The sequence below is a fragment of the Lissotriton helveticus genome, chromosome 9 (assembly GCF_964261635.1).
Source record: "Lissotriton helveticus chromosome 9, aLisHel1.1, whole genome shotgun sequence".
Taxonomy (NCBI): Eukaryota; Metazoa; Chordata; class Amphibia; order Caudata; family Salamandridae; genus Lissotriton; species Lissotriton helveticus.
Window position 1 is genome coordinate 338,879,211 of NC_136070.1, and position 576,716 is coordinate 339,455,926.

The window sequence follows — 576,716 nt, forward strand, 5'->3', positions numbered from 1 at the left end:
CATCGGGGCCTTCGCACCCCTCTACGGGATGCGGCGTGCTACGACTCGCGAATACGCAGGAGCACTTGAAGTGGACTATGTGTGGGGGTGTGTGTATATTACAAAAGTGTGAGTGAGGTGAGGTGAACAAAAAGTGAAAGGTTAAAAAATACCTGGCACGTGGGAGAAAAAAATACACTTTATTTAAATCCCCGGCTGGTATTATTAAAAAACAAGTGCAGGGCGTGGTTTGAATAGATACATATTAGGGTATCCAGACCACTGTATCAAGATGTCAACATGTTTCGGAGGTCACAGCCTCCTTCTTCAGGACAAGGGTTAATGCACTTACCCTCCCCTTACTCACATGTAAAATGTAAAAGTGTTTTAAAAATTAATTTTTACCACAATGTGTAATGTTCCTAACAATGTTTTTATGTTAGTGAATGTCGTTGCGCCCAATTGGCGTAAGAACCTGTGGAGACAAAATCATAGATAAACATACAAATCTATAATTCACAAGCAACTAAAGAAGAAACAGGTTCCTCTGAAAAATATCGGGGTGAACCAAAAATGATGGGACCCTGAAAAAGAAAAACACAAGGACACTACAAACAAACACACACAACACCAAAATTACTCTCTGCTCAGATGGAAGGAGAGCAAACATAAAAAAAGAAAAGTCTTACTTAGAGTTCCCGAGCCTTAGCGTATATTGGGGAATCCTTCCTTTTTAATCAGAAACAACCTATAAAACATTAATGTCAGGGGTTCAGTTGGGAGATGTGATATCAAATGCACCAAAAGTACAGAAACCGACTGCTTCTCTTTGTGGTCAATAACTCACGGTTACTGCAACAGCTAATCGCCTGCCTTCCCTCAACGCGGCTCCGATGAAGTGAGCTACGATACATTCAAGGCCCTTATATACTGTTTCAGTAGATAATTAGTGCTCGTAAATTGGTTAATGCAACCCGGGGGAATGCCCAAATACGGAGATAAAACTCTCCGAGCGTCCGGTGTTGCGCTCGCGCTTCCCACTATCTCGACGCGCATGCGCAAACCTGCTCTAGCGGCACGCATGCGCGGTCAAACGAGGTTACCGCGCATGCGTCGATGGAGACGCTATGTTGTTAAACCGGAGCAATCGGTTTACAGTCAAAGCCTATGATAGTTACTGAACAGCGCCTCGGTGATGAAAATGAGACCACGCATTCAACAACTAGCAGCCTATGATAGCTAAGAATAGGCGCCTGGGTGAAAAATAAACTTTATATTAGATAGTTTGAAGGACAACAGTCTTAGGTTTTTGAAAGAGCTCAAGGGATGGTAGTTGTCTAACAGGCACAGAAGGCTCTTCTATCAGGGGGAAATCAAGGGGTAAGGTCCTCCCTGATAGGTGACACATCCAACAGCTGAGCTAGAGAGCTATCTCCGTATTTGGGCATTCCCCCGGGTTGCATTAACCAATTTACGAGCACTAATTATCTACTGAAACAGTATATAAGGGCCTTGAATGTATCGTAGCTCACTTCATCGGAGCCGCGTTGAGGGAAGGCAGGCGATTAGCTGTTGCAGTAACCGTGAGTTATTGACCACAAAGAGAAGCAGTCGGTTTCTGTACTTTTGGTGCATTTGATATCACATCTCCCAACTGAACCCCTGACATTAATGTTTTATAGGTTGTTTCTGATTAAAAAGGAAGGATTCCCCAATATACGCTTAGGCTCGGGAACTCTAAGTAAGACTTTTCTTTTTTTATGTTTGCTCTCCTTCCATCTGAGCAGAGAGTAATTTTGGTGTTGTGTGTGTTTGTTTGTAGTGTCCTTGTGTTTTTCTTTTTCAGGGTCCCATCATTTTTGGTTCACCCCGATATTTTTCAGAGGAACCTGTTTCTTCTTTAGTTGCTTGTGAATTATAGATTTGTATGTTTATCTATGATTTTGTCTCCACAGGTTCTTACGCCAATTGGGCGCAACGACATTCACTAACATAAAAACATTGTTAGGAACATTACACATTGTGGTAAAAATTAATTTTTAAAACACTTTTACATTTTACATGTGAGTAAGGGGAGGGTAAGTGCATTAACCCTTGTCCTGAAGAAGGAGGCTGTGACCTCCGAAACATGTTGACATATTGATACAGTGGTCTGGATACCCTAATATGTATCTATTCAAACCACGCCCTGCACTTGTTTTTTAATAATACCAGCCGGGGATTTAAATAAAGTGTATTTTTTTCTCCCACGTGCCAGGTATTTTTTAACCTTTCACTTTTTGTTCACCTCACCTCACTCACACTTTTGTAATATACACACACCCCCACACATAGTCCACTTCAAGTGCTCCTGCGTATTCGCGAGTCGTAGCACGCCGCATCCCGTAGAGGGGTGCGAAGGCCCCGATGATGAAGCATGACACCAAGGGGCCTGTTGGTGTGTGAGGGGCATTTAAACAACACTGTGTGTTCCCCATCACTCTAGGGATCACTATCACTCTGAGTGGATTCCACTTTGTTTATTCACTTACTCACATCGCCATCCCCCCGCTTTCTTCTGAAGCCATGGTCTATTCATTTTCCTAATCAAAGAGATCTTCTGGATGTAGTGATGTGGAGTGCTGTGTATTGTATAAATAAACAAGCAAATGTGTGGTCTGTAATTTGTTGCAAAAGCATATGTAAAACACTTTAAGTTATTTTCAAGACATGGTAGAGGTAGGAAAAGGTGGAACATATTAAAAAAAAGATTGTTTTCTTTTAGTGAACTCCAGAAGGGCAACAAATACACAAGCTACCACAAATACCTCCTTGTCTGCTTATGAAAATGACTTTCCAGGGGAAAATGGTTCAGACAAAAGCCAAAAGCTGTTTTTCACTTTATAGAGGTAGTCCATAGTAGTGTTAATTTAGCCAGTGCCCTGCTTTTTATTTTTCTGGTCCCTCTGACTGGAGGTATTGTGGCATCACAACTCAACAACAGTAAGTTATTTCAGTAATGCACCAATGGCAGTACATGCGAGTAGTGATGTCACATGTAGGCTGTATGTTACAACTAAACCAGGCTTCTCCAAAGAGTGGCCCATAAGCTACTGGTTGCCCATTGGCTAACTGCAATTACCTCTCCTGTGTGCAGCTCTGCCTACTAAACTCGAAGCTTTTGCTTGGCTGAATTAATATATGTATATTAAAATTGAAAAGTGTGCAGCCGAGATAAATATATATGTATTTTCAGGTATCATAAGCTGATATTAGAGAAAAATAATTGGATTCCAAAAATATATTTAAAGCTTATATTGTTTAATTAACAAATTATGTGGTTTTGTGAGAGACGTATTAATAGTATGATACCTTTGCGCCAGAAGCATTGTAGCTATGGGTATTATGTATTACCCACGTAGAGGCATTCTATATTGATAAAGTATTTTTACATTGCTTTTAGCAACCCTGCCTTGTGCACTGAGGTGATCACTGCAGATAATCTTGCAGAATATAGTGACCACAAATATAGTCCTGTCTGACATTGCGACTAATACAAAACTAATAATATTAGTTGATCGGAATGATTTTCATTGAATATAAGTAGCTCTTATTACAGAAAAGGTTGGACACCTCCGCATAAGACCATAAAATAGAAATTAGAAACACGCCTTTTTGCAGTTTTTTCAGGTTAATATACATTATAGACTGAAATATATGTCCAGTCTAGGACTGTTAGATGCTTCTAAAAACATACCCATGCAGTAATAGAAAGAGAATTATATGTACTACATGTATGCCCTTGCCGTGACTGGCATGGCCATTATATAAAGTGTATATGCACTCTTAACGTGTGGGGCTGTGGTACCCGAAGAGTTATTGATATGGTCATTTATCTTTTATGTACATGTACAAGCAGTAAGTCCTTGCTACTGTGTATCACAATGTAGAAATAGTGATTTAGCTTCATATTTAGTGCAACCATTTATTAATATGTTTATTAGTTTGGAATTTGTGAAATCATATATACCTTGTTGTAACCTAGTTCTGTTCCCCCCCCTGCAACCTCTGGCAAGTGGTGCCTACCAGCTCTCCTGCGCGAGAGCATCCATTGTCCCCCGCCCTCCTGATTGGTTCCCCTCATCCCGCACTGTCCTGGTTCCGCCCCCCCTGCCCTCAACTGTCATAATGATTCTAACTAACTGACCGACGCACCGCCTTAAGGTGTGGGGCTGATTTAATAAACTTCTACTTCGTTACATTACCTTGACTCCGTCTTCAATTCAACAGTGGCGACGAGGACCTCAGCCCCTCACCGCGAACCCACTGCCGGCTTTTGAGTGAGTCGAGCATGACATGAGCCATCGACTTGTGAGTAAGTCGAATGTGAAATGGACCAAGGACGCTTAGCAGATTGATCCGACCATTTGAAACTCGAGCGTTCTTGTGAAACTGACGGAGTAAGTCTCGAGTTAAAGGATAATTGGACTCTGCGCAAGCAACCTCTTCTAAGGGCTCGGTGCTGCAGCTGGTTCAGGGAAGGACTGGCTTGATATTTACAAGTCGGGAGCAATTAATAGCTCCGTAATTCCGGCAAGTCGACTTTTGAGTGAGTCGAACGTGCAATTAGGCAGCGACTTTTGAGTGAGTCGAATGTGAATTGAACCATGGACTCATAGCAGAGTTATGCGACCAGTGAATACCTTTTGAAACCTGGGCTTCTTGTGGAACTGACGAAGAAAGACTAGAGATAAGGACGACTGGACTCTGCGCAAGTTCATGTGGTGAGCCGTGAAGTACAGTGAGGAAACTGAGCAGCCTCCATCAATCTCGGCAAGTTTAATTGAATAGTGACAGTGATAAATGAACCGTGGATTTTCTAAAAAGTAAATGTGACCTGGATTACTAATGAAACTCTGGGCGTTTTTGTGGAGCTAGCAAAGCAAAGAAAAAAACGCTAGACCCGATGCAGATGAACACCGGATCCTGAACAAGTCTTGGAGGTGAGCCTGGGCAGCCGGGTGGTGGTGAAGTGAGCGGAGCAGGGAACCATACTAAAATAATCTCTGCTACCGCGTTTATTGAGATTTAAGCTGCGCGTTAGCGTGTGAAGTGAGACCTTCTTCACATACAGCGCAAACCCAAGCCAAACGAGACAACGCTGTGTGAAAGACAAAGAATTACCAGTTGATAGTATATAATTGTTGAAAGGAGTTAGAGTGTCTCTACAAGACTGAAGATCAGTGCAGCGCATGTCAAATGAGCAGCGTCTTACGTTATTGTGAGGTGCATTTCAGTGAAAGTGAGGTGCGGCGTAAATCCTTAAGTTGTAACTGTTCGAATGAAAAAAGGGTGATACCTAGTGAAGCCTTCCCGCTTATGAATGAAAATGGACTTTCTGTTGTGAAATAATGATGAAGACATCACTCACTGAGGTCGGAGGGGTGTGCCGATCCTCTGCGGTGTAGGAGCCTGCTGGTGTCAACTTCTGGTGCCAAGATTGAGTGTCTCGAGTTGTGGATGCCTAAGTTGGATCGCAGCCATCGATGAAGTTTTTCTCTGTCGGCCGAACCTTCGTTGCATGCGCATGTTCTCTGAGGCAAATCCTGTCAGCTGTTTTCGCGCTTCTTCTTCAAGCCAATCTGCGCATGCTCAACTGCGTGTGACGTCACTGGAACGCAGCGCTGGAGGCCATTTTGAGTAATAAGTAAACAAAGGCGTCCCGCTCACGCCTCCCACGAGTCAGCATTCAAGCCTGCCAACGTTGTGATTGCGAACTGTGCACCAATTAAAAACAAAAAGCTACTAATACTATACACATAACGTGAAAGTACTAGATGGGTAACACCAACTGAAATAACATACGTTTCCGCTGCAATTACACAGATCGTGTTGCTCCCTTCCCTGGGCTTAAACCCTTCCCCAATGTGAATAGAGGGTAAACGCCAAAGGTAATCTACTCCACCTGGTGACATTTCATGAACTGCTGCAATTTCCTCCTCACACACTGCAAAATTCTATTTCATAATAATTACATAACTTCATGTACACAATAATTCCGAGCAATAACGACACCAAGTGGTACTGTGAATGAATAGTACCCCCTTGTGGAATTTACTAGCAACACTTCAAGAATTTTCTGTGAAGAGAAATCTGTATCCTTTAATAAGTTAATACCAAGATCTGCTTGTTGTGTGTGAATTCAAAGAGATAAGGGATAAGGGAAGCGACACTGTCTTTTAATAAGTTAGCGCCTAGATCTGCTTGTGTTGTGTATTCAAAATTTTGATAAGAGAAACTACATCATCTATGTCTTTGCGCATCCTAAAACAAACAGAGCAGTAAAATATACTTGCGTCCTAGTTTTATCCTGCACAGTATTACAGTTTCTCTGACCTCATTGGAAATCCTTGTTTAGGAATATTGGACGGAAGAAACGGAGATTCTGGGACACTAAAGGCGAAATTATTGGAATAAATATAAATGGATGTAAAAGATATGTACATCATAGTAGGAGGAATAAAAATTAAAATCATCGCAGATTCAGGGTCACACTACACAGTTATCAGCGCGAGCATGTGGAGTAAGAAATTTGCAAAAATACATGGGTTCGATTTGAAGGTGGCCAATGTATCCCTGAAATCGTTCACGGGAGAAGACATTATATTGATAGGGTACAAAGTGATGGATTTATGTTACAATGTATATAGCACTAGGAGTGTTATATACATTTCTGATAACCAACTCTCCATGCTCGGGTGGAATGATCAGAGGAAATTGAGAATATCTCTTGATCAAAATTGGAATGAACACCATGATGATCTGGCGCTTTGCAAAAGCATACAAGTGACAAAGTGCGAAATGGAGAATGAAAGAACGCCACCATCTATCAGCCTAGTTGACAAGGAGGAAACTGCTAGGAGGAAGAAAAATGAAGCAGCTGAGGACAAAGTCAATAAGAAGCAAGAAGCTTACTGTGTATTTAAGGATAAGTTGAGTTCAAGCGAGTGGTATGAAAGAATAGACAGTGAAGAGAATTTTGGGAGTAATGGTAATTGCGAGAAATTAGGAAAACAAAATGTTACACAATCCACAAATGGACGATCAGAAAGAAAACATAAGAGTAACCCTTTCAATTTCCAGGCTGTGCGGCAAAGTGCTGCATTCGCAGGATTCATGTCAAACACAGATGTGTATGGGGATTGTATGAGTTTCGAATACTTAAAGACTAGACACAAAGCAAATTATTCTGAATGGTTGAATTGTGGTATGCTGTCGGATAAGAGCAGGGAAGCTCAAGATCTCTTTCCATATCCTACAAATAAAGTTGCATCAGGGAGGATGGATGTGCTCGATGAGTACCTAAAGAAACATGAGTCATCCAGTCCAGTAGAGGCTAGTACCAATGTAGCAGAATGGCCTGAGGTGAAAAGTGATAGTGGCTTTGATAACGTCCAAAACCAAGGAAATGAAGCAAGAAGTTGGTCAAATACAAATACCGATGATGACATCGAAAAGGTGGCAGGTCGCAGTAAAGGACAGAGACGCAATGTAGTGGATACTGAAGTAGCCCACATTTCAATGCTATCCTTACCACGTGACGACCCCCAGGGAGCTCAAGGGGTGCTTGATGTCGTTACAGGAGAAGATGTGTTCTGGAAATCCAAGGTCTCAGCTACATCCACTAATGAGTGTCGTTCATCCAAGTGGGAGGTTGGACCGGTCACTGCTTTGACTCTTGCAGAACGTATGAACCTCTTATTCTACAATGTCACCGAGAGTCCTGTGCTGATGATAACTAGTTGTTATTTAGGCTCTCCTGAATCTGATACTCTCTTATATGTACATGGAATCCCATTCTGACACATTGAGTGTTCCTCATGCCCCTGCTGCCAAGAGAACATCAGGGAGAACCACCCACAATTCCAAATGTTATTAAGACTGGTTTGTGACTAATGTTAACTAGTTCACTCATCACCTAAGTTCCTTATGCCACACGTTGGGCCTACCTGTCAAAACCCTCAAGAGAGGAAGATGTGTTGTAACCTAGTTCTGTTCCCCCCCCTGCAACCTCTGGCAAGTGGTGCCTACCAGCTCTCCTGCGCGAGAGCATCCATTGTCCCCCGCCCTCCTGATTGGTTCCCCTCATCCCGCACTGTCCTGGTTCCGCCCCCCCTGCCCTCAACTGTCATAATGATTCTAACTAACTGACCTACGCACCGCCTTAAGGTGTGGGGCTGATTTAATAAACTTCTACTTCGTTACATTACCTTGACTCCGTCTTCAATTCAACATACCTCATTATTGCCATTTAACTGCATTCCACCGAAAGGGTTAGGTGTCCACAAGCAGCAGTAAGTTTGGTTTTGGATTTTCATATCTCACATCTGAAAAGCAAGATGTAATGCAGGCGTAATGCCATGCAGCACAATTATTCCATGTTTCACAATGTGAGGAATAAACAGAAAGAGCAATTATAGTGAGGTGTCCAGCACTGTTAGGGGCTGCACAATGTACCTTGGATGATGGATGGGAAGTAGGGATTATGGATGAGAAGTAGGGATGAGAAGTAGGGATGATGGATGAGAAGTAAGAATGATGGATGAGAAGTAGGGATGAGAAGCAGGAACGATGGATGAGAAGTAGGGGTGATAGAGAGAAGTAGGGATGAGGGATGAAGTAGGGACAAAAGAAGAGAAGCAGAGATGGTGAATCAGAAGTAGGGATGATAGATGAGAAGTGGAAATGAGAAGCAGGGATGTTGGATTAGAAGTGGGGATGATTAATGAGAAGTAGGGATGAGAAATGGGGATAATGGATAAGAAGCAGAGATGAGAAGTAGAGATGATAATTGAGAAATAGGGATTCAATGCTGGGATGACGAGTGAGGAATGAGGATGTCCTAAAATGGTGCTGTGAATGAGGACAATGTTCTGAACTTCGCCAAAGGTCATTCTAATTGATTCCTACATTTTCAGAAGTACCGACTATGTGCTATATGAGAATCTAAAGACTGATTGAGACACATTTGATAAGTTATACTGCTGCAGGTAATCTGAATGTTTGCTATTCATAAGCTTTTTGAGCATTTTTAGTGGTTCTGGGAGCAAGGAGAATGGTCAAACGTTTGACATAATCTGCCGGTTAAGAGAAGAATATTCAGGGGGCATAACCTTTACTTGTGGTACTATAACTTGGCCTATTGAGGTATTGATAAAAAATAGCTTTGAATAAATTAATGAATTATCTGGGTAACTTTTATTAACACACCTGGAGGACATAGGTCCCCTGGTAATCCTGATTGTGCTAAAGTACTATGGCTGAATTAAAGAAAAGCACTGTTAACTTTTGATAATGCTAATTTCGAAAAATTCCATTTCAAATCCTCTGAAAAAGTGGTATTGAATTCTGCCTGAATTTTCTTAATCTTCTCCTAACAAACGTATGCAAGCTTTCTGCAGACTTTTGAGAATGGTTTTACTTCTATTTGGCATGCCTTGGGATTGAGGAATGCTTTAATTATTCTGACAACTTTAAGTGGGGCATTCATAGCTAATTTGATTTTATTATTATAGTACTCAACTTGTGCAATTTTCACACTTAGGGGCAACTTTTAATTGCCTTTTCCCCTCAACGGTTTCAACATTTTGGATTGTTCTTGCCTAGGAAGGGATTAAACCATGGCGAAGTGGCAATTCCTCTTTAAGATCTCACTGTTTTAATGGAGTGTAATTGATTTATACCCCGATTAAGGCAAATATTGACCTGTTCTAAGTTTAATTCTAAGGTTCCTGTCTCAAGAAGTTATGATTAGCTAAGATAGTTGTAAAATCTGGTTATGTCCAGATGAAAGCCCATTGTAACTGTTGCTATGTTGTCATAACTATCACACCGAATATAAGAAAATCGAGAAGATTGTGATTTACCATTTCTACGATGATGACAAGTAAGTGGGTGCTACTGTTTGTACAGGATTTTCTGTCTATAGAAGTTAGTGACTAATGTGCATTTTATACTGTCTTTTCTGTGTTGTCTGTCTTTAGAAATCAGTGGTTCTATTTTGCTGACTAGTCAGACTAATGAAAATTGTGACATTTCATATAAGGTGAAGTTTACTATTTTGCTCACAACCTTTTCCACATGTTTCCACTTTTTTCAAATTTCTTAATGTTCAGAATTGTATTTTGTCAAAACAACTTAAGATGATGACCCATACCTTTTAACATTGGTCTACTAGAACCTTTGAGGCCTCACAGTACTGGTGTGAGGGTGGTAAAACATTATGTGGGTGGGGCACTGGGACTTCCATAGTTAGCACTGATGGAGAAGGGCTAAAGTAGATCTGAGTTCTCTGACTCAGGGTACTCAGTTGGTGGTATGTGCAGGGCCTAAGCCAACAAACATTGTATTATTGTCTAACTCACACAGAGGGCTACTGTGGAAGATATTCCTGAGGTCTCTACAACCTCAGTTGTGTTTGGTTGGTTGACAAAGGTGTTTGTAGGTAATATAACCTTATAGCCTGCCGTAGCAGGTCGGACCAGCTGTTAAAGGCCCACTCCAGAAAACCTTTATTTGCCGATATAGCCTGCAGTTAGAACATTCTGCCATATTAAGGCAGAATGTCTTAATTAAAAAAAAGGCTTTTCGGAGCCTTTGTTTCACAGTTGCTTTTCTGAATGTTCAACAGATACCTGCCTCGCTCAGGGCCCCAGCTGTTAGCTGTTGAACATTCACACCAATGGCTGTGAAAGGAGGCTGAAGTCAGCACTTGGTTCTCCCAGGGCTCGGCTAAACTGCCTTTCCTCACTCAGCCGTGAAAGGCAGGCTCAGGAGCTGAGCAGCATTCCCCTCTCCCTCCTTCTGAAGCTCTATTGGCACTCTGAGATGCACGCGGAGGAAGGGGGAAAGGCTAATTTGTGTCCTACTGCACAGGCTCTGCCTTTTGCTTTCCCTGCCCAAGCCATAGATCCCAGAGATTTCAGGGGAAGCGAAGAGCAGAGGCTGTGTATAAGGACACTGTAATGTTGAGAACAGTGGGCCTATACCAGTTTATGTAGGCCCCTGCTGCGCCACGGTCTTCGGTGGAGCTCTCAAAATGCCAATGTTTTCATTTGTTATATGTCCTGACCATTGAGGTAGCGAAACAAGTCCACCCGACATGCTTGCATTCTGAACAAGAATGACATCAGCTGCTGTGTTGTTCGTCTAAAGCTGTTATAGAGTGCATGAATCTAGATATAATGGCTACAGCAATTAAAATTACCCATTTTTCAGGCGGAAGTAGGGATTTCATGTTTAGGGTCTATAAGTGCTATATACTATGTGGTTTTGTGTAACTCACTGTTTGTTTAATTATATCCATAACTTTGATACAAGTAGCTATGAAAAAACAAGTTCTCCATTTTCAACTTTTTGTTAAAGCTGTCAATAAAAAGGAAAAGAACATGTTTAACTTTGAAACATGATTGCTTATTCTGCTTCTTAGAATGGGGCCTCAAACTTGCCTCGAATGTGCTATGCTATATGTGCTTCCACCGAGCCGCATCCTCAACATAACAAAGTGCAGAAAATGAACTGGACACATGGACTATATTTATTATCAAGATCTTTTAATGAATATAAAAATAGCATCAATATTTTCCCATTTTGTATGACTTACAAAGCACATTCCTGCAGGAAAATAAACTGGATTGTAACATCAGTAGACACGGTATTTGCCACTCTTTCCCATAACATTCAGTCGACGGACAAATATTTCAAACCACTAACACCCAAGCTTCTGTTAGGTGTGTTACGCCTTATTGCTTTTCAATGATCAGCGAAAACACATTGCCTTGTCTTGCAGATACCAATAGAGGTGGTCGGCTTATAACTGGAAAAAATGCAGGTTTACAGAAGGCTTAATAGAAAAAGCAAAACTTAATTTAGCAAACAAAGACAATTTCCTTCTATTTGACTAATTCTATTGGCCCTCATATGTATACTTTAAAGGCTTCCTCTTGTGATTTAGCTCAGCAACGGTTTTGATTGTGCTTGGATAAAAGCTCTGAGAAAGAGATAGACAAAGTTAGGAGGAGCGAAAGATTGCCACACCTGGAAGAGGTCATTTACAATCATAGCCTTCTTATCCAGAACTTCCCTCTCCCGCCTGAACCATCCACAAGCCTACAATGATTGATGATGTAATGCCATCTTTAGCCATGGCATTAAGTTTAAGAAGCCACATTGTTTACCCAATGTGGAACAACAAAGTTAAGCATAATGCATGGCTCTTGGCACTACAACAAAGTATTAGCCTTAATTTGGAGTAGAAAAGAGGTAGTATACTGAAAAGCCTTTTTCATTAAGCTTGTGGCCAAGAGTGTCGTGAGGCTCTTACATCAAAGTAAACCATTTGCTTTAATATAATTTCAAATAGCTCCTCTTAATACTGTTTTGTCAAACATCTTTCAGAAAATATACTCCACTCTCACTTCCTTTTACTGAAGGATATTAATGCGGGCCCTTTGTCTGGAGAATAACCTTCCTTGAACAGGATATAGTGGGAAAGATTTATAGACTGAAGATTATTGAATGCCTGTTCTGTCTCTTGTTAAATCTAACAGGGCATTTTTCCTATAGTAATCGTTTTGCTAATTTGTTCTATCATTCCATTCTTTTTCTTTTTACCAGTTCTGATACCCATCTGTTATAAGAGAAGTTTTTGAAGATACAAGATAAGAGGTGCAGTCTTAAAGAGTATGAAATTGAGAAACAATGGGGTTGTAATAGCTGGTGACTTTGAAGAAGGTAAGCACATGATAAGAAGGACCCTGGGTTGTGTTTGAAGAGGTATAAGCAGCAGTGATTTTAGTGCTAAACACAGTACAGGTGAAGAATCGACTCAAGTTCTGTATCTGGAGGGCAGGGGTGCATCTTTCCAAAGATTAAATCAGATTGAAAGCCTTTCAAGGTAGAACTACTAAATTATTTAAGTTTCATGTTCTTTTAGATGACAGTAGTAATTGAATATGTCGGGGTGCTCTTATAAGCAAGTGATGATGCTTAACTATGAATTACACTAAGTTAGCATGGGTTATATGCCAGGCATCGTTTAAAAAAATGATAGAGTTTTTCTCATGCAACGGGGTGGTGGGGATCAGACATGCATGGGCTTCTCTTACGTCGGAAATGTAAAATTTTGAACGCATCAAAAAGTCAGATTACAATTTTGTTTTGTTGCTCTCTGTTGTTGGCTGGGCATGCTCTGACATCAAGATTGCACTTGGTGCCTTTTGGTTTGACATACTCAAATATGCTATGGTTGCATTTATGAGCTGGGGTAGCTGTGTTCAAACATGACACTTGTGCTCTTATGTGCTAATGGCCAGGATGCTCAAATGTGCCCAGGTTATTCTAATGTGGTATTTTTGCTGAACATCCTGTACCTTCTTACATGTTCTAACCTAAGCACACGATGGACTTTCTGGCGGAAGAGTCAGAGAAAGAGAGAGAGAGAAAGAGATGCCAACTATTTCCCACAGACATAGCCCTACTGCAGTAGTGGTCTCTCTGCTGTTGGCTGACTGGGTGCACCACCTCCTCCACCGCCTTGAGACAGATGGCATGCACTGGCTGTCCCACTCCTAGCCCACCATTCCCTTAATATAACGCCACCTGTGTGTGTCGAGGGGTGATGGCAAGGGCAGCCATGCTTCACTGCCAACCGCAGACAAATGAAAGGCGGCTTTGGTGGAATGCATCTGATAAAGCCCCGACGTCCAGGAGCCATGAGTCACTCACAGTGCAGCTCATCAGCTTCCCACCTTCATTACCCCGAGGGCAATGTGGACCAGTGGAAAGTGACCAGGCCAACAGAAAGAGTTGCCAGTGGCCCAGAATGCTTCACGGACTGTAGGGAAAGCTCACAAATTTAATAAACAAATATAAATTTCAGGAAAGGAGTTGCAGCAGATTATGATTGAGAGAGTCACATTCTTGAAGGGAATGAAGACATAGTTATGTAGGTCTACAAAAAAAAAGGATGCAGCCAATGCCCAGGAGCCATGCTTAATTTGAGCCGGTGGTTTTTGGTGCTCCACACCAGCACCTAATTGTCAACACCAGCACTTATGGCAGTCTGCCACATGGTGGAGCTGCTTATCTAATTTATAGATGAGCACAAAAACAGTTGTTTATCAACTGAATGTACATTAAAAAAATGAAATACCTGCCATCCCAGCCATTTTTATAGCTTTGGGGGCCTGGAATAGTCCGAATTGTTACACTTGTAAATGTGTGATGGTTAGCAGTTCTGTTGGTACTTTCATTGGCCGTGCTGACAGGGGCAATGGGTGATGCACCTTGCAGAGGCCTCTTGAAAAAGGCCTTGGCACTTATTGTTTGACAAATTAAGCACTACCCAGGAGTAACATTAGAAAGTATTGCTTCAGAAAAGGGTATATATAAAACAACTTCTCTGCTGACATGGGTAAGATAGATACACTATATAAATTTTAAAGAAAACAAGGGGGTGTGGCTAGTCGAGGCTGCACACGTGCCTTTGCTTGAAGCTCCATGTAACACTGTCGCTATTCCCGTTGGCTCAGTGGACTTGGAGCATGATGAAAAGGCTGCAGAGGCTGCACTCTATTTGGAGGAAAGGGGATCCCTCTGTTACCTTGCACTGGAGTGAGAAACATTGCCTCTCATAATGGTCAGACTGGCCTACAGGGCAATCAGGCAGTGCCTGAAGAGCTGGTCTGACATGTCAACGGGTGGCTAGTTTTTTGCCTGTTTATGGGCCTGGTTTATGTTGATTTCCCTGATATTACCACAAACATTGGCTGCAGCAATCACAAAGCATGAAGTCTCCCATACCCTGCACAACACCTTGACAGCTTGTCTTTACAAGTTGAAAACTGCCCTGATTTGCAAATATGGGTCAGTTTTTAAGCTATCTGATTCGCTAATGGGTCAACTTTTATTTTGGTGCCCTGGACTATTTTCTGTTCCAGTCCAACATTTCTTCCCAATGTGAGCTGCAGGGGCCTGCACCATCCTTCAAATCCTTTGGCAACTCCAGCCCTGCCAAATTTCCAATTTAGACGCATGACTAGCTGCTCCAGTCCAGAATTTTTCTTTCAGTGCTGGGTCTTGTAGGCTTTTTCATTCCATTGTAAACCAGGAAATGCAAGTCCCAGAATACAAAAAAAAAAAAATCTGGACCAGAGCAGCTCCTCACGCATGGACTTGGGAAACTTTGCAGCTATGCAACACTCCTCAATCATTTCCACTAGTTGAGGGCTCCCCCAAACCCTGCCCGACTCTGGCCCCCCATGTGAGGTGGGATGGTTCTACTAATACATAAAGGCTAAAATGTTCTAATGTAATGAACTCCAATCAAACCATCCTCCCTGGGATGCTCATCAGAAAGGAGAACTAAACTATCCTCCTAGCAGCATTAAGAGCCATATCAACCTACTCATACCTGCGTCATATCTACAAGCCTTCCTATTGCAATGCGGCTATGTTTATCTGACGCTCCGTCACTTCCGCCTAGTGAGTCTTTAAGGTCCTACTCTTTGGAGGCTCGGAGAATTACACTCAAAGGTTGAAGAATCAGAAAAAATATCAGAGAGCGAGAATTAGAGCGAGTTAGAAAGCAGCACAGAGAGAAAAAGAGAACAAAAAGACGAGAGTGGGTAGAAAATATAACCTATATACTATGTTTGGGTGCTTTGATAAAACAATTCAATAGTGCAACATCGATTATTAGATTTTTGGAGATAGTACTGCAGTCTTGTTTCGATTTCATGTTTTGAAATATGATGTCAACGTTAGCCTAATAACAAAATAAAATCGGAAGCTTACTGCTTTATGAAATCATATGTTTGGAACGGAGCCTATCTCCCAAGAGTGTCTGTTCAAGTGGAAAGAAGGGAAGGGGGTGGAGGAAGTGGGATTGGATTCTGTATCAAAGTGCAAACAAATGCCACCACTTGAAAGGCCAACTAATGCTCAGAGAATTGCTGCAACCCGTGTCTGATCTCTTTCAAAGGCGCTCCGGTGACTTTACCCCACTCATGGGGCTTTCATTCACCTGTCTACACTGGTCTCTGCCAGCCGGTTGTTCATGATTGCCAGAGCCCCAACACCCCCAGAAAAGCCGTTGTGCCGGGAGGTCGTGCCGGATGGCCTGGGATAGCCATTGGCAGTCTCCGAGAGCTGCTTCTGCATGATGGCCAGTGACACCTTGTTGGCGGCCAGGAAGTCCTTCATAGAGATCATCTCACCGGACATCCGGCGCCCATCGACCTCGCTCTCATTCACCCCATCGGTCTCAATGGAAATGTTGCGTCGAGTCCGGATGTTGCCGGGCATCACAGCGTTCCTCCTAGCCCGGAAGAGTTTTCTTTGGCATCGTTGGCAGCACCCACAATCAAGTTTTTTTAATATCCAATTGATGCACTGCTTTATCACAATGGATATGACGTTGAACAAAGAGTATATGCAGCATACGCCCATGAGAATGAAGACAAAGTTGCCAAACCGGTAGAGTCCCTGACTCTTGTAATTGGCATTTTGGCTACTGACAAGATCCCCAAAACCAATAGTGCTGAAGGCCACAAAGCAGAAGTAGAGCGAATCAAAGTAGGTCCACTCTTCAATGGGCGAGTACATGGCCGAGGCACAGCAGGAGATGACAATGGAAGCCAGGCACAAGATCAGCATCACATAGTACACCGATGGCTTCCAGCCCGCCAAGCTGTCCACCTCCGAATGGCCAGATGCCCTCCGGGAGTCATGAGGCAGCACTCCTTTCCGGCGCAGTTGCCTCTCGTGGAAGGACTTCATGACAAAGGCAATGACTGTGATGAGGCGCTCCAGGAAGAGGTTGAAGAAGAGTATGGTGCCGGCGCAGCCAATCAGGCCATAGAAGATCAGGAAGATCTTGCCGCCTACCGTTGCTGGCGTGGTCATGCCGAAGCCTGCAGGAGAAGCAGAAGATTTGTGTCAGGTAATGTTTGGTATTGTTTTGCATTCATTTGCATTCATGGGTACAATGGATGCCAAAAAACAGATTTTTTTTTATTCGTAACCATTTTACATGATCCTCACTACAATTAAGCCATTCATCAGTTTCCCACCACCCATCCACGATAAAAGCAAAAGATGTGGGTTAGGGGAAAAGAACTATTCTGAGTGGGGCTTAGAGTTTCATTCAGATTAACAAATTTACATATCATACAGTTTTGCTAATTGTACAAATGATGATCAACAGGATACAATAAGGGCAGAGAGAACAGAGAGATGGATACTATGTTTTTATTTATAAAGCTTTTCTAGTTGTATTATTAAAAACATCATTTTAATCATAAAAACAATAAGATCTTAAAACAATTCATACAGAGAAAATTCGTAAAAGGAAAAAATATGTTGACGCGGCGTTTCGGTGAAAGAGATCGTCACCTTCTTCAGGACATTTTTTTCATTTAAAAACAGACTATATTGGTTACTTTGCTACCAGCTTTATTCAATTGGCTGTGTAGACAGATTTATACAGTTGGTTCAATCTGAATTTATTTGCTTATCTCCTCTCGTTTAGGAACTTTCTTATTTCTGTTATTCCGGGTGTTCCTCCTTACAGTTTTCCTTAACCATAATAACATGAAATTTATGAATCCGGCATATCCGGATTCACACTACGGGGCGCGACCACCAGATTATAGATACTGGGGACCCGATTCCCTAGACGGCTAAGGGCGATTCATCGATACAGTGGACACCACTGTAAGACTTGGAAACACGCCAGATTTCAAGAGTACGGTGTGTGAGAGTACGATTACAGAACTGTGAATTTAGTTTGTGATACTGTGGGTGAATCATTGATATAGTGAACGTGGTTCCTACCTTGGAAAGGACGCACCCCCATATATTATAGAAAATTGAATAGATTTTCAGACAATTTGAACTTTGGTAACCTCTTTTTGAAGATATTCGCTCTCTGGGTACAAGTAACCTATACCTATGCATATTGTGAGTTAGCCCTGATGAAGTTCCCATGGCACTAGGGGAACGAAACGCGTTGGCTGTGCCTTTTTTATGAAAAAACGAATATGAATAAAAGAAGAATTTTCTAATCAGCTATATCGACTCTACTTGGAGTGCACGTTCCCTTTTTTGTGGTCAATTCGTTCACTGCTCGTGGGACCAGCTTGCCATTAATACAAGGCCTTGCGGCTGAGTGCCCCTGAGTCCTGCTCCTGCCTGGCCGAGTGGAGACACTTTTTTCTCTCACTGAATTCTTACCATGGTCACCTGCATTACCCAACAGTCTTTCACAATCACCCTTTAAAAGAGATTATTACATAGTTTGGGGATAAAGTTGAATTTAATATGCTCAATCAGAACTGATTAAATAGCATACTGGGATCTTCTTGATACTAGTTCTGGTTGGCCCATTGTCAATATAGATGTAAACAGCCGCCATTTGTGGTGTTCTTAAGGCTAGCACCACACAATCACCAGAAAATCTCTTGAAAATGGACCAACCCAAGGCACACTGTGCCGCGTCCTAATATTGCACAATTTCACTACAGAATTTGATGTATGCTTCAGTAACTAATTGATACCCCTTAAGTTTAGAGACAATAGTTAATTTATCACATTAGGACTTGCTTGAGGCAGAAGGTTTTATTTTTTTTTTCTTTACCATTCACTGTATCCCATCCTGGTGGCGCAACCTTTCTCCCCATTGATGTCCAAGTCAGGTCCTGACCCTGTACCCACCTCAGTTTCACCTAGAGTGGAAAGTTTGTGGTTTGTAATTGAAGCTGTAGACCGTTTTGGATCCAAAGTAGATACTTGTAATTCATGTAAACCATGACACAATGGCCTAGGGTGTTGCAAAAACCTTAACATCATCACATGATGTTTATCAGAGTGTTGGAAGTAAGCCCTACCTACCAAAAAATATCTTATAAGCCGTTTCAACAGCAAGGCTTCAACAAACGCCATTATCATCAGTTCTCAAATGTTTGATTTTGCTATCGCAGGGAGCGAAAAGTTGGTGGAAGTAGAATTCCTGGTTAAAGGACTTGCCACCAATACAGACGGTATAGAAACCTCAACAATCACTATATTTTCAGTCAATACATCAAGTGCTTTAGTCAAATATACTTCACTATTGGGCTCTGAGTCCCGTAGGCTTTTTTATTAGATAGCGTTCCCAGATGAGGGTTCACTTGTCATTTAGCCATCTTGTTGTGATCCTTCTGACGGTACCCCAGTGAAAAACAAACACAGGTGTCCAAGGAACACCAAGTTCAATAAGGGACTAAATGCAGCCCTTCATAGAGTAGCCAGCCCAGCAACTGCCATGCATTCTGAACCTAACACCCAGCTGCAGGAAAGAATCTAACACTGAGAAATGCACCATTCTGAGGTGATGCAAGAAGAATATGTATCTTCCACTCTTAAGGAATATAAACATACTATGTATAAGGGTCGGGAATATGATGTGGAAACAATGAATTTGGGAGAACTTAAATATATAAAACATTATAACTGCAGTGACTACAGTGTGCTATCTACATATGCATAAATGAAACTGAAACACCTAATAGAGGCAGCATATATGTACATTGACAAGTGCTGTGGCAAAATGCAGTGGCAATTTGACACTGTATAACTGTACATTACATCATTCCATAGCAGATTGATAGCATAGACGGGCTTGAGGGAAGAGCCTGCATTACTCACAAATAAAATAGTTATATTTAGACTGCAATCTGATCTCTCTTCTACCCCTAAAACTTAAATGCCCTAAGAGCACCTCTCTTACCACATCGGAAGCTTCCCTTCCCTCACTGAACTTAACAAACCTACCTTTACTCCATGTGTTGCCATCCTCCAATTCCACATAATTTCTTCTTACTCTCTTCACAACCTTGGATTTGGACAGTGTAGATCAACCTTTACAAACACACCATGGCAACTTGATGTTGACTTTCGGCTCCACTGATACCAGAAAATTATTTAATCTGAACTGTTTATCATAATTTATTTATACAATTCCTGTTTAGCCACAACTCTTTTTTGTATAATTTGGCTTCATAAATGTCAATCTTCTCATCACACACATGCATGGAAACAGCCAGCTTGGGGTTGGTCATCTTCTATAATTTCAAAGGAGATTGCCCAGTTGTGAAATTCACAGTAGTCCTATACGACCACATCATTTGCCTCACATGGTCTACAGTATTCTTACCATTTGCCACATCCATATGAATGCTCTCCTTAATTAGCCTTTTTACCTTTGTGACAAGACCATTGGCCCTGGGATTGTGTACCGCAGTTTTATAATGAATTACATTCCTTTAGTTTTTTTTTGTATTCATATGTTTTATTGAGGTACAAACAAATGCTCATACAACACAAGGTAAACCAAATGGCGTTCTTCAAGATACATAACATAGCCAAATTGTGTCAACAAATTTTAGACCACCTGGGTCCTTTCTCCTTTCCCCAGAGATTTATATTCCCTTGTGACAAATACACACTTACTTCCACAGAGCAGAACTGTTGCCCATTGTCATTACAATTTCCGCCAGTTAACCCTCATTGAGATACACCTTTTCCATAAACGGTATAATAATTTGACTTGTCACCTCTCCTACAAACTCAAAGTCAAACCACTTGGAATATTAATCCACCATCACCAGAACAAATCTATTATGAGTACCCATGACATCAAAGGGGCCCATAATATCCATGTCTAACTTGACCCAGAGTCTATTGGGATAATTCATCCGCTGGTTGAAGTGGCTGAATACATGTTTTGTGTATTTTATCACTATTGGTAAATAATAAGCACTCCTTGAAATTTTCTACACATCTTTATCCATACCAGGCCACCAAAATGACTCCGTGATTCGGCTTTTGGCTTTACTTCTGCCTAAGTGACCATGATGACCAAAATCCACTACTCTACTCACTGAGTTCATTTTTAACATTCACGTAACCTTGCTAAGCAACAAATTGAGAAGGACAAACCTCTTTGTTTAATTTATACAAGGATTTTATCTCAGCATCATTGATAACAGCATCCTTCCATTATTTGGTAGATATGGTTTTCACATCTGTGCACTGCACAGTTGAAACCCATCCATATTCTTCCAAATCATGCCAAGAATTATTACATGAGTTAATTGATACCTGGATTCTCAACCAGGCATCAACAAATACATTCTAGTTCCCCGAAACATACTGCATAGTAAGTATATGTTCCTCAAGATTTGCTCACCACCTGGCTATTCTTGGTGAAACTACACCAGACCCTCTTGTAGATAGCAAATGGATTAATGGCTTATGATCAGTTCTTACAATGAATAGTATGCCCCATACGTATGATCTAAAATGTCTAGTGGCCCAGAAAAATGCCAAAGCTTCTCTTTCGAGGACAGAATAATTCTGTTCAATAACTAATAGAGTACATTTAGCATACTCAATTCCTATTTCATCACCATCTTGCACTTGTGAAAAAACAGAACACAAACCATAAACTCTTTTTATTGTCTTATATGACAATTTAAAACTGCCTAAATGGGATGCTTTAGACATTTTGTGTTGCATGTTTATTAATTCTAGTTGACAGGACTTAAGCCATTAAAATGTTTTGATTTTCTTCAACAGTTCTCTCATAGTTTTGGTTTTATCTGCAAAATGTTTGTCAAACTTAGAATAAAAGTCAACAACACCTAAAAATGATCCCCATTGTCCTTAGTACTGGGTGCCTTGGCACTGGCAATGCTATCGAGCAATTTTTCTTTAGGTGTTATATCATCATTATAAATTGTGGGACCTAAATATGTAACACTTTTCACTTTTAATTTACACTTTTCATGATTAACAGTCAACCCATTGTCATGCAAAATCTGTAATACCTCCTTTAACCTACCATCATGATCTTTTGGATGGAAGGTCATGATCATGATGATTTTTCATCATTGGCAAAAATGAAAATGTCAGCCTGAAAACCACAAACATCATTAACACCGTCAAACAATTTTTGCATAAGCCTTCGATATACTGATAACATAGACCCTAACCCAAATGGACTTATTTTGTATCAATATGCACAAAATGGTGTGATTAATTATTTCAGATGTTGAAATGCAGGGTACAGTTCAATCTGGTGAAATGCTAAAGACAAGCCTATTGTAGCGAATCAATTACTGTGCCCATTGGTGTCTAGCATTTTATTGATGTTTCATAAGGCATGTATGTCTACCTAAATGGCATTGTTCAAGTCAATTGGTAGGATTTATGTACCTTTACAGTGGGTGTCAACCACTCAGAAAATGTGATTCCTTCCATTATTTCTGAATCTTTTCTCTTTTTTTTTATTTCTGGCATTACCGCAATTTCAAAGCAAAAGGTAGATTAAACACCTTGTGAATCTTGTGTTAACAACCTCGCTGCAACGCAATCTTGTATTTAAAACCTCACAGTTTTCCCAATTTATTAGAAAAACACCTAGAAACATTTGCACGATATTCTCTAATTCAAAAGTTTCAATTCACTGGGGCAATTTGTTCTACAGTTCCAAGATAAAGCTGCATACCCATGGCAGCTTGGTAAATTAAACCTAACAGGCGTGCACCTTACTTAGCAGCTGTCACTATACCATTCATTTTCCTATACTTATAGACAATATTTGCAATAAAGAACCCCTAAGGATCAACCTATTCCCCACTATATTTTTTCAACTTTATGTCATAATCACATAATTGTTTGGATTTGGAACCCCAATCTCTTACAAAATGTTCCAAATATATTCTAGCATACCGAGCTCCATAATCCAGCAACCTTTGCAACCAATTGCCGTCAATTTCAATCTTGCACTTAGGATAGTTTATTTTCAAACATCTTTCTTGTCATAATCTAGTTTAGTTAACAAATGCTCACCATTAACATCATGTTGAATATCTTCATCAACAAGACTAAGAAGATGTGTATCATTGCCTTCTTCGCAGTTGTGCATTGTGACCCAGTGTCTTACACTTCATGCATGAAACATTTCTTTCCGGGCACAACTTATCATTGTCCCAGGGACTTGTGCTACCCATTGAATTTTTTTACGTAACTTTCGACTTTCCCTTGGCTTTGTCATTACCCTTACCTCTATTTCTATAAAAGTTTTCCCCCACATTAGACTTCCATTTGACAGCGTTAACCTGAACAGGTTTGACCACACCTTCTTTCAGGGCATCTGTATACTTATAATTGTTAAGTTTATTTTCAATCATTATCCTAACACACCTTGATGTTAATTCCTCTTCTCTAGCTATATTCAGATCCTCCATCAATGTTAGAATCTGGTCAATCCACAGTCTTTTTCCAATAGACTTTTTTGAAGTGTGCATCATCATCTCATCACAAATGTGTTAATCTTGGTTACCAGTAAATGCACAATTCACCAATAACACCCTTCAGCATCTGTCCTTAAGCATCATCCACTTGGACCCTTGAAAAGAACGCATAATACTCTAAAATAACAATCCAATTGCATTAACATCTTAGAATACAAGTACAGGTTATCACCTTCTTCCTGCATTAAAATATCAGGAAATGTGTGATAAATTCTTGGACCTTCCTTACCAAATGAATGTAACAATTTAGCTTGCTTTCTTTTACCGACCATTCTTTCCTTTCCTGCAGCGAGTCTATACATTTTAAACCCAGTCCTCCCACGCAGTTTCCGGTTCACTAGGACAAGGTTAAACACTAGGTGGCGACAAGTTTTGTGATATTTAGAAGACTTAAAACAAAGGTATAGTACACTAAGTAGATAGTAAAAACAAAAAAACAAAATAACGAATGTCGTCACTATTGTCGTCCCAGCAGGATAGATTCCTGATGGACGGTAGGTATCTTTTCTAGTTCTAATTAATTCATTCTTTGTTATGAGAAAAGGATTGATTCAAGGATAGCTAAAATAATGAACTCAAATAATAAAGGTAGTCACTGAGGTATTTTGCTTAAGAGAAAGCTTAAAAATAATTAAATGTAAACAACAAAAGTAGTCACCGTAGTCCACCATGCAGTGTAGTGCTTGTGATGCTGTATGGTTGTGTTTTGAATCAATGTTAACTAATCCACTCCATAATGAATTTTAGGTCTGCCTGATCATGTGACCCCAAGAAGAATTGTGGAAAATGCTCCTTTTGAAGGAAATCGCCATTCAAGAGCAGCTTAACTCGTAGATGTTCGCTCTAGAAGACTAATGACTGTAAGCACGGACGTGCACACATGGTGGACTTGTTGCAGAGTCACAGTTGATAACGCGTGCCATGATGCACAGGCAGAACAAGCAGGTTGCAGCGCACTCCATGTGACAGTATGAGCAAGTGGTGAGAACATACTCCTCACAGTCAGAGTGAAGGCCTGCAAATCCTTCCATTAGTTGATGTTTCCTCAGATGCGGAACACAGGATTTGAAGCGCCTTAGTATCTCTAAAGACGCCCATGGATGCAAGAACTGTATAAAAGATGCAGGAATTAAATGGAAATGAACTGATGGAGGACTGACTTGCAAATAAAAATGATAGCAGCAGCTTAGCCAGGTAACTCAGAAGTTCATCTCCCTCACTTCGGTCTGCCTCTACTAAATAGCTATGATCCATATCACGAAGAAAATTATTGTATGAGGTAATTCTTTTGCCACTTTACTGCTAAAGCATGGATAAACTACTGACTGCACTTTGAACCATTGCTTCACATACCATCTTCAGGATGCATCTGAAAACCTATCTTTTAACAATATAACTCATCCCAGTTCCCATTTTGTTTTACATAATCAAGCATTGATGAGTAAGCACACAGCCAATTTTTCAGTCCACTGTAGGTGAATAGGAAAGTTAAGACAGAAGTTGTGGCCAAAATCTAATCAATAAGACACCACTACAGTCGTGCTCTGCAAGAGAAAGGCATGAAGCCAAAGGTTGGCTGAGCTGTTTTAAATAGAGAAGCATGATGTTTTCACTAGCTCTTCAAGCTGAGGATCCTCATAATTTTTGATGGTGCAGGACGCGTGGACAGTTTCTGTGTTAGAGATGCTGGCACCAGTGGTGGTGTCAGTCCCTTGTGCTGCCTCCAAAAGTGGATTGCCAAAAGATAAAAATGTAATAGGCAGTTTTACTAGGAAGGATTGATCTTGGTGAATGTAGGAGCAGGGGAGTTTGGTCCATGCCAGATCCATAGGATAACCACCAACTATGCAAATTAGCTCCATTCAGCGAAATTGTATGGAAAGCGACATGGGGAGTCCCCCGCTTTAGTATTTTAAGTAGGTAGCAACTACATTCAATGGCACAGTAATCTGGGTTCTGGTGAAAGTTGATTAGTTTTATATTTGACCTATTCTGTCTGCAGGCCTGCAGACAAGCTCTCACATAATGTTCTAAGGTAAGGGCAGGAAAGGGCTAAGAGGTGGGGGTCAGGAGCTGTTAAGTGAGTCCAGTTCAGGGAAAGAAAGAGACAAAGAAACAATGAAAATATCTATAAAGAACAGACACCACAGCAAATAGAGTGAATGTGGGAAGAAGGACAATATGAGAAAACATACGAGCGAATTTTAAAATGATGGTAGATAGAGACTGCAGAAGAAAAGGAAGATAAAAAAGGTTGAAAACAATGAAGGAACATCTGAGGATGGAAGAATGAAAGGTTGTATGGAAGTGCAAATTAATCAATTAAAAGGGAAGGGTGGACTGAAGGTCGGATGAAAGGCTGTAAGGACAAGTGGAGGGAAGTGTGAAAGGATGGATAAATGGAGGGAAGGATCGATGTGTGAAGGAAATCATTATTGGATGGATGGTAAGATGAAAGGATAGATGAATAGACTGATGGAAACGTATAGGGGTGAGTGAAAGAACGGGTGAATTAATCTGTGTGCTATTGGATAGATTGAATGCCAATGGAGTATTGGAATAATGAACGGATACAGTGAAGGATGAAAGAGTGAATGAATGAAAGGGTGGGACAATGAATGGATAGATCGGAGAATGTACAAGTGAAGAGAACAAATCTTTGAAGTATCACGCTTACTTGCTTCACACACTCAGTGTCCGTAAAGGTTTGACTCAAAGTGAGTGGTATTTTAATTGTCTGGCTGCACTCTTGTTTTGAAATGCATCTTATATAGATGTCCTGAAAGCAGGCTTGGATCCAGCACTTATGAACCTATGCCGGGCACTCTTAACTGAAGAAAATCAGGGTTTCATTGCCATGGGTAAAAAAGACGACTGAATCAGAATGGCAAGAGGGAAAAGAGATATGTTAAAAAAGAGAGGTAAGCGGGGGAATTCTGTGGCACTCTACTGGTAAGGGAGTGAAGCAGGAACTAAAGTGGAGGTGGGTAAAGATCTTCACCAAGTATTGACAAACAAAAAATGGAATCCAGTCTTTGGCACTGCCTGATTGGTATAACAGTACACAAGTAGAGTTACTGTCACAAATCACAACCAATAGGAGCTCTCCTAAGAATATCAGTAGTTAAGATCTCATACTATGAAAACCCCTGCACACTGTCACTGTCACTCCAGCGACATAAGAAACACAGTTCAGACTAGAAATGTATTGGATCCGAATGTTAGAACGGGCATTTTCAAAAAGGAACAGCAACAACTGAAATGAAATGAAAAAAACATTTATATAGCGCAATAGCTACCCTGAGGCATCCCAGCGCTGTAGATGGACGCAGACAGAGGAAAGGACTCAGCGGTTTAGAGGTATTTGTTAAAAGTAAGGTTTTTGAAAGTTTGCGGAAGGGTAGGAGATTGGGCTCCGTCCGCATGTATAGGGGAAGAGCATTCCAAAGCTTGGTGGAGTTGTAGGAGAAAGAGCGTCCACCGCATCTAGCTCTCTTTATTCTGGGCAGTAGGGCGAGGGAGGAGAATGCTGAACGGAGGGGCCTGTTGGGCTGGTAGGGGGTTATCAACTAGAAACACAATCAAATAACAATAAATAGATAGATGCAAAAACCTGCAAAATAATAATTTGCAACAGAGAGAGAAGCTATTAGTAGGACATGGACCATCAGTAGTACATCTATTATTATCTTTGAGGGTTTCAATGTAGGTGTGTGCCAACAGAAGATACAAATCCATATGTGAGACATCTGGAACAAGTCCAGGCAAACAACTTGGGGAAAGCTAAACCTCACAGAAAATGTTTAACTTTGGGTGTATTCAATGTGCCCATGCAGAGAACAACTGGACTGACAATAGTTCAAAACACCTGCTCTGTGAGGTAAGTCTCTTCAATGTGTTTATTTTTGTAGTTTACAAAAAGCTTCTACACATTCATTCATCAGTGTGCATATTACCAGGAAATATGGTGGCCTACTAGGGACAGGAGTTCCTGATATATTTCCTGAAATCACGATGATAGATCATGATTCCACATGCTCACTGTGCCATATGACTCAAGCTATATCTCACTGTAGAGAACTAAGTAGGTCGAAACCAGTCTGGGGTTGCTTGTTTTCCCATCTGGAGGGGACTTGGCCTGCCAGTCCTGACTGAACTGTTCCTATAGGATCAGGACCAAGACTGATTTGCCTAAGGCAGGTCTCTGCCTAGAATGGCACAGTGGGGAAAAATGCTGTGGAATGCAGCCCAGAGCAAACACTTGTGGATGAGATTATTTCAAACATTCCTTCCATCACCTTGTTGCTTTTGCAGTTGACACTGAATTCAGCACTTTCACAGATCATCTGGTTCCAGAGACATCAATGCTGTAACTAAAATGTGGTCTGTGAAGGCTGCAACAAAGCTCCTTGAAGCCTAGTACAGTAGATGTTTCAGTCATTGGCCACAGACTGACATATCACCACATTTCCCCCAGATCTACCATCATCTTATATTCATGGGTGTGTAAAGGAAGGGCACTATAGGTCGGATTACATTTTACTGTCCTGCCTAGACCAAGACATTACAAACCCTGTACTTTCCTGTGTCCATTTCCAACCTGCACGTACACAGTGGTCAGTGTGTAAGAGATGCTGGATAAACGAGAAAGGGCTTGGATAGGACCTGGTGTTATGGCAATTCAGCAGAAGTCATCCATGCAAGTCTGTCCCAGATGGATTGCATGCCCTGGCTACTTCCTGGCATCAGATAAGTGAACTGGATGCTCGAGATGCACCACTGCCTAGCTCACCACCTCCTCAACCTCACCTCAGCATCACCCCGTTGCCACCTCAACCCCTCCTCACCTTATCTCTGACTCATTCCCACTAACTGAATGCCAACTTACCCTAAACCTCAGATCAACCTCACAGCACCTCTACCACACCTAAACTTCAATCTCATTGCTCTTGCCATCACCATCAACCTCACCTAATCCACAACCCAACCTTACCTAAATGTGCCACCAGATACAACCTGAACATCACCACCTCCATACTTTCTGGTCATTTCAATTTCACTTTAACCTCATCTCAAATTCAACCCCTCTTCAGATGGACTCAACCTGGCCCTGATCTCAACCTCAACTCAACCGCACCCTTCCTAATCTCACCCATTCCCCATCTCACTCCACCTGCACCTCTACCTCAACCCCTTCCTCAACCTCTCTTCCCCATTCATATCCATACTTGTTAATCTTTTAGGATCCGGGCAGCTTTGTCTCAAGGGGTTATATCCAAAATGGTTTTCCTGCTCCATGCTTCTATTTTAGAAAAATGCCATTGTGGATATGCCTCATTAGATGCCTTTAGCTGGTAAACTGGAGAAAGGTGTGCTACTGTGCAGATACTCTTGCAATCAATGCTACAAACTTGAGCTTTTAATGCGAGGCTGCATTCTATTTGGGGCACGCTCTTTTCAAAGGTTTTGAACCCTAGCCCCCTCTACCACACATCTTGTCCCCACACAGCAGTTTATCATGCATATTGGTGGTGCAGCCGGGGAACTGAACACAACACTTCAAATATGGACTCCAGTACTGGACCCAAATATACCAGAAGCGTCCTCGAGACCTTTACACAATGTGCCAGAGTTGACCTCCAGAACAGAACATCACCCCAGATGAGACCATAACTGAAAGCAAAGGATCATCTGGTAATTAGCAAAATCACATTTATTCAAGAGAATTCAAAAGAATGTTTTCATGAACAATGAGTCAGTCATGCGTCTATATTGGAGCACAATCAGTGTATAAATAGTTTACATAGAAAAATACTTTTGAAAAGAGACACACAGGCATGAGTTTAACAGATGTTGCATATATCATTTATAATTACAAATGAGACATATAAGAGTAAGAAATGAACCCAGCTCTGTGCTCAAAGTGCCAATTCAGAGAACACAGGTAAAGTCAATAATGCACTGTGATATGTAGACGTGGTAAGGGAATGATATACAGTGAAGAATACTAATGTACATATGCATATGTAAAGCATCGGTGGTTTAAAGACTCATTTTCCACGTGATCTGAGTCCATGTTTCTAGTGCAATAATACATAGGCTATAATCAGGGCTGGATATTCTGCTGCGAGCATCTGTAACAGATTGAGGAGATAAGATTGGGTCAGATCGTTACAAAAAGCAGGCTGGCAACTGAAAGCCGACATCCAAACTTACATGTGTTTTGGAAGAGCCATCTTGTTCCCCTTGGATATTACAGTACTTAATGTCAGAATTGGTGAAGGCAAAAACATACATTTTGCTAATTCGTAAAAATGGTTTACGATAAAGTCGAGAAACAGCTTTGTCTCAAGAATAAGGCCCAGAATAAATGTGTGCAAGCCTGCACTAGAGTTCTGTTACCAACAAAAAGTCCAAGAATTTGTTTTTAAAAAACGGTGGATTTTCTACTGCTTGGTCATTATGAATTCGATATGTGGCAGCGGTACCCTTTTACATAGCGTACATGCTGTAGACACTGGTGTGTGATGGGTGTACTGCTGCTGCACTGTAGTACCTGATGTGTTGGTGCCTGTGTAAATGAAGGTTGCACTGCTGCCTTTGCTTTTCCTGGTCTGTGCATTAGAAAAGCGAGCACTGCCCCAGGGGCCAAGCTGCGTCTTTTGTGCGTGTTTGTGTTGAGCTTCCACTTCTGCTGTACCTGTACTGCGTGTTAAGGAAACTTGCAGTGCTGTGCCCATGCTTTGTCTGTGTTTCTGAAGTTTAGTTAAAAAACTCCATTACACAAAAAAAGAGAGGATTTTCCAGTGCCTGCTCGTTTTGATTTCAACAGGTGCCAACGGTTCGCACATGCATAACGTACATGATGCTTTGCCCCTTTCTGCCTATGGTGCAATTAATAAATGCCTTTGGTCTTGGACCACATGTTATGCCATGGTATGCTTAATGTAATTCACAGGCTGGAGTCTTCTGTGAGCAACTTATTTTGACCTCTGCATCTCTGTCTCACCACCTACGACCTCCACATCTCTATCCCTCCACTTAGGGCCCCCACATCTCTATCCCTCCACTTAGGGCCCCCACATCTCCGTCCCTCCACTTAGGACCTCCACATCTCCATCCCTCCACTTATTGCCTTCACATCGCGGTCTCTCCTCCATATCACCGTCCCTCTACATTTCTGTCCCTCCACTTAGGACCTCCACATTTCGGTTCCTTTCACATCTCCATCCCTCTACTTATTGCCTCCACAGCGCGGTCTCTCCTCCACATCACCGTCCCTCTACATTTCTGTCCCTCCACTGAGGACCTCCATATTTCGGTTTCTCTCACAGCTCCATCCCTCCACCTATTGCCTCCACATCTCGATCTCTCCTCCACATCACCGTCCCTCTACATCGCTGTCCCTCCACTTAGTACCTCCATATCTCTAGCCCTCCTCTTAGGACCACCACATCTCAATCTCTCGTCTTAGGAGCTCAACATCTCCATACCTCCACTTAAGGCCTCAGCATCTTGGTCCCTCCTCCACATCGCCATCCCTCCATATCTTCAATCCTCCACCTAAAACCTCAACATCTCCGTCTCTCTGCTTATGACTTCCACATCTTCTTCCTCCATCTATCATTCCATGCATGTAGACCTTCATTCACTGCATGAACCACAAATTCATTTAGGAAGAATGATTGTGCGTTCAGTCGTGTAGCATCATGACACATCAAGGAGGTGAACTGCCTTCAGACCTATAATTGCAGCTCTTGTGAGATGATCCTTCTTTATGTCTTGACATTCTGGGCTTTGCTGCGCCCTGGTTCCTCTTTGGCTCCATGGGTCACCGAAACATCAATGTACATTTATTGAATGGTAAATCTGTTACTCACTCTAAGGAGCACAACAAATGTTTAAGTGCAGCAAGCTTTATAGAAAACCCAGTGCACAAGGGGCAAGCCTGTCAACAAGATGTCCTCCTCAACGGGGCAACCTGATCTAAGGCTGACGCTCTCTATGCAAGATCATGGCCTAATAATAAAGGAGGATGAGAATTAGACCTTGATGGTCCAGCCCCAGAAGGCATGAGGCAAGTGAACACCTCAATCAAAACATCTGTCCAAGACTCCACTACAGGGATGAAGCTACATATTGCCTGAGAGGCCTTCTGAGAATAACAGGAACAAAAGGAAAACAATAATCGTCAGATCAAAGAACTGTGGAAGGATAGTATGAGAGGTGAGTAAAAAACAGATAATGTCGAGGGCACGGTTCTTCAAGTGCAGGTAAAGGGGAGCACATATAACCAAGTCAAATAAAGTAAAATGAGCTATGTATTTAGTAACCTTCATAGTTGAAGAGTAATCAGAATGAAAGCTAGGATCGCTCAAAACAAGAGTTAAAGCAGAATCTTAATAAGCTTGTGAAAGTCATCTTTGGGATAAACATGCATCTGTCCTGAACCTCCTTGAGGGGGTCTGAAAACCAATGCAAAAGTCCACTGGGTGTCAGACTACTAGCCTGGCTGAGGAAGTTGGTAGAGCCAGAGGAACACAAATACGAATATAGTGCAGTAGAGTTCATTTCTTGTTAAAATGTCAAAGGCCCACCCCTCTTCATGGATCAGTATGCAATCAACAAATGTAATTGGGGAGTTAATATCCTTAATAACGTCTGATATGCAGTCATCAAATCAGTTCTCATCAGACAAACTATATCCACATTATGTTCAGAGACCAAAACATTAATGGCTGTCCAATGTTTTAACAGGTCTGCACATTCATTATAAAACCAGAAAAAGAACATCTGGGGTTCATGAACGGAAGGGTGAGTCTAGAAATAATGTTGTCGGATTTGAAATAAATCACAATGCATTACAGAATGTTCTATCTTAGAGTCTAGGACTTGAAAAAGAGAAAATAAACTAATGAGTAATTGATTACAATAACAGCAGGTCACTGACAGCTTGGCTGGGCACTGGAAGCTGCCTGATTGTGGAGATGCGTGGACACAGTTCAGGTTCATTTAAATACCACCCTCCTGCTTTGTACATCACGCCTGTCCCAATATCATGTGCATCAACCTAAATACCTGCAGCTGCCTGGAGGCTCCAAGCCAGGAACAAGCATTTGCAATGCAATCGATCTCACATTAGTGAAAGTTCGAGCTTTTGGCGTTGCAAATGATAGTTTTTGAATTGTGTTTTTTGTTTGCAGAGGATAAATAATTTGACCTATATATGCAATTACACCACTGCTCGAGACGATAGGAAAAGCACATATGGGTGAGCACTTACCTGAATATTGAATGCTTGCCAACATTGATAGCATTATGTTACAAGATTGTGTACTGACATCAATAACAAAGATCAGGCCAATACACTCCAGTTGAGGCATTGTCAGCATCCATGCATACGATAAATAATGGGTGAAAGCATGTCCTGACTAAGCATGGACAGCCATCCTAATAGACAAGCAATAGTTTGCCCCCAAATCTCCCTGGCCTTGTATAAACACATTAATGATGTATCCATAAAGTAGATTTTAGACGGCAAAGTTCCAAAGCTTTTACCCACACTAACTTCCAGCCAAAATTATCAAAGATACCGCTGCAATCCAGACCATACAGATTTTGTGAAGAAATAACTGTTTCTAGTTCTAAAAACTATTTTTTGTGCCAGGTCCTGTTCTTGGTCCTGGATGCCAGGGGTGGCTCCTCCACTAGGGCGGAGGAGCGTCGCCCCACTGCTTTCTCACAGTGCAAGAAGCAGAAACATACAATGGTAATAACTTCCTGTTATTAAATTTTATGTTTAGTTGCAGGGAGGCGGGTTCTGCTCTATGAGCAGGGGAGGAGTCGTGTGCCCACTCCTGAAGGAGCAAAAACTGTTTGGTCGGCCCTCTGGGCTGAGCAAACCAGGTAATGCACACTCTGCCCTTTCGAACATGGCCTCCCTGGCTGGGGGGTATCCCCACCAATCACAGCGGTGTCATTACAGCGTTCTGATTGGCATAGGGAAGGGGAGGGAGGCTGCCTGCTTCCTGTTCCTGGGAGGGTGGTCCTGCTTCAGAAAAATATAGCATACCCCAGAAAAAGACCCTTCTACCCCCAGCCCCACCCTCGGACCTGGTGACTAAGGAAGAGAAAAAGAGAAGCTAAAAACGTGCTGTGTCTATTACAGGGTGTATTGTTAGTGTTAATCAGTGTTGGGGGTCGTTGTGCAGCCTCCGGTAGGTAGATATTTTGGCAATGTGAGCTCCTAGAATTCTGATGTTAACAACAATAGGAATGGTGCCCATAGTGTGGAGAACGGCCAACCCTGATTAGCTAAGGACAAGCTGATGCATTCCATTCTAACTATATATCACAGCCGGTGTAATCAGCCCATCTGCGTCGGTATGAGTGCAGCACCCAAGTGTTAGAGGATGTTTTTCAGGGCTGAACATAGTGCCACACCACTTTGTTTACCTCGTCGAGACCTAAAAGGGAAAGTGAGGGGGTTCGGGAACCCCACGATCACGTAGACTGGGAATCTAGAGAGTTCTGTGTCTAGATTGCTGTCTATGTCCATGAGCACCTGTTTCCAGTAGGGCCTGATCTTCGGACAGTCCCATATTATATGTAGTAGTGTACCGGAGGAGTCACACTGTTGCCAGCAATCAGGAGATCTGGACTGATTGTATTTATGAATCCTGCAAGATGTGTAGTACCAATAAGTTGCGATCTTTGTGGCTTTCTCAATGCAGGCCATGTTGTGCGCAGTGATCCGTGCCCTGTAAAAAATGTATCCCCATTCTTTGGTCGTGAGTTCCCTGCCAATTTCTGCCTCCCAGCAGAGTTGGCTCTTGGGTTTCGGAATCTCTGTTGTGGAATTTATCAGACGGTATAGGTCTGAAACCAGTCGCTTATCAGAAGTTCTCAACCGGAGCCAGCGTTCGAAGGGGATGAGTTGTCTTTCTGCCCCAGGATGGATAGAGGGTTGCAGCACCCAATGCCGTACTTGGCTGTAGTGCCAACGCTCCATTTCAGGAAGTGCAAAGTCTGTACAGAGTGCTTCGAAGGGAAGTGGGCCTTCTAGATCAAATAAGTGGCCAACTGATCTGCAGCCCGCCTGCACCCAGACTTGAAATGAAGGATCCTGAGAGCCTGGCTGGAAATCTGGATTATTAGCTATGGGAGTAAGGGGTGAGGGAAAGGTGGTGAGGATCCTTTGTGGCACGTGGCTATCCCACACTGTCAATGATACCTTAGTGATGGGAGAAAGATATATCAATTTATGCTGTACGTATTTAGGGAGAAATGGGATGCCCCGTAATGCCTGGCCCGCCAAGGTCCGCTCCATAAATAGCCAATTAATTTCAGATTCAGCCCTCGACCATTCCACAAAGACCCTCAGTTGGGTTGCCTGGTCATAACAGAGGAGATCAGGAATCCCAAGGTCGCCCTCATAGTGAATTCAATAGCTAAGGTCTCTGCGAAGGCCCAGACGTTTGTCCGCCCATACAAATTTATTGATTTCTTGCCGTAGACAATTTAGCTACCTCGGCGGAGGGGAGGCCGGGAGCTCTTGAAAAAGAAACAAGATCTTAGGGAGGATTGCCATTTGATGGAAGAGATGCGTCCAAGTCAGGATAAGGGGTAGGATTGCCACTGGCGTAGGACAGTTTTGATTTGTTGAGTGAGGTTTTGGTAGTTTAGGGTAACCGTGTCTGTGATGGTAGGTGTTATCTGAAGTCCTAAATACGGAATAGATGCAGAAGCCCATTGTAGGGGCAAAGCACGTCGTAGAGTGTCTAGTGTCTGTGGCTTGAGAGTGAGATTGAGAGTTTGTGATTTTTGTATGTCTACTTTGAAACCTGATGCTGAGCCAAAAGCCTCTAACACAGCAAAGAAGGCTGGCAGTGAAGTGAAAGGTTCCTCTACAGAAGCTATGACATCATCCACATATAGCCCTATAGTATGCAGCTCTCCTCCACTTTGGACTCCTTTAATCTGCTGATTGATGCGCACCCTCTTGGCCATGGGTTCCATGTACAGGGCAAACAGCAGGGGCGACAATGGGCAACCCTTTCTAGTCCCCCTGTCGACAGGAAAAGGAGCGGAAGATTGACCATTGACTCAAATGGTAGCTGTTGGGTGGGGGCAGTTGCTACGGATCCAGTGGCGGCTCTTCTATAGGGGCGTTTGGGCACCGCCCCCCTGCTTTCTCGCAGTGCGAGAAAGCAGAAACATAAATGGTAAAACTACCATTTGTTTCTGCCTTCTCACACTGCGAGAAAGCAGAACTTCCTGGTTGGGGGTGGGCGGTGTTGCTCGAGGGCAGAGGGTAGTGGCTGCCCAAACAGTCAGTATTAACAACAGTGGGCAAGCCACTCCCCCCTGCCCTCGAGCAACACAGCCCACTCTCCCTGTTCTCTCTGTATGCTGCAGCATACAGAGAGAAAATGACGCAGGTGGGGCAGCAGCCTCACCAATCACAGCGCTGCGCTGTGGTGGAGGGAAGGGAGGCTGCCTGCCGTCTTCATGATGATGAGCACACTGTTTGAAGGAATTCAAAATGTAGGACGGCGGCAGTCGGGAGTCTTGGGACTTCACCGAAAGCGGGACGGTAAGTTTTACAATTACTTTTATTTTATTTATTTTTTCCTCTTAAACCCCTCCCGCCTCCCCCCCATCCCCTCCGCGGCGCGACAACCCCATCCCCCCCCACCCGCCCGTAATGCCGGCCGCGACTGTAAGGATCCATCTTTAAAAGTGGTCCCCTATGCCAAATTGGGTCAGGGTGGCCGCCAGAAAGGGCCAGTGAACCCTATTGAATGCTTTCTTTTGCATCTATTGCCAAGAGCATTCTTTCATCAGCGTGTCTCTGTGCCTTATCGATAATATATAAGATCCTCCTAGTATTGTCGCTGCACTGACCTTAGGGCACAAATACAGCTTGTTCAGGGTCTATGAGCCCAGGAAGGAGAGGGCCAACCCAACTGACAAGGATTCTGGTGAAAATGTTCAAAAGGGAGATGTGGCGATGGGGCGATAAGAAAGACAATGAGTCCTGTCCTTCCAGGGCTTGGGGATTACTACTATGTCTGAATAAAGCATCAACGGGGAGGTGATGTTGTGTTTCCTATCACATTAAAAAGCCTCTTGAGGATCGGGCCAAGGCTTTGACAAAAGGTTTTATAGAAAGAGGGCAGGAAACCGTCTGGGCCCGGGGATTTGGATAGTTTTAAACTGGAAATACTAGAGATTACCTCCTCTATCTTAATTGGATGGTCCAGATCTGTGGTCTGTGTGGGAGTCAAAGAAGTGGTATTGGCCCCTACGAGATAGGCCAAAATCGCATCCGGTGAGAGATCTTGTGCAGTGTAAAGGGTCTGGTAATATTCCAGGAAGGAATCTGCAATGTGTGTGTCCTTCGTCCGCCCATTTCCCCCCATATCCAGGACTTTGGAGATCTTCGACTCCTGCCGCTGGCCCCATAGCTACTCACCAAAAGGCGGTCAGAGCGATCACCACCCACGTAGAACCTATGCCGGAGTCTAAGTGCATTGCCTTCAGCCCTGTCAATATCCAGTCCCGCTAGTTGAGCCCGGGCCTCTTCGAGCTGTCTCCAGATCCTGGGGGCCCCTGTCCGCTTGTGGATATGCTCTAGTTCTTTGTTAACAACATGAGAGAGAGGGAAAATTAAGTAAGGAGCACTCTTGGTCCCCCAGTCAAAGTAATGAAAACAACTAAAGAGTGTGCCTTCTTACGAGAAGAGAAAGCATGAAGAATCTTACTAGATTATTTTGAAAGCCCTCACTCACCAACCTAGTTGGTGACATGCTTCATCATTGGGCCCCACCAGGAGAGGCCGAGTGACTCCCCGGTGTGCTTCAATGCCAGAATTACTGCGAAGCAGGATTGATTGATTGGGTGACAGTGAAAGTGTAAGTGTAGTGATTAAGATGTGGTGGTTAAAAATGTCTAGATTGTGTCCCAAAAAACCTTTTATTAGTTGGCCAATCAAACACGCTAAAAACAAAGTGTGGGGTTCAAAAACAGAATAGAATTTTCAGTTATGCCCCATTGTGTAAGGTCAACATGTTTCTGCATAAGTGGTGCTATTTACCAGGCATTCTTCAGGACCAAAGTCCTGTACCTCAGCGGTATGAGCGTGCTAAGGTCCACCCTAACCAGAGGATGTGAAAGTGAAAAATAAAGTGAAAAAAATTGACAAAATTGTAATCATAGAAAAGGTTGCTCTATTTAGAGAAACCAGATTGCACAACTGATGATCATGGGGGTCGGGTTCCAAAGGGCAGAAGCAGGTACCGAGCGGGTCCCAGGCAGTGAAGGCAGGGTGCCATTTCTGCCACCGCCCCCCTTCCGAGACCCATGGTGTGATGAAAGATGACACCGCATGTGCAATCTGGTTTCTCTAAATGGAGCAACCTTTTCCATGATTGCACTTTTTTTCAATTTTCTTCACTTTATGTTTTTACTTGAGTCCCACCGTCCCCGGGAAAGTCCTAGAAATCAAGATCGGAACACCAGCTGACTTAGATGGGAGAGATGAGAAAACTGATGTGGGAACGCTTAGGAGCGTTGCCTATGTTGCTCTTTAGAGAGTAGGTGTGTTTCTTGTAGAAAACAAATGTGTACCCTAGAGTTTTCTATATATGATAGGATAGAGGTTCACTTCAGTGCATGGTTAAGCCCTTTAACATTGAGTGTAAGTATCACTAAGTAATCAGACATTGGAGTTAGGTGTGAATGTTGGCTGCGTCAGTAGCCTAAAGTATAACCAATCAACAGCGGCCGTTCCTAAGGCAGTGGCCCTCAATGCGAAACGATGATGAGAAGGGGTGTGTATCGTGTGACCAGGTCCAGTAAATCCCAGTAACAAAAGGCCCTAGTGGCCAACAAAAACACAAACCAAATATTGTCAAGAAAATGAACATTGTACATGATGGATGTCGCCATGGAATATTGTACAAAGGGGGATTATTCATGGCCTACCCCTGCCCGGCCCAAACGGAGAGGGCGTAGAAGTTCCTATGGAACTGATAAGGGTGAAAAGCTTTAAGAAATCATCGGCCCGCCGTGTCTCCTGCAAGATTAACTAGAACAGTCTGTCTCTTCCTGGTGATGGTATCGGGGTCCGGTCAGGGCATGGTGCTCCCTCCTCTTGCGACCCTGTCCCCGCGGCCTGGAGAACTCCAAAGGAGAGTCCTTGATGCCAAGCAGTTTGTGCGCCTCCTCCACTGAGCAAAGCTGGTGGAGCTTCCCAGTTAGATGAAAAACAAGTCAAAAGGGGTGTTCCCAGGAGTAGGACACCCCGAGTTCACGCAAATGGGCAGTCACTGGTCAGAATGCCATGCGCTTCTGCAGGGTGGATCCCGCCAACTCCTGGTGAAGAAGAGGAGAATGGCCCTAGAACTTTATGGGATGTTTGTCTCTCGCCACCTTAAGAATTTGCTCTTTGATGGTGAAGTTGTGGACACAAGTGAGGATATCTGGGGGGACCGGCCATGGCCCTCCGAGGACCCACTTTGTGTGCGCTGTCTATCTTGATCTTCACCTCAGGGCCCACCCCCAGAATCCCTCGAAACAGTTCCAACACGAAGGGCACAATATCAAATCCCTCCGCCCCTGAAGCAATGCCTCTTATGCAAATGTTGTTATGTCTGGACCTGTTCTCAAGATCCTCTGAGTGTGCTTGGAGCTCCAGATGTTGATCCCGAAGACACAAGATCTTTTTCTGGAGCTGTTCAATAACTTCTTCCTGGCCTTGTTCATGATCTTCCAGACTGGAAACCCGGTTGCCTAGGCTTCCACATCTTAGCGGAGCTCCAGGAGCTCTCCACCCGTTATTTTTAAAAAGATTGGAGATCATCCCTAAGGGAAGCAAAAAGTGATTCTAAGTAAGAGCGAGTGACCAGTGCCTCTGCCTGAGCATAGCCAGTCAGATCCTCCTGGTTTGTAGGCAGGCTCAGATCTCTAGTGGCAGTGCCCGAGGGTCAGTGGAGCATATCTTTTAATGTCCCATCCCTTTCGGTCTTCCCTGGAGCCATTTTGTAAGATTCAGCTGCCCATACCGTGGGGTAGGAGTGCAAACAATGCTGATCCAGTGGCAAGGGTGGGTGGTGGTGCGGCCGTGACTGGACTCCAGGGCTCAGGAGAGGCAAGAGGCACCAGCCCCCTCTCCCTCACTGCACCAGGGGGTCACAGACAATGTTGGAGTTAGTAGGACCTCCCCACACACCACAGGGCAAGTGAGGAAACAAGCCTCCATTCAGGACGTGTCCAAGACCATTGCAGACTCTAGTAGGTGCGTTGGAGTCCCAGGGCCCTGTTGCAGATCTGGTCAAAGCCTGTCTCCCCAAGGTGCTAGCAAAGTTAATTGGGGGAGTCTCCACCGGTCCCCAACAAATGCGATAGTGTCAAAAGCAATACTCCCAAGTGAGGGGGGCGCCCGGATGTCGCTGTGTTCACCCCCAGTTCTCCTCACCTTTTGCAGCCCAATGTCAGGCCCCGAACCTCTGAATGCAGTCCCGGGCTCACAGGTGACCCGCGGCCAGGACCGTGGAGCCCATAGCTGCTCTCACAGGGGGGCTACCAGATGCAACAGTCTCGTAGGGGCCTCCCGCCACCCCTGCTATGCAATGTAAGCACTCTCTGTGGGGGACCACACCAACAAGGTGCTCGGCGGGGCTCCAACAAGCTGCTCAAGCCTGCCAACTCCCGCCCTCCATCTCTGAGTGCCTCAGTGGTCGAGTGCTGCTTGTCTGCCCGGAACAACCAGCAGGACGAAGGCCGGGCAGCCCAAACATTTTACGTCTAGGAGGTCGGCCCAGCCTCCATCGATGTGCTGCTCTTGCAGGCCTTCCCGCGATGTTACGCCAGGCAGGGCAGCCAGCCTCTCTCTGTCCCTGGGTTCTAGAAGCCTCTCTATCCTGGGTCTCAGGGTAAGGGCTCCATGACTCCAGAACCCGGGACCGAGTCCGCCACCAGTTCGGCACTCTTCGTTACCGGATCGCCTCTGCAGGTGCTTGTGATGTGCTGCGGCCCCACCGAGCTAGCGGGGCTGCAAGTGACGGTCGCAACACTCCCGGAAGGCCTCAGTCAGCCGGATCCATCTTGACCAAGGGAACGATGTGTGCCACAGCCTCTGAATGTTAGGCCTCGCTCGATCACGAGGCTTCCCGGAAGTCCCAGAAGAGCGAAGTGGCCCCCAGGACCAGCCACTCACGAGTAGCAGGTATCCCCGCTCGGCGGATGATATCAATATCACCTCTCAATGAGGTTTAATGGCAGGGCCTTCGTCGGGGAGCGATGAAAATGCGTCTCACCCATCCGCCATCTTGGCCACGCCTTCAAAAGAGTTGTTAGAAGAGCTAGCATCAAGAATTCCCTGTGCACCTAAACTACCACCAGAGGGATCAGATAGTAATCACTAAAGAATAGGGGAAGGATCACAATTTTAGTAAATGCAAGAGACGAGGAAAGCAGAGGACCAAATCAATGCAGAAATTAGCCTCCTCAATAGGCAAATGAAACAAAGGCAAATTCCTTCTCAAATGGGAAACTAATCTGCATGTCGGTGCTGGATGGTGTCCTTTAGCAATGCCAAGCCTGTAAAAAATCGCAGAAGAAAACGTGCTAAAAAATTGAAGCCAAATGACTGTAGAAGGAAAGAGTACCGGAAAATATGTAAAATAAGCGTTAGAGATTTAGGCCCAGATGCATCAAGCTAGATTCCGCTCGCAAAGGGGCAGATTCTCAGAATCTGCCCCTTTGCTACCGGTATTTTTGCATTTGGCATGCACCATCCCAAATGCAAAAATCGCAAATTAAAAAATCGCAAAATTGCGATCACTTGCATTTAAGGAATCTCAAATTGAGATTCCTTAAATGCAATGCATTAAAGTTTGAAAAATAGCGATTTCGCTAATAGGGCTCGCACATTACCATGAAGTTGAACTTCATGGTAATTTGCAAAAACTTTGAAAAAGACACTAAAGTGCATTTTTCAAAGTTTCATGTTGCGCACACACATGTCCTAGGGGCGTGTGTGTGCGCAACATATGTGCACAGATCAATTTCAGGGGTGCAACAGGGTGTCCTTTGGACACCCCTGCACCCTTGAAATCGCATTCTCAATTTGCGATTCGCTAATTGCGATTCGCAAATTGAGAATGTCTTCCCACTCATTCCTATGGGCCTCTAGGCCCATAGGAATGAATAGGGAGATATTCCTTAATTGCGACTCGCAATTTGCGAGTTGCAATTAAGGAATGTTAAGTAATCGCTATTTTTTTAGTGATTTCTTCATGCATTGCATTTTGCTATTCATTAATAGCGAATCGTTATTTTTCGCTATTAAGGAACAGCAAAATGGGTTCTTGATGCATCTGGGGGTTAGAACCTAAGGAAAAAACATTTGTAACATAAGGTAAGTCTGTGTGCAGACAGTTCATTGAAAACGAATAGATGTGATGAAGAAACCAATGCACATTCTACAGCCTTTTTACGCAAATTTACCCCATCCGCCATTTCACTTAACTGCAGCAAGAATTCTCAAAAAGTCAGTCTGCAACTGGATTAAAGAAAAATCGAATCGTACTGACAGCGTTTTGCATAAGAATGGCCCACTAACGCCACAGAATAATCTAGAGCCCATGACACAGACATAGCCCTAAAGACTCTCAGGTAATCACAGATGATTACTGATATCGATCCACCATCAATTTCATATTGTATATACGTGTACAATGGCTGGGATTTTACAGAAGTAAAATCCTGCAACATAAATAGGTCATCACAGCTTGACTGATAAACTCACCAGTGTCCGTTAACCGTGCAATTTCTGCTTCCTACGCATTTTGACTGTACCTCAGGTTCTCAGAAACAGACTCCGAGATCGAGTGCAGGAGAAAATTCCGCTCCATGTGCGGACGGCATTTTACACAGGTTTTGGAATTCCAAGTAGGGTGACCAACTGGCATTGGTGTAAATTCAGGACAGTGAGTGTAAAAATTCAGGACAAAGGGTCCAAATTCAGGACACAAATTCAGGACAGGAGGTCAAAATTCAGGACAAAACTTCAGGACAATAGGTAAGTTTTACAGACACGTCAGAGGTCGCGCAATAGTATATAATTAAGCCCAGCCATTTCCAAACATATTCAACTATTTGCAAACCTATCCATCATGTATCCTTCCATCTTTCATTTCACTCATCCATCCCTTTATCCATCCTTTCACTCATCCATCCATTATCCATCGATCCACCCTTTCACCCTATCCATCTGTACACTTATCCATCCACTCTTCATCCCATCCATCAATTCACTCATCCATCCAGCCATTTACCCTCTCACTAATCCAGCCATCCTTTCACTTACTAATCCTTCCACCCATCCACTCTTTTAGTCATCCATCCTCCCTTTCTCTCTCCATCGACCCTTTCACTTAGCCAACCTTCCTTCCTTCCATCCATCCATCCACCCACCCATCCATCCATCTACTCATCCACTCATGAATCCATCCATTGACCCTATCACTCATCCATCTATCATTTCACTCCTTCACACATCTATTCATTCTTTTGTCCATCTACCCTCCCTTTCACCCACTCATCCATCCTTACATCTACCCTTTCACTCATATGTACATTCATTCACCCTTGCACTTATCAATCCATCAATCCATCCATCATTTCACTCATCCACCCAATCACCCCTTATCCACCCAACCATCCACCCACCCACCCACCATCCACCCACCCACTCATCCATTTTTTCACCCACCCACCATCCAATCTACTCATCCATCCTTTCATCCACCCCCCATCCCCTCACCCACCCACCATCCACTCACCCACTCATCCATCCTTTCACCCACCCACCATCCAATCCACTCATCCATCCTTTCACCCACCCACCCACTCATCCATCCTTTCACCCACCCACTCATCATCCATCCATCCTTTCACACACCCACTCATCATCCATCCATCCTTTCACCCACCCACTCTCCATCCATCCATCCTTTCTCCCACCCACTCTCCATCCATCCATCCTTTCACCCACCCACTCATCATCCATCCATCCATCCTTCCCCTCATCATCCATCCTTCCCCTCATCATCCATCCATCCCCTCATCATCCATCCATCCATCCCCTCATCAGCCATCCATCCTTCCCCTCATCATCCATCCATCCATCCTTTCACCCACCCACTCATCATCCATCCATCCTTCCCCTCATCATCCATCCATCCTTTCACCCACCCCCTCGTCATCCATCCATCCATCCTTCCTTCCACTCATCCATCCTTCCTTCACCTCATCCATCCATCCTTCCCCTCACCCATCCATCCCCTCACCCATCCATCCCCTCATCCATCCTTTCCCTCATCCATCCTTCCCCTCATCAATCCATCCATCCTTCCTCTCACCCATCCATCCCCTCATCCATCCTTCCCCATATCCATTCTTCCCCTCATCAATCCATCCTTCCCTCCCCTCATCCATCCTTCCCCTCATCCATCCATCCTTACCCTCATCCATCCTTTCTTTCATCCATCATCCATCCTTCCCCTCCATCCCCTCATCCATCCATCATTCCACTCATCCATCCATCCTTCCCTTCATCCATCATCCAGTTACCCTTCCACCATACATCCAGCTATTTACATTTTCTCTCATCCCTCTTTCCCCTCACTCATCAATACATCCATCCTCTCTCATTATCCATTTATTCAATCTTTCATTCATCCATTCACCCTTTCACTAATTCATCCAGCCATCCACCCATCCCTTCACTTACTTACTCGCCCACCTTTCCATATTAATTTGAGCTGAGCCCTTTTGAGAAGAGGCCCATCAAGAACTTCACCCTTGCTGCAGGAGCCGTTCTAGGACTGGGACAGAAGCCACCCAGGGCGGAGACAGGATCCAACACAGGGGGGGGGGGGGGGGGGGGGGCAGAAGCCATCACAGGGGGGGGGGCACAGGAGCCATCACAGGAGGGGGAACAGGATCTTCCAGGGTGGGCACAGGGGTGGGCATGCAGTATTCTAGTATCATCTTGGGCTCCTCACCCCCTCCTGCACAAAACAACAAGAAGACAGGCTCTCTGTCCAAAATGCCCTCCCCCACTGTGATGTACAGTACTTATAGGAGATACTCTAAGAGAACTGGTTTAACTGATTGTCCTCCATACTCTGTTAATCAGTGTGGGTGCGATTGTGCCACACATTATATATTACATTATAGACTGCATGTTTGAAGAACCGAGGTCGGTGTAATCTGGCAGAGTCTAGGATGTTTGGGACCCTGGGTAGAAATGGAATGTGTAAGGCCCCCTCTAAATTGCAGAGACATGACGCATTCTAGCCTGTTTGCATCTGAACAGATGCCCCTGCTGAAGCAGCAGCCCCTCCCTCTCAGTCACCTTCGAGCACCTCTTAACAGCTCATCACGGGCTGAAGGTGTGAGGCGTTGCCATCCCGCTGTGCCTCTCCAATGCTGCGGGGTGTCTGAGCTTTGGAACAGCCTCGGAGTCAAAGAGGGAGATAGGTGGAAGCTGGGCCAGGTTAAAATTACGGACAAATGGCGTCCGTTAAAGAATCCTTCACGGACAACGGACAGACGGCCAAAATTACGGACTGTCCGTGAAATTTACGGACGGTTGGTCACCCTAATTCCAAGTCATTAGGTAAAATCTGCATCTCACAACAATTTTCCTCTGACAGGTTTCAGCATGTCAAACCAGCCAAAACTTCAAGGGGAAATGTGCAGTTAAAGGTCAGTGTGGAATTTGGGGTATTAAATATACATTCTGCGTACAATGCTGCATTTCCAAATACAAAACTCTGAAGGAAAGGTGTTTACCGCCCCTTCCTAATGATACACTCATGGGTCTCAGTTCTACTGCGTGTGGTAAGGACCACTTCCTGACCGCAGCACTCAGGGCACAAGTACTAAAAAAAGAAGTGGGGGACGCTGTCACCAGAAGTGACGTCACAACAGGAAGTGACGTCACGAAAAGTGGCTCTGATCTCGTCCCAGAGAAGCCAAAAAGGTGAAGTCCAGCTGTTTGGCAGGGGGGACGGCGTCCACCCTGTAAAATAAGTGGGGGGACGCCGTCCACCCGCGTGGTACCCCGACTCGAGCCCTGGCAGCACTCATGTCGAACTACATGCATTCGGTTGCTGACCATTACGGGAGCATTCTTTTTTTAAAAACATATTCATTCTCCCTGAAATGTCATTGCTTCCACCAATGAGGTCTGTTTGCATGGAAGTCTAGTCCTTTTATTGGGTTTACAATATTTTAAGTGTTTTTATAGGAAGAATGTCAGGATATGAAAATTGCTGCTGACGCTCTCTTCAACACAGGGCCAGTGTTCTTTACACCTTTTCTGAGCAGTGAAAAGAAGATCTGGGAAGGTGGTTCTGTTATCCTTCTGTTGATAGTTTCCAACACTCAAGTATTAGAGGGAATATCTTTCACAGCTTATGCTTGAATGGACACAAAGCCTTTGAAAGGTTACAGTCTGAACAAAATGCTGCAGGGAAGGCTAGCTGTACACTGAAACCAAGAGAGCACGTGTCCGACACTACCCCTCATCTTTACTAGTTGCCAATAAAAGCTAGTTTCATTTTAAAATATTAACAATAGGAAACAGTTAAATGTATAGTGAAGTGTTAGTGAAATAGACTAATAAGGAAGATAAATAGAGAGCGTACAGCTCCACGCACCCTTCATATAATGTTATGCATTATTTTCGCATTTCTGCAACTAAAATATAAAACCAATGTGTGAACCCGGCCTGTGCCCATTAAACTCTTTCAGATCTAAAATATTAAGTGAAGGAAAAATGCACTCCGAATTTCAGACAGCAGCATAGCAGTTATCAACACTGGTACATTGTAGCACAGATAAAAATAGTATTTAAACAATCAGTCAACAAGCTCTGAGACAGGAGGACGGGGCCATCACACGCTGTAATGGGGAGAGGGTGTAGCCTTACAGCAAGAGCGGTTGACCTTGAAGCTGGGGAACCGGGTTCGAGTCTTGGCAACGACGCTCAACATCCTGTGATTCTGGGCAAATCACTTAATCTCCCTGTGCCTAGTAAAAAAAAAATGATACGTCCATCTGTAACAAAACTGGTGCTCATGTAAAGCACTGATATCTTCGGGTCTAGTTTGCGCTATATAAAACTCTAAAAAAACAACAACAAAAAGAAGTGTGATAGCCAACAAAAAATGACAGCACCGCAGCTACACGCACCCTTGATATCATCTTATGCATTATTTTTACATTTCTGCAACTAAAATATGAAACAATGTGCAAACCCAAACTGCGCCTAATAAACCCTTTCAGCTATAAAATATAAAGTAAACTAAAAATGCACGCCATATTTCAGATACCAGCGAAGCAGTTTTCACCACAGGAACATTATAGCGCAGGTAAAACAATGAATTTAAACAGTTAGCCAACACGCTTCGAGACAGGAGGAAGGAGGAGGGGCCATCGCTCGCTATAACAGTGTGATGGCCAGCAAAAATGTTCTCTTGGTGAAATTGCCGGGGAGGGAACTAAGCACACGAAGAGGGACATTTACAAAAATGCACCAATAACAAGCCAGCATTTCTGAATGCCACAGATATAAACCAATGGCAATCGGTGGGTGTGCCAAAAGCCCACAGAAGAGATACAACAGGTCTTGCGGACAGCGCAAGCGCTGTTGAGGCTCGACCTAAAAATGAGGGTAACACTGTTCATGAAACCTCATCCCAGTCCACTTTTGGTCCAAAGAAGGTGCAAGTAAATTAACAAAGTAGCTGTAACCTAGGGAAACTTCAAAAACCACAATGGAGCTCAAGCATGGTCCCCTATTAACTCATTGAAATTGCACGTTTGGAAACACCCAAACTCATCCACTTCAAACTAATCAACAAATTAACAATAGGGACTACCAAAAATGAAGATCACATACTAAAAATAACAGGCTTGTGAGCATAAATTTGAGAAGACACTTGGTTTAAATATGCAGATGTGCTACAGATTTGTTTATAATCCTACCCCTGGCTTTGCATATCAAACATGTAACAGCATGTAGTGAGCCGCCTAAAATAGCTGCTCCAAGCAAGGAAAAATGGCGGTACCGCTGGCCCCGAAACTTCCTACCAGCCCACTTTTTTAATCCACAGAATCTGCAAGCAACATATAAAAGAAGTTGTCAAGTAAGTAAAATAACAAAACCACTCATGTTGTTCTCCAGTAAAACATTAAATCTCCGAAATTGATTGGCTTCTACCCACCAAGCAAATTAAAGATAATAATCAGCCAAATTAAAATGAAAGGCTAAAAGTAATGGAGTTGTGAACACAAATTTGAGAAGACATTACATTCATTGGTGCCAGAGCACTCCCAAATGCCCATAAAGCGTAACTTTAACACCAAATGCAAAAACTGTTTGAAGAAATTTTAGGATTACTATAAAATGTGATTTGGGGGAGGATGGTAGTGAGGAAACAAGGCTAGGGAGTCACTCAGCCTCTCCCTCCTCAACCTTCCACATATGGGGGCCTACATAGAGCATAAAGGTACCTCTCCACATAATAGACCATCTCTGAAAATGTATTTATTTTTATTAATTTATGCCTTCATATAGCCTGGTCCAGACCTCAGAACATTTACAACAGCAAATTAGTGAGAAAAACATAAAACATTAAAGAATAGTGCAACAGCAGAGTGTGAGAGAAGTCCAAACTGCAATAGAATATTAAAATATAATCATAAGTAACATGAATGAGTTTGATTGAGGGGTGCCCATCGTAGGTACTGTTCTCCTGTTGGGAAATGCTGTGGTTTTAAAGTGGGAGGTATCGATTGAATACTAGATTATGAGCAATAGCTTTAATAATTTGTAGGAGTTACCTGACAAGGACTATTTGATCATTTTTGATTTTTCAGTGTTGGAATTTTGAGAAGTGACTCTGTACTCCTCAGATGTTTCTCACCACCTGAGATATTAAGTTGTCTTACTAGCTATCTTGGTGTGCCCTTTGTTTACTGCTCTGTGTGTGAGCTTAAAGATGCATACAGCTTCAGTTGGGTACCAGTTCACATAAATCAAAGTGGGAGATATATGGTCAAATATTGGGGATTCCAGTAAAGATTGAGTTCCCATAGTCCAGTTTTGACATAACCAGTGTCTGAACTACCCGTATGGTCTTCTTCTAGGATGAACCGTTTAGGTCCTCTTAAAAATGTGAGTAGGAATTGACATCCTGGAGCAGTGTTAGTGAAGTAAACCTTTAGGTTCAGTTGTTTGTCCAGGATGAAGCGCATAGATTGTACTGGGTCAAAGTTGGGTTGTTGTACCGTTAAAGATATTGTTTCACTCATCAGGCTTGTTTTGGAATGGTGCCTTTGGTGCGTCTGAGAAGGAGCCACACCAGGTGGAAAGCATAGATTCAGGACTAGATCGCATCCATAACTTTGGAAATGGTCTCCACATCTTTGGGGAGAACACTTTCAGATAAAGCTGTGTGTCGGCGGCTTGGAAATAGCAGTTAATGTTAGTTTGACTAATGAAATGAACTAAGAGCGCCATATGGATATTGAACAGAACTGGTGATAGAATTGAGCCATGAAGGACTCCGAGGTAAAAGTTTAAAGAGTCAGAAAAAATGTTGTTGATCTTAATTTGCTGGCTTCAATATTCCGGAAATATGGTAAACCATTTGATGATCACCCTATTCATATCCATCCTTTCTTCTAGATTATTCAGAAGGGAGTTTTAATTGACCATGTCGAAGGCCAATGACATGTCTAGGAAAATGAGCTGAGAGGAATCGTCTTCATCAAGGATGAGAAGGATGGCATCAATCATTTTTAGGGTAGTCATTTGTGTGCTGTAACAAGACCTGAACCCAAACTGCAATCCATCCAGTTGCGAATTTCCTTCTATGAAGAGTGTGAGGTCTGCTTCAACACGGCTTCCCACTGTCTTTGCGAGGAACAGAAGATCAATTATAGTGTGGAAGTTGTTTGTGTCTTCAGGAGCAGCTCCCTGTTTCTTTAGTGGAGTGACTTGGCCAACTTTGAGGGGGACTGTGATGATTGGGCGACAGATATATTTAAGTCACTGAGCCAAATTGGAGCTAGAGAGCATTTCATTTCTTTTAAAGAGGCAGTGGTGGGTTCAAACTTTCATGGAAGAGCCAGTGATGTGTTCCCACATTTAGGGGCACATGCATCAACCTATTTAGGAAGTGCAAACGGTGCGAATCGGTAAATTCGGCCGTTTGCACTTCCTAAATACGTTTTTGGGATGCATCAAACTCTTTTTCAACATTCGCATTTTTTTGCATTTCTTAAAAATGCAAATGCATTTAAGGAATCGCATTTGTGCGATTCCTTAAATGCAATGCATCATTTAAAAAAAAAATGCGAATTTTGAAATTGGAAGTGCAAATTAACACGAGGTTGACCCTCGTGTTAATTTGCGAAAATCTTTCAAAATGCAAAAAAATGCATTTTTTACACTGTCATGTGTCACTGTCACTGTCATGTTTGAAACATGCACTTTCAAATACATTTCAGGGGTGCAGGGGGGGCTCCTTTGGACCCCCCCTGCACCCTTGGAATGCATCAACAAATTGCGAATTCGTAAGTGCCTTCCCATTGATTCCTATGGGCCTTTCGGCCCATAGGAATCAATGGGATTTGCGAAAAAGCAGTTAGGAATTCGGTATTTATTTGCAATTCGGTAAAAATTGCGATTTTTACCGAATCACAAATAAATACCGAAAAAATTGATGCATAGCATTTTGCAATTCTTAATTTGCGATTCGGTAATTTTCGCAAATTAAGAAATGCAAAATGTAAGAATGATGCATGTGCCCGTTAGTACATTATTTCCTACAGGAGAGGAAATGAGTTACAGTAGGAGTTAGCAAAGGTGCATAATGTAGACATTTAATGCTAAAGTGTTACATTTAATGTATTAAAAAACTGTTCTTTTTAATGTAAACTCCACAAGTTGTCGAAAAATTGAAAATATGTGTATCCTTTCCTCTAACAGAACTCAAATTATGTTTCTTGTTGTCAAGTCCAGTCACTTACACAACAATATTTTGATAGTACCCATGCTCTAAAATGATCCAGCACTATTTTCTTTTCTTAATTAAATGCGCCCTTTACATACATTTTTGATATTCTCTTTACCCACGCTGCTTAAATGTAGAAAACGATTCAAAGAATACTATGCCTGAGTTTCTGGTGACTTAAAACACCTTAAAACACCTTCCAAGTGCTACAATAGCCTATTAGACAGTCTTGCAAGCCTTTTAATAGATTGCGTGCTGTATGTAGATGTATCGGCAAGTTGGAGCAGCAGGAAGCAAACAAAATAGCATTAACGCTATGGCAACCACTTCAATCGAGATAAATCAATTGAAATTGCAGGTATAATGTATGCACAGGAGTATATAACAGAGTAGTCTTTTTCCTTTATAGCAGCCAATAAACCAGGCACACTAACAGCTATGATTGTTTAAGGTTGTAACAAATACAATCATATTTAATGGCACACAGCAACCTTATCCAGCTATCTCACTTGTAATGTATTCCCCAACTTGGCACTCAGGGTGCAAGGAAACTGAAACGCTCAGCTTTCCAGGAACAGCAACCAATTTTCAGAGGAGGAATGGTTTGCGTCAGGGTCAATGTTCCTATTGATAATAGCATGACAAAAACATCTCCAGACAGTTCTAATCTATGGACTTACATTATTTATGCAGTGGGTGGTACACACCACCGCAGGTAATTACGGGTAGAGGTGATTAAAGGGCCACATAAAATGCCCCATATTATCAAACCTTCACTGACAGTTTAGCTGAGATCACCTGTGCACTTCTCTAAAGCCAAACATGATCTTGAAATGTCCGCATTCCAGAGTCGATACATATACAAGGGGGTCCCAGTACATCGAATCTCAAAAAGAAACATATGAAAAAACAAATAACAAAATAAATAGATAACACAACTTGTCTGAAAAGTATCACTTCTGTTTTTACTCACAGTGCGAAAGGGAAACATAAATAGCACAAATGTTTGAAATACATAAGCATTTTAGGAGCATCATAGAAAAGTGTACCCCAAGGCGTGAAGGAAAGGAAAGTAGTGCCAGAAGAAGATGAACTATCTTATATACAGTATTCAGTGCGTGAAAAAACTTCACAGTTTGCAAAACAGTCCCTATTTTACACTGGCTTCAGCCAGTTTTAAAAGAGAACAAATCAATGAAAAAAATAATCTTATGTTACAACGTGCTTATAATGCTTCAGCATATATCAGATTCATTTTTGCATAAGCCGTTGTCATGGAGAAGAGAAAGTCGACGTTTCGACCCCAAAAAGTATTAGGCGACCGTTACAGCCTTATGGTGGGGTCTTTATCAGGACGTGAGGAGTGCGGTAGTGGTTGGGTGATGGGGCAAGGGAGTCATGGGATAAACATCAGAAACTTGGGCCGGGAGGCTCCAAATCCAGGGAAGCGCTGGAGATTATTTTATTTGCGATCACCAAGAACAAAAATTACTCGGGTGATGTCATCAAGACCAATCAAGGATTGAAGGTAGTGGATGCAATCTGGCAAAACGGTGAACATGGGCCGCTGTTGAGGTCGGCAACCACTTGTAGATCGGCCGCAGCGCGGCACGTCCGTGACCGTGTTCACCCTCCGAATGCGCATTCCAGAGTCAACATGATGCTGCTGTTTCATGGAGATCATAGAATCTGACCACCTGCAGCAGACTATTAGAGTGGACATTTCAAAGCTGATAATCTTGAACAAATGTGGATATGATGACATGAGGCATAAAGAACACTCAAGCCAAATCCACCATCTCCGGGCACCCGAAGAACATGCCCACATCTCACTTGCTCCAATGCGTTCAGCCAGCCCAGGCATTCCTGATTATCTGGCCTCCCCACAACAGTTGCAAGTTCTGATTGTCTCTATTCTATCAATGTTCTCTTCTTTCCAACCACTGGACTTTTGATTTTAGTTACCCTAACGTTTGCTCATCTACTCTTGCTCTGCTATCTCAAAATCTCCTTCTTCTGGGCCTCCGGTGCTGGAAATGTCACTTCCCTCATGTTGGCCAAGGCAGGGTCAATCCTGAATCTGTGGCAGTAACCTTTCATTGCAAGCTATTTGACGTCTATCCTAATCGGTGGACTTCTCTATGGTCTGCAAGGTCTCAATTTTAAGTACTGTGGGGGAGGCTCACTGGTCTTTATATAAAGAACAACCTCTATAAAAGAGAAAGGAGAGTCCTTATAGGGACAGTAAAATATCTCAGGCAAACTTTTTTTTTTTTTAATTTTCAAAACCTTTATTTACTACTTCAACACGGTCACAGTACACTGTTGCATCAAATCAGAGCATCTTACACATCAGGCGATCTTCAAAATACCAATCCGACAATAACATTATCCTGTACAGCACGGCAGAGATAATGTAAATAACAAAAAACCACAGGAGATCGTGAAAACCCTGCGAGGAAAAAGACAGGCCCGGCCAGGGGAGGAAAATGGTCCAGGAGGGAGGCAATTACTGTCCAACACCGGCGGCCGCCGTGGGCGGAGTGCCAGCGGGGAGCACGGGAGAGGCAGTTCTGCTCGAATGTGGCCGTGAATGGAGGTATGTTACTAGGGGGCCTCATATGTCAGGTGGGCGTGACCGCGCAGGCATCAGGTCCCAGAACTCCGATAGTAGGGTCTGGCATCTCGAGGCGTCTTCAAGCCAATGGGCGAACCTGGGCACCGGTCTGCGACCCCAACACATGGCCACCCTACGCCTCGCGAGGACTAGCAACATTGCAGTCAATCAGCGAGAGGAGTCCGGACAAAACTTGACAAAGCCCAACAGGCACAGCGGTGGGTCGGGGAGAACCCGGGTGGAGGTAATCTCACAGATGGCGGCACAGACCTCCAGCCAGAAGTCTGACACCCTGGGGCTCAACCAAGCGAGATGCGTGAAGTACGCAGCAGGGGCAGAACAGCGCATACAATTATCGTTAGGTATGAGTCCCAATTTGTGTAGCTGAACAGGGGTGCGATATAGCCTGTGCAAATATTTAAAATGTATAAGACGAAGACGATAGTTGGGAGACAGTTTCTTAGTCTTGTTACAGCAATAAAGCCAATCAGCTTGGGAAATGTCCACACCTAATTCTGCGCCCCATGCCACACTTGCACGCTAAGTAGAGATGGAGGTGGTCGACAGTGTAAGGACATATAATTTTGTTACCAGCTTGCGGGGAGTGGGGAATGTATGTATAAAGTCAAGGGCAAGCATTGAGGCCGGAGGTTGGGTGAAGCTCCCTACAAATAGCCCGGAGCTGATGAAATAGCAAAGTATCCATCAGGCCAGAGGAAGGAGGAAGAGAATAAAACATATCCCCGGGGTAAAGATCCGCCAATGTCGTCAATCCCAGGTGGGTGGCATGTTTAGACATGCCAGTTGATTGCAGAGGAGGAAAGGCAGGATGACGTACAATCGGCATGTTATTAGCCAAAAGCGTAGGACCGTTGGAGAAATGGCACAGTCCCAACCAAGCCCAGTGCAGGGTCTCGACCGTGTCCACTTCCCCCGTGGGTGGCTAGCCGGCGCAAACAAGGCAGTAATCAGTGGCCAAGGGGTCGCAAGGTCGGCTTCAACAGCGACGTGCGGCTGAAAAGGAGAAGGGTGAACCCAGAAGTGTAAAAAACTAGCATGAGCGCTTAGGGCATATAGTTTAAATTTTCAGAGCGCCCATACTGCCAACTGACATGGGGAGGGTGAGGATATCATATGCAATCCTGGGCTGCTTGCCAGACCAAACGAGTGAAAGGATCAAAGAGCGAATCTTAAGGAAGAAGTGGGCAGTTAGAGCAATGGGGATATTCGTGAAAAGGTAAAGGAATTTCGGGAGCACCACCATCTTAGCAATGGCTATGCGACCCGCCAGGGACAGGGGAAGCTGATTCCAGTGGTGAATTTTGGATTCGAGCCAGTCCACCGCTCGCCTGAAATTGGCCCTCCAAAGGTCATCTAAGTTCCTGCTCAGCCATATTCCCAGGTAGCAGGCGGGGCCGGAAGCCCATACAAAGGGGAAATCAGGTGTAAATGGCTTAGTGGCAACTGTGATAGGGAAGAATATCGACTTGCTCCAGTTCACCTGTATCTCAGGCAAACTTTAGTACAAGAGAGGCAACCATTGTTCAACACCAACCACATCTCCAACAATTATTTAAAGGGACAGTCTACCTAAAATAATAGCTGTCCAGAGAAAACTTCTTCCCTAATAAGAGGTTTTCAGGACATCATTTTGTTGTGTGATTATCAAAGACAATACACTTGGGGGAAAAGTCCAGGACTGTCCACAGGCACTTCCCTCTAATACTTTACAATAGGAAATAGAAGGTTCAGCTGATTTGATGTCCTTTGGCTACCCTCCTCTATGGTTAAGTGGGCACCATTTATGGATACAGTAATTGCAAACTTTTTCTTTATCTTCATTATAGAAGATCTAAAATATATCCTATTAAGAGAGACTAGTCAAAAACATTCTATTGGCTATTTGGTGGATTTCTCGCCATTCAGAAAGCGCTTCCATTAGAATGCAAGAATGACTATTGTAGACCTGAAAAGTTCATTCAATTATCAAGCAGTGTGTCTCATGCATTCAATTCTTTATCTTCAATATGCATTCAATATAGAAAACAATCCCTTTCTACTATTTTCTTACCAGCATTGTCAAAGCTAGTAGGGTAGCTTTTTATGTGATAAACAGTAGTTGTGCATGCAAAGCATATAAACAGCATATGTAAACGACTGTGCTTATATGTGTTGGCAAAATCAGAGCTTTGGGACGAATTACTTCACTTAATAAAAACCCACCATTTGATATGGCAACCTCAAGTAGATAAATACATGCCATTGGTGCTTCATTGCAGTCTCTTAACAAAATTCACAGCAGCATCATATTCCGTTCTGCTTTGCAGTCTGTAATTACTGTTCTCAAAAGAGAAAACTTCCTGAAAAGGGTTCTACATGAAATCTGCAAGTGAAAATTTTAAAAACAGGTAACCACGATCTATCATAGAGTTCCTTTTTCCTTTCCTCCTTTATTTGTTTCCTTGATTTAGAGCAGGGGAGATTGTATCCATCAAGTTCCTGCTCCCCCTCTTTTTGGTGTGGTAGGTGATAGAACCAGGAAGCCTGCTGGAGGAGGGTGCCTCATGGCATCCAGGTTGCTATGACACTTGTTAATGTAAGGATGAACTGGTGTTTAGCACAGAGAATCTTAGAGTTGGGAGGAGACAGTACTTCTCTGGAGGATATCAGGAAACTGCTGACTCATATCAGCACAGCAACCAATGTGTGATTACGCCAAGAGAAGACATTCTCTCCTGTGACACAGAGAAAAATATCAGAAATTAGATATGCTCCAAAGGAGGCTAAGTTTTGAAGGCTATGAGCATTGTATTGGCCTCAATGTGGTTCCCAGAGTTGGAGCAGGCCCCCTCCTGTGATGCAGAAAGCTGGAGAAAGTGGAGGAGAAGCAGTAGGGTTAGGGTGGGAGCGCTAAAGACAATGTCAAGCATGAAAAAGAGGGACAGATGGATGAAGACACTGCTTTTTTTAAGTTCAAAAAGAATTTTATTAGGTTAAAGCAAGGTGTCAATACAAAGTTTAAAAACTATTCAAAAAAGAAATATTAACAAGCAAGTGAAGCGTTATGCCAAAAGTAAAAAGAAATAACTGAAACTAAAAACGGGCTGTAAAGGAAAACAGAGAAGTTACAATAGTTGTGGATTTAAAGCAAAACAATATTGGGTATGCATAATAGGATAGCGAAGAAATAAGGAACGCCAAGGGAAATTAAGGAGGCTTGGAGACTTCTTGTTGAGCAGGCTGTAAATTAAATGAACGTTTAACACATACATCAAGATATAGCGTAATTGGAAGCCACAAGTCCTTACGTTGCGCCGCCATATGAATGGGAAAGACAAATGCAGTATCCAATCTATGATTATGACATACATTGTACCACCATGCTTTAAGGAAATATGCGAAACGTTTTTCCAATTGGCTGTAATCTGCTGAAATGCAACAGCCAACAACAAATCAATAATTTGAACATTAAGTGAAACATCCTCCCAACAAGAGAAAAGACTCCCCAGAAAAATGTGAGTAAAGGAGAAAGGAATGTGAGTGTGAAAAATTTCGTTAATTTGGGACCAGACTTGTATCCAGAAGTCATGGACATCTTTACAGGAAAATAACATATAAAATAAATTAGCGTGAAGGGAGGAACAAGACCAGCAAAGGTCCGGGGTGGAGGAAAACCTCTTGCTGAGGTAATACGGTGTGAAAAGAAGTCTATTATAAATGAAACACAGGGATTGTGTCAAGGTTGCTGCTCTAGATGATTTGCGAATTTTAGTCCAAACCTTGTTCCATAAAGACGTTGACCAAGATGTGGCAAAATCATATTCCCATTGTTCTTCTACTTTAGTTTTAGGCCTATTAGATGCTATGGTATGGAGGTACTTGTAAATACCAGAGGCTTTAGACGTGGTTCGCAGAAAAGAATGGAGGTGTGAGACGGAAGTGGGAGGTGCAGAAGAGATACAGGATTGCGAGAGTCGGGTATGAGTCAATATGACTGCTTCCTTGAGTAAGAGATATTTGCGAGCAAAGGAGGTAGGTAAGTCAAAAGATTGACTAAGTGTAGGGAAAGGTATAAATGTAGAGTTAGAGAACAATTGAGATACCCAGATTAAACCTTTTTGCCTCCAGGACTTCCAGTAAAAGGGCTTATTGTTAATTAATAGGTGAATATTGTGCCAAATGGTGGAACTAAGGAGGTCAGCAATTGTAGTGAGAGGGGGAGGTGTGAAGGATAGTAGCAACTTGGTGGTGAATTTATGTAAGGGAGTGGAAAGTGAGGGCGGTTTGCGAGAGAAAGATAAATATTCAGCAAACGAGAAAGGAGAGAGTGTAAGACGCTCAACCGTGAACCATAAAGGGCAAGGATCAGCAGGATCCTGTAGCCAAAAAGAAGCTTGTCTCAAAAGAAATGCTTTCTGGTAGGCTGGAAAATCCGGAAAATTAACTCCACCCTCCGATTTTGGTCGTATTAGTCTGGTAAGAGACATCCAAGATTTCTTACCATTCCAAAAAAAGGAAGATAAAATTGAGTTAATTTTCTTTAAAACTTTGAGGGGATGGCCACTGGAATGTTGGAGATCGTGTAAAGAATTATGGGAGACAACATCATCTTAATGGTATTGAGGCGACCCCACCACGATAAATAAAGAGGGTGCCACCTGGACGATAAATCTGATATTTTCTGAATGCACTTGTTCAGGCAGAGGGAGACTGTGTCCGAGATTGAGGAAGTACCATGTAGTCCTAAATATTTAATGTGAGAAGAACTCCAAGTAAAGTTAGAGGTACTAAAATCGGGTTTGAAGGTAAACTTTGTTAAAGATAAAATCTCACATTAATCGTTATTAAGTTTAGAGCCAGAAATGAGAGTTTATTCACGTACCACCTCAAGAAAGGCGGGTATGGATTCAGTGGGATTAGATATAAAAAGCAAAATGTCGTCAGCATATGCAGCCAGTTTAATATTAGAATGCGAGGTTTGAAAACCATGAATGTTAGGGTGTTGGCGAGATGAAGACACTGCTACCGGGGAAATTATTGCAAAGATCAATAGGAGTGCTGAAGGGCTTCATTAGACACAAGGGCAGATGATGAAAGCTGGCAGCCAAACACCAGGGTATTCGTTGGAATACGGACCGATAGTACCACTACACTAGGATTTTTCAATTAATGAGGCTTGATGAAGACCCAGCAAGACTTAATTGTTAGTCAAAACAATTGTCAGCAATTGTTTCGGATAAGATGCCCAGTACCCAGATCAAGTTCAATGCCTGCATGATGGGAATGTCCCCCTGGATGAAGACCATTAGTCTAAAGCTGAACACCAACAAGACTGAAATCATGATGTTCGGGAAGACTCCACCTGGTGGCCAACAGAGCTAGGCGCGACACCCGCTCCCACCACCCAAGTCAAGAACCTTGGGATCATCATCAACAGCAAACTGAAATGACCGCCCAAGTCAATACTGTCATCGCCTCATGCTACCACACCCTGAAGATACTGAGGAAGATTTTCAAATGGCTCCCAATCAGAACCCGAAAAAACATCACAAAGGCTCTGGTCACAAGCAAGCTGTACTATGGGAAAAACTACTCTAAGCCAGGATCAACAAAAAACCCACCAGAAGACTTCAGACTATTCAGACCTCAGCAACCAGAATCATTCTTGACCTCCGACGCCGCACTCATATTACCCCGCACCACACTAGAAGGATCTTCACTGGGTCCACATTGACAAATGAGCACAATTCAAACTCTTCATCCACACTTTCAAGGGACTACATAATACTGGCTTATCATACCTCAACAATCACATCTGATTTCAGAAACCTTCCAGACACCTCCCCTCATCCAGACTCCTAGTTGCACAAATCCCACATATACGTAAAACCAGATCTAGTGTTCGAGCCTTCTCCTTCATCGCTCCTGAAGCATTGGATAACCTGCAGCTCAACATAAGAGTCTCTCCCTCCCGTCTTGAATTCCACAAGAGGATGAAGACATGACTTCTCGAGTAGTGGAACTAGGCCCAAGGTTTGCCGAGACTCACACCTGCTCAGCATTAGAGTACCCTCTCGGGTGGGTGAAAGTGAGTTCCACTAATCTTCATAACAATTTCAGCTTTATTCCAATATGTGCTTGAATCCCAGATATCATAGCACTATACACCCAATGGCAATAGAGTATGAGGATTGTGAACTCTCCAAATAGAAAACATATAAATTTATGCTGAATCAAGACTTGTTTGCGAACAACAGATGAACAACATGGATTGGTTGCTTCGCACTTTATCACCAAATAAAAATTACATGACTACTTCTTGGGTATTCTTGAGATCTTCTTTTGAAGTATACATTCCTCTCTATCATAGCTAACTTACTGTTCTTGAGTATTTCATGGTGTGAGCGATAACATTAAAATTAGCAATCATTGGTAAAGTCCTAACGACTGGCTTTCTGAGTCCTGACTAAAGCATTTAAAAAAAAAGCTTGCCACAGTTAAATTTAAAGCCATATCAAAAGACCCAGGCAAGCGGAGCCAATGCGACTGCCACTGCATGGAAGGTAAAGAAGATTTGCAGTGCAAAGCCAAGTTTTAGGAGCCCTCTATGCAAAGTCTTTATTTTTTCAAGAATGAAAAGTGGGAGTTTATTCTTATAAAAACAAAAAATCAATGATTGTGACATGCCTCGCATGGCATTTCCGGGCGGGGATATCTAATGATGGCAACCTTATCCTAAATTGGGTGGGGAGATGGTCACTATGACCAGATGACGTTATGGCATATGGGCAGTCATGTCAGAGGCTTCTGAGAGTGGAGCCACCTAAGGCTCGGCTATCAGAATAAGAGCACTTACCCCGACTCTAATCCGAGTAGCCTCACTGTAAGTTTGGTGAGGAGGTGTGGATGCACTGCTGAGTTAAGTGGGGCTCCTATTCCAACACATTCTACAGGGGTTCCTGAATCTCTTGTATTGAAACTCAAGGGCCAAATCATGGGTGTGAGAGAAATTGGGGAGATGGTTCTGTGGCCATTCTGTTGTTAAGCAGTGCAGGGGTGCATACCAGAACCAATAAATATGGAAGGGAGCTGGGAGTCTCCTATGAAGACATGGAAAAGAATTATTCAGGACAGAGCCCATTGTCCAGGACATTAGAATAAGGTGATCCATCCAGGCGAGAATGATTTAGTGGAAGTGAAGATGTTGGATTTCAAAAAGCAAATAACAAAGGACTTCTTACTGGAGGTCTGCAGGATGTGGCAGAAGACCAATATTATATGAACATAAATTCTGCCCCATAGGGAATAAAGGGAGCACAGAAGTCTGCAACCACCAAAAAGGTAGGTAAGAAAGTCAGGAGGGAGGTGACTGTTTTTTTCACAATGAATGATTACATGAGCATTCTTCATAAAACACACATCATTGTTCAGACCAGATGCCACACACCTGTCATTTCTTTGCATATAGACAGAACTAATGGAATGAGAGGATGTGGCCTAACGGCTGGGGCGGTCGATCTCAAAACTGGCGAACCTGGTTTGAGTCTCGGCAATGACGCTCAACATCCTGTGATTCTGGGCAAATCACGTAATCTCCCCGTGCCTAACATAAATTAATGTATGCTTTTGTAAACGCAACTGGTGCTCATGTAAAGCGCTCTGATACCCGATGCCTTTGGGTCAAGTTTGTGCTATATAAAACTCTGAGAGAAAAAAATGAAGGTAATTGTGTCAGAGAAAGCATGGGTCAAGAAGGGGGGGTGACACCCCTCCTTTTCCCATCTGGGAAGAAGTTTTCTGGTAGTTGTAAAATCAAAAGTGGAGAAAAAATTGATTTTAATTTGAATACTGGTTAAGTGGATTAAGGAGTCGGGTTGATTTTTGCATAGCATAGGGCAGTGGTTCTTAACCTGTGGTCCAGGCACCCCTGAGGGAATGCGAATCCTATTCAGGGAGTCTGCACCTGCTTGGAAAATAAAATTATATTAACTGATTAATAATGGTTACCTAAATAAAGAAACAAAAATGAAGGCTGAACATTCAATGACGAGTGGCCTAAATTGAATTTAGAAAAACTCAAACCTTCCATTGAAATTAACATTTTGATTTCTTTTATATTTATATGTGAAGTAAATCAAATAGTTAATCATTTAGGTATCTGTTTGATGAATGCTTGTTTCTGTATTTTTTGCGTATTATTTTGCTGTTAAAATCAGGGTCTCCAGCTTCCAGTAATGAGCCAGTGGGGGACTTCAGATTTCAATAATGATTCAGTGGGGGTCCCTAGGTCCCTAGGTTCAAGTAATGATTTATTGGAGGCCACAGAAGTGAAAAGTTTAAGAACCGCTGGCTCAGGAGACACAACAGCCTTGGTCCAAGTGTGGCTACCTAGGCCAGGAAAAGGACCTCATGACTCAGAAACTGAGAAAGGGATTGAACACAATATACATTGGGAAAAGGGGGAGTTAAGGAACATTAAAGTAAAACATGGGAAGAGCTGATTTGAAATAAGTTATGCTTTCCCATGTGAAGAACATACCGCCTTGACAGTGAGGTGAAAGTACTATGTAAAATGTTTTGATATGCCCGCCTCAATAATAAAGCAATAATAATATTCGAACCTTTTATGGCGCTTTGATTATTGTTTTATCCAAAAACAGTGAATGTGTGTTATCGGTATCTAATTTGCATGTAACTATTTCAGAATATTGTTGAGATAAAATATTTCTGTGGATATATTTTACTTTTCTTTAACTCTGCAAGTGTATTTTTCCATTTTCTTCTCTCTTTGCCTCCAACCTCCTGCCTTGTCAGTGGCATAGCCAGTGTGTCATGGGCCCTGGTGCAAGGATGAAAATCCACCCCCAGCCTCAGTTTGAACTACGCAATACAGCAATAATTAGGGTTCAGTGGGCCCCTCAAGCCCCTAGGTCCCGGCGCCACTGCACCTGCTACACTAATGGAACCTACGACCCTGTCCCTTGTACATTACATTTTCTCAAATGAGCCTAAAACATTGAACACATTTGGAAAACATTGCAAATTGCACTAGACACCTTAACTGTTGATAGTTGTCTTCAGATTAACTAGCCTGAGACTGGCATACAATTGCCTGGGCAGCAAGCCCAGTGCTTTGCATTCATTGTAAAACTATCGACAGGGTGACAGGATAAGGCAGTAGAGATCAAAGGCAATCTCAAGTGGCTGGAGATCTTTTACATCTTCTTGAGATCCACTGATAAGAACTAGACACTATCACACTTACACCAGAAGGTTAAGGAAAAGCACATGATTTTAGACACTATCACACTACACCAGAAGGTTGAGGAAGTGCTCAGGATTCTATCAAAACATACAACATTTTGCTGCATCAGAAAATAAATGTAAAGGGAAACAGTACATATACTGGGTCAAAATGAATTTCAAATACATTTGAAGACTAATATTGTATTAATGGTTACACGTTAATTATATGACACACACAATATCCAGAGCAAACACACCCCCAGTCACAGATCTGGGTTGAATTCATCATCATTCTTTAGCTCACTTCGCCACCTCAGTTCAGACCCAGCTATATCAGCTATATGCAAATCAGTCTTGACCCTGTGCCTCGTGGGAACAGTCCAGGCCAAATTGCCAAGCCAGGTCTTCCCTGAACCGGAAACAAGGATCCTGGGACCGGTTTCTAGCTAACACCCTTCATCAGCCAGGCAAGCTTGAATCCAGTAGCAAATGAGCAAGGGACCCACGTCAGGGCATACCCTGCCAACTTAGGGCGAACAAACGCAAGGAAAAAATGGACGGAGAGCTGAAACTTTTCAGACACTCACCCCCAGTCACATATCTGGGTTGAATCCATCATCATTCTTTAGCTCACTTCATCACCTCAGTGCTTTTTGCATTTGTCACCCAGAGTAGGACGGGTATGCCCAGACATGGGTCCGTGCTCTCCATGCCACTGGAGTCAAGCTATCCTGGCTGATGGGGGCTGAAAGCCCGAAACCGGTCCTAGGATGCTTGTTTCCAGGCCAGGGAAGACCTGGCCTGGTAGTTCAGGCTGGACTGTTCCCATTGGGCACAGGGTCAAGACTAATTTGCATATGGCTGGGTCCAAACTGGAAAGGCATGGTGAGCAAAAAAAAGACGGATTTAGGCCCAGATCTCTGTACTGGGGTGAATGTATTACATTGTTCTGCTTCATGTCCATCAATTGTTCTTTTATCACACATAATATGCATTCACCCAATTAACCTATGTCACACTTAATTCATTATGATGGGAACAATGTGGAAGAAAGTGGTTAGTTTAGGGTTTTCTTCATGCTACCATATGTTTTTGTTAAGTAAGGCTCTCTGGGAGCACTAGTATGGTGAATTCTAAATTCAATGACACAGTAACAATGGGAAATGACAGTTGTTTCTTACTGTTGCTACATCATAAAGAAATTCCAGGCTGCTTTGACGGGGATCTGTGAGAGCCTGTCATTGCAGCACTGGCTATTTGCTACAATAGAGAGCAAAGAACATAACTTAGGGAGGGGAGGGATCTAGAAGGCACAGAAGATTGTGGAGCTTGGTGGCATCTGGCTAAGTATTTTTTTACATTTGGGATAGGGAGGTGAGACAATGGTATGGTGGCTATGCCCTTACTCATCTGCACTTGAAAGTCATACATAACATAAAATTAGAGATCAGTAAAAAGTGCATAACAGAGATATTTTTCACCTTAGCATTCTGACTGGCATCAGAATACTCGAGATTTACTCTTGTTTCTATTTGATGCCTTTTGGAACCTCTCCATTAAAAACACTCTGCTTATTTACTGTTACCCACCTTTGATTCTATATGTTATATTTGGCTCTCATTGACAACCACTAGTGTGAATACCAAATTTTAAATGTATTCACTGCTATGATGCAACAACAGTGGCAAAAAACTTGGGAAAACATTCCCATTATTCACTGTTACCTATATATAATGCTATATAATAATGTTGTGATTTTAGGGGATCACACTACTATTCCTGTACCTATTTTAATTGATGTTGATAAAATTACTACCACAAAGAGATATCCTACCACAAAATACATTCTCGAGATGATACAAAACAACGTTGGTTGAACGTAGGGCCATATTCCTCTTTACCGATTTATCGCCCAACATACATTTTTAGTTTGTACCTGAAACACACTTATTAAGGGGATACCTGGGTGTTTTGAGGTATTTTTTTTATCCTAGACCACAGTATACAGCGATGTCCAAGGTGTTCTCTGGAACATAGTTGAGTCCATCTGGGATTGTAGGAACCAGGATACGACCCAATGGTAAAGCATGCCACTATTAGAGTGGGTGAGGGTCACTCTAAGAAACTGGGTTACTTGTTGAGGGAAGGGGGTAAAACTCTGCTCGAGCAACAACCACAATCCTTGTGTGGGGGAGGCACAAGCAAACCCCAAATTAACCTGTGTTTAATGCTCTGATAACTTGACACAGAGCAGTCAGGATTAACTTAGAGGCAATGTGTAAAGTATTTATGAAGCACTTCAAATACTAATAAAGTAAAAGCACAACACTAAAAGAATTCTACGCCAATTTAGAAACACAGAGTACATTGTATACATAAAACAAGACAAAAATGAAAACAATTTAATCATTAGAACCAGAGATATGCAGGCTTAAAGATGTCACTGAAATTAGAGACAAAAAGGACAGAGCGCCAACTGTGGATATCTAGTCTTGCCGGACCGGGACAAAGTCACAAGTTCAGGCCAACTATGATGAAGTGCGGCCTGGCTACAGGGACCCAGTTAGGCTCGCTGAACAAGAGTACCTTAAAACCTGGCTTGGGAGCGCTTCGAGGTCCTGCCCCGAGGACATGTCGCGCAGCCAAGGCGATACATCAGTTCGGAGGAGCAGTGAAGCTATGATGCGAGATCCTAAGTTATTATTGATTATCCTGTTGACAAGGCCTTGCGATGTGAAGTCTGGTGTCGAGGATGCGTTGCGCAGTCGAGGCAATGCTTCGCTTCCAAAGAGCTGCGAGGCTACGAAGCAAGAACCTTTGTTGTCATCGAGACTTCCGTCGACAAGGGATTTGCAATGTGAGGGCTTGGGTCAGGAAAGGTTCACAAAGCCGGTAAATTCAATGCAGTCTGCGAGGTCGATGCAGAGTGCTTTCATCAGGAAAACCCTTGCAGCAGAGTCGATGTGCTGGTTCTGCTTGGGATAGCCCCGCTCTGCAGAGGAATTGCATCTGTTCTGCTGGGTACATAGATGGGCTGGCAGAGCAACTTCAGATCCAATTCCAAGGGTCCAGGGCTGGGGTGGCACCACTTGCCATGGTAAGACCATCAGATGGCTGAGTCCAGGTGCTGGATTCAAGGTTGTTGGAGCCTTCTGTCCCTGAGGCTCCAGTCAAGAGGCCAGCCAATTAGCCCTTGGAAAGAGTCATTCTGGGGTCCTGAGTTCAACAAATTCAGGTCCAGTCCTTCTCAACCAGGCAAAAGGGCAGCAGACAGCAGGTCAGTACAGAAGGGCAGTAGTTCTTTCGGAGCAGCAGCCCAGCAGAGTGGCAGTCCTTACAGCATCACAGGAGCCCTTCTTCCTTGAAGGTTATCCACAGGTCCAGATGTGTAATGAAAAGTTGGTGTCTGGGGTCCAATCTTTATACATGGGCTTTCCCTTGAAGTGGGGGAAGCTTCTAAAGGTTTCCTTTTGATGTCCCTAGGGGTCCTGCCTTCCCTATCCTGGCTCCAGAATAACTACAGGGGGTATGCAGTCCTTTGTGGAGATGTGGGTCTTTGCGCCAGGTCCAGTCCACCCAGGAGCAGGGATGTGTCAGTTCTGCTCAGGATGCTTCGCATGGCAGAGGAGATGCGTAGGTACTGCTGGATCAACAGAGGCTGGCAGAGCACCTTAAGCTTACTTTCAAGGGTCCAGGCTTGGGGTGGTACCAGTTGGCAAGGTAGACCAATAGATGGCAGAGTCCAGGTGCAGGGTTTGTTGGAAGCCTGTTATATCCCTGAGGCTTCAGATCAGAAGGCCAGCCACCTAGCCCTTGGAGTCACTGTGGGTTCTAGGTTCAAGAGATACATGTCCAGTCCTTCTCCCCAGACAAGAAGGCAGCAGGTCAGCAGGGCAGCAGTTTCTTCAGAGCAGCAGTCCAGCAGAATGGCAGTCCTTTCAGCAGCACAACAGTCTTTCTCCCTGACAGAGTATCCACAGGTCCAGAAGTGTACGGAAGAGTTGGTGTCTGAGGTCTAGTATTTATACCCAGTTGTGCCTCTGAGGTGATGATAAGTTTCCAGAGGCATGTCTTTGAAGTGCACAGGTGCCCTGCCTTCCTGGTGTTGGCTCCAGACTACCCGCAGGTTGTATGCAGCCCTTTGAGTGGAGACAAGACACAGCCTATTTGAGTGTAAGTGGGGCTGGGCCCAATTCCTCCCTCGCACCCTGCCAGTGATGACCCATCCAGTCACACCTAAGCTTCCGACTGTGTGTGTGGCTGTCTAGAAGAAATACACCAAGCCTAGCTGTCAATGACACCTAGTAATGTGACTCAGACAGGATGCATGCATTAAATGGCAAAGGCAGGAAAATGCCAATGTTTTAAAAGTCAAATTTTCAAAATTGTCATTTAAAATCAGATTTCACCATGAGAGAAGATTTATCATTACAATTCCAAGCACACCAAACATGAACTGGCTACCTGCTCCCATGTGGAAAATATCACTTTTTTAGATGTAATAAGGTAACTTTAACATTAGACTCTGGAAGAGGTAGGCCTTGCAATAGTGAACAATGAGTTTAAGAGTGTTTCACTGCCAGGACATGTAAAACTAACAAGTACATCTCCCATTGCACCCTGCCCTCTGTGCTGTTCAGGGCCTACCCTAAGGGTGACTTACATGTATAAAAAAGGAAGAAAAACGTAGGCTTGGACCTGGCAAAAGGTTTAATTTGCCAGGTCAACATGGCAGTTTAAAACTGCAATAAACTTACTAATGATCCATCCGGCACTCTTCTTTCTTAGTATTTACTCGAGTATTTATCTTACTTTGTTTGTGTGCTCATCCCACCTAGTGTGTTGTCTGAAAACACTGTTCTGAATACTTTGGATTAGAGGAAAGCGGTGCTGCCGCTTTCAGAGGTGGTGTGCACTATAATACACAGACGGGGGGGGTCTTACTCCTTTGTATTCTTTTTCAAAAAAAATTGCAGATTCAAAATAGTTTCAAACCATACTGTTTGTTTATTGATTTTTTCTTTGTTTCTTTTCTTTTGTTTTATCTTCAAAACTCTGTTAGTGATTTTCACATCATCACAAATCACAATTTATATCTTCCCAATGCATTTCGGGTCATGTGCGACCCTTCCTTAGGCGTCTCTATTGAAACAAACAAGGAAAATATTATGAGCCGTCCGGCCTAATCATCTGACACACGATACAATACATTTTGAATACTCAACATACTCAATCATTTTCTGCTGATGGTACACTGCAAATATAACAGTAGACGTCATCTCATACATTCGTGATTAACTGAGAACTCTATACTAAAACCATGAATTACACATGACCAATCAAACTCATAGTTTAAACAAAGTTATAAGGGAAAACTTAAATTAAAGCAGTTCGGTTGTTTTTCATGACATTCGGTTAAACTGTTACGGTGACACAATTCAGTATGAACCATTTTCCATTTGTAAATGCCTGAACTCGAGTCTAGACTTAATCGCTTCAAACAAAATGCGCTAACATATTTCTAAGGTTCAGAGGCAACGCGCTGGGTTTCTAAACATTAGCTATCCGGTTACAGCGGGGATATTCTACTTACGCGAATGTGATCTTTCAGCATATCCTGTTCCTTAGCCAATAGGAACTCGACTGCCTGGCCCTCGAGCCCTGAAACTTAAATACGCGCTCTAATTGGCTTGAATTGCGATCACGTAATCGCGGTGCTCTTTACTCAGAATATATTAAAATAAACGATAAAATGCACATATTCTATTCGAAAATCGTAAAAGGTCAACTCGGCATCGGCTAAACCCGACTTACGATGTAATATTGGCCAAATTAGATTGTGAAAAAATGTTTTCGAGTTGGCATAAATCAACTGGCTGCTGAAGCTATGTAATTAAGTGATTCAATATTCAGTGTCTATAAGAACTAATTAAGTTGAAAAATAATTCAATGATTAAATAAACGATACTTCTGGTCACATGTAAATATTGTGAAATTGTTTTAGGTCGGCCATCTTGGAGTGGGTTGTAGAGGCCACAGTTGAACGGCTCATAATATTTTCCTTGTTTGTTTCAATAGAGACCCCTGAGGAAGGGTCGCACATGACCCAAAATGCATTGGGAAGATATAAATTGTGATTTGTGATGATGTGAAAATCACTAACAGAGTTTCGAAGATAAAACAAAAGAAAAGAAACAAAGAAAAAATCAATAAACAAACAGTATGGTTTGAAACTATTTTGAATCTGGAAACATTTTTTGAAAAAGAATACAAAGGAGTAAGACCCCCCCCGGTCTGTGTATTATAGTGCACACCACCTCTGAAAGCGGCAGCACCGCTTTCCTCTAATAAAAGTTTAAAACTGCACACACATGCTGCAATGGCATACCTGAGACACGTTTAGAGAGCTACTTAAGTGGGTGGCACAATCAGGCCAACTATTAGCATTTAATTTACAGGTCCTTGGCAAAGGTAGTGACATTTTACCATGGACTTACAAGTAAATTGAATATTCCAATTGGTTATAAGGCGATTCTACCATGTTGTAAGAGAGCAAATGCACTTTAGCACTGGTTAGCAGGGCTAAACTGTGCAAAGTCCCAAAGCCAGCAAAAACGAAGTCAGCAAACAGGAGGGTTGAAGACAAAAAGTTAGGGGGGGAAACCACCCCAAGGATGCCAGGTCTAACAGTCGCCAATGAAAACAACTAAGATTTTGTGTTTTATCTCACGGTGAGGACATACCAAGAACATTCCCAAACCCTACTGTTGAGGCCAGGGAATGTAAACGTGGTAGGATACCTGTTTGTGATACATAGTTAGCTTAGTGAGGTTGCATCCTATAGCTCACTACATTATTTTGTCTCTCTCCTTCCCGAGTATGAAGCACTGCGTTTCTCTCGGGTTTTTATAAGAATATGTAATGTATAAATGTATTAGTACCATCAGATTAGATTGATGCACTACGGTACTTTGTTTCCATGTTGCTACTGCACCAATATATATGCTCATGTACTAACTTCATTTCTCATATCCCACAACACAACTGTTCCTTTCTATCTGTACTGTGTCTATAATTCTTGTTTTATATAACATTTCAAGAAAAATGATTTTGAAATACAAATTACTACATGATAGGTTAGGTTCGGTTATTTTTCTAATTGTGCACCCCACATCTCGCTGGTGTAAAATAACCTTCTCACTGGAGCAATTATAGAGAAGACATTATTAGCAGATGTCTTCGAACCATATATATTTTTTTTAATTTGCCTTGGCATATGGAGCATGCCATGTGACTGACTTGTACCAGCCCTTCCAGACTTTCAGGGATATGGGAATTTCACCGATGATGGATCCCAGTTTTCGATTTCCCACTGCCTCAGAACTACAGCTGTCTTGTACTTTCTAAATGGAAGACATGGAGACAAATTACAGCTTGCGCGGAAATCCCGCCACGTGCCCGCTGGTTAGAGAGGTGGCAGCCGGCACCTGTCCTACCGATGACATGTCATTTCCTGAACCGACCCAGTGCACAGGAAGGCGGCTGGGGCCGCTCGTGTTTTTCACGCAAACCGCGCTATTTCGCGATTCTCTCTACTCTAGCATTTTCTTCCAGCTGATTGGAGAGGCGATTCTGTCATGGTAGGGTGGTTCTGCACGGCAGGCTCGAAGTACAGATGCTATCACTGACATCAAATGAATCACTTCTGCATCGGCAAAAAAATTTAATGTCACGCAAGCAAGGGACGTGTGGCATCTTACATTCCTGATTTTCCTTCTAAATCAGCATGGGCATGGTTTCATTAATGTAGTGTATTTATATATTTATTTTTTATATTTCACAACAAGTACTAGAACCAGATAAAAGCTTCAAATGTGCCTATAAACAAAAATAATGGATGAATAAGGTGAAAATGTGGGTAAAGTAACAATTGAACAATATTTGTTTGCTTCAATCATTAATCTAACATCTGACAAAAAGGTAAACATTTGTTGGACTACAGACTTCACTTTCAGTTTAGAACTAATAATATAAGACCAAAAAAAAAACATAAGGAATCGCGTGACAAATACAGCTACTGTAACACTGCTGATAATCACCCTCCAAAATAATCTATTGCAAGTGCAGGCAGTAGTATGGCAGCTTTGCCTAAAGAAGAACCTCTAAATTTAGAAATTATCCCCCCCAGAGAGTCAACATGCTTCCATTCCCTGTTACGTCCTCCCCACCCTACACAGGGCTCCTGCAGACATTTACTATCAACTCAGAGCAGGTGGTAAATATATGTGTTGAACCCCCTGAATGGGGAATACCGTGCAAAAGTCTACCTGGTAAACCTGGGTCTGCAGAGTTATTGCACTTTCCGAGAAGCTTTAAACTGTAACTGCGAATTTCTATGCAGAGATTCTAGCTAGTAATTGTAATTCTGGTCATGGGGGATTTCTGCATGGAATTCCAAGATAGTGACAACTGGGGCCTAAACAATCTCTGCACAACAGCATTCCAAGAGTTCAATGGGGTTAGGCAAAGTCAGTGTGTAGCCGCTCCATCTCCGTTTGGCTCCATCGTTTAGGAAGCAGTGCTTCATTTGAGTTGGTAGTTTCCAGTGCTCAGCAGCAGCACTTTATTATCAACACCAGTGTTTTTCATGAGCACCAGCTAAGGAAACATTAATTTATGGTAGGCATAGAGAGATTAAGTGTTTTCCCAGATTCAGAGACATTGAGCCTACACCGAGACTTGAACCTGGTTCCCCAGCCTTGAAGTCAGCAGCTTTAGCCAATATGCCACATCCTCTTTCCACTTTCATGGCTGGTTCTGTTTTAGGTGGCGCTACCAGGAGAAATGGGCAGGTGCAAGCTGCCCTCTGACGAGAGCCCTGACACTTTTTTATTTTTTTTACAAATTAACCACTGTATAAGAAGTCTCTGCAGTTCAATCAGCAGTATCCTCAATGTACTTCTGGTGGGAGTTCAAGACTTCATTCCTGGATAGCTACACTAGTCTAATCCAGACAGAACTTCCACGATCTATCAAACCCACCTTATCTTTCTCAAACTGCAGATCCGGCCCTAGCGGTTGGAGAAACAGTAGGCTCTTCACTCAGAGTCCTCGCGAATGATAAAAGCCAATATGGAGCAATCCACAGGTTTTCTATTTTCTTCACTCCATTCCCCCAGGACGTCCTTGACAACTACAAAGACAATTTTAGCTCGTCTGGGGGTCCCTCAGCAAGTGTCAGCTGAGAGGTAGTACAGCCTTAGAGGTTAAGGGGATCACGACTTGTTCACATTCACTTTTCTCAGATCCAATACAGTTGAGCCATTTCGGCACCCTCCAAGTTCTTGATCTAAAAGCCTCTTGAATACATAAAACTGACTCTAGACTAGGGGGTAAGCAAGGTGAGAAAAGCTACTAAGCTCTCTCCCATAGCAGCAATCATACACAGATTAGGACACTTATGTAGATCAAAGACCGGCAAGGGTCTGTATTTAATAAATATAAACCTACAGGAATTAAACCAAATCTAACATTAGATTGGCATCAATTTTCAGGCCAAACTCTGCCATCTCCACTTTAGCTGCCAATAAAACTATGATAGTCAATAAGACTGAGGGCCTGATATAGAGTATGGTGGATGGGTTCTCCTCACAAATGTGATAAATATCCGGTCTGCCTTATTACTTGTAATAGGCTGGCGGTATATTCCTTGTTACACAAATTAAGGAGGCTGTGATGAAGGTCCGATGCTTTTGGTTTATATTTGCAACAGTCATCTTTTCTCAAGAAATTGCACATTTCAATTTACGTTTGTATCACAGGGCGCTGTGTCCTTCCTTTGTTTTAGGTGTGAAAAACTTATTGTAGGATTACCAAACTCATAAAGGTGCTTGGAAAACTCATATTTGGTTAGCTTTCCTCTCCTTCTCATTTGCATGATTCCTATTCATTTGCCAGCTTCTCAGTCTTGTGTTTGCCCCTCCCATGGAGCATAGCCTCTGTTAGGAATGGGATTTCTGGTTGGCTAGGGTATGCACCTAAGCCAGGCAGATCCCACCACTCTAGTCGGGGTAAGGGAGTTACACACCCAAGATACCCCCGCTTCACCCCCTTGGTAGCTTGGCAGAGCAATCAGGCTTATCCCAGAAGCAATGTGTAAAGTGTTTGTGCAGCACACATACAGACACCAGTGACCCGCTAGGCACACCAGAAAGGGAATCCACACAAGGTTATCTAAAAATATCCTTTGTATTAAAAACACATAGACCACAGTTACATGAACCACTTTGCCAATCAGGCCTTTGCGATAACATCACCAGTAGTGCACTAAGTAAACACTTATAAGTTGCACAGGCTATTCCAACATTATAAAAACAACCATTACTGGGAATTATTATGGAGCTCCTGCACATAACAGTTAGGGCACAACATGCAGTAGGTTAGGCAAAATAAGTATGACTCATCACATTAGTGCCTAAACAAACACTTATAGGTTGCACGTGTCATGAACCATCATGAAAACAACATTACTGTGTATGTATTATATAGTTTCTAAACTACTATAGGGCAAGACCACCTATGCGCTAGCACCAGGCATAAACATACAGCCTTAGGGTGTACAACAGTTAGGGAACGCATGAATAACAAGATCTCACTGTGTTGCCAACATAACATAGAGCCCCGGGAGCTTCTGCGCCCATTCCAGTGGTACTTCTGAATTTCTGCAAATTTTCCAGGTGGGGCCTTCATCGAGGCTCCACCCTGCAATGTCTCCACATGGAATTAGTAGAGGACCTCCCTGTGTGTAGAACAGGAGTGTAGCAGCCCATGATCACACATGGCTTCTGCTGCAGGCAGAACCCCCACCGCTAGTGAGGAGACCTCGCTGGGTTCCCCCCAGCTGCCCATGATATGGGGACTCACCTTACCTCGGGCGAGCCAGAAATCCTTCTGGCTACCTTGGACCCCCGCAGGATCAAACAGCACGGCCCTGGCAACTACCGTCGCAGCTCCTCCTGGCTGCGCCACTTGAGCTCCTCTGCTTTCCTGGAGCGGAGCCCAGATCGGGCCTGGGAAATAAGGGCACTTCTCTGGACCTCCAGTGCATGGCTACCGCCCTTCCGGTGGCCACGTCAGTGATGCTGGGTGTCCTCCTCCACTTGGGGCAGGCAGGGAGGAGCTGGGCTTCCTCTTCCACTCTGGGCGGCGGTTGTCCTGGATGAAAAAGCGAGTACAACCTGGACCATGCGGCCCCACCTCTTTGGAGACTCAACAACGGCCATGACTCCCAGGCCGGTACTCTTGGGATTCAGGAAGTCAGGTGAGGCCGCACTCAGCTTTGGTAGGTTGCCTGACAACCTCCATGCTGACCTCACAGCAGTCACAAGCAGGGAGAGGGAGAGCACTTCTTCCCCCTCAGCTCTCACCTCCAGTACTTCCACAACCACTCGGACATGGCAGCACTGCACGCACTACCAGGATACAAAAGCGCTCCTCACATGATTTCCCCCAAAAAGAAGGGAAAAACACAACGCTCACTCTGCACTCTACAAGAGCTTCCTGCAGGTCAACAAATTGCTCAACTCATGGCTCTGGTTGCAGGAGTCAGAAGTAGCAATCAGCACTCACCACGTGCTGGGCCCCCTGGGAGAACTCTGGCAGCACCAACAACAGGGTGCAAGCAGGTCACCGCAAGGGTTTCTGTAGCAAGAGTACCAGTCCTTCTCTCACCCCAGCAGGCAGTAGCACAGTACCCCAAGCAATCACGTTCAATATCAGTTCCTCCTGGCAGTCCTTTGGAAAGGTGCAGTCTGTAGAGCCAGCAGCATCTGGTTACAAGTCCACACAGTGTCTACAAATATGGGGTGACAGCCCCTGTACTTATACTCCAAAAATCTTTGTCCTGGGGGGACCACAAACACATTTTAGAAGTGCACAACACCCTCATTCAATCCCAAGCCCTGGGCTCCAGTCACACTACAGGGGGGCGGAGACAGCATTGTGAAAGGCCGGCACAGCTCTATTCAGGCGCAGAGGGCAACTCCTCCCACCACTCAAAATGCAGACCAGGCTCATTTAGCCAAATTATGAGTCACCCAGGAAAGGCAGGACAAACCTCAACCCCCTTTGTGACTGTCTAAAGTGAATGCACATCCCCTACTCCTGTCAGTTAAAACCAGACAGTGAATACACAACCAGGCAGGGCACAAAGAGTCAGAAGCACAGAGAAATGCCCACTTCTAGAAGTGGCCTTTCTAAAGTAGTAATAACAAATCCACTTTCACCAATAAGCAGGATTTATCACTACTATTCCAATCATACCAAACAAGGCCACGCTACCCCTTTTACATGAGAAATTACCACTGAAATACATATCAGGTAACTTCCAATGCAAACCTATTGTAGGGCAGCCTCACAGCAGTGAAAAACCAAACAGGCTGTTTGTCACTACCAGGACATGCCACACAACAAAGGCACATTTCTTACCTTTTACAGCACCCTACCCATAGTGCTACCTAGGGCCTACCTTAGGGGTGAACTATATGTAGTAATAGGGGAGTTTCGGAAATGGCAAACACTTTATGCCACATCACTGCAGCATTAAAATTCATGCAGAGGCCCTGCAGTCGCAAAGGCCTGAGACAGGTTTGAAAGGCTACTTAGGTGGGTGGCGCAAGCAGCGCTGCAGTCCCTCTAGTACCATTTAATTTACAGGCTCTGGGTATATGAGATACCACTGTACAAGGACTTATAGGTAAATTAAATATACCAAGCAGGTGTAGATCAATCTTACCAAGTTCATAAGAGAAAGCACATCCACTTTAGCACTGGTCAGCAGTGGTAAAGTGCCCAGAGTCATAAAACCAACAAAAACAGGTCAGGAAAATACAGAAGGAAGGCAAAACGATCTGGGATAACCTGCAAAAAGGGCCAGGTCTAACAGCCTCCTTACCATCTCTTTGATTGAGTGGCTTCTATGCTTCCACTGCTTGCTTTTCAAGAACTATGTTTTTCTTTTGAGTTAAGAAAAACCAAAGGTGATGATGGACGAAGCGTTGACAATACAAACACTCACCCCCAGTCAACTGATCTGGGTTTAATCCATCACCGTTCTTTAGCTCACTCCGCCACCCCAGTTCAGACATGGCCATATGCAAATAAGTCTGACCCTGTGCCTCATGGGAACAGTCCAGCCCGAACTGCCAAGCCATGTCTTCCCTGGACCGGAATCAAGCTTCCCAGGACCGGTTTCTGGCATTACAGCCATCTTCAGCCGGGCTTGCTTGACTCCAGTGGCAAAGTGAGCAAGGGACTCACGTCTGAGCATACCCTGTCAACTTAGGGCGAACAAAGAAAAACCAAAGGTGATGATGGACGAAGCGTTGACAATACAAACACTCACCCCCAGTCAACTGATCAGGGTTTAATCCATCACCGTTCTTTAGCTCACTCCGCCACCCCAGTTCAGACATGGCTATATGCAAATCAGTCTGACCCTGTGCCTCATGGGAACAGTCCAGCCCGAACTGCCAAGCCATGTCTTCCCTGGACCGGAATCAAGCTTCCCAGGACCGGTTTCTGGCATTGCAGCCGTCTTCAGCCGGGCTTGCTTGACTCCAGTGGCAAAGTGAGCAAGGGACTCACGTCTGAGCATACCCTGCCAATTTAGGGCGAACAAAGAAAAACCAAAGGTGATGATGGACAAAGCGTTGACAATACAAATACTCACCCCCAGTCAACTGATCTGGGTTTAATCCATCACCGTTCTTTAGCTCACTCCGCCACCCCAGTTCAGACATGGCCATATGCAAATCAGTCTGACCCTGTGCCTCATGGGAACAGTCCAGCCCGAACTGCCAAGCCATGTCTTCCCTGGACCGGAATCAAGCTTCCCAGGACCGGTTTCTGGCATTACAGCCGTCTTCAGCCGGGCTTGCTTGACTCCTGTGGCAAAGTGAGCAAGGGACTCACGTCTGAGCATACCCTGCCAACTTAGGGTGAACAAAGAAAAACCAAAGGTGATGATGGACGAAGCATTGACAAAACAAATACTCACCCCCAGTCAACTGATCTGGGTTTAATCCATCACCGTTCTTTAGCTCACTCCGCCACTCCAGTTCATGCAAATCAGTCTGACCCTGTGCCTCATGGGAACAGTCCAGCCCGAACTGCCAAGCCATGTCTTCCCTGGACTGGAATCAAGCTTTCCAGGACCGGAGTTAAGCACTCCATGAGAGTTCATGCTTTTCTAGCTGTCTCAATCATGTACTTCTCTCCCCCTGCACTCCATGTTGCTCTCAGTCGCCTTTGTGCTTCTTCCTGCCCCAGATGTTGTATTCGCCCCTGTGTACTCTCCCTGTCATTCATTTACCCATCCACCTCAGTGAATAAAAAAAAATGCATGCATCATTTTGTAGATGCATGAAGGTGTGGTACCTGTGCCTTCAAAATGACGTGACAGGCTGCATTTCAACAGACACGGTCTTGGAGAGCAAGGAGCTAAATTTGCTACACTCCCCAACAGATAAGAGCTTACTGTATGTTAGGGTAGGTTGACAATACTTTGCAGGGGCCTATGCTTCAGACCTTTACTTCCCGAATACATACAAGGCACAGTTACCCCTGTTCTGCATACCTAAAATATGGCTGACCGAATTGACTAACGGAGGAAGATATATATAGGCTGACGGAGGGTGGACCTCGGCATCTGTCATCCCCTATATAATTATATATTCAATACAATTATGGATCTTAAAGGGCCCAAGCTATTTGGTTATATTGAATAGCATATTTCAGTACTCAACTAAATCTTGGATATGTTTTCAAGCATTCAACTGAAACCATATTAATTTTTGGAAGTCTAATCAATAGTCTTTAGACAAGAAATGAAAAAACACATTCTAAATGTGTGTTCTCGGTTTTCTTGCATTCCTCTATTTTTCATTTGCATAGGGAACCCAAATAAAAGGTAATAGCATAAACCAATAAATTATCAACAGGCTTGATTTGAATTTAAAAAATGGCAACTTGGCAAGAGTTTTATGTGGAAAGGGGTGATGCAGCATAACCAATAGGTTAGCCCTTGAGGAGTCTCGTAAGGACAATTGAGATAAGCAGCAGCTCCTGCTTGAAAAATGGGAATAGAAGTAATAGGTGACCAAATACAGCTATATGGACTTCCCCTGGAACTGGGCTTAATTAGTTGCCAAAGCCAATTGTCTTTACACCCTTTCTTCGTTCTTCATACCTCTCCAATTTGATAAAAATTGGGCAAGGATCACAGAAATACCATTGTTAACAACTACAGAGTACCATCCTGAATTTATGATAGTGTCCAGTGACAAAAGAGGACAGTATCACTTAGGTGTACGACATCTAGTTATTTCCATCTTACCATATTTTTTAGGTAAACTGCAACGATACAAATGTAAGAATGCAAGAGTCAACCACTACGCAGGTCATTTTTTCATTTCTTCAAATTTTTTATCTCAATCCAAAAGTAGCCAAAGCGTATTTAGCTACTACTACATATTAGGTAAATTATTAAACAAACCAAGGGGAAATTAAGGACAGTAGACAGCACATCCAGGAAAAAAGGATGAACTGTAGTTAAGAAGCAAATTACTATAATGAAGATAAACGAAGCATTTAACTACATTTCCCCGTATTAATCAAAGAACTCCAGAAGCACTTCTCAGGTCCCAAGAAGATGTTTTAAAAATCCCTGAGACAGTGCATTATCAGCTTTAGATTTTCAAGAGTAGACATTTCATTTAAACTACTCTATTCTTAGTTTCAAAACTAAATAGACATTCTCTGAATAATGTCTTTTGCCACCATATAGCCTTTGACCAACCACATCTTCTGGAAACTGTATTTGAAGAGCCAGCACTGAAAATGTCTACAAGTGGTTGTAGTCGGTCTTTTCTTTTACATTTGACAGAAATATATACTGTGTAGTAACTTGACTCATGCTATTCTATAATACTCAAGAGTTCCCTCAACCTAGTAACATGATCCTGGCTCTGAATCTTCAGCACTCACTACTTTGGACAACATTTTGCTTAACATTTCTTATACTTCCAGTTTGTGCACACTATCATTTGTGTACACATATGGCCTGATTCACAAAAGCAAACATACACTTTTGGGTAAGTTTATGTTATTTTTTGTATTCACAAACTATGAGTTAATAGTAAGTTTATAACTGCGGAGAACTCAGCACATAAAAAAATTGCCCTGTCCTACCATTTTATGTTTGAAGTTCTCTGCCCTGATTGCGGAGTCTCAACAGTCGTAAACATACTATTAACTCCCAGTTTGTGAATACCAATAATAAGCATAAAGTTATGCAAAAGTGTAAGTTTACCTTTGTACATGAGGCCCCCTTTATGCAAACTTCAGCATATTTGGATGCTTCTCTATGGGATTTAGTGCCATCGGAGATCTCTTGGCTGAATTCCCCATCTCAGTCAGGCAGTCTATTATTAAATCTCTACAATATGTTGTCAATTACGTTTATGTTGGGTTTTTATGCTGTTGTCACTCCGCCATTTTGTTTAAGAGTATCTGGAATGCAGCAGAGGTAACTTTGAAAGTGTTCTTCTATGAGTTTGCCCTCCCCTGTTAAGGGCGTGAGATTAAGGTCCATAAGAGTTATTTGTCTGCTGGGAAATACAAGAGTCGAAATTATGACACATTTTAAGTTTGGCACAGCCAAAGACCTGATATCAAGAACAATTAACACAGAGGGACATGGGTCAGCGCACTTCAGCCATTGGTTTCTTGAGTTGTCTATGACATTTGGATAAATACAGTATTGCACATGTTTACTTTTGCATTGGTGACTGGTAAAAAAGTAGTCCACCTTCAGGATCGCACTATCAACACTGCCGCTCAGTTCCCCACCCTACCAAATGAGCCAACCACGTCCAATAGGCAAACCCATCCCCCTGATCCTCTCTGAATGCCACCAGCAAAATGTGTAGCTCCACTTTGCCATGCACTGTTTTCCTGCAGCTGGCAAACCCCAATAGGACTGTGAGTGGCATCTGCTCAATTAAAATTGCCACTGCATCACACACTTTGACGCACTGACTCAGGCCAACAGCATTCTGCAGCACACATAGAAAGAGGAAAAAGACTCTTGTGATGGTTTTTGTGCAGTAAGATTTCCCTTCCTGCACAAAAAACAATCATCCCTGCAATGCAGGCACCCTTACACCATGGACAATCAATGAACACTGTCCTTTGGGCGCAAAGAATGTGTCAGTATATTTTGTAACAGGCCTGTCACATATTCATGATCTCTGTTACACTCCCCTATCCACTATCTTCTCTACGGGGGTATTTACTGCAATACGTCCGATCTCTTTATAATAAAGTAAAAAACGGGAACCATATTGGCCAAAGACTCCTGACAATCACATAGAACAAAACTGTCTGAAACCTTAATCAATACAGTGAATCCACCAAATAGGATTGACAGCAGACAGTTTTCTGCAGAAAAAGTGTAATGAACCGAATGACACCTCACGGGAACACCACCCTCGGGGCAACTGGTATATATAATCACCAGATTGAGCCCCCTTTCTCATCACTGGTCGTCATTCAGTTCAAAAGAAAATAGAAAAAGTGTGTCCAAACAAACCAAATAGTGAAAAAGAAAGTGGAAGCAGATGCTTGTGACAAATAAATGTGCTTAAAATCAACAGGCACACCTCTCCGCACTTTTTTATTCCTAGATACTAGGTGTGAACTATTGAATTAAAAAGGCTGGTAGATACCATCGCATACCATTACCTATCGCCAACATGTTTCTCTGCCTCAATGTCTTTGGCAGATTCATCAGGGCCGCACACCTTGTTGCCACACCACTGTTGGACACCATGTTCTATGTCAACCTCAGGCAAACCACTGCAATCATACCGGCCGCCGAGGCACCAGAGCACTAAATATTACTCCAGAGAGGGATTTCTCTCACTGTGGTCACTGCGATTGTGATCATCAATCGTGTATTGATACGGTCCTGGTACGAAGTCCTGGTCCTGGTACAGTCCTGGTACGAAGTGCTTTAACCGCTAGGAAGTGTATCGAGTTAAACAGTGCTGTGAACGGGGAGGGTGGAGGGGGCACGGCATGCAGACAATGTTAAGTTCCGCTTTGTTTGTTTTTGTGATCCGCTGAAATCCTAAACTGTAGTGGGACCAGAGAGCAATGCCAGGCTGGCAAAATTAAAATGCCAGCCTGAGCCGTGTTTGCAATCCGGGAATAGATCTCATTCAGCCCATCCGCGCGGGGTGTCCCCTGGGACTACAGAGGAAGTGAAACCAAGCCTCCGTGTATCCGCTGTATGTGTGTGTGTGTGTGTGGTGGGGCATCAGGGCACTGTGCAGAGTCCTAGATACCAAGAGGTTACTCACCCCCACACAGTCCGCTGTGTCTAGGCCACTCCCATACAGTCCATTGCATATGTGGGGCACTTTGGCACTGTGCGGTGTCCAGGAACGACAACCACTCAGTCCACTGTACCTATGCGGGGTATCAGGGCACTGTGACATGTTCAGGATACCAGGAGGTCACTTCATACAGTCTGCTGTGTATGAGGGGCACTTGGGCACTGTGTTGTGTTCAGGATACCAGAAGGGCACCACCATACAGTCCAGTGTATGTGGGGCACTTGGGCACTGTGCTTTGTCTAGGATTCAAGGAGGCCCCCCCTTACCGTTCGCTGAGTCTATGTGGGGCTTTAGGGCACTGTGCCGTGTGTCCTGGATACCAGGAGACCACCCCCACACAGTCCGCTGTATATGTGGGGCATTTGGACAGTGTGCAGGATACCAGGAGGCCACCCCTTACAGTCCGCTGTGTCTATGTGGGGCATCAGGGCACTGTGCAGTGTCCAGGATACCGAGGCCATCCCCATAGAGACTGCTGTGTCTATGTGGGGCACTTGGGCACTGTGCAGTGTCCAGGATACCGAGGCCACCCCCATACAGACTGCTGTGTCTATGTGGGGCACTTGGGCACTGTGCAGTGTCCAGGATACCGAGGCCACCCCCATACAGACTGCTGTGTCTATGTGGGGCACTTGGGCACTGTGCAGTGTCCAGGATACCGAGGCCACCCCCATACAGACTGCTGTGTCTATGTGGGGCACTTGGGCACTGTGCAGTGTCCAGGATACCGAGGCCACCCCCATACATACTGCTGTGTCTATGTGGGGCACTTGGGCACTGTGCAGTGTCCAGGATACCGAGGCCACCCCCATACAGACTGCTGTGTCTATTTGGGGCATCAGTGTGCAAGTGATTACTGCCAGCTGAAACCCCATGCATTCAATGTCTACTGCTTGTTTAATAAGACATTGTAGACATTGTAGCATCTAGTTGATTTTGTGAATGGGGCTCAAAAATTGACAGGTAGCCCTAAAGCCGGCTTTAGCAGTGGGGGTGGCTAGTTCAACAATCTTTGTTGTATCTACCACCCTTGTACTGACCACCTTCTTCACCAATTTCTTCACTACCACCCGCCAATGGTGCTCCTTATCTCTCCTTAGCCCCTGTCCCACATCTCATCACAATGTAGAGCGTCGGAAACAGATTATACAGAGAAAATGAGTCATACAAGTGCATAAATCAGTGTACAGGAAATGTTACTTAAGACAATGAGGATTATAAGGTGTTGAAGTCGCATGTCAACCATACTGGCAGGCATTATATGTTAAGAGTGCATGGTCTGGAGAAATGAAATGGTAGATTTACAACTTTTTCATGCAGAGCAGTAACCAAAGATGGTGAGCTGCATAGTGTGAAACAGAGAGAGCACAGCAGCACCTTATCTAATAAAATATGGTGCTGTTGCTCTCTCCCCTATGTGCTAGTGTACCTAGGCTGCATCAAGCCAATGCACACACCCTTGCACCAGAGAACAGGGGCGACAGGTTTAGGTCAAGCATAGATTTGAGACAGGAAGGGCACCCTTATGGCCCAAACTGCTATAATTTGACAAAGTGTAACACTTTACCATGTTGTATGTGTGATGTATTATTCTGTTAAACAAGGGAACCCATTGGGTAAACTAGGACCATGGGTGAACAACTACTATGAAAAACAAAGGTCCTAGTAGTAAGGCATATTTTTATAGACTGTAGTCAGTACTGACTACAGTCTATAAAAATATGCCTTACTACTAGGACCTTTGTTTTTCATAGTAGTATGTGTGATGTATGGCGCAGCACAGCGTAATGTTGGAAAGTTGTGGAGAAAATAAATATTTTCCCCAACTTTACGCCTAACTTGAGGAGGTGTCATTTTTTATGTAAATCCCTTTCTACCAACAATTGGTATATCAGTGTCAAAATGCATGGGCGGGTGCTTATAAACTTCCTTTACGACCGATGGTATGCCTCCTAGATGTAAAGTAGTGCACTGTGCTACTTTGAGTTACTTTATGGCTACTTTCCAATGCAAAGTTGGATTTGTGCTGGAAAGTAAACTTCAAAACAAATGGAGCAAACCAGCCACAAAATTCACCCCTCCCATAAACTGAGGATTTGAAATGTAACACAATGATTGAGATTCTCATACTAATTAAATGGCATTGCTAACTAAAGGAACGCTTTTTTAGCAATCTTAGAAATATTGAGGAAAAAACAATGACGTTATAAACCTACGCACGCATTTGCTTGAAGTGCTTTAATGCCAGTTCATAGCTCAATCTGCTATATTAAAAGGATTTTAACTCAAGAACTCCAAGTAACGAAAGGATCTCTGTGACAAAAACAGTAATCTACTAATCTATTTTCATAAAATACAAATCTGTGTGATCTGAATGTTACACATTGTGCTTTGCAGCTGCAGCACTGAAATATTAACCCTCAATACTACTTTATGAAGAGCCACATCTGTGACTGAGCAAATCACAGCTCTTTCCATCAAGTGAATTAACTACCAGAGATATCATGCTGTCCTTAATATCCCTCAAAAGGTCAGGCACACAAACATCTCTGCAGGCTGCTATTATCTCGCCTCATCTGTCAATCAAATGCCCCCCCCTGGACCTTGTTGCCTGGTGAAGCGGCACCAGTCACGGCCGCCCAAAGTTGGCACTGTATATTGCAATAAGTAGAAACATTTTGACATCAGCAAACAAGTCTATGTGGCAGGCACCACATCTGAGAAGCAATATTTTATACGAAATGCACAGCATCGCTGAGCAGGAGCACATTCCAACCTTTCACCTATTGATTGCTGGGTTCAGCCACAGAAGGGGGGAGAATGTCTCTTCACACAGAGGCCTTCATTGCGGGTGGCCCGGTATTTTGAAACAATAATTACTGAATGGATGAAATCTTGACACAAAAGTGTTTGGAGTTTATTGGATACAATAATTATTGCATGTTTGCATGTTTCGAGCTTTTGAGGCATAACGTGCATTTTGGTGCTTAACGCACCAAAACCTGCATGTAGAGTGAAAGCCTGGCCTTTCCCCCTTGTTAAATTCCAGGAGGTTTGACCTGCTGCAATTGAATAAGTCGAACGATCTTCTTCACACGTGGTCATTACCGGGTGCAATAAACATCCCACCACAGAAGATGTGCAAACAAGTGTTGCTGAATCGATCCTAAATTTATCAGGCCATTTGAATGAGTGCAATAATGTTTCATATTCTTAATATGGAATGTGTCAAGAAAAAGTTTTTCCAAATGGATGAATATTATAGAAGGTCAGTTCACTTCAAAGTTTCTCACCATTTTAGCTCTGGGCACACATTTTCATTGCATAGATAGATATAAATGTGGCGATTTAAGTGGAGCAGCGATACAGTCATTGTACAATTGCCCAATGAAATCAGTGTGTACGCTTATAGCAAATAACTGTGGTAATGTCCAACTGGGGAGCCAAGATGCCTCAGAAGGTGGCGGTAAATTAGAGCAGGTAAATAGTGTTGTGGGTCACCACATACTATGCTTTACAACTTTGTGCTGCACGCAAAGCATTTGTTAAAGCCTCTTTATATTTTTTGATGTAACACCCTAAATGTCCAAGGGTTGGCCCAGATGTGGGTCCCTTGCTCACTGTGCCACTGAAACCAAGCTACATCTGTCTGAAGAACTCCAATCAGGGTGAAACCAGTCTTGGGTTGTTTGTGTTCCAGCTTGGAAAGGATCTGGCTTGGCAGTTTGGTCTGAACGGTTCCTATTGGAGTTGGATCAAAGCTGATTTGCATATGTCTGGGTCTAATCTGAGGTGGAATGGTGGGCAAAGGAACAATGGGTTGGAATACTACCTGGAGCACTTGTCAGAGGTTAGACTTGTTGCAAGCATTCCTCCCATCTCCTTCCGTGTGTTAGATATAGCCTCTTTATTTTTCAGTGACAGTTCTCCTTCAACCACTTCAACGATGATCAAGATACCAACTTCCTACTTTGCTACTCATAAGTATATAAAAGCTACAACTTCACCAAATCTATAGACACAGAACATTCCGTTTAGCTTGAAAAGGAACATATTTAAATACACATTGGAAAGGTCTGAATAGGTCGAACACAGTTCAGTAGTTTATGCTTGCAAGATCATCAGTGAGCTAAACTATACCTGCAGAGCCTCGACTGTAGGTCGCTGCTATGAAAATCAAAAAGGCTGTCTTGGCCCTTTATCCTTCCGAGGTTAGTAAATGCAACTCCATTCACTTGGTCTATAGTAAAACTCACTATTTAGAGTAATATAAAATGACAAAATGTGTGGTAGGAAGTAATATATTTTAAAAAGCTACTATAATCAGATAGGGTGGGACTTGTCTTTCCAAATGGAATTGCAAATAAAAAATACACAGTATTTAACTAGTGGGGGATGGAAAGCTATTAAAAGCATCCAATATATCATACCAGGTCCAATGCCCAAATGTAAAACTGAAAAATACTGCAAACTTGATCTGGCAGTGGCAAGTAGTTTTATGATCAAAGTAACATAGATAGAGTCACAATCACAAATAAATATACCATAGAAGATCCCTAGAATACACTCTAGGATCATAGTAAAGGATATGGAATCAGGATTATCATTTTTTTCTGGACTCCATCATAATCTTTTCTTAAAGGTACTGAATATAGATTGATAACCCGTGATAATCGAATCTGTCAGACACTTCTCTGATATGGCAGGTGGCAGACAGCGGTCTGAATACATGTTACTCTATTTGCTCCTCAAAAGTGTATTTAATATGAGGCTAATATGTGTGTGTAACATCAAAGGTTACCACAGTCATGACTAAACAAACAATTACAAATAATCCAATGTTTATTGTTCTAAAGGGACTAGTTTCCTATGCACAACTGTGTGAACTGGAGAGAGGTTGTCACTTTTTCATGAACAACATAAAGACTAAAAACTGTAAACTTTTTTTTACTCAAATTTGGAATAGTATCTTCTACCCTTTCAGAAGACACCATGCAAGTAACATGTTTTCCTCCATCAGAAGGAACTAATGAATTTCCACTGAACAGTCCTGAAAAGGTTACATTGAGGAACCCAACATTCTACAACAATAGTGCACTTCTCTGAAGCTTGCGCATCCAATTATGTGATCCTAACAAGTGTCCATACTGGATTTTAGCTGGCTTATAGCCCGATGTGTGCTCTCTCAAAGCTGCTCTTCGACTCATAAAAGAAACATGATTTCATCTCTGTCTTTCTGGATTTACCACAGTTAAAAATGTATTCCGCATGATGTGTGAATCACGAATCGAGCTTCTGAGTTTTGCATTGACCACCACACAGCCATAATTTGCCATGGTCACATTTCATCTGTGAAAACCTGGTGAAATGTGGCTGAGCAAAATGACTGAAAGAGTCAAAACATGCGGTAATCAGTGCACATACTCCAACGCCATGTTATGCCTTATTCCAACATGCGTAACTCAGAATAGATGGATAATACCGCAGTAAGTTAATATTGCACACTATGGTATGGCTGTTTACCAGGTGCAGTATTACCACCCCAAATACCAGGCCACTCATAATTAAGTTATTTCCTCTGAACACCCAATGAAGATAAACTTGTCAAATTAATATATATTTCTGTTAAATTTCTATTATATTTCATTTATATCTTATCCCCCTTCTCTATATGTTGCCTTGCTCTTCAAGTTATAGGCCAACCAATATAAAAAAATATCTTCAAACTTAACTAAAAAAGAGATATCAACTCGTCAGTCCGACAATTGTCAACATTATTGCACCACGGATAATTAAATCGCCGTGTCACGCAAAAAAATCATATCAGAAACATAAAAGCTCCTTTGTAGGCTGAAGCCTTTGGGCTCGGAAAAGGGTGGTGAGAAAATAGTAAAATACATTTCATTAATGCAATTCTGAGATGAGTCTACCCCACGTAGACCAAATCAAACCCACAAGCCAACAAATAGACCTAGAACCTTGTTTCAAACATTGGAGGAGAAGGACACAAATCAAGTTCCTAAATGGTGCCTACAGGCTTCCAGATAAAACATTTCAGAATTCAAACAATGACTGGGAGATTAAATTAATCTGAACAGATTTACCATTAACACCATCCCCTCAAGGGGGGCAACTCAAAAAGCTGACTTGGAGAAACACTGGAGCAGGGTACAAGCCAGATACTTCATGGATGATCTGAAATCAGGTGTTGTAAAGGGAAAACATCCGGAACTATGCGGGCAGAGCCACGAGTAGTTGTAAAATCACCTTTCAAGCTCCTATGTCCCACGTGGTTACACACATTCATCTGATCCTTGGCCTTCCACAGAAAATTTCGAGTCAGCAAACTGATATTTGTTTTCAAGATTCTGGACAAGGAATACCCACCCAGCTCTTTAGCCATGTTTTCAATAATAACTCACTGGTATCCTGTACACAGGGTTCAACCTCGGCGCAAGCACTAAAACATCCTCTATGTTAAAGCGTCGATATGTTCTCTCTAAAGTGGGTAAAGTGACTGCCTGTTTGCTCATTCTGATTGATCTCTCAGTAGTTCGACAGATGTTTGAAAATGGGATTCTTAGTGACATCCTAAAAACAAGCACCGGCGAATCAAGTATGTCTCACCTTTGGGACCTTTTGATTTTTCCACAGCTGCTCAAGTCATTTTTGTAGGTGTGTGACTCACGCATGTGTGCCTACAAAATGACTCAGGTGCTATATTAATGTTTACTTACTGATCTGAGTTGGATCCATAACTAAAGATAAAAAAAAGTATTTCTAAAAAAAAAGTAGGGTGGGGAGAGCAATGGGGGGCAGAAGTAACATAGGCGGCGGAAGCAACAGGGAGAAGGAACAGGGAATGGGGAAAGCAATACAGGAAGGTTAGTTGGGTGGGCTGAAGAAAAACAGAGGGTGTGGATAGAGGAGAAAAAACAAACAGGCAACACAATACCACGGAGCATACACAGGAGAAGCACACAAGTAAGCAGGAAATTGGGAAGTACAGGGTGGGGAGAAGAAGCAACAGATGAGAGAGGAGGGTGCAGTGGGGGAAGCACCATATAGGGCAGAGATGTAGAGTTTAAGCAACAGGCCTGAAAGCCATGCAGGAGCGTGCAGAAGAGAAGCACATGGATGAGTTAGAGCAACATGGAGGGCAGGGGGAGAGAAGTACACAAGAGAGACAGTTGGAACAAGAATGCACTCTCAAAGAGAGCTTAACCAAAACAATGAATGAAGTTCTGAAAAAAAAGCAAACAGTGGAAGAATAGAAATCAGTCAATCCAATGTGATGGTAAAAAGTACATGCTCCTTGGAAGGTACATCCCAAGATTGGCCAGCTGGGACATAAATTAGAAGTGGACAAACGAGAGTGGCAGCAAATCCAACTAATGGAAAGCAATGGGTGGGCAACAAGACCCCTGTATGTTCTTGGCAAGTCCACAATATGTCTTGCAAAAGACAGTGCATGTTATGTCTAGTAGGCAACACGTAAAAATGCATAGGTTTCATACAGATTGCTTTAGTGGTGCCTCCTCATTTTTACACAGTCAGCAGCAGAGGGTCTGCACCACTCACCAGCGTGAACCTCAGTCACCAGTTCAATCATTTTAGGGTTCCTCACTTACGTGGAGTTTCTTGGAAGTATAAAGAAGAGCAAATATAACTCAGTGCACTGGCATGCAGATGCCATCCAACTCTATTTGAGTGTAGCCTATCTCCAGTCAGTGACCTCCAAAGCCTCGAGCTCTATCAGGGTGATAATGGTGCATGGATGGCCAGATTCCTTTAAAAATACAATTTTCTGAAAAAGGATTATCTCCTTATCTTACGTGTCACCCACCAATGCACTCATGAATGGCAGTTCGGAGTGTGTCTGTGTCAAGATCATCATATTAAGTTGAATTTTTAGGCACTCTTCTAGAATTCTCTCTCCCTTCCTAAAAAGGCCTTGGACCATCTCAACTGACAAACTACACTCTTTCCACCCATGTCAACTTCAGATCACTGCTTTGGGTGATGGTGATTTCAGGTATTGACTCAATAAATTAGGATTGTGTCAATTTAACAGAGTTCCTCCATTTCTCTCAAAGCCCTTTGTCATGGCGCTACCACTTTATACTCTTCGGGTTTGCCCATACCCAATGCCCGGTGGATCCGATCCTTGGTGAACATTTAGTTCACCGTACACTGACCAAATTTGATATTTCCACAGTGGGCGATCTATACCCCGGAAGTCATTGCTTTTCCCTTTCGGTAGACGCCCGCTTCCAGGACAGTAGTGTAATGGATGGATTTGTCCTGGGCCATATTAGATCTGCGCTCCACCCTACCAGACTTCCCGGTCGAACCTGAATCCTCCCGCCCTCACACTGATAATCGAAAACACAAGTAGCGCACATTTAATCTCTAAACTACATAAGGCTTGTGCTAACATAAGGCCCGTAAATGACGATAAGATTCACTGCGACTGGGAGGCCAATTTGGGGCGTCTGATAACAGATGAGCAGTGGGCCAAATGATGCGCTGTCACGCAAGAGGTATCACTTAACAGCAAACGCAACCTCCTTCACTTTAAGTTTTTGCGTCATATTTATTTCACCCCTGCTAAAGCGCATAAAATCGACCCATCCAAACCGCACAACTGTTGCAAATGCGCAGCACCATGCGCTGACTTTGCTCATCTCACTTGGACATGCCCTAAACTACTGACATACTGGGAATACGTCCATGACATTCTTGGGAAAATGATAAGCCTACCCCTGATCCCTACAACAGAAGTTGCTTTGCTGGGATACACAGTCAACTTCCCTAAGAAGGTTAGGCGGTTCGCATCGCTGGGGCTTCCACTAGCAAAACGGGAGATAGCGATACATTGGGGCTGTAAATCAACACCCACTGCCCAGGGCTGGCTTCGCAGCTTAGCGTATTGTAATGTTCATAGCAAAAATTATGTAATGTAATGTAATGTAAAGTCCATTTATAACACGCTAGCAATCGCTCCAAGGAGCATCTCGGCGCCAATAGAGAGACAACCAGATGTAAAGGTTGCCTTACTGCTTAAGGAGACCAGAAACCGGGATCACACTAGCGCTCTGGCCATTGAGTCTGGAAGATTGTAAATCCAGGTTTTCAATTGCTTGCGAAAAACAGATTCCTTGTCCAGTGCTCTTAATGGAAGGGGTAGAGCATTCCATGCTTTAGCACCCAGTACCGCTAGGGATTTGCCCCCGCGGGTTTTGAGTCTGAAACTAGGAATGGTCAAAAGGTTGGCATCTGAGGACCTTAGTGCGCGTTTTCGACAGTATTTTACAAATTTTTTCCTTAGGTAAATGGGGCCTGAATTATGCACAGCGCGAAAGGTGATTGTCAATACTTTGTGGAGGACCCTTTTAGTTATAGGCAGCCAGTGTAATGCATTGAGGGCTTTGGTTGCTGAGGATTTTCTTGGCCATTTCAGAACCAGCCTTGCAGCCGCGTGCTGGACCATCTGGAGTTTATGGGTAACCATCTTATTGGTACCAGCATGCAGGCTATTGCAATAGTCAATGCGAGAAGTAACTAATGCAATCGTAACAGTTTTCCTTGCTTCGAGGGGCGGCAAGTCGAACAACTTTCTGAGCATTTTTATTACCCCGAAGCCAGTGCCTGCCACTTTTGACGCCTGATGTTTAAAGGATAGATCGGCGTCAAACTGTACCCCAAGGTTACGAGCCGAGGAGGTAGTGTGGGGTGGTATTTCCGCCTTCTCGGGCCACCACAGTCTGGGGATGAAATCATTATTTGGGCCTATGGGCATGATCTCGGTCTTGCCTGTGTTACATTTTAAGTGGTTTTTCCGCATCCACTCAAAAGTGGCCGTTAAGCAGCACTTTAGTTTTTCCTCCCAGGCCTGATTGTCTTTGTCCATGACCAGTATCAGTTGAGTATCGTCGGCATATGCTATTACCTCTATGCCGTAGGACGATATCAGCTGTATCAAGGGTGCAGTGTAAACATTAAACAATGTCGGACTCAGACTGGAGCCCTGAGGTACTCCCGTAGACAGTGGCTTCTCACTGGAACGGAATTCCCCCAAGGTCACCACTTGTCTCCTGTCACTAAGAAAGTTTTTTATCCACTCTAAGGCAATGCCTTTAATGCCAGATGTTATTAGCCGGTCTATTAAGATGGCATGTGAGACCGTGTCGAAGGCCGCCGACAGGTCTAATAGTATCAGGACGGCCTTCTTGCCTTGGTCTAGAGCTGAGCGGATGGTTTCAGTAGTGAACAGGAGAGCCGATTCGGTGGAATGCTGAGTCCTAAAACCAGCTTGATTAGGGTGCCATACCTCATTCTCTTCCAGGAAAAGTGTCAGCTGTTTATTCACTGTGGACTCAGTGATTTTACACAACGATGGAAGTAATGAAATCGGACGTAGATTGGAGAGTGTGGAGGGGTCGGGGAGTTGTTTTTTTTTTGGTTTTTTTTTTGCAAGCATAATGCCCAGCACAGCCCGTCCCAAGGATATATGGGGTCCATATCGTTTCTATGTGGAAAACATGTCTTGTACAACCAACTCTACCATAGAGCATGGCATTGTTCGGACGGGAGTGGGGTAATTCTACGGACCCGATCTTCTCTGGCACTCAGTCACCATCCAGCTGTTGTGATGACCCCTGGTATAGGACAGGCAAGCCTGCACGATTGACTAACAAAATTTAATTAGAGGTTATGTCAGGGGCGTATAGGGCATATAGGGCAGGGATGTAGAGTTTAATCAAAAGGCCTGAACGCAATGCAGGAGTGGGCAGGAGAGAAGCACATGGATGACATAGAGCAACATGGAGGGCAGGGTTAGAGAAGTACACAAGAGAGATGGTTGGAACAAGCATGCACTCTCAAAGAGAGCTTAACCAAAACAATGAATGAAGTTCTGAAAAAAGCAAACAGTAGAAGCATAGAAGTCAGTCAATCCAAAGTGATGGTAAAAAGTAAATGCTTCTTGGAAGGTACATCCCAAGATTGGCCAGCTGGGACATAAATTAGAAGCAGACAAACGAGAGTGACAGCAAAGCCAACCAATGGAAATCAATGGATGGGCAACAAGACCCCTGTATGTTCTTGGCAAGTCCACAATATGTCTTGCGACAGACAGTGCATGTTATGTCTAGTAGGCAACACGTACAAATGCATAGTTTTATTACAGATTGCTGTAGTGGTGCCTCCTCATTTTTACCCAGTCAGCAGCAGAGGGTCTGCACCACTCACCAGTGTGAACCTCAGTCACCAGTTCAATCATTATATGGTTCCTCACTTACACGGAGTTTCTTGGAAACATAAAGAAGGGAAAATGTAACTCAGTGCACTGACATGCAGATGCCATCCAACTCTATTTGAGTGTAGCCTATCTCCAGTCAGTGACCTCCAAAGCCTCGATCTCTGTCAGGGTGATAATGGTGCACGGATGGCTAGATTCCTTTAAAATAATATTTTCTGAAAGAGGATTATCTCCTTATTTTACGTGCCACCCACCAATGCACTCATGAATGGCATTTCGGAGTGTGCCTGTGTGTCAAGATCATCATATTAAGTTGAATTTTTAGGCACTCTTCTAGAATTCTCTCTCCCTTCCTAAAAAGGCCTTGGACCATCTCAACTGACAAGTTATACTCTTTCCACCCATGTCAACTTTAGATCACTGCTTTGGGTGATGGTGATTTCAGGTATTGACTCAATAACTTAGGATTGTGCCAATTTAACAGAGTTCCTCTGTTTCTCTCAAAGCCCTTTGTCATGGCACTACCACTTTATACTCCTCTGCATTGCCCATACCCAACGCCCGGTGGATCTCGATCCTTGGCGAACGTTTAGCTCAGCCCACCCTGACCAAATTTGATATTTCCACAGTGGGAGATCTAAACCCCGGAAGTCATTGCTTTTCCCTTTCGGTAGACGCCCGCTTGCAGGACAGTAGTGTAAGGATAGATTTGTCCTGGGCCGTATTAGATCTGCGCGCCACCCTACCAGACTTCTCTGTCGAACCTGAATCCTTCCCCCCCTCACACTGATAACTGAAAACACAAGTAGCGCGCATTTAATCTCCAAACAATTAAGGCTTGTGCTAACATAGGGCCCATAAATGACGATAAGATTTGCTGTGACTGGGAGGCCGATTAGGGGCGTCCGATAACGGATGAGCAATGGGCCAAATGCTGCGCAGTCACGCAAGAGGTTTCATTTAACAGCAAACACAAACTCCTTCACTTTAAGTTTTTGCGCGTATTTATTTCATCCCCACTAAAGCGCATAAAATCGACCCATCCAAACTGCACAACTGTCGCAAATGCGAGGCACCATGCGCTGACTTTGCTCATCTCACTTGGACATGCCCTAAACTACTGACATACTGGAACACGTCCATGACATTCTTGGGAAAATGATAAACCTACCCCTGATCCCTACACCAGAAGTTGCTTTGCTGGGATACACAGTCAATTTCCCTAAGAAGGTTAGGTGGTTCGCATAGCTGGGGCTTCTACTAGCAAAATGGGAAATAGCGATACATTGGGGCCGTAAATCAACACCCACTGCCCAGGGCTGGCTTCACAGCTTAGCGTATTGCAATGTTCATAGCGAAACAACCAACTCTCCCCAAGAGCAGGGCATTGTTCCGACGGGAGTGGGGTAATTCTCCGGACCAGGTCTTCTCTTGCACTCAGTCACCATCCAGCTGTTGTGATGACCCCTGGTATAGGACAGACAAGATTGCATGATTGACTAACAAAATGTAATTAGAGGTTAGTCTGGGGCGGTCGATTACACTCGTTGTAAATGGCAAATGTTCCTTGATGTACAACTTCTTTTATTCAGCCTGGACGGTCATATCATCGGCATCATTCTTTCTTTTTTGGTAACGTTGGACAGCGACAATGTATAGCAATTAATGAGTGAACGGATTTGCACATGTGTATCCTTTACATGTATGTAAAAGGGAAAATAAAGTTGAAAAAACTTTGTCACTGTGATGGAAGAACTCCAATGGCTTAAGGTGGGTGCCAGGAAAATATAACAAACAATCGCAAAGCTACTAGACCTGGTATAATGTACCAATGTACAAGTGTATGTGAGCACAGGCATTTACAGATGCTGTTTACAAGAGCTGCATGCCCAAATACTGTGTACCTCATTAAAGTATACCCTAATGGCTTTGCCAGTGCTGGGAAAAATAGCACAAACTATAGAATGCATTTAGGAGACAAAGAAGTGAATGCATCATTCAGCACGATGGCGGAACAGCATGAGGACAGGATATAAAATAGTTCTTCATGCATTCCAAAAGAAGCACTTCCTAAAAGGAGAATAGATACCGAAAATCAAAAATGCATGAGGAGCGAGCATAATAATCCCCCAGGCAGAACCGAAGTGCACTCTCGTATACTTAAAGAACTGGTAACAATGCGCCTTCAGACACCTGCGCTGCGAAGCCAGAGCTAAACACTGGCTGCTGACTAAAGGTGAAATCTCTGGAGGTACCAAAGTCTTATGCCGCCATGCCCCAATCCCTACCCAGTTTTTTCGAGATCTGTCAACTAACTTTAGGGATGCAAATTAGAGATGCGTTCTTTCAAGAAGTGTATTTTTCCCTATTCCGCACTTATTTAAGAAAAGAAAAAGACGACATGTTTCTCTTTGTGTGTTGTATATCATAGACAGGGATATTTAAAATAATATTATTTTGTTTAGCGCTTTAACTGTTTACTGCCCTTCCAAGTTCTATTAAAGAGCAAATCAAATACTAGGTTTTGGGGCGCCATCTTTAATCTCTCTGAGCACCTCAGATCGGTGAGCTGTGGAGGCTTAAATCATTGTGTCCCCTGTAGAGCTCTATGTTACTGTCAATGCTGAGGTTTTGAAGTGTTTTCAACGAGTGCTTTCACCCTAACTTCTAAGCACATGCAGGGGACACGACCACAGTGGGCTTTTAAACCTGTGTTTTATCTGCCTAGCTTCTAAGCACTTGCCACAGACATACCAATGGAACGCAATGATTGAATTAAGTGCATTCGTATAGCTGGACTGTGTGCAAACCATGTGGATGAATTACTAATTAAACAACATCATCTTGTACATTCGTTCTAAAATGACCCGGGATTTAATTTCTCAGAAGTAAGTTTTGTCCTAGAGAATTCAGAGCAATCCCCACCTTGATCACATTAGAAAATATCAAGGTTTGGTGGCTAAATATAACACCCACAGCCATGAAAAGGCTATGCTGTAAAAATTATCTCTTCATTTACAAATATAAAAAATAATTCTGAGTACTAGTTATCGGAGGCACAGAAATTGTGAGAAGGAAAAAAGGCATAGGTTTGACATCAAGTAGCAGTCTTTAAAGAAAGCGAGAAGGGTTCTCTAGATGTTTACTCCTCATTGATCTTCAAAACGAGTACTGGTAATAACACTCTCAGGTGCTGCTAAATAACAATACCATGGGGTACATTCTTTATCGGGTGCCTTGCATGCCACTTACTCGGAGGAATTCCCTTAAATTAGGGTATTGCATGTTGATTTTGGTGCTGTTTGCACCAAAATCCACATATCTCTGTTTTCCTGTCCCTTTTCACCCTTTACTATTTGGTAGCTTTGAGCTGCAGAAATTTAACAAGGACTTCCAACTATGAGGCTGATTACGATGCAGTCAGGAAAGGCTCCAAACGGGATTCAGATTCTGCGAATCCGATTCAGGATCTATGTTCCCGACCAAATCAGTCACCTTTCCAGACAACCGAGTATGATGGAAGGAAGCCATCTGGGCTGTGTGAATCAGTTTCGAACAGGATTCAGGCAACCTGAGTAGTTCGGAGGCGAATCGTACAGCCGAATGGAAACGGTTTCCGAACGAGCGAGTACGATGACCGATTCGGACAGCCGTACCGAATCGGTTTGGCCGAGACGAAACTGCTGTGTGAAGCGGACTTTGGGGGCCCTTAGCAGGCCCCTGTCACCCGTAGGCCTCCGGATGGGGCCCATGGGGGTACCCAAGGGTCTCCCCTTCTCAACCATGCAAAGTGTGGCAGGCACCATGGGGTGCCCGCCACAGGGTGCAAGGTTTTCCCCACCCACCCATTTTTTCAGTGGGAGCCTGTTTTCTCGTTCGGAACAGACTTCCATTGAAGTCAATGGCAGTCCGACCGAACCGAGTCCGTAAGAATATTACAATTGGGGTGGGGTCGCACACTGCACACGCCTAATCCATGCTGACGAGCGGTAATGACCGCGAAACACATGTCCAGGGATGGCAAGCACATCAGTGAACACCCTCAAGACTCAAGACTCGGGTAGAAGCGCACCCGCTGATACCTACTACCTCGACCATCATGCTCCGGGGTCACACGCTGATGGGACGAGCAGTGTGCGACCTCATTTGGAAATACTATTTATACAGGCTCCCTTGAGCCGGTGGAGGTGACGACCTCGAGATAACACACCTGCGCGCCATAAGAGGTATCTGGACCTACGAATATTTTCGGCAGCCCACGCAGCAACCCCGTGCGCACGCCTAATCCCTGCTGACGAGCGGTAATGACCGCGAAACACGTGTACAGGGATGACAAGCACATCAGTGAACACCCTCAAGACTCAAGACTCGGGTAGAAGCGCACCCGCTGATACCTACTACATCGACCATCATGCTCCGGGGTCACAAGCTGATGGGACGAGCAGTGTGCGACCTCATTCGGAAATACGAGTCCGTAAGAATCCGGACACATCGTAATCGGTCGGTAGGACTGCCCGAATACGAATCAGTCAGAAAGCATTCCTAACCCGATTCAGTGGGAATGCTTTCCTGACGACATCGTAATCGGGACCCTTATTAGAACAGTGTTAAAAAGGAGAAGGAAGTGCAAACAAAATATTTCAACTATTGCCACATCCACTTAAATCTGTATTTCTCATGCCTTGTGAAAAGACTTCTTTCCCAAGCATACACAAAGAGATAGCATGGCATACACAGACTTGGTCCTGGGAGAATCATTTTGCATATAACTAAAGACAATTTGAAGTTTTGTGAAACATTTGCAAATGTGAAAATCGCTTCCTATACATTTACGAATTCAAGTACAATGTAAAACCAGCATTGGCAAAGCCACTAGGTTTTGCCTATGTAATATCTATTGGCTTTGTCAACGGTTTGTTTTTTGAGACATGTTGCACAGAAGCACAGCGGCTGTACAACATGGCTTAAAGTAACAAACAAGTGTTGACCGGGTCAATGCACTTTTTTTTTTTTAAGCATGTTGCTCAGCAGCCTGCACAATGGACAGAGGGAGGAGGGTATGGGGTGTTAAATAAGCAACGGACAGCAGGAGCAGGGCAGGGGGTAAAGCAACATGGGTGGGGAGCAGCAATAGCGGAAGCAAAGGCAGGGTTGAAGGAGAGGAACTGCATAGACATGCACTCTATATGAGTGCATTTAAAAAGTAAGAAAGGGTACCCGTAGGAGCCTGCTGCCAGTGGAAGGACACTTTCCACAGACAATAAACCGTACTCAGTCACTGATCCATGGCGGAAACCGACCACAGCACAAGCTCCCATTGAGAAATATGAGTTCGGTTAAAATCCCTGCACCGTGTGGCAGGTACCTGATGGTGCCTGCCACACAGTGCAGGGATTTTCCCCAGGCCCCTAAGCGGAGGGCCAGGGAGGAAGGGGGCCATGTCGGAAAGGCTGACCTGGAAAGGCTGTCGGAAACCTACATCATAATCTCCACTGCGGAAACACCATCCTTTAGGGGTTATGAGGAGCTTCTGACCGACCAACGGGATGCATGAGCATAGCAGAAGGTGTAGGTCAGTCCCTCCGACAGTGGCCTCCGACCACACACATCCTAATGCATTGGTAGGACTGCAGTAGTAGATGCAGTTCGGACCACTACCGACAAGCTGTCGGTTGTGGTCCAAACCGCATCGTAATGGGGTCCTAAATGTAGTAGATGTAGTAGACGCTCATAAATATATTCACCTGCTATCCACCTGTCAGCCTCAGCCACTCGCTGGCTCTCTTAAGGGTTCTTTTACCATTGAGATGCATATATCATCAAAATAATGAAAGTGTCAGCATTAAAAAATAATTCAGGATTGTCCCCATGGGACGATATTAACAATTATTCGCTGTGTTGTGAATAACAGTTTCTCTCGTTCAATTCACCAAAGTGCATTTATTTGGCATTTAAAAATGTAACTTGGGAGAATAGAAATGGAGCCCCATCATTGAGCTATGGAGGATGCTAAATAACTTACAAATAGGCAATTTATATTTACGTGAAATAGGCTGTGCCTAGAAAGTGACTCTGTAATATGCTTTGAACCCTCCTACTGTTTCGGCGCCTCTTCCCCGAGTTTGCCATATCCCAGAGGTAAAGGGGAAACAATACGTCATAACATATTTTTATTTTCAATACAATCGCTATTTTGAAAAGCATTTTGTTTTATTGATATTAACAGTAAGATCTCCAACAGTGTTCAACCAGTGATCAGCTTTCGTTAACTCAGGGTAATTTAGGGGAGCACCAATATTAGTTGTTAACACGTATTATTTTTTCGGTGGGGGGGGGGTTGTTGGACTGCTGCTGCTTTACATTTTTTTATCAGTGCTTGGAGATATTGAAGTGGCCTTGAGAAGGTGTTAACTGTGTGCATTTTGAATTTCATTGGTCGTGCAATGTATTGTCATTTGAATTTAGTGCTGTTGACTATAGATAATTTATCCATTAAAATTCAGAAAATAGCAATCAGCAGTAGGATATGTCTCCACAATAAGGCAAGTTTTAATGGAAATATGTTATTCAATGTAGATTTGTTGAGCACACTTGTTACCCTTGAGGGTATCCAGGGACATGAGCAGGTGTGCAGGTCGAGTGCGAGTAGGAATGGGTATTCTGAAGGAGATTCGCTGGGTTATTTGAAGAGCCAGGTCTCAAGTTTCTTGTGGAAGATGAGTAGTGAAGAAGAGGTCCTGATGTAATGTTGGAGATCGTTCCAGGTCTTGGTGGTTATGTTGGAAAAAGTGCAACCTCCAGCTCTGCTTCTGTGGATGCTTGGGATATCCAGATTGATATGTGCAAGAGAGAGAAAGACGTAGATCACAGTTGTGTGGAGGGTTGGTAGAAGTGTAGGCAGTGGTTGAGGTAGGCAGGTCCAGTATTGTGGAGGGACTTGAATGCATGGATGAGCAGCTTGAATTGGCAGCATTTCTGGATGTGGAGCCATTGTAGCTCTCTGCGGTGAGGTGAGATGTGGGTGCAGCAAGGGAGGTTGCAAATGAGTCTGATGGTGGTGTTCTGAATAGTCTGGAGTTTCTATGGGAGGTGGGTTGGGATTCTGTCATAGAGTGCTTGTGATGTGGGCTTGAGTGATGGCATGTCTGGTGGTTTGGGGTAGCCACTTGAAGATCTTACATAGCATTCGTAGGATGAGGAAGCAAGAGGTGGTGACAGCATTTACCTGAGAAGTCACAGTGAGTTTATAGTCCAGGATGAGTCCTTGGTTTCTGTCTTGTTCCAATGGGATTGGCATGGTTTCTAGTTCCGCTGGCCACCAGGAGGAGTCCCAGTGGGAGCTGCTGTTTCTGAAGATTGGTACTTCCATTTTGTCAGTGTTTAGCGTCCGGCAGTTCTGTTCTTCCTGTCTGTCACGCTAGTCATGCAATTTAGGAAGTTGTTTCTGGTGGTGTTGGCGTTGTCTGTCAGGTAGAGGATGATATGCGTGTAATCGGCATATGATATGGTGTCGAATCCGTGGGCTATGATGATGCCTGCGAGGGGTGCCATGTCGATACTGAAGAGTGTTGGGCTGAGAGATTATCTTTGTGGGACTCCACAGATGAGTTTCTTATATTCTGAGTTGTCTGGAGGGAGCGTGACTCTCTGTGTTCTACCAGTAAGGAAGGAGGCTTTTCAATTTAAAGATGGTCCTTGTATTCTAGTGTGGTGTAGCCCTGAGGTGAGGATGTAGTGAGAGACGGCGTTGAAAGCTGAAGAGAGATCAAGCAGGATGAGAGCTGCGGTGTCCAGATGATGGTCCAGATGTCATCAGTTGCTGCAATAAGGGAACTGTCTGTGCTGTGGCTTCTGCAGAAACCTGACTGTGTGCTGTCCAGTAGTTGGTGATGTTTTAGGTGTCTGGAAAGTTGTTTGTTGATTGCCTTCTCCATGAATTTGGCGGGGAAAGGTAGTAGCGAGATGGGTTGGTTGTTGCTTAATTCACTTGGGTCCACCGATGGATTCTTCAGGACGGGATTGACTTCTGTGTGCTTCTGGTTGACCAGGAAGGTTGCGCATTTGATGGATTTGTTAATGATGGATGTGAATTCGGAGCTGATCGTGGATCCTTAAAAATTGTATATGTGGTGGGTGCATGGATCTGTGGAGGCTCCTGAGTGGATGGATTTCATGATTATGGTAGTGCAAGAAGGTGAATGGTCCTACCGTTGTGTGAGGTGTGGCTTGGATGCAGCGGTAGTGGAAGCTAGGGTTGAGCACTCGGAAGTCATTGGCACAGTATCACACAAAGAGGTGCTCATGGTGACCACACTGTGCTAGAAGGAGGTGCAAAGTAGTGTACACACACACAAACTGTAGCACAGGAGGTCAATTCGATGTAATAAATTGGGACCAAGTTATAGTCATATTCCCAGAATTTCTGGGTATAACACAAACTACCCTTACAAAGCTAAAATGCCAACACTGTTTCGGCCTGTAAAAAATGAAAGACCATCATCAGGACTAGTAATAGAAGAGCACTCAAAGGAACTGATAAAAACTGTAGGACAGAGAATTTCTTCATGAATTATTAGTATGAAATATTTGAGTTGAGGCTTCGTGTTAGGGCACCGAAGTGCCTGCTTTCCAATACACTACTGATACGTGTACCAATACATGGTACCAATACATGACTTGTCATTGGTTTCTAAAACTAACCAAAAATGAGAGCCCTCTACTTTGTTATGCAGCGGTGGGGTTGGTTTTGGTACTGAGGGCCAGTTTGGCTGCAGTATCGGATAACACTAACAAAAGCAGCAGGCAAGCATTTTCAGCCTCCCATGGCCAGGCAGTGCTTCCCCAGGGGCTGGTCCAAGAAAATTGCCTGGGCTGCTTTGGATCCCCAGTCCTGCCAGGAAGCCTGAGCTTGTGTAATATTAATATAATTGTGGAAAATCGCCTGTGTCTTTACCTGCATAAATGTTGCTTGGGTTTATGTTGAGGCCTGTCACTGTGAAAGTTGTATAGTAACCCTGACAGACGTTCTCTTCGACTCGCTGATCTGCGTTTCTTCGGGCCATCGGGTGTTAATCAAATCACCAAAGAGCCGGAGCCTCATTTATTATGTGCATATGGAAAACATACATTAAGAAAACACACAACCAGGCATTTCCGTTTATGTACACTCAAGTAAGCGTTCAGCTCCATCTTCATTTGTGCCAAACATAAGAATGGTATAAAAATCTCACACAGTTTCCAACCTTAACCAGCTGCCACTTTGAGGTAGGTCCTGGAGTTGAGGGCTCGTAGGTTAACCCTGACTGTACGACAGCACACACCCTCAAACTTGGGCTAAAACGACATTTTGGTTTCCGCCATCAGTCTCAGAAGGCATAATAAAAGGCTTTGTATGTGTGGCTGGAGGTCTGTTGTCTTGTTTTTATAGTTTTTGGTACTTTTTCATTCATCTCCAGCCTGACAGTGTCCTAGTAGCGGGTGTGCAGCAGCCACATGGGATGTATGTTAGCCAAATAGGTGGTGGTGTCAGTCGTGATGGCTTTGTAGAAGATGAAGTTCCTTCTGATGATAGTGAGGGCTGGCAATGGGAGCCAGTTGGTTACCTATCGGGTGGAGATCATGTGCTTAGTTCTCTTCTTTCCTTATAAGCTTTTACAAGACATAAATAACAGTTTTCGTATTTGTGGAACACCAACATGTTCATTTCATGGAGTACCCTCAAATTGAAAAGGTGACAATCAGGAACACCTCTACGAGAGAAGTCACAAATAGTTCAGAATTTATACATCAAACAAGAACTGCAGGGACACAAACTTTTTCTCACAAGCCTAGCGGAATTATGAGCTGCAGTAATTTTATTGCACATGGAAAGTACTGGGTGTGATAACATCCACATCCCCTGGATACATTTCGGCAGGCCAAACCTACCAAAATTTATCAGGAGAAATATGCCCAGAAAATACCGGTACATATGGATTTTGATGAGGTAAGTATAAAACTCTGCAGGATATGCCCCATTTTGCCCTCAAAATTTGTAGTAGCAATAATTATTGTGCACGGTAAAATCCCAAAACCTTGGTGTTGGATTTTATTTTTTGTAATAATTATCATACAAACCACTGTGAGTTCAACAAGGTAAACAAACACTTTTCTCAAATATTGAACAGTTACAATAGTAAATTATCCTCTTATAAATAGGTGTTTTTCTATGCCTCTAATGTAAGCTTTAGAGGAACCATATAAGTACAGGTAATTCTTGGAAGCACAGCCAGACTGAGACGCTGGATGGTTACACCATCTGCACTATCAAATGCATTGTAGGGAAATACCAAGACGGTCTAGTCTTTACACCACTTCATCACTCTTACATCCACTATACTACACTTCTTGTACTTTTATCTCACTCTTGCAGGTTCTATTCATCCCTGCTTCCTTCCTTTGTCACTGTTTTTCTATTTCTCTATTACTACTACTTTCTGTTCTGCTTTTTTCGCTCTTGCCCCGGGTGAAGTCTGATGATGAAAATGATCCTGGCCCCTAAAATGAGTGTAAGGATCTGCACAAGATAAGCATTTGGTGCTAAAGCTTTTAGGGCAAGAGGCAACAAGGCTTAGCTAGCTAAAACCTCACTCAAAGGGCTACCTACTTGAGGGGGTGCATGGCTAGAATTTTAGGGGCCATTAATAAGAAGCCTGCGTAACATGACTAGCAGAATGAGAATCAGTTTCGAACACATACAACAGGTAGGCGGCCCGGCCTTTAATCTGACAATCGTCTGTTGCCACTGTGCATGTAGCTCAGCACGCTCAGTGGACAGGGCCAGACTGGCAGTACCGGGCATCAGCGTTTTAGCGGGAGGAGAGTGGGGCATTTTGAGATTGTAGGGGCTTTTTTGAAAAATTTTACCGGGGTGCCAGTTTTGCTACTGTGCTGCAATATCGACCACCAGGGGCAAAAGTGGCAGTTCTTCACACTTGCAGCCTTCCTGTCACCCCAGGGGGCTTGTCTGACAAATTTGCCAGGGCTACTTAGTGGTCCCAGTCTGGTCCTGTCAGTGGACATAGATTACGGGGAGAGGGGGAAACAACCCAATGGAAGGAGCTTAAAGAAAGGGCTATGATATTAGTGGTTATGCCCAACTGCAGCCTTTGGCCACCGCTTTGCTGCGGTATACTGTGGAGCAGAGTCACCACAGTTTCTATGCACAGTCACACCTCTTTACCTGGACGCAGGGGAAGATTGTGTAACACAGTATACTGATTTAGTTCTCGAAACACAGCTATGCACCAAACAGGCAGAAGAAGGTAACCCCTGTGTCTGAATTGCATACTGCATGACCTAGAAACCCATGCTGAAATCACAAGTCCCCCTCTTAACCAAATTGTGTGATACTGAGCAAAAACATAACGCCCATGAATGTCTTTGATTGTGCTGACAAGACAATGGTCTCAGAGATATTTTATGTTACTTGATATATAATTGTATTGAACAGTAATAAAGTTCACTTCAAAACTGTAACAGTGTTTTGGCTCATGAACAGTAAAGTCCAACAGGCTTCCCTCTTGAAATATTCATAAATGTATGAAAATACATAATTTCATAACTGTCACTCAATTCAGTAATCTTGTGTGATGTATTACACTTAAAAATGTAGATTTTTTTACTGTCTTGTCATATTTGTACTGGGCACCTGTTACGTGATTTAGGATATGTAATTTTAAAGATTTTAATGAAAATAGCTCCAGAAAAGCACAAAGTGCCAACTGTGGATATCTGGTCACGCTGGACTCGGACAGAGTCCAGGACTAGGGTGACACCACTTGGCAGGGTAGACTCACAGATGGAAGAGTCCAGGTGCAGGTGCCAGTTTGTTGGAAGCCTGTTTTGTCCCTGAGATTTAAAATCAGGTAGACAGTCAACTAGCCGTTGGATTCACTGTGGGGTTCTGGGTTCAATAGATACAAGTTCAGTCCTTGTCACCCAGGCCAGAGGGAAGCAGGTTAGCAAAAAAGAGCAGCAGTCCTTCAGAGCAGCAGTACAGATGAGTGACAGCCCTTTCAGCAGCACAGCTGTATTTCTTACTGGGAGAGCATCCACAGGTCCAGAAAAGTACTGAAGAGTTGGTGTCTGAGGTCCAGTATTCACCCAGTTGTGCCTCTAAAGTGAAGAGAACCTTCCAGAGTAGGGGTGGGTGTAACTCGCAAAGTTTTACACCCAAAAAGTCTGTGAGATTCAAGTGAGTTCTGCTAGTGGCAGAATTGTGGCACATCGAGCAGTTTGCGATGATTATTAGTGTTGGAGCTTATCCCACGCTGTAAAATCAGCATGAACAGCACCAGGGTGCGTGCCAGAAAGTGCGGCTTAAATCTGCCGCCCAAGTAGATTTTCTACTCGAGTGGCAGCTTTCTCACTGCGAGCGGCAGCTTTCTCAAAGCGAGCAGTAGCGATCTGCCACTACTGTCCGCATTAAGAAATCTCAATGGGAGACAGTGTTGCACTTGATTTTCTCGCTCACCCTTGCCAACTTACCGTTGGTGAGGCACACACAGGGAAAAGCTCTGGCATGCGGTGGTTGGCGGAGTTATTACGAAACTTCGTGCTCCAAGCAGAGGGGCTAAACTCTGCGAACTCTGCCGGAAGAGCAGAGTTTACCGCAGACCCCTTTTCTAGAGGCAGGTCTTTGATTAGCACATGCCCTGCCTTCCTGGCCCTGGGTCTAGACTAACTACAGAGGGTATGCAGCCCTTGTATGGAGGCAGGACACATCTCATTCAAGTGTAAGTGGGGTTGGGTTCACCTTCTCCCTACCATCCTGACAGTGATGGCCCATCCAGGCACACCTAAGCTCCCTATTGTGTGTGGCTGTCTAGGAGGAATACACAAAGTTCAGCTGTCAGCTGTCAACTAAACCCAGTCATGTGACCCAGAGACGACAGGCTGCAGGCACCAAATGGCCATTGCTGGGAAATGACAATTTACTAAAAGTGGCATTTTCATAATTGTAATTTAAAATACAACATCACCATAATTTAGGATTGTCATTACATTTCCAAAGACACCAAACATGAACTGATTACCTGTTCCCATTTGAAAATTATACTCATTAAATTTAATAAGGTAACTCCAATGGGAGAGGTAGCCCTTGCAGCAGTGAAAAACATATTTAAGAGTTTTTCGCTACCAAGACATATACAACTTAAAATTACATGTCCAATTATTTTACCATATTGCACCCTGCTCTCTGAGATGTCCAGGGCCTACCATAAGGGTGACTTATATGTATTAAAAAAGAAGGTTTGGGCCTGGAAAAAGGTTTATTTTGCCATGTTGACACAGCTATTTAAAACTACACATACAGGCTCCAATGGCAGGCCTTAGACATTTTGAAAGTGCTGCATAAGTGGGTGGCACAATCAGTGCTGCAGGCCCACTAGAGGCATTTAACTAACAGGCCCTGGCCACAGTTAGTGCCATTTTACTAAGGACTTACACGCAAATTAAATATGCCAATTGGGCATAAGCCAATCTTATCCTTTTTTAAGCAGAGCACAAGCACTTTAGCACTGGTAAGCAGTGCTTAGGTACGCAGAGTCCTAAGGTCAGCCAAAACAAAGTCAGCAAAACAGGAGGTCTGAAGACAAAAATTTAGGGGGGAACCACACGAAGGATGCCAGGTTTAACAAAATCAAATACTTTATAGTGAGCCACTGCACTTCTATATTTCCATTTCAATCACTGGTCTAGCATTCTGCGACTTACAAATCTTTTCTTCCACATTATTAATGGATCGTTGACACGCAGAAACGTAAGGGTTACCAGCCCCAGTCTGCTCTTGTTGGTATAGCCCTTCTTGTTACCTGTCGCTCACCCCACGCACTTGTCTATGAAAATGGTCATTGCTCCAACATTCAAGGCAATATCACATGAAATGAGCACTGCAGCTGCTAATTTAAGACAGTCTCTACCACAATTTGGATTGGATGGGGTGTTAAATAGTGAGAGTGCAGGAGCAGCGCTACTTTCCACTTTACATTGTAGTAAATGGTTGGTTGTTATGGTAACTTTAAAAATACGTGCTGCTTTTGGTTGGAAATGTGCAGCATTTGCTGGCAGAGTAGAACATAATACCTTATACAATGTAACATAACACAATTAAAATGTAACAAAGCATAACCCCACAAAACAGTTGAAACTGAAAGCAACACGACAGCCACAGTATAAGGCAACTTCACATTGCAATAATGCAACACAAACATGCAACGGCACAAAAAAACAACAAAACACAACGCCAGACAACAAAATGCTACAAACATTCACAAACTTTCTTGTCACACATTACTACCTATAAAAACCTGCTTTTAAATATGGGTTGTTAAAAGATTTTTCCACCAAGCGCTGCCTTGACATACTGCCAAGGACATGAAATAGCGCAGAAAAGTTGATGGTCAGGAGTTTTCGCATCCGACGTTGGCTCGAACACTCTAGGTACTTCACCTCATGTCGCTGTACTGGAGCACCTGGCCGCAGTCTACAGCGTTGTGCGGTTGCCATGGCTAATCCCTGTCTTTCATCGCAAAGTGGCTCCAGATTGTTCAGCATCCTCAGAGACCTCTGCTGCTGAGACTCTAATTGTTCTGTAAAATGCCAGAGAGCATGTGGAGGCAGCGTTCAGAGTGTACCCCATCATGCATAAATAGGCTCGCGACTCTGAGATTTCGTCATTGCAGGATATCGCATGCCAAAGTAGGCAGTTCTACCAACCCATAAGACTGAAATTGTTATAAAGTGTATTATTATGTAACATTGTTACCAGAGCAAAGCAATGCTCCTTGTGAACAAGACTCCAGTTGTATTATCTGACTGCCTGCTCCAACTGGTTTCAGCAGTAAGCTAGATCAGAGGGTTGAATGCCTGCTGAGGGTGATGAGCCAACAGCGCTAGCCCATAACAATATCAACGCAGTTACCTCTTTGGAGCTTCTCAGGTCCTAAACTTCAAGCAAAAAACAAGGATAACAATTCCTTAATCTATGGCTAATGCTTGTGTCAGTGACAGGGTACAATTCCAGAAATAGGGAAACAACCTGAACAGGTTTGATGACAAAATATGTTAAGTTCATCATCCCCAGGACGATGACAGTTGTGGGCAAAGCTACAGGTGGATCAAAGCCTGCCTTTTTCCTTGCCACTTGCCAGAGCCTTTCAATTTTCTTTTCTTTACCGAGTTATTGTGGATCCTTATGTAGTTGTCAGTACATGGTGAGGTGACTTGTGGCCAAAGAAAAAAGTGATTTTCGCTGAAGGCACAGCACAGACACCACTCTAGATGAGATGACACTCTTGATCTGAGCCTCCAGGCTGGCTTGGTGCTCCTAGACCTGTCCACTGCTTTTGACTCGGTAGACCATACCATAATATAAGACCGATTAGCAGAGGCAGACATTTCAAGAGTGGATCTAGACTGTTGATGTTTCGTCTTTATTACCTGGTGGATCACCAAGGCTTTCTCTAGCTCCTTTCAGATCATCAAAACAGCCAGTCTCCTAGAGGTGCACCCCAGGAATCAGCACTCTATCCTGCACTCTTCAATATATATGTAATAACCCCTTGTAAACAGAACTGGAGCTCTGGGTGCCAAGGCTTTAGCTGACAACAATATCAAGAAGTGTTGGGACAAACTCAAGTGGGAAGTGCAGGAGATGAATCTTGGGCCATGGTAGGAGGATATCTTGGGCATCCGAATACAACACAAAACTAGCTGCAACAGAGCCCTGAACAGAATTATTATTATTATTATGCGTTCTTATATAGCGCTCGATTACCCGTAGGCATCTCGGCGCTTGCCTTGGGAACCCGTCCTGGCTTCCCCAAGGTGAAAGCCAGGCATCCCGCCGCGGGGGGGCCGTAGTGGAGATTAAGCAGACTAATGCCCAGAGCTGCAGAGTGTGAACCCATGGATCGAGTAGGCACCGAAACGAGAATTATCGAGTCCGTGGATATTTGGGCTCAAGACCCTGCCGCGTCAGGAATTGAACCCTGGTCCCGGGTCTGACCTCTGCTTCAGGGTCTGCCACCTCTAACCAGTGAGCCACACTTCTCCTGACAAACATGTAATAAAGGCAGGTGAGAAACAATGTGCCGCATAGGTACTGGCTGCTCCCTAGAGGGGTTTATGTAAATAGATGGGAAAGCTGGAACTGCACAAATAGGGCAGGGATGAGAGAGGAGGGCTGAGGGGCAATGCTGTTCCTCAGAGAGTACAATAATCAGAACAATAACAAATCAGGCATGAGATTTAAGGCTGAGTGGTCATTCTCGTGTAAAATGGAGCGCTTCAAGAATTTTCAAACACACAGTCCTGCAAAATAGCACTTTACCCAGGGTTGCACGACAAACATATATGTCTCTTTTAAGGTTGAACTGCTCACAAAACTCAGAATGCGCACAGAACTATCTACAACCAGAAAGACAAAGTGGAAGTGCAGTCCTTTGCAGTACAGTATCCAGAGTTCACAAATTTATTGTTTCCTATCACTATAGGTATGATAGTGTTGGCCAAAATAGATGATTGAAAACACCATCCTTCTAAAATATAGTACTTAATATATCTTAGGTTACTGTAAGGTGTGCACAATTTAAAGCTAGAAACAGAAAGTGCAGCAGCAGCAAGGTTACACGCACCTGGTATGGAAGGGGACAGTGTCTGTGAGTTCATACATGTAGTTTGCTTTGGAGGCATGCCAACCTCTGAGGTGGCAACAGTCGCACATTGCCAATCGCCCTGTATCTGGTTTTCTGTATATGGTTGGTTGCTTAGCCGTGCAGATGCTGGTCAGGTGGAAAGTCCTGGAGCTCACTGGGCCTAGAGTGGCAGCAAAGTTCCCTGAATCTGGTCAGCTGGCTAGCCATGCGGGTGCTGGAGAGATGTAAAGGATGGCTAGAACATGGGGCAACGGGGATCAGAATAAGACAACTTGATGTAAAGTGGGGAATACAACACAGGCTGTGTTACCACTGTCTCAAGTACACGTGCAAGGTTGATCTGTCAGTCTGCCTAACTCTGTTGCGGGTGTGGGGCAAGTGGGTTCAGCTGATGTTCTGAAACATCTGATGTAGTCGAGGGTAAATGAATGGTAACATCTTGTGGTGAGGACACCAGTGGCCTTAGGTCTCCTTCCAGCTCTCACTAGGTGCAGGTCTCCTTGGCGCTTCAATGGGGCTTCCGGGATGGGCAATTGCAACAGAAGGGCGGGAAGTGAGAGCTTCAGCAGTGTCTTGTCTAAGTCCTTGCTAGGAGTAAGTGAACATCACTTAAGTGCCTTACTCTTGAGTCAGTTCAGCAACAAGAGTTTCCAAAAAACCAAGTTTGTTAGCAGTTCACTAAGCTACTGGGAAAATCCAGTTTAAAAAAATCAAGAAGAGAAGTTGATGGCAGATTATTGTCCAATCTGAATAAATGCATCTTTGCAATTCAAATGTGGAAGACAATCAGGCTCGGGTCAGTTTTCATTCCTCAGAGAGGGGTTTAGGATACTAGGAGCCTCTGCCCACACAAGAGGCTCAGAATGAGACCTCCAGGATCTTCTCAGGAGGACTGTGTGTAAACCACACCAAAATGGTTTATTCTGCAGCTGAATTGCGGCAGTCACCTCATTAAATTGGAAGCTATAAATGACAGAAAAGGCTTACATTGGGAATTCAGTATGCATTGGAAGTGTGATCTAGATGAAAGGTGGCATTGGGAGGTAGCTTGGCGTGAGAGCTGTTGGACCACAGGTTTACGTCACTGGCCAAAGTGCATGAAATATGCAGAACGTAAGATGACGTAACACTATGATTTGGTAATGCCTCTGTGATTAATTGCGCTGGGGCGGGCAGTTGCGCTACTAGCAACTAGCACCCAGATGCTGTTTCAGGTCGTGCTGTGGCTGTAGAACCAGTGCAGCACTGGAGGAGGAAAGGGTCTTCCTAGTAGACAGGAAAAAAATCATTAGCTCGTCAGGTCCTACTTCTAAACACACATAATCATTTAGAGTACAAGGAAAGATTGAGTTACAAAAAAAGCAAGTCAGCAAACATAAGAGCAGCCCTGTGGGGAAAGATTACTAGATGTGTCCATCTTGATTCCCAGGTGTGTGATAAGCTATTTAGAAGAAAGAGTTCAGTTATAGCCTCTAATTCAGGGAAGAATAACAAGTTATTTACTCATCAACTGAGCACCTCACACTCAATTGAGCTATTTGTTTAAGCCTATCACATTATCCAGTGATACATTTTGCTATTACAGATACCTGAGAAATCTGTTAATAGCATTACACAGAGGAAGGTCAAGAACAAAATCCAGATTTTTAGCTGAATTACCCTGGAAATGGGACCACCTTAGGGTTGGCGGAGTAGGACTACCTATGTCTCACTGAGAATATTAGGTTCCTGGACAGTAGAAGCTGATTCCAAAGGACTGGGCCGAGGAACTCAGCCTAAATCGCACACTTTACCATCTACTGAAATGAAAAATGGTAGGGTGCAAAAGAATCCGCAGGAAAGGATAAAGTAGGAACGTGTACTTGTGAGAGAAACAGAAACTATGCAGTCAATTCCATTTTTAGTTCAGTCTAGGGTTAAACAGACTTCTGTTGGCATAACAAATTATTCTACGTAGGACAACCAAAAGATGATTCGTTGTCGAATGAGGCTTTGAGGGAGGGCTTACTTTGCATAGATTATGAAAGAATTAAGTTGCATTCAGAGTACCATGGATAAAGTATAAAGGAAGCTAGATGCTGCCCAACAGTCAACACATGCCCAATATGGGTAGATGGGTGACAGGTTTCAACAGCAACAATTGGGGATTGTTGTTATAAAATATATATATATATGGAGTAAATTGCCACATAAGTAAAGAACTGCAAACCACTATGTGAGCTCATGTTTCAGACATTTATATAATACCAAGGAAGGATGAAGTTCTGAAGTTTAATATTGAGTGGCTAGTGAATCTCTCTAGATGAAATAATATTAAAGTTATCAAAGTCCCTGAGGATCCTCTGATTAGTTCTGTTTTGAAGACATATGCCATATGGTTGTTAAAGGAAAATATGCAAGACCTGGACCTAGCATTTGATCTGGTAAAAGAAATTCAGTGTATACACAAAGAGCCGACTCATGAATCTTGGAAATATCCAACTAAACCCAATAAGTTCTTAGTAAATATTCAAACATATGTAATAGTTGGAATATGTAGCAGGATCGGAAAATCAATCAAATTTCGGAACAGCACTATTTTTATCCATCCTGATATTTCTAACAGAACTGATCGAAGGTGTTTGATGCTACAACAATGTTTAACCAACTTTAAAAGCTTTGGATATTATTACTTATCTGCAACACCTTTCAGAATCTAAGATAATGATGACAGAAAGTTCAAGGTATGAAGCTCAAATATTACTGGCAACACTTGTTAAAAAGAAACAAAAACTTCTATTAGAGGTAAAACACATGCTAGAAATACCATGTCACAGGACTGGTCCACAATTCTAAATTCAACTTGCCCCTTGTAAATCAATTCCAGTTAGGTTCCATTTCTTAGTGGTACTAATTGAACCAAAGTTTCACAGAACACACATGGGTTCTCCGTGGAAGTACCAACGGTAGAGTTAGGGTTGACATACATTGGGTTTGGATTTAAATTCACCTGAATGTACAGAGGGGAGAAAAGGGCAAACTGTAAAAGAAATCCTCATACAGAGTTGATAGCAAGTGTAGGCAGCTCCTTCTTGAATTGAATTTCAAGAATTAAGTTACATTGAATTGAACATGAATTATGCTTTTCAAAGTTAAAAATAGATAAGACATTGACAAGCTGATGCAGGCCTCAAGTGCAGAGATACTTCTTCAAGAAACACACAAGTGAGCCAAGTTAGATTGCTTCCATTATACTTGGCAGAAGTGGTGGTAACATCTAGTGATGATGACATAAGGGGCGCTTCTATTATAATTTGAAGAGCATCTAATTTGGAGACCATGGAGATCACAGCAGCATAAGAAAGGTCGATAGGTGCTGTGACATTGCAAGCTGATAATCAACTTACTACAATAGCCAATTTACATGGGGCTAGTTTCGAAGATGTCATTGCACAATTTGAAACCGAAATAGCTGTGATAATTTAACCTGACATAATTGGGTTGATTTGAACTCAACCTTTGGGTATTTTAATAGAGCCGCGAAGAAAAGAACAGCCCCATTGAATAATCTGCTCCTATTATGCATATACAAATGACCTTTCGTAGAAACGAAAGATATCTGGAGAGTTTAAGAATTATTTCCTGGTACAAGGTCAATCTCAATGAAGCTGGGCTACTGATATGGAACTGCCTTGCTCTGTGACAAAGTCTGATAATGAAAAATGTGTACTGGTCCCCAAAAGTCAATGCTAGTACCCAGCACCTTCACAAATTAAGCACTGCCTATTGGTATAACACTGATTTTTATTTTGCATGATAATAGAAAATGAGTTGGGAAATGGGGGATACCTCCACAAACAACTTAGCTCATCAAACAAACAAATGAATCACAGTAATAAAGAAAACCAGACAGTGTATCATGGTACACTGTTCCAGTTTCATCACAGACTCAATTTTTGCCCTATCATGTGCAGAGCTCAGATCCTCGCTGGGATGTGGTGTGAATGATGAGTGAGTCTATCTTACAGATGGTAGGAAAGGTGAACATCCAACTAGTAATATTTTTTGCATCCTACCCTAAGACTTAACAACTTATGATATTCTGTAAAAAAGGGGCAAAAGATATAGCAAATAATAATATCATTATAACACTTTCAGATGTAGCTACAAATATTGAAAAATCTGTGCATGTTCTGGAAATGTAGGTCATATTCACGATTTCCAAGGTAATGTGAACAGCTAGGACCACAAAAAGAGCCCACATTTAAAAACTGATTAAGAGACAGACATACGTATCACAGTGAGACACTCTGTCAAGGTCTTTGAAAAGACTAAGGGGCACATTAGGATGGCGGACAGACTTTGTCCGCCCGCCACCCTAACGAAGAACAGGACCGCCCGCCATAAGGGCGGGGGTCCTATAGGGGAATTAGGATGTGCCCGCCACAGTGGCGGGCACATCCTCCATGTTTTGCATTGTGGCGGGCGGTGCACTCAGCACCGCCCGCCACAATGCAAAACATTAGTGAACGCATTTGCATATGCAAAGCGGCAGGCACCGCACGGTGCCTGCCGCTTTGCATATGCAAATGAGGGGAGTACCATAGGTACCCCCCCTGTCGTCCCCCTGAGCTGGCCTCACCTGGGGACCCCGCAGCAAACACCGCCTGCCTTTCCGTGGCGGCATTGCCGCCGCGGAAAGGCCCGTATACGTGGACATTGTAATATTGCTGGCTGTGTCCATTGGACAACGCAACCATATTATTCTATTACCGCCTTGCGACCGCGGTGGTAAAGCGGCGGACGGTCTTTCCGTCTGCCGCTGTCCCTCCCGCCATCCTAATCTGGTGGGGGGGAATCCATGCATCGATGTCGGGCGGATTGCCTCCGCCAGGCCGGCGGTGGCCAACGCCAGCCTGGCGGAGGCAATCCGCCCGACATCATAATGGGCCCCTAAATATTTCAAACAATCCATTAACAAAATGTGCTTCGACCAACAACAAGAAGCACCGAAAATTGCTGAGTAATATGGTGCCTCCTTCCTGAACGTGATTCAAGGAGAAAACTATGCCCTCATTATGAGTGACCCTCCTGGTAAGGCGATTATTATCTCACCTTTTAAAATCCGATACCACTGGGATCACAAATTAAAAAAGTGCAATCATTATCGCCTATTATAAGTTGCGTCCTGAAAAATGGGTCTTGACATACAGATTTTGGTGTTTTTTGCAACAAAATCTGCATGAACTGGTACTTACCGGGTATTTTTTCACAGCTAAATTAGATCTGTTCCACCTGCCTAAATTTGCCCCGTGAATATTTGTGAGGAGTGCTTAATTTGTGCTGGTGGATTCCTGTGCTGGGCACCGGCACTTAATTGTCTGCCGTGGCTCTAGTGACAGCCCACCACATGGTGGCGCTATCATTTTTAAATTTTTCCATGAGCACAGCAACCGTGTTTATTCAGTCAATATACATTGACAATGAATAATACCAGCCTCTCATGTCATTATTATAGCTTTGCGTGTCGTGAAATAGTCTAAATTGTGACACTTGTAGGAGTGCCAAAGTTAGGTGTTATGTTGGTACTGTCCTTGGCATCGCATGCAGGGTATGGGGGGTGCAAGCTGCAGTGACCTTCCAAGAAGGGACCTGTCATCGAATTTGTTTACAAATTTAGCACTGGCGAGGCATGTGATCCCCATAAACCGCATAATTCCGATTCCTGTGCAAACAATAGCTTACACAGTGATCTGAAAAGAACAGACCAGTCTTAAAGAGGGCTTATGCCTCAGGAATGCAAATTGTGTACCTGATTATGAGTCGTAAAGAAATCGGATGCAGTAAATCCGGGCTCAGCACATGGAATTTCAAATCTTTACTAGGTATTATGGTATTGAATATAATGCACCTGGTGTTTCTGGGTCCGGATTTAGTGGCTGGTAATACAGGGTGATGCTAAACATGCATGGAAAACCCAGGAAAACAGAAAATGTGAAAATGAGACAGGAAATGAGTCCTTTTGGGTGACTTCTACAGTTGTTACAAAACAGTCTGCAGAGATCATTTGGATTGACTGTCTTCCCCAACTTGCTTTCCTCACACTTGTGTGGTTTCTTCTCCCAAAGTATGGCTGTCAATAGAGGCAGCTTGGGAAATGTCACTCTATTGATATCCTCACCACTTGACAACCATCTGGAGGAGGAAATAAAGTTGTGGGATATGATGGCACAGTTCAAATGAGGGAAGTTAAGTGAACATGAGCTGTAAGTTCTCGCAGGGAATCATCAAAGAGAACCTTAGGCCCATGGTCCATCTGCTCCACAAAACTAGCACCAAGGCCAGATGGGAGATCTAGCAGGCAATAACACAAACAGTCGATGTTACCTCCTCTCACTCTAAAGGACAGCAAGAAGAGGTTCCAGAACCTCACGCGCCATGTTAGAGACTTCCTTTCACACCACCAGTGTGAAAGTCTTGCAGTTGGGGGAGGACCCAGAAACTGATTTGGGCCTGACTAATGGGAGGAACTGATGCACAGAATAATCAGCCTGATAGGTATTGAGGTGATAAAAGGCGGAGCAGATGCAGGAAGCGAGGGGATTCAGGTGACGGCTTGAAATATCTGAACTATAAATGTACGCCCAACAAAGGAACACACTGCAGGGAAATATCACCTGCTTAATCATGGTAGATAATGCCACTTCTATAGATAAATATTGTGGGATTTGCCAATGCTCTGTACGCAATTGCATATAGCAGCCACATCATAAATAGTAAAATCTTGTGAGAGACATATGTAAATCCTCAATTTAAAGCTTGCAATGCCTCATACACAATATGCACTCGAGGCAGGAGAGATGGTAAGGTATGACTGTAATGCACTGCATGGATGAATATCACTCATTGCAAACAGGGCAGGCAAGTCCAATAGATGGCAGTCCATTCCAAGCGCTGCACACTGCATGCAAGGTGATAGTAGCACACATATAGCTCGATGAAGATCTACAGTCAGACATCTCTCATTCCATCATGCCACAGTTGTTGCATGTTCTGAGCTGCTCGGGCCATGCCACTGATCAACTTAAGCCCTACTGACCTTGCAGGTGACGCTTTTCAGAAGGACTGCAAAGTGCATTCTACAAACAATGTACGACCCTCTGAAAGACCCAGGAGCAGGACGTACCTCATTTCACAACCACCAACCTCAATTTAGCCACCCCAGTTTCCAGTGCAGGTCCCATTGCCGCTATCATGGCTCTATTCACCACACCACCTGCTGCCCATGTGACAACCTCCCAGATACCTCTCAGCCATCATATCACTGGTCCTGTGACCAAAGCACCATGGGGCTTATTTACAAGCCCCTTGCGCCGCTGGTATGCCACTTTTCCCATATTAAAGGTGACGCACCGGCGGCGCAAGGGGCTTGTAAATAAGTCCCCATGAATCACCAGGTTCACAGCATTACGGGTAGCCAGTGCCCTGGAACCAACCACCTGTTCTTTGACCCTACGAGAATTAGCTCCTGCTGCAGACCCAACTGCAGTCACTATAAGTGTTATCACACCTGTTGTGGCTGCTCCCACCTTACAACTTGCAGTAGATGCCATCATGCAGGACAAGAAGGAGCCCGAATGGTATGTTCCCATACCATAATCTGGTATTAACATTGCGGTCAATGGCAAAGATCACAAGTACCAGACGCAACCAGGTGAAGATTGCCTGGTGCATCTCGATAGGGTCAACAGTGTGGAGCGTCCTTGCAACAGATGGTCCAAAGGATTTCTGCCATGGAGGCAGGTCACAAACCATCCTGACTAAGCAAACTGTCGCCAATCCAAAGGAACTATTGTGGATCATCCGGAGACAATATGTGAAAACCCTGCTCAGCTGGTCAGGACCACCCCAAAAGAAGTCATTGTTTGCCATCGACATAGGATAGCGGTTCGCTGTGATTGGCAATCCACCCAACGGCAACATGCAGTGGACTTAGCGGAGGGCAGAGCAAACAGAAGGACATTCATTACAGTTGTCAACACTGGAGGCACAAACCCATGCCCTACAACAAGGGAACTTGGCACGATTGCCCACTGCATGTTTGCCTGGACAGGGCAGCAGTAAGACTAGCCCTTCACCCTTCCACCTCCTCACCACATTACACAACCCAGAAGATCTCTCCCAATAGGCGCTGCATTAAGACTGCCAGTTGTGTACAACTCATAGAAGAAGTTTTCGGATCATATAAAAAAATTGACCGGCATTTGTTTTGGTACCCTGCGATCCTTGAGAAGATTTTTTCCTCTTCTGCCCAGGGCAGCCAAGGAGACTGTTCTTCGAGCCCTGATTTTATCTCGGCTCGATTACGCCAATGCTTTATTTAGTGGCCTACCTGCGTACATGGTTCATCGCCTGCAGGTGTTACAAAACGCTGCTGTGCGTCTGCTTTTCTCTCTCCCTAGGAGGTCGAGCGTGCGGAGCCACTTACGAAGTTTGCATTGGCTTCCTGTACAACACCGAATCCTATTTAAAATTCTTGTGCTGGCATTCAGAGCAGCTCATGGCCTGGGACCGACGTAATTACAGAAACGGTTTTCATTCTATACTCCAAACCGTGCTCTACGATCGGCCAATCAATGCCTATTGGCCACTCCCAAATATAAATACGCACGTATGGGCGGCCAATCAATCTCAGTTAAGGCAGCATCCGCATGGAATGCCCTTCCCTTATTCCTTAGAGCCTTGCCGACCATCACTATTTTTAAAAAGGAACTTAAGACTCATCTGTTTAATGCTCCACCCTAACAGATCGTTCTGGTTCTGATCCATCACTCCTGTTGCCAAGTCACTCACCGCGCCAGGATACCTTGTCGTAATTGAGCGCGTTATAAAAGTTTTAATAATAATAATAATAATAATAATAATAATAGAAGAAGGAAACATCCATACAAAAAATTAAGGCCTGTGACCTAACCATTTGTGTATATAAGTGAACAGCCTGCATTAGGATGATGAGTGAATGGTTTAGGGGTAGTTGTAAATGGCATTCATGTCTAATTGGCAGGTTAGTCGAGGGCAGGTAAGTGTAGTATGTTACTACTGGGAATCATGGAAAGGTGGGGTTAGGGTGGGAAGTAGGACAGTGCAGCTGAGGGTTAGATAGTTTTATTGGTAAGAGAAGTAGTTAGGAGTTAGTTGGGATAGGGTGAATGTATTAATGTGTGAGGAAAGAGTGGGGGTTCACTTCAATATACATTTTTAGCACACAATAAATCACCTGGTTATGGCCGCCGCCTCTCCTTCACCCTCTTCTATTCCTCCTGACTCCCGGAAGCATGAAGTACCCAGGTTCCCCTAAACCAATCACAACGCTTCTGTCACAAGAATGACAGCAGTGTCATGATTGGTCTGAGTGGCCTGTTTGGCCATGCAGGCAGTGCCTGGGAGGCTTGGCACAGTGCTCCACCTGGCTGTGCAACAAAGCCGGGTGGAGAAATTCTAAGTGCGCCTGGTTTGGCTGGCCCACGACGGCCAGCCAAACCATCAGGCGCATAATAGCGCCCATTCAACTACTCCTCCTTTGAACCAGCCCAGCCCAGCCCCAACCTAGCTCCATGCAGAAAAATAATGACAATAGTAACATTGTGTTATTACCATTTTATTTTTCCTTGTTGCACTTCTCTGAGAGCAGTGGGGCGACGCTCCTCCACTTAGCAGAGGAGCCACCACTGGTGGTATGTTTGATCTGTGGTGTTGGTTGGAAGTGTGTAAGGATTTTTTGCCATGTAACCGACTGTAACGTACAAATGCTAGTGGAGGTCCATTGGTGTATACTGCAGGTAAGCAGTGGCACACAATTTCTCATAATTCCAATGCTGTAATTAAATAATACACTTTGACCCAAGGAACGAAAGTGACAATTGTTTCTAATGGTTCACGGTAGTAAACCCCAGACGCCGCATTGTATGGGCTATGCTATAATGGTTGCGGTGAGTCATAGTTTTTATTTTTGTCTTGCATATCAGCCATCACTAAATTTGTGTTATGGTAAAAATGTAATTATTGTTATAATCATGGGTTAGGTGGTATTTGCTGCTCTCGGTAATTACTAGATAACGCCCTTTAGTTAGATTTTGGAACGCCAAACGTGAATGAATTTAAAACGTAAACAAAGGTGTATTTACTGTGACCGTAGGATTTTAGTGTGACAAGCAATCCTGCATGTTATTCCACCAAAACTCAAATAGGTGTAATTTATCACATCAGATGAAATTGCGAACCCCGGGAAGTCGACTTTATCAGGTGTAATGCCCGGTTACTCACCGGTAATATTCATTACTCCGAGTCCTGGTCTTCCCATCCCATTCCTGAACAGTGAGCAGCTAGTCTGCTCCCCAGAAACCTAAAACCTAGCAGAGCTTTTCAGCACATCTCCCAATATGGCGCCACCAATCCGGTGAGGATAAAGGGGGAAGTGCGACATAGAACATCCTGAGAATACCAAAGAAAACCCAGAAAGCAAAACAATCACCAAAGGCAAAAACCAGGTAGGGAGGGAAGGGCTCAGGAATGGGACAGGAAGACCTGGACTCGGAGTAATGAATATTACCGGTGAGTAACCGGGCATTACCTCCTCGTCCTGTCTTCCCGTCCCATTCCTGAACAGTGAGCCCATACCCAAGCACACAGTGATGGTAGGAACAAAGACCCGAATAGAAGCAAAACAGGTCAAGCAACTCAAATGAAAGCAGTACAAAACAAACATCATATACAGCAGACAAAACATGAGAGCCAAAGGCTGCCAAGGCTGCCAACCCCAACTGAAGAGAAAAATGCATGGGGAGAGGCCCAAGAGGCAGCATCACAAAAGCCACGCAAGAAGGCACCCACAAACATGGCCCATGAGGAGGATACACCCCGGGCAGACCAACCCGGTACCGAAGAAGGGAGAGGACAGGGAGCCGATCCACAAGTGGAAACCATAGCACAGAACACCCCATGTGACAAGGCGGACAAGGAAGGACGAAGTCCCACCCCAAGGTCCCGCAGGCAACAAACAATGAAACAAACCAGGAAAGGCACCGGAGCGAACCAAAGGGATGCAGAGAGCCCCCAACACATCCAGAGAATGCAAAACCACCCCCTCCGGAGAGGAGGGGCCCGGAGAAAAAGACAGGGAGGACAAAACCCACCTGACAGAGGAAAGTAGATAAAACCGCGGGCAGAAAGAACCCACAAGGACGAACAATCACATCGTCCAAGCAGAAACTCAAAAAAAGGGGGAAGAAGCCAACAAGGCACCAAATCCACCAAACCGCCAACCAGAAGAAACTGCCACCAAAAAAACAACCGTAGCCACAAGGAACACAAGGACCACAGAAAGCAAAGGCACAAAGGGGGTCCCAGGCAAGACCTGCAGAAGTGAAGTGAAGTGAAGGGGTTTTGTAAAGCGCAGCTGCTGCCAGAGGGCGTCCAAGCGCTAAGTAACACAGCTCTGAGGGAGGAGGCGAGAAATCAGGAGGGGAACTAATTTCTGAAAAGGTATGTTTTTAACTCTTTGCGGAAGGATGAAAGGGTAGGGATGGACCTAAGTGAGAAGGGAAGGGAGTTCCATAGCTTCGCCGCGTTGAGCGTGAAGGACCTGCCTCCTGCACTGGCTCTTTTGACTCTGGGAACTGCAGCAAGAAATGAGTTCTCTGAGCGAAGTGATTTGCCGGGACAGTAGGGAGTGAGAAGTGTGTGGTTAATCTCAGGACTAGCTCTATGGAAGGCTTGGTGCGATATGCACAGGGTCTTGAATTTTATTCTGTCCCTAACCGGGAGCCAATGGAGTGACCTAATCCCTGGCTTAGCGGATTCTCTGCGTGGGATTTGGAGTAGCGTGCGAGCTGCACAATTTTGTGTGCGCTGAAGTTTCTGCAGCACGTAGTCAGGGGCTCCTAAGTAGAGGGCGTTGTTGAAGTCGAGCCGAGATTGGATGAGGCCCTGAATAACGACCTGTCTAGCTTCCATGGGCAGAATAGGCAGGATTTTTCTCAACATTCGGATAATCCCGAAGCAGGTTGCTGCTGTTTTGGTTGCCTGAGTGTTAAAGGTGAGGGTTTTGTCCAGCCATACTCCCAGGCTTTTAATGTCCTCCTTCGGGGATGGAGGAGGACCCAGACTGGGGGCCATAGCTGGTCCAGGGGAGTGAGAGTGGGGGGGCCAAGGAGCATTATCTCGGTCTTATCGCCATTAAGTTTTAATGAGGATGCTGTCATCCATCTCCTGACGTCCTCCAGACAAGCTGCTAGGTTGGACTGGGGGAGCTTGCTCTTCTTTTGTGCCAGGGAGACCACCAGCTGAGTGTCGTCCGCGTACGAGATGATCTTGATACCGTGTTGTCGGACGGCCTCAGCCATTGGTCTCATGTACACATTGAACAGCGTGGGGCTTAGGGAGGAGCCTTGGGGGTACCCCGCAGTTTAGGGGTCTGCTAGTGGAGCAAGAGTCGCCATCAAAGACCTGGAAGGTCCTTCCGCTCAAAAAGGAACCCAACCAGTCAAGAGCGTTTCCTGAGACCCCCAGATCAGCTATACGAGACATCAGGGTTTTGTGGCACACCGTATCAAACGCGGCACTTAGATCAAGGAGGATCACTGCCACTGACCCTCCCTGATCCAAGATCCTCCTGGATTCCTCCGTCACGGCCAGAAGGGCAGTTTCTGTGCCGTGTTTTGGACGGAATCCTGTTTGGGTAGAATCCAGTAGGGAGTTCTCTTCAAGAAAGTTGGTGAGGTGGAGATTAATGTGATTCTCCAGAATTTTACTTGCCCGAAGGCAACAGGGATATTGGACGGTAGTTGTTAGGGTCCGTAGGGTTGAGGTTGTGCTTTTTAAGCAGTGCTCTCACCATTGCTTGTTTCCAGGAGGGAGGAACCACTCCTGTTTGCATGGAGCTATTAAGTAGGTCCATGAAGGTGGGGAAAATGACTTGGCTAGCCATGATCATCTTCTGAGGGGGCACTGGGTCGAGGGGGGAACCTGATTTTACTTGAAGTGCAAGGGATTTAAGTGATTCCAGATCTAAGGGTGAGAATTTATTTAGGGAAACTCGTGGAGGGTGTTTTGGATCACTGGGAGATGGTAGTAAGATAGTGAAAGTCTCTGAGATGGGTGCTGCGAAGGATGAGTATATTTTGTCAAATTTTTGGAAGAAGAATTCAGCCAACTCGTTACATCGGGCTGTAGGGTTGTCGGATGAAGTCATGGGGGGGGGAAATTTTAGCGAGACTTTTGACTGCTTGATATATTTATTTTGGCTTGGATCGAGCTGCCATAATTTTGTCTTTATAGTAGTTAGTTTGGGCTAAGTTTATTTCGCATTTGTATGCCTTAATGGCTTCCCTATACCTTTCTTTTCTGGTGGTAACGTACCCTAAGCGCCACTGTCTTTCCAACTTTCTGCACTGTCGTTTTAGCTCCCTGAGCTTCTCTGAATATCAGGGGGCAGTTTCTCGTGCTCTTTTAAGCCTGGTTTCCCTGGACGGGAGGATGGTGTCGATGGAGTCCTCGATCCACTTGTTAAATATCCTGCTGTCAGGTGCAGGGCCCTTGGAGAGAGCAGGTTTGGAGGAGGAGAAGAGGTTCGACCACTGCTCTAGCGGGAGTTTTGACCAGTTTCTCATCTTTCTTGGGATAGGTGGAGGGGGAGTGACTTTACAAGTGAACCAGTTAAGGGGAATAAGAACGTGATCAGTCCATGAGAGGTGGGTGCTAGGACCAACCGTGAGGTTGGGGCAGTTACTAAAGACTGGGTCGAGCAGGTGGCCTTTGTTATGGGTATGGAACCTGATTAGTTGCTCGAGTTGAATAGCGGCTGAGCTGGAGACTAACTCGTTAGCGGTGCTGTCCGCACTGTTATCGAAGTGGATGTTAAAGTCTCCCAGCAGCGTGAAGTTGGAAGAGGACATAGCAGCCTCAGCCGCTAGCGAGGGTAGTGAAGAGTGGAAGTGGTTCAATGGGCCTGGGGGGCGGTATACCAGTGCCCCTGTGAGACTGTCGTTGGGGGTAAGTTTAAGGCAGAAGGACATGCTTTCGCAGTCTGGGATTGGATCAAGGGTACAATGGCATTGGTATATAGATTTGTGGATAATAGCCAGGCCTCCGCCTTTTCCGCGTGAGCGGTCCCTGCGAACAATTTGATATCCTGGTGGCAAGGCTTGAATCACATCCGGGTCGCAGTCTGGGGTTAGCCAAGTTTCGGTTAGAAAAATGGCGTCGGGAGACAGCTCGTCTAAGAGCAAGAATATTTCTGCGCTATGTTTTGGTAGAGACCTGCAGTTTAGGAGCAGTAAAGAGTAATTTTGCAGGGCCGCCCTGAAACAAGCGTGTCGGAGGTTAGTGTTTCAGTGTGAGCAGTAAGTGGGGAGGTTCAGAGGATGGTGTTGGTGAAGGCAACTCTCTTCCATGGGGGGTTTCAATGTCAGAAGGGCAGCAGCACTGTATTGGATCTTAGGTGGGAGACCAGGGGAATTGGCCCCTGTCCCCGGCCGGACGCGGACGGGCGCAGACGGGCTTGCCTTTGGCACACCTTCGGCGCTCTGACGGCGCGCCCGCTGCGCTCGTCCGCTGTGCATCCGGACAAGGGGAAGATCCCCAGCCCGGACAGGAGAGCGAGAAAACAGGACGCTGAATCAAAAAACCGCGCAGAAGGAGGGCCACCAAAGGGGAGACAGAAGGCACAGCATTACCCCCAAAACCAAGAATGGCAGCCCATCGCGCACGGAGCGACGAAACAGCGAGCCCCAGGACAAAGCCATCACGCAAGAAGTCCAGCACCCCCGCAGCCGCACAAGAGGAGGGAAAAAACCCTCCCCACGGCACCAAGAGAAGGCACTCCAACGACGATCAAAAGAGCACAAGGTGGAAGGGCGGACAGACAACCAGACACTCCGTGCCACTTCAACAGAACAACCCTGTCCCAACAAAGAACAAGTGCCACACCCCCAGCCGGAGGTGGTGCAGAGAGAACACCCGGAGCAGAGGTGTCCGCAGAGGGGACGGCCACAGAGGAAACAGCCAAAAAGGGTAAACCGGGGACAACAAAAGGTGAAACCAAGGCCGCCGGAAGGTACACTTACCCGACCCGCAGCTCCGCTAGGCATAAAGGCAACTGACGAAGTCAGAAAAAATGAACAGGATGTTCTATGTCGCACTTCCCCCTTTATCCTCACCGGATTGGTGGCGCCATATTGGGAGAAGTGCTGAAAAGCTCTGCTAGGTTTTAGGTTTCTGGGGAGCAGACTAGCTGCTCACTGTTCAGGAATGGGACGGGAAGACAGGACGAGGAGGTTATAAAGAGCACCTACTCTTCTGACCAACTCAGAATCAGACCTATGAGGGATTGATACTACATTATCTTCTGGAATGTTTGAATTTGTGTATTCCAATGTTTACCACCTGCTCTGAGCTGGAGGAGAAGTTCAGAGGTATTTCTCACCTTCTACCTAGTACCCTCTTTTCTTCTGGGTGTGATTTTACACGCATGCACCATTTCAACTGGCACTTACCCCTAGTAAATCTGCATGCTGTAACATTGCATGAGGGGAAACTTGTAATTGGCTCAAGTGCACATATTGCCCAAAAACATGCTGTAATTGCTCACAACAGCTCGAATCTGGACCTAAATTAAAACAGCATGAATTACTAACCAACGTTATGGTACTGATGTTATCAGTGGAGCTAGACCAACACCAAGAAAGCTTTGATTGAGTGTATGCATGCAAATAAGAGACATGAGCTTTTCAGACCATTTTAATATTCTCTCTAGGCACTTCCTTAAAAGAGCACGGCATTGTATTTAGATTGTGAAAAACGTGTATAATGAAAAGTGCAAAAAACACCTGTAGTCATTAGAATTACAATTTAAGCAATAAACTCAAAATTCTTTTATAAAATAATAATTGTATACTCTTACAATTCAATAATTATCAAGAAATAATTGAACATGCTATCTATACAAAGGGTTTCCGGATCACAGTGTTGGCAAGATGGATCTCTAAAGGGCAGGCTTCAAACATGGTAAAAGAGAAGTGAAATAACAGAACAACTAAAGCTCTTGGTTTCACATGGCTTGCCTCTTACAATGGTTCAGTGCCTAGCCTCTCTAGGCAACATCCTCTAAATGACCCACTATATCTAACTAACATGGTGAGAAAATAGTGGCACCGGGTCTGGTGACTCAGTGGACTCAAGAATTTTGTCAAAGAATGGGTGCTTCATCTCCGTCACAGATTTGAATCCTGGTGGGTGCACTCAGTCATACATTCTTCTTAGGCAGATAAAATGAGTACCTTTCAGCTGAGCAATAAAAAAGAACTCTTAATCGGTGCGAAGATGCCTCAATAGGTGAATGTATATTTCTTAATTTGCTACATCTTTTTGATGGGGATTTGCAGTCACTGTTATTCTACTCTTAAATGAACAAGAAATACATTTCATAGATGCTTGCTTCTTGTCTCTGAGTTTCATATTGGCACAACTACTACTACAGATATTAGTTAATGAAAGGGAAAAACAGGCCATGCTAGATAGCAGAGTGGCTCAGTGTGCTAAATGCTCGCTGCTGATAAATGTGGCATTTGCACTCTATGCAGGCAACACCACCATACTCATTCAAAGACTCCAGATGATCCAGAATGCGGCCCCCAGGCTAATATCCACCCTGCCCAAGAGAACCCACATCACCCAGCACAGATGGTATCTCCAATGGCTCCAGGTCCAGAAGAAATACAGTTCAAGCTCCTGACACATGCCTACAAAGCCATCCACGACCAAGGAGCCACATTCATGAACCACCGTCTGCACTTCCACTATTCCCCCAGGAACCTCCACTCTGCACACCTTGTCCTCACACAGATCCCGCGCATACGCTGCTGCCATGCCACAGGATGCTCTTTCTCCCATCTCGCCACCAAAGCTTGGAACACCCTCCCCCTCCACTTTCTCACCTCACCCCCCGCTGACTGACTTGAGGATGGGGCTTAAGACTTGGCTCTTTGACTGAGACCTACAGCAAGCATCTGGATACCCTTGCGGGTGGCAAGCTGCACTGTATAAATCCTGCTTGAATGATTGATTGATATGCTGGGGGTCATGCGTTTGAATACACACCAGGAAGATTCAATATTCTGAGGTGGGAAAATTGAGAACCATAGATTGGGTACCACTAACAACTGTTATGAACATGCTTAGAAATGGCAAAAGTGTGATAGATCTTTAAAACAAATTGTACAGTTAGGGACCCATTTGACTCTGAGGAAGTTGCACCATTCGGAGTCAACAGTAAATAGCGAATATGGTGGCAACTGTGAGTGCAAAGTAGAACAAATACAGGAATATTGTGTGGAAAATAAGCAAAAAAAATTATTAGTGGTCTCTGTACCCCATTTTGTGCCAATGATAGAATCATGTGCAAAATTGCAGAATTAAATGAGAACAAGAGAAACCATAATGTCCATGTGAACATGGGTATCAACAGACCTTGGAACAAGTATTCGAACTTGAACTCATTTGAAGAAAAGATTTGTAGTGTCACAGAATTTTCTGTGTGTACTTAATCTATGCAAGCATTTCCGTGTAAGCTTTTTTCATGCCAGAATGTGTCTTCTCTTGATTAAATCAATATAAATCGCAGGGAACAACCAAAGCACATATGTGTTGTATTTGGTATATATTTGGACATGTTTGTTTTTGTATCTGGCCTGAATCACAGCCCCTGGAAAGACAGCTGCATACCTTGGTGAACTGAATAGCAGGCTATGAGGGCAGCACTTTAAGGTGGGCTGGTTGGCCGGGTCTGAGCTGGCAGTAGTAAAAAACTAATGTTGGAAGGAGTCCATAACAGTCCCTATATTATGTTTGTAACTTTATGGTGAAAAACATTGACCAATTTCTGGACAATGGCCCTACAAACTATTGATACAATCCCTGTCAGTGAGGTAGCTTGAATTTAAATTTCACATGTTTAACTCAATTTACTTTCACAATATTATTTGCTGTTTCTAGGATTTTGTTTATCTAGATTTCTTTTAATGCAGTGTATTACTGTTTAATAGGGCATATTGCGAACTGAGTCACCTGTAGATGTCTACGCGAGTCGGTTGTATCTGGGTGTTTATAACTCAGTGGTTTATTTGTAAATGTTTCTGATATTATACTGCATTGAATTTATGTCTGTCTTTCATCAGATTTGTAATCCAAGCCCACAAGGGTTATTTTTTCCTATAAACCTTCATCATTTTTTGTGAACAGTTACACAACTGCCATGAATTTCACTAAAACCATTGGGACATTTTTCTGCAATAACTGCACGCTCAGCTAAAGTGGCACAAGAGAAGTTTCTGGTGACATCTGAGAGCCCCAGAGTTGAGGCTTGAGGCAGTGCCAGTTTCTAACAGTGCCTTTCAATGGGGCGTAGGAATGTTTAGAATACGTTCTCATCCAATTCTTGGCCTCTCTGCAGAGCGCATATAGCAATGGTCAGAAATGTCAATTGGAGTTGTGATTGTATGTGAATGAGGTACACAGCTGTCAAATTATTTACTATGCAAAAGTAAATGAAATGCTGTGCTTACAGGTGATTGGGTGAGTAGAGTGTGGGTGGTGGTGAAGTGAAGGAGATGCAAGGAAGTGAATGCAGGATAGAGGGAAAAGCGTCCGGACCACTAAATGAAAAGCAACCCTGGTTAAAATGCTCAAAACAGCCTGCTCCTTTTGCCTCCCTTTGGCTGATACTCGCAACAAGCATTAGCAAAAACCAATAGGTCTGGCTTATTTTAGGAGCATGTCTGTATTATGTTATATTGCTGGATGCAATACCTGGATGCTCAAAGAAGGGCACTAAGCCACTGGGCGGATGACAGGTATGGAAACCACAGGATTTTGTTTTGCAAGATTTAAGGTCACATCCTTAATTACTGTTACAAATGAGGTCTCTAGTTGGTAGAGGTATGCACCCTGTTCAAGTAGGGACCCACACTCTATTCCGGGTAAGTGGAGTACACACTTAAACTTTATCTGTGCTCAGCCTCTTGTAGCTTGGCACCGGACTCATTGAGAAACCTTGTTGTTCCCAGAATCAGTAAGGTAAGATGGGGTGGCAAGAGCTTTACAGCCACAACGGCAAGCTTGTGGAATTACTTGCCTATCACATTGAAAAAAGAAAATAGCCTCTTTAAATTTAAGAAAGGCCTCAAAACCTGGCTGCCCTTGGTTTAACTGTTCTATCTCCTCTTTACTGAATGCACTGTAGGTAGCGCCTAGACACCCCAGGGTATTGTTGCGCTCTACAAATTTCTCATCATCACAGAGAAGCCAGGCTAAACTAAGGAGGCAATGTGTAAAGTATTTGTGCACACTGTAACTCAGTAAAACCACCACAAAAGTACTCCACGCCAGCTTAGAATAATAGCCACTATTTACCTGAGTAAAATAAGACAAAAACAGCAAAAGTCCAACAACAAGTCAAGATATAAATTTGTGAAAGATTAAATAAAAATGCAGTGTTTAGAAGTCTACAGCTCCAACTGGATCACCAAATTCACCTCCAAGGGCCCAGTGCTCGATTTAGCACTACTTGGCAGGGCAGGACTCACAGGAGAGGTTTGAAGTAGGGACATGAGGTCTCTGCAGTGCATAAAACCCTGCCCTTCCTGGCCCTGGCTCCGGACAGACTATAGAGAGTATGCAGCTCTTTGTGTGGGGACAGGCACAGCCCTATTCAGGTGCACGCTTTAGCTTCTCCTACCACTCTAGCTCAGGGAGGCTAATAATCCAGGCGATGGGCCATCAAAATATGCAGGGCACACCTCATCTTCCTTTGTGTGAGTCTGTCTAGAGTGAATTCACAAAGCCCAACTGTCACCCAACCCAGACATGCATTTGAGGGGCAGGCAGAGGCACCGAATTGTTAAGTAAGAAAATGTCAACTTTCTAAAAGTGTTATTTTCAGACCTACAATTTAAAAAACAACTTCACTAAAAGATATGTTTTAAATTGTGAGCCCACAGACACTAAACTCCAATTTTCCATCTGCTCCTAAAAGGAAGATACACTTGCAAGATGTTACAAGGCATCTCCAAAGCTAACCTATGGGAGAGATAGGCCTTGCTGTAGTAAAAAAACGAATTTAGCAGTTTTCAATTTCAGGACTTGTGAAACTCAAACACACTACACCCTGCCCATGGGGCTACCTAGGGCTTGCCTTAGGGGTGCCTTACATGTAATAAAAGGTAAGGTTTGGCGTGGCAACTAGATGAACTTGTAACACACAAAGGAAGGGGGTTGGAGGAAACGCCCCACTTTCACTTTCTCTCCCCAAACGCCGTGCAGCGTTTGGGGAGAGACAACTTGTCGGAGTACGGCTCACCTTGATGAAAGTATGACCATACGGAGCTGTCCTCGCTCCTCGCCAGTTCAAGCGCTGTGACGAGTAAACTCGGTTACTCAGTGGAAGTAAGTTCCTCCACCCACAGACCTGAGCATTATATCAGGGTCAGACTATGTTCTACTCTAGAAGGAGGTAGGGATAGCTCTGGAAGGGATCTTTCTTACAGTCCTGATGAAAGCCGGGAAGTTCTTTTTTATGCGGCAGAAGCATGTCGACATCTAGCAGAGTGGAGGGGTAGGTGGGTCATCATTTACCACCATACCACCATCCACCGGTCTTTGATTGACCTTTTAATTAGACCAGGGAATCCAACATTAAAAAGAATTACTTAGAAGATCCTATGGTCTATTTTTTATCTTGTTCTACACTCCTTTTTGATCCCGCACATTGTACCTTTATTTTGTGTTGTGTACGTCCCACCTCCCTATTGCTCCACCTCCAGCGTTGGCTTGCACGGAGGTGTGTTAGCAGCCCTATGATGAAGCATGCCACAGATATCTGTGGGTGAGGGCAGTATTAACACACCTGTGGGGTGCCCGCTCTCCTTTCTTCTTTGCGACCATAAGTTTTTTAGCCCCACTTCTCTTTGTGAGTTAAAGTAGATGAACTTGCCAGGTCAAAATGGCAGTTTAAAACTGCATACACAGGCTGTGAGACAGGTTTCAAGGACTACTCATGTGGGTGGCACAATCAGAGGTGCAGGCACACTAGTTAGATTAGATTTACAGACCTGGGCACATGTAGTGCACTGTACTAGGGACTTATTAGTAAATCAAATATGCGAGTCATGGAAAAACAAAATGCCATTACATTTTAGACAAAGAGCGCATGCAATTTAGCACTGACCAGCAGTAATAAAGTGCCCAGAGTCCTAAAACCAGCAAAAACAATCTTCAGCACAAGGTCAAAAACAGAAGCAAAAAGACAGGAGAAACCACGCCAAAAAATTCTAGTTCTAACAATTACATAGGCCATACCTCTCTGAAAGGATTCCTAAATACGCTTTAGAGACACCCCACTTTTTCATCTCACTTACCGCCATGTCGGACGGTCCCCACACCACTTGCATATTTAATTCTGCAGGGAAATATCTTGGCTCTCAAAAAAGTTTGATAACAAGTGTACTATCATTTTTAACTCTGGTTCCAATTGGGCCTTTGTGGATGTTTTGCTCATCAATGTCTGACTCTCTAAGTCAAGCACCTTGCATACTTTTGGATTCTCGATACATCACAAATGGCTCTCTTGGGTGCTCTCAGGACCCTGTTAGCAGCACACTAGTATAATATAAACAGCGCACAATTATAATTGCTGCACTCTGGGATTATTAAAGGCACCCAAACTAACATAGTGGCTGTTTGCAAGTGCCCTGGTGTATGGTGGCAGTGCCATGGCATATAATAGAAACAATCTTTATGTTACTTTTATGTATTGAACTGAACTTTGATTTGTTGGTAGATAGCCCAGGAGGACTGTATCAACTTGCGATAGAGCATAAAAGTGCAGATATGTTTCCTGACTTATGATTTATGTTGGCCTTTTTTTCAAGGGGGACATGCAATATCTGACTGATAGTGCTTTTACTATATTAATTGTTTATCTTCAGTGCATTTAGTGTTTTGTATTGGGCACACTGTGTTCGTAGCAACAGATACACGACTTGATTTTTTTTCTTCTTGATACTGTGGCAAAGCACAAAGTACTACAATATTTTGTTAGGATCGTTTTCATTAAAACCTCTGATTGCTAGTCAATATGTTTGGGAAATTTGTACTTTGAATGAACCACTTTGTCCTCTTTCTTTAACACTTTCCTAGGGGATGGTGCCCCTAAATTAACCTTGGATGGGTTGGGCTCACTGAATACAGTATCTTGCTCCATGCAAGGTGGGGCAGTCGTGCAGTGTCTCGATTTTCACCATACCTGTTAGCAACACCGCAGGAGGGTTTGGAGCCATTCCTCCCATGTAGGTTAGAATAGATGTGTTGCTCCCTACACAGGGTGGGGACAAGGCAAAGGCACCAGGGACCACAAGCCCTCAGGTAAGCATCTGTTGTATCTAGTGCACTGAAGGAAGACATGACACAGCAGGTTTCAGGTACCAACACTTTATTATCCTTTCAGGGTGGCCAGTGGGCTACACATTCCCTCTCCCCCCTACTGATCATTCTCTTCTGTCCCACCCCTTTCTTCCCCTTCCAGTTAGTCCAGTGTTACAATTCTGACACCTTGTGGCCTCAGGGTCTTAAAGCCAACTCTACATCTCCCCCCGTTTTAAAAATGGACCACAGTTTTCTCCAAAAGTCTAGATTTCTGCAATGAGCTGTCAATGTCTGCTTACCAGATGGCCTGACAGAGTGGCCACAACTGGCGGAGTTGGTTCTCTGACCGCTGGGTCAAGAGGTGAATCAGCAGGCATCTCAGGGTTCGTGATCTTGCAGGGGCGTTGTGATTTTTGAGTTGTACCAGTAGTGGTCTTGAAAGGCGATGCATTTCAAGTGCTGGATAATCTGGGGCAGATTGCCATGACCCATGTTCCCTTTTCACAATGTCATTTGAAGCGGATCCGTGTCAAACAGGTTATCCACTTTCCTCTGGTATCTCTGCTTGACCCCCATCCATTTAACATCCTTATGAATTATTGCCTGGGCTCGTTGCTTGGTGTCTGCATATACTTTCATTTTCTCCTTGTTTTCTCGATCAACGGCCTTGACCCTGTCTGTTTTCACCTGTAGATCCTGCATCCATTGCAACACTTTGATGTGGAAGGATCGGCCAAACAAGATCTCTCTCCCATCATTGAATGAGGGGTGGTCAGATAAGCTTACAGAACTTGATACAGGGCCTCTTCAAGTGTAATTCTTCTTTGGTAGCTCTGTGTATGACTTGTTTGAGGGTGCCCATGAACCGTTCTACTTCTCAGTTGGCTTGGGCCATAGCAGAGTTTTCTGGTAGTGTTCAATACCTAGATGGTTTAAGAACTCTTTGAAGTTTCTGCTAGTGAATTGGGGCTCATTGTCCGACATCAGGATTTTGGGAAATCCCTACATCGTAAAGATGTTATCCAGGGTCCAGATTGTCTCAGCAGCTCCAGTTGATTAGACCAGTTTGACCAGCTGGAATCTGGAGTGTTCATCCACCACCACTAGAAGATACTTGCCGGACTCAAGTGGGCTGAAGAAATCAACTGCTACCAACTTCCACAATCTGTCCAGGATTGCTGATATTTCTCGGGGTAGTTGTCTCGTGAGTGGCAATCGGCACGCGCATAGGTGTCATTTTCACAGTTCTGTCTCCACCATGGCCAGTAGCCTGAGAAGCCATAGTCTTTCCCGAAGGGCTCTTATGATGGTTATTATCCTCCAGTGCCCTCGTGCGCTAGGTCAATGGCTTGTATGCATAGTGTCTTGGGGAGCCCAATGTGGTATCCTCTTAGTGATTCCCTCTTGTGTGACTGCCAGCTCCTCTCTTGAATCTCTTCAGAGTCACCACTCCTATCCTTGATGTTTTTCCATTTGTGAATGTCAATGAGGTGCATGATGAGCACTAGATCTCTATCTTCTTTTGTGGCGATGACTATTTGTGGGATCAATAATGCTGCAGGTCTGCTGGTGCTGACTATGTTTGCAATGGCTGTCTGGAGAAGTAATAAGCAGGACTGCGGTCTTTGCTGGGTTTGTGGATGGTGGTATAGTAATAATACTGTAGGCGTATTCCCCACTGCTCATTTCTGGGTGGCATTCTGGCTTTGGGATTTCTAAATATGTTGATGAGGAGAGCTTGGTGGTCTGTGATGATGGTGAATCGCTTGCCATAGAGGAATATGTGAAAATGCACACAGGCCCACACCATCGTGAGACTCTCCCCTGGTTGAGAGTAGTCTTTCTCAGTGTCAGAGAGGCTTCTGTTAAGGGAGGATATGGTGCTGGGCCTCCTGGCCTCCAGAGTGTTGGGCAATGATGGCTCTACGTCACACTGTGTATAGTTAGGTGATGCGACAACAAATCCTTTACTGCCATCCTTCTGCTGTTTTGCTCTACGTTACACTGGACTGGCACTTACGGTCACCTCTGTGGCCAGTTTAGGATCGAAGTAAGTCAATGCAGTGGGGTTTGCAATTGCAGCTTTTATTTGGTGACAACTGTGATTGCACTCCGGGGACCAATGGAAGTTTACTTTTTTTCTCGTGGGTTGACAAACCTTATGGTGGTATGATCTCGTATGTTTGTGGTGTTGTAGCTCGCCATGCCCAGGAAAGATGTTAACATCCCTTGGAGGGCCGGCAGTCATGAGAGCAGTGACTTTGTCTGGATCAGGTGTCATCTCTTCCGAGAACAGGTGCCCAGAAAATTTCAGTCTGGTCTTATGGAACTCACATTTGTCAGTGTTGAGGGGGAGTCCTGCCTCACTTAGTAGTTGCCAAATCTTGTACAGTGCTACAACGTGTGCTTTGTGTGTGTCCCCAAATATCAATATATTGTCACTGTAATTGAATGCATTAATCACAGGCTGAATGACCCGGCGACGGACATCCTGGAAAATTTCAGCAGCAGATGAGATTCCGATGTTCAATCTCTTGACCCAGAAAAGTCCCTGGTGTGTGGAGAAGATCATAATGTAAGGGCAGTGTTTTTCCAGTTCAACTTGTTCAGGTCGAGTTTGGAGAAGAGTTTTGCTCCATTTAGCTTGGTGATCATGTCTGCGATATGTGGGCCCAGGTGACATTGCCATTTTATTGACTTGTTGGGCTGGCACATGTCAACGCAGATCCAACATCTCCCTTTCTGTTCTTCTTGGGTACAACAATGATGGGGACACCCAGGGAGTAGGGCCTTTGGACAGCTCAATAATGTCTGGTGTAAGGAGGTTGTTGATTTCCTTTTCCACAGCCTCTTGCAGGTGAAATGGAACTCTCCTGTTGATGGAGGTGGACGCGGGCATCTTTCAGTTTTCCTAGACCACTGCAGAGAGCAGGGAAATCTGCGAGTGATGTCTTGAGTTGTCGCTATGTGATAGTAGATGGAGATGAGGCCTATCTTGGCAGCTGTGGTGAAGCAAAAGAGGCAGGCCCCTGATGCTTTGACTTGGAGTTCATGTATCGGTGCTTTGTCGGTGTTCTTGCCATGCGTTATGGTTGCATTGAATGAGCCGCAGCTGTGTAAAGGTTCGGATGCAGTGAACGTATAGACCTTGATGTCCAACTGGGTGAGCTTTGGGATGTAAGTTCAGTGAAGCGGTCGAACTGCATCACATTGATCGATGTCCCACAGTCAATGGTGAATGATATGGATTGGTCATTCACTTTTAGGTGGATAACTGGGCATTTGGTGGTTTTCTGCAGTACCAAGTGTCCCAAACAGGTGGCGGTGGTTCGGCAGAGGACTGTGAGTCATGGTGCCTGGCCGTCCAGGATATGGAATGTGATGGGAGCTTTTGTGACAGAGGGTTGCAGTGAATTTCCCTATGCACTGTGTTGGAGTTATTTCAGCCCACATGTAGATTTTCTGTAGGGACTCATCCAGCCGCTGGCGATCACGAAGGCCTGCTAAGTCTTAGAGTAAAGATTACATTGAATGATGCACTACTGTTAATGATGAAGTCCATCTCACAACAGCTCAGCCTGATGGTGACTGTGGGTCGCTGGTTCACATGCCTACATGTAGACATCATGAACATGCATCCATCCTCCTCACTATCGCTGGTAGTGGACACAGTGGACTGGGAGGAGAAGAGATGGGCGGCTGCCATCTGGCCATGGATGCAACGCTCTGTGCTTGGTGTCTCGCCCTTTTGCCAGACCTGTGGTGGTTTTGCTCTCACTGCCTGTCTTCATCCTGTGTCTGTTGCGACCAGATGGTGGCTGCTTTGTCTGGGATCTACAGATGGATTTGAAGTGGTGTTCCTTTCCACAGCCCTTGCACACTTGTCCAATGGCCAGATACTTTTCATTGTGGAGGTACGCCAGGCTGTATCTGTAGCACATTTTTGATGTTTGTGTTGGCGATGGACTGTGCTTATCTTTGCACACCCTGTGGTTGCTCCCCATGTCCAGTATGGTCTCTTTGGTGGTGGTGCCCGCTTCCATGGCAGCCACTTGTTTTTCAACATGCTCTTCTGTGTGGACTGCAGCTAGCAATTATTTGAGTGAGTGTGTTTTTCTGAAAGCTTCCGATTGGCAGCCATTGATGATCTTGAGATGCATGGCTTCTTTATTGTTCAAGTTGTTAAAGTGGCAGTGCTTGAAGAGGGATTCTAGGTGCTCTACAAAGTCGTCCATCGATTCTCCATGTATGCTGACAGGCTTTGTTGAATGCGTAGCATCCTAAATTAAATTCGTTGCTGGTTCGAACTTCTTAGCACACTCGTCTGTCACTTCCTGATACATAGTGGCATCCTCATTTTGGTTCTCCTTGAGAACCTCCTTGACGCTATCTCCAGCAAGGTTCTTGAGGTCTCTGATCACCTTTCCTCATCCCATTCATTTATTGCTTCAATGAAGCTGTCAAACTTTTCAGTCCAATCTGCCCACTGTGCCCCAATGTTCCATTTTTAGGACATGTGAAATGGGGGTGTGGCTTTTAAAAAAAGCGGCACCATCATATTTGGTCCTTCTGTCTGTGGAAATGGTGGCTGGCCACTCGTTGTGTGTTTTGTGTCCATGATACAGGTGTGGAGGACATGAGCAGGCATTGTAAATGGTTACTTTACCCAATTAAGAGGGCCACTGCAGTTAAGAGGCTGTCTTGATGTAGGAGAATTACTGGGAGGCATTCCCAAATCAAGATGGCAGGCGGCCAGGTGTAGGGGCTGGGTGCACTTGTGCTTGTTTGCAGGGGTGCTAGTCGTACCTTAGAATTCCCCATGCTGGATGGCAGAAGCATGGACAAACTGTTGATTGGGCGCTGAGAGGCAATGTGCGTGTGAGCCGGTGGTGTGTCCAAGGAGGCTGTCAGGTGCTGCCAGCGAGCTCGGCTGCTGAGGTGCAGGGGAGGCGACCGTCTGGTGCTGTGGGCATGGTATAGATGCCCTCATGGTGGTATGGTGGGCTCACTCAGCAGCCAAAGTACAGGGCTTGTGGAGGTGGGTGCATGATGGCTTTTTGGTGCCGGGCGGGTATCGCATGGTTAGGTCCCTCCGCTGTTCGTTGCCAGATGTCCTATCTAGGGCACTGAAGGAAGACACGACACAGAGCAGGTTTCAGCTAACAACTCTTTATTATCCTTTCAGGGCAGCCTGCGGGCTAAACATTCCCTCTCGCCTCTACAGGTTGTCCTCTTCTGTCCCTCCTCTTTCTTCCACTTCTGAGTAACTTGGCTCCTGGAATCCCGTAAAAGATGAAATCACAGTAAAGTAAAACTGAAAAAAACAACACTTTAGCATTCATGTTGCATGCTTACATTCAGAGAAAGGCATAAAAATGTCAAGCGTCAAGTTCTGAATGGGTTTCCTGCCAAATGTTGAAAAGGCAGACTTGTCTTTTGTTGAGTGCAGTGCTAACCCTGTGTGTCCATTATAGCTAATTGTGTGCTGCTGCACAGCATATCCGAATAATGGCTTCCTTGACAGTGCACTTTCGAGAGGAAGAACACGCTCCCTGAAACATATGGGATTCGGACGAGTTCTTACATTCATGGTAACAAACCCATTGACTCAGAGCACGACTTGGAACAGAAATTTCAGCACACTCTCTCTTATTTCTTATCTCGCTAAAGCTATTAACACAGCCTTGAAATTTCTTTTTCTCACAAAAGGCTTCCTGTCGAAATCAGGTCTGCATTTTTTTGCATGGAGAACAATTTTCTACTTTCTATTTGTTTCTACGTGACAGACACAAACAAATAACCCCCGCACTCTGCCCCACTCCTACATGCATTTGCTATCACATTTCCTTTCCGTACTTCCCCTCCCGTCAAGAAAGTCACTACACTTTTTGTCTCGTGGTGGTCATTTGTTGGCCGCAGTTTATTAGGGTTACAAGGAAACATGTAAATCTTTCGCATTTTGCATGTTATGTCATTATACATTTTCTTGATATTGTCTCTTGGCCCTTCTGGCCCTTCTTTTGTAGGTTGGAATGTTCTTGCGCCTCATTTGTGAGGGAAGGGGGTAGCCTTTGTCCCAGAGTTAGGCCGCCTCGCTACCTTGTCCGACTTTGTTGTGCCCTGCCATCCGGCGGGGGCTGGGCTGCGAGCGCCATCTCTGTTTGCTACCCCTTCCTTTTGTTGCCATGTAACCCAGCCGTGAGGCATCCCAGAGTCGCTGTCCTCAGGCCACCTCACCCAGCTGCGCGGCATCTGAAGGTGAGTGAACCTATTCTGGCGCACCGCCCTCCGGTGTGCCTCCGTACCAACCGTTCTCAGCGGAGTCCTTCGCCACGCCGCCAGGGAGGCTGCCGTCTTCCTGTGGCTCCCCCCACTATGTCCTGACTTGTTATTGACAGCCTGCCAACACCATGGCGCCCCACATGTTGCTCCAGAACATTCCCATGCCCTGCTCCGTGAGGTGCACCCCATTGCTGGTGTAGTATTCAAGGCGGCCTGTGTGTATCAGCCCATGCCTGATTGATCCCAGGCCGTTTGCCCTGCAGAACTTGCTCACTGTGAGGTTTAACTTTTTCCTCGAGTTCTCAACCCCTTTGTAAGATTCCGCCCGCACCATTCCTTTCTGCTGATCAGCTCGGACCAGATTATTGTTGTGCGTCCAAATGTCCTGGACGTCTCTATGAGGTCTTTTTGTATCCCTAGGAGGAGAGTTCCCCGCCCGATACCGGCCAAGTCGTTCCCCCTGAGGTGTATGATCAGAACGTCCGGGTGCCACCCCACTTCCTCCCATAGGTCCTTGAGGGTCACCGCCAGCTGCTCCCATCGCATGCCCGACCGGCGAACCATCGGACGCATGTGTGCCCCCGTCCGTCCCCGAGCGTGCGCCCCGTGCTTTTCCACCAGGCATCCATCCGTCTGATAAATGAGTGGCCCACCACCCATGCCAGTTGTGGTCTTTTTCCTGTTGAAGTAATACCAAAAACGGCCGGCCACTCCCTTGTTTGCCCTGCGTGCCCTCCGATCATAGCAGCTGGGGCCTCACGTATGTTTTGTATGCGCGCGAGCGCCACCTCCCTACCACCTTTATTCCTGCCTCGCTCATCCCGTGCTGCGCTGCAGTTGTGGCTGCCCCTCTCCGGAATGAGTGGGACCCAAAGCCCCTCGGGAGCAGGCCCACCCTGCTGAGTGCGAGGCGCATCACCGCTGTGAACTGAAACGTACTCAGCTGGGTTCCGTCTTTGAACAGGGGGCCCTCCCCTGCAGGTCGTACGGTCATGAAGGCGAACAGACAGCATACCGCGCAGAGTCTCTGGTCTTGTATGCATTGCAACCTGACTATGGCCCCCTTGCCATCTTGATCTGTTTTCGAACGCCGCAGCAAAATGTCCACTCTTTGTGCCTTGGGCGTTGCGTCGCTGGCCTGTAGGCAGTGCTCGCCTGGCCCTCCCTGGCGGGGGCCACTAGCTCGCTGATGCGGAATGCCCAAAGAAGGCCGCGGTAAACGCCGCCCTGAAGAGCAGAAGCTCGTATCTGTCTGCCGCTATGCCCTCCAATGCCCCTTGCAGCGCCCCCAGTTTATCAAAATCTATTGGGCGCCTTGTGTCCACCTTTTTGCCTTCCTTCCTTGTCCAGCTCTTCATTGCTGTCCTGATGTAGTGTGATGCAATTGGGTTATGTCCTGTTTCCAACTTTGCGTGGTGCGCCACTGCAGCAAGGTAGGCCTGCACCCAAGACCTAGATCTCTTGCCCTCGTAGGCCCAGCCAATGAACTGCTCCGCCACCCTGCGTGTGTCTTCCTCGTTAGCCAGGGATTGGATGTCCCCCACTCCCATCACCGTCGCTACATATTTACTGTACCGCTTTGCCGCGGCCGGGGCGAGCGCGTGTACGATCAAAACTGAAAGGTCTACCCTGCCAATTCCCACAGCTGTGTTGGAAAGGGGGTCATGCTTGTCTCTGCCCCGGTAGCCAGTTCCCTGAATTTGCTCATCTTGGCTCTGGATAGGGCGTCTACTATTTCGTTCTCCACCCCTGGCACATGCCTTGCTCGTAGTTCTATGTTGCCCTACAGCTGTAATGTAACCAGACGTCGCATTAGTCTCAGTGTGTCTGGGCACCTGGCCGACCCTTTGTTAATAGCCTGCACTACGCCCTTGTTGTCAGACCATAGGGACAACTGTATGTCTCGGAGTTCCTTTTTCCAAATTACCAGCGCCACTATGATCGGGAAGAGCTCCAAAAATGTTATGTTGCCTGTTATACCTCGCCTATGCCAGCTGCTGGGCCTTTGTCCTGCGCTCCACTTGTCCTTCAAGATTGCACCAAACCCCGTGCTCCCTGACGCGTCGGTGTATAACTCGATTTGTTTGCTGGTCAGCCAGCCTTCCCTCCATATCAGTACCCCATTAAAGTCTGTCAGGAAGGGGTCCCACATCAACAGGTCCCTTTTTACTTCCGCCCGAGCCGGACGTGGTGGTGTTTCTGGGTAAGGCCGCGTGTCAGCTGTGTCAACCGCCTAGGGAACACTTTGCCTTCTGGGATGACCCTGGTTGCGAAGTTCAATTTTCCTATGAGCTGCTGTATGTCCCTCAGTGTGGCTTTCTCACGCCCGCATAGGCTCCTGATGTCCTGTCTAAAGTCCTCTACTTTCTCGGGGGGTAGCCTAGATCTCCCGACGACCGAGTCCAGCTCGATCCCCAGGAATGTGATTTTTGTGGTTGGTTCCTCCGTCTTGTCTTTGGATAGGGGGATCCCTAGCTCACCTGCTAGCTTAATGAATGCCCTCAGGGTGTCCCTGCACTCGGGGGACACAGCTGGGCCGGTGAACAGGAAATCCTCTAGGTAATGCAGTTTCCCTACAGCAGGGTGGCTATCATGCAGCGCCCATTCAATGAATGTGCTGAATATCTCAAAGTACGCACATGACACTGAACATCCCATTGGCATTGCTTTGTCATGATAGTATTGTCCCTCCCACTGGAAGCCTAACAGGTGGAAGCTGTCAGGGATAACCGGGAGTAGGCAGAACGCCGACTCGATGTCTGCCTTTGCCATGAGAGTCCCGCTGCCTGTTGCCCTTATCAGGTCTATTGCATCATCAATTGTGTAGTAAGCCACCGAGCACACCTCTGACTCGATCCCATCGTTCACTGACATGCCATCTGGGAATGATAAGTGGTGGATCAATTGATATTGCCCTTATTCCTTTTTTGGTACCACCCCTAGTGGTGAAATGACCAACTCCCCGCCTATTGTGGCTGGGAGGGGGCCCTCAATCCTGCCTAACTGCCTAACTGCCTCTCCTTCTCTATCTTTTTAGTTACTACCCCTGGGTGCTGCATTGCTGACTTCAGATTTCTCTCGCAGCTGGGGGGGAGGGGGCCCCTGAAAGGGATGGAAAAGCCTTTCTCAAATCCGTGCACCAGTATCTCTGCGTCTGTTTTATTATGGTATCTGTTGGCTAGCGTGAGCAGTCTTTGGGTGTTAATGGGGGACCATGCTAGCGGGCGCTTTCCTGTCTTGCCATCCCCTCACTGACCCCGCTGCCTGCCTCACAGCTTCTTTTTCTCCCTTTTATCACGCTTCGGGTCGTCTTTGCGCCTACAGCTTGAAGCAGGGTGCCCCCCCCGCATGCTGAACATATGTGTTGGAATTTACATGCTGCCCCGTATGTACATTTGTTGGCCTCAAACTTCCAGCATATTGCTGGTGGCCTGCTGGAGTGTGCTTCCTTCCCTGCGCCAAAGTGTTTGTGCTTTTGAAAAGGCCTCCCTTTCCCCTTCTGAAAGGGCCCTCAAAAGGGATGCTCGCTCCTCCCCCCCCATGGCCTGACCTCCGTCACCACCATCATCTTATGGATGGACCCGGAGACGTCCTCCTCAATCCACTCCATTTCGGGGTGTGTCTGCATTTTTAGCCTGAAACCCTTATCGTATTCTAGCCATGCGTCGCCTTGAAACTGCCGCTGTGCGTTGTGTATGTTTGCCTCGTAAAGCCATAGGTCCGCTGCGCAGCGCGGGAACTTCTCCACTATGATGCATGCCATGATCCTGAATGCGCCTAGCCAATTGTCGAATGTCCGTTCTTTGCACTCTCTCCTCCTTTCCCTCCTATCTTCCTCTTTCTTGTCGCATGTAGTCAGATCTAGCTCCTCTAACTGTATTTCCAGTAAGGAAAAGATATCTATGAACTCTTTTCTCCAGTTTCTCACCTTTACTGCTAAGGGTATGACACTGGCTAGCCCCATGGCCCTGGTAGTCATGGATGCTGGACCCGCGAGGGCCGTGCGTAAGCCTCGGGTATCTGTACTGCCCCAGGAGGTATGCTCGCGGGGCGGGGTTCCCCCATGTCACCGTGGGTGACCCTACCTCCCCTTCTGCGCTTGCCGCGACCTGCTCCCCTATCCGGCGCATCCGGTGGTGTCGCTGGTGGTCTCGAGGCGCCGCAGGGTAGGCTCCCACCTGTCGCTTTTTTGGATGCTGCCTCTGCGTGGTCCTGCACGCCCCAGGTGGGCTCCGGTGGAGTTGCTGGCGGGCTCGAGGCGCCGCAGGGTAGGCTCCCGCCGGTCGCTTTCTCGGCCGCCGCGTGGTCCGGTACACACCGGGTGTGCTCCGGTGGTGTCGCTGGTGCTCTCGCCGGTCGTGGTTTGCGCTCTTTGGGCAGCACGTCGTTGTGTAGCTGCCTGTTGTTTTTCTGCCCACAAGATCCTCCATTTACGCTGTGCTGCTCCCCCACTCCTTGAAGATAGAAGCATACCTGGGGGAGCAGCGCTTATATGCCCCCCCGGCTTGCTATCGTGCTTCACCCCCCCCACCATTGGGGGATTTGAATGTCGCCTGCACCCCCATTGGTCGGGGGGGATCTTGGGGGCTTCGTTCGGCTTCGCTCTTTGTTCGGCTAGCCCCGCTTTTGCCCCAAACCGGGTCCCCACGCCCCCTCCTGCCTGGGGGCTCGACGCCGGGTTATGGCGCCGGCTCCTGAGCCCCTTCGGTGGCCCGCCTCTGCAATCACAGCTTAATACTGGAATATTATCTTAATAGCAAATGACAGCGGCATGAATAATAACACCTCACAAGTGTCCACCAGAAATAATAAAATCACCTTACCTCTGTATGTATCCCAATCGATAATAACCATCACTAATGACAATTAAGAAACAAAAGTGTTTTATTTACAAAATGTACAAAGCCTCCATTGGCACAAACGGCTTAGGGCCAGTGCCCCACTCCAAGCCTGTACAACTCGACTGCCGCCCACCCGACGGATTACAAGCGTTTCTTGATCTGGTTGGTGGCGGATGGTGCGGCGGTCCTGAGGTGGTGCAGTTCAAAGGCTCATATGTGAGCCTTTGAACTGCAGCTCCGAGGGAGCGCTATAGCAAGTTCCTGCATGGCATGGACTTTGCAGTACATGCCGTGCAGGAACTGGGGTACATGCACACAGGGGGGCACACCATGTCCCCACCTGCCTGCATCCAATGCACAGGACCTCCTTACTTTCCTGACCGCCACCCTTTTCAAAGCAGGATCACCGTCATGAAAAGTGTGGAGGTCAGGAAAGTCATAATATGCTTGGTGGTGCCGCTGCCCCGGACCACTGAGCCAACGCCAATGGATTGTAGATCCCCAGAGGCTGCAGCAGTCCAATGGCGGTTCGACCGCTTAATGTGTAATAGGGTGGTCGGACCGATGGTGGGGTGGTGACTACCATGCCACCACGGGCTTGGCGTTAGGCCCTCGGTCCTCTTATGTGACTTATCATATCCGGAGACTAGTTTAAACAAGCATTGGCAATGCCAAGAGGTTTGGAATTTTGAGTGCTGACTAAAACATTAGCTGTCAGGAGTTAATCGAATTTTGAGATGTAAAATAGTCCCTCATACACGGCAAGGCAAGCAAGCTGCTGGCGATGGAAAGATACACCACACCAAACAGCCAATAGCATGAGGTGAGATAGTAATATTCTTGTGGGTGGAGTCAAAGCTCACACTATGTATAGTTTAAAGAACTGATAACAATAGGTTCAGCAGATTGTTATCTGTCAAGCCAGACCTATCACAAGAAGGTTAATCATTCTTAAAAAAGGATATAGCCTGAAACATAGTTGACAAAGAGAGCAGCAGTCACACGTTCTTGTGTCCGAACAACTAGCTCAATGGAGTCTGTGAGTTCAGACTCCCCTTCTCGCACATTTTTCATTGCCTTGTAAATATGGGCCCCTGTCGTGCATTACTCTGCCTAAAAGAGGCGTTACCTAGGTGTTACTGTGGGTGTTCCCACGCAACATGCAAGGAACCTGACACATTCCCAGATTTACAAAGTTTTGTAAAGCTGGGAAAGCATCAGAAACCTACTCTTTCCTAGGGGAATCGTAGGAATGCTGCAACGAGGAGAAATACTTTTATTTTTCCTCATTTTTTCTCTTTCTCTGCATGCTGCATTCTGCAGCATTCAAGGAAAGAGGAAAATACCATCAATGATTTTTTTTGCGCAGGAAGGGACACCTCAGGCAGTGCTAAACCACCGTTCACCAACCTCCTTTTAAGTTTATTACAGGCTATCTGCTGCCCTTTGGATGCCCAAATATAGCAGCTGTTTTCACTATGCAATTTCATAAACCACTCTTTCCTAAAAGATAAGGGTATCGAGTCAAACAGGAAGTTAACTTCGGAAGAACAATCACTGGGTTAACTCGGCCAAATAACATCAACGGAAGATGCATCCAACCCCGCAAACTAGCACTTATTTCCTCCTTGACCCTATCAAAATTTACCTTAGTGAGGTCTGCAATATTCTGAGTGATCCTAACTCCTAGGAATCTAATTTCTTTCTTACACTCCCCCCCGACTCCATGTTCCAAGCCATGACTTCCTTTTCTCCTTATTAATGTAGTAACCTGACACATTCCCAAAACCAGTTGTTACTTCCAAAACACACCCCATTAACCAGAACCCTGGCTTCCGGTGCTGAATAGATTCCGCTCAGGATTCTGCAAAAGTTTGGACCCAGATTAAGATGTTTAACCACCGTCTGCAAATAAACCCAGTTTACGCAATCAAACGCTTTAGCAGCGTCCAACGCTATTACTGCCAAGGGAAGCTCATACGCAGTAGCCATATCTATGGAACCAATAAGCGCATACGTCAGCTCTTTCAAGGCCCTTCCTCAATAAACCCTTTTTGGTCTTCATGCACTAACTGCGACATAACCCCATTTAGCCTCCCTGCCATAACATTTTCAAAGAGCTTGTAGTCACACTTTAAGAGTGAAGTAGGCCTATAAGAGTCAATGCTTTTCGGACACTTCCCAGGCTTGGGAATTAAAGTCATTATGGCCTCATTCCAGGATTCAGGCAGTACGGTATCAGACAAAAGTATTGCATTAAAAAGATGCCTAAGGATAGGTGTTAGGGTGCTAGCCAGAACTTTATAAACCTCATGCGGAAGGCCATATGGCCCTGGGGCCTTCCCTTTTTTACCTCCCCCAATAGTCTCCTATAGCTCATCCACACTGATCTCCTTATTCAACACTTCCATTTTCTCATCTGATCTGTTGTTCTATTCCTGGGCGTTTTTATTAAAGAATGGTTGAAGCAATGTTGAGAAAGAGAAGGGAGCAGAATGGGGGTTCATGTATAAATAGGCAGATCTGAAATATTTCAAGAAAATTAGGTTAAAGATTTTAAAGGGTATGGCTGAATTGTGGTATAAAGTCAGAAAGACCTTCAAAATGCCAAAATTCATCCAGTCGGCCCCTATATGGGAAGCACCAGGCTCTCTGGAATGGACCAAGAACACACTGGCATTACCTTTAAAAGAGGCGGGTATACTAAGGTGGAAACAGTTATTGCCAGAAGGACAGTTGATTTAATGGGGTTGGTGTGAGCAGGAGATAGGTCTAAGGTTTTCAAGGTATAAGCTCCTCCAGATTCAAAGCTGGCATTCAGCATTGGGCGATAAAATAGGAGACCCTAATGAATTTGAGGAAAATTGTTGTCCGGTGTTGTGTTCAAAAAGGAAATTGCAATGTGGTACTGGCTGATATTAGAGATGGAAGATGTGTAAAAAGTTCATCGGGTCGGGGACAATCGATATTTGCCCGGCGGTATTGCCTCTGTGACCCCCTAGTTATTTAAATCAATGAAGAGGCAGGCGCTGGAGACTGGAAAGCAGGAAACAAGGTTTTTTTATTCTCTCCGGAGGAGAACACAACGAAACGGACAGAAGGTATCGTTCTGAGGTGCTCTAACTGTATTTCTGAGGCCTGGCCTCTTATACCCACATTTATGACTTTATTGTAGATTACACATACATGTTAAAGCTTTGATGTACGGAAAAGACATTCTCGGAACTCCCCTTTGGGCCCGTTCCCACACACATTTACAGTTGAAGTCCCCACCCTAGTCACAACAGGTGATGAGCATCGCGCAGCTGGATAATCCGCCGATTCACGGAATGTGGGGAGTTTGATCGGATCTCATGGGGTGGGGGCTTTGATCAACCCGGGGATTCTTTGATGGGGGAAGCTTTCTATTGTACGGGGAGGGGCAAGGATGGTATCGGCAGAGCTGGGTGTCGGCTTGGGAACGGGGAGGACAAAACGGGCACACGGGGAAAAGGGGGTTTGCATCTAAGGGCCGGAGATCATGAAAGGAAAGCAGGGAGGTGTCGCGCTGGGAACAGGATGGGGGCCTGGGGCAGAGCAGCGCCGAAGAGGGGTTTATGACTCAAGGCAGGTGCAAGCAGGGGGTGGTCAGCGTGCAGGCTTAGCGAAGGCAAAGAGCTATGTCAGGGGCCAGCGGCATGCAAAAGGGTTTGTTCTGATCGGGGCATCTTAAAATGGCGGGCGCGCACGACAAAAGTGTGGCATCAGGGGAAGAGGCAAGATGGCGCAGATAATGTTCACCAAAACGTACTAATTTTCCACAGTCCTCCCTTTAACATATTCAAGACATCTTGCTGGTTCATTTTCTATTCGGTTCTACTGTAGTGAGCATGAGAAAGAAAACGGTAGGAGCCCTAGATGAAAAAGAGTTGTAAACAATACATTTTGAGGTTTCTAGTTTTTAGGAGGTGCACCTATTTGATAAACTTTGATAAATTTGTTCAGCAGGAAAGTCATAGGGATGCAATACAAAAACGGCGAGCAGCAAGTACATATCATAACGTGAACTGGCAGGTTAATACATATTTCAGATTCGGATTGGAGCAGGATCAATACAATGGCGGCTGGGAGAGAAATGAGGCATAAAAAACGGTGATTGAGGATGTCAAATGTTCGAAGTTTTATGAGTTCTCATTGTTCTTTGTGGTCTTTCGTTGGCGCTGTTGAGCACCGGCGGTGGAGCTACAAGTCCAGCTCTGTTCTAAGTTCTGCGTTGCAGGGCACGACCCTTTCCTCGCGTTTCTGGTCGGAAAGGTCCTTTTCGCCCTGTGTCCTTTGAGGTGATTGTCAGAAAGTTCCGATGGAAGAAAGCGTTCAAAACAGTCCATAGGGTAGGTCAGAGGAAAAAGGGGGATGGAGCAAGGCCAAATTGGGAACAAACTAGGGGAACGAGAGACTTCAAATAGGCGGGCGTGTGACGGAATTCAGAGAGCGGGGACTTGTCGACAGGCACTGGACGTCGAGCAGGGGCATCAGGTCGACCCTTTCTTTTCATGCTGTCGAAAACAGTGCCTCGTCCTGCAGCTCTCTTCAGTCGTGGTCTCGCCTTGGCTAATGTCGCAGGTGTTCCTTAGTCTGCAGTCGGGCCTCGTGCTCCCACATCCGGTCCTTCTCTCCTCCAACAGCAGTACCCTTAAACAAGTTTGAAAAGACAGTCTTTAGAAAATTTGCAGATGAAGATAATCAAAAAGTCTATTTCTCTCCCAGCTCCAGGCAAAGAATGAAAATGTCCGTTATATTTAATGTTCACAACTGGCATATGAATGACCGGTGGCGGACCTGTTGGATTTACTATGACTTTCCTTCATAATTATTTATTACAGGCATGACAGTTCATCTGATGGTAACCCACCTTCGGGAGACAAATCTGGCAAAGATATGCCGTTCTCTAGAGTTTTACATTTACAAAAGGGTACAGTGAGTCGTCAACATGGTACTACACAGGTATTTTGCTGAGAGACGAACATGGCTAAACATTTCCTTTCTATCGGTGCATCCTGCTTTTCAACTACTGCGGGGTTCATTTTGATGATTTCTTTACCTTGGTCTAGTCTGTTAACCTTGTAAAACATCATTCTGGGTCCTACGTAACCTTTTACAGCCCGGTTACTTAACTAGGAAGGACAGGGGTTTTATGGGAAACAACCAGGGACATAGACAGGGGAGGTAACGGGGGTGGTCACTTTTCCGGTTTGGGTATTGCGACAATTCGGGGAGGGGAGGGTCGCGTATTCTGAGGTCCTTGTTTTATACTATAGGAGCCGTTTGACATGTAGTTCCCTTATTTCGGGTCAGATTAGGGAACCTCTGTCGTCTTACCTGTCCTTTCCCTTACGGCCCAACCTGGGTTCATTGACTTCTAGCGGAAAAGGAGAGGTAATGACGCGGCTTCAGGGTGATTGTATTAGAGACAAGTTTTTGTGCAAATACTGACGGTATTTGAAGCCAATTAGGTGGTGTGCTAGGGGTGGCAATCTGCCAATTTCGGGGCTAACCACTCGGAAGAGTGGTAGTGAAAAAAATAGAGAGAGAGAGAGAGAGAGAGAGAGAGAGAGAGAGAGAGAGAGAGAGAGAGAGAGAGAGAGAGAGAGAGAGAGAGAGAGAGAGAGAGAGAGAGAGAGTGCAACGGCAGGCTAAATAGTACACGTGCAACAGAGAGGGTGGCAGTGTATTCAAGAAAGGCTATTTAGTGCATTACACAGTAAAGGGCATTCACGAGTCTGCGTTAGAATCTTGTAATCATGCAGTTTGAGCATTAGACAGGGTAGAGGGGACGTGCCTCGAGAAAAAGGAAAGAAAAAGGAGGTATCATGTTGTCGCACTTTCTCGCATTCTCGGTCCTTCGACCAGTTGGGCCAACGCCTCAGTCACACACACACACATTCCCTCATAGTTTCACATCATACGTGACATGGGTTCATTCGTCCGGTCTGGTTTAAGGGTGATCACTTTTTATCAGGTTGTGCTAATTTTTCGGGTTTGTTCGATACGTGAGTAGTTTGCAGGCGTGCTTAGACACCACCCTGCGGCACTAGTCCGTTTCGTGTATTTAGACATGGCAAGGTCTCAGATTTTCGCCACACCTCAGCTGTAATCTCTGATGTAACCTGCAGAAGGAGGAAAAAAGGGGGGGGGGGTGGAGACAGCATTCGCGCGCATTCAAATACATGGATTCATAAGTCCTTTACTTACCTCTTACTCGTCTTTTCCTCCTTGGGGCAGGGTCCCCGGGGATATGGTTTCCGGAGTCGAGGGGGGGGGGGGGGTAGTGTGTTCATGTAGGGCGTGTGCGGGGAAACATAAAAAGGAAACCAGAGGTGCCTAGTGCGAGGTATCTAGTCAAAGGATATATCTCACTATCGGGATCCTTAAACCTCTTTCAACGCCGTGGCGTTCTAAAGTTCTTCGGTTCTTGGGTCCCTGCTACTTTGGAACGTTGTACTTTATAATATTTACATTATTTCATTTCACCCTCCTTTTACATTCCCTCATTTACACCATTCGTTTTACCCATCCTTGGAAGTCAAGGTCTTCCTCTACGCGAGAGTTCATGAGTCAGTCGCGTACTTTGAAGGCGGAGTGTCGTGTTGTCGATCCGATCCGTCCTCCAGGGCTGGGCAACCATCTTCTTTTAACCTTAAAGAGAGAGCAGAGTAGGGTGCACAGAAAAGAACTTTCCCACCCATCCCATATTGTTTTAAAATAAAGCATGCAATACCCGTCCATAGTTTCAAAGACTTTATTTTGCAAAATCATTTCAGCATATGGATTATGAGGGTGCGGTCGTATTTGGTCGGTCGTGGCAATGGCTAAAGTGCGTACAGTGGGGGGTGTCGTTTGCAACAATAAAAACATCGGAAAGTTTTACTCATTCATTTGTAAGAGACTAAAACGTCTATTAATTGGCTGGGGGTTCGGGGGCATATATTTTCATAATTTAGAAGCATAATCATAACAGTTGTAATCAGATTTCCTATATGCATACCGTACGTGTGCGTCGTAAATGGGGTTTACATCAGTTATAAAAATATAATACATTGTACATTCGTAATCAACATTTGTAACGGGGATCTTTTCACACTATTCGTCGAGTGAGTTCTCTTCGTCTTTTCTAGCCAAGTGTACAAAGGATCATATAAAATCTCAGAACATCAAGTTTATATTAGTGCGAAGGAACACCACGAGGTGTTCGTAAGTTCCGATTGATACCAGCGCCATTTTGGGCGGGGCCGGCACAGTCCGGAAGCAGCATCAGGGGGAAATGTTTCCATTACTGGCAGTTTGGACCAGAGTCCTTTTCGGCAGTTCTAGAATTCACGCTAACAGAAGGTGTGGCAATGTCATGTTTGTTTCGTTGGCGATCGAGGCAGCCGTCCCTTACCGGAAACCTGCAAAGGCCGAAGGTTCCGCCGGGGACCTTTGTATGATCTTCAAGGCTGCGGAGATGCTGTCGGAGATGGGGGCTCGTGCTCCATGGGACAAATGTTCGAGTTATACGGCTGGCCAAAGTTACTCTAGTGGCCGGGGCCCGCCTTCCAGCGGATCCAGACGCCATTTTGAGGCCCTACAGGGGCCACTCTCGTCGAGTTTGCAAGAATGGAAGAGACCCTTCGGAGTGAAAGGAAGAGGTCCCTGTTTTGTGAGAGCGGGACGTTCAGCTGGGGTGCAGCTGTGATGCCCCCACCTGGGGGGGCGAGGGAGACTCGTTCACATCGTCTCCTTCTCCCGGTGCACTCCATGCCGCTCCTTTTCATCGCCCCGCATGAAGGCCTCTCCACATCCGGTGTTCCCCAAGTGCCACCATTGTACGTTCGGTGCTGCGCAAATACTGGGGTGCCACCATTGTACGTTCGGTGCTGCGCAAGTACTGGGGTGCCACCATGGTGTGTTCGGTGCTGTGGAAGTATGGGCACCATCGCCTGACTGGGGATGTTCGGCGTCGGGCTGGGGGCTGGGAAACCTCCTACCGGTGGAGGTGGGAGAGGCTCGTCCGCGTCGCCTCTCCCTCCCAGCCCAACTTGGACAAATTGTTGTGGAGGTACGTGCAGGACATCCCGCCGTCCAGGACTGCTGCGGCTGTGACGGAAGAGAAAAGGAAGAGGTGCCTCGTTCTCCTCTGGACATGTGGCGGGACTACCTTAGTCTTTCCAGGCCCGTTGCGGCCGGCCAAGGAGACATGTGGCGGGACTACCTGCAAATGCCCAGGCTGCGGGCTCCTGCCTCTCCTCCGGCTCCCCCATACGTTAAGATTTCCTGACCAAGAGTTGGCGGCGGGGCTCGCCTTATATGGGTTGCCGTTGGTTGGGCGTAGCCGTAACCCTGCCCTACTTTGGAAGGTTCCAGAATGGGGGGGGGGCGAATGTTCTGTTTGACTTTCATTTTCTACAGTTTATCGTTATTATTCCTTGTTTGTTGTGTTAAATTAAAAGTTCAAGTTTATTAATGGTCTACGGATTTTGTTTTACCATTTCTTTCTTTCCAGGTTGCTTTTATGCTAAGTTTCTGCTAACAGAGGTCGAGTAACACGGAAACACGTGTAGAGGGATGACGCAGATTTGTACATTACATACACACAAACTCAGACGGGGGACAGTACAAGTACGACATACAAAGACCCAAGACAAATATAAAAACAGTTATTGGTCATAATTATCTCTTTCCGTCTGTGAATTTTAAACGAGGCTGGGTTCCCGTCTTGACATTGCCCGACCTAGGAGAACTTGAGCATGCCGCTGAGATTTTCCTGGCGAAATCTGTGCCATCGGGCATAATCAAACGTGGTGGTTCTGTCTGGTCTGTCTATGTAAGTCGGGTTCTTCTCTGTCTCGCGCCTTTTCTCGTACTGTCGGTCTGTCGTTCTTGTCGGCCCTTTGCCTTTACTCACGCTCAGTAGAGTCGGGCATTGGGCTTTCCAGTGTCCGACATACCTACAAAAAGCGCATTGGTCTGACCCTAAGTCTGGTCGTCCTTTGCATAGTGTCGGGGGATAAGTTGTGGGTAGCGGTGTCCTGGGGTTGTCCTGTCGGTATATTTCCCTACTTGGTTTATCCTCGTCTTTTCTCTGTCGTTTCGTAGCCTCTCTGCGCCACATACCGAGACTATCGAGCATAATTGGCGTCGTCTTATTATTTCGAAGGGCTATTTCTAACGTTTCTATTTTATCAAGGTCAAAGGATCCTGCCAGTGGCCACTGTTTGTCTTGGCTATCTTCGGTATACCTGTGCCATAATTTATTATAAGCTATGGTGACTAACCCATAGTTTATGAACATGTCCTTATTAGGGGTGCCTTCTAGTGGAGCTATATGGTCCACCTCTAACACCCGGTCCGGGCTAAACAGGCTATTTATCAGTGGGGAGAAGACAGACATGACGGCTCGTAACGAGGGACTAAAAAGTCAGCACTGCCTATCTTATCACTAGGTGCAAAGACTAGACAGAATATTTCTATTCTACGTTGTTTGCAGGTAGTGAATACCTCATGGATCAAAAAAAAATATAAAACCAAACGACCAATAAATAACAATGGGGAGAATGAGTAGGTCCGCAAAGATCTGCGTTACCTACCCTTTTCACTATCTGCAAAAAGGGTGGTCTCTTCCCTGCTTGCAGACAGGGAATCTCCAGGAAACAATAGTTTTGTGAACAACAGTTCAGTTTCAAGCAATTATTGAGTGGGGGAGAAAAAGAACAAGCACGGCTGCTACCCTACCTATTCTCCACTGCTTGCAAAGGGAGAGAGAGCCTGTTGTTTCTCCGTTTGCAGACAGTGAATCTCCAAATAAAAATAAACAGAGCAATACTAGTATTTTGAACAATCAAGCAATCGAAACAAATTTTTTTCGCAACTTGTCGTGGCAACACGACCTTACCCGGACCATGTGGACAGTTTCTTGTCTTCCGAATCCAGCGCCCGATCGTCCTCTTTTTCTCGTATTTCTCACGGCACTCCTGATGGTTCCCAGTCAGGACCGTAGATCACTCGAGAGAGGTCTGTTCGGAACTAGTGAAGTTCGGATGATCGGCTGCCAGACGAGGGTCTATTGGGCAAGAGCTCTCCCGATCGTTGCAGTCGTTCACTCTGTCGTCGGGACCTCTCCCACTGGATCCACGAGTCGCTGATGGGCCCCACGCTTGGGACGCCAATTGTAAAAAGTTCATCGGGTCGGGGACAATCGATATTTGCCCGGCGGTATTGCCTCTGTGACCCCCTAGTTATTTAAATCAATGAAGAGGCAGGCGCTGGAGACTGGAAAGCAGGAAACAAGGTTTTTTTATTCTCTCCGGAGGAGAACACAACGAAACGGACAGAAGGTATCGTTCTGAGGTGCTCTAACTGTATTTCTGAGGCCTGGCCTCTTATACCCACATTTATGACTTTATTGTAGATTACACATACATGTTAAAGCTTTGATGTACGGAAAAGACATTCTCGGAACTCCCCTTTGGGCCCGTTCCCACACACATTTACAGTTGAAGTCCCCACCCTAGTCACAACAGGTGATGAGCATCGCGCAGCTGGATAATCCGCCGATTCACGGAATGTGGGGAGTTTGATCGGATCTCATGGGGTGGGGGCTTTGATCAACCCGGGGATTCTTTGATGGGGGAAGCTTTCTATTGTACGGGGAGGGGCAAGGATGGTATCGGCAGAGCTGGGTGTCGGCTTGGGAACGGGGAGGACAAAACGGGCACACGGGGAAAAGGGGGTTTGCATCTAAGGGCCGGAGATCATGAAAGGAAAGCAGGGAGGTGTCGCGCTGGGAACAGGATGAGGGCCTGGGGCAGAGCAGCGCCGAAGAGGGGTTTATGACTCAAGGCAGGTGCAAGCAGGGGGTGGTCAGCGTGCAGGCTTAGCGAAGGCAAAGAGCTATGTCAGGGGCCAGCGGCATGCAAAAGGGTTTGTTCTGATCGGGGCATCTTAAAATGGCGGGCGCGCACGACAAAAGTGTGGCATCAGGGGAAGAGGCAAGATGGCGCAGATAATGTTCACCAAAACGTACTAATTTTCCACAGATGGGGCCTTCACATTGCCAGAGGATCTGTGGGGAGGATGCTTGCCGGAGACCACGTTGGAAGACCAATGGCAAGTATCAATGCCTATGCTTTACAAAACAGTGAAACCTGCGTAACTGAGGAGGAACCATCTTTTTACTATGCATAGGGCTAACTGGACTCCGCAAACGTTATCCAAATGTGGGTCTGGAGGATAGGTGGCGTGTCCTAAGTGCGGCAGTTTGAATGAAGTATAGCTTCAATCATTGTTAGCAATAGCTCGTATATGCTGCAGGATCCTACGATGAAATGGCAAGGTGGTACTATCTATATAAACCTTTTTGCAGGGACACTGCAACTTGTAAACCACAAAATTTGATTTACGCGTCAAATGACCCCTAACTTTCATGGTTCTATTAAATGGTGTTTTAAAATCCACAATGTTCTCTCCTTGCTGACAGGCTGTACACTTAAAACACTTTCTAAAACCATCTTTGACTAATAACCATGTCTGCTTCCTTGTTACTTCCTGGTATTCACTATTCACTAGATGATTCCTGAAAGATTTTGGTTTTTTATTGGTTATCTCAGGGTATTTTCTACTGCCTGGGCCCAATACAGGATCCCATTTAATGAGATACCAATGTTTTTTTCAGAATATTTCTTACTTCATTATGTTTGGTGTTGCAAGTAGTTATAAATCTGTGGGATATATAGCCTTCTTCCTGTTTTTTCCTTCTGACAGTTCCTGAGGGTTCAAAGTGTATTCTATCCCTATCTAACTTCCTCGCTTTTTCTGAAGCCTTCTGAATCACTTCCTGCGGATACCCTGTTTGAATAAAGTGATCAACCATCTCGCTTTCTATTTCCCGATATTCTTCTGGGTTACTACAGGTTCTCTTTGCCCTAAAGAACTCTCCGAAGGGTATACTCCGGATAAGGGGTGCAGGGTGGGCACTCCCTGCATGTAAGATGGTGTTGCCCACTGTGGGCTTATGAATGATAGTAGTCTCCAGCCTATCCCCCTTAACAGTAACTCTTATATCAAGGAAATCAATGGATGTTCTACTATATTGTGCTACAAATATCAGATTTAAATTGTTCTTGTTTAGATCATTGATAAACATGTCAATGCTTTCTCCTGTGCCCTGCCACAGCACAAACATGTCATCGATAAATCTGACCCACAATAATACATTAGTCATCCACTGTTCGAGCCAGGGCCACGGAGCACCTGCTCTTCCCACGAGCCTAGGTGAAGTGGGCGAAGCAGGTGCCCATGGTAGTTCCTTGCTCTTGCTGGTACAGGTCCGCTCCAAACAAACAAATTCTTTGTTAAGCACCATTCTATCATTTCTAAGATCATTCTGTTATGGTGCACAAATCTCATTGGTCTAGTTTTCAAAAAGTACTCCATAGCTTTCAATCCATCAGCATGCCTGATACTAGCATATAATATAGTTATATCTAACGTTAATAACATCATATCCTCACTATCCCATTGGACATCATAAATATGTTTTAAAAAGTCAGTAGAGTCTTTAATATAGGAGGAGGTGAGAGTCCTAGTGATGGGATTAAAAAAAGAATCAATGTATCTGGAGGCATTCTCAAATAAACTGCGACATGAGGAAATAATTGGCCTCCCTGGTGGATTTGCAATGTTTTTGTGCACCTCCAGCAACATATAAAAGACTGGAATAATGGGATTATCCTGTTTTACAAATTTAAATTCATCCCAACTTAATAAATCCTGTTTTTACCAACTTTCCAGTCTTTCAAACAATTGATCTTTCACGGTTTCATACTCAGCTCTTTCCACTGTTATATAACAGTCTCTGGTATTTAGTTGATTCAAAGCCTCTTTACAGTATAGATCACGTCCCCAAAGTACAAAATGTCCCCCCTTATTTGAGGGTTTCACCAGTATATCATCCTCATTCTTTATCTTAGTTATGACTATGTATTTGGCTTTCTTTAGGATCCAACTTAAGTTTCTGTTTCCCCAATTGGTAATACAAGCATCTCAGATCCATAATTACACTATCAGAAAAGACATCCACATCGTCTCTTGCCGTTTGTAGTATATATCGTGACCATGGGAAAAAAGGAGTATGATCAGTTCTTTCCAATTGCAAAGTGAAAGGATTGGAATTCTCACTCTCTATTTGATTTTCAATATGTATGTGTGTGTATATATATATATATATATATGGAGATGGACATAGGCTATATAAACTATACAAAAATGCGTTATTTAAAAGATTTACATTAAAACAAAAAGTAGTCCCTTTGAAGTAGCGCCGGCGGCGACCTGCGTGCTGACGTCAGGAGCGCGGGGAGGAGCGGCGTCCAGGAGCGCGAGGAGGAGCGGCGGACATGGCGTGGGGGAGGAGTGGTGAGGAGCGGCGGACAGGCGGTGAGGAGCGGCGGACAGGCGGGAGGAGCGGCGGAGCGGTGAACTGAGGAGCGCGGGGGAGGAGCGGCGGCTGAGGTAAGGCTCCGAGGGACCCATGGACAATGTCGGGGCAGGCGGGGGTCGGGGCAGGCGGAGGACGGGGCAGGCGGGGGACAGGGCAGGCGGGGGCGCGGGCTGCTGAACAATGTCGGGGCGGGCAGGGGCCCGGGCTGATGGACAATGTCGGGGTGGGCGGGGGTCACGTCATGGATAGAGCCAAACAGCAGCAATGTCACATCGCTCAATACCAAGAGCCCCAAATAACAAAGGGCACTAATGATCGCGGTGGGGGCCCGGGCTGCTGGACAATGTCGGGGCGGGCGGGGGTCGGGGAAGCCTGATTGCTCCCGGACAAGGTCGGGACGGGCTGCTAGTATATATATATATATATATATATATATATATATATATATATATATATATATATATATATATATATATATATATATCAAACAAAAAGAGTTGCCCCCATTGAAGCCATCTCACATGAGGGGGTAAGCACACTGATGCCCCAGGCGGCTGCACTCCCAACAGGTCACTCGCGCTTCCTAGATAGCAGCCTTAAAGCCATACGCGTTTCAAGCGACTTGGCGCTCTTGTTCACTGGCAGGCTCCACACTCAATGATGCAAGGAAACAGCAAACGAGTCTTAGGACACTAATTTATTAATGAAACAAGCCCCGCCCCCATGGGCGTCGCCGTGGCTTTCTGGATGTTGTAGTCTATTAATATGCAGCCATGCTTGTGGTGCGCTGTAACCCTGTGTGAGTGGCTTTCTCTCAGGGGCAACCTTGGTGTTTTGTGTTTATGCGGCTAGCCCGGCCGCGAGAAAGCCTCGACGCTGAACTGCGGACCCTTCTGTACTCGTAAACACGAGTGCGTGCAGGACACAGGGGCCTCACCCGCTTGGATATAAAGCAGCGCTATAGAAAGACTGGCAGAGCATTCCTACCTCACAGGAGTGATATTGAATTGAAGTGGGAACAGGATCCACTTGGTTAAAGAACCTAGAAGTCAATCAGGCTGTATTTGGAACTACATTGACCAGCATGCCTTGTTGCGCCCACATGGGCGGGACTTCATATTTGAAATAAACGCGTATGGCCAGATGGAGTGCACGCAGCCTGACTGAACGCTGCTGCTTGCGAGGTGGTGCGCTGTAACCCTGTGTGAGTGGCTTTCTCTCAGGGGCAACCTTGGTGTTTTATATATATATATATATATATATATACATATATATACATATATATATATATATATATATATATATATATATATATATATATATATATATATATATATATATCACTGCTCCCAGTTCCACTTACTTCTGGAGCACTCGCAGGCGGGTTATATAAATTAAATATATTTAATAGATTTATAGTTACCCATGCAATACTTACATATTAGTGCTTAAGGCATACAAGGTAGTGACATATATTTTGTTTTAAAATTACAAGTAAGTAAACTCACCTTTTATATATATATATATATATATATATATATATATATATATATATATATATATATATATATATTTACACACACACAGATATATATATATATATATATATATATATATATACATGAATGTATTTATTTATATATATGTCTTTTTACATATTTTCACACACATTTTTTATTAATAATGTGTGTTTATATTTATATATATGTATATTATATATATAAAAAATTATCATATATATATATGTACATATACACACACGATTAAACCCCATAACCCCATAACCCATACCCACCCTAAACCATAAAAATACCCTTACCACCCAAAATCCCATACCCGCCATGAACCTTCAAAACACCCTGGAGCCTGGTCAGAGTCCCCATCGTGCACAAAAGAGGCGTGTGGGAAAGTCACGGAAATAATTCAGGGTTGAACTTACAGATATCCAGCCTACGAATACCAGGGAACCTTGCAAATTAACTATTGGAACGCCCACCAGAGGCAAGTAAAATTAAAAGGAAAAAACATTCACCTGTGATCGAGAGGCAAAGCGTGCTGATGTCTGCCGATTTCTTTCCCCCGAAGAAGGCCGAGTTAAATGGCCGAAATGCATTGGGATAAATGAACAATTATGCTAACCTTGAATAAATACCAGAATACGCTAAGTGGTGCGACTCGAATTTCTCCTGCTGGGGAAGGTGCTTTGATGTTAAACACGGCGTTGTCCAGCCACGGAGGTACGCACCTCAACAAGAGCGCCATACCTGCCCGCAAAAGGACGTTTTTGGCAACCAGCGCGAAGCTTCAGGGCAGCGGCTGCCACCAGGCACTGGAGCCTGGTCAGAGTCCCCATCGTGCACAAAAGAGGCGTGTGGGGAAGTCACGGAAATAATTCAGGGTTGAACTTACAGACATCCAGCCTACGATTACCAGTGAACCTTGCAAATTAACTATTGGAACGCCCACCAGAGGCAAGTAAAATTAAAAGGAAAAAACATTCACCTGTGATCGAGAGGCAAAGCGTGCTGATGTCTGCAGATTTCTTTCCCCCGAAGAAGGCCGAGTTAAATGGCCGAAATGCATTGGGATAAATGAACAATTATGCTAACCTTGAATAAATACCAGAATCCGTGAAGTTGTGCGACTCGAATTTCTCCTGCTGGGGAAGGTGCTTTGATGTTAAACACGGCGTTGTCCAGCTGCGGAGTTACGCACCTCAACAAGAGCGCCATACCTGCCCGCAAAAGGACGTTTTTGGAAACCAGCGCGAAGCTTCAGGGCAGCGGCTGCCACCAGGCACTGGAGCCTGGTCAGAGTCCCCATCGTGCACAAAAGAGGCGTGTGGGGAAGTCACGGAAATAATTCAGGGTTGAACTTACAGACATCCAGCCTACGAATACCAGGGAACCTTGCAAATTAACTATTGGAACGCCCACCAGAGGCAAGTAAAATTAAAAGGAAAAAACATTCACCTGTGATCGAGAGGCAAAGCGTGCTGATGTCTGCAGATTTCTTTCCCCCAAAGAAGGCCGAGTTAAATGGCCGAAATGCATTGGGATAAATGAACAATTATGCTAACCTTGAATAAATACCAGAATCCGTGAAGTTGTGCGACTCGAATTTCTCCTGCTGGGGAAGGTGCTTTGATATATATATATATATATATATATATATATATATATATATATATATATATATATATATATATATATATATATATCACTGCTCCCAGTTCCACTTACTTCTGGAGCACTCGCAGGCGGGTTATATAAATTAAATATATTTAATAGATTTATAGTTACCCATGCAATACTTACATATTAGTGCTTAAGGCATACAAGGTAGTGACATATATTTTGTTTTAAAATTACAAGTAAGTAAACTCACCTTTTATATATATATATATATATATATATATATATATATATATATATATATATATATATATATATATTTACACACACACAGATATATATTACCTACTGGCGGTCGCCAGTAGGTATATATAGTTAGGATTTTTTCTCTATGGGATTTTTGAAAATTCTATGTCGAATAACTTTGCCGTTTGTGGACGGAATTGGCTGAAATGTTCAGGAAAATGGCACATTTTGTTTCTGAGCAGCCCCTGAAAATTGGGGGGGGGGTTCGTCCAGGGGGGGTCGAGAAAAAAGGGGGGTCCCAAAACGTGTTTTTAACATTGAGTTTTCCATAGGGCGGTTGGCCTCACTTTTAGCCCGAACGGCTGAATGGATTTGCACGAAACTTGGCAAAATTGTAGGGACTGGTAGCCCGATGTGCCTTTTGTAGGTCTCAATATATGTGCTCCAGTGGATTTTGAGAAATTAACGTTTAAAAAAAGATATATATCTGTAACAGCGGACCGGGCAGCGCTCCGGTTCGCGGACTTTTCGCGCAACGGAGCTTTGTGAAGCGAAGCTGATTGGTTCTCCGGCGTCTGTCAACATTCCAAACAGTCCGTAGCGGCCGCCATCTTGTCTCTCGGTAGGATCGAGAGACAAGAGGAGGCGAAAGCGAAGGGGCAAATGACCATAAGGGGGCATAGTAGATCCTCCCTGACCTCTTAGGTTTGATGTACCATTTTGCCAAGTTTGGTGTAATTCCGTTCAGCCATTCAGGCTGTAGACGTATCTAAATGTCAATAATCGAACGGCTGAATGGATTTGCACGAAACTTGGCAAAATATTAGGGACTGGTAGCCCGATGTGCCTTTGCTAGGTCTCAATATATGTGCTCCAGTGGATTTTGAGAAATTAACGTTCCAAAAAAGATATATATCTGTAACAGCGCTCCGCTTCGCGTACTTTTCGCGTTACGGAGCTTTGCGAAGCTGATTGGTTCTCCGGCGTCTGTCAACATTCCAAACAGTCCGTAGCGGCCACCATCTTGTCTCTCGGTAGGATCGAGAGAAAAGAGGAGGCCAAAGCGAAGGGGCAAATGACCATAAGGGGGCATAGTAGATCCTTCCTGACCTCTTAGGTTTGATGTACCATTTTGCCAAGTTTGGTGTAATTCCGTTCAGCCATTCAGGCTGTAGACGTATGTAAATGTCCTATGGAAAATTGCATGGGGAAAACACATTTGAAAGTGTTGAAATTTAGAACCAATTAAAATGTTACTTTGGTTTTGTATTTGTGTGTGATGAAAGTTAATTGGTTATGTATATATGTCAAATGAGAGGAAACCACAGCCATTTTGTGATACTACTGTCTGAGGTACATTTGTGAGGAATTTTTGGTGGTGAATTTCTGGTGTTTGATTTACACAGTACTAACACTTCTCCTACTTTTAAAAAGGTGAGTTGTTAATTTGTAAGGGGAACTATGTTGTACACTTGAAGATAATTTGAAAAATGTTTTCTGTTATTTATTTGCAGTCCTTCTGTTATACTAAATACTTGATAAAGTTAGTTTTATATTATGTATTACTAAAAACGATAAATGAAAGTGATTATTTTTTTCTGCAATTTACAGCAAGCAATTTCAAAATAAAATGGCTCACAATGAAGAGACCGTGGCAATTTCTTTTGAATTGTCCACTACATTGATTGAAATTGAGAGCACCAATAATGAAATATTGTCACAAGGAGGAGATGACGTGTATGATTTCATTAGATTGATTGAAATTGACAGCACCAATAATGAAATATTGTCACAAGGAGGAGATGACTTGAATGATTCCACTACATTGATTGAAATTGAGAGCACCAATAATGAAATATTGTCACGAGGAGATGACTTGAATGATTCCACTACATTGATTGAAATTGAGAGCACCAATAATGAAATATTGTCACGAGGAGATGACTTGAATGATTCCACTACATTGATTGAAATTGACAGCACCAATAATGAAATATTGTCACAAGGAGGAGATGACTTGAATGATTCCACTACATTGATTGAAATTGACAGCACCAATAATGAAATATTGTCACAAGGAGGAGATGACTTGAATGATTTTTTTGATCAATCTGTTGATGGCGAATTTATCGAATGTTTGGAGACCATAGAGTTACAAGAATCATCATTGCAGACTTTTCATGAGGAAATTGCTGATGAGGACATGTTACTAGTTCTTTCAAATTTAGAAAATTCTGAAGAATAAATTTATATTTAGAAATCAAAAATTGTTTGAGACATTATTCATTTTTATTTTTAATTTATGAGGTTGTAGCGAAGTGATTGTAGTATAAAATGAGACTTATAGTATAGAGTGCAACATTTTTATGTTACATGGTAAGTTTACTCATATTTACTTCCCTTCTGCCACTATATTATCTCCAATGTGTATTTGACATCTCTTCTTCATCTCCGGCCTCCTTTCTCTCACTGTGTGTCTCCGATGCATCTTATCGCTGCTATTTTGTGTAATTACAGAAGAGAGTAAAATAAAATAGTTCGGAACGTGAAAAGGGGGCAAAGTAGAGTACCTCTCACCCCCTAGGCCTTTTCAGGCGGTCCCAAAAGGATCAGTTTCTGCTTTCCTGAGAGATTATGGTATGAGTTCCATATACCACAATAATTTGCATTACAACATGCAAGATATCTATCTCCTATTACCAACTTTTGGAGATATTCGCGCTAAGCGCGAATATCTCCAAAAAGTAACACCTGCCCTGAGCAGTTCTTAGCCATGTTATCCAATGGGAGGTGGATAAAATGGCTAAGAGCATTAGCTCGGTAATGCATGAATATCGCTGACTTTTTAGCGATATTCATGCATTGCGGCCGTTTATTATCGCATTTGCGATAAACCTTGATAATAGCAAGGTTTATCTTCGATAATTTCTGACGATGCTTAGCGGTAAAAAATTCGTTGGTAAGCATCGTTAGCGATAAATATCGCTTAACTTTGGTAATATGCACCAACGTCTGTTAACGTTCGATTCGAAGGAAATGAGGAAGTGTTGAAAAACATTGTTTGCGCCATCTTGCCTTTTTTGAAATGCCACACTTTTGTCGTGCACGGCAGCCATTCTAGATGCCTTGACCAGACCCACTCTCTGCACGCTGTCGATTCGTAGCATGGCTCCCCACCCTCGCAAGCATCTTCCCCAGGCACTGGTCACCCCCGCTCTCTGTCTTATGCATGGGCAATAAACCTCCCCCCATCTGCGCTGCTCTTCCCTGAGAATCACACTCTGTGCCCGCCCGACACCTCCCTTTCGCCCTATTCACTACCGCACCCTCTGACACTCCTCTTCCTCTGTGTCCGATTGTCCAGGCTATCAGCTAGCCCTGCAGATGTAGTTTATGGCTCCAGCTGTAAAGAATCACCCCTCTTCAAAGGAGTTATAGTAGATCAAGGCCCACACCCGATGAGATCCGTCACACCACACGTGTTCCTACTATCTGAAAACCATCCTGTATTGTGATTGGGGAGGGGACCGAGCCTGAAGCGGAAGATTCCAGGAATGACTCTTTGTACATCAAAGTTTTTACAATTATGTGTCACATTAAAAATATATAGCACTCCAACAAAGTAGTAGGAATATAAAACTTTAATAACATATAAATATATACAACAAAACAAAAACAGTAAAAACATTTAAACAACGAAGAGACCGTGGCAATTTCTTTTGAATTCCTGATGAGGACATGTTACTAGTTCTTTCAAATTATGAAAATTCAGAAGATGTTGCCTGGGGGTGGGTCGTCAGTAGCAGCCTGTTGTGCGAATAGTTCCAAGGCAGCAGAATGCGCTGAAATCTAGATGGCACGAAAGTGATGTCTAGTAAGTTGCCGCCCAGCAAATAACGGCGTGGGGCGCCGCGGGGGTGAGTGAGTCCAGTAGGCACCACAGCTATTCTTACCGGCATTGCAGAATTACTGCTGGGGACAATGCCTGTGCTGTAGCAGGGTCACAGCAGAAACAATAAGGATTCTGTTGAAGATGTTGTTGGTTTTCAATTTGAAAACAGTTCTGGTGTCAACTGCTATGCTAATGTAGTGGTTAATGTTTTGTTTTCTCTAGAAAATGTAAAAGAGGGGGAGGCAGTCCAAAGTTCCGTTAAAAGGGCAAAGGAAAGGATCGGTGGTTTGAACTATCAGTCAAAAAGGGGAGGGGGTGCAACAATTTTTCCTACCGGGTCACACTGTGCTTTCACCGGAACTGAGGTCTGCAGGATTCTAGTAATTCAAAGTGAGGCTGGCGCCAGCATGGGAGCGGCGACGTCCCGCGGATACAGTTTCGTCACTCCACGGGCGATCATGGCAGTCATTCCCCATCGGGGGTCGGACACTCCCGCGGCTCCTCTAGAATCTTCAAGGTCGTGGAGGACTACGGTGGTGGAGTCAACCAGTGACCGGGCCATTTCTTTATGCTGGGCCTGCTCTTGCCAGGTCGACCGCCATTTTGAGAGTTCGGTAGCTACTGGCGATCGCGGGGTCAAATGAGCGGACGGGCTCCACCCTGCCGGGCGAGACGTTGCAGCATGGCCACAGTGGAAGAACCCTTTTCCGGGCGCCTGGAGCGCTGAGGGTGCAGCTGGGAAGCCTCCACCTGGGGAGGCGGGAGAGGCCTGTTCGCACCGTCTCTCCCTCCCAGTGCACCCCACGGCATCTCGCTTGAGATTTGTTATGGCCGGACCAGGCGATGAGGACGAGGGGGGGGGGGGGTCGGAGGCATGTGCAAGACATCCCCCCCCAGTGTTGTCGCAGCCATTATTCAAGAAAGAAGAAGTGTCCCGTCCGTTTCGGGCCGGGCTTCCGGTGGATGTCGGCCGGACGCCCCTGGCTCTGGCCCCATGAACGGGTTCCTTGGTTTATCGGCTGCAGCCGGATCCCGTCGGCCTCGGCCCCCCGACCGTTTGTGGCCGGACCGGAAGAGCATGTGGCGGGACTACCTGAAACTGTCAAGGGCCACCGCGGCCGGACTGGGAGAGAGAGGGGAGGGTCGAGGAGACATTCCCCCCCCTGCAACTCTTCAGCGTTGTAAAGGCAATCCCCTGGCCGGGTCCCGCTGGCCTCGGCCTCTCCTCCGGCTACACCCTACATTAGGATCTCCTGGCCGAGGCGTGGCAGCAGGACCCGCCTTATATGGGCTTCTCCCGGCTGGGCGTAGCCGCAACCCTGCCCCACCTTGGAAGTTTCCAGAGTGGGGGCGGATGTTCTACTGACTTGCATTTTCCCTAGTCTATCGATTTTTTTGGCGTGGCAGGCGGTGGGACAGCGAGGGGTGATTTGGTTTCTCTTACTGTTTTTCTGGTCTCTCACCACTGGCATATTTTAACGTTTTCTTGTTTCTAGGACATTAATAGGTTTTCTCATTACGTTATGTTATCGTTTCTTTGTTCGTTGTTTAATAAAAGTTCATGTTCATCAGTGGCCTACTGATTTTCGTTTTCCTATTCTTTTCTTTCCAGGTTGTTTCATGCTAAAGTTTCTGTTAACAGGATACAGTGATCACTTCGTTATTATTGCATATGTCCTTTTCACTAGGGGTGCTCTCTGGTCGGGCCAGATGACGTATCTCTAGTAAATGGTCCGGGTGAAACAGGTGCATCAATCAGTGGGGAGTAGATAGGCATGACAGATTACAACGGGGGAGAAAGGTCCGCATTACGTACCCTTTCACTATTTGCAAAGATTTTCCTACGTATATTTGCAAACAGGGAATACCTCCAAAAAGAACCAATTCCCAAACAGTCAATGTTTGGGGAAACAATCAATCAATGAGGAACGAAATAGGCACGACGTGTTAAAGGTTTGCGTTACCTACCCTTCACTATCTGCAAAGGGAGAGAGAATATTCCTATTCTTCCTCGTTTGCAGGCAGAGAAGATTCTTAAGAGAACCAACTTCGAACAATTCAATGCTCGATTCAAACAATCAACAAGGGGTACTGTGAACACAAATGAACGCCGCTTATGTACATACACATTGGTATTATCAACAGGTTGTTCCTAATGTTTCTATTTTAGGGAGGTCAAAAAGAGATCCCATTAGTGGCCTACTGATTTTGCTCGATTCCTTTTGTTTTTTTACACGATTTTTAGCTATCTGCAAAGACTAAACAGAGTATTGCGACTCTGTGCTTGTTTGTAAATAGAGAATGAACCAAAGAGAACAATCAATCAAATGGAGAGAGAAGCAGGCACGACGGATTACAACGGGGGCAAAGGCCTGCGTTAACTACCCTTCACTATCTGCAAAGAGAGAGTACTCCTAATAGAAATGAGGGGTGGGGGGCAGCATTCAAAGCAGATCAGTGTGCATAAACACGAAAATGTTTTTACTTACCACGTACTTGACATTCGACAGCTTATGATATTTGCTATTAAAAAACCATTGAAATTCACTGAAACAACCATAGGTTATAGACCATATATAGTTAGGAATTAGCATTTAAAAAACCTTATTTTACTCACACAAAACCATTGAAATTCCATATATAGTTAGTTGCACTAACTATATATCGCGCACCCGCAATCCACTGCTGATCATGTCACATATTACATCATTCATGACATGGTCAGTGACATCACTGATGACATCACTGATGACATCTCAAATGACATCACTGATGACATCACTGATGACAACATCCAGTGACTGTATGTTTCTGTAAAGTTAAAATATGTCTTACATATTGAAGAATGAGTGGATGTATAAGTGTCTGGATGAAGAATTTAGTAGGTGCCGGACCAGGCGATGAGGACGAGGGGGGGGGGTCGGAGGCATGTGCAAGACATCCCCCCCCAGTGTTGTCGCAGCCATTATTCAAGAAAGAAGAAGTGTCCCGTCCGTCTTCGGGCCGGGCTTCCGGTGGATGTCGGCCGGACGCCCCTGGCTCTGGCCCCATGAACGGGTTCCTTGGTTTATCGGCTGCAGCCAGATCCCGTCGGCCTCGGCCCCCCGACCGTTTGTGGCCGGACCGGAAGAGCATGTGGCGGGACTACCTGAAACTGTCAAGGGCCACCGCGGCCGGACTGGGAGAGAGAGGGGAGGGTCGAGGAGACATTCCCCCCCCTGCAACTCTTCAGCGTTGTAAAGGCAATCCCCTGGCCGGATCCCGCTGGCCTCGGCCTCTCCTCCGGCTACACCCTACGTTAGGATCTCCTGGCCGAGGCGTGGCAGCAGGACCCGCCTTATATGGGCTGCTCCCGGCTGGGCGTAGCCGCAACCCTGCCCCACCTTGGAAGTTTCCAGAGTGGGGGCGGATGTTCTACTGACTTGCATTTTCCCTAGTCTATCGATTTTTTTGGCGTGGCAGGCGGTGGGACAGCGAGGGGTGATTTGGTTTCTCTTACTGTTTTTCTGGTCTCTCACCACTGGCATATTTTAACGTTTTCTTGTTTCTAGGACATTAATAGGTTTTCTCATTACGTTATGTTATCATTTCTTTGTTCGTTGTTTAATAAAAGTTCATGTTCATCAGTGGCCTACTGATTTTCGTTTTCCTATTCTTTTCTTTCCAGGTTGTTTCATGCTAAAGTTTCTGTTAACAGGATACAGTGATCACTTCGTTATTATTGCATATGTCCTTTTCACTAGGGGTGCTCTCTGGTCGGGCCAGATGACGTATCTCTAGTAAATGGTCCGGGTGAAACAGGTGCATCAATCAGTGGGGAGTAGATAAGCATGACAGATTACAACGGGGGAGAAAGGTCCGCATTACGTACCCTTTCACTATTTGCAAAGATTTTCCTACGTATATTTGCAAACAGGGAATACCTCCAAAAAGAACCAATTCCCAAACAGTCAATGTTTGGGGAAACAATCAATCAATGAGGAACGAAATAGGCACGACGTGTTAAAGGTTTGCGTTACCTACCCTTCACTATCTGCAAAGGGAGAGAGAATATTCCTATTCTTCCTCGTTTGCAGGCAGAGAAGATTCTTAAGAGAACCAACTTCGAACAATTCAATGCTCGATTCAAACAATCAACAAGAGGTACTGTGAACACAAATGAACGCCGCTTATGTACATACACATTGGTATTATCAACAGGTTGTTCCTAATGTTTCTATTTTAGGGAGGTCAAAAAGAGATCCCATTAGTGGCCTACTGATTTTGCTCGATTCCTTTTGTTTTTTTACACGATTTTTAGCTATCTGCAAAGACTAAACAGAGTATTGCGACTCTGTGCTTGTTTGTAAATAGAGAATGAACCAAAGAGAACAATCAATCAAATGGAGAGAGAAGCAGGCACGACGGATTACAACGGGGGCAAAGGCCTGCGTTAACTACCCTTCACTATCTGCAAAGAGAGAGTACTCCTAATAGAAATGAGGGGTGGGGGGCAGCATTCAAAGCAGATCAGTGTGCATAAACACGAAAATGTTTTTACTTACCACGTACTTGACATTCGACAGCTTATGATATTTGCTATTAAAAAACCATTGAAATTCACTGAAAAAACCATAGGTTATAGACCATATATAGTTAGGAATTAGCATTTAAAAAACCTTATTTTACTCACACAAAACCATTGAAATTCCATATATAGTTAGTTGCACTAACTATATATCGCGCACCCGCAATCCACTGCTGATCATGTCACATATTACATCATTCATGACATGGTCAGTGACATCACTGATGACATCACTGATGACATCTCAAATGACATCACTGATGACATCACTGATGACATCTCATTTGACATCATTCTTGTGCTAATACGATAAACCTCTTCAGACTCTAATATAACCTTAGATACACTCAGTGTATACAGACACTCATCCATGGAGTTACTCACACACCCAGTCAGTCATGCAAAGAAACAATCTCACCTCCATTTCTTCAACTATACAGTTAAACACACCTTACTTATTGAATCATATACTAACACATATTTACTCTCTTATACAATCCCTGATACAAGTTCACAATGATCGATACAACCACTCACTCATTCAGTGGCTCTCATGCATAGTTATTTATATATGCCAACTCTCACATGTACTGTGTTTTACATATGTACTTACTATGACATGTAGCATTGAGATATCCATTCACTCATCAATACACTCATGCACACAGTCAACTGCCCATGTAGCTGTTTCCACATGCACTCTTGAACTCATACACCTAGTGAATAAACTGCTCACACATCTATGCACAGAGTCACACACCTTCCAGCCACCCCCACACAAACTCAATCTCCCATAGAAATACTTGGGCAACCAATTAATAACACATATAGCCTCTCGTATAGCTAATGATCAACACATGCAGCAGTTTACATCACAACAGACATAATGATGCACAAATTAAGACAGTTTAGTCACTAACCCATGCATTCAGTGAGGCACATGTAATCACTCACTCATACAGTCAGTCACGCACCTACTAAATTCTTCATCCAGACACTTATACATCCACTCATTCTTCAATATGTAAGACATATTTTAACTTTACAGAAACATACAGTCACTGGATGTTGTCATCAGTGATGTCATCAGTGATGTCATTTGAGATGTCATCAGTGATGTCATCAGTGATGTCACTGACCATGTCATGAATGATGTAATATGTGACATGATCAGCAGTGGATTGCGGGTGCGCGATATATAGTTAGTGCAACTAACTATATATGGAATTTCAATGGTTTTGTGTGAGTAAAATAAGGTTTTTTAAATGCTAATTCCTAACTATATATGGTCTATAACCTATGGTTTTTTCAGTGAATATATATATATATATATATATATATATATATATATATATATATATAAGTCACACAGGTTGCCCTTGATGAGGAGGCCGCTCAGAGTTTACCATCTTCCTGTGAGGGCCCCAGCAGGCACAGCTAACAGCCTTCCAGCGAAAAGTACGGCTCAACGCGTTTCGGGCCAACGCCCTTGGTCATGAGCCTAAGAATGATGAGCCTTGCAACTTGTTTGAGTTGAACACCTGCATTTATTAAATTCAAGACCGCCCCTCTGGGCGTGTCATCAAGCCTGTTCGGTATCGGCAACAAGGTGCCTTCTGGTACATGCAGTTCAACTTCAACTGTATTACCCCAGTGGGTTGTTCTCAAGTTGTGCCAAAGTTCCAATTTTCATGATAAAATCCTCTATGGGTTTGAGGAAAGTGAACGGTGAGTCTGCCAAGTTACGTTGCCCCTCACATCGACAACACTCTGCTCCATGTAGGCACCCTGCGTTTCAGAGTGCCTGGATCCGCATCTCTGCGGCGGGCCAACCTCGCGACCGAGCCTGGCCGCAAAACATAAGTCACACAGGTTGCCCTTGATGAGGAGGCCGCTCAGAGTTTACCATCTTCCTGTGAGGGCCCCAGCAGGCGCAGCTAACAGCCTTCCAGCGAAAAGTACGGCTCAACGCGTTTCGGGCCAACGCCCTTGGTCACGAATGTATTAATTTATATCTATGTCTTTTTACATATTTTCACACACATTTTTCATTAATAATGTGTGTTTATATTTATATATATGTATATTATATATAAAAAAATTATCATATATATATATACATATACACACACGATTAAACCCCATAACCCCATAACCCATACCCACCCTAAACCATAAAAATACCCTTACCACCCAAAATCCCATACCCGCCATGAACCTTCAAAATACCCTTACCACCCAAAAATCCATACTCACCATAAACCCTAAAAATACCCTTACCACCCAAAAACCCACACTAAACCCTAAAATTATCCTTACCAACCAAAACCCCGTACCTATCACAAACCCTAAAATTACTCTTATCACCCAAAAACCCATACCAACTCTAAACCCTGAAAATACCCTTGCCACCAAAAAACTCATACCCACCCTAAACCCTAAAAACCCATACTTACCTAATATTTACATTTAAAATGCATATGCTTTTACCATTCATGCCTTTATAATGAAATTTGTTGTAGAGAAAAATGCTGGTAAAGGTTTGTGCTGTAATGGTAACGTGTTGCACTATATATATATACTACCTAGTGGCAATCACCACTAGGTAATTATAGTTAAGCCAGTTTTCCAGTTTTCTGTTGCTAATAACTTTGGTACAGCTTGATGAAACTCATGACTAATTTTTGTGTAGCAAGTTTCGAGGTGATCCATCAAGTAAGGGGAGAGAAAAAAGGGGGTCCCAAAACACAAAATCCTTTTGCATTTTCCATAGACTTCTTTAGGCAGGGCTACAGCAAAAACTGCTGAAAGGAATTACACCAAATTAGCCAGGAAGCTAATTTTTCTCCACAGATTGTGTTTTTTGTGATTCGGTGTAAATCTGTTCAATAGTTTTTGAAAGTCAAAAATAATTGTATATTTTGGCAGTTGGGCTCACGAGAGTCTCCGAGACTCATTCTGATTGGTCCAGGGAGCTTTATTCCCTTGGGCCCTCTCACTCCCGTGGGAGTAAGACTCCAGCGCGTGCTCTGATTGGCAGCCAGCAACATAAGAAACACTGTCTGGTAGCTATTATAGGACTCGGGGACTTAGTCCTCTGTTGAAGTTGTAAAAAAAAAAAAAGATATATGAGGGCAGGGTAGGGATACCCTGACCCCCTACGCCCACTCTGGGGCCCAGGGGGACCCCCTGGTGCCAAACAAGAAAATAAACGGCAAAACATACTGCGATCCCATCAAATTCTTACAGGAACAAAAACACAATTAGCAGCTGGGCAGCATTTACTTATTATAGGCCCTGGGGAGCCTAACCCCAGGGCTGATTTCACGTAGGGGAACTGCATGGCCTCCCCTACACGAGCCTCCAAAAGACGCAGTAGACCACCACTGAGGCCGTAAACTGTTTATTTGGAGGAGGGGGGGGTGTGCCCCCTCCTCGAGCTGCCAGGGGCCCCAGGGACCACACCCCCAGGGTTGATCTTATTATTTATTGGGTGGCCGCCCCCTCCCCATGCCTCAAGAGGCACCGGAGTGCCCACCCCTGGGACCAACTCAGCAGCTATGTCCCGGAAAGCTGCAGGCAGGGAAACTTGTGTGTGCTCTGGCTTGGCGAGAGAATTTTTAAATCTCCCACAAAGCAGGAGCAAACACCGAGTCCAGTTCCAGCTGGCGGGAGCTTCAGAAATATTCATGCCCACTGGGAGCAGTGGGAAACAGATCTAAATATTGCTCCCGCTGGAGGGAGCAGCATTATTATCTCAAAACGTTAATGTTGTCACTGACAAATTCAACCTAACTATAATGTTACTTTAACTTTAGTTTTTTTCAGTGAATTTCTATGGTTTTATTTTTAATAGATCTTTTATCACACCTAACTATAACAATACTTTAACCTTCATTTTTTTCAGTGAATATATGTATATCTGACCAAACTATAACTACACTGTGTAATATGTATGAGTGTGTGTAGCCACACACAGACACACACTGCACATACACCACTCTTACTTACAGGGGCTTCCAGCTATCGCTTTCTTATCCATTGGGCTGTTTTGTGTTGTTCATGTTTTTCTTCCTACTATAGCAGACAGTATGGGGTGATAGAGCAGCCCACTTCAGTAAATTAATAACTTCCTTGTGACGGCATTCTGCTCTCTTACAAGAGGCATATCGTTACATAAAGTAGTTCCCTTCAATGCATGCAGTTCATTGGCAATTAGTTTTTTGAGACTAAGCAAAGTATTTTTTCTTTCAGCCAGATTCTGTTTCGTATTATCAGTGGCCCACCTGCTCACTCAACATTAAAGTTTTAAAAAACCTCTATGACAAAAAACAAATATTGACAAAGTCAAAAGATTAGGAGCAATCATCAGACCTATTCGCTATGCCAGTGTTTGCTTGTTTAACAAAAGACAAACTCCCACAGCAGGAATTTGATTTACTAAAACAAAACAACAAAGACCCTTGCTGTTTGATTTCCCTGTCCGGTACTTGCCTGGTGGATCCACACTCGGACAAGCAGTTGTCTTTCTCTGCCCGACATAGCGGGTGGCCACCAATACTGTGACCCAGTGGTCGAGTCATGGTAAGAACCTCAGATCAAGGATTTCCCTTGACATTGGTACCTGAGGCTCTACTGTCAGAAACCCTGTGGTTCTCTCATCTCCAGGTAGGTTGGGGAACTATCACTTTGCAAGGTGTGAGCACCTCTAATTTTTGGTGGCTCGTCCATCCCACCAAACTCTATATGAAGTCATTTGTATATGCCATTGTGCTAACAACAAAGGCGCTTTCTTTATTTGACATGAGTTCACCCATTTTCATCAGGCATGTGTTCTTCTGTAGTCTATGGCTAGCTTGATTGCAGTTCCGCAAGCGTGGCAAGCTCATCTAGTTGGATATGCCTTCTCAGTACTCACAGCTATAGCATGGAGTAAAGGAGAATCGTATTGTTACAAACAAAAAACCTGGCTTTTCACCCCATACCCACAATCTATCTGCGTTGATCCTTCAAAGTTTTCTAGTCATCAAAGCAGGACACCCTGTTCCAGGGTAACAGTGTGTTCTATTAACACAAGTCATTTTTTTATTTAGTCAATCATTCATTTAACACTCATGAATTGTGCAAGAAAGAAATGGGATAACACAAATAACCATGAAACACAAAATAAGAATGATGTAACAAACAGGCATGATCCAATATGTGAGAACAATGTAAGAAGCAAATGTGATGTAACAAACTGACATGATACTTCAAACCCAATTTGGTCCAATGGGGCATCTTGCACAGAGCACCCTCAGATGGTCCTGCGCACCAGTAGGGTAAGGGTGCCATTGTACTTAAAGCAAAAACAGCTGTTTAGTAGTGTAGACAGTTCTTATTGCTTTCCAGTGGGCCCATCAGGCCCTGGACACTGGTGCTACTAGACCTGCTGAACTATTGGTAGCTACACCCATATCTTCCACCTAAGTTAAATGAGAGTGCGCAAGAGGCCAGCACAGGGCCGACTTCAGCACTGGTTGCGCCTGGTGCGACAATCTCATTAACCCCCTCACCCCATGAGCTCTTTCTCGGATTCCCTCACTACCACCTTGCCCCTCACCTCTCCATAGCCCCTCTCTCACATACATTTAATTTGTTTAAAGGCTAGTAAAGGCTGGCTTTACTAATCCACTCAGATTTACACATAAAATACAGTTTTGCTCTTTGCAGCAGGCAAATTAACCCTCTGTGCTACTTTATGGAGAGTCAAAACTGCCACTAGACAAAACTCTGATATCTCTCACCAGCAGGAACATTAATCACAAGAGTTATCTTCAGGGATTCAAGTGGGTCGGGTCTCACCGGTGCTGAGCACCAGCAGTTTTTTAAAGAAGGCCTCCAAACGAGTCTCTTTCAGGCTCTGTTTTGTGCCCTGGCACAGGCGGTCCATTTTTTTCCGGACTGCAGTGACAGCAGGGACATCATGCTCACACTGCTCATTTCTCACTAGTGGAGCAGTTACGGCATGACGTCATGCCAGGTGAGCATTGTAGGGGAAGGGAAATCCTTTAAAGAGTGATTTTCTCTCTGGATTTCCCTTTTCTTCTTGAAACTCAGGAGCACCAACTTTGTCATGGTGTCACCAGGGGTTTAAATTGAAGCTTTTTCAATACTATATACAACAAGCCACAGTTGATGCTTATTTATCGTACACAACTAACAACCATTGTCCTAACTTCTTGTAGGTATGTAATTTGCAATGACAGACACAGCAAAATAAGAGTCGGACGGCACACTATGCTAAGCACAGATTTTTAGATTCAGTGTTTTTAAGCCACGCCCTTAATTACATTGGCCACGCCCCTTTGGGAGACCCCCAGTTTTTTCATCCCACTTAAAGCCCTGCTTATCTTGATATTTCTATTGCTGCCTGAAATCTGGATGCACAAGAAACCCTGCAGCAGGTGCTTTTTAATCGTAAATTATTGCCACAGCACTCCTCCCTGAGGTCAGTGCCCCCCTCCAGGTCAGCTCCCAGTGCTGCCGCACAAATTGCACCGCCCTAAAGCAGGCAGTCATGCCAAGTATGATGCATTCGGCGTGATGCTAACGCATTTCAGTATGTTGCTCCGCTTCACCGCACTGAAATGCATTATCACACAAAATCTATATAGTGGCTCAGCTGTCGCTGCCTAAAACTGATATGGGTTAGTGTGGTAGCTGGCAGCGCGCCGTCGGTGTCATGCGCAGGCTGCTCCGGTAGGCTTGGGGCTCGTGGCTGAGCTAATGATGCTGGGAGCAGGATTGTTACTACAATGTTTCATTTGTTGGTTCTCACTGCTCTGTGCGTCTATCAGGCAGCCTGACGTCACACCGAGTTATCGCCCAGTCATGGCTTTACTACCTAGACATCCGTTGCAGACCAGTCCAGTTTTAAATTGTGAGACACATTGGCGCCGCGGGGGATGTCACGTTCTGCTGCCAGAGCGGGAAGTTGTTGTGGGAGGATTAAGGCGGCTGGCTATGGTTTGCGGTGGCGCTGCAAACATGGTGCTCGGCCCGCAAAGGAGAACTTCAGCGCTGCCTACTGCTCACACCGGTCCAGGTCTCTGTGTGCTGTCAGCAGTTATGTTAAAAGTTTCTGACCCCCCTCACTCCCCCGGGCCGTGCCCAATTAAATTATTGCAGAGAGAGACGTCACGGACTCTCCCTGTTGCAGCGGCTGCGCCGTGGGAGAGAGTCCCTGAAGTAATGCTCCTGTGTTTCAGTCGGAAACATCACTGATACCATCCCCAGCGAAGGCCCTGCAAGTTAATTTTAAATTATTTCCTTTTGAGGCATTATCGTACAGATTGTTATTGCGCGACAAACATTGTTCATCCTAAAATAACTTTTCGAATTTTGGCCTGTATATCAGTACTGGAAATACTTCCCATAGTTCATTTTTTAGCAATACCTCTTGAAAAGCTGCACCCCACCCAGTGGTCCTCTCCGTTTCCGAAAAAGACTGGCATTTAGAAAATAAAAAACTTTATAATCTGCTACTTAATGAGCGGTTTGACAAATGAAAGCCTTTTTTAGCCAGAACTGCTTTCCCACTCCGCTTGTCTTTCGCCAGCATAACAGACACGCACTCGCTTCTGCTGCAGCCCTCCTGGTTTTCTTGAGGTGATGCTGTTACACGCTGTATATTACCAGCCGTTTAAGTCACTAGACTAAGTGACAACAGCATTCGAGCATTTCTGATACGAACTTGCCGCACTCTCGGACCGAGGTTTGACAATCTTTTATTTAAATTACTCTTATGGGGGGTATAAATGAGGCCAATATTACTGCAATAGTTGAATGCATAAAATGAGACATACACGACAATGTGTTGCTTTTCCAGGTTAAACCCTGGATAGTGTGGTGGGGGTGAGTATGGGGAGGGACAGGGACTACTCAGGGGTCTGAGGGGACTGCAGAATGTTGAATACAAACAGGGGAGGCCTAACTAGGCTGGGGCGCAATAAGGATGCACAGGCACTCAGTTGCTCAGTCTGCACCGTCAGCCACGGGCGCTGACGCCGCCGTTTATTTATACTCCCTGGTCCAAGCCAGGCCCAGGGAGTGCATGTGCAACAGTGTATTTAAGTGGCCGGGTGGCTCACTACAGATAGTTCATGTTTTTTTTAAAGCACACAGTTTTATTGTTTCAATTCAGCACCTCTACATTAGCACATATTTAAACACCTTGAGCAAGTGAGATAAATGCCACTTGACTCCAATGGTTGGTAACTTTTTGTTAGCTAGTATTCTAATAGACTGAGCCCTATTGCCTTTTACAAATACATAAAAAAAGTCTGTTTTCCCTATTTTATTACCGTCCCCACGGTTTTCGGTCTTAGCAGTAAATTGTTCTTTTATGTCAGGGGGATTTGCTAGAGCACTATTGTTTCCAGCTGGTGGCATCTGTACGTGTCCCAGCTGAGTTCAATGCTTAATAGGAGTGTCTTTAAAGCCCTGTGAACTTGATATCTTCATTCATTCATTCATTTTCGTGGGAAGAGTTTCAGGCCATAGTAGTTAAGAGGGAATCTTTTTACCACCAGAACACTGCAGGAATTTGTAAGCATTGTTGTAGAGGGGGCTTTCTGCTGTGATTGCACCATGCATATTTCTGCCCCAGGTGTGGAGTGTGATATAAGTAGGCAATAAAATTGTTTTAGAAGTAATTCTTCCAGCAAAGTGCTGCTAGTGGAGAAATGTAGTTTGTGTTTAAGCTACACGCTTAATCACATAGGCCATGCATGCCCCTGTTAGAGACCCCACTTTTTCCATCCCACTTAAAATCCTGATGTCAAGCTCTAACATTCCTGGTGCTTTGCAGCAGTTTTAAGACGTTGTTAGAGTTTCCCATTGCTCAAATGGGCGTAAATTCTAATATTTATATGTTCCCCTCATCTCCATCGCTTGATTTCGCACGAGAGAAAGTGTCACTCATACTCGCTGAAATGTCACTCAGAATTACACTGAAATTCAGAAAATGTCACACTTAGCAATCTGAAACCTTGGCAGCTATGAGCAGGGCCTGGGCCAGCATCAGAGAACCATTACTTTCCCCAGGAATCTGAGTAATTCACTTTCACGTCCACCGAGTCCCCTGGCGACTGCTGTGCCAGCGGCCATGCATGCTTGCCATGGCGGGAAACACCTGCCCTCCGCGAACTGGCCTCACACCAACGTTTTTATTTCGCAGAGGATATCGCGCGCTCATCAGAGAACCGGGATTTCGGGCACGCGGAACCCGTCTTGAACCAAACAGGAAAAATGGGATGTAAATATCTCTCATCTAGTGCCAGAATGCTGAGAGTTGCAAGCACAACAAGTTTATTTCATTGGGCCGGAGCTGGCAGGTATCGGATTCCTCCGGCGTTCGCACGCAGCTCGTCAACGCGCGCGACGCGTCGTCTTACGTCTGAGGAGGCTGAAGGAACCAGCGTCATGATTTGGACGCTGATGCGCTGGTCATCAATGGGACAGAGGGGGTCGCGAGGACATTCCTCGGACTGGGCAGAACAAAGGGAGGAAATGATAGAAATTAGGACAGGAGGGAGACAAAATAAAGCAAGTCCTCGCTGCGTCACCGAGGAGGGCGCGCAGCTCGTTGATTAAAGCAGCACAGAGAGGAAGATGTGCTGCTGATGTCATGCGGGTACATGCCGGAGTCATTCCGGGTACAGAACGGAAAAATAAGCATGGCTGCCATCTATCAGGCCACCCCATTCTCCCACAGCAGCATCACTTTGGCGCATACAATATTAGTGCACACACTATACATGCTATTTTTAATTATTGAGTGCGGGGGTCATGACGCAAGAGAGGCCAAGCTTCGAGTGGGCCATGTCACCTCTTCCTAAGCAATGGTATTACATAACAGATCACTGTCAGCCGAGCTACAAGCATTGTTCGAGCCACACTATTTTTAGGTCTTGCGTTAGCCAAGACCTTTTGATTTGACTCAAATATGTATAATGTACTTACATAAAGGGGCTTTCAGCCACCAGTCTTCATCCATTGGTCTGTTGTTGTGTTACTCACATTTTGCTTTCGCCCACTACAGCCTAGGGCACGGGGTCAGCCCACTTCAGCCACTGGTTAAATTCACAAAAGCATTTTGCTTTTTCATAAAGAGGATATCCGCTCACAGCTAGTTCCAGTGGCGGACAACATGACTCGAGGGTGATGGGCAAGTGGGTGGGGAAAACAGGGGAAGGGCGCTGGTTTGAGCAATGCAAAAAAAAAAATATATATACACTTAACTTGCCGCCGGGTCTGGGCTCTCTGCTCCTGCTCTCCTCATGGAACTCGAGGAACAGGAAGCCAGGAAGAAAAGCCAGGCTCCCCTGACCAATCACAACACTGCAATGCTGCTGTGTGATTGGTTTTGAGCGTCCTGGTTAAAGGTTCAACCAGGGAATGGGGGCCTGGGCATGTTCTCCATGCAGGCAGTAATGCAGCCTGCATAGAGAACAGGGAAAGTGCACATGACTGTTTTGGGAGGGCTGACCAAACAGTCATTACGCACTTAGGAGTGGGCAAAGCACTCCTCCTCTGCCCTGCTCGGAGAGCAGAGCAGCCCCGCCCACCCGCAAAGGAAACATAAGATGATAATATCTCAAAGTTATTATCATTTCATATTTCCTTTACTTTGCACTGCTCAAAAGCAGTGGGGCGACACCCCTCCGCCATAGCGGAGGAAACACCACTGGCTAGTTCCTTTCAGTACCAGTGTTTTTGTTTTTGCCTTATAATTATTTTAGTGTTTCCTTTGTGCTTAGAGTCTGATATGATAGCAGGGAGCTTCTGATAAGACCACAGGGCACATTCTATCTTTATCAGATTCCATCTAAATTCCTTTTGAAGTGGTTTGCTTTTTTTTGGCTGCTGCTATTTAACCTCTTGAGCGCTCATGATGAGGTCAGCTCGTCATGAGCCACGGCGCTCCGGTGCTCATGGCGAGCTGAGCTCGTCATGACTGCGCCCGTTACTTGGAACGCTCGCACGCTGGGCTGATTCCCCTGCTGTGCTGAACGTTCCATCGGAACGGGCGCGGTCATGATGAGCTCAGCTCGTCATGATCACCGGAGCGCCGTGGCTCATGACGAGCTGACCTCGTCATGAGCATGGGGGCGCTGTACGTGCCCCCCGCCCCCCAGCACAGTGGGGGAATCCTGCCAGTGGCGAAGGGGTTAACAGCATACCAGATTGTGTCCATTTGAAAATGTTCTGTATTACATTATGCATTCTTTCTTCCTTCCTTCCTTTCTTTCTTTCTTTCTTTCTTTCTTTCTTTCTTTCTTTCTTTCTTTCTTTCTTTCTTTCTTTCTTTCTCTTTCCTAGATAGATTGACTTTTTTTGTCGGTGTTAGCCAAGACCTTATGGTTTTACTAAACTTTTGAGCATAACAGTTACTTATAGAGGTTTTCAGCTGATTTCATCCATTAGTCTAGGGTCAGTGTCATTCACGTTGTTTTTCCACCCACTCATGCATGCATTAAGGTGGAATGCATCAGCCCGCTTCAGCCATTGGCCGACTTCACTACGAGTTATGGCATACTGCCCTTTCACAATGAACACATCCACCCCTCAAAGGAGTTCCCATCAGTGCCTGCGGGTACTACCATGATGTGTGTGTTTTTTTAGTCCAAAAACCTTTTATGCATGTAGCAAATGTTTTTTTTGTTGTTGTTTGTTTTAGATTGATGAAAACCCAGCATAATCCCAAACAATAACGTTTTGCTACAACCATGACAACACAATACAAGACTTGCCAGAAGGCTGGCAGCCAAAGCCTGACCTATTGGCTTTGCCAATGCTTGTTTCTTTTGAGTAGTTGTTATAACTAAAGGCACTTAACCAGAACAAATGCACAAAGGCTTACATCCGTGCTGAAAAATACAGCCCTGTTAAGTTTGTCTTGGGAGCATTATACCTCTTTTTTTCCTCTGTAAAGTGTTTGTAACTTGATCTATGACGCAGTGGGTGTGCTTTCTCAAGTTGTTTAAGCTGTGTTATGGTAACCACATGATACATGGCCTTTGCATTTCATTAATGATTGGGTGACTGTATGTTTATTATTACATTTCCTTCTAAAACTTGTTTTGTTGAGTCACATGTATTTAGACTGGCTAGCTTTGAACTTACCTGGACATTTATCTCTCAGCCTTTGGATAAATCTACCTCTTCTGCACGCGTGTGCCCACCTGCCAACCAAATCATAATCATGGATAGCAAAAGTGTCTGTGGGCAAAGAATACCTGTGTAGTGCAAGATGATGAGTACTGAATTCCCTCACAAAGTTTTTGGAAGGGAAGCTAAACTTACAGCTAGGCTGGACACCATATACATTTGCAAACACCATTAATGGGGGTACTTGTGGATCAGAGGTATACCTCTGGCTCATACTGTGATTCAAGGATGTGTTGGGCCCGAATGGGAGATTTAAGCTTTTTTTCTTACAGCTTTGCTTGCTTGTGCCAAGCAAGATAATTGTCGAACAGAGTGAGCAAGCGAAATCTATGTTTAAATTGTCAAAGGTTGAATGCTGGCTTTGCTTCATTTTTCGATGCCAGAGGAGGCAGGTGTGATTGCAAGCGTCACTTTGGCACATGGTAGCACTGCAGCCTGTGACTATTAATCTATTCTTTTATCCCTCTAGCTTTGCAATTGAATCTGTGGACAACACATCCATCTTAGATACAGTATGTTCCTCTCTGTGCATAACAAGGTAGGGTTTGACCCATATTCTGAGAGATGACAATTCAGGGGATTGGCCTGAAGGAGACGCTACACTCAGTGCGAGTGTGTATACACATGCTGTGGGCACTGTTGTGACTAGTGCTCCACTGAGCATGCACAAAATGGACAAAGGTATGCATCTTTCTATGGATTCCGTCCTCATTTGTTATTATGAGGTCTACTTACCCAGATGTCCTTGAGAGTAAAGTAGTGCTTTCCAGCTTCTACATTAGGCTTTGGGATGGGGTACTGTATGTGACAAAAAGGCTGATCCCCTTGTCCCAGTCGCACAACATTTTCTCCAAGGACCTGGTACACACCATGCGCTCCCATGGCTCAGACACACACCCTGAGCTTTCAAGGCCTGAGCACACATCTGATCCCAACTCACACAAATGGCGAAGAGCCTCCCAGAATAACAACCTATTAACGATCACTTAGGAATTGAATTTGGTTCAGAGGAAAGTCAACTGACCTATAGAGGCAAGGTGTTTGGCTGAAACATGTTAACCTGCACATCCTGGAGATAACGTTCTCTGATAGCACCGCCACCTTTTTTAACATAGTTTGGGAATCCTGCAATAAACCAACATTTTGGGTACCTCAAGATAGTTTTACTCCTAGATCCCTCGATAAAAAGAAGATCTCCCTCTGAGGATAAAGGTTGAGCCTGTCCAGATATAGAAGGTGTCGGAATGGGACTCTATGATGAAGAATGCCACTAGCAACCTTCTGCTCATATATCCGTGGACAGGAGTACATGTTTTGACTGGGCAGAATTTCTGCTCTTCAACAGAAAAAAGTGCTTCCCTTCCATGCAGCTATTATTGTTTTATTTGTATATCCAGCTGCCTAAGCCAGCAGCATTATGGATGCCTGAGCTTGAACTTTCAGGGGCACACACAAGACATTGTAATGCTGTTAAAGTGCCTTAGCTAAGTAGATATTTTATGGTGTTGGTTTTCTCTGGCAGAAGCACAAATGGGTGGAAGGAAGTCATAAGGAATGTATTGCTGTTTTCCAGTGCCAGCACCCTCGTTTTCCATCATTAACGTTAAACTACAGAGTGATGTTGTGTGTTTGAGAATAGGAATGGCCAGGGCTGCACAAATCTACAGGGATTTTTAGGTCTAGCTTGACAGTGCAGCTGTAGCCAGACGTAATATTATCAGTAAAAGAGCTTTCGTAGTACATTGACACCCACATGTTGGTTCCTTTGAATATAGAATTTGGTTGGGCTGACTTAGTGTGGTTCCAATAAAAAACATCTTGTTTTGCCCTTTTTGGCGTGTGACAAAGCTTATACTCAGTACAGCAGGACCGAGTTTGCTATGGTGGGAAGGGATGATCATGGCTATAGGCCTGATCTTATTAATATGAAATGTTACAATAAAGGCACTAGGCCTGACGTATTTATCGTGAGAAGCATATGTTGAATTAAGTAGGCATTTAAAGGGTGAATTGCTATTGCTCTTCATTATCATCTACAGATGGCCATTTTGTCACATCAAATGTCACATATTACCTTTGTGGGGAAGAACTGTGGTGTTAGTTACTGCCTCTGACAACTCTTGCCATGTGGATGACAGCATTTTCTAATCCATTCCAAAATCTTTATTTCGATCACAGGATCATAAAAGATATACAGAATAACTGCATTCAGTTAAAATTCAAGTACAAATAATCATTGATATTAAAATCACTAAAAATGTAGGCAATAAATTGAAGTTTTCAAGGTTATACAGGCATCTTAATCAGTCTGTTTCGGGTATACCACATCGCAGTTAAAAATTTTGCCACAGCAAACACAATTGGCGGAGATAAGTCTGTCTTTAAAATTCTGTACGCTGGTAGGAATGAACTAAAACCCAGAATTCTAAGGAGGGGGACCAACCAGAATTTCCTGCTTCTCTGGTAGGCTCGGCAGAAAAAAATCACGTGTGCCTCATTCTCCTTTGTATAGCCACATGCCGGGCACTTCTCTGTAGGCGGCCGTCGTGACCATGCTTTAGTGAAAGACATTAAAGGAAGGGTCCCGTATCTCCATTGCATGAATAATTTTCTGGTTAAGGCAGGGGTCATGTCATCCAAAACACTTTCCAGGTTGTAGAAATCTTTAGTTTTAATAAAACAAAATGTCAGAGAACCCTCGCGCACACCGTCCGGAGTTCGAAAAAGCATTTTATCATAATATACCCTGGACAGCGCTTTCCTTGGAATCCTGGTGGCTGTACTTCCGGGGTCTGACCATAGGTCCGGTAATCCAAGGGTCTCACAGGTTGTCTTAATATATTTTAGCCATGGGATCTCAGTGGCGTTGGGTAAAGATAGAAATTCCTGCAACTCAGATCTATAGGGAAGGATATCTCGGCTACTCCAAATACGACGCCAAAATGTTAGTGGCCTGAGCCCTAGTACCTCCGTAATGGGCCTCACTCCCAAGTCCAGTCTCAAAGGCAACAGTGGGGAACTAGGTGGGAGAGCAGTGAGCTGCCTCAAAAATTTGTTCTCTGTAATTAACAAAGAGGGCGATGAAATATGGCCCCACATCTCTCCCCCGTAAGTAACACCCCCCCCGTGCCTGTACTTTGTAGATTTGGATAACAGGTCTAAGAGGGCGGTGTGATGACTTAGTCGCAATTCTCATAATACCACCTGCCTTCTGGGCCAATTTCATGTTTGCCTTTATCTGGTGTTCTGCCCACGTGAGATTTTGGTTAAGTGTTATTCCCAAATACTCTATTGTGTTAACCCTTTCTAAGCGCACTGTACCGAGCAGGGGGTTTGGGCGCTTGAAGGGCGTGGGGTTTAGGATCATGAATTTGGTTTTCTGCGGGTTAATTTCAAGTCCTCTTTCCGTGCAGAATTCCAGAAAGCCATCTAACACCCGCTGTATACCCATCGGGGATTTGGACAGCAGCAGGGTGTCATCCGCAAACATAATTGCGGGCACCCTGCTGCCTGTCAGTTTTGGGGCATCGGTGTTTGCAATCCCCGCCAGGTGCGCGATTACCCCGTTCACAAAGAGGCAGAACAGGGTCGGTGCAAGCACACAGCCCTGTCTCACCCCTCTGCGAACGGGGAATCTTTCAGTTAGATTTCCGCTTCTCCCGCACCTGACGCGTGCAAAGTTGTTGTGGTGTAGTCTTACCAAGAGTGCAAGAATGTCGTTAGGCACACCTAGCTCTTCCATTACCTTCCATAGTTTTGTTCTTGGGACCAGATCGAAGGCGGCACGTAGGTCCACAAAGACCGTGTACAAGGTGCCGCCCTCGATCAGTGCAGTCTTCCAGTACATGAGGTTTAATCTGAACAATTGGTCAGTTGTAGAGACCCCACTCCTGAAACCTGCCTGGTATGGGCTCAGGGTATCTGTTTCCTCGAGCCAATTCTGCAATTGATCCAAAAGCAGCCTACCGAACAGCTTCTGAGATTCGTCGATTAGGCTTATTGGACGATAGTTGGCTGGGAGCAGAGGGGAACCCTTTTTGTATATTGGAACCACCTCCGCGCCCAGCCAAGTATCCGGGACGTCCATTCCCCTAAGGATTGCATTAAATATTAGCAGGAGATAGGGAGCCCATATCCCTGGCTCCTGCTTGAAAAGGTCTCCAGGCACTCCGTCGAGCCCCGGTGCCTTGCCTGCTGCCAGGCCCGCAATTGCTGCCCGGACTTCCTTTTCTGTGAAGGGTACACCCTCCTCGCCACTATCTAGAGTGCGGTAAGATGTAGACACAGCCGCATCCTCTATTGCATATAGAGACTGGAAGTGATTTTGCCAAACACTCGGGGCAATATTGGATTCAATAGCCGACGACAGGTCTGCTGACCCGTTGTTGACTAAGCGCCAAAATTTACGCGAATCTTTGGTGGCTAATGCTCCAGAGAGGTCCTCGCAATATTGTTGGTCCCACTCGGCCTTGGCAGTTGCCAGTAGTATCTTATATGCCCCTCTCCTGGCTCGTATCTCCTCCCTACAGCTACGCGCCTTGATAGCGAGTAGGAGTGCACGTTTCGCGTCCCGGCATGTGGCATTATACCAGGACTTTTTGTGCATCCCGCTGGGTCTAACAATGCCATTTGAAAAGAGATCAGACTCCATGGTGCTAATTACCTCTCCATGGGTTCGCCATAGCTGGTCTCTATTTTCCACATTCCCCAAATCTGCGCCCAGATCGAAAGCTTTTTCCAGCACAGGGATAATTCTAGCGTAGAGCCTGGGTAACTTATCACCACTTGTGACCAGTTTCCCCCACCTGACTCTTCTCCTGTTGTTCTCCAGGAGTAGCCCTGTCTTTTGGCTTTCTTTGCCCTGTCCTAAGTCCTCGATGCCTGGTATGGCATAATCGAGTTCAAGGGCATTGTGATCGCTGTCCCCTCTATCCAATACCCTGAAATCTATGATTCGTTGCCAGCAGGACAATTTGACTAAAACATAATCTAATCTAGATTCCCTTCCTGGCTTGTTGTAGGTGCATTTACTAGGGGTATCTGATTTAGTGCGCCCATTGCAAGCCCTTAGACCATGGTTAAGGGTAAGTGCGGTGATCTGGAGTGCAAGAGAGGTCCAAGCTCTTGGAGGAGGTGCCACCGTAGCGGGTATCAGCCATCTTGAATCCTCCTCTAGGGAGGGTCCGTCAAGAAGGCCGGGCAGTGGCTCGTAGTGTGAGTTCAGGTCCCCTCCAACCACATATGGGAGGTCTCTTGGAATTTCACTCAGAAAAGCCGAGAGTTCCTCGATGGTATTAGATTCGCGGTGCAAAGCTACAGGTCGCGAATAGACATTTATTGTCATTAGCTTGATAGAGTTTGGCCATTCTAGAAGAACCGGTAAAATGTCTTCTGAATCGACTAGTAGTTGTCTAGCCTGGCATCCTAGATGAGAGGCCAACCAAGTAGCCAACCCTCCTGATGGACGTCCCCTACCCCCCCCATTTGGCAGGTTTTGTGAATACTGCAAACCCCGGGTGTGTATATTCCTCTCTTGCCCAAGTTTCCTGAAATAGGCAAATACTTTTAGAATTAACCAAAGAGGCCCACTCTGGGCAGTCCGTTTTATTTCCCAGCCCAGCTAGATTCCATGAAATTAAATTAAAAAATGGAGATCTTGGTGATGGTAGAACTTTTGTAGCGAGGTTTGCCATTGAATCTTGTGGCAAAACCTCGGGACCTGATTTCCTACCCTTCCCCAGTGTGACAGTTGTAGGGGGATCGGGGTCTCGGGGCAACGTAAGGTCATTAGAAGCAGTTATTCCCTCTCGTAGAACTTGGGGTTGATCACAGGGAGTGATTCCAGCCTCGGAATCGTCTGGTGGATGGGATTGGTACAATTCCCTACTTGTGGGCTTGTACAGTCAATCAACCATTTCAAGACTGCTATACCTATTTGAGGTCTGGAGGTAAGCTGGCTGATGGATTCTGTAGGGTCCAGGAACTCCTCTAGGTCTTCCCCCCCTTCCGCCCCTTCTCCTGGTGCTAATCTCCCATCCCTCTTCGTCGCCATATTGGGATGAATATTCGGGGGCCGTACTCCAGTGGGAATAGGTATCCCTCCTCCCGTCACGATCTCTCTCCCATTCTTCTAATAATTCTTGATGGTATCCCCATCTTTAATCTTCTAAGTGGTACATGTTCGATGGGTAAAAGAATGAGAGAGGGAGGGACTGGATTTGGGTCACTTGATCTTCAGGTGCCCAGCTACAAATATAAGAGGCTGTCCTGTGCTCTCTAAAACGAACTACCACACAGTCGCCTCTAATTGTTTTCCTCGTGTTTCCAACCCAGGTGGTTCGTCTCACCATAAGAACGTCACTTGTTGTGCCTTGCGGGAGAGGTCTATTTATGGACAACCAGTTAATAACTTTGTTCCTAAGGGAGGTGGTCGTCTCTATAGTAGTGGATTTTAACTCGGGTACTCCCACCAAGATGACTGTGTAGGGAGAAGCTTCTGGTGGTAGGTTCATGGGTTTAATTTTACGAGGATTGGTTGAAATATTATCTCTGGGTTTAGGGTCGCTATGTGGTTTGTCTGATGAGGAGGCGGCAATAGCTTTGGGATCTATAGTTGTAATTTGGGGGGGATGCAGTGGTCGCTGGGTTAGTGCGGGCAAGGATGTTTTATTTGTTGCAACCTGAAGTTGCGGGGTCGTGGTTTTGTTAGATTTATGTTGTATATTTTGGGAGTTAACTATGTCTTTTTTCATGATGCCCTTATTATGGTTTGGTTCCAACCCCCTTTTAGCTCCCTTGATTTCTATTTTCAGGCTATCTGCCAGCCGAACTGTGGATTTTTCGATGTTAACCAGTCTGGCTTCGATCTTAATTAGCCGTGCTTCAAGGGGGGCAAGAAGAGACCTAAGAAGTACGCCTATATCTGTGAGCGTTATATCCTCACTAGAAGAATCCAATGAAATATTAGTGGGGTGAGAGAGAATACCCTTTGGTGTAGTAAGTGCTGGGAAAGCCTCCGCAGTGGTCTTAGGGAGATTGCCAAGGATGTTACTGCCAGAGGTGACAGCTTCATTTACGGGGGTGGCCTTAGATGTTTTAGCCTTACATCCTCCCTTAGTTTGTCCACCTTTCCCCTTTTTTTGAATTGCCCCTTCCCTTACCCCCCTTGCAAGATCCATAACATTTTTGCTCGTAATGGCTGTGGCAGGGTCAGAGCTCAAGCTGGGGATGAAAGGTGGGATAGGTGGTATTTGGCCCACCGGTAGAGTCATTAAACTCATGTCCTCAAGGTCGTTTAAGGCCTCCCTGGTAAAGTTTGGGCTAGTGGTCGATAAATTCGCCCCCAGCCCCTCGAGGTTAGTAATGTTAGCCTCTAGCCTTCCTTCAGGGGTCTTGGCCAGGGCAAGTGGGCCCATTGATGATCTCCTCACCCACTCAATTTCCTGGGAGATACGTCTTTCCAGTACAGAAATTTCATCTATCAGAAGTGATCCCGCCTTGACAAAGTAGTTATCGATAGTACCTTTAACTGCTCCTGCCGCGGCCAGCATCGATTTACTCCTTGTTTCCCTGGTGCACATCACGACCTCAGTGTGGAGGGGACCGGGTGGCGGCAGGGGTAGTTGGCGATTCCGACCACGGGGGTGGCCCGGTCCCGGTCTCTGCCGTCCTCGAACGGCCTCAAACGGCCCGCCCATTGCCTGGGCTTAGCCCGGCGCACGCCCGCGCGCGTTCCGCGTGCGCGTAGTCTGGCGTGCAATTATAGTGGCTAAAAGGGGGCGGGAAGAGACACCAGGTGCGCTGAGTTGTCGATGCGCAGTGTTCCCTGTGTCTCGCAGTCCCAGCCCCTGTAGGCGTGTTGTTGTGGGTCCCGAGGTCGGGTTTCAGCTCCCGGTTGCAGGCTCTGTGGTTGTCTGGATAATGGCAAATGTCTCTGTCCCAAGTAAAGGCTGCGAGCGGCTCCCGCGGAGCGGGGGCCGCGAGCCGTAAGTAGCCATGAGCAGGGGGGCGGGAAGAGACACCAGGTGCGCTGAGTTGTCGATGCGCAGTGTTCCCTGGGTCTCGCAGTCCCGGCCCCTGTAGGCGTGTTGTTGTGGGTCCCGAGGTCGGGTTTCAGCTCCCGGTTGCAGGCTCCGTGGTTGTCTGGATAATGGCAATTGTCTCTGTCCCAAGTAAAGGCTGCGAGCGGCTCCCGCGGAGCGGGGGCTGCGAGCCGTAAGTAGCCGTGAGCAGGGGGGCGGGAAGAGACACCAGGTGCGCTGAGTTGTCGATGCGCAGTGTTCCCTGGGTCTCGCAGTCCCGGCCCCTGTAGGCGTGTTGTTGTGGGTCCCGAGGTCGGGTTTCAGCTCCCGGTTGCAGGCTCCGTGGTTGTCTGGATAATGGCAAATGTCTCTGTCCCAAGTAAAGGCTGCGAGCGGCACATAATTAATTAAAATTACGACAATGCAATGCAGTACACCCCCAAAAATGTTAAATAAAGTTAGCCCCGGAAAACACAGGATCCATTATAACGTCAGTAAAACCAGTAATCAACAAAAAACAGGTACTAATTACTAAGGAGAAAGGCATCGGAACAGGGGAGGCATCAGACAAGCGGCTGGGCATTGAGGAGTGAAAACTTAAGGGAGCTCTTCCTAGGAACAGAAACACCCCCCCCCCCCTCCAAAGTCCAGTGCGTTTCAGTCTTGTCTCATTTCTGTGCCTGTCCCCTTGTTCCAAAGCTCTGTCTTTTTCTGCTCGTCCGCCCTCTCTCAGTTAGTTCAGTAGAGCTTCACTGGCGTGGCTAGTTTTTATCTTTTAATTACTTCTTCTAAGCTAAAAACTGGTGCATGGCGCATCCCACGGGCAATCACGTTGGTCAGTTCTTTAGTTTTTAATATTCTCTCTTTATAGTTCCCCTTTCATTTCTTTGCCTCTCGTCTTTTCATTGTAATTTTCTACATCGGAGCATACTACAGCACCCAAGATAGTGCTAATGGGTCTTTAGCTTGCCACTCAGTTCATCTGCAGTGTGCCACATCCGATGGGATGAGTCCATAATGAAATGCTATTGTCCATAGTTGTAATTGTTTAACCATTTTAAGCTGGCTAATATGTTTGCGTTACATGTGATGGCCATGCTGGAACTTTTCACAAACAGACATAAAGTATGTACAATACCTAGCAATATTGACATCTCTGCTATGTTTAGTGTTGTTGTTGCAAGCATACACTCTCCTTTTATGATTGGCATTCCTTTAACCCCTTCGATGCTGATGACGGCCTCCAGCCGTCATGCATCACGGGGCTCGTGTGCTGATGACGGCTGGGGGCCGTCATGATCCCGCCCACTTCGAAAAACGCCCCACAGGCGCAGAATCGCGGCCGCGCCCAAGGGGTTAATTTATTTTGCAAATGTTGTTGAGTTTGTTTATGTTTTACTGTGGTTATGTCAGAGGGTGAATGCAAAAATGAGTCAGTGAATGGATGAATGAGTGCAAAGATGAGTGACAGAGTTCATGTATGTTGACCTGTTGAGTGCCAGAACCCATCAATGACATCAAAGGCACTTTCATTCGTAAGTCAGGCATATTGGCATTGCCAATGCCTGTTTTGTTCATGGGTGCATTTTTTAATTTTTGTAAGGTATATAATTTTGACTCTCTGCATACACATTTCTAGTTTCTGCACTTGCACCTCAAGTGCCAAATGGCCAAAAGCAACTTTAGATTCTCCCAGCATTATAGATGACATAATGATAACAGAACAATGCCCTGACGCTTTCGTCTAATTTCGACCTATGTGTAGGTGGAGCCATCTTTCAGCGGCTGCCTAAATAAAGACTCTGCTCCAACAATCTTATGAATGGAACAGCTTATGTAGATGTCTAGTAGATGCTGATGATTTTTCTATTTAATGCAGAGCACATGACGCTTCGCACGCTCACCCAAGATTGAGTGGGAGGAACAAATGAGTCGTCCCTTTTATGGGGGACTTCTCAATACATCAAAGGCTTCTACTGTCAGCGAGTCCACATCAAACAGGACAAACCACCTTTGAAGGCGCAGTGTGTCGTAGACTTCGCGGTAAAGGCCAGGTGTGGGAATCAGAGACCCTCTATCCTCAGGCTGTAATGTATTCTAGAACTGAGCGAGGCTTTATACTAGTGGTATGTTAAATGTGAGTAATTAATTATCTTTTGCATAATTATGTGAAATGTTAACAAATTAGGTGTAATTACTTGTAATGCAAATGTGGTATTTAGTGCTATATTTTAGCACAAAATGCATCCTTGTATCTCTTTTGAATGCAAGGATGCTTTTCGCTGCAGAAAAAAATTGTGCTAAAAACACAGGCTAATGCCTGCTGCTCACATTCTGATCGTTTGCATTGTTCTCATGCTATAATTTTGCTGTGAACTTGGCATATTTACATGATGTTGCATAATGGCATAATTTGGTGAATTTCGCATATCAAGCGAATGTGAGACACACCTCATTTGGGGTGGAGCTCTCTGCATGGTAAAGTATAGGGCAAAATATTATTTAACTCAAAAATAAATACTACAAATAATTAAATATGACATTTTATTGTAAAATCATTTCTATATTTATTTTATGTGTAGAATAAAATAAAAAATGCTACAGCATGATTAAAATAAATGTGAATTAGAAGTGTAGTTAATGGCAATATATTAAATAATTTAAAACAAATTTGAAAATGTAATTAAAAAGTAAATTTCCACCTAAAGAAAACATGTTTTTAATGTGCAATAATATTTATGATTAAAAGTGATGTATAGAATGAATTCTAAATTAATTCAATTATTTTAATATGATTTATTGTTATATTATTTTTAACTTCAAAATAGGTTATTAAAATAATTTGGGAATTAAAAAAAATATGTGCTATTTTTATATTTTCACATTTATTTTAACTTCATTTATATTTTTAACTATTTTAAATCATTTTATTAAATTTTACTTTACTTCCCACTGGGCCTTACGTTAATTTCCTACCTCCATTATTTTCTATTGGATGGTGTTGCAGTACTAGTGTTGGCTATGTGTAGGGCTGGACTTGCTACTGTTTTCTTCTTAGCAGTAACTTACACTCCCATTTTGTGAATAGCCAAAAGTAGTAAACTTACTCAAAAGTGTAAACTTACTGAAAAGTTTAAGTTGTCTTTGTGAATTAGGCCTTATATACTTTTGTTCCATTTATATTATTTTCAGCCCACTTTTTGCTTTGAAACTCTGTGTTTCTTATTTTTCCATCACACTCCCTTTTGCTGATGCTGTTGAGGTCATGTGCCCCCCACCTCCATTCCATCTTTTTGACAGATTAAGGCAGAGGTTTTCAAACATTTTTGCTTTGAGCCCCCTAAGGAAAATGTTTTGAATTCAGGCCCCCCTCCAAAACTTTATGGCAGTACTTGGGGGAACGTGAGTGGTAAGGCTAAGAGTAAGAGACAGAGAGTTTAATTTCAGAGGTACTTTTCTATAGCTCAAATTCTGCACTAAATGTGAGGATTATAAAAGAGAAAATACGTCACACAAAAACAAAAATTGACCAGAAAGTTCTACCCCACAAAATTAGGTTGTTGTGAGCCCCTCACACACAAGGGTCCCAATGCAACTGCACCTTCTGCACCAATGATAGCTGCAAACCTGCACAGCAAGTTGCCTTTCTGACTTTCCCACCATGCTTGTCCTGAAACAGACTCTTAGTCCCTTTGAGAAAAACACATTAGCCCCCATGTGCTGCCCCCACTTTGATGCAATGGTTAAATCAGCACCAATGGTAACATGGCACCATGCTTCTTTGAGAAATAAAGACAGTCATGATTCTGATGCAGTGGGCCCCTCACCCCTGTGGGATCCAGTGCCACTTTACCTACTTCACAAATAATAGCTACTGCTTTGCGAAGCGGGGAGTTATTTCTGCTCTGTGCTAAAAAGAGGGGCCCAATCTTGCGCCATTCCCCTTCTGTTATCTCTCTGAGGCCCAAGCTAAGCTGTCTCCTCTGCTTCAATATTCACCTCCCTTGGGCCATTGGTTTGAGACCAAAAGCAACACTGGCAGCAAGGATGCACAGGACCCTAATTCAAACAAGGAAGCATAGGAAAACAGTCATAATTTGGGTTTAGTTGTCCCCTCACACACTAGGCTTGTAAGCTCACAGGTGGGGTGGTTTTGTGTTTAAGTGTGGATATGGTGCCTCCCAAGTGTGCATAATTTATTATTCACAATCTGCGCGGTGCAAAAAGGTGAGGAAAAAACACACCCTGAACCCTCCTACTAGACCGTTTGCCAGATCCACCATACAACTAGAATGCATGTCCTATGCACACGCTAGTGTTAAGAAGATAATTATCTATCCATATATCCTATGTCCTTTTCAAATTCATATAACACACACAATACAATCGGATCAGTTCTTGTTGATACTTTCTTAATAACAAGTCCTTGGATGTTCAGTCGTTTCTTTATTCCACACGAATGGCTGGGCATTTTTCGTGGATGATCAGGGCTCTGCTTCGGAGTGTGACCCTACTGGTCATCCTTCAACTTACCTGAAAGGACAACTACATGGTGAGGATCTTTGGAGACCAATATGCTTATATACATATTTTTTAATTTTATAAAATCAGTTCCCATACTTATAAAAAAAAGAAACAACCATCCCTGAATGGTTAATGTGGACCTTGAGGTGACTCTGGGTGAAAGTGAAAGGGGAGGAGATGGTGCTCTTATGTGTTGTGAAGCTGAGGGTGGGACAGAGAGGTCAATAACAAGTTGGCCTCCCATCAAGGTGCCTGCTAGCTGAAAGAAATGTAAACGTGTGGAATTGGTTAAACACCAAATGTAAGGGCTGCTTGCAACCCTGTATAAGCCTTAATTGATGGAGTCACTTGAAGTTTCATAATGACAGGAGACATAAGGGTATTTCGTTCTGCAAATTGTTCCTTTAATGGATACTTTTAAAAATGCTTACGCTAGGTACAGTCTGACTGCCTATTACTACATATATGCATTAAAAGCACTTGTTTTATCTCCAGCAGCACTAAATCCAGAGCCACTGGAATTATGCAATTCTGTGGCTTTTTTGGCATAATTATGGATGTGCCACATTTGCCACATAATCTAACATCAGGTGCATAAACTGTAGATTTTAGAAAAGAAAATGTTTCTAACTCAAACGGATCAAAAGTTACTCAAATGAGGCAACACGTGTTCCCCCACAGTGGAATTCCCCTCACAAAGGTAAACTGGTCACCTTTCATTTGATTTTCTGTATTTGATTGCTAAACTGGTACTAATTCGGTCAGATCTTTGCCCAAATAGTATCACCATGTATAAAAAGTACAAAATAATGAAGTAATACAATGAAAAAAATGCTGCATTATGTCGTAAATGTGCAATTTCTCCTTGCATAATTTCGGCAACCTCGTTGCATGATTTGGCGCTCCCCCACCTCATGATTCCAGTGGCTCTGACCAAACCATTCTGCAGCAGCGTATCTTACACGGTGTGTAATACAGATTTAAAATAATGATTTACATATTCAAATTTACAGTGCTTTCCGTTGCAGGCTGGGACTTCCTAGTACTGTATATACACATAAACCCCTTTTCCAAACAAATTTGCGCTTTCAGGTCATTTCCATTTACAAGTTCTTGCTAAGGCATCTGCGCCCCCAGGGAACACAACCACAGACCCTCCAGGGGAGTGCGCCTCACAGTTTGAAGACCTCTGGATTAAGGGGTAGATGGCCTTCCTAGGCTACGCTTAATTTTAAGGGGATTGCCATTTGACAGGATTTCCTTGCTCTTGTTACATTCATTGCATTTGATCTCCAAAGGAATTTGTTACCTTTCTTGGGCCACCTGATAAATGAAGGGCGCCTGCGAGATTGTGCGGCTCTGTTGCATGCGGTGCTATGGACACTTTCTATTGCTATTAGGACATTTTTGCTGCTCTACTGGACGATTTTGACATCTGTTAATATCGTCACTTGTACAAGACTTCTGACATCATGACAACGTATCTCTTATCTTAATTTGTAATTCAGGACATTCCAAACTCTCCTTTACCTGCTAGTGTTTGAGGCTTCATCATTGATTGAGGACTTTGTTTTTTTCTCATTTCCTAGGGATACATACATAAGATCCCTGCATTGGGATTACTTCTTACATGTACGAATGTTTGGAAAAACACAATTTTATTACATTCACTGTTTGCTCACAGTAAAGATTCAGACCACCCATATCTGCACTTCTCATTCCAACACACCAGTAAGGTTTAGTAGCCGCATGAACTATTTTATTAGTGTTCGTCAAATCTCAACACCTAAATAGTCGGGAAAATCTTTCTCAACATTAACACAACGTGAATGAATTTCTTCCTCTTAGCATAACTACATTGTTTGGCATAATAGTTGTGTTTTCACAGTTGACCCCGTCTTTGAAGACACCAAAACCTGGCATGGTGGGTAACGCAGCTGGAACTGAATTTGTAGGCTTGAACCTGAGCCATATATCTGCAAACCTTATAGCTTGGTATTATTGACAAAATAGTGAGACCTCAATAGGCACTATTCAATCAATCAATCAGTACATTTGTAAAGTGCACTACTCACCCGTGAGGGTCTCAAGGCGCTGGGAGGGGGGGGGGGGTGAGGGGAGTGCTGCTACTGCTCGAAGAGCCAGGTCTTGAGTAGCCTTCTGAAGGTTAGTAGGTCCTGGGTCTGCCGTTCTTATTTCAGGAACCAGCACCTTCCCGCTATCAAATTAAAGTTGCAGATGGTTTGGTAAATTGTCTGCTTCTATGGAGAGCTATGCTTAATGCGTCCAGTGGCTGCTCTATTGCAAGGGTGGAGTCTAATGCTTTTGGAGTCTTTCACCCAACTTGAGCCGTCAACGCCTCCACCAACAGGGGTAATTTCGAGGACATCCGCACAGCTAGTATTGAGACATGGGTGCAGATGCACTGGGGCCCAGATTCAGAGGCACCCCACCCCTCAGCACTGTTCTCCTGCTCCTTTCTGAAACTTGTTGGCAGAGTTGCAGGGTCAAAATAGAAGGCACGGCCTCTGAATTTTGACCGTCCACGCACGTTTAACGTAATGACCTAATTTCAACATATCATTATACAGAATGGGCACTGGTTTGGGCGAGCTGGAGTATATGCACCTGAAAAAGTTGATTAGTAACTGACAAATTAGGAAAATGATCTCTGTGCCACCCAGCCAATTACAAATCCTGATACTAAGCCAGCTGGCAGTGAACTCAGCACTACCATGCAAGTACAGTGGTACGATCAGCAGCGTAGAACTGCAATCAATTAGTCTAACACAGTTTTGTAACAGGGCGTAAGTGGGCCCTGACAGTATTAACACTCGTGACCCATAGGGTACCTGGAGATGTCTGCAGCAGGCGCCCAGCCTTCGGAAGTAGCAATATTAGGGCCAGATTTACTAACGTTCAAGCACCGCTCTGTAAAACTTAGCCGCACACCAGCAACAGGGCAAATTAAATAGATTTGTGCATTCAATAAGCTCCTCCCACCCCCACTAATGATTGCAACCAACCACTATTAAGTTTATTCCGCGACATAAAATGCTGTATTGATTGCATGGAATGGTTTGCTTTGAGTGCACAAGAGTAATCCCAACGACTAACAGTAACCAATAACACTGAACTAACTATTAAACTTGGGTTCCTAAGCTGTCTGCGGCCCACCGTAAAGCACTTCGATGCCTTCTCAGGGTTAGTAAGCGCTATATAAATGCAATTACAACTACAATATGCCACTGGCCATGCCAAAAAATGTTAGTTAGGCGCTATAGCACTAAGACAACCGTTCATGAGGTTTGCACCGAGATATATTCGGCCAGTATACATTTCAAATCAATGACAACTGTCAACGGGTAAGCACGAAATCGAGTAAATTCACAGGTGTTAGTTTAATTTTGGGGCTGGAATTTCAGACAAAGACAGGTAACATTATTTCAGTAAATCTGGCTTAGTACTGTCAGGCCTCATTATGCACCCCTTGTATAGGTGATTTGGAGTTTGTCGCTCTGTGATGCAAAGCCATTTTCCCTGCGCTTGCATCAGCTTTTCAGTGCAAATATTTCACTCTGGATAGTTGATCATGCTGAAATTTCGCAGCTTAGCGCCGTGAAGCATCGCTTAGCGTTGCACCCGGCAAATAGTTTGGTAAATTTAGGTCTCTGTGTTTTCACTGAATGAGCACACAGTCAATGTTTTTAGGTCGAGCCTGGCTAGCGCATATGTTGCACTTCGAGGCATGCAGTATTAGAGTATGCACTTAAAGCTCCTCCCACTCTCCATCCATATTTTTCATGCTTTCCTTACATTTGGCGCGCCACGTGCGCTTTCACTTTCCACGCAACCGGGACAATGGTGGCCGCTTCTTTGCAATGCCATAAGTCTCGCATTTAGGAGAGTTTGAGCTAATGGCACTGTAAATGACAATAGCTTAAAATCTCGCACATGCGACACCTAGACACCTATTGTTTTACAAAAAAATGTTTGTGTTTTGTTTCCAACTGACTCATGCTGCGCTTGCACTTCATAGAGGCTCGTCTAAAGAAAGGGGTGTGGCCTCTATTAAGTTCACGCGGGGCATGGGATGCTTGGAAAACAAACAATATTTGCAATTCAATAGGTCTTGCATTTGTGAGAATTTAAGCTATTGACATTTCCAGTGCCAATAGCTCACAGTCTTGTAAATAAATGTAAAGCCTATTGCATTGCAAATGTTTGTTGTTTGCTGCTTAGGCTACGGCACATGTAATGCCCTGTGGTTTTATTTTCCCATTACATTTCTGGGTTAGTTTGATGTATTTAATTATTTTGCACAGCGCCTATGCACATAGAAAAGGCACCATGACACTAACCCATGCAGCATGCAAACAATTCGTTTTTTCAAGTTTTTTTTCCATAATCTGATGGTTTGTCTCAAACCAAAGGTAGAGAATTTGGGACGCATTGTCACATGCCTTCCTGACCAGGCTTCCCTGTAGCTAGGGACTATCAGTGGAAGGCCCCAGACCAGGTCTTCCCTCAGGTTTTGAGTGGCGGGGGATTCTGGTTCATACCTCCCATACTCGTTGGGTAGGGAGCAGGGCTGGACTGGGAACCACAACCGGCCCAGGCAAAGTGCTCGGCTGCCGCCGCCCCCCTCCACACTCGGGGGTTGTGGGTGCCGCCGAGCTCTTAGCCAGCGCCGGTTTTTGGCTGATTTTGGTACAGGGGCGATTTTGCAGCTATGCTGCAAAAACAGCCCTGTAATAAAAACGGCCCCAGGGGCCAAAAACCGGCCCCCACCCGTGCGGCGCGCCAGGGGATTGCCCGGTGCCCGCTATGGCCAGTCCGGCCCTGGTAGGGAGAGGCATATTTCCTAACTTGTTGCAAAAAAATCACCCCTGGCAGTCTTGATACGCCATCACAGTCAGCCCCATGTGCCATTCGCACAAGTTGGTAGCTCTATCCTCAGGCCCAAGAAAATAACTAAAATCAAATCACTAATTGAATGTAGTCATCCTTGTTGAAAACTCTTGCTGGCTTGAGACCTCGCCAAGTAAGGTTTGATTTGGGTGAGCAGGTGCTGTTCGAAACAACCATGCTGGCTTCACAGCAAGACATTTCAATTGCGGCATGCTCAGATAGATTTTGAATTACTGTTGTCTGAAAGCATGATAAACACACAAGGATAAAACAAATAAATAAATACATATAAAAGAGGAAAAGGAAGAGAAAGAACATTGTATTAGCATTGTAAAGTATTGGCCCCTTTAGTCCTGGCACTGAATTGCAGTTTTAAGGATTATGTGCACATGTGATCTGGCAAAATTAAGCACTTAATGCAAGAGCACCAATGACTGAAGTGGGCGGACCCATTGCCATTATGTGTGCTGTTGAGGACAAATAAAAACGTGAATGGCAGTTGAACAGACCAGTGGATGAAGAGGGCTGACCCATGGGACATAGATTTATTTATTTATTTATGCATTTTTATAAAGTGTGGACTTTACCCGAAGGTGTCAGAGCACTGTACAATAGAACCAATTACGTTACATGAGAGAAATGTTACAAAATAGAACATACAAAAATAGCAGGACACAGAATCAAACACAGCAGGCAAGAGGAACACAATATCAAACACAACAAGCAAGGAATGTACAAAATGACAATGACTAACGAACATCCTGGTGGGACCTGAGAATGAAGGAATTAGTTCTGAAAGTGTCTTTCGAATAGAAGGGATTTGAGGTCCGCCTTGAAGATCCGGATGGAGGTGGTGGCACGGAACAATGGAGGAAGTGAGTTCCAGATTCTCTCTGCATTACCTGAGAACGATTGAGCCATCAATTTTTCCCTTTTGAAGGAGGGGGGCTCAGCAGAAACTTTTCCGCATTCCGAGAAGGTCTCAAGAATCCAGACAATTTCAGTTTATTCGCCAGATAGCGAGGGGAGGAAGAGCGCAAGGCTTTGTGGGTGATGCAAGCCGTTTTGTAAATAGCTCTAGCCTCGATGAGAAGCCATCGGAGTGAAGACAGGATAGGAGTGATGTGGGCACTTCGTTTGGACCCTGAAATGAAGCGAGCTGCTGAATGGAGGATGGATTTGAGGGGGGAGAGGTGAGATTTGGGAAGGCCAGTCAGAAGAGAATTACAATAATCCAGTCTAAAGAGAACTAGCGATTGGACCAAAGTTTTTAGGTCTTTCTCCGGGAAGAACCGACGAATCCCCCACAGAAGGCTCAGCTGATAATGTGCGTTCTTGGCAATGGAGTTGATGTGTGAGATTAGGTTGAGTTTTTTTGTCAAGTATGACACCTAGGGATTTGGCCCAGTCGACAATGATGGGTTTACTGTTGAGTGGGGAGAGAGAGGTAGATAGGAGGAGGAATTCAGTATTGGAGGGATTGAGAATGAGTTGGTGAACTAACATCCAGTTGTGAATAGAGTTGAGAGTTGAGTTGAATAGTGAGAGATCTTGTGAGGAAGACACCTTGAGGTAGATTTGGGTGTTGTCCGCATAGAGATGGTAGAGGATTCCAGATTTGCTTAGGAGGTTCCCTAATGGTTCCAGATAGAGATTAAATAGAGTGGGTGCAAGGATAAAACCTCGAGGGATGCCTTGACCAACCACCCGTGGAGACGAGAGACTGTTCGCAATCTTGATCATTTGGGATCTGTCCAAGAGGAATGATGTCCTTGCCCATGCAAATCACATCCTTTTCTTTCTCTGCATAGTCAATACATGCTGATTCGGAATTACATTAGTGGCACGACCCTCCAAACTAAGAGCAACTTTTTACTGGACTTATTTTATAAATGTAGGGATTTCTAAAGGGTGAACATATGACCTGAATCGTGTGTTAAGTCCTGTATATAAATTTGTTTATTAAACATAAAGGGCCTTATTTAGATCTGGGCGGATGGAATATTCCATTACAAATGTGATGGATATCCCGTCTGCCAAATTACAATCTCCATAGGATATAATGGTATCATAATACAGCGGACAGAATATCCGTCAGGTTTGTGTCAGAGTATTTCCCCTCCGCCCAGACCCAAAGACATTTGTAAGAAACTGCAAAAGAAACGTGAGACTGTGAAAGAAGTGGGATTAAAAAAAAGTCAAAAGCATACTTTGGGGAAGAAAAAAGGTGGGAAACAAGAGAAAAACTTAACAAAAGGAGAAGGAAGGATAATCACAGGGTTGAAGAGGTAGAGACAGATTATAAAACAGGGAGCCAAGTCTCTGTGTGCAACAGAAGATGAACAACTGGAGGTAGAGGAAGATTAGATGAACTAAATTATACTGATTACCCGATGCAACCAAAGAAAACTACACCACAGGTCCAGAGAGTATGCACTGCACTCACAGTGGTCTACCATGGATGCTACCCTATGGCCTCAGGGCTGCAAGCATGCACTGTTGGCAGGCATTTGATGAACAAATACAAGAAAACAAAGATATTGTTCTATAGCAATAAAGACAGGAAATGGAGGGGGTACAAAGATGAGGGTAGGGGCGTGTCAAATCAATTGCACCTATGGGTGTAAGATCACTCTAGAGTCAAACTAGGAAAGGTACTAAGAAATTAAAGCATTCTGAAGGAACAAGCAAGCAGAGAGATGTAAAATGGGGAATCTATCAGCATGCAGAAAGTGGCAGGATGGCTGTCAACAACAGGCATAAGGGGGAGAATTAAGACATAATTTGGGTATTCTTGGGAGAGGAAACCTTAAAAAAAGTCACCCTATGATCGATGTAGAGAAGGAAGGGAATGACTTACACACTGCAGAACCTAGCACCAGACTTATGTGCCAGTGGCAACTTCATGAGAAGAAGGAGGAAATATACCCCAGGGAATAGCCAAATAATGAAGTATACTACATCAGAGGTGCCACAAAATTTTCACAAAGATATTCTAGGATATCAAGGAAGCAATGATAAAAGGATATTGCTAGATAGCAAGGCTTTCAGCTATTTTATACGTTTATCTTAAATAGTGTATATGGGCAGCACTGGTGGGTCTCGTAGACTTGCAATAATGTACAAAATTCCCAGTAGACTTCACCGACCCTCTGGAATGGTAACAGGAGAGCAATGATAAAAGCGGATTGCACAAGACAACCCCCCACCCACCCAGTGTAGGCATATATCCTGGGACGTTTATTGGACATCCAAGCAGGAATGACCAGATGGACATGAAAAAAGTTAGCTCTTCCCTTTTTCTTACACATTTTTGCACACAAGAAATACTAATCCGAAATTGCCCAGGCGCTACCACCTGGAAGATAGAAATACTGTCTTCTCAAACAGACTGTATTTCTTTTGTGATCAGGTCCCAAGAGTTTGGGCTGCCTAACAAGTCTTGGTCCCTGACAACTTCAGAAGACTACCATATGGCTACATAGCTGATATCTCCAAGCAGTGTGCTCTCATCCCCTTCATTTTTAAAAGGCCCCCATGAGTCATTGAGCTGACAAGCTTTTGGAGATGCACCTGTGCACCAGAGAGAGGTACTGAGACCTGAGAGGATTGTGGCAGCTTTCTCAGCAAACCCTGATGAAATTCCTTTTTATCTCTACTGATGACGGATAATATCCAGAAACACGTGTCTAGAGATTCACAGCACTAACCTGTAGTGTAGTTCCTATTTTCCCAATAGGCTCTGCGCATTGGAATAGTACCTACAGCAGTAAAGGCCTAGGCCAGACGTTAACTAGGTCTACTACTGTCGATACTAGACTTAATTTTTGGGTTTGCCAGCTAAGCTCAGAGTTCGCTAGAAACTTTCTCGAATGTTCAAGGAAGGATTAACTTCCCTGATTAGACAAGAAGGGATTTAGTTTCTGACAACCATAGAACATGACAACTTTGCTCTCCCCTAATCAAGAGTCAATCTCAAGAGTCGTGTGAGCACAAGGCAATTATTTTACTCAGTCAGTACGTGCATTCTTAGTCTCATCAGAATGTAGAGAAAAGGAAGAGACGGGCGTGTTCAATAAAAGATGTTATTTATTGATCAGTCTCTTTTCTCGTACAAGAGAAATGGATCGATATTATTGCAATACTTATTGTTAAGTAAAGTGCATACATTAGAAGCAATAGTATAAAATAATACTGTAAAAACATTGATATGGTTTCTGAGCCATATGATGTTTAAAATGATTAAAATATATTTACATACACATATACATTTGACTAAACGTACTCAACTGGTGTTTCTAAATACGCCTACCCCGTGTACCTGACCTAAGTCTAATGCGTGGGCGGGAATAGAAAGTTACAGTTTAAGTTAAGTTTGTTTTTGCCAAGTGAATAACTAAAGAATTCTCTGTGAGGGGTTATTCAGTTCTGTACCTGGAATTTAGGATGAATGAGGAATGGTATCTCTTTCTCTGCTCTCGATATTCCAGGCTGCCTGCGAGGGCTACCCGGAAGCGCCGGTGCTGGGTCTCTCGGCTTGAGATAGCAGCGCGTCTCTCAGCGCGTCAGGAAGGCGGGGCTGTTGCCTGCGGGGTCTGCTTCTGCTCTCGGCTTCGGCAAGTATGGCTGCTCCGTCTTGTCACCACGCGTGTCTTTGCATAGGGCAAGGTCGGCAATATTTATACCTTAAAGGTGCCGGGATTGACGTAAGGATGGACATAGGTACGTCAATAAAGATGTCATACGACTTGCTCGTTAGCACATTCTTTACTAAAGTTCTCTGTGAAATCAAAACAATGGCCGCACGGATTATCCAGGTTGTCATAGGTTTGATTTGTTATGAGAACGTCGTATGCCTTATCAGGGGCTGGAGGAATGTCGCTTGTCTAATTAGATCTCAAGCGTTATGACCTAATCAGATAACACGTTCCTGTGCCGTAGTGTGACTGCGTCAGATAACGGTATCTGCATCATGGGGGTTTTCTTGCCTCATGGGCTGATTGTTAGTTAACTAGCTAGGTAGTTTAACCAGAATAGGGTCAGGAATAGGGGGATCGATTCAGAACCTATAGAAATACACGACACCCACTCCACGCTAACTATGGTCATATCTACTAATCTATGCATAGTATAACATAGTACAACATACTATAGAGTATAGTGTATACCTTTCCACCCCAAAATACATAAATGCATTTTGAAATTTTCAAATATACTGAAAAATTGCAGTCATATATTGTATGCACTTAAGCTATGAATTAAATGCAAAAGTAAGCACGTATTTTATGCATTATTGCTTGTTGGTATATGAGAAATACACATGAAATGGCTCTTAATATGGCTATACAGAAAGAAAAGTCGAAACCATTTCATCACATAATATATTTTGTGAACATACCAGCGGGCAGCTAAAGTCTATATAAAGTATCTAAAAATAGAAATCTTAGTTCTCTAGGAATAGTTTGAAGATCAGTGTCCCGGGGAAAAAATATATAGAAAAATTTTTTTTTTTAAGGGCTTGCTGAAAAAAGTTGCTGTCCGTGAACTGGATTGTAATTGTTCATGTGACTTTATTTTTAAAGTTGAAGGCCGAATTCAGGGAACGCCGTGTGCGAGTTTACTCAAAAGTCTCTATTTCTGTTCCGGAGAGAACATCATATCATTCAGGCTTTCGAAAAAACTGTCAACAGCTTCATGGGAAAGTTCCTCTAAGTCGGAAATAGGGGTAACCATGCATTCGTGCGCATGATTGTCTCCATTGACATTCTGATTTGCATTGCTGACAGAAGGTCGTACCTGTTCGATGCTGCTTTCATCTTGAACTTCACTACTCTTCAATCGTAGTGGTGAAGATTCCAGGAATGCCGTCATCAGAATTGGCAGCCTTTGAGGGCAGCACAGTGCGTGAACCTTGGTAGGAACCAACAGTGTATCTGCATCCACCGGCGCATCCGATTGTAGCGTCAGACAGGTGTCTAACACGCATTCTTCTCCGCATAGCAGACACCTTAGTACAGGTAAAACACACCTTTGCCACATTGGTCGAAATGATAGAAACCAAGTCATGTTTAGGTCTCTAAGCCGGGAGAGTCCCAGGATTTTTGATATCCGGTCCCGGTATCCAATGGCTAGGATCGTATCTTCCATTGTCGCGAGAGTTTGATCTGTGACATGGGTTGCCATAACGGAAAATAAGGACTAGGAATAGGATTCCTGCAATTAGTCCCAGGATCAGGGGAAGTCCGCCAAAAATCGAATGGACGAAATCTGGAAAAATACCCAGTATGGCTTTGAATGGTGTTAATGCCATCGAAAATACTGTCTTAAATACCTTTGAGACCCCAGTGGTATCAGAAATATTTAAGATTTCGCTCAGGATTTCCGCGAAATGTACGGGGGAATTAGTTGATAATAATGTATGTATCTCTGCAGTCGTCCTTGCGACTTGTAGATCATACGTTTCTTTAGATGACGTGAGCCTTGTAGGCGTCTGTAGGCGTCTGAAGAAGCACTGTTTTCATTCTGCTTAAAGTATCTATTCGAATAGAAGTAATTTTCAAACCGGGCCATGCCCTTGCCTCCCTGTCTGGAAAGGAGCTGGGGAACAAAGAACGTCCACAGCACTTGACCTTCGCCGTCGTAGTGACGAGATAAGGAGTCCCGGGCATAAGACTACAACATCTGCGGTCTACAATAAGAATGTAACTCCCATTATAGAGTCTTTGAAAGAATGGTTCTATTTCAGTTGCAGGTGCGCCTTGCTGGTGACATGAAAGGTTGTATGAATTCCCTTCACAGGCTCCGTGCAAACTAATACCGTTACACAGAAGCGTGCCGCTTAGTGACATAGCACAATTGTTGCCACTAAGAAACACTTTCTGTCCTTTGTTACTGACACATGCATGTGAATAGGGCAGGTTCCAAGTTGTTTTAAGGTACCCCTTTCCCAATTTCTCGTACATGCCAGCCTGTATATATTTTTGGCAGTATTGAAACCTGAAGGTTGAGATTGGAATATTTATGATTCCGTGGATTATCCATTCACTGACAGGTCGTTCTGACATTGTCATTGGTAATCTTTCTAGTTTTTCAATGCTCAAGATTGTATAATCAGCACCCTTCTGCGCCATACCGATTTGTCTATCAGTAAGGTTAAAGATTTGGAATAGTGACGTTGTGTTTATTAAACGCCAAGGCACGTAGCCTGAACGCAGATTTTGTAATGTCCAGCCAAGCTGTACAATAGAACGCAATTGTGACTGTCCATGTTGTAATAACAGTAAGTCTTGCGATAATATATCGATTGCTGAAGACACAATGCTGTCCAATGAAAAAATTCTGGAGGACAGAGTCATTAACCCATTGTCCACTACAGAAAGTGATTTTTCCAAATTAATACGATCAATTTCACGTATTCTCTCTGCTGTCTCAATTTGAGTAACCTTCCAGGCCTCATTGTATGCTGCATATACAGAGGCTGCTATGAAACGCTTATGACGCTGTTTGCGTGGTCCCAGTATGAAATCACGCAAGTCAGCACCATCAGTAAGTAAAGTTAGGTGTTGCTTAATTTCAGGCAGTGTGGAAGTTTGTAGCCATTGAAGGCATAATTTGCCCACACTGTAGGTTGTTATTATCCCTGGGTGATGTCTTTGGGGATATCTAGGGTCTGGCCTGGTCATTTTGAAACCCTGTGTTTTATTCAGGAATCTATCTTGACAGTTATTTGTATCTGTGGGCCAGATCAACCATTGTTTCCAATTAGGATGTGTTCTGTTTTGGTTAAGTATATGGTTTATGTCTATTTCTTCATCTGTTTCAGAGCTATTGCTAAACATTGTTGGCTTTGGAATAGACAGGTTATTTAAATCTTTGATTTTGGCTAAGCCAAGACAGGTGGTTTGTTGAACAGTGTCATTTAAAAATATCATTTGTTCTGGGATCATGCAGGCTCTAAACAAAGCTTCTAAACCCTGTACTTGCCATTCTTTTGTACCCCAAACACTTTTCAAATCAACATTTTTGTCCCAATAATCAAATCCAAAAGTATTCATTTTTTCAAAGAACGAATCAGAATAAATCAATTTTGTGTTGGTTATCATGGTTTTCATCCCTGTCTTGTTTGACAATTTGTAATAACATGTTTCAGCATTAGTTATGTTAAAACCTGAAAAATATGAATATTTGTCATAAACGGTTCTAGAGCTCCCTTTTGGAGGTGTAGCACAATGTTCCCATTGATTATAATTTAAAACATTTCTAGGTTGTGCAGATTTATGCAAGAAATGGTTACCATAATGGTTATAGCAATACATACTATCATAATTTGTAGAACCCTGCAAATAATCATGTTTTGTAAATTTAGCAGACATTACTAAGTCAGACATCATATTATTTATACTTTCAAAGTCCCAATCATCAGCAAATGAGTTTGGTTTTGCAAAATCACTCAAGGAGATCTTGATTTGGTGTGGATATTTCAGGATCTCGACCGGACCATAAATTTCATAGTCAGTGTTGTCCCAGGCTACCCCACCAGGTATTGGAATTGCTGTGAAGTTGGCTGAAGAAAGTTCTGAAGAAAATTCTCGTTTCTTGACGTGTGAAGATGTGTGTGGTTTGAGGACCAAGTTGATGTTCTGACTTGCTGTGTCCATTTTAGCATATTTTCCCTCAATGAAGCGTCCCAAGGTAAATACCATGATGAGCCAAAGTATGAGGATAAATGCACCAAACCCCACCCAAAATTCAATCCATGGAGAAATCAGATATGTTTCTTTTAGTTGTTTCAAAAGTTCCTTTGCTTTGTCTTTAAAGGATTTTGATGATGGCTGTGTCTTTTGTTCACTGAAGCCGTCAGAGGAATCATCGAAGTTGATGAAGTAACCAGATGCAGTTCTGTCAATTGTTCCAATTGGTTCAGGATTTTTGTTTTTTGCATTTTCACTTGGTACTTCAGTATAGATTGGTGTCTCTCTGCTAAATGTCTTTATTTGGGTTTTCAGAGGTCTTAGTTCTATTGCATTGTTGCATAGTCCTTGTTGTTCTTCTGTAGGCGTTTCGAATGTGATGAGCCTCTTTGATAGGACCTCTGTACTGGTAGCAAACCTTGGTGTTCTGCTACTTATTGGGAGTCCACTTGGCCTACTGTTTGTTATCGGCCACATGTTGTGGTTTTACCAGGTCGATGGATACAACTCGGTTCTCCTTTTTTCCAGCAAGTGGCGGTAGTACAACTGATCTTGTCCCGTTGACAGACAAGACAGGAACTGCTTTTCTGTAAGAAGGCCCAAATTCCTTCTTTACCGCGATCTTCTCCCTGACTAGATCCCCGACTTTTGGAATCCAGACAGGTCTTGCTGGGACAGGTGGTGAATCTTCAGTGGTCGTTGGCTGTTGTTTCAACTGTATGTTGCTCAGGTCTTTTCTTGTTTTGTTTAAGTCCTGCAAAATAGCCAAACGGTCTTTGACATCAAAGGTTTTTTCTATTACCACTGAAGTCTGACTATCAAGGTCAGAGATCAACATCCTAGTTCCGAATAATAATTCGTACGGACTGAATCCCTTCAGAGAATTTCTTGGCAAGTTATTTAGACTACGTTGGACACTTATTAGATGTTTGACCCACCCAGCTCCCGAACCTAATACCTTTGCCGTTATAGATTGCTTTATGTCACGGTTTTTTCTTTCAACAATTCCGTTCCCCTCAGGGTGAAATGGACAAGAGTACCGCAATTGCACGCCCATGCTGACCATGGCCTCCTTATAAGCCCGAGAGCTAAAAGCAGGACCATTGTCCGAATGCAGAATGCCAATTGCGTATGTGCCGATAAAGACCCGCAAATCTTTTATAACAGTTCTGGCGTCAGCCGTTCGCTGGGGCCACATCCATATGAATCTCGTGCATGAGTCCACCGCGACCAAGATATATTTATAGTTACCATCCCTTTGTAAGGGACCGCAGTGGTCGAGATAAACACATGCTAATGGTTTATCCGAGATTAGAAGGGGCGTCTGTGCTGGACGTCTCACAGTTGATACTTTCATTTTTTGACATATTTCACATGCTAGAACATAGTTCCTTGTTTGTCTTCTCATTTGTGGCCACCAGTATCTCTGTTTTAATAATGATACTGTGGCTGAAACGCCAGCATGGGTAGAAGCAAGCCCTTCGTGTGCCGCTATTATTAGTCCTAATCTGTGTTCCATGTTTGGAATTGCCCTATCCCCCACTCCAGGGATTCGAGCAAAAGGAACATTGTTTTCATCAGTTATGTATGAGTATTTTACTGGAAAGCCTTTAGGGAGTGGTTCTATCGAATCCTTTTCTGAAGCGCTGACAGCTTGTAATATTTCGCTGTCTATTTTTGTTTTTGACCGGGTGACGGCTGCTACGGAAGCCGTTTGCACAGCTGCTTTCGCGGCCTCATCAGCCAATGAATTCCCTGCAACGTGAACGCCATCACGTTGATGACTCAGTGTATGTATCACGTGAGTCTTTGGTAGTTCTTTTTGTAAAAGAGCTACTTGTTCCCAGAGCATTTTATGCTTGATTGTGCCACCTTTCGCATCCTTGAAACCGTTCTGAAGCCAGATCTGCAAGTATTCATTATAAGACTGAACGCAATAATACGAATCGCACACTATAAGTGTGGGGAATTCTCGATCGGTATTTTCAAGCGCCATCTTGAATGCTAGTAGTTCAGCTCGCTGAGCTGTGCAATCTCCTAGAGATTGTGTTTTAGTGAGGGTTGGTTTAAATTTCCCTTCGTGCCAACGACCTTTAACAATCGCGCACGCAGCACTGTAAGCTTGTTTACCCCCTACTGCGGGTTGTGCTGATCCGTCTGTATATATTATACAGCCGTAGTGTTCTAGAGGCAGAATTTCGGTTGGCGGAGGACATTCAAATTCATATTGGAGAAATTCTTGTGTTTTTAAGTAAGGATCAAATTCGTACACCACGTCTGTTGCAGCAAGAGAGTTAGCCCATTGTATCCATCTCGGATGGAGTGCTTTAGCATTTGGAATGCTTGCCTTTGTTACCGCCTCTAAGGCTGGTATTGGTGTCACGATTACTATTCGTTTACCTTGTGCCAGGGCTCGTTCTTTTGCTATAGCTGTCTGTGTTGCTGTAAGAATTTTTTCCGTTGGGCTAAATTTCATTTCAGCCTTAGTGTACAAGTGTGATTTGAATGCAATTGGTACCTTATCTCCCTCATTAGAGGTTAGGTATGTGAATCCGCATCTCCCTGGGATGACTCGGATCACAAGGTTGCGTGTATTATCACGGGTTTCTAATTTTGTTTTAATTAGCATGTCTGTTTGTAAGGATCTCAAAATTTCTGTGTGTGCTTGAGTCCAACTGGATCTTTTAAAGTCTGGTTTAATTAGATCATAAAGGGGTTTGACCCTTTCTGCGTAATTTGCAATATATGTTCTTCCGAAATTTAGGAAGCCTAGAATTGACAGTAGGTTTTTTAGTGTTTTAGGAGCTTGGATTACGGCACATTTCTCTAGGAAATTGTCTGCCAGGCTTTTACCTTCACTTGATAACTCATATCCTAAGAATAGGACCGTCAGATGGGCAATTCTGGACTTTTTGAAGTTGAATTTGTAACCCTCTGCAGCGAAACCAAGTATTATGGTGTTCACTCTTTTCAAGTGAGTCTCCAAGTCATCATCTGTTAAGTAAATGTCATCGACATAAGATAATGCTTCATCATCATATAGTTGTAGTAATTCTGTTACTCTCGCTGAGAATACCCCCGGGCTGTTCTTGTACCCCTGGGCTAACCGACAGAATTGTTTTTGAGTGCCATTTACTGAGAAAGCTGTTAAATATCTGCTCTCTGGTGCTATGTTCTGACAAAAGAATCCATTGGAGATGTCCAAGGTTGTTTTGTATTTTTTGCGCACTATGTTATTCATTAGTGCAGCACTGTGTGAGTTTTGCACTGCAAAGGTTTTGCAACATGTGTTAAGGTGTCGGTAATCCAAAACTAGACGATATGAGTTGTCTGGTTTGGCGACCGGAAACAAAGGATTGTTCATTTGTGAGGTGCAAGTTTCAATCACCCCCTGGTATTCTAGCTGATCTAGTATTTCATTTACTTGTTTTTTAGCTTCTTGCTTAATTGGGTACTGCCTTTGTGCAGTTGGTTGTGATTTTAACTGGACTTTGTGAGGAGGAGAATCCTCATCCCATCCTACATGATTTGTATATAAAGCAGGTGCTAAGGCCACTGCCCACTTTCTAGCAAGTGTATATTTTTTATGAATCGGTATTTGATTCGAGAAGGCAGGCATAATTACTTCTTCGCCATGAGGGCACTCCCTGACAAACTCTGGTGGCCAGTCTTTTTCAGCTAGAAGGATGTCATAGCCTTTGGAGAGGTTATCCCAAAATAGTCCCCTAATTTTCCTAGTCTTATCTCCCTCTATACGTAATGTTATCTCGTATATTTTGTGGGGCTTGCTAACTCTGGTATCTGCAGTTTCCACTTGAAGGTATTCATTCGTGTCCACTGTCTCCAGATGATTCATAAGGACTTTGCGAGCTATGCTCACCTCTGCTGCGCTGTCTAGCATTGTCTGAGCCCACTCTCCGTTTTTCAGTTGTGTCCTCAGTATTCTCGGCATTGTTAACTACCTTGATACTGGCTACCTTCTTTTTTGGAAATTGTGATTTCTTTTTCAGTTGAGCAGGTTCCTTGTCTTTGGACTTGGCGTGCTCTTCTGATCGTCCTCTTCTTTCCGATTTCTGCGAGGAATTCTGAAAAGATTGAGAGGGACGTGTATCAATGTCTTGATATCTATCAGGTTTTTTAATATTATCCCTATTTCTAAGGTTATATCTATTCCCAGAGGGGTCACTCTGGGGTGACCTTTGTCTCGGGTTTGGAGATTTCTCTCTTCGCCTAGGAGACCTTCCTCTGGACTGGAATTTCTTTTCTTTAGGATTGGATTGTTTATTTCCATCCCAGTTCTTTTTTGGTGAATTATTATTATTATTAAAAAACATTTTTTCTGGACTTGTAGTCAGTTGCGGTTTTACTGGTATTCCACCTAGACTATCTCTGCCTAGTTCTTCATAGGATTTTTCTATGATTCTGGCAATTTCAGCTGGTTGGTCTGCTATATCTGTCTCTTTTAACCTCTGGCGGATCGCCACGTTTGCTGCTTCACCTTTTATGTTGGCTAATAATATAGCCGAGACCTGCTTGAAGTCTTTCAGTAATTTCATACCAAGAGTTAAAGCAGGTTCTGGACCGTATTCATCTTGAATTTGTTTTAGCACATCTGGTATTACCGAAATGGATGGAACACCGTGCGTTTTTGTATAGATGGAAGCAAAGACTGTACCCCAAGTGTCACAGTCCTCAATGTGTGGTGCGATTCCCATTGGGAGACATATAGTCAGAATCCTGTGTTTTTCCAGCGGGGTGGTGTCAGGAAACACCGCCTCTATTTGGGTAATTTTCTGTGCCGACCAGAATGGTATCTGTTCCCGTTTAGCTGGAACTTTACCTAGGCAGGATTGGATGTTCTGTGGTGTAATTTTATTTGTGTTCCCCTGGTGAGGGGTCAGCTGTGGAAGTTTAATCGCTGGCTGAATTGTTGAAGTCCGCATTACATACTGAACTAATTGTCTGTGAATTTTTAGTAGTTGTTTTAGCTGTATTAACAGCTCTGCTGCAGGCATTCTTTCGATGTCTGGATGTGGTGTGTATCCGGCTAAGACCGGCCACGTTGCTCCTGGTCTTCCTAAAGGACCGAGCCTTGTAATGTGATTGTTATGTATTAGGGCGCCATCAAATAAGAGCAAATGCTCTTGGAATTTGAGTGGTACTTCCACCTCCTCGAAAGGAGTGTACGTTTCAGGAGGTTCCTCTACTTTGTAATAGTGGAAGTACTTTGTTACAGCATTTGCTGCTGGAAAATGTATCCATGTATAGTATACCTCTGTCTGCCGATATTCGTGTGCCTCAATTACGAATATGACTGTGCCACCTCTAGGTGTCAGTCCATTTTCTATAAGTTTTAAGGTTATAGATCTCCTTTTAATGACCGGAATGAGTATTATATCCGCGTCTGCTGCTTGCATGGTAGCATCAGCATCTGCTATTTCAGTAGCTAATCTAATTGCCTCTCTTTCTCCATCACTGTCTCCCATTTTACTGACAGGATGGTATTATTTTTGTTTGCAGATCAGGTTTCTTATGGAATCAGAGATTAGATGCACAATATTCTGGAACTGTTTTATCCTTCAACGTTGACTAGACCAAGAACCATACATAGGAGTTCCCTCCTGCGAGGTTTTGGAGGATATAATAACCTTTCACCCACTCCAGACGTCTTTGGAGTATTTGGGAAAAGGGGTCTGAGTGAGAAAGCACGACTGAGTTACTCTAAATGTCTTACGTTAGTTTTATCGCCCTTTCCAAACGCGTTGGGCGCCATGTAGTGTAGTTCCTATTTTCCCAATAGGCTCTGCGCATTGGAATAGTACCTACAGCAGTAAAGGCCTAGGCCAGACGTTAACTAGGTCTACTACTGTCGATACTAGACTTAATTTTTGGGTTTGCCAGCTAAGCTCAGAGTTCGCTAGAAACTTTCTCGAATGTTCAAGGAAGGATTAACTTCCCTGATTAGACAAGAAGGGATTTAGTTTCTGACAACCATAGAACATGACAACTTTGCTCTCCCCTAATCAAGAGTCAATCTCAAGAGTCGTGTGAGCACAAGGCAATTATTTTACTCAGTCAGTACGTGCATTCTTAGTCTCATCAGAATGTAGAGAAAAGGAAGAGACGGGCGTGTTCAATAAAAGATGTTATTTATTGATCAGTCTCTTTTCTCGTACAAGAGAAATGGATCGATATTATTGCAATACTTATTGTTAAGTAAAGTGCATACATTAGAAGCAATAGTATAAAATAATACTGTAAAAACATTGATATGGTTTCTGAGCCATATGATGTTTAAAATGATTAAAATATATTAACATACACATATACATTTGACTAAACGTACTCAACTGGTGTTTCTAAATACGCCTACCCCGTGTACCTGACCTAAGTCTAATGCGTGGGCGGGAATAGAAAGTTACAGTTTAAGTTAAGTTTGTTTTTGCCAAGTGAATAACTAAAGAATTCTCTGTGAGGGGTTATTCAGTTCTGTACCTGGAATTTAGGATGAATGAGGAATGGTATCTCTTTCTCTGCTCTCGATATTCCAGGCTGCCTGCGAGGGCTACCCGGAAGCGCCGGTGCTGGGTCTCTCGGCTTGAGATAGCAGCGCGTCTCTCAGCGCGTCAGGAAGGCGGGGCTGTTGCCTGCGGGGTCTGCTTCTGCTCTCGGCTTCGGCAAGTATGGCTGCTCCGTCTTGTCACCACGCGTGTCTTTGCATAGGGCAAGGTCGGCAATATTTATACCTTAAAGGTGCCGGGATTGACGTAAGGATGGACATAGGTACGTCAATAAAGATGTCATACGACTTGCTCGTTAGCACATTCTTTACTAAAGTTCTCTGTGAAATCAAAACAATGGCCGCACGGATTATCCAGGTTGTCATAGGTTTGATTTGTTATGAGAACGTCGTATGCCTTATCAGGGGCTGGAGGAATGTCGCTTGTCTAATTAGATCTCAAGCGTTATGACCTAATCAGATAACACGTTCCTGTGCCGTAGTGTGACTGCGTCAGATAACGGTATCTGCATCATGGGGGTTTTCTTGCCTCATGGGCTGATTGTTAGTTAACTAGCTAGGTAGTTTAACCAGAATAGGGTCAGGAATAGGGGGATCGATTCAGAACCTATAGAAATACACGACAAACCTGTACCAACTTTGGTGAAACACGTCAGCAAAAATTCAAGTAAGCATTTAAAGTGAACTGCATTTACCATAAAGCTAAGGGGTGCACTGTGCTGGGAGGTGAAGCAGTGTGCTCCCAACCTCCTTCATTTTGAAAAGGCTCCCATGAGTCATTGAGCTGACGAGCTTTTGGAGATTCACCTGTCTGCCAGAGAGAGGTATTGAGACCTGAGAGGATTGTGGCTGTTTCTCAGCAACCCCTGATAACATTATTTTTTATCTCTACTGATGACGGATAATATCTAGAAACACATGTGTCTAGAGATTCACAGAGCTAACCTGCACCAACTTTGCTGAAACACTTCAGCAAAATTGCAAGTAAGCATTTAAAGTGAACTGCATTTACCATAATGCTCTGGGGTGAACCGTGCTGGAAGATCAAGGAGTGTGCTCCCATTCCCCGTCATTACATATTTTAATGTTAGCATGACTTTAATATACATAGGTGTTCAAATAGCACTCAGCAGAAGCACTTGTGCAAAAAGAATGTTGATGATTATGTTGTTGAGATGTATCTTTTGCAGTGCTTAACCCCCTGAATGGGTGGGCTACATACACACTTTTTACTAGCTCTCCAAGCAAGTATAAATAATCAAGTCTACCGTATTTTAGATGCCCCATATTTAGGACTTCCACTTGCTCAATACCTGCTGAAGAAGGGAAAGAACCCTGAAACATGTATTCAGAAATTGAGGCACTGGCCGCATCAACGCTGATGGCAAACACTCTTCCACTTGGAGTAATTAAAAACATATATGAACTGCATCTATCATATGTAGTGGCAGACTTGGTGCTTGCTTCCTGCCAATGTGTTTCCTTCCTTCTAGACAAAGCACTAAGCAGTTATCCTGCACTGCAAGAAATCTGCAAACACATTACAAAGAGAAAGAACACAGAGTAGATAACGCCCTCAACGCAATTTTACATTCCAAGATCACAGTCCACATCCTTCCAAGAGCCATACAGTGACTCCCCCCAGACAATTGTGTAGATATTAGTATTATAGATTGCCCCGGACCAAATGGGCATGCACATTAAAGACAACAACGGCACCAAGATACCAAACAAATGAAAAACATTTCTATACAAATATCAATAGCATAACAACACATGTACAACCGTTTCTAAGCACCTCAGAGGAGACAATCCCACAAAAGAAAAAAGGAACCTCCACAATGGTTCTCCACTCAATGGAAAGAGTCACATGCACAATTTTTCCTGTCTCACTTAAAGTTGGGTGGTAACGTAAATCTTGTTTGTGGAGGTAGCAGTTATTCATCGGTTGGAAGAATCCCTTTTGGTGGACAATCATCTAGCAGAACTACCGATTTAGCAGCAGCACTTCCATTGGAAAAATCTTCACGGGTAGAGAATATTCCAAAAGAAGATTTACCACTTCGTCCAGAACCAGAGGAATTTCTGTTGCCTTATCTATGGGTTACCTTCACTCAGACCCTTAATGTTTAATTTAAGGAAACAAGTTCTAATGGAAGGAGATTTTGAATGGTACATTGCATTAAGTGTGAGGTTAATAATGCATTATCCCCAATCTCAGCAAGGAGTAGCAGGCATGGGACCTGTTAACATAATTACTGTCATAAACTCTTCCCTATGAGTAAGGTTGGTAATCAGGAAGTTAGGATTAGAAATGTTTTAATTATATTTTTTGTCATGGAACAGAGGTAAAACACCAATTAGACAAGATTTTTCACAAAAGCTAAAGTTTTTAAAACAATTTTCCCAGTCAGTGTGGTTCAACACCCTTTCTTTCATGTTTTCCCATTAAGCAATTCACCAGCTTGACATTTCTAAAACTACTGGATTAAAATATTTGCATCGCTGTATCTTTCAAATTAAAATGCCTTTCCATGAGTAACCACATCATGTGACCTAAATCCAAAAGCCAAGAACACTAGCTGCACTCCACACCTACAAATCTAAAATAAAATGATATGTGACTCCTGTTCTAAAACATAATGACGTATGCATGCAATAAGAAACTCTGAATCTCAAATTTATAATGCATAATCACATTGAAGAACTCCAAATTTGAAAAAGGTGTAAGATAGTCACACTTAAAACCGCTAAATTTAAATAATCAGCAATGCAGCAATACTCCAAAACTACAAAAACATAAATACAGTGATAAGTGCCCATACTCAAGGTGTATAAATCTAAAATGGTGAGTATGTGCAATCGAGAAGTCTCTACCATAAAACGGTAACACATAGCATCATTTTACAATAAGGAGTATGTACTCCAGAACTCTAATTCCAGAAAATATGATGAGAAGCCACACCTCAGTACTTCATATTTATAACACAAACGATGAAGAGCCCCACTCAAGAACTTCAAATCCAAAACACAAACACCGTTTGGCCACACTTCAGAATTCTAAATCCAAAAAGTAATGACTAGTAACTGTTCGAGAACTCCTCACTCAAACATATTAGAATTTAGCTTCACTTTATCACTGGAACTAAATTGCGTCATACGTGGCTTCTTATGTCATTATGAATTTGATTTAATTTAGTGTTATAGTTTTTACAACACTGACATTAACCACACCCACCAGATTTTCACTGTTGGGCAACAAACCAATGCAATCACCAATACAATGACGCTAAATAAAAAGTGTAAAATTGGTACTTGAACAATTTTGTTTTTACCTTATTACCTAAGTGTTGACAAAAATCAGCAAACAGAAACTGCAAATCCAAAAATAGGATATTTAGTTATACTTTATAATTCCAAATCAATAGAATGATGCTGAGTAGCTACCACCAAATGTCCACGTCAAAAGAAATAATGAAAAGTCACGCTACAAATTGGCAATCCCAAAAATGGGTGAGCAGCAGTTACAAAGCAAATCATTCAGTCCTATAAATGATGATGAATTGCATTATTAATGAATTGCAAATCTAAACCACTAAGAGTAGGTGCACATAAGAGACCTGCACAAAAACGATCATGAGTAGTTCCACGAACCTCTGAATCCAAAAATTAATGATGAATAATCGCATTCAATAAATAAAACCCCAAAAGATGAATATATGCCTTGTTGGAATATATTGTTTCAAGTTCAAAATTAATGATTAGACATCCAGATAAGTTCCAGAGCCAAAGAATAAAGCTATTTATGTAGGTGCTCTCCAGACCTTCAGATTCTAAGTCCAATGAGTACCACACTTCACTCCAGAATTTCAAATCTTAAACCCTGAAGAGTATCAGTACTCCGAAACTTCTCACAGAACAATATGTGACTGCACTGGCCTACAAGGCGATGCTTAGAGGTCATTTAGCCCCCTTCCAAGGGTCAGGTTAGGGGCTACACTGACCTTTATGTGGCGCTCAGTCAGTTTGTCTCCTGGCGGTTCTCTTGCCGGTAGCGTCTGTAACTGTACATTAACATAGACACAAAGAATTCCCTCATTTGCATCTGGACAACCCCACCCCCACAGTGGCAGCTCGCAAAAGTAAAGCTGTGGGGCACGGAGGCGGGGCGGGCTGGGAGGGCGGGTAGTGGAATCCAACACACGACAGCAAAGGTGAACGTAAATAAATATATGCTGTTGTATGTCCAACTCCACTACCCCCACCCAGTCCCACCCCACCGCCCGCCCCACAGCGTTACCTTTGCGAGCCACCACTGGGCCCACCCCGTACCAAATGAGTTAATGCTTTCATTATACTGTGCTAGCACATAAGTATTGCCAGGGCAATCTATACTACATAAGATGCCCCACAAACATTTGAAATCTCTTCTGTAAAACCATAGTGTCCTGGGAGTGCAGAAAGCGAGCACACTCACCACCTGGACACTTGAAATATGGCCCCAGGAGTATTGTATGGGTAGAATTTTTTCAGTACTGGCCAGAGCCGCGACTGGGAATCAGCTGCTCCTATATGACGATTATTTATTATTTTATAGTGCAACTAAAACATCTAGAAAATTAAACAAAACAAAATACATTTTGCTGTAAAGCTAAAACATTTGTTTCTCATTTGGAAAACGTAGGTAGTAAACTTATGCACCATTTCTTCACAAGGTAGCAACCATGCCCAAAAAATGATATTTGCGGTCTTTAATTTTTACCTAACTCTTATTAATTATTAAAAACCTTTTCTTTCGATACGCATGAAGGAGCCCTGCTTCCTGAGAGCGACAAAGGATCTATAGAGTTTGGTGTTTGCTGCACTACCAGCATTCACCTATACAAAATCCGAACCACCGTTTAATAATTTAGCGATTCTGAGCTAAAAAAAACAATGGTGAAGACAAGAGATTTAAACGGAGTAACAAGAAAAACCTGTCAGTCTTCCCAAACTCTGCTGTACATGGTCAAAGGCCCTTTGCTGCTGGGGCTGGGTGCACAGTGGGTTGGCACTGGGTCTTGTTGCTGGTGAAGCCCTTTGGCCAACTCACTCTGCAAATGGTCCAAAACTATGCAGAGCAGGATTGGGTCATGGTGGGTTGGGCATGAAGCCTGGCCAGAGGCCCTGTCTCGCATCCAAACCCCACTGTCCACAGGTTGTGTGTTACTTGCAACACATATTTAATCAGATATTTTATATTAAGTTACTTATACTCCTGGTGGCTCTGCTGAGGGCACTATGCACTTTATGCATTGGTTTTGTATGTTTGTGTTTTGTATTGGTGTATAATCCTGTAGATTATAAAACTATATATGTTTTGAAGTGCTTTGATGGTTGTTTGCGTAAATTTGTTAGTTGGCAATAGTTGCATGTAGCTATTTACCCTCTTGAATTCCTACTGATTCCACTAAATGAGACCTATGAGTGCAATAATTTTTCTTTAATAGTCAAAAACCTTTCAATAAACAGGCCTGCGCCTGCTGCAGCTTGCACAACGCTGGCTTTGGTAAATGCAGTGTTCTGTCCCCATCAAGTTAGCCTCACCCATCTGACCTTCCTTAATGCTATGATTTGACATCAATAAGAGAGGAGACAAGGTTTCCTGACCAGAGAACTTGGTTGCTAGGAGACTGTGCTGGCTGGTAACTTTTGAAGTTTTTAATCTTGCCCACAAGGAGGGTGCATAGGGTCATTTTTTATTTCAACGGGCGGTAGGGATTTAGGTCCAAAGATGTGTGTCTTTTGAGAAGACACACAGCTTGTTTGTGGCTTTAGGTGCTACATACCATGGCTGGATAGTGTTTTGTACTCCTTTGAGAAAATGGTCAAATCGACCATTTTCCTAGCATACTCAGTTCAGGGATGTCTCCAGGGTGTGAATAAAGCTTACTGTACAAAAGGTATTGCAAATGCGGGCCAGTCAACCTGCTTTACATTCACTCTGTGAATTTTCACTCCACTGCCAGAAACCTGTGAGTTTGTTCAAACTTGTGAATTCCACAGTGATAGAGAAAAATAATTGAAGCTTTTCATTGGCCAATCATGTTTCATGAAAAATGTAAATCTGATTGACAAAAGTTCACAAATTTGGTTATATTTTTCAAATCAACGTCTCACAAACTACAAAACAGATCATATTTACACTAAGCAGCAAAAACAAATAAAACCACTATCTGAATGACGTTCTACATTAATGCAAAAAGAACAATTGATGGACAGAATGCTGAACATTGTTAAAGATTCATTTAAGTACAGAGATCTTGGCCTAAATCCATTGTTTCAGGGAACGCATGGCCGAGCAGTTCGAACTGGACTGTTCTCATGATGAGCAGCATGAAGACTGATTTGCATATGGCTGGGTTTTAAATGGGGTGGCACAGTGAGAAAAAGAACGACGGATTCAACCCAGATCTCTTGACTGTGGGTGAGCAGTTGAAACTTTCAGCACTCCACCCATCATCTTGTTGTGTGTTCATCATTAATGCACAGTTTTCTGAAAATCCAATTGAGTAGTTTTTACTGTAGTGGGTAGCAACATTTCAAATGTGAGCTAAAATGAGACACACATCTGTTTAGAGAACCCACTTTAACTTGTTATCCCTGGTGTAGTGTTGTGTCATCGTGTGCAGTAGGTTCTTTGTGGTCTTTGCAGGACTCCTTACAAAGTTACGTAATCAGTTGGGAGGTATCTGGATGTGTCTGGGCGTTTTCAATAAAGTTTCTGACGTAGTGTACTACAGAGCTTAGTGTGTGGCATGGCCATTTGCGTGCTCCAGAGTTGGGGAGGACGCGACACCTGGGTGAACGATTACATTAGATGTGTCCCACATTTCACATAAATTCATCCAACCTCATCAAAGTTATAAACAACCCAAAAATGCATTTTCAATTCCATAACAGAATCCTCACCCACTCTCTAATATATACATTAATTGGTAATATTATATTTGTTGGGGCACTATACAGAGCAGTAGCCCTAAATATCAGTTCCTCTAATGCATGGCAGAGGGAAACTGATATTGTCGCTTACCTCGGTGCAGCAAATCGTGAAGATAAAAAGGACCCGTTTGTGTCTAGCTGTGTGTAATGTGTTAGCACAGCCTAAACAAATGGTTGCTAAGCAGGGTCTTCTATGATTAGATCGTGTCAGTGCGTTATTGACAGCGGCCATGGCTGTGGCATTGTTTACTGCCTGCCGAGCGCGAGGACGCCATGTTTTCATTGTGCTACCTACACAATTGCCGAGCCATTATTGAACCGGGCAAAAGAAATCGATTTCATGATGCGAACGAACCCTTGCTGGAACAGAATCCTGAGGGCTGTGGTGCTCGTGAAACATGTGGCACACTTGCAGGCGCTCCAGTGTCAACATTCCGCACATTCAAACCACAAATGTTCTAAATTGGTCGAGGACTGAGATTTCAGTTTTCACGTGCACCAATAAAAGAGATCTAATCACAATTTTTATTCAATGCACGATACTTTTCTGGGAGCACACTTTTGCAAAACTTTCTTTTGCAAAAGCATCTTGTTGTGGTTTGGCAAGGATATGTGTGATATAAATAGTCACAAAAGTCAAGAGTTTCACAGGTTAAGTGGAAGCGAAAAAAGGTGCAGCCATTGCCAAGTTGTGTGAAGGACTGCATGAAAGTGGCAAATACAAATGCAACTTTTCACACCTTTAGTTGGGAGTCCCAACAGAGAACTAACAATGGCGAGGGTGGTCCATGCGCTGCCCTCTGCCCCCTAGAGTCAGGCCATGGGCAATTGAAGACATTTATTGCGCGGAGTATCATAGAAACATGGGTATGGGTTCCTCACATATATTCAAGAAGGGATGCTGAGGGAGGTCTTTGAGTTCATCTTGCACTTTACACACATTCAACTCACACCCATGTTTACAAAGCAAAAGGACACATCTCCACTCTTGGTGTTGAATCCTTCTCAGACCCCTTATCAGTTCCTCCTTCCTTTGTCCTGTTTATGTAAGACGGACAATTGCACACACAACTTCTGCAGACCACATCTACCGCCTACACCGAAGCCATAAACAGGACGCCTGCGGAACATAAACAGACAATGACCACCATACTTTAATCAGCATGGACGTTAGAGCGGTCCTTGTTAGGACTGATGTCACCAAGGCGCGGGCAGCTGTGTGTGGTGCAGATAACAGCACCGGCACAGGTCTTTGTCCGATTGTCACTCACTGCAGCTCATTAAGCTGCAGGACGGAGGCTTGAAGAACAGGGAATACTAAGTCACGTGGACCCCTGTCGATGATGGAACAGCGCGGTGGTCCTCACCATTACTGGGTCACTGCTGCATGCAGTGGTTGCCTTAAGCCTTGGAGATCTATTGGATTGTGTGGTGAAAGAGAATGGTCTAAAGATGCCTAGGTCGACCTGGAGACAGGTTCTGTGGAACAAGTGTATGCTAGAAGTTAGTAGTTCATAATATTCAGTTTTATGATAACCAATTCATATACTATATTTGATTTATAATCTGAAATCGGACACCCTAACAGCCTTATTACGAGTATCCTTAAAGTACCCCATTAATATGCACCTCCTCCAGGGTCACAAATATTACTAGCGTTAATTTCCAGGTGTGGAGTTATTAAGGGATTACAAGTGGGAGCCTCTACAGTCCCTTGAGAAATGAGTGATTACTTGGGGAAATGGTAAGTCTGCATCTGATTTCCCCAAGTAATTAGGGCTGCTGTTAAGACAACCTTTTGATTTTATATCAGGGCCAAAATGTTTGGTTGCTGGTGTGATCGAGGGCAGCAGAGATACCAGCAGGGGGTTGTCAGGGGTAAGGTGGGTGTAGGGGAAGTGAAGAAAGAATGTACATCTACTGGCTGAACTGAGTTGCACAATGCGGAGCCAGAAAATCCGGAGTCAATCCCGGTTTTCCCACTTTGCCAAACAGTGTGATCTTAGACAGTATTTGTATTGTGCTGTCCCTCCTTTTCCTTCATTATGTCATATAATAGGACCTCGAAATACATCACTTCCGAACATGCGCTGGACAAACACTTCTCCTGTGTTTCATTTAAAAAACGATAATGTTGTTCATGTATAATAGCAACCCCAGCCACCCAAAGGGTGTACATAACATCTGACCTGCCTCCTGGTTCAATATTGATGTTATTGCCCGGGGTGGTGGAGAAGCATGAATGTTTCCAAACTCAAGTTTGAAAACCATCAGTTTTTAAACAAAAAACTTCTCAATGTATTAATATGATCTGATTTCCTACGGTGAAACGGTTCTACATCATAATGAAAAACACTTTTTGAATTATGAAGAGATGTTATCATATTTTTACACGCTTGCTGCACAATGTCTTTATTAATGAAGGTGTCCCCAAAGTTAAACAGTGCAGGACACCCTAGTTATGTCTTCTCTTTAACTGCCATTACATTTTAAAGAAATGCTTGTCTGTTTATTTGACATATTTTTATGTTAGTATTCTGTTCAGGAGGGAAGAGTGTATCTATATATATATCTATATCTATATATATATATATATATATATCTAGATCTAGATATATATAGATAGAGATATATACACACACATATATATACATATATATATATATATATATATATATATAGATAGAGATATATATTGATATAGATAGATATAGAAATCGACGTGTGTGTGTGAGTGAGATCTAAAATATTCTTAGGTATATAGGCTTTCAGCCTGCTATCTTCTTCCTTTGATTGGTCTGCTGCTGTGTCAATTACAATTTAGTTTTGTCCTCTTTAGCATACTGCATGGTTACAAGGCCAGCACACTTTAGCTAATGGTTCCCTTCTGTGCAGGTGGCAGCATTATATGTCAAATGTCAAACGTTCTTATATAGTGCACGAATCACCGTAAGGTCTCATGGCGCTCGCTGCAAATGAAAACGGTAGGTCAGCCAACAGTCCACGACTAGAGGCTGCTAAGGAAAAAAACAAGTTTTAAGTTTCTTGCGGAAACATTTGTGGTCAGTAGTGGAGGAGATGTGTTCGGGTAGTTTGTTCCATAGTGAAGGGGTCAGGTAAGAAAAGGCGTGACCTCCATTACATGAGGTTCGAATACGGGGCTGAACAAGATATGGTTTGGAGCATGACCTTAAAGTTCTACCAAGTAAGTACCATTTAAGTTTATTTTTACGGTAATGAGAACCAGCCCCGTACATTGACTTATGAACAAGACTTAGAATTTTAAATTGACAACTTTGACGAATTGGAAGCCAGCGGAGGGTCCGAAGATTCGGGGCAGATGGAGCTCTCCGAGGGAGATCAAGGACCAGCCTCACCGCCGTGTTCTGAAGAATCTGGAGCTTGGTCAGCAGATCATCATTCAGGACTACGAGCAAGGCATTACCGTAGTCTAAACGGCTGATGACAAGACCTTGCACCAATGGTTTCCTTGCTTCCGTGGGTAGCCATTTGAAGATTTTACGAAGAATACATAAAATCCCATAACAGACCCTAATACCTGATTAACATGGGGTTTCAAGGACAAGGAATTGTCAATGGTGATCCCCAGATTACGTACAGATGATTTGGGAAGAGGACACGTGCCTAGTTCCGAGGGCCACCAATCCGGCGACCAGAATTCCTCGGCATTTCCAAACAAGATAATTTCTGATTTACTACTGTTTAGTTGTAACTTGTTTGCACTCATCCATTTGTTAATTTGAACTATGCAGTTCTTAAAGCGAACTTGGGTACTGGCAAGTTCAGAGTCACAGGTGACCAACAGTTGGGTGTCGTCAGCGTACGACACGGTCTGAAAGCCGTGCGCTCTGATGATACCCGCTAAAGGAGTAAGATAAAGGTTGAACAACATAGGACTGAGTATTGAGCCCTGTGGAACCCCAACAGTTACCGGGTAGCTACAGGAGGTCATTGAGTTGGCAACCACGGTGGTGAACCTGTCAGCCAGATAGCTCTCAAACCAGGCAAAGGCTTTTCCTCTGACACCCACCTCCCACAGCCGATGTTTCAAAATGCTGTGGGAGATGGTGTCAAAGGCGGCAGACAGATCTAAAAGAACCAGGATTGTCGACTCCTTTTTCCCCAGGGCAAGCCTTATGTTGTCAACCATCTCAATGACCGCAGTCTCTGTACTATGGGAAGCCCGAGAGCCGGATTGTGAGAGGTCGAGAAGACTGTGTTTCTCCAAATGGACAGTGAGCCGTTTGTTAATGAGGTGGTCTAACACCTTCCCAAAATAAGGAAGGAGGGAGATTGGACGGTAGTTGGATGAAAGGTTGGGATCTGCTAATGGTTTTTTAAGGATGGGTTTAAGATAAGCTTGTTTCCATTTCAAAGGAACCTTAGCTTGTTGTAGGGACATGTTCAAGGTTTGGGTTAGAGCATTGGTAATTAAAGGCATAAGCTTGGTACAGGCTTGAGGGGGAAAAGGGTCAAAAGGGGAGCCGGATTTGATTTTTGTCAGGCCTTCTAATACTTCTGTAGTGGTTATAGGGTCAAATTCCATGAGCACAGGGACATTTCTCGTTTCAGAAGACGAGGCCGACACAGACAGGTCGTTGATTGAGTAATGGGAGTCTAAGTCATCGGGGGGAAAAGAAGAATAGATGGTTTTAATTTTGTTGTCAAAGAAGAATGCGATGGAATCTACCCACTTTTGGGAGGGAAGAAAGGAGGACTGTTCCACACATGGGGCGGAGAATTCTTTTAATATTTTTTAAAGTTCCTTGCTTGATTGAGCAGCATTATTTATTCTATGGTTGAGATGAATCTTTTTTGCTAATTTAATATTTTTGATATACGTACAATGAAGGATCTTATATGACTTCCGATTTTCCTCAGTTTTTGTGCTTCTCCACTTACGTTCAGCTGCTCTACTTAGTTGTTTATCAATTTTCAATGCATCCATGAACCACGGAGAAGCTTTACTTTTGACTCTTACTTTGGACAGTGGGGCAGCTTTGTTCAGAGCAGCCACAATGGCTGATTCCAGCATATTTGTGGCCTGTTCCACGTTCTCCAAAGAAGAGATCTGCGGGGGCTTAAAGTGTGAATTAAACACTTCAGGGGTAAGTTTACGCCATGGATGAATTAGAGTGTTACTCTTGGGGTCTAATTTCCTGTTAAGGTTAATGGATATGCCAAACTTCAATAGATAATGGTCAGTCCATAGTTGAGGAACTGGGGATTCAGTTGTTAATTTGATTGAATTTGTAAATATTAAATCTAGCGTGTGACCAGCTAGATGAGTAGGACCCTCTGTCCTCTGTGTTAACCTAAGTGTGTTCATTGCTTGGGTTAAGTTGCAGGTATCAGGGTCTGACACTAAATCCGCATGGAAGTTAAAATCCCCAATTAATAAAAAGTTGTTGACTGCAAGTACTTGGGATGCGATAGTGTCTAGCAGCTGGTTAACAAATTTGGTTTTTGAACCAGGGGGTCTATAGACTAGAGCTCCTCCCCATGTTTCAGTGTCTGGGGTTTCCAGTCTGAATACCAGTATCTCTAGTGTAGCCGAAGTCAATAATTATATCCAAACACAACTTCACCTCAAACACAGAAGTATAGTCATTGTTTGGCATTTTGTTCAACTTTGTGACGGCCCAATAGCTATCCAGCTACTGCTGTCGGGCCATCACAGCCTCTTGCTGTGTTTTGCATCATGTGTTCATACTATGAGCAGAGCACATTTTTTAAATGGGGGTTAATCCCATTCAGATGTTGCCACCATTTGGTTGCATGCAAGTGTATCCACAGGCTGCCATTTCAATGTTTCAATAATACTTTATCACAGAAATATTCAAGAATGTCTCATTGCATGTGAATAAGCACAGCTCGCGGAGTGCAGAAAACTCTGCTTCGCGATGTGCAGCAGAGTTTTTTCCCCGCTCGCGATCGAGAACAGCGCGAGCTGCCGCTCGGGTACAATTTCTACCCGAGCGGCAGGAATACCAGTACAAACTGCGGTTCGCACTGTACTCCGCCTCTCGCGGAACTTCGCTGAGTTTTTTGTAACTTCGCAGAGTTTCGCTTAGTAAACTCTGCGAACTACGCCCAGGGTTAATTTTAAGGGATTTCAAGCTTAGGGAGACAGATTCCAGGTTTCATCCAACTATGAGTCTGACTTCGGCATTTTGGTATAATAAACCTTACTCAAGTTTTGAACTTATAAGCAAAGTGACTCCATTTTCCTCCTTCTTCCTCCCTTACACAAACTTCGTACCAGCAGCTTACTTCCTTTGGGCTGCCATCAATTAACAGTCTCCTGGCAAGGCTTGCTGCTGGCTTGCCTTGCACTATCTCACCCTTGTATATTTATTCTAGGATTGAATTGCTTGCCCTTGGTACTCTTCCATGTGATCTTGCAGGTGAGCCTACTGGGAACAGCCTTGGACAGGGTCTCAATTGTCCTAGGTGTGACTTCTCACCTGAAGCCCCTACATTTTGTAGCTCCAAACGCAAGAAGGCCCAGGGTCTGACTTCTCATGGTGAAGGTGGTTTTCCACCTCTTCATCCACCCCTTGTACCTCCTTTGTTGGGGTTTTCCTTTGTATCTTCTCTAAAAGCATCGTCACTGAGACAGAAATATGAGTTATCACTCCTTAACCCATTATTGGCTGGGAAAGTAGCACCTAATCTGCAAAACACAGAAGACCCGGTAATTGGATCTCTTGGTCAGGTTACGTGAAAAGTGCGTTTTTGGCTACCCATGTGAGGATTGTTGAAAGTACAGCACAGTCTTTTTGCAAAATGCCCAGGAAATGTGAGTCCTGGTGCTGTCAGGAGGTATAGGGACTTATTTACAAGCCCCTTGCGCCACTTTTGCGTCACTTTTGTTAAAAGTAACGCAAAAGTGGCAAAGGGGCTTGTAAATAAGCCCCATAGTGCTTAGCGCTGAAATAATAAAGCAGTAGCTAGACAGCTGGAGAAAAAAAACATTTGAAATTATTTAAATTGTTCTGGCAGGTGTCTCCGCCACCACGCGCTCACGTTCCTCTCTCTCTTTGTTTGCCATCAAGTAAGGAAGCTTAGTTTATGCACATCCCCCGGCGTCTCAGCCCGGAGAAGGCCGGAGCTAATATGCAGTAATGAAAGGCTGTCATACCCTCAGAGGCTTAATGGCGGAGAAAATAAACCATGCAAATCCACCAACCTTCCCGGCAGGGAAAGATTGGCGTGTAAAAGCGTCAGAATGATCTTCTCCCTGCAGGATGTTTCGATGTCCTTTCCCTGCCTCACTGATTAGTCCAAGCGTCAAATAACAAGCTTCCCCGAAGGAACTGAGGGGTGCCACAGTGGACGCAAATCAGAAAAACACCAATAGAACAAGCCGGTGTTTAGGAAGCGAAGCCTGGCAGTTCGGGCTGGACTGTTCCCATGAGGCATATGGTCAAGACTGATTTGCATATGGCTGGGTCCAAACTGGGGTGGCAAAGTGAGCAAAAGAATGATGGATTAAACTCAGATCTCTTGACTGGTCGGTGAGTGGTTGAAAAGTTTGAGCACGCCATCCATCATCTTGTTGTGTTGACAAATACACCAGCCATTAATCTCACTGCTGTGTGAACCTGTGCATTGATCACTGGGAAATTCTTGCACCCAGATCGGGGGTTTCTGCTCAGTATTTATCTTCGTCTGGCACATGCAGATGTCTATTCCAGAGTCCTTCGTCTCTCTTTTGAATGGTAGAGAGTGGCCATGTCCTTTGATCTGTATATTTGGCAGCACAGGGTAAGAGCTGGGTGTTCCCTGTCAGAAGATGCAAAACAATGCAAAAAACAAGGGGGTCTTCCCTGCCTGGCTGCTGAACAAACTATATGAAGCACACCTTTGGAGACGACTGAAGCAGGAAAGGGACAGATACATTTCCCTGCACTTTAAAAGGAGCATTTGTCCCTCAACCCCATTCAAAGGAGCCTGGCTCACTTCAAATGGACCTATCGATGTTCTATGGTTTGCATCACATTTCATCTTTGTCAGGTAGGTTCATCCCCAGTTTCGATTTTGTTATCCATCCACAAACAGGAGTTCCAAAATGGATTTCTGTCTCAATGCAGGAAAGCACACCACACATACTGCACGGTCCCTCTGCCTCATGCAAGCCGTGCAAACATGCCCACGACTGCCATGTCCTACACAGATGGAGTAAAGGTCCCATCTGAAAAGAACTGGTAGACCTACAGGTGAGGCATGCAGTCATTTCTCCCATTGAAGGCAACAGGTAAAACAAGCACTGGCGTTGCCAGTAGGTTTCGCATTTGGAAAGTTGGAGCTATTGGTTTTGTAAATGACATTTTATATTTATATATTGTTATTGACAATGCCAATAACGATATATAAATAAAAAATGTCATTTACAAAACCAATTGCTCCAACTTTCCAAATGCGAAACCTATTGGCAACGCCAGGACGACACCGACAACGTCTATTACACAAAGTTCATAAATGTCACTGAAATATCTTTGCTTAAGTAGTATTATGGCCGGAAATAATCCCACAGTGACCTGTTTCAATAAAAAAGTTCGGATTCTGTGACAGAAATGCAATTAAAGTACTGTTATAGTTCCATACCTGAAATCCAATACCGTTATGTGTTCATTATTAGCTGTATAAGCATAACTCCCCCGGTGTGCTGTATGTGGTGGACAGCTCACTGCTTCCACTCACACGCACTTAGTGTTACTGATGCACAAACCAATGGCGAACAAGCACTGTCAACTGACACACATGGTCAACTTGCATCCATCGAAACACAGACATGTTAAGTGATACAAACACAATACCAGGTGAGATACAAACGGCATACTCTGACACACACAGTCCCCCTACTCACACTCCACGCTCACTGAACCACAATTCAGAAAAGGGGGTGGTGATGAACAGAGTGTCTGAATTAAGCAGACCACTCTTACCCAGTCCAAAGATCAGGGCTTGATCCATCACCGTTATTTAGCTCACTGCCCCATCCCAGCTCAGAACCTGGCTATATGCAAATTAGTCTGTCCCTGGCCCAGTGCATCATGGGAACAGGGCAGACCAAACTACCAAGCCAATTCTTCACCAGAAAGGATACAAGCTACCGGGGACCGGTTTCTGGCATTTCAGCCTCGTCGGCCCGGCTTGCTTGAATCCTGATGGAGCAGTGAGCAAGGGACTCATGTCTGAGTATACCCTGCCACACCTATAGTGGCCAAAAACGATTCAGAAAAGGGGGTGGTGATGAACAGAGTGTCTGAATTAAGCAGACCACTCTTACCCAGTCCAAAGATCAGGGCTTGATCCATCACCGTTATTTAGCTCACTGCCCCATCCCAGCTCAGAACCTGGCTATATGCAAATTAGTCTGTCCCTGGCCCAGTGCATCATGGGAACAGGGCAGACCAAACTACCAAGCCAATTCTTCACCAGAAAGGATACAAGCTACCGGGGACCGGTTTCTGGCATTTCAGCCTCGTCGGCCCGGCTTGCTTGAATCCTGATGGAGCAGTGAGCAAGGGACTCATGTCTGAGTATACCCTGCCACACCTATAGTGGCCAAAAACGATTCAGAAAAGGGGGTGGTGATGAACAGAGTGTCTGAATTAAGCAGACCACTCTTACCCAGTCCAAAGATCAGGGCTTGATCCATCACCGTTATTTAGCTCACTGCCCCATCCCAGCTCAGAACCTGGCTATATGCAAATTAGTCTGTCCCTGGCCCAGTGCATCATGGGAAGAGGGCAGACCAAACTACCAAGCCAATTCTTCACCAGAAAGGATACAAGCTACCGGGGACCGGTTTCTGGCATTTCAGCCTCGTCGGCCCGGCTTGCTTGAATCCTGATGGAGCAGTGAGCAAGGGACTCATGTCTGAGTATACCCTGCCACACCTATAGTGGCCAAAAACGATTCAGAAAAGGGGGTGGTGATGAACAGAGTGTCTGAATTAAGCAGACCACTCTTACCCAGTCCAAAGATCAGGGCTTGATCCATCACCGTTATTTAGCTCACTGCCCCATCCCAGCTCAGAACCTGGCTATATGCAAATTAGTCTGTCCCTGGCCCAGTGCATCATGGGAACAGGGCAGACCAAACTACCAAGCCAATTCTTCACCAGAAAGGATACAAGCTACCGGGGACCGGTTTCTGGCATTTCAGCCTCGTCGGCCCGGCTTGCTTGAATCCTGATGGAGCAGTGAGCAAGGGACTCATGTCTGAGTATACCCTGCCACACCTATAGTGGCCAAAAACGATTCAGAAAAGGGGGTGGTGATGAACAGAGTGTCTGAATTAAGCAGACCACTCTTACCCAGTCCAAAGATCAGGGCTTGATCCATCACCGTTATTTAGCTCACTGCCCCATCCCAGCTCAGAACCTGGCTATATGCAAATTAGTCTGTCCCTGGCCCAGTGCATCATGGGAACAGGGCAGACCAAACTACCAAGCCAATTCTTCACCAGAAAGGATACAAGCTACCGGGGACCGGTTTCTGGCATTTCAGCCTCGTCGGCCCGGCTTGCTTGAATCCTGATGGAGCAGTGAGCAAGGGACTCATGTCTGAGTATACCCTGCCACACCTATAGTGGCCAAAAACGATTCAGAAAAGGGGGTGGTGATGAACAGAGTGTCTGAATTAAGCAGACCACTCTTACCCAGTCCAAAGATCAGGGCTTGATCCATCACCGTTATTTAGCTCACTGCCCCATCCCAGCTCAGAACCTGGCTATATGCAAATTAGTCTGTCCCTGGCCCAGTGCATCATGGGAACAGGGCAGACCAAACTACCAAGCCAATTCTTCACCAGAAAGGATACAAGCTACCGGGGACCGGTTTCTGGCATTTCAGCCTCGTCGGCCCGGCTTGCTTGAATCCTGATGGAGCAGTGAGCAAGGGACTCATGTCTGAGTATACCCTGCCACACCTATAGTGGCCAAAAACGATTCAGAAAAGGGGGTGGTGATGAACAGAGTGTCTGAATTAAGCAGACCACTCTTACCCAGTCCAAAGATCAGGGCTTGATCCATCACCGTTATTTAGCTCACTGCCCCATCCCAGCTCAGAACCTGGCTATATGCAAATTAGTCTGTCCCTGGCCCAGTGCATCATGGGAACAGGGCAGACCAAACTACCAAGCCAATTCTTCACCAGAAAGGATACAAGCTACCGGGGACCGGTTTCTGGCATTTCAGCCTCGTCGGCCCGGCTTGCTTGAATCCTGATGGAGCAGTGAGCAAGGGACTCATGTCTGAGTATACCCTGCCACACCTATAGTGGCCAAAAACGATTCAGAAAAGGGGGTGGTGATGAACAGAGTGTCTGAATTAAGCAGACCACTCTTACCCAGTCCAAAGATCAGGGCTTGATCCATCACCGTTATTTAGCTCACTGCCCCATCCCAGCTCAGAACCTGGCTATATGCAAACCACTGAACCACAGATAGCAACTCGTAGACATACCAAGAGATTCAAACAAACAGTACCTAGTGACACATACACACACAGACGTCTACTCACAGACACATCCAGTGATACAAACACACGGTAACTAGTGACACAAACACAGATACCTACACAGACACACCAAGTGATACAAACACAATGTACCTATTGACACACACACACACAGATGTCAACTCACAGACACATCCAGTGAGACAAACACACAATACCCAGTGACACACAAACACAGACATCTACTCACAGACTCACCAAGTGAGTGATACAAACACACAGCACCTGTTAAGACACAAATAGCAAGCACTGGCACACAGACTACACTACCTCATACTGACACAGTCGGCCACTACTAGACACCATCTACTCTCAGCCACATCTAACGGTGCGAACGCTGAGTCTGGTGACCCCCGAGGCCTCTGCTGACAAGGACACACGTGCACTGACGAACACAACCCTCAATACACGCATGTGGCGGTGTTGTGTCGAAGAATTGTGTTGACTCGGTCGTTGTGATGCATTAGTTCATGAACACAGTGTCTATCAGTAGACGTGTAAAATAGCGCGTCGTGCCGCTGCTCGGCGGTGCTGCTGTTAGGCGCTGCACGGGGTGCTCAGGGTCACAGCGGCACGCGGGCTCTTCAGCCTGTACCCTGGGGTGTTGCACGAGTGCGTGTGCATAAGAAGAGCGTGTGTGTGCGTGAGAGAGATGCGTGGGTTCGCGGTGACCCCTGGCGGAGCCTGCAGGCTGCAGTTCGTCTCCCCAGCCCCGGGACCCGCACCGACTAATGCCTCCCATCTATACACCTTTGCCGCCCCCTCCCCGGGCACCTTGTCATGATGCACACATAATGCGAGCCGGTGTTAACGTCACAGATGACATCTTCGTGTCACCCTTGTCTGTTAGGGGTTTTCCAAAGCGCTAAGAAGTGGCCTCGAGGCGTTAGGTGTATATTAACCAAAAAAGACACTTATGGGCGCATAAACTTCTGCGTCTGTCTGTCGGGCGTAGGGGGTGAACATGCTCAGACCGCCACCCTGCCCGCCCCAGCCCCGCATGCATTCTTCTGGCGCCGGGGGTCTTACTCAAAGTCGCCGTTTCTGCTCCGTATGTTATAAAAGTTCGAAAGGGAAAAATAAATATATGTCCACTGAATCTTAAGAAATTATTGTGGAAGCCTTGTAAATACGACCCGTCAGCTCGACCGAACCGAGAGCTCATACATAACACAAATAAAACACTCAAGGTGCACGTCAGTAATGGAAACGATACAACTTCGAAAACGGCGACAAAGTTAAGAGGAGAATGGAGGGGGAGGCAAGACCGAGGCAAGGAGTGTGGCAAATGGCCGGAGGGAATCTGGATGTGGGCGGGAGAGCCTGGTGGGGGGGGCGTGAATGCGAGCGAGGGGAGGCAGGCGGATTGGGGAGATGCTCGTGCTTGTGTGGTCACGTGACCCGCTTTTGTGGTCACGTGACCTCACATGCACTGTGAAGAAACCGCAGTGGTTTCACTAGTCGATCAAGCCCTTGAATTTTCGCCTATTCCATTCGCAAGCGAATGGTAATAGGCGAAACCTAAAAAGGCCTGCTTCTTCTGCTATAATCATTTGCAGGCACTGCTGCCACGGCGTCAAATCCAGATAAGATGACACTAGTCACTTTACAAAACACCTACTTGCCCAAGAGATTAAATGATTAGAACATCTACTTACGTATTTTTAAAAATGCATTCGACCCTTTTGGTGCCATGCTGTGAGGTGGGAAATGATGGCGGCATTTTCATTATATTAGGAATCTCTGATTATGCCAGGGTTCATATTACATCAGAGTTTGGATTCTAGCAAGGTTGTGATTTTGACACCTCTCAGAACATCTACATACAGGGTCTGGAAGTATCATTTACATCTAATCCTCTCCAATCTTTTCCGACATTAGAAAAGGCTGGGAAGAAACTCATGACAAGGGATCGATGAAAAACATTTCAGGGTGGAAAAAAGGGGATGAAGGAAAAGTGAATTTGTCATCGCTCAGCAGATTTTCGCATCAGCAGATATATGTATGCAAATTTGCTCAGGTGAAAATGGAATTAATAAAAGTTGCTAGGATTCTGGACATCATAAATCTAGTTACAAAACACAATATCCACGGGTCTGCTCATACAAACATAATACATTTATGAGTATATGAACCACATTGGGCCTAAAGAGACTGCAACACTTACACCTCTTTACAAACTACAAAAAATATCTTTAAAATGACAGATTCCCTTCACTCACCATTGGTGATATGCTTCATCATCTGGGTCTCCTCCTAGTAACACGCTAGTGTCACTAAGGCCTGCAACCTTTTCATAAGGAAAGGGGAGCTCATGGATGTTTTTACGGTGTTTATATTGAAGTGATGTAGCACACTATACTAGATCCTACAGATGTGAGCACCAGATTTATGTAGGAGTGATGAGTGCAATGCAAAAGTGAAAAATAGTGAATTAAAATTGAACGGTGAGAGAGAAAAGTCTTTGATTGGTATTTTTAGTCTGTAAAAAGGTGTAAGTGTTGCAGTTTCTATTGACCCAATGTGGTTCATCTATACTACTATTATAAAGGGAGAACATGCGCCTTTGAGCCAGGTAAACTTGGGAACCACAGCGCCAATCCACACACCCGATACATTGTAGAAATTGTCAGGGTGTGCAGATTGACATAGGCTATAAAAAATAAACGTACATTTAAAAAAAGAACTTTAAAAAAAAGTAGTGCCCTGAAAGTAGCGCCGGCCGTGACGCTGCTCTGGCCGCGACGTAGCGCGTGCGTGATGACGACGAGGAGGAGCGGCGGCCGGCGGACATGGAGCTGCGGTGAAGTGAGGAGCACGGGTGCGTCATAGCGAAGAGGAGCGGCGGTGAAGTCAACATCGCAGGAAGGAGCGGAAGCACAGGTAAAGTAAAGGCTCAGGGCGGGAGGGAGAGGGTGTGCACAGAGGGACAGGCGGGAGGAGTCGGGGCGGGAGGAAGTCGGGAGGGGGTCGGACCGGGAGCGGGTGTACTGCCCCCAGCCCCTTTCTGCCCCGGGCAACGCTGGGGCGGGCTGCTAGTATACACATAAATGTATTACGTTTGTATGAGCAGACCCGTGGATATCGTGTTTTGTAAGTACTATTTGTATGGGGAATATATCCATGCCAGATCTCTAAACAATCCCTCAGACCCTCTCTCTATATTCTAGTTTTTCTTCATCATAAATCTACACCATTGCAAAGACATGCCTGCCGCAGCACTTTTTCAGAACCAGACCCCTAAATGATTTACATGCTGCTTATGCTATTACCCTTAACAATTTTACGTTGATTCTACGTTGTCAATCTTTTTAAAATACGGGCATACGGCAAACACAATTTAACAAGTATAGCCTCGGAAAAACTCTATTTAAAGTTGCACAAAAGATTAGCAAACATTTTATGTTGCGGATGTTGTAAAAGTAGTGCATGAAAGCAAACAGACTCCAAATCTTGCTTTCAACCTTCTGCATGTATTTGCATTCAATCAGGAAGAATTCTGAGAGCATTAGAAATAGTCTCAATTTGTTAAATTTTCTGAATGTTTTCACATTTTTATACTGGAACCACTGTCAATAGGCAAACTGAGCTCATAACTCATTACACTGCCTTATAGTGCTCACCCTATTAGCAAAGGCTTTGCACTAATGAATAATAATAAAGGTTTGAATGGCTTATACATATGGATACACATCTTACTTGGGTGACTGAGCAAGCCTCTTTCACAGATCATACTGTGGTTCTATAGACGCATGGAGAGAGTTGTGTCTAGTAGACATAAAACAGCCCTGACCACAAACAATATTTCTTGGGGCCATACTCCATGCCTCAGAACAGCAGGGGTATTTTTGGTCTGTCAGGGGAACTCAGGAAAGGGGTACCAGCTTTGAGGAACCATAGAGGGGGTTCACACAAACATGCATGTCACTCTCCTTCTGGAAAGTGAAATGCTTCTCCAGAGAAAATATAATTGTATTGGGAAAGTTCAGGACACGGTGGTCACCACCCAATTTGCCATGCACCTGGAGAGCAATGGCCTGCTGAATAACTAACTACCAGTCTGGCTTCTGATCACAAAAAGGGACTTAAGCATGATGCTAAACTTTTGGGAGGAGCTCAAGATGCAGACCGTGCAAGTGTTCTTACAAATATATTTTAATTACTTAATTCTCCTTATCGTTGCCCTAACTTTAAGTTAGATCAAATCAAATTTCAATAATCATCCTGACAAAGACAGTCATGATAATCATAACCCTTAAATAATTGCAATATTTTTTTTAATAAATTACATTTTTTAATTATCCTTCCCATAACTATAAAACTAATTGTAGTCTTAACTCTAAGTTATTCTTTAAAAAATATATTTTAAATAAATAAGTTTCTTTTACTAACCTTAATCTTTAATATTTTTCATTTTTTAAATTAATGTAATAATTATTATTAACCTAACCCTGACTGGAATCCTTAAATGATTTGCATAAAGTAAGTTAACTAAATAGTTAGCCCTAATCTAATGCTAGCACTATATCTATCCATAACCCTAAATTAAATGACATATTCATTTAATCAATTTAAATGTAACTAAATGATATGTAATTAACATTTAATCTTAATTAATATGTATCATGTGACATGCTCTGTAGTGATTATTTTTGGAATTACTACATCGCTGTAGCAACATCCATTTAGTGACACATTAATGAAGCCCCATCAAAGTGGCGGGGTATACCGAGCCTACACATCTCCTATTTAAGTGGCTGACCACATTAGATTTCCCTCCTATACTAACTGAAGATAACTCACAAGCCAAGGGTCATTCTTCCTTCTCCAAGTAAATGCAATCCTCCAATTTGCATTTCACCATCAATGCTTGCTGTGAGAGGTTCTGCCTCTATTATAGCTGAGCCATAAGACAAGATCTACCTGGATCTAAATACCACAAAACATCTCAACCTCCAGACAGTTCAGAATGAAGGGGTCTTCATCATGTGTTTTCATGATCATATAAAGTCTATAAAAAAACCTCCACTGTCTGCAGAATAATCGGAGAATGAAGGTGTCGTAGCTTATAGTGCGCACATAGCTCTACACAGCTACTTTTATCTCTTTGAGCGCGTCCAGCCACACACTCACTGGCTGACCTCTGGGGAATCAGTGATACAACTAGTGACCATGTCGCCGGAAGGTGTTTTCTGCCCCCACATCTAAACATTCACAGACTGGTCGGAAACCTAAGGACATCAGCACATTAGTAGGTAAGTTCCTGGCTTTTGCAATATTACACTATTCTATCCAGGGCTAAATAACAGGTATTCCATGTAAGTGATACCCTGGACAGTTTTGGAACATGCATACATTTAAGAGTCTGTGTATATTAACAATTGTTTTTTCGACCAATCCCGCCCTGGAAACTGTCAGCGATGTATTCTTAGTGAAGGCAGGGCAGGATAAATAAATGCCATTGTACAAAGTGGAATGAATTTTTGCATGCTTAATTGAGCAGCATGTACAATGCAGCATGCACTTTTCTCAATGTAGAAATATCAATTTAAGTGATGTCTGTATGCGCAGGTAAAATATCCTCCTTTTAACTATGCAGACTCTTTCCAGGTAACTCCCTATTTCTCTCTTTTCAATTAACCCTTGTAGTATATATAGTTTTCTAACCGGTTGTTCACTCTCTAACAGGGGGCACGTCAAAGGTTCCTGACACAACCTTACAAACACAACTCTCCAAGGAGCCACCCACAGCTGCCGTCACACCACCTCCCACGGTCACCCTCCCAGCACTCGCTTTAGCCACTACAAATTCATCTGGAGTTTGTCACCACTATTTGCCCACAGCCATCCTCGCCATTATTCACGAACAGCTGCTTACACTCACTCTCACACCCACTCTCCACTCAACTTACCAACAGTCACCTATGCTACAATGCAGACAAAGTCACCATATCCGTCACACTTATTTCCACAGTCACCCTCAACACAACACATGCACAATGCTCATTCCAACTGCAACTAATGCACTCCACACAGAACAATGTACCCACACTACCACTAAGCAACAGCCAACCACACCAGAACTCACCACAAATTCCTTCACTAACACTAACCAAGATTCAATAAACATTCACAGCTGTCCCATTTCTATTATATTGACTCTCACACCACCAATCACACATAGTGAAGACTGCAGGTCATTCAGAATGTGGCAGCCCACCTGGTACTGAATGTACCTAAACACCTTTCAGTAAGGGAAGGCATTTGCTCCCTTCATTGACTGCCAGTTAGGAAGTGTGTGCTATATAAAGCGCTCTGCATGGTCTATTTGGCTATGCACCATCAAGGGTCTGTGCCCCTGACAACAGCATTACATTGGTTTACCCATAAAAGACAGCTTAGATCATGTTCTCTTAGGAAGGTGACAAACCCCAGATTGTGTAAAGCCAGGTGGGGTGGCTTCTCTTTCTCAGTAGCAGCATCTAAACTATGGAAAACCTTGTCAATCACACATAGTGCATGGCACACATCCACAGCCATAAAATCTGCCAACCACCCTCCAGCTACTTCCAGTGGCAACTGCCTGGAATCATTTGCATTTACTATGCTCTTATTCGGCTACCCAAAACAAAATTACCTACAGCCATCTTCACTACCACTCACCTTAGCCACCGAAATCACCATCCACTAATAACTATCTTCACCACCAACCACACACAATCATCTTCATTGACGACGCCTGGTGGCCCACAGAACTGGGCACCACACCGACACCCACTGACCACACACGCAACCTGGGATTCGTCCTGGACTCCTCTCACACGATGACCAAGCAAGTCAACGCCATCTCATCATCATGCTTCAACACCCTGCGCATACTCCGTAAGATCTTCCGGTGGATCCCTACCGGAACTAGAAAGACGGTCACCCAGGCCCTCGTCACCAGCTGACTAGACTACGGGAACGCCCCATACGCAGGAACCACAGTCAAACTTCAGAAAAGACTCCAACGCATACAGAACGCATCTGCATGACTCATCCTCGACATCCCCCGCCACAGCCACATATCAGTCCACCTGAGAGACCTGCACTGGCTCCCCGTCAACAAAAGGATCACGTTCAGGCTCCTCACCCACGCACACAAAGCGCTCCACGACATAGGTCCTGAATACCTCAACAACCGCCTCACGTTCTACACTCCAACACCCAAACTCCGGTCCGCCAGCCTCGCCCTCGCCACCGTCCCATGGATCCGCAGAACCACCGCCGGAGGAAGATCATTCTCCTACCAGGCGGCCAAGACGTGGAACTCCCTCCCCGCCCACCTACGACTGGCCCGGGACCACCTCACATTCAGGAAACACAAGACCTGGCTCTTCGAGCAGTAGCGGCACTCCCCCCCCCCCCATCCCCCAGCGCCTTGAGACCCTCACAGGTGAGTAGCGCGCTCTACGAATGTATCTTACTCTTTGTCACTATTCACCCAAAGATGCTCACATAGCCAGTTACCCCACCTTCACCACCAGTCATCCACATACATTAATACATTATCATGTGCTTCATTACCATCACCTATCTACTGCTTGTACCATCACCTACCCCCACTCTCCTCCACCCACATCACCACTCTCCCAAATGCACCCTCACCACCACTCCCCACAGTCACATTTACCACCAATCATGCACAAGCGCGTTGACCAGCAGTAATCTAGCCTAACAATAACTTCCACTTACTCAAAGCCAGCTGTTCAACAATTCACCCACCAATACTCGTCCACAACCAACCACCCTCACCAATACTTCCTCACAAATTCTTACACCACCGCAGACATCTGTGTCACCACCACTCATCAAACGATACCCTCACTGCCCCATCAATATACATTGTCAGCCACCATCATCATAGCACACTGGTAGACACAATGATCATTAAACGCGAGAGATGCTCATAACTTTTCCAAAACACTACTTTGCTACAGCCACACATATCACCACTTGTACACAACCAAATACAACACGACCCACCACAGCCACTTTCATTGCCTCCCACCATAGCCATTTTCAATACAACTGACCCACAACCATAAGTCAGCATGACTCACTGACAGCTACCTACGCTGTCACTGCAGCTTATTCCCTTCAGCTTCATGCTGAGATAGCAGTCTGCACCAACTGAAGTAAAACATTTTCTGGCATCAGGGCCTGCGGAAACGTGATCTCATGTCGGCTGTCACCATTTGATTATATCAGAGGGTCGCTTTGTAAACTGCTTTGTTTTATTAGTATAAATGATAACAATCTGAACTTGTCCAGGGAATGTGTTTCAGTCCTGATTAACTTCCTGGACTCGTTTTCGCACTCCTGCAAGGGTGGAGGCAGCGGGCAAGACACCCAGCACTATTTTTGGAAATGCGGTTTAATTCCTCTGGTTAGGGCGCATTTGCTTCCATCATCGTGTTTAAATGAAAAGAATGGTTGGTTCAAAGAGAGCACTGCATACAGATGGTAGTTTGTGGGTGGCAGAGACAGTAGAAGCATTAGAGACATGTAACAAATGTGGGAAGTCAATTTTTCTAATTAAGAAAATGTGGGGAAATTTCATAATGCAGGACTGACATACTTAATGATTGAACACCACCAAACGTACACAGTCAAATATATCGGCACTCTCCGTAACCACTTTCATTATTACTTACCTCCTCCGGCCTCAGCGTGACTCATTAATCATTCTTAACAATTTTCACCACCACTCACCCTAAGATAAACATATGAGTCGTTACACTTACACATTTCCATTACCAACTATTAGCAGTCACACCACCAGATCCATAGGCGCACTTACCAACATTCACCCAAAGCCACACCTATCCCCACACTAACACAACACTTTCACCCCAAACTACCTGCAGTCATCTTCTCCACAACTTCCACAAGCTCCCTTTAAGACCCCATACCCAAAGCAACATATACAACCACTCACCAAGTTACCCACACCATAAATAATCAACACCCACTTTGAATATCACTCACCCACATAAATCACACCATCCTTCATGAGTAACCACCTTCAACACTGCTTGTCTACTGCCACCATTAAGTAGCTATAACCTTCTTCACCCCACCCATCAATAGTTAGTGACACACCACTGGCTTATTTTAGACTCAAAACAATTCACCTAGAGTCACAAACACCTTTGCCCTCACTACCACCTTGTTTATGATATCTGTAATCTTTTATGGTTTTCTATTTTGTAAACCGAATAAAGTCTTTGAACTGAACACTACCACTTTCCCCACTATGTATACAAAACTACATTTGCATACACTTACCCTTGGCAACCTCAAAACAGCATATCTACTATTAACCTCATCACGACTCACCCACAATCACTCACCTATGTTATGTTACGTTACGTTATGTTATGTTGGGCAGATTTGAATAGCGCACCTTCACCTGGGAGGGTATACTAGTGCTGAGCAGGTATAGGTCTAGCCAAACCGATGGCTTGATGACACTACTCGAAAAGCCAGGTCTTCAGCTTCTTGTGGGATTCAAAAAGTAAGGAGGGGGCTCATATGTGAGGTGGCAGGTCATTGCACACTTTCGGAGCGATGGAGAAGGTATTCCGTATGCGTGGAATGTGTGTAAGTAGGAGTCCAGATGAACAGATACGTCTGGAATGTGTGAAAGCGGATGCAATTGTTTAGGTTTGCTAGGCCAGTGTTATGTAGTGCCCTGAAAGTATGGGTTAGGAATTTGAATTGTGCTTGTTATGTGTATGGATAAGCAGATTCAAAGGAGTACGTGTCCTTGGATTCCAATGTAATGTGGGCGTTGGATGAGAATGGGGTTGTAGACCATGTCATATGCTGCAGGAGAGGTCACGGAGATGAGGACTGCAGTGTCTCCTCCATCCAGAGTCATGCTGATGTAATCTGTGGCATCGAGGAGGGCAGTGATTGAGTCTGAAACCAGACTGAGTGGTGGTCTTCGAGGTATTCAGTAAAGTGTCTGTTGGTGATTTTTTCAAAGACCTTGGTTAGGAATGGTAGCAGGGAGATCGGTCTGTACTTGGCAAGCACTGAAGGGTCTGCAGAGGGCTTTTTCATTAATGGGAGGATAGTTAATTGTTTCCAAGCATCTGAGAAGGTGGTAGTAGTGGTGTAGGCATTCAAAATGGGTATTAGCATGGCGTGGATCTGTGGAAGTACTCCGTGGTATGTGTGGTGGGGGCAGGGGTCCATTAGTGCACCTGAATAAATGGACTTCATGGTGGAGACGGATTCTTCTGGGGTGAGGATGGGCCTTGTGGTTAAAATTGGCTCCCTGGATAAAATCACGAGGTATTTGGCAAGTGTGGTTGCTAGTTGAATTTGCTGTAAATTGTGGAGATTTTGTTGCTGAAGAATTGAGGGAGATTATTGCAGAGGTCCTGTGAGGGGTGATCCAGTTGGAGGCAGCCACTGGTGGGGTGAAATCCTGCATAACGGTGAAGATTTTTTTGCTTCAGTTGGGGCTGGCATCAATTGGTCTGCCAGAGTGGCGCATGTGGGGATATGGATTATTTGGTGGCAACATCTCACGGTGGATTCGAACCTTGTCCTGTTTGCATGGTCCTGGCTCATTCTCTATTTGTGCTCTAGTTGTTTGTAGTGGCATTTCATCAGTCTGAGTTCCTCCATGGACCAACTGGCCCGGGGTCTCGACCTTGTTGTTTACTGTGTTTGAGGGGTCCAGGGATTAAGCGCAGGAGAATTGTTAAAATGTGTGATGGCTTTGGGGGAGCTTTTGCCATGTTTGGGTTGGTGGGTGTTGAGACCAGTGTTCCAGCACTTGTCAGTGAGCAGTTCAAGTTTTGGGAGGCTGGTCTGGTGGTTGTGTGTGTGTGTGTGTGTTGGACTGGGATCGGGATGCTGAACTTGACACAGCGCGGTCTGTCCAGGAGATTGGTGTGGACTCATCGACTCAGATGTTGCCAAGGGTGGCGAAAGTAAGGTCCAGGAGGTGTCCATAGACATGTGTAGGTCCTTTACTTACTGGATGAGGCAGAGCCTTTCAAGGTCTTCTATAAGTGTTTTTGAGTTAGAGTCAGTGTGTTTTTCCATGTGGAAGTTCAGGTCTAGTAGGATGTAATTACTAGTGTCAAGGGTGAGTGGTGCAACGAACTCTGTGAATGTGTTGTGTGAAGTTGATGGTGGTTCTGGTGGTCAATAGATGAAAGTGCCACTTAAGGTGAAATTTGCTGTGACATGGAGCTTGAAGGATAGGTGATCCATTTAGAAGGATGACAGGTATGTGGAAGAGGTGCATGTGATGGTGTTCTTGTGGTTGATGGTGATTCTGCCTCCAGGCTTGTGAAGTCGGTCTTGCCTGGCGATCTTGTAGCTGGGTTAGAGACACATTTTGTACGGCCACAAAAGCCAAACCATGTCTTTTCTTGCATAGCAAATCAGCAGTGAAGAACAAATGGGTCAATAAGGTGACCCCCAGATAAACTCCTAACACAAACTCCACAAATGGCTACATAAATACACTGAAGTAAAAAAAGACAAATGTTCAGTTATGGAAAATCTACTTGGGAGAAAGAAGACCACGGCCTGTTTAGAGGGACAATTTTGGAATCCACTAGGTTATGAACTGAAAAATTCAGACTACTGCTAAAGAAAACCCTATGTTTTTAAAAAGTCCTGCAGGCATAGATCATCATAGGCGGTTTTCTCACGACATTAAAAATATTATGTGTCCATATCAGCATAGCATATGATTAAGGAACTATCCAAGCTGGTGTTCCCAATAGCATCCAGAAAAAAAGCTGCACACCAGCTCATCGTTGGGTTATAAAGGCAGTTTTTGTCTGCCGTATTTGATTGTCGCCCATGTTGGCCAATTTCATGTGAATAAATCAGTGTCAGTAGTGTTTTGGTCTATCATTGGTAAGTGGAATCTGCAATATTTCAGTTTCTTGGCATTTGATTGTGCAGTGCTTGATGTTAGCTCAAGCTGCACCATGGACAAAACAGTGGAGTAACATAAAATGATGGGGGCCTTCTGCAGAATGTGATGAGGGGTCTCTGGTTCGCCCATGTCTCACAGATATACATTGGCCTTGGGCTGAATGGGGGGGGCCCCTTCAAGCGCAGAGACCTTTGGTAGGATTGGGACCTCCTGCACGGCAGAAAATGCAGGGCCTTCCGTTATGTCCTGTGACCAAATGGTATAGGGGCTTATTTAGAAGGCTCTTGCGCCACTTTTGCGTCACTTTTCCCATGTTAAAAGTGACACAAAAGTGGCGCAAGGGCCTTGAAAATAAGCCCCATATTGTGTACAAATACCCGGTAGGTTACTGTGATTACACACAATTTTGCAATAGCACTGGGAAACTTTACACCACTCTTGCGCTGCAATCTGCACCGATCAACTGGTACAAACACTGGTTGTTGTTATTTTACTGCATACTTGTCTGAAAGTGGTCAGCAGTGCCTGCCCAGGTGCAACTTACATAATAAAAACCATCATAGTGCATTCTTTATTGTGAAACGTGTCATTTTCAGAAACACTATTTTATCCATCAAATTCGAGTATCGCCGATAGCATTCACCACCGAAAAATGAAAATACCACTAACACAATCCCAGCCAATACCCACCATCAAATACAAATTCTGCAAACAGCAAACTGTTCATGTGATCCCGCTCCTCGTCTTTGAAGGAACTGTGGGGCATGTCGCGCAATAATCAGACCAAACTGTTGTTAAGCGTAAAAGGCCATTTATTAGGACCAGGCTGCACAACATAAACCACAACAATAATCAACAACAACTAAATCTCCCCCCCAACGCCAAAACTCCATCCTCATACTCTCCTTTCATTCCACCTTCCGTTCTTCAACCTTACCTCCAATCTCTCTTCGCATCCTGGCACTACTCTCCTGCCACCAGTCGCCCCTGCCATCATTCACTCCCCCCCCACGAGAGGTGGGTGCGCCCGCTAGTGACTCCCCCACCCCTCCCAAATACCGCCAACCCCGCAGCCCGTCCTAAACTGGCACGCTTTTCCAACCCTACCCCCAAACCCTAAAAAACTGTAGGGTAGGTGGGTTGTTACAGAAAAACTATTCCCACCCAGCAATGCCAGAATGCAGGAAGAGGGAGTCGCCTTCCTCCCCCTGCATTCTTATACCCACCCCCCAACCATGCCCCCACCCCAGCCTGGCCCTTCCCCGCGCGAAAGACCCCGGGGGAAGACTAGACTGCGTCATTGCTTCCCCCGGGGCCCTCCATTGAGGATTCCAGGGTTCCACGTGAGCGTGAGGTGCACGTTCCTTCCAAGGTGCAGGCACCTCCTGCTCGGCGTGTCTCCTAAATCACACCCCTACTTATTCATGTCAAGAATGACGACTTGCACTGCTCTTCTTAACACCTTTGATGCAACCGATCCTGCTAATTGCCACTGTGCTTCCTGAGACACCTTTGAGAAAGCTTGAATGGATTTGCATCTTATTAATAACTTGCCTTTGAAAAGAGACAAGACAAACGATGTATGTTCAAAGGATCTGTCTACATTAATGTGCATTGCTTGTGAGGCTCCTGATCGGAGATTACTGCACAGGAATAAACTGAAGCAAAACTGAAGAGAGCAAGATTATTCTGTCTCACTCTGAATAGATCCAATTTCTGCCAGGCAGGAGGTGGTGGTGTCCAATGGAGGGATTATCCTCAATAAATCCGGAAGTACTAATTGTAATCCCAGCTTCCCAACTTGAATACTTTGCTTCTTTACAAGTGAATCTCTTGTACCCTTGGAAAAGTTGGGATCTTTTGGAGATGGCCGACCCTTGTTTTAACTACCCTCATTACTCCATAAAATGTCCAGTTGTTAAAACCTTACAGCACCGTTTGAATGTAGTTATACAGAAAGAGGGTATTTTACATCTTTCAAACAAGGAGCCCCTTTATGGAATTAGCTTGAGATAAGAAAAAGAGAAGTGGATTGTGCCACATCATAGTATTTGGGTTTAACAGCAGAACCTTTCTATCACAATATTCTGGTGCAACCATCATGGAATTGTACGATTTTGTGGCTGCAGCTTTTTCCACATTATTATGGAATTGTCCTATTTGCCACCCATTTCATCGCGTGCTGCATCATCTGCAGATTTTAACAAAAAAACGATTTCGTTTCTAGCTCATGTGGATGAAAGGTTACTGAAAATGCTGCTACGCGTTCTGCACAGATCAAGGCCCTTCACAAAGGTTGATTGGTCACCATGCTGTTGCTGTTACTACATTTGGGTGTCAAACTGGTACTAATGAGGTGAAGCCTTTGCCCAGAGTTAGCAAGTACAAGCTGACAAAATGTTGAAAATCACAAAATGCCGCATAATTTATCTTTTATAGCCGTTAATTTACTCAACCCATCCCCATAATGTGTTGTTCCCTTGCTGCAGAATTCTAGTGGCCCTGCATTGTCTACTGCACAGACACAGTGGTACACAAGAGAGGGGTTCGGGGAGTGTGAGCATCCCTGCATTTTATCTTCCTTCTTTCTTACCTTCCTTACCTGCCTACCGCTAACAGGGGATCAGGCGGTAGCACTGCGAATAGTCAGGCAAGGTCGGATCGGTCTCACCTCCCAGCTCTCCCCCTTCCTACCGTCACCTCCTGACACCGCACCTCTTGCTGTGGAGAGTGGAGTGAAAGGTTGGGAACATTGGCCACACTTTCCCTACAACTATCCACTCTTTCCCTGCAATGAAGGGCAGATGGAGTGCTGGAATCAAGATGGCTGGGGGGGGGAGTGGTCACTCCTCCCCACCAGCATCTTACAAGCCTCCACCTTCCAATTGTTTGACAAGAGGAGAGATAGAGAAAGAGAGGCAAGAGGCAGAGCTAAGGTAAGAGAAAAAAAGAAACAAAATTGAATCTCAGAGGCATACAGGACAAGAGGGAGACAGAAGAGGTCCTAGAAACAGAAGTAAGAGAGATCAAAAACAGAGCGGCATAGAGGTGAGAAATACCAAAGACAGACAAACGAGAGACACATGCGAGAAAAAGGAGAGAGTTTCTAGAGATAAAGACCAGAAACACAGTACTGAGAGACACAGAGATAAGAGTGGTATCAGAGACTGGTGTGTGAAAGATCAGAGACCATGAGAGAAGAGATCTGAGGCCCAAGGTTGACTGAAAGACAGCAAGAGACATCAGAGGCAGAAAGGTGAGAGAGAGATCAGAACCAGAGCCAAGAGAAAGATCAGAGACACATAGATCAGGAATATCAGACACATAGGGGGCTACAAAGGTGCGAAAGAGAGGGCATAGGCAAAAGATATAGGTTTAGCTTGATCTATCAGTAACACACAGCGTCATACTTCTATATTCTTTATCTTCAACTGTGCAAAAGCGTACCAATAACATAACATATGTATTTGTAAAGCGTACGTATCACCCAAGGGTCTCAAGGTGCTGAATAACAGATGTATATTCCTACCCAACTCAATGGTACTCATTTTATCGACCTCGGGTGGATGAAAGGCTGAGTGGACCCGCCGGGATGAGAACCTGTGACCATGAGGTCGAACACAGGCCCCTATAGCGGATGCAATAGTCCACTGCGCCACCAGACCAATGGAGTTAGCATTTTCCTCATAATGCGGGATAAAAGATTAAACCAATGTGCCACAATTATTGCACCTCCTTTGTACTTAGTTGTACCACCAGCTTATTGCTGGAGGAAAAAGAAAACATAAATATCTAGAACGCAAATCCAAGTAAGTCTCAATCGAAAGAGGAGGAAATGTGCATGTGGGTACTTTTCCCACAACCATTACCCATTGCTACAGCCTCACAATGAGCCACACATAGGTGGGAGAGAATAGCGGTACATATCCCAAATATACCGCACAAACACCTCGGTGACTCTGGTGACAGACCATCTCTCCTACTTCATGTTCCTACTTGTGTGCAGTTCTTCCTGCCCTTAAATTCAATTCAATTCAAAAACTTTGTTTGAATACTGGAGGTATCCGTAAAAGTACATACAAATACAATAGAACAGATACAATAAAATAAGTAAAAAACACAATTAAACAGTTAAACGTTCAATGACCCGACAACTCCGTTCAAAACAGTACTTCCAATAACTTCAACAAATATAATCAGTATTCATGGAACCGTGAGCACTGACCGCCACTCTCAGAAAAGCACCTACATGGATTATCACATCATCGTCCGTTAGTTGGAAAAGGGCACTTGAGGCTTCTCTGATAATATTACTACATCATTTTCTCAAGAGGGGAATAAAAAAAAGCCTACTATACATTACCTAAAATCCACACAAAAATGCGAAACGCAGCATTGTTTGGGCAAAATTCCTATCACAAGGGTGAGAGAGCGCAAACTGACCTAAATGTATGAGTGCATCACACTTACCCGTAGTAAGCACAAATCATGAGGAGAAATGCCATGAGTGCTAGTAGTATCTGCAATTATATTCTGAATGTATAGCTAATGTAGAGATTTAAGTAGAAGTGGAACTAATACAGAAATGTGTGACACTATATGATTTTATTAGATGTGATTATTCCTGAATCCATGTCGTGTAGCTGCTAAAATGTAAGATGGCATGTGGTTAAACGCAGAATGTGGTAGGCCTCAGGGCCAGAGCTAGAAGGGAAGGGGAAGGTGTTTCTTTTCACGACATAGATTGAACTAATGTTTTGGTCATTGCATTAATGGGCCATGATTTATAGATGTGTTTACTGAATAATAGAATAAGAGTATTAACATGCTTTAATTAATGAAGAAGTTGAATGCTATAATCATTATGAGAAATGTTGTAGGCCTGAAATGTTTTAACATTGATTTACACGTACATGTCTGGGCCGAGAAATGTTGCGAACCTTTTTGGAAGTCTATGAGAGTTGGGTTCTTGGCTGCAGATGTCTGTCTGCAAGAGAAAAGGGAGGATCCGATTATAAATAATATGAATAGAGGTCTGTTCAGTAGACGGCCCAGACATGGAGGAGGGTTCCGGAATGTTTAAGGGGTATTAGCGGGCCGGAGAAGAGTCTGAGAAGCAAGGTCAACTCCAACGTATGAGGCCCAATACAAAGCAGCATGGAAAAAGCCAGAAGCTACACCACGTGAGGGGCGTCTCACGAGGGGCGTCTCAAATGTTGTTGACTGTTTTGTATTAGGGACAGCACCCCTGGGTGGAGTTAGAGCAGATGCCTGAGGACCCTTTAGAGAGCGGATGGGTAGGCAGAGAGGGGTCATGACTGGAGAACTATAGGTTTTCACCAAGAGACTAAGAGTGAGTGACTTCCCTTGGGGGTCATTCACTGCTGACACCTTTTGTTAGGTTGAGACTTGGTTAAGTAGGGATACCATCTAGAGCAGGGTAGGGACAGCCTAACCTGTGTGTTTTCCTCCAACTTAAATGAAGGAGAGATCTCAATATGCGTCAATGCTGATAGCTTTATTATTCTTAGAACTTGTGCTGGTAATTTCCGTTGCTCGTCTGAGGGCTTTCAGAGAGCACATGTATGTAGTTGGACCTGTGTATCTTGTGAATCTCATTCTGAGATGCCTGTATTTGTAGCTTATCCTAACCTTACAATAAACTTTTGAAAGCTAGAAGTTGTTTGTGATCTTTTGGAGCGGGGTCCTTATTGGGTGAACTAACTTGGTAAGAGATGCACTTTCTTCCCTCAATGACAGGCAACAAAGGTTCAGTCGACCAGATCGAGGTTTAGATCAATAGTGATAAGGTATCGATCAAAATCTCGCCCTTCCAGTTGGTAGCTATAGAGGATGGTTGCCTTCTTGAGGACGGTGACCTAGGCCAGGTTAGCTTACCCCAAGGCCCCTAGAGATCGATGATCGGAAGAATCGCCCGCCGAAGAAGATCCGGATGACGTGAGACAGAAAAAGCAGCAGTATCGGTCGAGAGTGAGTATAAAGGGTCATGCGTGTTAGATTGCGGTGTTTTTGTATTGTATCTATGTTGTAATGTCTGGCGGAGTTGAATGTCTGTAGAGTGACTGTGGAACAGGTTGTGAGCGCGCGCAACCGGTGGAAATCTTAAGTGCAAGGAGAGCTTAAGTGGTTCGGGTGTATCGGACACCCAGAGTAATTGTCAAATAGTGTGAAGGGGGTCATGAGGTACCATTGATCACCCGAAAGACCGAGATAGGGGGAACGTAAGAGTGAGTGCGTGAGTAACGGACGCTGGTCGGAGGTTACTGTGTGTGTAAGCAACCTATCAGAGAGACGATAGACATTTCGTCAGTTGTGTTGACAATTACATATAGACTGTGGACGTACAGTCGAGGGAAGTGACCGCTTGGTCGGAAGTAGTCATTTTTCGGTGTATGAATGGGACGCATGCATGACCGGGAGACGAGTTGAGAAAGGAGGGGTGCTGCTGCGAAGCGGAGAAAAGTGACGTCAGGAAGTGTCGCGCAGTGATTGGCTGACCGGAGAAAGACCGCGCTGTGATAGGCCAGCTAGCAAAGACGTCAGAAAGTGTCGAGCTGGGATTGGCCGACCGGAGAAAGACCGCGCTGCGATAGGCCAAGTTAGCAAAGCCGCGTTAGGATTGGTGGATTGTCATCAGGAAGTAAACAGAGTAGCGAGGCTGGATATTGTGCGCATAATTATGAAGTGTTTTAAATGGCTGAGAGCGGCGTTTAAAAAAGAGAAGCGGGGATCGGATGAAGGGGAAGAAGCCCCGCCGGAGGGTACGCCGGCTCGTTACATGGCAGTGAATGTTGGGCTGCATACGATCCTTTGGATATCAGAGTGGAGTAAGATTACGGAAGGAAATGAGGAACTGACGTTCCCGAAGTACGGGACGTTCAGATTAGAGGTGTTACATCGATTAAAATCAGTCATGACCTCAATGAGACCCTTGCCTAGACCGACCCAGTTTGAAGCCCTTGATGCATGGATTAGGGCAGCGCATGAAAAAAATATGAACAGACGACAAGAAAGGGTGAAACGATCGGTAAGGGCAGTGCAGGATGCCAGGTGGGATGCGGATGCTAAAAGATGGAGAGTGCATAACATGGAAGTAAATAAACTGTACCCGGTGTTAGAGGTGCCCGGAAATAAAAGCCCCCTAGAAGAAGATGATGAGAGCGAAACAGAGGACAGCCTGATAAACAGATTATTGACAGACAGGCCACCCCCGTATAATAGAGCAGGGGGAGAGGTCGAGCATAGTGAAAGAGAAAAGGGGGGCAATGCAGGGGAGCATGGACCGCTTCCCAGTTCAGAGTGGGATCCTGAGGCAAAGAAAGAGCTGTCCCAGCCTAGTCAGGTGCAACAGGTAGTCGGGAGGTTTGTGGTACAAAGAGCGCCGGAAACGGAGTGCGCCACATCCTACGGATTACCAGCTGCACTACAGGTACCTGTTACCATAGGTCCTATAGTATCGATATATGACCCAGAGAGAGCAAGAGGGGAAGAACGGGTACGGAAGGACGGAGAAAGAGCAGAGACGGCAAGGAGGAACGATACGATCAATTCCCCAAGTCAGATGCCGATACCCAGAGAGTGGAGCACCCCGGTGCACACAGCAGGGGATCCAGGAGGGGATCCTGGGGGCCCTAGATGGCCAGTGGATATGAGGGGATCTGGACGAAAATCCTTTCAAGAGCTAAATGAGTACATGAAGAAGTGGGATGAGGCAGTGGAGGCTCACAAGAGCATCATAGCTGCGGAAGCTGAAAGGGAAAGTCAGGACAGCAGAGCTCGGACTCACTGCGGGGCTGGGGAGAGCAGCCCGGAGTGGGACTGGAGAGAGAGAGATAGTAGGGGAGTCACCCATTGGGCCCGGAGTGGAGATAGAACGGACCTGGAAAACGGGGGCCCCGGGAGTGGAGGGGTGGCGCGCCCAATACTCAGTGAAGGGGAGAGGAGAACGCAAGAGTATAGAAACAGCTTTAAGTGTACCCACTGTGTGCCCGGCACCAGAGAACTGAATGGGAGTTGTGAGAGGTCGCACCATAGTCCCTGTGATGACGGAAACGAGCGCAGCCCAGGGAATATGGGGAACCAGGAAGGATCGTATCGGATACTGAGCGATACTAGGCAAAGGGAGAGTAGCGACCAGAGGGAAAATAACAGAGAGGAGTACGGTGAAAGGAGAGAAGCAGGAGAGAGTGGGCAGAGCAAGAGTGGGGGTAACAGGCCCGTGTTCCATCACCTTCCAAGATCGGATGGCCGAGCATGGGACCTGGAGAGATGGGAGCAAGGGAGAGCACTCATTAACTCTCCCGAGCCCAAACGTAGAGCTCGGAGTTGGGATGGTAGGGAGACCAGTGAGCCCCCTTCGAAAGACATATTGCGAGCTGAGATAAAAGCTAAGAGACTCGATGTCGCCAGCTTAAGGTCAGACCTGGATGACATGATAGATGGTACCCTGCCTTTAGAGAGAATGGAAATGTATGAGCAGGATGAAATACTGTATATGGCAAAGGACATCACTCGAAAGGCGAGAGCAATCCATGAGAAGTTAGTCGAATTAGCAGGCAAATATATGGTGGACCTGTCAAGAACCAAAGCATTACAGGGTAACCACAGGCTACATTATACAGATCGAGACCTAGAGGAGAGGAGAACGATCGGGCTGAAAACGCACATAAGGGAACTGATCACTGGAATAAGGACATGGAGGGCACTAGATAAGTGGGAAGAGAGGTGGTCCAAGAAAGGGACCGTCAGGAGAAGCACGCTTGGTACGACACCAGGAAGGCTGCAGGGAATAGAAGCATACCCTTTGCGTGAAGTCGCAAATGGGAATTATGTACATGTCCCTTGGAGTAGGGGAGATTTAGCTGCTTTTACCACCTCCTTCCCCAAATTGCGGGAAAGCCCAGTGGAGTGGTACAAGCAAGTTGAGAGATTTGTAAAAATCTCAAAGGTCCTATGGATAGATCTGAACACGCTGTTTGACATTGTAGTACCAGGAGATCTGTGGACAGCATGCAAGGTTAGCGCTGAGTGGCCCACAACGGAGCCGGAGAGAGATGCTAAGACTAATGGGCCGTCCGAGATTGTGATGGCAAAATTCGAGAGAGTGATGACTTGGCTGAAAGAGAAAGTGCCAATGCAAGACATAGATTGGGTCAAAATAGACCGGACCAGACAGGAACCCAAAGAGACAGTTCACGAATATTATGAGAGATTGCTGAAGGCGTTTAAACAGTATAGCGGCTTGGATGTAATGGATCCAAAAGACATAGGGCAATTTGTGTCCAAGTTCGTCCTGGGACTGAGACCGGATATTAGTTTAATGATTCAGCAACACTTGATTTGTTGGCAAAATAGACCCCTAGACGAAATACTGAGATATGCCAGGTACTGCTGTGATGAGATAGACTCCAAGGCTAAGAAACTAAAAGAAAAATTGATGGTGGTACAGATGCAGGCAGCAGGGAAGGGGGGACAGCAGCAACAGCAGCAAGGAACAGGTACAGGAGGAAAGAAGCAGTACAGTCAGAACAGGGGCAATGAGGAGAGTTCCACCTTTAGACCCAGAATAGACATAGCTGCCTTGAAGAAAACGACTAGGTGCCACCAGTGTAACGAGGTGGGGCATTGGAAACGCGAGTGTCCCTACAATGTAGAGATAGGAGAACAAGAGGAAGAGGAGGAAGAGGTCCAGAGCGCGCCTACGAGAGGGGTGACGCCATACCAGGGAAAGGTGCTCAAAGGGGGGGGGCTCCTCCCCGAGCCCAGTTCCCGCAACCTCCCCGAGTAGGGAATATGGGTAAGACCTATAGACAGATGCCCCTGTTTGTAGAAGGAGAAGAGTGCTATTATGTGGACCCATTAACCGGACAGAGAGTGGAAAGAGAAGACTGCACCCTCGGGGCAGCCTTGGAGGTGGACCAGAGGGGACCCTATGTCGAAGCAGAAGTAGCAGGGTGCCCCACGACATTTCTGGTGGACACAGGAGCCACTAGGTCCACGATCAGATCAGCTGCAGTTCCAGACCTGCCCATGTCTGGAGAGACCATACAAGTGGTGGGGGTCGCAAACAGGAGAATAACCAGCCAATTGACAGAACCGGTACAGGTGAAAATAGGGAAGTACAGCGATGAGCACCAGTTTGTGGTTTGCGATTCAAGTCCTGTGTGTCTGCTAGGCAGAGACCTGTTGTGTAAATTGAATTGTACAATATACTGTACACCTCAGGGAGTGGAGGTATTGACCAATGATGATGACGCAGACTTCAAAGTTGCAAACTCAAGAATATGCGTGGAGCTGTACCCTACTTTGACAGTAGATGAGCTCCCCTGGGACTTGAGAGAGACAGTGGCACCAGAAGTATGGGACTTCACTGGGGAAGAGATTGGATTGGTCAAAGGGGTGGACCCAGTGAAAATTGTAGTGAAACCGCATGCTGAGTTCCCAAGAACACCCCAATATAAATTGACTCCAGAAACGATTGCAGGCATAAAACCCGTGATCGAGTCCATGATTAAACAGGGAATACTGAAAGAAATCGTGGGTAGTCCATGCAACTCCCCGATTATGGGTCTGCAGAAACCAAATGGGAAATTTCGGATAGTGCAGGACCTCCGAAAGATTAATAACATAGTCGTTTCGTGTTGTCCAGTGGTACCGAATCCATCAGTGATACTGTTTCAGATTCCATTCCAAGCTGAGTGGTTCACTGTGATTGATCTTTGTCAGGCTTTCTTTTCGATCCCTCTGGACGAAGAAAGCCATTTTCTTTTCGCATTTAAGCTGGAAGGTCGCGTCCTAACATGGTGTCGTATTCCTCAGGGGTATACAGAGAGCCCATCGATCTTTAACCAGCTTTTGAAGAAAAATCTTGAAAGTCTAGTGCTGCCCCAGAAGTCAGTTCTGGTCCAGTACATAGACGACCTCCTCGTGGCGTCAGAAACAGAAGAAGCTTGCAGGGAGGACTCCATTGCTTTGTTAAATCACCTAGCTGCCAATGGGCACAAGGTGTCCCCGGGAAAGTTGCAGTACTGCCTGACAGAAGTGCAGTACTTGGGACACAGAATAGAGAAAGGCAAACGAAAGGTGTCACCAGACAGGATAGAGGCGATCATGAAAATGAATGCGCCTAAGACACAGAGAGAGGTCAGGATGTTCCTAGGGATGGTGGGTTATTGCCGACAGTGGATCGCGAACTTTTCACTGAAAGCAAAGCCCTTGCAAAAACTGACGCATAAGGAGGTGAGCGATCCGGTACCATGGGACAAAGACTGTTTGATGGCATTCCTACAGCTGCGAGAGGACCTGTGTCGTGCTCCGGCATTGGGAATGCCTGATTACAATAAACCATTTTTGCTTTACTGTTGTGAGAGAGAAGGTTGCGCGTTGTCTGTGTTAGTCCAAATCCATGGGAATGCCCGTAGACCAGTTGCTTATTTCTCGGCTACTTTAGACCCAGTAGCCGCAGCGTTGCCCGGATGTCTCAAATCCGTTGCTGCAACGGGTGTCAGCATTGAGAGATGTGAAAATATCGTCATGGGGCACCCGTTAGAGGTATGCGTGCCCCATTCTGTTGAACTGTTGATGACCAGGACCAAAACACAGCATCTGACCAACAGCAGGCTCACGCGCTATGAGCAAGTTATTCTTGCTGCAGAGAATGTGACCCTCAGGAGATGCTCTGTTTTGAACCCTGCCACCTTGATGCCACTCCCAAATGATATCGAGGATGATGATGAATGTACAGACCATGACTGCCTCGATGTGACTGAACTATGCACCAAACCCAGACCCGACATCGTAGATGAGCCACTGACCGACCCAGATGAAATTTTCTTTGTCGATGGCTCATGTGTAAGAGACGAAGTTGGGCAGTTGAGAGCAGCTTACGCTGTTTGTACAATTACTGGAGTGGTGGAAGCTGGGTGCCTGGAAGGAGTACACTCCGCTCAGGTAGCCGAGATTATTGCCTTGACACGTGCTTGCTTGGCAAGCAATCAAATTCGAGTCACCATATACACCGACAGCCAATATGGTTATGGGGTGGTTCATGATTACGGGCAGTTATGGTCTCAAAGAGGGTTCATGACCTCTTCAGGCTCTCCCATTCGCAATGGAGAGTTTGTGCGCCTGTTGTTAGAGGCGTTGCAATGTCCAGCAGGTATCGCAGTTGTAAAGTGCACCGCACATACCAGAAATGAGGACTTCGTCTCGAAAGGCAATAGATATGCCGACGAAGTCGCGCGGTATTGCGCAGAACAAGGGTACTCTTTCACAGAGGTGGAAGTGGGTGGAATAAATGTAAGGACTGAATTAGCCATGATATTGGAAACTGTTGATACTTGGGACGAACTGGCAAACATGCAAGAAAATGCTCCTGATTTTGAAAAAGAAACATGGGAAAAGGCAGGATGTGTAGTGGGTGAGTCCCATTTTTGGGTCTCAGCAGACGGCAGAGCAGTGTTGCCCAATGAGATGGTGAGCCCAATTGCCAGACACATACATGGTCCCGTACACCTAGGGAGAGACGCTATGCTGAGGGTGTTTAGACAGACCTGGTACAATCCTAAGTTTAGAATAGCAGCAGAAGCAGTGTGCCAGCGTTGTGTGACCTGTCAGCAGCTGAACGTAGGGAAAAGAACACCAGTTGCACTGAGTCACATAGGAAGGTCTGGAGGTCCATTCAATCGAATGCAGATAGATTTCATTGAAATGCCGAGGTGCAACCGCCTCCGCTATGTCCTGGTGGTTGTTTGTGTATTCTCCAGATGGGTTGAGGCATACCCTACACGTAGGTGCGACACCCTCACAGTGGCCAAGTTACTGCTTAGGGAACTCATTCCGCGCTTCGGGGTGCCGGCCTCTTTGGAATCAGATAGGGGAACGCATTTCAACAGCGAGCTTGTGAAGATGATTTGTGCGGCTCTGAACATAGATCAGAAATTGCATTGCAGTTACCGACCAGAAGCCTCAGGAATTGTGGAGCAGATCAATGGCACGATCAAAGCCAGAATTGCAAAAGTGTGTTCCTCAACGACCCTGAGTTGGCCTGACGCCCTGCCATTGGTCCTCATGAGCCTTCGTAGTACCCCAGACAGAAGAACGGGGTTGTCACCACATGAGGTGTTAATGGGGAGAGCAATGAGGCTGCCATCTGTCCCAACTACTGCACTGTTAAATATCACAGATGATATGATCCTGGACTATTGTAAGGGGCTGTCTGACGCCATTCATTCTGTGTCCCTTCAGGTGCAGGCTGCCGAGGTTCCATCGTGCCAGGGCCCGTGCCATGACCTGTATCCTGGGGACTGGGTCCTGGTGAAAAAACATGTGAGAAGAAGCTGCCTGGATGTTCGTTGGCGTGGGCCCTTCCAGATCATCCTGATCGCGAATACGGCTGTAAAGGTGGGAGGCCTGCCCAATTGGATCCACGCGTCACATACGCGAAGGGTTCCAGCACCTCGGGAAGAAACAGCTCCTCTCTCGGATAGACGTCCAGCAGAGGACCGAGAAGCCATAGAGGGGGCTAGCCAAGCTGTAGAGGTGCCAGCGGAAGCAGGGAACGAGTCTGACCAAGCTGAGGACGGTCAGTACAACAGCGAAACAGACGACGCTACAGAAGGAGAAAGTAGCTGGGAGTACGAGTCAGACACTGACAGATCTGACAGAGAGCGAGAACAGACAAGAAGGAGAAGGAGTAGAAGGGCACGTGGAGAAGCTAATTGGCCGCAAAGAAGGAGCTCTAGCCTGAGGTCAACTCCAGAGATAACCCTCCCTCCGATATCAGAAGACTCAGACCCGGAAGAAGGTGCTCAGGGCGCTGAAGCACCGGACCGAAGAAGGTCAAGAAGAGTGCGTGTGCCTAGCAGAAGATACTCCACACCTGAGTGGACATATCTGGCGACAAATGTCTTTGAAACAGGAGACAGGGAGGATTCGAGCGGTGGTGGTGTCCAGTTCTGAGCCCATCGTCACCGTGGAAATACGACTGTTGGTACCCGGAGTCGAACAAGAAGGGTCACTAACATTCATGCTCCCCAGACCTCCCCGCCTCAGCAAGTTAAAAAACATGTTTCTCTCAGAATTGCAATTCCCCGACTTTGGTACAACGATAACAGCCCATGAAGAGCACAATCTTCGTTTGGAAATACTGAACTTTGCTATCGAAGCTGCAGGTACAAACCTGATAGTAGATGCTTAAAGGACTTTGTAAATAAAGCGAGCAGAAAAAAGAAGATTACCTAGCGCCCAGGAAGCAGAGAATATTAGGGACCTTCCCTTGAGTTGATGGAGAAGGGCTAGGGTTGTCTGTATTGAACTGTTAAAGGACCTTTGCGAAGAAGGTTGTCAGCTTCCAGTTGTGTGGATTTTAAAGACAAAAAGAGTAAAAAGAGACTGTAAAGGAACGAGAAGAAAAGAACTTTGTGCCAAGATAAGAGAGAGCCATATTGTCTGACGAAATGGAAGCCGGCACCCAGAACCGCAGAGCTAAATGTATAATAGGTACACTAATAGTAGGAGTGATAATATTAATAGCTTTAGTGGTAACAATTTCTTATGTAAAGGGACATGAGGAAGAGGCGAAGGTAACTGATGTGAAATCTGTAGAAACGCTTACACCCACTGTTGCTGGTGAGAAAAGGGAAAACACTCAAGAGAAAGCGTTATTAGCTGCAGAAGCCCGCAGGTTACACGTAGATGAGTCCCAAGGAGACTTTAGGTCAAATGCTTATGCTAAACTCTTATATGAATACGTGGATGCCATGGAGGTTAAGGACTGTTACGTCTGCATGCAGTTGCCGGCGTCTGTAGATGAAGGCATTAGATATCATCACCTCCCGCTGACATATGGCATTACATGTAGCTTATTGCTTAGTATATTTTATGGGAGAGATAGTTTTGAATACTATTTCTCCAACTATGATTCAGTGTTGCCAGAAGTCCCAAATTATAAGCAGATGAACAAATGGGACTACTGGAAGAGTGAAGACAGATTGGCCAAGTTCTTCATTCCTTGGATTACCTTAGATACTTCACATGCCCGTAGAAATAACCTGACATGCAAAGTGTCAGAAGTCGAGAAGAAGTTCATAGGGCAGGTGGATGATCGTTACAGGAGACAAAAGATTTTGAAAAAATCAGGACAATGGAAAACAGATTGGACCGAGGAAGAGAAGGCACACAAGAGAAAGGGTAGTAGTGGTCCAATAGCTTTAGATAAGACGCAGAAAGGAAAGCTATGTCTTCACCGAGCCAAAACGTATTACGAAAATGTATACGTGGGAGAAGTCAGTTGTGAACATGCTTTCAATATAGAGTACTATACTAAAGATTTCCTGAAGGGAATGCAAGTGATTCCAAATGTGTATTTTGTATGTGGAAGAAATGCCTACGTGAGACTACCTGACAACTGGTATGGATCATGTTACCTAGCAATTGTCTTCCCCAAAATATATCATGCACAAGACTTAGAGATCATCGAGGGCAAGACATCATCGAGGGGAAGGAGAGATATAGGAGATGCAGAAATGGTTGGAGATGTCTTTGGAGCTATGTTCCCTCTTTTGGGACTAATCCTTAATGATGTTAAAATTAGACGACTGGCAACAGTCGTCGACAGGTTGTCTGCCAGCACTGCTCAGTCCTTAATGCTGGTAGAAGGAGAGATGCAATCGATAAGGGCTATGGTTCTTCAGAACCGTCTTGCGTTAGACGTCCTACTAGCAAAAGAGGGCGGAGTCTGTAAGGCTTTGAAGGTCCAGGAATGTTGTACTTACATTCCAGACAATTCGAAGCCCCTTGAGAAAGTTATTAGGAACATAACTGATATTCACAAGGAGATCGAAGACTTGAGTAGAGAAAATGTCTGGGAAAAGGTGGGCCACGGAATGAGTGAAGTTGGAGGGTGGATCTCCACCTTAGGCAAAAGCTTTGTGTGGTATATACTAAAACCTATCATCATAATATTGATCTGTGGGATCATATTGTGGGGATTGGTGAGGGTATTCAAATGGTACAGAACAAGAAGGTCAGAAAGGGCCCAAAGAGAGCAGCTGCAGAGATTGGCTGCCATACAAGATAATCAGTACAGGAGTCTGAGGGCTCTGGAAGCGCAGAGACAAGTTATGCTAGCAATAACTGCAGTTTAAATGTTAGTGATGACCCCGAGAGGTCATCAAAGGGGGGAACTGAGAGAGCGCAAACTGACCTAAATGTATGAGTGCATCACACTTACCCGTAGTAAGCACAAATCATGAGGAGAAATGCCATGAGTGCTAGTAGTATCTGCAATTATATTCTGAATGTATAGCTAATGTAGAGATTTAAGTAGAAGTGGAACTAATACAGAAATGTGTGACACTATATGATTTTATTAGATGTGATTATTCCTGAATCCATGTCGTGTAGCTGCTAAAATGTAAGATGGCATGTGGTTAAACGCAGAATGTGGTAGGCCTCAGGGCCAGAGCTAGAAGGGAAGGGGAAGGTGTTTCTTTTCACGACATAGATTGAACTAATGTTTTGGTCATTGCATTAATGGGCCATGATTTATAGATGTGTTTACTGAATAATAGAATAAGAGTATTAACATGCTTTAATTAATGAAGAAGTTGAATGCTATAATCATTATGAGAAATGTTGTAGGCCTGAAATGTTTTAACATTGATTTACACGTACATGTCTGGGCCGAGAAATGTTGCGAACCTTTTTGGAAGTCTATGAGAGTTGGGTTCTTGGCTGCAGATGTCTGTCTGCAAGAGAAAAGGGAGGATCCGATTATAAATAATATGAATAGAGGTCTGTTCAGTAGACGGCCCAGACATGGAGGAGGGTTCCGGAATGTTTAAGGGGTATTAGCGGGCCGGAGAAGAGTCTGAGAAGCAAGGTCAACTCCAACGTATGAGGCCCAATACAAAGCAGCATGGAAAAAGCCAGAAGCTACACCACGTGAGGGGCGTCTCACGAGGGGCGTCTCAAATGTTGTTGACTGTTTTGTATTAGGGACAGCACCCCTGGGTGGAGTTAGAGCAGATGCCTGAGGACCCTTTAGAGAGCGGATGGGTAGGCAGAGAGGGGTCATGACTGGAGAACTATAGGTTTTCACCAAGAGACTAAGAGTGAGTGACTTCCCTTGGGGGTCATTCACTGCTGACACCTTTTGTTAGGTTGAGACTTGGTTAAGTAGGGATACCATCTAGAGCAGGGTAGGGACAGCCTAACCTGTGTGTTTTCCTCCAACTTAAATGAAGGAGAGATCTCAATATGCGTCAATGCTGATAGCTTTATTATTCTTAGAACTTGTGCTGGTAATTTCCGTTGCTCGTCTGAGGGCTTTCAGAGAGCACATGTATGTAGTTGGACCTGTGTATCTTGTGAATCTCATTCTGAGATGCCTGTATTTGTAGCTTATCCTAACCTTACAATAAACTTTTGAAAGCTAGAAGTTGTTTGTGATCTTTTGGAGCGGGGTCCTTATTGGGTGAACTAACTTGGTAAGAGATGCACTTTCTTCCCTCAATGACAGGCAACAAAGGTTCAGTCGACCAGATCGAGGTTTAGATCAATAGTGATAAGGTATCGATCAAAATCTCGCCCTTCCAAGGGCATAGCAAAAAGAAATCAAGATTAGTGTTGTAACCCACTGGAAAACAATAAATTTTCATTGTGCTAGCCCTTATATTTATAGGCCACGTAAGGCATTTCTTCAACTATATCTCCTGGAATCATGCTCCAGCTGGATCAGGTCCTTACCTATTGTGGTCCAGGGATTTTGAGCGCCAGATTCCTCTACTGTTTCCTGCTTGGCTTGTTCTTGGCAAGAGTTTTTTTGCCACCTGATTTTTTCCTCTATTTAGTGGCCTTTCAGAGAAACACCAGCTCATCCCACATGATATTCAGAAGTGTTAAGCAACACTGTGTCAATAGAAAGGAGCCACCCTTGCTTCCTGCAGCTTAAATGCAAGAAGAAGGGGCGACCGGTGCATCCAGCAACTGACACATGTCATGACATTTACTTATTTAATGTTTATTATCTTGGGCATAGACAGATGATTGATGTGGAATTTATTTACAAATACACTACTCTGCGGTAAGCCTCTCTCTCACGGGACATCCCTACATCCAGCAGATATTACTAATACGCAGAACACCTGCCCCACACATTAAGCAAACTTTAGACACAATTCCTAGCAACATCTTCACACAACTCAGTTTTTTTACTGGATCCAAGTTGGCTGAGCATTTGCTAAACACTTACCACCTCCATACCACATTCTGTCCAAGTTACACTTATACACCACCCTACAGCAATGGTATGCGTTAGACACACCGGAGCACCATCATGTTAACAATCATGTATATAACACCGCCAAAGGCAATCTTGGTGATTACAGGTTTGCTACCTCAACAGCACTTCCCTGATTGAGCTACACTCACACATTGCACTGCAACAACCGCACACATTAGACACCCCCCAAAACCTTCATGCACATCTCAAAACCACATAGCTGGCTAAGCATTTGTCTACTCAACAACATACCTATATGCACTCATCAGCCTACCTATCTATCATCCTGAATAAATTAGATTAAACTTGTCAGCTTTAGATAAACAAAGAATGGTATCAAGGCCACGCAATTGGCAACAAAAAAAAATTCAAATGGAACTCATCATTAAACATTAGATGAGCCTACTCCAACCTTACTGGCCATAATCTAATATGCCTTTCTTCTAAACAACAGCAAACACAACCAAATACAATGTAATCGGACCACTTTGACCTCTATTCATTTGTCGAGAAGATGCCGGGGTCAAACCATACCTCCCTGTGAATTAATGAGGAGCAGGAGCTAAACTCCATGAAAAGGGAAATAGCCTGCATTGACCAGAGCTTACCAAGTTCTATTGCATAGGTTTTCCCCGAATGCATGGAGTTTCAACTCAGATATTTACCACTGTCTCTCAACAAGTGGTAAATATCTGTGGAGGTATTTGTGAATTGGGGGTGATGTACTCTAAAAGTAGCCTCTTAGCCTGCCACCACCCCCAATAGAAAATGCCAGAGTGGCTGAATGGCGAATCCAGCCTTGTGAACACTCTTTGGGAGGAGCTTTGCCAGCTCTCCATGTGGTTTTGGACGGGGTGGAGAAGCCATCCAAAAGAGGTTTTTTACATTGCTGCTTGTAACCCTGCCTGATGCACTGAGGTCATACTGCTGGTAGTCTTGCATATTGTGACCACTGCAGTAACCTTCTCTGATGTGGTCAGTATTACAACACAAATAATATAGCCTTAGACCTCTACCGGCCATTAAAGTACCGCTCCAGCTTTAAAGGTCCGAGCTGAAGGGGAGGGCCTTGAACAAGGGAGCGGGTCAATTATGGTCGGAAGAGCAAGCTACAGAGGGCTCCGAGGCTATTAGAACATTCTGCCCCTAGATGGCAGAATGTTCTAATTTATAAAACAAAGGCCTCACGGAGCCCGAGGGGGGTGAAATCCCCACGGGCTCCGTGAGGCCCTTGGTAAATATTGGAATGTTGATGCTATGGGCGTCTGCCATTAGAAGCCCGGAGCACTAAATTGTTTTCAATGGAGCGCACAACATTCCAATGCTCTAATAGTTGTTAGTAGCTCGGGATGATATTCGTGGAATATAAGTAGGTCTTCTTACAGAAAAGGTCGGAGACCCCTGCATTACAACATACTGTATGTTTATGCCCTGATCTGAATATATTATACGCATGTAGTTTATATGAATCTTCAACCAGCTGTGGTTTAGAAAATGCAGAGACACTGTAATCGCTTGTTTGAAATCTGACAATCCTCAATTGACCCGTCGCTTTGTAAAATCGTATTGTTTGTGTTATTATCTTGGTTTTTCTATGCACTGTATTTTTTACTTAATTGCAGTGCTTGTAAATTAACTATCCTTTGATCGGAGCCATAGAGGTATGATATATCAGAGGCCCTAAAGTGGCAGAGAGAGAGGAGTACGTGAAGGTAATAACAAAATTGGGAGGAGGGGAATGGAGAGGAGTAGAGCGCGGAGCAGGATGAGAAGCAGACACAGGGCAGAGAGCAGGGAAGAAACATATGTAGCTACATTCACGTGGCTAACCTAAAATAAGTTATCTATATTTGCCATAGTATGTGCAGGGGTCGATATGTGTGGGACAGAGTCAGATGTATAAAACAGGATCACCATAAAAAAACATACACAAATCCCCACACACATCCGATAACAAAGAAATCCCCCATCAGATACTACCCGCACACACCAACCCAAATACACGCACTTGAAAATCCACAAACCCACTGATCGCCTGTTTTAGGAATTGTTTACATATCAATGTTTTCAATTGACAGGTATTCTTAAGTACTGGCTACCTGCATTCTTTCATTTGAAAGGGAAAGTACCAGCACTTCTCACTGGAGTGCAATACTTTTAAAGTTCCAGCACTTCTTGGTAGCAAACAGGTACTCTTTGGTAGTGAGTACCTGCACTTCCATATTTTTTCCAAGTACTGGTGCATTACACTTTCTCGCCCCACACACAGATGCACATTCATATATTGTGCCCTTTCTAGACAAATGGACAAAACGAGAAAAGTTCAAACATCAACACAAAATGCATACCAAGAGGCCTAAAACACATAGAAGTATGTACAGATTGTCACAGGCACAAATGGTAAAGAAAGTATGGGCAATGAGTTAAGTTTATAGGTTTATATAGCACTGCTTATCACCCATGAGGTTATTCAGGTGCTGTCCATGGGCAGATTAAGTGATTTGCCCACAATCTAAGGATGTTGTGCCAGTGCCGAAACTCGAAGCCGGATCCCCAGCTCCCGAGTCGACAGCTCTGGCCACTTCACCGCATCCTCTAGGCCTGGTATGAATGTGCTTCACCATATGCTTAAAAAAGCTATGCTGCTCACCCTGAATTCCCATGGGCACACCTTTCAACCTGCACGTATACAGACACACCACTTGACTTGCAATCACACAGGCATACACTATGCCATGCATTTGATTTGATTTGATTTTTAGATTTATATCGCGCAACGATTGCCCAGAGGCGTCTTGGCGCTGAGGACTAAGACATGTATAAAGCTAGCATGTACATGAGCCTAAGAGGTCAGACTGGAATAGCCATGTTTTTACGGCCTTCCTAAAGGTTTTCAGATCTGCGCTGTTTTTAATTGCTAATGGAAGAAGATTCCAAGATTTGGCAGATCTTAGCAAGAAACTCTTGCCTCCCCATCGTACTTTTTTGAACCGCGGGATTTGCAACAATTTTTGTTGTGTAGATCTGAGGTTCCTAGATGGAGCGTAATATTTTATACGCGCTGTCAAGTACGAGGAGCCTTTCCCCTGGAGTGCTGTGAAGATGATACACAGAGCTTTAAATACTAATCTTTTCTTGACTGGCAGCCAGTGCAATGCATCTAGCTGCCGGGAAACTGACTCATATTTAGGTATATCCAGAATCAATCTAGCTCCTGCATTCTGCAGTCGTTGCAGCTTTTTCAGAAATTGAGTTTGGAACCCCAAATAAAGTGCGTTGCCATAGTCCAGCCTGGAAATGGCAAGGGCAATTACGACTGTTTTAGAGCCTCAGGAGGAATAAAGGCACGAGTCTTCCTAATCATTTTAAGGATGGCCCAGAAGCTGGAAGAAAGGCAGTTGATTTGGCTGTCAAATGTCAGTCTGTGGTCAAACATAAACCCAAGTTTTTTTGCCTTTGAGACGGGTGTAGGACATTCACCCAGCTCTGAAGGCCACCAGTTCGGAGACCAGGCAATACACCGGTCTTACTGTCATTAAGCTTAAGACAGTTGGATTGCATGAAAAAATAGAAACGGGGGGGCGACGCCCCCACGTCCATGTAAAGAAACCGCCCATGTTTATGGGGTCTATTCGGGCGTGGGTGGCTGAATTAGCATCTCATATCTACTCTGTCAGGGCCTCAGTGGGTCAATCTGCCCTCTTCAAATAGTTCTGTTGGTGACCTGGATCACATGTTGAATTATGGTGATTTGGTTCACTAAGGTGACTTTTCAGCAAACAAAACACATAAAAATATAATCAGAGATTTACATCTCTGCTTAAAGGACGTTTACGTTTTTTGCTCTTCACAACCAGTAGAACACCTGGATAGCTGCTGCGTCAGGTGCAGTTGTCTAGGTTTCCCTCTTGTGAATTTCATATGACTATCCTGAAGGGCTCCTATTCCTGCTGTGAAGAATTCTACATGGTGTAGAACAACACACAGGGAGAAAGGAGCCTCCTGTCCAACTGCAAACTTTGTTCTCTGTGCTCAAATCACGTTTCCCCTTAGAAAAAGCCATTCTTCGCACACTGCTAGAAAACCTAGAGATGATCCATTCACCTTCCTGTCCTGAAAGAGGAGCTACTCAAGTTCTTAACTGGAGCAAATCTCTAATGTACATATATGTTTGTCGGCATTCCCAATCTTCCAAGGCAAACCATGCATTGGAATGCTCACTTTCCACCCTTTGATTTGGGACTTACTATTGCAGATTTCTCTGTACTCGCTGAGCAATCCGGAGTAGTAAATGCCTTTATGCCCCCCAAGAACCCCTTTGAACATATAACTTTACAACAAATTTACCTTTGTGAGTATGCCTCTTAGTGTTTTGCTCTTCCATTGTTAACAAGATGGATACCACTGAGTCCACTATACTTGCTGCCTTTATAATGTCAATTTATCAGTTTATATGTGACGATGAGATACTTCTGTCCTGATTTCCATTGTCTTTCTGTTTTGCGGCCAAAAGACGGTCCATAGGGAAAAATATTTGTAGTTGAACAATTTAAAGCAATAATGCATTGAATGAGCCTAATTGGTGGTCACTGAATGAAACAGAACCTTCACTCAATTTCGTATGCCATACCTGTGCCCACTGGATCCCACACTAACTCATTGCCCTTGATTCAGTGTCCAGAGCTAGCCCAATACGTTGTTCCTACATCCACCTGCATGGGGTGTCTGTTCTCAACCAGTGCCCATGCACCATACTGTTGCAAGTAGAGCCGGTGGAACCTCGCCACACCTTACTACCTCAGCCGCAGGCCTTTACATGTAGCCTGTATATGTACTCATGATGAGATGCAGTACCTCAGTGGCTATCATTTGGCGTTACGTAAGTGCGTACCTCAATTCATGGAGTAGAAGAACCTCCAATAATAAACTGTTTTGTGTGGAACTATGACTGTGATATATTGAACGACTGAAATAAAATAAGGCTTACAAACGAGGTATAGCTATAGTATCCAGCTTGTAAAACACCTAAAATGTAAGTTTCATGATTTAGTTAGCATTACTCCAAAGCAGCCCATATCCATACATGCTAATGGACCCGATTCAGGCGGGAGACTCACTGTTTTTAATCAAAGATGCCATTACTTTGACTATCTCGCCTAAAATTGCCTCTGCTTCAATAGAAGTCAATAGGAGAAATACATTCTCCCTATTATTTTTTTTAATCTAACACTTACCTCGTTTGTCATTTACCCGTAAGGGTTGGAAGGCTGCTGGGTTTCAAACACACCATATAGAATGCGTTTAGCAGCTCATTCACCCATCTTCTAAGCCATGGGTACTCGCAAACATTTTACCAGTTCCCAAAAAGGTCTGTGTCGTGACCGAGGGCTGCATTGATGCCGTCAGGGTGGTGGTCAGGGGTTTGAGGGAGAGGGGTGGCGCTAAGGTGGGTGTATGGGAAGAAAATCATATACATCTTTTGGTTGATTTGCACAACGTGAAACCAGAAATCCTGGGATTAATCCCAGCTTCTCCACTCAACTAAAATTGTGTGATCCTAGGTAATTGTTTTTATTTCACTTTCCCTCCTCTTTTTTTTTTATTATCACATATAGGAGGGCCTTGAAATACATGATTTCAGGATGTGCACTGTACAAAACCTTCTCCTGTGTTTGATTTAATCAACTATAAATTTGATCATGTATAATAGGAACCCAGGCCCCCAAAGAGTGCACATAATATCACTTGTCTCTTATTTCACGGCTGGCATTGAAGTCTGCGTGGGGCAAGAATGAATGTTTCTAATTTGTGTTTGAAAAGCAAATAAAAGAAAAAGTAAAAGGTAAAGTCCACATTTGTAAAGCGCACAATCACCCGTAAGGGTCTCTAGGCGCTGGGGGCCGTCGGGAAGATTAAGCGAGCTATTGCCCAGAGTCACATGGTGCTGGGCTAACCTGCCGCCGGAGCCGGGGATCGAACCGTGGTCCCCAGATTCCAGCGTCAGTCGCCCTGGCCGCGGCGCCACACCTCTCCACAAAAAACGCTTCCCGATGCACTGATATATTCTCATGTACTAAGGTGAAACGATTTTGCATATTAATGTAATGCACTTTTTGAAATTTTGAAGATACCATATCATGCTTTTACACTTTTGCAGGAAGATGTTTTCTAAAAATGGAGATGTTTCTAAAGTTAAGCGGTGCACGACACCCTAGTTACTTCCTTTCTTTAGCTTCAATTAACCTTTAAATACATGTTTTCCGGTTGATTTAATATCTTTTTAATATTAGTATTGAGTCAAGTAAACAGCACCCTGGTGCTGCTGTTGACCAGAGGGCCGAATGTACGGGTCAGCAGGACCGCATGCTCCACCAGCCGCACTCTCAGTATCACTGATCTAAGCTGTCTGTCTTGCTGCTTTGCGCCTGGTGCGGTCTGTCTAGCTAGGAACAGGTGACAGCAAGCTCGGTCACGCATCCGTGAGTGGTCAAAAAACTCTCTGGAGCTCCTACTACTGAATGCTCCAGTACACACATGTCCCTTCTTGAGCCTGGACCTTGCAGCCTCCAGAGTTTAGCTATCAATTGTATTTCATTCCTCGCGTCTCTGTGGCGCGTTTTGTTGGTCTGTGTTCTTGTATGTGATCTGTTTGTACACCCTTGCACATGTATAGCCAGTGGTGGAAATGTAAAAAAAATCTCCAGGTACCTATACATTGGGGGTCAAGGTGTTGCAGCATAAAGGGGGTGGAGTCACGAGGGGCGGAGTCATGAAAAGCAGATTTTGACAGATCATTCTTTTTTTTTTTTAACTCTGCTGCAAAGAAATTGGCAACAAGGATAAATGTGACAGCAAATCTGTTCTTAATTGGTCACAAACTGGTTGCAATTTAAAATATCTTATGGGGCTGAGGCACCTATCACAGAGACCTTTGTGTGCCCAGATATTTTATGGGGACATTAATAAAGCAGCATCAAGGATTAATATGCCTGCTATGAAGCATATGGCGTAGCAAGCAGACCATAGATTTGTATTTCATGTAGATAGCTAGGTGGGTTACTACTTTTGTCACAGAGATCTTTTTAGTGGAGAAGTGTGGCTCAATGGTTAGAGCGGCAGACCCTGATGCAGAGGTCTGGCCCGGGACCAGAGTTCAATTCCCACCTTGGCGGGTCTTGGGCTCAATTTCCCCAGACCTGATATTTCTCGTCTCGGTGCCTATTCTAATCATGGGTCCAACTCTGCGCAATAGCTTGCTTAATCTCCACAACGACCCCAACAGCGCTGGAATGCCTGGCTTCACCTTGGGGGTACCCAGGAGTGGACATTTCACAGGGAAAAGCCAGGAAGGGTTCCACAGCGGTATGAGTACAGCGCCAGGACGCCCCGTTGCTGGGGCAGCAGTGCGCTTTACAAGTACAAATTCATTTTTGTTAATCACAGTTCATAATTTCCATTTTTTTTATAATATGGCACAGTGAGCTATAAATCAGCATTGAGAAGCTGCATTCAAACGGCAAGGCATGGGTTTAGAACCTAAATGGTTTTTTTCTATCTTTTGCTAGACCAAGATTACTAAAAATGTTTTCTTTGGCTACAAATAAATTGTTATTAGTAAAGACAACCTCAACCACTGCATTGTGATTTAAATCCTGACTTTGTGATTCTCTAGACCGTACACTCTTAGCATGTAATGTCTACCAGACGAACCGTGATTCTTTCATGTAACATGCCCTGTAAATTGATTTTCACACACGAAGGGTTTATTGTCTCTGTATAATGTGTGAGTGCGTGCATGTGTGTGTGATGTAAAGCACTGACACCCTACATTGAGATGAGTAGTGCTATAAAGGAACTCAAAAAATTAACTAGTATATAATATTTAAATTGGTATTAGTATATATACTCAGACAGATAGGTACATCGGTCGTTCTTACACTGCATGAATATCTCTTACGTACAGAGGTTGAAGAAAGTAAAAAATTTGCCTCCGAGTCATATTTTCTCTTAAATACATTGTGACGTTATGTGATGAGCTGTGTGCCTTTGTTTCCCTCCATTTGGCATCTCGGTGTTAGGCTCCAGATAGCTCCGAGTCATGAGGATACTCCTACAAAAGGTGGGCGTATTGCCCTTTAGATGAGGCCTTTGTTTTGGCCCCAGCTGAAATTGGAAATATGAAAATGTCCTCATTGTTCTGAACAGAAAGCTGGCGCTGCTGAATGTGCCCCAGTGTTGGCAAATCAGCCTGGGACACATGCTGCATATTTCACTGTGGCCAGCCCGGATCCCTGAGCCAGCTCAATAGTAATGATCCGGCTGGACCCCCCTCAGTTCCTGTACTGTGCTTAGCCCCTCGTCCTGATCCAAACTCCACAGCTCGGAGAAACTGAAGATGAAATAAATGCCTGTGACACCTTTGCACAGCTGGCCTGCAGCAGGGTTTTTTTGCACCAGAATTGCTGCTGGCTAGACAGAACAGTGAATGGACCACCTGCCCTATCACATGACATGCCCTTGACAGGTATATGACAAGAGAGATGGACAAGCCACCAAATTCATAGGGAGAGCCGAACCCAGGCCTGTCCCAAGGCACGAGGAGGTCGGGGGGCTTACCCCAGGCCCGCCCTTTGTGGAGCCCTGCGCTCTGTTACAAAGTGTGATTTAAAATAAAAATAAAAGCAGATCTGACCTGCTCCGTCGTGTGGTACCTGATATTCTGTTTTCTCTTTCCCTAATGAGAATTTGTTTGCACTTTTAAGAGCTCTCTCTGAATTACAAAATGGAGAGGGCCCACACAATTTGTTGCCACGGTTCCCACAAAAGCTTCTAGCAGGCCTGGTCAAGCAACGGGTCTGATTTGACCCTATGAGCCAAACCACAAGTAAGCCATCTTAAGACCCATCATATCTAGCAGGTATAATGTCATTGTCTTGTACTGCGTTTTTTATTAACTGAAAGTCATGTGCGCATGGAAAAAAACGCATTCTCTGTTTTATTTATGCTCCTACTGTTGCAGAAGCTCTCCACCATAATGCTAGAGGCTGCTTATTTTTTTTTTTTACCAATCTGTATAATAAAGTGGTTTGTGGCACATACTTTGATTGCGCCCTGGAGAAGGGCTGGATCCAGACCTTTGATCTAGCCAGGCTTGAGACTGCCTTCGCAGTGCTTAATTTGTAAAAGAACGAGTGCCGGTGCCCAACTAAAAATACATTTTGTGACGCCTTAACAAACTATAACTTATGGTCTCTTGCTTTCCAATTTCCTTCTTTTTTCATGCCCTGCCTTTTGTTGCTCGCTTTCTGTGTCTTCCCTCTTGAACTTCTCCATCTGTCTTTCCTATTGTTTTTCCAGGTCTGTCTTCCTCAATGTACTTTTCATATGTGTCTTTCCTATTTTATTCCCATATATTTCTTTCTTGATCTTTTTTCCTCTATACGTGTCTAACCATGTGTTTCCACATCTGTATTTGGCAATTTGTGTATTTTCTATTGTTTTTGATGTCTTCATCTTCCCAATTGCTTCACCGATAATATTCCTAGTCAATGCATTACCATGAAAATGCCTGCTGGATAGCCTGCACTTGTATTTTTCATTAGTGTATTCTCCATTGTTTTGTACTTATGTTATTCCCTGTCGGTGTCTTCCCGGTTGCATTTCTCTATCCGTATATTCCTATTGTTTTCCTCCTTTCTCGACTATCTGTGTTCCTCATGCGCGTTTGTCCCACTTTCTTTCTTTTTATAGTTTTATGCATTTTATCAGAACCCCCCACCCCCAAAACATACAGTATTTGACAAGACCAAATACATCAAGCAAACATACATTAGTACATTAAACCGCAAAAACAACAAGCATTTGCAATGCAATAGGTCTCGCATTAGGAAAGTTTGAGCCATGGTATTGTAAATTACATTTTTTTTTTATGTGTTGGTTGTGAAAATAGCTAAAGTAATAGCTTTGTCATTTACAATGCCAATAGTTTTAACTTTCACAAATGTGACACCTATAGCATTTGTAATGCAATATGTGTTGTATTTTCACGAAACTCCAAGAACAGAAGTGAAATATTGACATTTTTTTGTGACATTTATAAGACAGACGTCATTGTTGTTCGAGTACTTTACGCTGGCACACCTCTTAAAATTATGCAGAGTACGCATGATCTGTATTAGCCGCAGTAAGATTGTTTTTAATGAAAAGTGAAATCGAACTATTGTAAATAGCAGCTTTTGAAACTGAATAAAATTGTTAAATACATAATGGTTGGACAAGACCCTCTGCAGAGTTTCAAATCATATTTACTAACATAGAACTGGAAGATGCTGCCAGAAAGAGCATTTGAAACCAACACCTACAAATTATAATGTAACCTGAATGTATTGCCTTAAATCATTCAAGTAATGTGACTTGGAAGAGTAAGTGCAGATTCTGTTGTTCACAATAGAAGTTGTGAGGGCAATCTGCAGCAGCAAGGATGCATGTGAAAGCAGCAAGGCTATAAAATAGTGCTTAAGGCGCAATCCCAGGCGCGGTGCGTCCATTGGGGCGTAGGGGCGAAGCCCCACTAAGCCCCATGGACCCACCACGTCCTCACTAGAAGCCAAACACAAAAGTCCACATTTGTAAAGCGCACAATCACCCGTAAGGGTCTCTAGGCGCTGGGGGCCGTCGGGAAGATTAAGCGAGCTATTGCCCAGAGTCACATGGTGCTGGGCTAACCTGCCGCCGGAGCCGGGGATCGAACTGTGGTCCCCAGATTCCAGCGTCAGTCGCCCTGGCCGCGGCGCCACACCTCTCCACAATTATTTTTAAAAATCGCGCTATCTGCCGGCCGGGAAACCGAGAGACACCCGACCTTCCCGGAGTGCGCAAGGGGGTGTGGGGGGGGGGGGTGAAGGATCGGGCTGCTGCAGCTGCGCAAGTGTATTTTTGGGCACAAAGATGCCCGCGCATGCGCAGATCGTTTTCTTGTGAATTCCCCCTTAGAGGGAGGACCAGGGGGCGGGCCGCAGCCCCCGGGGTTACACAGGGCGACTGGGCGAGGAGTCATGGTGCCCCCCCAGCCAATCCTGGCGCAGGATTGGCTGGTCACTACATAGCCCGGTTACATAACCCCTGACGGATAGCACGGCCGACTTTGGTGCTGGGAAACCAGGTTCGAGCCTCTTATCGAACCATAAAAATGTATACATGACTTACTTTGGTGTTAAATAAATAGATATTTTAAAAAACAAATAAAAATGATGTTCCGACTAAGGTGTGAAATTGGTGTCTAATAAATACATGTTTTTAAAAACAATTAATATTAATCATGTATCATTGGTGCTGGAGTACAAGGTTCGAGACTGGTATTAAACACTGACAAGCTGTGTGCAAGTTATATGGTCATAAAAATACATGAATGATGGATGCAGGATGGGTTGATGGATGCAGGATGGGTGGATGCATGAATGGATGCAGGATGAATGATGGGTGGATGAATGGATGGGTGGATGCATGAATGAATGATGGATGCAGGATGGGTGGATGGGTAGATGAATGAATGATGGATGCAGGATGGATGCAGGGTGGATGGATGGGTGCATGAATGAATGATGGATGCAGGATGGGTGGATGGATGGATGATGGATGAATGATGGGTGGATGAATGGATGGGTGGATGCATGAATGAATGATGGATGCAGGATGGATGCAGGATGGGTGGATGAATGAATGATGGATGCAGGATGGATGCAGTGTGGATGGATGGGTGCATGAATGAATGATGGATGGATGGATGGGTGGATGCAGGAATGGATGCAGGATGGATGATGGGTGGGTGGATGGATGGATGGATGCATGAATGAATGAATGATGGATGCTGGATGGGTGTATGGATGGGTGGATGAATGAATGATGGATGCAGGATGGATGGGTGGGTGGGTGGATGGATGGATGGGTGCATGAATGAATGATGGATGCAGGATGGATGGATCGGTGCATGAATGAAGGATGGGTGCATGAATGAATGATGGATGCAGGATGGGTGGATGGGTGGACACATGAATGGATGCAGGATGAATGGATGGGTGGATGCATGAATGAATGATGGATGCAGGATGGGTGGATGAATGAATGATGGATGCAGGATGGATGCAGGGTGGATGGATGGGTGCATGAATGAATGATGGATGCAGGAAGGATGGATGGATGGGTGGATGCATGAATGGATGCAGGAATGGATGATGGATGGGTGGATGGATGGATGGGTGGGTGGGTGGGTTGATGCATGCATGAATGGATGGATGGATGGATGGATGGGTGGATGAATGACTGATAGATGCAGGATGGATGGGTGGATGGGTGCATGAATGAATGATGGATGCAGGGTGGATGGATGGGTGCATGAATGAATGATGGATGGATGGATGGGTGGATGCAGGAATGGATGCAGGATGGATGATGGATGGGTGGGTGGATGGATGGATGGATGCATGAATGAATGAATGATGGATGCTGGGTGGGTGGATGGATGGGTGGATGAATGAATGATGGATGCAGGATGGATGGATGGGTGGATGGATGGATGGGTGCATGAATGAATGATGGATGCAGGATGGATGCAGGATGGATGGATCGGTGCATGAATGAAGGATGGGTGCATGAATGAATGATGGATGCAGGATGGGTGGATGGATGGGTGGACACATGAATGGATACAGGATGAATGATGGGTGGATGAATGGATGGGTGGATGCATGAATGAATGATGGATGCAGGATGGGTGGATGAATGAATGATGGATGCAGGGTGGATGGATGGGTGCATGAATGAATGATGGATGCAGGATGGATGGATGGGTGGATGCATGAATGGATGCAGGAATGGATGCAGGAATGGATGGATGGATGGGTGGGTGGGTGGATGGATGGATGGATGCATGAATGAAGGATGGATGGATGGATGAATGATGGATGCAGGATGGATGGGTGGATGGGTGCATGAATGAATGAATGAATGATGGATGCAGGATGGGTGGATGGATGGGTGGACACATGAATGGATGCAGGAATGGATGCAGGATGGATGGGTGGGTGGATGGATGGGTGGATGGATGGATGCATGAATGAATGATGGATGGATGATGGATGATGGATGATGGATGCATGAATGAATGATGGATGGATGCAGGATGGATGGGTGGATGGATGGATGGGTGGATGCATGAATGAATGATGGATGCAGGATGGATGGATGGGTGAATGCATGAATGAATGATGGATGCTGGATGGATGGGTGGATGCATGAATGGATGCAGGATGGATGCAGAATTGGTGGATGGATGGGTGGGTGGATGGATGGATGGGTGGATGCATGAATGATGTATGGATGGATGCAAGGTGGTTCGGGCTCGCTGCGCTCGCTGCGGTGCAATATGCAAATTAGTTTACGCCCCACCACTTTCAAATGTCACCAGCCGCCCCTGCGCAATCCCCAAAAAGTTCTCAGAGAATGTGATATCATTAAAGCTGTGTTTTTGAGCCGTGATAAGTATTATAATGGGATGGGGAAATGAGCTACTGTGAATAAAATACTTCCGGGCTGTGTATGTGTGTGAGCGTGCGTGTGTGCGTGTGTCTTGGAGTCTGTGTGTATGCGTGTGTAACTGTGGGGGAGGAGGAGGAGGGGGTTGCCTGTCTGGGTGCCTGCGTGTCTGTGTAAGTGCGAGTGCGCGCGCGTGTGTGTGTGTGTGTGTGTCTGTCTGTGTGCATGCATGCATGCGCGTTAGGCTGGGAGTATGGGAGGGCGGCGCAGGACGGAACGTGCGTGTTCGCGCACACGAATCCAGCCTGAAAAAGCTCGTGCACCCTCTTGTCCTCCTTCCCCCGTAACAGATAACTATTGGTCTCCAGCTGGACAAATGCATCCTTGCGGATGCATTGCCAGCGAGACCTAATAAAGAGCTGATTGGGTGTGTCCAACGAGGGGCTAGAATTATGGGAGAAGTTGAGTCAGAGGAAGAGTGACGATGTCGAGCAGTTGGGATGGGTCTGTGATGGAATGGGCTGCCGGTTAGGAGTCGAGGTACACCCGTGATTGGACCATGAGTAGCTGCTGCAAGGATGCATGGTATAGATCTGCCCACATCATCTTCTGGTATGACGTAGAGAACAAGCTGAATACACGCTAATGTGAAAATAAAGCGAGTGGTGAGATGTAAGTTACTGGTGCAATGCACAGGGCGTATGTGAGTGCATGTAAACTATCGGGACAATGCATGGGACAGACATGATCACGGAAGCTGCTTTAAAAACTGGGTGCGTCCTTCCCTCGAGACAGCTAACTATACGTCTCCAACCCTGGACGCATCCTTTGGATGCTAATTCCAGGGCGAGACCTAAAAATCACCATTCCGTAACGTGTGAGCAGGTGCTCGCAAGTATGATAAATACAGATTTGAACCCTTATTTCGATATTTGCAAATGGTAGAGCACTGCTCCAATTTAGATTATTTGAACATAAGTATTTAACAGTAAGAAACATGAACTTGCATGTAAATAGCTTGACAACTTACCGTTCACGGCAGACTCATGTATGTAGGCAGTGGACCCGTCTGTGAGAGTTACGGCATGCAGCCCCACGGTCTCCATGGCCAAACGCCCCTTTTGACATCAGCCCGGAACACACAGTCAGCACAGCAGGTAGTCCAAGCCAGCAATACAATTGTTAGGATGCCACGGTTTGACAGTTTTTGAGTTTCGGCATAAAAACGAACACTCTGCTCTCAGTACTTGACGAGGGATTTAAAGTCTAGTGTGCCGGTCCCTACTTTTCTTAGGAGGTTCACCCCGAACTACGTAGGCATCTAAACTCCATGTGTCCTAGGTTCTCTATGGGGTCATGTTACTACATCTAGGACGCCTGTATAGCCCAGACTATGTACGTGTCCCTGGGCTTCGGGAGTTTTTTTTTAAAAGTAGGAATTGTGTCCCCCGATGCCCGTGTCCACGATCACCGGGGTGGGGGTGGGGGGATGATCCTGGGCCCCTTGGAATCTATGTGGCAGAGCAAGTGACGCTGCTTACGGAGAGGGGGCACTGGGTGACAGAGACACCAAGTGAGAACTATGGCCCTGGATCATTTGGGGAAAGGGAACTTTCTCTATATACACCCTGGGGGAAGAGATATTGGTCTTTGGATCTAAGGAGTGGCCGTGCACCTGTGAAACGAACGGACCTTTAATTCTACGGGGTCAGTGTCCTTTGAAGCATGGGAGTGGGAGTGTTATCCGTTGACTCCAAGGAAGGGGTCAAGACATCATGATCACGTGCTGTCATACACAAAGAGGTCTGTGTCCCCGTGTGCAGGGATCCTAGAACGCCCGCAGTTCTAGTTCGCCAGTATATGATGTGTATCCCTGCTGTCTGGGTCCACCTGAGGCGGTCTCTACTCACTGAATGCCATCTGAGTTTATCTGATCTTCAGTTACGGTTTCTGGATTTCCTGTGGGCGTAACTGTCACCTACGGTGGGTGTTTCGAGATATCGGGAGACCTTAAAATCCCCACGCGGGACTTCCCTTGCTCCTATCTGTCCACTGGAGCTGCAACTAATACCGGGTATGCTGAACTCCCAGCTTCCGGGGCACTGAGAGTGACGGAATCTGTAGCTAATCAGAAGAGCGGACATATTTGTTGTCCACGTTAGCAATATGTAAACAGGCTTTTGATTGAACATAAAAAATCATGTGAAAGTCTATTCTCTTCTCTCATTGGTCTATTTTCCTATGGGCGGGATATACAGCGTTAATTTACAGGTATCGTTGAGGGACAAATGTTTTTGACGTACAATGAAATGAGGATTGACAGTTCAATTTTACACCTCTAATCTGAAGAGTGCGCTTTGTATAAAGATGGGAATTAAACAGGAATAGCACGGTGTTACTGATTGCAGATTTAACTAGCTTTCACTGTGAAGGAAAGTCTGTGTGCATGCAAGGACGTAGAGACGAGCAATGCGTGTATCTCCTCTGTTGCACGCGAGACCTCAAAATCACCATTCCGTAACGTGTGAGCAGGTGCTCGCAAGTATGATAAATACAGATTTGAACCCCGTAACTGTCGTAAAAGTCCGCCCTATATAAAAATGCTTAAATACATAAATAAATAAATAGCACCTTCGGGTAAAGTCCGCGCTATATAAAAATGCATAACTAACTAAAAATATAAATAACGCAAATCACCGCCGTCACTTTGCCGGCCTGCGACCAGGAAGTCAGGCAGGCCGGCGCGACAACCGGAAACAGGAAGTAGGAGGGCGGGAGCCTACCCCGCCTCCCACGGAAGAGCCGGAAGAGCCGCGATTGGTTGCAGCACCGGAGCAGGCAGGAGCCTACCCTGTGCCCCGGTGCCGAAGAATGGAGGAAGAGTCCTGCTGCCGGTGAGTGGGGCTTCGCTTTGTGGCTGGCCTGCGAGGGCGGGAGGGGGGGCATGTGTGGGCGCGCGCGCGGCGGCTGCCTGTGTATGTGTGTGAGCGTGCGTGTGTCTTGGAGTCTGTGTGTATGCGTGTGTGACTGTGGGGGAGGAGGAGGAGGGGGTTGCCTGTCTGGGTGCCTGCGTGTCTGTGTAAGTGCGAGTGCGCGTGCGTGTGTGTGTGTGTGTGTGTCTGTGTCTGTCTGTGTGCATGCATGCATGCGCGGTAGGCTGGGAGTATGGGAGGGCGGCGCAGGACGGAACGTGCGCGTTCGCGCACACCAATCCAGCCTGGACTGCGCTTGTGCACCTTCTCGTCCGTCCTTCCCTCGAGACAGCTAACTATACGTCTCCAACCCTGGAAGCATCCTTTGGATGCTAATTCCAGGGCGAGACCTAAAAACGTACCACTAAAAAAATGTCAAAAATGGATATTCCCCAAATACAGCCAAGAAAAACGAATTGAAACAGACAGAAGACAAACTACATACAAACAAAAAAGAAAGGAAGAGAGGAATCGGGAGGACCAAAGGGTACAAAAAAGCAATAGTCTGAAAAGCCACGTTCCCAACATCATAAACGGATGTCAAACATATACAGTCTCAAAATCACACTGATAATTTGCATTTTTGGCCAAATCTTTTCTACTTCGGGTCTCTGTTGTTTTCTAAATTCAACTAGATAAACAGCAAGAGGTAAATTCATCAATATGCCACGTGACGCTTTTTAAAAAGCCATACAAACTAAAGTCTCACTGGAAACTAGATGGGGTGACTGATAAACAGTAGAGGGGTGCAGGACTTTTGTAGCCTATTAGAAACAAGCAAGGTAAGTTCCCTAGTCTTTTGCCTAGCTCTCCCCAAGCAAATTACTCAATCACCAGTCATGGCTATGTCTTTACCCTGTTTTCTGACTACTTTTGACGTGTGTCACAGTACTCGAGGTCACCATCTTACGCAGTCTCCCTCTGTTGCCGCTCCACAGCTTTCAGAAATGGTCATCACTAACCCCCTGATTCATCAAAGTCATGTTTTGAGAGTCCTTAATAGCGAATTTTAAGGATTCGCTATTAAAGACTTGCAAAACGGGATGCCTGTAGGAATCCCAATATTTTTTGCAATTTCTACTGATTCCTTATTTGCGATTCGCTAATTGCTAATCGCAAATAAGGAATGGCTTTCCCATTCATTCTTATGGGCCTAAAGGCCTATAGGAATCAATGGGGAGTCATTCCTTATTTGCGATTAGCAATTAGCGAATCGCAAATAAGGAAGCAATTTCAAGGGTGCCAGGGTGTCCAAAGGACACCCTGTTGCACCCCTGAAATGCTAATGTTCACTGGTGTTGCACACACACATGTCCCAAGGACATGTGTGTGTGTAACATACAACTTAGAAATATGCACTAAAGTACATATTTCTAAGTTTTTTGCTATTTACCACGTAGTTAGACTTCACGGTAAATAGCGGCCCCAGATTGCGAATTCGCAATCTTGGAATGGTTCATGCATTGCATTTAAGGAATCGCAAATTCCATTTTTGCGGGCGCAAACGGCCGAATTTTGCGATTCGCACCGTTTGCGCTTGCAAAAATGCTTGATGCATCTACCTGTAAGTTCCTCCAAATGTACCTATTTATCAAACATTTTTCTGCAACCCCTCCTCACATGACTAGCCCTTGCCTTCACCTTGACACTGATGGCATCACCTGCAAACAATGATTCTGCCAGACTCCCTTACTCCCTGACCGCGCACCTCGGGTGCCATGTTCTCCCTTTTTCAGAAAGGATTCCAATCACAACCACTTCATGTCCTGCCTTCTGTCTCTGTAGCTCAATGCTCCAATGCTCCATTGGCTGAGTTTGCCAATCTATGTGCCCCAGTCATTATTACCCCTTATTCTCAACTTCTGCCCACTACGGTCTGTTCACTCCCAACAAAACTACCTACTATTAATGATCTCCACCTCACCTGCCCGCTGGTGCCAAGACTTGGTCTCTCCCAATAACCTTTCTTCTTCTTTCACCATCAGCTGTGGAGGTGTTGCCCCTTTCCACACTCAAACCAGGACCTTTCAGGCCTGATTGTGTCTAGTTTTTGGGCCAGACAATCCTAGGAGGCCACCAGCAGGAATGTGCATTAACCCCTAAATGACAACTGGGGCCTATTTGACAGAGGAGAGAAGTGAAAAAAAAGTGATTGGCTTCTTGAAGATAATCTTTCAACAGTCAGGCATAAGCCTTGAAAACTATTGTCCCCGCCTGCTACTCGCCCCTGGTTTTGACCGGGCCCCTTTGTCCAACTCTTAACTAGATGCCCTCTTACTCTTGAGGTGGCCGCTATCCAGCATCCCCGAGGACCCCAGCATTTCATTTTTCTCAATCTGCTGCATGACAACAAACTTTATCTACCCTGATACAGCAGCCATCCTATTTGGTTATTCACCTTTCAGACTCCAACAATTAATGCAATAAGCATTGGCAAATCCAATAGGTCAGGCATTGCCTGTTGATCTTCTGGCTTCACCAATGCTTATTTTCTTTGAGAGCGGATTTTGGACGAAGGCATGCATTATATGAAAAGAAACATTAGTGCAAACCACATTGTGCAAGAGCAGAATGCAATCACTCACAGACAGGTAAGCCAATGGCTGAAGGGGGCAGACTCTGTGTCACATGGTGTACTTTGTGGTGGATGGAGGCAAAGTGTGATTGACACTGCAGCGGGCCAATAGACTGAAACCCCTGTAAGTAAATATGTATAGTATACATGTTTTTTTTTTTATAACAAGATAATTTCTGTTGCTTTTAGGTATAACAATGTTACAAGGCAAAAAACCGAAGGTAAAATATTGTCATGGCAACTAGAGTCCAAAGTGGGTAGCATTCTGATTGGTCACCTCTCTCACGTCCTGAGTGTAGTGGAGACATCATACTTCCCTTTTCATTAAAGATAAAGTGCTTTGAGTTTCGGCAGTTAGGCTCTTACAGGGGAACCTTTAGATAAACAGTTTGTCAGTGGTTCCCAATATAGATCGTAGTAAATAGTATCATCCGAAAGGTTGCAGGAGAGTTTTTCCATTGCCATAAGATGCCAGAGACTTGCATGGCATTTGGTGACATCAGAGGGGGTCAGTCTTTTTCTAAGAGCTGCTATAGTACTGTTCACAGCTCCTAAACAGTTCCAGGCTAGGAGCTTGTCTCCCTTAGATTGGTATTGCAGTTAATGCAGTCACCCCAAATCGTACTTATGATAAGTCTTATGGAACGGGGTACCCTAATATGGATCCTATATTGGTCAATATCTCTGCAAAAGAAGAGTTGTATGTCAGGCATAGCCGCCGTATGTCAGCCCTATATTACTACATCCCCGCCAATATAATGGGCTTACCGAGTATATTTTTTAATTAAACAACAAAAGGTCGCGGCTATCGTCTGACCTAATAAAAATGGGCAAACATTACTTTTTCATCGAAAAATGAAACTTAAAAATGCTGAGTCTATTACTGGTGCTTAATAGTGTCTATGTGCTTGCACAGAGGATTCACTCTTGTGGCATTGTAACAATATGCTTAAAAAGAAAACATACAACAGTACTTCTATGGGTGCAGATTAAACTAGTCACTATATATATATATATATATATATATATATATATATATATATATATATATATATATATATATATATATATATATATATATATATATATATATATATATGTTTTTTGTTTTATATGGCTCGGACGAGACCTGAAGATATCGGGTATCAGAACGATTTCCATAGCACCAGTTTCGCTACATGAGGACACAAGATCTTGATTAAAAAAAAACGATAAATGTACAAGTTAAAACATCTTAGTGAAATCGGGACAAGGAGAAAAGCCAACACATTTATAGCAACCCGGACTTGGGAGGGGGGGGGAGAGGGTCATACCCTATACGTCCTCCTTAACCTATGCTCCTGAACAATATCCAGCAACACTGAATTATGCTATTCTCCAGCTGCAGCATTTTCTGAAAAATAACAAGATTGCCGCATTTGCCATCATTTTCTGCAAAACTTGCAGATTTCAATAAAAAAAAGTTTCTATTGTAAATGATGTAAATATTACTAAAAAGACCCACACCTGTGCCATGCAGTCACAGACCCTTTTCATGGATTAACTGGTAGACGCTGAGCCTCTGACTGCTGTAGTCTGATGGTTCTAGTGAGGTGAAACTTTTGCCAAGGTATCATTAAGATGTGTTAACCAAATAACAAAATTGTACTGGCACAGAATGCTCTGCATTTTGCAATATATTTTGTTTTTTGTTACTGCAAAATATAGTCAACCCTGTTGCTGTCCTTTAGTGCCCCATAACTCCTGGGTGCCCAGAGAAACGGAAGTAAACATTTATGAATTTAGTACCATTAAGATATTTGTAGTACAAAGGTCACAACTTGCCTTTCAGACAATTCAAATTCAAATTGCAAAGTGCTGCATAATCGTTCAAATTATTATTAAACTACGTGTCACTGAGAACGGTGGGGTAATATGTCATTTTCTTTGCTTCTCCACCTCTTCCCTGTGCCACTTGTCGCTCTCTATGCGTTAAAATGATGACCTCTAACTTCCTCTCAAATGCCAGCTTCTCTCCCTGCTCATTTCCTTTAATTTCCACCTTTCTGCTACATCTGCACTCTCCCACCTTCTTTTCCGTGTTCCTCTTTGCTCCTTCCTAATAATTAAGTACATCTGATGTCTGGGACTGGGTATCTAGGTAGAGAATCTGCTATATAAATTAAAATAATTTTTTGTGTATTCATGTTCAGCAATTTGGTATAAATGGGCCTCGTAATCCAATACAAAATAAAGTAGATAAGATGGCCCAGCCTCGCCCGAGTGGCCTTTGTGTGTTTTTTCATTAAGAAATATTACTCGGAGACGTCTATTGTGAATGGTTGCCATGGCTACGCTGGCCCTGCTCAGTACTTAGTGCACACCTACTTATGAGGTCAATTTGCTCGGCCTCATTACATGTGTACTTTGTGTTTCCTTCAACAAAAGAACCGTTTGTAGATAGTGGCAGAAACGTGGTTTGACGGACAAGGTGAGGACCTGGTGTTTGACTGAGACAACTTCGCCTCTAACGCACGTTTCCCCGTTTGTGGAGCTCGGGTTGACATTAGTCGCTTGAATTTTCCTCAGTTCGTTAATCTGTAACGACACAGGGGTTTAAATACAAACGAAATCCCATTGTTACTCTCCCAACAGCTGTCAATCGGCCGTCGCCCTTTAGGGTGATTTTCCATCCACGTTCATGGAGCACCCCTAAGCATGCTGGGTCATGTGGTCCAAAACTTACATTATTCCACTGTAGTCGAAGTGCATTAAAAAAAAGTCCCAGTCTTTGGAAGAAAGGACTGTGAATATATGATGTCAATATTTTAAACTTGGATTACACACCGTATAAAATAGGCTGCTACAAAAGTGCTTCCAAAATATAGATTTTGGTAAGACCCAGACTGTACGCAGTAAAAAAAAATTATACCTGTTTTTTAAAAGCACACACTTCACAGCCTAGCTGGTAGCACCCTTACAATACCTCGCAAAAATAATAATTGTGTGTCATCAGGAAGCTTCAAGTGATTCCACTGCTGAAAGCCAATATCGGTTTCCATGCACCCTTTACATTTCAGATTAACCAGTTGTACACATTTACATTTCTTTCAGGCAAGCAGGCACCCTGGCAAGAAGGTTTTTTTTGCCGGTACTTGACGGAGGAGGACGTCGTATTACATGCTGTTCTAGGAACCAGGGGATGCTTCAGCTCACTTTATTAGGAGTGCCCAAGCAGGAGGAGTAACATATATTTCCCTTACAACAAGCAAATAAGAATAGACAGACAGAACTTCATTCCTTGCTTACTACTCTGGTTCCAGCACTATATGGACTATCATCCATACATTGATGAGAATTACATGCACAATATTGAAATACCTCTCAATTTATGAGTGTATTGGCTGAACGTGACTACAAATAGATACACACCGCCTATTAACAAGAACGGTTCTAACAGACCGGATTCCTCCACTGAGAACTTTTTTTCAAACATGATGCCCCTTTCAGTATAATAGAACGTCACGGATATACCCACGTACCCAATAACCACGGGAGAAGACCTAAGAACATTATCATATGATTCATTTTGCCCTGAAGAAGTCCCCAGAGGACGAAACGCGTTGGCTGTAGCGCCTGTGTGTGCTTTTCATTTTCAACTGAATTGAATAAAAGAACTCTTAAAGAACACAAGTAACAACTGATGTGATTTTTTCGTTTGACCTTATCAAAGTTAACAGTTCCTGTAAATATTGAAGTGGTGCACCTTGACCTTGTTTAAAGTATTTTATAGTTCATGTTTTGAACCAACATTGTAACGGTGGGTGTTTTTGAAGTGTGCACACACATTGTCCCATGTACTACATTGTGGGTCTAAATCAATTTTGGGAGAATATTTGACTAGGTGCTGTTCTGTTGGGAATCCTCCACCGTTGTTCTTTTTCTAAACCCTGGCAAGAAGGCTTGTTTAGCTGTCTGCCCCTACATCATTTTCATAGCAAAGAAGGCTTCCTGATTTACACTTCAGCTGAAGCATTTAAATTGTTGTAATTAACAGTCCTTGACGGTGGTCTTTTCATAAACAGTATGGGAACCGTTTGTCTTAAAGATATAAAGTATGGGCACGCCGTGCACCTCATATTCCCCCTACTTCGACCACTGATTATAACCAGCCGCGGCCGCTACAGGTAAGAGTAGTGGTGCTAGGTGAGGGGGGATTTCGAGAGACAACCATGAGAGAAAATTAATTATTTATTTAATTTCCCCCTCGTGGTCGTCTCTCGAAATCCCCCCTCACCTGATCCTACCGCTCTTACCTACAGCGGCCGCGGCTGGTTATAACAGGCACCAGGCCCGGTTCTAGCGGGTGGGCCGGGTGGGCCAGGCCCACCCAAACAGGATCCGTGGCCCTCGCAGTGAGGGCTTGAAGGCAGGCCCGGAATGCCTTTGGGATCTAAGTGCTTCAACCCTCCCCCGTCGTGTGTGTCAGCCCGGGCCGAGGGGCTCACACACACAGTTTAGACAGTTTAGAGGTTCTCTCTGCCGCACCCGACTACTTCCCAGGTCTTTAAAAGACCATTAACATGTTAACGAGGCTTTGCTTATTTTTTTACCCCTTCATCTCTGCATGGCGAAAGGCAACACATCCTTTCTTTGACAAGGGTAACCTTTGCCTACTGTCCTGCTGTGTTGATATTTCTTTTTCTATGCAGCGCAGGAGAAAATAAGTTTGTTTAATACTATTCACCTTTCCTGACCCCTGCAGGGGTTTATCACATAAGGCTGTGACATAAAGTTTGACTAATGGAGTAGGTAAGAGAATGTGTTACTATATTTTTTCTTTTTCTTTTTTAAAATCTGCACAGGCCCAGCGGGACACATACTTCGTGTGTGTTTCATTTAAACAGTTTTTATCATTATCATGGCCGATGCAGGACAACAATAGGAATACAAAATGCCCAGATAACACTGGTGATTAATAATCCTGCTTGAGAGCAATAATTTGTCTGTTAGTAGTTTTCAAACGCAGATGAACTATATTTTATGTGGATAGCTCCAGGGCTTTAAATGGGATGAAGTAAGGGGGGGGGGGGGAGGGTATCTCAAAGGGGCAGTGGCCAATGTAATTGAGGACATGGCTTAAAAATAGTACGTTAAAAATCTGTGTTTAGCAGTGTGCGGCCCGACTTCTATTTAGCTGTTTCTGTCATTGCATTCAGGTATTCAATACAACAAGTAACATCATACCTACAAGTCAGGACTATTGGCTTTGTCAATGGTTGATAGTTACATAAGATAAATAACAGCAACTAAGGCTTGTATATAATATTACAAAAGCTTCAATTTAAAGCACTGGTGACATCACAACAATGTTGCAGCTCCTGAGTTCCAAAAACAGAAGGGAAATCCAGAGAGAAAATGACTCTCTTTAAAGGATTTCCCTTCCCCCTACAACGTTCACCTGGCATGACGTCATGCCGTAACTTTCCACTTGTGAGTAGTGTGAGCAGGGTACACCGATGTGCCTGCTGTCTCGAAACGGGTCTCTATCGGGATCTGTTGTGTGCCCTGGCACTTTTTTCCAGAATGCAGTGACAGCAGACTGCTGTCACTGCAGTTTGGAAAAAACAGACTACCTGTAACCAGCGCACAAAACAGAGCCAGATAGAGACCTGTTTCGAGGCCCCCTTAAAAAACTGCGGGGGCTCAGACACAGTGAGACCCTGCCCACTTAAAGCCCTGGATAGCTCAGTGGGTTACTGCCTTTGTCACAGAGATCCTTGTGTTACTTGCAGTTCAGAAGTTACAATCCTAACATTGGACAGTGACCAATGAACTGTCACCAAAGAGCTGCATACAAACATGAATGGTGTAGTTAGAACGTCACTTTTTTGGTTTTGTGATATAGTTAGAACTTCCCCAGTCTCTCATTATTCTAATGTTCCTAAAATGAGTATGTTTGGGCAGATATACATTTTTATCAGTAAAGCTGACCCCCATGGAATACTCTTTAAATCCTAAGGTTGTGTTTCCCCAGACCAAACCCTCTTAAAATATCCCGCCCACCAGTATGGATGACATGTGATTCCTACACCTTGTAATCCTCATTGGTTTATGTGACATTCCCTGTAGAGTGATTTACATACTTGTATGATTCATTGCCTCTGTATAATGTGTATGTGGTGTAAAGTACTGACACACACTACACTGATATGAGTAGCGCTATGCAACAAATGAAATGCATATGAGAGAGGGGCTACGTAAAGATAAGGGGCACTGTTGTAGGGTGGCAGTGAGGGAATCCGAGGAGGAGGTAGTGAGAGGGGCTATGGAGCGATGAGTGGCACTGGTGGAGGGTGGCAGTGAGGGAATCCGAGGAAGAGGTCATGGGGTGGAAGGGGGAGTTAGGAAGAGATGAGGGGCAATGGTGGCAGTGAGGGAATACGCGGAGGAGGTCAATAGGGGAGGGGCTATGGGGAGTTGAGGGGCACTTGTGGCGTGTGGCTTTGAGGGAATCCGAGGAGGAGGTCAATAGAGGGGGCCATTGGGAGATGAGGGGCACTGTTGGAAGGTGGGAGTAAAGGTATTTATGGAGAAAGAGGTTATTGGTGCGGCGACAAAAAAGACTTTGGCATCAGCGCTGAAGGCGGCCTTTCTGTTTTGTTTATTTAATTAGCAGTCGGGTCATAAGGGCTACCGTGGAACATACTTTAAAGTGCGTGCTAATTATATTTACTGCTGTGTTCAATGTTTTAATTGGGAAGGTGGTTTTACTAATGTTTTTACCGGGAAAAATGAAAGTGGAGCCCGATGGTGCCTGATATGGGGCTGGGACCCAAGGTCATCTGTGAGACAAGGTTCACTAGAGAGGAGTAGTGGATAATCAAACCTGTAAGGGAGTGCGTTGCAGAGTCCGTGGTCAGGTGGAGATAGTAATGAAGAGGGATTCTCCCTGAAGGCTCGCACAGAGGGAGCCCAAGAAGTGTCACTTGCCTGATACTCTCACCCCAGAAACCTCCTCTTCCCATCTAAGGGACATTACATGGAAAAAAACATTTTTTGAGAGTGATAACATTTAGAAGGAGATATGGGAGAGATTGCATTTTACTTGGCCTTGTAAGACTAAGAAGAGATAAAGGAGGGCCCTGAAGCAGGCCTGTCTAGACATATATGCTACAAATCGAGCCCGCAGTGGCCCTCCCAAATGCACCCTTGCCCACCCAAATAAGAATTCCTGGAACCGGGCCTGACAAGCACATAGAAAATACACACTCCAAAATACCGGCTATGGCAGTCTCCATATAGGCCCTGTATGTAAAGCAGACATTCCGATTTTAATTTCCACTGAACACAATGCTAATTATATGGTATTGATGTGGTTAACCTGCATTTCTTTAAAAGTGAAGAGGGGAGAGGAGGGAATAAAGGAACCCCTCCCAGAAATGCGAGTGGTCACTAGTCCACTCGGCCATCCTCATGCACACTCTTTCGCCTTCTCAGTAAACACAAGGAGAGCCACTGTTGTTGAAAACGGCTGCAGTTTATTCACAAACACATGGATTATAAACATTCCAATTTACCAATTTAATGGTCATTCGTAGGTTCCATGGAATTGATAATTTTATCACATCTGTCCAACCTATCAAAGCAGTCTTGATTCATTGGTCCATATAACTATTAACAGCCCTCCCCGCCTATCCCCGGAGTGATGGCCCTTTTGCAGGTGTCTGGCGCTAGCGGCCTCTATGCTTACCTTGCTACCGAGATCTATGTGGACAGCCATCAGGCTTTGCCCGGGCTGCAAGTGCAGTGTACTTCTGATGCTAAACCTTTGCTGGCCATTCACCTGCACTCAGTATCCCTGTCATGAGAAATCTCAAAGAACATTGTTTGAGAGTCTTTTCTTCCTCGGCTTTTGTGTCTTTCCTGTCTGTCTTTGTGTGCTGTCTCTGTCACGCTGCCTGTGGTTCCGCGATCGTAGGCATCTCCCACCTTATCCTGCTCGCTTATGAGAAGCCTAGCTCTTCTAGTAGCCCCACCCCATTGAGTAAGAACACATCCATACCCACCACGGTCAAGTAAACTCTGAACGCTGCATAATACCCCAGCGTCCTAAGGTTTATAAGCCCATTCCTCACGAAACCCCAAACTTTCGCCCTGCACACTTTTGCCATGGAGATGTTCAGCTTTTTCCTAGACTTCTCTACCGCCTCATGGTCTATTGCCCCCTTTCCATTTGTGCTGGGCTATGACCACAGACCATATGAGATCCGCTGATGGGACCAGCCTTGGGATTGCTATCAGACCGGATGTCATTGCACCCAGCAAGTCCTTTCTCCTGAGGCATGCCAGATGGTTATCCCCTAGGTGCACTAGAACTACATCAGCCGTTACTTCCCACCGCAGGGTGTCTTGGATGGCGGGTACCAATTGAGTATAAACGCGCGTTACTTGCTCCCAAGTTTCACAATCACATCGCACACTCAAGATCTCTTCATATATTGTAAAGCAAAAAATGTGTTCTTCACATCTTGTTCATGATTCCGTATTTTAAATTTTCATTATTATGTTAATTGTTTCATCATTAACATTCCAATTTTTCACATGTTGATTTCATAATTTTCTGTATGCCCAATGCATTTCAAGCAAAAAAATGCCCTTCCTCAGGGGACTTCGTTCTGTAAAGGTATAACAATATGTCGGTACATTCACATGTATACACAGGCTTATATTCACAAAATGATTCAGATTCCCTTTAAAACTTTTCGTTACGTGATTTCACTATTATACACCTTATAACCCGTTCTTTTGTGTGACTTTCTACCCGGGCTGCTTCCCAATGTCTTTCATGCTGAACTCATGCATATCTACTTACATGTATGTGTATGACCTTCACTCGCCGTTTTTCAAATTAGGTTCATAACTGTAACCAATAAATAAAGTCCCTAATTACTCACAAAGGTCTGACTTATATAGTTCAAGCCATTGATATCTCTACCCCTATCTCCTCTTACCGGGTAACTTGTAAGCGGACGCCTATAGCGGTTCATCCTTTCCTCCGTGTTAGTGTGGTTTTCGGCGTGCGTCGCTCTAGCCTACTTCTACTCTATCGTACACTCGATTCGAACACGTGATCTGTGTTTGGTAACTAAGCTAAAAAACGGACTTTACTCAGAGTGATCGTATGTAAAACATGAGTGAGTTGGAAGAGGTGCCTCCGTAACTAGTTCTAGGCTAACTCCATCATTTTGAGGCAATGTTTATCGTAAACAAACAAATAAATAAATGGTAAACGTAACAAAAACATGCTCAAATGCCCGTATTTGCCACATTCATTAAAACCAAAACTCTGCATGTCATCCAATATCATCAACATCCTATTATTCGGTTTGAATAATTGTTAATTCATATGAAGCAACTAAGTTCCATCCTCTCATTTAACCCTTTCGGGTACAGGGTACAAAGAAAGTTCATCCAGAATGTTTCTCTTTTAAGCAGTTCAATATTGTTGTCTGTGCCAGGTCGAGTTGACACCACTTCTAGTATACAGAATTTTAATTGTGCAGGATTATGTTTCGCTTCATTAAAGTGAGCTGCCACTGTAGATTTAAGATTCTTTAATCTTATATTGCTCTTATGTTCCGTTAGTCTTGTTTTTATTTTTCTTTGGGTTTTGCCCACATAGGACAATCCACAGGGGCATCTTAGCATATATATCAAGTTGCTGCTGTCACAAGTTCCTGATACCTTTAGCTTAACTGGTGTGCCTTTAGTAGGGTGATTGATTACGTTCCCTTTGATGATAGCCGAACAGTTACCACAGTTGTGGCATGGCATCGTACCTTTATAGTTTTCCGTATTTGTCTTTTTGGGATTCTTAATGAGTTCTTTAATGTTCCTTGTTCTTTCATATGCAAAAATCGGGGAGTTTGAAAAAATGCCTTTAAAATCTTCTTCTAACGCAAGCAGTGGCCAATGCTTGTTTATTGATTTTTTAATACTGTAACTACGTGTGGAGAATTTTGACACAAATACAGATCTTTGTTCTTCTTTCTTTGTTCTGGATGATAGCAGATGTTTTCTCTGTAATTTATCTGCTCTTTCCGCAGCGGCTTCCAAAATGGGTTCCGGATATCCTCTATTTTTGAATTTGTTCAATGTTTCTGCTTTGTGTTTGTTGTATGACTCTTCTGTTGAAGCGATCCTCTTAACTCTGACAAGTTGCGAAAACGGAAGGTGTTTTTTAAGTGGTGGTTGGTGGAAACTTCTGTAATGTAACAGATTATTTCTGTCAGTACTTTTTGTGAACACACTTGTTGTTAACTGCCCTTCCTCATTAGTTATTGCTACATCCAGAAATGTAATTCTCTTTTTATTTATGGTGAATGTAAATTGAATTCTTTCATTAATTTCATTCAGATCTTGTAATGCTTTTTCCAGACTTTCCATGGTTCCTTTCCATAAGATGAAAATGTCATCTATATAACGCTTGTACAAAATTAGATTGTTTTGCCATATTTGTTGGTTCAGTATGTTGTCCAATTCAAATCGATGCATGAATGTATTCGCATACGTGGGCGCTGCGCAATTTCCCATGCTTGTCCCAGAACATTGCACATAATACTTGTCTTTCCACGTGAAATAACTGTGAAACAAAGTAAAGTGGAGAAGTTCCATGATTAATATTTTTAGATGTTCACTTTTTTCCTCATGTACCAGAAAACTTTCTACAGCTGTCAATCCCATGTCATGTGGAATGGATGTATAAAGGGATTTTACATCCACTGTCGTCATTATCATATCTTTTGTGAATTTGATCTTTTCTTCTTCCAATATATTTAAAAAATGGGTAGTGTCTTTTATATATGTGGACGATTTCTGAACAATGTTCTGTAGATGTTTATCTATGAACCTTCCTATCGGTTCATGTATGGAACCTATGGTGGAAACTATAGGCCGTAGTGGTGGTTTTTTGGCATCTTTGTGAATTTTGGGTGTCATATAGATGTACGGTATTGAAGGATTAGTATTCAATAGGTACTCTTTGTCTTTTTGGTTGATTATTCCCTGTTCCAATGCGTTATCAATAATTTTTGTCAAAATGTTTAGGAATTCTTTAGTAGGGTCCATATTCATTGTCATGTATGTGTCCTGATCATTGACATGAATTTCCACTTGATTTTCATAGTATTCTGTGTCCATAATGATAAGGGCACCTCCTTTATCCGCTTGTCTGATTGTTATTTCGTGATTGTCTGCTAATTTTTGTAAAGTTTGTCTTTCTTTTCCAGTGAGATTTGTTTGTTTGGATTTAGGTTTTTTAAACGTTTCTTCGATTTCTTTCATCACAACCTTTTCAAATGCGTCTAAAACCTTGTGGCTAACTGGAGCCATGAATTTGCTTTTAGGTTTCAATCCCAACATGATGTCCTCTTTTGGTTCTGTTGATTTTGGTTTTTCAATGATGTTTGTGAAGAAATGGCGCAATCTTAATGATCTTAGGAATTTGTAAAAACATACTTTTGTCTCTAGTAGGTTTGAGTGGTATGTTGGTACATATGACGACCCTTTTTGTAACACTTGTATTTCTTTAGAGGTCATGGTGTATTTGGATATGTTGATTACTAAAGTTTCTGACTCCTTGTATTTTTGGCTACCCCTTCTGTTGGTGTTTGTTTTTTTCCCCTCCTGGTTCTACTTGGGGTCCAGTGACAACCTCTAAAAAAGGAGATGATGTGATTGTTGTTGTTCCACCTTCTATGTTCGATGTTGTTGGTTGCGATGTATCTAAGGTACTAGTTTGTTTGCTTTGTGGAGCCATTCGTTGTCTCCTATTTTCAAATGGTGTCCTTCTTTGTTGTGCATTTCTTTGTTGTGCATCATCTGATGATGTTTCATCCGAAGATCTATCGTTATTCGGTTTCTGTTGTCTCCTTCTTGCGTAAATATCAGCCCATGTGTACACTTCTCCTAAACGATAATCTGCTGTATCCCTTTTGAATTTCCTTAGCTTACGATCGTTAATTTCTTTAGTATATTCCTCCACTTTTTTTGTTAGTGTCAATACGAATTTGATCCCATTCTTCCTTGGTTGTCATTTTAGATAGTTCATCTTTTAACACATTTATTTCTTTCGTTAGATCCTCTAACAGTTTGGCCAATTCTTCCACTATTAATAAGATTAAATCTAAAGAACATTTGTTCAAGATTGCAAACCATCTTTCAGTAAATCTGGCATTGTTTTTACACAGTGTTGATTTCAATGATATCCTTAGACCACGTGGGATCCGTTGTGTTTTGTGATATTTGATCAATGTGCTGGCATGTAATTTTTGGTTAATGATCTTTTTAGACATGTAGAGTAACTGTTTTATGTTTGCTTCTTTTGATCCAGTACCTTGACATATTTCCTCAGAGTCCTCAATCAAAGCATATATTCTGTCTATATCAGCTCTGTCAAAAGCTAATGTTTCAGCTCGCTGTTCAGTTGTTTGTGCTATGTCCTCAAATTGCATGTTTGCGGTGCGTGGAGACCACTGGCTCAGGGAAAATAGATACAACAACCACAGTGGGTGTGGCTCCGCACTCTGTTGATTATATGCACTTATTGTTTCCTTGAATATTCAACAATGTAGTTGGTGCTCATGTGATACTCCCACTGAGCATGGGAGGTTTAATGAATATAAACGCGCGTTACTTGCTCCCAAGTTTCACAATCACATCGCACACTCAAGATCTCTTCATATATTGTAAAGCAAAAAATGTGTTCTTCACATCTTGTTCATGATTCCGTATTTTTAATTTTCATTATTATGTTAATTGTTTCATCATTAACATTCCAATTTTTCACATGTTGATTTCATAATTTTCTGTATGCCCAATGCATTTCAAGCAAAAAAATGCCCTTCCTCAGGGGACTTCGTTCTGTAAAGGTATAACAATATGTCGGTACGTTCACATGTATACACAGGCTTATATTCACAAAATGATTCAGATTCCCTTTAAAACTTTTCGTTACGTGATTTCACTATTATACACCTTATAACCCGTTCTTTTGTGTGACTTTCTACCCGGGCTGCTTCCCAATGTCTTTCATGCTGAACTCATGCATATCTACTTACATGTATGTGTATGACCTTCACTCGCCGTTTTTCAAATTAGGTTCATAACTGTAACCAATAAATAAAGTCCCTAATTACTCACAAAGGTCTGACTTATATAGTTCAAGCCATTGATATCTCTACCCCTATCTCCTCTTACCGGGTAACTTGTAAGCGGACGCCTATAGCGGTTCATCCTTTCCTCCGTGTTAGTGTGGTTTTCGGCGTGCGTCGCTCTAGCCTACTTCTACTCTATCGTACACTCGATTCGAACACGTGATCTGTGTTTGGTAACTAAGCTAAAAAACGGACTTTACTCAGAGTGATCGTATGTAAAACATGAGTGAGTTGGAAGAGGTGCCTCCGTAACTAGTTCTAGGCTAACTCCATCATTTTGAGGCAATGTTTATCGTAAACAAACAAATAAATAAATGGTAAACGTAACAAAAACATGCTCAAATGCCCGTATTTGCCACGGGTTATAAGGTGTATAATAGTGAAATCACGTAACGAAAAGTTTTAAAGGGAATCTGAATCATTTTGTGAATATAAGCCTGTGTATACATGTGAATGTACCGACATATTGTTATACCTTTACAGAACGAAGTCCCCTGAGGAAGGGCATTTTTTTGCTTGAAATGCATTGGGCATACAGAAAATTATGAAATCAACATGTGAAAAATTGGAATGTTAATGATGAAACAATTAACATAATAATGAAAATTAAAAATACGGAATCATGAACAAGATGTGAAGAACACATTTTTTGCTTTACAATATATGAAGAGATCTTGAGTGTGCGATGTGATTGTGAAACTTGGGAGCAAGTAACGCGCGTTTATATTCATTAAACCTCCCATGCTCAGTGGGAGTATCACATGAGCACCAACTACATTGTTGAATATTCAAGGAAACAATAAGTGCATATAATCAACAGAGTGCGGAGCCACACCCACTGTGGTTGTTGTATCTATTTTCCCTGAGCCAGTGGTCTCCACGCACCGCAAACATGCAATTTGAGGACATAGCACAAACAACTGAACAGCGAGCTGAAACATTAGCTTTTGACAGAGCTGATATAGACAGAATATATGCTTTGATTGAGGACTCTGAGGAAATATGTCAAGGTACTGGATCAAAAGAAGCAAACATAAAACAGTTACTCTACATGTCTAAAAAGATCATTAACCAAAAATTACATGCCAGCACATTGATCAAATATCACAAAACACAACGGATCCCGCGTGGTCTAAGGATATCATTGAAATCAACACTGTGTAAAAACAATGCCAGATTTACTGAAAGATGGTTTGCAATCTTGAACAAATGTTCTTTAGATTTAATCTTATTAATAGTGGAAGAATTGGCCAAACTGTTAGAGGATCTAAGGAAAGAAATAAATGTGTTAAAAGATGAACTATCTAAAATGACAACCAAGGAAGAATGGGATCAAATTCGTATTGACACTAACAAAAAAGTGGAGGAATATACTAAAGAAATTAACGATCGTAAGCTAAGGAAATTCAAAAGGGATACAGCAGATTATCGTTTAGGAGAAGTGTACACATGGGCTGATATTTACGCAAGAAGGAGACAACAGAAACCGAATAACGATAGATCTTCGGATGAAACATCATCAGATGATGCACAACAAAGAAATGCACAACAAAGAAGGACACCATTTGAAAATAGGAGACAACGAATGGCTCCACAAAGCAAACAAACTAGTACCTTAGATACATCGCAACCAACAACATCGAACATAGAAGGTGGAACAACAACAATCACATCATCTCCTTTTTTAGAGGTTGTCACTGGACCCCAAGTAGAACCAGGAGGGGGAAAAAAACAAACACCAACAGAAGGGGTAGCCAAAAATACAAGGAGTCAGAAACTTTAGTAATCAACATATCCAAATACACCATGACCTCTAAAGAAATACAAGTGTTACAAAAAGGGTCGTCATATGTACCAACATACCACTCAAACCTACTAGAGACAAAAGTATGTTTTTACAAATTCCTAAGATCATTAAGATTGCGCCATTTCTTCACAAACATCATTGAAAAACCAAAATCAACAGAACCAAAAGAGGACATCATGTTGGGATTGAAACCTAAAAGCAAATTCATGGCTCCAGTTAGCCACAAGGTTTTAGACGCATTTGAAAAGGTTGTGATGAAAGAAATCGAAGAAACGTTTAAAAAACCTAAATCCAAACAAACAAATCTCACTGGAAAAGAAAGACAAACTTTACAAAAATTAGCAGACAATCACGAAATAACAATCAGACAAGCGGATAAAGGAGGTGCCCTTATCATTATGGACACAGAATACTATGAAAATCAAGTGGAAATTCATGTCAATGATCAGGACACATACATGACAATGAATATGGACCCTACTAAAGAATTCCTAAACATTTTGACAAAAATTATTGATAACGCATTGGAACAGGGAATAATCAACCAAAAAGACAAAGAGTACCTATTGAATACTAATCCTTCAATACCGTACATCTATATGACACCCAAAATTCACAAAGATGCCAAAAAACCACCACTACGGCCTATAGTTTCCACCATAGGTTCCATACATGAACCGATAGGAAGGTTCATAGATAAACATCTACAGAACATTGTTCAGAAATCGTCCACATATATAAAAGACACTACCCATTTTTTAAATATATTGGAAGAAGAAAAGATCAAATTCACAAAAGATATGATAATGACGACAGTGGATGTAAAATCCCTTTATACATCCATTCCACATGACATGGGATTGACAGCTGTAGAAAGTTTTCTGGTACATGAGGAAAAAAGTGAACATCTAAAAATATTAATCATGGAACTTCTCCACTTTACTTTGTTTCACAGTTATTTCACGTGGAAAGACAAGTATTATGTGCAATGTTCTGGGACAAGCATGGGAAATTGCGCAGCGCCCACGTATGCGAATACATTCATGCATCGATTTGAATTGGACAACATACTGAACCAACAAATATGGCAAAACAATCTAATTTTGTACAAGCGTTATATAGATGACATTTTCATCTTATGGAAAGGAACCATGGAAAGTCTGGAAAAAGCATTACAAGATCTGAATGAAATTAATGAAAGAATTCAATTTACATTCACCATAAATAAAAAGAGAATAACATTTCTGGATGTAGCAATAACTAATGAGGAAGGGCAGTTAACAACAAGTGTGTTCACAAAAAGTACTGACAGAAATAATCTGTTACATTACAGAAGTTTCCACCAACCACCACTTAAAAAACACCTTCCGTTTTCGCAACTTGTCAGAGTTAAGAGGATCGCTTCAACAGAAGAGTCATACAACAAACACAAAGCAGAAACATTGAACAAATTCAAAAATAGAGGATATCCGGAACCCATTTTGGAAGCCGCTGCGGAAAGAGCAGATAAATTACAGAGAAAACATCTGCTATCATCCAGAACAAAGAAAGAAGAACAAAGATCTGTATTTGTGTCAAAATTCTCCACACGTAGTTACAGTATTAAAAAATCAATAAACAAGCATTGGCCACTGCTTGCGTTAGAAGAAGATTTTAAAGGCATTTTTTCAAACTCCCCGATTTTTGCATATGAAAGAACAAGGAACATTAAAGAACTCATTAAGAATCCCAAAAAGACAAATACGGAAAACTATAAAGGTACGATGCCATGCCACAACTGTGGTAACTGTTCGGCTATCATCAAAGGGAACGTAATCAATCACCCTACTAAAGGCACACCAGTTAAGCTAAAGGTATCAGGAACTTGTGACAGCAGCAACTTGATATATATGCTAAGATGCCCGTGTGGATTGTCCTATGTGGGCAAAACCCAAAGAAAAATAAAAACAAGACTAACGGAACATAAGAGCAATATAAGATTAAAGAATCTTAAATCTACAGTGGCAGCTCACTTTAATGAAGCGAAACATAATCCTGCACAATTAAAATTCTGTATACTAGAAGTGGTGTCAACTCGACCTGGCACAGACAACAATATTGAACTGCTTAAAAGAGAAACATTCTGGATGAACTTTCTTTGTACCCTGTACCCGAAAGGGTTAAATGAGAGGATGGAACTTAGTTGCTTCATATGAATTAACAATTATTCAAACCGAATAATAGGATGTTGATGATATTGGATGACATGCAGAGTTTTGGTTTTAATGAATGTGGCAAATACGGGCATTTGAGCATGTTTTTGTTACGTTTACCATTTATTTATTTGTTTGTTTACGATAAACATTGCCTCAAAATGATGGAGTTAGCCTAGAACTAGTTACGGAGGCACCTCTTCCAACTCACTCATGTTTTACATACGATCACTCTGAGTAAAGTCCGTTTTTTAGCTTAGTTACCAAACACAGATCACGTGTTCGAATCGAGTGTACGATAGAGTAGAAGTAGGCTAGAGCGACGCACGCCGAAAACCACACTAACACGGAGGAAAGGATGAACCGCTATAGGCGTCCGCTTACAAGTTACCCGGTAAGAGGAGATAGGGGTAGAGATATCAATGGCTTGAACTATATAAGTCAGACCTTTGTGAGTAATTAGGGACTTTATTTATTGGTTACAGTTATGAACCTAATTTGAAAAACGGCGAGTGAAGGTCATACACATACATGTAAGTAGATATGCATGAGTTCAGCATGAAAGACATTGGGAAGCAGCCCGGGTAGAAAGTCACACAAAAGAACGGGTTATAAGGTGTATAATAGTGAAATCACGTAACGAAAAGTTTTAAAGGGAATCTGAATCATTTTGTGAATATAAGCCTGTGTATACATGTGAATGTACCGACATATTGTTATACCTTTACAGAACGAAGTCCCCTGAGGAAGGGCATTTTTTTGCTTGAAATGCATTGGGCATACAGAAAATTATGAAATCAACATGTGAAAAATTGGAATGTTAATGATGAAACAATTAACATAATAATGAAAATTAAAAATACGGAATCATGAACAAGATGTGAAGAACACATTTTTTGCTTTACAATATATGAAGAGATCTTGAGTGTGCGATGTGATTGTGAAACTTGGGAGCAAGTAACGCGCGTTTATATTCATTAAACCTCCCATGCTCAGTGGGAGTATCACATGAGCACCAACTACATTGTTGAATATTCAAGGAAACAATAAGTGCATATAATCAACAGAGTGCGGAGCCACACCCACTGTGGTTGGGGTACCAATTGAGCCCATCTCAGACTTAGATATCAGCAGGTTATTGTGGTTGTACGCAACCAGATTCCCTTGTAGTCACTGTGGGCCCCACCCACTGTTGTGCCCTCATGATACAAGAGTGGCCCAAGATCCACACTATGCGCCTGCCTTCAGGGGTCACTGTTGATAAAGAAACATAGCTCAGATACCCGTGGGTCCGATGTAACCTTTAAAGGTTATTTTATTTTATTTATTTTAGTGTTTTATAGAGCGCGAACTTGACCCGTCAGGGTATCAGAGCGCTTTACATGGTATACAAGGTCTACAAACCAACATTATGCAGAGAAATTATAAGACAGCCTAGACGCTTAATGCGCTCTTCGCTAAGTCCACTAATCGCCGCTGTTGACGCAGCTCATTTGTGAAATGAGTGTGACCCAAACTCTTCAGGAGGCAGACTTGCCCTGGTTATAGCCATCCAGATTACCGCAGAGAATTGGAAGGGTTGTATGACAGAGGCACGCATGGCTAAACCACAAGTCTAAACAAAACATTCCTTTACCATGCATGCGTTTACCACGCAATGTTGTGCTAAATGCAATCTGGTACAGGGATGTGTGGTAAAGGCTTTGCCCGGGCTGCAAGTGCAGTGTACTTCTGATGCTAAACCTTTGCTGGCCATTCACCTGCACTCAGTACCCCTGCATGAGAAATCTCAAAGAACACTGTTTGAGAGGCTCCCACCCTATGTCACCTGCCATTAGCCATAACAACTACCCTGACCTCCAGCAGGATCAGATCGAACAGCAACTTGGTATTCTTTTTGCTAAGCTTCACAGACACTTCTGCTTTTCAAAAATTATTAGTCCAAGGCTAACCTCAGCTGGAACCTGGAGGATCTGAATTATATCCCTGTTAATATCCACCCAGGCCTGGGCACTCCATCAAGAGGTAGTTATTGTCGGCCTTTTCCAGGCCGCACTTTATGCAGCATGCCAAAGTTGTTTCCCAAAGTCTCGATAGTTTATTTGGGGACCAAATAGCTCTGTGAAAGGAAAAAAGATGATTCCTTCTCAGGTATACAGGCTTTAATGTAGAATAAAGTAACTGTATAGATTCTTGCCAAAGATCTTGAATCTGTAGCTGCAGCAAGCTCCTTCCCCACATGTACTCTGGAAGTCTGAAGTCCTGATCCACACTTTCCAGAATTATCTAATTCCAATAGATAACCTCTCTCTTTCTCCACTTCTCCTTCTTCAACTGTTCTTCAAGTTCATTTACGTTCCCAGCGTTATCCCCTCTGTCGTAAGCCCTACTTCTTAGCTGCCAAAGCTTTAAGGCTGTGAGTTTACACCAACCTGCCCTTTGAATATCCTCATCTGGGATTAGCTCCCCATCTTGCAATAACTGTCCCCACAATTTTATCTCTACCTCTGTGATGGGGCTTGCCAGCTTATCATTAAGGAACTCAAGTGTACAAGGAGATTCCCATGGTTAATTCCTGCTATAATATGCGAGCTTTGTTGCCCTCTGTAACTGCGCCCATAGAAAAGCCATTGCTTGTAGCACCTTTAGCCTTACTTTTTTATAGCATTTTACATTCCCAAACTTGTACAACAAACCGGATAGTACAAAAACAGGATATACCCCCCTCTAATGTCCTTCAGAATCACCTTGAGCAGACTCCTTTTTGCCACTGTTTCCTTGAGAAGGCACTTGCAGTTTTTCAACTGAAAAGCCCATGTGTATACCTGAAAATCTGAAAGGGTGATCCCTCCCTTCTCATGTCTTTTTCAAAGCTTCTTCCAGGAAATACGCGGGCCCTTCAAAGTCCAAATAAATGAGCTAATTGTGCCCTGAAGTACCCTTACAATTTTTTTTAAATATATGGGGATTGAGTTAAAGAGGAAAATGAGTTTTGGCAAAATGGTCATCTTAATCAAATTGAACCTGCCAAAGATAGATAATGGTAGATGAGACCAGCTGGACAGGAGGCCCTGTACCTCTTTCAGTGTGTTTTTAAAATTGGACTCAGGGACCTTATATATTTTCTGTGTGGTTTTGATGCCAAGGTATTTCATCCCTTTCTTGACTCCCAGAAAAGCCCGCCCATATTCCAGATCACCATCTCTGTCTTCGAAGAGTTTACTGCATGTTATGTTATGTTATGTTATGTTAATTGGTTTTTATATAGCGCTGGTTCACCATCAGGTCTCTTCGCGCTTCTAGAGGGGAATATTACCATAACCCAATAACTTACCAAAGTCCAAAACTAATTGCTCTTAAATCTGTAGTGTATATCATCAGGTCATCTGCATTCAAAGAGATCTTTTTTCTCCCGAGCATCATGCTTAAATGGGACTATCCTCCTTTTCTCTCTAAGTTTCCTTGCCAGTGGTTCAATATACAGGTTAAAAAGCAGAGGGGAAAGGGGGAACCCTGCCTCATCCCTCCGAGAATGTTAAACTCTGTTGCTAGTCCTCCATTTATGAGGATATTGGCCACGGGAGTGGAACATATTCGCTGGATCATGCTTCGAAAATTCTCACCTAAGTTGTTGAGTCTTAGGACTGCAGTCAGATAGGAACAGTTTACCCTATCAAACGCTTTAGTGGCGACACACGTAACAACTTCTAGGTGTTCCCAAGGGTAGTGGCTAAATCGAATGCACATATTAGCTCATGTCTTAATTTGTGGAGAAATGTACCCTTCATAAAACCATTCTGGTCGCTATGCACCAAGACCCGTCTAACAGGTTCAGCCTCTTTGCCAAAATATTAGTAAATAGTTTATAATTGCAGTTTAAAAGCTATATGGGTATATATGATTCACAGAGCTTGGGATTCTTCACTGACTTTGGGATTTAGGGGACTACACCCTCTCCCCATGAATGAGGAAGTGGTGCACTGTTTCACAAAACTTCACTAAATACTCTTGTCAGGAAGGGGCTTATTGTTTCTCCTAGAGCCCTATAAAACTTGTTTGAGAAGCCATCTGGGCTGGTCGCTTTGTCTCTCTACCTCAGATTAACTGCACGCCTAACCTCTTGGAGCCCTATCTCTCGATCAAGCGATGCTCTCTTGTCTTCAGCCAAACTGTTAAGTGTATCACCCGCCAACCATTCAACCCCCGTTTCTTCTGTCACTATGGGGTTCTCTGAGGTATAAGGCTGTAAAAAAATTAAGGAAAGCCTTTTCAATATCATGAGTGCTTGAGAGCATTAATCCAGTAACTTCATCTTTAATTTCAAGCACTGCGTTCCTGGCCTGATCTGTTCTGGTTTTCCAAGCCAACAATTTCCCTGCACACTCCCCATATCAAAATGTGCCAACTTGCTTACCTCCCATCTTGCCTTCTTAACTTGTGCCTCCAAAATTATAGAGATATGTTTTTTCTTTACCATCATTTCTTTCTCCAATACTCTTTTGTCTTTAGATTTCAGATGCATGATGAGTGGTCATCTTTCTTGGTATGATGGGTGAATCCTCACTGTCTCCCTGATCTCAATTTCTGTATATCATAGAATCCTGTGTCTCATCATATTTTTCGAATAAACCAACATTTTGGGGTTCAATCTGGCCCTTTCACGAATAGATCTATCTAAATCAATGTCTATATTTGTATTAAAATCTCCAGCCATTATAATTGGGTCAGAGAAGGACATAATTTCTGGAAAAATACTTTTAAGGGATTGATACCCTCCACATTAGGCCCATAGTACCCCACCAATGTGCATCTTTTGCTGCAATTTTATGTTGGCGATGGCCCATATACCCAGCTCATCCAACTCGCTCTTTATTATGGTTGACTTGAGTTTCTGTTTTATCAGGCTTTCTAATCCTCTCACATTACTATTCTGGTATGTGCATACAATATATTGAATCCACTTTTGTTTACTAACTAGCTCTAAACGCTTCTTCTAGTAAGAAGAATCTCTTGCAGTATCGTTATATGAGCCGCTGAGTCCTTTAAATATTGCAGTAATGTTTTACACCACCTAACAATCCTGAGCCCATTCACATGCCATAAAATGATTGGAACTGTCACTACCATCTTCTCAATGCTGTGGTCTGCCTACCAGTATGGTTCAAAGGGCTGGGCGGCATCTCAATAAAATATCTAAAAAGGTACCTCCCTGCAGAACCCTCCCCTGCGTCTTCATCTCTTGTACAAGCCTTATGGGTGCTTGTGATGGGAATCCACAAAAAATATGTAATACAAAAAAATATACAGAAAGTGAAAAGGAAAAGACATCGACAGACTTGCTACTAGTTGCAAGCCCCACGAGTACTAGTCTTCCTACGACATGCTCCCCACCTCCCCATATCACCTCAATCAGCCTGTCTGCTACCTTGCACTCCCTAAAATTATACATTTTATTTTTATGCATTACTTTCGGTGTTGCAGGGAATTTCAATTGGGCTGTAGCCCCTAACCTCTTAAACTCCTCTATTAGTTTTCTTAACCCCTATTGTTTATTCAGGGTGGTGTGTGAGATGTCTGACTTGACCTCAAAAGTGGATCTTTTAGGGATTTCGGTCTCAGCGTGTTGGCCAGAATCTGCTCTTTCATGGAGTATGTCAAGAGGTTCACGAGTATTTTCCTCAGTTTAATCCTACAGGGGCGTATTCTGAATGGATCCCTGAGTTCCCTCTGAATATCTCTTGCTAGGGAATTCTCTGGGACCTCCGATACTCCCGCCGCCTTGAATAAGGCTACTACGAACCCCCTTATAGCCTCGCCTTCCGCCCCCTTCTGGCACATTCAGGACTCTTACATTCTTCCGCCTTGCACAGTTTTTTAGGTACTCAAGTTTCTGCTGGAGCTCTCTCTCCCTGAGTTTTATTGCGTGTATCTCCTCCCTATCAGCTGTGGCTGCAGCTTTTGTTCTGCCACTGTATTCTCGAGGGCCTTTCTTCTCAAATCAAGCAAGTCAAGTTTTTCCATCAAAGATTCACACGCACCCCAAATCTCTCTCTGGTTTGTGGCAGAAGTGGTGAACTCATCTCTCATCTCTGCAGCTATGGCTTGAAGCATTCTTTAAACTGGGCCCCCAGAGAACCCTTCTGGAGGCCGTAGCCCCTCCATTGTCAGGGCCTGACCCTCCAGTTTTGCCCATGATTCTGGCTTTCCTAACAGATCTATGATGGTCTCCCCCTCGTTCGCCAGAGCTTGGAATCTGTTTCTGTGTGCTATCTCTTCCATCCTTGAATGCTCGAGTACAGTGTTCTGGTTGTCCCTCCCTGCTGGGCCCTGAGATAGGGAGCCACTAAGTGTGTTAAGTGTAGTAGGTGTGGTGGATATAATGTTTATATTCATCTTAGCTTGCCTGCTCCAGATTTTGAGACACTCTCCTGCCCCACTGGGACACCCTCAGAGTTAGATCTAAGCTGAACTTTAAAAAAGCCCTTAAAGAGGGGGTAACTCTTGCCAGCAGCTTTACCTTGATCCACCCCTGTTTTTCCGTGTGAGGTTTGTAGATACACTCACTTCTGTATCTAAGACCGAGGGATTGATATTTCCCTGATTCCTTCAACTTGCTCCTTTAGCATCACCGGGATTTGCCTTAACGTTTTTAACTGGCTCACCAACCTCTCTAATAGAGTCCTGTGGAGCCATGAAGAGGAGTTTAAATATACTTCTCAATGAATATCTATTCTTCAGGCTGGCCTCCTCCTCAGAGATTTTGCTGCCCGCCTACCTTCTCTATTGCTGCCCTCCCCTCCGGGGAGTGGTCTAACTTTACTCCTTCTGGCCGTCTCCTGGTATCAATGTTCTGTCTCCAAGCCTCAGCCTAGCAAACAAAAGAAGAATGCTCGCCGCAACGCATTGGCCCCCTATGGACTCTCTGCGTGACTCGCAGTCGTGATTAGTTACACAATTGTGGTTCAACGAGAGAAATGACTCGCACCCCAATACTCAGGCACCACCGCCCATTCAGGTAAGAAACAGTCTGTCTGCCAAACCCTCCCTTAACTTCCCCTCACACACACACCCGTGACCGCCTCTCTAGCTGGCTGCCACGTTCTCCTTCCGGCCAAGGACCCTCCTCCTTCATTTGTAGGTTTGGTCGTCCACGTCAAATGTGCATTCTTTCAGCAAGGGATATTAACAGATATGCCCTCCCTCCTTTACTGTTGTCGGTATTTGCCCCATCCACCCTCTCTCCTTCCACTGTCGTCCATTTTGTTGCTTGCCCCCAGCACCTCCCATTCTCCATTGTCTGTCTGCTAGCCCCTCCTCAACTCTAAGTTCCCTATTGCTCATCGCCTCTTCCTACCTCCTAACCCTTGCTATCCATGTTTCTCCTGACTCATTCGTTTTCCATGATAGCCCCAACTCGCCATCCCTCCCTCTGAATGGCCTAATGCCCCCAGTCCCTCCGTGTTGCCTCCCATCCCCATTAGGACTCCATCCCTGCAATAAACAAAGCACTATGACGTGGCCAGCACTGGCCCTATCATAGCGCTTTTTTGTCACACTCTCCGTTGACCCCCACCACATGCACTTCCTCCCTCCTTATTGCCTCCTTCCCGCCAGCAATAAAAAAAAAGAAAGTGCTGTAATGCAGCCAATGCTAGCCGAGTCACAGCGCTTTCTTTTCTACTTTCAGGCATGCTGCACAGCAGGCCCCTGCTGTACAACAAGGTTTAAATCCATTTAAAAATCCAATAGCTTTCTTGTAGGGAGATCTATTGCAGTGGAAATGCTTGTTTTAAAAAGGCTTTGAAACTCTTCTGAATATAAATCACTGTTTTCAGATTTTGTCTTGTCCTTCCTAGAGTCATTGTTGGTGCCTTCTGAAGATGTGTATTAGGGTCATGGAAATTCCATGCTACCCACTGGTCAATTGCAAGTTGTGCCTGTGAGTCAGGGCCGGACAAGCCATACCTGGTATTTGGTGTTTTCCCGGACAAGCCATACCTGGTATTTGGTGTTTTCCCGGAAGGCTGCAAGGGGTAGGGGGGGGCGTTTATTTTTACTAGGGGCCAGCTTTGTATCTGTGCAGCATTATCGGCCCCCAGTAACAAAAGCAGCAAGCAAGCATAACCCACTCACTTTCGTTTTCAGCATTGGCAAACAACCCCCGCCCCCCTCTTCCCCCCCCCCAACACTCCTTATAGTGGCCAGGCTAGCTCCCTACACACCGTGCGTGGGCCGGTCCAATTAAATTTCCAGGGCTGCTTTAGGTTCCCGGTCCGGCCCTGCTGTGAGGTACAGGATGCGGGGCAGTTAGATGTTGACGAATTCAGTTACTACTGCATTCTCTGATGGTAGGCCATGTTTTTTTTAGGAATGTGTGCAATGTAATGGTTTGTTCTGTGATGCTCTTACCAAACCACCTTGTATCCTTGCGAAGTGGCGGAAAGTTTTAAGCAAGCACCCTGCTTACCTCCTCTATGTTCTTATATTTCAATGTGACATATTCACAATTGACAGAATTATGAGGATCAATTCGTCTTTGACAACCCGATGAAAACAAGCCGCACACACCCCTACCTTTTTTTAATATCTTTTTTTTTTTTAAATGAGCACCACTAACTCCAACAATTCTACCTAGTCCAAGACCAAGAACAAATCTTCTTCAGTTACATCATTTTAGGCCAAAAATAAACATTGAATATTTGTGTTGTAGGCAAAAACCGAAACTTCCTTTGGTTTATCTTAGGCTAAGAGTAAACCCTTATAGTTCAGATGAAGGTCAACAAATCATGTATGCCGTAGTACAGCGAACCAAACTCCTTATAGATAAACCACAAGCCAAAAACAAACCATGTACTGTTCTACCGTTGGCCAGAAAACATGTCCCTACAGTTCCACGATTAAAAAAAAAAAAGAATAATTTACAGTTCTGAATTAGCCATAAACAAACCATGTAAGTTCCAGTTTTAGCTCAATTACAAGTCTTCTACAGATGACGTGACATCATTTCCAGTGATTTTATCATTATGCTGATTAGCAATTTCAAAACCTGGTAATCACACCTCTTTTGGTCACAGTATGTTGGCAGGTGTGTTTGGGCAAGTAGTGTCCAATTCCAGTTCCGCTGTGACTCCAACGCAAACAGCTCTACAAGAAACTGGTACAAATGTAATTTGTGCAAGGGAAGTTATGCTTCCTCTTTTACTATCAGGCTCTATGTGAGCCCTTTGGTGCCGCGTGAACAGTATATTTGATGTCTAAGCTCTCTTTGTAGTTTGTTGTATACAAAAAGTAAGGACAAACAGTGAAGTTGGACTGCTTAGAAAGACAGCCCAGCCAAGTGTCACTCATCAGTGGTCAGATCAACCCAATTTGGTGCTGGTCTCCATATTTCCACACTCAAAACTAATGTCATGCAATTCTGAGTCCTTTAGTGCTCAAAAACAATTTTTCGCCATGTGACTTAGTGCATAGTGCGTTAAGCCTTTATTTGTCAGCGTTGAGCTGAGGACCCGTGAGTGTCCCAGTGTTCACACTAGGTGCTGTGGCAGTGCCCAGGTTCGAGGAGAGGTGGTTTCCAATGGTAATGGCGGAGGGGGGCTCTTTTCTGTTGTCTAGAGTTGCATAGTCATGCTGACACATGCCTACAAATCCCTCCACGACCGAGGACTAGCATACATCAACCACTACCTGAACTTCCACCAACCCTCAAGACACCAGCGCTCCACCTCTCTCGCACACACTCTTCAAATCCACCAAAGCTACAGTGTGGGACGCTCATTCTACTACCTCACAGCCAAGTCCCGTCCACTTCAAGACATCATCCTCCCTTCTGGATTTCAGAAAGGGACTCAAGACCTGGCTCATTGGCTGATCCCAGCAAGAACTTAGTGCTTCAATAACCTCATGGGTGATTAGCTGTGCTCTACAAATCCTAATTGATTGATGATCGGACCTGCCCACTGCAGGCCGCATGGAGTTCAGGCTGAAACTGCCACGGCAGGCTGCAGTCTAGGTGTCTAAATTCCCACAGCACACCTCTGCCGGATGAAGTCTAGAGTGACCCAGGAGCCAGAAGTAACAGCCACACAGCACGGGTGCAAGACAACTGCATCTCAACCCCCATTATTATCTAAGGTAAGTTTAGGATTTTTTAGTTCAGTGAGATAGACACTACTGTAGTGCCTACACTGCAGACAGCAACAGCTAGCTTCAGCACCTCTCTGTGCCAGCTGACATCAATGGGTGTTTCTGCTGGTTGATAACCTTGCCCTTCCCCATTTTAGCCTTCAGTTGAATGCTAAAGCAACAGGCACATAGGAAAGAAGGTCTTTTCCTGTGGAGGTAGAGATAGCACCACAGTTGCCAAAGGCTTTATTATTAATTTACAGTTTTTTTATGGTGGAAGCAGAGAACCACTTGAATATAAATATTCTAGAAGCCCATTGTCGATTTGTTCTTGATAGCTCTTCCAATGTAAATGTTACATATAGGAGCACATCAGGTGCCCGAAATGCATACCTGCCTAAGTTAAGGAACATTGCTCCAGCAATGCCCACCGTGACGCCAGCCAGCTCCTCGCACTTCGCCGACAGCCTCCAGCGAAGCTCTCCTTGCTCCTCGCGGCCCTCTTCAATACGAATGGGACGCTTGGTACAAACTTGAGTAACTAAACTGCAGCTGAACTGATCTGGGGACTGTATGTGACCTGCGCTCCATTGCGGTCCGCCTGAGGGTGTCACTTATAACATTTGTCCACTTGGCAGCACTCTGATAAGGGCAATGACCACATTCTACCACATTCTACAAGAAATAGATCTCTGCTCAACTGTCTCTGAAAACTGTGCATCAGCAAACACCTGCCATCTCCCCCCAGGAGTGCTGTGCTCAGGCCTATGTACAGCTGTCAGAGGCGGTTGGGATCTGCACTCTCATCTGTCCCTGTGGTAATGTTTCCATAGTGATGGCACTGTGAAAATGAAGTTGGTTTGTCACATTTTAAAAAGAATTGCAATTGTTTTAAAGCTTATTCTACACTATTAAATCGCACAAAACAGAATACTTTCTGAAAAGCATCCCATTACGTGGACTTGATACCTTAGTCCACTGGTGATAAAAGTGTCTCTCAAACTGTCACACACAAGAGTCTGAAATGTCATACCTAAGCACACTCAAAGCATGGAAATATCACATGTATGCAAACTGAAAACTTGGCAGCTATGGGAAGGGAATCGCAATATTTTGCAACGTTCTATATGCTGCAAACGTTAAGATATCATGCATTAATGCTGATCTATATGAGAAAGAACTGAAAGATGGGGCCAAGTGGTTTTGGAGGGCAACTGACTACAAGGAGGTCTGTCCACTCATTACTATGGGCCGATTTTTCTTTAAAAAAACAAATAGGCCGCCAGTAACAAACCCAGGCCAGCCCCCTGCTTCAAAACTGGCCCGGGCCAAACCTTCGTGCCTCTCTACTGTGGGATTGCACACTGTGCCCAGGGGAATGAATGATTACTCGGAGTCGTCACTCATGTAATGTTACCAACCACCACACTCAAGAAAAAGCAGCATTGGTCACAAAGGGCCCGATGTAGGTAAATCCCATTTACCGATTTTTAAATACCGAATCTTAACGATTCGGTATTTTAAAATCGGTAAATGGGATGTAGGTCCCAACATCTGGATTCGTTACCGAATCCTTAACAATTCTATAATTACCGATTCGGTAAATACCGAATCGGTAATGCCCATTCTTTCCTATGGGCTTTGAAGCCCATAGGAATGATTAGGCATTACCGATTCGGTATTTACCGAATCGGTAATTATAGAATTCACAAGGGTGCAGGGGGTGTCACTTTGACACCCTCTAGCACCCCCAAAACGGCCATGTGTGCAATGTGGCACACAGACATGCCCTAAGGGCACGTCTGTCTGTCACATGGCACATGTGTACATGCACAGATGTGCATGTACACAGGAATCGGTTTTTTACCATGGATTTGTATTCCATGGTAAAATACCGATTCTGTAAGCCATGTGCTGATGGAACATAGGCTACCTACATAGCATTTTCGGTAATTTTACAGAATCGTTATCATTACCGAATCGGTAAATATTACCGACTCGGTAAATTTACCGATTCGGTAATGATAACGAATCGGTAAAATTACCGAAAATGTGCCCCTACATCTCCATAGCCCTTTACCGATCGGAAACGGCCGAAAATCGGTATTTTCGGCCGATTCCGATCGGTAAAGGGCTACCTACATCTGGCCCTTACTGTAATGTTACTGCAGTTGCGGTTACTGCCCAAGAGGCCTGCTGCTCCACACTGCACGACATGCTGCGCTGCTTCAAATAACAGTGTCGGACTGCTGGTGCCATCCTGTGTGTCGTGTGCGTGTGCCTGGGCGGGCCGGCGCATGGGGCCTCATTTATGAAAAGTGACGCATCGCTGTGAGAAAACAGCGATGCGTCACTTTTCATTGCGCCCTCCTTGCGACCCCAATGATGCGTCATATTTACAATATGACGCATCATTGCGCAAGGAGTTACAGATACGTCAGTATTTCTGACGTATCTGTAAGCGCAAAAGTGAAGTATTGCTGGAGTGTGTCACAAAAGTGACGCAACTCCAGCAATGCGTCCTTTCACATGGGGAAAGCCCCATGTGAAAGGGCTTGCGTCAGTCTTACGCCTGCTGTGAGGCAGGCGCGAGATTGTGACGCAACAGCGTCCTAAAAGTGACGCAGTGAAATCTCATAGATTTCACTGCGTCACTATTACGAGGTTTTTTGCAGGAGAACGCCCCCTCTGCATACATTATACCTGACGCAGGTATAATGTAGCGCAGGGGTTTACAAAGTGACGCAGCTGCTTAGATGCGTCACTTTGTAAATAGGGCGCAACAGGAGGCATGTTTTACGCCGCCGATGCGTCACAAAAAGTGACGCATCGGAAGCGCAAAACTGACGCAAGGCCTCATAAATGAGGCCCATGGAATTTAAAAACGTACGCACACTGCTGCAGCTACCACAGCCCCACAGGACCAAAACAAGCCTACAATCAGTGGCCGGCCCACCGGCAACACGGACGTAAGGCATCTACATGGATTTATTATTGGCTTGCTCAGCTCTTATCTGGGGAGACAGTGTGATTGTGAACAGTTGATTTTAAATAATAAATGTGTGACACACGTTGTGCAGTACTGCAGTCGTTGATGTGAGCTGGCACTCAGGTCTAGAGTAGACCCGGCCCTGATAAATATGTGCCGGTGCTAAGCACCGGAAAGCACGGCACAAATTAAGCACTGACTCCCGCCTCCGGCAGATTGGGAGGTTGGTGCAGACAGGACTGCTGTTTTGTAGTTGGGGTACATCAGAACCCATTGTAGCGAAATAATATATAGGGGCGGCTTTTGTGCTCCCTGCCACCATTTTAGGTACAGGTGGCTTGGTGACCGGTGGCAGGGAGATTTATCTGGCTAGTCTGCCCACCCATTTCCATTAGCTAGTTTTTCTGTCTTAGGCCTTCCCTTTTTGTCGAGTCTGATTGTTGAGACAGGTGCACAATGGGAGTTTTTGTGTACATTGTCGCTTGAGACAGGTGCGTGGTGGTGGCCTGGAAGGTTTTGCATAGGTTTATAGAAGTTTGGATGGCGTTTCCATTGGTGAACTCCATGGAAAGTGAGAAGAGGCAGGGAGTTCAAGGTTAAGTATAATAAGTTTGGTTGCTTAAAAGATAATACATGCAGTCAAAGAATGTATGGGAAAGTTAAGGTTGTTCCATACACCGGATTTCGCGTTTGTTGTGGGGGTAGGTGTGAGAGGCGATGACCGCACGCCGCTAAGGTACCTAACCAGACCGTGCAGGTCCCACAGTAACAGTCTGCGGGGCCCGATAGGGTTTTCCTAGGGGTCATCATTCCAGAGTAGGATCTTTAACCTACCAATTACCGACCTAGTGAGGTTGTAATTTTTTCTCTTTTCCTTTCTCACATTTATCCATTTATTTGTTCACTGTGTAGTACTGTCACTATAGGTCCTGAAGAATTGCCCGATAGGCAAGAAACATGTCGACCTGACCAGAGGGTACAGATAGCTAGCCATTACCTTCCCTGTGCTTCTATCTCCCCTCCCACCTTTTTAACCAAGGGAACCAGCCACATTAATAAAGGTCACCGTGGACTGTTTCACCTTCTTTTAAATTCACCACTCCAGCATGACTACACTACTTTAGAACCCCTTACACGCGCTCCTCAACTGGCCGGAACAGAAGAACTCCGTCAAAGAGCACCTATAAGGTGCCCGTCAGACATTGCAGCGCCAGTCTGACGAGGAGCAGAAGGCCAGTGATGAAGCATGACATCTAGCTTGCTGGGTGTGAGAGGCTTTCTAGTTCCAACAAGGGAACCCCCCAGTTCCCTGTGCAGATAACCCACCACTCCCTACACACACTTTTCTGATTTTTGTCTTTACTCTCGTTCCTTTGGGGAACTTTGTACCCTGTGTTGCTAAAAGTTAAGGTTGCCAACTGTTAAAATGCACAACTACACAAATGAGATAGTTACAGGGTGGGGAATGTGGGTGGGACGGTAGGGGTAGTATTTTGGATAGTTCATTAGATGTAAAGCGAGGCTTTATTTTTGTAAGACGGATTGCCCAGGTAATCTTTGTGATGTGCACCTATTTCAACAAAGCGGGCTTTTTCACACAATACAAATGGTCAGTGGTCTGTGCTGCTCCCCTCCCTCCTAAAATCCTGACATTAAACGCCCTACTGTCATCATGTTGCGTCACTGATTGACGCGACTCATGACAGTTTCTGCGAGTCCCAACCTTTGCCGCCTGTTCATTTGTTATAGTAATCAGCGCCATCCGCTTCTCGTGCTCTGCGTTCCTCATTAAACAAGTACCACTCTCGGCGTACATTAATTGGCGCTTGACGTCCGCCTGATTACGTCAAGACTCTTCCACCCACTCACAGCACCGCTTTTCCACATTTCTCTTCCTCATCTAGAACAGAAATGATGAGTTGTTATTTCATTAGCAAGTTAACATGGCGGCGACTTAGCGGGAGTTTCCGTTTGCTTTGGTTGTTAATTCACGAGCTCGCGAGAATGGCCTTCGCTACAACCAGGGCAAGTGGGTCCTGCTTGGCAAAGAGGTGTCCAACGGGCCATTGGAATTATGCGATTCTATGGCTGTTGCCTTATTCGCATGATTATGGATTTTCACCATTTACCACATATTCGAAAATATGCTGCATCATTTGCAGATTAAAACAAATAATTGTTTCTAGCTGGAACAGAAGGCCCTTTGCAAGGGTGACTAGTAACCTTTCAGCTGCTTATTGCAGAATTTGGATGTTAACCAATGTACTAATGAGGTGAAACCTTTACTCAGGGAGTGTTAACATGTAAAAATGGAAAAAATGATGAAGTAATACCATCACAAAATGTGCTGCATTACGCTGCATAAATTGCTCTTTGATGTTGCACAATTTAGTCAACACAGTTGCATTGATGCATAATTCGGTCACCCCCTGCACTATAATTCCACTGGTCATGCTGTTAAGGAGTGGAAATCATATTTATTCAAAATAGCCATTGGGAGGATATTTTGGTAAAACAATATTTAGGACATGAGATGTTTTTCAAATACTATTTCTGTACACAATATTGTGACATGCGTTGAGCTGGGAAAGGGGGTGTCCAATGGAAATGTGGTGAAACTTCCCATGTTGTTAGTTTGTGGATAGTCACAATCCTCCACAAAGGTTTGTCACATCCAATTTGTTCAGTTAAATTTAGCGCTAAAAAGGCTAGAGGCAATGTGTAAGTCAGGAATGAAAAAGGCCTTAACTCTCACTCAACACAATTTGTACGCATGGTCATATTTTTTCATGCAGGAATTTCAAGTATAATTGTGGGGAAATTATGAACGCTCAAATGTAAGTACATTTTTGGTATCAGTCTGCTATTAATGGGTGCCCCCATATTTTTGTAAATTGTGCCCCAAATATCCAGTTTTGCATTACCATTCAGCAACGTAGTGCATTCTGGGAGTTGTTAAAATTGCTTTGCTTCCATTGAATCAATTGATCTAACACATACAGTAGAAATGATTTGGAACAGAAAAGCAGAGTACATGGTGTTTTGTCTAACAGGGATTTGAGCCCATTTCAGTCTCACAGGCCACCCTGTCATAACATAAAAGGTTGTAAACATTTGTTTGCACCCTCTATAATATCCAGTCTGCAGGAGTAGACTTTTCAGCAAAGTAATCTTAAGTAGCGTACCATGACTGGAATGGGAGCATGCAGGGTTGGACCGGGAACCCAAAGCAGCCCTGGCAATTTTCTCGGCCCATCCCCTAGGTAAGCACTGCCTGGCCCCGGGAGGCTAGAAACGCTTGCTTGCTGCTTTTGTTACTGGGGGCTGATATTGCATCACCGCTGCAAAACCAGCTCTTGTAACAAAATCAGCCCCCACCGCTGCAAAAGAGACTCCTGCCCTTCCAGCCTCCTGGGGAAGTGCCTGATGCCTTGGTCCGGCCAGTTCAGCCCTGGGAGCATGGCTCGACACCAGTGAGGGTATGCCTTCACTTGTGGGCCTGCTCCATTTTGCTTACAGAGGAACATGGGTTAAAATATCTTGAAGGTAGTGGGCCTACTAGAGTGTGCCCCTTGACCGTAGCAGATACTTAGTGAAGACAGGCATGTTTTTTGTGGGGTCTCACAAACCCTCTAAGGCAGTGGTGCTTACCCTTTTGATTCTGTGGATCCCCAATTATTGATTATTGGAATTTGATGAACTCACTGAATCATTATTGGAATCCGAGAACCCACAGAGAGTCAATATTAGACTCTAGGGATCCCAACCTAAGCAATCAATTTCGATGACTTGAACCACAAAATAGTACAAAAATACATGGAAACAAGCATTTATCAAACAAGTAAACAAATGATGAAATATTTTATTTAATTTACAAACAAATATGAAAAAAATCTATATTTTATTGGGAATGTTGGAGCTTTTCTAAATTCAATTGAGGCCACTCATTGTCCATACTATATTGTGTATACCAACTTCATTTTTAGCCTAGGTGACTGGGGTGTGAGCCCTGGTCAAGCCGCCACATTTCTTGCCAGAGTAAGACACACGCAAACTCCAAATTAACCTGTGCTCAACGCCCTGGTAGGTTGGCAAAGAGCAGTCAGGATTAACTTAGAGGCAATGTGTAAAGTATTTGTGTAACACCTCGAACAGTAATACAGTGAAAACACCACACAAAAAGGATCCCACACATACAGGTTAGAACAATAGGGCTGAATTTAATAAATAAAACAAGACCAAAACAAAACAACAAAAACCAAAAAGTAGAACTGGAGCTATGATTCTTAAAAAAAAAAATTGTAAAATATAGTGCTAAATAGCACAAAGGGCCAACTCTGGATATCTGATCATGTTGGAACGGGTCAAAGTCACCATTTCAGGTTGACTGCAATGGAGCACAGCTTGGATACATTCCCCAGCTTAGTCCTGCTGCAGTTTACCTTCTAAAGTTTGTACCAAGAGTCCCGTTCGCCTTGAAGAGGGCCACAAGGAGCAAGGAGAGCATTGTGGGAGGCTATAGCCGAAGCGCGAGGAGCCGACTGGCATCGCTGGTGGGCATTGCTAGAGCTTCACGTTGGCGGTCCCAGTGGGGCTGATGTCCTTTCGCACTGATTTGCGGAGCAAGCAATGAGGTCTCACTGCAAATTGGCCCATTCATGAGCACAAAGAACCCAAAAGCTTGATTTCAGCGCCCCTCAGCCACACCAAGTCCAAGGACCTGAGGGGCTCAACTTGGGGCCAGGAGCTTGCTGCAGCTAGTTCGAAAGACTGGTGCAGGATGTTGGGGAAGCTTTTATGTCCCTGAGGCTCATACAGGAGGCCAGCAGACTAGCCCTTGGAGTCACTCTGGGATATAGGGTTCAAGATGAAGTTGCCTGTCCAGTTCTTCTTCCCCAGGCAAGAGAGCAGCTGGTCAGCACAGCAAGGCAGCAGTTTCTTCAGAGCAGCATTCCAGCAGAGTGGCAGTCCTTTCAGCAGCCCAGGACCACAGGTTAAGAAGCACTTCTCTAAGGAATCCCTTTGTTTGAGGATGCTCCCTACAGAACACCATCCCCTCTAATCCCCTGCCAAGATACAGGCAGCGAGTCTGCATAAAGACGGTCTGTGCAGTAGGGGCTATGCCGACAGTGTCTGCACAGGTGCACCCTGCAGTGCAGACCCTGAAAAGGTTCCCACACCGGTTAATGCAGTGTGTGACTGCACCCAGCCTCATGTGATTTTAAAGGGCCCCCTCTATAATGAAGGGAAGCCATCTTTACAGAAAAACATAGCAAGTGGATGAGTTGCTAATAGATCGCATGGCTACTAGTCTGCACTCAGTGCAAAAATTGAGGGTCTATACTGACCAGAAGCCCAGTTTTCTTAAAGGTTTAATAGGTGCATTGGTACCAAGACCCACAGCTTGGAATGGCACACTGCACCCCAATTGTAGCAGCTTTACCTGCAGACAGAACCCATTTTCCGTTCTTCAATTGTGGCCCATCAGGGCTTAAGTGGGGCAGGTGCCTCACAATCTCAGACCTGGTAGTAATAAAAACAAAACTGACACTGAGACTGGTCCCCATTGGGCCTTATTCAAGGAAATAACACTGATGTATATCTGTACAATGACTGTAAAAACATTAAGGTATCCCATATCAGCAATGCAATCCCTGTTTACCTTTCACTTGTTTTACTAGATTTTGCATTGCCTAAGAGTGTTTGCTTTTCCAGAATGTAGTGTTTCTGATGTTTCTTCATGCAGCATAATACTCTTGTATAGTGCGTACTGTGAACTGAAACGCTTCTAGGTGTGTGTGTGTGTTTCAGGTTGTGAGTGTTTATGATGAGTGTTGAGAGCTCTTGAGTTCAGGCTGAAGGCAGTGCAAGACTCTCACAGTGCTGGCAGGAGAGTGGATGTAGGTGCAGGGGATGATGAAGTGAAGGAGATGCAAGGAAATACATGCAGAAGAGGGTGAGAAGATGGTGCTGGGGTGGAAAGAAAGGAGATTAGGTGTGGGATATGCAGATAGAGAATTTCAGAAGAAAGTGGGAAGAAATAGAGCGCCAGTATTACATAGGAGAGTGGTGTAAATGGAAGAACAGGAGTGATTGCGACTCTGAAGACCACTTCCCTTTCCACAGAGCTTAGTAATGTTAAATTCACTTCTTATATTTTTCAGAATTGAAATATTTTCAATTCCAATTATTCACAACAAAATCATTGTTCTCTTTTATCTTATACAGGTAATATGAACTGGTAAAGCAAAGAGTTCCGGCTTGTTTTAAGGGCATATCCATTGTTGCGTTAATTGTCTGGATGTAATAAGAGAAAATTCACATAAAAGCATCAAAATACCAGAAAGGCAAAACCGAGTACAGCATGTTCAGGCACTCAACTGCGGAATATTTTCAGGACGAATTCCGTCACAAATCCAGTACCATACAACTATTCACCTTAGGGGTGGCAAATGCTCTGAAAACTATAGGCATCAATGATGCAGCGCTCAAAACTCTATGAGCCGAAACAGAGTACAAAACATCGGCCACATATTAATCCTCAAAATGTGTAGACCTCTTCCACTAGGCAAGACTCGAGAACAGAGTCAACAAGTACAGAAACAAAAGTACACAAGAACAGGAAACTTCCACCCAACATGTTGTTCAGTGTAATTGACATGTGGCATGGTGCCCGCTCCCTCACCTTGGCCCTCAACATAGTCAACGTTCATTACCAGTGTCCAACAAACTCAAATGCCCTCTTTCTTAGTGGCCTTCCAATTCTGACGGCTCACGGGGCTTGTAACAATTGAATCATGAGATCTGCACAAACACTATAAATCCATTTTGTTTAACCCAAAGTTTTTGCCTGACAAAAGCAGCCAAAATCTCTGGGTGTAACTCCTGGGGGAAAATCAAAACCAGAATTGCGGATTACCTGATCATTCCTAATTTTTAAGGGTTCAATCATGCATATCATGGATTTAAATGATTAATAACTCAAACACCAGTTTGCACAGGTCTCACAATTCAAAGCACCGAGTGATTACTGGGTGTCATCAAGGCCGTACCCCTGATACCTGGTAAAAGGCCAAAACAGCTTAGAATTAATAGCAGGAAACAGGCTAAGGAAAGAACAAGAAATGCAGATTTGGTACTTGAATCAGGAAGCACCAACCGAAGGTAATCCCAGATTTTAGGACAAAACTTGAAACATGTGCTACTGTTTGAGAGACGACCACAAGGAAAAATTAAATCCCCCCACATCCCCCCCCCAACCCCGCCTCACCGCTCTTACCTGCACGGGCCATGGCTGGTAACACTACACATTTACCCCGCATTTACTGGTACTCAAGTATTATTTACCTTGGAGGGTGTGTGCAGGGCCGGACTGGGAACCAAAACCGGCCCCGGCAAAGTGCTCGGCCGGCCCCGGGGGGGAGGTCTGAGCTTTTGCCAGGGCCAGTTTTCGGCCGATTTTGTTGCAGGGACGATTTTGCAGCTATGCTGCATAAAAGGCCCTGTCACAAAACCGGCCCCCAGGGACCCAAAACCGGCCCCCACCCTTGCGGCGCACCGGGGTATTGCCCGGCGCCCGCAACGGCCAGTCCAGGCCTGGGTGTGTGTGTGTGGGGGGGAGGTATTAAGAGATACCAGGAGGAATAACAGGACCCTCGGAGCGAGGCCCAAAGGTGTTACTCTTGCACCAGACATAACGAGGAACATGAAAAATCACCCAATCCAAATGTCCTCACTCTACCCCTCCTGTGCCGTGCAGCTTGTTGCTTGGGGCGTCAGGCGACTCCAGCAGCGCAGGTGGGGCACAGAAGAAGACATTCACACTTCTGACAAGAAAATGAAGCCTGGGAGCACACTTCTGCAGCTCTTCTGCCTACAAATGAATGTCATGCTGCAGACTTCCTTCACGGTAATAATGTTCTAATCTGCAGAAAGGTTATCCACTGACCTTAAAAGGGGTATTTTGCACCACTGTGGTTGCGCAGAGATTGAAAACCTGCACCAGGTCTGTGGGAGGGAACGGGGGATGGGGTGACTCCTTGCAACGACAAGTCTCATTAAATACTGCTTCATTCACTCTGCTGAATGAGGTTTGGCCTGGACAAGGACTTACAGAAATAAAACTGACTGCTTTGTTCCGAGAGGTCTGTCTGTCCATTATTCTGGTGAGATTGGAAGAGATGGATGCAGGTAGGGACGTGTTACATGCCTTGTCAGATCCAGCGGCGGCTCCTCCGCGAAGGCGAAGGAACGTCGACGCACAGGAAAAATAACATGATAATAACACCATGTTATCATCATTTTATTTTTCAGTAGGCTCTGAAGGTGCCGGTGGGGCGAGGATGCCTACAGAGCAGGGGGAGGAGTGGTGAACACTTTCTAGGTGCATGATAGTTTGGCCAGCCTTCTTGGGCCAGCCAAACAGACATGAGCACTTAGCATGTTCTCCACCTGGCTGTATTTCACAGCCTGGGTGGAGAAGATGCACAGACTCCCACTGCCTGTCTGTGTGCTGAACCACAGAGCTAAAGCCAATCCTTACGCTGCTATCATGCTGGTGAAAGCAACGTGGTGATTGGCTAGGGAAGTCTGCTTCCTGAGTCGCCCGAAATGTCAGAGGAGAGGCGGTGTCCAGCAGGTAAGTATATTTTTCTTTTTCTTTTAACCGCCCGACTCCTGCCACCACCCCAGCCCCACCACGATTGCTCTGTAGCAGCAGCTACTGGTCAGATCGCGATGCCCCAAGAGTTTGCAAGTCAAAGGATTGACTGTCTATGGAATGGGTACTCACAAACATTTTTCCAGGGGCCAAACAGTATTGTCTGTGGTGAACATGAGGGTCGCATTGATGTGAGCAGAGTGAGGGTCAGGGAGGAGCAAGGTGGATGTGGGGGGAACAAAGCATCTACACGGTGTGGACAGTAAGTTATTTTGAGGGTTGCATTCCATACTGCCCTATACAATTAGCCCCTAGTCTCCAGACGAGTAATTGATTTGACAACACTGTGTTATGCGGTATCTGAGTCGCTAACCCTCTAACACACCTCAGTGTAAGTCATCTCTACTTGCTATTGCTACCTTGGGCGTGTCAAGTGTACAATGGAAATAACTTGATTATTGAATTGGAATGAAATAGAATCTCAGTCCTCACAATCTCCTTATGTCTTCAGTCTCTTATCTGTACATTTTAGGAACAGGCTTATTTAAGGTTTCGAATGCTACAAAGCATCCTTGACAAACACACCCCAACAAAGTCTGCAATTCATGGAGGAGGGCAGGCACAGACACCCGACCTCCACCACTAGACATGGGACAGTGCAAATGTTTTACCCATAGCACTAGGAGACTTGATGTTTAATCCAGTTTTACCACTTTGCCAAAATATGCTGATAGTGAACTCTGTTTTTAAAGTCTGGACAGGTTCCACAACTTAGTGCCATTTCTTTTGTGAGCCTTGCCCTGGAGCCTCACCATCAACCCAGTTGTTGTGTAATGGGCAAGATGGAAGCTGTGGAACAAGAGGGTATTTTTCTTATTAATCTCACCTGTCCCTGGTCAAAAATGGTGCGCTCTGGGGTAGTCACTTTCTACTTTTCTGCTCCGTTTTTTTAAAGAAATAGGAAAAATGTAATAAAGCTAAACACTGGCAATAAGTATGTCATAAGAAAACTGAATTGTAGTTTAACAGTCATTTGATTTGATTTTACCCATGAGGAGAAAACACCCAGTCTCATAATAAACTTACTACAATATGGTGTAGTAAGAAAATGATGAATCCTGACACAAAGAGTCCTGCACTGTTGGTACTCCTGGTTCACCAAACTGTTTGATGAATAGTCAAACTATATCCTTCCTGTGCCTTTTCTTCACTTAAGTCCCATTATGTGATAGAGGTGGATGAGCCACTAAAGGCTTCAGCCAATCTCGAGCCAATTAACTGGCTATGGATAATCTCGAGCTTCTATTGGACCCTCGAGCCCAAAACAACCTGACCCTTCATGTAGCTTCTGTCTGCCAGCCAAGCTCTAACCTCATGCAACAAGAATTAACCCCTTCGTGCGGCCGCGATTCCCCCCATGTGCGGCCGCCGAACGAACAGGGCGGGGCCGTGACGAACCCCAGCCGTCATCAGCACACGAGCACCGAGGAGCGTGACGGCTGGGGTTCGTCACCAGCATGGAAGGGGTTAAAAATGAATCTTTAACTTCTGATGTAAAATCAGAGACATAAAGAGATACCCTTCTAGTGTCTGAATTGCACAATGTAAATCCAGAAAACCAAGGATCAATCCTGTTTTCCCACTTAACCAAACTGTGCGATCTTGGGCAAGTGCTTTATTTCACTTTGATTCCTTTTTTCATGATCACATTTAAAAGCACCTTAGAATACATGAGTTCGGGATGTTCACCGTACAAAACCTTCTCTTGTATTTGATTTACCTAGGTATAATCTTCTGCATATTAATGAAATACACGTTTTGAATTTTAAAGAGAGTTTATCATATTTTCACACGTTTGTTGTAAGATGTTTGTAAAAATGAAGGTCTTCCTAAAGTTAGGTGGTGCAGGACACCTTCCGTGCTTCTTTTCTTTTACTTAAGGTAACGTGTAAATAAATGCTTTCTCGTTTATTTAACATATTTCTGAATGTAAGTGCTCAGTCAAGTAAACAGCAGCCCAGCACTACTGTTCACCGGGTGGAACATGCAAAGGTCAGGAATGCTGCAAGCAGCCCCGGGGCTGTACTTTGAGTATCACTGATCTACTGGATGGCATAAGACACTGTCCAATAAGAGCATAGGTTTTTAGGAAGTGAAAGAAGACAAGGCAGCCAAGCCCACATTACCTGAGGAAGGCACTCCACGGGTCGTGGTGCAAGCAATGAAAATATCCCCTCTGACTGAGGCTGGGATCATAAAATGCAGAAATTATTAGGGTTAAATGGGTCCCTCAAGGCTCTGGCTGTATCACTGCACCTGCTGCACCAACAGTAGCTATGCCCCTGCAAGCTCATTAAATCTAACTATTTAGACACTTCTTATAGGCCCAAAGGGCGAATCGGATTTACAATTTATGTATCATGAAAGTCAGTACCAAACTACTGGGGGGAGCAGAAGTGATGTCATGCACCCTTTGCACCCACTATATTATCTCAAGGTTTAGACCTTGTTCCACCCTTAGCATCCTAAATGTCTTCAGTGCATCTGAGGGCCTAAGAGCAGGCCGATGAATGGAAACTTCAGGAAGAAAACAAAGATCTTGGAGCCCTGTTGACTACTGTTCCTGTTGGTGTCTTTTTGGCTCCTGAGACCTAGGTAGCAAGTGCCTTGCCCAGGGTAACAAAGGGCAAGCCTGGTTTGAAGAAGAAGAAGCCCCTGGCTAAGCCTAATTCATAGCTGCCAAGTTCCCAAGTGCCATGTGTGAGAAGCTGCTCCCATCCAGGTTTTATCTTTGCATCACAAGACTTGTAGTCCTAATTTTATAATGGGATAATGAAGTCCAAAAGTCTCAGAATGTTCACAAAAATCCGGAACAGGAACAACTAGTCACTCATGGACCTGGAAACTTGACAGGACTGTTAATTGAGGCCCTCGAGCCCTTGGAAGAGCTGAATTATATGTGTTGTAGGCAGAACAGACAAAGCAGGCACAAAGTTCTATGTGCTTCCAAGATGCTTTCCACAGTTGGTCCAGTGGTATTCGGTGCCTCTTTGGAGTGTTCGTGCCTAGAACCTGTTGCACCTGAAGGCCAAATTTAAACAAACCTTATGGAGGGAGGGGTAAAACAAGCATCAAAGAACTCCAACTGAACCCCTTTGCCACAGCCTCGAGTACTCAGTCTAGCAGTAAGTCTCCAACATTCACTGTTTCTCCCTAACACTAGTTATCTTTCAGGACCTCACATTCTCACCAGTTAGAGACAGGGGCATTGCCACCATGCCAGATGAATAGTACCAACTTTTTTTTGCAGATTTATACAGCGCAAACTTGACCCGAAGGTATAGGAGCGCTTTACATGAGCACCTGTTACGTTTTACAAGGACATATTCATTTTCTTGGTAGGCATGGGAGGATTAAGTGATTTGCCCAGATTCACAGGGGCCTGAGCAGAGGCTTGAACCTGGTTCCTCAGCTCCAAAGTTGCCAGCTCTGGCCGTAAAGCCATATCTTTTGCCCTAATTTGAAACTCAGTACAGCACGGAGGCACCATATCTCTCCATTGCCACTCAGAACTTTGTTCTCCAATGGGCTCTGATGCATGTCTCTTTTGATACAGGTAGCTCAGGTGCTTCTGGAATTGTGCAAGACGCAAATCTCTCTCTAGGGGTCTGGAAAAAAATCTGGCAAGACCCACTTACAGAACTCAGGAAGATTACACCATTCTGGAGCCTGCATGGCAGTAAGACCCGAAATTATCTCTTGCTAACACAAGTTTAAGCTGGCATGTTACATCTTCCACTACAGATTTCTTTTATGTTCATTAACCTTTACTTGTACTGATCACATTGTTTCCTGGCATCTGGTGCATGCACCTTGTTTAGATTCTAATGGGATTCTTGTTCTGGAGTGAAGTTGGTGGGCTGAGATCAGTTGCATCTGGACTATGAAGTTGGAAGATGTATAATGCTGTGCTGAAGATTAAATATTCATAACATTTCTATTGAATGCTGGATTAATTTCAACAAGGCAATTAGACAACGTTATAAAATGTAGTACTCAAGGGCCAGAATTAAAGTTTTCATTGTTTTTTCTGTGATTCCCTTTGAGTGGTGGCCATCACAGGGATGGTGGTCTGTTAGGGTTAGCTGACCACCATTCAGTAATCACCTTCTAGTTCAGTTCATTCTTTTAAATGCAGCCCATTTTCCTAAAAAGAAACAGAGCTGTATAATAGTTGGATTTGTATTGTTTACTCGCCAACAAACATTTTTTGCATTTAGAAAAAGAGAGGGGACCAGATGAACCTCTTCCCTTTTGTGAAAGGCTTAACTATCAAGGCAGTCATTTTCAATGTTTTAGCACTAGATTTTTGTCACAAAACAGTGATACATCTTATACCTTATCTCAGTTTGGAAGGGACTCTTACAACACATCCCCTCCAAATCTCGATTCTGTATAAAGTCACAAACTCATTTTAAGAGTCGGTAAAAAATTACTGATTCTTAAAATCGACTTAGTACACTATAAAAACATTTTATTTATTTATTTTTAACATTTATAAAGCGCACTGTTACCGAACGGTGTCCTGGCGCTGTAATGATAGCTCCCATAGCTAAGCCTCAGGTTTAATTTGTAAACACCCACGTTTTCAAGCTTCTCCGAAACGTCATAAGGTCCGTGGACAGTCGGAGGCCCACCGGGAGGGCATTCCAGGCCAGAGTAGCCCCTCGTAAAAAACTTCTGCCCCCCCAACACACTTTCCTAATGCGTGGGGTCTTAATCAGCCCAAGCGCGGCTGACCTGAGGAGTCTCCCTGGTCTGTGCCAGTGAAAATATTGCCCAAAGAATGGTGGGCCAATTCCATGGACTGCCTTAAAGACAATACACATTGTTTTGAATAAAATCCGCTTCCACACTGGGAGCCAGTGAAGCTTCACCAATTCCTGCGAGATGAGGGCAAACTTAGGTAGGCTTGTGAGAAGGCGAGCTGCTGCGTTCTGTAGTATCTGCAGCTTGTTGAGCACTCCTTGCTGGGCTTCAAGGAGTAGGCTATTGCAATAATCAAGTTGTGACAGCACTAGGGTCGCCACCACTTATTTTTTGCAGTCTTCTGGTAGGAACGGGAGGACTTTCCGGAGGATTTTCAACATCCAATGAATGGATGAGGATAGGGCGTTTACTTGAGGTCTGAAAGAGAGTCTATCATCTATCACGACCCCGAAGTTCTTTACCTTGTTTACCGGGGTGGGGGGGGGTCCCCATCTCTTCCGGCCACCACCGCGGGCTCCAAAAGTTGACTGTGGAGCCAAACAGTATCACTTCGGTTTTGGCTGAGTTAAGCTTTAGCCAGTTCCCGGCCTTCCAAGTGCTCACTGCTGTCATGCACTCTTGGAACTTGGCGGCCACGTCATCCTCTCTCCCTGGAAGCAGCGACACCACAATCTGTGTGTCGTCTGCATAAGATGTTAGTTCGAACCCATAGGAGCGGATAACCGGGGCCAAGGAGGATACGTAAATGTTAAATAGGGTGGGGCTAAGCGAGGATCCCTGAGGAACCCCGCACGGTTTTTGGAATGGTTTAGACTCGTATTCCCCCATTGCCACCACCTGAACCCTGTTGGTCAGGAAGGCCCTCAAGATGTCTAAGGCCTTCCCCTGTACCCCGCACTCTTCCAAACGGTCCACCAAGATGGTGTGGTGGACCGTATCAAAGGCCGCCGATAAGTCCAGCATGACCAAAGCCGCCGAGTCCATCACTTTCCTGATTTCTTCAGTTGATTTTATCAGGGCGGACTCCATACTATGGCCGGGTCTAAACCCATGCTGTGAGATATCAAGGCCTTGAGAAGTTCCTAAGTATGCACTGAGCTGGGTGTTCATAGCTCTTTCTATGATTTTCGCCGGCAATGGTAATCTCGTGATCGGCCAATAGTTGTTGGGGTCGGCAATGTCCAGGGTGGGTTTTTTTAATAGCGGTTTAATCTAGGCCAATTTCCAACTAGATGGAAAGTCCCCTGTATCAAATAGCTGATTGAATAGCTTGGCTAGGATATCGGCTATAGGAGCCGCTGCCCGCTTTGCCACTGTTGCCGGACAAGGATCATGTGGCGAGCCCGACTTTGTGCTCAGCAGCTGCTTCATGACCTTTTCTCCACTAACTGGAGCGAACGAAAACAATTTGGTCTCCTGTCCGTTTGTTGTCCGATTCTTGGACCTGGGTTCTTGCAAGCTCTGCCTGACTTGGGTTTCCAAAGATACAAAGATGTTCTCCACCTTGCTCATAAAAAACTGAGCAAGGTTCTCGCAGAGTTCCGGGCTAGGGGGCGTGGCCACTGGCTTGGGCATAGCCAAGCTTGCAACCGTATGAAAGAGTTCCTTGGATGAACTCTTGGCACCAAGAATACGATCTGTGAAATAGGATTGTTTAAGTTGTCTAATCCTCTCTTTATAAGTCCCCTGGCTAGCTCTATATTTCTTTTTGTCAGCCTCACTATAGTTTTTACGCCAAGCCCGTTCTAGCTTCTTACACTCGAGTTTTAGCTCCCTGAGTTCCTCTGAAAACCAGGGGGCTGACGGGACAGTTCGTGAAGGGCGCCAGATTTTTGGTGGAGCTAGAGTAATGCAGGCCTGATCTATCCAATTGGCATATGTGGCTGCCGCTTCGTCTGCCCCTAACGGCATGGTAATCATGGAGGCTCCCAACAGCTCCTCCATTGCGGCCCCTCTATCTTATTCCAGGCTCTACAGGTCCTGGCTTCCTTCTTGTCCTGTCTCGCCCTATGCGGTGTTGTGGCTAAGATGCTGAACTGAACCGCCGCATGGTCTGACCAAGCGACTGGCTCTGTTTGTAAGAATTTTAAATCTGGATGATTTGTATAGATACTGTCCAGGGTGTGGCCAGCCATATGAGTGGGGCCCATAACCACCTGTGCTAGACCTACCCCCTCCATTAACTCTTTTAGGGCCGTTGTATCGCCGTCCTGACTATTTTCGAAATTAAAATTAAAATCCCCCAGGACGGTGTAGGCTTTTGCACACAGCGCTTCTTCCAAGAAGTTACCTGCTGCGCCCAGGAAATGTGTCTTAGTGCTGGGGGGTCTGTATAAAAGACAGCCCTTAAAAGATTGATGGTCGGATAGAATTAAATTAAATGCCAGAGCTTCTCAGGAATCGGAAAGTATTGGAAGAAAGCTACCTTTAATGGAGGAGTGGTAGATAATCGCCAAATCCCCTCCTCTTTTCCGAGGCCTATCTAAAATGTAGCTGAGGTAATCTGCTGGGGTAGCCTTCATAACGTCCGGCCCAGAGGCCGCGTCCGTCCATGTCTCAGTGACAAACGCAAGCTTTATAGCTTTATCCTGAATCAACTCGGCTATCTCTAAGATATGCTTGACCAATGATCTAGCATTGATCATGAGACAGTCTGTGTCGCTCCTGATGTTCTCCCCCCTAATCCTGGTCGGTGTAATATTTGCCTGAACTGGCCTCATGAGGTTGTCTGGGGTAGCCTTGTGACATGATTGACAGACATAAGGGCCCCCTTGTGTAATCACCTCCATCCTCAGCGCTTTACAGGCCGCCTTTCTCTCCTCCAAGCTCAGTCCCAGGAGTGTATCGCGCTCATAGACCTTACGTGAGGCACTGTCAGAAATTGATCGACCAGGGGTCGTGGCACTTGGCGCGGGCCCGGCGCGGACGGGCACAGACGGGCGCAGACGGGCTTGCCTTTGGCGCACCTTGAAGTGTTGGTGCTCACAAAGCCTCGAGCGCTCACCTCGGCCCACCCAAAATGGCGGCCGTCTAAGTGAGTGCTAGCTTTCCCCTCCTAGACTTCCCAATGGGATCAAACGAGGCCACTGCCTCCCGATTATTGCTGCGCTATGCCTGAAAGTGCAAATTTAAAATAATACACGTGCCAACTCAATTTTTACATAAGTTTAAAAACGCTATAGAAAATAGCAGAAATCGGCTTCCTATACTTGTAAGAATATGGCGCTGCTCAGTAGTGCTCCAGATATGTTTCCCTGCTCCCGGCTCACACCTCAGGAGCTATCAGGGCTGCGCGGTCGCGCCAGCCCTGCTTTTCAAGTGTTGGTGCTCACAAAGCCTAGAGCGCTCACCTCGGCCCACCCAAGATGGCGGCCGTCTAAGTGAGTGCTAGCTTTCCCCTCCTAGACTTCCCAATGGGATCAAACGAGGCCCCTGCCTCCCGATTATTGCTGCGCTATGCCTGAAAGTGCAAATTTAAAATAATACACGTGCCAAGTCAATTTTTACAAACGTTTAAAAACGCTATAGAAAATAGCAGAAATCGGCTTCCTATACTTGTAAGAATATGGCGCTGCTCAGTAGTGCTCCAGATATGTTTCCCTGCTCCCGGCTCACGCCTCAGGAGCTATCACTAATTTGTGGTCACAAATAGTGAACCAGACTGTTTGCAGCTGAAAAAACATTTAGTGCATCTGCTCTGATATTCTTAGCAAAAGGGCTCGAATCATGATATATGTGTTTTGCTCAAAGCCCGCTAAACAGATTAATATGATTTGGGGTGAAAGAAGTGCCCATTGCTGTGCATTTGCTTGGTTGAGTGCAAGGTGTGCACAGTTACCACTACATAATGTAGGTACTTGAGGTCTATTTGGGTATTGGCAACATTTTCAATCACCTAAGGTGCATGTGCTGGAGGAATGTTTATATAAAGGACTTTGCTTTCCATTGTCACATGTGTGATTTTTTGGGTTATAGTTTGCAACGGCAGGACAGCAAACTAAAATTGCCAGATATCCCATCTGTCCCATTATAGTGTATATCCATGTATACCTCTAAATACGGTGGAGGAGATAGCCACCAATTTTTAGCATTTCTCCTATATCCAGAGAGCTCTGAATAACCCCTTAAACCTTCGCTGAGTTTAAAAGAAATACCTTTCACTATGTTTTTGAGTGACATGCCGCCTCTGGTTTATGGATTTGTCAAGGGTACATATGGTTTAATTAATATGTTTGCATATCACAGGTCAATAACAGAAACATAATTCGCAGGAAAACATATTTTCATGGATAAAGAGAAGCTTCCATTGCTCAAGAGTGGATACAATTCAGATTCCTATAATTGGGAATTATCCTAACATCAGTGCACTTCTACCATTTACATGGCCCTATGCACTGGGATGAGACCAACTCCTACATTAAAATTGGAAAATGTGGGAGTTTGAGACTCAGATGTCCTTTAAGCTCTAAATAAAGGCTTAGTTTAAAACACATAAAATCAAGAATTCATGCTAAGGGAAGTTTTCCTTCTACTATAGGTCAAACATTTTATAAATCATATGAGAGCCTTAAACTTATGAAGACTGGACTGTTGACATTTCTTTTAAGCAAGCCTGCAAAAATCAGAAATACAAAAATTCAAATAATCCAGAATCAGGCAGCCAGATTGTGCTTGATTTTTAAGCAAAAAGGCATGTCACCTCTGCTCTGATGTCCCTCCACTGGCTTCGAATAACCAAGGAAACTAATTAAATTTAGTGTTCATTATGCACAAGGCTTTTCTGTGGGAAACAACCCATCTGCTTGCAAAATCTAAATTTTATTACATCACTGCCAAAACTAACCTTGGACAAGGCAAACAGTGAGGAAGATCCAGCAAACTCACCTCTGGAACTAACTTAATCGATAATTCTTTTTTAAATTGTTTTATTATGCTTTGTACTGTGAGCAAAGAAAAAACAGCAAACCTTTCTGAGACTGGAATGACACTCACTTCGTAGGTGGTGCATTGTACACGATCCAAATGAGCTGCCAGCTTGACAACCCACAGACTAAATTAAAGTCCCTATATTCTCTCCATTGGCCCCAAACTTTGGGGGACCCCTACCCTTAAATATTGTTCACTCTGGCTGCATGCACCAATCCAGTACTGCCCGCCATTGGGATACTGTTTGCATCTCCCACTCCCCTACTTCGGGGCTATGCCACGATGAGGACCACATTAAAGAAAACACCAGTGTGTATTTAGGTAAAGTTTGGTCGCTCCATATCCCAAGAGTACACAGCTTAAAGGTTAAGTCCACTGGTTGCTCTGTCACCAATGAGAGGCGCTGTCACACCGGTGACCAAATCAACTGTATCTGGCAATAGCCCCAAAGGAAATGTAGCAGTATCCTGCTCTGGCCATTTGGGGTCTATCCTTAAGAGATTAGTTTAACTACCTCAAGTTCAAGATAGATCCAAAGAATATCTCTTTAGAATGCCTTCAACACACAGGTCTTTAAATGGGACCACTCCTTCCTCTAAGAAGCCAGGCTCCTCTCACTAACTTGACCTCTCCCAGATATGAAAACCTTATTGCAGCTTCCAGGAAGACTGCCGGAACTCTCCCACTCACTTACAGAGCTTAGAATGAACTGAGTTTAAGAACAAGTCTACCACCTGGCACTCAGAGAGGTTTTAAGGCATGGGCAAAGTGGACAATTGCTAAAGGCTCTCACCTTCCAAGGGGCTGACAGGCAAAGTTAACTTTCTCACAAGCTCACGTCAGTGTATTTTTGTACCTTAACCATTATCATATATTATGATATTGCTGGGAAACATAGGGTTTGAATTAGAAAGAAATTGGTAATAAAGTTCAAAGTTGTTCCAATGTTCTAAACAGGGGCCTCCAAAAATATGTCTTGCCTGTGGGCCCCAAAATCCTTAAGAGGACACTTCGCACTCTAAAGCAACTGCACATTTTCAGCGCTAGACACAAGTTCTGAATCGTAAAATACAAGATGCAATCGTGTATATCCCCTTTAATGTTCAGATTCCTGCACGTTGACGTGTTAAAATATTGGAAAGCAAAGATGGGTTGATGTTATCCTCAGAAATAGCTACAGTTAAGGGGAAGGACCTAACAGTGGTGCCAATATTTAATGTAAAAACATTTAAACAGTGGAGTAGCAAGGGTGACTTTCATAAGCAGAGAAAATGCCTCTAGACCCCTTCCCACAAGTTAGGTAGTAAAAGACAGCCTTAACCTAGGTGCAAGGTGCCCCTACACCTCTGGTCCCATGTGTCATTGCATCTACTGAACTAATTATAGCTACCCCCGTCAAAAAAAGAAGACACTTTCAATAAGTGGTTCACCTTAGCAAAGACGGACAAACTTTTATGTGATGATCTATTGGAAGGCAGCCATACCTTGCTAGATGTGATTGGATAAACGTCCTGAGGTTCATGGTCTTTGCTAAGGCGGTGTCCGAGTGCGCCAACACTTTGGTGATAGAGTGGAGCAGTGTCATTTTGGCTCCACCCTTTCATGTCTAACTAGACCACATATATATGTTTACGTATGGCCTTATGTATTTGTGTGGCTTAATATTATTAATGTAATGCGCTTGAACAGTTACAGAAAGTACATTCACTGTGCCTACACCTGCTACAGTGCATCCAAAACTCTGCTGCACGACTGGTGCTTGGTCTCCCTAGGAGAGCATCCACTAAAAATGCACTTGCCAAGCTTCACTGGCTACCCATTAAAGAGAGGATCATATTCAAAACTCTCTGCTATGCACATCGCATTGCTCAAAATAAAGGTCCCAGCTATCTGAGAGGCCTTCTTACCATCCATAGGCCGGTTAGAGACCTCAGATCAGCAGGCATGATGCTATTTAAAATCCCTCGCATCACTAAAGCTAAAATGGGAGGAACATCCTTCCGCTACTTAGCCACCAAGCTTTGGAATGCCCTACCGATACAGCTCCGGATGGAGCCATCGGAAACCAGGTTCAGAGCCAAACTCAAAACGCATCTATTTCCCACAGCTTAGCTCCTCTACCTGTTCTCTGGCCTCTGGATGGGTTGAACTTGCAGTCAGCGCGGGGACACACAGTTTTGTGCAGCCAGGCGCTCAATAAATGATTATTATTATTATTATTATTATTAATTTCAACATTTATGAGTGTACATATTCATGTTTTCCCTTACGGAAAGAACAAATTGCAGTTCTCACATATATCTGCATTTGTGCGGTTTGAACAACATTGTAAATATTATATATTCACATATTCAATTAAATAATACCCATGCATTTATTTTAGTTCTGAAAATGTATCCATTTGACTAGTGCTCTACATCTATATTGTAACTGTGTGTGTATCTGTAATTATGCATTTATACTTGTATTGAATTACTTGCCACACTAATTTGGCAACAGGCCTTAAGCATTTGGATTTCTTAATGTTTAACTTTTAACATGAATGTTTGCTTTGGATCCAATGTTTTTTCCTCTTATGCAGTTGCATATGCATGAGCTTATGGCTCGAAAAAGGCACATTGTGTGAAAGAGATAGTGACGCTCAAAAGGAGTATCTTTTGGCAAGGATAAAAAGCTTTATCCAACAAAGGGAGGACTACTGTTCGGGAGAGGACAGAAATCTCTGGTGTAGTTGCCAAGTTTTGTTGTTTGAAGATGGAAAATTATGAGACATGTGACATGGGATTCTCAAAGGTTGTGTTGTCGGTATATTTGAGGATCATGCTTCAGCTTTATTCAGAATCTCGTTAGACTCTGAGCGGTCCAGACCTCTTTGCGACATCTCTGTTATGTGGCTTCATGCTATACAATATTCTTTCCCTTTAGAGAACTTCTGCAGAGGTTCTGCTATGCTGATACCTTTCTCTGCTTCCCTGATTTATATAGGGCTTTCCTGATTCCTAGTTTAGAATCTAGCTCAATAGATTTTCTTAGACAACTTTATGCATAGACAGGAGGATCGATACTTTCAATCTACTCACCAGACTTTGTTTCTCATTCTCTGCATTACAGCTACAGAATTTCTCATTTGCTTTCTGTTACTGAAGAAACATTTTGTCAGGTGTTTTGGATATCCATTAGTGATTCTGTGTATTTATGCTATGTTACTGAGACTTATTTATATCAGCTTGGCTTTGAATTTGTAACAAATTCATACTTAATCCCGTTTTACGACTCAGATTTTACCGTGTGGCCAAATCGGTTGCACTTTAAGTATGAAATTGTAATTGATCCTAACTCCTTTATTTCTCAGGCACATACAAACTTCCATTGCAGGAGGAAAGGAAGAAGGAACCCAAATGCAATGCATTAGAACAGTACGTTAAACATTTTTTATAAATAAAACTATTTAATTTACCCAGTTTTCGGGATCACCTAAAATGATGAGGCCATGTGCAGGAAAACACTTCTGTTTTCGTGACGGTATAGCATTTTTCGCTATCAGTCTGAATGTGGTTGAGGTAGGTGGAAGTGATGGGGGTGGTGGACTAGACTTAACCACTTGGATGCTAATGACAAGGGTAACTCGTCATGGAGTGCCCATTCATTTCAATGGAAATTACATTGAAGAAGCAGAGTTGGCCTTAGCATCCAAGTGGTTGTAGGAAATTGAAAACAGCTAAGTATTGTAAGTGTAGAACAAGAAGTGAAGACCACAATTTTCAGTGTTCAGTGGAGTCTGCCCTTCCTCATCTCAATGTTATCCAAGGTGGCTGAAAGAAGAGGCCTGTGGGATATTGCGTTTTGTACTACAATTATCTGAGAAATGCCCCTGAGTGTGCTATATGATTCTGTTGTCAAACATTCTACCCTCAGAAGGATAATGCCACAGTAGACCACCTGAATACCATTGCTGGAACCCAGCTACAGTGAGGTGCATCTCTTGTTTGCCTCTTCATCCGCACACGTTAAAGAGGTGCCTTTGCAAGTTACCACAACTCTTTTTCTCGCCCAGATCCAGTAGTAAATGAAGGCCACCTCTTATGGCATGCATAGCTAGACTGCTCCCAGTCTCACACTGCTCCCCATCAACCACCCCCTGGCTATAAGGAGAGAGCTGCATATGTAAGGTTTAGGCAGGAAGTGACTGCGTCCCTGTGGCACACCCAGCGACTACCATTGAACCGCTTTCCAACTTAGGGCCGACTTGCACCACTGCTGGGCCACGACTATCTCAGTAGATTACTCACACTGCCATGCTCGCACCTTGATGTCACCAGCCACTGCTAGCCAGGATAGACTCAGAGGAGGTAGGCTGGTGGCAGCAGCCGCTTTTGATCCACATGCCCTACCATCCTGGGAAATGAGACCCCACTCATGCACCTTGACCCCAGGCCCCCAAACATCACTGCACCACACAAGCTAAAGTAGACCTTTAATATGTTTACCTATAGAAGCTGGAGGCGGTGAGCGCAGATCTGCATGCCTAGCTTTATGGAGTATCTAGCACATGGAACAGGCCATAAAGCCAAATACCGAGGTCATAGAAAGCGCAGTGATACTGGGGTTACAATTAGCAGTGGCAATGCCAGGAGCCATTGTGTGAGGTGTTGATGAGCTCAAAGGTAGCTCAGGGGACAAAGGTACACAACACCCCTTCAGAGTGTGCTCCTGCCTGGCCTGCTCCAGTAATGAAGACTTTGGCTCAAGCTTGAGCTAGATGTAAGCAAAGGTAAGCCTATATTTCACAACAGTAACCAAACTTGGCCAAAGAAGGTGGTGTGGTTGACATCACACTGACACTCCAGGAAGAGGGTAGCTTTTCTAGACCTGATGTTCATTGGGACAAACCTTTCTTCCTTCTTAGATATTGACTGTGCATATCTGATACTGACTCTGATGAGGTAAGGACATACATAGGCATGTTGCCAAGATTTAGGGCCTTTTTCAGGTGACATGAGAGTACGGACAGCCTACTGCTCCACTCGTACTTTTAGGTCTACATTCCTCTGTACCCAGTGGTGTACCCTCAAATGATGCTCCCCTGCAATAGTTGTTGAGGGGCCCTTGAGTCTCCCATATTTAACTGACATACATTGGCTCTGTGCTGAATGGGGAGCCCCCTGAAGAGTTTGAGTCCCCTTGAAGTTTTGTGGGCTGTAGGGGCCTGTTTTATGCTCATGTCTCAACCTGCTGCTCTCCTTCTGCTCAAAGAGCTCCCAGGAAGAACAGTCCTTAGTCATCTTACAGTGGGAGCCTTGTCACTCTACACCATTGAGCGGGGAGGCATTCATTGGACCAGTATGCATCTCCATCCAATATGCATCTGCAGTGGTTCCTTTCCTGAAAGCAGCAGACTGCACACTGACTCTGACTCTTGAGAAATTTAAGACTATGAATGTGATTTTGTTTTCAGTAGGAGAAGCAAGGTGGTTAGGTGGAGCCCATGGATTGGAAATATTCTCAAAATTGATTGGCCATGCTTCCAGGTTACACACAGAATTATCCATATCTTAAACAGAATAGATTGCTCTGCTGTTTCACCAAAGTCACCCATCCTCCTACACACAGTCAGGCGGGCGCCATTTTGCTGCATACCATTTCCCCGTAAGCCTAGGTTTTCATCAATAAGCACCAGCTTTCTATATGCTCTGACCTGACCCCTATTGGCCCTTGTTCATCCTTCTCTACTTCTCACCAGGCTCTGAGGTTGAGTGGTTATTCATATCTGTTCTTACTGTTACATCAGCTGCCTCTGTCAACACATTGACTGTGGTGCACAGGTGACTCTGCCTGATAGCAGACCCGCTGTACAGACAGCCCTGTGTGACGTAGCAAATCTCATACTCTGTCAGTGAGCCACACATCAACATCTGCTGTTTCACCTGCCCTAAACAACTGATGATAACTACTGCAGGCAATACTGTCAGAAAGAGATCCAACAGGCCTCAGCCTTTGGTAATCATTTTCAGGGAGTTCTTTGAGGGTGGAACTTGGTGCAGTTTCATTAAAATATGAACAATGGAGCAAGCACATTTGTGCTTACCATACCTACTCGTGTGTGAATGTATATCCTCATAGTGAAGTAATAAATAGTTGTCATTTAAAACTCATTCAAGTGCTTTATTACCGGGAACTGTCTTGTGTCACCATGCATTGTTTATGGTTATTGCTGTGCTGGTGTAGGCTGTGAATATCACATCCCGAATATCTACAGTACAGAATATTGTTACTGCAATTTAAAGGACAAAATATGGAAAGGTAAGTTGCTATACATTTTCCAGTGCTTAATTTGAGCCTGTGGTTTTCGGTGCTCGGCACAGGCACTTAATTGTCAACACCAGTACTTATGACAGTCTGCCATGTGACGGCGCTGTTTATCTAAATGAGAGATGAACACAACAGCAGTTGTTTATTATTCAATATACACTAAAAATTACTAATACCTGCTGCCCAAGCCACTCTTATAGCTTTGGGGCCTGGAATAGTATGAATTGTCACACTTATAAGCTTAGCAGGTGTGTTGGTTGGGCCAACGGGTGGTGCAAGCTGCACTAGCCGCCTGACGAGGGCCTAGCACTTATTTCTTCACAAATTAATCACTGACATTTTCTATACCTAGCTCCACAAATATGTAACTTGATGGCATATATATCTACAAGATACGTAGATGTGGAATTGAGAATAATAAATCCTAAACTCCCACTGTGCTCTTACCTTTCAAAATGTTGTCCCTCAATATCGTTGTAACAATATTCTGCCCCATCAATATTCTGAATTCGATATTTCCAGCCACAGTCTGGTTGTGCCACATACCAGGGTCAGGTTTTGTAATTTCTCTAGTTCAGATTCCATACACATACCAAAAGAGCTGTCCACCATCCTTCTCCCTTCTTTATCAGATAAACCACAGACACAGAGAAAGCCAAACTCACCCTTTTGGCACCATCCTAGCACGTGCACCGTTTCAGCACACTCGTGTGGGGGGGGACATTTGATGTAATGCCACAATGCCATTCCTCAACTACACAACAGCCAGCTTTCTGGGCTTGCCACAGCCATAGAGTATGGCGTTACAACTTACAAGAGTTGCATTATGGACCATGGGCAACTCTACTCCCTGGATTTACTTATCAGTAACTATTGGGGGCAGAGTGTGGTACCCAGATTCCCATAGGATTGAGGATTTACTGGGATTCATGATTAACGGGGGCCTTTTAATGAGTTCCATGGAGAGCAGAGAAGTGTTGCTTCTAGAGCTTTTGCTCTGATACCTAGAGGAACAGACTATGTACCTTAGTTTGAACTGAATCCTGGCTGGTGTGGCTGTTAAAGAAACTATTAAAATATTTCTGTCCAACAGTGTAGACTGCATGTGATTGTAGCACATGTTAAATATCAGAAGTTTATTGTTATGGTTATCTTTGATATTTAATTCGGTGATTTCTAATAATTTCGCAGAAGTTTGCACGAAGATAGAACGCAGAGCAACAAAAACGTGAGTCTAGAAGTAAAAAAGATGTAAGATGTAACAAGGGCTGAAGGCAGTTTCCTTTAACCATGTTTAATGCTGGAGAATCCCTGTAATCAAAGGTCAAATACATACATACACACTGACTTGTCATCCTGCTGAAGACACTGTAATATGGCATTTTCATTCGGTGCTTGTGTCCGTGTGTGTCTAATGCACTTGACACCTTTGTGCATTCCACGGTTTCTTGTAGAAGAGCGCATAGACATAGTAAAAAGACTCAATCACATGCAAAGAGGTTACAGAGTGCTTTAAGTGGAAACTAAAAAGAAGCCAGATAGCAAAATCTGAAATCGATGACTACTCACTCACCATAAATGACAGTAAATAAAGACTGCAATAGGGACGATGAAAGAGAAAATATAGACCAGGTGACAGATTGTAAAATGCAGAAGATGGTGGGACTACAGAATCAGAGGGATTGTATTAAAAAAGAAACACATTAAAAATCTGAAAAATATCAGAAGAAATATACTCATAAAATTATCTAAAACCAGGAACAAAATAAAAGAAGAAAAAAAAGATCAGAAATTAGAAAAGGCTATCATATTTAACCCTCGTTCCACCTGCTAATCCTCGACTTTAAATGTTTACCAGGAATGCCAGATTTGAAACAGACTTGGACTTTGAGCAAGGTTCTGTCAGTGCCCTTCTCAAACACTGCTGATAGCCATAAATTAGAGACCTGCGCACATCGCCCACTTACTACCTTAGCATGCAACAGGTCTAAGTTCTGCATGCCTCCTTCACATCTCCAGTGTTGTTTCTACACACCATAGAACGCATTAGACCTGGAAAGTCCTATACACACTGCCCGAGGATGACCAGGACCAACCTAGTGCAGACAAGTCCAGCGCTTGAGTCCAAAGGCCCTCTCCTTAAAATCTCCAAGGGCCAGTCCCTGGCAGGAACTCTGCAGGAGAACACTTTAATGCCTCCGTTGCCCACTTAAGCACATGGGCTGTAAGAGCTGGAGCCCACTCACTTAGATCTGCCTAGTGATATATCTAGTCGAAGCATGCAAAATCTATGTATGAAGGGATTTCGCACATGGAATGGATATGCTGTGGTTTAAGAAAACTGGTCCATTTCACTAAATTCTGTGGAAGTTTATGGTTTTGTTGTTTGGAATATTTCATGAACATTTTGGTGTTTCATGTAGGTTATCGAAATAATAAACCTCCAGGTCCCGAAAGATCCCTATCAAATGTGAAGTCCGACAGGATTCCATACTATCCCCTTTCATCTTCTCCAACCTCTTCATGGAGCTGCTTCATGCTCTACTTACAGGAAACAGCATCAAGATTTACCACTATACCCATGGGACACAACTATACTGGACAGTCTCCTCTGCTTCAGACATCCAATGCTTCAAACACTACCTGCACATCATCCAGACCTCGATGTCCAGCCCCTATTGGAAACAAAACCCAACCAAGACAGAATTCCTGCTATTTCCCAAAACAACAAACAAGATACAGGACACACCTGGTTCATGGATGTGAACCGTGACTGTTTCGAACCCCTCCTTTCATTGAATTCCAAGTCACTTGAATTCACCTTATACACCAATCTCACCCTCAAGTAACACACTGCCAAAAAAGACAGCCTGGCACCAGCTCTCTTTTCTAAAGAAAGTGAAAATGTTTCTTCGAGAAATGGATTTCACAACTTCTGTTCAGGCCCTCGTACGCTAGCTTCAGAATGGTGGTCACGCCCTGCTCCATGGCCTTCCAGACTCTACACAGACACCCCTTAAAGCATCCTACACACCACATCACATCTCATCCAAGGACTGAGGAAACATCATCACATCATCTAGATCCTGATGGATCTCCATTGGCTTAACCCTGTACAGTGCTTGCCTGCCATTTGGTTAGGATTGTGCTATAGAAATGCCACATACATGTATACATACATACATGAAAGGTTCACTCAATTTCAGTTTTCAGGACTTTTCTGTTGCTACCGTTATTCTTCTGTTTCGTTGAACGCGGAAGTGTCATTCTGTAAAATTTGTATGTTTTCCTACTGAGTTGCATGAAATAAAAACATTGTAATTCAGTCGTGCACACAACTCAACCCAGCAGAATCTCCTCCAATCAAGCACAAGGCCGGCTTTATGGTGGTGAGGCCGGTGTCACTACACCAGGCATTGCGGTTGATGGGGGAGGCTCTGTGTTTTGAAATATATTATGGGTTTAAAAGCACTTGCAGCAGAGTTTCTTTTGTGTCCAACAATTGTCATGCAAAAATAAAAATGTGAAGGTAACTCTGGTGATTGAAGCATCTGCTGGAGAGAGATATTTTGTCTAGTGCAGTTTTGACTCATAATGAAGTAGCGCAGAGTTAATATGCCTGCTGCAAAGAATATGTACCATGCAGATATCATAATTGTATTTTATGTAGATATTTCACTGGGTATCACGCAGAGATAATTTTGTTACTTTCAGTACATAAGTTACAATCCTAATATAGCACAGTGAGCTATCAACCATTATCAAAGAGCTGCGTGCTGTAAGGCATAAGTTAAAACGTTATGATTTTTTCAACAGTCTTTCATTATCCTAATGTTGCTAAAATGGTTTCGTTTGAGTAGCAATAACCTCTGAATAATAAAGCCAAATCCAACCACTGTGTTAAGTTTGAAGGTTTGTGATTCTCCAGACCAAGAACGCTTGAAATATACTGCATCCTATAATGGAAGGTATGTGACTCCTACACCTTGTGGTTCTAATTCTCTTTTGTAACATTTCCAATACACTGATTTGCAGGCGTGTGATTCATTGTCTTTGTATAATGTGTGTGTGTGATGTAAAGTGCTCTGGCACCCTACACTCGTATGAGTGGCACTATAAAACAAATAAAATACGTTTGAGATGGGCTATGAGGAGGTGATGATCACTGTTGGAGGGTTGTGGTGAGGGAATCCGTGGAGAAGGTCATTGGGAGTGCCAGCAAAGACTGTCTCAATGGGTGCCACCAGAGCTGAAGCTGGCCCTAATCAAGCATCCATATAACAGTCATCACTCATAGTAAGTCTTAGCTCATGCTACGTTCTAGATTACTTAGAAACGGATCCATCTAACCTCTCATTCCTTCTAGAGGCTTTTACACTCTCACGTCTGAGAGAGGAAGCGTAAAGGCCAACATTACCAACTGCACAGCATTAAATTCAGCATATGCTAGGATCTGCCCATCAAGGCTGGAAATCCTGCAACGTAAAATTACCTAATTGAAAGTATACGCCCATATAGCGCCTAGGCGGTGTAAGTTAGTTTGCAAGCAAGAAGTGCTTGTTTCATAAAGCCCTGTTTCAACAAGCACTTGCAGTGCAATAGGTCTCGCATTGGCAAGAGTTTGATCTATTGGCCATGAAAATGATAATGCCATTTATTTATGTTTTTAAAAAACCTACAAGCAGTGGGTAAATGCCGCTTGCAGGTTTATAAACACACAAATAAAAGGCATTATCATTTGCAATGCCAATAGCTGAAACTCCCGCAATCGTGAGTCCTATTGCACCTAATCTCCGCGTGCCTAACAAAATATGAATCTGTCCCTCTGTAACTCAACTGGTGCACATGTAAACCGCTCTGATACCTTCCGGTCTAGTTCGCGCTATATAAAACTCACCAAATATATATATATATATCAGTACTCTTGGCCAGCCATTGAGGATCACTTTACAGTGTTGGCCATTGTAGATATGTGTAAGTTGGCCAAGGAGTACTGCTGTAGACTGCAATCAAGAGGGTTATAGTGTTAAATGCCCCACAAATTTGATAACGTAGGACACTAGACATCCAACTTTGCATGTTCTTGGATTAAGGTCCTTCATATGTCTAACAATTCATGTTATGCAATGTTTTTGGTCTGCACTCGTTCTGTCTCAAATTAATGTGTTCATAAACGTAATTTTCGTTAAATGGATATAGAACACTTCATGTATAATGTTTGTGTCTACAACCATTTTTTTTTAAATACAAAACAATGAGTTGAGAAAGAGGACTCCTGGCTCATTCCCTTGAAATAGTTTTGATTAATCGATTTTTGGCGCAATATATTTTAGTATACACCATTGCAAAGCACTAAGTAAAAACAGGCGAAATTATTGATGCATGGAGAAACAATAGTTAGGTTTCTCCAATTAAGAAAACATTGAATCGATGGTCATGGGGGTATTTTTCTATGATAAATTATGTATTGATCCCAGCCTCCAAAGTCCTTAAAAGGATCACTCTCCTTTAAAATACACACAGACAAGAAAGCTGGCACATCTACACATAAGGACGGAAAGGAAATAAAAATATACAGCTCCAGATACCCTATGCTGATAAAAAACTGAGGGCAGCCCATCATGTACAGGCAATACACACCTCGTACAAAGGAGATCAGAAAAGGGTGATCCAAGGGCTAACAGGAGAGAAAGAAGGAGAAAGGGAGCACAAATGTAGTAAGGTCAGGAAGGTGTGCCGCATACCCACCCACAAAAGTACTACTAAGAGGCATTCAAGGATGTCTCACAAAGAAACACAGAAACAATAAGGAAACATAGGGAGGCACAAGGAACGACTCCTTTCTGCCAAGGAGCCAGGGGGTTGGTTATGTAGGAATACAAGGAGATGAACATAAAAGGGGAAGGTCAGGTAAGCAAAGATGGGGACAAGTCAAAATAAGAGCTATGAGTTATTCGGAGGATCAGATAGACATCTCCCAGGAAGGGCCCTCATCAATGGTTCACCCGATGGCGCAAATCAGCTCCGCCAAGGTTTAAGGGCTTACCAGCCAATGCAAAAAGGAAATCAGCAGTGCAGAGAGGCACTCACCCCCAAAGCTAGGGCCCTCCAGTGGCAGATCAGTCCACTGCACAGCTCTCCCAGAGGCTCAAAAGGAATAGGTCTCCTCCCAGACAGAAGCAAGAGTGCAAACCTTGTGATCCGTGTGGCCTGCCCACACAAGCAGGGTGTGAGCCCGGTCACAGAACTCTCACGGGGCAAAGTAAATGCCAGGGACGAGTACCAAATGAAAACAGGTGGCCTGTTTGTCTAGGGGTCCCCTGTGCAGGCAAGATCCCCCAGAGACGCCGCAGTCCACTGCATGCCGCCCCTCGGGAGAAGCAAGAAGAATCATGGGCCATAGGGCGGGAGGCTGGGGGGAATCTGCGCGAAAGCCATGATAGCATTTCACTGTGGCCTCCGCTAGCAAAGCGGGGCTACCATCTTGCAGGCAATACGAAGCTCCCAGGACTTGAAGTCATCTGGACTGCTACGTCTCTTTCACTCTCTCAGCCCAGCAATCGGTATTTATTTATTTGCTTATATAGCGCAGGAATTCGACCCCCGAAGGGGTATCTCCGCACTTATGTTCTTACCTGAGGCCACGACCAAATCATGAATAATGCAAGGTTTAAGCTGTCGAAAACAGGTAGGTCTTTAAGGATTTCCTGAAGGCTCGATGGTTGGTGTTTTGCCTAAGGGTAAGGGGCAGAGTGTTCCACAAAGTAGGGCCCCTATAAGACAATGCTCGACCACCCTGCCTTTCCCTTTTGATATGGGGAACCTGGAGCAACAATTGGTTCCTAGAACGCAAGGAACGACCTGGCTCATAAAGTGTGAATTTTTCAGTAAGGTATTTAGGGTCTGTGCCATACAGACATTTGTGAATTACGCAGCATATCTTGAACTTAACCCGCTGGCGGATAGGTAGCCAGTGAAGTTTGTCCAAAAGAGTACGAGAAGGGGATCTGGCTGGGGCATTAAGGACCAGTCTAGCTGCCGTTTTCTGGGCTACCTGTAATCTGCCAAGCTGCTCTTCATTGGCAGATATAAGAAGCCCATTACAGTAATCTAATCTGCTGATTACAAGCGTTTGAACCAGAGTTTTCCTATGGCTGTCTGCCAGATACGGGAACACACGCCTCAGGAGTCCAATGACCCTAAGACAGGATCCTGTTACCTGATTAGTATGGTCTTTTAGTAGCAGTGCCTGGTCAAGCCGTACCCCTAAGTTCTTTACTACCTGCTTAGGGCAGGGAGCTGATCCTAAGTCCAGAGGCCACCATTCAGGTGACCAGAGGAGGGGGGCCTCCCCAAAAAGCATGACCTCCGTCTTGCCCACATTACATTGTAGGCAATTAGAGGCCATCCAGTTGGCGACTGCTCGCATAATCGCAGCAAAAGCATTTTTGACTGCTAGCGTAAGAGCCTTGAAAGGAAACAAAAGCTGGGTGTCGTCAGCGTACGATATTGTTGTGAACCCATATTCTCTCACAATGTCAGCCAAGGGGGCCACATACACATTGAAAACTGTGGGGCTTAAGCATGAGCCCTGAGGAACCCCCTTGGTGAGCTCCCTAAAGGTGGAATAGTGGGAGCCCAATCTGACACTTTGTGAGCGGCCTGAGAGAAAACTCTCAAGCCAGGACAGAGCAGATCCACCTATCCCCACCTATTGCAGACGACCAAGAAGAATATCATGTGCCACCGTGTCAAAGGCAGCGGATAAATCCAACAGCACCAGAATCATAGAACCCCCCCTATCCTGTGCCATCCTGATGGTATCGGTCACGGAGAGAAGGGCTGATTCGGTGCTGTGATTAGGTCTGAACCCAGACTGTGAATGGTCCAGACCACCCGCTGCCTCGATGAAATTAGACAGGTGGGTGTCCACATGTTTCTCGGTCATCTTGCTAAGGTAGGGTAAAATGGAGATAGGACGGAGATTTGAAATGTCTGACCATGGCAACACTGCGTTCTTCCGAATAGGGTTCACTATCGCTTTTTTCCATTCTTTAGGCACCTGCCCTTCCTTAAGGGAGAGGTTAATGATAGTTTGGATACCTGGTAAGAGTAAATTACCTAAAGGAGCAATCATTTTGGCTGGCATAAGATCCGTTGTGGACCCTGTCTTAATTTGGCTATACAAGGAAATGACATCAGATAGGCTGACCTCTGGAAACTAACAGCTAGATTCATCATTGACAAATGGGATCGCAAAGTGCCAGATTCTGAGAATCTGGCCCTTTGCGAGCGCAATTTTTGCATTTGGGATTCATCATCCCAAATTCAAAAATCGCTAATAGCGAAATCGCATATTTGCGAGGAATTGCATTTAAGGAATCTCGATAGAGATTCCTTAAATGCAATTCATTAACCATTTTTTATTTGCGAATTCGCTATTTCTGGCCGCTATTTACCGCGAAGTCTGACTTTGTGGTAAATAGTGAAAACGTAGAAAAATGCACTTTAGTGCATTTTTCTAAGTGTATGTTACACACACACATGTCCTTTGGACGTGTGTGTGCAACATCAGGCTAAATGTACATTTCAGGGGTGCCACAGGGTGTCCTTTGGACGCCCCTGGCACCCTTGAAATCGCATCCTTATTTGCGATTAGCAAATTGCAAATCGCAAATAAGGAATAACTCCCCATTCATTCCTATGGGCCTTTGAGCCCATAGGAATGAATGGGGAGTCATTCCTTTTTTGCGATTAGCAATTTGCTAATCGCAAATAAGAAAGCTGTAGGATTCACAAAATAAATTGCGATTTGTACATGATTCCCGTTTTGCGAGTCTGTAATAGCGATTCCTTATGTATCGCTATTACAGACTCGCAAAACGGGACCTTGATGAATCTAGGTGATAGTGAGTGGAGTACTTTCACACATGGGTGGCAAAAGAGGCGGACTATGAGCATTGCTCCTGGAATTAGCGGCCTTTGTAATTTTTTCATATATTAACTCTATCTTACTCTCAAAGAACAAAGAAATATCATCACACAAAGCTTGGGAGAAGTCATCAGGGCTTTCACAGGCCGCAGGTTTTACAAAAGATTGTAGGATTTTGTAAAGTTCTCTGGAAGAGTTGCCAGCTTCAATCAACTGTAAAGCAAGACAACTCTTCCTGGCCAATTTTATGTTTTTATGTTAAATGGCCAAAGACTCCGAGTACGACTTCCTGCTGTGTAATGTGTGTGATTTCCTCCAAATTCTTTCAAGCTTTCTACGCCCTTGCTTCTCCACTCTAAGCTCTTCAGTGTACCATACCTCTTGTTTGGATCTAGGGTACTGTTTGTGTAGTTTCAAGGGCGCTAATAGATCAACCGCCTCTGAAAGAGCCTTGTTGAACTTAGTGAGGCCAATCTCTACATTATCATTCTCTAGGATATTGGGTTCCTTCCATACCTTTTGTAGCCCATCTAATGTCACTTTATGCCACTGTCTTCACCAAACTGCTGGGAGAGATTTTTGGTGTGGCAGATGGAAGCAGAGAAGGGCAAATTCGACCATAGAATGGTCAGACCAACTTACTTGAGTTGGTGGTTGGCATTTTATTTTAGGGCAGTTGGCAAAAATTAAATCCAGAGTATGCCCACCTAAATGTGTTGGACCACTATTCTGAATTTCTAGTCCTAATATGGAGAGATCGGAAAGCAGGGATGTTGTATCTGGGTGACCAGGGAGATCTGCATGAATGTTAAAGTCTCCAAGCAAGATAAAATCTTCCTTGGCTTTGAGGTATGGAGCTAATAATTCCATTAGGGAGAGCGAAAAGCCCGCATTCGGCCCCGGGGGGCGATAGACTAATGCTCCCTTCCAGTGTGTTTTCGAGTTGGAGCTGATCTTAAAGATCATGACCTCCATCATGGAACAGCTTCTCTGATCCAATAGGGAGTCCTTCAAACCCTCTTTGTAGACCACAGCAATTCCGCCACCGGATTTAATGGGGCGATCTAATTTAAGAACCTTATATCCAATAGGAACCCCGAGTGTAATGGCGGGCACTGTATGAGGCTTCAACCAGGTTTCCGTAAGAAAACAAATATCTGGTGTGACTGAGTTTACCAGGTCCCATAATTCCTGGTGGTGTTTAGGTAGGGAGCGAATGTTTAAAAGGAAACTTGTTAACCCAATTTGAGATGAGGATTCTCCGATGTTACTAGAAGTGGGGAGATTAAATAATAATTTCGGAGAGCATGGCCCTTTAGGTGCTGAAGTATAGCTACCAGTGGGGGGATAAGTGAGGGATGCCTGATAGTGGCAATGAATACAAGAGAAAGGGCCTTCGGGGGATGGCCAGGAATCTCGCATACAGCCTACTAGCAAGACTGGTTGTAGATCTTTCAATACCTGGGCTGAATAGCGGGTGATATTATTTCCATTACAGTCCAAGGACTTAGGAGTACAGGCCATGGCCCCTAGCCCCGTTCGGTCACGGATGGGGGCAGACGAGCTTCTCTTCGGCTTGTCTTTGGCGCGTCCTTAGGCGCACCCCTGCGCGCGATCGCTGAGCGCTCAAACCGAAGGTAGGGCTAAATAGCCCTTTCTGAGGGAAGACTAGAGCACTAACCGCTGATACAAGCGGAAGTGACTGGCTCTTACCTGTCCGCCCTCCGCTCAATGGCTCTAATTGCCGAGTCGGACCAGGGCGGGCAGGCTGTATTATAGAGCGCAGCCTTCCCTATGCAACAATTGGCCCCTGTTATCCCCCGTAGCACCAGGAGCGCAACGTGAGAGGTGAGAGAGTTACCAGCACTGCATGTGACAATAGGATTAAAATATTGCAAATACGGCGATAATTTTAAAATGCGGTTCCTGACTTCAAGCAGCTAAACGCATCTGTGCATAATTATGTCTGGCACTCGGAAATAACTTGCTGGCATCAAGCGGGTCAGGGAGACTCTGCCACTGTCTTCCTTACCGCGGTCAGCCGGCAGCTCTCTGCTGTCTAAATAGCCCTTTCTGAGGGAAGACTAGAGTGCTAACCGCTGATACAAGCGGAAGTGACTGGCTCTTACCTGTCCGCCCTCCGCTCAACGGCTCTAATTGCTGAGTCGGACCAGGGCGGGCAGGCTGTATTATCGAGCGCAGCCTTCCCTATGCAACAATGGGCCCCTGTTGTCCCCCGTAGCACCAGGAGCGCAACGTGAGAGGTGAGAGAGTTACCAGCAATGCATGTGACAATAGGATTAAAATATTGCAAATGCGGCGATAATTTTAAAATGCGGTTCCTGACTTCAAGCAGCTAAACGCATCTGTGCATAATTATGTATGGCACTCGGAAACAACTTGCTGGCATCAAGCGGGTCGGGGAGACTCTGCCACCGTCCTCCCTACCGCGGTCAGCCGGTAGCTCTCTGCTGTCTAAATAGCCCTTTCTGAGGGAAGACTAGAGTGCTAACCGCTGATACAAGCGGAAGTGACTGGCTCTTACCTGTCCGCCCTCCGCTCAACGGCTCTAATTGCCGAGTCGGACCAGGGCGGGCAGGCTGTATTATCGAGCGCAGCCTTCCCTATGCAACAATGGGCCCCTGTTGTCCCCCGTAGCACCAGGAGCGCAACGTGAGAGGTGAGAGTGTTACCAGCAATGCATGTGACAATAGGATTAAAATATTGCAAATACGGCGATAATTTTAAAATGCGGTTCCTGACTTCAAGCAGCTAAACGCATCTGTGCATAATTATGTATGGCACTCGGAAACAACTTGCTGGCATCAAGCGGGTCGGGGAGACTCTGCCACCGTCCTCCCTACCGCGGTCAGCCGGCAGCTCTCTGCTGTCTAAATAGCCCTTTCTGAGGGAAGACTAGAGCGCTAACCGCTGATACAAGCGGAAGTGACTGGCTCTTACCTGTCCGCCCTCCGCTCAACGGCTCTAATTGCAGAGTCGGACCAGGGCGGGCAGGCTGTATTATCGAGCGCAGCCTTCCATATGCAACAAGGGGCCCCTGTTATCCCCCATAGCACCAGGAGCGCAACGTGAGAGGTGAGAGAGTTACCAGCACTGCATGTGACAATAGGATTAAAATATTGCAAATACGGCGATAATTTTAAAATGCGGTTCCTGACTTCAAGCAGCTAAACGCATCTGTGCATAATTATGTCTGGCACTCGGAAACAACTTGCTGGCATCAAGCGGGTCGGGGAGACTCTGCCACCGTCCTCCCTACCGCGGTCAGCCGACAGCTCTCTGCTGTCTAAATAGCCCTTTCTGAGGGAAGACTAGAGCGCTAACCGCTGATACAAGTGGAAGTGACTGGCTCTTACCTGTCCGCCCTCCGATCAACGTCTCTAATTGCCGAGTCGGACCAGGGCGGGCAGGCTGTATTATCGAGCACAGCCTTCCCTATGCAACAATGGGCCCCTGTTATCCCCCGTACCACCAGGAGCGCAACGTGAGAGGTGAGAGAGTTACCAGCACTGCATGTGACAATAGGATTAAAATATTGCAAATACGGCGATAATTTTAAAATGTGGTTCCTGACTTCAAGCAGCTAAACGCATCTGTGCATAATTATGTCTGGCACTCAGAAACAACTTGCTGGCATCAAGGGGGGCGGGGAGACTCTGCCACCGTCCTCCCTACCGCTACGTACTCCGAAGGATCATCCCGTGCTGGGAGGCACCACTTCTGTGTCCGTGGGAGCAGATGCAGCATACTGGTGCAGGCAGGGGATCATGGGCAGAGAGGAACTCAAGCAGTCCGTGTTGTCAGGCGGTTCGCCCGATGGCGCAAATCAGCTCTGCCAAGGTTTAAGGGCTTACCAGCCAATGCAAAAAGGAAATCAGCAGTGCAGAGAGGCACTCACCCCCAAAGCTAGGGCCCTCCAGTGGCAGATCAGTCCACTGCACAGCTCTCCCAGCGGCTCAAAAGGAATAGGTCTCCTCCCAGACAGAAGCAAGAGTGCAAACCTTGTGATCCGTGTGGCCTGCCCACAAAAGCAGGGTGTGAGCCCGGTCACAGAACTCTCACGGGGCAAAGTAAATGCCAGGGACAAGCACCAAATGAAAACAGGTGGCCTGTTTGTCCAGGGGTCCCCTGTGCAGGCAAGATCCCCCAGAGACACCGCAGTCCACTGCATGCCGCCCCTCGGGAGAAGCAAGAAGAATCATGGGCCATAGGGCGGGAGGCGGGGGGGGAATCTGCGTGAAAGCCATGATAGCATTTCACTGTGGCCTCCGCTAGCAAAGCGGGGCTACCATCTTGCAGGCAATACGAAGCTCCCAGGACTTGGAGTCATCTGAACTGCTGCGTCTCTTCCACTCTCTCAGCCCAGCAATCGGTACTCCGAAAGATCATCCCGTGCTGGGAGGCACCACTTCTGTGTCCGCGGGAGCAGATGCAGCATACTGGAGCAGGCAGGGGATCACGGGCAGAGAGGAGCTCAAGCAGTCCGTGTTGTCAGGCGGTTAGCTCTGACCCCCTTAAGCGTGGGTGCCGCGATTGTTGAAAACGTAAAGACATAGATTTTTTTCTATTTCTTTACTTTTTCAATAATCGCATCACCTGCGCTTTACCTTCAACCATGTAAAGTAAAGCGCGGGTGCCGCGATTATAGCAAATTGTAGCAAAAGTAAAGAAATAGAAAAAAATCTATGGCTTTACTTTTTCAACAATCGCGGCACCCGCGCTTAACTAAAATAAAGAGCGGGTGCTACGATCATACCGTTTTTTAAAATAAATTTTAAAAAGCATTTCACAATAAAAATAACAAGCGCTGTGCTATAGCGCGCTACATGGCGGCCCGTGAAGTGCAGAATGAACACAACAGATAGCTTACCGACTAATAAAGGAGACAGTGTAACGGCGCAAGTGAAAGATCCAGTCCGGGTGGGCAGGGCCAAAAGTAGGCAGGGCGGTAACAAGGAGGGACTAAAAAGCCTCACTTCCAATCGAAAGCCAGCGTTTAGCATGAACGATGACGCAAGCCAATGAAAAGAAGGGGCGGAGCCTACACTCCACTTCTGAAATCTAATCGATTACAAGAAGCCTCACAGAGTGGGTAGCGCATACGCGCTGCAACGCTAGGCTAGGCGAGACCTAAAAAGCAGAAAATGTACTACGTTTCCTCCTACAATTCTTGCTCCATTGGGAACGTATGTGGGAATTCAGAAAGAATCCTCATTCCACTCTTGGAAATTTAGGAGGAAACTTTGAAAAAGTAATTCATGCAGAAAAGTGTATATGTACATGTAAAACTGGGCCACATATATTAAATTTGGAAAATGCGATTATTTAATTGTGATTTTATGCAAATCGAAATTAGGTAATCATTATTCCCAATGCATAAAACTTTGTGAGGTTCATATAGCAATTCCTAGTGGGTCGCAAATTGACCTACCTCATGAATACTAATGAGGTAGATAGCAATTTGCAACCCATTGGGAATCGCTAAAATCACGGGGATGGGGGCCTGCTAGAGTCAGCAGACTACCATGTCTGTGATTGCTTGTATATAATGCAATCTTTTTTTTTTTTAAAAGCAGCCCATTTTGGGTTGCGTTTAAATAAGATAAATGAAAAGTTTTCTTTTAATTTTTTAAGTGCTCTAAAAAAACGTCTTTGTTACCATTCCCAAAAGGGAGTTGCAAATGGGTTACCATCTACTTGAAGTAGGTGGTAAAATGCGAGTGTATTACTGGTCACAAAACAGTCCATTACCATACCATACCATTACAATTTGGTATTAGGAAGAGACGCCCTAAACACGCCCCTTCCTAATAGCGAATCACTAACCAATTTTGCGATTCGGTAATAGGTTACCGAATAACAAAATAGGGATTGGTACATTGGAAAAGCCTTTTTTCCAGCCGTGACCTTAAAAAAGATACATATATGTGATGTGGCCCTATGTTTTTTTCCTCACAGGGAAGTAGTTTTCCAGAGAGGAATACACCGTCCCCGATTTCCATCAATTATGGGACTGTTCCCTCTTTCAATGTGTTCTCATATTCCTTCATTTTTGAAGGAGCAAATGTAAGGTGAGCTGAAGATAACTTGGGCAATGTTGTTTTTAAAGAAGATCAGAAGAGCTTATTTGGATTTCACAAGCATATCCCCTGAAAAAGAGACACGTTCTGGTGAAAATGGAACTTGTGTAACGGCTTGTTTACCTTCTCTATGTATCTCATGCAGACATCTGCAGAAATTCAAACTCTGCCATGGTCACCTCAGCCTGTAATCATTTACGCCTGCACTAAGTCTCAGAGGCAGGCCGGTAATCTGTTGTACGTCTTCAAATGCCAGATTGGCAGAAATATTTGCTATGCCACCCCCTAACTGAACCAAGGCGGTGCGACAACTGATTGTGTGCAGTTGTCAAAAATATCTTGCATCTCTTTGCAGATATAAGGTTTCCAGTAGAAATGTAATACGTAAATAAAAAAAAATTCAAAAAACTTATGTATATTGGCATTTAGAATAGAGTACAAAAGAGATCCAAGGCAGCATAACATAAGTCAAATCTTGCATTGTGTAGCAGGCGAATGCAGTTCTACAATAATACAAAAAGTTATCTTAAATTTCAGATTTATCCGAAGGGCATCGGCAAATGGCTCAGGCACCCAGCAACATATGTGCACCGTGTAGAAGGATTAATATTGAATGAATTCCAGCCGTACACAAACAATGCAAAGAGTATCTTCCCAGTATCATCCCTCAGGGACGAATCCTAAATATGCCCAGTGACCGAAGCAGTGTAGTGCCCCTGTATGTGTAGCTGGCTACTATACAGTGCATGTTCCATGTAGCATTGGGACAGGACTGAGGGAAAGGGGAAACCCTAGAGGTGAATTAAATTAAACAACCGAACAGAAGCCAAACTGTCTCAGGGTGTAGTCCAAACTGCCATGGTAGTAAATAACTTGTAAAATGAAGACCTTGAAAAGGGTTTTAAAATCCATGTTCAGCATAGATAAAAGGTCGAAACACTAAGACTGGAGCCCCCTGTACCTTGGTCTTGGGGAGTGTTATCACAACTGCATCCCGGGTGGATTTCAGCATTGACCCTAATCATCGGGACTCAGCATAAAATGCCTCCAGCCTCTGGGCCAAGGTTCTGACATAAGTGGAGTAAAACCCAACGGCAGGCTGTCAGGGCCTGGGGTCTTGCCCGTTGCCATAATGGCTTACCAAATCTCTTGGACAGTCACCGGTCCTCCCAGTTCCTCTCCCGTCTCCTGAGTAAGTCCCCGAAGCGACAGCTGTTCTGAGAAGGTGGACTGCAACCCTGGTGGGAAAGTCATTGGGCTCCTATAGAGCATTTTGTAATATACTCCGAAGGTGGCGTTGATTCCCCTAGAGAGTAATGCCTTGTACGATCCTCCGAGATAATCTGGGTGATAGGTGCTCCCCGGGACTCAGGTCAAATGAGCCAGGCCAAGAGCCTTCCTGGCCTCCCCTCTTCATCGTGTGCTCTAGTTATGTAGTTTTTGTAATCATGACACCTTAATCGTTCTAGTTCCATATAATATAGCTCGTGGGACTTGAGAAGCCTAGATCACAACATGTCGTCCATGCCTAGAGCATTGTCCAGACTGACCAATGACACCTCTAGGGTCCGCAATTCCCTATACATTTCTTTCCAGCTCCAACCGCGTGCCCCAAGCAGTGACTTCGGAGTACCACTTTAAAGGTATTCTATTCCACTAGACCATTGGTTACAGAACCCTGATTAAGTTCAACATTCCCTGTAATGGCTTCCCTCAAGGAGTCTCTAAAACAGGCATCCTCCAGTGACACTGAGTTAAGTCTCCAGGTAGGAATCTCAGGGCGCCAACAACAATGGGCTGTGCTCTGAAAGAGTACAACTAAAATACTCCAAGATGATGGCACACTGACTAATCTTATCTGAACACCAGCATTTTCTGGCAGGCTTGAACACATCAAAGCCAGGCAGAATCCACTGTCTTAGATAGGATTAGTATGATACAATTGTCCAATAACATGTGCTCACCCTTGGGTAACTTGGCACAGAGCAGTCAGGCTTATTTATTTATTTTATTTATTTTTAAAGTTTTATATAGCGCGAACAAGATCTTTGCAGATATCAGAGCGCTTTACAGAAACAGTAGGTAGGATAAACAAGACTCTTAAATCAATATGAGATTCCGTAGACAGTGAGATGCAAAAATAGGGTATCAATCATACAAGAGTATACAGAGTAATAACAATCAAGAAACAATAATATGGAAGCAGTACAATGTTTAAACGGATAAGATTATAGCACCCCAGAGGGTGAGTAAACACAATGTTGAAAGCAAAGAAGTAGTCAGTAGTGGGTGCGTTGCAGGTTATTGAGGCACTCAAGTCCTAGTGTACAACCCAATAAACAAGTTGGAAATCAATAGTATAGCATACGTGCAATGAATTAGATCCAGAAGCAGACAAAAAATGGACTGACATAGATAAGTATTCAGACAGCCGATAATGTGGGAGCCAAATACTGTCATTGTTCCAGTATCAATAGTGTTCAGGTGTATTTAGCCATAAGGATGGCCTTCACCTCTTTCTTGAAGAGTATAGTGGACGGGATAAGCCTGGTTTCTGGTGGGAGTGCATTCCAGATCCTAGGTGCCATTCCAGAGAAGGAGCGTTTGTATGTTTTTTCCTTCCGGAATCTCCGTGGTTTCAGGAGGAGAGTGTTTGTGCTTCTGTTGGATCTTGAGCCTCCTGATATGGTCAGCTTATGAGAGAGGTAGTTGGGTGCCTTGTGGTGTACGGCCGAGTGTGTCATACAGGCAATTTTCAACTGAATTCTGGCTTCAATAGGCAGCCAGTTCAGGCTTATCCACAGGGTCAATGTGCAAAGTATTGGCACAACCCCCAGCCTTGCAACACACTGTGTACACTACAAAAAGACTCCACACCATATGTATAACACACTGGTCTTTGTATTACACACACATTGAAATCAAAATGAAATACACATTAGATATATACTTGACAGTTATATGCAGTTGCGGAACTCTTCCATTAGCAGAAGAATGACATGAACATGTATGTACTAGTCATAGGAATTCACTTGCCCTGTTATTCCCTCAGCCTCGTAAGCAACATAAACCCATGTGCGGGCTTCCCTGAGGTGTTCAGGATACAAGCAATCCCTCCCGCATCAAAAGCAACAGAAACATAAGTGCAGGCTGCTCAGAGGTATTCCACTTTCCTACTACCAAATTAGCATAAAACACGACATTCCCAATATAGCATAACCCGTACAGTTGTAATGGTCAAGAAATCACAGGTTTTGACTATGCCTCGTTGTGACTCAGCCCCTCAGCCACTCAAACTTCACCAGCCAATGATACACAACTGCACCCGCTCGCAACACTATAATTAGATTTTTGAAACCACCCAAAGTGGAAGAAAACTGTTACATGTTCTTGTTCATTGAGATTAGGTCCTCCAGCACCCAGCACCACCTTCACGAGTGCAGAATCCCTATCCTCCAGTAAGCAAAAGACAGTGACACCGGAAGCTGGCCCACTCCAATTTGGAGAATTGTTTCCCCTACGGCGGAGGTGCGAGCTGCGGTTGATCCAGGTAGCCAGCCGTGGTTGCACACAAGGCACGACAAGACCCCTTGGGTCCAGACATGATATTTTCAACAACAGAGTACCTTGTGGTGTGGGTCTGGGGAGAGGGAGCCAGTGCCTTGGATTGAGGCCAGGATGGAAGGCACTGTCATCCTTCCAATCTGGAGATCGGAGACAGTCTAGTCTGCCAGCTCAGGTCCCGTGGACTCGACAAACTTCTCCCAACACTCCTTGGACACCACACGCTATGGAGTGCGAGCTAGCACAGGTTTACGATTGTACGCTCGGGTCCCTCAGAGTCAGCAAACTTACCCTGCACTCCTCAAACTCTTCAAGCTATGCAACCTCGAGGTGGGCCGCTGATCGTTACTAGAACACTCCCCTGTACAATGTGATTACTGCACAAGTCAGGGCAGTCCTTGTCCCAACAAACAACCACTTCAACCCATTTCCCCCATACCCTGCGCAGTCCTTACAATCTTGTGGAAATGGAAAGATCCTTTCTGTCCCTGGGATCTCTTGGACAGGAGGCCAGCCAACCAGCCCTTGGAGAGTGCTTAGGGACCCAGGCCACAACAGTGGGCAATTAGCTGCAGGCCAGCAACATCCAGGCGAAATCCATCAAGTGATAGTCCTCTTCCTAGAGCACAAGCCCCAGGCCACCACAAGTCTGCAGATAATCCAGTTGCAGTCCCTCCTACCCCAAAAGTTCTACTTGTTAATGTCCCAGCATCAAACCAGCGTAATTTGGTTCCAATCCCACAAGCGTCTCTAACTACTGAGGACAGAGCCCCAGTAGTTATACCCACAATGGCCCTTGAAGAGATGAGATCAGATAAAAATGTCACCTTTGAAGTGCATGGGCCTTCTCTAAATGTTGTGCTGTCTGCCATCCTATCCCAGGAGGCTTGATCAATATCTTTAGTCAGGCCAAGACCCTGCCCCTTGGAATGCAGGTGCCAATTCCACTCCTTCTTATCCATTCCAGGAAGGCCCCTCAGAGTCAGAGATATGCATTTTCCCTTGAGCCCATAGTTTATGGCTGTCTTATTAGGAATGCACAGATGTAATTGTCCCCCCAGGACCCAAATGGGGATTGGAGACAGACTGGCAATCACACGGAGCCACAAGCACAGAAATGTCTATTTTCTCAAAGTGTTATTTCCACACTAGTAATGTTAAATCCACTTGCACCACCAGAGAAGATTTGCCATTACTAACTCATCACGTTCACTCTTCTACATGTAGGAAAAACAGCTCAATAGCCTTTCCACTGTTCCCTCATGTCAATTCAATGTGAGAAGCAGGCCCTACCGTACCAAACACACCATCCTGTGCCATTCATTACCAGTGCATGTAGTGCGCACAAGTCCTACCTCGTCCCAACACCACACTCCACCCCCAAGGGAGTACTCCAATGTAGCGAGGGACATGCAGAACCTTGGCAAGTAGCTTTTTAAATGCCAAGTCGAGTAACAGTAACATTCACAAACAGGCCCCGCCATGCCAAACCTGTGGCACGTTTGAAGAGCTACCTTCATGGGTGGCACAACCAGTGCTGCAGGCCATGGAGGAGCATTTGAGTCACATGCCCTAGGCATATGTCTTACACCTAGACAAGGGACTTACAGCTAATTCAAATCAGCCAATCATGTATACACTAGTCACCAACGTGTATATGACAAGCACAGCTCTTTGGCACTGAAAAGCAGTGTCAAAGAGCTCAAAGTTCGACACCCTCCAAACAAGGTCCAAACAGGAAGTGGGAAGCCAAAATGGTCAGGGGAGACCAGGCCAAAAGATGCCAGGTCTAACAATGTCGCTATACATGTATATGTTAATTTGAATCATTTGTTTAAAAAAATGAATAAATAAAATATAATAAACCATTTCCTTGCCCGTCAACCTTTATGCCATCCCTCCTCTCTCGGACTCATCACAAACCTTTCTGGCTACTATTAACTCCCAAACATAGTTTTCAAACTTTCACCGTTTTTTATCCAACTCACTCAGCTAATAGGTGCACATGCTCACTGCTCCCAATAACAATTAACAAATTCCTTTCTCTAATCCACTTTCATTATTATTTCCCTACTCAGAATCAGAAAATGTGCAAAGGCTCGGCTCTATTTGCAAGGGTTAAATTATCCCACACTTTGTGCCTCTATTTGTTCATTCTTAAAGGGTGCTATTGCCAGAAAAAAAAGAGATGTTGGTTTAATAGTTTGATCCTGTCGTCTTGATCTGTTTATACAATGACTGTCGGGCTCACTGCCCCGTGGCAGGATTTTCTTTTAACTTGTTTGCGGGGGGGGGGCTTTGATTGCGGTTTTATTGTTAATATTTATTTTATTTGTTACTATAAGATTTGTCTTATTAAAGTGATAATGAGATGTGTTTTTTACAATGTATTTTATCTTTTTAATATGCTTTTATGGCTGTGTATCACCGCCAAAATAACGTTTATCTAAGCCACAAAAAAAATCCCTACTCAAAAAACTACTAAACACATGAGAACTCGAGAGCAGAAATTTAACAAGCTTACCACAACTAATCCACAAGGAAAAAAGGAAGCACATATTACAAATATACTAACTATTTAACAGTAATGTTGGATTCCAGAGTGGCACTCGCCGTAAAGCATTTCAATACCTCTTCAGAGGAAGTGAGCACTATATATATACAATTTACAATTCCAATTAGAAATGTAGGTGTAACCACAAGGGCATAATGACGCAGCTATTGGGGAGGAGAGCCATTGTCTATAGGACAGGGAGACCCAGATGCAGGAAAGGGACCATAGACATGATCACTAAATTAGCAAGACAGAGACACTGGGACATGTAGCGACAGATATTGAGACAGAGAGACACAAACCAGGATACACAGACACTACCAGTGAAACAAGGATACCAGGACAGGATGACCGAGACATGGCAGTGCTTAAGTTGAGCCAGTGGTTTCTGGTGCTCTGCATCAGCACTTAATTGTCAGCACTCGCGCTTGTTACAGCCTACCACAAGATGGAGCTGTCTGTCCAATTTAGAGATGACCACAACAGTAAATTATTAATTCAATATACATTAAAAATACTATTATCTGTCGCCAAAGCCATTCTTAAAGCTTTGGGGGCCTGAAATAGTCCGAATTGTCACACTTGTAGGAATTTGATGGTTAGGAGTTCTGTTGTTAGTATCATTGGCAGCATCGCGGGGGTACAAGCTGCAGGTGCCTCCTGATGAGACACCTGGCACTTATTTATTTTCACAAATTAAGCACTGATTGAGATAGGGGGGGGGCACAGATTATGTAGCTGGAAAACATGGGCGCTGGGTAGTGGAGATATGAGTACTAGGTCCAGCAAAAGTGGCCGTTTCGGATATCAATAACCAGACACTAAGACAAGGATGCTGAGAAAGGGAAACAAACACACTAGAAGAGAGTGTCTGCAAATACCAGACTTACTCCTCCCCTCCCCCCAATATTATTGACTAGGATACTCCCCTGGGGCGAGGGTATTAAAGCCACAAAATGTAGTATTTCCAGGAGCTCCAAGCTGGGACTTCATTATTTAGCATCTATAAGCGTATAGTCGGCGCTCTCATCATATAGTACCAGTGGGAATAGATGGAAACATTTGTGGCGTGCGTAGAAGCTATCAAAAATTAATTAGATGACATTGTATTAAATTAAACATTGATTTTGTTTGAACAAGCTCCCTTGGGTGGAGGGCTGAAGCAGGGCTCGATTTATCAAACACGATCAACGTCATATATGTGTGCACAGACAATGCCCATCTTTATAAACAACGCCGGTAGGACGTGCCAGCGACGCAGAACTGGAAAGGAAACTCGGCCCCCAAACAACATGTCGCTGCCCTTGGTAACTGGCATTTTGATTAATCGGGGTCAGTTACAAAGCCAAGGTAGCAAAACAGCTTTGTAGATGTGAACAGCCCAAGGCCAGGCTTGGTGTAAGATGACAATGCGTTTGGAAAATGTATGTGAGGAATTGCAAGTGTGGCAACACAAAGTGATGTCTCCTAAGATTCTGGTGTGTATGTATTTGTGGATGAACAAAATAGCGTTTCCATAAGAAGTGCTGTATGTTGTGATCAACATGATACATGAGGATTTTGCAGTGTGGGTGGATTTTCATAAGGATACATGGGTATGATTGGTGGTATGAAGAGGGCAACTGGAATTATGTGGCAATGGAGGACTGAATTAAGCGGCAGGGTTAACTAAAAGTATTCACCAGCAAACGGTGCATTGTGCCACGTAATGTGACACACTCTCAGGAAATATTCTTTTATTATTTTGCTATTTTAGCACAAATGAATGCTACCAAGGCAAATGTTTAGCTCATTAGTCTTAGTTTAACACTAGATTAGAGAAATCTGGAACAAAAAGTTGACCAGCTAATCTTTCCAAAGAATCTGCAGTTGCTCCTCATCTTTTTTTAAGTAACTTTTGATATGATTGAACTAGAAACAAAAATGTTTTGCCGAAATTTGCAAATTATGTGGCAGATGATGGATTATATAGATTTAAATTAAAATAGTTTTGTAGATTTATATAGCGCAGTTTATCACCTGCCACGAGTTCAAGGTAAGGGGTTTTCTTCTTTTTATACTTTAACTTTACCCCGTGGTTGTCTGTTGACTCCCCCCACTCTGCCCCACCGGTCTTACCTGCACAGGCTGCTCCTGTTTGTTCATGTGTTTTAGCAATTCAACACATAAGGCGTGGGTAGGGGAAGTAGCATGGAGTGCACGGTTGATGGAGGACCCAACACGGATGGTGTGGGTAGGGGAAGTAACATGGAGGGCACGGTGGGGGGGGAGGCAACACGGAGGGTGCAGCAGGGGGAAAGCAACACAGAGGGCTCCGGTGGGGTGGGCAGAAGCAACAGATAGAGCTTGGGTGGGTGGAAGCAACACCAGAGGGTAGGTGAAAGCAACACGAAGGGTGACGGAAGCAACACAGGGCGAGGGGAGATGACGCAGGCGGAGAGCAATGAGGAGAGCAGGGCGAAGAAAACGCACAAGTGTGAGAGAGAAATGTGGAGTTGGGGAGAAGCATATGAACGAGACAGCAATGCTTAGGGAAGTACACAAGGGTGAGCACAACACAGAGTGGGCCAGGGAGAAGCACACAGGCAAGAGAGTGCACCACGGAGTGCAGCAGAGTGGGGGAGAGAAGTACACATAGCTGAAAAAACAACATTATGAAACCTGCAGTTTTTTCTACAGAAACCGCCACAGATTCTGGCAAAGGTTCCCCAACAGCCTACAAGAGTAAGCAGAACGTATACGCCATTTCAAATTGATTCTCCATGCGTTCACTCCTAGCCTTAACTATGCTTTTTCGGCAGCCCAGTTCTCAATAATGATAATAGAGTTGTTGAATTTGTCATTTCTGCACAGCAACATTCATTCTGTAGAATGTTATCTCTTGGTTCCAGATATGGGCATTTTTCTATAGTGGGCAATTAAAATACAAAGTTTTGTTTAGTTTTGCTAACTCCCATAGAGTGGATATCAGAAGCACGTCCGTAAAGAAAATCCCAAAGGGGCCTACTTACAAAGACATTTTGGAGTATGTAAAGTAGTACTCCTGTGGCACTATTTTATGTTCTCTTACATGTCCTTGTGAATTAGTCCAAATACTAAACTAAAAACAAGGATTAAGAATGGACGTAAGAGTCACTGCCAAAGTAAAGTATTTGCCCATCTGCCCAAGAACTGAAGTGCACCTCATTTAAGCGAGATGAACACATGTGACTAGAAAACAATACAGTTGACCCAGCTACCCCTGTTCAGGTTTTACTTTGGATTTTTTGCTGCCATGAGGCTGGTGAGTCCGCTAGAACTCTCTCTCAAGGCCAGATTTAAAACCAGTACTCTTCTATTGACACCGATCTTCTGCTGAGGACTAAATGATTTTGCATTAGACCTAAAGCAACCAGAAAGCGCTGCCTGCTCTGGTACCCTATTGTGTTCTTTCAGTTTTTGCATTTTTCTTGCAAAACTCTTTAAAGGATACATGACTTAACTACTGCACTGTACACTCACATTCATGCTATGCACAGAGACTTAAACTACAGCTCACCAGCAAAGCCCAAGGAAGCAGGAATGCACCAGGAGGTTAGTTCATGTAGAGTGGATGGGCTATACTTGGCAGCATGCAGCAAAATGCACAGCACATTACTGGTCTTATCCAATAAGGGCCCAGGAAAAAACTCTCCGGCGGATCCTTTCAGTGGCATAGGGAGGGGGTGTGGTGGGTGTGGGCCGCCCCGGATGTCATCACTGAGGGGGATGACAAAATGGCCAAAATATGTGTTTTAAACACATATTTTTGGCATTTTGTCAAGCCGGGGGTGACAAGAAATTGTCCGCACCAGGTACCATCTGACCTTGCTACGTCACTGGACCCATTAAGTGTGAAGCACTAGATTTTCAACTAATCTACCGTGGTACTCAATCCTCACAACATTGAGCATAGAGGCCAAGGATCGCGTCCTTGCACTAACTGAATCTTTTAAATTATTCCTCACAACGACCAAGCAAATTCTATAAAGTGTGAGGGGGCACACTAGTGCAAGATTCCTATCATGATTGGCAGGACAATGAATGTGCCAAAAAAGAAGAAAGTGCTCAGTGCTACTCTCAGAAAAAGAAGGACAACCCATGTTGGCAAGGCACAGTTAATGGAAGTTTGAAGGTCTTATAAGCTTCTTATATGATACAAGAAGAAACACCAGTGCAATAAGCCCCGGGCCTGGAATGCTCTGTAAAATGCAATCAACATAAAAGTCACACAAAGGTTCTGGGAAATAATATGGTAGGGCTGCACAGGTCCATGTAAACATTTGGAGGTTAACATAAGCCCCCTAGGATGGGTGGAGCATTTATTCTCACTCCCACCAAGTGCCGATGAAGGATGACCTGGGAAGAACAAAATTGGATTCACAGGGAACCACACAGAATCAAGCTGTAACTGTGGCCCTCCTGAGCAATCATCCCCATGAAGATATTGCATTTAGAAAAACGAACTAGCCAAGGGCATCAAACATCAAAAGCTGGGAAACGCCTCAGTCGTATACCAGGTGCCCACATATGTGTTTAAAAGGAACCTGGACATGTGCTTGGCCCTTTGACAGTTACCTTTAATGCAATCCTATTGATTCCTGGAAGTCATCCATAATAGTCCCCATCCACAAAAAAGGGCAGAGGGACGATTCTTATAACTACTGCCCAATTACATTACTGGACACAGCAGGTAAAATCTTTGGTATGCAGTTGCTTGCCAGTTTGGAGACTTGGATGGAGGGCAATTGCATAATGTCTCACCTTCAAGCCGGCTTCCGCAGGGGCCATAGCACGATCGATCAAGTCCTGTGACTATATATGATCTGTTCGAAGTACGTTACGCTACGGAAATCACCACTTTTCCTGGTTTTTGTAGACCTAAAGACCATCTTTGACAGTGAGGACCAGATTACATTTTGCGACATCTTGGAGGATCATGCTGTACCCAAATATCCATTGAATTTGCTATTTAGCCCTCATACTGGAAATACAGCTGCCGTAAAATATGGCGTCAAAGGCGAGTGCACGACCACGTTTGGAATACACACTGGGTCAGGCAGGGATGAGTGCTGGCACTAGCTCTATTCATCATCTATAGATACGACATAGGGAAGATGCTAATAGATCATGCTCAGGATGTACCCAAGCTGGGAAATGATCAAATTCTGATCCTTATGTTCGCTGATGATGCAGTCATCCTAGCACGCACAGAACTGTCTATGCACCGCCTCCTGGAAGGTTTTGAACTTTTCTGTAAATATAAGACACTAACAATCAGTGTGCAGAGAACAAAGTTCTTGGTCATGAAATCAAGGGTCAAATTATAATCAACCTTCAGAATCTATGGTAACCAAAAAGAACACGTTATATCCTTCAATTACTTGGGAATCCCGATTGATGATAAGCTTCACTGGGGCGATCAAGTAACCAAGTCTAAAGTGGTTCTCTCCCAACACTTCGGGGCAGTAAGGAGATTTGTGAGCAAGTGTAATATTCGCCTGATAAAGTCGGCTCTGTCTGCATACAAAACTAAAGCAATAGTCGTGAGCAACTATGTTGCTGAAATTTAGGGACACACAAATGTGCAGACCCTCCAAAACATGGAATAGGGCTTCCTGAGGCGACTGCTGCACCTAGGCACAGGGACATCAATGGTGGTGCTCAGAGCTGACCTGGGACTAACGTCTGGGGCAGATTACATAATTTTCCACCCAATAAGGTACTGGATACCTCTCTGGACTACACCCGCTCTTGTAAAGAACCAAAAGAGCTCGAGGAACATTGTGAAATGCCAGAATTGCAAAACATTGCCATAGATCAGACACATAGTGTATATTTTAAAGTCACCTGACTGTTTAGCCCTATGGCTTTATCCAGAAAATATAACTAAAAATATTCTACCATTGGCGAAGTAGAAATTCTGGGATTTCATGTGTCAAAAGCATGAGGATACAAGCAGTGGCTTGTTAACTAAATATTTGGGCATAAAAGCCAAACCTGGCTGGGAACTTTACCTTGGCTCGATTTCGCCACCCGAGAAAAGGGCACTTTTGTCTCAGGTTCAGGCTAAGCACGCTATAGGTTTGCTCGTATAGCAAATCCTGGCAAAAGGGTTATGGCCTGAAAGATGGGATGTGCTACTGTTCTCCTATGGCCAAGAAACTTTGAAGCACTTTATGTTACTCTGTGTAAACTCCTTAGCCCCCGAAGGTGATACCTTCACCCCCTGTTTTCAAAATACTGTGCGAGGCGATATAAGGATGTCCTTTCATGGTGCTAAAGATCTGCTCAGTCAGAGATCTATCAGGCTGTAGATTCATGTATATATTTATACATTGCTTGGAAAGGAAGACAATTGGTTACACCACATCGAAAGGAGAAAAGCAATCATTAAGATACCGATCCAATGGAGCTCATTATTATATGGTATTTATGTCTGGAGCATCAGTTTGATGTTTTGAGCAAAATTGCTTCTAACGGTTATTATTGATCTAAATTGTATTTGCAATTTTTCTAATGGGAAGATCTGGGGCCCTGATCCCAGCTTACAGGTGCTATCTCATAAGTAAGCAGTAGAGGAGTTCTCTTTTTGGCCACGTAATGTGGCTTAAAGGTGCAAAGGTCTTTCTGGTATTTGATACTTTCTTTTCTAAAAGGACCTGCCTTGCATTGATGCACCTCAGTTGTCCTAAATTAACGCTGTTAACGCCTTAGAATTGGCCGTATTAGACAATAACTATACTCGGTGTAAAGCCTTTAGCTGCCTATGATGGCAACTGTATACAGCATCTTATTCTGATTGTTGCATGGATGTATACCATACCTTCTAACTACCCCTGCCTTTGCATGTTTGCACTTTTGTGGTCTTTGCACATGCAAGATTTTGAGACTAAGGAGCACATGCATCATTGTAGGCAATTGCGATTCCATAATTGCGATTATTAAGGAATCGCAATTATGGAATCGCAATTGCCTATGCATGTAGGTTTCACTAAAATATGAGCCATTCCTACATATTCCTTAATTGCGAATTGCAAATTGCAAATCGCAATTAAGGAATAGCTTCCCATTGATTCCTATGGGCCTAGAGGCCCAAAGGAATGAATGGGAGTTGCATGCACAATTTGCGTGTACCATGAAGGTACACGCAAATTGCGCATGCAATTTCAAGGGTGCAAGGAGCCCAAAAGGCCATCCTGATGCACCCCTGAAATTTGCATGTGATCACATGTTGCGCACAAATATGCCCCAAGCGCATGTGTGTCTACAGCATAGCACTTTGAAAAATGCACTTTTGTGCATTTTTCAAAGTTTTAGCAAATTACCATCAACTTACAGTTGATGGTAACTAGCGTTTTCTAAATGCGAAGTTGCATTTAGGAAAAGGTTTGTTGCATCCCAAATAGAGAATCGCAATTTGCGATTCCCTAAATGCATTTGCAATGTAGGGAATCGCAAATTTTGCGAGTACCTATTTTGCGAATTAGCATTTGGATTGATGCATCACAAATGCCAAAATACTGGTCGCAAAGGGGTAGATTCTGCGAATTGGCCCATTTGCAGCCGGTATTTTGTTTGATGCATGTGCCCCTAAAGTCTTAAGCCACATTTGATGTCAATCATATACTGCACTTTATTCTGCTTGTTGCCTGGATATATAATATCCTTTTGAAATAATCCTGCCTCCCCACGGTTGCACTTTTTGCAGTTCCCGCTCATACAAGCTTTTGTGGCTCACCGCTTTCAAGCCTCGGCCTGCATGGCTATTAACTGCTTTTAGTTTCCCCACCTCCCTGTGGTACACAGTTCAGTGTTTTATTATATTGATATATGACATTTTGTGACCAGACTCCCTGCACTGAGTTTTATCTTTGTTTTAATATATCTATGATTTGATTCATTGTGTCTCCCTATACAGCCTAGCTATATTTTATTAATGTTGTAGCGAAGGTCGGAGGACATAGAGGTATGCCATGCAGACTAGTCGTCTGGCCTTTAAGGTGACTTATGCCAAGCATATGGCACCTTGCTCCCTTCGAACCAGAGAAAGGAGACATGGTAATTAAAAGGGAACATGTGGACAGGAATGTTTTTCTCTTTTAGTTATGTGTATCATTTGGAGTATGAATTGTACAATACATGGGGCGGATCCTTTGTACTGTGTATTTCATGTTTTTATTATAATATGGCTTTACTGTAAAGCTGAATCAATAAACTTGACTTGACTTGATAAGGGCCCAAATGAGCCCCAAAAAGTGACAGAATGGAGATCAGGCTGTGGAGCAGAAGGTATGTTCCCAACAGCAAGCAACGCGCAGTAGGTCACAGGCCCATCACAACTTCGGGATTCCAATAGAATTCCAGAAGAATACTGATTGCACACTCCACTCAACACTAGGCGCTTTATCATCCTCTACTCTGATTGTGAACACACACGGAAAATGAGCTCGAAACCCTGGACATTCATTACATGATTCATCCTCCAAACAATTTCTATCTGTCTCCCAGCTATTCAGCCAAAGCTCTAATTGACCTCAATATTAATAAGGGATTGGCCGAAATGTGCTAGCACTCTTTATGGAAATATAATTCTCTTTGTCCCTGACTGTCACTGACATTGTGGAAAGAAAAAGGTCATGTCTTGTTTTATGAATTCTTCTCACATTTATTTTATGAAGTTCATCCCAAACATATATGCACATGGTTGCTATTTGCCCTGGCTCGGATGCTGTGTACTTCTTGTAAGTCTTTGAAGGGCATGGGTCCATGACTAAACTAAAACAGGAGGAGACCACTGCACTCTTACAGAACTGGGAGCCTCAGAAAGGAATCACAAGGGCCAAAAACGCATTCATTGACATGCGACAGGAGAAGCATTGTGCCAGAACTGAGATCATTGTGACAAGGCCTGGACAGAGTTCGCGGAGTTACAACCAAAAATCTCCGCCGGGCTACGTGGAGTTCCGCAAGCGGCAGATTGCATTACATTGCACTGTTTGTGCTGATTTTTAGCACCGGGTATTTGTCCCATGCTGCAAAATCAGCGAGAATGGAACCACACGCAGCACAAGAGGGTGCTGCTTATTTCTGCTACTCGAGTAGAAGTTCTACTTCAGCAGCAGCTTCCTCAACGGGAACAGAAGACTTCTCAACACGAGCAGTAGTAACTATCCACAAGGTAAGTAGTAAGATTTTCCTCACTCACGCTTGCCAACCTAATATTGGCAAGCATGAGCAAGGAAAAAACCTTCACTCCGCTGAGTTTTTTTGGAACTCCGTGTGCTACACGGAGTGTCGAGTGCGAAGAACTCAGCGAGCGGAGTGGAATTTCACTCCCAGGCCTAATTAAGACCAACATCCCCACAAGACCCAGGAACTGGGCACAACCTCCACCCTACACAGAAGGTGCAATACATAGGTTTCTTTTGGATCTCTCCTTCTCACAATAGATCACAATTTTCCCTGATATTTAAAAGGATCCTTCTAGCTCTGGACAGAAGTCATCAGGGCCTGGTGCCAAAAAGACTATGGAGGTACACTTTATGAAGGGAGATGTGATCACAGGCACTTCTTTATATATTGTTTTTAGTTGAGATAATTATGGCAAGGACTTTTGTTGTGGTACTGGAGGTGTCTGTGAATGTATCACGATGTTTGCTGATCGACTGCTTTGATTGAGGCCGTGGCACTGTTTAAGGTCTGCTCTTCTTTAACCACATCAGCGCGGCGCAGATTCCTGCGCTGTGCTGAACGTTCTAATGAGCCAACGGGCTCATGACGGAACGGTTCCGTCATGAGCACAGGCCAACCGACGCTCATGATGGAACCGTTCCGTCATGAGCATCGAAGGGGTTAATATCATGCCTTTCCTTCACCAAGAGTCCCCTTTGTTGTACACTTCTCACGAGGTTGCTGTGACCTTGGAGAAACTGTTATTGCATTATTCGAAAGATTAGAATAACATTAATTCATTTCATTTCTAGCCCTGAAAAAGTCGATGGTAATTGGATTGAATTACAAAACACGTGTTGACAAGATCATTGGAGATTGGAATAAAGAAAAACTGGATTACATTAACTGATTACTGGTACTGTAGAACTATGGGCTTAGTCTGTTCTCTGTTTAAAGACAAGTTTCTTCTGGCCTCGTTTATGCAGTCATGGCTGCCATATCATTTGGATTGTAGGCTGGCAGCATGCCATGGGCATGACAGCTCTGAACCGGAGGATAACAATGCACAGTATCGCTGCCAGCAGTGTGGCCCCCTCACTCCATGGCATTATGGACACATTCGGCCTAATGCATTCTGGGTTTTGTAATGTTGGTCTGCTTTCATTGAACCATTTATACTGACACATCAGATAGCAATGATTTATACGTGAAAAGGTCTGAACTGGAAGCAGTGTCTGTAATGACATGGAGTTAGGTGGGTACCCCGTCTGTAAGGCACGAACTAGTCTAGCAACCTGCTCCTGCACTAGAAACAGGAAGATTTTTTTCTCAAAATGGGAGAAGCGGTCAGTGTTTTCAAGATGTCCACCTTAACCTTCAGCCCTCAAGCAATGCTCAGTTCTGCCTTTCATGCTTTAAATGCTCACACAGAACATATGCAAAACCCACTAGTCTTCACAAGATGCACCCTACTCAGCAAGGAAAATGCCCCAGATGTGAAGTAAGTTATGTAGACGTGAAGCACATGATTTGATCGTTTATGGTGCTTCAATTTTGTGGAACCTTGTTGTGGGGTAACTTCAGAAGGGGGTAAGAGGAATTACCTTGGGTCTCACCCATCGTCTTCAAGGTTTGACCCATGCCTGAATAAGACCTGTATTTAATATCACTGTGGCATCAGACTGATATTAGCAAAATGATGCCCAGCAGTTCACTGGGCAGAAGAGAGGAGACCTGTGTGTGAAGTGTGCGTGGTGAAGAAGAACAGAGGAATGGTTGCTCGCTAAAGAGCTGAGAATGACTGCTGCTCCGCAGATCCTAAGTTAGACAATGACCTGAAAACATGGACAGACACTGTCCGCCCCTTAATTACCACCCTGAGACAGATGCTGCCCCGTGTTCCCACCTCTTGCCTTATGGTGATAGCACTTACTCATCTTAATCAATTCTTTATGATTCTTGGTTACCTTCATTTGATCCCCGTTATAAATTATGTTTTGTAGTTTCCCATTTTCACCTCTTTGTTTTGCTTAGTAAGGCAAGAAAACTATCTTTATTAAACCCCTTTAGCATGGCCAGGCACTGTACACAGCCTTTCAGATTTCTTGCCAACCGTGTCACAGGTTTCATCCATCTTGTTCTGTCCTCCAGCGTCATGCCATGCAGGCGTTCATCCACAATGACCCTTCCTTCGCCCACACCACCCCAGAACATCCCACGTACTAGGGTAATTCCTCGGTGATTGGATATCCGAGACCTGCAGATGCCATATAAAGCTGTGTTCTTCAACTTAGTTGCAGGAGGACCAGATCCATGCCAGGATTTTATGATACGCACGCAACATACATTTGCACTCAATGATTCTGGACAGAACTTATGTGTACAGTCAGTGGTTACCCTGAAAATCTTCAATGGATCAAAATTTGTTGCAATCACCTACATTTATGTTTGATTATTATCAGGGTTGGGTTGGGATCAAAAATAAGCCCCGGCACCCTAAAATAAAGTGGCCCACATTTGCGGATTGCGCCTTTTTTTCCAAAACACTGCTTTAGTGCTTTCAATATGATTAAAAAAGGAGGGGGGGTCTCTAAGAGAATCACTGAGATACAAAAAATGGAAATGTTGCCAGGACCTTTTGTGAACCACACCTGAATACAAGTAGGCCACTTCTCCTCAGAGACCCTGCCCTACTCAATCTGCATTCATTAATAGGCCAGCCCAGCGACAGACTGGATATAGCGCCTGCACCCCGTTGGTAAAAGGGAGATAAGAGAGGCACATCAGACTTCGCAAAGGACGCTTGAACCCCCACAGGGCCGCTGGTGGCATCTGGACAGCACAGATGCAGCCTAAATCGGCCACCACGCTGGCCAAAAAAGCGGCCCACAGCTGCAACTCAGATACCGGCCCATCGCCCACTGTCCGAGAGCCCGCTGTACCAATCCAGCCCTGATTATTATAATATGAATATTGGCCAAAACATTTCCCTGCCACTTTGAATAAAGTCTGCATATCCTGCTCATTTATAAGCCAGATTAGCACACTGTCTCCAGACAGCGGGAAACCTTGAAGGGCCAGGACATTTCATTACAGAAAAATCCTATCATCGGATTGTCAACAGCTCTCGGAAACAAATTATTCCTTCCTTAGTGAAGAACTGTGGACGTTTTTTGGAACACTTTTCAGTGGGTTTAATCTGATGAGCCAGGGTTGGTGACAGGAAGGAAAGAGAGCTGAGAAGTTGTGACTACTGGAAAACAAGAAACATTTTAAGTGCAGTCCCTACAGAAAGTCCAGTTGCAAATGGTTTCTACAGGATCCAGTTGGTGGCATTTGGTGTTTGTAGCTTTCTTTGAACTGCTAAGGATAAAAATACACTTGATTCCTGTTTCTCTTTGAACTTTGGGGAAAAAACTTTGGAAATGTGTTAATTCTATGCAATTTATCTTTCTTTCCCCCACTGTTGACATTTAGTTCAAAGTTAAAAACCACATGATATGAACTTATTTTACGTCTCACGCAACCAGTGTTTTGCTATTTTGAAGCGCAGTGAAAAGGAAGACCCTTATTATAATCACATTTAATTATAGTCAGTTTATCAACCTTATGGATGGACGAAAGACTGAGTTGTACTTGCCAAGATTCAAATATGTCATCTTCATGTTAAACAAGATGGCATCAGCATGTACTTAAACCATTGAGACACCTCAATAAAACTATATCTAGTAGAAAGCATCGATCACTCACCAACCTGATGTTCCACTATGGTTTGCAGGCAAAGACACACCCAAAGTATGAAAACATACTTCTTACTCAAAAAACGTGCATATCTATGACATCTGTTTTAGCCCAGATCCTTCAGAAAATGGATGCAGCAAGTTGTGTGCATTGCACATGGCTCCGCCTTATCTATATAATTTTGGCAGAATATAGCATATTTCTTTCATGCATCGTAACTTTAAGATTGGGTGGTATGTTGTTTAGCTGAACCCTTGGAAACGATTCCACGTCAGACCACACACCAATATTATATTAAATCATTTACTCTCAGCATTTCAGACACCATATCAGACATACTAGGAATGGAGCCACACAGGAAATCACACACTTTCACAGTTGTGATCTCTCTGCAGTGCAGTCGCTATGCTTGGGATTTGGGGATTGGTGCTCCACCCACTACATTATTAGTCAGGATCCATTATGAGAAAAGCCACGTGCCAGGATTGGTTGCCATTCTATGCAAAGCAACCATGGCACCCTAGGAGGCCAGGGTTTATTCTGACACATCCGGGACAGTATTACTGAATGGGTGCACTTTTCATATTTTCAACTCAGTGCACCTTTAACCGCATCGCTGCGGCGGCTTTTCCCGCTGTGCGCGGCGATTTTAAAAAGCCCGCGTTACATGACGAGCTCAGCTCGTCATGAGCGCACGGCAGGTTACGCTCATGACGAGCTGAGCTCGTCATCATCCTGGAAGGGGTTAAGGTGGTGTGCCGGGTGCAAAAAGGTAAAGTGCGCTCTATTATGAAGAATGTTCTGCCTCAGCTGTTTAAAAGCTGTTTTGTGCTTCTCTGTGAAGATGGCAACCCACCTGCACTTTCAAAAGGGGCTAGATATCCCCTTCCAGGTGTCTGCAGTGAGAGACTACACACACCTGCAGAGGGATGTCTGGTGGGTTCTATGGGACCCTCTTTAAACCCTCGAGAGGACTGCCCTCAGGGCACACTGACAGTGTACCGCCTTTTTGTGTGTCACTTTCAGTGTGCCTCCTAAGGGCATGTTTTCCCCTTCTCTCATGTCAGTAATACAGTGTGGGCGTCGAGACAAGGGATTTGCATGGGGCCATGCCCCCGGTAAATGAGAGAATGCCCTCTCTCGATAGTGCTGGTGCTAAATGTGCGCCAGCGCTATCTGTATTACAGAAAGGACCACAAAGGCATCTGCGGCCCTTCTGTAATATCAAAGTGCATCGGTACATGAAAAGTGGACACAAAGGCCTGTTACACCCCCGGGGCACTTTCTGTAATATGCTTCCAGGTATTATGTAAGATTAGTGTATGTGGGTGAGAGTGGCTATGTGTGTCCGTTTTGTGAAACTGAGCTGTGAGAATTTTTCAATCGCTCAATTTACCAAATTCATATTGCTAGGAAGCTTACAGGAAATGAAATGGGCTTAGAATCAGTGTCCCGCCGTGTCTACAGAACACACAAAATGACAGTTCTTCTAACTAATCCACGCGGCTCAGATCTTTCGGCTGTTGTAATATTCAGACACTAAGCCATTGAAAGTTGCATACTAAGATCAGCGGCCCTTGAATCCGCCCCAACACAGACATCCTGATGAGGACTTATACTCTCAAAATTCCTAAGAAGCTTTTGAAAGAATGTAATTTCAAGTTTCAACTTAATGACCAAATGGAAGAAACCAACACAATTTTGGACACTTTTTCTTGTAACAATGGGACCTGGAAGTAAAAGAATACAAATTAATCTCTTGAGTGCTCATTGGAGATCTGTAAACAGATATGGTAAGGTGTTAATGACTTCATATTTTTGTAGGCAATGAAAGTCTTCTGTCCAGAAAAGCTTACAAGAATATTATATAACCCTTCCTACATCATCTACTTCCGGTGAGATGCTAAACCACGGGGATTGCTGTGGTTACTTAGCCATCAAAAGCAAACACAGAAGAAAAACCTAACAATCCCAGTGCCACCACAGTATCTTTAAAGAAACCAGTCACACTAAATAACTTCAAGAGTCACCATCTGGAGCACTTGCATCGTTTATTACAAGCAGACACGTATAGTCCACTCGCTGATCCCCTCACACTCTCTCATCACAGACAACGACTTTTGACCACCATTTCCTACAAAGCTGCAGCACACTCTCTCTATTCCACTGATGTAGGCAACATTCTCCCAGTAATCACCTAATCCTCCCTTGCCGATACAGGCCATCGCCCAGTCCACAACTATTCCTTACCCACAATGTAGTCAGTGATTCCCCAACTCATCATCATCCACTGGTGTAGACAGCCTCTACCAGACCGACATTCCACCACTCCACAGCACATATGCCCAGGCCGCATCTCCTTTAGTGTAGGTAATCTCTTCCACACTAATCTGTTGCACTCACATGCTCCAATACCCCTTCACTAGTGCATACATGCTTCTAAGTTTATGACTTTAGGAATTCACAAAGGGCATTTACGAGTAATATCTTTATGTCCATACTTGGGCCGGATTTCTGTACCAAGTACTGATATAAAATTATACTAGTAAATGCCCTTTGTGAATTCCCAAAGTGGCAAACTTAGATTTTTGGTCAAAGTTTAGTCCAAACGTCTACGTTTACCTTTGTGAATCGGGCCCTCTGTTCTTCCCTGGTCGCCACCAAATCACCATTGCCTGCATTTCACCAAGTAGAACAAGGAAAATCCAGCACTGTCCATCGCCAGACCAAGGGTGAGGACATATTTCTCGTCACTCTTCCCAATTTTAAGCTCTTACTTCTGCCAGTATCAACAGCAAATAGAGTTCTCCGTTTGCTTTCAGTCATCAACACCACCTCCAGCTCTCTGCCCCTCGGCCTCACAGCTGCAATTGGCAGGATGACTGGGTAAGGCTGCTCCAAGTATTACCATCCTACGTTTCGCACACAATGCCTAAAGATGAAGTGAGGGGCAAAGTGGGCCACCTTATTTCATCATTCAAACATTGATATACATGTGTAGTTAACAATCCATATTTCGATGGCACACGTGGCCTTATTATAGTCAATATGAAAGGATGTATGGAGAAACTTCATGTCCTAATTTTATGCATGGATTTTCACTTGTCCTGGTTTAATCCTTTTCATGGTACTTTTTCATTTCTTTTTATCACAATTAACTTTGTGGAGGAACATCTTTCCTTTTATTAACATTATCCTTCTCATTAGAATCAATACTATAATGAAGCCACTGGTGCAATGGAAATGTGGATTGTTACCTGCAGATGTATCTAAGTGCTTTAAATGATGAAATAAAGCAGCTCTGAAGGAGCAAATTTTGGGCCAACACGTGTCGGCCAAATATCACAAATAAGAACAAAGGTCTGATTTACAAGACCTAGGAGCCGATTCCGTTTTGGGAAAAAACGCTCTGAATAGCCGTTCGGAGCATTTTTCCCGTACGAATCGTACCCTGCAATGTCCCCCGTACGTACGACAAAGTACGATTCGTACCAGGAGCCGTACTCCGTACGAGTCGTACAGAGACCATACAACTCTAATCTCCGGACGATTCTTCCTCGGAACCCGCTGTACGCGACATCTGTACGGTTCGCGGCTGGTTTTTACGACCCAGCAAGTACGATACGTGTCGGGTACGCACCATACGACACTTTTTCTACGGGAGCTGAAAACAGCCGTAAAAGCAGAGTTCGTGCCGAAACAGATACGGAACGGCCCCCCGGGTACGGTGCGTACCCCCCATGATCGCAGGGGTACGCACCATACCCCTGCGATCATGGGGTGTACGAGCCGTACCCCATGTACGATGGGTGTACAAGCCGTACCCCATGTACGATGGGTGTATGAGCCGTACCCCATGTACGATGGGTGTACGAGCCGTACCCCATGTACGATGGGTGTACGAGCCGTACCCCATGTACGATGGGTACACCCATCGTACATGGGGTACGGCTCGTACACCCATCGTACATGGGGTACGGCTCGTACACCCATCGTACATGGGGTACGGCTCATACACCCCATGATCGCAGGGGTACGGTGCGTACCTCTGCGATCATGGGGGGTACGGACCGTACGGTGTGTATGTGTTTGTGTGCTTTTCCATACGACTCGCCCTTACCTGACGTGGACCGTACGAATCGCGTCCTCATACCCCGGTCCGGATCGTACTCGTCGGGTCGTACGGCATGTGCACGAGTCATACGGTTCACGGTTTCAGCCTTGCAATACGTACGGATCGCGACGATTCGGACGGATTCACGGAATACGGATCGTACAAAGCGACTCGGACGGACGGGTACGATTTGTACGAAAAGGGCTCCGGATACAAATCGTACGGACGTTTTTTTTCCCGAATCGGAATCGAACCCCTAATCCCTTGCTTCATCTTTGGGCATTGTGTTCACATATATATCTAGCTAGGCAGGCTGGTATGCTAAATATACCAGTCTGATAATTTTGTATTTGCCTACTGGAAGCCTACATTTCCCACACTGCCATCCGTAAACGAGCGGCCAGCTCTGTCAGCAGGGCTGGCTAAAGCAATCTACATTTGGTCACGTCGTGAAACAACCTAGGTGGGCTAACAAAATACATGGGGGTGGGAAGTTGGCAGCTAAAATCAAAAAAGTTTTTGAGGATATGGATATGCAGGATAAGTCACTGTGTGAGTGACTCCCACACATATGATTAAGAACACTCTGCACATCTACTGGGAAAACAAGGGGATTGTCATTGCTATATTCTGCCCTCTTTGAGTAACTTAAATGACTGCTTGGAGTCTGAGAGAGAGGTGGGCCACTGATATTGACAAACGGGTTGACAACAGAGATTGGGGTCATATTCTAAGTAGTGCCCCAAAGGAGTCCAAAGCGCACAATTTAAATTAATAAGCTAGAATTATTTACACAGAACCTAAGTAACGCTCAAAAAATTAACGGGTACTGCCATGGAACAAAGGTGTAGTGCCCTAGATGTGGGAAGGAAGGCCCAGATTTTCTTTCAGGAAGCCAGGGAGGAGTTAATGACTGATTAACTAATTCCCTTATCTTGGATTGTGAGAGGAGTGAACAAGAACAGCAGATTGACATCACAACCACCAGAAAGGAAGGTGCAAGAAAACATGTTGACACTGAATATTATGCTGGTGTTAGACTTTGAAAGTGCCTATAGTAGCAGTCTGGCTCCCTCTCCTGAACATGGCAGGCGAACCATTCAGGATTGGTGCTCCAGGTGAAGGAAAGAGAAAGTTTCTAATTTTAATAAACTCATCACTGGGTTTGCGGGGGCAGAAGGAATCTACACAGAGGGAAAGACATTCTGCCATCTTGGAGGAATATTAGAATGGAAGAAGATGAAATAGACTAGCAGTAAAGCAACATTATGTACTGTAAAATGGCTTTATAGTTCTCAAATTGCTACCAATCAATAGCAATTTGCCATCATAAGAATATCCTTCAAAACACGCTACTCGGGGCGTGGCCAAGATGGCGGCTTGAACGGACGTGGATCGAGAGGCTCCCCGGCCCTAAGCCCCAATATCACGTTATCTCTAGCTGCCACCCCCTGTGCATCTGCCCAAATCAAGCTCGAACCTCTCTGCTTCCTTGGAGCGCTCCCGGTTGGGGCTTTCTGGGCTATTGATCGCCTGTGCCCCCGCTTTCCCAACCGCCGGAGAGGACGGCGCAATGGCGACGAAGGTTTGAGCCCTTCCGCCGCGCGGTCGCACTGCAGTGGCTGCACGCACTGAACCGGAGTGCCGTGGGGGCGCATACCGGACCACAGAGAGGCGAACTCGGCGGCCGGGGGTGATTGCCGGGAGAACCAGTGCACCCCGACCCCCTCCGGACACAGCGCGTCCCGCCGGAGGACCCCTGGCAAATCTAGGCCCCGGCGTGGGCCTACCAGACTGCCGAGCGGGACTGGCCCCGGCGGACCTGCAGCGCCCACACCCTGCCCGTACCAACCCTGCTCCATTTGGGGACCGCGGGCCAGAACTTTGTGAGCCTGCGAACACTGGCGGCCCGCGGCTTCCGTTGCTGACGAGACCGGTGCACCGGCGAAGAAGGTTAGAGCCCTTCCGCCGTGCGCCTACGCCTCGGCGGCTGCGGGCGCAGACCGGATTGCCAGGCCTACGGGCGGCTGCCCACGGAGGGGCGCTCAGAGCATCCAGCGGCGGGGTACCTGAGGGGTCGGTGCCCCGGGCCTTTTCCGGGCGGACCGTGCCCCGCCAGCAGCCGACCAACGAATCCAGGCCCCGGCGTGGGCCTCCAGACGCATAACCGCGCCTTCTCTCAGCGGGCCTACGGACCCTTGGGCTGCGCGGGGCACCGGCCTCGGGTCCTGCGCACTCCTGCTGGTCCTACCCCGCCTCACTGGCGGCCTCTGAGGGAGACGCGCCGGGATTGGCGACTCCGCCCCTTCGGGGCCTCAAGCACTCCGGCGGAAGCCCCTTGGACTATTTAGGCCCCGGCGTGGGCCTGCCGGGCGGTGGCACAGGGCCAGCCCCGCTGCCCCCACGGAACCATACAACAGGCGGGACGTCGGTCGCCCGCCCCTCACACCTCGCCGGAATCCCCCTCGCACCTCCGATCTCCAGCAGGGGAATCCCGCCAGGGCTGGGGCCTGCCCACCCCGGCCCCTCGGAGACCTGCGAGCCCCACCAGAGGCCTCCAGCCACTTTGCGCCCCGGTGTGGGCCTGCTGGGTGGTCGGAGAGATCTCCTTCCACCGCGCCACCCACAGTGGGCATCACCCTAAGCGGCATCAGTCCGCCGCCGAGGGGGCCGCAGAGCCTCCCCACCCCCTGGCCTACCGGCGGGGAGACGCATCGGCGACGCGGGAAGCCACCCGGCTGCACAGCCCCGCATTGATAATGGCCCCCTGGACGGGGGGCATGAGGTGAGCGGCGCCCTGCGACCTGGACTACCGAGCACTCTCCCCCCCCCCCGGTCCCTGCACTCCCTGTTGGGTGGCCCTCAACTGCTGCGGCCAGTGACACAGCCCTGCTGGACGCTATCCTGGGCCCTCGTTCGCCAGAGCCGTCAATTCCGGCTTCCTCCCTGTTGCCTGCTGTCTACCGTCCAACGGGTCCCCCACTCAGTCACTGGGGCCGTCTGCGGACCTCTCCGCGACATCCAGTCCACAAGATCTTCCTCCAGCTAGTGCCGGGGCGCTGCTCTCCTGCCTGGTGCCTAAGCACTCTTCCTGGGCCCGCGTTGATCTTCCTCCATTAAGCATAACCTTGCTCGGCGCGGCACGGTGGCCCCAGCCCGACTAATCTGGTCGCCTCTACCCTCACTACCTCACTAGCAACTACGCACTCTGAGTGCCGCCCTTGCAGCGCCCCACGAAAGACTCTTTCTCCAGATCGCAGCCCCCGGAACGGCTTGCGGAGCTTCTTCTTGGGTCGCCGATCCTTGACCCTTCGCATGGCCCAGGGCCGGCTCTGACTCGTCCGCTAACCCTCACGGTTAGTTTCGCCTACGTTGCTGGGCGATCACTCGACAGCCCCCAACGACACCCGTCGGCTGGCCCATCGCCCAGTTCTGGACATCATGACGCACTCTAGTCGCAAGGGGACCCGGAATGTTGTGGAACTCATGCATAAAGCGGCATCGAAAGGAGACAAGACCCAGCCACAGTCGTCCCCGAAACCCCCCGCGAGCCCTCAGACGCCGGACGAAGACTCCGCTCCCATCACGAAAGCCTTCCTGGCCTCCCTCTTCAACACACTGCGAGAGGACTTCCAAACTCTGAAACAAGACTTGGCTGGAGAGCAACGCGAACTCCGTCGTGACATCAATGGCCTGGGAGAGCGGGTTGCCTCTCTGGAGGACGCTGATCAGTCCCGCAGTGGGAAGGTGGAGAGGCTCCAGCGGGAAATCCTGTGACTACATGATCAACAGGTGGAGTTACAGTCGCACTCTGAAGACTTGGAGAACCGCTCCAGGCCGAATAACATACGGGTCAGGGGTGTTCTGTTGAAGGCTGAAAAGGACAATGTGACCAGCTACCTTCAAGACCTATTCAGATACATCCTGGGAGAGCCGAGTGACTTTGAAATTCGAATCGACAGGGCGCACAGGGTGGGCATGGCACGCAGAGCACCTGCACCACCTCCGGACATTCTAGCGTTCCTCCCGGACTTCCCCCTGAAGGAACGCATCCTTAGGGAGGCCAGGAAAGCACAGCCCATCAGATTTCGGGATGACCCTGTAGCCCTTTTTCAGGATCTCTCTAACATCACCCTACAAAAGCGTAAATCCTTTAGGCCTGCGACGAACTTCCTGCGGGATGCCGGGATACCCTACTCCTGGGGCCACCCGTTCCGTCTGATCTTTAAATGGAACGGCTCCCTTCACCAGCTTAGGTCACTTCGCGACACCTGTTCCCTACTTGGGATCGATATGCCGGAAAGTTCAACCTCCAGAGACGCCTCTCCGTCCCGGTCGCAAGAGGACTCGTCTCGCCCTACAAGAGACGGCTGGCAGACGGTTCGCAGGAGGAGAACGCCGAGGACAATCCCGAAACCTGACCCGATTACGGTCGCCCAGGAACGGGAAGCTGCAATACAGGAAGTGGCAGATAACACAGCACCCGACCTGTAGAACATTGACCTAGTGAACCTTGACCAATTTGGGGGTGTTCTCCCATTCGCACATGGCTTACCTGGGGTCTGGGCCGGGGAGCCGCCAACTAGGCTGCAACCATGGTACCCCTTTCTTTGACTTTCTACGGACCTGTGCCCTGCACGACTAGGCCCGAGACTTTTACCGGTTTCTGTTGGGGGGACTGTTCTGGGAGGGGGTGGGGAATTTGGGGGCTGGGGGTTCAGTACTTGAGGGGGGTTGGGTTGGTCCACTCTGTTGGGGTTTGGGTGGCCATGGGGTGGAGGGGAGTGTTGGGGGGGACCAGTACGCCATGGGATCTTTACACACACCTGGGATTGCCCACATTTTCCACCATTGCGCAGCGTCTTGCACTAATGAGCTCGTTCGCTCCCACGTGCCCCGGCGATGGCTGACACACTCAAAATCCTGTCTCTTAACGTCAAGGGACTCAACAACCCGATTAAGCGCAGGGCCATCATCTCCTACCTAGAGAACTCTGAAGCCGACGTCTGCCTGCTGCAAGAAACCCACCTCTTGGCTAAGGACTGGCACCGGCTGCGCTCCCACGCTTTCCCACAGCAATTCTTCTCCTCTCTCCCATCAAAGAAAGCTGGGGTGGCTATACTCATTTCACGGCGCTTCAGAGGCAAGGTCGGGGCCAAAATAGGGGAAATTAAGGGACGCCTTCTAGCCCACGCTTTCCAGATAGGCAACACCACTTATGCGATAGGCTCCATCTACTCCCCCAATACAGGTCAGGAACCTTTCTTGCTATCCGCAATCTCAGAAACGCTTCAAGCACCTCACACCCACATGCTCCTAGGGGGGGACCTTAACCTCGTCATGGATACAGTCAAGGATAGATCGGGGCGCCGTTACGGGGACACAGGGGCGATTTCGCAGAAGGGCATCACTTGGCTGCATGATAGAGACATCTCGGACCTTTGGAGACACGCACACCCACGTACAACGCAGTACACATTCTACTCACACGTACACCACACTTACGCACGCATAGACCACTTCATGGGCTCATCGACCCTCATTCCCCACATCGCTACAGTGTCAATTGTCCCGGCAGCCCTCTCCGACCATGAAGCAGTGGAACTGACGCTTAACGTGCCCAGTTCGCCGCGCACTTCCGGGTCGTGGAGGCTTAACGAAACCCTCTTACAGAAGCCGGCGGTAGCCCGCCAACTTCATAAATGCATCTCCGACTACCTGGCCACCAACGACTCCCCCGATGTGTCGGTGTCGTCCTTATGGGGAGCCTTGAAGGCTGTCGTTAGGGGGGAACTGATAGCGATACCAGCTGCAGACGCCAAACTTCGCAAAGAAAAGAGGAGCGACCTCTCTGACAAAGTCGCGGAGCTGGAGAGAGTTCACAGCCGCACTGGTGCCCCGAGAATTTGGTGCCAACTTAAGGCTGCCCGGGCTCAGTTGGCTAGCCTCGACACCGACAGGGCAGAATTTGCTGCTCTTCGCCTCCGTCACACGTACTATGTGGGGGGCAACCGCACTGGCCGGCTCCTGGCCAGCGCCTTGAAAGCCAAACTCCAACGCTCCAAAATCACGACGCTACTGGACGACGCCGGCGATGCAGTTACTGAGGACGCACAGATCGCCTCGGCCGTTCGCTCCTTCTACGCCTCTCTATATAGCGCGGATAAGGTGTCGCCAACAGACATTGACACCTACTTGCAATCGGCCGATATTACGCCGTTATGTTCGGCGAGCGTGGAAGCCCTTGATGCCCCCATTCGCCCCGACGAGATCCTCACTGCCATTGCACGCCTCCGTCCGCTTAAATCCCCGGGCCCTGACGGGTTCTCGTCGGGCTTTTATAAATCCTTCGGCCATGTCCTAGCGCCTATCCTCGCCAGGCTATTTAATCCCGCCCGATATGCTTGCAGCCGACATTGTGGTCCTGCCTAAGCCGGGCAAACCCCCAACGCACTGCTCCGCGTTCCGCCCCATCTCCTTACTCAATCTAGATCTGAAGCTGTTCACGGGGGTACTGGCGGCTCGCCTAGGTCCCTGCCTCCCGGGCATCCTCGAACCGGACCAATCGACACCGAACCGTCAGTGCAGCGACAACACCAAAAGACTCCTGCACCTCGTGGACAAAGCTCATTTTCAGGTCTCAGACTCTGCCCTATTAGCCATCGATGCAGAGAAGGCTTTCGACCGTGTCGACTGGACCTACTTACAAGCTGTGCTGCGGCGCTACCACCTGGGCGACCAGTTTCAGGCCTGGATCGCGAGCTGCTACCACCGTCCCTTGGAACGTGTCCGACTGGGTGGCCTCAAATCCGACCCCTTCGAGATACAGAGAGGAACCCGCCAGGGGTGTCCTCTCTCACCCCTCTTATTTGCTCTATACGTGGAGCCCTTAGCGCAGAAGATCCGTGATAATCCTCACATTATAGGAATGTCTTTCGGCAACGAACCCCACGTGGTGGGACTGTATGCAGATGACATAATCGCCGCTTTGGACCGCCCATCTAGCTCCATACCGGCGCTTCTGGCGGAGCTGGAACAATTCGGCGCGGTATCAGGTTTCAAGGTTAACCAGGGGAAGTCCCTGATACTACCCCTTGGCAGCCATGCTCTTCCTAATAACCCACCACCCACCTTCGGATGCCAATTGCGGTCCACCACTCGGCTGCCATACCTGGGGATTACCCTGACCTCCTCCACGGTCTCAACGGTCAATCACAACTACTCTACTTTATCATCCCAGATCCGGGCCGATCTCGCGCGTTGGTCAAAGCAACCCCTCTCCTTACTTGGCAGGATCGCGGCGGTAAAGATGTCGATCCTACCCAAAATATTATACATCTTTCAGACCCTCCCGGTATCGCCGCCAACGGGTATGCTAGCTGACCTCCAACATGATCTTCACCAATTTGTGTGGGAGAAGAAACGCGCCAGGTTACATCAACGAGTGGCGCACAGGACTGTCGACGAGGGTGGCCTCGGGATCCCAAACCTGTTGCAATACTTCCAGGCCTCGCAAGTTCGATATCTAGTGGAGTGGTATCGACCCGAATCAGAGAAGAGATGGCTCTTTCAGGACAGGGCCATGGCACAGACCTCCCTGTGGAAGATACCGTTTCTTGCTCGCCAGCACAGGCCGCGTTATCTCCTCCGCTCCCCTATTACTCGGACCACTATGGCAGCCTGGGACCTGGTAGCGGTCAAACGGGGCCTCACGACCTTCCCATCCCCACTCACCCCGCTCTTTGACAACCCCGCATTCCCACCCGGAACGGACACTCGAGCTTTCCTGCAATGGCGTGACACGCCTTGCCGATCAGCTGGGCACCTCTTTGACGTGGAGGGGTTCCTCTCTCTCGCCGACATCTCGCGAGACTATGGGATGGATAACCCTCACATGTTTCAATATTTCCAAATCCGCAACTGGCTCTTGCGGCCGGACGTTGCCCCTCTGGTCGGCCGACAAATGACACCGTTCGAACGCTGGCTCGTGTCCAAGGACTCAGATAAACATCTTATCTCAGACCTCTATCGGATGCTCTCCCCTACAGCCGACCCTGCTAAAACTGCTGGACAGCGGCGCTGGGAAGCTGAATTTGGAAGGCCTCTCTCCTCAACAGAATGGAACCACATATACTACAGGGCCGCCCACACTACCCGTAATACCAAAGCCAAGGAGTCGGCGATAAAATTGGCTATCTATTGGCACCTTACCCCAGCGAGACTCAATCAAGGCAACCCGACCCGAAGCGCGCTGTGTTGGAGAGGATGTGGCAGCCGGGGTACACTGACTCACCTCCTGTGGGAATGTCCCGCCTTACAGGAGTACTGGAGGGTCGTCCTGGACGATATTGATTCCACATTCGACACTGAGATCCCACGCTTCCCAGCATACACACTCCTAGGGCTTCCCAATGCACTTACATTCCCCCTGAGATCAGTTCGCGGCAAACAGATGGGCATCGCTATGCAGGCAGCGTCGCAACACATCCTGTCGCTCTGGGGCTCCACTACCCCACCCACCCACACTGGCTGGCTACAATAGTTGTGGTTTACGTTAGGCATGGAACGGATCAAGGCAACACTCACACATACATCTGACGCATTCCGCACTACTTGGCAGCCGCTCCTGACGTTGCTCTCCAGGGAATTCCATGAAATCACTTGCCCGAAGAACCTTCGTATCCTACGCCTTACAGACTGCATGGTGGACCGAACGCGACCCGAGGCTCCTTGATACACTTAGACTAGCTATGGCCCACATGATTACTATGGAAGAATGGCGTACTGGTGGGGGGGGGGGGCGTTAGAGTTGGGTGTTAGGGGGGGAGGCGGGTTTTTAGGGCTGGCTTTTTTACTTGCTGCTCCGACTAGGGGCTTCTCTCGACCTCCGGGCACCACCTTCCCATCTGGGCATGCTCATCCTGCTCACCTTATGCTTATTAGAGAAGACGTGTCTGTCTGTCTTGCTTGCCTAACTTGCCTGTTGATTGTCCATTGCTATGCCATGCCTGTTTTTTCTGTTCTAAAACTCAATAAAAATACTTTGAAATTAAAACACGCTACTCAAAATAAAACTGGACCTGGAGAAGAATAGAAAAGGAAAGATCTCGGTACCTCTGTGTCAACCTGAGGGGGGAGCTGAGGTTTGACCAACCGCCTAACTGTACCAAGGACTGGAATGGCTTCTCAAGGGTCAGGCCAGATGGCTTCTTGTAGCTTCAGGGAACAGAAAAGGCAAAGAAGAGCATCTTGGACGAAAAAACGAGTTGATCATTTGCCTAGGATTTACAGCTCATGCTGAATTAACTGTTTAAGCTTTCCTTGCACTCCCGTCTGTGTTCTGGTACCCTAGAGGCCTACCCTGGAAGTTTGGAAGCATTGGGAGTGACCGGGACAAAGATATTCAGCACCCTGGGAAGTCTGGCAGCATTATAGTGTACCTGTTGCACGGCAACTGACCCTGCCTCGGTCACCCTGGTCTATTTGTGTCATAACAATTAGCTGGTCACCATTTTTATTGCTGCAAGTGTGACTCTTAGTGACAGATTTTGGTAATTCAATGATTTATATTGATGCTTTGCAGTTTCATGCTGCTTTATGAGTGAACACATAAGAAAATGTATCTTTGGTTCTCTTAGGGCCTGATTATGATCTTAGCGGACGGGTTACTCTGTCACAACAATGACGGATATCCCATCGGCCGAAATATAAATCCCATTATATCCTATGGGATTTATATGAATCCCATTATATCCTATGGGATTTATATTTTCACGGATGGGATATCCTTCACCGTTCTGACAGAGTAACCCATCCACCAAGATCGAAGTCAGGCCCTTAATCTAAATTTTATTTTTCGTTAATCTTCTTCCTATGCTTTTCTCACTTTTAACCAAAAACAAAATGGTTTGGCAATGGTTTGTTGTTTCATGTTGTTTTGGTGCTGCTCAAATGATTAACACATATATTGATGTGGAAAAGCATGCTGCTTTGTGCCATTGCTGCCAGACGTTCAGCACAACATTTGTCATTAAAACCATTTTTCCTGACAAGGCCTTGAATCTCTGTTTTGTTCAGTGTGGCATTGTAGAACTATAATACACAGTAATCCATAATGTATCCTCTATATAGCTGGACACATAAATTTTATTTAAAATTATAAACCAGTGAAGGTTTTGTACAATGTTAAGCAAAGTCAGGAAACCTTGTTCCTCTAAAGATTCCTAAATTGTCCAAAGGAGAGGTTAAACTCACACTTCCCAATTTCCTTGTACAGGAGGTCCCTGTTGTGGGACAATGTGCCAAGAAATCGGTGTCAGTTGGGAGCAACCGCTTCCCATGCAGGTACAAGGTGTGGGAAAGATGGGAATGACAGGAAGTCAAGGAAAGCCATGGCCGGTGTGGGAGACAGGGTATGCCTAGCACGCAGGTGACAGTCTAGGTGTGGAGGAAACCGGGGAGCCACAGCTGGCAGGGAACAGTTAAGGAGTGAGACTCGAGACTTGGCCCAGATGGGGTCTTGGCACAATGGACTGTTGTCGCGTGGAAGTGGTAGACCTTGTGCCCTGTGCCACCCGTCAGTAGTGTACAGCTTGCTACAGTAGATTTTGAGATTCTGTAGCACTCTAAATAACATGTGTTGGTTTTGGAAGATACAATAATGGCATATAAATCCACACAGTTTCTCATACGCATTGGGGGCTATTCACAAAGGCAATTTTACATGTGAGTAAATCAGCACATGTAAATTTACTCTTACACTTTGTAGTAACTTTACTATTTTTGGATATTCACCATTTCCAAGTATAAGCTTAGTATAAAAACATAGACTTAAAAGTCTCCACCCTCTCTGTTTAGGGGCTGGAATCTGAACTAACGGTAAATACAACTGTAAAGTTACTACTGGTAACTTTATGACCATATTTTACTTTCAACATAGTAGGTGGAGACGTTCACAACCCGCGCGGGAAATTCCTTATGGTAAACAGAAGTTGGGGAGAGGATATGGCCTAACGTCTAAGGCAGTCAACCTCAAATCTGGTGAACTGGGTTTGAGTCTCTGCAAGGACGCTCAACATCCTGTGATTCTGGGCAAATCACTTAATCTAACCATGCCTAATAAAAATTAATGTGTCCCTATGTAACGCAACTGGCGCTCTGATATCTGATACCTTCGGGTCAAGTTCGAGCTATATAAAACTCCGGAAAAAGAAGTATAAGGACATTTTTAGATTATTAAACATTAAAAAAAAACAGTAAAAATATCTGTATGGTATTTAGTAATATAAATTAATTTTATGTATTTATTTTAAATGTAGAGAAAAAAATGCTATGGCACTATAAACTTATTTGTTCATCAAATATTTAATTAATTTAAATGTTATTAAATACATAACAATATTGTTACTGATTAATTAATGTAACATTTTTATATTTATGTATATTAATGATCGCTTAAAGTTAAGTATAGAATTAATTTCAAATATTGTAATTATTTAATAATATTTCAGGTTAGATTAAAATGGGCAATTACGTTATTTTTTATTAAAGCAAAATATATTATTTTTTGTAGTATTTTCTTAACCTTTAAATACATCAGTATATGTTATTACAAAGTTAAATACATTTAATTATTTCAATATGATTTCCTATGATGTTTTATTTTAAGTTCCCGCCTCCATTATTTTCTGTGGGAGCGTGTAGTAATATTAGTGGTTGGCGATGTGTACCAGAATTTACTCCAAGCCTGAGTTGGAGTACATTTTCTTCTGTATTGGGTCCTTTTGGGTTGTAGTAACTATAAAAGTGCAATTTGTGAATAGGAATGGGTTTCCTCTTTGTGGGTGGGTGAATGTTCATCCCTAGGGCTCCCTTAATGCCTTCTTACCCACCCCCACCAAATCCCTTCCATTGAGTAGCAAGTATTCCTCATTTGCCTGTCACTCTCCTTGTCCCTCCCACATTTACTGCTGAAATGTAGATGTAAATGTGTGTGGACCACTACAAAAACACTAAGAAGCGGCAGAGGCTTAGGCCTCCACATCTAGATTCATGCATACCGTTTTTCAGTGTGTCTAATAGTACTATTGTAGTACGACTAATTATTCCACAAAATGCAGATGCGCATAGGCCGAATTACCTGTATTGAAAGCAATGGTTGATAGATTATTTTTAGGGCTCGGGCCTACTTCACCACGAAGTGGGGGCGGAGTTTCCGAGCTCTTATGTATTAGAAAAAAAAAGAATTCTGAAAGGGGTCCGGGCTGCCACATTCCAGAAAGCGCGCGTTTTTTGAGTGTGGTATTTTGCCATGTGCATGGTAATTGGTCCAGGCAAGGCTGTGTTTAAGTAAGGCAGCACGCCATAGGACTTAGGAATTTGTCAATGTCCACTTCCTGCATAAAGTGTTCAGACACGCGCGGAAGAATACATAAATCCTCAATTACCAGCTGTCCGAGGTGCCGGTAATTGAAGGCAGATGGTGCTGGGAGCGTGTGCACTGCTGTGTTTTTTTCCCTTCAGCTCTGTGTGCGCGCATTAACAGCCGGCCAGCAATGTAGAGAATCACATGCATCAGATCTGGGTTTTTTAAACAATTGCGATCGCGAAAGTGATCTCTTTCTGTGCTGCTTGTTTAAACAATTGCGATCGCGAAAGTGATGCTTTCTGTGCTGCTTGTTTTTCGTATGTAATCTTGTTCTTCTACGAACTCGATGGTAGCGGAGTATCCCATCCTCACCCTCTAGGTCACTTCATTAATTTTCCACGAGTCCGCTGTGTCTGGTGGCGAGTGCCGTTTGGTAGTGCAGAGTGCAGAGTGGTAGTGCAGAGTGCAGAGTGGTAGTGCAGAGTGGTAGTGCAGAGTGGTAGTGCAGTTTGGTAGTGCAGAGTGCAGAGTGGTAGTGCAGAGTGCAGAGTGGTAGTGCAGAGCGGTAGTGCAGAGTGGTAGTGCAGAGTGGTAGTGCAGAGTGCAGAGTGGTAGTGCAGATTGGTAGTGCAGAGTGGTAGTGCAGAGTGCAGAGTGGTAGTGCAGAGTGCAGAGTGGTAGTGCAGAGTGGTAGTGCAGAGTGGTAGTGCAGTTTGGTAGTGCAGAGTGCAGAGTGGTAGTGCAGAGTGCAGAGTGGTAGTGCAGAGTGGTAGTGCAGAGTGGTAGTGCAGAGTGCAGAGTGGTAGTGCAGAGTGCAGAGTGGTAGTGCAGAGTGCAGAGTGGTAGTGCAGAGTGAGAGTGCAGTTTGAGAGTGCGAGTGGTAGTGGTAGTGCAGATTGAGAGTGCAGATTGGTAGTGCAGATTGGTAGTGCAGAGTGGTAGTGCAGAGTGCAGAGTGGTAGTGCAGAGTGCAGAGTGGTAGTGCAGAGTGCAGAGTGCAGAGTGGTAGTGCAGAGTGCAGAGTGGTAGTGCAGAGTGGTAGTGCAGAGTGAGAGTGCGAGTGGTAGTGCAGAGTGGTAGTGCAGAGTACAGAGTGAGAGTGCAGAGTGCAGTTTGGTAGTGCAGAGTGCAGATTGGTAGTGCAGAGTGCAGATTGGTAGTGCAGAGTGCAGAGTGGTATTGCAGAGTGCAGAGTGGTAGTGCAGAGTGGTAGTGCAGAGTGGTAGTGCAGAGTGGTAGTGCAGAGTACAGAGTGGTAGTGCAGAGTGCAGAGTGGTAGTGCAGAGTGGTAGTGCAGAGTGGTAGTGCAGAGTGGTAGTGCAGAGTGGTAGTGCAGAGTGCAGTTTGAGAGTGCAGAGTGCAGAGTGGTAGTGCAGAGTGCAGAGTGGTAGTGCAGAGTGGTAGTGCAGAGTGGTAGTGCAGAGTGGTAGTGCAGAGTGCAGAGTGGTAGTGCAGAGTGCAGAGTGGTAGTGCAGAGTGCAGATTGGTAGTGCAAAGTGCAGATTGAGAGTGCAGAGTGCAGATTGAGAGTGCAGAGTGCAGATTGGTAGTGCAGAGTGCAGAGTGGTAGTGCAGAGTGGTAGTGCAGAGTGGTAGTGCAGAGTGCAGTTTGAGAGTGCAGAGTGCAGAGTGGTAGTGCAGAGTGCAGAGTGGTAGTGCAGAGTGGTAGTGCAGAGTGGTAGTGCAGAGTGGTAGTGCAGAGTGGTAGTGCAGAGTGCAGAGTGGTAGTGCAGAGTGCAGAGTGGTAGTGCAGAGTGCAGATTGGTAGTGCAAAGTGCAGATTGGTAGTGCAGAGTGCAGATTGAGAGTGCAGAGTGCAGATTGAGAGTGCAGAGTGCAGATTGGTAGTGCAGAGTGCAGAGTGGTAGTGCAGAGTGCCTAAAACACATTGCCATTTACAATGCCATTATCTCTAACTTAAAACAAACCGAGCCCTAATGCATTCCTAATGCTTGTTTGTTTGAGTCTTCATGAAGATGCACATTTCTTTTAATCCCTTTTCATTGTAGATTTCTTATTGCACATATTATAAATAGTGTCACAGCAGTGAGAAAATAAAACAAACTACCATTAAGACACACATTATAATTTCATGCACATTTGAGTAAGGGTTTCTTAGGAAGGCAGATTGCCTCTGTTACATTATTGTCTCTGTCTCTTAATTACATTCGCTCCCCTGTGTCATAATTGGAGAGTTGCAGGACACACCTACTGTTTTTGTGATTGGAGAGGGAAGTGATCACAGCATCTTTCATCCCTGCTGACTTCACACCTATCCACAGACACGTCAAGGAGTCTAAGGCACTGATGGTTATTATGTAAGTGAAGCTAGTAGAGATAAATTCCCGTATGCCCAGGCGAAACACTGAAAAATGAGCAAAGTGACAAATGCTGTGTTCCAAATTGTTTCATGGAGATCACAGGGGCTCCTTCGGATGCCCCAGGCCGGTCTAGTGTAGTTCGAAACACCAGCCAACCTTGACTACCAGTGCCTTTCCTTTTCTGTCTCCAACATCAGTGGTCAGTAGGATATTGGGCAGGGGGTGATCTGTTGGCCTGTGTGTCCTGTGTGTATTTGTCCCAAGCAAGTGTCCTGTGACTATTATCTCTTCCTGCTGTGTCTACCTGTCCTTTGATGTCTGTCTGTCCCATGAATGCCCATCTTTCTACATGCTCACTGAGTGATTGTCTGCAGGTCATGTGACTGCATGTCTGCCTGCCCTGAGTAACTGTCTCACTAACTATGTATGAGTTCCTGACTTCCTGCCATGTGAGTGCCTACCTACATGCCTTGTGGACAAGTACTTTTCTCTTTTAATTCCTTTTTTTCCCTACACCTCTGACTATTTCATTAATGCAGATTGCTTTCTCCCTATCTTCTCTCTGTTTCTGTCTTTCAATACCTTGATGCCTGTTATCTTGTGTCCATTTCGTTTGGATTTACTTGTTCTTGCCTCTCCAGTTCCTCTCTTTCTTCAACACTCATGCCCCCATTTTCTTTACTCCCACTCTCAATCACACGCCTTCTTTCAGAACCCTTAATATCATTTTTCTCTCTCTTTCATATTATCATTTTTTTCTTTCTCGCCTCTCAGCTCTCTGTGTCTCTCTCCCTCTCTCTCTTGGCTCAATATCTATATATACTGTCTTGGTCTGTTTTTTCTCCTTCTGACATTTCTTTCTTTAGCTCAGTCTTCTCTTTCTTAAGTTTCCCATTCTTTTTTCTCTCTTCCATGCACACTTCTCCCTCTACATACATCCTCCTTCTTTTTTTTATGTCTCTTCCCTTATCCAATCCCTTTCTCTCTACCTTTCACTCACACAACTGGATCCGTCATTGATGCTTTCTCCATTTCACACTTCCATTGTTTATATTCTTTAATTTTCCTAAGGGCACTAGGCAAACCTCCCTAGTGAACAAAACATATGTGCTATTGCATGACAGAGATCCTCTCTGTTTGAAATGAACCAAAACAGATCCTAGTGTGGTTCGGTAGAGGTGGAAGAGGGTATAGGTATAACAAAAAAAAGTTTCCATTCAAGAGGCCCACAGATATGAAGCACTTACAGCCAGATCTCAGAAAGATAAAAAATATGTTTTTTTAAAAACCTTTGTCATATCTCTTATGTGTGCACTGTAAAAAAAATGCTGTTGTTTGTTCTTCATCTGGAAAAGCTCACACTTCATTAAATTCATCCCCGCCGCCCTACTTTTGCCCCTGAGATGGGAAAGGGTCTCTTTCTGGTAACTTGGGACCATGGCGACAAACTAAAAAAAAAAGTAAAGGAGATAAATATGGACAAAGTGATTGCTGGTTTAGAAAGATCGAATCAGTTCTGCGATGCGGGGTCTCTGGTGGGCAGGATGGCATTGGTCAACATGGTGGTATAGTCTAGATTCATTTTTGTTTTTCCGGACACTAGGGACTAGGGGCCCGATGTAGGTAGGCCGTTACCGATCGGTAACGGCCGAAAATACCGAATCTGGGCCCTTACCGATCGGTATACTGGCATCGAGATGTAGGGCACAAAAAAAAGTACAAATGGGAGCGAAAACCGAATCGGAATGATTACCGAATGTAAAAGAATGCGATACGTACATACCGAAAATCGGATACAGTACGAATCGGTAACACACCGAATCGGATGCAAACACCGAATCGGTGCATGTACCGATTCGGTAGTGACACCGAATCGGACATAAGCCGAATCGGTGCATGTACCGATTCGGTAGTGACACCGAATCGGACATAAGCCGAATCGGTGCATGTACCGATTCGGTAGTGACACCGAATCGGACATAAGCCGAATCGGTGCATGTACCGATTCGGTAGTGACACCGAATCGGACAGAAGCCGAATCGGAGAACCTACCAATTCGGTAGATTCACCGATCGGGAAAATCCCCGCTTCGGACAGATGGGGAGATGTAGGGAGACACAGAAACACCGATTTTGGCTCAAAATCGGTAGAATCCACTCGGAAATTACCATGGATTACGATCAGGTGGTAACCAACTCCAACCCATAAAAACAGCCCCAAAATGCATTGCAACTTGCAGGATGGCAGCTTTTTATGTCATAGCGAGGCGGCTACGGCTACAGCAGCAAGGAGAGAGGGAATGGCAAAGAGAGGAGCAGGTATACAGACAACGTATCACCCTGGTCATGCTGACAGATGCAGAGATCCTACAGCGGTACAGGCTGGACTCAGAGACCATCACAGACCTCATTAGGGACCTCCAACCCCTGTTGCAGCACCCCACCCCAAGGGCACACGCAATCCCTGTGCAGGTGCAGGTGCTATGCTGCCTACACCTGCTGGCGTCTGGCAGCTACCAAAGTGTAGTCGCTGTGGCAGGAGGGGTGACCCAGAGCAGCCTGTCAAGGTTCTTCCACAAGTTCCTTGATGCCATGATCCAGAGGATGGCCCACTACATTTCCTTCCCTGCAACCCAGGCAGAACTTGTACAGACCAAAGCAGACTTTTACCAGATGGCAAGATTCCCCCACATCATTGGCTGCATAGACGGCACACACATTCCGATTTGCCCACCATCTGACACAGAATACATCTACCGCAATCGGAAGTCCACTCACACCATCAACGTACAGGTGATCTGCAATGCGAAATGCATCATCACAGACCTGGTAGCAAAATTTCCGGGTAGTACCCACGACTCCTACATTTTCCAACAGAGCGGCATCTATGCACGGCTGATGGCTGGGGAATTTGGAGAAGGATACCTCCTAGGTGAGACACATCATCAGCCCCCCATAACCAAAAACAGCAAAGTGAAATACATGTATGCATGTAAGTAATTTTACCCCTTTTCCTTCTAGGCGACAGTGCATATGCCCTCCGTTCATTCATTCTCACCCCCTACCTCAACCCCTCTACACCCAGCCAAAGGAGGTATAACCGTGCCCACAAAAGCACCAGGAATGTTGTGGAAAGGACATTCGGCATCTGGAAAAGCAGGTTTAGATGCCTGCACAAGAGTGGAGGTGCAAGGCAGTACACCCCCATCACCTGTTGCAAAATCATAGCTGTCTGTGCAATGTTACACAACCTTGCGGTGAAGAAGGGCACTGAGGTGGAGTTGAGTGACTACGAGGACCATGATGACGACGAAGCTGTGCCACTAACACAGCCAGCTGGGGTGTGTACGCCAAGTGATGGGAGACATAGACGTGAGGAGATAACAGCAAACTATTTCTGAGTGAGTAAAAATGCACAGACAGGTGAATGGTTGTGTTGAATAAGCAATTTTTAATACTGTTGCTACACAGTTACTGCACTGATGTGCAACAAAACAAAGGTGTAATGTCAATGAAAACAAAAGTCTAGGGTCCAGGTTGCCTCACCCGCCCTTGCTAGGCTATTTCTTTGAGCGCTTTGCAGCCCCACTGTGGTGTCCCTCACCCCCTTCAGAATGACCAGCGGCATCTGCGGAGCGCCTGGTGCTCCTGCGTGGCTCTGACGCAGCGCTGGCCGGGCTGCTGCGGCTGCTGCTGTCCCCAGCATCCCCCAGGTCCAGGGCAGGATTTGCGGCAGTGTTAGAGATGATCAAGGCCTCCATTGCTGTCGTGATGCGGGCCATTCCCCTTGTCAACTCTGCGGTATTTTGAGCGAGACTAGACTCCATGTTGGCACCACGCTGACAGAGTTGTGCCGTTGCTGCAGCAAGGCGGCTCAAGGAGCGGTTCTGCACCCGGGCATCCCGCCTGCGCACCACCTCTTGCTCCTCCATTCTGCCACATAACTGTGTGATGGCAGTGGTTAGCCTGCCTAAACCTGCTACTGCCTCCTTGTTGGAAGCCACAAAGGCCTGAAATCCTTTCACCATTTCCCCCATCTGCAGGTTGTGCTGCAGGAGCTGGCGTTGGCATGCCATGATGGATTTCGCCTGCTGCCTTTGGATCTTCACCATATTGCCTTCGAGGCCCCGGAACACACTGGCCTCCCGTGCTGGGTCTGCAGTGGTGGGAATGGCACGGCGCCGGGTACTGCTGCTGCCCGCCTGCTGCGTGGGCTGGGGTGCCACTGGTGGGGGTGTGGTGCTGGCCGGGGCCTGAGCCCCTGCTCCCAGGACAGGGTGTACTGGAGCCACAGTGGCAGGAGCTGGTGTAGGTGGAAAGAGCTCCCTTGTCGGGGAGTTCTCTGGGGAGAATTGCAAGGAGGGTGTGCTTTGCATTTGTGGGGAGTGAAGTGCATCAAAGTCAATTTCCAGGTCTCCCTCAATATCCAGGCCTATGGTGTTTTCCTCCTCCTCCTCGGCAGCCTGACTCGTGCTCGGCCCTGCGAGTGCAGTGGTAGATGGTGCTGCTGCCTCCTTTGGCAGTGTTTGTCCGCCTGATGGTGCCCCTAGGTACAAAGAAGCATTTGTAAATAGAGTACCGATGTATTACAGTCAGTACAATTAAAGCATTCCACATGTCCTAGCATCTCCGTAGAATGTGTTCCACTGTTTCATGTCTTGTGATTCTGCACTGCCATATTTTGATACCTACTGCTGACTGGATGTACCATGATGCTTGTCTCTTGTATGTTGGTTGCAGTACTGTGCTGGGGTTTGGCTATGCATTGTGTCTAATGGGGAGGTGTCTGGTAGGGTGTGTCCTGATGCGCATGCCTCTTACCTGTAGCTGTAGCTCTGGCTGAGCTGTCCAGGGTCCCAATTCCGGTCACGCTCTCCCTCTCAATGGTGCTGGAGACCAGTTCCTCCAGCTCGGTGAGGGGTGGCGCCGGGTTCCTGCCACCACCAGTGACTCCAGCCTGCTTCTGGATCTCTGCCATCTTCCGTTTGGTCAGGCTGCGGATGTCGTAGAAGCGCTTCTTCAGCTCATCCAGGGACCTGGGGGTGACACCCACAGCGTTGACCTTCTGACCGATATCGCTCCAGAGCCTCCTCTTGGTGCATTCTGGCACATTGAGGGACAGCCTTCCGAATAGCTGCCGGTGCACCCTCACCACCTCCTCAACCAACACCTGCAGCTCGGTGCTGCTGAACTTAGGCTTCCTCTTCTGGCTGGACTTCTGGCTCTCACTCTGGTTTGCCATCTTGGTCTGAACAGTTCACTACCTCCTACTCCCACTGCTGCTAACTGTGACTGCTCAGCTCAGGCAGGCTCTCCAGAAAGTTCTTAATTGGCTGCACCTGCCAGGGTTGCCACTCCCTGTTTGGGAGGGGGAGGGGGAGCCACCTCATTGGCTGAAGCGGCTTTAACCGATTCGGCTATCTCCGAATCGGATATTACCGATTCGGTAAAATCCGAATCGGTATCATCTGATTCGGAGATAGCCGAATCGGTTTCTTCAATGCATTCCTATGGGCTTTTTGGCCATGGGTGTGTTTTCATACCTCCGATTCGGTAATAGCCGAATCTGATTTTTCCGACTCGGCTAATTCCGATTCGGTGGTAGCCGATTCGGCTAGTTCCGATTCGGTGGTAGCCGATTCGGCTAGTTCCGATTCGGTGGTAGGCGATTCGGTAGTTTCCGATTCGGTCCGTGCTGATTCGGTACGTACCGATTCACATTACCGATGCCGACCGATTCCTTATTATTTCGCTGTTTGTTTCCTACATCTCGTTTTCCGATTTCAGAATACCGAATCGGCCCGCCTCGGTATTTTGGAATCGGAAATTCCCTTTTACCTACATCGGGCCCTAGATGCAGGTAAAGTACATTTACCGATTCTAAAATACAGAATTTTACCGATTCAGTATATTAGAATTGGTAAATGCTATGTAGGGAACAATTCGGTAAGTATTACCGAATCATTAAGATTCGGTATTTACCGAATCGGTATTTACCGATTCGGAAATTCACATTCATTCCTATGGGCCTGGAGGCCCATAGGAATGAATGTGAATTACCGAATCGTAAATACCGATTCGGTAAAATAGGGAAAGAGTCAAGGGTGGCAGGGTGTCACATTGACACCCTGCTGCACCCCTGAATAGTGCTTGTGTGCACATGTGGCACACATACATGCCCTTAGGGCATATATGTCTGCCACATGGCACTGGTGAAAATCTACAGATTTGCATTTACAGAGGTATTCGTTATTTACCACCAACTAATAGTTGGTGGTAAATAACGAATCCTTAAAGCACAGAAGCACTCTTCAAAGTGCTTCCTACATGTCATTTACCGATTCGGTAAATACCGAATCTGTAAATGATGATTCGGTAAATACAGAATCGGTAAATACCGATTCGGTATTTACCGAATCTCTCCTACATAGCAAATGGCTCAATACCGGTCGGTAAACCTGAAATGTACCGAATTTCGGGTTTACCGATCGGTAATGAGCCACCTACATCTGGCCCTAGGTGATTATATCTTAGACAGACTGTTAAGACCTTAGACAAGATACTGGCTAAACTGGCATGGGTTACAGAAAGGCATAGAGTACAGTTGAATATTCTTCAACTGCACAGGGTGAGGGACGCATCTAGAGGACCATGATGGAAAAATGTATTTGGTTGCACGGCCCCAGTTTCACACTGGCTGTCTAGCAGCAACGAACGATAACTTAGGGAGAAGACCCGCAAATCTTCATTCCCACTCAGACTTGTGAATACATAGTTTTCATGGGTATTAAACAGCATAAATAAAAGGTCATTGTACATAGGTTATGCACCCTTCTGGGTCCTCTGTCAATTTAGACCTGCTCCAAAAGATTCTGGCCTTGGGATGTGGAGGAAAGGTGGCAGCATATGTATGTGTGACCTGTTCTTGAGCTGCAAATTTTTATTCTTTATAGATTATCAGACTCTTTTTCAGGTTACCAGATCACAGGTCATCTATTAAGGATGGGTGTTTAAAGCAGGCAGGGACACATGGGAGCGGTCTTCAGATGTTCTGTGGCCTCTGTGACCATGACCGTGCAACTGTATATGTCAATGGGCGGTAGAGTGATAGGACAACTGTATAGGGCTCTATGAGACGATACGCGAAAATACGTCTAAAAATTAAGGAACACATTTACTATTATTTCAAGCAAAAATGACAGGGAGTGAGTAGAAATGCTCCATATTTACAAAGATACAATGCAATGTAAAGGTGTATAATAAAAACATCAGGGGAAGATATTTGCCAAAAATATTTAGTGTACTCAGATATGTGATAATACCACTGGCCTGACCTGTTGTTTCAAACTTTTTAAATGATTCTACCAAGGACCAACGACTCCTGCCATCTATGTTGTGTCGCAATGCATTTAATGTATAATAATATGTGAGATTAGAACACCACTTCTGCATATGCTACATTGATCCATCTAAGATTATGATGTATGGGTACTTCTGTTGAAATTCAATAAAATTAGCTTAAAATAAAATAAATATAAGTCTACGGAAACAACAGCTTGTGTCTACAGCTTATAAAACATTTTACTGGCTCCCGGTCATTGACCATATATGTTTCTTGGCAATATGACTCACTCCTAAATGCCTTGGCAATGGGATCCTCAGTGCCCTATGTCCAGGTTTTAACTATATCTCCCAAGTATTAATCTGTGGAGTAAAAACAAGGCACTACTAGACCCCAAATTTCACTCACGACGTGAGAGAAGTGAACTTTTCCGTTTAAGCTCCCAACAAGTAAAATTCCAGCCTCCTTAATCTTGAACTCTAACCCACTCTTTCAATCTTTAATTAAATTCTGAGGACAAACTTGTTTTGTTAAACAGGACTTTTAAACCCATGACAATCAGACCAGTAGTGCAGGTTATATAAATACTGTTTGTTGTTTTTGATGATACCTGAGTGGCATCCGAAAGATCTTCCTCCTGCTTGGCATGCATGCAGGGGGCATCAAGCACCACTCTCCAGGTCTACGACTAGGTCACCACTGCTCTTACAACCAGTGTCCCAAGTGCCATGTGCTACCAACAGATCAGGTCGGTGTATTAAAGGGGAATGGAGAGTTATACAGAATAGCTCAATACTAATGTAGTTTAATGCAGCACACAAAGAACCACGCGTGATCCTTCCTAGACAGTCAGGACACAACCTGACAGTCCTGGAATTCTCAACACCAACTAATCTTACTGTAGATATATGATAACAAATGACATCATAACACGTCCCCTCCCTTCTCTATTCTCCGTTGATACTAGATCTTGCCACACCACTTCTCCCCTCAGTATCTGTTGGCATAGAGACCATACTTTCTGCTCTGCATAATTCGACATCTTCCATCAAAATCACACTAGAACAATCATTTATTCCTTCTTAGACATGTACCTCCTTTCTTTCTGATACAATGTCACATTTCATAAATTCCACCTTTCTCCGTTTTCTAAGATCACAAAGAACATAGTAACTTGTTTGATCCTAATCAGGCCACTGAATTTGGACTGACTGTCCAGGGTACGCCCCGATTTTATATTCATCCAGACACCTACATTGAATTCGTATCCCTTTTTTCTTCCCCTGAATCTGTTATTTTGCCAACTGAAGAAGCCCAATCTTTCAACCACACAGGCACCAATTTGGTGCCAGGTAGACGTTGACCCATTCTTGGAATTGACATTTCTGCGTGACACTATACACAGTGGTCCATTAAGCCCACACCATGTCACACATCCTCTTTTTAACATCACATTTGTTAGCTAGTGCCATTTTGATAGACTCTTTAACTAATCTGTTGGCAGGTACTCCCTCTTCAGGAAAGATCTCTTCCAAAGTACAAATAGTAGTCCTAGTTGTTATTTCGTTCAGGAACTTTACAGTCAACCATTTAGAAAACAACATCTACCATTACCAAAGCAAAGTGCATATCATGTTTTAAACTAGACAGGGGACCTATGAAATCAAAACAGCCTGTATAAGATGGTACCCCTTGGATCCTCAATATGACCTTCAGATTTGCAACCCACTTTCAACATATTTTCACATTCTTTGCAAACACCACAGTTCTACCCACGTATTGACTTGATCATCTTGTCCAGGCCACCAAACAGTTGCGGCTGCTACCTGGAAGCAGCAGTGGGGCAGGTGGGGAGGAATTGGGGGGGGTGGATCAGTTTTTTAAAAATCTCTGCAGGTGGATCTGTTTTTAAAAAAACACTTACCGCTGGTCGCCACCGCCTCTCCTGCGTCCTCTTCCTGATTTCTTGGGAGAAACAGGAAGCAGGAATCACAAGGGCTCCCAAGCTCCCCGCAGCCAATCACAATGCTGCAATGCAGTGTTGTGATTGGTCTTAGTACAGTGACACGGCGCTCAGCCACGGGCTGGAGGGGTGGGCAAGTTCTCCATGCAGGCTGTAATGCAGCCTATATGGAGAACAGGGAAAGTGCTGATGACTGTTTTGAGCAGCCAGAGAAGGCCGACCAAACAGTCATTGCGCACTTAGGGGGGTTGTACCACTCCTCTCCTGCTCTGCAGGCCCGCCCCACCCCCTCACGCAAGCTGCCACAGCAGGAGGACAAAATAAATGATGATAACATTAGTTATTATCATTTCATTTTTTCCTTTCTTTTGCTGCTTCAAGGCAGTGGGGCGCCACTGCCAACAAAATTCACTTTTCAACCTTTTTTGTGTTAGGGAGTGCCCCACATGACGCTCATGGGCTAAATTAAATAATTTAATCCTCAACCAATAGGGGTAGAAAGCAATCAGTCCTCAGAATCATATTCTGACCATTTACTGGAAGCTCATCCAAAATGTTAACAAATGGTCTCGCTGTTACCGAGGTCACACTTTCTCCTGCAGCACCATTGCGGATCAATTTCACTATTTCTTTCAAGACTAGATCAGAATTCATTTCATTTTCCCATTCCTGACTTGTGAAAGCCCCTAAACCACTATCTAATGCATCCTGCACAGATACTACTGCGCCTTCATTCTCACACTCACTCACAGAAGGTTCATTGACTAACTCCCAATTCAATGGTAATATTGATAGGCAATCAACCTATATATTCCTCCAACCTTGAATAAATTCAAATACATATTCTGATCTAGACTTGAAAGAAGTAAGTAATCTTTATTAACTGTGCGATTAATTAAAATCTTTACAGTATAAAGTATGAAAGAAGTAGTGAAACTACAAAACCTGGATACCACACTTACATCTCCTATATCCCTTTCCAGACTCTTTATTTTTGTCCATATCTACAATTGGCACTTCAACACCAACGTTCTCCCTTTTACTCAATTCCCTCATACAATACTCTCATTCAATGCTAACAGATGCTGAGGGGAGAAGCACTGTGGCAAGATCTAGTGTAATCAGAGAAAAGAGAGATCTCAGATCTATTGACTAACTCCCAGACTAGCCAAAAGACTATGGGCAAAAGATAAAAGATGAGATCAGTAGTTCTGGCATATTAACCCCATTTGAATAAAGACTCAAGTCGGTCCTCAATATGGATGTGGGCACCACAAGGTGATGCACTCCCCTTTAACAGCCATCCACAAAGTATTTAGTAAATTGTTCTCTGGGAAGACTTACTACTAGCAACTAAATAGTCAGTGACTTTATATTCAAACAATACAGCGTTTAACGAATAACATTCATCGCAACCGGAGGAGATGGTGAGAGCATATACCGTGATACTTTCACCTACCGGTGACCCTAATAGGATATTTCATCATGTACACTCATGTCAATTTACTGACAAATCCCACAAATATACACAAAAATATTCTGCTCACATGCTACAACCAGTGCTTCCGGCTCAATAATGGAATCGTTTCTCTCAGATTGTGTGAGTGAGTGTGAAGCAAATGCCACAGTTCTTTCTGTCTTCCGATGGATTTAGGAAAGCACTGCCCCAATACCCGTAGTGCTCGCATCCATAATGAGGACTGACTTGAGTGTTGTATCAAATGGGGCCAATATGCCCGAACTACTGATCTCATCTTTTATCGTAACAAAACATTTTTGCTGTTCTTCCTCCAATAAAAATTTGCTCACGTTTCTCAACAATTTACTTAACCCCTTCGTTTTTCAGAGAAGTTTTCAACAAATTTGCATAATACTCCATGAGCCCTAAAAATGATTGCAACTGGTCTTTGTCTTTTGGTGATGGTGCATGTTTAATTGCCTCAACAAGACAGCATCTAGGCTTAATCACATCTGCTAAAATAGTATACCCCAAGTATTGTATTTGTTCCACAAAACAATTGCACTTTTCTTGACTTAGGGTTAAACCTGAGCCTCCCACTTGTCTCAGAACTGAATTGTATTGCCCAATGGTTCCCCAAAGACTAATATGAATTTGAGCCATCATCCACTGAAACACACTAGTGGCTGAAGCAAATCCGAATGGCATGCAGGTGAAACGAAAAGCGCCTTCCATCATTATTAATTCCGTTAACGACTTGAAATCTTCATTTTACCGTATCTGATGATAAGCACTCTTCAGATCCAACTTTGAGAAGCACTTACCACCCTTTCAGGAAAACACCAATTCCTTAATGTTCAGAGGAGGAAATGTGTCAACAACAATATTCTGGTTTAAAAACCTGAGAACTACACAAAATCTCAATCGTCCATCTGACTACTGTGTGATAATGACAGGTGGGAACCCTGGTGAAGTCTCGACCGGCTAAATGACCCCTCCTTCTAGCATTTCATCAATCAATTTTTGTACATCTCCTGTCACTGCTAATGGCACTCTTCTCACCTTATGTTGCACCAGTATTGCATCTTTTTTCAATAAGATTTTGTGTACATAACCTTCGAGACATTTAAGTTTCTTTTCAGACACCCTCCTTGCACAACTCAAGATATCTTTTACCTGCAATTCTTCCACGATTATAACTTGGTTTGGCACCCTAGGATATATCATGATGTTCAAATCAAACTGGTGCATCCATCCTAAAATCGGAGGACCATCAGCAGAAGCATACACCCTACCTTCAACCTTGCGGTTCTCAAATTATATTGCCCCCACCATATACCCCAAAATGTCTGTGGTTTCACCCTGGTACCTACCAGAGCATATATCCTTTGGCAATAATGTGATATTCTGCCAATGTGATCTAAACAATTCTTTTGGAAGAATGTTGTACACTGACCCAGAGGCCACCATTAATTCAACGTTGCTTCCAAACACATCAAACAATGCATTTGGTCTACACATCCTCCTTTTGTAAGCCTCAATCTTTTTTCCCACTTATCTCATCTATACCTAATATTCTATCACGCATATCCAGTTTCTACTCTCTTAAACTACACCTACCCTAGTCTTGTTGCTTTCCTTGATAGTCCTGTTGCTTTCCTTGCACATGTACATGTTTCCTTAAATTCATCGTCCATTGGTTGACCACTGGGCCCTAGGGCTACAGGTAAGTACTTAAATATGTGTTGACCCTCATTTTCCAACGTGATCAATAATGCTTTCTCCCTAGCTGGACTAAATTTTGTCCATATAGGGCTGTGATATAACTTTCAAAGATCCCCACCAAGTCCTCCCAAATAATAGAAGGAGAACCTGGTTGTTACAGGTAAAAGGGTGGAGAAATGATATGACTGTGTCACTGCAACTACCAGCAGGGAGATCTCTGTCCCTCTTGAAAGTGCAGGCTGGGTGACTTCTGCACTGGGTTAGGCGAACCTGCTGCTTCAATCAGCCAGTCTGTCTTTCATTAGTGAGCACGAATTTGCGGCTGCCCTGGGGACAAGGCCCACTTGTCTCTATTTGTGACTGGTGCCCTTAATTAAAGGTGTGCAATGGTGCAAATTGGGACAGTGCACCCTTATTCTAATATGACATTCAGGGGTATTAATTAAGCACTGTTTCTAGGGCAATGGAGAGACTTCCTCAACACTTTGGTGCATCGGAAAGGATGGTATTGCAACATGCATGCTTCTGCATTTGTGTACTGGGCAACAAAATAAAATAATTTAACCATATTTGTTTGTTAAACAAATTAAAAGTGTTTTTTTTAAGCCCACCAAGAACCTTCGACCTAGAACAGATAAAGATCACTTGGCAGAAAAAGTGTTCTACATATGTGGGCTTCGTTGAGAACTTACAAGTTTTCTCCTTTGGAAATCTTGTGAGACCGTGTTAAAGCTGAGTGTTCTCCTGTATGAGGATAATCTATCTACCTTCCCAATTGGATTCCTTTTCTCCTGCCCCTCCACTATTTCTTGACACCTAATTTTATGAATTCGCTCATTTTCTTTCATTCAGCCTTCACTTAGGTAATCACTTTTCTGATGCTTTAGTCAAATAATGACTGTAACTAATGATTCCAAAGAGCTACCCAGCAATCAGTGATTGAAAGAAACAGTGACCTTTTCCTACTCAGAGCTAACCTTACCTGGATGCTTCACTTTCTTTTTAAATACTCAGATGTCTTCACTCATTAATTTGCTTAATAATTCATCTTCTTTTAATAGCAGTAATACCAGTTAATGGTGTCATTGTACTGTGCAGCATGAAAGGCTAAACATGTAACAATGAACAGTGCATACTTTAAAAGCAGTTGTTCAATAGATTGCAGAGTCCCTCTGTCAGCAACCAGATCCAGCTAAAACCATTTAGAACTGGTCATTTGTAATTCCCCCCTGGTATACCGCTGTCGTCTCCTGATGGCTCAATTTGCAATGTGTTGCAGCTATTGGCATCACATTAGAGTCTAGCGGCCTGCGATTGGTAATTACCGCTCTCTGATGAATATTCTCTACATATGTCTACCACTCTGCCAACTGAAAAATAGTTGACTGCTTATTGATTAAATATGACAACAATGTGTTTGCTATTTATATAGTGCCTGTATGTATATGAGTACTTTTTTAGCACACCCCTAGCTAGTAAGCCACAGAGCAAGAGGTGAATCTTCAGTTCCTTTCTGAATTTCAGAAGGGTTGCTACAGTTCTGATGTTGTTGAGGCTTTTTTTCAAGATCCTGGGAGCAGATACAACTAAAGCTTGTCATATGGATTTCTCTTCTTTTGTAATTTGCAGTTTTTAGTTTCCAGTCTGATCATATTCAGGCTTCTGGTGGCACTGCCCTCCTGAGGTAATTAATTTACCTGTCAGGAAAGGAGGTGAGCTGGTTCGGGTGGTGTTTATTGTGATGCATCTTATCTTGAAGATGATTGGGATTTCAAGTGGGAGCCCGTGAATCTCAATCAGGGTTTCAGCGATACACTTAAGCTTCAGGCCTTTCCAGAGACATGCTGCTGCATATAGAGTACCTTTCTGGGTGTGGTGTAAGGGAAGCCACTGAACAGGTTGTTACTTCCATCTAGGTATAAGAGGACTGAGGCGTGGACCTTTATTCTGAAGTTGGTTACCATGAGGTAGGGTTTTTGTACAAAGAAATACACTCAATTATGGAAGAGATCCCTGTATTCGCATGCCACGCAGTTGCCCCCTTCTCCCCCTACTCCTTCTCCGGACAGTGCAAAATGACTTACTTAATATAACTCTTCCAGCCAGAAAACCTTCATTTTATGGTGTCCCATACTAAAACTGCTCCCCCTCGGTGTGGAGGGATGGGCACCTGGCATATAAAAGCAATCACATATTATGGGCAGAAATTGGTGTGTAGCATTCCCATCCACTTTTCCTGTAGCCCCTCAACAATTTCCCTGTTGGGAATCCAAGAAAAGAAACAGGAGATGAAACCAGGGAGATTACATGAGCCCGAGACATTTCTGATAAAATTATTTTCCTGCTGCTGACCTCATGACTCTTGAGATCTTGGGACCAAGGGTAGTCTAGGGGTATGAAATTGCGAACAAGGGTAGGAGGGAAGCCAGTGATTCCTTATTAGATGGCTGTAGAATAGTTTCCAGCAGAACTGAAGCAGCCTCGTATGAAAAAGTATCCCTTGCATGCTTATATATATCTTATATTGCTACAACCCCTATTTTGGGGTAGTTGTGACTATGCAATGTAAAGCACAACTAAATGTCTACCCCAAATAACTGTCCCTTTAACTCCAACATGAGGTTCACTGTGGACAATGAAAACCGTATACAATATCCAGGTAGGCCACACAACTCCTTTCGCCTGCAGCAAAACCACTGGCCATGTGTAGGGTGGTATCTATAGGCTGCTCGTCCCCTACTAAGGGACTGCAACACTGGAGGAGCCTCCTACAGCCCAAGGTGCCACTGTAGGAGTCCCTGCTCACCTTCAAAAAGGACCTGTCAGATCCTGTTCTTCCAAGATTCCCCAAATTGCTTTCCTTCGATCCACATCACCAGAGTCCTGCTGCATGCTCATAGTTTTCCTTCTATTCATTTGTACCCCAATAATGGTTGCTGTGTTAAGGCTAGCATGTCGCGCTTGTAGTGATTTTGTTGGTGTGCAGACCAGCTTTAGATCCTTAAGTTGAATACAATACAAAATTGATCAATACTGGCACATCCCAAATAAGAAAACATACAAGGCCAAAAGATTGATGAAGCAGCATTTGTGAAAATAAGTATCTTTTCTCAATGGCATGTCAGCTAAAATATTGGAACACCCATCAACAGGGAATGTCACTCTTCTAGTGAGCAGATCTCCCAAGAAGATTCAATGCAGTCAGAAGTTACTTTGTATATAAGCATTGGCAAAGCCATTAGGCTTCAACTTGTGGATTTTCAATGTGTTTAGCAGATGCTGTTCAGCATCAGCAAAGAGAAAAATAATGGTGACTGCCGAAGGTCAATGGGGGGTTTGTAAAAACAAAATAAAAAAAACATTACAATGATGTATATGCTCGCATGCATCGTGTGTCATGATGTTACTGCAGGCCCAGCGAGATGATGTTAACCCCTTCGACGCTCATGACGAGCTCAGCTCGTCATGAGGTACACCTCTTGTACACTCATGACGAGCTGAGCTCGTCATGTACCGCGGGTTTTTGCAATCTTCAGCGCACCGCGGTAAATCTGCACCGCGTTGATGTGGTTAAAGTGTGCATGCATCACCATGCAACCTCCCAACACATACATAATGCACAGAATTATTTTTTGACTACCTTACATTACCAGCTAGAAAAACTGTAGCTTTTGCGTTGATAACTTCTAGATTGGACTATTGCAACAGCCTGTATGTGGGGTCTTCAAAACAAACCCTGCAGAAACTTCAGGAGGTGCAACATTCTGCAGCCAGACTGGTACTCAAACTCCCTCAGCACTCCTCTGAATCGGCAGCCTGGAAAGTATTACATTGGCTGCCAGTGCTTAAAAGGGTTCTTTTTTTAAGTTATTTTATTCATTTTCGGAGCCTTCGGAGGACTGGGGCCAATATATCAAATTATCACCCTCTATTTGACTACACAGCCTCTTAGGTCCTCACAAGCCAATTTACTAAAATCGCCCATGCACAGACTCAAAACTCAAGGAGGTTAATCTTTTACCTCCCTGGGTACACAGGCCTGTAACTCGCTCCCTAGGGAGCTGAGACTAATTGAACTGGAAAGGAGTTTCAAAAGGCAGCTCAAGGCCTGGCTTTTTGATATCCCAGATGATCTTTGCCACTCACTCTTTCTCTGATGCACTTCTTCTCTTCACTAAGTATGTACCCAGAATGACTTAGCTCACACAGCCACACTCATGGTCGCTCAGAGCCAGGATGCTCCTCTGGGAGTGACAGTACTGAGCTCTATAAGTACAATATTCAATTACATTCAATTCAATAATGACATACCCACCATTAGTGTTTTTTAATCATTTATCCGAAGTGGTGGATACCCCTCTAGAGCAGAAAATTAAAAAACATAAAATGTGTATGACAGCACATTTTCACAGAAAAGCAGCCCTGTAGCAAATTCCATCTGTTATTTCCCCCTAAGAAGTTAAAAAAGTATGTTTTCAAAAATGCAACCAGAGGGGAACGGAGCAATGGAGGAGCAAATGAGCAACAGAGGAGGGGGTTACTGTGGTTTTTTTTTAAAGCGGGATGGGGAACGGTGGCGAGGGCAACAGGAGAGCCGAAGGGTGGGAAGCAACATGGGGCAAGGGTGGGAAGTGGGAAGCAGTACAGCAGGAGAGAGAGAGAGCAAAAACAACATGCATGCCAATGGAGTACTAAACGCAAAATAAGAAATGTGTTCCCAGAGGAAGCAAACCCATTGAATATGCAGCAAGCAAATGAGATTAACAAGAAAGTCAACTACTGATTAGGTAAACAAGCATTGGAAATGCAATAGGTCTCGCATTAGAAAAGTTTGAGCTATTGTTACTTCCACACATTCTTCTATTAAGACTCATTGGGAGGAGGGTATGAATAACATGGCCTTCTCGTGCTTCAATGCAAGACACAATCATTGTTGGAGAATAGTGCATAAACCCCAACAATAGCTGTCAAGACAACCACGAAGGAAACTCAGCTATCTATGCCGAAGAACAGTACAATGTAGACTCCAGAGACCGTATCCATGTGCAGGCAGAGAGAAACAAAAGACAATGCAGAACAAGGCAGCATCCATTTCCCTTCTACGGAAACCCTATTCCACCTTGAGCCTAGAGCACTGAAGAAGTATCCAGTTAGACATAGTGAAGGGCAAGTGATCATTGTGTGCATGAAGGAATATAGTAGCAGGGAAAAGAGACTGTGTGGTGGTGAGTGCTGCCAGATGCCCTTTGGGGCTGAGTAAGTGCTGCCTGCTGCCCTTTGGGGCGGAGACTTCCACCCTGCATGTGTGGTGGTGAGTGCTGCCAGCTGCCCTTTGGGGCAGAGACTTTTACCCTGCATGTGTGGTGGTGAGTGCTGACAGCTGCCCTTTGGGGCTGAGACTTCCACGCTGCATGTGTGGTTGTGAGTGCTGCCAGATGCCTTTTGGGCAGAGACTTTTACCCTGCATGTGTGGTTGTGAGTGCTGACAGCTGCCCTTTGGGGCTGAGACTTCCACCCTGCATGTGTGGTGGTGAGTGCTGCCAGCTGCCCTTTGGGGCAGAGACTTTTACCCTGCATGTGTGGTGGTGAGTGCTGCCAGCTGCCCTTTGGGGCAGAGACTATTACCCTGCATGTGTGGTGGTGAGTGCTGCCAGATGCCCTTTGGGGCTGAGACTTTTACCCTGCATGTGTGGTGGTGAGTGCTGACAGCTGCCCTTTGGGGCTGAGACTTCCACCCTGCATGTGTGGTGGTGAGTGCTGCCAGCTGCCCTTTGGGGCAGAGACTTTTACCCTGCATGTGTGGCGGTGAGTGCTGACAGCTGCCCTTTGGGGCTGAGACAGCCACCCTGCATGTGTGGTGGTGAGTGCTGCCAGCTGCCCTTTGGGGCAGAGACTTTTACCCTGCATGTGTGGTGGTGAGTGCTGCCAGATGCCCTTTGGGGCTGAGACTTCCACGCTGCATGTGTGGTGGTGAGTGCTGACAGCTGCCCTTTGGGGCTGAGACTTCCACCCTGCATGTGTGGTGGTGAGTGCTGCCAGCTGCCCTTTGGGGCAGAGACTTTTACCCTGAATGTGTGGTGGTGAGTGCTGCCAGATGCCCTTTGGGGCTGAGACTTCCACGCTGCATGTGTGGTTGTGAGTGCTGCCAGATGCCCTTTGGGGCTGAGTGAGTGCTGCCAGCTTCCTTTTGGGGCTGAGACTTCCACCCTGCATGTGTGGTGGTGAGTGCTGCCGGCTGCACACTGGGGATGGATGAGACTTCCATGCTGCATGTGTGGTGGTGATGTAAGCTGTGCACTGGGGATGGACGAGACGTCCACGCTGCATGTGTGGCGGTGAGTGCTGCCAGATGCCCTTTGGGGTTGAGACTTCCATGCTGCATGTGTGGTGGTGAGTGCTGTCAGCTGTGCACCGGGGATGGATGAGACTTCCACGCTCCATGTGTGGTGGTGAGTGCTGCCAGCTGCCCTTTGGGGCTGAGACGTCCACCCTGCATGTGTGGTGGTGAGTGCTGCCGGCTGCACACCGGGGATGGATGAGACTTCCACGCTGCATGTGTAGTGGTGAGTGCTGTCGGCTGCACATCGGGGATGGAGTGAGACTTCCGCGCTGCATGTGTGGTGGTGAGTGCTGTCGGCTACACATCGGGGATGGACAAGACTTCCACCCTGCATGTGTGGTCGTGAGTGCTGCCAGCTGCACACCGGGGATGGATAAGACTTCCACGCTGCATGTGTGGTGGTGAGTGCTGTTAGCTGCACACCAGGGATGGATGAGACTTCCATGCTGCATGTGTGGTCGTGAGTGCTGCCAGCTGCACACCGGGGATGGATGAGACTTCCATGCTGCATGAGTGGTCGTGAGTGCTGCCAGATGCACACGGGGTGTGGATGAGACTTCCACGCTGCATGTGTGGTCATGAGTGCTGCCAGCTGCACACCGGGGATGGATGAGACTTCCATGCTGCACGTGTGGTGGTGAGTGAATCCGGCTGCATACTGGGGATGGATGAGACTTCCACGCTGCAGGTGTGGTCGTGAGTGCTGCCAGCTGCACACGGGGTGTGGATGAGACTTCCATGCTGCATGTGTGGTGGTGAGTGAATCCGGCTGCATACTGGGGATGGATGAGACTTCCACGCTGCAGGTGTGGTCGTGAGTGCTGCCAGCTGCACACGGGGTGTGGATGAGACTTCCATGCTGCATGTGTGGTGGTGAGTGCTGTTAGCTGCACACCGGGGATGGATGAGACTTCCACGCTGCATGTGTGGTCGTGAGTGCCGCCAGCTGCACACCGGGGATGGATGAGACTTCCACACTGCATGTGTGGTGGTGAGTGCTGCCGGCAGCACACTGGGGATGGATGAGACTTCCACGCTGCATGTGTGGTCATGAGTGCTGCCAGCTGCACTCTGGGACTGAGACTCCTACCCTGCATGTGTGGGGGCGAGTGCTGCCAGCTGCACACTGGGACTGAGACTCCTACCCTGCATGTGTGGGGGCGAGTGCTGCCAGCTGCACACTGGGACTGAGACTCCTACCCTGCATGTGTGGGGGCGAGTGCTGCCAGCTGCACACTGGGACGGAGACTCCTACCCTGCATATGTGGTCAGGTTTACTTAAGAGACCTAATATTTAAGCGGCACTTTAAAGTGGCTTAAAGACCAACTCTTTAAGTTCCCAGGGAACGCCTGAACAGTTGCATGGAAAAAATAACGTTTTTTTAAAGAGCTTCTTTCTTATGGAAAACTCTTTGTTGAGAAAACCCTGAGAGATCTCTCTGAAAAGTGGATCAGCTGGAAACCCCAACCAATCACAGCAGCTATGCCCAATATAAACTAACTTGTCAATCAGAAATCAAGTTTCTAAACTCACAGCACATATCTTTCGCAGGAGTTTGCCTACTCTTTGATTGAGAAAAATTCTATTTCATAAGCCAGGTTTGGCGGTATTTTTGCTTTATAGATAGAGATTGAGGGCCAGATTTAACACTTTGCAGAGATTGAGGGCCAGATTTATAACACTTTGCAGAGATTGAGGGCCACATTTAACACTTTGCACAGTACAAAGTCAAAAGTGACACTATCCAGTGCAAAGTGTTGATTTGTTATTTACTTTCCAATGTAAAACTTGTTTTGCACTGGAAAGCTGCCTGAAAGTAATGCAAAGTTGTGCTGTGCAGGTGTTCCAACATGCTCCCATGCTACTCAGCAGCGGCATGGGCATAGGGAAATTGTGTTTTCACCGGACAATTTAATGTATCTCGATACACAGATAACATTAAACTCTATCTTTGTAAGTCCAGCAATACCCTTACACCTGCTATTCAAGAATTTACCTTGTTCTGTATAATATCTGGAAAAGCAATAAACTGGAATACGCCCACCGTATTTCCCCTAACCTGTATGATAGAAGCCCTAATGAAGTCGATTATCCTACCGAAGCTTTTGTACTTATTCAATAACATAGAGTTCCCCTTCAATAAGCATTTTTTATCACTCTGAAGTCCCTCATGAATAAACTTGCATGGGCAGCTAAACACCCTCTGGTCAGTTGGAAAACTCTTACTTTACCATACAAACAATGTGGTCTGGCAGCACCAGACTCTGAGTTATACTATTATTATTATTATTATTATTTTTATTATAGCATATATAGAGCGCTACTGTTACCCGTGGGAGTACTGGCGCTATGTGATATCTATCCAAATGTCCAGCCGGTGACATGCTAATGAGTAAACTATTCAGTAAACAACCAAGTTTTTAAAGCCTTTCGAAAGGCCATAAGTCTCGGTATACCTCTAAGCCTTAGGGGAAGCTTGTTCCACGCTTTGGCTGCATTTGCCACAAAGCTTTTTCCACCCCAAGTGGCCTTTCTAACAAATGGCACACAAACCAGTTTAGCATCAGATGAACGTAGTAATCTACTTGACGTGTACCAATAAAGTCGTTCTTTTAAATAGGCCGACCCTGCTCCATAAAGTGCCTTATGGACCAGACACATCGCCTTGAACATAGTACGCTTCCTGACAGGCAGCCAGTGAAGTCTTCGAATCTCTTTCGCTATCCTTGTACACAAGCACAATATGCATATTATTGGCTACACCCTCCACCGTATATGGTACATACTGCTATTGAACACAATGTGGCCTTCCCAGTCTCGCTCACCACGCTCATAGGGCAGGTGCCGAAGCGTAAGTAGGTGGAAATCCACACAGTAGCAAACATTTAGATGGCATGGGATGGCATACTCAAGCGCTATGGGAGAGATAAGGTATATTCACCACACCAGGTCCTCACACACTTTCCTCTGTTGCTTAGCACCTTTTGCTCAAGCACACTGGCCAGATTGGCTACTTGGGAAGTGAAGTCCATGGGGGTCCTGTTCCCAGTTAGGGAGTTTCTATTGGCCTCTAATGTGACATACCAGATGGGGACCACAGCCCTAGACTTACTTCTTTAACTGCGGATACATGAACAATGTAAAGAACACTACCCCACTTTCCGCGAGCACCCCCTGAATGTCAGGCATTGACTGTAGAATCTTGCAGACACCTCGTTACTCGTTTCTATATCACAACCCATGCTATGGCCCCAATAGTAACACCGGTAGTGAGGGACGCATGGGAGGGGGACTTGGGAGAAACGAGAACCCCCAAGGAATACATTTTCTGCTGCACACAGATCGGGCCCGGGCCCCAAATGTCCAGCTTCAGCAAATCCATCTTAAGTTTCTACACAGGGTGTACTGCACCCCTACTCAAACTCTGTGCCAGGGCACCACGACCGGACTTCAGATGTGCCCGCTGTGTGCACTGCAAAAGAAGACTTTATCCATTGTGCTTGGCTGTGCCCACCTATAGCAACCTACTGCTCCCAGATATTCCAGACTCTTTCTGAATTGATTGGCACAAAGGTGACAACCCTCAGGCAAACTGGCCTTGATGTGTTGCACTCTAAATATACCACAGGATGAGCACCAATATGTATCTAAAGCCTTGTTGCTGGCAAATAGGCAGGTGGCTTGCCATTAGGGAGGGTAAACCTACCTGAAGTGAGAACGTGGCTCAATGATTGATTGTACTCTCAGGAATAATTTGACACTACATTTTGATCCCACCTAAGAGCAGACTTAAAGACATAAGGCACCCCCTGCGTGATTACCTACGTATGCAGGATGCTATTGACCCTGGTGGGCACATTGTGCAACAGGTGGGGCGGGGTCTTCCTGTCTCACACCGGCTGCACCTTCGACTAGGCTGATGGCTGGACCCCGCGGGTTGGACATGCCCATTGGTGGACCTAGATGCAAGATTTATGATTGCTGTGTCTGGCGCCATGGTCTTCGGTTGGCTGGCCCTCTTAGATGCAGCCCTATTAGATTGTAAACGTCACTGCTTAGCTAGCCTAATTCACTGATTACGTCATACAGGGCTTATATGTGTGCTGTAGTGCAATGCATTGTCCTGGCCAATGCTTAAAGCAATGAGGTCTCCTCTGTTTCGTTATGATTGCTGTTACAACCAATCGATAAAACTTAATTAACAAACATAAACATGTTCCCACTCTACCACCCATGGTTTACATCAAGCCCTATCTACTAACAGTGACAGACATGACTTTGCAAACAATAACACCTCCTCGAGGCAGGAGCAAAGTAAGAGAAATGTTTTTATTTCTTCAAACTTTTCAAAAACGTCGCTTGTGTGATGCACTTGTTCAGTACACATATAAAGTGGGAAGTGTTTAAAGTTAGTATAAACATAATGCTTTTTACTGAAATATCATCCGAGCTATGCCAGACTCATGCCCAGACCTTTGCACTGTGGCACACAGGTGTGTGCATGGTGTTAGACAGCCTGAGTGTGTGCCACCTCTTGGGAAAAAGAACCAGCATATGTTAGTAGATATGCCCCTGTCCTGCTCTCTCCCTTTCATGCAACGCAGAGTAGCAACACTGAGAAATGTGAACACAATCATCTCAATCCCAACGGGGGGGCAGTGCCTTGCAATTTTGCTGAAATAGATCACATTTATCAGAAGAATGAGGAAACAAAAATCCCTAAATAGGAATTTTTTCACACTTTCCATTTTTTCCTTTACATAATCACCATCTATACCGCAAACACTTCCTGCTCCAACCCTTACAGACTATCATTTTACTTTTTTCATGTTAATGTGTAAGAAATGTTTGGCTGATAAGATTGTAATTCATCTAAACTCTTGTAGTTCAATTGAAAAGAGTTTCACAATCGGCTTAAAGTGAAATGAGCAGTGGTTGTACAGCAAACCTTGGGGGATGGCCTGTTAAGTGGTATAATCTATCTGCCAAGTCATGCAAACAAAGGAAGAATAGCAGGGGGAAAAAGGTGCCCTTGTTTTAAGCCACTCTATGAGGGCATCCTAGAGGAAAGACAAAGGTCACCCACAAACAATACCTGACACCAGGTAGAAGTGTGGAAAGCAATCAATTTTAGTAATCAGAAGGGAACCTCATATGCCATCAGTTTGTTTTCCACAGTGCTGATCAGGGCAGACTGGCCATAGGGGGCACTGGGCGGTTCACCTATGGGCCGCCAGGGTGGGGGCCGGTTTTAGACCCCTGGGGACCATTGCTGTTACCAGGGCCGGTTTTGCAGTATAGCTGCAATATCGGCCCCCAGCAACAAAAGGGGCAGAAAGCTTTCCACTAGCATCACCCCCCCCCCCACACACACACACACACACACCCTCCCTGGGTCCAGCCGAGCTCTTTGCCAGTGCCGTATTCGGCTCCCAGTCTGGCCCTGGTGTTGATCTATGGGCTCTGTTGAATGCAGTATGTTTTGACTTACCCCCATTTTGTCAAGGCAAGCATTATACCAAGGGTGGACACCATCGTGGCATGGATGCCCACAATATCCCAGAAATTGCCACCATTTTGTCAGAGCCTTAACAAGCATAGGCACCATCATGCCATGGACAGTCACAATATGCTAGAATTGCCACCAGCATATCAGGCCCAGCACAATACCATGGGGGGTGCATGTCCACAATAAGGATCCTTGATACCAATGTTGGTATTAGGAAAGGCCACTGGAATTATGTGACTATGCGGCTGTGGCCTTTTTCCGCATAATTGTAGATTTTACGCATTTGCCACATAATTCATCATCTGCTAAATATTAGCAGATAACTAAAAAGTTTCTAGCTCAAAAGATTCAAAAGTTATTAAAAATGCAGCAACACGTGTCGCCATACAGTGGAATTTCATTTGCAAAGGTTGACTTGTCATCTATCAGTTGCTTATTCCTGTATTTGGGTGTTAAACTGGTACTAATGAGGTGCAACCAATGCTCAGACAATTAACTAGTGTAAAAATGACAATATAATACAGTAATACAATCACAGAATGTGCAGCATCACGTCGCATGATTTGCATTTTCTTGCCGCATAATTTACTCAACCATGCCGCATGATTTGGCCTTCTTCTGCCGCATAATTACAGTTGGCCTAGTCATGGAAGAACACGGATGATGCGTTTATGGCATGCCCTAGGCAGGTCTCATGGATTCAGTGCTTAATTTGTAAAAAAAGAAGTGCAGGTGCTGAAAATTTTGCCAAGGAGGCCACAGCTCACTTCTTCCTCCAGTGAGCCCCACTTTCAACACTCTCACTCTCTATCTTCTAACCTTGATCTGTTGTCTGTCCCCTACGTCTTTGCTTTAAGAGTCTATCTTCTCACCTCCCTAATTGTTTTCTATCATCTTTGTCACACCTGGAGTGTTACCTTATACCCTGCAGTTCTGATTTGCACTCTATTCATTCTACCCCTGCCTTTTTCCTCTTCACTTTTATCCATGCTCTGATCTCTCTTCTTTCGATCTTGGCTCTTCACGATCACTCTTCTAGCAGTGATTAGCTGTGTCTCCGTTTTATCATTTGTCTGCTTTTTTTTCCTCTGTCTTGTCCTCTACATCCTTTCATTCTATCTTCTCTCTTCTTAATGCTCTCTTCTTCACATCATGGCTGCTTTCTCTTTGTATCTGATTTGCTCTCCATTTCTTCTACTTAGCTCCGTCTTATCTATCTCATCTCCTGTTGTTTCTTTCTCCTCTTTACTCCTGCTCTCTCTCTCATCTATAACACTGCTGCTGCCTGTGACCCCTGTCGTCAGCCTGTACATGTCCCTGCTATTTTGAAATATGTGTTTTCCTGTTGTCTTTCCTAAAGAAGAAGATGACATGTGTTTTACTTTATTACCTACACCGAGTGCAAAAACAAAATGTACACCAAATGAAAGTTCTGTTTTTGCATATATTAATCAGTGCAGGATAACTGGGTTATTTGCAGAACAGGTAGCTGCTCGAGCACAGCAGGTGATGTCACTACTAGTGCTGCCTGTAATTAGTAGGTCCAGGGATGGCGACGGGATTGGCATCCACTGCTCAACTTGCTGTGACCCTGCCTGCTACAGCACAGGCATTGTCCCCAGCCGTAATGCTGCTAATGCCGGTAAGTATGGCTGTGGTGCCTACTGGACTCACGCACGCTCAGCAATTACCATGCTGGGGTGCAGTGCACAGATTCTGCAGGTGACGCCATGGCGCACAAAAGTTGTGTTGGGACACAGCCGCATCGAGCACGTTGAGGATAGCAGCAATGCAGGGATGCAGGATATGCTACTCTAGCTACACAGCAAGTGGAAAGTCCACACTTACTTTAGTTTATTCTTCATCAAGAGCCCTCACTCCCAAGTTCCAAATGCGCTCTCGCAGCTTCCTTGCCTCAACTCCGTCTTGAGCCAGCCCCCAGCTACAATTATCCAACTGGGGGCTTAGGCTCAGGCAGTGGCATGGTGCAGCAGACTCTGGGAATAGAATGCAAGACATAGTTTGTCGATGACTTCTTGGATTTATGCTCGGCGAGATGACATCATCACTAACTTGGTGATACCCAATCATGCCTGTCTGGACAGGCGTATGCTGGCCTGTCTATGAACATTTACCAGCCAGAAACCATGCAATGTATGTTATTCTTTTTATTTTGAATTTGAACAATTAATATTGAGACCACCACCTGCAGGGTCAGAAATTGTAGCCCCGGCCCTGTGAAAGAAGTGCAGGTGCTGAGCACCTGAAAGCTCCTGCTCAAATTAAGCACTGCATGGATTGCAGTCTTGTTAGACTGCGAGAGGCGTAGGAAGCATTACCCTCGTATAGGGTTGCTACGTGACTGTTTTTCTACTGGCACACTGGTATTTTAATGTCCAGGTCAGTAACAATCCTAGCAAAAATCACCTGAAGCTGGTATTTTAAGCCCTTATCTGTACATACTTTAAACAATAAATATAAGTAGAAATGACTTTTAAACGTGCTCTATGGCTGCATTAATGATCCCATGACTGATAATTAAACTGAACACAGGCAGAAAAGTCATGTTACACATGAATACATATGATTTTGTTTAAAGGCCCATTTACTATAATTTCCTTGCCTTTGCAGCCTCTTAAAAAAAATACTGGTGTTTATCCATTGAAAAGGTGGCAACCCTACCCTCGTAGTGGTAATGGGCTACTGCCCTTGCCAAGAGTTACGTAGCATGAACACAGTGGGGGCAGCACATCATTTTAGTAATAGCGATCAGTGGAGTCAACAGGCCTTTTTACATTTGTGTCACAGTACTGAGACCTACAAGCCCACTTATGTAAAGTTCTTCTACTGTATACCTAACTTACCCTTGGATTACATCATTTAGTATGCAGCACTGTGAAGTGCATTTGTGTTTGTGTGTGCATTCTGTAATGGATGTGTGTTTGTGTTTGGTACAATATATAAAGTGTTTTGGGTTCCATATTGGAATCCCAGTGCCTTGCAAAGACATGTGGGAGTAGAGGAGCCATTCCAGACAGATTGGTGGATTGCCTGCATTCTTGAGAGCTTGGTGGGACACACACACTGGAGGAAGGGAAAGCCAGGCTCTCATGTGCACTTCAAAGGGGCTCTTCGATTTTGGAAAGGTCACTGGTCAGTGTGGCTGGGGCACACCGTCAAATAGAGGACAGGGCTGGTAAGGTAACCACTGCTGAGATAGGGGATCGTAAAGACCAGGGCTGGAGCTTTTGTACCCTTTTGGTTGGCATATATCAGTGATGCTGATACTCAGGTGTGATGCTCTAGTCACTCCCCTAGCTTGTGTTGTAGGGCTGTCAACCTTGGTGGCTCTCCTGTTGAGACAGACTGCTTCATGGACAAAGGATAAGACAGAGGATCGGGCACTCCAAAGACACCCACAGTGCAAACTTTAAAGACTGAGACACTGAATCACATCTGTGTAGCTTAAGCCTTCCAAAATTGTCAAACGTCGGAAAGTTAAATGTAGTTGGACATCAGCATGGAGAAGCTCAGCACGACTTCTGCTTGTTGTGACCATGAGTGGGTACCAAGGTCAGCTTGTCTCCCTGCTGGGTGAGGGGACATCACCCAGGAGAATCAAGACCACTTGCCCTGGAGCCTGGAGCACAAGTGTCTGACTGCTGCAAAGTCCAGAAAACCCTGTGAGGAGGAGGAAATTGCCTGGAGGGAATACTGTCTAGTGGGGATCCTGTTGAGTGCATCCCTTATGTGAATTGTGAGATTCCGGTCCAGTCGGGACCACGCATCGACTGGGTTGCTTGCCTGTGTGCCACTCCCCAGCATGGGTGTTGGGGACCGCGGTGAAGATTAAGGGCTGTCATACTGGTGCTTCACTGTGACCGAAGAGGGCCACAGCCCTGTGCAGAGCTATGACCCGTAGGGGCTGTCGTCCTATGTGCCGCTGTACACAACCCCTGTATGCCAGTCAGGGTCACAGTGTAGAGTACAGGCCATCATGCTGGTGCATTGCTGTGTCTGAAGAGGGCTGTTGCTCTATCCAATGTTGTAAACTAGAAGGGACCCTTAGGCCTCTGTTTGTGACCCCTGTATGCCAGATTGGAGCCTAAGTGAAGAGAGGCGGCCGTCACCTATGAAGAGCGTGTGAAAGTGAAGGAGAGCAAACCATTGCCCATGTAAGAAGAGCATCGACTTAACCATCAATTTGATCGGAGGAAGCTGTGGACACCTGATGCCTCGTCCTCAGCATCCAAACTCCTGCTCATCGCCATACCACTGACACACGACTGGACCTTCCATATGCCAACATTAGCAACAGTGGATAAGACTAATCACCAGGCAGCAGAGCCTCTGGAGGAACTTGCTCTGACTGTAGCGCTATGGCGTTTAGAAATGTTTACTTTTAAATGGCCATTGAGAGACTTATAAGACTCATACTCACTATCTAGCTTGAATGCAGCCTCAGTCCTTAGACAAGGAAGAAGGACTCAGGATCTTATTCCAACAACCATAGGAGAGCCAGCCTTAAGAAGACTGTATATTATTGGTGGTGTACCGTATTTTACTTTTTGTTGGTGTATAAATACTACTTTTTAGGTCTCGCTAGACGAAAGCAAAAGTGAAGCTTTTGCTGTCTATGCGAGACAACTTATGTAGTTACTTTTCGGGGAATGTAGACAGCAGAGTTCCACGCGCTTTCCCTTGCCGAGATTGCACCTCGGGAGCGCGCACGTCGCCGTGCCTCATATTCCCATTGCAAACAAAGCCACTCTCACGCATGCGCACATACACACACTGCATACACACACGCACCCCCCCTTAAACAGACACACGCTGCATACACACACGCACCCCCCCTTAAACAGACACACGCACGCACAGACACACTAAAACATACACACGCGCGTACACCCCCACCCTCAACCCACTCACCGGGCTCCTCTCCCCTTACGCATGGGAAGGCACTGTGGAGCTCTGTGTCAGAAGGAGTGCTGTCTTAAATCCCCGCCGCCTCCCACAGCGGCATTGTAGGGAAATTAAAAGTTGCCTCCCCGTAAACACCGCCGCAGGCCGGGAACCTCGGGAGCCTCAGAAATCACGAGCGCAGCTCCTCTGACGTCAGACGAGGAGCCGCGCTGGGATTGGTGCCGGTGGGGCCGTTGCCTAGAAACGGGAGACTCGTCGACGCCGGGCGGGAGGGGCTGCTTCGCTGCTCACCCGGGCAGCCTAACAGCGTGCTGCGCAGTTTTCATTATGGACGCCAGCTTAAGTAATGGCGGCTGCTTCTTTGCATTTCTTTTAAATACACTCCCTGCACGTAATCTGCTTGGACGCTTCCTCCTTTGTTACCTCTCCCTCCTGCATCTACACCCTTCATATGCCTTTGTTTAGTTTTTTTAACCATAGCGCCGGGCTATAAATTTAAAATGCGCTCCGCCCCTTCTAAATCTGTTGGTGTCACCTATCGTGCGTGGGGCTAAACCCTTCTATTTACAGCTGTTTACAAACTATTGTGCACCCGGCTGGAATGCCCGGGCGGGCGCGGTCATGTTTATATGAAATAAAGGTGAAGGCTGCTATTCCAAACTGTGCCAGAGTCAAGGACGTACACAATAACAGTCCGCGCTTTTACAAAAACAAGAAAGAACCGAGATGAGGCAGAGGCGCTGTTTTAGTGTTGTGCGGCGCACTAAAAGTTTAAAGACAAGCATTTGCAATGCGATAGGTCTCGCAATTGTGAGAGTTTGAGCTATTGGCGTTGTAAATGACAATGCCTTATTTTATGTTTTACAAACTAACACGTAAATAAAAAGCATTGCCATTTACAATGCCAATAGCTCAAACTCTCACAATTGCGAGACCTATCGCATTGCAAATGCTTGTTTCATTAAAGCAAGTATCTTGCTGGACATTCATTTATGTGGGTTTCTAAGCGTATTCAAAGTCTTGTACCGTATGAGCCTTGCACCTACCTTCCACCAAGAACCTGTGAATCGCACAATCTGCGCTACCACTGAGTCAAGTGCTGAAGGGAGAGTACTTTGCCCAAATCCTCAAAGCAAATAGTAGGTCTGGCCTCAAGACATCAGGAGTAAAAGGCCTTAAACCCCATGGTTGGGCCCAGTTGAGCCTGCCTGCTCCCTGACTCTCTGAAAGGGATTCTGGTATAGCATATCTCCTACAGTCTAATGTACCACCCCTATCGATTCTCTATTGGAGGCCCTACTGTGTCCTAAATTTAGTGCCCTTCCCTAATAATCTGCTAGAGTTTCACCTTAGGGAGCTGGCACAGCCTCTCGGGGTCTCACCAGGGGCATTGCTATTACTAGTGCAGCAGGTGAAGAGACAGGTGTGGGCCACCCGCAAGACACATTAGGGCTGTCTTCCACTATTGAGCTGTGGGATGGGGGTGGTGTTACAATTCCTTGCATAAGGGTCCATGGTTCCAAGGCAGCATGACTGGGCCTTTTTGTTTCTGACTCTGATCCAGACCTTACCAGGTGCCATATGGAGGAGGAGAAGGCGATGAAGAAAGAGAAAGGCAAAGGGAGAGATGAAGGCGCAGATTAACACCTTCACTGCGGCGGCTATTCCGCCGCAGTGCTAAGGGTGTGGGGCGGCCGCGCGGCGGCCGCATGCTGGTGACGGAACCGCTCCGTCACCAGCATCGGTTGAGCTGTGCTCGTGATGGAGCGGTTCCGTCACGGCCCGCCCCGCTCAATAGAACCCTCAGCGCAGGCGCGGAATTCGCGCCGCGCATGAGCGTTCTATCGAGTTGGGCGGGCCATGACGGAACCGCTCCGTCATCAGCACAGTGCGACCGCGGCTGATGACGGAGCGGTTCCGTCATCAGCACCGAAGGGGTTAAGGTGAGATGCAGAAGGACAACAGAGAGAAAGGAGAGAGTTGGAGAAAGACATAAAGAAAAGGAGAGAGAGTGAAAGAGAAATACGCCAATTGCAGTTCATGTCAAGCTCAAGAGTTGAGTCACCGGCATAGTGAACTGGGGTGGGGCGGGGCCAGACTGGCTACTTGGTATCCTGGCAATTCCAGCGAAGGCTACAAGAAAGGGGTCATTTTCAGGACTGGAAGCGCCAGCATGAGCCAGCTCTCAAAGTGCTTAGCTAATATATTCGAAAATAGCACTTTCATGTGCATAGTTTGGACATATTTGTTTCTAAAAAATTCTTTGAGGGCGAGCACTCTCACACACTTGCACATCATTCAGAGACAGGCGTGCTTGCTGCTTTCACATAAAGCCATGTGGAGCTGGAAGCAAGCTGCAGCACCACTCACTGGGCTTCGGGTCTGCACTACGGATCACTTCGCATAGACCTCTTAAAAGCACAATGCTTATATTGAAACCAAAACAGGTAATGGAAAAACCAATAGTTCTGACTTTGGGTCCCAGCCCTTTGGCTTTCTTTTAAGGAGCTTCCTGGGCCCTCGCCAATGTAACATAAAAACTTTAGCTAAATGCAAAACCATATCTTTTGGATCCCGAATCTCAGTGTGCCATAGCATTCCCTAGTAGTGAAGAGAAATACTTTTGCTCTTTGTGAAAGAGCAGAAAGCCATCCCTCACAGTACAGCTGACCATTGGCTGAAGTGGACTGACCTATTTGCTCCAAGCTGTATTTGATGGTAGAAAAAAATGTGAATGACAGATCAACAGACCAGCGGGTCAAAAAGGATGGTTGAGAGCCCCTACAACGATTATAAATATATATCGTTTTTGTAAAATCAAAAAGTTTTGGTTAATGTCAAATCTCCAAAAAGCGGATTTTTGTGTAAGACCGATGTGTGCCCAAACCACGATAGAAACGTATATAAAAGTGAAAAAGTGCACATTTCAATAACGATGTGTATAGGCTGACACTTTCAACAAATCCTTTTGGCCGAAAAAATTGAAGAATAGGGCTCAAAGTTAAAATAAAATAAAAAAAAGTGCTGCGAACAATAATATTGGCAAAATATGACTTCGGCTTTATATAATGAATTCCTCTCCGAAACAACGCAGGTGATGCCGAACTCAGCATGGCGGCAGCATCTCATTGTTGACAGAAACACACCTGCAGTAACAGGGCCTCGCGCTGCCCGCGGCTGACAGACACCTGCAGTAACAGGGCCTCGCGCTGCCCGGGCCGCGGCTGACCCGACGCTGCACCCGCAGAGGCGTGTTTGTGTCAGAGGCACGCAACAGACCGTGAGCCGCGCACATGGACCCAGGGGCGCAGTTACCGGCGGTGCAGCCGGTGCAGGGCACCGGGGCCCTGTGGGGTAAGAAAAAGGCCCAGACTGCCCTGCACCTGCTGCATCTTATGCATCAGACATTGATGTTTTTTACAAGTGACTGCCTGAGCCCTGGCACTTCCGTGTTTGTTCTCGCCGGCCGAGCGGGCGCGTGGGAGGCAGAGGGCTGCAGGGCACAGTCTCATGGAGCAAGAGAGGCTCGTGGCAGGCACGAAGCACAGGGATACGGTGAAGCCTTTCAGTCCACTGTAAACGTTCCATCTTTCAATCTATCTCAATCGCTTTGCACCTTTCTATCTCGACTGTATCTATCCATTCACACCTATCTTTCTATCTATCTATTTCTCTCTACACATAGCTATCTGTACTATACCTGCTTATATCTATCTATCTATCTATCTATCTATCTATCTATCTATCTATCTATCTATCTATCTATCTATCTATCTATCTATCTATCTATATGTCTGTCTGTCTGTCTGTCTGTCTACCTGCCTAACCATCTCCTGTCCTCTCTCTCTGTACGTCTGTCCCTGTTGCTGCAATGATGAGGGAAGCGAGATGTAAGAGAGAGAAAAGAAGACACGCAGGCAGCCAGAGCTAGATCTAGCTAAAGAAAGAGTGGGGCATAGAAATGAAGAGATGGAGATATATAGAGATGGACACGAGAGCAGATAGATGGCACGAAGACAGATGTGATAAAACTATAAAACTGTTAGCAAGACAGGAAGATGTATAGATGTAAAATTGACAAAATTACTCTAATGCTATTGATTAGTAAGGGAAAAAGCTGTTCAAACTATTTCAGTGACTGTTGGAAGAGAGCATTTAAATATGTAACACAGTTACACAGGCCATATTAGGCCCAAACGCAGACATTCATTTAATGTGCCTCTTCTGCACTTCATTTACAATAGCAAGGAGCATTTTTCAATCTACATATCTGTTGTCAATGAATGTGTTTTACTTCTGTGGCACTTCTGTGCAACGGTAGTTCTACTATTTTTTACCTCACGTGAAACAATGAATTTCACACCTGCTCGAAGATAAGGACTGGAGGCTTCTCAGTCAACAGGTTAAAAATAAAAGAAGCAAGACATTTCCCTGCAGACCATCTAGGTTTAACAACTCTAACATTTGCTTGCCTTTTACATGTCACAGGCCTGCCATCTTACATGGCACCGCAAAGAAGGGGTCCCAACTCATGGATGGTGGACAACGCCCACCAGGGGGTATATAACCTCCTGAGGACGTCAGGCCTCTGTAAATTTGATTGTAGGGGGTGTCTCCTAATTGTCTTCCTCTACTTGAGACTTTGCCATTGTTGACTGATAGTGATGGTCTCAAAGCCCTTCTCGGGTCACCAAACCCTGCTCCTTCAAAGTCCCGCCCCTCATCACACAGTAAAAGTCACTTTAAAGTTGGCAGGTCGGTTATCAGAAAAATAGCCATACCCTACGATTCATGGAGATGCAAAAAACAAGCAACCCCAGTATATGGCCCTCAAAGGATATGGGTGATGTTTCCAGAGACCTACCTAAGATAAAATGCTCTACTTAACTAGTTATATATGGTTTCCTATAGAATAAGTTGCAGCAGTGCTGGCTTTAGCGCTGGTGCACCCGGTGTGACAATCATTTTTGGCGCCCCCATGACCTTCTCCTCGGATTCCCTCACTACAGCCCTACAAAAGTGCACCTCATCTTACAATCGCCCCTCTCTCACATACATTTTATTTGTTTTAAAAAGCTGGTAAAAGTCTGACTTTTCTAATCCATTCAGCTATCCACATAAAATACAGATCTGTTCATTGCAGCAAGCATATTAACCCTCTGCACTACTTTATCTGCCACTAGACAAAAACTCATTTTCTCTCCAGCAGCAACATTAATCACAAGAGTTATCTTGACATTTTTATTGCTGCCTGAAAGCTGAACACACAAGGAATTTTGCAGCAGGTGCTTTTAAATAAGTTATAGCTAAACACAGCATCCCTCCCTGAGGTGGGTGCCCCCGCTCCTCCAGGTTAGCTCCCGGTATGGCTGCACCGGTCGCTCCATGCTCTGAGTTGCAGCAAAGGGTTTTCAGACCTAAACTTCATATGAAAAGCAGAATAGGGAATTCTACTGTCTAGACACAAAATCTAATTAAAACAATATCACGAACGGATAGCAATAAAAAAGGAATAACATTAAAAATCAGTTCCAATATGAAACTGCAATTTATTTGAATTTCACCCTAGGAGACACAAGCTGCTATCTTTACGGTTGGGACCAAGTATGCGCTGGGAGTGATGTGGGCGTCGCCCTTATACTGATTAGGCCCACAATAAAGCCTCGAGAAGAGTTAGGCTGGCTCTTGAGGAAGAGAGACTGCATGCACAGTGACAAGTGTCGCGGCAGTGTGGCGGGAGGTTGGAAGCGGATGGGATTTCTTTGTCTGCATATCTCTCCTAAATTTGCCTGGTACACTCCATCCAGAGTGCTTTGCTCTTCATCGGCTCGTCTGGTGAGAGTACCTAGATTCAAGAAAGTTAGGGCAGGGGGAAGATCTTTTGGAGTAGCAGCGGCCAAACTTTGGAACAGTCTACCATGGGAAATTAGACAAATTGAGGAACTTCTCCCATTCAGAAAATGTGTGAAAACCTGGCTGTTTCCTAAGGTTTAGTCTCTAGTTCTTATACTACACCCTCTTTCCCACCTTCATTGGAGCCTCAGCGCCAGGATGCCTGTAAGGTGATAGTGCGCTCTATAAGTTCAATAAATAAATAATAAATAAACGTCAGGAAATTCTGCTGGAGTTATTAGGCGCATGGCATCGCGTGAGAGATAGCCATGTTTAGAGAGGGTGGGACAGTCTGGAGGGGGGAGAACAGGGACAGAAGTTTGGGGAAATGCCCCAGAGGACCAATAGGTTTAGAAAGAGTAGGAGGAATAATAGGTAAAGGTGGGCATGGAGAAGTCTGGTTCGTGCCACGGGAGGAGTAGTGACTGCGGAGGGGTAGGACAAGCAGGCAACGTGAGGTGGGAGAAGGGATTGGTCTGTAGGGGCAGAGGCTCATAGATTCAACCAGGAACAGATGTTATGGATGGTTGCAGTGCACCATTTGCAAAAAAGTAAGTGCTAGAGTCCTCGGAAGTTCCCTGCAGCTTGTACCACCCATTGCCCCTGGAAGCACTGCCAATGTCAGTACCAACACAACTATTACTACGAGTAAGACAATTCGGACTAATCCAGGCCACCCAAAGCTATACACATGACCTGGAATGCTGGTATTATTCATTTTTTATTTAAATTGAATGACTATGTGCTTACCATTAGAAATAAAAAAAACAGTGCCACCATGTGGTGGACTGTCATTAGTGCCCGTGTTGGAAATTAAGCGCCAGTGGCGAGCACCGGCAAACACCGGTTCAGATTAAGTTCTGGTGGTAAACATTAGAGCAATGTATGTACTGTTTCGTTTTTCTGGCTAGTCTGTAAGGTGATGTTGGCAGGTGCACCAACTCTTGTAAGCACACACTTATGACATTAAAGTGGCCGGTTACACACTAAAAGGTGTCTCCTGATTGCACCATCGTGCACATACATTCCAAATTAAAGCTCTTTTCGATTTACTGAATATAGAATGGCAAATGTGTGCTCATTTTGTGGTAGTTTGAACACCCCAAAATTACTTAAACATTGATCATGAGAGAAGGAAGATATTTAGGTCAGGAAAAAAAGGGATCAGCTTTATGGCACAAACCCTGGGCAACTTCATGATCTGGCCAAAAAGGGGCACCTTTCAGAGAAAATGTGAAAAGGCCGTAAAGTACAAACACCTATAAATCTTTAATTTCCAAGTCAGGTTACCACGACTCAAATATTAATATATGCCTTCCATCAAGCCTACATTTTCAGCGTATTCCAAGTAGAGGAATGTTTTTCTGATGACTTTAAATCCTAGCTAATCTAAATATTTTAAAAAACTTTCAGATTCAGCAAGGTGCTGCTGTCCTATTTGTCATCAGTAAGTCACGTTTTCTCTGTATCTATACAGGCCTAGCTAATGCAGCTACAAAAGGCAGTGATTTGGCCTTGAACTACAGGCAGAGAGAGCAGAGGTTCCACCCCTCAAGGGAGGCGTCCATATTTAAATCTAATGAAACAATGTGATACGTGGGCCATATTTTTTTTTATGTTTGGAGTCAATTATCACAGAGAATGAGCTAAAAATAGACATGAAGATTTACCGTTTCTGCCGAAGTGCAGCGCGTACGCACTCTTCCTATAGTTTTACTCCACCTTGCCTTTAGTAAAGGATGTCAGTCCTTCTGTGTGCATCTGTCCATCCACTCTACGACAAGTCAGGACTGTCCCTTTTACTCACTCCGGTCCAGTAGCTTGTAATCTGAAATTTGAGCCATGTACCCTGTGCTTTATTCGCTCGTCTCTCCCGGGACCCAATATACAAAAGCAACTGTAAATTACAACACTTTCCTCCTTCGCAAACACTCCCTCGGGTGTAACTCGTGTTGGAAGAAACAGATCTAAGTCACTGGTATTTTTATTCAATATGTAAAATATGTACCGTTCGAGTTTGGAAATGTAATAAAAAATATTTACAAAATGCTCTGTTTTCTACACTTCTCCCCCCTGCGAAAACTGAAGTAACTGAGAAACTTACCACTTTCTTGTGCTAACGCTTTTTAAATGTGTGAAAAAATGCATTTGTAAGTGTTTGTGAATGCTCACTCAGATATGACTGAGCAGGTGTTTTCACATCTGCTTCGGATTCCTGGATCACTCCCTGAAACATACCTGGGAACACTCACAGGCATGTCGGCAAAAACAGCGTGTGCATAATTTAGACATGAATGCATACATTATGCACTCATATATCACACAACAGTAGATATATATACGCTTTGAGAATTATGAAAATTATGAATAGGGGCCAGACTTCCATCTGTACTTTTATCTCTACAGGCATAAGTAACCCTAGGTTCCGGAGCACCGTGATACTCGCTGTAGAGCGCTTCAACGCCTCATCAGGGGTAGTTAGTGCTATAAAAATGCCCAACTAACAGACTCACATGTCCACCGCTCAAATTAATTTCCTATTTTCCTATACTAATTCAAAACTAATTGTTTTGGGTTCTAGAGTAACGTGCTACTCGCCGAAAGGCACTTCGAAGTCCCGTCAGGAGTAGTAAGAGCTATATAAATGCAATTACACTTACAATTACAATACGTGCACCTATCATGGTTAGCCAGGTGTGGTTCCAGAGTATGGTTGGCAACATATCATCTGAAATAAAGATTTTATCCTGAACCCCATCTATAACAATATCACCCCATCGGTGTTAATAATAGAAAAATCTACAGGCAATAGGACAATACTTTTGTCACTGATATATTGCTAATTGGGACGCAATAGTGCTATCAAATTATATTTCTGTAAACAATATTCTGACATACTATCATCTGACTTAAGTCAGACCTAAACCGCAAATCGTCCTTACATGGTTTTGCATTAGCACGTAAGCTTTTCCATTCATAGAGGAACTTACAAATGTTACCCCTGCTGAGGGATAGCCCGGCTGTCCCTGTTCTCTGGCACTGTGACGGTTAATCATTTTTCCTTCACAAAGATTACCCCTCCCTCATACACATTCTCTTGTCCAACTCCTGTATCATCTTATATGAACAATAAATAACCCCAAAAATTGAAAAATCCCCCCACTCTTCAAATCCTGGACGAAATACTTAAAGGTTGAATCAAAGGAAGGCGGGCAGACAAAGACATAAGATATTTTGCAAAAGGCCTATCTCTCTCATAAGGTCTGGCACAGTTTAAGAGAGTCACTGTTATATCATGTGCTTGACTTTTGCTGTTTTGTCCCCAACTCGACCCAACTTTAGGAGGCACTACCTATAGTTGTAAAAACAAACCCAACTTGTAAGTAACTGTGGGACTAACTCTACGGAAAGTCTATAAAATATATATATTGATGTCCATGACAGACCAGCCAGCCATCTACCACACTTCACTCAAAGATTTTTACAGATATATAGATATATATGTAGTTATAGATATAGACATAGATTGATATGCATATATAGACCTCCAGAACCTTGAAACACATTTTGAGACAACTAACATGGTGTTAATAGAAATGAAACTCATGTACATTGTAAATAGTTAGCTTTTAAATCTGGTATGGATGCAGTCTTCATGGACCCATGTTAGACACCCTCACTATAAATTAATTTGTCAGAGGGCTGTGAGCATAGCAACCAAAAACAGGCCTATAGAGCTTACCTATTGTTGACACCACTGTCCCGACAAAGTAAAATGCCCCTGTGAAATCCCATCGAGGACGGATGTCATCCACCCTGATGCCAGCCACATTGGCCTGCTCGTAGTCCCGCAGGAAGTTATTCAGCTCAGTCCGGTTCAGGTTGTACTTCCGGGTGAAATTTTCCAGCCGGAGCTCCCACCTCTCCTTGGCTTCTCGCTCCATGGGCTGCTCGATGGCAGAGAAGATGGCTGCCCCGCACAGCATGTACAGGATGATGAGCAGCGCCAACAGGAGGAAGCGCCCGTTGTCCTCGTTCAGGTGGCCAAAACTGCTACAGCAGCCACCCCGACAAGCCATGCTCCGCCACCTGTGGCGGGAGAAGACAGTGGAAGGGGTGCCTGCCAGGTGCAGGCCCCCTTGAAGCTCTCCTCAAAATGGGGCTGGACTGGGTGGCATTTCAATCATATAATAATATAGACACCTGAACACCATCTTTGCCCAAGTTCACATTGTATCTTAAGTTTGCGTTCACGTTCACCATTGCAATTTCCAAAACTTGAATATTACTATTGGCCCATCCCATGCCTTCTCCCTGTTTAGAAAACGCATATTGTTCCTGGTAAATTTTGTAAATTGCGCTGGTTATTCCAGATCGAGAATATTAGCAATCCTCACATATTCCATAACAGCAACAAAAAAAAAGAAAAAAAATTAGAGGTTCACTCATTTTCTACATGCAGTTTTATAATACCAGAGCACATTTTGGTATGAGAAACAAGGATGTCCTTATTTCACATGTCTTGCTTCTGGCTCTTTCTGTTTTTCTTTTAAAGCCTCCAATTTGACAAAAATTCAGTGAACCGATCTCTGTTTTATAAGATTACACCAGGGGGGTTGGCACGCTTGCTCCTTCTGCTAAGATAAGTTGTGTTCATGGGACTGTTCAACGGGTATCAACGTGTCCTCGGTGACCCAGAGCAGGTGCTCCTCAGGGTTTAGGACCCATAACTGTGCCGGATCTCTGGCCTTTTTCCTGATCATTGTTCGCGGGTGGTCCATATGTAGATCTTGATAAAGGTGATGTTTGGGGAGCCAGCAAACATTGCCCATCAATGAGATATGCCAGGATTTAGGCACAAAGTGAGGCCAGGCATCCCCAAAGAATCCAGCACTGGGACCACACAGATATTTTGTACCGAAGGTGGAGGCATGTCAGTCCAGAAGGATCACAGTTCAGATCTTTCACCAGTTTAAGACCCCAGATGTATTGGGTCACTGGAATAACGACTGCTTGTAGTTCTAGCAAACAGAGAAATCCATTCCAGTTTCAAAATCCAAACTTCCTGAAGTACCGGAAGCAAGGCAGTTCCTAGCTTCAGGACATAGATGTAATTCTCCTCCAGAATACTGACATTATTTAGAACCTAAACTTCCACCAGCTTAAAAAAAAGACTTCCTTTTGCCCTTGGACCAGAGGCCTGACCGTTTGACAGTTACAAAGCCTCAGTGAACTGGCATTTGTGCTATCTCACACGTCCTCGCCTCTGGAGCCTAGTGCTTGGTTCATCTGTAAAGGCACAGAGCTTCTGTCACCCCCAGATTTGTTTGTTAACTCTGGTGCCCTGTGGTCTCTTAATTTTCCAGACTTCATTTAAATACCGTGTCCTGGCTCAAAACAGAGTTTGTTATGACTCCAGAGCCTAGAACGCCATTCTGTTCCTCTTGAGCCCGAACCTTCTTTTATCTCTAGAAAGAAACAACTTCCTTGTGGCCCAAAATCCACCGAGGGCTCTCTGAAGGCTCAGAGGACGGCGTGTGTGCCACCTCTTGAGCCTAGAATGCCATCACCACCAAAACAATCAGCTCTTTCTGATTGATCAAACCGCAGACCTTCTGCCACTTCTAGAGCCCGGAACGTCCTTTTTTTCTCCGAAATTCTTCCTCTGGTCTTAGTTGGAGCACGGCCTTCGGGTCCAGACCCCAGACGTGCATTCAGCTGATGAGTTAGACCTGACAGTTTCCTCCAGACACCTCTGCTGGCTCAAGAACGCAAGCAGGTGGCCCGGAACGGTGCCAGAGTTTGAGACAGGTGCGGGGGCTAGTCTGAGTACCCGAGGCAAGAGCTTCTCTCACGAGCTGGGCATCCTCGGTTCGGAAACACACTCGGTTCCCCTGTCAGGTACCACCACGTCAACCCTTGATTCTGAAGGTCGGTCCGGCCACCTCTGCGGGTCCCCAGAAGTTTGGAGGGCGCACGGAGCAGTGACAGACCAACTCCCCAAGCCACCCTAAGGAGCAACAGACAGCCCACGGACGTGGAGGCATGAAACCACTCCAGTACGGTGCACCTAAGACAGGCAAAGGACAGGCACCCGTGCGTGGCTTCCTTCGTGCGCAGCTTCAGAGCCCGGGTAGCTGGGAGGGATGCTCGGGTCCACCGCTCGCTGGTACTGTGCGTAAAGCGCCTGTTGCTGCTCCCGGCGTCCGGTGTCTTCTCGGCTCTCCCCTCCTTGCTGTCACTTTCTCCGCCCCGCGGGTCCTCTGGTGGACGGGGAGTGCACCGGTCCCCCTAGCTCGCCTGCAGGGCTGTCACTGCCGAGTCCCTGTGGTCCCAGCTCTTCCATGTGGAGCGCTGCCTCCTCCCTCCTGCGCGCGCCGCTCTCCCCCTCCCTGCTCCGCGAGCCCCAGCCCCTCGGTGCTGCGCTGAAGATCTGGTTGGTGCTCAGCTGTGCTGCTGCTCGCGGCCTCCCCCACCCCTCCCGAGTCCCACCTTTTCATTCTCGATTTAATTTATTATAGCGCCCACGAAGCTGCTTCGGAGCGCCCCCTGTGACCCGACCTACCCTGTAACCTGGATGCATCGTAAAATGTCCAGTCCTGTCATCGTGAGGAGTCCACACCTGTTGCACATTTTCCAAATCTAGCTGAATTCTTCGGAGCCAGCGTTTTACCTCTGTAAGTACCACTGCGTGAGTCCGGTTGAAACCTCACACTGTGTGTGCACATATCCATCCCCTCTCTAGGGCCCTGTCCACTCTGTTTCTGTCCAGTTGCCATCTCCGAAACTGTCCAGCTGCCATCTCCGAAACTGTCCAGCTGCCATCTCCGAAAACACCTGTACTCAGCTCAAAATCCAGTTGCATTCTCTTTTCAGGGGCTATTTACAATACGGTTAAGTTCTGCATACAAGGTAACATTTGGGAACACGAGAGAGGTAGAGTTATCCAAAAAAATGTCAGAATTGATTTTCGCATTAACTTTCAATCCTTTCCTGGGTTCAGCCGGAGCCGCTCCCTCTCGGTTGCTCTTTTTCTCTCGGTATTTGTCCATCACGTTGTTCCTCTATACGTGTATACATAGGTATGTATATTAGTGACTGTGTAGTTATGGTTCCGACACGGTTTCCATTGAAATTCCATATTTTGATCGTTATAACTTCGGTGCATTTGAAGGAATCGGCACAAAACTCACCAGTCATATAAAATGTTGGGACATGAATGTCTCCTGCGTGGCAAACAGGTATTTACCCCTGGCCTGAATGCTCGACTACATCTAAAACTAGCATTCTGACTTTTATTTTGGCCCTGGCATCACACTAATCTAGTGTGTAAATGTTGCCTAGGCCTGTCCATTGTAACACAAAGGTCAGAGCCTGCTCTGTAAACTGAAGGGGTGCCTAAGGTGTGGCCTCCTGCTTGGCATTGGACTACTGGCCATAAGGTGGTGACTGCATATTTTAATTTGTGAATCAAGAGTTTGACCAGACCTTTTGCTCTATGTAAAGGAGATGCACACCTACTGGCCTCTTCTCGTGAAGTCTTGCTTCCATTTGAAACCAAGAACTTTGCTGTGACATCCCTTATGCATCTCAAGTGTGTGTATGTGCAGTGAGAGTGTAGCACGTGTGGTAGTAGAACTCTGTGTGTTGTGTGTCTGAGTACTTGGACCAGTGAAATCCATTTCGGGTGCCCCTGATGTAGCGTGGCTCGAGATGGAGGAAGAGGACAGCTTTGCCAGGCAGTGGAAGTGCATTTCCTCCAGTCAAGTCGCTGTTGGATAGAAACCTAGGGGTAGCTGTATCAAGCATCGCAAAATGCTTTTTTGCATTTTTTGAGATTGTTAGAAACGGGATCTCTGGCTGGCCAAGGCTTGCGCCAACGTCAGTCAGAGGCCACCACTTCCAAGTCAGGGCAAGGGAGTCACACACCCAGTGGAGAATACACACCCAGTGGAGAAGCGTGGCTCAGTGGTTAGAGGCAGCAGACCCGGAAGCTGAGATCGGTCGTGGACCAGGGTTCGATTCCCCGCCTCGGCGGGTCTCGGGCTCAAAAATTCCACGGACTCGACAATTCTCGCTCCGGTGCCTACTCGACTCACGGGGTCACACTCTGCGACTCTGGGCAATAGCTTGCTTAATCTCCACTACGGCCCCTCGCGGCGGGATGCCTGGCTTTCACCTTGTGGATACCCTGCCGGGGTATCTCACAGGGGAATACCAGGACGGGTTCCCTAAGCAAGCGCCTTGATACCTTCGGGTGATACGTGCGCTATATAAGTCGCAATACATTTACACACCAAGGCAACCCCTGCTCACCCTCTAGGTAACGTGGCGCGAGCAGCAAGGCCAAACTTGGAGGCGGTATGAGTTAAGTATTCGCGCACGCACCCCAGCGACAACACCCTAGGCCCACCACAAAGGAAACTCCACACAAGGTTATATCAAAAATAGCAAGGTTATATCAAAAATACCCATTGTATTATAATAATAATAACACATTAGATAACACACACACTTTACAATGTGCCCACGGGCAAGATTTACAAGGGATTATGTACAGGACAGGGCCACCTGGACCACTGTCAGGGGTATGCACTTGTTAGATACTTGTAGGTATAACACTTTAGCACATCAACATATAATGACTGTAACACAGAAATAGTAAATGTAGCATACAACCAGTAACTACTGGTAAAGGGTAAGTACCTCCTACGCCACCCTAAACACTGTAGGGAAATCACACAGGGAACTAGGACCTTATCATCAGGACCTATGGAAGGAAAACCATCACCTAAGCAAGTCACATTTAGCAAAGGGAAGGAAACCTAAAATAATCACCTAAGCAAGTCACATTTAGCAAAGGGGATAAAACATAAACAATTACCTAAGCAGGTCACTTTTAGCAAAGGTAACAACAAACATTCCTCTAAGCAGGTCACTTTTAGCAACGGGGAATAAAAACATAAAGAATCACCTAAGCAGGTCACTTTTAGCAAAGGTAATAACAAACAATTGCACATGAAACATTAAAACACATTCAGAGGTGCAGGTAGAACATTTGCGCAGGCATCAAATAAGTAAGTAAATCATAAATTGCGCAGGGTGCATGAAGCACCACACTAGAACTGTCCCCCAGGCCAACTGGCCTCGAAAGGGGCTGAAATGCCCTGAGTCTCAATGTCAGGGAAGGCTGCGCAGGCAGCACAGACACAAAGCCTAAACGTAGCAACTGTCCACTAAGTGCTGGACAGTTGTGAATACAGCTGGGCAACGTTGGAGCCTCGTGGCTCAAGAACAATGATTGGCAAGTACTGCGTGGGAGCCTCGGGGCTCTAACCACCTAACTGCCCTCTGAGCCTCACTGGGCCCTAAATCAAATATAATGCCACCCAAGAGCCTTTCAAGGCTCGTAGACAATGTGGGCGGTGAGCCTCTCTGGGCTCTAAATAACGAACGCCCCTCGAGCCTCTCAGGACTCGCAAACAAACAAAAGGGGGCGCCTAGAGCCTCTCGGGGCTCACAGAACAAAATGCGGGCGTCGTTGGAGCCTGGTGGGCTCGAACACAGGACGGGTGCCTTGAGCCTCGCAGGCTCAGGAAGACAGAGAAATGGCCAAAGTAACGTAGGAGCCCCGCTCGGGGGCTCGTAAACGAAGATATGGCACCATGGAGCCTTGGGGCTCTTACACCAGCATGCCCCACTCGTTGGAGCCTCTCTGGCTCGATATGCAGCAGTGGCCCTGATACAGGAGCAGCACTCACCGGTATTCCTGGGGCGGAGGCGTCTCCTCGCGCTGCTTCTCTCTGGCGGGACGGCGCTGCAGGGGCCGAGGGCGGTGCTCCCCTTCACTCGGGAGCCTCGCAAGGACGCTTCTCGGCTCCGGTGCGGGGGCGGGACTTCCGGTCGGCCTCTCCCGGGCCGCGCTGTGATTGGCCGGGCACACAACCACTTCCGGGTCGCCGCGGGCAGCGCGGCGGCTCGCTTTAGATAGGCAGGCAGGGTCCCATTATCCGAGGAGTGGGCTCCCTCGTGATAAATTAAATATCCACGGACGGGGCAATGCCGGGTGGGCACCGGCCTCCAAATTAAATATAAAGCGAGGTAGGCACTCGCTATGCCGAAAATCGGCAAAATAAAACGGGCAGATGCCGGGTGGGCACCGGCTGCACAAAAAGCCATCCCCAGCGCTTCAGGGACAAAATAAAGCGCTCACAGCGCTAGAAATATAAGCAAAGCGCTCCCAGCGCCAGGGAGGAAAATAAAGCACTCTTTAGCGCTATAAGGCAAATGAAAGCGCTTCCAGGCGCTCTGGCAAAAGTATAGCTCCAGTAAGGTCTGGAGGCAGGCAGGGGTGGCAAGGCAGGGCCAGAGCCAGCACACTGGGTCTCCAGGCAGGGAGACAAGCCACGTGGCGGTCCTCCTGGCCCCAGAAGCAGCAACAGCCCCCTCTGGCAAGGATCCAAAAGTAGAACAACTTCTGTGGGGACACAGCCCCATTTTTATACAGAGAAATCCTTTGTTTCAGGGTGCAGGGTGGGGGGAAACCAGTTGCAGCTGGCTGGGGAGTACCCTTGATGGCCCAACCACCCCTTTCATTCACTGGGGAGGCTTGGGTCGTTAGACAAACCACAGGGGGGCGGAGCCAGCATTGTGTGGGGAAAAACCCAGCCCATCCAGGACCCAGGTGCACTCCTCCCACACATCACTCATGCTGATCTCACACTCACCACCGGGCAGACCCATCCAGACTTCCTGGAGCCTGGCATGCCAGCCAGCTCCAGCCAATCACGCTCCAGCACCCTTACTGCACACATACATCAATGTCCAGAAGTAGCACTTCCCTTCTAGACACATACAAGCCGCACATACCATTGCGCAGCATTCATTCTCACGAGTTCATGCATACCAAACTCGAGCCTGCACTCCCCACACATCAGGAACTAACATGGACACACACATTCTCCATGCATTCCTATGGGAGGGCAGGCCAGCCATACTACACGCACGCACTTTACTCTGGGACACAGGGAAAAAGTGCGCCAAGACCCAAAAATCACTAACACTGGGTCACAAATAAAAGCGAAAAGATTAGGGGTGAACCTGCCCTAAGGCCCAAGTCCAACACGACCCCCTTCCAGCCAAAACGCAGGGCAGACCAATCACCACCGGGATGGACTTCCCTGCTTGGGGCGATAAAACACGGACGCGGGCCCGCAACTGCAGGGACACCCTCCTGTTTTATGCCACGGTGAACCCCTAGGGTTCCTTCTAAAACTACTGTAGGGACTAACTGGGGTACCCCACTGGTACTCCCCAGCTGCCCTCGGCCAGGACCAGGCCCTAGGCCACCCAGGTACCACTGGATCCTGCCTACTCACAAAGTGGGGGGTAGTAACCCCTGGCACATAATAGCCACTCTCCACCCTTCCTGTCTGCAAGACAGGGCTAGACTGCCACTGGTTCTCCAACCTAGGGTCTACAACCTCAGGCGGACCAGGAGTCTCAGGGAAGGCTCTCCTCCCCCTACCTCTTCTTCTAGGGTTCCTCCTCCTCCTGCGAGGGGTTCCCTCTAAATAACATTCTCCCAACCTAGGGTTTAACCCCTCAGGTTGCACCGGGGTCAGAGGTGGGCTCTCCCATCCTCTGCACCCCCTTCCAGAGTCCTGCTCCCTCCCAACCGGGGCGGTACCTCTGGAAAAAGAACTGGTCAGGACACTGATTACAGTAGTCCCACCCTTCAGGTCAGGCGGATCCTGAACCTGGCCTTCCAACCTCCGGTCTAGAACCTTTGGTGGAACCAATGCCTGGCACTCCAGGACTTCTGGGGACTCACATACTATCCCCCAATCACTCCTTTCGCTGGACTCCTGTACCCTCCCTACTGGAGCGGTACTGCCAGACTCTAGGACCATAGAAGCTCCGCTTACAGATGCTCCAGGTCCTCTACACACTAGGAGATCTCCCTCAAGTGAACTAACAGGCAAGCTTAGGTTCCCATCCTGGTGTTCCCTAAAGAAACCATCCAGGCTCTGTGACAGGGCTTCAGGCATCTGGGGACTCTCGGTCACACACTCACTCCCGCTCCACTGAGACAGGCAGTCAGCCCCTACACCCTCCTCACTAACCTGGGACCTAGCTGGGCTACTCTCACCCTCCTCCACCACGCTGGGCTGGAGGACACCTGACCCACTATTGTTGGAATCACTCACTAGTGACTCGACAGAACCTCTCGCACTGTCCCAGCGCTCTGCTTCCTCTGCGAGGGTGTCTGGATCAGTCAACCCATATTCCAACAGGTGTTGGCGCAACCCTGGCAAACAACTATTGAGCACCTGCTCTCTTAGAACCAGATCAAATAGCTTGGTAAACTCAGTTCCCATGTGAACCTCTAGCCAATCAGACAGTGCATCTTGACATTCATCCACAAACTCTTCCCAAGACTGGTGAGACAGTTTCCTAAGGTTCCTGAATTTCAACCTGTTCTCCTCCTCTGGGGAAACAGGCACCACACTCGGGAAACTGGGAGTGGGACTGTCTACACTAACACTTAAATAGCTGCCACCACTGGATTCAACCCTCCCTGGGGAATCCAGAAAACCACAACTGCACTCAGGGGATAACCTACCCTCTAGGGTTACCTTCTCCCTGAACAAGGCCCTTTCAGCCTCTAGCTTGGCGTGCTCCAACCTGAAGTGTTCCATCGCTAGCTGATGCTCCCGCTCTTCCCTCCTATCTAACCACTCCTCTGGGGACAGGACAAGGGATGGGGCGCTGGTACTGACACTGGGCTCAGCAAGGGACTCCCTACCTATGGGGTCCTCACTATCTGCTGATATCCATCCACTGTCATCATCATACAACTCACATTCTTCAGGGCTCTCCACAGACTCACCACCCTCATGGCGTGCGGCCCGGGCCCTATCTCTCTCACTGCGCTCAAGATCCCACTGACCCTTTTGCCATAGGATCAGGCTGCTCCTAAGTTCTGACTGAGTATCTGACTCATTCACCCCTATGTCTCTCTCTTCACAGAATCTGACCAACTCCAACATACTGTATCTAAACAGATCACAGAAATCAAAAGTAGGCTCCATTTTGGCGGATGTTCTCAAGAAAAGTTTGACACAGGGAACCTGGGGGTCTGAGCTAAACAGGAGTATACAATTAACACAATTCAGCAAGATTCCTATCTCAGAGAACTTGCACTCCACTGTCCAGTGTAACACAACACTCATTCACACACAACCCTCCCCTCGGACCGGTAAGGCAGTTTCTACCACCCCTGATTTTCTCAACCTGACCACAAGTGACACAGGTACCAAACTCTGGGAGCAGGGCGGGGAACAGGGTACTGGACAAAATACAAAATGACACCTTTCAGGAGAAGCAAAACTGAACTTCCCTAAAAACAAAAATTCCCCAAAATGCGGTTATCTAAAAATGTAGAGCTTTGTAGTGTGACCTGTCGCCACTGTGGTACAGCGCAAACACAAATCCTTATCCTCACCGCTTGCCGCCAATGTTAGAAACGGGATCTCTGGCTGGCCAAGGCTTGCGCCAACGTCAGTCAGAGGCCACCACTTCTAAGTCAGGGCAAGGGAGTCACACACCAAGGCAACCCCTGCTCACCCTCTAGGTAACGTGGCGCGAGCAGCAAGGCCAAACTTGGAGGCGGTATGAGTTAAGTATTCGCGCACGCACCCCAGCGACAACACCATAGGCCCACCACAAAGGAAACTCCACACAAGGTTATATCAAAAATACCCTTTGTATTATAATAATAATAACACATTAGATAACACACACACTTTACAATGTGCCAACAGGCACGGGCAAGATTTACAAGGGATTATGTACAGGACAGGGCCACCTGGACCACTGTCAGGGGTATGCACTTGTTAGAAATAATACTTGTAGGTATAACACTTTAGCACATCAACATATAATGACTGTAACACAGAAATAGTAAATGTAGCATACAACCAGTAACTACTGGTAAAGGGTAAGTACCTCCTACGCCACCCTAAACACTGTAGGGAAATCACGCAGGGAACTAGGACCTTATCATCAGGACCTATGGAAGGAAAACCATCACCTAAGCAACTCACATTTAGCAAAGGGAAGGAAACCTAAAATAATCACCTAAGCAAGTCACATTTAGCAAAGGGAAATACCCTTTGCTAAATGTGACTTGCTTAGGTGATCCTCTAAGCAGTCACAATCCTCTAAGCAGGTCACTTTTAGCAAAGGGGATAAAACATAAACAATTACCTAAGCAGATCACTTTTAGCAAAGGTAACAACAAACATTCCTCTAAGCAGGTCACTTTTAGCAAAGGGGAATAAAAACATAAAGAATCACCTAAGCAGGTCACTTTTAGCAAAGGTAATAACAAACAATTGCACATGAAACATTAAAAACACATTTAGAGGTACAGGTAGAACATTTGCGCAGGCATCAAATAAGTAAGTAAATCATAAATTGCGCAGGGTGCATGAAGCACCACACTAGAACTGTCCCCCAGGCCAACTGGCCTCGAAAGGGGCTGAAATGCCCTGAGTCTCAATGTCAGGGAAGGCTGCGCAGGCAGCACAGACACAAAGCCTAAACGTAGCAACTGTCCACTAAGTGCTGGACAGTTGTGAATACAGCTGGGCAACGTTGGAGCCTCGTGGCTCAAGAACAATGATTGGCAAGTACTGCGTGGGAGCCTCGGGGCTCTAACCACCTAACTGCCCTCTGAGCCTCACTGGGCCCTAAATCAAATATAATGCCACCCAAGAGCCTTTCAAGGCTCGTAGACAATGTGGGCGGTGAGCCTCTCCGGGCTCTAAATAACGAACGCCCCTCGAGCCTCTCAGGACTCGCAAACAAACAAAAGGGGGCGCCAAGAGCCTCTCGGGGCTCACAGAACAAAATGCGGGCATCGTTGGAGCCTGGTGGGCTCGAACACAGGACGGGTGCCTTGAGCCTCGCAGGTTCAGGAAGACAGAGAAATGCCCAAAGTAACGTAGGAGCCCCGCTCGGGGGCTCGTAAATGAAGATATGGCACCACGGAGCCTTGGGGCTCTTACACCAGCATGCCCCACTCGTTGGAGCCTCTCTGGCTCGATATGCAGCAGTGGCCCTGATACTGGAGCAGCACTCACCGGTATTCCTGGGGCGGAGGTGTCTCCTCGCGCTGCTTCTCTCTGGCGGGACGGCGCTGCAGGGGCCGCGGGCCGGGCTCCCCTTCACTCGGGAGCCTCGCAAGGACGCTTCTCGGCTCCGGTGCGGGGGCGGGACTTCCGGTCGGCCTCTCCCGGGCCGCGCTGTGATTGGCCGGGCACACAACCACTTCCGGGTCGCCGCGGGCAGCGCGGCGGCTCGCTTTAGATAGGCAGGCGGGGTCCCATTATCCGAGGAGTGGGCTCCCTCGTGATAAATTAAATATCCACGGACGGGGCAATGCCGGGTGGGCACCGGCCTCCAAATTAAATATAAAGCGAGGTAGGCACTCGCTATGCCGAAAATCGGCAAAATAAAACAGGCAGATGCCGGGTGGGCACCGGCTGCACAAAAAGCGCTCCCCAGCGCTTCAGGGACAAAATAAAGCGCTCACAGCGCTAGAAATATAAGCAAAGCGCTCCCAGCGCCAGGGAGGAAAATAAAGCGCTCTTTAGCGCTATAAGGCAAATGAAAGCGCTTCCAGGCGCTCTGTCAAAAGTATAGCTCCAGTAAGGTCTGGAGGCAGGCAGGGGTGGCAAGGCAGGGCCAGAGCCAGCACACTCGGTCTCCAGGCAGGGAGACAAGCCAAGTGGCGGTCCTCCTGGCCCCAGCAGCAGCAACAGCCCTCTCTGGCAAGGATCCAAAAGTAGAACAACTTCTGTGGGGACACAGCCCCATTTTTATACAGAGAAATCCTTTGTTTCAGGGTGCAGGGTGGGGGGAAACCAGTTGCAGCTGGCTGGGGAGTACCCTTGATGGCCCAACCACCCCTTTCATTCACTGGGGAGGCTTGGGTCGTTAGACAAACCACAGGGGGGCGGAGCCAGCATTGTGTGGGGGAAAAACCCAGCCCATCCAGGACCGAGGTGCACTCCTCCCACACATCACTCATGCTGATCTCACACTCACCACCGGGCAGACCCATCCAGACTTCCTGGAGCCTGGCATGCCAGCCAGCTCCAGCCAATCACGCTCCAGCACCCTTACTGCACACATACATCAATGTCCAGAAGTAGCACTTCCCTTCTAGACACATACAAGCCGCACATACCATTGCGCAGCATTCATTCTCACGAGTTCATGCATACCAAACTCGAGCCTGCACTCCCCACACATCAGGAACTAACATGGACACACACATTCTCCATGCATTCCTATGGGAGGGCAGGCCAGCCATACTACACGCACGCACTTTACTCTGGGACACAGGGAAAAAGTGCGCCAAGACCCAAAAATCACTAACACTGGGTCACAAATAAAAGCAAAAAGATTAGGGGTGAACCTGCCCTAAGGCCCAAGTCCAACAGAGATGTATTAAAAATTCGCAAAGTAAAAGGAATCGCAAACATTTGGGATTCCTTATTTTGCTTAAGCATTTAAGGAATCGCAAAATTTGCGAATCCTGAAATGCGATGTATGTGGGTTTTAGAAATTGCGAATTTGTGTTAAGAAATCGCAAATTACTACCAACTTGTAGTTGGTGGTAATTTGCGATTTCATTGAAAAATGCCCTATTTGGCATTTGTGAAGGTGGCATGTGACGCACATACATGCCCATAGGGCATGTATGTGTGCCATATGCACACACATGTAAATTTCAGGGGTGCAGCAGGGTGTCTTTGAGACACCCCTGCACCCTTGAAATTATTCTCAATTTGCGAATTCGCAAATTGCGATTCGCAAATTAAGAAATATTTCACAATCATTCCTATGGGCCTCCTGGCCCATAGGAATGCATGGGAAATTATTCCTTAATTGCGAATTCGCAATTTAAGGAAGACTAAGAAATCGCTAAAAAAAGCAATTTTCTACATACATTCCATTTTGCGATTTCTAAATAGCGATTCCTTAAAAATCGCTATTAAGAAATCGCAAAATGGAATCTTGATACATCTACCCCCTAGACACCAAAGAGATGGAGGATGGAGATTTAGAAATTCAGTGAAGGCCTTGATAACAAAGATCTGCTTGTTAGTTCTTCCTGAGCACTGCCATTTCTTAGATGGTAGGGGTTAGGGCTGGGACTGCGGTTTCTGTTGTTCAAGTTGAAGATATTTCTAGGACAGGTCTGCCATTTTATATGTCCCTGGTTACTGCTTCAGGGAGACTGAGGACAACAAGGTGCAGAGATGTCACCCTTCATTGTGTCCATTCCTGGTCTGGATATTACTGCTTGGGGTGAGCCCCCAGGGCCGGCGCTAGGCATGGGCAGTGTGGGCATCTGCCCAGGGCCTCATGCTCAGCCCACTAGCATGGGGCCCAGAACCAGTGCAACCCACAACCGGTTCCATCAAGTAAGTCCCCTCCTGGTTCACTTCCTCCAACCATTGGGCCACCGACTGCAGCTGCTCAGCCAAATGCTAGAATTCAAAGTCATTTGTGAATATTTGTGATTCTTTGGTTATTTAGCGAGATTTTAGCACTTATGTGGTGGGTAGCAATAGGAGGTAAAGATAAAGGTCGGTTAGGGCACAATATATTTCAGCACATTTGTAGAGGATTCAAGAACACAAGGATGTTTGATATTTTATATTTGATAATTTTTCATTTCATAATCAATATATTTGTTTTCGCAATTGGTATAGCTTATCCTATTGTATTTTTCAGAGACCCCTGACGAAGAGCCTTTGGCTCGAAATGCATTGGGTGATTTAAACAGGGCCACGTGGGTGTTTATGAAATTGCACATGCTGTTGTTCAAAGGCCTGGAATGGTATGCAGCCGCATATGAAAATGGTAAATAAATACTCAAATGAGATTTCGTTGTCTCCGTGATGTTTTCAAGCAAGTGATGGAGCAAAAAATGTCTGTGGAAAAGGTTAAACTGTTGATGAAAGACAGAAGAAAGTAAGGTACTTGGAAGGGAAAAGTTCCCAATTTCGCATTGCGGAAGTCTGGAACGCATCGATGCTCCATTGTGATTTTCACCAGAATTCAAAGTCTGGCACCCCCAGTTCCCCCTCCCTCATAGGACGCTGGAGGATTTGTAATGACACTCTACGTCTCCCATACACCCCAGATAAGATCCCGCACCAAGGCATCTAGTGGGTGCATACATTGGGTGCATAAAGGCAACCAAGCCTGATCTCCTGGCCCAGTAGTCTCCCTGCAAGGAGGACATATCTACCCTCCTTGTCAATTAAAGTGCGTGTTACTTCAAAATGGACCCCTGGGCGTATCCATATCGGTGCCCCCCTGGGCGTATGCTGAGAATGTGGTAGCGGTACAAAAGGGGGTGGTGATGGACGGGGCATCTGAACCAATCAAACACTCACACCCAGTCAAAAGATCTGGGTTTAATCCATCACCGTTCTTTAGCCCACTCTGCCACCCCAGTTCAGACATGGCTATATGAGAATGTGGTAGCGACAGAGACAGAGGTCAAATGTAGCGCAATGTGTTCTGACAAATTGTTGTTTATTTTGTTTTGGACATGGGGATTGCTGTTTCAAAACTCCTCTCACCTTGCAGTCATGAAAAGAAAAGTAAAGTGAATTATGTGACAATCTTGCACAGGGAGTTTGAAAGGAAAGGCTGGTGGGTGTCACTTTTTGTAACAAACAACAAAATGTAAATACCTGTAAATTAACTGTACACATTCAGCAGTTAGGAAACCAAAAATGAATCACATTGTTTTGTGTAATCCTGTAGTGTGTTGGAAACAAAGATTATAAAAGGATCAAAATAAATCGAGATATTTTACCTGATGATGCAAAAATTATAAATATTAACTGAAACCTAATATTCAAACTTTACCATTTGTGTGCAGTACAATTTTACCAGTAAAGCTGTAAGCCTGTGCAAATTTAGTGGCCAGTTCACAGTAAACCATGCTGTCTGTAAATGACAGAGTGCTATCACAAGATGCTTCAGTTACATTATAGATAATTTGCCCAGTGTCTAATAAAGCCAAGTGCCACTGTGATGCCCAGCAGTCAGCTGAAGGCTCAGAGGCCTGCTGCCTCAGTGAGAGAGAGAGAGTGAAGACCTGTCATCGCTGAAGCAGGAAGCCCTGATTGTCCCGAAGGCCACAACTACCGAAGGCTCACCACTGTAGATGACTCAGTCTGGAGGTCGCAACTGCCACATTTGACTCCATGTATGCAACTGGCCTGAATTAAATTGCACGCTCCGCAACGCCAAATGCGTTGCAGCGAGCGACCTTTAATTCGTTTTATTTATTTATGTATTTACCTAACTCCGATTGGCCGTATGCCGGAGTTTACTACCCCCCACTCTGCCCCTCCCCTGCCTCGCCTCACCGCCCCGCAGCACTCCCTCCATGAGCCGCTACTGCTGTCTGCCATGCAGAACTGCATCCCTGATCTCACCCTGCGAACACTGGCCTGAGGCGAAAATGCTAATGTGGGTCTCACAAGAGAGGGGCCCCCACCAGGAAGACAGGAGCATGAACCACATCTGCTGCACTGCTAGTGCTGTGAGATTGCCCAGCAGATAAAAGTAGGGCTTAGACTGCCGCTGGGGCACAAGGCTAATGCTCAAAGTTGAGTATACCACACATGCACGACTAGACTTTTTGGTCAGAGGGATAAGGGCATTGAACTGTGTTGCATTTGATCCTTGAGATAATCTGAGGCTATCTGTAACCATGCCAGATCCACATATATATACAATTGGAGACTGTAGACATAGGATCCTGACTCAAGCACAGTTTGTGAACACTGGCAGTGAGAGTGGGGGAGAGGTTTAGTGCCTTCCTGTTAAACACAATTTAGATTACAATCCTGCATTAGGTTAGCATTGAATTTCTTAGTATTGAATTCTGCTGTGAGATTACAAGCACTTTCTATTTTTGCATACGTGATAAGCACTGGGCTAAAATTACATTATTGTGTCTGTTAGTGGATTGTTGGCTTCTTAGCTCTTGTCCCCACACTACCTCCCTGAGAAGCCTGAGACTGCACGACATCATGGCGTGGAAAGGGTTGCACTTTGTCCAGTTTGTAGAACCATAGAAGGATGGACACCAGTGGCACTAAAACCACCACAGTTGGGGCCCAGTAGCCCATGAAGGCCCTGTGTGTGGCTCCCAGAACGAGCTCTGATTTTGTAATTGGCAGCATTCCTCTCAAATATAATTTAAAAAATATCATGAGACACAAATGTTGTTTCAAAGATATCATTAATCCAAAGTTCAGTGAAACAGTCTATGGAAGGGAAAAAGTTCATTACTTTGTCCTTTGTATCTTTTTTTTAAGTGTACATAATATCATTTTTTTTATTATTAACGTAAGTTTTATTAGTTTATGTATTATGAGTTGTTATTACTTTGTTCTTTACGGGCTCTCCTTAGAATTCTATACGACATACACTGAGGTGCTGGCACTGAGATTCAAAACCCTGCATTAAGACTCCCATGAGCTGGGGACACTTTAGGACACGACATGGGATGCCCTGGTGGTGCTGCTGCCCAAAACTACAACCCCTGCTGCCGGTATAGCGGACTTCAGACCCCTCTCCATACTCAATTTTGATCGAAAGGTCATGTGTAAGGCACTGACCACCCAGTTGAGGCCGTCCATGACGACTTTGATACATGCCGATCAGAATGGTCTTATCCCTGCATGAAACACCTCACTCAACCTCCAAACACTTTATAATAATGTCCACAACCATGATTGGGCAGACCGCCCCAGATCATGATCATGTCAGTAGGAAGTCTGGGCGGAGCTGGCGTAGTAGCACTCCGCGGAATTTCAGTGTTATTAGAAATCTCTGTGTAATTCCGCGGAGTTCTGTGGCTGGTGGAGTCACTTATTGCCTCACCCCTGTTCCACCCGTAGGCCTGCACACCCCGGTTAACCACTGCCCCCCCTCCCTCCCATTAAACCCTCTTCCTCCCTCCCGCTAAACCCCCCTCCCTCCCATGTAGTAGTCTAGTGCCGGCAGTGCTGAGCGGATAAGAGACGTACCGTTCTCCTCCAGTCCCATTGTGTCTTGACTCCCACCTGCTCGGCTCCTGCTGCTGTGGCTCGCTCCATTCGCCTACCACGGCTCAGCTGCTCCTGTTCAATTCCAGGAAGAACTGCAGTGTGCATGGCGTACTGCATGAAGGCATGCCTGACCCTGGGGCATGCCTTCACGCAGTACACCATGCGCACTGCAGTTCTACCTGGAATTGAACACCATAGCAGCCAAGCAGCGGTAGGCGAGTGGAGCGAGCCACAGCAGCAGAAGCAGTGCAGGCAGGAGTCCGGACACTGTGGGACTGGAGGAGAACGGCAAGTCTCTTACTCCACTCCGCTGCGATTGCGGAGCTTTGGAAAACGTTGCACTCCAAAGAGAGTGCAGAGTTTAAAAAATACGCAAACTTCACTGGTGGAGCAGAGTTATCCACCCATGTTTAGTTAGTAGACCTAGAAAAGGCTTTTGACTCAGTGCGGTGGGACTTCCTTGAGGCGGTCATGCTCTGCCTGGGTCTAGGCAAGATGGGCGAGAGTGCTGTATACCAAGCCCAAGGCAAGGGTAAAAGTGGGTAGTACAATTCCGGACTCCTATGACATCTTCTGGGGAACAGGGCAGGGATGCCAGTTGTCCCTACTCCTTTTTTCCATAGCCATAGAGCCATTGGCTGAGCAATTCCGTACTGATTGACGGGTTAGGGGCATTACAGTGCAGGGGGAGGAACATCTCTCTCTATGCTGACAAGCTGTTGATTTATGTGAAGAATAGGGATGAGGACTCTAATATCGCACTGCAAATCTTAGAAGAATATGGCACCTTCTCGGGCAGGAGCATTAACAAGGCTAAGACGTGCATCTTTCCATTGACACAAGTGGCCCCCCCAACCTGCTCGATGCCCACCGGACATCCCTTGGATCCCCCAAACATTTAAATACCTGGGTATTAACATTTATTACTCAGTGGATGATTTGCTGGAGGGCAATCTGGTTATGGCGAAGCACTCCTTGAAATCCTGTGTTCCGATCTGGCACTCTCACCAACTGAGCACAAACCTCACTCTCCTAGATGATCATGCCCTGAGGCTGCTTTATTACTTTGCAAAACCTGCCTGTGTCAAATTCGCTATTGTGATTTCGACAACTAGACTCACTACAACGGGAGTTGATCTGGAACGAAGGCAGCCATAGGGTCTCACTCACCACCGTTTGCTGTCCTCCCATGGAGCGGGGACTAGGAGTTTCCAAATTTGAACTCTACCACTTGGCGGTATAACTTCAATGGATCACAAGATGCCTGAATGGGGCACGATAGGGACGGAACTGAACCAGGGTGTGTTGATCGCAAAGCTCCTTAGTCTGGAACTGCAGATCCCATGGCTGGTTTTCATTCTGGTAACGGCCCTGCGCTGTTGGCATAATTACCTTAAGCGCACGGCGGAGCAGTGCTGTATACTCCTGAGCTTCCACTTGTGGGTTTACCACATGGAAACCTGATCACATAAGTTACAGCAGGGCAGATGACCTTTTGGACAGAGGTGTGGATAGTGACTATGAGTGACTGTTATCAGTTGGGCACCCTCATTCCACTGCTAGATCTGATGGAGCAGAGGGCCCTTCCAGCAAACCAGTTTCTTACAAATAAGGCGATTATGCAGAGGTGCCGTGACTGCTGGTGGCCGGAATACACACAGAACCGACGACCCACCCAGTTCCATAACTACTGCTTATGATGGGGACAGTGAGACGTCTGATAATGTGATTCTGCCGGACTCTGAATGAGATGTCCAGGAAACCTCTGGAAGCCCTTCGGGGACAATGGGCTACTCAACTTGGCCGAGAAATCATGGACAATGAGTGGGGGCAGTTACTTGCGTACCACCAAAAAACGCCTCAAATATATTTAGTACAACTACACTCACAGAACTTATGTGATGCCACACAGGATCAGAGCAATATATGGAGATGAGCCTAGGCCATGCCCCGATGTGCAACACTAGATGCAGATTTTAGACAAAGGAATGCGCCCACTGACGGGAGTTCTAGTTGACAGTCCTCGAAAATCTTACAGCGATCATGAGCCGCACCCTAGGGAATACAAAGGAGGTCTGTCTTTTGGGTGTCTCGCCCAGACCCAGGCCTAAAAAAGTAAGGAACAGATTCCTGGACCTGGCGCTGATATTGGAAAAGAAGAGAATAGCCATGGCCTGGAAATCAATGGGGGGCCTAGAGTTGAGACATGGACCAGGTAAGTAATGTTGTAGGCTCCTGCAGAGGAGAGGGTACTACGAAGGGAGGAGGCCCAGGGGGTCCACAGACGTTCCATAGCAGACCTGCTGTCGGAGGTAGTGGGTGAATGATAGAACTCATTTGAAATGGAGACTCAAGGCCTTATTATGAGTTTACCGGTCTTGGAGCTGGACCACCACACAGCCGCCCCGCTCCAAGACCACCAAAGCCATTAGAAACCGCCCACCAGGTTACCACTTTTTTAGTCTCTGGATGGCGGTTCTTTGGTGTCCCATGGTGGTGCCTATAAAAAAACACCATAGTGGGAGTATCAAAGGCAGTTACTGAAAAAACTGTGGCAGTGAGGAAACTCCTAATATGCCTGGGAATGCCCAGGTGGCAGATGGGTCATCACAACGGTTATTATTGCAGGGGCTCAAATTACTGTACTGGGTTATTATGGGCCAAACCAGGATGACCCTTCGGTCCTGAAGTCCATTTTTTCCCACCTAATTTCTTCCCCGGAGCCGATTATTCTGGCTGGGGACTTTAATATAGTCTTGGACCCCTTTCTCGATAAAACTCCTAACACCCGACCCTTAACTCTCTCTAAAACCAGGGTTTTCTTGCTTAATAGCATGAAGCAGTATGGTTACTTGGATATTTGGAGAATTAGGTCTGGTCAACATCAGGGCATCTCTTTTCGTAATTATAAGTACCATAACCACTCAAGAATCGATTTCATCCTGATTAGCCAGAAACTGGCGAGTTCAGTCAAAAATATTCTCTACCTTCCCTCCCACCTATCGGACCACTCAGCTGTATTTATGGAACTTGTTGGTTTCCCCAAAGTTTCCCCCAGAATTTGGTCGTATGACCGCTCATTACTCTCATCGCCAGAAGATATTACCTTTCTTATAACTGAAGCCCAGTGTTTTATGAATAACAACATTGGTTCAGCTTCATCAGGATTTGTGTGGGACTCTTTTAAGGCCTTTTTAAGGGGCCTAATTACTAATAGGGTCACATATAGGAGGAAACTTTATAGAGAGGAAGTGTCATCTATTGAAGCTGAGATGGCTAAGACACAAGCCGAAATCGACTTGAATTCTGCTGCATCCGCTAACATCCTACAAGAATTGCAGAATAAGCTACTCTCTCTAAAGGGACACCTGGGTTCAGTCTTGAATACACGCATTCTTGAAAGGTGGGATGCTAGTAAAATAGCCCATTTCCAGTATGGGGAAGGGGCAGGGAAATTATTAGCCTGGAAGTCAAAAACCGTCTAGGTTCGAAATATTATAGACTCAATTATTTGTGATAATGTGGTTTACTCTGCGGATGACGACATTAGAAGAACCTTTCGGCAATTTTTTCAAGCTATTTATCATGAAGATAAGCATATTGAGGCAGATCGTATAGACGATTGGTTGAGGGGGGTTTCTCTCCCTTCACTGATGTCAGAACAGCGTGCCTCTTTAGATAATATCATCACTCAGGAGGAAGTCAGAGCTGCGGTCCTAAGTAGCAAGAAGGGGAAGGCGGCTGGCCCGATGGTCTTCCGGCCGAAATTTACAGGGCTTTGGAACAGGTAAATGTTCCTTTCCTTACTATATTATTTAATCAGATCCTTCAGGAAGGATTGCCACCCCCTGTCTCTTGGGATAGTGCGCCTATAACTTTGATTCTAAAACCGGGGAAACCAGCATCATGTTGTGGGTCATACAGACCAATCTCCATCTTAAATGTCGATTATAAAATGTTTGCTACGGTCTTGGCCAAGAGATTGGGGGCGGTAGCAGGCGACATTTTACATCAAGATCAGAAAGGATTTGTGAAGGGTCGTCAGCTCTATGAATTGACATTTGTTCTGATAGGGGCTATCGACATGGCAACTACTGATTCTCTTCCCCTGGCTGTCCTCACGCTCGACGCTACCAAGGCCTTCGACAGGGTGAATTGGTCATACCTGTCGGGGGTCTTGGGAAAGTTTAACATCGGTGATGGAGTTCGCCGAACAGTGAGATTACTCTACCAGAATCCCTCAGCCTGTTTGTTGGTTAATGGAGAATTATCAGACCCATTTAACATCACAAGGGGAACACGTCAGGGCTGCCCTCTTTCCCCTCTCCTATTTGACCTGTATATTGAGCCCTTTGCCCAACGGCTGAGGGACGACGCTAACATCAAGCCTTTCAGGTATAGGGGATGGGAGAAGAAGGTGGCCCTTTACGCCGATGACATCCTGATCTTCTCCTCAGAATTACGCACAGCCCTTCCATCAGTTATTAATCTAGCTCAGGACTTTGGGGAAATCTCTGGTTACGAGGTCAATGCCTCTAAAACAGAGATTATGGTTTGGAATGATAATGAGCTCGGGGCAGGGGTCCAGCCTAGTCCAAATTTGCGCTATCTTGGTCTTAATATTGTTAAGAACATAAATAAAATTGCTTCACTTAACTTCTCTGCTGTAGCAAAAGATTGTCGTAGACTTATGCGATCTTGGTCACTCCTCCCGTTGTCTATCTTAGGAAGGGTAAACCTGACAAAGATGACTATTCTACCTAAAGTTACTTTTTTGTTTAACACTATTCCTCTTTATTTTGAACCTTTACTTTTGTCAAAACTACAGAGCGAAATTAGCTCTTTCATTTGGGATAAACTTATCCCAAGGATCGCCTGGAAAAAACTTAGGCGGCATAGAGAAAAGGGTGGCTTAGCAGCTCCTGACCTCCAAATAGATGCATGGGCATTTCAATTTTCCCACGCTCGTATGTTATTAAAAATGCCCACGAATTTTGGGATCGGTTGCATGTTTGCAGCTTTGCTTAGAGGGGAAGGGGGTAGTACAGTCTGTTTTTTTGTTTAAATTTGGAGACCCTACATTTTTTAAGAAGATAAAACTGAAGGTTTTGCAGGGGATGGTTAAAACTTGGGTTAAACTCAGGAGTTCAATAAGGTTGGGTTATTTTTCAAGTAGTTCACCGTTGTGGGATTCACCTGGGAGCCCTGGTTGGCTTGTTGACAGTCTCGCTGTGCCCTTGAGAGTTGCGGGGTTGGAGGTCTGGGGTGACTTGTTTCTAGAGGGCTGCTTGCTCCCATGGGAATCTTTGAATGATAACATTGGGCCAACCCTCTCTAGGTTTAAATACCTTCAGATTGTTAGTTGGGCTCACTCACAGACCATTCTTAAGAGCAGATTCCCAGTAGGAGGGGGTAGCCAACTAGAGTCTTTGTTGGTTGATAAACCACCAGCCAGAAACCAGGTTTCTGTATGGTATAACCTAATTTTAGATGAGGTTGATGGCAAATTCCAACTGCCGGAGAAGCTGTGGGGGCCCTCCTTTATTGGCCAGGACTTGGAAAATGTGTTGCTTACCTCTTTCAAGGTGTTGTGGGACATCGTTAGGTCTGCTTGGCTTCGGAGGAACCATCTTTTCACTCTCCATAGAGCTTACTACTCACCACAGAGGCTTTCAACATTTTCTAAGGACATCCACGTGGCATGTGCTAGATGTGGTCTACTAGCTGCCTCTGACGTACACATGTGTTTTGATTGTCCCCTTCTGTCTCCCCTTTGGGACTCTATAGGTGCCTCACTCACGGCCTCCTTGGGTTTCCAAGTTTCGATAAACCTCCCTCTTGCAATATTTGGGGTTACAGATTCGGTTCGAAGCCCATTTAAAGATCTTCTCTTCTATTCCATCTTTCTGGCCAGAAGGGAAAGTTGTAAAAAATGGAAGAACTCATCACCACCTTCCCTCCTTGACTGGCGTGCATCTGCCTTGCAGGTGTCGAAGCTGGACTTGGTAAGGACTGGAAACCAAAAGAAAAGAGCTTTCTGGCACCGGCTGAAATGGGATCAACAATGAATCTGACTATGGGGTTCTTTTTTTTCCCATGGTCCAATGATTATGCTGCTTTGGTTTTTCCCTGCTTTGTCTGGTGAACCTATGTATTCCGGTCCGATTCTAGTGGCTGTTATATGATGGCAGCAATTTCTCTCCTTCATGTTTTTTTTTTTTTTGCGTGGGGTTCTTGGAGGTAGCGACATTACTGATTGGTGACGCTGAAACTATGTTTGGCAGTCCCTTTCAGTTTTACTGTGGCAGTATGTTGCTCTCTGTTGGCCTTAGCGTTTATAACCATGGTGGAAAATGAGGACCAAAAAAAAATATATATATATATATGCCTGGGAATGCCACAGCAGCACAGGCAGCATATTAGGGGCCCCAGACCACTGCAAGACCGCCAGGGAATGCAGATCCCTGGAGGCAGCAGCAGTCCTACGGTGGTCCCACCGCCCTACTTGTAATAGAAATAAGTTAAAGAGTGCCTACAAGGGATTTTGTTCACGATCTTAATTCAATAGTTGTTTGTAACACAGTCATTTTTGTCCAACTTTGTCAGTGATGAACTTGTGATTAAACACACCACAGGAGAATGTCTTTGCTTATAAGTAAACCAATTTTCATACAGGTTTCAATTGTCTAACATGGGGTAATTTTTTCTTCAAAAAACATATATTTAATATATAAACAAATGAAAACAAGGGAATTACATTTAGAATCAACCAGACATAATGTTGAAGGTATTACAATTTAACCTACAAAACAAATATGTAAGCATCTATTCCAAAAATTAACCAAGGTAAACGATTTGACGAAACAGAAAAAGGTTCCTTGAAATCAACAAATGTTGAAGGAAATAGATGTGCTGTCGACATTTCAGTCTGTGTTGGCAGTGAGACCTTCAGGCCATCTTCAGGACGTGAAGTTGATTGTAAAATCAGAACATACCCTTCTAAGATTTCTTTAAGGAGTAATGGGCTGAAAGGAGTCAAGGCAAGTGGCGACATTCTCCATATGATTAAAAGAATATCTGTAGCCAAGTTAATGATGTTGTCAGGCAAGTATGCAGTTAAAACTTGCGGTCATGAGCTGCAGAGTGCAATGACTTGTGTGGCGTCCTTAATGAATCTAATCTTGATCCGTATGCTCTCAGTACGCGTGTTCTACCGGTATGGAGTCCACAAAACTGTACCTGTTATAGAGCAGTCAGATCACCGGTGCAGCAGTAGCTTCACAACCACCGTGGGTTTGGTGGTCCATCCGACTGCCAAACTCACATTAAGGCCCTCAGACAGATGAGTTTGCTGGTCTTGGAGCGGGGCCACCACACCGCCGCCCCGGGTGGAGACATAGCACAAGATGAGCCCCATGGGGAGAACCTAGGAACTGAAGGGATGTAGAAAGGTGCAATGATACCCACGATGTGGGGGAGGCGGCACCCCGGGATGCCTCTGCTGACCGGCTGCCCAAGAGACGGGTGGGGTTAGACATGATGAAAGGGAGGACTTGGTGGTCTTGGGGGCTTTCTTCCCTCCCCCTTCACTGTTTCTTTCTGTGTCTCCCCCCGTATTACTGCGATTCCCTCCTACACTTGGCCTGGGGAGGGACAGACTACACCACACCCCTCTGGCCACAAAATTGGCAGTTACCCCCTCCGAGATGTAGTTAGAAAGTTATGATTTGGTTCTAGTCACCCCTACAGTGTAGCATTGGTACGTTTCCAAATAGTATACACTCAGACTGAGAACTGGCCGGCGACACCGCAGCGCAGAGTACCCGATGAGACGTAGGCATACATAATTAGAGGAGGAAGGGGTATAACTCACACACACCCCACACACCTCTGTGCCACAGTGGTTGTGCAAAGCAGGCTATAACAGGCCAACCCATGGGCCACACACGAGACCCGGGGAAAGGTGGTTGGTTGAGGTGACAACACATTGGTGGAGAAAACGCTGTTAAATTGGGTATTATGATGTTAAATGTTATGGCATGTTTTTTCTATAAAAATGGCAATAAAACATACGTTTTTTTCAAAAGTGTGTTTAATTGTTTTCTAACATGTTTTTATTTGGTAATAATATTTTTAGGCTTTGTTTTTATTGTATGTCAATTTTTGGGGGATTATTGGGTTTTTAGCAGAAGAAGGTGGGACTTTTTAAAACATTTATGTTTCAATAGTATTTTTAATATAATAAGATAATTATTTACTTTTTTGGTTATATAAAATATAATTTTTTAAATATAGCATTTATGTGTTAATGGATTAGTTAGATAATTGATTATGTTAAATATTTAATTGTTTTTAATAATTTGGATATGAAATATTTACATTATGTTTAATAATTTTACGTAATGATTTTATATTATGATTATTTTTGGAATAATATATATTGTTGTTTTTCTTGTTATTGGCTACATTTGTTTTTTGTGGATGTTGGAATATTAGAGTAATGGAGAAGAAAGTAATTTCAGTTTAGATTTGACCTTTTTTAATTGACAATGTTTAATATAATTTAGTGGAACTATGTTATATCAATTTTTTAAATATGGTAATGATATATATTTTAAATTGTATATATATATATGTATTTAAAAAATGTGCCTTCTGTAAAGCCTGTAAAATCGGAATTAACAAAACCCATTACATCAGCCCGTTCAGGGACAATCCAATTCCCATTACGAAAAGACTCACATGTAAAATGGAGTTCGTCGTCTATGTGCTACAATGCCCGTGTGGCTTGAGTTATGTGGGCAGTATTCGCCCAGCAGCACATAAGCGTATCCTGCAACACATTAGGGCCATAGGGAGTAAGGATCAGGCTTATCCGGTGGCATGCCATTTTGAGACTGTGCATAACAGTGACCCGAGTGATCTACAATATTATCTGGTAGACACAGTGATGCCGCTAAAACGGGGGGGCGACAGGGAGGGCAGACTACGCTTACTTGAGACAAGGTATATTCTCGAAATGAATACAAAGAGCCCGAATGGACTCAATGATCGGGAAGATCTTTACACCTGTCTCAAGGCTCCGTGATTACAATTTAGTAAACCTTCCAAAAACCTGATGCACCCCCTGACCTGAATCCCCCCCTCTCTATGTGCAAATATATATATATATTTTATGTCTGATGGTGGCCTCCCCCGATACTCCCAGTTGTAGCAGGCTCTATAACATACTGTTTTAATATGATTGTTCAGATTGGTACTGTAGTACACACGATTAACATGCACTATTATGTGAATTTTTTCCCCGGGGTACCCTGCATATATCCCGACTCTTTACTGTGAAATACTTTCGATTTATTTTGTTTTTATTGCTTACGCAAACACGAGCACTTTATTTATAGTTTCCTCATATACTTTTGGAGTTCACAGCTGCACGCAAGGGTCATACATATTATTCAAAAGGGTGGTGCTTTGAAAAGGTTTCTGATTGATATTTGTTTAGTTGCAACGTCATTTACCTGGGAATTAGCAACCATAATCCAATAATAGTGGCAATATTCTTAATAATATCACATCTCAAACATGAATATGCATGCTTTTATGGATCCTATATGTAATGGGAAATCTGTTTAAAGTATAGATATGTAAATATCCATGAATGTAGATATATGAATTATAAAATATGGCGACGTATATATATTTTGAGATATGTTTTTCTAAGGAGTATTATTGTAGAGACATATTGTATATAATTGGTGTAAAATAGTTGCTTGTATATAGGAATGTATATATATTTTTGGAGAAACCCATTACTTTTATTGCTTCAATCAACTAGGGTTTGAGATGAAATGCCTCTTTATATATATACATTATGCTGTAAATGACCGAAATATGACAATATGGGGCACTAGCCCTCAATCCGGGTGTAAAACGGAACTATGTAAGTTTAATTATGCACTTACCACTTTAAGCGCGAAGCCGCTCCCATGTATGTTTGTATTTAAGACCCTTGTTTGTTTCAATTTACGTCATGTGATCAAGCCTCGTTGGAGGTGAAACGCGTTATGGCGGATGGCTGGTGGAATATTTGAATAAATCACCGAAAATATCAGCACTAAATCTGGGCTCACTCTCGTTATTCTCTTCGACTGTGGAAAAGAATGGCGTTTGTTTCATATATATATGTATATATCTATATATTTAATCTATGTTTGTATAAATTTAGGATAGGGAACATTTAATCTGAGCTTCCTAAAGTTTAGCTCTTTTCCTACTGTAGTTTATGTTGGAGCAGTAACAGTAATATGAGTCCTCCAAAATCAAAATGTTTTCCTACTATTGTTCAGGTAGGAGTGTGGATAGTAAATCTGACCCCTCTAAAGTCCAGCACGTTCCCTACTGTTGTTCAGGTTGGGATGGGAATAGTAAATCCAAGCTTTTTAAAGTTGGAATACTTTTTTCTTCTGTTGCTTATGTTGGAGTGGGATTACAGAATCTTACTCCTCCAGAGACCAACACTCTTTTTACTGTTGCTTGGGTCATGCTTAGGCTCACGCTGAAATTTACCTCTCCCAACTCTTCTTTTATTTGTATATTAGTTTATCGCCCTCCTGTCAATATGCCTCTCTTCCCATCCCTCTTTAGTAACTTAGTCTCGCAAATAGCCATCAATTCCGCCAGGGTTCTGATCATTGGCGATTTGAATTATTGGTCACTTGACTCCCTTGAATCCTCCCTCTCACGTGAATTTTCTGGTCTATTACTTGGTCTAAATTTCTTGCAACATATCTCTGCTGCTACACACAATAAAGGTCATACCTTGGACCAGGTATGGTCCATTAATTTCGATATCTCCCCTCCTTTGGTCTATCCTTGCTCCTGGTCCGACCATTTTTTCATTTCTTTTTTCCTACACTTATCAACCCCTACTTGTCCCCCTGTACTTCACAATTTCATGGCCCGTAATTGGAAGCATGCTGACATTTCCTGTCTTCATTCGATCCTTGCTTCCACACTTCCCCCTGACCATCTTGACCTGAACTTACAGGCAGCCTCACTCGATCAATGGCTGTCCCAAGCCAGTGATTCTGTCGCTCCTATCAAAATTGTCAAGTCCAAACGTCCTCACGACGCTCAGCGCTGGTTTACTCCCAAACTGAAGGCTGATAAACTCCTTCTCAGACAGGCTGAGCGCCGTTGGTGGCGCAACTATGATCCCTTATCAAAGTCCATCTATATCGATCTATTAAAAACTTATAAAAAGTCAATTCTCTCGACTAAACTTTCCTATTTTTCCCAGAAAGTTATGACTTCGGCATCCAAGACAAAAGAAATTTTTTCTATTGTTGCCGAACTCTCCCTACCTGATCGAGTCACACCCCAGCCTCTACCTTCACAAGTTTTGTGTGATTCCCTTAACTCTTTTTTTTCTGATAAAATATCCATGATTAAAAACAACATTCCCCCCACCACCTTGTCTCAGGATAGTGTTCTTCCTCCCCCGAACCCTCACTCCCTATTTGAATTTCCTGCCATTTCCCTGGACACTTTTCTATCATTACTCCAGGTTGTGGGCTCTGGCTCTCCTAATGACTGCTGCCCCCCATCTATTCTAAGAGATGCCTTTACGGCCTGCCCCGGCCCTCCTCTCGATCTTTTAAACCGCTCACTCTCTACAGGCTCTGTTCCCAATGCTTTCAAAAGCGCTGTGGTGGTACCCATTTTAAAAAAACCTGGGTCTGATCCTGCAATTTTGGGCAACTACCGACCTATCTCCCTTCTTCCCTATTTGGGGAAGGTTTTGGAGACTTACGTCACCCGCTGCCTTAGTACCTTTATCGAGGAAACTCACTTCCTCGATGATCGACAGGCAGGTTTCAGACCAGCTCACTCCACTGAGGCAGTGGTGGTGGCAGTTATGGATACGTTGAGACGGGGGGCTGATAAGAACTTGGCCCAGGCCCTTGTACTTTTAGATCTATCGGCCGCATTTGACACGGTCGACCATTACATTTTGGTCGACCGTGTCAGAAACGCTGGCATCTCTGGTCTGGCCCTGTCGTGGGTGGTATCCTTCCTCCAACTCCGTTCCCAATCGGTTCATTTATCTTCCTTCTTTGCCCCTTTAATCTCACTTTCCTGTGGTGTTCCCCAGGGTTCTGCTTTGTCCCCGCTTTTGTTTAATCTTTACATGCAGCCCCTTCTTGCCTCTCTCCGCCATTTTTCTGTTACTACTTTCAACTATGCAGATGATCTGCAGCTCATTTTCCCTATCGACCCCTCTCCTCTTTCTTGTTCCAATTTCCAAAACACTATGCTTTTTATTTACGAGTGGATGAACCTCAGCCAGCTAAAGCTCAACCCTAGCAAAACAGAGCTGGTTCTGGTTGGCGGCCTTCAAACTCCCTGGACTTCCAATTTTTGGCCCACTGCCCTTGGCTCCCCTCCCTGTCCAGTCAACACTGTGAAGAGCCTAGGTGTTACCATCTCTAGCGACCTCTCGATGCGGCCGCACATTAATACTGTTACCTCGGCCTGCTTTTATCATCTTCGCAGAATCAGGAAGATCCGAAGGTTTTTATCACAAGAGGCCCTCACCCTTGTTATTCTGGCTCTAATTACCTCACGTTTAGACTATGCCAACTGTCTATACGTGGGGGTCCCTGCCTGCCATCTCTCCCGACTCCAACTGGTACAAAACCAGGCAGCCAGATTAATTTTCCAGCAGCCCAAACACCAGCATGTCACCCTGTTGCTGAAGACTCTACACTGGCTTCCGGTTGCGCAACGGTGCATTTTTAAAATGGGCTGCACCATCTTTAAATCCCTGTTCGTCTGCGCTCCTGTCTTCATTTCTTTGTGTTTGCACTCCTATGTCCCCTCCCGACACCTCAGATCCTCTGCTCACAATCTCTTGATCACTCCTAGATTTAACCGCAAGAAACACGGGGGTGCCTGTTTTTCATTTCTTGCACCATCTACTTGGAATTCCCTTCCTCTCTCTATTCGTCTTTCAGCTGATTATCTAACTTTCCGTAATCTCCTGAAAACTCATCTGTTTCGCCTTGCTCACGGCTAGCTGTTCTCACCTCCTCGTTTTCTATCCCACTGGTCTCTGAGCGCCAAGAAACCAATTGGTGTATGTGCGCGGTACCAAATCTTTTTTAACATAACATAACATAACATAGTAGGAGTAGGAAATCTAATCCCTCCAAAGTCTAACACTTTCCCTAAAATTGCTTAGGCTGGAGTGGGACCTCTACAAAGTTCAATACTTTCCATACAGTTGGTCAATTGGTCAATTGGTCATGGTGGAGAGGGAGCAGTGGTTTTTTTAATTTGATCTTCTTAAATTGCTTTTATATGTTTTTGTTTTTGTTTTAAAAGAGAGCTTAATGTAAATTGCTTTTTTATTATTTTTTGTATATCTTAAATTATGTTTAGCGATTTGTTTTAAGGATACATTTTTATTTTATGTTCGTAAGCTACTTTCTCAATATATTTTTTCTTAATATATATTTTATAGTATAAGCGTATTTTTTAAATGTCATTTTTCATTTAATATATATTTTTAAATTATTATAGAGTGTACTAGTTACAATAAAATACACTTACCTATCTTTTGATGATATTGTGGTCTTCTATATTTTTGTTCTCAATATTTATTACTATACATACAAAGGGGCGCATATATCAAGGTTTTGTGTTGCCTTTGCGCCATACAAGGGGGAGCAAGGGAGATGCAAAACCTAAGTGGGATTTATCATGCCACGACTGCCACCTTGCATGCACCTGCATGGCTTAATAAATCTAGAGTAACGCAAGGCAGTGCAAATTGCTGCCTTGTATTACTCTGACCCAGGGAAGCATTCCATGGGTGGAGCATGGGTATTGCCACGTATTCAATCATAGATTTTGGCGCATTCTCAGGTTTACCATTAGTGGTATACCTGGAAATGAGTAAAAAATCTAAGCCTCCACAGGTGAGGCATAACAAGGAGAAATATCTTCATTCCTCCTATTTTTTTTCTTTTTTACGTCTGCTGCATTTTGCAGCAGACATAAAAAGAGGGAAATGCCTCTTTGGATTGTTTTTGTGTAGGAAGGTGCTCTTTCCTGATCAAAAACAATCCTGCATACAGCGCAGGTCCTCTTGCAAAATGACGCAAGGGTGCCTGCGTTGGTGTTAGGCAGGCAAAAGTGCACCAGTGCCTGGAAAGGAGAAGGATGTGCAGCAGAATGTTAAATACGGCGCAATACTGCCTGTTCCCTTTCAAGCAACGCAGTGCAGCAAGGTGGGTTGCTGCATTGTGCTGCGTGACAGATTGATAAATATTCCCCAAATTATGTAAAGTCAATATTTGTGTCCTCAATAATTTTTTGACAATATTTTTGTTGCCAATATTTTTGTCTGCAAAATTTCATACAACCGTAATTGGCTAAATTTCAGTATATCAACTTTCAAACAGGTCCTTTCGGAGAAATGTAAATGGTGAGACTATCGAGGTGTTAGAAACCACTCTACAGGTAGAGGTTTTGACTTCAACTACTCCAATCTATTTAATCACAGAGTGTGTAACACGTGCTTTGAAAGAAAACTTCTTTCAATTCAAAAACCAACTGTACCATCAAGTACGAGGTACTTCGATGGGGAGTACCTTTGCTCCAAGTGTAGCCTGACTCTATATGGCTGATTCTGAGAGGCAACACTTCTTTCCGATTCTCAACCCATACAATGCCAACATTGTACTCTGGTATCGATTTGTTGATGATATTAACATCTTTTGCCATGGCGAAAGGGAGAGATGTGGTAATTTTTGCACGTAGGTCAATACTTCGAATCCTTATCTGGGATTTACAATAACACGATCTCTGAGAAGGCATTACCATTCTTTGATCTACTGATTACCCGGGGTGGGGGGGCTACTCACGTCGTTTTTAAAAAACACTGATCGGAACAGCCAACTTTTATAGTAAAGTTACCACCCAAAAGCTTTACGTGACAATTTACAATTTTGCCAATTTCTTTGCCTCCGGCGCAATTGTGGACCAGTACAGGAATTTGACAAACATGCCTGAGATTTGAAGTTCAACTTGGTTACTCAACACTATCCCAAGAAAATAGTTTCCCAGGCCTGTAAAAGGTCTAGGCATAACCACCCTGAAGCTTTAGTAGCCCCCACTGTTTGAATCTCAGAAGAGATGATTACATGTGTGGCAACTTTCACACAGGCATCTAATAAAATCCAGAACTGATTAAAAAACCACTGCAATATTTTGCCGGCAGGCTCTCTCAGTATTCCATGCCCACGCTTTGTGTTTAAAAGGACTCAGAATTTGAACGATTTTTTCGTCCACTCAAGACCCCGAGTGACATCTAAGATACAAAAATCCACTCTCTGCGACCTTTCCTAGTAATGGGACATTATTCGTATCGGTCATGCGCTGCATGCCCTTTCACAAAAAACTGTAAAAAGATTAACCTGGACTCAACACATACATAGACACAGAAAGGACGCACAAGCTGTAATAGAAACAATTGTGTTTACCTAATCACTTGTCCATGTACCCTACTATATGTAGGGATGACAACTAAGCCCATAAAAACAAGAATAATAGTACATCACAGTAATGTGCAATGCAAGTGCAGTACGACAAAGATGTCGGCACATTATCTGATGTCCAATCATACACTTGAGATACATTGGACTATTCTTGAAGCTAATGAACGTTGGGACCAACAAGCATTGCTTAACGTTGGAACAATAGATTTTCCGTCTAAAGGCCCACACTGATGGACTGAATGAGGAGATCCTGTGGCATGAATGTAGGAGATAAGTGTTAGATCAGGTTTGGGAAAACAAACCATAAACTTCCTAACACTCAAGCAATCCATCCCCCCGAAAACCCTCCCAGGTCTTTGACTAATAGAACACATGATATCCATGACCATGAGCAGTTCAAGACCCATGCCAATTAACATATTGAGCAAAGTACATCTATGGGTGTCCTCAAATCAAGAAAAGAAAGAGAATGTGACATGGGGGTCCCTGGACTAGCAATAGAGACAGTTACACCAATCTCTTTACTATTTGACTAGACTTTATGACATTGCAAGCCAATGGACAACCAATCCTCCTATTTGAGTGCTCCATCTTCAGGGGTCCGAGTTGACTGAAATACACGGGCTTTTAATATTAAGATGACACAAAACACTCTGTTAAGTTGGCCGTCGCAGTTTGTCTTAATTTCAGCAACTCATACAGCAACCTGGTCTTGCAGAGCCACACACAGCCGCGGTCCTTGCAGGTAACAGCCGTGGAGCCGCGTGAGGGGGGATTTCAAGGAATGATGCAGAGGGAAAATTAATTATTTATTAAATTTTCCCACTGCATCGTCCCTCAAAATTGGGGGGATTTCGAGAGATGATGCAGAGGGAAAATTACATTTTTTTGTGTAGTGGCCCCACAGCCCCATTGCTGTTACCTGCATGGACCGAGGCTGGCCACGCATTCAATCTGAGAGTGTTTGGTATACACATTATATAATAAACAGAATTAGACTCAATATCCGGAGGGAGCTTGTACAGACATTGATTTGGACATTGACACAGTGCAGATGGACAGGGACGCTGATATATAAACTACAGGACATCTCCTGAAAAACAGTCAGTCAAGAAACAGTCTTGGCCGCATGTTATGCACTTACAACTGACTAATGTGTAGTCAGTAGAATGGCACAATAACATTCAGAGATGGCAGCCGCAGTACGGAGGTGTTTCTCGCTTCACACGCCGAGCAGCCAAACTTTGGCACACTTGACGGCCATGAGCCAAACAGACTAAAAACCGCCACTCCCTGCCCGGAACTTGCCCTACATACAGGCAGAGCGGGTAGGTCTTGAACGCGAATCCACTTAGGATGAAGTGAACATTAATCCCTAAAACAATACCGCCCGCTCCCTATGGGCTCAACTCTAAACTTAACTGTGATACTGATCTGTGATTTCTTTCATTCAGATACAGCAGCTAAGACACTGTCCTATGCCTCGATCTAAGGAGCAATTACCACAACACCAGATGGGTAAGATCGTTACTGTACCCATTATGGGGTCATAAAACCCACAAGGCTGAGGGAGTATGTGTCTGTTTATATGTTTATATATTTGTCCTGCCTTTAATGGTGCATGATTTTAGATGTCACGTCCCTGGCCTGATTCACAGTGTGTTTTTAACATGTTCATGAGGTAGCTACATCAGAGCACTCATCATACATCTCATTCAACCTAACGGAATGGGAAAAATAACATTGTTTACATTGAGTACGACCCTATATGCCTAAAGGTATACTCTTATATGTATTGATTTTAAACTTTTCCCCTTTCTTTTTCTCTCTTTGTGTAGGTTGGATTCAAAGATTTAGATTTAGCATACACCTAGGTATAGCAAATCCATACTTACTTTTCCTCACCTTAGGAGCATATCCTGCAGGAGTGTTGGGTAAAGGTTTTATAATCTGGTCCTTAAGAAACGCCACAGATCCCATTGGGACTATAAAGGCGTGAAACATGTCGACCTGAGTCTAAAAAAACCTAGTATTAAACATTGTGGGACTGTCAATGTTCATTAGTTTCCTAATAACAGTACTCACATCTCTGTTTTTATCCCTACCAAGGGTGCTACAAGACTATAGATTTCACGACCCAACTTAAGGAGCTGGAGGGGACCAGGGCCCCTGCGACCCCAACCACTGCAGCCAGCTTTCTAGCCTGCACCATACTGCGTGTTGGTGGGAGCCAGATCACTAACTTTGCTCCTGCCTGGGCAGGAACAGTATTTTTCACTGCTCCCACCGGGCGGGAGCAACGTTCTGTTTTCTATCTGGGAGAGTGCGGGCAGGATAGGGAAGTAAATTCATAATTGTACATAAAATAACATAGCCACATAAATAACACAATTCCAATTTCCCAGCATAGGTCCCTCTAATGGCACAGTAATGGCACATCAATGTAGTTTTTAAGTTACTCTAATTAGAGTCGGATCTATGTACCCATTCCAAGGCACTGAAAATTATAGTCTTTGGAAACGTGAATGTTCACACGTAAAATAGCAGGTGAAAAGTTACAAGTTTTCCCCCATTCTTTGGACTGTTCCATTGACTTTTACCAAACACTCTGAGCAAGTGGTAAATGCTTGTGGGGTGTGGCTTGACAGATGTGTGCAGGAAGGTTGCCTGTGGTCGCCATGTCAGGTTGTGGGCTGACTGGAGGACGCATTGTCTGCTCCCCCTCGACAACCTTGCAAGCACCACGGATTGCGGGTTAGTATAATTTACTTTAGTACTAATTTCTGCATAAACACACTAAAATACTATGTCATACATTATAATTAAGGCTCTTGGAGGTACATGCACCATTGAATGAGTTTGCGATTAAAATATCGCAAATAAGGAATCGCAAAAAGCTATGCATTACGAAATTTGCACATTTTTAAGAAATCGGTAAAATTGCATATTATATTGCGATTTCTTGTGTTTGCGAATTCGCAAATTGCGAGGTCGCACATTGATGCATGTTGATGACATCAGAACCAGGAAGTGTGCTGTCCAAGCCTCTTTTTCATTGCTGAGGCTCAGGGGGAGGAGGGAGCTGGCTCTGGGAGCAGAGGAGAGTGAGAGGGAGAGAGACTGAGTACACCTGCAAAGAACTGCAAAATAGAACCTGAAAATCAAGCAGAGGACAGCCAAAGTTCAAGGAAGAGAAAAATGTAATTCTCTGAAAAAGAATTAGAAACTCTAATTGAGGGTGTAGTGCACAGCAATGACAAGCTGTTTGGAAAAGCCTCACTGAAGGTACCTGAGCAGGAAAAAAGGAGGATATGGATCAGGATTCAGAACCGAGTAAATGTCATTGGGGTGACTCACCGTACCACAGAGGAACTGAAAAAGAGATGGTACGATCTGCGCAGTCGTGCCAAGGCGCGCATTGCAGACCGTTTGAAGGAGGCACATAAGACAGGAGGGGGCACACCACCAGACACTGGAAACACTCCCATGGAGGAATTGGTGGAGTCAACAATCCAGCCAGAAGCTGTTGTTGGAGTCACGCAGCTGGACACCTCTGGAGCTGCACACACGTCTGAAGGTAAGAGGAATGCATGTTTAAATTGTCCCAAGTACAGAAGTCAGGATGTCAGCTCAGCACAGCGTAAGCGCACACTGTAAAGCATGTACTACTATTACATTACTAAGGGAAGTGCATCATGGGAGTTGTAGTCAGTCCAAGTACTTACAATGACACACACACACAGACATGCCAAAAACGGTTTGAAATAGTGTAGCAGATGTCCAAAAGAACATGAAATGTATTATTTGTGAACTGTGAAATAACCTTCCAAGCATACATTGATGCTGTTTTGCACTGTTTAACCTCACAGATGCAGAACGTAATGAGGCCGGGGACAGTGATGGTCTGGAAATGCACCACAGCAGCGCATCAGAACATGAGGACACACCAGCTCTGCCAACTACCCAGTCACGTGTGCCTCATTCCCGTAGGTCACCTGTCCCAACAATGCGTCCCATGCAGTCAGTGTACGGCAAAGATTTAGCACAACACCCACACCAACACAGATCCGGAGAGGCAATTGTAGATCGCTATGGAGAAGACGCAGAGCACGCAGACCACAGCAGGTGGAGGCGACAAATCCGGTCTGGGGTGGCTTGGAGGGACAGATGCTCCGTTCACATCGCCTGCAGGGCAAGAACACTAGATTAGTGAAGGAGGAAATAGCTAAAATGTCAGGCAACATTGCAGTACTGGCCTGTAGTGTCCAGGAACTGACAAAGGTCATGCAGGAGGGGCATGCATCGCGCAACAGACAGCACCGCCAACTGATGCAGCAGCTCAAACATCAAGGAAAGTATAACAATAGGCTGGCCACGGCAACAACACTGCTGGCGCGTAGATCTGTGACTATGCAGACGGAAATGTGTCATTGGAGCGGAGATGTTGCCAAAGCACTACATCAAGTGACAAATGCAGTAGAGATGATGAATGCATCTGGTAGCCGAGTGAACATGACTGCACAGGATGAAAGTAGTGAGTGTGCCTCAAGCCTGAGCAGTACAACAATGCCTGTTGCAAGTGCAGTGAGACGCAATACTCGCAGCGCCACCCCATCCACTACCAACGAAAAGCAAGAAGATGCTGCCGCAGACAGACGTCTGGGTGTTCGGGGGAAAAAACGCTAGGCTCCCATCCAGAAATTTGCCTTTAAATGGTGACTTAACCATTGCTACGCTGTGACCTAATCACTGACTCTCAAGTACATTTCATTTTACTTTTGGACTTATTTATTTTATTCCAATGAGTCTTGTGACATTAGTCACTTTGGCAGTTTGCTTCTGTTCCCCGGTCACGATTCATTTACATAAAGTATACTTTGCATTGCATATAATGTGTTTGTGTCATCATTACTCACCTTAGAAGTAATTCTGTGTAATCTCCAATCTGCGCCTGCGCCCTTCTGCTGCGCCTGTGCCTTGTAGGGCAGGGTGGTGTTGCACTTGTTGGTTTCCATCCTCAGAGTCACTGTCAGACAGCTCCATTTCCAAACCTCCCTTTGTCGCTATGTTGTGCAGCATGGCACATGCTGCCACTATCTTGCAGCATTTGACGGGACTGTATTTCATTGCTCCTCCGGTCTTATGAAAGCATCTAAATCGGCTCTTCAGCAGCCCAAATGTTCGCTCTATCACGTTCCTTGTAGAGATATGTGCTGCATTGTATCTCCTTTGTGCGGCAGTGGCTGGATTGAGATATGGTGTCATCAGGTAATGTCGCCAGGCGTATGCGCTGTCACCTACATGTGAGGGATGAAAGGCTGTCAGTGGTTGTTTGACTTTAACATTTGTACAAGGAATGGAATAATGTATTGCATATAATTACCTAGCAAATGTCCCTCTCCAAACTCTCCCCTTGCTAGACGGGTCTGAATGCCACTTTGCCTGAAGATATATGAATCATGTGCACTGCCAGGAAATTGTGACACAATGTCCGTTATGATGTTTTTTGAATTACACACAACCTGAATATTGAGGGAATGATAACTTTTCCTATTCCGATACATATATTCCTGAGCTGCAGGGGGACATATCGCCACATGGGTGCAATCAATACAACCCAGTACTTGGGGGAAGCCAGCAATTTGGTAAAACTCCTGCTTGGTCTTAGCAATTTAATGGGCTGTGGTAGGGAAACTTATGTGTGTGTGTATCCGGACCATCATGGCATCAAGGAAAGCTGCCAATATTCGTGACATTGCACTTTGCGACACACCTCCTGCTACTGCAATGACTCTCTGAAAAGTGCCTGACGCCAGTAGATGTAGGCAACATAAAATCTGGACATGCGTTGGAATTGCATTGGTCCTATGAGTCTGTCGTTGCAGGATGGGGTCCAATTCATTGATTAGATCATGTATCATTTGGCCATTCAGCCTATACTTATCATAAATTTCGTCCTCCTCCTGTCCTAGCAAGGTTATGCGGACTCTGAAGATGCGCTCATTGAGTTGCCTCCCTCTCTGTCGAGCAGCTTGCAGCCTCATCCTCCTCGCCATCAGGTACAGACCAGCCATTTTGAAATCTGGGACCTCATTGTGGGTGTGTTTATATCAGTTTCTGTTGGTCTTCAGCTGTTTTTGATTTGCACTCATTTTTACCACCTGCTAGTGTCCCTTCTTAAATTGCGATTGCAATTTTGCGATTTTTATGAAAATCGCTAATTGCGAATTTTCATGCATTTCTATTGCGATTCCTTATTTGCGATTCTTTATTTGAGAATCGCAAATGTGAAATCGCAATGGTTTTCGCAGAATATTTTTGCGATTCTTTATTTTTGTGAAAATTTACACTTTTTCGCAAAAATAAGGTTGATGCATTTCAACACTTGAAAGTGCGATCGCAATTGCGATTTTTTTGCGATTCGCAATTTTACCGACTTCTAAATCGCTTGATGCATGTGCCTGTTTGTTCTCTGTTTATTTAGAGTTTTAAACATACATCCAGATGGAAAACATTGTGTTTCTCTATTTATTTACAGACATGGAAAAATACAGGAAAATATGGCCCGTCCTGGGGTGTAGCTTAGTTACTAGCAATGGGCACAAAAACAAAAGTAGCAGAGCAATTCTTTGTACAAGTACAAGGACCACTGCAAGGTACATTAATGGCAGTCGTTAATGGTAAATGTTTGTAATGTGGCCCATCTGCATTTCTTTTCCATAAACTAGCACCCATTCTTTAATCAGGCATGCATAAGGTGGGATGGAGCTCTGTGATAAGTTGGGTTTTGAGTGGCCACAGAGCACCTACTGCTGAAAGGGAAGACTGTTGCAATTAATTTGGCATGGACTTATTGGGAAACTCACTGTCCTAGCCCCTCCGGTCTTTCTGCTGCCTCTGGTTATCAACGACATGGCGAAGCATGAAGTGGATGTGGGCTAATCCAAACTGACATTAACGAACATTGTTTCAGGTAGGCCAGACAGGCTCGGGTGGTAAGCGTCATAGCTCTCAACCATTCCCAGCAGTTTGGATGGAGAGAGAGCAAGTCCAGTCAAAATGATTTTGCAACTGACCATCAAATAATTCCCACACCACCAACTATGCTCAACCTAAAGTCTCAAAAAAACATACAGAATGTACGTGCACATCAAGTTTATTTGTGACAGTGATTTCTTTTCATAAAAAACAATGCTACTAATTTTTGCAAAACCTCTATTCGATCGTTACTTAAAGAGCACATGGCTTTTTCAGAGGGCCACCCAGCCCTATGATAGACAGAAGCAACATAAGATCTTAACTAAGCCCGGGTGGCAAACTGCGCTCCGCCAGCGGAGTTTGCGGAGTTTTGCCAATTCCGCAGGAAACACGGAGTTGAGTTCAGACCAAACTCCGACTCCACTGCGGAGCGGAGTTAGACCGTGCCCACACCCAAAAAATTGTTAGAAAAACACTTACCTTCTCTGGCCCCTCCGGGCTGCCCTCCTCCTCGCCGTGATCCCTCCGGTTGCAAACCCCTGTGGTTTTTTTTTTAACAGAGGTTTCATCACTGAATGTTTCCAGGCCCTGGGCACGAATCCACTGGAGAGGGTGTGGTTTAGGATTTCCTTTAGTACAGGAAGGATGATTGCTGTGGTACGGTTAATAATGTGGGCATGCGGGGGTCGATTGGTGAGCCTGATTTGACCCATGTATGCTAGGGCTGCCATACATTCATTTTCTATCTATGAGACGGAAAGATGGAAGAGTTTCTTTAAGAACTTCGGGTCTACTGGACATTTCCTTTAAGAGAGAGTCTGTTCCATGACCAGGACATGATGCATAGATGTCTGATATTTCCTGGAAAGAAACTTAGCTGTGATTACAGAGGGGTAGCGATGACACCACTAATGAATTATTTCTGGCTGGACCAGTCATTGATTTCACTATTGTAAACCCTTCTTACGCTGGACTGACTACGTTGTCAATTTTCTGAGCAAAAAAAGTTGCTTGTGTTCTTGTGATAGCATAGTCTTAGATCGTGCTGGCTTTCCTCTATTCACATTTATTAAGTTTCATTATAGGTCTTCCTCCACTTTCTTTCTATAATTTTACATTTCTTTTAGACCCTCTACAGGTGGGAGTCAAACCGCCTGTGTTCAAAATGAAATAGTCTTATCTAACAAGGTGCTAATCTGGTCTCTGAATTTATGGTCTTCATCTATCACATTTCCACTTAAGGCTGGCTTGGTAAGAATTAGCAGATGCTCAAATTCTATAGAGTCCAGTTTCAACCAGCATTGCCCTGTGTTTAACATCTTTAAAATGAGAGCTGGGGACATGATAAGATGGCAATAACATTGGAACCACAAAGTGGTTTGACCAAGTCACAGGAAAAGGCACATTACCTATCATGTCATGTTCATTAGAAAACACAGGAGAAGATGAAAATTCTTATGTGTGGCAAGTTAACCAATTGCTTGAGTTAAATTGCAGCTAGTGTTACGTTTCATATAGGTAACCCAATATAGGCCCGGGTAATATAATACACCGTCACCTACATTATCCCCCTTATACTACACAGTAACAAGCCTTTAGGATTGAAATTTTAACTAGTTCTAGTCCTGGGTGCAGAAGAAGGGTTTCTCCTAAACAATAGAGTCTTATAACTTCATCAATAGACTCACAAAGTATGAATGAATATTCATAAGGGTTCTTGGAAACCAGGCAGGGGTTACACCACCTACCTCACCATATCTACGTACAAGGTTCATCCCATACGTCATCCTAAAATCCAACAATGGCTGATACATGAGACAAGTGACAAAGGAGCCCTAGATACTTTCTGCATAAATTCAGCACATCTTGCTAGTGTTTGGTAGAGGGAACCTAGACTTCCGGGCCGACACACTGACCAGAGACGATGAGGCTCCTGCATGCAGACACTCCAGCTGACAGTGGTCTGACACATCCCTTGCTGGGTGTCCAACTCGAGACCAGGACGGGCTACTACATTCTCACACTTCAGGTAATGGGGTTCGACTAAATACTAGAGGGATTCTTGGCTTCACACCAACTCACATGCTAGGTACATCTAGACAGGCATCGTAGGAGTATGCACACTTTTATACTGCATTTTATATTCATGTATTAATTCATGCTTATTGCAAGATGGTAGAACTGTACTATCCCTTTATATTCACTGTACTGCTAATCATTTATCTCTACTACTGTCTAATGGTTGTTGCTGCTCATATATTCTACCCGAGAATAACAACTGTTCAATAAACCCTTATTGAAATGCCCAGACTGTTTATTCTGTGTATCTCTGAGATAAACTAAGTGAGCACGAGTGACTGAGCGAAAAGTAGTATATTGTTTCCATGATCCTGAGGAATCAGGATTGTCATGTTCTAAGTTTGCCAGAAACTATTCTCTCCCATATAAGAGGAGGCAGTAGGGGCACTGTGAGCTAGCTAATGCAAACTGGCTAACTTTCTCAGTGGGGGTGCACGGAACCAGTCTGCCACCAATCCCACAGTTTATGTTATCCAAACTCACAGGTGCTGCATGGGTACTATAGGAACTACACAACACTAGGTCTTGAAATAAGTTAGTAGCCAGCAAGCAATGTATCATCTAAATGAATGTTCAGGTAACCTAAGAGTGTAACATTGGCTATTTTAGGTACCTGTACAGCTATCATTTCTGGAAAAACTTGTAAAAACTGTGTAGGAGAACCGTGGATGACAGATAAGGGTCCCTAAGAGTGTAAATGTAACTGAAAACTTAATAGTGTAGCCGTAGCAGTGAAATTACACAACTCAAATCAGCGATGTACACTAAAGCAATCCCACCTCCTTTTCTTCCTCAGCAGTTACGTCTGGTAATATTGTATCCTGAGGGAATGGATTGGATCACATCTGAAAAAGAGCTCTCATGCAACTAAGATTCTGTTAAGAACAAGACATCCTCTTGTTCTGCCTCAATAAACATAAACAGATATCGTTTATGTCTCACTAGGGATTCACAGTTTATCCAAAAGAGGCACCAAGTTAATTACTTGAGCAACCGCTATATATATGAGGCAACTTTAGCGGTACCGGTAATCAGGCTTTACAGGTAAGCAGTGATGAACTGAGATTTATAGAGTTGTGCCATTTTTCCTCTGTGGGAGAGGTGTGGCGCCGCGGCCAGGGCGACTGACGCTGGAATCTGGGGACCACGGTTCGATCCCCGGCTCCAGCGGCAGGTTAGCCCAGCACCATGTGACTCTGGGCAATAGCTCGCTTAATCTTCCCGACGGCCCCCCAGCGCCTAGAGACCCTTACGGGTGATTGTGCGCTTTACAAATGTGGACTTTACTTTACTTTACTTTTACTTTACTCTACACTTAATCTAAACTCTAGGATTTGATATGCAGGGTAAGTAAGTCAAGCTCATCGTAATTGAACAGGGTTCCCGGCCCCTGGTGCAAAACGGGTACGGACAAGTTTGCCTTCATTAAATAGTGTGGCCCGGAAAACAAAAAATGCCATCTCTGTCTGTACTAACAATGGTGAGCAAATTTCACACTGAAATTGAAGTGCAAAAAAGGGAGTAAGTTGAAAATCACAGGAATAAGGTGCTGAATACATGTAAACAGTAGGTGAAATATACCTAAAAAACACAGCATCATTACTAAAACAAATAACAGATTAAATCCAAAAACAGTTTGCAAACTCTGTATAAAAAACACAAACACACAATGATTTCAAGTGACTGCTAAAAGAATAAATAACTGGCAATTAGCTATTGATCCAATGGAGTTAGAGCAAGGTCTAACTCCTAATCAAACTTTTAATTAAACTAAATATCTAAATTAAATAATAAAATGCAGTCAGCCGTAACGGGTTTCAAATCTGTTCCTGAAGGTGATACTCTGTGATGGAAATTACCATATTATGAGTGGTATTCCCCCTGATTTTTCCTTCTTTAAGTGGACCTGTTTCTGTTAAGAATCTGCACACTTTACTCCTGCTAACCAGTGGTAAAGTGTTTATGTTCTCCCCTTTAAACTTGGTAAAATTACCATACACCTACTTGGCACATTTAGTTTACTTATATACTCCTAGTACTGGTACTACTTGTAGCTGGGGTCTGTAAAAAATGCTACAAAGGGCTGCGGCACTCATTGAGCCACCCGCTAAAGTAGCACTGTAAACATGTCTCCAGACCTGCCCTCGCGGTGTATGTGTGTGTAGTTATAAATTGCCACTTCAAGCTGCCAAAATAAACGTTTTGCCAGGCCTAAATCTTCCCTTTTAGTGCCTATAAGTCACCTCCAAGGTAGGCCCTAAATGCCCATAGGGCAGGGTGCATGGTATTTAAAAAGTACAACACATTTTTAAAGTTTTATATGTCCGGGCAGGCTGGGAAAAACCTACAAAGTTATTTTTCACTTTGGCAAAGCTAGCCCTCTCAAAGGAAAACACTGGGCTATATTATAATGATTTTTAATGCTTAGCTTCTGTTTGAAGGCAGCTAGAACTATAATTCATGATTCAGGAACTCATTTCAAAAGTAATTTAAAATATCCATCTTCATGGTCAAGTTGGATTCAGTATTACTATTTTAGAATGTCTGCCAAAGTCCAGCGTAACCTGACTGTTAATTGCTCTTGTGGTGTTATGTGTATTGCTCCCAAACAGTGGACAAAAGGTTTCACAGTAGAGAGGTGATCTTCTTCCTTGAACAGGATGGCAAGTGGGTTGTGCCAAGCTCCTTCCTGAACTTCAATGAACACCTACCCTGTCATTGGCAGATGTATCTCACTTATAAACTACGAATGAATAACTGTGGGACTAAGAAAAACCATCTATGTAACCTGTTCGTGTCCTGACCTGTTTCTTATGTGTTTCCTATATGTAAATATGGCATACAACAGGATATTTCACAGTGTGAAAAGTTTCCATCAGTTACACGCTCTGTGCCGCCCTTTCCATCATCTGGGCCACTTCACAAAGTGGAGAGTCCACGTTGTAACCACTTCACCAAGTTCTAACAGTGAAATGTCTAACCCAGTGTGCATTGGGACTCAAAAGGTTGTCAACTGGCATATACTGGTAACCGGAAGCAGTGCATGAAAGAAAGTGTGAGTGATGAGAAAAGTGCTCTATTAAAATTTGAGAGTGGACGCAAAAACCACTTTATTCAATAGCCGCACACTTCCAATAAATAAAACATTATAAGTGCAAAGTGTCAGTAGGTTCAACAAATAGCTACTGGCTTGAATGTTCACACCTAGGCCTTCCACTGTTAGTATTCCTAGTCAGCTTGGCTACAAACTGAGGGGGGGGCTTCTCAAAAACTGGTTTGTAGTGACCATAAAGGAGAATTTGTGGGACTGCGGCAGAAGCAATCAAAGCAGTGCCTCTTTTGCCGCATCGGCCTCCAGCGCTTCCAGATTTTCACGCATCACAACTGTGGACCAGAATCGCCCTGGAATTGACGCGTCACTTTCCCTTACAGTCGGTATTCAACGCAACACTTCTCCTGCATGCAGCAGTACTGATGCATCGCCTCCCCGAGGACTCAGGAACCAACGCATCTCTGTGGTTTTTCAATGCGTCCCTTCTCTGCGACTGTTTGGCCTAATGAATTTTGAAATGCACCTGAAGGTACATTGTGTAAAATCACGCATCCATAGATTTCTATCAACAAGAATGTTTGAAAACCTTTTAACCCCTTCAGCGCTGCGCACATATTTGCCCTGTGCGGGCGATTAAAATACTGGGCGGGATTCAGACGTCCCCTGGCTGTCCTCCGCACATGCCCACCATGACGCATGATGGCCGGGGGCCGTCATGTGCACCCAAGGGGTTAAAGTGATATTTAGATGTATGTAGTTGGATTTCGTCATTATGGTCTTATTTGTTTTAGATACTTTACTTTTCTAAACTGGAGTGGTGTCTATCTGTGGTATTTTCACTGTGTTACTGTGTGTTTGAGTATAAATACTTCACACATTGCCTTTGGGATAAGCCAGTCTGCTCATGCCAAGCTACCAAGTGGGTGAGCAGGGGTTATCTAGAGACTGTAACTCTATATCCTGACTAGAAGGAAGGGTCCCTACTTGGTCAGGGTGCAAGCCACTGCCAACTAGAGACCCACATTTCTCACCGAGGGAAAGTAGAGAAACACAAGTGGGATAGAGGCAAGTTGTAGCATGACACAGAGAACAAGGAAGAGAGAGTGGGGCAGGGAATGATGTAGGCGTTTAGGGCAATGAAGAGATATGCGTGAGCAGGACTAAAGCGATCATTAGTGTAGCAAGTGCAGTGGTTCCAGTGCCCAGGGGAGTGCATGTCCCATTTCACCCAAATTTCAGCTTTTTTTTGCTATCTATATTAGGGTTTTCTTTACGTTGATTAGGGCCCATGGAAGCATTGCTACCCCTCAAGTTTGTTTGCACCCTCTTTCTACTCTCTAGCCTCTCCTTTCTTTCAACTATCTGTCATCTCTCCCTATCAGCACTCCTTCCCTATGCCCATACCTACGAATCCTTTCTCGTTCCACCTTTCCACGTGTTCCACCCATTCCCTAGTGTACTGTTCCCTCATTCCTCTTTGTTCTCAGTGCCTGCTCTTTCTTTCCCTTTCCTCCTCTATGTTTATCCACATGGTTTCCCGCCCTTTCGATTTTCCCTTCACACTATAGAGTCGTGGGGCCCTAGGCCCTCCATGCACTTTTAAGGATGACACAGGAACTGGAATATGGTTACTGGAAATCGCTCATGGCATGTGCCCTCGGCCGCTTTTATTAGCAGGTTCACATGTCCTGTGACACCTGTGTTGGATGGGTTTGGGGAGGTGTATAAGCGAGCCCTCAGGGAGTGGCTGGTACAACAAACACTAGAACAGTGACCAGCCGGTCACTACATCCCTCCCAAACTTTATTAAAACTGGAAGAACAAGTCCAACCTGTGGGAGAGAATAAAACAATATTAGAAACCTCCACTGATTCCATTTGGCTGCTTTCAGAACAGAACGATGGTACAAATGCAGCTAGGATCACCAGTTCTATTTGGCACAGTTCAGTGATGCACTGCTGACCCTGTTCTCCCTGGACTCAATGTATGGAACTTTACAGCCAAAGTCTATATGCACAGTTTACTGTGACGGTGCATGTGGAGTGATAATGAATACAGTGGATGTTATGTTTTCACCGAGACGTCCTGACTTCATGAGTATCAAGCCTCCTACGACGGATGACATCCTGTTTATTGGTGCAGAGTCTTCCTCAGATGCTGCAGTGCTTCCAGCTGCAGAATGGTGGAGTAATTACAGTTATGATTTTCATCAGGTACTGGATGAACCCTAACCATCTTAAACTTAACCCAGACAAAACCAAGTTAGTTCTTACCGGCGGTACTTCCAGTCCCTGGACCCCCATGTTTTGGCCCCCCTACCTTGGTTCCCCCCTTCACCCTCCCACTCAGTCAAAACACTTGGGATCACGCTGAACCAACATCTCACTCTGCACTCCCAGATCAGCATGGTGGTCTCATCTTGTTTTTTTACCCTTCGCACCATTAGAAATATTTCCAGATTCTTTTCTTTTCCTGCTTTAAAACTCATCTTGATGGCGATGGTTCTATCGCGCCTAGACTACGGCAACATCTTGTACAATGGCGTCCCCGCCTATGCCCTCCGACGTCTCCAATTGGTCCTGAACCAAGCTGCCCGCCTCATCCATGGTCTTTCCAAATCGCACCATGTCACTCCCCTATTAAAGGCCTTGCACTGGCTCCCCATCAGAGAGCGGGCCCTCTTAAAGCTGGGATGCACAAAGTTTCAGGCCCGTGTCGGAACTGCTCCAGCTTTTATGAACTCGGAAATTAAAAACTATAGTCCCGTTAGAGAACTGCGCTCTTCCACCCAGTCTCTCCTTTTTGTACCGCGGTTCAGGAAGAATAAATTGGGGGGCATGAAATTCTCTGTTCTTGGCCCCACTTTCTGGAACTCCCTCCCTCCCACTATCAGATCTACACCCTCGTATCCTGAGTTCTTCAAGGCGCTCAAAACTTTTCTTTTTCTGCAAGCTTTCTCGCCCTAACCCCCGCACCTCTGCCTCCCAGGTTTTGCATCCCTCAGCGCCAAGAAACCGCCTGGCATACGTGCGCTTAACAAATACTTTTAAATTCAAATTCAAATACCAACATACTTCTCTCACCAGGATTACCCTCTCATACCGGGATTCCCCTCTCTTGGGATGCCCCTGAGGTCCTCTTCACCATGCTTCCACTGGACTGGGTGTACTTCGCCGTGTCAATTAAATGCCATACTCTAGGCTCATGGAGGAAGCGATACGAGACCCACATTCAAGTCACTTGCTCCGCCTAGAGGATAGTTGTTTCAAGATTGGGTTACTCCTGCCATCCAGACTCTGCTGCACTGGCATTGACAGGATAGTCTTTAGAGGAACCAGCTTACAATAGATCTTGGTGCTTCCTAGAACTTACAGGGGAGCTGCTGTAGACTCATCTCTTGTGTCGGGATCCTGGTCTCACCAGTAATCCCTGAGGCCCATGCCCCCGGAACTCCAGGGTCTGGTGTGGAGTGGTCGGATCCTCTTCTAGACCCCCATGACTGAGGTCACTCAGAACTTCTGAGCAGGATCACAATCCAGTTTCCCGTGCGACCCCCAAAGGTGGATGGTACAAACGGTCCAGCTTGCTCTCATCCGCAGGCGCCATATTTGCTTGGTGTAATCGAAGACTTCTGGACTGCCAGCCTCTCATGGTGCCACAGATGATACATAGGTGCTGTGTTTTACTCACAATGTCCAAACACTCCTTGCACTCAGTCCTCTTCTGTACCTTGTGCTGTGCCAGATATCTGTCATACACTTCTCTCTTTCTCTTTCTTTGGACTCACTTTGCGGTGGCCTTGTGCCACACTTCTTCCTTTTCCTCTTCTTTCACTTCACGACGCGGTCTGGTCCCATCTGGTCTCCTCTCTTCTTCTTTTCTGACCAGGCCTCTCCATGTGACATGCACTTCACACAGGTTTCCCTGGCCATGTCCTACCCCTAGGACAATGCTTTCTCCTCTTCCAGTGACCAGACCTCTTGTTGTGACCTTCATATCACAACCTCTCTTAGGTCTTCTTCATTCGACTTCTCTGAAATCTTCTTCCCGACCTCTCACAGATCATCTTCTCAGACCTCTCACAGGTCATCTTCTCAGACCTCTCACAGGTCTTACTCTCCAACCTCTCGCAGGTCATCTTCTCTGACCTCTCGCAGGTCTTATTCTTAAACCTCTTGCAGGTCATCTTCTCTGACCTCTCACAGATCTCTTCTCTGACTTCTTGAAGATCTCTTCTCCGACCTCTTGAAGGCCACTTCTCTGACCTCTCGAAGGCCTCTAATACAACCTCTCGAAGGTCTCTAATCCAACCTCCCGAAGGTCTCTTCTCTGACCTTTCGAAGGTCTCTTCTTTTGAGGACGCACTCCTTGTGTCTCAAGTCTACGCCAACGTGGCACTCTCTTCGGCCTCCTCTAAGGCCGGCTTTGCAGGGTTCATTATAGCCTGTACTCACATGGACCCTCATTGTCACAGCACCCTCACTCTTGAGATCCTGCCCATACTGTCAGTTCCTCTGACAGGCTCTTCGGCGCCCTCCTGATTTTTGTGCCCTCTGTTCTTCACCCGAGAGTACTCCTTCTGGCCTTTGCGCACTTAAGTCCTCCAATTGTGGAGGCATCCTTTCGCCACTAGGCCTGCGAGCAGCGTGCACTCTTCTGTTCCTTGAGGACGTGCTGCCTTTGGGAGTTGGTGCTTGGCTGTTTCTGCCATCAGTGGACTTCTTGGCAGCTTATTGGGTGGCAGCCTTAAGCTTCCTGGGGTTCCTTGCATTGGGAACCATAGTCTCTCGCACCCGGTGTCATGTGGTGCATTTTTAGTATTTTCTTGCTTCAGCATGTTACTTCAACATGCTTTCTCTCACGCTAACCTAGCTGCCCCGCTATAAACAATTATTTTTTTCTGGAGCAGTTTTCCTTGGCACCACCAGGTGGCTCCTGCTTCTTCACATACCAGCCACATCAGTCTTGCACACTGCAGACCGCAATATATCTACCAGGCACTATAGTCTGTTTGTTGCCATTCTCCTTTGAGCACTGAGTAGTAAGGGTTGCCCTCCCTACAAACATGGCTTGCTGACATGGTCTCACCTCACTAAATGCATAGGCACCCTCCCACTCCAGCTGTGGGTCTATACTGTCTCACCTTCACATTCAATTTAAAATATTCTTCATTGCAGTCTCTTACACAACCAGTGTTTGTCTTCATTTCTTTTTTTTCTTCCCACAGGTGGCGCTGCCACCGCTTCTTACACGCGGCCTGCAGGCTGTTCTCGTTGGGGTCCCTCATGCTGTTCTCAGCAGTCCCTCTGGACATGCGCTTGTCCCACCAGCGGGTGGGGCCCCATTGCCGAAGGCTGGCACTGGTCCCCAAGCTCTGCGGGGGCCCTCCGCAGGCCAGCGGCACCTCCTCCCCTGCACGGTAAGCATTTTTTCCATTAGGGCCGGGAGGGCATACCATGCTTTGGCATTGTCTCGGTGTGGGGAGGGTACTCCTTTCGCCTCCTGGCCTTTCTGAAAAAGCATTGCTGTGCAGCCGATCACCTCTCTCATACTAAAATCGCATTTTACATAATCACTGGGTGTCCGAGAGAAGCTTGCTTATGTGTTTTTCTAACCATAATACGCTTGCATCTAAGATGGCTGTTGCCACGCTACTCACGTGACATGGCGTACTCTATGCTTTGGAGGGAATCTTTTCGCTTCTGCGCACTAGTCTTAATATGGCTGCTCTATGTCTTCACATGCAAGAAGCTTGCACTGCTGCTTTTGCCAAGCTGTTCGTTCTGCTTAATCCTAATGCTAAATATAAAATAATGGGTATAGAGTAGAGATACATGGTATACAGTGTATTAATTTATTCTGTGTTCTAATATTGTTTCTTTTCTACTTTTCATATATCGTAATCTTTGGGCCCGAAAGATTCTATTAGTCCATCTTGAAAAGCCAAACTGCGCATGTCAAAACTCCAGAAGGAGCTATGTCATTTGTCATTGAAACTCGGCCAAGACACAACTTGCTAGAAGATGTTCATGGGAAAGTCAACTTCTGACCTCTGTGAAGGAAACTGAACTGAAATATAGACTACATTGTGATCATTATTGATACATTCACTGCCGGGTGGAATAAAACATACGTGAGAGAAAATGATGGGCGGGAACGTTATTAAAAAATTCAAGGTAGAAGTTTCAAATTTGGTGTGATGTGATGACCTCTCCTCACTTTTTGTCCAATCAAAATTGGGAATCCTTACACTTGCAACATTGGGGGGTGGTACACTGACTTGGAAAATAGTATAACTAGCGTAGGTTTAGCTAGAGAAATTGTCCGACTTGTCCGAATTTCTGACCTGTCACTGACCCAACGCACTCAATAGGTGATCGAGAGCAGAGGTGCTGCGGAGCACTCTGTCAGAAGATTCGCTGACCCAATCGGGGTCCGGGAAGCTGAGGTGCTGGCGAAGCACTTTGTTAGTGAAATCGATAACCCAATCGGGGTTCTGACTATTAGCTGCAGAGAGGGAGTAGCGCAGGCGTTGCAACTGAACTGAACTACGGGCGCTGGTCTTAACCGTTGGTGGTTCTGTCCTGATCCAATCTAGTTTTACTTGTCTTGATTCTGAATCTGCACCTGCATGCCTACTGGCGACTGCAACTTTTGGGGTTCTGTCCTTCAAACTGACCTGTGGCCAGGGTTAGTTCTTCACACCATTCCTAGGTAAATATACTTTTGTGTGGGTTCATCATTGACTTGTTTTCCTTCTCTCACCCTCCCTAAATGCTACATATTTGGTAATTGTGCTTGCATATTATGTTCCTTCTTTTTACCCTTCCTATTGATAAAGTTTGACATATGTTCCTTTTCCCCCCTCCATTTTGTTAAATGCCTAAACATTTTGATCGTATTTTATGTTCCTTTTCTTACCCTCCCTCTTGCTAAATGATTGAAATCAGTTTAATACATCTTTTGCATAGTTATATTTGTATTCTGATTCTGATCTTCATTATTGAGAGTCTATTCGTGTTTAATCTTTGGATCATGACCATTTAAGAAACTTAGATAAAGAATTAAAAAATTTCCTGTGTTTGTGGTTATTATATGAATGCAAATGTTATTTTTCCCATTATGCTAACACCCTGATCCAATAGGTTTACAGGTACCAGTGACAAGGATTGGTAAGACAATGGTATAGGACCTAGTAGGTAAAAATAACTGGTAGCAGAGCGAAGGTTACCTGATTAAATTATAAGTTTATTGATTATGGGCCCAGGTGAGTATGGTAAATTCACGGTCGGGTGACCTGCGCGCTCTCTCCCTATATTCTTTTGGTAGCAGAGGTAAGGTTAGGGTTTAGTTAAAAATAGGTAGTTAGTTAGTTGGTTCATTATTGATCGATCAAATGTGATATTATATGAAATATTATTGAAATGTTATTGATTTTGTTGATGCTGTATTGATTTTATGTATTAACCAAAAATTGTTCGTACCTGTTATATGATTTGTCTGGAATCCCCGGGGGCAGAATAGCGTGTGGTAAATGGAAGCCACACTCCAGTGAGGTCACTTACTCGCAGGAAGTTAGTGCATAGTTAGGTAAAACCGGAACACTATTTAGTGATTTTTCTGTATGAATGTATGAATAAATGATAGCAAAGAGTTCGCTAGCAAAACATTTGGTGTGATATCACCTAGAAAGGGTCACACGGAAGGAGTAGCAGGTTCATCTGAGCTTGAGTGATAGCAAAGGGGTTCGCTGGTGAAACTTTGGTCTTAGTATATTCCAGTAAGGGATAAGTCTAAAGAAGTAGCAGGTTCCCCAATGCTTGTATGAAGGGTAGACGGAAGGGATCTACTCGTAGTATATGAAGAGTAAGTGGAAGGGATTTACTCGCAGTGAAATATATCTTTCCTTTCTAGTCACTCGGGTACAGTGGCAAATGTTTTTACGTTGTTGATTAAAAAAGAACTGCACTTTAAAATAAAATAATTGAGTTTTTGCATTACCTTGTGAAGGAGGGAGTCAGTTGCGGAGCTGCGCTGACATCACTCAGAGCCGCGCTGGTATTGATTGAGACAGCGGGCGTGTAGCTGAGATAGTAATTGTAAAGGAGGGGTGAGCACAGGAGCGTGGGAACTCGTCTCACGAGAAAAGCCGCGCAATCATTGGTTAAAGATATTTGAAACCACATTGTCTATTGGTTGAAGAAAATAAAAGACGCGCTGGTATTGGAAGTATTTTTGTAAACAATTTGAGTGTTATCGTACAAGTTTAAAACATTTTTCCAAATATATGTGGTATTTAAATCCAGGAATTACAGAAACTCGACCGGATAGAAGATACTTAGGGTTTGCTAGAGAACAGATGTTAAGGGGCATGAATAACTGAAATCTTCATTCTCAGGGGTCTCACTAATACAAAAGAACTTGGCACAGAAGCTGAAATATGAAAAGACATCTTTATTAAACTTAATAAGTGAGGCCACGTCACACAGAAGCCGTAGCAACTGAATGAGGTAGTCTAAAGAATACAGAACACAGAGGTCTTTTATATGCTTAGAATTTACAAACTCAGCATAAAAGAAAGGGGCAGTCCTAGCTTCTGCAAGCATACAAAATACCTAATATGGACATACAAGATCTGCAAAATATTAGCCAATAGAAAAACATCATGTAACCAGAATTTCCCCCTTACGTCGTGTTTCTGCCCAACCCATAAGTCAATCAAATACAGCACTTATATGTCAATCAGTAATGGCAGAACATGTCTGTATGTAGTTAGGCCAGCTAGTGTCTGAGATTGCTTTCAAAGCAAGGACAGAGGGGGGTTTTCTACACGTTGCAGTCCAAAGGGCAGAAACACTTCATGAATAGAGCAGTCTGTGTAAAGGCAACACAAATTGATGACAAATGTAAGATGGAGTCAAAATTAAAGAACCTCAGACCCCCTTTTGCCATTACACAGGCAAATCCTAAAATTATTTTGCAAACATTATGTATTTCAGTGACTATTTACAATGCCAATAAAACAATAAGAATCAGTCTCCAAACACCAATTCTATGCGATCGCACGGGAAATACCCAGAGTCCGTCGAAGCCTCTTCTGGCAGGCTTCTATTATCCATCAAATCCTGTTTCCGTTGGAGTGCCTTCCTGGCAAACACTCACAGCTCACTTGAAAGTCTCAATGTCTCAATGCAGTGCACCAATATTTCCTGTGCTGCAGGCACTACAGATAGTGTGCTCTTCATTGATCAAGGGCACAGATCATCTCATGCAAACCCAAGTACTATTAATCGGGGAAGAGCAACAGACTGTCACTCTCAGCAACACTTTCAGGCTCCAACACTCTCTATTCAGTGTCAGAGGATGCTCGGGCTGCTCTTTCATGGGCACCATAATGTAGTGCCTTTTGCCAATCTCAAATCCTCTGGTGCACTGCCCTTCCATTGGAGCAAAGGAAAAGGGGTTGTGTGGCCAAAACTCAGGCCAAGGGGCTCAAGGGACTGCACACTGTCAGAGGTTAACCAGCACATGACAGGTGGGTGGAAAACTGAAGCCCCAAACAACAAGAATCATTCTCTTTCGCTCTTTGCACTGAAATTCTGGTTCTGTGGCAAAACCAGATCCTCCTTCTTTTCTGATGTTCAACGCCTTCTGATGAAGCAAGTACAATACGTTGGAGATATCACTGATGGCACGCTGGCGATCGCTGTCTGGGTGCTGGGACTGTACGGCCAAGGTATGTAGCCCTCATCTGTAGCTGACACTGTTGAGAATTAGAACTCATCTTTATCACCGTTCTGCAGGGTATCATTCTTCCTTTGACTCTGGAAGATCCCGCAGAACATAGTGACGTAGGAAATGTGACACAGTTGTTTCCTTCAGTTTAAGTACAAAAACAGTTCATTGTATAACAAGGGGACTGCAAGCAAGTGGCCTGCAATCTTTAAAGGAGTGGCCATACGTCATGGGACATTTCTGGTCTAGAACACTCTGTCATTCTCAAAGGCAATACAAAGACAAAGGCAGTAGGCAAAACAGTGCCTCTAGCCTCTTTAATTGGGTTTCCATGTGAGAGCATATCCCCTACCATCTAAGGGTAGATAGCGACATGGGAATTCTATCTGAATGGATGTCCTCACACATAGTGGCATTGTCTAATGGGGCAAACACATTTTTTTTTCTAAATGATTACATATAGGTGTTCCTAAATTCCTTATCTAGAGCACCTCAAAAGAGAGATCACATAATACATATTATCAGGGACATGTAGACACCTCCCTTTAATAATTGTGCATCAGGTGGACTATGCAATACAAAAGCTAATGATCAAAATGTGGAAACAAAAGACAAGAACTAGAGAGTACTGGTATTTCCATTATTTAAAATACATCTGGTCCATCAAAAATTAAAGCAGCAGAAAAAAGGAACTAAAAACCAAATTAGAATAGGCATTGAATTTGTCATATTCAAAAAAACGTAAGGTGTCTCCTATTGAGGTGGAAAACTTGTCTTACTATAGTATTGAGTCAGTTAACCAGTCCATCACTACCCTAACAGTCAGACTGGAAAACATCAGAGTAGGCCTAAAGAAATTTTTTGAAAACCAGACTGGTCATACAAAAGGGAATTATACATAATATGGGGTCTCTGGTACATTACTGCAGTCTGGAAGTGTGAACCTGAGCAGTACACCAACTGGTGAAAGGAATTTGGAAAAGGGAAATGGGTCTAGGTAAAAATGAAGCCTTGTTTCCTTTATGGTACAAAGCCATACACTACTTAGGAAGCAGAACAAAACTGACTAATGTAATATAGAAATTAGGTCACCATGTACAAGAGTCACAAATCTATAATTTATCCTTACGTCCAATCAGGATACATAAATGTAGGGCTGCCTGTTCCTTTAAGGGAAGAGGACAGTATCGTGACTAATTGCAGATGACACACTTTGATTCTGTATATCTCTTTTTTATTTTCCTTCAAATATCATTAAAGCCAAATTTGACATACACTGGTGAAGTGTTGTCTTGTTTTGTTCACAGCATGAAAAATCATATCTGTGAAATTGAGTATCAGCGTAAAAAAAAACCCAACAAAAAACACACATATGCCAAGCCATCAGATATGCGCGCTGTATATCAAGCACAAAAAGCATAGACAAAACAATATCATATGTAAATAAGCGGTAACACACAACACTATTGCATGCACTTTTATGCACTGTGAACCTGCAGCCCAAAACAGAATATTCAGGCCTGCTTAATTTGTCAGGCTTAAAATCCTCACCCTCCTTTTGACAGCAGATCACCAGTTAGTGGACATTTAGCTGTCAAAACACAACTAACTGTGTCGCTTCTGACACACAGGACCAGCAGGAACAATTCATAAAAGGATAAAATGCAAAAATATGTAAAACGCACGAACATTTCTGCACATAACACACAAAATATCAACTGTAACAACCATCTTTTGAAAACATGCTAAACCTTTTTAACTTTCCAAAAACTTTTTCACAGACACTCTGCGTGTCCCGTGCCCCAACACCCTTTGAGGCCCTGCTTTTCCAAGCAATAATTTCTCCATCTCTTTACACTTACTCCTATCCTACCTCACTGACCTTAAGGTCAAAATCTGCCTTGCGGGCTCCTCAGCCCTCTATCTCTTCCTCACTCTAAGGCTGAAAAAAAGACAAAAAACCTTCCCAACTCTTTCTAACCTGCAATAACCAACCCTATTTAAAAACACATGATATATATATTACTCCTGTTAGGGGCTACAATTTATTTCTATACTTAGATTATTAAAACAGTTACTATGAATAATTCGCAGAACATAATAACACACATACCAGTTTTTAGAACAAATGCTTGTTTGCAATGGTACTCATTTCATCTACCTTAAATGGATGAAGGTCTCAGTTAGGTCCAGCAAAAGTTAAAACCTTCCACCCTGATATTAAACTCAAACCTCTGCATCAGGCACATTGGCTCACTGACCTATTTAAAAGGAAAACCAAATGGGAACAACCTGCAAATTTGTATTACACCTAAATGTATGCATTTACTGAAGCCTAAAGTACTTTAAAGCTATTGTAAATGGCAAAAATGCCCACATTTTACCCAAATTCGACTTTGATATTTGGGGCACTTAAAAATAAATATCCTATAATAATGTTACATATTAATCATCCTCAGAATGTTCTTTACAAATTGCAGAGATTGAACATTAGACATATCTCCTGCAAATCCTGAGAAAAATGAGTTTTTCACGCCTGCGTCAAGTGAAATTCTATATGCTAATGTCCTCATTATGCTGTATACCATACCTTAAATTAGATTATAATGCTAGGAGGTCACAGTATAAGTATTAAGCTTCATGAATAGTAAAAAACGAATTTTGTAGCACTTATTTTTATAACCCAATCATTTTTGATAATTCCACATATTAAGGCTATGTAATTCCTCGAATCTGACTTCATTTTCTTTTTTATTTTATTTTCTCTGTGCCACGTAGGCCGACGAACAAAGTGGCCTGGCCTACCCAGGTCATGTACACATTAACCAGATTAAACTGTAAGAAACTAACTTCTTCACCCGAAACTGACCTGCAAAACCAATTTCCCTGATTGATCTTTATCTGAGATTGCCAATCAATGTTCAAGACATCGTTAACTTTTTAGTTTCCTTGCACTTGCCCTATCTTGTTTCAGCATCTGTTACGGTTTCTTTCTTTTTAAATGTTTCTTCACTACATGGGTTAATTATTACTTAGGAACTGAGCCAAGAATATGCTTAGAGAAATGCTTAAAGAGAGGAAAACCCTTAATTAAAATGTCTTCCTGTAATACAAAATAATGAACCTTAGTTTTGAAACCTTTTTAAAACAACATTCTGAAATGCAAAGCTTCACCTGTGCAACTGAGGGGAAAATCCTGACTGAATAAATATTCCTGTTTATTTAGCTTGTCTCTAAGTGTTTGTAACATGAGCAGCTGGCAGTCTTTTTCAAACTAAAACATATCAATGCGTGTTCTATATTATTTTGAGTTCAGCAGGAATTTACTTCAGCTGATCTGTTTGCCTGTTAATATCTAACACAATGTATCTAAGAAAAATGCTGTAAGTTTTTTTTTTTTGCAAAACACCCAATTTCGTTTTTGGGGGCTTTTTATTCCTAGTGAATGTGAATTTACATTTTAGTTTTTAAACATTTAGACATCTTGCTTAATAGACTGAAAACATCAAGAAAAAACACAAACACACATTTGAGCTCATTTCAGACATAAACAGAAAGGGGTCAAACACTCAGGACACACAATACGGCGCTCTTTTAGCCGTGCATTTCGTGAATAGCGCCATCACTATTCACTTACAGAAATTGCACTAATGGGAAAACCACATAGACATTTAAACACACATTTAACCCACATATCAATACTCAGGACAGAAATAAAGGACAGCCCACAGACTGTACTTAAACCAAACCATTTGTAAATACTAGTTGTAAGTCATATTTACAAGAAACGCTTCTCAATTGTGTTCCAAAAGACTGCGAAAACAGCCCAACAGACTGATGTATGTCCAAGAAGCGAAAATACACTCAATTCACTAGCTTTGACTAGCAGAATACCAAAAATCGCGCTGCATATCTTCATTCATAAAATTGCACAGAACAAAGGATCCTTGTATGTATTATGTCCATATTTTAATTCCCTGAGGATACAAAACCACCAAGGAAGAAATATGTTTGTAAATCTAAACCTATTTAGATATTCCCTCTAGGGAAGCCGGCTAATTTACTTCACATCACAACATGGTACCTTCCAAATAAAGCAACACATTCTTCTTATGTGAACTTTCAAACAGGCATGCCCTCTGATAGGCGTCAATCCCAAGCCCCGCCCCCTTCGTACATTATGCTTATGAGTTAGCGGAATGTGTCTAACTAATTACTTACACTTACGCATTTACGTTTATGTTCTCATTATGCAGTTATTCACTTATGCGTGTGATATTGTTTGCAGTGTTTTTAGCTTAGCATGTGTGCCACCATTTTGGATTATTCTCTCTGCGTGCAAACTGTACTTGCTCATTCCCCCTCCCGTAGGAATAGGAGTAATTCCTCGTGTCAGCATATATGCATTTCTTGGTTTACTGTAACTGAAACTCCTGCTAGCGAAACTCCTTATCAGGCCGTTCTCATGCGCTGGGGATGTAGCGGCCTGGCTCTGTGTCCTTGGGAGATGATAACAAGTGTTGCTATTGCAGGTGCAGATGCCTCTTGTATGAGACCATTGTCCACATCCCTGGTGGACCAGTACTTTTCCATTATGGGCGTGTTTTACTCTGCCTTCTCGTAATATAATGTATCACCATGATGATGTGAGGCAGTCCTTCTCGGCACACTCTTAGGGGTGAGGTCGATATAGGGCCCTCTCATATGGGAGTTTGTGGCCTAATAAACTTGCTTTGTTTATTATTCTCCACTGTCCGGCTGACTTATTTTGGGTAACTATAGGTGAGTGAGGTAAGTAACTCAGGTGGTATTTTGGCCACGCTTATCAGATGGCGCCCGAACAGGGACTCCGCGATTAGGATCTTTCTCACCCGTAAGTGGGTAGCAGAAGGCCGGAGACCCCCTGGTCGGCACGGTGGGTCCGGGTACCCACTTTGATGCCGAGCTTGGTTCTCGCAGCGCTGCCCCACCCTGCTGATTGGAGGAGGTCTCGGTCCGTGATCCTACGCCGGAGTCCGGAAGGCGGAACCTTGGAGCTGACCGTGTTGGTCCAGCCAGCCGGAAGTGGAGAACGGTAGAGGTCGGGACCGCGCACGGAAGGTAAGTGGTCCGACTGGTGATTGAGGGGCCGGAGTGCTCCGTGAGACCGGTGTGTCTCTGGTGATTGGAGGAGCCGGTGTGCTTCTGGGGCTAGTGTGCTCCGGGAAACTCAGGGCGTGGATAGCGCTCTGACAGACTTGATGGAGATTGGGGAACGAGGGTTTGTGAAAAATCCGACTGGATAGTACTGCGGGTTGGTGAGCGGCTTGCTGCGCGAGGATTTTGGGCTCGCCCGAACACCTAATGTGGTGATTTACGGGAGAGTGCCGGGTCCCGCGTGGTGTGGCACCTGCCGATTTGTAGTGCTGCCCGGGAAACGGATTGGTTTCCCAGTCTCGGAACAGCGAGTGTAGGCTGTTCAGTCTGCGGTAGTGTCCAGGTTTCCCAGGACTTGGTCGACGGGCCTTGTCCCATTTTTGTAACACGTGTTTTAGTACGGATTCTGTTTGATTAATATATGCATATGATATTGTGAATTTTTCCTGTGTTGTTGTGTGTTGTAGGATTACAAAATGCCGTGCTTTAGTAAATTGCGGTGTTTCGGGTGTTGCGATGAGGTTTCAGATGTGAGATTGGCTAAAAGCCAACCTGCCCCTCAGGAAGGTTCTCCAAATTTCGACATGTACGTCAAACACGGCTTGCCTCCTATTTTGTTTTCCTCTTTATGGCATAAGTATACAATGGATAATGTGGATTTGCAGTGGCCCCTACTGGGTTCTTTCGATGCAGAAAAATTTGACTATTTACAAGACAAATTATTTGCTAGGCGCAGCCGCCAGAGTATGTTTGATTCTTTGCGAATGTGGCAGAAGGAGGTACGGGAACGGCAGATAAGGGAAGAGAAGGTTGCGCAGAAAAGATCGGCTCAGACTATGGCGCAAAAGGCGAGAGAACACACTAAGAAAGAGAATGAACTGCGGATTGAGCGCGCAGATAGGCGTTTTCGGTTGTTGGAAAATAAGTGCTATGTGGTAAAGGAAGAGGACGTAGACGAAATGGACGATATTTTGAGCGCCCGACCTCCTCCCCCATATGCCCCACAGTCACTGTACCCCGTGCTCGGAGATTCCGCCCCACAGGTGGTGGTTTCAGTTCCCCAAGTCGGTGCCCCTCCCTTGTCCGGTACACCTGCTTCCTCTGCAGGAGGACCTACTTCCCCTTCTACCACGGCACCCTTGCTCCCTTTCTCGGCGGCGAGCCCTGCGTCTGCTGCGCTATCCCCGGTGCTCTCTGCTGGCCCTGCTATCCCCACTGTTTCTGCCAGCGCCACCCCTCAGAGCGCGTTGCGAACACCTGCTAGAGGAGCGGAGGGAGGTCTACTCCATCAGGTACGAAAGTTACTAACACGCGGTACTATACCCCTAGACGAGAAAACAATGGTAGCTAATCAAGCTTGTCAATGGGCCAGGAATAACATTTATTCATTAGAGGATATTTGGTCTACTATGAAGGATTATGAGCCTTTAATGCAGCAGCACGCTTTGTGGCACATGTCAACGACCCTAATAGCGTTATGGGAGCAGGGATATGGCGGTGAGGCGCCGGCGATTCTTCGCGATATTAAGGCTCATGCTTACAGGGCTAATACTGGTGCGGGGGAAGTGCTCCGTAGTCTGAGGTATTTGTTGGAATACAGGAATGAGCTAACGGTAACAGGTGAGACTCACTTCCCGGGGATACATCCGATGCGTGAGGTACACCCTATATTTCACCCTGAGGTATCTGAAATAATAGACCCGACCACCTTGGTAGTAACCAGACCACGTGTAGATGCTCATTTCCAAGAACAATGGGCGTATACGCCCTGGAAAAGGAGCGAGGTATTAGCTCTGAAGGCGCAGTTACCCGACTCTAGAAAAAACCCAACGGCTTATTACAAGGAATTAACAGAGGCAGCATCCTCAACAGTAATGACGTTAGCAGATATTGAACTGTTTTTCGGATTATTGGTTCCCGTGGATGTGTGGAGACAGGTGAAGGGTTCGGAACATAGAGAGGAGTTAGGCGGGACTTGGGCAGAATTTACAGATTGGGATAAGGAACGTAAGCCAGGCGAAAAACCGAAACCTGAGATACTAGCATTACCCGGGCGCATAATTAAATATATGCATTCACTCATTCCTCCTAAAAAGGTAGATTGGGATAAGTTAACGGCTTGCAAACAGAAAAAGGATGAGGCAGTTTCAGATTTCTTCACTCGCTTTGAGGAAACGTTTATGGATTTTAGCGGGAGGATATCTCTCAAGATGGTGGGCTGCGTCTCTTTGTCAATAGATTTGTTACGAATTTACTGCCAGAAATATCGGCCCGACTGCAAGCGTCTGAAAGTACATGGACAACATCTACCCCCTCAGGCATCTTAAGCATGGCCCAGTATTATGAACATAGAGAGAATGAGAATAAAGACAGGCAGGAAAAGAAGGCGAAAGATTTGAAGACGAAGGTTTTGTTGCAGCAAGTAGCGAAGGGCAGAGGACGGGGAGCCCCGCCCGCGTCAGGTGGTCGAGGAAGTAGTTTCGGGAGGGGAGAGAGAAGAGAGCGTTTGGGACCCAACCAGTGCGCTAACTGCAAACAGGAAGGGCACTGGTGGAAGGATTGTCCACTACTGCGGTCCCAGGCTGGACCTGGTAGGGGGCGAGGTCGGGGAGAAGCGCCTAGAGACAATAGGCAGTCCGAGGAGGGTAGGAGACCTGGAGGAAATTATTTTGACGGAGGAAGGGATAGACAGCATTCTCAGAGGGAGGGCGATGATGGCAGGGATAGACAGTTCTACAACGATGCGTACGCCGAGGATGATTTCACAGGATTTTCCTATAACTAGGACAGCGTAGGGCAGAGTGAGGGACCTGTTTCTGTGGATGTTGATCAACGTGGGCCTTATGTAACGGCAGACTTGTCGGGATCCCATCAGAAATTTTTATTGGATACAGGTGCTACGAAAAGTTCTGTAGCACGTTCTCAGGTTCCAGGGGCAGCTCTGTCTGGCAAGACTAATGTTTCAGTGGGGTTTTCTGGTACCCCGGTGATTAGCCCCATCTCTAAGCCATTGACACTTACGATTGGCCCCTTTACTGTTGACTCCCCTTTTCTTTTGACTTCGAATTGTGGTGAGAATTTGCTGGGTTTGGATCTGTTAAAAAGATTGCATGCTACGATTTACTGCTCTCCGGATGGTGTGTATCTTACAATGGGTCCTTCAGTCGCGCGTGCGCAGCAATGTTTTTCAAAGGATGAACCCCTCCCAGTTGAATTCAGGGATGTCCCTCCGAGCTTGTGGGCCTGTAGCGATACTGATGTGGGTAAGATGGACATTGCACCGGTGTCCATAAATGTTAAGGTGGGAGCAAAGCTGCCTCGCATACCTCAATATAAGATTTCTAGAGATGGAGAGAGGGCTCTGTTGCAGATTATACAGGATTTGATCGGATCAGGGGTGGTCGAGGAGACAGACTCTAACATTTGTAATAGCCCGATACTTCCGATACTGAAAAGGTCCTCAGGTGCCGAGGGTGAGAATACACCTGATGTCTATCGTTTTGTGATTGATTTACGCCACGTTAATAAGGTGGTTGAGCCCCAGTACCCAGTGGTTTCTGACATTACTACCATTTTGACTATGATACCTCCGTCAGCAAAATATTTTTCAGTATTGGACCGTAAGAATGCGTTCTTCAGTATACCCGTACACCCAGATAGCAGGTACCTCTTCGGATTCTCATTGGCCGGACGCAGTTTTAGATTTACGAGAATTCCTCAAGGTTATACAGAAAGTCCCAGTATTTACAGTCAAGCATTAAAAGCACAGTTAGATGATTTGGAGCTCCCACAGGGCAATGTCTTGTTGCAATATGTGGACGATATTCTCATCGCCTCCGACAATGAGGAGGGATGCCGAGAGTCGACAGTTAAATTGTTATACCATTTGGCTCAGAAGGGACACAAGGTGTCTCTCCCTAAATTCCAATATTGTCGACAGGAGGTTACTTATCTCGGTCACCTCCTATCGAAGGACGGGAGAAGGCTGACACCAGAGCGCATCAGGGCAATAACTAACATGACAGTCCCTAACACACAGCGAGAGGTGCGCGCATTCTTGGGAATAACATCGTACTGTCGTCAGTGGATACCTAATTATGCTTTACTAACGAAACCCCTGCTGTATCTGACCACGAAAGAAGTGTGTGAACCCCTACCTTGGACACCTGCATGCCAGGAAGCGTTTGAGTTGTTGAAGACTGCTTTATGTTCTGCACCCATTTTGGGAACACCCAATTACCAGAAGCCTTTTGTACTCTATGTGCACGAGGCGGAAGGTTGCGCGTTGTCTGTTTTAACACAAGATTTTGGAGGGAAACAGAGACCGTGTGCTTACTTCTCTGCAATGCTCGACAATGTGGCAAGAGCGCTTCCGAGCTGTCTGAGGGCTACAGCGGCTGCTGCAGTCTCGATAAGACAGTCGGCAGGGCTCGTACTGGGTTCAGCTCTTACGGTAATGGTACCACATGCAGTGGACATTTTACTAAACAGAACACAGACGCAGCATTTAACTAGCGCTCGTCTGACAGGATATGAGATGACATTATTTGCCCCACATGTGACGATAAAAAGATGTGCTACCCTGAATCCAGCAACACTGCTGCCCCTCCCTTCGGATGAGGAAACTGGTGAAGTACATGACTGCCTGTTCCGAACGGAGGAGGAAACAAAAGGGAGAGTAGATTTGACGGACAAACCCCTAGATAACCCTGACGGAGAGTTGTATGTTGATGGGTCCTGTTTTAAATTAGCGGACGGCACCACAACAGCAGCATATGCAGTGACAACATTACACACAGTGGTGGAGACTTCTAGAGTCCCGTATAACTCAGCTCAGGCCGCAGAGATAATAGCGTTGATGCGTGCATGTGAACTGAGTGAAGGATTGGATGTGAACATTTATACTGACAGCCAATACGCCTTTGGCGTGGCTCATAGCTATGGAAGACTGTGGGCAGAGAGGGGATTTTTGACATCACACGGACAACGCATTCAACACGGCCCATTGATATTGCGCTTGTTGACGGCTCTAACGCTTCCCAGAAGGCTGGCAGTCATAAAGTGTAGCGCACACAAAGCAGTGGTTGATGATGTGGGACAGAGAAACGCGTTTGCAGATCAGACAGCCAAAGAAACTGCCAGGAACAGACTCCCTCAAATGTTTGTGGCTGGACCGGCTAGATGTGTACCAGACATTAATATGTTTTCAGATACTGTACAGAGTGTGCGAAACATACAGGAGAAAGTGACTGAGGAGGAGCTGAGGGAATGGAAGAATGGAAAGGGACAGCTGGACTCGGATGAGTGTTGGACGGATGTGACTGACAAAAGACGATGGTTGCTCCCAAATGCATATGTCCTTCCAGTGGTGACGATGGCCCATGGACCAGCTCACATAAGTGCTAAAGGAATATGTAAATTATTAGACCCCGTATGGAGTAATAAGAACATTTCCAGGGTGGCCACACGCATGGTACAACAGTGCATGATTTGTCTAAGACACAATCCTGGGAAGGGAACACCTGTCCCTGTGGGTAACTTTGCACCCCCAACATACCCCTTTGAAGTAATACAGATGGATTACATTGAAATGGAAAGAGTGAACAATCTCAAATATGTACTTGTGGTGGTGTGCGCATTCAGTAGGTGGGTGGAGGCCTTTCCAACAAAAGACTGTACAGCCATGTCGACAGCTAAAATGTTGATCAAGGAATATTTCAGCAGGTTCGGGTTACCTAGGGTGATCTGGAGTGATAACGGTACATCCTTCAATGCAGAACTGATGAAAAATATATGTAAGGGATTACAAATCTCTCAAAAATTCCACGCAGCCTTACACCCACAGGCGGCGGGTTTAGTTGAAAGATTTAATGGTACGTTGAAACTGAAAATGGCCAAGATACAGGAAAGTACTGGGTTGCGGTGGCCAGACGCTCTTCCCCTTGCTCTACTCTCCACACGAGTTACAGTAAATTCCAAGACAGGTGTTTCTCCCCATGAAGTTGTATTCGGCAGGCCAGCAAATGTGTGGGGAGTTCCTAGACCCAAATGTTTCTCAGAGATAGAATATCCTATGTTGACAGACTACTTGTATGCCTTGACTAAAGATCTCCATTCTGTTCACCAGCAGGTAGCAGACACACTGAAGCCGCTGCCTGAGGGGCCCGGTCACGGCATCAACCCAGGGGACTGGGTCGTCGTTAAGAAGTACCAGCGGAAGTCCTGCTTGGAGCCCAGGTGGTCTGAGCCGAGGTTGGTGCTGCTCACCACCCGCACCGCACTTCGAGTGGACGGTCGTAAGGCGTGGACGCATGCCTCTCATGTGAAAAAGGTTCCACTGCCTTTACCCTATGATGCCTGGGTAAGAGGTGGCATTGCAGATCACGAAACAGAATTGTTGCCTAAGTATCTCCCTTTCTCTGATGCTGTGTTGATTGGGGAGGAGCACGACGACAAAGCACGGAAGCCAGCCCTGAGTACGAGTAGCAAGGCTTCTATCGGTCACGGTGCTCCGGTGACCGAAGCCACCTCTTGTTCGAACGACCAACCAATTCTGTTTTCAGACCACGAAGTGCGAGGGAGCACTCGCTATAACTTGCGGCCCAGGAAAGAGAGGCAAATGCATTGAGCACTGGAAGAAGGGCTGAGATAGGGATAGGAGTGGACTATAGTCGATAGGTTAATGCAGCAATAGGGATGGACTGCTGAAAGGAGCCCTGGTGCACTTCTGAGACATTGTTGGATGGAACATTAGAGTCAAACGTGGGCCCAAGTTTAGTGCTCCTGAGTCACTACAGTTGTGTGGCTCCGTCGAGGGAATAGGGTTTGCGAAGCTGAAAGCCTGCCTATGAGGCTTTAACGGACATAGGGAGAACAGCCCATCGAAGGGTGAAGAACCCCTCTGGCCGGTTTTGGAGTGTCTGAACTTTTTAGTAGTGTCCTTAGTTTTTGAACTTTTAGGATATCCCTTGCCCCGTTCTTTAGCAGAAATGTACCCTTTTGGTCGTCCAATACCCGATGAGGAACAGCCTTTTGCTGCTCCCCGCAGACCGGAACCAGATTCACCATGGCGTGCCCTATCACAAAAAAGTAAAATTGTGGTTATTGTAGTGCTCATTATTGTCTTCCTGATCATGCTTGGAATACTGTTTTTTCTAGACAAAGCTTACCCAGTCCACAAAATGGTCCCTACCCCTTCTCCCTTACCAGAACATAATATGGTTACTGTCGATTATGGTGAACAATGTATGAGAAAAGGTTACCGTGATAATGTCTTCATAAAAACGTTACATCATGCACACGCAGTATACAATGTGACAGATTGCTGGGTATGTGGGTTGCTCCCTTCTGCAGCGTATAAGAAGGACAGGTTATTGGCACTGCAATTGACCCCTGTGAATAGCTGCGTTGGCTGGTATACCTTGATAGGTAGGGTGAAGTTTTTTCAGCAGCCGGACTCTCTCACCCCACGACTCCCTGACAGTAGGTCTACACTGACGATGCGGGTTCGCCCTTTGCCTCCCTCATCCCTTGGGCGATTATTTACCGATGGACGTTTTGACCAAACATTCTTAGAGACTTGCTCGAAAAAGTTGGACAAGTTTCTGATACCTAATGACACTGATCAGGTACGAGAGAGTTTTCTACAGTTAAACTCTTCTCTAGCATATCGACGCCCTCCTGCTACAAACAGTAGTGGTCATTCTTTAGTGCCCCTAGCAGTAGTGGGACCCTCACCTTATTTCTGTATACAGGGTAGAGGTCCGATAAAGGTGGGTGATAGTGTTTGTAATGTGACCACCTCGATTAGGTTGACCCTTAGCCCTTCGCTTGTCACTCCCCCTAATGTCTACTTTGTGTGTGGTGATAACGGGTACCTGTGGCTGCCTGAGGGTTGGGGTGGGACATGCTACCTGGCGTATTTACTCCCTCCTGTTTATGTAGCACCTTCAGATTATCACAAGACACATAGGAGGTTTGCGGGGCAAGGACAGCGAAAAAGGAGGGATCTTCAAGTTGATGACGTCGATCAGACAGACACCGCTGGGCAGCAGTTTAACGACTTTTCTAAAGGTCTATTGCCATTCTGGGGCCCTATTTTTAATAGTAGATCCATTAGACGTCTTTCACGGGTTATGGAAAAGGTAGTGAACACTGAAGCTGATATTGCAGCTAACATGTCACTAGAGATGCAGGCTATGAGATTATTTACAATTCAGAATAGAATGGTTCTTGACGTCATCCTGGCAGATAGGGGTGGAGCTTGCCGCGTCATCGGGACGTCTTGCTGCGTATATATTCCTGACTCCGCCCCGACTGTTAACTTGGCTGTGCAGAAACTTCATAGGTTGGCTGCTGAACTTCATCAAGATAATGGTACCTGGTCCTTACAGACATGGTTGTGGGGTCTTTTCTCTTCCTGGGGTTGGAAAATATTCATGGTCATTATAGGTGTTGTAGGTTTTCTACTGTCATGCTGCCTCTGCGTTTATTGCCTTCCTCCCTGTTGCTCCATGTGTGCCAGCAATTTGAAGAAGTCTACGAAACGATTGAAACAATACCCTGTCTCCAATGCTGTTGAGCTTACTGATGCGAATTGGTTAATACTGATTCATGATGATGTTATGGTTTAAGTTCCCCTGCCCATAGATTTTTGCTGTAAAGGCCCTCCTTTTGGTTAATAAATGGAAACAAACGTGTTAGCCACAGTCCGCTAAAAGGAGGGTCTGATAGGCGTCAATCCCAAGCCCCGCCCCCTTCGTACATTATGCTTATGAGTTAGCGGAATGTGTCTAACTAATTACTTACACTTACGCATTTACGTTTATGTTCTCATTATGCAGTTATTCACTTATGCGTGTGATATTGTTTGCAGTGTTTTTAGCTTAGCATGTGTGCCACCATTTTGGATTATTCTCTCTGCGTGCAAACTGTACTTGCTCATTCCCCCTCCCGTAGGAATAGGAGTAATTCCTCGTGTCAGCATATATGCATTTCTTGGTTTACTGTAACTGAAACTCCTGCTAGCGAAACTCCTTATCAGGCCGTTCTCATGCGCTGGGGATGTAGCGGCCTGGCTCTGTGTCCTTGGGAGATGATAACAAGTGTTGCTATTGCAGGTGCAGATGCCTCTTGTATGAGACCATTGTCCACATCCCTGGTGGACCAGTACTTTTCCATTATGGGCGTGTTTTACTCTGCCTTCTCGTAATATAATGTATCACCATGATGATGTGAGGCAGTCCTTCTCGGCACACTCTTAGGGGTGAGGTCGATATAGGGCCCTCTCATATGGGAGTTTGTGGCCTAATAAACTTGCTTAGTTTATTCTTCTCCACTGTCCGGCTGACTTATTTTGGGTAACTATAGGTGAGTGAGGTAAGTCACTCAGGTGGTATTTTGGCCACGCTTATCACCAAAATATTGCAAAATATACAATATTATAATCAAAATAGTGCTTAATGTACTTTTCGTACGTGCACCGTTCAACTAAACCAAATAGAGAAAATTCTCCTGATTACCTGTCTACACAAATTGCAATTTGCATATACAAACCTATACAAATTCAAAAGTTGGCCAACACAAATTCCAAAGTTCCAAAGCGACAGTAAGGGTTACTAAACTACCTTACTCTTACCAATCAAAAAGGTTGTCCAAATTCTAACTGTGAAGTTCTGAATGACCTAACGGTCGCTTTGTTTTTTTTTTTAATACTCACGCCAAAAAGGTTCTCAGTCAGGAGTGACATCATGTGGAGGATCAAAATCAGGAAGAGCAGAAATACACTGGGCTGCAGAGACGAAGAATCCCCAGAATCCCTGTCCACAGAGTACCTTCTTAGTAGAATCCTGTCTTGTCCTCCTCAGTAGCTTTCTGTCTCCTGACAAGATCACTCCCACAGAAAGTCACTTCTCTGATGAAGCCCGCGTTGGCCGCGCCATCTGAAGAACTGAAATCTTCATTCTCAGGGGTCTCACTAATACAAAAGAACTTGGCACAGAAGCTGAAATATGAAAAGACATCTTTATTAAACTTAATAAGTGAGGCCACGTCACACAGAAGCCGTAGCAACTGAATGAGGTAGTCTAAAGAATACAGAACACAGAGGTCTTTTATATGCTTAGAATTTACAAACTCAGCATAAAAGAAAGGGGCAGTCCTAGCTTCTGCAAGCATACAAAATACCTAATATGGACATACACGATCTGCAAAATATTAGCCAATAGCAAAACATCATGTAACCAGAATGTCCCCCTTACGTCATGTTTCTGCCCAACCCATAAGTCAATCAATTACAGCACTTATATGTCAATCAGTAATGGCAGAACATGTCTGTATGCAGTTAGGCCAGCTAGTGTCTGAGATTGCTTTCAAAGCAAGGACAGAGGGGGGTTTTCTACACGTTGCAGTCCAAAGGGCAGAAACACTTCATGAATAGAGCAGTCTGTGTAAAGGCAACACAAATTGATGACAAATGTAAGATGGAGTCAAAATTAAGGAACCTCAGGCAGACCTTACAAAATGTATGGAAGTGAGAGAAAAATGTCATTCGTAAAAAGAGTTAAGAATTTCTTTAAAACAGATAAACCAATTAAAACTAGAGAAGGAGTTATTATTCCACCACCAAATACACCTGCATCATTCATGATGTTTGACAGGGGTTACCACACTTGTGTATGGTTAGAGAATTGGGCGGAATACACTAAAGATGACACCATTTTGGCATTTCCCCTAAATGGTACATTTAATGGCAGAATTTTGTTTAATTTAAGGACACGAATGAATGATTTAAATCCTAGACCTAGACTAACGCAGTATGAGGCACTAGAAGAATGGGAGATTGAGGCTTTTGAGCGAGACAGACCCAGAACTGACAAAGGATTGAGTAAGTTCTACCCTAAATTTCCACGAGAAACTAGAGATAAACAAATGAAACAATGGAGACAGAACATGAGCCCACTGGAAGTAAAAGGACTGAGAAAACAAAACATTTAATGACTAGTGGTGAGTCAGATGATGATTATACGGAGGATTTGTTAATGAAAAATCCACCACATTATAATGAGGAACCAAGCAATGTAAATCCAAATGCACCGTTTCCCAAACCACCTCTTATTCCGCAAGTGATACATGAGACTTCCATAGAAAAGGTATTACAAGATAGAGAACGAGAAGCATTAAATAAACAGAGAAGTGAGTTGATACAGAAGATTTCTCAATTAAATACAAGTCCCGAAGCCTTGACAATTCCGGTAACTATTGGTCCAGTTGTTCCCTTGTACGGAGATAAACAAGCTAGTCCTAAACCTCCTGTTATAACTACACCTGTAATACAGCCAAGAAAGGAACCTTTAATAGTAGACGATCAGGCAAGTGAATGTGAGTCAGTAATTTCCTTAATGGATTTGCCAATAAGAGAACCAGAGAGTAGTTCAATTAGAAAAACCACTCCTTTAAATTTAAGAGAAGTACAAATGGAGACATCCTCACGTACGAGAAGTGCCACAGTAGTAACCCCAGAAGAAATAGAGAGATGGACACGAGAAATAGAGAAACCAAAATCACAGCCAAAACCTTTGGATATATATAAATTAAGAGTTGAATTGGAGGAAATGATGGCTAGAAATGTGGGATTGGAAAGGTTAAATACATTTAGTGAAGATGAATTATTATTTATATGTAAAAGCATTACTAGAAATACGACAGTGTTTCATGAAAAATGAATGGACACAGCAGCTAGCATGGGAATCGACATTGGCAAGTCTAAAGTATTACAAAAACCATATAGAGTTGAATTTTCTGACAAAGATCTAGAAAATATGAATGTATCAGGTAAAAAGGTACAGATCAGGAAACTGATGACATTATTAAAAAAAATGGGGTGAACTAGAAAAATGGAAAACTAGATGGGCAAAGAAAAAGGAAGAGGTTCGATCAAGACAAATTGCTTCAGAATATGTTTTAAAAGAAACAGAAAAAAATGAAAAATTATGTCCTATGAGAGAGGTACCAGGTGGAGGTTATGTACATGTCCCATGGTCCCGACAGGATATTTTGTCATTTACAAATGACTTCCCAAAACTTTGTGAGAAACCTGTAGAATGGTACAGACAAGTTGAGAGATTTGAATTATTTGACATTGTTGTACCTGTAGATTTATGGACAGAATGTAAAATTGCTGTCGACTGGCCTAGTGATGAGTACCCTAGACACCCAAAGACAGGGGCTCCTTCCGAAGACGTTATGAAAAAGTACAACCAGGTAATACTCTACCTCAAAGGGAAGGTGCCCACAAAAGAGACAGATTGGACTAGAATAGGTAGAACCACCCAGAATAAAGATGAATCTGTACATGCATATTATGAACTTTTATTGCAAGTGTTTAAACAATACAGTGGATTAGATAACATAGACATGAAGGATATGACGCATTTCATATATCGGTTCGTGTCAGGATTGAAACCAGAAAGTTCACAATGGATTAAAGATCATAACATTTGTTGGCAAGCAAAGCCCGTAGACGAAATCCTTAAATATGCTAAATATTGTGAAGATGAACTCGACAATAAAAGAAAAGAGTTAAAAGAAAAGGTAATGTGGGCACAAGTAAAACTAGCAGAACAACAAGAGCTCCAGTTAAACCAACTAAGTAGTAACCAGAATCAGGGTGATGGAAATGGAGGAAAGCCAAGGGGAAAATATAATAGAGAGGAAGCGAGAAGAAAGTTCCCTTGTCATGGGTGTGGCAAGTTGGGGCACTGAAAGAACGAGTGTAAGGCTGTGCAAAATGGTAATGTGCAAAATAATGATTTGAATCCACAGACGCAGAATGAGGTGCCACGGAAGACACAGCAGCAGGTAATACAAAACCAGTTACCCCCTGCACCTACGCTAAAATACAGGAGCAAATCACAGCAGAGTATAGATACCACAAACTGGGAGGGAAGTGACAGGAAAGATTCAGCAACCTCACAATTTCTTTTGAGTGATACATTTTTCAGTGAAGAACCATACTGACGGTGCCTGAGAAGGGAGGACAAGGAGTGCGTGCTTGGCGCCTCCTTCCCGGTAGACCAGTCAGGTCCATACATTGAAGGAAAGGTTGAAGGAAATGATGTCACCTTTCTATTGGATACTGGTGCTACCCGTTCTACTGTGAGAACAGCAGACGTTCCAAACCTACCCCTCTCGGGAGAAGCGATCCAAGTAGTGGGCGTTCTAATAAATAAATTAATACCCCAGTCACAGAGCCAATGGAAGTTATAATAGGGAACTTTAAAGAAATGCATAGATTTGTTGTATGTGATTCAAGTCCAGTTAACCTGTTAGGTCGTGACTTGTTGTGCAAACTGAATCGCACCATTTTCTGTACCCCAAGTGATGTTGAAATTCAAACCCCAGACGAAGATGGAGTTTATAAACTGATGTTAGCAAAATAAGAGACAGAGACTAAAAGATTGACAATAGAAGACTTACCAGAAGAACTACAACAGATTGTAAAACCTAATGTATGGGATTTTACTGGAAAAGATGTAGGATTAATGGCAAATGTTGATCCAATAAAAGTGACAGTAAAGGAAGGTGCAGTTTACTCAAATACTCGACAGTACAAAATGAGCTCAGAAATAAAAGCCGGTGTTGCAGCAGAAATAAAACGTTTGGTTGAAGCAGGCATTTTACAAGAAATAATGAGCAGTCCTTGTAATTCACCCATAAATGGTATATTGAAACCGAGCGGCAAGTACAGGGTCATACAAGACCTCAGAAAAATTAATAAGATTGTCGTTCCATACTGTCCAGTCGTGCCAAACCCTGCGGTGATTCTATATCAGATACCATGGGAGGCTGGATGGTTTACTGTCATTGATTTGTGTCATGCATTCTTTTCGATTCCATTACACCCAGATAGCAAATTTCTTTTCTCATTTGAATTTGAAAGTCATGTTTATGTCTGGAATCGTGTCCCTCAGGGGTACACAGAGAGTCCCTCGATTTTTAATCAGATTTTGAAAAAGTGCCTTGAGTCATTGGTACTGCCTGGACAGTCAGTCCTGGTTCAGTATATAGACAACCTCTTGGTGGCGTCTAAAACACGAAATGACGGTGTTGTTGATACCATTGCTTTACTGAACCATTTAGGTGAAGGAGGACATAAAGTGTCACCAGAGAAATTACAATTCTGCACAACGTCAGTAAAATATTTGGGGCACCAGATAGAAAGAGCCGTCAGGAGGGTTACCTCAGACAGAATCAGGATAATCAAAAACATGAATTTACCCCAAACTCAGAAAGAGATCAGAATGTTTCTTGGAGTAGTAGGTTACTGCAGGCAATGGATTGTGGGATTTGCAGTCCTAGCAAAGCCATTGATACAAATGACAAAGAAAAGAGCAAAAGACCCAGTAGAGTGGGATGACGAAAGCATGACTGCTTTTGTAAAATTGTGAGAATGCCTGTGTACAGCTCCAGCATTAGGGATGCCTGACTATTCAAAGGACTTTGCACTTTTCTGTGACACACGAGATAATTGTGCACTTTCAGTTTTAACTCAAATTCATGATTTGATGAGACGTCCTGTGGCATATTTTTCGTCCACATTAGACCCAGTGGCATCAGCCGTGTCTGGATGTCTGAAACCAGTGGCTGCAACTTGCATGAGCCTGGAACAGAGTGAGTCCATTATTATGGGACATCCTGTGACCGTGTATGTTCCACATGAAGTTGTAATTTTGTTAACCAGGACTAAGACCCAGTATCTCACACCTAGTCGGCTGACTAAGTATGAGAGAATCCTGGTAGGTGCAGGAAATGTAACCATTGCCAGGTGTAATATTCTGAACCCAGCAACACTGCTACCTGATTTACATTTTGCAGAAGTAAAGGGAGAGATTGAACATGACTGTATTCACTTGGCTGAATATAGCACAAAACCACGTCCAGACATAAGAGAAGAGCCATTAATTGATTCAGAATACGAACTATTCGTAGATGGCTCATGTATGAGGCATGAAGAAGGAGGTTTAAGTGCTGCTTACTCTGTTTGTACATTGGGAGGCCCAATTGAAGCATCCTATTTGCCTGGAGTCAAGTCTGCACAAATAGCCGAACTGGTTGCATTAGCAAGGGCCTGCAAATTTGGGAAAAATTGGAAGGTAGCCATATACACTGACAGCCAGTATGGTTACGGGGTTGTGCATGACTATGGCCAACTATGGATGCAAAGAGAGTTTCTAACATCTTCAGGTACTCCAATTAAAAATGGTCAATATGTAAAAGATTTACTTGAAGCGATTCAATTACCAAAAGAGGAGGCTGTGGTCAAGTGTGCTGCTCACAAATCTGGTAATGACAAAGTGACAGCCGGTAACCGATATGCTGACCAGTTAGCCCAACATTGTGCAAAATATAAAATGTCTGTTAATAAGAAAGTTGAGGTGGGCGGAAACAGCTACCAACTTATGTTGCTATAAGGTGTGAATACGTGGGAGGAAGTGAGAGATTTGCAAATTGGAGCAGAACCAAAGGAAAAGGAAGAATGGAGGAAAATATGTTGTCAGAGAAGAGTTGAGGATGGTGTCATTGTATATCTTGATGGAAGGCCAGTGTTACCAGACTGTATGCTTGCTCCTATGGCTAGGATGGTTTAGAGAGATTCTCATTTGGGAAGAGATGCTATGATACGTCTGTTCATACAATCATGGTTCAATATGAAATTCAGGAACATAGCAGAAGCGCTTTGCCAGAGATGTTTGGTTTGTCAACAAATGAACCCAGGAAAGAAAACCATAGGGCTACCAGAAAAGATTGGGAAGGCCGAGGGTCCCTTTATACGATTGCAGATTGATTTCATTCAGTTACCTCCTTGTCGAGGACTAAAGTACATTCCGGTCATTGTCTGCCTGTTTTCAAAATAGGTGGAAGCTTACCCCACACGCAGAAATGATAGCATCACTGTAGCCAAACTTCTACTTAGAGAGCTTATACCATGTTTCGGTTTTCCAGTAGCAATTGAATCAGACTGGGGCTGCCATTTTAATAATGAAATAATTGGCCTAATCTGTGAAGCATTCAAAATTAAGCATAAACTGCACTGTGCATATCGCCCAGAGGCTTCTGGAGTGGTAGAACGATTGAATGGCACAATCAAGTCAAGACTGGCAAAGATGTATGAGTCTACCCGATTGGAGTGTCCAGATGCTTTGCCACTTGTTCTGATGGGACTTAGAAGTATTTCAAACCGGAACACAGGCTTGAGTCCCATGAAATACTAATGGGAAGAGCTATGAGGCAAGCATGGGTGCCAGGACATAAGCTGATAAGTATATCTTATGATTTAGTACTGGAGTACTGCAAAGAACTGGCTGCCAAGTGCGTTCTATCTCTCACCAGGTTGGGGAAGACGCTGTCGCCAGACAAGCCACTCCAGCACATGATCTGAACCCAGGTGATTGGGTAGTGCTAAAGAAACATCCTCGAAAATCTTGCCTTGCACCGAGGTGGGGAAAACCACGACAATTGATTTTAGTTACCACCTCAGCTGTAAAATGTGCAGGAGTTCCACATTGGATTCATGCTAGTCACACAAAAAGAGTGGCTGAACCTGATGAAACTGAAGCTGAAGGTTGTGCAGCTGAGGGGTCTCAAGATATCGATCCTGAAGTAGCTGAAGAGGAACAACCGAGCACCAGTCAAGATGATTGGATTCCAGTGGTCGACATACCTGCAGAATATGTGAGAAAAAGAAGCCAGTTTATTTAGACAGTCAGAGTAATAGTGAGGATGAGACAGGTTTAGAAGAAGGTACTCAGATCATACAGATACAAGTCAAAAGTGATTCCGAGGAGGAACAGATAGGGATAGATCAGAATACTCAGATAATCGACACCACACCAAGAACTCTAGAGTCTGAGGAGGGACAGACAGGTATTAGGGCGAAAGCTCAAGCGGAAGAAAAGCAAGAGTTCGAAGAGCCCGAGCAGGACCAGATAGGCATAGAAAAAGGTGTTCAGGAAGAAGAAGGTGAATCAAAACAAATTCAAAGTCAAATTCAGCAAATACATGAACAAGGCCAGATTAGTAACCAGGCAGAAGAATCTGTAATAAGACCTGGACCTAGTCAGATAGAGAGGGACACAGAAGAAAGCATTGAAATAGATGTGCCACAACTGAATGAAAATAAGAGAGCATTGGAAGAAGGCCAAAGCACAGTGCCAGCTAAAAGACTCAGGAAAAGGAGACAAGTGGCCTAGGTTTGTCAAAAGACTGAAATTACGTTTAAAAAAAATTAATGAAGAACCTGAACAGGTAAATGAAATATCAAGTCAAGCTGACCAACCTGTGATACAACCAAAAAGAAGAAGTCCACGATTAAAAAGACTGAATAATAAATACAAAGACCCTGAATGGACCTACATTGTGTTGGAAGATTTTGAAAACTTGGAAATAAGTGATTAAAGTGATGACGAATTGATTGCTGATCAAACTGACGAAGAAGTGAGACCAACCTGAAATTCTAACAGGGTATAGGCTGTGTAAAAGTTACAAAGAGGGGTTGAATCTCCTTAGTCAAAAATGGCTGATCGTACTGTTAATGGAAGACCGAAAAGAAATTGTTTAAAAACACGCTGTAGAGTATGTGCATGTAGTATAGCAATAGTATTCATAGTTTGGATAGGACTGACAATAGCTATCCCTTACGTAATGAGTAGAGAGATGAAGAATGATACTAATAAGCAACCACTAGTAGATACAGATGAGCTACAAACAAAAGATACACCTGCAAGAATAGATACACAAGAAGAAGCACTTAGCATTAGACCACAAAAGGTAGACTTAGAAGCATCAGATGAGGAAAGACTGCATTAAACTAGATTTAAAAACAGAACTCACTTAAACGTATTTGCAAACTTATTAGTGCATTATGTAGAAGCTATGGAAATAGAAGATTGCTATGTTTGTATGAAACTGCCTACTTCAGTAGCTGAAGGTGTTACCTATCACCATTTACCACTAACATATGGAATCTATTGTAGTGTTTTAGCTAGTTTATTCCATAAGAAAGGACCTTTACAGTATTACTATTCTAATTCAGATGTGATATTTTCTGAACTTCCTATACGTAGTAACCTGAATCCTGTACATACTACTAGTGATGTAACACGTTACATGTGTGAATATTTTCTATTATTAGGTACAATAGATATATCTGAAGCACACAAGAATAATTTAACATGTTCATTACAAGAAAAAGAGAACATATTTTTGAATATGGTAGAGAAAAGAAGAGAGAGTTTCCAAAGAAAAGCAAATGACAAGAATCATAAAATTCCTAAATGGGCTGAAAATATAGGGTCTAACCCAAATGACAAGACTCCTGCTGTTATGTTGCTGGATTTTGAAAAGAAGGGAAATCTCTGTCTCCACAGAGAAAGAACTAGCTATTATAACAATATATTCATTGGTTCCAGTGAATGTGAACACAATTATAAGGTAATTGGGGGTTGGGGTTTCAAAGATAGAACTGAACCTGTGTTTCCTGGAATTAATTATATATGTGGAAACAAGGCTTATTATAAATTGCCAGATCACTGGTATGGGAGTTGTTATTTTGGAATAGTCTTCCCAAAAATATATCATGTGGATAAAATCACTGGAAACAATGAAGAAACTAATGGATTAGTACATAGTAAAAGAGCTAGTTTTGGTGAAATAGTACGTGATATATTTAGTGCATTGATACCTACAGTGGGAGTGGCTCTAAATACACACAGAATCTACAAATTGTCAACAGTAGTGGATCGGTTATCAACTGACACTGCTGGAGGGTTCTAAATGGTCAATACCGAATTGGTTACGATCAGATCAATGGTTTTACAAAATCGACTTGCTCTTGATACATTATTGGCAAAAGAGGGCAGAGTCTGTAGAATGTTAAAAGCGCAACATTGTTGCCCTTATATACCTGACAAAAGTGTTGAAATTAAAAAGTATGTGGGAAATATTACTAATTTGGAAAAAGAGCTTAAACCACTGGAGGTTGATAGTGCATGGAAGAGACTTACTGATGGTCTCTCCTCTATAGGTAGTTGGCTTTCTAACATAGGGAAACGTTTTGTAGGTAGAATACTGATGACAATGGTGGGAATAGGTTTACTAGTTTTAGGAATAATAATTTGTTGCAAATGTCAGAAGCATAAAAAGAAATACTCCGTAAATAAGCGAGGAGTAAAGAGAAATATTGATGAACTAGAATTAGAATAAATGAATGGGAAAATATATAAGAAAATGAAAAATTTCCATAATAATAATAATGAAAAGAAGCAAAATAGAAAGTTTGAAGAGATTGAGTTGGGTGAATTGTGAAAAGTTGGCATCTGTTTCATTAATTGGTGATGATATAAAATATCATCAAAGAGGGGATTGATGGAGCAAGGATTCGCACATGAAGCGACTTGCTTGTATTCATGAACCTCGAATAACGTTAAAAACACTAATCAACATGTTTGTCTTACTAAAATCGCATTTTACATAAACACTGGGTGTCCGAGAGAAGCTTGCTTATGTGTTTTGCATCTAAGATGGCTGCTGCTACGCGAGGGTTTCTTTTGCGCATGCGTCTGTCATAGTTACGTGACATGACGTACTCTATGCTTTGGAGGGAATCTTTTCGCTTCTGCGCACTAGTATTAATATGGCTGCTCTATGTCTTCACATGCAAGAAGCTTGCACTGCTGCTTTTTCCAAGCTGTTCGTTCTGCTTAATCCTAATGCTATAGTTAAATATAAAATAATGGGTATAGAGTAGAGAGACATGGTATACAGTGTATTAATTTATTCTGTGTTCTAATATTGTTTCTTTTCTACTTTTCATATATCGTAATCTTTGGGCCCGAGAGATTCTATTACTCCATCTTGAAAAGCCAAATTGCGCATGTCAAAACTCCAGAAGGAGCTATGTCATTTGTCATTGAAACTCGGCAAAAACACAACTTGCTAGAAGATGTTCATGCGAAAGTCAACTTCTGACCTCTGTGAAGGAAACTGAACTGAAATATAGACTACATTGTAATCATTATTGATACATTCACTGCCGGGTGGAATAAAACATACGTGAGAAAAATAAAATGATGGGCGAGAAAGTTATTAGAATATTCAAGGTAGAAGTTTCAAATTTGGTGTGGTGTGATGACCTGTCCTCACTTTTTGTCCAATCAAAATTGGGAATCCTTACACTTGCAACATTGGGGGGTGGTACACTGACCTGGAAAATAGAATAACTAGCGTAGGTTTAGCTAGAGAAATTGTCAGACTTGTCCAAATAACTGACCTGTCACTGACCCAACGCACTCAATAGGGGATCGAGAGCAGAGGTGCTGCGGAGCACTCTGTCAGAAGATTCGCTGACCCAATAGGGGTCCGGGAAGCTGAGGTGCTGGCGAAGCACTTTGTTGGTGAAATCGATAACCCAATTGGGGTTCTGACTATTAGCAGCAGAGAGGGAGTAGCACAGGCGTTGCAACTGAACTGCGGGTGCTGGTCTTAACCTTTGGTGGTCCTGTCCTGATCCAATCTGGTTTTATCTGTCTTGATTCTGAATCTGCACCTGCATGTCTACTGGCGACTGCAACTTTCGGGGTTCTGTCCTTCAAACTGACCTGTGGCCAGGGTTAGTTCTTCACACCATTCCTAGGTAAATATAATTTTGTGTGGGTTCATCACTGACTTGTTTTCCTTCTCTCACCCTCCCTAAATGCTACATATTTGGTAATTATGCTTTCATATTATGTTCCTTTTTTTTACCCTTCCTATTGATAAAGTTTGACATATGTTCCTTTTCCCCCCTCCCTTTTGTTAAATGCCTAAACATTTTGATTGTATTTTATGTTCCTTTTCTTACACTCCCTATTGCTAAATGTTCGAAATCAGTTTAATACATCTTTTGCATAGTTATATTTTGATTCTGATCTTCATTATTGAGAGTCTATTCGTGTTTAATCTTTGGATCATGACCATTTAAGAAACTTAGATAAAGAATTTAAAACTTCCCGTGTTTGTGGTTATTATATGAATGCAAATGTTATTTTTCCTATTATGCTAACACCCTGATCCAATAGGTTTACAGGTACCAGTGACAAGGATTGGTAAGTCAATGGTATAGGACCTAGTAGGTAAAAATAATTGGTAGTAGAGCGAAGGTTACCTGATTAAATTATAAGTTTATTGATTATGGGCCCAGGTGAGTATGGTAAATTCACTGTCGGGTGACCTGCACGCTCTCTCAACGCCGCTCCTCTCACTTGCAGCAATCGACCAGGGCAGCTTCCTGACACCTGAACATGAATGTAGGGGATATGCTCACGGCACTGCTGCTGCTCTTTGGCTCCTCATTTAGCAGTACTGATCCCGACATCTTATTCACGCAAAACTCGATCCTTGCCTCATTGGTTGGGAGCTGCTAGGAGCCATTGGGTGGGCATAAAGAGGGCTCTCCCACACTTTATTTCCTATGGGGAACATCCCCCTCTCATTGTGCGTCCCTTATTCTGTGGGCTCACCTCACGCCCGCTGGGACCGTCAGTACTTCGCCTGCTAGTCAATGGGGTCGCAACAGGCAGATCACACGGCCAGTTCACCTCTCTGTGTTTCTCGAGGCACGCTTGGTGCACCAGCACATGCTCACCTTCTGCCTCGGTGTTGGCAGGGGTTCTATCGACACAGGCCATGCTTTCCCCCTTATCCACCCAAAAGGCAGCAGCACACGGGGTCCAATCAGCTAGTCACCAATGTAAAGACGCGGGGCCCGAGGCCCCCATGCACTTATAAAGCTGGCACAGACACTGGAATATGGATACTGGTACTCGCTCAGGGCACTTGTGCCCAGCCCCTTTTAGTAGCAGGGTCACATGTCCTGTGACGCCTGTGTTGGATGTGTGTGGAGTGGAATGTAAGCCTGCCCTCGGGGAGTGGCTGGCACAACAAACTCTACAACAGTGACCAGCCGTTCACTACACCCCTCACACACACTTCCTCTCACTCCTGATATCTTCTCATTGTGTTCAAGGCTTGCCACTGAGCTCTACTATGATTTGCTGGTCATGGGTTTGAAGGCCAACCATCATTCAGAGGTCTGTAAACGTAAGGCCATTGAAATGTGCAACAGTAACACCTACTGTTCACACCGCTAAGAAACAGCAGCGGCCATTTTCAAGTGCTATATAAAAAGTAATAATTTTTCTGGTCTCTTGCCTGCTCACTCTGGCTCTAGGCTCATGGTGGCCATGGGCAGGGAGCGTAGGTAGGGGGCCCGGAAGAGGGGGTCCGGGTGGGGCGGAGCGCGCAGGGCAGTAAAGAGGGGAGGGGGTCAGGGTGTTTAGAAGTGGAACAGAGCCGGAGGCCGCCAAATCCCTGCCAGGGGCCACCACGCAAATATGTAACCATCCTCAGAGGATTAATATATTAAGGATATATATTGGCGTGGTGGCCCCTGGGGTTTGGTGGCCCTGTGCAGGTGCACAGCTTGCACATGCCTAAAGCCGGCCCTGTACACCTGTTTCCTCTCTCCTTTTTCTGCCCATGTCTCTCTCTAAAAACTCACTCGTCTCTCACTCTTTATTCCCCGTCTTCAGCTTTAGAGCTGCAGGCACTTTCTGTTCTGTTTTCTGGCACCGGTAAATCCGCTCGTTCTCCTGGGATTCTTTCTTCGCTGCGGTTCTTCTTACCCACAAGCCATTCGTGTCTGCCTGCTTTTCGCATGTTTCACTGTGGGCCCCAGACACTACTTTACTTTTCCGTTCTGCCATAATTTTACTGGCTTGCTTTTCCGCACATGTACCGCGAGAAGAGACGGTACAGCCGCAGAAAGCCGGTGAGGAAGTGACGCAGCTTTTATAAATTATAGCCGCCACATCCAGTGAACCTTGAATAAATGACAGAGACACTTGAAATTCTATGCAGGATCATTGGAATGCACACCATTTCCAATGGCTCTTACAGTACACTTCCAGTCTCTCTATACAGTACTGACTAGGCACAGGAGTACTTTTTTACGCAAGCAAAATCAGCAAATCTTGCATTGTGCCAATTTTGCCAGATTTCCCTTGCGTGAAATTGGACATCATTTTTTGTAGGAGACATTTTTTCCACAAACCACTTTCCCACCAGTGTCTCGTGGGTTTTGGGCGCAAGCTATGCAGACAATGGCATTTCATGAACTTATGTGTCATTTTTTATGATATTTGATGCACTTTCACAAATTCGTTACAGTGATTTTGCCCATCCCTAGGACCGACACAGCCATCTTTCATTTACGCTCGGTGTGTTACCTTTTCCCTCAATTTGCCGGTCATTGATTGTCATCTTCTACGATCAGAGTGTACAAAACGTCAGATCTCAAATTTCCATTCTCATTTTTTTTTTTTTTTTTTAAACCTTTATTTGGACAAAAAGGATATACAAAGACGGGCCTACATCAGTCAGGCCGGCCACTAATACGAAACGGCAAGCAATAAATCCAGGATGACAGTGTACAAAATAAAACGCAGTAAATCGCAATCATTACAGCATCAAAAAAGGGGGGGAGCACAGACGGCCAGCAAAAAGGAACAATGAAGGTTAATTTTATAATAATACAACAAGGAATATCGCAGGCGCAACTACAACACAAGACGTTATCGGGTTCCCAGAGCAAGTCATTGACAACAATAAAGCTAAAGGGTGACAATGTGGGAGAATGGTGTAGCAACTCACATCAGTATAAGAGCAAATATCAGTAAATCAAAGCCATAATTAGTTTCACTCATCTCATTTAGACCCACCACCCATCAGCATATTAGAGACAAAACAGGAACCGGAATATTGACGTCGTAAAGGAAAAACTAACCCGCCATATTGACCTTAAGGAAAGAAAGAGAAAAAAAAAAAGAAAAAAAAAAGAAAAAGAAGGAGGAAAAACAGAGCAGAAGGGGAAGAACACCGCGCTGATACTAGTACCCCACAGCAGAAACACTTAAGGATGGGAACATTAGTAATAAGGGGGGCGTGAGAGCCACGGTCAAAATGCAGCATAGCCCCATAGAGGAAGCAGCGGGTATGCAAACCCCACCCACATAGCCCATGGGAGACAGAGACAGACGCGGCACCCCTACAAAGAGACACAAAAGGGCCATAGAACTAAGAAGGAAGACAACGAAAAAGTCCCAACCCACCCATCCCACCCAGCACCCCTGCAGAAGGCTACGGCCTACCCCCCCCCAGCAGCGTGCCTGTCGCCCTAAACCGAACCCGAAATGTAGTAAAGACAAAAGAAAAAGGGAATGAAAGGCGAAAACAAGAAACATAAAGACAAGAAGGAAATAGGAGGGGGGAGTAAAGGATCAATAAACAATACGTTCGGCCCCAACCCTCCGCCCAACCATACAAACGTAACATTTTAAAACCAGAGCGACACATTCTCGAGAATCGCAAAACACACTAGGGAGTCACCCACAACGCCATGAGTACGGGCCGGTCCGCCGCTAAGCTGTACCCCGGCGATCCACCGGGAATAAGTTGTCTCACCCCAGGCCTTTCTTAGTGACCACCACCACCCACCACACAGCAGCAGGAAATAGGCAACTCAGTATGAAGAAAGCACTCGGATGTAAGGATAGTAGACAAAGGTGTAAATCAGGGAGGTCCATCAACAGACAAGAGAACAGAAGTCCGGGTATATAATTCAAGTGTCCCAGGAAAATTAACCCGAGCCACAGAACACAGGAGTTCAGTCTCGCCATCTGAAAAAACCGGGGCTCCCCCGCAGCACAGGACAATGACCCCACCGAAGCAGAGATAGACAACAGTCCACCATGTTCATTGGGTGCTCGGACAGAAACAGGCCCGAGCCCGGGGTCCAAGTCTCCAAACTCCAAACAGTGAGTCACCAAAGGTTCCAATGCCACCGGATTGCAGACCTGTCGATGGGCGGCGACAGGAATCTTCGCCGCGACCAGGGAGGCGAGGTAACGGCTCCATCGAAACAAGAGGATACCGTGAATAGCCGTCCATCCAAGATGGCGGCGGACCGCACAGGTTCCCCCGGGGCACCGGGGATCAAGGCCGCGTGCAGGGATCGCAAGGCGTTGATAACATCACCGATAGTAGGCTCATGCTCACACAGCAAGGTCTCCGTGCCGTCCAACATCTCAGGTCCACCGATTTGGGGATATTCATAGCCCAGGCCGTCGGCAGCCATTTTGTAATTCCAGCCGCGACACCACTCTCTACGGCTCTCGAAACCGGCACACAGATGCGGATCCCCTCCGGCACACAAAGGGGAAAAAAATGAAAGGGGGGGACCCCGCTAATGGCAGCCTTGGTGCAGAAAGGAGAGCCGCCAAAGTCGGGGGTCCGCCGCACTAACACCTGCGCGGTCTACGAAGAGAGTCCGGGCGCATGAGTCCAGGATGGATGGACGGGACAGTGGCGGGGGGCATCCCCTCACACGATTAGTCCTCGGAGCGCCACACCCCGCACCAGCACCACTGTCGCCGCGGCAGGCCCGGGCCGGATCCACCGGGTTACTCGCACAACAGCCCTTCGCTGTCAGGCACCTCTCTCGGCCAGGGCTATCATCGACACCACCGCCAGGCTGAGTCCAGTAGATGAGGCCCCGGTCCCGACTTCATGGAGGCCCCGTTCTCTCCGGGGGCAGAACTTTGGAATCACTGCACGCAGGAGCCTTCAGGTCAAACGGTGAGTACGAGCTATAATTCACGCATCTTTATCCGCTCGAGTGTGTCGTCTTGGGGCAGCATATGAAGCAGGATATGTGTTGCAGGCCGGATGGTTGACGGAGCCGAGCTACGAAGCGACCATTACGATCGCGAGCTTGGCTCCTCCCCTCCATTCTCATTTTTAATGTCTAGTCTATAAAGCTGGGTGGACCGACGAAGAAATGGGAGCTGCTATCTATCATGGAATAAAGGATGATATTAAAGACGGAGTGCCAGTCCTACCGGTATGATCAAGGAAGAGCAAAGAACCAATGCAGACTGGAACATAAGGGAACTCCTAACTCTAGAAGAAAAGGAAAAAATATGGTCTCCGTCCTTATTGTGGAAAGTCAGGATATATGGCCAGGTACGGCCCAGACCCCCTCCTCCTCATCATTACCCAGATAGTAGCACGTTTACTACGGGATGAACGTTTTTGGATTAGGGAGTCGCTAAACCCCCGGCCGTATTTATTTACATAAATTTAAAATAAAATGTATCTACATTATTTCCATAAATACGCAGAAAACATTGCATTACATTGATTACATGGATAGGTACAGATATCAGATTGCTAACCTTAACATATCTCTATGGCGTCAGTTCCCTATTAAATTATGCCCACCCTCCAACTGGAGGGCGCATGCGCAGGGGGGCCATTAACCGTGCGGGTACTTCCCCCAGGTCACCCCCGTACACCCTTATGCCTGCCCCCCAACCGGAGTGCGCATGCGCAGAGGGCCCGTTCCCCGTGAGGGTACTCCCCCCCCAGGCCACCCTCGTATGCCCTGTAGATTATCTCCATAATGGGGTCCTTGCAGTTATGCGCCATTTATTTGCGCAATGTGCACGTGTGGGGTGGCCAAGCATCCTACCGGAAAGCGTAACTCCCCCTCCCCCGCACCCATCCAGCCAACCGGCTGTAACTGCCCCTGGAGTTCCATGAAAGACAATCCACGGACAAGCATGGAAAGCTAGCAACTGGTTTCTGGAAAATGGCTTGTTTTCTGATGAAACCGGAATTACCAACTGGTGAAGGGTCAGCAGTATCTTAGCACTCTTTTATTGTAGCCCCACGGTGTGCCTTATGGATAACAACTTTCAAAAGAAAGCCTATATGTAAGGATGTAAGAAAGAAAGAGAGAGATGAAGAAATCAAGAGAATTGAGGGATGCCATTGACTTCAGGAAATGTTAGTAATCTCTTCCGCTACCACGAAAGGGCATGCAGAGTCTCTTTCATTTGATTCAATTGGTGCCTCATAGCAATTCTTGGTACTTCTTGGCTCTATGCCAGAACGATGCATGCATTTACTGGGCAATCTTGCAGTTACTGCGTCTAAAGCATTACCATTAATCCTCCTGGATATCAAGTGTTCATGGACATGTTTAGCCATAATGCAGCAGCTACTTTAGCTTCTTACAGGAAATATGACAGTGCTTCAAACTTGGAGCAAAGATATCTGAAAGAAGGATTTATGATGTCACATTAAAAGAAGATGCCATCTAAAGAGGCATTTAAAAAACACACCTAAAGAAGGGATTCATCAAATGTTCCACCTCACATGCAAGAGAACCCCTTTTCTACATACTGAAACCTAATAATGAGCAAAATCCCTCCATTATTTATGTGGAATTCAGCACAGTTAACATTAGGAATCGTTATCCATTCTCCTTGGTCTCTGTCCTCTTGGAACAGATAAAAATAGCCAAAAGTAATTTACAAGTTAGATGTCAGGGGTGATTTGAGTATATGCAGGAGAGGACTGGAAAGGCGTCTTTAACACTTGTTACAGCCACTTTGAATCGTGCCTTTTGAGTTATACAGTGCCCTAGTTTCATTTCAAAATCAAGGTAATGACATCTCGTGAATTATGCTAGATATATATATATATATATTATCTTCTATTTAAACAACATTTTGGTATTTTTGGAACACACAAGAGAAGTTCTGATTCAATTATGGAAACATTCCCTCTTTGCTCAGGGAGAAAAATATGAATCTGACGTAGTCAAGATCACGTTCTCGAGATTCAAGATTTCTGAAAAGGCTCTAGGTAAAGACTATGGAGCAAAAGAATGGACCACACCCACGAATGTGATAGATAAACAGTGCATTCTAGGATTTCCAAACTTTTATAGATATTTTATTATAAACTTTTCTATCGCGGCATTGCCAATTGCTCAGTTGACCATAAAGGATGTTCCATTTGAGTTGGGATCTGAGCAAGAGGAAATAGTGGTTTCTATGGCATAATTTCAACATATGGGCAGGCTGGGAGAGGGTACCCCCCATTCTTCCCTTCCCTGAGGGCAATAATACTGTCTGGTGCCCAGGTGGTGGGACCCAATGGCAAAATGGTTCAGCGTACCACTCCATTTCTTTTGTCACTTTTTCCCTAGTAGTCTGATGGACTTTCAGCCCCCCCTAGGTGGGCAGACTGAGGTGGTTACCCTATATCTATACATTCTGGAGGCAGGGGAGTCAGAAATCCTAAAACACCTAAAAGAATTATACTTCTCCATCACTTACCACGGGTATAGCAGCAGTATTCAGGCAAAATGTCCCTAGTAGGCAGAAAGATGCTTATGCTACAGGGGTGACGGTGTGAGGCCGGATAGCATGATGGGCCACCACCACAATTTATTTTTATTTTATATAAACATGAAACCCTGGTTCCTAACGCAGTTTCTCCGCCCCCATTCCCCCGGCGATGGGCAGAAAGACTGTTAAGTCTTTAGGGGGTGGTAGAGCGACACGGTGGGTGCAGGATGGCCCAGCCTTAACACCCCTTTGTTTTATTCTATAAAATACAAATAAATCCTTGGTATCTAGTGGGCTTTCTGTACCTCGGGGCGGGGGGGGGGGGGACAGAAAGACTGGTGGGCATTTATGGGTGGAGGTGCAACATAATGCCAGGAAGTACTAACCCCCAATCCCATCTTTTTTTCTTAAATAAAATTCAATCCTTATTGTCTAGTGTGCTTTCTGCCTCCCCTCCCGAGGGCAGTTTGGGGGTAAAGCCTCCAATTGGTTCCAAGGGGGGGCAGAGGGCAGAAAGACTGTTGGGCCTTTAGAGTTGGGAGTTCTAACCAATCCCAGGATAGGCTCGCCTCACCCCATTCTCTGATTGTTTTTATATCAGTCCTTTGTTTCTAGTTTGCTTTCCGCCCCTCAGCAGTTTGGGAGCTCCAATCTAGACTTCATGAGCAGTAGGGTGGGGGTTGTGGCCCATGACAGTATGGGCTGGTCTCCACCACATTCTTGTGATTTTTAGATAAAAATGTATCATTGGTATCTAGTGCAGTTTCTGCCCATGAATGTCATTCTGGGGTAAATCCGCTAGTCTCTCCAGCACGGGGGTTGGGGGCGGCAGAAAGACTGTTGGGTCATTAGGCAGTGGGGTATGACCTGGTGCATGTGTCCCACCCCAAACTCTTTTTTTAAAATAAAAATCCATCCTTGTGTGCTTTTTCCCTACCCCCACTGCCCAGAGGACAGACTACGATGGGGGAAAAGCCCCAAGCTAGACTTTGCGAGTTTTAGGGGGGTTTGGTGTGAGCCAGAAAGGCCTAGCCTCCACCCACTTATTTTTCTTGAAATGAAAATTAATCCCTAGTGTGCTTTGTGCCCCCACATTTTAATCCATCCGTAGTGGATAATGCAGTGGCGTAACATAGGTCTCCATAGTGAGGGGGGCCCAGAGCTCCACGGGCCCCCTCAGCACAGGACCCTGGCCGATAGCTCCTAACTGACTCTGGAGGGAGGGCCCTCCATTTACTTTGCAGGGGGACCCCTCAAGTTTCGTTACGCCACTGTGATAATGGGAGGTCCGTGTTCATACAACAGCTCCATAACTTAGTAGCTATGGAGCTGGCCTAGGCTCTCCTTTCCACACAACACAGTGCAGCAAATTTAGCTGCTGTGACGCGCCACTTTTTCGTAAGTTTCCCCAAAGACTAAAAAAAAGGATTTTAAAAAAGCGTCCTTGCCGTACAAACAGGTTACCTACATTGCCACCAGAATGATAAACTGTTGAGCTGAAAGCACAGCACTGACTGATATGATCATTCCTAGGTGCCAGCTGCAGCTAAATCAGACGAGTGCCTTTTGTGTGATAATTTTGGGCTGCATTTAAAGCCCCTCCTTTACTGTAGAAGGAGTCTGTCATAATTCACCTCTTACTTTGTGTTGAAAATTATGCTCACCCAACATGTTACCAACGTGTTTGTTTCCCTATCCAAAGTACATTTGTTAATGTATGTTTAATGAAAACAGTTGTGTATTCAGCAGTATTTCAGCAAAGAATTTGTTCTTTGCATTCGGGACCCCGCCCCTTTGTATGCTTCAACCAGAAAAAAAATGTGTGTAACATAGTGTGTACTTTTCAGTATGATGTTATAGCAAGTCCCTCTTTCTGATAAGAAGGCTAAGACTCCCATTGTGTCTCCTGCACAGAGGTTTTTTAAGGCATGGGCAAAGTGGGCAATTGCCCTAAACCCCCACCTCCCAAGTGCCCACCTGGTTAAGTGATTGCGGCAATCAACCCAACCCCCCCCCCCCCCGCCCCCACCCCCTCCCCCATCAAATTGTCCATAAGAAATCTTTTTTTTAATTTGACAGCTTGGCATAAAATTGCTCAGGGCCTGTGTGTCTGCTTCAGTTCTGTGCTGTATCTGTGTTTGGTTCAGCATGGGGGTGGCAGGGTGTATTAGTGAGGCTGCTTCATCCCCCAGCTGGGAAGAGGACATCATGGCAACATCCATCTTCTGGGTACTGTGTGTTAGAGGCCAACAGCAGCTAGAGTGCACAGGACACAGATGTCAGATGAACATTGAGCAGGGTAGATGCAGGGGCATAACTTCGGGGGGGGGGCGGAGAGGGGGGGTTTGGGTTGCGACAACCCCAAAATAAATGCTGTATTTGGGTTAGACAGCCCTGTGTTGGGTCTGCTATCTCTGTGTCAATTTTGCTGGTCACAAACCGAGAATGAAAGGCAAAATAGTGACCTTTGATATAAATGGGAGAGAGACAGAAGGGAATACCCATCTGGTGCCTGAATTTCAAAATGTGAAACCAGATAACCTGGAATCCAAACTGGCTGCCTGCTTGCCAAATTGTGTGATCCTAAGCAAACATTTTATTTTACAGAATTTCCTTTTTCTTTATGATCACATATGAACATACTTTTAAATACATGAGTTCAGAAGGTGGGCTGTACAAGAAAATCTTATATTTAATATAATAGACTGTAAAGTTGCTCCATCTAATATAAGAATCGAGGCCCGGTTTGGGGTTTACATGACTACTGACTTGCCTTTTAGTTCAACAATGACATTGTTGTTGGTGGTTCAGCCATGAATATTTCTAAAAATTATCTATTTTAATAAATATCTGTATATGCAGTGATATCATCTGATGTATTCAGGTGAAACACTTCAGCATTTTAAAGAAATACACTTTTTTGAATTTTGAAGAGGCTGTACAATATTTTTACCTTATGCTTGTTGCACAAACGTTTTATGGCTCAGCTCCTGCTCGTACTCTTAGAGCCAAGTCAGACATGTGGCTCGGCTCTGACTCGGCTCCCCCTCCTAATTTGCTTGTGCACCCTCTTCTATTTGCAACTCGGGCTTGGTACATGGGCCATCAGTCTTTAGATAAAATGATTGTAAAAGGTAAGGACTAGAAACATGGTGACCCACCCACATGATTTGATAACTGCCATCAAGGCTTCATGTAGCAGAGATGAAGAAGAGTATGTCGTGTGAAAATTCTTTTGCAATAAATGATCCCAGTGCAGAGACACCAGGACATTATGTTGTACATACTGTAGTTACGAGTTCACGAGGAGAATGACCATGATCAGTGGGGATCGGCAGGGGTGTTTGGGGTGTGACATCCCTCAAATGCATTCTTGCTTTGGTAGTTAGGCATATGGGCCCTGATTTGGGTCTGCTTTGTCTATGTTGGTTTTTCTCATCACTCTCATTTCACTAATTTATCAATATGTTTTAATTTGTTCATTATTTGGATCAGGATCCTAAAAAAATACAGTCACTGCTTTACCAAAAAAGATGAAATATGCACCCATGGAATTACTTTTTGAATGGGTGCAAATTTACTAGACATGCTCAGTGGCCTTACTAGGCCTTTTGCCGCCTTGCGGCGGACGTAAGAGCGGGGGGAGGGAGTGCTGGCGAACGATTTCAGCCTTTGCTGTCCCGCACAGCTGCAGATAAGAGCAGGGGGAGCCCACCGCCCCCAAAACTCGTGCCGCCCAGGGTGGACCGTCCACCCCCCCTGCTACGCCTGGTAATCACTCATATTAGCATTCCCCCCAATTATTTTTCGCCCACTGAATAGAGGCTCACCTAATGCAAATCAGTACAGACCCTGTTCCTGATAGAAGCAGTCCTTTCCAAATCTTTGTCATCTCAGCCCTGCACACGGCATCCTAGTGCTTTTGCAGTTGAAAAATTTGAGATCCACAACCCTGAATCTCACTGACTAAGCTCCTTCCCTGGGCAGATGGAGATCTGAGCTCTGCCTTTGTATGAGTGACTGCAGCTGTGGCATCTCTGTTGCTAGGGCCGAAAAAGTATTCACAAGAGGCCAGCTGGAGATTTTTATCTTCTCCCAAAAGAGGGTTGTCTTTGGCTGATCACTTTATATACGTAGGACTTCTGGGGTGACACCCACTGACCGGTTGCGTGGCAGCACACATGCACTGGGGCTTCATGCCTGGAGGTGCCTTTAAACACCTTCCCATCCTCCTTAATGGGCTGTTCAAAGTGAGATACAGCACTTTGGGTAAAACACAAAGGGGCTTATTTCAAGTCCCCTGCGCTGCCTTTATGTCACTTTTTCCCATATTAAAGATGACGCACCAGCGACGCAAGAGGCTTCTAAATTATCCCCAACATTTTTCTTTTTGTGCGTTTAACAAATTCAGGCTCAAATTCTTAACAGTTAATATAAAACGTCCTAGTACTGTAGATTGAGATCGTTGGAACAAGTACTCACCCTTATGAGGAAACCCTGGACACTCAGACATTTTGTCTGGCGTGAAATTCTGGGCTAAATTTAGGCTAGCCAGATATAAGGCTATCCATCATTTACGATAGAATGATAAATCCAAGATAAAAAGGTATACAAAGCGAGATCGAATTGTATTCAATATATGCAAGTGCACTCAGTATTTGCAAATAGAATAGAAATGGTAAATTTGCAAGATAATAAAATCGAGACTAAGGTAATACGGAAACTCACCACCAGAATGTATATGTCTAACCTTCCTCAAGTCTAGAGATCATGATTTAATTAATATCTATAGTATGGGGTACCTAATCAGAATTCAGAGTTGGAGCATAATCGTAGGGACAAGCAATACAGTTTGCACATTAAGAAATGACCTTGTAAAGCCATCTAACATGCAGCCTCACTCGTATTTTACAATATTTCACGTGTATCCGTCTCAATGAAAATTAGACAGTATCCACCTCCTGCCTTAGAACTTCCTGTGTCATAAAGAAGCAGAATGTTAATTAATTAATTCGAGATTTGTAAAGTGCGACTTATCACCCTAAGGGTATCCAGGCACTGGGGGCTGTCGAGGAGATTAAGTGAGCTATTGCCCAGAGTCACATGATGCTGATGTGCAGGGGATCAAACCACGAGCCCGCACTCTGGAGTCAGCCGCTCTAGCTGCTGCGCCACACCTCGCCCACCAATGTTTAACCCATAACACTGCTAGCTACAACTAACTGAAGGCATTTTGGGAGACGATGGGTAAATAGATCAATATTATCATACATAACTTATATCCTACTTAAATTATTGATCTGCTGAGGGATAAGTAAAGATTATTCTTAGCTAAATTGTGTGGCGAAAAAGGCTGTATGTAATATTAAAATAATAATTTGCACCAGGTAATGAAAAATTGTGCTTCAAGCAGCTATTAGAAGTAAAGCAAGCCTTGGCAAAGCCAATACGTCGACTGTTGGCTGCCAGCCTTTTGGTTTTGTCAATGCTTATTTTGCTTAGTGATGGTATTTGCAAAACTTTATTGTTGGGAAAGCTGCCAGATCCCAGCCAAACTTAACTTAGTTTGCTAAAAGCGACAATATTTTTTGGTATAAAAACACGTGCACATTGCTATAGTATTCCCTGGCACTGAAGGGAACTATTTTTTCTGTGGATGTGCTCCATATGAAAGGGCAGAATACCACCCTTCCCAATGAAGTTAGCCCGTAGCTCAGGTGGGCTGACCCACTGCCTATAATGTATTCTGTAGTGGGCAAAATAAAAATGTGAATGATACAATAACATTCCAATGGATGAAGAGGACTGGCTGGAAGCCCCTCTAAGTAAGTATATCATACATATAACTTTAGTAAAACATAAAGGTTTTGGCTTACGCCAGACCTAAAATCAAAGAGACAATTTATTCTAGATGTTATGTAAGAGCAGACTTTGAGAATTAATGAGCATTAAAAGCCAGACAATAAAAATTGCTTGGAATGGATAATGTGTAGGATTCCAAAAAAACAGAGAACTGTATTGTCATTGACCTACGAAAACATGTGACAAGATTATTCTTATTGGATCATTAATGTTGTAATTATTATTACTTTAAGACTCTAAGAAACGATTATTATAAAATTGGTCTCCACTGTGATAGGAACATACAGGGTATTACGTCACAAAACAGATGGATAAATAAAAGACTTTAAGAGGTCACTTGTTGGAGATAGGCAATTTGAGGGGCAAATATAAAAATAAAATGTAAAATATAATACCATGAATAAAAAGACTCAAAGAACTGCCATTGGGCCCTGTGTGTCTCGGTAAAACTGGTGAAAAGCGCCACTCATTTTTACACAAGCGCACTCGCTCCCAGCCTCGGGGTCCTGTTGAAGAGATTGTAGATTTGTCTAGTCTGTAGTCGAACGACTCCTAAAATATTCCAGGGAGGAAACGTTCACTGAATCTTGATCCTATGGAGAGAACAATGGTGGCCTTTGAAAGAAAATTGGACTATGTTGATGCAAGAGTTACTGGGGCTCAGAACTTGATCATACTTGGGGATGGGTAAATTGAGAAATCAGAACCAGTGGTACCACACCTGACGGAAGACATTTCCAAGCTTCTGAATTCCAGGACTGCGCATTGACTTCTGTTACTCAACAAGAAGCTCAGGTTAAATGTTTGGGAAACTTGAACGGCGAAGACTGAGTTTGCAGCAGTAAACCACTAATGTCTCTGCTCTGCCTCCGAAGGGTTACCCCCACCCTGAAAAGGATAATGATTCTGCTTAATAAGGGCTCTAAGGATGGTGATATAGGGGCACAGTTATGGCATTTGTCAGAGAGGAGAGGATGGGAGAGGGTATCTTCAAAGTAGCTGACTCCAAAAGGAGTTGTCCTTAAAAGGACATAAGATCCTACATTTTCATGATCTGGGACACGGTAACTGTTAGAAAAGGATGTCTCTAGTTGGGAATGGTTTGCACCTTTGTCCAAGGAGGGAACCTTGCTTCTAGTCAGGGTAAGGGAGTTGTGCCCTTAGACAACCCCTGCTCACCCCCTTGGTAGCTTGGCACGAGCAGGCAGGCTTATCTCAGAGGCAGTGTCTAAAGCATTTGTGCACACATACAGTAATACAGTGAAAATACTACAAATGGACACCACACCAGTTTCGAAAAATAAGCAATCCAACAAACAGTTATCAAGATATGACTTTCAAAAGGTAAAAACACTTCTGTCCATAGCAGACTATAGATGCAACACTTTCAACACAAAGTTCCTTGGATGCGTCAACGTCATAAGCAAAAACAGCCACAAGGATAGTGATGCGTGGGTTTCTTACAGCCAGCCAGAGAAGGTGACACGTCGATTCCTTACTGCCACGACAGGGAGGCGATGCATTAGTTCCGTACTGTGCGGGGTGGGGGTGATGTGTCGGTTTTTTACGCCCGGCCCAGCGTTGCTGTAGATGTGGCACCCCAGTGCGATGCATGGGGATTCAAGAGGCATCGGCAGCAACGGCTCTGTGTCGACCTCTCCAGCCACGGTCCCCCAATGCGCCCGTTCTTGCAGCCACACAACAGGGCCTGCATCGGAGTCGGTGCAGTGATCTACGGCTTTGCAGATCGGTGGAAGAGACTCGGCGTGCAGCTATTTCCCCAGCAGCGGGCAGGCGTGGGTCAGTTTCTTCAGCAGCACGGCAGCGATGCGTGGGAATTCTTCCTGCACAGCGGTGTTGCATCGGAAACAGGTGCAGATGCATCACGCTTCTTTAGTTGCTTTAAGTTTTCTCAGCTCCCAGCAGCAGGAACAACCTCCAAAGGCCCAACACAGGAACAGTCAACTCTTGACAGGTCAGAACTCCCAGTACTGGAGTTCAGGGGAGCTGGTGGTGAAGTCCTTGTGGCCCTGTAACTTCAGAACAGGAGGCAAGCTCTACTTCAAGCCCTTCGAGATCTTCTTTAAGCAGGATACACAGCAAACAGTAAAGTCTTTTGTCCTCTCCTTGGCAAAAACAGCCACTGCTGGACCAGCGCAGAGAGCACATAGCAAAGGGACAGTGCTTCTCCTTCAGCTTTCGCCGCTCTTATCCTAGGCAGAGGGTCCTCTTGAGTCCAGAAGTATTCTAAAATTCTGGGGTCTGGGCCCCAACATTTATACTGAATTTCTCTTTGTTCTTTTGTGGCAGAGAGGCTCTGTGCTCAGTTAAGACCAGTTCTTTCTTCTCTGGTCCAGCTTACTGACAGGAGGTGGAGACATCATTGTGTAAGTCAGACCAGGCCTATTCAGGTGCAAGAAAATCTCCTCCCCCTACTCTCAATGCAGCCCAGGTCTATTCAGCCCAGCCCTGACTGAACCAGGAAAGGCAGGACACACCTCAAACCCCCCAGACTCCAGAGCCAGACAGTCAATGCCCAAACCAGAAGAGGCACACAGGATGGCTAAGCTAGAAAATACACACTTTCTAAAAGTAGTATTTTCAAACACAGAAAATAACAATCATCTTTACTAAAATATGTGTTTTAGATTCTGAGTTCAGGCATCCTAACTATTCTATCTTATAAGACGGATAGCCCTATCATAGTGAAAAACGAAATACAATGTATTTCACTATCAGAACATGTCACACACACCAATACATATCCTACCTATCACATACACTCCACCGTGCCCACTGGGGTACCATGGGCCTACCTTAGAGGTGAATCACATGTAATAAAAGGGAAGGTTAGGGCCTGGCAAGTGAGTGTACTTGCCAGGTCGACATGGCAGTAGAGACTTTGCGCAGACACTGCAGTGGAAGGGTCTGAGACCCCTTTGGAAGGCTGCTTGTGTGGGTCGCACAATCAGTGCTGCAGGTCCACTAGCAGAATTTGAATTACAGGCCCTGGGCACACACCCTGTACACTAAACTAGAAACTTAGTAGTAAGTCAAACAAGTCAATCATGGAAATACCAATCCATATGCACAATTGACATAAACCAGCAAAAACAAAATCCATCCCACAGCAAAAATACAGGAGGCAGAAGCAAAAAGACAGGAGAAAATCACGCCAAGGATGGCAGGTCTAACAGCGGCTGTAATTAAGAGGAAGTTGGAGGAAATGTAGAAGGAACTGGTGAACCTGTGAATGCAAGCCTCAGTTGTGTTCCTAGATCAGATGAGAGTGGTTATGGAGACAAAACCTTCTTGTTCATCCAGTCAAGGCAGCAGCTAGCCATGAGTAGAGCCTGAGGCAAACTGCGGAAGAGGGAACTGAGATAAAGTGATCTGGGGTGATCAGGGTGAATTTTTTTAGGTGTCGGTACTGTTGCAGTAGGGTTCCAGGTTTCCTCTTCTTTTGATGCTATTGATAAGTAGCCGCATAAGCCATCCCTCACCCACCCATCAGCTTCTCACGAGTGGTTACACACGGTGTTCTTATTATCTGAAAGTAATGTTATGAGAATTCTGCATGGGTCTCTTTGCTTCATTACCATCTTCTAGGTCTTTATTCATAGTGAGTCCATAGTACCATGTGTGTTGCATTCTGCAAATGCTAATAAAACATAAATGTTACACCTTTCAGCATTTGTGTCCATTCTACTCAGCCCGGCGGTATAACGGTAAACATCAGCAGTTAGTATTCGACCTGTGCATTCCTCCGTTTATCACCTCCCAGGCTTGCTCCTCAGAGGAGATGTGGTACAGCTATGATGAATAGCATTTTTCTTCAACCAGGAGCTTTCTGGATAGAAGCTGCAGTCTGTTCTTATTTCCCCCGTGTGGAGTTTAAGTGGCCTGAATTCTTACTGTCAGTCTTGCCATGAATTAGGGTGTCATTACCAGATCACTGTTATCTCGCAGGAGTACCCCACCCACCAGAGTTACCGATTCCAGGAGCATTGCTAACTCTGAGTGGCAGGGGGAGCTGCAACAGGCCCTTGAAATTATACTTAGAAATGAAAAGTTACCAGGGGAATAGGTAATTCCCAATTCTCCTAGTAATTCTTATTTGTCCCCTGGAATTTCACTGAGAAAACATGGTGAAACTCCACAGATTTGCAGAGTTAGTGCAGATCTAGTAATCCCAATCTAATCAGTAACTCCTGTTAGAGTTTGCCTTGTCTTATGGTTATTACAACCCAGCTCTTTGACACATGCCATGCCTCAATTTAAGAACTAATATGTCAGCAATTACCAATGCTTTTATTTCGCCTGTTCAACATATGAATAATGAAGTGAGAGAACAATATTCAGATGATTAGGATGACTTCCTCTGAGGAACAGACACTTCTCTGGTTGAATCCTGTTTTCCTTTCGCTGCTCTTCAGATACAGAACAAGAAAGTTCTCACATTCTGGTTCTTAAGATCCTGAAACAAACATGGTACATCCTAAACAGTTATTAAAATAGAATTGCTCCTTTGGGAACTCTCACCCGCAGATCATTAAAACCTAACTTTAACGCCTCATTCTAGTAGTCTTGTCTGACAGTTTCAATTACATTTTGCTTCTAGTTTGAGTTAGCATCATCCATTCACCCTTTTTTCCTCTCTTATCATGTAGTAAGTCCAGTCTAAATAAAAATCCCTGCATGGTACTTGAAATTCAATGGGTTTTTGAGATGCATCGGACTTACTTTAGCACAGTCTTTTGTACCTTTCAAGTCTCATGAATTGGAAGAGTCAAATTGGATTACATTCTCATTGCGGAATGTTCAGAGTGCTTATTTTGATAGACATGCAGGTGTTACATTAAGTTTATTGCAGCACGTTAGATTACATGAAGGAAAGAACTTCTGTCGGAGAGCATTTTGTTGACGTCAGTTGGTGCTAATAACTCTTATACCCCGAAGAGTTGTATCAAGTTGATATTAAGGCTATTGCAGTTCTGTCATGATTACCCATTATAAGAAGTGTCTCACTGCAAACGCCTATCAAGCAGTGCACATTATATATGGTGTAGCACAGAGTAAGGGCAGAGAAGCTTAAATGTAAAGATGGCAGTAGGACACGGCAGCTCCAGCAGTTCATTCTCTTGTAGCAACACATCTTCAATATTGTTTTTCAGGGGTCACAACGCTTTAAAAAGCTGCAGAAGACCTATGTGTTCTGAATATATATCTCCTGTGCTTGCTCAAGATCTGTTTCCCCCAGTACCTTTAGTCAATCAATTTGCAGCAGTCCATGTATGGGCTGTTGTGGGGGTATCTGCATGCATGCATACCTTGCTGAAATCCAGGATAAGAAAGCATACATAGGATTTATACGCATACACATCTACGGCCTATTTATTATGTTGACCCTGCAGGAGAAGCTTAGTATGATAGGACGGCTGCCCTTCCTTTGTAGGCATTGGACATGGGTCAACAGATTTCTTTGTCCTGAGTGAGAACCTATGCAAGGAGCACTCTGAGGACTTTTGGAAATGTCAACAAGGGAGGAGAAATTATAGAAGTAATGTATTTGTCCGATTAAGTCAGCAATTATTACTTTAATTCGATTAATTTTCAGGTAAATAATTCCAGTATCCTTTCCCTTGATTTAGTCGACCACTTTTGTTATTTAAATGTGTTGTATTCATCATGAAGAATGTTAAACATTGTGAAAACAAGGGTAGTGTGTTACTTAATTTAAAGTGTTTTATTGTTTTTTGCATGTTATACTGACTTTATTTTGTTAAATTGTCAGTTGTTAACTGTGATTTTTTTTAAAAACAATGCAAAGTGTTACACCACAAGCAGCATTCTTACATCCCCGTAATCCTCTCAAGCAAGAGAAGACAGGAGGAAATATTGTGAAATATATTTAGAGACCATACAAGGGCAGAGGGAATGGGAATGATCCCTTGATCACTCCTGCTGAAGACCAATTTAGAATGACAAATAGGGCCGAAACACCTTTTCCAAAAGTGGTTGTCAATATGTCTAATGGGAAAGAAGAGAGTGATAAGTACACAAAAGCTGTAAACGCAGTGAAAGAAACTCTTGGTTCCAAGAACCCTGAGTAGGAGAGGCAATATTTGTAAGTCAGTCGTTTTGGGTGTGTACACGTTGGCTGCCAGTTATACATTTTGCAAATGGCTGGATTAATCATCAGGGATCAGTTAGTTGACTCAACAAGCAATAATTAAATGTAAGCAAATCTGTTAACATCATGAACATCCTGATTTTGAATCGCTCTACATGGCGGAGAAGCTTCAGTAGGCGGCTGGGCTGTCGCCACAGATTCTGCGAATAAGCCAGGACATTTAACATTACGCGCTGGAAGTATGGGTGAGGGGGTTCTGTAGCACCTTCGAAATAACCATGCTAGACTTAAGCAGTGAATGAGCAATAAAGATGCCTTTAAATTGTATTTTTATTCGTCCGCATTTGCTGTGCGCTCAAAGTGAGAGGTCAAATGTCAGGCTATGTCTTCTGACAAACAGCTGCTAATTCTTCAACATGGAGTTTGGTGGTTACTTTTATTTGACTACAAAGTGAGGGGATTTTGTAAAGTGAACTATCTTACAATCTTTCTGGATACTGGGAGTGTGAAAGGAAAGGTTGTAGGATGTTAATTTTTTTCAAACACAACAAAGTTTAAATACCTGTAGACAAACTGCACACATATTTCAAAATATATTAGCAGTTAGCACACAGAAGCACATTTTTCACTTTCTGAAGTGTGATGGAAACCAAGATTTTAGTATGATCAAATAAATCAAGACACATGCTGATGAGCAAATGATAAATGATAAATATTCGCTGAAATCCCACACATGATGTATCGTTTGTGCCCTTTAGAGTTTTACAAATAAAACTGCATGTTTGTGCAAATTTCTTGGCAAATTAGATGGAAAATGTGTTGCCTGTAAAAGACAGTGCAATGTCACACCATGCTTTATTAATATATTTGCAATAGTGTGGTCTGAATGCACCACCAACAACATACCACTTTCCTGTTGAATTGGGAAGGCACATTTGCTACACTTGTTCTTTGTGCGATGCTTGGATTTTCAAACAGGCAATATTAGTAACAACAGCTAATTATGACATGGGGAAACAAAAGGAGCAAACCCAAACATTGAGCTCACGCTTGTTGTCAGGCCCGATTGGGAGACCAAAAGCAGCACTGGTAAAATTGCTCAAACTAGCCCCTCTGCCTTTGTCTCGTTTGAGATCCATCCATCCATCCCCCTCCAATCCTCGCCCCTCTCTCTTTCACTTTCACTCCTCCCTCCCTCCATTAACATCAGAGAGTTGGGGAAAATGACGGAGGCACCAGGAATGGCAGTTGGCTTTCAAAATTGACTTCCAACCACTCCAGATCACTAGGAAAAGGTCTGGTGGAATAAGAGGCATTTCCTGCCCTGTTTATTGTGAAAAATAGCAGGAAGCTGATACTTTTAAACCAAACTTTGCAGGGCGCTATTAAACTATTTGGTGGACTATAAAAGAGAAGGAAGTTCTAACTTTGGGAGGACCAATCTGAACAAGAATGATTGGCCGCATTTATGCACACTGCCAAAATTTCACTTAGTGCAAAATTCAAACTTATTCAATTTAACTGCATTCGTCAGACATAGTTGACACCAAGGCAGCTACTCAAAATATACCTGAGGGTACTGCACACTGGAAAGAAATGCAATGCCAACCAAGTGGCATCCTTGGGTGTGATGTGGTATTGTCAGTAACTTTTAAAATTCTGTGGACATTTAACTAGAGAGCTGAGTGCATTGACTGAGAAGCGGAATTTATGTAACTTTAGATCACATCTCCAAGATTTATTACCACATCCAAAAGCTGTCAAGTCAGCCAGTAGACATGAAACTGCTCCTAGCCAAGTGGCTAATTGCACTTAACTGGTGACCTCTTTGCGCACTAAATATAGCAACATGGAGATAGGACTAAAAAAATAACCCAAAGCTCACCATCTACTGAGATGAAAAGCTGGTGGTGATCAGGCAAACATTAGATGGGACACAACTTCTAAATCCAATCATAAGATCCTTTGATACTCAAATTATTGTTATTGACCTAGCTTAGGAAGATGATAAAAATATAAGGCCATGAGGGACATGTGTACTGCACACTCCTTTGTCGTGGTCAATACTACAGTACCAGAACTCTGTGAACAATACAGTTTGTAACTGAGACCGTTATATTTTTGATCCAGCTCTTGTGTTACTTTTCATAATTTTATGCCACAGATCCCCATTCACAAGATGTTGCCATGTAAGAAATGAGATTATCGAATCTGACAGTCCTTATTTATTTTATTCTCTCATTTACAAAATAAAGGCTTGTTTAAAAACCTAGAAAAACAGGTGAATGGCTTGCGCACAAGATAGGCGACTGCCTGAAGCCACCGATCTGTGCGACTGAGCTCTCTGATACTATTAAGCGCTTGCATTTTGGGTGTCAAGAATGGGCCCTTGATCAGATGGCCTCAACTGAGGTTGCCTGCTACTTTCTGGAGACATATTTATCTTCTCGACTCGGGTGGCAAAAAACAAGAGCACACAACTATGATGACCACCGTCTTCTCTGTAGAGCTTTTTACACGTTTTTGTTGATCATGAAAACTGTAACCCAATGGACAAGGTCCATGCAGTAGTATGCAATTGTATACTGTTCTCATGAAGCCATAAGTTGGAATCACACGCAGAGTATAGATGGGCCAGGCAGGGGTTGAGGGGACAAAATGGAAGTCACCATGGGTAACGCTGTAATTTCTTCTGATTGCAGCACTTTCTAGCATATTTAGCATCTCATCTGACATCAAACCTACCCTTCCATTTTTGAGGAGTAAGTGTAGGACTTGGCCCTTTTTGGCTAAAGTCCCTAAACTTCCCAGGACCTTTTATCTGACATGGTGTTGCCGACTTAGATGCTCTGGACACTTTCCCACTGCTAAACGGTGTCAAAGTGTAAGTGTTCCTTGTATAAAGTAATGGTTGTCCATGATTGGTATGTTTGCCTTACTAGTAAAGTGTACTATGTGTGCCAGGGCTGGTAATGCAAATGCTACTAGTGGGCCTGCAGCACCATTTGTGCCACCCACACAAGTAGCCTTAAAAAGGGAACTCAGACCTACCATTGCAGGGCCTGTGTGCAGTTTGTGAAACTGACATGTTCTGTCAAGTGCACTCACTTGCCAGATCCTACCCTTCCCTTTCTGTGAACCTCAGACACCCCTATGGCAGGTCTAGGGTACCCCCTGGACAGGGTGCAGTGCATGTCAAAGGTAGGCCATGTACTAAGGTGTGTGTCATGTCCTGACGGTGAAATAATCTCCATTTCGTTTTTCACTGTTGAAAGGCATCTTGCCCATTGAACAGAAAGTGAAGGCTGTGTAATATGTTTTCCAGCCTCTTGCCAATAGGACAGAATGGGAAGGCTGTGCAATATGTTTTCCAACCTATCTTCCTAAAAGCTTAAGATGGAAAGGTGAAGTTTAGCATGCCTGAACTCACAATGTAATAACACATCTTTTTATGTAGCTGGTTTTTGCATTGTGTGTTGAGAAGCGGCTGCACTTTGTGCTCTGACATTTCTATGTGTCTCTGCCTGGTTGTGGATTGACTGTCTGGATTTGAAAGCAATAGGATCTGGGGAATGTCTTGACCCAGGGGAGGAGGTGAGACAGCAACAGGCTGACCTGCATCTGGAGTGTAGGGGGAGGAGAAGCCCTTAGAGGTGAAGAGGTCTAGGTTGCTACTATAAAACAATTGGCTCCTCTCCTGCTGAGTGTTTGAGAATCCAGACCTCCACTAATCAAAGAAAGAAAGGTGTCACTGGCACGGAGGCACCCAGAACTGGTTTGAACAAGGGTCAGTGCCCTCTGACGCAAAAGTGACTTCAAAGCCATTGAGGGGTATAACTAAGAGAACTGAAGCCCCTGAACTTTGGAGAATGGCTTGATCAAGTGTGAACAAGACTGTAGCTACTTCGTGGTCAAGAGGACCTTTAACAAGGAAGAATTAACTGAAGAGACTGAAGGATAAAACTGCTCTTGCTGTGTGATCTGGGGTTGGCCTGCAGTTTGCTGCTTCAACCAAGGAAAGGCTAAAGGGACTTTGCCGCGTCCTGTGTCCCCCTGCTTGAAGGACTTTGCTGTGTGCTGTGTCCTGAAGTAACTATCCCCACGGGCCTGAGGTGAGCTGGCTCCCTGTTGTGGAAACACAGGAACATAAAAGAAGACTCTCATATACGCTGTGTGCGTGTGCTCTGTCTAGCCTGAGATCTTCGCAAGTTGTGCCCTGGGATCATGGCACCGGGAGTCCAAGCGAGTTTCAGATACGCTGTGTGCGTGTGCTCTGTCTAGCCTGAAGCCTTCGTGAGGATCGTCTTGTGATTGTGTGCACCGGAATCCAAGTGACTCTCATCGACCCTGTGTGCGTTGTGCATTGTGAGACCTTTGTGAGGATTTGCCTTGTTATCGTGTGCACCGGAATCTAAGTGAGTATCAACACTGTTGTGTGCAGGTGCATTGTGCACCGTGAGATCTTCGTGAGGATTTGCCTTGTTATCGTGGGCACCAGATTCCAAGTGAGTCTCATCGCCGTTGTGTGCGGGTGCCCTGTGCACCGGGAGACTTTTATGAAGATTTGCCTTGTTATCGTGTGCACCGGAGTAAAGTGAGTCTCAGTGACGCTGTGCTCGTGATCTTCGTGCAGCCGTAGACTTGCGTGTGGAGTGCCCAGTGATCGTGTACGCAGAGTGAAGGAAGACTCAGCAACGCTGTGTGCATGTGCTCTGGGGCAGCCTGAAATCTTCGTAATTGAAGCAGCAGTCCTAGAGGAGCTGAGTTGTCGACCCGAGCCGCGTTGATATTTCACCAAGCTGCATTGGAGGCCCAGCTGCTGGACGAGGAGAGGAGAGTGAGTTCGCGCCCCCAGGTAACGTGTGTCAACTCCTGGGGCAGGGAGCGGGTTCAGAGGGAGACTCTCTCGGCCTCTCTCTCGTGTGGGCGGCTGGAGCCCCTGCTTCGGCCCATGTTGCGGTCTGTATCGCCAGAGGAGTGGTGGTACCGGGGCCGGAGAGCGAAGCTGCACTTTGGGATTACATCGTACTGTGTTGGGGGCAACTGTGAGAGGCGGAGAGACCGCCTAAGGCCCGGTGATCCGGGCCTGAGTGTACTACACATTATTCCATTTCTGAAGAACGGAGTACCTGACTGTCGTATTACACATTGCAGGGGTAAGCAGCTGGAATGCACTCAGTGATCTTGCTCTAACAACTGTAAAATAACTAAATAACAGTAAACCTTGTTCACTGTTTGCGTGCACCAGGTAAAAGGCCCTGCGTAGCCTTTAATACTAATGTCGGGAAATCTCTAGAACAATCTCTAGAAGAGCCCAGTGCACTGCTCAATTCTCTGCATAGAGTATGGAGTCATTTTTATACAATTTATCCAATTTACATCTTCACTATATCAAAAGTTCTCTATACACACACAAAACATTCATTAAAGTAACCAAAGTAACATCAATTGAACAGTCGTCAATTGTAGTCTTGAAACTTGTTTATTCATAATTCATGGAGATTGTTGTGGTTCCTCAAAAAATCCATGACAAATAGCTTCATCAATGCTATTTAAACATCCCAATGCATTTCGGGCCTTACAGTGCACCCTTCGTCGGGGGAATCTATAGAAATAATTTACACACATCATTATTTCAAACATGATTATAAGCGGCGGGTATTCATTACCTCACAAATTTGGCTAGGAAAACTATATTACAATCCTACAACTTAAGTCAAAATCTTCGCATGTGCAATGCTTGTGCGAATATCTACGTGTACAAAGACCCAAACCACCACAGGAATGGAGTCAAGCGAAGTACTAAAAGAGAGTCTGTGCCCTATAAGGGAAACATGAGAAAGTGCACAAGGTGAATGCTAGAGTTTATTCGTGCAGTGCAGATGTAAAAGCGGGGAGAGACAATAAGCCAATGGTTCATGCCAGGATTAGATAGAAGAACGCTGTTGTAATGGTTGATGGAAAACGAACCATCCTTACCCGATCTGCGGGACTCAAGTGCTGTACGTTTAGTGCTGTCAGTGTGCTATAGTGCTTGCCAGACCTTACCAAGGCGATGACGCCGAGAGACTGTGGGATAAAATATAATGTGAGGCAGCAGCTGGCTACTGTGCAGAGTGTGGTGCTTATCAACAGGTAACTCAACAAACTCACCTGCCAAGCGAGGAGTGGGGGCCTCAATAATAGACACAAAGTTCAGCAATCCGTAGTGTCCTGTGGGGCGACAATACGCTGTTAAGTCATCCGGCTACAAGAATATGTGCTACTGCATGAGTTTAAGGCAAAAATGCCACGGCGGACTCACCATTGTTAGTTATCAGCGTAGTCCGAATAGCTTTGTCGAATGGGGCTGGGTTGGCTTTTCTTTCACGCATCTACAACCTGTGAAAAGCTGCAATTACTGAGTATGCTTGGGTTTAAAAAGGTGGTACTGGTATGAAAGTTAAAACGCAAAGCAGACTCACCAATTTTAAACCGAAACCCGCAATAGTGGGTAGATGTGCGTCTGGATGAACACGACGGGCTGCTAAGTGGAAACCAACCCGCCGGTGTTCGCCGTTAAAGCATGGTACTGGGGAAATGGACAAGGGACTACCTATAGTCAAACCACAGGGGAGGCCATCTTATAGTGGAAGAAACTTCTTTCAGAAATGGGTACGAAATTGGAAACACAAATAGACAACACCGAAATGAATATGGTGCACATAATATACGTTTCGAACAAGTGAAATTAAGCAAATCTACACTACAGGATGTTTCCAGCAACATCAGTAACAAAGTAATGAAACAACATCAGTGTAATACATTTGACTAATAAAGTTTTGGATACAGAAATGTATATGAATATAGTTTTGAAAAAATAATTCAAAAACACAAGTCATGAAAACAGTGTCATCATCAGTGCTATCAATCATATTTTCTTGAGTGGCCCAATCGGAATAGGAATGATATTTGTATTTAAACATTGCTCATCATCATAGAAAGCATGCTAGTTCAAAGTTATCATTGAGTCCTGTCGGAGAGAGGGATTGCATAAACCAGATCCAATAGGATTCACGTTGTGACAAAAATTTTGCCAAATCACGGTTGGGGTGATACTCAACCACCTCAAGTACTCCAAATCTGAATTGAGGAATGTTGTGCTTGAATGTATTCCAATGTTGTGCGATAGGGGAACTGGCTGTGTTAGTTCTAATGCGACTCTTATGCTCTGTAATGCGTGTGCGCAAGACCCGTTCAGTTTTGCCTACATAAAATAGGTCACAAGGACATTTAATGTAGTACACAACATAGTGGCTATTGCATGTGGCATTGAACTTTAAGGATATTGGTTTCCCTGACCGGGGATGGTGTAACAGATTCCAATGATGGCATTATTGCAATTGGAACAGTTCATGCATTTCATCAGGCCTCTGTAGGGTACTGATGGTTTGGTTGACTTTTATTCAAAATTTCTTTGAGGTTTTGGGATCTCTTGTACGCGAACATGGGGGGTTCTACAAACATCCCTTTAAAATCCGGTTCAGATTGTAGTAAAGACCACCTGTTGAGTATGATTGATTTTAACAAGTGAGATTGAGTAGAGTATGTGGACACAAAAACTTCTCTGCGAGATGTTGTCGACCTGCTACTTTTTTTCAGCAAATCTTCGCGATTCAGGGTTGAGACCCGGCTAACTGCCTGATCTATTACTGACGCAGGGTAACCTCTTTGTGAATATTTCACTTTAAAATCATCAATCGCTTGCATGCCAGTGTCGTGATTGGATTTGATACGTTTGATTCGCAGGAACTGCGAATAAGGTGGGTGACGTTTGAGTGATCAAGGATGGAAGCTTTGGTACGCCAATGCATTGTTCCGATCTGTTGGTTTGGTGAAGATGGTAGTCTCAATTAGACCATTGGAAACAGTTAGCATCACATCCAAAAATGGGATGTGTTGTGCCTCAATGTGGTGCGTAAATTGTATCAGGGGATTACATCGTACTGTGTTGGGGGCAACTGTGAGAGGCGGAGAGACCACCTAAGGCCCGGTGATCCGGGCCTGAGTGTACTACGCATTATTCCATTTCTGAAGAACGGAGTACCTGACTGTCGTATTACACATTGCATCATTTCTGTATAACAAACTACCTGATTGTCGTATGACGCATTGCATTATTTCTGAATAACGATCTACCCGATTAGTGTATTGCGCATTGAATTTCTCCTGCATAACAAATTTACCCGATTAGTGTATACGCATTGCCTTATTTTCGCAGAACAACAGATCTGGTGGTTGTCTTACACATTGCATTTATTTTACCCCAGAACTTTATGGGTGCGTGACCTGTTCACTATTATTTTTATGATATAAATACAGTTCCTGCTGGTTTTGATCTAATAGGACATTTCCCCCAACTGATCTTGTTTAATTCCTTATGTGATTTCCTTGGTGCTCTATTGATGTCCTCAATAAGTTGCTCAACAAACTTCTACTATGGTCACATACCCCTACTGATTTGCTCGCCTATGCTTTTCTGTTAATGTGACCAAGTTTCCCTAATTTTCACGGACTGTCCGTGAATTTACTTTAATGTCGTTGTCCATGAAGGAACTTTCCAGGGATGGCATTTGTCTGTAATTTTAGCCTCTGCTCTAAAGGACAAATGTTAACTCCAACAGCTGAGATGGCTCAGCTGAAGCAGAAGGGAGGGGGTCTCCAGTGCAGTGATTCAGAGGGAGGGGTAGTCAAAGTGCCAGGCTGTTTCAATGAAATGCAAATGTGGGCAAGTTGTTAATCTGAGCATGTAAAGGCTGCTTGAATGCAGATATAGGTGTTAACTGATAGGGTTCACTTTAAGCTGCCTGAAGTGAAAGATTTCTTTTTTTTTTTAGAGGTATTATTAAGGTGTTTGAAGCTGAGCTTAGCTGTGAAGTGTGTGCTTTTAATGGACAGTTGTAAAACTGTTTTCACTAGCTGCAATCTGCATAATACTAAAATGTACATTTTGAAATCACTTTTTTGTCTTTAACCTACATCTATTTTCCGCATTTTGTGGCAGCCAGTCTTATCACATGTGTAATGCAAATTTAAAATAGGACTTATAAACTCACAGTGCTTTCTGTGAAGGGCAGGGACCTATTAGCACCAAAAATACACAGGTCAATATGTGCTACAAGCCAACCAAGACTGAGTGCCAGGTGCCTCTTGTTGCCCACACATTCATCTGCAGTGATCACATCAATCAACAGAGGTTACATAATATAACAAGCATTGGAATAGCCAATAGGTCTCGCTTGTGGGACCTTATAAGTATTTAGTTTTGCAGCACAATATCCTTGGTGCAACAACATCAGCTGTTGCACGGCTAAACCTTGTACCTTATAAGTGTTTAGGCATGCAACAGTTGATGTTGTTGCACTAATGATATTGTGCTGCATAACTAAATACTTATAAGGTCCCACAAGCGAGACCTATTGGCAATGCCAATGCTTGTTAGAGGGGCAGGCATTTGAATTAATTACTTTTTGAATGTGAAGAGAAACGGAGCAAGTTGGTGAATTGGGGGTTCAAAGATGGTGGGACACTAGAAAGGTAAGGGAAAAGAGACAGTCCTGCAAGCAGTTAAAAGTAAGTTACAGCCCACTTATGAATAACATTTGCTGAAAAGAGAAGCCAACTATCTGACATTCGTGGCAAATGAGGACACTTGATATGATTACCATTTTAGTAAACATGGTGCTTGCTTACCTACGCATCAGGTAAATCGCTGGTGGCACTAGAATTGATCACATGTAGAACAGCCGAGCTGAACTTCACAAAGTATCTTGTATAACTCGTGGATAAGTTCACTGAAATAAGAGCGAGACATGCGTGCAGCCCGGCCTGTTAAGCAAGATGCACCCTTTGAAGTCACGGCCTGCGGCCGTGAATAAGTGAGGGCGGGGGGCGGGGCAGCGGAAGCCTTTGATGAGGCAAGAGCGAGACATGCGTGCAGCCCGGCCTGTTAAGCAAGATGCACCCTTTGAAGTCACGGCCTGCGGCCGTGAATAAGTGAGGGCGGGGGGCGGGGCAGCGGAAGCCTTTGATGAGGCAAATGCTGCTGACAAAGCTGGCTGGGGAGGGAGAAAGTTTATGGCCCAAAAGCGCGTGCCTGTGGCCACGTGAACTCGATGAAAACCGCACGAAAAAAGAGGTGGTTTCACGAGAATTTCGAGCACTTGAATTCTCGCCATTTCCCATTCCTTCGGAATGGAAAAGGTGAGACCTAAAAAAATTTATTTCCCACTGATTGGTTTAACTTGCATCTATTTTTCATTTGAGTTGTCAATTATTTTATATGCAGTTACCTGAAGGTAAAAGATCAATGAAATAGTCACCGAATATTTTGTGCTTTTTAGCCACACCTATGATTCACTAACTCCATCCCAATTGCACTCAGTATCCATTCTTATTTTTAATGCACTTTGACTGCTGAGTTAACTAGCTATGTAAAGTCTGAGATAGCCAGTGGTGTTAGCATATGGTTTCCAGTGGTTCCTCACCTTCACTATGTACCTTTATGTTTGTTATAGATATTGTGTCAAATTAACCTGTGATCTGTATTTACTGAACACAGTCTATTCATCTGACAGTATTGTATAAAGCCACTGTACTCTGGTGCTAAAGGAGTTAGAGAAAAAGAAAATAATCTAGTCCGATACCTAAATGCACTATGGGGCATCATTATCAAAGTTTCCCGCAATGCAGCAAGCCACTTTGCTGCGCTGATTGAAAGGGAAAGAGCAGTAATTTGCCTTATTTAACATCATACAGTGGATTCCTGTCCTTTCCATGTGTTGCCGCACATTTGGCTGCCTAGCGCCAACGCAGGCACAGTTGCACAATGGTGCAAGGGTGCCAGCGGTTTAATCAGGATTGTTTTTAGGCAGGAAGAGAGTGCATCCTGCACAAAAAGAATCATGAGAGGCATTTTCCTCTTTCTATGTTACGCCCCCTCCCTTCCCGGGGAAGCATAGCATTTTGACGCATTCTCAGATCTACTACTAATGGTAAATCTAGGAATACACCAAAATCCATAGGTGGATGCATGGGAATAACCTTGTTCCACCCACGGAACACCTTCCTGGTTCAGAGTAACATAAGACAGCAATTTGAGCTGCCTTGCGTTACTCCAGATTTACCAAGCCATGCAGGGCTGTGCAAGATGGCCTTGTGTGGCTTGATCAATCTAACATCAGTGTCACGTCACCTTTACATGGCTCAAGGGTGATGCAACACAATGATAAATATGCCCCTATGTGTGACCAGGAAACTTGGGTTCAAATACAAGCTCACCCACATGACTAAATGGTGTGATTTAAGTCATATCAACTTCATTTGAGAGCACTTTCAAGTAATTCAGTTCAAGATGGATTCTATAAAAAAATCTCACTTGTATATGCTTTAATACTCTGTAATGTTCCAGCAATGAACATTTTTATTGCCATGATATAAGGGACACCAGACAATTGGTTCACTGTGTTCACTCATGGCTTTGTGAGAAGGAAGGGTTAATAAATATTTTAAAGTTCATGTTTAGAAATGTCCACTTCAAAAACACATTAATGTAATGTTATGATCTAATATGCTAAGTTCAAACACTTGCATGTGTTAAAGAAACACTTTTTACACTTTAAAGTCCTTATCATGTTCTTATAATTTGTTTATTGTGTAATTTGAATCCCAAGTATTCTGAAGATTGTCATGTTCTTTCGCACTTAGGGATGAGCCAGACTATTGGTTGGGGGTTGGCTCAACTGCAGGGCCCTTTCAAGACCTGGTTAGAGTGGTCAATTGCTCAAGGCACACTTTCCCAGGGGCCCAGCCCCTGCCTGCCCTCTAGAAGCATCATCAATGGACCATCGCAAAGGCAGAGTTTGACAAGGTGGGTGGGTGCTGCTTGTTCTACCACTTGACAGTGCTTCTTCTGTTTCTGGCCACCCTGCAGTGACTACTCTCCATGTACTGAATACTAACCCAACTCACGGGGGTTCAACTGGTTTTAGCAATTGTTCTATCTTCTTGTTCTTTCCCTTTTTGTCCGGTTCTTAGCAATGATCCTTCGAATCATTTGCTATGGATCTCCCAACTGATATTTATTTCATCCTGCTCTTTAATTCTCAGTCAGGCTCCCAGTTTTGAGATAAATGTCGTGCCCCTGAAGCACACTCCAATGTATCATTTGGGTCTTCTTGGTTCTGTGAGAGTACAGACAAGTTGTGGGTACCTCACATCCTCACAGGTGTGACTGTACCTGTTGGACTTGGCCCTTAGGGCAGGTTAACCCCTAAACTTTTTGCTTTTATTTGTGACCCTGTGTTAGTGATTTTTGGGTCTCTGCGCACTTTTACCCTGGGTCCCAGAGTAAAGTGCGTGCGTGTAGTATGGCTGGTCTGCCCTCCCATAGGAATGCATGGGGAATGTGTGTGTCCCTGGTAGTTCCTGATGTGTGGGGAGTGCAGGCTCGAGTTTAGTATGTCTGAATTCGTGAGAGTGAATGCTGCACGATGGTATGTGTGGCTTGTATGTGTCTAGTTGGGAAGTGCTACTTCTGGACATTGATGTGTATGTACAGTGAGGGTGCTGGAGCGTGATTGGCTGGAGCTGGCTGGCATGCCAGGCTCCAGGAAGTCTGGATGGGTCTGCCCGGTGGTGAGTGGGAGATTAGCATGAGTGATGTGTGGGAGGAGTGTACCTGTGTCCTGGATGGGCTGGGTTTTCCCCACACAATGCGGGCTCCGCCCCCCTGTGGTGTGTCTAACGACCCTAGCCTCCCCAGTGAATGAAAGGGGTGGTTGGGCCATCAAGAGTGCTCCAAAGCCAGCTGCAACTGGTTTTCCCCCCACCCTGCACCTTGAAACAAAGGATTTCACAGTATAAAAATGGGGCTGTGTCCCCACAGAAGTTGTTCTCTTTTCTGATCCTGCCAGAGGGGGCTGTTGCTGCTGCTGGGGCCAGGAGGACCGCCACTTGGACTGTCTCCCTGCCTGGAGACCCAGTGTGCTGGCTCTGGCCCAGCCTTGCCCCCCTGCCTGCCTCCAGCCCCTGCTGGAGCTTGTGCTGTGCCTACAGCACTGAGAGCGCTGCTCTCTGCCCTTCAGCGCTGGAGAGCGCTTGATTAGCCTTGATAGCGCTTGGGAGCGCTGCATTCACTCCTGGAAGCGCCTGGAAGTGCTTTCTCTTTTCATAGCGCTTAAGAGCGCTTTAATTGGCTTGTAGCGCTTTGGGAGCGCTTGTGGTGCACAGCCGGTGATTGATTGTCCTTTCGCGCTGGGAGCGCTTTACTTTTGCCTTAAGCGCCTGGAAGCGCTGGATTTTGACTAGCGCTTTAGAGCGCTCTGTTTTGCAAAGGCCGGTGCCCACCCGGCATTGTCCGCGTCCGAGGGAGCTCACCCCTCGCTTTGTCCGGTAGTTGCCCCCGAGATTGTCCCTGCCGCCGCCTGACCCGCAGCAGGAAGTCAGGCAGGCCGGGGGCGGGACAAGAGGACAACCGGAAACAGACCTGACGTGCAGGAGGCCGCGGGGGCCGACCCCGCGCCCCTGCTCTGCCCGGAGGATCCTAGCTGAGGTGCAGCGAGGCCCCGGAGGAGAGGAGCCCCGCCCGCGGCACCAGAGCAGCCGCCGTGAGGTCGGGCGGCAAGAGAAGATCCCCAGCAACGCATAGCCGGTGAGTGAAAGCCGGCTAGGGGAGAGGTGCGAGGTCGCGCACCTCCCCCCCCCTGCCTCTACTCGAGCAGCCCCCACTTGGCAGCGGGCCGCTCCACCAGGGCGCACCTTTGCCCCCACGAGTCCCCCGAGCCGGGACTCCAACGGTTGGGGGCATTTACTGGATCTCGAGTCCCTCAGAGGGGGGGACCCCCAAGAAGGTGCCAATTGTCTTGAGAGCCCTGCGAGGCTCACAGTGCCACATTGGTTCAGAGCCACGTGGGCGCAGGGCAGCATTTTTGTTTATTAGGAGCCCAGAGAGGCTCCCAGCCCATATGTAGTTACTAGCCCTGAGAGGCTAAAAAGGGGCCAGTCATTTGGTTAGAGCCCTGAGAGGCTCAGGGGGACATCTTATTTCTGCAGAGCCTGCGAGGCTCCAACGTTGGCCCCATCAATTGCTACACAGCTGCCCAGCACTTTGTTGGCAGCTGCCACGTTTAGGCCCCCTGACATTGGACACAGGGCGTCCTAGCCCTAGAAAGGCCAGTTGGCCTAGGGACAGTCACAGGTGGTGACTTAAGTGAGTTTGGCGCAATTATTCATTTTCTGCACCTCTGAATGTATTGTTGATGCATCATGTGTTTTGCTTCCTTACACCTCTGAATGAATGTTATGCATTGCATCATGTGTTATGTTCTTACACCCCTACAGGTATGGTGATACTTAGGTGGTTGTTTTTCTCCTAGTGCAGGTGGTGCTAGCGAGGTCCTGTTACCAGTGATTACTGGTTGTGTGCTCTATTTTTATATTGTGTGCTACAGTGATTTTCCTTTCTACAAGTGCTAAGTTCTAAATGTGCATACCCCTGACAGTGGTCCAGGTGGCTCTGTCCTGTACATTATCCCTTGTAAATTCTGCCCGTGCCTCTGGCACAGGGTAACCAGATGTGTGTCTTATCTAATGTATGTTTATTATAATACAAAGGCTATTTTTATATAACCTTGTGTGGAGTTTCCTTTGTGGTGGGCCTTTGGGTGTTGTTGCTGGGGTGCGTGCGCAAATACTTAACTTACATCGCCTCCAAGTTTAGCCTTGCTGCTCGCGCCACGTTACCTAGAGGGTGAGCAGGGGTTATCTTGGCGTGTAACTCCCTTGCCCTGACTTGGGAATGGGGATCTCTGACTGACTTTGGCAAAAGCCCTGGCCAGCCGGGGGTCCAGTTTCCAACATTGGCGGCAAGCGGTGGGATAAGGATTTGTGTTTGCGTGGTACCACGGTAGCAGCTGGCCGCACTTCAAAGCTCTACATTTTTAGATAACCACATTTTGGGGATTATTGTTTTTGGTGATATTCCATTATTGCTTCTCCTGAAGAGTGTCATTTGATAATTGTGTTCAGTACATTGTCCCCCGCCCTGCTTCCAGAGTTTGGTACCTGTGTCGCTTTGGTCAGGTTGAGAAGTCAGGGGTGGTAGAAACTGCCTTACCGATCCGAGGGGAGGGTGTGTGTGGATGAATGGTGTGTTTTCCTGGACGCATGAGTTCTCTTTGATAAGGAGATTGTTGAAATTTTGGAATTGTGTACTTTTACTTCAGACTGCTAAGGTCCCTTGTGTTGCACGTGTCTGTGAGCATCCTGTTAAGATGAAATCTCCTTTTAACCTCTGTGGCCTGTTTAAGTACAGTGTGCATGAGTTGGTACGGTTTTGTGAGGAGAGAGACATCCCAGTGAGTGAGTCAGACACCCAGTCCAAGCTTAGGGATAACATGATCCTATGGCAGAAGGATGACTGGGAGCGTGAGCACAGTGAGAGAGAGAGGGCCCGGGCCGCACACCATGAGGGTGGTGGGTCTGAGGGGAGCCCTGAAGAGTCTGATGTGGAGAGTGAGTTTGACAGTGGATGGGCGCCAGCAGAGAGCAAGTACCCCCTAGATAGGGAGTCCCTTGCTGGGTCCCATGTCAGATGTAGCACCCCATCCCTTTCCCTGTCCCCAGAGGTGTGGTTGGATAGGAGAGAAGAAAGGGAGCACCAGCTGGCTATGGAGAAGCTCAGGTTAGAGCATGCCAGAGAGATGGCGCAGTTGGGTGTGAATGAGCGGACTGCAGAGGCTGAGAGGGCCTTGGCCAGGGAGAAGATAGCCCTAGAGTGTAGGTTATCCCCTGACCGCAGTCATAATTTTCTGGATCCCCCAGGGAGGGTTGAGTCCAGTGGTGGCAGCTATTTAGGTTCCAGTATAGAAAGTCCCACTCCCAGTGCCCCGAGTATGGTACCTGTTTCCCAAGAGGAGGAATATAGGTTGACATTCAGGAACAGTAGGAGGAAACCGTCTCACCGGGTCTGGGGAAATTATGTGGATGATTGTAGTAGCATGCTGATGGATTGGTTAGAGGTTAACCCACAACAGGAGTGGCTTGGAGTGATCGACATGGTTCTCAAACAGCAGTTCCTCAGTATTTTGTGTCCAGAGTTGCGCCAGCACCTGTTGAGGTTGGAATGCTTTGATCCTCATGAGCTGGCAGAGGAAGCAGACCGCTGGGAAGGGACCAGAGGTTCTGTAGAGTCATTGGTGAGTGACTCCGAAAGTAGTGGTTCAGGTATCTTCCAGCCCAGCGTGGTGGAAGAGGCTCAGTGTAGCCCAGCTAGGTCCCAGGATAGCGAGGAGGGTGTAGGGGCTTACTGCCTGGCTCAGTGGAGCAGGAGTAAGTGGGTGACCGAGGGTCCCCAGGTGCCCGATGCCCTGCCTCAGGACTTGGATGGTTTCTTTAGGGAACACCAGGTTGGGGACCTAGGCTGTCCTGTTAGTCCATTTGAGGAGGATCTCCTAGTGAGTAGAGGACCAGGAGCATCTGTAAACAGAGCTCCCGTGGTTCTAGAGTCCGGCAGTGTCGCTCCAGTTGAGAGGGCACAGAAGTCCGAAGTGAGGAGTGATTAGGGGATGAGTTTCCCAGTGGATGCACCAGTGGACCAGAGACTAGCCAGTTGGGCTAGATCTTCTTGGGGGGACCCGGGTGGCGCCACTTCTGGTCTGGGGGATCGTCACGCACTTTCAGGTGGACAGGGGACGGGAGATCTGCGCCAAACAGACAGTCACACAACAGATGTGTCATTTGTTAGCCTCAGGGGGATTGTGTGTGAGTCCCCAGAAGTCCTGGAATGCCAGGCAATGGTTCCACCAAAGGTTTTAGACCAGAGGTTGGAAGGCCAGGTTCAGGGTCAGCCTGACCTGAAGGGTAGGACTACTGTAATCAGTGTCCTGACCGGTTCTTCTTCCAGAGGAACTTCTCCAGTTGGGAGAGGGCAGACCTCTGGAAGGGGGTGCAGAGGGTGGGAGAACCCACCTCTGACCCCGGTGCAACGTGAGGGGTTAAACCCTAGGTTGGGAGAATGGTGTTCTGAGGGTACCCCTTGCAGGAGGAGGAGGAACCCTAAAAGAAGAGGTAAGGGGAGGAGAGCCTTCCCTGAGACTCCTGGTCCGCCTGAGGTTGTAGACCCTAGGCTGGAGAACCAGTGGCAGTCTGGCCCTGTCTTGCAGACAGGAAGAGTGGAGAGTGGCTATTATGTGCCTGGGGTTACTACCCCCCACTTTGTGAGTAGGCAGGATCCAGTGGCACCTGGGTGGCCTAGGGCCTGGTCCTGGCCGAGGACAGCTGGAGAGTACCAGTGGGGTAGCCCAGTTAGTCCCTACAGTAGTTTTAGAAGGAACCCCAGGGGTTCACGTGGCGTAAAACAGGAGGGTGCCCTGCAGTTGCTGGCCCGCGTCCGTGTTTTATCGCCCCAAGCAGGGAAGCCCATCACGGTGGTGATTGTTCTCCCCTGCGTTTTGGCTGGAAGGGGGTTGTGTTGGACTTGGCCCTTAGGGCAGGTTCACCCCTAAACTTTTTGCTTTTATTTGTGACCCTGTGTTAGTGATTTTTAGGTCTCTGCGCACTTTTACCCTGGGTCCCAGAGTAAAGTGCGTGCGTGTAGTATGGCTGGTCTGCCCTCCCATAGGAATGCATGGGGAATGTGTGTGTCCCTGGTAGTTCCTGATGCGTGGGGAGTGCAGGCTCGAGTTTAGTATGTCTGAACTCGTGAGAGTGAATGCTGCACGATGGTATGTGTGGCGTGTATGTGTCTAGTTGGGAAGTGCTACTTCTGGACATTGATGTATATGTACAGTGAGGGTGCTGGAGCGTGATTGGCTGGAGCTGGCTGGCATGCCAGGCTCCAGGAAGTCTGGATGGGTCTGCCCGGTGGTGAGTGGGAGATTAGCATGAGTGATGTGTGGGAGGAGTGTACCTGTGTCCTGGATGGGCTGGGTTTTCCCCACACAATGCTGGCTCCGCCCCCCTGTGGTGTGTCTAACGACCCCAGCCTCCCCAGTGAATGAAAGGGGTGGTTGGGCCATCAAGAGTGCTCCAAAGCCAGCTGCAACTGGTTTTCCCCCCACCCTGCACCTTGAAACAAAGGATTTCACAGTATAAAAATGGGTCTGTGTCCCCACAGAAGTTGTTCTCTTTTCTGATCCTGCCAGAGGGGGCTGTTGCTGCTGCTGGGGCCAGGAGGACCGCCACTTGGACTGTCTCCCTGCCTGGAGACCCAGTGTGCTGGCTCTGGCCCAGCCTTGCCCCCCTGCCTGCCTCCAGCCCCTGCTGGAGCTTGTGCTGTGCCTACAGCACTGAGAGCGCTGCTCTCTGCCCTTCAGCGCTGGGGAGCGCTTGATTAGCCTTGATAGCGCTTGGGAGCGCTGCATTCACCCCTGGAAGCGCCTGGAAGTGCTTTCTCTTTTCATAGAGCTTAAGAGCGCTTTAATTGGCTTGTAGCGCTGGGGAGCGCTTGTGGTGCACAGCCGGTGATTGATTGTCCTTTCGCGCTGGGAGCGCTTTACTTTTGCCTTAAGCGCCTGGAGCGCTGGATTTTGACTAGCGCTTTAGAGCGCTCTGTTTTGCAAAGGCCGGTGCCCACCCGGCATTGTCCGCGTCCGAGGGTGCTCACCCCTCGCTTTGTCCGGTAGTTGCCCCCGAGATTGTCCCTGCCGCCGCCTGACCCGCAGCAGGAAGTCAGGCAGGCCGGGGGCGAGACAAGAGGACAACCGGAAACAGACCTGACGTGCAGGAGGCCGCGGGAGCCGACCCTGCGCCCCTGCTCTGCCTGGAGGATCCCAGCTGAGGTGCAGCGAGGCCCCGGAGGAGAGGAGCCCCGCCCGCGGCACCAGAGCAGCCGCCGTGAGACCGGGCGGCAAGAGGAGATCCCCAGAAACGCATAGCCGGTGAGTGAAAGCCGGCTAGGGGAGAGGTGCGAGGTCGCGCACCTTCCCCCCCCTGCCTCTACTCGAGCAGCCCCCACTTGGCAGCGGGCCGCTCCACCAGGGCGCACCTTTGCCCCCACGAGTCCCCCGAGCCGGGACTCCAACGGTTGGGGGCATTTACTGGATCTCGAGTCCCCCAGAGGTGGGGACCCCCAAGAAGGCGCCAATTGTCTTGAGAGCCCTGCGAGGCTCACAGCGCCACATTGGTTCAGAGCCACGGAGGCGCAGGGCAGCATTTTTGTTTATTAGGAGCCCAGAGAGGCTCCCAGCCCATATGTAGTTACTAGCCCTGAGAGGCTAAAAAGGGGCCAGTCATTTGGTTAGAGCCCTGAGAGGCTCAGGGGGACATCTTATTTCTGCAGAGCCTGCGAGGCTCCAACGTTGGCCCCCATCAATTGCTACACAGCTGCCCAGCACTTTGTGGGCAGCTGCCACGTTTAGGCCCCCTGACATTGGACACAGGGCGTCCTAGCCCTAGAAAGGCCAGTTGGCCTAGGGACAGTCACAGGTGGTGACTTAAGTGAGTTTGGCGCAATTATTCATTTTCTGCACCTCTGAATGTATTGTTGATGCATCATGTGTTTTGCTTCCTTACACCTCTGAATGAATGTTATGCATTGCATCATGTGTTATGTTCTTACACCCCTACAGGTATGGTGATACTTAGGTGGTTGTTTTTCTCCTAGTGCAGGTGGTGCTAGCGAGGTCCTGTTACCAGTGATTACTGGTTGTGTGCTCTATTTGTATATTGTGTGCTACAGTGATTTTCCTATCTACAAGTGCTAAGTTCTAAAAGTGCATACCCCTGACAGTGGTCCAGGTGGCCCTGTCCTGTACATTATCCCTTGTAAATTCTGCCCGTGCCTCTGGCACAGGGTAACCGGATGTGTGTCTTATCTAATGTATGTTTATTATAATACAAAGGCTATTTTTATATAACTTTGTGTGGAGTTTCCTTTGTGGTAGGCCTTTGGGTGTTGTTGCTGGGGTGCGTGCGCAAATACTTAACTTACATCGCCTCCAAGTTTAACCTTGCTGCTCGCACCACGTTACCTAGAGGGTGAGCAGGGGTTATCTTGGCGTGTAACTCCCTTGCCCTGACTTGGGAATGGGGATCTCTGACTGACTTTGGCGAAAGCCCTGGCCAGCCAGGGGTCCCGTTTCCAACAGTACCCATACCATCTGCTCTGCTTCATTCATTTTTTCAGGTTTTACATCTAGTGGAGGTGAGCAGACCGTGAAAAATTCACTTACCTTAATGTTTCCCAATCTGTTAGTAATGGGTATTGAAATGTTTAGAAATATAATCAGCATTTTGCCTTTGCTTTCTCACAAAGACAGACTGGGTAGATTTGGGTGAGGGTGATGCCCTTGACACCTTGCTTAAGGGCATCTATTTACTGTTGAACAAGGATATAATGCACCATCTGAATGTTGCATACCTAAAGGCAATCTCATATAGCACAGTGCATACAAATTGTAAATAAATGTGTGGACCTGGCCCTTTTTACAGGGTTATCCACAAATGTTTTACCTTCTTCCTCCTATTTTGTCTGACCTGTTTTTGTTGGTTTTCAGACTCCGAGCACTTTAGTACTGCTACCACTGCTTACCAGTGCTAAAGTGCATTTGCTCTCTGAGTAAATTGTCATAATGATTGGTTTATCCATGATTGGCATATTTGATTTATTAGTAAGTCCCTAGTAAAGTGTACCAGGTATGCTCAGGGCCAGTAAATCAAATGCTACTAGTGTAGCTGCAGCACTGATTGTGCCACCCACGAGTAGCTCTGCAAACATGTCTCAGACCTACCACTGCAGCGTCTGTGTGTGCAGTTTTAAACTGCAATTTCGACCTGGCAAGTGCACCCACTTGCTAAGCCCAAACCTTCCCTTTTACTACATGACAGTCACCTCTATGGCAGGCCCAAAGCTGTGCCATGGAGAGGGTGCTGTGTATTTAAAGAGTAGGACATGTGCTGTTGTGTTTTTTATGTCCTAATAGTAAAATACTGCTAATTTAGTTTTTCAAAATTGCAAGAACTATCTCTCCCTTAGTGTAGGATTGCCTTGAAATGTCTTTTAAGTGAAATTTCCTTGGGAGCAGATAGCGATTTAGAGTTTGGGGTATCTGAGGTCACAATTTAAAAGTACATCTTTTGGTGAAGATGGTTTTTAAATTGCCAGTTTGATAATGCCACTTTTAGAAAGTGGGCATTTTCTTTCTTAACCCTTCTGTGCCGCTCCCTTTCTGTAGAATCCACGTCTGGGTTAGGGTGAAAGTTGGGCTCTTGTGCATTCCGTCTAGACTCTCACTTACAAGGAGCTGAGGTGTGCATTGCATATTCTGATGGGCCATCACCAGCCTGATGGGCCTTCCTGAGCTCGAGTGGTGGGAGAAGTTCTCACTGAATAGAGTTGTGCCTGTCCTCACTCAAAGCTGTTCCCACCCTCCTGTAGTGTGTCTGGAGCCCGGTCAGGGAATGGCAGGGTCTTGTCCACTACAAAGACTTTCCTTTGAAGTTTGCCTACTTCATGGCAGAAAGAGATATACATATTGGACACCCCAAAATCAGAACATTTCTGGACTAAAGAACATTCTGCCAGGAAGAAGAGATGGATGCTGTAGGAGGAACTGACACTTTGCCTGTTGCTCTGTTGTGCTGGCCTGCTGCTTCTACCCTAGGAGTGAAAGGAATGGATTTTTCTTTCTGAATCCTGCTTCCAAGGTACTCCAAGAGCTTGTGCGTGCTTGCCTCCAGTTAAAAAGTCTCAGGATCATTAAAGACATCACCTACCAGTGCCTTGGCTCTTCTGCTGAGAGCTCTGACTTGCCAAGTGGTGGCAAATCCAGTTCCTGGGCCCTTGGAAGTTCAAACTGGTTTGAAAATCCATGTATCGACTCTCAAAGCCCTTTTTCTTGATGCAGCACCACAGTGTTGCTGAAAAATTTACGCCGCTGTATGGATGAAGAATTGACACATCGCCTGCTGTGCAGCGGAAAAATCACCACAGCCTGAAACCCAAGCACCGTGTCACTAACGTCTGTGGCACATGCTCTGACTCTGAAGCAGCCCCTGCCTCGCTGCTGAAGAATCAATGCATCACCTGCTTTGCAGCTGTGAAATCAGCGCAGCGTCTGCCACATCGACACAGCTCACCTTGATTTTCAACGCATTGTACTTTGATGCTTTTTCTTCATCGATGTTGCCCAGCAGTAAGGAACCAAGGCCACATGTCTGGAGATCAATGCATCACCTCCCCTTCCACTAAGGAACTGATACATCACCTCCTCTGACAGTAAGGAACCGACTAAAGCCTTTGTTTCTCCAGCGCCTCACCTCCCCTGCGCCTTTTTTCGTCTTTAAATTTTGACGCATCCCTTGTATTTGTGCTAAAAGTGACGCATCCATAGATTTCTATCGACTACAATTGCTAACCCTTTGAAAAGTGATATCTTTACTTGTGTATGTTGGATTCTTGTTGTTTTGGCCTTTTTTAATCAGATCAATTTTGGCTATCTTTCTAAACTGGTGTGGACTCATTTTGTAGTGTTTTCACTATGTTACTGTGCGTTTATATACACATGCTTTACACATTGCCTCAGAGATAAGCCTGACTGTTCGTGCCAAGCTACCAAGAGGGTGTGCAGGGGTTATTTTAGCTGTTTCACTCCCTTACCCTGACTAGAGTGAAGGTCCCTACTTCGTAAAGGTGTAAAGCACTGCCAACTAGAGACCCCATTTCTAACATTAGTGGTCAGCAGCGAGGATAGGATTTGTGTATGTATTTTGCATACAGTGACTGGTCTACACCATGTCCACATTGCAGACCATTATGTACCAGTGTTGGACCTGGGGTCTCCAGATCACATAGGGTAGCCTGGCCCAGTGTAAGACAGTCAATCCTAGAGGCAAAAGTGTTAAGCTTGCGTCACACCCCTACAGCAACCCAGCATCCATCCATTCAAAAATGACGCTACACCATTTCTTTTTAGGAAAATACGAGCTGTTTTATAAAAATAATTCAGTTTACTCTTATTTTTCCTGACCGTCAACTATGTTATTGCTCAAATCAAATATTTCTCCATTTGCGCTTTTACATTAGTTAATTCTCCAGCAATCAATTCACAGAACACTGTTCTTAACTCCCTGGGAACACACCGGCCTCATAAACTGGTCTGGTACATTGGTAAGCAGAGCTTGACACTTTTGAAGGAACAGGTGAGTAACCACAGGGTTTCAGATGAAAGATTAAATACTACAATCAGCTTAATCAGATTAACTCAGATGATTGACAGAAGAAATGCCAGGATTTTCTTCCCCTTCCACCACTGAAAGAAAAAGGTTAAGCAACAATCTCTGTCTTTTTCAACATTAAGAGGGTTCAGTTAATTCCTTCTGCTCAGTCACTCTCCTTTACTTTACTTGTTTCCCTCATCACTAGTCCTGGTGACATCCTAGTCTCAGACTCCCCAGTCTTTCCAGATTTGTACTTCCAATTAACAAATGGGGGAAAGAAAGATCTCCCTCCTGGAACCTTGTTTTATTAACCCCCGATCCCACAACAGCCCGCAGTTTCCACCTTACTTGAGGCCAGCAGAGTACTGCACAGTTGCCGCTAACTGGCACTCGCCAACAGACGTCCTCTCCCAGCAGCGCCTCCCTCGTGGGCCAGGCCAAGCGATATCCAAGCCGGCACCGAGGGGGAGGCCTCACTGAGTTAGCGGTGATGCGGGTTTCTCGAGTCGACTCCTCCGACCTTCCGACATCAGCGTCACTGGGCAGGCACGGGAGAGCAGTGGCTCAGTTAGTTGCCGCCCCTCTTCTTTCCTCAGGCAGTCGGAAATTCCTCTTCGGGCCTGCGCACCAGCTGACGCTTCTCCGTCGACACTCCGCCCCTCTTCCCTCAGGCAGTCGGAACTTCACAACAGACCTGCACGGTATCGCGCCACCTCCGCCGACGCTTCTCTCCCCAAACGGATCTCTCACAACAGACCTGCGCAGTATCGCGCCACCTCCGCAGACACTTCTCTCCCTAGCAGGATCTCTCAGTGCTAAGAGGTACACTCCCCGCTGCGCTTCCAAGTGCCGGTAAGGGGAATCGTGGAGGGCCAGTCACGGACGGCAGGCGTTGTCCTGGAGAGAAGAAGGGGGGGAATTCAATGTCGCCTCCCACAGGGATCTCTTTAGGAGTTTTGGCAAACAATGCTAATAGACCAATAACAGGGCTCGGTCAAAGGCTAGGAGGGGAACGTCCTCAAGAAGAGGCTGTCAACTTTTAAAAGGAACTAACCACTTCTAGCGGGCCCACCTCCCCAAACCGCTGCCTCAGTCCTCAAACTCTCTGGTCATTACAAAATGGCCGCCCTCCCACTGGCCTTTATATAGGCAGGCCTCAGGCTACTAGAACCAGCTATAAGGTTCTAGAGCACCCCTATTCTATCCTATGGGCCCCTTTTCTGGTGTAACAGTTATGGCAGTTATTATCCACCATTTTGTGTAACTAAGCTTGTCCTTCAGAAAAGGAAGGGATTCTGGGCCTGTGAGGAACTATGGGGTCAAGGAGCACCTAACCCCCCAGGTCAACACCTAAAAATTCTAGTGGACATAAAAATAAATGAAAGGATATGAGGGGAAAAAGGGGACAAAAATAAATAAATAATAGGAGGGACCACCCAAAGGGCTGACAGGTCTAACAACCAGCATACTGCTTTCTTCTCTTTCTGTTTTTGCAACTCTTGAGTTTGATCCACAATCATATCTCAGTCTGGAGAGCCACTAGCAGTACTTGCAGACTTGCTTTTTGAGCAGGAGAGGTTCATGCCCCAGCTCAAAAGTTCTACAAGGATTCCAAGTGTTATTATAAAGGCCTCACTACAGAGGAGGAGCTGAAAAAGGTGCTGAGGGGATGGTTGGCAGCTCTGGTGACTGAAGAGCACCCAGAGGATGGGAATGATGTTGTGGAGGAGGAGGAACAGAGTCTGCATCTAGGAGGGCTGGAGGAGCCAGCATCACCTGTGGGGTGGGGGGCCAGCCAGAATGATAGATGAGAACCCTCTAGAACTGCCAGCAGTGCTTCCTCTCCAGGTCTGTTCCCAGAGGAGCTGGAAAACAGGCACAGAGCACGAAAGCTCAAGTTGGAGCTTAAAACGCTCAGGTTGAAGCAGGAAAGTGAGAAAGACATGGGAGATCGAGAGAAGGGAAATGATTTTAGCTCATGAGCTGAGCATGAGAGAGCTGGAGTTGGAAGTCAGTAGGACTGAGTCGAGCTCAGATGGTGGCAGTGAAAGTATAATGTCCAGCACTGAAGAAGAGGTTCACACACCCAGATACTTGGCTTCTAATTTCAAGGAGGGGAGGTGACATACACAAGGGGGCTTAGGCATACGAGGTAGCTCCAGAAGTGCAGGGTCCCTGAGGAGGATTGGGGAACTGGCCCAGGGAGTCGTATTCCTGGTCGTGGGAGGGACACTCTACTGGCTCTAGAAAGGAGTAACAGGGAAAGCCTTGGTTGGGAGAATGGAATCATCCCCCGAGGAGAGTAGGTTGAGTTTGAGGGGCAGTCAAATACTGTCTCAGCAGATGGGGGATGATGTGGGGTACGTTTTCAAGGCACTGGATGGTTGGGTGAAAAGTAGTATGGTGAACACACAGGAGGAGCTGAACAATTTGAGTGCTGGAGAGCATATGTCAGTCATGGTTTTCCAGAGCTATGCCAACACCGGGTGAAGCGTGAGTTCTCAGACCCAAGGAACCTTGCAATGGCGGCAGACCTTTTGATGCCAGAGGGTCTGAAGAGGCATTCGAGAGTGATTCTGAATGAGTGACTCAGGTTTTCACCAACCAAGGGAGGCGGGGGAGGTTCACAGTTGCCTAGATAGGTCCCAGTGTGGGTAGAGGGGCCCATGTCCCTTCTCAGGGACGGAGGAGAGGAGGGGGTGGGCAGAGGGCCAGCTTGCCCAAATCTCAGTACCATAGCCTGGATGGTTCCCAGATGGAGCAGCAGTAGGGGGGCCTAGTCTGTACCTGGCGGCCATCCGCTGAGGGGGACCCCATAGTGTCAGGAGAACTGAAAGGGGTGACTGTCACAAGTGTCCCATCCATTCTGGAGTCTGGCAGCACCACTCCGGAGAGGAGGGTGCAGAAGTCCAGATGGAGGGGTGAGTGGAGGAGACATACACCTAAACTTTCACTGTCATAGACTACCTTGCTTTTCCCTCCTCTACCAGAATTACAGGAATGTGGGGACCTCATTGCCCATGGGTCTGGCTGCCATAGGTATTTTCTTCACTGTAGGCCATACTGCTGCTGCACCGCTAGCTTGTGCTCTTTAATGTGAGGGGAGACAGCAGACAAGTTTGCAGGGCTTGGAAAGACAGTAGATGCTTCTGCTGTTGGAAATGGACCAGTGATCACACATGTGTGTGCCATGCCAATGAAAGCCTCCTGTCCCAATGCCAAGAGAGGCCTTAAAACTAGAGGGTGTTCCATAAAATACTTGATGCTCCACTGCGGAAAGGGGCCAGCAATTGCACAGCTAAGGCCACAGCATCACCTTCTCTTCCAAGATGCCGGGGAGTTATGCAAGCAGGTCAGGGAGGCTTGGGAAACTAAAAGATGGTTATGCTGATGAAATGGAGCTGATTCTCGTACTGCAAAGGCCGCAGCACTTCCTCCCAATGCCGGGAGAGGGGACCAGCGATCACACCATCAAGGCCACCGGAACTCCTTCCCCCCAGATCCCTCTATTGCCAAGAAAGTCTATCTTAGAGCACTGCATAGGTTTTGGGCAGTGGCGGCTGGCAACTATGGCAGTTGAGAGGTGAGTGCACAAAATAAATAGTTAAAAAGAGAAAAATAAATAAAAGGTCACTTACCTGCTTGCACAGGCACGTCCTCCTCACTCCGGTCCTCCTCTTTTCCTGACGTCCATCCAGGGCCCCAGCTAACCTACTTAACCAATCCTGGCACTGCTCTCATGCTGTTAATCAGCATGACAGAAGCGGAAGGATTGGAGGGAGTGGCCTCTCTATGCGCTTCCCAGGACTCTAGAGGCTTCTGCAGGTTCTCAACCCAGCTATCTAAGACAGCTGAGTTGAGAGGTTTATAGTGCACATGTCAGGATGACCATGACAAGACAGCCGGCCAAAGTGGCATGCGCACTATAAAGTAGTCCACAGGCAGTCCACCACTGCTGCCACTCAGCAGGGCCTGACCCATCCAAACACTTGGTTCAGGATGGGTAGATAAAAAATAAAATGGCAATGAATTAACTTAATTACAATCTTATATTTCATCTCTGGGGCATTTCTGGGTGCATTTTAGTGGGGCGACGCTCCTCCACTCAAGTGAGGGAGCTACCCCTTGTTCTGGGACACTTCAGTTCTAAGCTTAATTGTAATTGAAGAAATAAGGCTGAGTGGACCTGTCCATGGTACCACCACACATCTCACCTTAACTGCAAGGGGGTTGAGAAGGCCATCAAATCCAAAGAGATGTGACTTGGTGGCAGTCGCGGCCGGCATGGCTCGCGGGTGGCGCGGGGGGGGGGGTTGTACTGCGGGTGACAAGGCCTGTGGAGGGGGGTTCGGAATTAATTAAAGACATTTTTTTTAAACTTACCTCGAGGTCGGGTCCCGCGTCTTCTCCGCTCCTGCTCTCCTGCCTCTGACAGGAACAGGAAGCAGGCGGGCAGGCTCCCTCCCCTAAGCCAATCACAACACTGCAATTGCCAGGGGCTGGAGGGGTGAGCATGTTCTCCATGCAGGTTGTAATACAGTCTGCATGGAGAACAGGGAAGTGCGCATGACTGGTTTGGGCAGCCCGCGAGGGCCGACCACACCGACATTGCGCTTTTAGGAGTGGGCAAACCACTCCTCCCTACCCTGCTTGGAGAGCAGAGCGGCCCTGCCCACCGTTCAGCCACAAAATAGCAGGACAGGAAACATAAAATGACAATAACTCTAAGTTATTGTCATTTTGTGTTTCTCACTGCTTAAAAGCAGTGGGGCGGTGCTCCTCCACCATAGCGGAGGAGCCACCCATGCTCGGCGGGCCCTATCACGATGCCACTGCATTGATCACTAATACCATGAGAAAGGCCAATAGAAAGCTGCAACCTCTTGGTTGTGCCAGCTCATTGATGATACAAGAGTATCTGTAGGCCATCCCAATGTTGGCATGGAAGGTGAGGATGCTCAAGGAGTCAGAGATTGTTGGAGCAGACAGGTGCCGGCATGAAGCTATTTACTGCGCATGTGTGCGGTAGAATCACGTCTCTCTTGCCTAGAATGGCTGACACTGCATTGTCAATGGTTCACTTCATTCATCTCTAATTCGGGGGTTCCCGCCCATAAATCCTGTACAGTTGAGCACCTAGAATTGTGATCCATCTCACGAATCCAAGATGAACCGTTCCAATTATCAGTACTTGTTCCAGCACTTAACTGCCAGAGGAGGGGTGGTACCACTACGTGATGATGATGCTGGTGGCAGCCTAAACCTTTTTTTGACTGCTTGCAATTTTCCTGAACGTCCTCCTATCTCGTCAGTGAAGCAGACAAGTCACTTGGTTTCAGCTGTCCTCTAAAAGCGACAATCCTAGGATGGTTCCATTTTGCACTAATATGAAAAACAAATCCCATTATCCTGCAGCGAATGTCCCTTTTGTCAAGAATGTCATCATTTATTACATGGTAAATAGGCATAAAGTTCTCAACAATTAAATACACTGTTCAGCTTGTTTTTGAGGGAAATATGTACATGGTGTTTAGCAATAATCAAAAGGTCGAGAGCTTTCGAAAGTGTGTCTGGACCTGTTACTGCGTAAGGTAAGCGCTTTTCGCTTTTTTGCATCTTATGTATCCTTTCGAGATATTCTTTTAAGCGAATCCAGAATTGATAACACAAATGTAGCTGCGTTGCCTGTATGACCAGGATTTGGTGCATAATAGGTACATGAAAACCCAAATGGATTCCAGTGGTAAAAGCATGGTATCCGGAGTAAAAAAATAAAAATAAAAAAAATGGTGCAGCGAAGAAACAGTAACATTGTTTGAAAAAAAAGCTGTGAACAGTGTCTCGGCGCCATTAAACTGAAAAAGAAACAAAACTTGATCAATTAGAACGATTAAAAAGAAAACAATTAAACAAATGGTGGTAGTCAGCCTCACTACGCAAATATTTGGAAGCCAAGGCATACACAGGAGCCAAGGATTTTTACAGTCCACAGTTATGAAAATCCAGACCCTGGATTTATAGAGGAGTGGCTATCAATAGCACAAGATAGATACTCTGTAATGCGTATTAAATTGCTGATTAAATACAGTGAAACAGACAGAGAGAAATTATTAATTGGAATTAGAAACTTGAGAGAGCAAATGAAACTATGATTGGAAAATTATGAGAATGAAATAAAACAAAAAAAAACATGCAAGTTTCTAAGCGTTAAGAAGGATATAAATCTGGTCGGAGCTAAACTTTCTCAAAGAAATGTGATTTGCTTATAAAAGAGATAGCCTGTGATTTTAACAGACTGAGAGAAGAGGCCAGTGGATTCAGGAGAAAACAGGAAGGATACATAAAACCCATGACCAGGTATTTTGTTTTTAGATTAACTACAGATTGCTGCAAAAACAACTTCCCCAGAAAGGAGAGAGGAAGAAACAGAGGAGGACACCTCTGGGGAGGCAGGGGGTGAGGACACGCAAAACAGGTCACCAGAGAATCACAGGAAGGAGCAGCAAAAATCTAGAAACCATAAAGGGTAGTTTTGGTAAAAAAAACACTTAAAGTAAGAAGAAAATGTATCCAACCATATGTTGACAAGTGATAAACACAAGATTTTGAGGCTTGGTTTGGCATATTGCCCAAAGATCCGTTTCCACTATGTGGGGGCAAGAGTGGGCCGTTTAAGTTTTTTGTAGAAAACTAAAATTGGCAAAACACTTTGCTCATCATCAACCCAAGCTAAGGGCAGCCAAGGAGCCAACTGTTATGAATCTCCAATAGAGGGACTTGGTTGATGTTTCTTTTCTCTTTTTGCAGGAATTCGACACTAATTGGAATATGGCATATTCAGTAGCTTTCTTGTAAGATCCACTTTGACACCTGATCCCCCCCCCCAGGATGCAATAGATACACTGCAGAATGTCGTAGTAAAAGATTTGAAAAAGATAAGGAAGGAATGTCACTAAAGGAATAGTAGGTTGCATATTCAGGATAAAGTAGTATAATAATCATTGGCGAATGGCAAGTGAAGAATAATAATAAAGCTGTCCGATAACTGCAGCAATATTGCCATTATTCCATTTTGACAGCAATGTTGCAATTTTAACAATCAGACGTATATAGATGAGGCTTGAGGGCAACTAAATAGGTAAGAATGTTATGCAAAAGTCTACATAGGATTGTGTGTTGGAATGGTTTGTGAATATTTTGAGATGTTGGAGCAGTGGAAATCACATGGGTTGATAGAAAAAGAAGAGTTCCATTTTCTCAAAATACACATCCCAGTACACCAACTATTTACTTTCTTCCTAAAGGCCATATAAAACATCACAAGTCCACCAAGTTAACCATTGGTATCACTAAAGAATAATCTCCTGGACCATACCTCTCAGTATATTGATTGTCTTTGTTCCCTTTTGCGACAAACCTTACTGCATTTGTTAAGCGTCAGTATGGGCTTTCTCAAAATTATTGAAGGTATCCCATGGCAAAATGATTTCTTGTTTGCCATTGATTTTTTTGTTTAAATCTGTTTTTATTTTTCATACAGGGAACAAAGGGAGGGTCTAAGGCCATTGATTTTAACGCTTTATATACTATCATACTTCACCAAGATGGCATTGCAGCATGTAAATACTAATTGATATCCCAACCAATCCACTATTCACAAGATATTACTACGTATGTTAAGATTTTGCTATAAACACAGCAAATTTCTCTTTAATGTGAATTTATACTTGCAGCACTAGAGAACTGCGATGGGCACCTACTTCACCCCAATTATGCACATAGTTTCATGGGCTGGTGGGAAGACCCAGGGCCGGACTCGCCGTAGAGGGCACCAGCCGTTTTCAGACGGTGGTGGTCGATTTTGTTACTGGGGGCTGGCTTTACAACAGTGCTGCCATATCGGCCCCCTGTAACTAAAGCCGCAACAGCGCTAAAGCGGAAGCAGTGCTTCTTCTCGCTAGCACCCCCTCGCTAGCACCTTTTCCCACCTCCAGCCCAGTCCGGAAGAACTACCCAGGCTGGTTTGTGTTCTCAGTCCAGTCCTCGCTGGAGCCGGTGCTCTGCACCAATGACATGGATGAGAACGCAGTGAATATACAATAGCTCAGATTTACAGATGATTTGTATGTAATCTGTCAGTGTACAGCAGAATAAACTAAACATTTTCTACAATCTATAAGAAGGAATAATGTTAATCTGAGTTTCACCAATACCATAAGTGATAAGAGTGTAACATATATAGATATCTACCAGGAAGCAGATCATGAGAGACTTGCATAGGAAAAAGACAGCAGTAAACACCTTAAGCATCCAGATGCTTAAATGAAGTATTCCCTAAATGGTACTCCTTAGAGCAAAGAAATAATGTAGCACAGATGCAGCATACAGAGAGAAAAGGACCTTTGTGTGTAGAAGATTTAAGGAAAGAGGGTATCCGAATTTGCGTATATTGAAAGTAGCGAAAAGGGTGATTGACGTGAAAAGGGAAATACTGTTTGTTCAGAGGGGAACTGAGGTAAAAGGTGGCACCAAGTCTATTAGGGTTATTACTACAGTCAATAGTGAGACAGTAGAGCTACGCAATATCTTGGAAGGTAAAAGGATATATATTGTGAAATGTGAGGAAACAATTTTATGAAAATGGAAGCAACCCATCGATCACATACAGGAAGGCTAAATTCCTGAAAGATGTATTATCTTTATTGACCAGAGAGAGAAGACATGGTAAAGCAAAAAACAACTAGCATATTTTCAATGTTTGAATTGTAAGGCATCCGAGAATAATAAAAATGTGAAGTCTAAGGAACTAAAAAGAAAGTTTCTTAATGCGAAAACACACGTTAACTGCAAAAAAACTTAAACAGTATATGTTTTTGAATGCCCATGTGTAAAATGTATGTGGCAGCACAATAAAGAAAAACATCTTTAAACATAGACGAGCCATTACGAAAGAGTATACAAGCTATACAATTGCCAGACACTTCAAGACACATCAGGTACTGCAACAAAAGTGTGTTCTTTGGTATAGATATAGTGGGGAAAAATGGAAAGGGGGGATACAAAGGTCAGACTGAGAATGCTTCAGTGACATTATATCTTTCTTTTTGACTCCTGACAAGCATTTGCACTAAACTCAGATGAAGAAATGCATGTTCATTTACTGCAAAGATATGAATGGATACTGAGTTTCCTGCACTACTGCAAACTATGAATTATGTATTTAGTAATTGCTGTAAATGTAACCCTTCCTCCATTTTTTCTGCTTTTCCTTTGCTGCAGGACAATGTATGATGGGATAAATGTAATTGAGCACTGAAACAGTACAGTACAGTCTTGTAGAGTGCTGTAGCATAGAGTAGAGTGGTGCAGAGTAGAGTAGAGTGGTCTAGAGTGCAGTGGAATAGAGTGGTGCACAGTAGAGTTTAGTGGCATAGAGTGGTGCAGAGTAGAGTGCAATGGCATAAACTGCAGAGGTGCAGAGTAGAGAGCAGTGGCGTAGTGTGCCGTGGCATAAAGTAGAGTGGCTTACAGTGAAGTGGTGAAGGATAGAGTAGCCTAGAGTACAGTAGTGTAGAGTACAGCAACTCCTTCTCCCCTTGTTAGGGAAAGATCCAATATTTATACTCCGGAGTCTCAGCGTACCCGCTGAGAGAGTCCACTGAGCCAAGGGAGCCACTCACAGCTGAGGTATGGTATAGCACCCCTTGCCAAAGCACTCCCTCTCCCTTTTTGGGGAAGGATCCAGTATGTAGGCCTGGAGTCTCAGAGACCCCTCTGAGAGAGTCCACTGCGTAAAGGGAGCCTCCTGCAACAGAGATAGGGAAGTGATACCACTTCCCCTGCGATCACAGCTTACTGGACTTTGGACGATGCTTTGACTCGTCTACCGGTTTGTGTCCCCGTCGCCCTTCCCCTCCTCTTTCCATGCGATGTCCTTCCCCCTCCCCTCCTCTTTCCCACCATCATTACCTATCTACTTCCCCAGCTCCTTCTCCCTCCCCATAATCTTTCCCCTTGCTTGCTTTTCCTCTTTCGTATTTGTGCTTATTGTTTATCTTGACCTTACAAGTAACTATGTTGCATGCTCTAATAACGGTGTAACCTTTGTAACGATGTAACCTGTAACTACGATCTGATGCTCCTGTAAAGCGCTCTGATACCTCCGGGTCTAGCCAGCGCTATATAAAACCTTTAAAATAAATAAAAAAATAAAATAAAATAAATTGTGTGGAAGGAAGTGGGGTAGAGTGGCACTGTGTGGAGTTGAGTAGCATGGCATACAGTAGAGTGGAGTGGCATACAGTAGAGTGGAGTGGCATACAGTAGAGTGGCATACAATAGAGTAGGGTGGAATGGTGTGCAGTGGCATAAAGTGCAGAGTCATAGAATAGAGTGGTGCAGAGTAGAGTGGTGTAGAGTGGCATATAGTTAACTGGGATAGAGTGCAGTGGAGTACATTGGTGCAGAGTAGAGTGGCATTGAGTGAAGGGGATAGAGTAGAGGGGTGTACAGTGCAGTGGCATAGAGTGTGTGGCATAGAGTAGAGTGGTGCAAAGTAGAGTGGCAAAGAGTGCAGTGGTGCAGAGTATTATGGTGCAGAGTGTAGTGGCGTAGAGTGCAGTACTGTGGAGTAAAGTGGTGCAGACTAGAGTGGCATAGAGTGCACTGGCATAGAGTGCAGTGGTGCAGAGTACAGTGCAATGGCAAATAGTGATGCAGAATACAGTGGTGTAGAGTACAATAGAGTAGAGTGGTGCAGCGTAGTGTAGAGTGGCGAAGCGTGCAGTGGCATAAGGTGCAGTGGTACAAATTAGAGTGGTGCAGAGAAGAGTGCAGTGGCATAAAGTAGAGAGATGCACAGTGGAGTGCAGTGGCATAGAGTGCAGTGACATGAGGATGGCATAGTTACTTATGGTAATAAAATGTTACTTTATGTTAAAACAAAACCCTAGAAATTCAGACACAAAAAGAAATGGTATATTCAGGCATCATAATAATATCTTACTTTAGATTTTTTTAAACCTTAGAAATTCACTGAAAAAACATGAATAAAGTAACATTACAGTTAAGTGAAAACGTCAATTTAGATGCATTATTTGAAACTATAAAAAACACACTGAAATGAAACCAGTTATACTTAACTCAAGAAATTATAACTAGCACCCCCCATCATGCACCGCTTATGACCTCACAAACTACACTTAGACATGTTCTTGGACATCCTTGACAACAACACTGTGTATGGCGGGTGTGTGAAGTATAGTTTCTAGAGTTAACTATAACTCGTGAATTTAAGTGTTGTTTTAGCTTAAAATGTTATGTTTAGACTGACAGTTTCACCTAACAATAATTAACCTTTCGCCTTTTTTCAGTAAATATATATCTATATCCCATGACCAAGGTCGGCCGAGGTCGAAATGCGTTGGGCTTTTCTTAATCGTGATGTTGATGGTAACAAATTCAAGAGATTGGACTTCGAACACTCCTGAGGCACAGCCGGGAGAAATCGCTCGATACTTGTTTTTAAAATCACTGTGTGTGTTGTTATTTTATCTGAAACTGCTACTTACTTCTGGGCATTCTTCCCCTGTACTCCAGCCAAAATTCTCCCGCGCAGCGGATCTTAGAGCTGCCGCGGGTTGAGAAACTCACTGCTGCCATTCCGCGCCAACCCCTTGGCCACGCCCACTTTCAGGAGGCCACGCCCACTCCGCCCCAGCCCACATAAAGTCACGCTGACAACTAGCGCGCCATAGGACTTCGAACACTCCTGAGGCACAGCCGGGAGAACTCGCTCGATACTTGTTTTTAAAATCACTGTGTGTGTTGTTATTTTATCTGAAACTGCTACTTACTTCTGGCCATTCTTCCCCTGTACTCCAGCCAAAATTCTCCCGCGCAGCGGATCTTAGCGCTGCCGCGGGTTGAGAAACTCACTGCCGCCATTCCGCGCCAAACCCTTGACCACGCCCACTTTCAGGAGGCCACGCCCCCACACACTTCATTAATGTGTAATCCCCGGACGCGCAGCGGGCGAGCGCAGCGGGCGCGCCGTCAGCGCGCCAAAGGTAAGCCCGTCTGCGCCCGTCCGCGGCCGGACGGGGCTAGGGGCATATCACTCTGTCCATCTTATTCAATGCTCCGCTACCGACCCGCTCAGCCTGCATGACGGATCCTCTCCTGACATTCTGGCAGCCATTCCGCCTGGCTATTACATCATTCAAGCCAACAGGGCCTCTGGCAAAGCCGGAGGGGGAGTGGCAGCCATCATTAAGCTCTCTACTAGATTCTCCGCTCTTTCCGTTTCCTGTATTCCTCAGGTTGATTGCCTAGCACTCAGGTTGGAATCCTCTGTGTCACCCCTTATTTGCGTCTTAGTTTACCGCCCTCCTCAGCCCATGCCTGACTTTCTGACTATATTCGGAGACTTATTATCTCAGGTTGTTATTAATAACTCAAACATTTTAGTCCTTGGAGACTTCAACTACTGGCCCCTAGACGAGAAGGAGAGTGCTTGCTCTGCTGCCTTCTCTGATCTTTTATGTGGCCTGAACTGCTGTCAACATATTAACTCTGCCACGCACACAAAAGGCCACATACTGGACCAGGTCTGGACCTTAAACCTGGAGATCTCGGCCCCCCCTTATATTGCCGTGTGCATGGTCTGACCACTCCCTTATCTCTTTTACCCTTAAAGCCCCTATTCGCTCCAATAGGCCTCTGGAGGCGAACTTCTCGGCCCGGAATTGGAATAGAGCTGATATTAGCCAATTTATTGACTCACTCAGCGCCTCCATTCCCCCCAAATCCGATTCAATAGACACTCAAGCTTCTGACTTAACCCGCTGGCTCGAATCGGCCAGCGATGTGGTTGCCCCTCTAAAACGGGTCAAAGTCAGGCGCCCTCATGATGCCCAGAAATGGTTTACCGAGGATCTTAAAGTCCAGAAACTCGTACTTAGACAAGCTGAGCGTCGTTGGCGTAGAAATTATACCCCTGAAGCTAGGCTAGAGTACTCAACATTACTCCAAGGGTGCAAGGCTTCCATTGTGTCAGCCAAATCCCTATACTTTTCCAACAAAATTCTGGAGTCAGCTAATAAAGCTAAAGATATTTTTTCAATCGTTGAGGAACTGTCTCATCCCGACAGGGTCTCCATCAAACCCCTCCCTTCACAGGGGCTCTGCGCGATTCTCTCAATCACTTCTTTGTCGAAAAGATTGAAAAAATTAAAAACATCATCTTGGTACTGCCCTTATCTGACTCGCTCTGGTCCCTCGCTGACCCTTTTAACCCCCACTCTCTTACTCAGATCCCACTCATTTTGGAGGCGGACTTATCCCGCTCTTCTAAACAAAGTCACCTCAGGATCTCCCACTGATTGCTGCCCCCCCAAAATCCTACGCGAGGCCTTCATTGCCTGCCCAGCCCCCCCCCCCCCCCCCTTGGCACTCCTGAATAATTCCCTCTCTCTTGGCCTAGTCCCTAGCTCTTTTAAGGCAGCCAAGGTAGTGCCTATCTTAAAGAAACCTACAGCCGACCCCACGATCATGAGCAATTTCCGCCCTATTTCCCTCCTCCCCTATCTCAGCAAGGTGCTCGAATCTCACGTCACTAACATCTTGAGCTCGTTTGTTGAGCAATCTCACTTCCTTGATTCTCAACAGGCCGGGTTCAGACCCGCCCACTCCACAGAGATGGTCATACTCTCTGTCATGGAAGAACTGCGTAGGGGGGCAGACTCTAACACCAGTCAGGCCCTCATGCTCCTGGACTTGTCGGCCGCCTTTGACACGGTCGACCATGCCATTCTGGTCGACCGTGTCAGGCAGGCTGGCATCGGGGGCACTGCCCTTGACTGGGTCCGCTCGTTTCTTACCAGCCGCCAACAGGCGGTCCTGCTATCCCAGTTCTCCGCCGACAGGGTGGGGCTGACCTGTGGCGTGCCGCAGGGCACCTCCTTATCCCCGCTCCTTTTTAATTTATACCTTACCCCTCTGATCCGGTCTCTCCGAGACAGGAATGTCACTGTGTTTAATTACGCAGACGACATTCAGCTGGTCTTCAACATCGACCCATCGGACCAGTCGGTCTTAGACTTTTAAACCACCCTTTGTCACATTAGCAACTGGATGGGGGCAAACCACCTTAAGCTTAACCCCGACAAGACCGAATTGGTTCTTGTCGGCGGGCCTTCCAACCCCTGGAACTCCAATTTTTGGCCTGCCAGCTTGGGTCTTCCCCCTCGTCCAGCTGACTCAGCCAAAAGTCTGGGGGTTATCATCAGTAAAGATCTTTCGATGAAGCCCCAGATAAATGCCACTGTCTCTTCTTGCTTTTTCCAACTGCGCAAAATCCGGAAAATCGCACGCTTTCTTACCACCGAAGTGCTTACCTTAGCCCTTTTGGCCTTAGTCATCTCCAGGATTGACTACGCCAATTCCTTGTACGTTGGCATCCCAGACTATCAACTTAAACGCTTGCAGCTTGTCCAGAACCAGGCAGCACGCCTCATCTTCCACCAACCGAGGCACCACCATGTCCGCCCCCTACTAAGATCTCTGCACTGGCTCCCTGTCTCTGAACGCTGCAAATTTAAGCTGGGCTGGCTTGTTTTTAAATCTTTGGCGGGCCTAGGCCCTACCTTCATCTCCTCCCTCATTCATCCCTATATCCCCTCTCGCAACCTTCGCTCGGCTCACTCGAATCTACTCAAAGTCCCGAGAGTCAAGCGTAAGAAGTGGGGAGGTTTAAGATTCTCATTCCTTGCCCCATCTTTCTGGAATGCCCTCCCACTGGACATACGGCTCGCTTCTCCCTATATCCATTTCAGATCCCTCCTTAAGACTCATCTGTTTCGCATTGCATACAATTAAAAAGCTCTCTTTTTCTCTGGTCCTTTTTTTACTCTTCTTTTTTCTTTTTCTGCTATGGCCATGCACCCCCGCGCCCAGCCCAGGTGGTGCTCTCCGTCCTTTCTTTACCAGCGCCAAGAAACTGTATAGTGTACGCTGCGCTTTATAAATGCTTTTCACATCACATCACATCACATTACATGCTGAATGAGTTCAGGTGCAATTTATTTTTGTGGTAATAGGAATGAAATATAGAAGTCAAATAATATTATTTAATAGTATTTCCATTCGGGGTGATAGGGTGTTATTTTAAGTCCCTTTTGTTCAATTAATCCCTCTGCACTGTTTGTTCTGTTTTGGGCCTTTTGCTTGTTTTCTTTCTTTTATCTATCCCTGGCGCCGGGAAACCCATTGAGGGAAGCTGTGCGCACTATAAGTTCAAATAAATAAATAATAAATAAAGTCCCTGCCTTCCTTATTTTTATGGGAGTATTTTACTGTTCCCTCCCTTTTCCCTACACTCCTCTCATTTTGTAGTAGATATTTCCCATTTTCCCACCATTCCCTCGTTCCCTTTCACATTTACTTCGAAGTAGTAGACTTACATATGGCCCATTCACAAACTGCATTTTGTAGTACATGTAGTAGTTCTACAATAGTGCTACACATCTACTACAAAGTGCTATTCTGAAACTTTTAAAAAGTACATTCATTTTTTAATGTTAAATACTCTAAATACAAATTATTAATATATTCTATTATGAAATATTTTAATAACCGTTTTCCAATGTAAACAAATGTAACTGTAATTTTAAAAAAACCATTCAAATTAATTCTATGCTTAAATTTTTTAGACAAACATTTTACTTTAGTTGTTTTTCTAAATAAATCTTTAAAAGCAATTTTCATTTAATACACACATGCTATATAAATATTTAATGTAGACTCTAGTTTATAGCGCTTAATCATCAGTTTATTTGTTCTGCATTTAAAGTACATATATATAATATTACCTTTTAATATAAAATTGTTGTAACTATTTTTTAATTTTAACAAACATGATCAAATTCCCATATTTTACCATAGGGAAATCTCCGCCCAATGGCATAGGTCTTTGCCAAGTGTGCGGAACATAAAATACAGTTGTAAAGTCAATACTAGGAACTTTATGGTTGCATATGAAGTTTTTACTGACTCCACCCCCAATTACAGGGCCTGTGGACTTGTAAGTCTACACTTTGTATTAACTTTACACTCAGAAATGGTGACTAGCCCAAAGTAGTAAAGGTGCTACAAAATGTAAGAGTAACTTTACATGTGTACATTTACTCATGTGTAAAGTTACAGTTGTCAATAGTCCCCACATGTGAAGCAATATACCCATAGAAAAAAATATAGGCAAGACGGCCCTCAAGATCTCCATCTGTAGGCTTGTGAATTTCATTTTTTTAGTAATTAAGTAGTAGTATTCTAGTACCACTTTGTGCACTTCAAAATGCAGTTAGTGATTTCGGGCAATGTCTACTATATCCATGCTATGGCCATGCACCCCCGCGCCCAGCCCAGGTGGTGCTCTCCGTCCTTTCTTTACCAGCGCCAAGAAACTGTATAGTGTACGCTGCGCTTTATAAATGCTTTTCACATCACATCACATCACATTACATGCTGAATGAGTTCAGGTGCAATTTATTTTTGTGGTAATAGGAATGAAATATAGAAGTCAAATTATATTATTTAATAGTATTTCCATTGGGGGTGATAGGGTGTTATTTTAAGTCCCTTTTGTTCAATTAATCCCTCTGCACTGTTTGTTCTGTTTTGGGCCTTTTGCTTGTTTTCTTTCTTTTATCTATCCCTGGCGCCGGGAAACCCATTGAGGGAAGCTGTGCGCACTATAAGTTCAAAAAAATAAATAATAAATAAAGTCCCTGCCTTCCTTATTTTTATGGGAGTATTTTACTGTTCCCTCCCTTTTCCCTACACTCCTCTCATTTTGTAGTAGATATTTCCCATTTTCCCACCATTCCCTCGTTCCCTTTCACATTTACTTCGAAGTAGTAGACTTACATATGGCCCATTCACAAACTGCATTTTGTAGTACATGTAGTAGTTCTACAATAGTGCTACACATCTACTACAAAGTGCTATTCTGAAACTTTTAAAAAGTACATTCATTTTTTAATGTTAAATACTCTAAATACAAATTATTAATATATTCTATTATGAAATATTTTAATAACCGTTTTCCAATGTAAACAAATGTAACTGTAATTTTAAAAAAACCATTCAAATTAATTCTATGCTTAAATTTTTTAGACAAACATTTTACTTTAGTTGTTTTTCTAAATAAATCTTTAAAAGCAATTTTCATTTAATACACATATGCTATATAAATATTTAATGTAGACTCTAGTTTATAGCGCTTAATCATCAGTTTATTTGTTCTGCATTTAAAGTACATATATATAACATTACCTTTTAATATAAAATTGTTGTAACTATTTTTTAATTTTAACAAACATGATCAAATTCCCATATTTTACCATAGGGAAATCTCCGCCCAATGGCATAGGTCTTTGCCAAGTGTGCGGAACATAAAATACAGTTGTAAAGTCAATACTAGGAACTTTATGGTTGCATATGAAGTTTTTACTGACTCCACCCCCAATTACAGGGCCTGTGGACTTGTAAGTCTACACTTTGTATTAACTTTACACTCAGAAATGGTGACTAGCCCAAAGTAGTAAAGGTGCTACAAAATGTAAGAGTAACTTTACATGTGTACATTTACTCATGTGTAAAGTTACAGTTGTCAATAGTCCCCACATGTGAAGCAATATACCCATAGAAAAAAATATAGGCAAGACGGCCCTCAAGATCTCCATCTGTAGGCTTGTGAATTTCATTTTTTTAGTAATTAAGTAGTAGTATTCTAGTACCACTTTGTGCACTTCAAAATGCAGTTAGTGATTTCGGGCAATGTCTACTATATCCATGTCCTCCAGTTAGTCCCAGCCAACTGCTATCAGGCTCTGGAATATTTCACCAATTCTAATATGTTAAATCAATTCTATATAATCGACCTTGTCTTATATGCTATGTTCAACATTTCTGATCAAAATATTATGGTGCTTCAATTACTAAATCAATTCATAAATATTGTTTTTCACTTTCTACCACACAATCTATCACATGATAAGCAGTGTGGCTCAGTGATTTCACCAACTGCATACGCTTGAATCCTAGCAAGGAAAAGGAATTAATTCCCTTTAAATTGGTTAACATTAACACCTGTCATTGACATAGTTTACTAATGGCAAAAGTGTAGTACAAAGTGAACTGTAAAACACCAGCTAATATTGTTTTCCTGTAATGGTTTACCACCACACTTTTGATGATGGATGTCTGGTTGCATCCTAAAACCTATTGTGATCGCATTCGCTAGATTATCCCATAATAGGGCAGAAGGAAGGAAAATGGTTCTATTCACGCAGCCCTGCATTACTAACAATCACCAACAACATGATTACAGAATGTTCCTTTGTTTGATGAGGGCTGCGTGGGTTTGGAAACCTATTATGACATCTTTCACTGGATAGCCTCTTTAAAGTCTGTGGTAAAAGAAGAAATGTGCAATACAATTTCCGCATTTATCTAAATGAGCCGAGCTGAGCTTTACTAAGCGGCAGAATCTGGGATACCGACTGCATATTGCAACTAACGGAAGCACAAAGAAGCTTTAAGCCTACATAAACTGTGCGCTCTATAAAATACATTTCTTTGCTACATCGAGGCTGGCAATTCAAGTAAATAGCCATTATTTTTCTGGCTGTTAAACGAAACAAGGAGCCCTGGGATGTAAGTGTGCGGGGAGCTGCACTAATGGCTGTTTACATGTTACTTCAGTGGCCCTACTGACGCCATTAAGTGGTTCCCTCCGGCTCGCGGGGCGTTAGCAAGCCCTCAGGTGAGAAACAAAATTATACCATTAGATGGCTTGGGTGGATCAGGTCATGTTTATTCGCTTAAAAGCGACAAAACAGCTCATTTTGCGCACTTGGTGACCAAAGAGAGGGAACGGCAGCCTGCAAAGTAGCTAGTTTTAGTACCCATCGATATTATGGGTATTTACCTGCACCCGCACTGTCGCTCAGCCCCTTCTCCTGACTGGTGATTGAACAACAAGAATAGATGACACACTCCTCCCACCGCCAAAGCGTTCAGCCTTAGCAGTCTCAAATGTTTGTGTGTGGGCGAATTACTGGAGAAGTTATCTACTGGCCGTAAGAGAACACAAATGAAAGCAATGGAAAGAAACCTATCGCCCAACTGGAAATTTTGTTCACTGGTAAGAATGAGGGCCTTCATTAGAGTAGCAAGTTTTATAATTTTGTCTTTTTAAAGTATGGTGTGCATCGGGGTCTAAAAGTGATGCCAAAGTTTCATTTTTACCACCGCACTATACAATAGCTCAAAATGGGAAAAGCACATCTTAGTCTTGCAATGAATAATAGCAAATTGTGGTTTAATTCTTTGGGTCATCAATGTAAGTGACACTGGGGTGGGTGGGAACGTCAGGTAGGAACTTCAAAAAGATGAGAGAATCATTTAAATTACTTTTGTTCACTTTTTTTAGGGTTGCAAGCATTGCTAAAAAAAACCATTCAAGCTTATGTCATCGATATGTTTCAGCCAGTCAGAAAATTACATGGTCTGTTCATTTGGACATTGGCTTAGCGCGGATATCATCCGGCCTAATGCAAGGTGGTCCTGTAGTAATGGCATGTTCCTTTAATTGGAATGTTAAATATGTAATTGGAATGTTTGGGTACTAGGCAACAGTAACTGGTAGATCTTGGATTATTCTTGATGTACCTTTACTGGAGCTGCACGCATATCTTCTCTCTCTTTAATAAATACTTATTCCAATCTACATCTACTCTCAGTTTCCTACTTCCACTCATATTAAGGATACTACAATTTTTGGCGACATGGATGGCGACATGAAAGACTAAAAGACCTATTGTGGATGAAAATTTTGTTGGACCTACAGGGAAGGAGTCTTTGAGTAGCTAGATGAAATTTTCATAGGGACTTCGGTGTGATTTTTCAAATTTTGATCATCTGGAGGATTCATGTAATCAAATTTGAGGAAATTCGATTAAAAGAAGACTAGCAAGACGAACTACATGATATGAGGAGCTTTTGCACTGTCTGAGAACTTTTACACTGCTCGCTTTCATTTCAAGTCTACACGAAAGGAATCTTGGAACAGCTGAAACACGTAAACTCATGAGTTACCCTGAAGGAGCACAGAAAACAAGTGAGTGTTTGAACTTTACCGAAATAGCTGGATTTTCAAATTAAATTAAATTCAGCATAAAGTGTTTACCTTTGAAATCCAGAGCAACGTTGACAACCTCGAGCCACACAGCACCGGGATTCTACATCAGAACGCCTTCTGGAGCAGCGGAACGTCGTCTGCCAACTGGAACGTCGGAACTTTTGCTGAGGCAACGTCTTCACGCACACCGTGTGACGTCATCGCGCACATATAACAACGTCAGTTTTGACGGCGGCGGCCATCTTTACAAGTGCTGAATCGGGTTTCCATAGCAACCCTTCACGAAGACCGTGTTTCGCAGGATAGACCTCATTTCGAGCGTTTTTGAACCATTTCTTCTTGGTTGTGGCAAGAGTGCAAGACATCTCTCACTGTGTTACATTTGGAAAATACAATTTTCAGTTACATAAATACTCAAGAAAACAGTCTCAGTTTGAGGTACTTTTAATACAACAATTGGATGTGGGGAACATTACTAGAAGGAAAGGAAAATTTCTCTTGTTTTCGTGTAGTGGGAATTAATTACTATTTCTTTATGAAGTACTTTGAGCTGGTACGCACAACCTTCAAGCAAGAAAGTGCTCACCGCTGATGCGCACAGCATTCAAGTTACAATTTTCTCTGGTTGTGCTGATGTGCTGATATGCTGAAAGTTAATGTCCAAGGAAATGTGTTTTTCATTATATCTTTATTAACTTGGCATTATTAACAGAATAACAAGGGGGTACCAATTGCTCAATTGTGTGGCCGTATTTTCATTTTCTTTAATTATACAAGAGACATGCTAGCAAAAGAAATTTCACGAAGCTCATGAGGTGTTACATGGAAAGGGAGAGGGTATACATGCAGCAGAGGTTTCATGAGGTTTAGAAAGTTCTTGAAAATGCAAAATGTAAGGGAGAACCAATTCATCAACAATTATGTCACCAACATTTGATCATTAATATCAAACCTCAATGTTCCGAATACAATTAACTTGAACATCACTATCTTCAGACTCAGAAACAGATGATTCATCTTCATATTGAATATAAGTAACTTTTTTCTTAGAAAACTTCTTATTTTTCCGGTTGCAAACCCTTGAGAAATGACCCACCAATCCGCATTCTATACACTTTGCATGCTTAGCAGGGCATCTCTCAAAAGTAGCAGCATGTGAATAACTCCCACACCTAAAACACACCACATCACTAAATTTCTTTCTTTCACCACTCTCACTAAATTTCTTCCTTTCATTACCCTCCCACTCCTTTCTATTACAAAAATTACTATTTCCTCCCTCCAACTTATCATTATACCCTGCTTTCTTCTCAACTATCTTGGCCACTAATTCCTTCTCCACTTTGTTATCTTGCGACAAAGTGACTTTTGCACATCGGTCAGATAGTTCCGCCTTTTTAACTAAAGCCACTATATCTTTAAGACACTTGTCTCCTTCTACCCACAATTTATCCTGTAATACCTTATTCTTAGTAGACATCACTACCTGGTCACGTATAAAGTCATCATGTAACTGAGCAAACTCACACTTCCTAGCCAACTTTTTCAAGGCTGAAACAAATTCTTCTACTGTCTCATTTTTCCCTTGCTTCCTGTGGAAAAATGCATGCCTAGTCACAGCAATCGATACTGAGGGAGAGAAATGATCATCCAAATCCATCAAAGCACATTCAAAAACATCAGAATTACCTTCTACTCTTTTATGTGAGTGCATATCTTGAAAAATACGCAAACCTTCCGGGCCTAGTGAATATAACAACATCCTCTTCTTCCTTTCTGGAGAGAACGTACCATTTACGTCTTCTAAATTCGCTATATAGTTCAAAAAATATGCTTTCCAATCCAACCAAGCAATCATCGGTTCCCCCGGAATAGCTAGAAATTCTTTGGGGGAATTGATTTGTAAATTTGAAGTCAAACGTACACCTGATGAACCTTCGTCCCCAGTACCTGAATTCCCGGCTTCCAAAGACATATTCAAATTAAACACTCAATTAACCACTACGTGAAATATAGGTTAGTGAATAAAACTAGCAAATATAACCACTTCGTGAATGAACGTCAGTAAATAAACTAATACTTCAAGAACTTTCTAAACCTCATGAAACCTCTGCTTCAAGAACTTTCTAAACCTCATGAAACCTCTGCTGCATGTATACCCTCTCCCTTTCCATGTAACACCTCATGAGCTTCGTGAAATTTCTTTTGCTAGCATGTTTCTTGTATAATTAAAGAAAATGAAAATACGGCCACACAATTGAGCAATTGGTACCCCCTTGTTACTCTGTTAATAATGTCAAGTTAATAAAGATATAATGAAAAACATATTTCCTTGGACATTAACTTTCAGTATATCAGCACATCAGCACAACCAGAGAATATTGTAACTTGAATGCTGTGCGCATCAGCGGTGAGCACTTTCTTGCTTGAAGGTTGTGTGCACTAGCGCAAAGTACTTCATAAAGAAAAAGTAATTAATTCCCACTACACGAAAAACAAGAGAAATTTTCCTTTCCTTCTAGTAATGTTCCCCACATCCAATTGTTGTATTAAAAGTACCTCAAACTGAGACTGTTTTCTTGAGTATTTATGTAACTGAAAATTGTATTTTCCAAATGTAACACAGTGAGAGATGTCTTGCGCTCTTGCCACAACCAAGAAGAAATGGTTCAAAAACGCTCGAAATGAGCTCTATCCTGCGAAACACGGTCTTCGTGAAGGGTTGCTATGGAAACCCGATACAGCACTTGTAAAGATGGCCGTCGGCGTCAAAACTGACGTTGTTATATGTGCGCGATGACGTTACACGGTGTGCGTGAAGACGTTGCCTCTGCAAAAGTTCCGACGTTCTAGTTGGCAGACGACGTACCGCTGCTCCAGAAGGCGTTCTGATGTAGAATCCCGGTGCTGTGTGGTTCGAGGTTGTCAACGTTGCTCTGGATTTCAAAGGTAAACACCTTATGCTGAATTTAATTTTAATTTGAAAATCCAGCTATCTCGGTAAAGTTCAAACACTCACTTGTTTTCTGTGCTCCCTCAGGGTAACTCGTGAGTTTACGTGTTTCAGCTGTTCCAAGATTCCTTTCGTGTAGACTTGAAATGAAAGCGAGCAGTGTAAAAGTTCTCAGACAGTGCAAAAGTTCCTCATTTCATGTAGTTCGTCTTGCTTGTCTTCTTTTAATCGAATTTCCTCAAATTTGATTATATGAATCCTCCAGATGATCAAAATTTGAAAAGTCACACCGAAGTCCCTACGAAAATTTCATCTAGCTACTCAAAGACTCCTTCCCTGTAGGTCCAACGAAATTTTCATCCACAATAGGTCTTTTAGTCATTCATATCGCCATCCATGTCGCCAAAAATTGTAGTATCCTTAATATGAGTGGAAGTAGGAAATTGAGAGTAGATGTAGATTGGAATAAGTATTTATTCAAGAGAGAGAAGATATGCGTGCAGCTCCAGTAAAGGTACATCAAGAATAACACAAGATCTACCAGTTACTGTTGTCTAGCACCCAAACATTCCAATTACATATTTAACATTCCAATTAAAGGAATATGCCATTACTACACATTTTTTTCCGGTTGCAAACCCTTGAGAAATGACCCACCAATCCGCATTCTATACACTTTGCATGCTTAGCAGGGCATCTCTCAAAAGTAGCGGCATGTGAATAACTCCCACAGTCAGAAAATTACATGGTCTGTTCATTTGGACATTGGCTTAGCGCGGATATCATCCGGCCTAATGCAAGGTGGTCCCCTGCATCTATAGGCGCTTATTTAGATTGTATGATTCTCCCCATAGCGCTACATCATTAGTTTTGTATTTCTAATCTTCAGACCTCTTTCTACCTGTGCTTTGTTACTTTCCTTTTACGCTTGCTTCCCTTTCCCCTTTATATCTGCTCTTTTCCTCTCATACCAATTTGTCCTCTTTCGCTTATGTTTTTCCAACCTTCTGCCCTTTTTTTTCTCCATCTAACTAATTTCATTACAGCTTTCATTCCACTCTCCATCTCTGTCCCATACTTTTACATTCTCCTTTGCATCTCTTCAACTTCCTCTTTTTCTATCTGCAACTCTCTACCCTTTCATCTTCTCACTTTTGCACTTCTCTATTCTCCTATCCATTGCTCTGTTCTCTACATTCTTCCCTGTATCTCTCCACCTCCTTTCAGTCTCTCTCCACTATCTTTGTATCTCTCCACGGTCCTCAAGGATTTACCTATTCTGTCCTGTATCTCAATATTTGCACCAGTATCCCACCATGTTAGTAAACCTTCCTTGTTTCCTCATAATCTACATTGTTCAACTCCTTCCTTACTTATCCACTCCTCCCGTTTCTCCCAATTGTCTTTATTAACTCTTTGTTCATACCTCGTCCTTTGTTTCCCACATGCATCTCTAGATTCTTGCATTACTTACTACTGTAACGAGGCACCTACTTCCGTCCTACGACCAAACACCTATTAGTCGCCCCTCGCGTCTGAAAATGGAGGAACAGCATAGGTCAGTAGTGCATAATTGCAGGAAGCAATTGAAATATATACAAAAAGAAGACCATCAGATTACAACACCATGTTCATCTAGTTTACCGATTTCCCTAAGTGTTGGAGGACTTACCATTTTCATCTAGTCTCTCGGTTTGCACTGATCTCTTGGAAGATCTCATCAATCACCCAGTTCACCCATTAATTCAGGACATTTGGTGAATTACTAGAAACCCTAACTGATATTCAAACCATCATACTAACATAATGTCAGCAAACTGTTATCAATTTGGTGTTTTCCAGCTGTGGTTACCTTCATCTTTTCCTCTATCAGATACAAATGGGGATAAGAGCAGCAGCGGTTTCTCTTGAGGACGTCGGGGTTCCACCCGGTTACATTTAAAAATGCTCAGCTCATAGTCATTTATTTAAAAAAAATACTCATTTATCAGCTGCCATTAACACTTTTACTGCTAGAACTTGAACACGGGGCTACGTGGCACTGTATGCCCCACTCACCGATATCACCGCTGTTGGACGCCACGTGACTGACTATCTTGTTTCTCCGCTGCCCTGTTGTTTGCTCAAGAAGCTTATGTGTTTGCCGGGCTGAGAACCTCACAGCCCTGAAGGCTGTGATGTCCTCAGCTCGGCAAAGACCTAGCTGCAAGGCGTAGTCTCCACCACCTGATGGCGTGGAGGTAAAGTTAGCCCCGGGAATTTTAAATACAAGCCCGGGATCGCTAACTCTCCACATCAATCAGAGAGAATGGAGAGCTTGTCACCACACCCTTTCCCAACTTGTTACAGGGTGCGGTGAGACCCACCCTGTGATGAGTTGGGAAAGGGTGTGGCAGGCGGGAAGCCAAGGAATCGAGTCTGCGCAGACTCAACCTCAGACAGCTTCCCGCGCATGAGTCTGCAGTGGCACTGTGGCAGTCAGAGTGGTGGAAGCCATTTTTTACTGCGTCACTAGACGGACAGCGTTTTGGAGCAGAGGCAGTCTGTCCAGTCTGAAAATATCCTTATTACTGCCGGCAGCAGCTAGTAGTCCAACAGCACCGTCTACAGCAGGTTGTTGCTGTCAGACGTCTGACGTTGTGACCTCGGTCAGTTCACCAGCCCAGGTAAGGCCCAGGCAGGCATTTTTTAACTTCTATAGGCCCGTTTAGGGCCTTGTCGTCGCATGGATGCCATGGATGTCGGCCGGGGTGGGGAGAGGGGGCAGACACACAGTGCAAAGTTTAAGCGTTTGCGCTATGGGCTGTGTCTGTTGCATTCAGTGTAAAGCTTTCAACTGCAGTTGGTGTTCTCTGGTGTGATTATTTTTTTCCAGGCGCTGGATTAAGAAGTGCCATTTTTATGGATTTGAGCTATGGATTAAATAAAACATCTGATGATTTCAGTATTTGTTGGATGTTCACTAACTAAACAGGCCTATAGAA

General features: G+C 44.8%; 2 protein-coding genes across 2 annotated transcripts; both read right to left on the minus strand.

The window, feature by feature from the left end:
• Positions 1 to 15,639: 15,639 nt before the first annotated feature.
• Positions 15,640 to 429,714, minus strand: KCNK13 (potassium two pore domain channel subfamily K member 13). The gene is made up of 2 exons (XM_078660062.1): positions 427,135 to 429,714; positions 15,640 to 16,931 (listed from the first exon to the last, which is right to left on the minus strand). The coding sequence occupies exons 1-2, from the start codon at positions 427,469 to 427,471 to the stop codon at positions 16,039 to 16,041; spliced, it is 1,230 nt and encodes a 409-aa protein (XP_078516188.1). The 5' UTR covers positions 427,472 to 429,714; the 3' UTR covers positions 15,640 to 16,038.
• LOC144781295 (uncharacterized) lies at positions 391,753 to 393,360 on the minus strand. Its single transcript, XM_078660063.1, has 2 exons — positions 393,057 to 393,360; positions 391,753 to 392,781 (listed from the first exon to the last, which is right to left on the minus strand). Exons 1-2 carry the CDS (start codon positions 393,211 to 393,213, stop codon positions 391,796 to 391,798), a joined length of 1,143 nt encoding a protein of 380 aa, XP_078516189.1. The 5' UTR covers positions 393,214 to 393,360; the 3' UTR covers positions 391,753 to 391,795.
• Positions 429,715 to 576,716: the final 147,002 nt, after the last annotated feature.

Excerpts from the sequence above, each read along its gene's own strand:
- LOC144781295 (XM_078660063.1), bottom strand. The coding sequence starts at position 393,213 with ATGGCAGAGATCCAGAAGCAGGCTGGAGTCACTGGTGGTGGCAGGAAC. Across the intron at positions 392,782-393,056 it reads AGCCAGAGCTACAGCTACAG|GGGCACCATCAGGCGGACAA; the intron begins GTAAGAGGCATG and ends CTTTGTACCTAG.
- KCNK13 (XM_078660062.1), bottom strand. The coding sequence starts at position 427,471 with ATGGCTTGTCGGGGTGGCTGCTGTAGCAGTTTTGGCCACCTGAACGAG. Across the intron at positions 16,932-427,134 it reads GACAGTGGTGTCAACAATAG|GCTTCGGCATGACCACGCCA; the intron begins GTAAGCTCTATA and ends CTTCTCCTGCAG.